The sequence below is a fragment of the Lemur catta genome, chromosome 6 (assembly GCF_020740605.2).
Source record: "Lemur catta isolate mLemCat1 chromosome 6, mLemCat1.pri, whole genome shotgun sequence".
Taxonomy (NCBI): Eukaryota; Metazoa; Chordata; class Mammalia; order Primates; family Lemuridae; genus Lemur; species Lemur catta.
In genome coordinates, this window is record NC_059133.1 from 51,988,384 (window position 1) to 52,544,009 (window position 555,626).

The 555,626-nt window shown below is 48.5% G+C and overlaps 27 protein-coding genes, 1 long non-coding RNA gene, 2 other non-coding genes and 2 pseudogenes across 85 annotated transcripts; 14 read left to right on the forward strand and 18 right to left on the reverse strand.

The window, feature by feature from the left end:
* Window positions 1-10,046: 10,046 nt before the first annotated feature.
* Window positions 10,047-16,415, forward strand: B4GALNT1 (beta-1,4-N-acetyl-galactosaminyltransferase 1). 2 transcript variants are annotated; one of them, XM_045553509.1, is made up of 10 exons: window positions 10,047-10,298; window positions 10,818-10,982; window positions 11,102-11,208; window positions 11,668-11,708; window positions 11,853-12,033; window positions 13,371-13,469; window positions 13,615-13,805; window positions 14,267-14,407; window positions 14,668-14,908; window positions 15,453-16,415. In XM_045553509.1, exons 1-10 carry the CDS (start codon window positions 10,081-10,083, stop codon window positions 15,668-15,670), a joined length of 1,602 nt encoding a protein of 533 aa, XP_045409465.1. In that variant the 5' UTR covers window positions 10,047-10,080; the 3' UTR covers window positions 15,671-16,415. The 2 variants fall into 2 exon arrangements, with proteins under 2 accessions (XP_045409465.1, XP_045409464.1); XM_045553508.1 differs by lacking the exon at window positions 10,818-10,982.
* LOC123639594 (solute carrier family 26 member 10-like) lies at window positions 16,254-23,495 on the reverse strand. Its single transcript, XM_045553503.1, has 18 exons — window positions 23,069-23,495; window positions 22,489-22,599; window positions 21,788-21,945; window positions 21,456-21,620; window positions 21,050-21,202; window positions 20,267-20,349; window positions 19,981-20,128; window positions 19,760-19,873; window positions 18,797-18,874; window positions 18,613-18,708; window positions 18,109-18,215; window positions 17,922-17,991; window positions 17,733-17,849; window positions 17,558-17,591; window positions 17,396-17,478; window positions 17,251-17,305; window positions 17,029-17,135; window positions 16,254-16,410 (listed from the first exon to the last, which is right to left on the reverse strand). The coding sequence occupies exons 1-18, from the start codon at window positions 23,409-23,411 to the stop codon at window positions 16,372-16,374; spliced, it is 2,061 nt and encodes a 686-aa protein (XP_045409459.1). The 5' UTR covers window positions 23,412-23,495; the 3' UTR covers window positions 16,254-16,371.
* On the reverse strand, window positions 19,413-19,552 carry LOC123640934. Its single transcript, XR_006736161.1, has one exon. It is a non-coding gene; the product is annotated as a small Cajal body-specific RNA 11 (non-coding RNA).
* Window positions 23,496-25,232: 1,737 nt separating the features above from the next.
* On the reverse strand, window positions 25,233-32,816 carry ARHGEF25 (Rho guanine nucleotide exchange factor 25). 3 transcript variants are annotated; one of them, XM_045553504.1, is made up of 16 exons: window positions 32,611-32,816; window positions 32,245-32,359; window positions 29,811-30,025; window positions 29,580-29,675; window positions 29,422-29,498; window positions 29,164-29,230; window positions 28,862-28,965; window positions 28,584-28,653; window positions 28,370-28,459; window positions 28,186-28,278; window positions 27,953-28,003; window positions 27,657-27,734; window positions 27,262-27,462; window positions 26,937-27,117; window positions 26,449-26,660; window positions 25,233-25,691 (listed from the first exon to the last, which is right to left on the reverse strand). In XM_045553504.1, the coding sequence occupies exons 1-16, from the start codon at window positions 32,713-32,715 to the stop codon at window positions 25,581-25,583; spliced, it is 1,866 nt and encodes a 621-aa protein (XP_045409460.1). In that variant the 5' UTR covers window positions 32,716-32,816; the 3' UTR covers window positions 25,233-25,580. The 3 variants fall into 3 exon arrangements, with proteins under 3 accessions (XP_045409460.1, XP_045409463.1, XP_045409462.1); XM_045553507.1 differs by lacking the exon at window positions 27,262-27,462 and having other exon boundaries at window positions 32,611-32,690; XM_045553506.1 differs by lacking the exons at window positions 32,245-32,359; window positions 32,611-32,816 and adding an exon at window positions 30,934-31,524.
* A 316-nt stretch (window positions 32,817-33,132) lies between these two features.
* Window positions 33,133-38,807, reverse strand: DTX3 (deltex E3 ubiquitin ligase 3). Of its 6 annotated transcripts, none has more exons than XM_045553514.1 (6): window positions 38,276-38,807; window positions 36,891-36,955; window positions 36,627-36,703; window positions 35,529-36,258; window positions 34,228-34,445; window positions 33,133-33,878 (listed from the first exon to the last, which is right to left on the reverse strand). In XM_045553514.1, exons 3-6 carry the CDS (start codon window positions 36,653-36,655, stop codon window positions 33,803-33,805), a joined length of 1,053 nt encoding a protein of 350 aa, XP_045409470.1. In that variant the 5' UTR covers window positions 36,656-36,703; window positions 36,891-36,955; window positions 38,276-38,807; the 3' UTR covers window positions 33,133-33,802. The 6 variants fall into 6 exon arrangements, with proteins under 6 accessions (XP_045409470.1, XP_045409471.1, XP_045409466.1 ...); XM_045553515.1 differs by having other exon boundaries at window positions 35,529-36,277; XM_045553510.1 differs by having other exon boundaries at window positions 33,844-34,445.
* An 862-nt stretch (window positions 38,808-39,669) lies between these two features.
* Window positions 39,670-51,600, reverse strand: PIP4K2C (phosphatidylinositol-5-phosphate 4-kinase type 2 gamma). The gene is made up of 10 exons (XM_045553516.1): window positions 51,303-51,600; window positions 48,654-48,751; window positions 47,240-47,336; window positions 46,731-46,874; window positions 43,634-43,780; window positions 43,400-43,438; window positions 42,679-42,792; window positions 42,031-42,298; window positions 41,760-41,863; window positions 39,670-41,579 (listed from the first exon to the last, which is right to left on the reverse strand). Exons 1-10 carry the CDS (start codon window positions 51,474-51,476, stop codon window positions 41,499-41,501), a joined length of 1,266 nt encoding a protein of 421 aa, XP_045409472.1. The 5' UTR covers window positions 51,477-51,600; the 3' UTR covers window positions 39,670-41,498.
* Window positions 51,601-54,614: 3,014 nt separating this feature from the next.
* On the reverse strand, window positions 54,615-83,461 carry KIF5A (kinesin family member 5A). Of its 2 annotated transcripts, XM_045553518.1 has the most exons (29): window positions 83,021-83,461; window positions 72,314-72,401; window positions 72,146-72,219; window positions 71,623-71,727; window positions 71,336-71,384; window positions 70,899-70,954; window positions 70,571-70,658; window positions 69,875-69,999; window positions 69,283-69,387; window positions 68,956-69,104; window positions 68,679-68,827; window positions 68,191-68,366; window positions 67,369-67,437; window positions 66,845-67,051; window positions 66,389-66,535; window positions 65,634-65,822; window positions 65,155-65,272; window positions 64,728-64,792; window positions 64,502-64,611; window positions 64,023-64,124; window positions 63,420-63,480; window positions 63,119-63,190; window positions 62,859-62,963; window positions 60,385-60,601; window positions 60,000-60,153; window positions 59,598-59,680; window positions 58,578-58,605; window positions 57,993-58,107; window positions 56,774-56,941 (listed from the first exon to the last, which is right to left on the reverse strand). In XM_045553518.1, exons 1-28 carry the CDS (start codon window positions 83,147-83,149, stop codon window positions 58,029-58,031), a joined length of 3,099 nt encoding a protein of 1,032 aa, XP_045409474.1. In that variant the 5' UTR covers window positions 83,150-83,461; the 3' UTR covers window positions 56,774-56,941; window positions 57,993-58,028. The 2 variants fall into 2 exon arrangements, with proteins under 2 accessions (XP_045409473.1, XP_045409474.1); XM_045553517.1 differs by lacking the exons at window positions 71,623-71,727; window positions 72,146-72,219; window positions 72,314-72,401 and having other exon boundaries at window positions 54,615-56,941; window positions 83,021-83,376.
* Window positions 83,462-85,851: 2,390 nt separating this feature from the next.
* On the forward strand, window positions 85,852-100,425 carry DCTN2 (dynactin subunit 2). Of its 2 annotated transcripts, XM_045553535.1 has the most exons (15): window positions 85,947-86,151; window positions 87,050-87,118; window positions 93,272-93,277; window positions 95,555-95,651; window positions 95,844-95,905; window positions 96,584-96,682; window positions 96,958-97,118; window positions 97,307-97,454; window positions 97,757-97,822; window positions 98,042-98,080; window positions 98,238-98,315; window positions 98,409-98,480; window positions 98,706-98,808; window positions 98,924-99,015; window positions 99,968-100,425. In XM_045553535.1, exons 1-15 carry the CDS (start codon window positions 86,116-86,118, stop codon window positions 100,052-100,054), a joined length of 1,215 nt encoding a protein of 404 aa, XP_045409491.1. In that variant the 5' UTR covers window positions 85,947-86,115; the 3' UTR covers window positions 100,055-100,425. The 2 variants fall into 2 exon arrangements, with proteins under 2 accessions (XP_045409492.1, XP_045409491.1); XM_045553536.1 differs by lacking the exon at window positions 93,272-93,277 and having other exon boundaries at window positions 85,852-86,151.
* Window positions 100,426-100,586: 161 nt separating this feature from the next.
* Window positions 100,587-109,779, reverse strand: MBD6 (methyl-CpG binding domain protein 6). 12 transcript variants are annotated; one of them, XR_006735775.1, is made up of 15 exons: window positions 107,717-108,008; window positions 106,586-106,649; window positions 106,256-106,392; window positions 105,847-105,949; window positions 105,559-105,721; window positions 104,281-105,324; window positions 103,464-104,125; window positions 103,038-103,191; window positions 102,690-102,859; window positions 102,156-102,572; window positions 101,997-102,049; window positions 101,706-101,769; window positions 101,394-101,559; window positions 101,061-101,124; window positions 100,587-100,801 (listed from the first exon to the last, which is right to left on the reverse strand). XR_006735775.1 is itself a non-coding variant. In XM_045553522.1 (13 exons), exons 3-13 carry the CDS (start codon window positions 106,366-106,368, stop codon window positions 101,485-101,487), a joined length of 3,033 nt encoding a protein of 1,010 aa, XP_045409478.1. In that variant the 5' UTR covers window positions 106,369-106,392; window positions 106,586-106,649; window positions 109,692-109,779; the 3' UTR covers window positions 100,587-101,484. The 12 variants fall into 12 exon arrangements, 7 of the variants coding, with proteins under 7 accessions (XP_045409478.1, XP_045409482.1, XP_045409480.1 ...); XR_006735774.1 differs by having other exon boundaries at window positions 101,997-102,064; XR_006735771.1 differs by having other exon boundaries at window positions 101,390-101,559; window positions 101,997-102,064.
* A 77-nt stretch (window positions 109,780-109,856) lies between these two features.
* Window positions 109,857-113,882, forward strand: DDIT3 (DNA damage inducible transcript 3). The gene is made up of 4 exons (XM_045553537.1): window positions 109,857-110,017; window positions 112,304-112,351; window positions 112,956-113,203; window positions 113,297-113,882. Exons 3-4 carry the CDS (start codon window positions 113,066-113,068, stop codon window positions 113,663-113,665), a joined length of 507 nt encoding a protein of 168 aa, XP_045409493.1. The 5' UTR covers window positions 109,857-110,017; window positions 112,304-112,351; window positions 112,956-113,065; the 3' UTR covers window positions 113,666-113,882.
* Window positions 113,821-133,084, reverse strand: MARS1 (methionyl-tRNA synthetase 1). 2 transcript variants are annotated; one of them, XM_045553528.1, is made up of 22 exons: window positions 132,843-133,084; window positions 131,939-132,029; window positions 131,698-131,776; window positions 131,485-131,619; window positions 131,066-131,141; window positions 130,654-130,826; window positions 130,386-130,492; window positions 126,173-126,289; window positions 125,825-126,028; window positions 124,848-125,049; window positions 121,919-121,993; window positions 118,065-118,235; window positions 117,819-117,914; window positions 117,568-117,685; window positions 116,977-117,190; window positions 115,644-115,775; window positions 115,437-115,541; window positions 115,155-115,341; window positions 114,485-114,556; window positions 114,322-114,345; window positions 114,140-114,232; window positions 113,821-114,041 (listed from the first exon to the last, which is right to left on the reverse strand). In XM_045553528.1, exons 1-22 carry the CDS (start codon window positions 132,949-132,951, stop codon window positions 113,895-113,897), a joined length of 2,727 nt encoding a protein of 908 aa, XP_045409484.1. In that variant the 5' UTR covers window positions 132,952-133,084; the 3' UTR covers window positions 113,821-113,894. The 2 variants fall into 2 exon arrangements, with proteins under 2 accessions (XP_045409484.1, XP_045409485.1); XM_045553529.1 differs by lacking the exon at window positions 114,322-114,345.
* A 7,003-nt stretch (window positions 133,085-140,087) lies between these two features.
* Window positions 140,088-147,569, forward strand: ARHGAP9 (Rho GTPase activating protein 9). Of its 5 annotated transcripts, none has more exons than XM_045553530.1 (17): window positions 140,088-140,624; window positions 140,940-141,163; window positions 142,366-142,587; window positions 142,783-142,896; window positions 143,067-143,171; window positions 143,391-143,452; window positions 143,581-143,671; window positions 143,879-143,974; window positions 144,093-144,191; window positions 144,448-144,589; window positions 144,672-144,779; window positions 145,152-145,250; window positions 145,416-145,493; window positions 145,639-145,692; window positions 145,948-146,082; window positions 146,426-146,531; window positions 147,142-147,569. In XM_045553530.1, exons 1-17 carry the CDS (start codon window positions 140,300-140,302, stop codon window positions 147,311-147,313), a joined length of 2,232 nt encoding a protein of 743 aa, XP_045409486.1. In that variant the 5' UTR covers window positions 140,088-140,299; the 3' UTR covers window positions 147,314-147,569. The 5 variants fall into 5 exon arrangements, with proteins under 5 accessions (XP_045409486.1, XP_045409487.1, XP_045409488.1 ...); XM_045553531.1 differs by having other exon boundaries at window positions 146,426-146,574; window positions 147,142-147,356; XM_045553532.1 differs by lacking the exons at window positions 140,088-140,624; window positions 140,940-141,163 and adding an exon at window positions 142,154-142,263.
* On the reverse strand, window positions 147,560-154,954 carry GLI1 (GLI family zinc finger 1). The gene is made up of 11 exons (XM_045553538.1): window positions 154,855-154,954; window positions 154,534-154,626; window positions 154,068-154,263; window positions 153,683-153,827; window positions 153,262-153,351; window positions 153,033-153,170; window positions 152,575-152,724; window positions 151,467-151,631; window positions 150,747-150,977; window positions 149,909-150,176; window positions 147,560-149,515 (listed from the first exon to the last, which is right to left on the reverse strand). The coding sequence occupies exons 1-11, from the start codon at window positions 154,952-154,954 to the stop codon at window positions 147,771-147,773; spliced, it is 3,321 nt and encodes a 1,106-aa protein (XP_045409494.1). The 3' UTR covers window positions 147,560-147,770.
* A 5,080-nt stretch (window positions 154,955-160,034) lies between these two features.
* Window positions 160,035-163,321, reverse strand: INHBE (inhibin subunit beta E). Its single transcript, XM_045553539.1, has 2 exons — window positions 161,905-163,321; window positions 160,035-161,644 (listed from the first exon to the last, which is right to left on the reverse strand). Exons 1-2 carry the CDS (start codon window positions 162,200-162,202, stop codon window positions 160,887-160,889), a joined length of 1,056 nt encoding a protein of 351 aa, XP_045409495.1. The 5' UTR covers window positions 162,203-163,321; the 3' UTR covers window positions 160,035-160,886.
* Window positions 163,322-164,969: 1,648 nt separating this feature from the next.
* On the reverse strand, window positions 164,970-178,039 carry INHBC (inhibin subunit beta C). The gene is made up of 2 exons (XM_045553541.1): window positions 177,463-178,039; window positions 164,970-167,824 (listed from the first exon to the last, which is right to left on the reverse strand). Exons 1-2 carry the CDS (start codon window positions 177,773-177,775, stop codon window positions 167,082-167,084), a joined length of 1,056 nt encoding a protein of 351 aa, XP_045409497.1. The 5' UTR covers window positions 177,776-178,039; the 3' UTR covers window positions 164,970-167,081.
* LOC123640826 lies at window positions 172,525-172,631 on the reverse strand. Its single transcript, XR_006736070.1, has one exon. It is a non-coding gene; the product is annotated as a U6 spliceosomal RNA (small nuclear RNA).
* Window positions 178,040-181,356: 3,317 nt separating the features above from the next.
* On the forward strand, window positions 181,357-318,853 carry R3HDM2 (R3H domain containing 2). Of its 20 annotated transcripts, none has more exons than XM_045553542.1 (27): window positions 181,357-181,439; window positions 213,301-213,363; window positions 274,272-274,471; window positions 277,421-277,444; window positions 279,278-279,319; window positions 281,283-281,369; window positions 281,892-282,018; window positions 283,251-283,329; window positions 283,996-284,055; window positions 284,619-284,759; window positions 285,189-285,297; window positions 288,000-288,095; window positions 291,012-291,043; window positions 291,142-291,195; window positions 295,877-296,109; window positions 298,030-298,196; window positions 302,552-302,653; window positions 304,753-304,995; window positions 305,305-305,431; window positions 305,674-305,834; window positions 306,604-306,758; window positions 308,072-308,172; window positions 313,434-313,603; window positions 314,459-314,606; window positions 316,400-316,497; window positions 316,829-316,913; window positions 317,818-318,853. In XM_045553542.1, exons 3-27 carry the CDS (start codon window positions 274,307-274,309, stop codon window positions 318,156-318,158), a joined length of 3,147 nt encoding a protein of 1,048 aa, XP_045409498.1. In that variant the 5' UTR covers window positions 181,357-181,439; window positions 213,301-213,363; window positions 274,272-274,306; the 3' UTR covers window positions 318,159-318,853. The 20 variants fall into 20 exon arrangements, with proteins under 20 accessions (XP_045409498.1, XP_045409507.1, XP_045409502.1 ...); XM_045553543.1 differs by having other exon boundaries at window positions 181,390-181,439; window positions 213,296-213,363; XM_045553551.1 differs by lacking the exon at window positions 302,552-302,653.
* On the forward strand, window positions 258,987-259,144 carry LOC123640806 (annotated as a pseudogene).
* Window positions 318,854-318,956: 103 nt separating the features above from the next.
* Window positions 318,957-327,633, forward strand: STAC3 (SH3 and cysteine rich domain 3). 3 transcript variants are annotated; one of them, XM_045553564.1, is made up of 14 exons: window positions 318,957-319,489; window positions 320,215-320,337; window positions 320,827-321,028; window positions 321,768-321,834; window positions 322,102-322,369; window positions 322,598-322,695; window positions 322,906-322,978; window positions 323,881-323,978; window positions 325,926-325,992; window positions 326,153-326,202; window positions 326,459-326,544; window positions 326,732-326,783; window positions 326,870-327,007; window positions 327,176-327,633. In XM_045553564.1, the coding sequence occupies exons 4-14, from the start codon at window positions 321,769-321,771 to the stop codon at window positions 327,272-327,274; spliced, it is 1,095 nt and encodes a 364-aa protein (XP_045409520.1). In that variant the 5' UTR covers window positions 318,957-319,489; window positions 320,215-320,337; window positions 320,827-321,028; window position 321,768; the 3' UTR covers window positions 327,275-327,633. The 3 variants fall into 3 exon arrangements, with proteins under 3 accessions (XP_045409520.1, XP_045409521.1, XP_045409522.1); XM_045553565.1 differs by lacking the exons at window positions 326,732-326,783; window positions 327,176-327,633 and having other exon boundaries at window positions 326,870-327,001; XM_045553566.1 differs by lacking the exons at window positions 318,957-319,489; window positions 320,215-320,337; window positions 320,827-321,028; ... (2 more) ...; window positions 322,598-322,695; window positions 322,906-322,978 and adding an exon at window positions 323,000-323,370.
* A 6,688-nt stretch (window positions 327,634-334,321) lies between these two features.
* Window positions 334,322-336,590, forward strand: NDUFA4L2 (NDUFA4 mitochondrial complex associated like 2). The gene is made up of 4 exons (XM_045553568.1): window positions 334,322-334,436; window positions 334,765-334,853; window positions 335,687-335,747; window positions 335,869-336,590. The coding sequence occupies exons 1-4, from the start codon at window positions 334,380-334,382 to the stop codon at window positions 335,923-335,925; spliced, it is 264 nt and encodes an 87-aa protein (XP_045409524.1). The 5' UTR covers window positions 334,322-334,379; the 3' UTR covers window positions 335,926-336,590.
* Window positions 336,591-336,757: 167 nt separating this feature from the next.
* SHMT2 (serine hydroxymethyltransferase 2) lies at window positions 336,758-341,906 on the reverse strand. Its single transcript, XM_045553567.1, has 12 exons — window positions 341,701-341,906; window positions 340,498-340,695; window positions 339,936-340,015; window positions 339,569-339,769; window positions 339,180-339,261; window positions 338,948-339,070; window positions 338,657-338,796; window positions 338,143-338,308; window positions 337,817-337,916; window positions 337,576-337,731; window positions 337,371-337,478; window positions 336,758-337,247 (listed from the first exon to the last, which is right to left on the reverse strand). Exons 1-12 carry the CDS (start codon window positions 341,731-341,733, stop codon window positions 337,120-337,122), a joined length of 1,515 nt encoding a protein of 504 aa, XP_045409523.1. The 5' UTR covers window positions 341,734-341,906; the 3' UTR covers window positions 336,758-337,119.
* Window positions 341,907-344,708: 2,802 nt separating this feature from the next.
* NXPH4 (neurexophilin 4) lies at window positions 344,709-354,120 on the reverse strand. Its single transcript, XM_045553569.1, has 2 exons — window positions 353,901-354,120; window positions 344,709-346,281 (listed from the first exon to the last, which is right to left on the reverse strand). Exons 1-2 carry the CDS (start codon window positions 353,955-353,957, stop codon window positions 345,412-345,414), a joined length of 927 nt encoding a protein of 308 aa, XP_045409525.1. The 5' UTR covers window positions 353,958-354,120; the 3' UTR covers window positions 344,709-345,411.
* Window positions 354,121-357,512: 3,392 nt separating this feature from the next.
* Window positions 357,513-434,728, reverse strand: LRP1 (LDL receptor related protein 1). 5 transcript variants are annotated; one of them, XM_045553570.1, is made up of 89 exons: window positions 434,198-434,728; window positions 425,632-425,754; window positions 423,101-423,238; window positions 420,788-420,907; window positions 419,504-419,632; window positions 419,122-419,385; window positions 410,648-410,810; window positions 410,316-410,538; window positions 409,053-409,242; window positions 408,471-408,614; window positions 407,077-407,313; window positions 405,671-405,851; window positions 404,601-404,823; window positions 403,286-403,487; window positions 402,796-402,921; window positions 400,533-400,673; window positions 400,275-400,400; window positions 399,808-399,924; window positions 399,342-399,422; window positions 397,614-397,781; window positions 394,448-394,630; window positions 393,850-394,050; window positions 392,452-392,697; window positions 392,039-392,236; window positions 390,878-391,082; window positions 390,538-390,702; window positions 389,742-389,986; window positions 389,325-389,456; window positions 388,853-389,080; window positions 388,455-388,629; window positions 388,272-388,366; window positions 387,909-388,058; window positions 387,583-387,723; window positions 387,112-387,246; window positions 384,867-384,998; window positions 384,512-384,646; window positions 384,237-384,366; window positions 384,015-384,141; window positions 383,557-383,708; window positions 383,340-383,464; window positions 382,674-383,051; window positions 381,203-381,392; window positions 377,942-378,146; window positions 377,427-377,619; window positions 376,537-376,662; window positions 376,214-376,342; window positions 375,819-375,938; window positions 375,504-375,617; window positions 375,073-375,222; window positions 374,879-375,001; window positions 374,510-374,626; window positions 374,259-374,387; window positions 373,879-374,001; window positions 373,659-373,799; window positions 373,395-373,585; window positions 372,391-372,574; window positions 372,181-372,266; window positions 371,893-372,012; window positions 371,336-371,523; window positions 371,015-371,220; window positions 370,301-370,489; window positions 369,632-369,780; window positions 369,109-369,202; window positions 368,883-368,999; window positions 368,538-368,657; window positions 368,071-368,193; window positions 367,826-367,951; window positions 367,379-367,495; window positions 366,605-366,711; window positions 366,379-366,511; window positions 365,587-365,706; window positions 365,338-365,460; window positions 364,849-364,989; window positions 364,614-364,748; window positions 364,415-364,534; window positions 363,288-363,556; window positions 362,544-362,722; window positions 362,116-362,222; window positions 361,758-361,874; window positions 361,074-361,250; window positions 360,774-360,914; window positions 360,494-360,667; window positions 360,071-360,232; window positions 359,493-359,667; window positions 359,236-359,337; window positions 359,049-359,113; window positions 358,848-358,938; window positions 358,604-358,748; window positions 357,513-358,458 (listed from the first exon to the last, which is right to left on the reverse strand). In XM_045553570.1, the coding sequence occupies exons 1-89, from the start codon at window positions 434,262-434,264 to the stop codon at window positions 358,318-358,320; spliced, it is 13,635 nt and encodes a 4,544-aa protein (XP_045409526.1). In that variant the 5' UTR covers window positions 434,265-434,728; the 3' UTR covers window positions 357,513-358,317. The 5 variants fall into 5 exon arrangements, with proteins under 5 accessions (XP_045409526.1, XP_045409528.1, XP_045409527.1 ...); XM_045553572.1 differs by lacking the exons at window positions 419,504-419,632; window positions 420,788-420,907; window positions 423,101-423,238; window positions 425,632-425,754; window positions 434,198-434,728 and having other exon boundaries at window positions 419,103-419,239; XM_045553571.1 differs by lacking the exons at window positions 419,122-419,385; window positions 419,504-419,632; window positions 420,788-420,907; ... (1 more) ...; window positions 425,632-425,754; window positions 434,198-434,728 and adding an exon at window positions 417,699-417,840.
* A 642-nt stretch (window positions 434,729-435,370) lies between these two features.
* Window positions 435,371-445,200, forward strand: LOC123639618. The gene is made up of 2 exons (XR_006735776.1): window positions 435,371-435,498; window positions 445,090-445,200. It is a non-coding gene; the product is annotated as an uncharacterized LOC123639618 (long non-coding RNA).
* A 3,447-nt stretch (window positions 445,201-448,647) lies between these two features.
* STAT6 (signal transducer and activator of transcription 6) lies at window positions 448,648-462,231 on the forward strand. 3 transcript variants are annotated; one of them, XM_045553576.1, is made up of 22 exons: window positions 448,648-448,928; window positions 451,224-451,360; window positions 451,771-451,909; window positions 452,198-452,281; window positions 452,685-452,820; window positions 452,946-452,998; window positions 453,187-453,335; window positions 453,929-454,060; window positions 454,188-454,376; window positions 454,735-454,822; window positions 454,973-455,095; window positions 455,677-455,769; window positions 456,118-456,324; window positions 457,990-458,084; window positions 458,181-458,317; window positions 458,655-458,801; window positions 459,020-459,083; window positions 459,194-459,304; window positions 459,488-459,580; window positions 460,527-460,592; window positions 460,684-460,812; window positions 460,897-462,231. In XM_045553576.1, exons 2-22 carry the CDS (start codon window positions 451,245-451,247, stop codon window positions 461,084-461,086), a joined length of 2,541 nt encoding a protein of 846 aa, XP_045409532.1. In that variant the 5' UTR covers window positions 448,648-448,928; window positions 451,224-451,244; the 3' UTR covers window positions 461,087-462,231. The 3 variants fall into 3 exon arrangements, with proteins under 3 accessions (XP_045409532.1, XP_045409534.1, XP_045409533.1); XM_045553578.1 differs by having other exon boundaries at window positions 448,676-448,928; window positions 452,685-452,805; XM_045553577.1 differs by lacking the exon at window positions 448,648-448,928 and adding an exon at window positions 448,994-449,805.
* On the reverse strand, window positions 462,169-468,330 carry NAB2 (NGFI-A binding protein 2). 3 transcript variants are annotated; one of them, XR_006735777.1, is made up of 8 exons: window positions 467,879-468,330; window positions 465,617-466,490; window positions 465,043-465,176; window positions 464,669-464,720; window positions 464,442-464,574; window positions 464,043-464,234; window positions 462,736-463,048; window positions 462,169-462,629 (listed from the first exon to the last, which is right to left on the reverse strand). XR_006735777.1 is itself a non-coding variant. In XM_045553579.1 (7 exons), the coding sequence occupies exons 1-7, from the start codon at window positions 467,959-467,961 to the stop codon at window positions 462,939-462,941; spliced, it is 1,578 nt and encodes a 525-aa protein (XP_045409535.1). In that variant the 5' UTR covers window positions 467,962-468,330; the 3' UTR covers window positions 462,169-462,938. The 3 variants fall into 3 exon arrangements, 2 of the variants coding, with proteins under 2 accessions (XP_045409535.1, XP_045409536.1); XM_045553579.1 differs by having other exon boundaries at window positions 462,169-463,048; XM_045553580.1 differs by lacking the exon at window positions 464,043-464,234 and having other exon boundaries at window positions 462,169-463,048.
* Window positions 468,331-476,010: 7,680 nt separating this feature from the next.
* On the forward strand, window positions 476,011-501,638 carry NEMP1 (nuclear envelope integral membrane protein 1). Its single transcript, XM_045553581.1, has 9 exons — window positions 476,011-476,182; window positions 485,146-485,270; window positions 486,521-486,740; window positions 488,124-488,196; window positions 492,920-493,013; window positions 493,474-493,588; window positions 494,291-494,516; window positions 496,373-496,546; window positions 497,250-501,638. Exons 1-9 carry the CDS (start codon window positions 476,056-476,058, stop codon window positions 497,428-497,430), a joined length of 1,335 nt encoding a protein of 444 aa, XP_045409537.1. The 5' UTR covers window positions 476,011-476,055; the 3' UTR covers window positions 497,431-501,638.
* A 2,817-nt stretch (window positions 501,639-504,455) lies between these two features.
* On the reverse strand, window positions 504,456-504,994 carry LOC123640541 (annotated as a pseudogene).
* Window positions 504,995-506,229: 1,235 nt separating this feature from the next.
* MYO1A (myosin IA) lies at window positions 506,230-526,369 on the forward strand. The gene is made up of 28 exons (XM_045553583.1): window positions 506,230-506,480; window positions 508,599-508,733; window positions 508,838-508,953; window positions 509,218-509,312; window positions 509,462-509,566; window positions 509,780-509,826; window positions 509,959-510,022; window positions 510,231-510,329; window positions 512,370-512,473; window positions 512,598-512,745; window positions 513,228-513,346; window positions 513,427-513,513; window positions 514,840-514,905; window positions 515,052-515,156; window positions 517,227-517,289; window positions 517,430-517,630; window positions 517,776-518,002; window positions 518,352-518,552; window positions 518,760-518,853; window positions 519,350-519,499; window positions 519,600-519,668; window positions 520,030-520,104; window positions 523,380-523,514; window positions 524,567-524,673; window positions 525,007-525,139; window positions 525,283-525,435; window positions 525,586-525,713; window positions 526,000-526,369. The coding sequence occupies exons 2-28, from the start codon at window positions 508,620-508,622 to the stop codon at window positions 526,124-526,126; spliced, it is 3,132 nt and encodes a 1,043-aa protein (XP_045409539.1). The 5' UTR covers window positions 506,230-506,480; window positions 508,599-508,619; the 3' UTR covers window positions 526,127-526,369.
* Window positions 526,370-532,056: 5,687 nt separating this feature from the next.
* On the forward strand, window positions 532,057-535,876 carry TAC3 (tachykinin precursor 3). Its single transcript, XM_045553584.1, has 5 exons — window positions 532,057-532,170; window positions 534,581-534,692; window positions 534,885-534,914; window positions 535,386-535,439; window positions 535,803-535,876. The coding sequence occupies exons 1-5, from the start codon at window positions 532,057-532,059 to the stop codon at window positions 535,874-535,876; spliced, it is 384 nt and encodes a 127-aa protein (XP_045409540.1).
* Window positions 535,877-541,646: 5,770 nt separating this feature from the next.
* On the forward strand, window positions 541,647-549,358 carry ZBTB39 (zinc finger and BTB domain containing 39). Its single transcript, XM_045553585.1, has 2 exons — window positions 541,647-541,759; window positions 543,201-549,358. The coding sequence occupies exon 2, from the start codon at window positions 543,245-543,247 to the stop codon at window positions 545,378-545,380; it is 2,136 nt and encodes a 711-aa protein (XP_045409541.1). The 5' UTR covers window positions 541,647-541,759; window positions 543,201-543,244; the 3' UTR covers window positions 545,381-549,358.
* Window positions 549,359-551,471: 2,113 nt separating this feature from the next.
* On the reverse strand, window positions 551,472-553,939 carry GPR182 (G protein-coupled receptor 182). Its single transcript, XM_045553586.1, has 2 exons — window positions 553,746-553,939; window positions 551,472-552,923 (listed from the first exon to the last, which is right to left on the reverse strand). Exon 2 carries the CDS (start codon window positions 552,905-552,907, stop codon window positions 551,696-551,698), a length of 1,212 nt encoding a protein of 403 aa, XP_045409542.1. The 5' UTR covers window positions 552,908-552,923; window positions 553,746-553,939; the 3' UTR covers window positions 551,472-551,695.
* Window positions 553,940-555,626: the final 1,687 nt, after the last annotated feature.

Here is a 555,626-nt window from a genome sequence, read left to right on the forward strand (position 1 = left end):
CTCTTCTAAATCCATTCAAAAAGGCTAGTACTACCCTGGTACTAAAACCAAACAAACACAACACAAGAAAACTATAGACCAATATATCTTATGAATATAGATCGCAAAATTCTCCACAAAATACTATGAAACCAACAATACATACAAAAGAGTATATACCATGACCAAGTGGGATTTATCCCAAGAATGCAAGGTTGGATTAACATTAAAAATAAATTAATGTAATATGTTCTATCCATACAATAAAGGACAAAAATCATATGATCATCTCCATAAACACAGAAAAGACATTTGACAAAATTCAACCCCTCTTCATCATCAAAACATTTAACAAACTAAGACTATAGGGGGACTTAATTAATCTCATAAAAGTCATCAGGCATCTACTAAAAACCCACGACTAACACCATAATTAATGGTAAAAAACTGAATGATTTTCCTCCTAATACCAAGAACAAGACAAGTATATTTAGTCTTACTATTTTTATTAAATATTGTACTGGACAGTCTAGGCAGTGCAACTAGGCAAGAAAATGAAAGAAAAGCCATATAGCTCAGAAAGAAAAAGTAAAACTATCTCTGTTTGCAGATGATCTTATATTTATATAGAAAATCCTAAGGAATCCACTAAAAAAATCTATTACAACTAATAAAGGAGTTCAACAAGGCTGCAGAATACAAGAATCAATTACAAGCATCCGCAGCAGCCCGCTAGGCCGCTGTGGTCTCCCTGCGCCTGTGCGCTGGAAGATGGTGGAGGTGATGCCCAAGTCTGTGTTGTTCGTGTGTCTGGGTAAGAGGGCGCCGGCCTAAGCCCGCTCTGACTCTCCCTGGAGGGCTGGGTGCACCTTGTGCGCGGTGGGCTGCACCGCTGGGCTTGGACGGTGGGTTGGAGCGGCCCTGTGCCGCGCCCCTGCCCAGCCCCTCTCCTGCACCTGCCCAGCCTCTGCCCAACCACTCTCCTCACCCAGGCCCTCTCCTCTCTCTGCCCCTGCCCAGCCCCTCTTCTTGTCCCCGCCCAGCCCCTTCCCAGCCGCTCTTAGCTCATACTTAAACATAGATCCGAGCTAAAGGGACCTGAACTGCTATGGTTTGGGGTTTCTTGGTTGTATTAATAAAAGGCAAGACTGGGAGAACTCGATTCTCCAGGTCCCTATGTAACCTTCGTCTAAATGAAAAATGAAGGGGATTTTTTTGTTCGTTTTTTAATCTTCAGGTATCTTTCAGCTCAAATTATTTTCTCTTAGAATTTCAATACTTAGCGTTCCTTACTCAAAGTAGAATTTACTGTCCCTTTAGTTGTCAGGGATCTTCCTTTGGTGTAGTACTACACCACTATATTCCTCAGTGCCTCCACGCTAAGAGAGGAAGGCTAAGTTGTCAGCAGTGCAGTTCCTTAAAATCTTCTGATGAGTTTGCATTTCCTGCAGAGGAGCCCACCAGGCCCTGCCTACTCTATCTCTTTTACCTTTTTTGGCCCACAGCCTCTGGGCACTGCCTTCTAGAGCCTTCTGCTGTTCTCCAGCCCTTCAGAGGCTTGATGCACCTCCATTACTGGGTGCCCATTTTGCCTGGCAAGCCTTTTATTTTTAAGGTCAAACCCAAATATTTTTTCCTTAGCTTTCCCAGTCCACTAGTTGCTTCTTGTGATCCCTTAAGACATCTCTTATTGCACAAATTTTATTTTAATTACTTGATAGCCTGTTGAGATCCCAACTAGATTTAGTTTTCTTGAGGCCAATAACTGTGGCTTATTTTTTGTTGTATTTCCAGCTTTAGGACAATGTATGACAGATATTCACTAGGCATTTGTTGAAGGTCATTTTTATGAGGGAAGAAGTAGAAGACTTACCTTGTTTCACTTTGGTTGTGGGTATTATTTGATTTTTAAGAGCTTCATTGAAGGCTGACTGATGAAATCAACAAGTTTCATAAACAGTAGTTCAGCTCAGGTTGGGTACCAAATAGTATTCTGTTGCCTTGTTTATCTTTGCTTAGTATTGTGACTGTGGTGGTCTAATGTCCCATGGTGGCTAGTAATGGGGAAGTATATGTTTGTACATATAGTAGTCCCACTTTGTCCTTGGGGGATATGTTCCAAGACCCCCCAGTGGATGACTGAAACCGCAGGTAGTATCAAACACAATTACTGTCAATCAGAACACGTTTCTGCTTATGTCTTCCACAAATTTAATGCCTTTTCCATCTTTTCTTTTCTTTTTTTTTTGAGACAGAGTCTCACTTTGTTGCCCGGGCTAGAGTGAGTGCCGTGGCGTCAGCCTAGCTCACAGCAACCTCAAACTCCTGGGCTTAAGCGATCCTACTGCCTCAGCCTCCCGGGTAGCTGGGACTACAGGCATGTGCCACCATGCCCGGCTAATTTTTTCTATATATATTTTAGTTGGCCAGATTATTTCTTTCTATTTTTAGTAGAGACGGGGTCTCACTCTTGGTCAGGCTGGTCTCGAACTCCTGACCTTGAGCGATCCACCCGCCTCGGCCTCCCAGAGTGCTAGGATTACAGGCGTGAGCCACCGCGCCTGGCCTACACAAAAACTTTTACACAAATGTTCATACCAGCAGTATTCATAATAGCCAAAAAGTAAAAACAACTCAAATGTCCATAAACTGATAAATGGATGAATAAAATGTAGCGTAACCAAACAATGGAATATTATTCAGCAATAAAATGGAGTGAAGTATGGTACTGGCATATGCTAACATGGATGATCTTTGAAAACATGCTAAGTGAATGAAGCTAATCTCCAAAACCACATATTATATGATTCCATTTATATGAAATATCTAGAAGAGGTAAATCTATAGAAAGTAGATTAGAAGTTCCTGAGGGCTGGGTGGTTACTAAAGTTTGGGAAATGGGTAGTGATTGCTAATGGGTACAGAGTTTCTTTAGGGGTGATAAAAATGTTCTAAAACTGATTGTTTTGCACAATTCTGTGAGTATACTATTAATAAAAACCATTGAATCTACACTTTAAATGGGTGAATTGTGTGATGTGTGAATTATATCTTTTTGTTGTTTTTTAGAGAGGGGGTCTGGCTATGTCACCCAGGCTGACCTCCCACTTCTAAGCTCAAGGGACCCTCCTGCATCAGCCCTCCAAGTAGCTGGAACTACAGGTGCACGCCACGACACCTGGCTCAGTTTCTTTTGTATATATGAAATATTCCTCATTTGGGGTTTGTCTGTTTCTTCATATTTAGAATCAAATTCTATATCCCCACCCAGAATACTGTATAAGTGACGCTGTGTCTTTGTCAGGGTAGCATATCTGGAGGCACACTATATTCTTCTGCCCTTCATTGGTGATGTTAATTTTGACCACTTATTCAAGGTTGTGTCTGGTACACTGTACGGTTACAATTTTTCCTCTTGAAACTAATAAGTCAACTGTGGGGAGATACTTTATGTAGGTATCTCGATTCTAATCAAACTTTCTCCCCTAGAATTACCACTCATTGATAATTCTTGCCCAAACCAATTTTTACTATGATGGTTACAAAATACTTATTTTCCAACACCATCAACTCTCTCCACACTTATCCAACTGGTATTCTCCCTTCTTCTTCATTCATTTATTTATGTATTACCAGCATGGACTCATGGATTCCTATTTTTCAATGGTTCATAATTTATTCCTGTCCCAAATTATTCTGGTGCTTAAACTGCCCCAGATTCAGCCAGTGCAAACCCCTTCAGGCTGGCTCCTGTGTGTGTCCTTTTAACGTGCTCCCATAATTTTTTTTTTTTGAGACAGAGTCTCACTCTGTTGCCCAGGCTAGAGTGCCGTGGTGTCAGCCTAGCTCACAGCAACCTCAAACTCCTGGGCTTAAGTGATCCTACTGCCTCAGCCTCCCAAGTAGCTGGGACTACAGGCATGCACCACCATGCTTGGCTAATTTTTCTACATATATTTTTAGCTGTCCATATAATTTCTTTCTATTTTTAGTAGAGACAGGGTCTTGCTCTTGCTCAGGCTGGTCTTGAACTCCTGAGCTCAAACAATCCGCCTGCCTTGGCCTCCCAGAGTGCTAGGATTACAGGCGTGAGCCACCTCGCCTGGCCCCATAATTTTTTTAAAGCACTTCATTGCTTTCTGATATTCCAGGTTCATCTTTAACTCTTCCTATCTCAACTACGGATAGGACCTGGAATGAGTGCAAGGAGCTCTGTTCCTTTAGTGGGAAAGGTTTTGGAAGATCTGAGTATCTGACAGGGTGTTTTTACTTCTAAGCTCCTTTGTGTGTATATTAATAGCTCTGCCCTTTCAGAGCATTGCTTCTTATGATATTGACACCAAGACATTAAGACAGCTTTTCTTTTAAAAAATATCGAATTGAGCAACAGCTCCTGGACTTGAAGATTTTGTCATTGGTGATAGTGGAGGATTAAAATGATCACAGGCCAGGGGCGGTGGGGGGGGGAGGCTGGGGGGAGGTGTGCCTATAGATCCAGCTACTTGGGAGTCTAAGGTGGGAGGATCACTTGAGCCCAGAAGTTCAAGGCCAGCCTGGGCGAAATAGCAAGATCCCATCTCAAAAAAAAAAAAAAAAAGGTCATAAATTCTTTGCTGACACATCCATCAAGAGGTAGAGTTTAACTATACCTTGAATCTGGGTGAGCCTGGTGACTTGTTTAGACACTAGACACACACACACACACACACACACATTCATGAAGAAATAATGCTGTGTGAATTACAAGCAAGGCCTCAAAAGACCTGGCCCGACCTAGCCCAAGTTAGCCTCTCTGAGGACAAAAGGCCACATAAAGAAAGATCAGCTGCCAGCCAGCACCAAACTTCCATTGTGTGAGTAAAAGCAATTTGTATCATCCAGCCACAGTTGACTCGCTAGATAGATGGCTGCAGCTATATGAGTGGCCCAGGGTAACTGCTGGAAGACCTACACAACTGATACTTTGTGAAGTGCTTGAGGAAGATGCTTTCTGAATATTTTCAAAGGCTGATTACAATTGTAGTTCTCACATATTTTTTAAACTTTTAGTTAATTTATAATGTATATATATATAAACAGAAAAGCATACAGATTGTAAATATACAATCCAGTGTATTTTCACAAACTGAACACACTTGTGTAATCAGCACCCAGATTCTTTTTGACCCCTCTGGTTACTACCCTGCCTCCAAAGATAATCATGATCCTGACTACTAACATCATACATTAGTTTTGCCTGTATTCTACTTTAGTAAATGGAATCATACAGAATGTAATCTTTTGTGTCTGGTTCTCTTCTCTCAGCATTGTGAGCTATTTTGTGTAGCTGTAGATCATTCATTCTCATTACTGTGTAATATTCTATATTAGTCATTTATTGCGATATAATACATTATTCTAAACCTGAGGGCTTAAAACAGCAAACATTTATTGTATAGAATAATAAGAGATAATTATTGTAGTGCCAATAAAATTTTGTAAGTATCATACAATTCTCTTGAAAACTTTGCATGTCTTCTATGAATTTTATTGAGGTTAACTAAATTAAATGAAAGCTATACCCACAAATATTATTGAGATAAGCCATTCTCTACCTTCAGCTTTTGCTTAGACTGCTAAGGGAGAACACCTTCTTAGAAGTCCTATTGTTAGACTGAACAGTTCTCCAAGCTACCACATTATTTTTGAGACAGAGTTGTTCTGTTGCCTGGGCTAGAGTGAGTGGTGTGGTCTCAGCCTAGCTCACTGCAACCTCAAACTCTCAGCTCAGGTGATTCTCCTGCCTCAGCCTCCTGAGTAGCTGGGACTACAGGCACTTCCCACCATGCCTGGCTAATTTTTCTATTTTTAGTAGAGACGTGGTCTCACTCTTGCTCAGGCTGGTTTCAAACTCCTGAGCTCAAGCAATCCTCCTGCCTCAACCTCCCAGAGTGCTAGGATTACAGGCGTGAGCCACTGCACCTGGCCAGGCTACCACTTTAGATCTATCTTAATAAAGGATTTATATTCACATCTTGGCTTCACCTTTAGACTATGTTTTCTTGAGCATTCCCTAGATATTAGTTCCTCTTGCAAGTAATAAGCCAACTGGAGAGAAATAGCCTGAAAGCTATTTCTTGGTTTTAGTATCATTTGTCTTGGAGAGGCTAGGAATTTTCAAGCCCAATAATCCCCAGCTCCTTTTTGTTTAACATTCCTTCCTTTAGTTTATCTCTTTCTTTTCACATTTTACTACAAGCAGCAAGAAGAAACCAGATGGCACCTTCAACATTCTGCCTGGAAATCTCCTCAGCTGGATTGCCCAGTTCATTAGGTGTAGTTTGTCCTTTCCATACCACCATAGGTTACAGTGGGTCTTCTACTGAGAAGTAGGGTGCTGCTTAAAAATACCTTAAAATGTAGAAGTGGCTTTGGAACTGGATAACAGGTAGAGGCCAGAAGAGTGTAGAGATGCATGCTGGAAAAAGCCCGCAATGCCATGAATGAAACATTAAGGGTGACTATTGTGAGGTTTTGGAAGAAGAGAACTGTCCAGACATGCTCAGTCTCCATAGAGATTTCCTAAGTGGTCATGATGAGAATGTTGGTAGAAAAATAAACAGTAAAGACCATTCTGATTAGGTCTCAGATGGAAATGAGAAACATGTTATTGGAAATTGGAGGAAAAGCCTGAAGTGGCAAAGAACTTGGGCGAATTGTGTTTGTATCCTCATGTTTTGTGGTAGGAGAAATTTATGAGTGATGAAATAGAATATGTGGCAGAAGAAATATCTAAGCAAAATGTCGAGGGTGTGGTATGGCTTCTCTGCATTGTTTACAGTAAAACTCAAGGCAAGAGAAACAAATTAAAGATGTGATGTATAATCAAAAGGGAAGCAGAAGAAGATTTGGAAAATTCTCAACTTGGCCATATCATAAAGAATAAAAAAGCTATTCAGGAGAGAACACCAAGGATGTAGCTAAGTGAACATTTGATAAGGAGATTAGTATGGATAGAAAAAAGGCAGATGGTATTCATCCAGACAATGGAAGAATGAATATGCCCAAAGGCACTTTGGTCATCTTCAGAGCTATCTCACCTATTGCTGGCCCAGAATTCCAGAGCCTTGGGGGCAGAGCAGTTTCAAGGCTCTGCTCCCGTATTTCGATGCAGTTTTCCTTGGCTGTCCCAGCTGTGGCTCAAGTGGGCCCCAGGTATGGTGTGGGCTACAGTGGCTGGCCCTCTGGAGCACACAGGTAATAAACCTTGGTGGCATCCATGTGGTGCCATCTCCCCTGGCCTGGAGACTGCACCAGCTGTAGGGGCATGGCTGCCTCCACCTAGATTTCAAAGGATGCCTCAGAGAGCCTCAAGATCTAGGCAGAAAACTGCCACAGTGGCAGGGCCACCACAGAGAGCCCCAACTATAGCAATGCCCAACACAGCTGTGGGGGCAGGGCCACTTTCAAAACCCCAGACCAGTAGAGCCACCAGCATACAACTCCAGCCTGAAAGCCTCAGGCATGAGACTCCAAGGTATGAGAGCTGCTGTGTGGGCTGTGGCCAGTGAAGCCACACAGTGTTTTAACAAACTCTTTGGTCTTTTTTTTTTTTTTTTTTGAGACAGAGTCTCACTGTGTTGCCCAGGCTAGAGTGCTGTGGCGTCAGCCTAGCTCACAGCAACCTCAAACTCCTGGGCTCAAGCAATCCTACTGCCTCAGCCTCCCAAGTAGCTGGGACTACAGGCATGCACCACCATGCCTGGCTAATTTTTTCTGTGTATATTTTTTTAGTTGTCCAGCTAATTTCTTTCTATTTTTTTAGTAGAGACGGGGTCTTGCTCTTGCTCAGGCTGGTCTCGAACTCCTGAGCTCAAATGATCTGCCCACCTCAGCCTCCCAGAGTGCTAGGATTACGGGCGTGAGCCACCACACCCAACCTCTTTGGTCTTTTTTAATGTGGTCATCAAAAAATATTTCAATGTTATTCTAATTTGCTTTTACATTATTTCGTGTAAGGTCAAGTATATTTTTATATATTTAAAATCCATTTTCACTTTTTCTGTCAACTGCTTAATTATGATTTTTGTCCATTTGATCATTTTTTCTTGTTGCTGTTTTAGAGCTCTTAAGGAAAGTAGGCTTTTATCTATGTTACAGGTCGCAAATATTGTTTCACAATTTGTCATTCCTCTCAAGTTTAGTTTATGGTAATTTCTTCACTCAAGTGTTTTATGTAGTCAAATTTATTAATATTTCCCTTTACATCTTGCTTAGAGATCTCTTCCCCACTCCAAGACTGTAAGCAAAATGAAACAAAAACTCCACGATTTCTTTGACTATTTTTATGATTTCATTTTTAATATTAAAATATTGGATCTGGAATTTATTTTGGTGTAAGGAGGGTAGAGATTCCATTTCCACCCCCAGCTAATTAGTCATTTATTTGTATACAACTCATTCAATAATACATCCTGCACACACTTTCTTTATGTTCTACATTTCTTATTATATCTTTTTTTCCTATTAATCTTGATACATCTTTTATTGGAAACATAGAACCACAGAACACAAATTCTGGGCAGTGTCAGGAATCAGGCTGTGGCCTGAGGTTCGCAGGCAGAACTACCTCCAATCTGGCCACTCTGGGGTTTCCTTTCTTCTGCAAACCTGCGCCAAAGGGCGGTTAGGGGGATTAGGCCTTTGAATTACCGAGTGCTTGTCCCTTGAGTGTTTGTTAGATAATTGGGGAGCGAGGGAGACGGGGAGGAGGGAGGCTGTGAATCTGTCTTTGTTAGCCAGGCAGTGTTTCTTTCCCAGCCTTGTGTCCTTTATCTCACCCTAAGGACCCAGACATTCCCTGAAATGAGTTTTAGCAGCGCGCCTCTGCCCCGTCTCCTCCCAAAGCCCTATTGCGGGTGCTCTCCTACATGCTCTGAATGAGTAGGGACTAGAATGACTGGTCTTGGGGGCAGGTGGTTGAGATGCCAGGGTTTGGAGTCCAAGGGCTGGGGGGCTAGGAGGGAGAGGACCTTCCCGCGTCGGCTCAGCGCCCCCGCAATTTCCTCCGCGCCCACCAGAAGGCGCCGGGGCGCTCGCATTCCCCGCGCGGAGCCGGAGCCTCTGCCGCAACTAGCCGGGGAGCCGAGCCGCGCGGCGCTGCAGAATGAAGAGCAGGACCGCGGCCTGAGCCCTCTCTGCCCGGCAAGTGGCACAGGGGTGCCAGGGATCCCGGCTTTGTTCCTGGGGCTGGGGAGCAGCAGTTTCTCACCTCCGTTTCCCCCCGACCCCCACCCCCCTGCAGGAAACACCCAAAACCACCCCCGCGCCGTGGTGTACAAAAGCCGGTAGAGTTGCAAGGCGGGAGGAGTCGGGAGCGCTCCGGAGGCAGGCGGATCCCACACACTCTCAGGCTCACGCCTAGCTCCGCCATCAGGCCGCCCCCAGCCCCATGAGGACCCCCAGGCCGCAGCCCGGACCGAATCTTGCCGCAGCCTTAGAGCGTTAGACAGGTCAGTGCCCGGGCAGGATGAGGGGCCGAGCTGGAGGAGGGAGGAGAGGGGAGGAGGAGCGCTCGCTGGTCCACCCTGTCCCCGCACAGCTTCTCGAGGCCACTCAGCGGGTCACCTCCGCCGGGGGCATCCAATAGCGCGGGCGTGGTTCTGCATTTTTCCTGACAGGCAAGGTGTGGAGCCGCCCTCTGCAGCCCACCCCGGCCCAGGTGATCTCAGATTTGGGGTGTGGGGCGCGCACCGGCCAGGACGGGCGGCGGGCTTGGAGACGTCCGCTGCTCTAATAATGCGGTGCTTTCCTACTTATGCATGGCCGCGTCGAAACCACAGCATCCGAATGTCTCTTGCATCAAGATGCCAGGCTTCGGGTGTGAGAGGAAACCGAGATGCGGGAGAGGGAGAGAAGAAAGGAGGCCGGGAGACACAGAGGCCCAGGGAGTGAGGGGAGGGGTACCAGGAAAACGATTCGCAGTGCAAATCGTAGCGCGATGTGTGGAGCGGAGAGCGCCCTTGGGAGCCGGCCAGAGCCTCCGAGGTCACGGGGGTCAAGCGCCCCAGCCCTCGCCTTCTCTCCCTACCTTTCTCACCCCCACCCCACCCCCACTCCAGGATGTGGCTGGGCCGCCGTGCCCTCTGCGCGCTGGTCCTGCTGCTCGCCTGCGCCTCGCTGGGGCTCCTATACGCGAGCATCCGGGACGCCCGGGGCCTCCGGGCACCTCTTGCGCTGGGGGCGCCCCCGCAGGGGCCCCCTAGGCCCGAGCTGCCAGACTTTGCCCCTGAGCCCCGCTACGCACACATCCGCGTCAGGATCAAGGAGGAAGTGGTGGGGTGAGTGCTGACAGCGGCAGCATCGCCGCACGAGCTGAGGGCGGCTTGGGGGGCTTTTGTTTCCTCCGCTTCTGGGCTCAGATGCCTGCGTTTTCCTGACTGGAGGTGTGGAATGAGGTGGGAGGCTGCTGAGCTTGGGCTGGGGGGAAATCTGTTCTCCCTGGACCTTGTCATGGGGATGGGAGGCTATGCAGGCAAAGGAGGCCCTGAAAGACTTCCTTAGGTCCTGATCCAGCCAGGCGTGAGAAGAGATTCCAGCTGGAGTCCTGATGGTGGGTGGGCAGCTGCTGAAATCCTAGTAATTGGGCCGATTCTACACCTCGGCAAAATCCAGATTTAGAGAATGGGTCATCCATCCATCCGAGATCCTCCCTCCTGTGGCCTATTTGAAGAGCGGTGTTTAAGGGGACAGACTATGGACGGGCAGAGTTGAGGGGCCAAGGTGTGGGGCACTGTGTGTTTCCTAGGATGAATAGAGCTGTGCAGCCGGGCTCCGATAACCCACCCTCCCCCTTTCAGGCTGCTGGCTCAGAACAACTGCAGTTGTGAGTCCAGCGGGAGGGGTCTTCCCCTCCCCTTCCAGAGACAGGTCAGAGCCATTGACCTCACTAAGGCCTTTGACCCTGAGGAGCTGAAGACTGCCTCTACCACAAGGGAGCAGGAGTTCCAGGCCTTCCTGTCAAGGTACCAGCTTGAAAGAAGGGCATGACTCTGCAGTGGGAGGTCCAGAGGGTGGCCGTGCCAGGAGAGAGAGCCCCTCTCCTCCTGACTCCTCCTCTGTCCTCTCCTTTCTCCACTGCCAGGAGCCAGTCCCCGGCTGACCAGCTGCTCATAGCCCCTGCCAACTCCCCCCTACAGTACCCCCTGCAGGGTGTGGAGGTTCAGCCCCTCAGGAGTATCTTGGTGCCAGGTGGGGAAGAGGGTCCTAGAGGATTACCTAGCCACAGTGCAGGGGGGTAGGGTGTGCAGAGCCCAAGGTTGGGTGGGGAAGAAGGAGAGGAAAATTGGAATGGAAGGCGGGAGCTTCTGATTAAAGGGGGACCTGAGTCAGAAGGGGGCTTAGGAAGTGGGAGGTGAGGACAGAAGGGACTTCAGGAATTGCAGAAAACCATAACTGGGGAGGTTTGGGGGAAAGAAGCTTTTCTTTGCTAATTAACCAATGATTAGGTGGATAGGTAGGGCAGTCCATAGAAGAGACACTGCTTTGATGAGGAGTCAAAAATCAGTCTGTGTTATGCAATGTGCCCTGCTGAGGCCTCAACAGGAGGAATGGGTGAAAAGTTTTGTAGTGTGTGTGGTGAGAGAGGGGAGAGAAAGTGAAGAATTCAGGGCTTTCTGTGTGATTCTGATTCCCCATCCTTGCTCCCAGGGCTGAGCCTGCAGGCTGCTTCTGGTCAGGAGGTATACCAGGTGAGAGAAATGAAGGTGAGGAGGCCAGGTGGATATCTAGAATGCTGGAAGGGAGACAGGACTGCCAAGGGAGGGATAGAGGAGTCAGGGAGGCAGGAGGTGAGTCCAGGGCCTAACCCTGCTTTCTGCAATCCCCTCTCCCAGGTGAACCTGACTGCCTCCCTGGGCACCTGGGACGTGGCAGGGGAAGTGACTGGAGTGACTCTTACTGGAGAAGGGCAGCCAGATCTGACCCTTGTCAGCCCAGGGCTGGACCGACTCAACCGGCAACTGCAACTTGTCATTTACAGCAGCCGAAGCTACCAGGCCAACACTGCAGACACAGGTGTGAGGCCTGGGTGGAGGTAGGGACAGATGGGACAAACAGGGAGGACCCAGAAAGGCTTGAGTGGGCAAATGACAGAGGGTGTGGGAGACACTTGGGCAATGGCCAGAGCTGCCCAGCCACACAATGGGCACTTCTACTGGGCCAGCAGGGCCAGGGAAGTAGAGAAGGGGCCTTTGTTCATCTGGGGCCATAGCAGGCCAGAGGGAAACTGGAGCCTTGGGTGTGTCTCCCCTTCAGGCCAATGGTGGGGGCCCCAGGAAATGACCTGCCCCATGAGCCAGAAGACTCAGGCTCTATTCTCAACCCACCACTTACTAGAGGGCAAAGCCCTTTCTTTACCTTCCAGAGCTCCCATTTCTCCTCTAGCAAAAGGGGCCTAGCAGCCCTCCTGCCTCTCCCCAAAGCTTGTCACACTAAGTTTGCTCACACCTTAGGGCCTTTGCACTTGCTGTTTCCTCTGCCTGGAATACTCACCTCCCGGATTTTTGTGTGGCTGGCTCCTTGTCATTTAGATCTCAGCTCAAATGTCTCCTCCTTTCTATTACATTGCTTGACTTACTCTCTATTCAATACTTACCAGTATTTGAATTTTTTTTAATTTACTTAGCCTGGGACCAGACTGACTAGGTTCCTATCTGCTTGTTGCTTAATAGCTGTATAAATGTAGGCAAGTTACTTTTCTATGCCTCAGCTTCTTTTTTGCAGTAGGAATCTACTAAATAGGGCTGTCTTGAAGATTAAATGAATTCATATATTTAAGGTAGTTTTTAAAAAGGGTTTGACACATTAGTAAATGCTCAATAAAGGTTAGCTTTTAATTAAAACTTTTTTATTGTCTTTCTCCCACCTGTTACAATGTAAGTTCCAACAAGGGTAAGCACCTTGTGTTCTTGTCCACCAAAGCCTAGAAAGGTGGGACACAGAGTAAGCACTTAAATGTTAATTGGGGCCAGGCCTGGTGGCTCATGCCTGTAATCCTAGCACTCTGGGAGGCCGAGGCAGGAGGATTGCTCAAGACCAGCCTGAGAAACAGTGAGACCCCGTCTCCACTAAAAATAGAAAGAAATTATCTGGACAACTAAAAATATATATAGAAAAAATTAGCCGGGCATGGTGGCACATGCCTGTAGTCCCAGCTATTCAGGAGGCTGAGGCAGGAGGATTGCTTGAGCCCAGGAGTTTGAGGTTGCTGTGAGCTAGGCTGACACCACGGCACTCTAGCATGGGCAACAGAGAGAGACTCTGTCAAAAAAAAAAGCAAAAAAAAAGTTAATTGGCTGAAAAGAGAATGTTGTTCCAGCCTTAGGGCCAAATGCCATGTCCTTTCTTCCCAGTCCGGTTCTCCACGGAGGGACATGAGGCTGCCTTCACCATTCGCATAAGACACCCCCCTAACCCGCGCCTGTACCCGCCTGGATCTCTACCCCAGGGAGGTGAGGTTGGGGGTGGGCAGGGACATATTAGACCCAGCCCTGGTGGGGCGCAAGAAGGGAAAGGGTAGCCCTGGGAGAGGATGTCTTCCTGTTCCTCTCTCCCCGCTCTCCTTGTCTGCATCCAACCCTGCGCCCTCTATCTAAGCCCAGTACAACATCAGCGCTCTGGTCACTATTGCCACCAAGACCTTCCTTCGTTACGATCGGCTACGGACGCTCATCGCTAGTATCCGACGCTTCTACCCGACTGTCACCGTGGTCATCGCTGACGACAGCGACAAGCCAGAGCGTATTAGTGGCCCCCACGTGGAGCACTATCTCATGCCCTTCGGCAAGGTGCGCAGCCACGGCGGGCCAGAGGACTCCGGGAGGAGGCACCTTCACTAGCCTTTTGGGTAGTGAGTGATTGGAGGACCTGCTGTCTCAGAATCACGGGGGTGCCTGTTAAGCATGAGGACTCCTTGAATGTAAGCTCCGTGGGAGCAGAAATCGTGCCTATCTTATTCGCCCTACATTCTTAGAATGGTGCTTAGTACCTACTGGGCACTCAATAAAATAGTTGATGGATGAATGAATGAATGCACATGCCAAAACCCTTCCCCAGAACAATGACTCAGAACCTCAGAACGGGATGGGGGAGGGGAGGGTCTGCTTTTTTTTTTTTTTTTTTTTTACCTAGCTCCCGGTCATTCAAAAGCACTCGAAAGTTTGGAGAGGGGTCAGGGGAAAGAAAGAAAGGTGGCAGAGGAACATGTCCTATCTCTACAGCCACCCCAACCACGCACACTTCTCCCCAGGGCTGGTTCGCAGGTCGAAACCTGGCCGTGTCCCAAGTAACCACCAAGTACGTGCTGTGGGTGGACGACGACTTTGTCTTCACGGCGCGGACGCGGCTAGAGAGGCTCGTGGACGTGCTGGAGCGGACGCCGCTAGACCTGGTAGGGGAGGGGCAGCGGGATGTGGGGTGGGAGAAGTCCTTGAACAGGCTAGGCCCTTGGGGGGGAGCTGCGGCCGAGAATGGCCAGCCCTGGGACAGAGAGGACGACGACGACGAAGGGGGGCCTAGGGGTCTGTCTGGGTCCTGCAGGGAAGAAGCGGAAGAGGATGGGGCAGGGTAGCCACCCCAGGGAAGAGGGAGCTCAGGCCTAACCCCCTTCCAGTCGCCGCCCCGCCTGGCGCCATCCTCCCACTCCCCCAGGTGGGGGGCGCGGTGCGCGAGATCTCGGGCTTCGCCACCACTTATCGGCAGCTGCTGAGCGTGGAGCCCGGCGCCCCAGGCCTCGGGAACTGCCTCCGGCAAAGGCGGGGCTTCCACCACGAGCTTGTCGGCTTCCCAGGCTGCGTGGTCACAGACGGCGTAGTCAACTTCTTCCTGGCACGTACTGACAAGGTGCGCGAGGTCGGCTTCGACCCGCGCCTCAGCCGCGTGGCACACCTGGGTGAGTGGCGCCCCCTCCCGGCCGGGCCTGGCAGGGACCCCGCGGGGCGCTGGCCGAGGCTCCGTGCCGCGAGGCGCCAAGGTCACCGGCCCCTTCTCCTCGCCCGCGCCCAGCTGCCACCCGGAACCCTAGAGCAGTTCTGCGAAGATTTCCCAAGACCTGCGCCCAGGCGAGAGACAGCTCCCACCCTCTCCTTGCCCCGCATACCATTTTAAATCTACACTCCCAGCACAGCAGCCCGGCCCCCTTTGCGCTTCCCCGCCACTGTCACCGCCGCCCCTACTCCCAGCTGCTTCCCCTGGTTCAGACCACACTTGGAGCAGCTCATCCCGTGTTTATTGAACCTCTGAAAACAAGTATATTAACTCCATGTTACACTCGAGTAAAACTGAGACCGAGACGGGTCAGTTTACATGCTCAAGATCCTTAGAAACAGTCTTTGCAAAGGAGCATCTCCATATCCTAAATTTTAGTTCTCCCTTACTGGTTGGCCTTCTGCACCCTCAGGACCCTTCACTGTGCACTCCCTTCCCTCTGCCCCCAGAATTCTTCCTGGATGGGCTTGGTTCCCTTCGAGTTGGCTCCTGCTCTGACGTCGTTGTGGATCATGCATCCAAGTTGAAGCTGCCTTGGACATCAAGGGATGCCGGAGCAGAGACTTACGCGCGGTACCGTTACCCGGGATCACTGGACGAGAGTCAGATGGCCAAACACCGCCTCCTCTTCTTCAAACACCGGCTGCAGTGCATGACCTCGGAGTGATGGCCACCCGGGGCTTTCCAACTGTCAGGCTGGGCCTGCCTCCTTGTTTCTGCCAGGAATTTCCAGCAAACCCCACCACCCAGTGAGCACCCCAGACTGTCCCTGAGCCCCTCATTCCTTACTCTTCCCTTTCAGAACCTGATCCTAAACAGGGGCTTGTCCTGGTGACACCCCTCCTTTCCTGAGTGCCCAGGGGCCTGATGGAGCCATAACCTCTCCCATAACCAGTGCCAAGTCCTCCTCCCCACCCCATTCTCATGGGGCAGGACATGGGGGGGTCACTTTCCAAGTGCCAAAGAGCCCAGGGGGACTCCAAGAACCTAAAGTAGAAATCTTCTTGGGACTGAGAAGGTGGGGAAGTTCCCCCAACAATTAATCCCAGGGCTGTGTCCCCCACCCCTATCTCTGGATCCAGGACTGTGCACCGGCTCCAGCCCCACCCCCCCAAGGAGAACTTGTGACTCTGGAGCTGAGGTGGGGACTGGTGAACGCATGGTGAAAGCCATTTTTCTGTGTGTCTGTGCAATGCTGTGGGCCTGGAGGAAGGGGCAGCAGGGTCTGTGCGCAGACACCCAGACTCGCGTCATGATCCCAGAGGCTCTCAGCTTCATTTTATTAGTTACATTAAGTAAGGGGGCTCAGGCATCAGGGTCCTCCTCACACACACATTGTTGGGGCCCGCCACACTCCAAGTGACTGGGTCAGACCCACACTGTGCAAATCTTTGGGTCAGTGATCTCCTGAGGAAGAGAGGGGACATGTCAGGAATAGATTCAGTACCCACTCCTTGCGGGGATTTGGCAGTCATCTGAGGGGAACCCCACTCTCTTTGCAACCTGAGTTCTTCAGTTCTTCACCCATAGCTTGGTCCAGTCTCCCTGACTTGGTTTTTTTTTTTTTTTTTTTTTTGAGACAAAGTCTCACTCTGTTGCCCGGGCTAAAGTGCCATGTGTCAGCCTAGCTCACAGCAACCTCAAACTCCTGGGCTCAAGTGATCCTCCTGTCTCAGCCTCCCAAGTAGCTGGGACTACAGGTGTAAACCACCATGCCTGGCTAATTCTTTGTTTCTATTTTTAGTAGAGACAGAGTTTCGCTTTTGCTTAGGCTGGTCTCGAACTCCTGACCTCAAGCAATCCTCTCGCCTCCCAGAGTGCTAGGATTACAGGGATGAGCCACTGCACCTGGTCTGACTTGGTCTTAAATCCACTAATCATTTCATCCCCACTCCTTACTTCTTGATCTTCCTCCTCTGCCCCTTTCCCAGATTTCTCTCCCTGGGTCTTCAGCCCTCACCCATACCTCACTTGCCACAGTCCAGCACCTCCTGACTCCCACTCTTGATGCCACTGCGCCCTTACCAGTCTCTCCAGGGCATGAGCAGCTGCATCCTGGACACTCACAAACAGCTGTTCTGGGGTCACTCTGTCCAGGAGTCCTGCCCGGGTCAGTGTCCCCAGCACCGAGGCTGTGTGGGGAGGGTGTCAGGCTCTCAGGCCCTAAGTCCACACCATGTCCTCTTCCCTCTCCCAATTGTCCAATCATTCCCCAGGCGCTGGCCCACCATGCCCCACCCCTCCTACCATTACACTGAGCCAGGAGAAGGTGGATCTCAGCATCTCGGCACCGGCTGGCCAGCTGTGGGGGTGGGGCAGAGTGGTAAAGTCCCAAATCAGCGGATATGAGTGAGATGGTAAGGGCTTCTCTTCAACCTACCCTCTCCCTCACCTGTACCACTTCTCTGGCTCCAGCAGCATCAGCAAAGGTGACACCACTGAAGTCTAGGACCACCACTCTGACAGGCTCAGCAACTAGGACAGGAGAAGGCAAGAATACCCAGATGCTGCCATGGGTCATGCCCAAATCTCCCCCCTTGTTATCCCATCTCACCTCTGTCAGGTGGGCCATCCGCCTTCGGAGTCTCCTATGAGTAGAGAAAGGCAGTCACCACCCCCGAGACACAAGCATAAATGTGCACCCCTTGAGCACAAGGATCCCCCTGAGAACACCCACCTGCTTCCCACTCCCAGAGGATCCACACTCCCCCTAGACCAAGTTCCCTCACCCTGCCTCCTTTTCCAAGCCCCAGACGCCATTCCAGGATGTGGCGAAACTTCCCACGGGTCCCAAAGTAGAGTGGTGTTGGATAGCTCAGGATGCAGAGCCCTGCAACCTGCAGGAGCTAAGGGGTCAGAGGGTCAGAAAAACATCCAATTCTAATCCTCCCTTCCTTCTTTGTCTGTAGCCCACCCACCTTATGGCTCCCTCTGAGTGGTCTGTAGAGCTCTGTCCCCTCAGCCAGTCCAAGTGCCAGACACTGCACCCTAGGGAAGAAGCTGGGGTCAGATTCCCAGGCTAGGCTGGCCTGGCTGGAGAATCACCCCAAGCCCCCCTGTTCTCTCCCCTCCCCTAATCTCAACTCCACTCATCTCTATGCCCACCTCTGGGTGCGGCAGACCACAGTCATCATGGAGAAGACCACACCCACGGCCAGGCCCAGGTCCACACTCAGGGTCACTACAGCCACCCATGTGACCATCCATACAGCCTGCAGGACATGGATGGGGTGGATTGCCCAAAAGAAAGGCCAGGCCATCACTGCAGGGAAAGGAGTCTAAGGGCAGTGACTAGCAAGGCAAGTGATGGGGAGGGATGGCCCAGGAAAAAGTAGAAAGCATCACAAAAGGAAAGGACAAGATTGGCCCAGTGGGACACACACCAAATGTAATGACTCCAGATGTTGTACCAAGTGGGAGGTTATAAATATTCATGTCTGGGGGGTTCAAACCCCACCCTTTCCCTTGTCTCTGAGTAAAGGATGTTACTCAGAGGTGTTGGGAGAATTGCAGAACTTAGGACCAGGACAATTAGCTTTGGTCCAAGGCAGAGGCTGGGTATGCTGAGAAGATGGGAAGGAGCAATCTGGGGGTAATGCCTTTTCTCACAAAGTCCATGCGGCTGATGCGCCATAGTTGTGGAAGTTCCTGCATCTGGAAGAACATCTGGCGCATGCTGGAGATGTTGATGCAAGCCAGGACAGCCTTGGGGCAGAGGAGGCGGGCTGACTACCCCAATATCCTGGAATATAGCCACCCTCCCAGCTATGCCCATGCCTCCTCTGCTCCTTACCTTGGGCAGATAATAGAAGAAGGGCCCCAGCCAGAGCAGCACGGACAGGACCACCATACAGGAGAAGAGGCCTGCTAGCTAGAGGCAAGAAGGGAGGGAAGCAAAGAAGGAAGGGAACCCCCCACCCTCACATGAGAGCTGGTCTCCCTGCCTGCTCGGCCTCATCTTCTTTGGAAGCCTCCCTCCTCCCAAATCTCCTTCCACACAGATATTCCTCACTCCTCAGCCCCCTTCTTGACATTCTGCCATTCACACCCATCCCTCTCCTTCCCCCAGTTAAATGCCTGTCATTTCCCAGTCTCCCCCTAGACATATGTAGTTCAAGTTTCCTATTTTTCTAGCCCACCTCCATCTTAGAAACCATTACCTTGTTAACAGGCTAACACATGCTTATGGTGCCAGCAAAGTAAGGAAAACCAAAAACATTAGGGGGAAGATTTCATATGTGATATTTCTTTTAAATGAAAATATCCTCATGGAAAAAAATCAGAATTTCTTTTCTTAAATTTATTTTACAGTTTAGCATTGTTTTTATTTTTAACTACACCTGGGGGACCATAAACTTTTTCAGTGCTTAGAACCTACAGAGGTCTTTTCCCCCATCCCTCCATCTTAAATTGTCCACTGGTGCCTTTACGAGCCAGCCCTAGTCTTAGGACAGCCTTCCTAAACTGAGAAGGAGATTGCTGTGTGTGCTGCCAGCCCATCCTGTTAGAACTGAGCACAGCAGAGCATAAAAAGCATAGGCCAGGACAAGTCTACAAAGGTCTTAATAGAGCATTGCTATATTCTATCTCTCCTATCTAGATAATTCCATCTGCTCACTCAACCTCCTTCACAGATTCCCATCCTCCTTTATATAGATACCACCTGGATATCTAGTATTCTTCCACCTGTTTCTCCACCACCACCACCTGGCCTGGATGTCCCATCCTATCTCCTCATCCAAGGATGCCCTCTTACCTGTGTATTCCCACCAGCATCCACTAGTAGACTGGTGGTGGCCAGCGTGGCTGAGTTGGGAAAGCAAGAGAAGAGGGAGGAGATGAGGTTGGAGACACCGTGTGCCAAGAGCTCCTAGAGGGATACAGTGCGATGAAGAAGGGAGAGGCAAAGGCATGGGAGGAAGTCAGGGTAGAGGGTTGTCTCTTGAATGAGGTTAGGGTCCACAGTTGGAGTCACACCTGGTTGGAGTCAACAGTGTAGCTATACTTGTCTGCATAGATGGAGGCCAGGGAGGCGGACACAGCAAAAGTAACCAATGCGATGGGCAGCGAGTCGGCCAGAATCCTGGGCAGCTCAGCCAGGTTGGGGAGGAGAGGTTGGGGAAATCTGGAGAGGGAGGGGTCCATGGTGAGGATGGGTTGGGTGCTGTGGGGAGATAGAGAAGGCAGAGAAAATAGGGTGGGCCAGGACAAGAGGAGGTGTTGCATGGGAGAGGAAAAAGATGGTGTCTTTTCATTCTCTTACCCTCCAGGCAACAGCCCCACTATCTGGACATTGTATCTTGTGTCCAGGGAAGAGGTGAAACAGAGCACAGAGGCCAGGAGCACCTGAGAAAGAACAAAAGTAGGGCACAGAAGAAGATGGGGCCCTGGCAGGAGCTGGAAGGGCTCAGGATGAGAGAGGATAGGATCCCAGTGCAGGACCAGGTGGTCCCAGGATCCCAGCACCTGGGGGAACAGGGTGTGTTTGGCATGGGCACCTGATGACTAACTTAGGAGTGAGGGGATGAGAAAGAGGAATGATGTGTGCCCAGCGCTAAGGAGAGAGCTGGACCCAAGGAAGTTCAAGAGGATACCAAGAGGTGCAACTGAATTATTCTAAGTAGGGGAGCTGGACTATATCTAGAGATACTCTGATATCTGTGGAGACACAGAATATTTATTTAGTCTGAAAAGAGAGAAATGGGGGAGGGGGTTGGGAGATACACTGAATCCCAGTGAAGGACCCTGGCGAGGAGAGCGGTGAGAGGAGATGCCGTGGCCAGCGACACCTCAAGGGAGCGCTGTAGGAAGGAAGAAGGTATTCTGAGAGGTGTAGAGGGGACTCTGTGAGAGAAGTGTGACTGTGGATGGGGGATTCTGGAAGGTCAAAGTGTTCTGGGAGGCGGCCTGGAAAAGTCCATGTGGGAACACGACCTCTCCTCTGTGACTTCGCTGCATTCCACAAGGGGGCGGCAGCGGCCAGTTCCCACAGGGTGGACAGGGTCTGTGCAGGGCAGGGGGCCGGAGCACAGGGCCATCCTCTCACCATGACGACTTCCCCCGGGATTGGAGTGGGCAGCCTGTCTCGGAATCTCACGTTCAACTCCTTGACCGGCACGAGCAGCGCCAGGCTGAGTGCCGAGATGGTCAGCTCAGCCGGACTGCTCCGGGGCAGCGCGGTCAGCACGGCGGCCAGCGTCTGCGGGCAGGGGCGGTGAGCAGAGGGCCCTGTGCCGGGTTCACTGCGCCCAGCGCGCGCCCGCCAGACCGGGTCAAGGCCCTCTCTGCCGGCTGCCATCTGGGCTTCCACCTCCACAGCGCCCTCGTTCAGCCACGAGGTCCTTCGCCCTCTTCACACACTGTCCCTCCACCTCCCGTCCTTCCTCGCTTTTGGAGTTTCTCTCTTCCCCGGACCGCTAGAACCCTCTTCTCCGGAGTTCTCCCACCTTCACCTTGAAGAGAGAAAAGCAGCCGATCTGGCGCGGGAGGGACAACCCCAAAAGGCTCGGCAGCTGGGACACAAGCACGTGCAGCGCGGCCCCGCTGGTCAGCGCCTTGACCACAGGCTCGGACAAAAAGGTGGCCAGGACGCCGAGCTGCAGCGCGAACATTCCCAGCTGCGGGGAGAAGACGCGCAGTCACCAACAAGAGGAGGAGCAGACCACCCAGAGCACCGCGGGCCAGCTTCTGCGCGCTCCTCTGCCCTCCTGAACCCGAACACGAAGCCTGCCCCTCCCTCTGTCCCGGCCGCCCCCACCCAGGGCCTCCCTGGATTCTCCCTCACCATTAGCGCCCCGCTCCCGAAGGCCAAGGCCGCGGCCGCTCCAACCCGCTGAGCATCCAACTGCTCCCTCTCGATGCTGCTCAGGTTCCCCATGAGGGGTTCGGGCACTAGCCGCTCCACGGCCGAGCCAGTCATGAGGCTGAGTACGGCGAAAGTTCCTGGTGCCAAGGGACAAACGCAGAGATCACCAGCCTTGTGGCCCCCGGGTGGGGGGGGGAGTAGAGCAAACAGCTCAGGCCAGGATGCTGCTGTCAGACTCCACTCTCCTGGAAGGCTGCTGCCCCCCTGAAGGCCAGGGGGCTACCAACTGGTGCAGCAGCTGGAAACCCATGGCGAGAGAGGAGAGGAGCGCGCAAGAGTCTGCAAAAAATTGCCCCTTCCTCCATACTCTCCAAGTACTGCATGCTCCTTTGGGGGCCCGTGCATCTCTTCTTCCCCTTCCAAGTTCCAGAAATGTTCATTTTAACCAAATTTCACGGAGGGAAAAAGTCCAAGTAAATTCCCACCTCTTTGCACCCAGGCCAGCGAGCATTGTCTAGTTCAGAGTTCCATGGCAGGGTTGCACAGGAGGGAGCGGAAGGTGGGGAAGTTGAAGAGGGGAATAAAAGGCAAGAAGCTTACAGGAAGGGAAGCGACAAACCCCTGCCCATTTTCACTCCACAGAGAAGAAGAGGAGTCAGTGGAAGCCCTTGGTCACTCACCTGTGGACAGGTGTCTCCCAGTACCCAGCAAGCTGTAGATGAGGACGGGAAAGAAAGAAGTGTAGAGTCCGAAAACTGGGGGCACAGAGGTCAGGAGGGCAAAAGCCATGCCTGGGGAAGAAGTAGAGAAAAAGGTCTGCAGTAAGGAGGGGTGTTGCCTGGTCTCCCGGACCTTCCCCCTTCCCACACTCTCAGCTTAGAGACTGGCGTCAGGGATGCTAAATTAAGCCACAAGAGGGAACCGAGGGTTAATGTGTCTCCGTGGGAGGTTGTGGGGTGGACAAAGTCAAGGATCCATGCCGTCCTAGTCCCGGGAGGCAAGCGCTGTGCCTCTCTCCAGTTCCCTGAGCCGGAACGTGTGCGAGGCTTTTCGCAGGATTGAGCAGAAGAGGGGAGGTGGGGGTGGGGAACTGATGGAGCTCCACAGTCCTTACCCCAAACTTGGCCTCGGGTCCCCCTCTCTTAACCCTCAGCGACACTAGCCCACCAATTCGCTCCCAGATTCCTTGCTCCCCACACCTCCTCCCCAAAGCCCTCTAGAGCTCAGGGTGCCTGACAGACTGCTGTTGGGGCCTCTCACCCTGGGGCACGTGCACGATTCCCACGGTCACTCCGGCCACTGCATCCCCGAGCAACCAGGCCCGCCAGCGGTAGTGGGGCAGCCAGCGCAGCGGGGGCAGCCGAGCCCGCAGCAGGCGCCACGCCCCCGTCCCGGAACAGGCGCGGGCCCGCAGCCTCCACAGCCTGCACAGCCGGGCCAAGAAGGGCTCCGCCGGCAGCTCCGGCTCCTGCTCTTCGCCCCCGAACAGCTGCTGGAACCGAGCCTCGGTGAGAGGTTCCCTGAGCCTGGCGCCCAGAGGGGACTTAAGGTCAGAGGCCTCTCCACGGCCTGGGCAGGTCCTGGCACCCAGCAGCGCACTCATTTTGCCCTTGGCCACTTCCAATTCCGTCTGGTCTTAAATACTCCTTGTCCCCCAGCCCTGAGTCCCGCCTCCCATGAAGCAGAGGCCAATCCGGCCCTTTAGGCGCCCTCTCTGGGGGACCTTCTGGGGTCAGGCAGAGGTGCAGCTCGGGGAGGCAGAGTCTCTATACTAGGCGTTTCCTCAGACATCCTTGGCCGGATCAGATCGCTGGCTCTGGGCCCGCTATGAGGGGTGGCTGTGAAAAGGTGTGGAGATCAGAGAGAGAGGCCGAAAGACAAGCACACAGCAGCACCCAGCACCCACTATTTACCACTCTTTGGCCTTTTCACATCACTCCAGTTCTTTTCCCCATCTGTACTTTGGGCAGAGACAGGGAGTGGTTCCCGTCACTGGTCCTTCCCCGGAGCCATCGCATTCTCCTAGCTGGAGCAAGAAAGTTAAGCACCCATTCTGAACCCCATCCCAAATCCAAATCTTCATGGGGCATAGTTTGCCCCAAGAAAGTGTAAGGGGCACTATTGGCCTCAGCAGTTTCACAGATTACTGAGATGGGAAGCAGCTACAGGCATTGGACCGGGATAATGACAAAACCACTCCACACCTCTGCAGGGAGTGGCTACGCCTAGTTCCAGGGAAATATTGAACTGATAGAAAATTTTAATTTTATTTCTTAGGAGCCAAAAAAACTGAGCACCATTTATTACATTCAAGTGCTATTCACAAAGTAGGCACTCAAAATTGCGTATGTGGTTAAACTAGGCACAAAGGAGTCGCCCACCCATCTCACATACCCCTGTGGCTCCTAGAGAAACACAACGGTTCCGAGTTCCAGAATCCTATCTGCCACCATCCCCTCCCCCACTCACAAGAATCTTCAGCACCCCTCCCTATCACCCTCTGGTCCCCCAGTCCCTGACCCCAAAGCCCTGGGTGTGGGGTACAGTGAGGGTGGGTCTCCCTTCTTCAATTCCTCCTATTGTTCCCCAGAAGCCTTATCTGGGCCCTACGTCCTGTCCCCCCTTTCCAGATCCCTCCCCTCATTGTCGGCCAGAGGGACCTCAGGCCCACAGGGAGGCTCCAGCTCCTCCTCACCCTCCCACCCCAGTGGTCTATTGTCTGCTGAGGAAGCCAGTGCACGTGACTGAGCCCAAGGGATGAGTGGACACAGTGGACACACAGTTGCACAAGGACCCAGGACAGGGCATCTGGACATGGATCTTTGCATGTTTGGCTCTCTCTCTTCCAGTGGCCCTCCCAGAAGTTGGGAGGGGTGAAGACCCCCTTGGGCTCTCCATTCTTGGGTCTGTGGTTTGAAGAAGAATCCCCTTCTGCTCACTATGGACATGACTTATGACCTCCCAGACAGCAAAGATAAGGAGACCCAGAACTAGGAAGGAGTCACAGCCCCTAGGATCCTCCACCTTCCCATTCTGCCTCAGCTGAAAGTGGAGGCCTCAGAAGGAAAGGTACATTGGGCATTTTGTGTTTTAGTATCTGGGTGTTGGGGGAATGGCGAGAAGTCACACTACACTGGGCTTTCTGCTGGGGTCTAGACTGGAGGGTGGATGGGGGGAAAGAAGGGTAAGTAGTTGGGTAAAGGTGAGTCAACATCAAGAATCTAGGGCTTTTCAGTGGCCCCAGGCCCTGGGTCTGGGGTGAGAGATGCTGCAACTGCAAGTGAGGGACAATAGCACCATCTTTTATCTGATACCCTGTGCCCTTCTCCTTTCCCCAGACCCCTCCTCAGCTGATCTCTTTCATACCACTTCACCCCACTTTTCCCCTCTACCGCCTCCCCTTCCCTCTGCCAAGACAGCAGCCTTGGTGATATAACAAAACCTTTATTCTCAGAAAACAGGGGAGATCAAAATCAAAAACAAAGCCAGTCATTTCTATCTGGCCCCTGCCCCTGCCCTCCCAAACACCCAATATCCTCCTTTTGGGGGGAATGTGATGCATGCATAGGGGTGGGAGCAGAAGGAACTTATGTTCCTTGGGCAGAAAGAAGTCCTTTTGGGTCTAGGTACTGTCCTCCAAGTTGGTATCACTCCCAGCCTTGGCCACCCTCTCAGCACCAAGAGGGAAGAATCTGGAGTGGTGCCAGGATTGCCCTGGCGCTCCTTGAGGACTAGGTGGCAGAGTCAGCACCACCCCCACAGCCTTCACCAGTTACAGCTCATCTTCATCCAGCTTGGCAAGTCTGGCCTGGCAGGGAGGGGTGTCTGGAATCGGAGGAACTGGAGGAGAGTCATGAGGAGGCTGGGGGATGTCACTGAGGGCCTGAAGAAAGATTCAAGTCAGAGGATCAAAAAAGGCCCTGGATTCACCACCCTCACTCCTCTCTTTTCAGTGTTTTTGTTTGTTTGTTTGTTTTTAGAGACAGGGTCTCATTCTGTCACTCAGGCTGGAGTGCAGTGGCATGATCATAGCTCACTGTAACCTCAAACTCCTGAGCTCAAGCAATCTTCCCGCCTCAGCCTCTGAAGTATGTAGAACTACAGGTGCATGCCACCACACCTGGCTTTTTTTTTTTTTTTTTGAGATGAGGTCTTGCTGTGTTGCCTAGGCTGGTCTCAAATTCCTGAGCTCAAGCAATCCTCCCACCTCAGTTTCTCAAGTAGCTGGGACCACAGGCAAGCACCACCACGGCTGGCTAAATTTTAAAATTTCTTGTAGAGATGGGGTCTCACTATGTTGCCCAGGCTGGTCCTGAACTCCTGACTTCAATTGATCCTCCTGCTTCGGCCTCCCAAAGTACTGGAATTACAGGCATAAGCCATGGCACTCTCCCTCTTTTCAGTTTAAGCACCTAGCCAAGCCACCTCCTCTTGCCAGATATCTTACATTATCTGACACTGTCAGCTTCTGTGAGTTAAACTGGAGGGGAGGAGGGTGAGGGATGGGAAGTAGGAAGGGGTAGACAAAAGGAAAGTGGTGGAAGAAAAGAATTATATGAGAGAGAGGGGGTTGGGGATCCTGGAACAACAGAAGCCTTCCCCATTCTACCCCGGTAACCAGGAAACTCTATTCCTCATACCTGTGTGTCCGGGGGCTGGGGGGCTCTGGCCAGCTCTCCTTTGGGCAACAGCAGCAGGGAGGGAAGAGAGCCATTGATGGGTGTGTGTGTGCTGCCCTGGGCCTGGTCTCCAGGCCGGATTCTCCCAGGGCTCCCAACCCCAGCCCCTCCTGGCCGCCCCAGGCTGTTGGTCTGGCTCTCCCGTCTCTGGTACTCAATGGGTGACTGCAATGCTGGGGCAGAGAGAGGAGAAGGAGGGTTACAGCAGAGACAGGGCCCTTCCCTAGGGGCTCTGCTTGTACCATCCTCCCATTTTGCCCTCCCTCTCAAGGACTATCAGACAATTTTTAGGGAATTCTGAGTTACCAAATCTTAAGCTAGTAGTGGAAAAGTTGGGGGAAGTGGGGAGAAGCAGAGTCAGAGGGCAGGCGTTCGAGGCTGGGAAGTGAGGGATTCAAGAGGTCAAAGGGCTGAGGGAGTAAGTGGGGGAGGGAGGATGAGAGCTTCACCGTTGAGAAAGTCACGCTGGGTCTCCAGGATCTGAGCCACTTGCTTCATCCAGGCCTGACTGATTGCAGGGTCTGCAGTCTGCAGGACATAGCGCTGGATTCCACCCTCTGGCCCTCTGGAGGTCAGTGCAAAGCGGCAGGGGTCACCTTGAAGGTTCCCCTCCAGTCCCAGGCAGCTCACCTGAATTGGCAGATAGGAGACAGCCCCCAGATTCTCCAGGTCCTCTCTGGTTCCTGCTCCCTCCAACACACCCAAGAGCCAGACATCCTCTCAGAGGCCTCTCCCCATCCCAGTCCAAGCCCTTTCTTGCCGCCCCCTCCCCACCTTGATGCTGCTCTTGTACACATATCCAGGCTGTGTTCCACCTCGCATTCCTCCTCCCAGAGCCTCACTGAAGATGACAATTTGCTCAAAGAGGAAGACACGCCTCTCTCGACCCCGGGAAGAGAGCAGCCCCCCAGCCTCAGGCTCTGTGACCCAGAATGTGTCCTGGCCCAAGAGCTTCCCCTGAGCAGTCAGTTTGCCCTGGAACCAAAGGATAACAGCCTTTGAGAAAGAACAAGAAGAGAAAAAGGGCAATTCCCTGCACCTCCTTCCCGGCTCTGACACTCCCAACCAACCATGGGATTAGCCCAGGAGGAGACAGCTCCCCATAAGGACTCCAGAGTGCTAAGACTGGGGCAGAAACTGGGTGCCAGTTTCCTGCCCCATCTCCATACCTCAAATCCCCGCAGTCTCCCCAGGGTCATCATATCATTGCAGCGCTTGGGCACGAAGCACATGACCTCCACAGCTTGCTGGGATGCAGGTGAGAGAGGCGTATTGTTGGGTGAAGAGAGTCATTATTGGGAAAGAGGGCTCCTCAGCCAGTTGCCTCTTCAGACCGTGTCTCAAACCCAAAATGCCACCCTCTAAAAACCAGACAGCTGTAAACCACCCAAGGGACTGGGGGAACCCACAGGACTATGAGGATAAGGTATACATGGTGTGTCCTGGAAGATCTGGGGAGCCTCACCTCCAGCTCTTCAGTATCCATCCCAGCTCTACTGTAATACTTGAGAAAATCCTAAGACAGAGAAGAAATGCTCAGGGAGCTCATGAGGACACCCTCAGAAGCTCTTCCATCCTCCCCTGAGGACACAGGTGAGGACCTCCAGGAAGTCTGGGGAAGCCTTAAGACTCCTGGGAAGATGAATGAGGAAAAGCCTATCTCAGCCAGCTGTGTCCCAGGGAGAGGGTGGTCCTGACCTTGAGCAGCAGCTGGTATTTCATGATCCGCTGCACAGGTTTGATGAGGAGGTCGTTGAGCTGCAGGCGGTGCCCTAGCTGCTGCCGGAGCTCCTGGGGACAGGGACACAGTGGCTATGCAGCCTGGAAAGCCTGCTCAGGCCGATTCTGTCGTGCTTCCCCCCAAGGCACCTCAGCCACTGACCTCAAAGTAGCTGTCCCCAAACTCTGACACTACGTGCTCTGACTTGGGCTTATTCTGACAGTACACCACATACATATGCAGCCGGCGCTCCTAACAGGGGTAAATAACATTTAAGAGAGGGACTGTTTGGGCAAGGAGGGGAGGGCACAATTCCAAAGAACCCCACCCATTCCCAAGCCTCTCCCCTCCTAGGCCCCACCCCCTCAGGCCTCACGTGTTTGATGAATAGCTGAGCCAACCAATCAGGATCTTTCAAACAGCGCTGTAGTTCCTGTAGGAAATAGCTGAAGGGGTTGGCCGAGAAAGGCAGGTCAAATACATTTCAGAACCCCTACCTCCCCTACACCCCCAAATTTCAAGCTGTCTGCCCTAATAATGTTCCCTACATAACTTCTCCAAACATTCCTTAGGTCACAATTGGGCTGCAGTTGGAATACAGAGAGGAGGTGAGTGCCCCTCCCAGCACCTGGCTCTCAGGGCTCCACTACTCACTCTCGGTGCCACTCATAGATTTGCTGTATGTTCCCAAACACGATTCTGTCACGGCCTCGAAGACTCTCAGGGACCCCCTGTGCAGCCATGGTGGCCATGTAACCCTGTGGAAAGGTTGGGGTTGGAGCATGAGCATGTGGCACCTGCCCTGGTGGGAACCCCCGCTCCCCACCGCCCAGAAGTCCAGGAGCAGAGAGGACTGGGAGGGGGGACAGAGGAGCACCAAGGCATCCCCTGAAAACAGCCCTGGGCAGAGGGAAAGGGCAGAGAGGCCAGGGCGGGGAAGAGGTAAAGGGTGCTACCTCCACAATCTGCCCCAAGTCGTCCACATACATTTTCTCTGTTTCTACCAGTTCACTCAGGACATACCTAAGAATTGAGCAGGAGGGTGCCCCCACTTCAGAGTCTGGGCACATCCTTCGTTTAGCTAGTTCCTCCCTCCTTGACTAGAAGCCCCTTCATCACCATGGCCAACCTCAGAGGGAATTCCATCTAAAACGTGAGGGACAATCTTCTGGAAGTTGTGAAATTATGGGAGGTGGGGAAGTCAGAACACTTACATACTCCTTTCCAGAGCCTTCTTCTTCTGTTGCTCCTCACTCTCAGGGGCTTGGGACAAAGTCTCTTCTTCAGGTTGCTGGAAGGAAAGAACATGCTAAGGTAAGCAAATGAATGCCTCTTGGGTGAGGGGAGCCTCCGCAGACCTGTTTCTTCATACCTGTGTCTTATCTCCAGGGCCCTCCAACAATGTTGTCAGCAAGGTCAGTTCTGGCAGCTCCTCTCCTGTGGCTAGAGCTGGCTCCAGCATCCAGTTCTGTGGGCCAGAGGTCAAGTGTCAGAGGTCATGGACAACAGCTGAGTCTCCCCAATGACCAGTGACCCCAACTTGCCCTCTCTCCCAGTGGCCTTCATGGATGTCCTACATGCTTCTGTGGCATTCCCTGCTCACCTCATATGGTCCCGCCTGACCGCCGTCTGCCTCAGTTTCCACACTGAGACAATGTTTGGAATGATCCAACCATCTCCTTAGGCCCCTGACTGGCCCTGGGGGGCCCGGAGAACAGGGGCCAGAGCTGAGGCCAGAGTTGGGGCCAGAGGGGGCAGCCAGACCCGAGACAGCAGAAGCCGATATACTCCCCTCACTGCCAGCAATGGAATAGGATTCTAATGGGGGGGGGGGAGAAAGGAGGTGATAGACATTGCTCCAGCTCCAGACTCAGGGTCCCCAAGGAATTCTCAGGGTCTCCTCCCCATAATGCTGAGCTCCTCTCTCCCAGGGCTCACTCTCTTGCCATCCTCATTTGAGTTGGCCAGGGTAGAAAATGTCACCAGGGCACTCTTGGGAGGAAGGACAGTAAAACCTGGTTCCCCAGGCCTGGAACCCCCAGTTACATGTGGAGGTTCCCCATATCCTGAGCACAGCATAGATATGGGGGTGGGGGCAGCCATCTGGGCAGACACTAGAAGCAGGGGGTGGCCATCTGCTCAGCTACAACCCTCCCCCTTCCAATGGGTACAGACCATTCTCTGGGAAGGGGGGGAAGAGCTAAGAGTCCATCTGCCACTCCCAGACCCCTCCTCCAGCAGTTGCAGTAATCACTATAGAAAGAAAAGACTTGTGCAGCCCACCTCCCCAACACATGCACAAACCCAATAGAGGGGCCTCTGAGGAGAGTGCATCAGGGTTATCTCCAGCTTGGGCTCAGGGACAGCAGAACCCCCTCATTCCTCATTCCTCTATTCCCTTGTCCTTCTTTAGAAGTAGATTCTCAGCAAAAGGATTTGGGGGGATACATGGTTCTAGGCCTAAGAGGATTGTGGGTGGGATTTTCTCATATCCAAGAGAAACTACGGAAAAGAGATGAATCCCTTGCCCCTTCCCCAGTTTCTTTAACTTGAGCTAATAGAGATTTGGAGGCAGTAGGGATCTTAGAGCTCATCTATTGAGTCTCTTTCCTGGAAAACACACATACAGTCTCAAGCTCTAAATCTCTAGGACCAGGGCAAACAGATGCCCTGAACCCCCAGCCCGCCCTCCACTCAACACTGGGCCCTTTCAACCTCGCACTCACCACGTCCCCCCCGGACGAAGCAGCAGCCGCATTTTGCCAGCACTTTTCGGATCACACGGGGACAGGCACAGCGACCCCCCTTGTCCTCCCCCCGCATGGCGCCCGGGCCCCCCCGCACCCCCCACCCGGGCCGGCCATGCAGGGGGAATCACGGGGGGCGGGGCGGGGACGGCGCAGGGCGCACACCCCCCCTCCCTCCTACCCCGGTCCAGGCTGGGGGAGGGGGGGAGGGAGGAGACCGGGAGGAGGTGTCCAGGGGTAGGCGGAAGTCAGGACTGGAGGAGGGTTGGGGGCTCTGGGGAGAGGGCGGTGCGGGGCCCGGCCGCTGGGCTGGGCAGGGAGGGTTTCCGGAACCCTGTCGGTGCGGGGCCCAGGGTCCAGATGTCCAGTCGTGGGGGAGGGATGGGATGGAGGCTGGGCCGGGATGCGGCAGCCGCTCCAGCTCGGTCTCTGGCCTCTGGTTGGGGGTGGCTCTAGGCCCGGGTGGGGGAAGAGGCGGAGGCCGACCCCCGAGTCACTGGCGCTGCGCGGGTCCCGGCCGAGCGGCGAGCCGAATAACAGGCCCGGCAGCGGTGCCACCACGGGGAGGGGCCTCTGCGGCCCAGCTCCGCCCTCTCCCTCGCGTTCCCTCTCCAGCTTGGGCCGGGTTCCCGCCCCAATCGCCCCTCCCCCAGGCACCACCGTGTTCCCACTCCAAGTCCCCAGCGCCTCTGCCCCTTCTACGCAGCCTGGGCTCCCCTGCCCCGGGCTCTCCTCCCTCCCTCCCACATCTCGGGTTCTGACTGCGGAGCGCTGGGGTGGGGGTTATGCCTGGCGGCGGGGTCTGCCCAGGTCCCCCCTCGGCCTCTGCGGTGCAGAAGTCAGTGGATGAGGCCTTGGCCTGTGCAAAGATGTCCTGGGGTTGGGGCTGTCCCTGGCCGCGCGGAGGTGGACAAGTCCCCCTGCAGGGCGTGAGTGTACGGGGAGCTGTTTGTGGGGAACACAACCCAGGTGCCGCCCTCTCATCGGACCCTTCTTTCCTCCAGGCCCCGGGACTCCAGCTAACTCTGATCACCAATTAAGGCGAAGTCCTGGAGCCCGGGCTGGCGAGAGGCCAGGGGTGGGGCGCAGGGACACTTCGTCTGCGGGACTGACTGAGGTGGGGGACAGACATCGGACCAGAGGGCGAGGAGAAGCGTGGAGGTCTCCGCGATTAAATAGGTCTCATGCAAATTAGATGCGTACTTTATGCTAATAAGAGCAGAATATTTTTGAATTCCCCACTTTGCGCAGGATGGCAAACTGTGCCCCACCCCACCCCCAGCTTCTTACCGGGCTGCGGAGCCCAGGCGAGAACCTCACGGTCGCGATCCCCTCTCTGATCTCCCTCTGTACAGTCAGACTCTGGCTCCATACACCCCGGCTCTAAGGGGCTTCTCTTGGGGGGCTGCTGGGACAGAACGACTATAAGGAACCCGCCCTCCTAGGCAGCCTTGACCTCCCCCTTCTCCCTCCTGTCAAAATCCACAAGTTAAAAAAAGGCTCTCCCTGAACGTGGCTATGGCCCTCGTAAAAGAACGGATGGATTCCTGCGACTGCCCCGCAGAACTCTTGTTTGCGAGTAAATCGAGTTGTGGGGTACAGCCCTCTTGAAGGCCCGGAAAGATCCCCGACCCCACCGCGATCCCCCTTCCTTACCCCCTCCTGCCCAGGGAGGGCGCATGCGCGCAGCATGCCCCCCATGACCCCCAGTATCCGGTCAGTGCGGCCAGGGGCGGGCCGGGGGCGGGCCGGGGGCTTCATGCTGGACCCCTACCCTGCTCCAAGTTTCAGGGCCGAGGGGGCACGGAAGCTGGGGGGCTTTGAAGCCTGCGTGCGTCCGGGGAGTTGCTGCTGGCGAATCCGGATTCGCCCCCTGCCCGGCTCCGCCCCACTCCCACCCCAGCCAAACTTTGCAAAGGGGGTAGGGTTGTTGCTTTCTCTACAACTGTAGTTCAGCAACAAACAAATCCCTCTTAATCCTGATTCCAACATCGAAGCATGACCGAGGGCTTCGCAGTGTTATGATAGAGCCCACTCAATACATCCCTTTTCCCCAGGTCCCTAGGAGGCAGAGGGACTGCGAAGGCACAGGAGGATTTCCCCATCATCCCCCTTCCCCTTCTCAGCTGCTCTCCTCCCCACCCCACCCTGTCCGTGGAACAGAATGGGTGTGGCATAAAGAGTTGCATATTTTACTTTATTTTTATTAAATTAAAAGCTACAGTCTGGCAGCGATTCCAGAACAGGGTAAGGAGGCTCCTTATAGGGGGCAGAGAAGAGCAGGAGAAAGACAGAGAGACTGACAGACTGAGACACAGGAGAGAAAGGACAAGGTCAAGGTAAGAGAATTGTATCTGATGAACACACACAGCTGGCTCCAAGGAGGGGAGGGCTCACATTAGCCCAATTCCTCCTTCCCTGCACCCAAGTTCAGCAGTAGAGCTCAGCAGTGGAGCAATATGTGGGTGGGGTGGGGTGGGGTGGTTCAAGAGACCCTGCCCTCTCCACCCAGGTCCTTTCTCAGCTTAGTTACTGGAACACAGCACATACCAGAAAAAGCCAAGGGCAATGGAGGGGCTGGGGAAACCAGGAGTATGTACATGGGGAGCAGGGAGCAGAGCCTTGGAGATCAGCCTCTGCCAGAAGGGAGTGGCTCACGCTGCACTGTAACACTTGGCCAGTGGGGGACAGGGGAAGGGATTGCCCCCTCCCCCTCTGAACTCTCTCCCCAGTCAGACAGGTCCCCTACTTGTGTGGTGTGGGGGGCAGGGGGCAGAGAGGAGAACAGAGGCTTCCATTGGGTCCTAGTAGAGGAGGACAGCAGGGGCCTTGGCAAAGGGGATGTCCTTCAGTCATCTGTGATACCCTTGGCTCTCAGTTCCTCTTGTACTCGGGTCAGGTAGGTAGGATCCGGGTACCCAAACCTGGGAGCAGAGAGAAATGAGGGTGAAGGTTAGCTGTACGGGCATGCTCATATTGCCCCCATGCTCACCCTCAGCAGAGGCCCCATTCACACCCCTCCCACTTTCCCTGGGGGGGGACCTCGAAACCCAAGATAACTTAGCCCAATTCTGCTTATTTTTGTAGGTTAAGCTGGGCACATCAGGACCAGGTTGAATGTAGGAGAAACTGAGATAGAAGAGATGGCTGAACAGTTTGGAGGTGGTGCCCTCCAGTTAGGAGCTCCCAGAGTGAGGGGGCTGATGTTGTTCCCCCAGTGGAAATGGAGAAAAGGGGAGGAGCCAAAGGAAAGGAAATGAAGAGGTGTCGCACAGCTGGGGTCCCCCTGTGCAGCTGGTCTTGTGGTGGATGTCGTTCCAGGTGATGACATTCGGTCTCCCTGTGGTCATGGATGTGCCAATAGTGAAGGTGAGACGCTGGTCAAATGCCTTTCGGAACAGGGTCAGCACCTTGTTGCCCTCAGGGCAGTCCGGGAGGTAGGCCACCCGTGTGGTGCCAGGATACCGAACTCCTGGGTTTGGGTGTTCAGCCTGGCAGGAAGGGGGAGCAGAGTGGGCAGTAAGCAGCTGGACATCCTAAGGCCCAGATGCTAATGGAGGGTCACTGTGGCCAACCTTCTGTCTGTGCACCCCCAGCTAATGCTGACAGGGCAGCAGAAGGCTCACAGCCTTCCACAGAAGGAGAGATTACAGGGCCTGGGCAGCAAGAGCCTGTTTCCAGACATAATCCTTATTGTTAAGAGGTTCTTTCTGCTGTCTCAATCCCTCAAATCTCAATTCAGCAACAGATGGATTCTCAGAAGTGATGGAAGGTAGCTGGTCCTTACTCTCCAGATAACTCAGCAGAAATGTGAAGACTGAGAATAATTTATCTTTCAGACTTCCATTCTCTACCTGAAAACACTCCTAATGGGGAGGGGGAGGAGGGAATAGGTAAATTCACACCCAGTGGGTACAATGCACACTATCTGGGTGAAGGGCACACTTAAAACTTTGACTCAAACTGTACAAAAGCAAATTATGTAACCAAAATGTGTATACCCCCACAGTATTCTGAATTAAAAAAAAAAACACTCCTAATATTTCTGCCACTGTCCAACCTATTCCATTTTTCTATTATTTCTTCTTTGGAGCTTCCTCACCCCTCTGCAAAACAGAATTGGACATGACTCTTCTTCAGCAGAAAGACACCTGTAAGCCCTTAACTACTCTTGTTCTTACCTTCCACTGGCATCAAGGTTTTACTCGCTCATAAATCTGGAATAGAATAACACTCCTAGCTCTGTTAGGTTGGTCAGATCCCTTCCTCTTGTGCCTGCCTGCACCTGAGCCACCACCTCCACAGAATTTACCTCTGCCAAGAATATTTGTCAACATCCATGTTCATCATGTGCAATTCCTTTCTATCCTGATTTTCATGTGTGCCTTGGGGTCTTGGGGACGGAAAAGCTGGGCCTCAGGGCAACCTCCTAGCCCCAGGGCACTGAGTAGGAAGGCACAGTGGAAGACAGCAAGACTGCATCATATCTAACAAATTTCACTCCCCCTTCCCCAGTTTTCCTAGGTCAAAGCTTGGGGAAACCAAAGGGTTAGGGCAGGCTGTGGTCTTCTTACCCCCTGGACACCGGGCGGGAAGACGTACTGGATGACAATAGTGCCATACTTCTCATAGCTGGGCAGCAGGAGGGTGGCATCCTTAGAGACCAGCATCCGCCCATTCTGGGGCTGGTTGCCCACCAGCTGCCCGTAGAAGCGGCCACACATGGGGCAGGCCTTTTTCACCTGCAGGGCCCGGGTGATGCAGCCCTCGCAGAATGAATGCCGGCACTTCTCCAATGTCTTGGCGTTCTGGATCTCCCCCAGACAGATGGGGCAGGTGCTCTCCTGTTCTTCTGCCTCCTCACGAAGGCGGGGAGGAAGAGGAGGGGGCAGGGGAGGAGGAGGAGGAGGGAGCCCCCGTGCCCCTGGGGGCAGGAGCGGGGCTGCTCGGAGAGGGGGTGGGCCTGGGCGGTGCAGCTCAGGGTGCTCCCCTCCACCCCCCAAAGCCAGGCAGCCCATAAGCTCCCCCTGCCTCTGAGCTTTCTTCAGCTCTTTTTCTGCCTCTTTTAGCAGCCCCTTGAGAGCCTTCCGGGCCAGATAGAGCCCATTGGGAGGGGCCGGGGGAGGGCCCTGTGGGGAAAGCTGCAGAACATAGATGTCAGAAGTCTCGCCATCTATGAGGATGGACACACGGTGTTCCTCCCGAAGCCGGGCCAGCCGGGCTGGGGTCTCCTTGCTCAGGAAGTCCCACACAGGCTTGGAGACAGTCACTTTATTCTTGCAGGTGCCTCCACAGGCTGCCATTCTGGACAGGACGAACGACACTGCCCCCAGGGTGAAAGGGACTCAGGGTGGGGGGTCCCCATTTGACAAATATAAATGCCTCCTACTTCAGGTTCCTTCTAAACCCTATGTTACCTCTATTCTCTCAAAGTCCAACCCCCAACCCCTCCTCCAAATTCATTTTCCATCTCCCCTTATCTTCCAAACCCCAGTACCCACTGAAGAGTAGGAAAGTTTCCATGAACTTTATTATCATCTAAGCCAAACATCAGTGTTGGTTCTCCTTTCATTTCTCCCATGATCACAGAAACAATCTACCCCTCCCCCCTCTGGGTGACAAATGGGGTCTTTAAAAGGCAGGGAGAATTTTTCACCCTCCTTTTTGCTCACTTTGATCTTGAAGAGCTTAGAATTGGCATGCAGGCTCACTCTCTCTTTCCCTGCTCCCTACTTGTAGGTTGTACGACCTGGAAGGGTGGAAAGGGAGGAAAGTGAGAAACCCCTTTCCCCAATCCCCATAGTCCCCAACCCAGCAGCTCATGTAAATGAGATAGGAACTTGGGTGCAAGTTACTAGGAATGGGATTACTTGGAACATGGAACGGAGGAAATCAATTTAAGGGTGAAAGTTGAAGTTCCCTTGGGAGGCAGGTACCTGGAAAGCCCATGGAAGGCGATGGCAGCAGAAATCCCTCTATTTCCACACTCAGCTTACCAGGACTGGGGGTGGGGGGAAGGGTAAAGGGTTACGACAGCAAAAGTTAGCATTTTCCCCAGCCAGCCCAGAAACAAAACTGCTCTTCCATTTCCTTTCTCTTCTGCAGAATTCCATCCCTAGCCTCTTCCCAAGTTGCTAAAGAAGGAACTTCAACATGCTAACCTTCCTCCTTTCTTTCCCAGCTCTGAGACTGTGAAGAAAGACTAGGGTGCAGATAAATCAGGAAAGAAAAAACCCACATAGATGGAGGTCTTGCCACCTCCCTCAGATCACATGGACAGGAATATTCCCTATGCTCCCTAACTACTTGCCCTGTTCCAAATTCCCAAAGAATTCAGCCCTTATTGCTGAGGAGCCTTCCTTGAGAGCCAACGGCATCCCTTCTGCTGAATTCTTAAAGGCTGTGAACAAAGTGGCAGCAGCCCCTGCAATAACAAAGTTCTCCTTGTCACCTTTTAGCCCGGCACAGGCAGCGCTGCCTGTCAGCTCCCTAGTCTGGCATTTAGGGAGGGGCGGGGCTCACACAAGGGTTCAGCTGAAGGGGCCTGATGTTTCCCCCGAAGTCTGGTCACATTCAGCTACAGGGCTGTCCCCACAACACCTCCAAGTGCAGCTCAAACAGAAAGAGGGACCAATAGTGTGACCTTAATTTCTTGACTGATCCAAAAAGGAGCAGCTTTCCCTTCATGCCTCCATTATAGTCCTCTCAAGGCCAGATGTACCTCGAGATTCATAAAGTGAAAATGGAACCCTATAGCCTCGGCCCATACCGTCTGTCCATGGTGTAACCCCACCCTGCCCCTTCAGAGGGGACCCAGGACCTAGGTGTCTAGCTCCAAGTCCTGCGGGCAGAGGGAAGGGAGGCGGGGCCCCAGTTTAGGCTGGGTCTGTAATTCCTCTGGGGCAACCCAGGCCGGACACCTGCCAGTCCCTCCCTCAGACAGAGGCCGGCGGCAGGGACAGCCGGGAAGGGCAAGGGTCCCTGGGGGCATCCATTGAGGACCTCTCCCCCTCCCCCCACAGCCTCCTCCAAGACGCGACCCGGAACCAACTCCCCACATCCCCCCCTCGCCGAAGCCCCCGGAGCCCCCCGCTGGGTGGGGGTGCATGTTGGCCGGATCGCGGCCCTCAGAACCCCCAAATGGAGGCCAAGGCTGGAGGGTGCTAGAAAATGATCGACCGGGCACGCAGGGGGGCCCCCGGCGCCGCGCGCGGTGGGAGGAAGAGGAGAAGAGGGCGCAGGGGAGGCGGAGGGCATGCGGGGGCTGCGAGCGGGGTCCTGGGGGCGCGCGGTGGGTGTGGGGGGCGCCGGGCTCACCTACCTCTCGTCAGCGCCGCCATTGCCGGTCACATGACTGAGGCTGTTGCTGGGATGACGGTCCGGGCCTTAGCAACAAGGGGGGGAGACCCTGAGAAGCTAGGGGGCTTTGCAAGGGGTGCAGACTGAAGGAAAGGGACGCAGGGAGGACAGCACCCTCTTCCTTCTCACAGGTGATAATCACCGTTTCCTTTGACCCCTGCTATCCGCAAGCCCCTGCCCTTCCGCCCCAAAACAAAAATGGAGGCGCCTTCCCAGTCTTTGGTGGGAGTGGGTGGCGTCATGTAACTGAGGGTAGGAGGTTAAATCCCTAGAGACGCCACCCTTCTCGCTTCCCCCTCCCGGAGGAGCCCTCTCCCTTTCCTTTCCCAGCCAGCTGCGTGGCAGCTTTTGCGAGCTGGTGATGGTGGTGGGTGGGTCGGTGGGTTACGAGTGTCAGCGGGTATTTGGGGGTTGGGGGGGCAATTTTTTGAAATCCTTATGGTAGAGGGGCCTTTGAGGAACAATGTGGGATGGGAAGAGTCATAGTAAAAAGGAAAGCACTGGTTCTAAAAAATAAACAAATCCCAGCGCTAAACTATTTCAATCCCCTCCCTCATCTCTTGCGTCTTTCTAGATTGTTACCTCCTGTGACCCCCACAACCTACTCTCAAGTGGGTATAGGTAAGTGCCTCTGATTTTTCTTTCCATAAATAGGGATATTGAGGCTGGTGCAGAAGGCGAAGTGAATACATTTTTTTTAAAAAATGGCTTGGGGTGGTGGTGGTGTCAAGTGTATGGTTCAAATAGAGTTAAAAACTCTCAAAGAAAGAAAAAAAAGCTCTGTTCTGCTTCCCACATCAGAGCAGTCTCCGCCCCCAGTCCAACTCACTTCCCTGGGGCCACATCAAGCCAGGTTTTTCCACCAGCCAAAAGACCTCCTCAGCCAATACATGAATCTCCCAGACTGGCAACAACCTCTGTTCATCTACTGATCACTTTCTTCACTTTCCTAGGACTGGGCTGTACTCTTCCTGCCCTTCCGGCAAGGGGCAGCTTTCCCAGGAAGCCTGGGGGAACACCAAATGCCTTCTCTTTTTGGTGGTGGGCTGAGAGGCCCACTCACCTTTACAGAGTTGGAGTATGATCAAGCACAGAGCCCTGGGGGAAAAAGAAGGGTCCCATCATCCGACTCTTCCCTGGCTCTACCTCTTAATTCCCACAAAACAGAAGAATAAGTTGTTATTCTTGTTGTCCCATGTACACCCCACAACGTTTTAAGTTCACAGCCATCTGTCCACAAACCCACATCCTTAGTCAGGGGCCCAACACCTTGAACACCAGAATTCTTCAGCTGGTCTCTATACCCCTAAGCACAGGCTTCCTCAGAAAAGTGAAAAGAAAAAGAAAAGGCATTTCTATGGAGGAATTTGAATAATTTATTTTCTGTATTGTGACAGTAATGGGAGTAAATACACAAGATTTTTTTTTTATTAATAAAACAAAAAAGAAGAAAAACAGAAGCAACAAACGAAGACCATACTGCCCATGATACATCAGCCATGTGGTCAGAAAACCCATTTCCAAAGAACAATGGTTGCTGGTGTCACAGAGTTTTATTGCATTCATTAGGGGAAAGGCAGAGGGTTGGAATGAAACAAAACCCATCAGGTAGGGTTCATAGGGGCTCCTTACTGGGGACTCCTCCTGCTACCTCCATTGGAACTAAATATGAAGGAAGGAGGGCTTCTCCATTAGATCTCATGACTTCTTGTGAGACAGATCAGTCCAGCCAGATACAGAGCAAAGCAGCTTTGCATCCCAGATGCTGGTGGCTCATCTTTATGTTTAAAAGAAATGTGGACGCCTCAAGGGGGATGGAGGGTAGCAAGAAGAATGGGTGCCTTAGCCCCAAAGGCAGTAGCGGGGAGGGGAGGACAATCTGTCTCATTTCATCAGGGTCCCCTACATTCTGAGAATATCATGCATCAACTTAACTACCTTTGGAGGGGGCTGGGTGATTGAGTTATGGCTATGACTCCTCTCTGGGGGTGGAGGATAAAGATGACAAAGCAGGCCATCTGTCCCCTGGGAGACACAGTAGCAGTATACGACAGGACAGAAGAGAACAGAATGACAACAAATCCAACTAGAAAGAGAGTTTGAGAAGGGGTGGGGGAAGGAAGTGTGCTAGGCACACACATCTAGAGAGTAGGGGAAGTTCCCACACTTGAGACCTCCATCCTCTTAACCAGAATTGATCCAGGTAAAGGTAGTCCCCCACCCTTTTCTTTAAGGGTATTCCCTTCTGCTGGGAATAAACCTTGGGAATGGCTAGACAGAAAGAAAGCAAACTTAACATGGGAAATGAATCTTACAGACCCTGGCCCATCATCCCAGCCTCCAGAACTGGCCACACCCCCACTGAAGGGTTCCAGCCCCAGGAGGGGTGTGAGGTCCTGGTGAAGAGCAGCAACAGTCAAACACCTTCATCCAGGCTTCAATGCTTTTGGCCATCTCTGGGCTCCTGTGCCCAGAAGTACAGGTAGGTGGGGGTGGAAGTGGGGTGAGAGAAGAGCTTAGTCAGTCCTTGACAGAGATCCTCTCCAGTTCCCTGCATAATCACAAGAGTCCTCTTAGGTTCCACCTCCATGAGGTGCCAGCCTGACCATTCTCCACCCAACCTGTGTGTGTAAGATTGGCCATTATTCCATGATGTGTGTGCATGCCTGCACCCACATCTGTAGTATCTTCAAAGTCCTCCATCCTGGGGCCTACCAGGAGGGAAGCATGCCATAGTGAGTTCTATAAAGTTATCAGCAAAATTCAGACACTCTTAGTTCATCCCACACAGCAAAGTGCATCCAGAGTAGTTGCTTGAGCCAGGTCCATCTGTCTAGTCGGGTCCTGAAGATGGCAAACAACCCCCTTCCCCCAGCTCCTATTTTATAGAAACAACAGGACATTTTACAAAGAGCAAGGCACTTGGGAGAGAGTTAACAATAACACTCTAATGAAGCAAGCAGATTGGTTGGGGGAGAGAGAAAGAGGGATGAAAAATGGACAAAGAGGAGAAAGGACAATGGATTTCTAAGATCCAGAAAGAGCCTACTCAACAAGATGGAGTTATTTTGATGGAAGGAGCCTGCAGCCTGAATTTAGCAAAGGAGGAAGAGAAGTAGTGGCTAGAATTCCCTCAAGCCTCTGAGAACCCCACCACCTTGAACATCACAGAGTCAGGCAGTCTCTTAGGCAAAGATGTTGCTAATAAAATCCAGGAATCGCTTAGCATACTGCTCGGGATGGACAGTAGAGATCTCTGCCCCAGCCTGTGAGAGGAGGTATGGAACAATGTATCAGGCCACCTCCCCATCCGCCCCCATCCTCCACCCTCCAGTCCACCCCAACCCATTTCCATCCTTTTGCCACCCCATTGCTCTGGCACAAGAGGCTCTCTCTTCCCAAAGGATAGTCAAGACAGGAAAGGCAAGGCTTTGGGGAATTCTCACCCCATGCTTGACAGTTTTGGCTGCATGAGCTGCTTTCTTCTTGGCATCATACTGCGTCAAGATGTCAATGAGGCCCATGAAATACACCTCCTTCTGGGGGGCTCCTGGGGAGAAGGACCAACAATGAAGAGCAGGCATAGTCTCAATTCCCTTTCCCCAGGAACCGGTTTTGTTTTAGAAAGCTAGATATGCTGTCCACCCACCACCCTGGTCTCTGTTCCCCAAGGACAGTGCTCCCCTTTCCACCCTTAAATTGTCCAGGATCTCTCACCCTCAGCACTCCGGATGGCGTAGACATCAATGAAGGACTCAAACTCTCCAGGGCCCAGGGGCCGATGGGATTGGATGTAGCCTCCGATACCCTCCGGGGAGGTGCCATAAGAGCCCACCACAGCAGGAGGTCCAGTCAGGCCACAGTCCCCATCCCCCTCTGACTCATCCTCCCGAACGGGCCCCTCCTCCTCTGGTTCAGAGCCCCGAACGATGTCGTGGATGCCCAGGAGAAGGCTGTAGTCCATGATCTTTAGCTGTACTAGAAACTGAGACCCACTGACAAATCAGACACCCCAGCTCTCCCTCCTCAATCCCAGGTACTACCCTTATACCTCCATCGCTGAATTTCTGGGCCCTCCTGGGGAAAGGAAGTGTAAAAATTGAGGTTGAGGGTATAACACTGCCCTTTAGTGCCTAACTGACCTGGTATCAGAATCATCCTTTTAGCTCATTCCAGCCACCCGCTCCATAGGTCACCTCTAGGGGTTTTTCATGTCTCATACCCCACCCCCCCTACATGCAGAGGACCCAAAGAATGAAGGGAATATGGTGCTCCTTCATATTGTGAATGGAAGAGACAATGACCCTGTGGGGAGCACCAAAAAGGAAACAAAGCAAGCCATTTCCCAGAGCACCCAGTCATCACCTCCACATCTCTCTTTAGCTTCTCTAGAAATACTTTCTTCTCTTCTTCACCAATATAAACTTTCTGGTTCTTGTTGAGAAAGTCCATATCCTTAAGGGTGGGCAATTCTTTAACCTAAGAACAGGTATAGGGACGTCTTGGGAATATATCCCTTCCCCAGGGTCTCAACCCTTCCTTTTGTCTAGGGCTCCATCTCCAACTTGGTGTCCTCTAGGAGAGAGTGATCTCCTCTGACTCCACACTGTGATGCTTCCCCAGAGTCTGTTCTCACCTCCAAGGGCTTCCCCACACTCAGCCACTGCAGCTGTACCCCAAATCACATCCCACCACTTTCTGCCGGTGGTTTTAAGTCAAGACCCTCCATGCTGATTTTTCCTTCTTCTTCTTCAGCAAAAATAGCTGCTTGAATACAACAGCCCAGAATGGGAGGTGGAGGGTAAGCATTTTGCTTTTAAAGTCTGGCATCCTCACCCATCCCCAAACTTTCCACATAGAATAACCCATGCCAGTGACAAAGCAGCTGTTCCCACACTGCACCTTCCAAACAATCCCTGATCAGTAGAAATTTTTGTCTCTCTTCTTTTCAGTGGTTTAAAAAAAGAACAAATAGCTAGTGATCCCTATCCCCATCCCAAGAGAAGAAGAATGCCCTCTTCATCTGAGAGGATCCCTTCATCTGTCTTCCCCTATGCCTCACCCTATCACTTCAAATTAGTATTACCTTTTCCTTATCACTGGCTTCCCGGGACACTAGGGAACCCTGTGGAGAGACCCAAAGACACCAAGTAAGCAGAGTGGCTAAAAGAACAATCAAACCCAACAATCAAAACTAAGATGAGTACTCAAACCCACAGCCTTCTTTCCTTTAAAAGGAATCATCCAGTGCCTCCCAGGTCCTTCCCCATTCTCAGACTATCAAGAGCCTACCGCTAAGCCATAGCTATCCTCTCCTTACCTTGAGGTCATACTTCCTGTGCACAGGAAGACGGTGGCTAAACATATTGCGCATCACAAGCATGTAGCTGTCTTCATTGTCCACGCTGACTCGGTACATCCCCAGGAACTGGGGCAGAAGCGTGTTGCCATGGCACTTCACAATGTACTAGGGTGGAAGGGGGGAGGAAGGAATGGGGAGAGGCTGAGTAGTAGATACACAAACAGCCCAGAGATGGGAATTCATATAGGGTGGAGCAGAAAACTTCAAGTAGAGAGGTTATAAGAAGGTCAAAAGTGGGGGAAGCTTCCTAAAAATGCCACTGGTTATCCACGAAGTTTCTGAATCCTCATCTCCTCTGATTTCTTCTATTTGTATAATATCTCTTAATTTTAAAGTACCTTCTCCCATTTCACCTCTATCATTCTTTGATATGAGAAAGGTAGGTGTTATTATCCTTACTTCAGACTCTGTATATGCAAGTGGTCACAGAACCAGGATTAGAACCTTTATCTGCTTATTAATGAAAAGACTTTATCTAGACCGGCATTTCTTGGTGGGCTAGATTCCCATAGTAAAAAACATGTCTGCGTGACAGCCTATAATTTGGATCCTTGAAAAAATGTTCTGCTTTTGAACCAGGCAGCTACTCCAGAGGCTGAGGTGGGAGGATCACTTTAGCCCAGGAGTTCAAGACCAACCTAAGCAACAGAGTAAGACCCTATCTCTTAAAAAAAAAAATTCTTGGCTGGGCACAGTGGCTCACACCTGTAATCCTAGCACTTTGGGAGGCCGAGGTTGGAGGATTGCTTGAGACCAGGAGTTTGAGGCTGCAATGAGCTATGACCACACCACTGCACTTTAGCCCAGGCAACAGAGCAAGACTCCGTCTCGATTTTAAAAAAAGAAAATAAAATTCTTCTTTCAGTGCTACCATCTCTGTGTTGCTGCTGCCTCCTCCTCTTCATAGCTAATCTTCTTGGGAAAGTAATCAGCAATCAGTCCATTTCCCATCTCTCATTCACACCTCATACCACTGAAATCAGATTTAAACTCTCATTTCTCCTCTGAAATCTCCCCCAAATCCCCTTTTTGCCAAATCCAATGGGTATTCTAGTCATTGTCATATTTCAACTGTGTGGTACTTAATCCTACTGATAATCTCTCTTTAAGACTCTCTTCATCCTCAACTACCAATATACCACCCTTCTGTTATTTTGTGTACTTTTGTCCTTTTGTTTTTCTTTTTTATTTGGTAGAGATGGGGTCTAACTATTGTTCAGGCTGGTGTCGAACTCCTGAGCTCAAGTGATCCTCCTGCCTCGGCCTCCCAGAGAACTGGGATTACAGGCGTGAGCCACCACACCTGGCCTATACCACCCTTCTGATCCTCCTCTCTGTCCTCAAATCCTTCACGGAATGCAGTAGGGCATAGACCATTAAAAGTGTCCATCGACTCTTAGTCTCTTTTGTGTGCTCTTTACTTGCTCCTTGAGGTTCTGTCTTCAGCCTTCTTTTCATTTCACTCCACACACTTCCCTTCAATAATTTTATCTACAGTTATGGTTTTAATGACCACTTATTCATGTACAACTCTCAAATCTACACTCCTACTCTAATCCTCTTTCCTGAATTCTACACCCATACCCCAACTACTTACTGGACATCCTTATCCGGATGAACTGCAGAAACCTCAAATTCAAACATGTCCAAATCAGAACTTTCTTTTTCCAAAAACCTGTTCCTCTTTCTGTTTCCCAATTGTTGGTGGATGGGCAAACCAGTTATCCCTCCCAGAATTTGGAAGTTCCAGTGCCTTAACTCCCACGCTTCTCCCAAAGGTTTTCCTTTCCATCCTCACTGCCATTGCTCTTCCAGGCCCTCATCATTTCTACCCTAGACTATTGAAATTACCTCCTAACTGGTAAGCACACTATCAGTATTCCCTCTCTACAATCCATTCTCTAACATGCTGTCACAGGATGTTTCTAAATCACGTATATATCAATCCCCTGTAAACCGCCTTCAGGATAAAGCCCTAACTTCTTTGTGTGACGTATAAGCCTCTTCACAATCTGGCTCCTGCCTATTTTCCACAATGACAAATCCCAGCCACCTTGAATTTCTTGCAGTTTCCTAACACCAAACTCTCTCATGGTTCTGTGCCTTTACCAGTGCTGTTCTCCTTTGCCTTGAATGCTCTCTTCCACCTTATCCAATGGGTAACCCCTACTAGTCCTTCGAGAATCAACTCCTATGATGTCTCTTCGTAAAAAGTCTTTAAGCTTCCCAAGCGTACCTTCTTCCCCAGGTGAGTTAGGGTGCTCTTCTCTGCACCCTCAGAACATTCTATACATACCTCTACTATTGCATCCATCTTGCTGTGCGCTGATACTGGTTTACTGGTCTCTGCCATTAGACCAAGAGATCCTCAAGGGCCACGACCATTTTATTACCCTCTTTCTCCACTGCCTAACATAGGGTCCCATTATAAGAGACATTCAATATTTGTTGTATAAACCAGACTCCTTTTAGAGTCTTTCATGCATTCCTTGCTCATTAATTTTGGTGAAATTTTGCTTTAGTAGAAAGACATCCAGAAAGAGTGTTTTTAATCACCAAAACATTTCATATACTCTACATTCCAAGTTATTCTGATCAGACAGAATAGCTTCCCTAATCCCATCTAGGGCTAGATATGATTTTCTCCTATCCAGTTTATCTCAATTGTGTACTTATCTGGGTTTTCTCTCCAAACTACATTTATTCCTGATGGCATATTTGATTTTAACATTTCACCTAATTCTGACTTAACCTATACTCTATATTTTGCTACTTATATGCCCTTTATGTATCAACCCAATGGTTTCAGTTTGTAACTACTAAATGGGGAAGAACACGTCTAAATTCTTCTGTTAAGTCAAACACAAATAGGTATGCAGAGGCCCTTTTCTTGAAATTCCTAACTTTCAAAAACATGATATATCAGGTGCTTCCTGGGCAGAAAAATGGTTTGTAGAGAGAAAAAGGGATAGGAAGTCTCCCCATGTGCTCTGGCAGCTGAGCTATGTATGAGTAGGGAGGAGAGGGAAAGAAAGGGACCGGAGAGAGGGCTGACCTGGTGGTAGTTGGAGAGGTTGCTATGCATGTCAGCAATGTCCTCACTGGATACTTCTTTGATGACCAGAGTCCGATCATAGGAGGTAAGGAAGCGTCCATCACTGCCTTCACTTTCAGTGGGGGGGCTTCGGGTAAGGGACACCTGGGGATACAAAATAGACTCTTTTCCTCCCCCTTTATATGGAGATACAAGTCATAGGATAATGGTCAACTGAATGCCTCTGAAAGTGGATGAAACCCTGGGGTAAGAGATTAAGCAGGGCTTCCTAATCAGATGTCCGTATATGGACTTAGGAAATTGAATGTAAAATTCTTAAGGTATCTACATTTCCACACCCGCCCCAGGACAGGCTTTACAGTTTTCCTTAGATTTTTGAAGATGCCTGTGACCACAAAGAGGTACAGAATCATATTTGCCAAGGCTCTCATTTCTCTAAATATGACTGTCCCAGGGGCTCCCCAGTTGCCAGGGAGAAAGGACTACCCTCACCCCTTATGGACTCTCACCAAGTAATCCTGGTCATCAATGCCAAATCGATCACGGAGGTTCCTGAAGACCTGAGGACAATACTCTTTGAACTTGAAATGACTGGGCAGATTTTCCCTGAAATTCGAGTTTTTAAGGTAAGAAAACAAAGTAACATTTTTTAAGGTAATAAAACAAAGTAACAGTATTACCTTTGACAGTTTGTACCTTCATGCATACTACCTCATTTGATTCTCACAAAGTCCTGTGAGGTTGTTTAAAGGTACATTATTCCCATTTTATAGAAGGAGAGACTGCATCCAGGGTGATTGAGTGACCTGCCTAAGTCATATGGCTGGTAAGTGGTATTAAGTGGTATTAGTACAGCTAGGATCTACTACATCTAAACAGCACCATTTCCCAAATCTCAAGGAAGTCAGAGACATCCTAAAGTCAACAATAGGTACCACAGTTTTCTTTTTTCTTTTTTTTTTTGAGACAGAGTCTCACTCTGTTGCCCGGGCTAGAGTGCTGTGGCGTCAGCCTAGCTCACAGCAACCTCAAACTTCTGGGCTTAAGCGATCCTACTGCCTCAGCCTCCCAAGTAGCTGGGACTACAGGCATGCGCCACCATGCTTGGTTAATTTTTCTACATATATTTTTAGCTGTCCATATAATTTCTTTCTATTTTTAGTAGAGACGGGGTCTCGCTCTTGCTCAGGCTAGTCTTGAACTCCTGAGCTCAAACAATCCACCTGCCTCGGCCTCCCAAAGTGCTAGGATTACAGGTGTGAGCCACTGCGCCCGGCCAGTACCACAGTTTTGAATGGCATCTTCTGATACTAGAAGGGCTTAGAGGACTCAAGTATTTCTTTCAGGGAGTCCCTATCAGAAGCTAATGGTAGGCTGGGTGCGGTAGCTCCCGCCTGTAATCCTAGCACTCTGGGAGGCTGAGGCAAGAGGATCACTTGAGCTCAGGAGTTCGAGACCAGCCTGAGCAAGATCGAGACCCCTGTCTCTACAAAAAATGGAAAAATTAGCCAAGTAGCCTCCCAGCTACTTGGGAGGCTGAGGCCAGAGGATTGCTTGAGCCTGGGAGTTAGAGGTTGCAGTGAGCTACGATGCCGTCTAGCTGGGGCAACAGAGCGAGACGCTGTCTCAAAAAAAATAAATAAATAAAAGCTAATTGTAATGGCATCTGAACGTATTTACTCTATGGAATTGCCAGGCTAGAGGAGAGATAATACTGGTACATAGAAGGGTGTGGAGGACATTGGAAATTATTTTCATGGTTTCTTTGCACAAAACTAATTTCTGCATTGAAAAGGATGTTAGACCATACAACTGGTAAACTAGTTTCTAAATCTAAAACCTTCAACTCATTGAATCTTTTAAAATTATTTATTACTCTTTTCTAGGAAGGTTAACATGGGAAGGGCAAGGATCCCCACTTACCTGTGGAAAAGGTGATTATTGACCTTGATCTTGGAGTTGGCCTTAAAGTCATCCGGCAGCAGCATCACTGGGGGAGGTACCTGGCTGAGCTCATTGATCTGATAAGCCAAAACATGAATAGGGAAGCAGTGAGTAAGGGTGTGGAGAGCTACTCATACACTGTGTCTAGGCAGGAATCAGGAAAGGGCAACTCAAACTTCATTCCTTCAAAAACACTGGCTATGCATATGCTTGACAGAAGTGAGAGAATGTGTCTAACCCCTTCTGCTGCCCAAGAAGGACTGCAGTCAGCAACACTCACACATAGCCCCTCACACTCCCGCCCCCGTGGAACTTCATGCTCACAACAGTCATTTTATATTAGGCAAACCCTGTAAGCAACTCAGGACTATTTTTAAAGCTGTGAGAAATTCTAGAAAAGAAAAATACCCTCTGCAGACTCAAGACAGTTACATGTTCCTTTAAAAAAAAAAGCATTTTTAAAGTACACAAAAGAATTAATGGGACTCTGTGGGGTCAACAGCAGCAAGAAGAATGAAATGTCCATATCCTGTAAACGGCATCTCCTTACAAACAGGTCCAGTACCTTTCAGGCCACTCTGACCTAGTTCTTTGCAGTAGGTCCCCACCTGCCTAGGTGTCAGGTAAAGGAAGAGCAGCTGATTTCAGGGGAAATGCAGGCAGAGAATATGAACTTGTTAGGAGTCTGTTCCCTAAAGTCAAACCAATCCACAGCCCAAAGGACTCAAGCATCACATGCTCTCCTCAGGCCTCAGGATCTGCAGTCTGCTATTTCAGGGGAGAAAGGGTACTCAGAAATCCAGAGGTGTGCTTTCTGCTTGGTGTTGCTACAATACCCGTCACGAGTCTTTGTTAGTGCATGTATCACATGACTTTAATCACTAGTTAACGTAGTAAGTTCCCCCAACTAGATTGTGAGCTCTTCAAGAGCAAGGGCCCCTTCTAGTCATCTGCATCTCTCAGGTACCCAGCTAGCACAATGTATGGCACACAGTGATCCTGAAGTGTTTATTAACTGAATAAATGAAAGCCAACTTGATCATTCGACAGAGGTTATGAACTGCAGACTAACCCAAATCCCACACACTGCAGTACAACCAACTCCTCCCATTCTCAGTAGAAAAGAGGACAGAACATATTCCTCCAGGAGAAAAAAAACCCACTTGAGATTCCCAGCCTGAAATTCAGCTATAGCTCTTCCTGCCCCCTCCTTGCCACCTGCTAGGCAAGCTGAATCATCACTAAGACATATGTTCAAGGAATTTCTCCATTCCAGACACTTGAAGAAGATGTGTGTTGGCTGAGGGTTGGATGTTGGGGCTAAAGTATATATACCTAGGGAAAATGAGGCAGGTCTTACATGTAATTCCCCCAATCCTTATCAAGGGAAAATCTTCCCTGTTATCCTGTTTAGCCTCCCTCAGGGATGGATGAGCCACCTGGAAGGTGCATATGAGAGGCAGCCCTACGACCATCAACCTTCCCCATACCAAGTGCCTTAGACTAGATACTTACTGATAAAACATTACCATCCAGACAGCCACAAATGCAAAAGGGAGCCAACTGACCCCAAACAACACTCTTAACCACAAATTAAGAATGTAACAAAAACTGTATTCTTCCTCACAACCTTTCATCTCCACAACCCTGCCATGACCATAACCATTCAAGGAAGTTGATTTCTAAAACATTCCATGTCACATGCAAGATCACTGCATCCCTCCCATTCCAGATCTGAGGGAAGAGGAGCAATGGCTGTGCTTCCTTCACCGGAGGTAGCCTCAGGAAAGGAGATGTACTGGTCTCCTTGGCCACCTCCTGACTCCCAGACCATACCCTCTAGAGCAGTTTCCTGCTTCTAACCACCATAGTGTCCCCAGGACCAAAGCTCCTCAGCCTTCTGTTTGGTCAAAAATGACTCCTACTTACACCAAGCGCTATCACTCCTGCCAACAATCGAGATGCAGTTAAGACTAAAGGCATATATGCATAGCTCCTGAGTGAGTGCAACCTCCAGACTCAGGCTGGGATAGTTTCTCTGAAATGCTGTGCCTCTGGAAGGGAAAGGAACGGACAAGCAGGATTAGAAAGTCCAGAAAGCCTAGAGCTTCCCCCAAACAAAGCCAAGGTTCCAAAGCCAAGGACCCGGGCTGCAAAGCGAGGTGGAAAGGACAATGAACGATCCTCTTCATTCAGCTACTTCCCTTCGCCTACCCCTACATACTCTCACCCTCACCAACTCCAAAGAGCCACTCCCCCTAAATGTCCTTCCAGCTGGAGCCGGGTCCTGGCCAGTCTCCGTAGCCTGGGGCTGAGGCTCGACCTGGCAGGAAGGAGTCAAGGCACAGGGAGCTGGATTTCAGGTGGGGAAGAAGGCGGAACTAGAGTGGAGGAGTAAAGGATGGAGGGGGAGACAAAAGTCTAAAGCTGGGGGGGCGGAGGGGAAGTCTACAGGCAGAGGGGAAGGTTGGCGGGCAGGGACCAAGACTACCCGAGGCGGGGAAAGCGGCCGCTGTGGGCGGGCGGGGAGCGAGAGGCTCCGGGGGCGGAAGCCTGGAAACAGGGACGCCAGAGGCGCAGGAGCTGAGAGCTCCGAACGGGGTTGTTGGGGGCTAGGGAGGTTCTCACCGAGTGGGCTACGCCCCACAGGAACACGCCCACCAGCGGGTCGGCGGCCCGGAACACCTTCACCTTCTGCTGCACGAAATGCTTCTTCTTGGTTTTGGAAGCGAAGCCAAAACCCGGGCCGGGGCCCGCTGTCGCCGCCTGTACGGAGGCCGTTGGGACCGAAGAGGACGCCATAGTCTCCCGCGCACTGGACCGGGTAGAAGCGGGAGCCGGCCGCGATCCGGGAGCCCGACCCCGGAAGCGGTGCTCACCTGCGCCGCCGTCACGTGACCGGAGGCTGGCCAGCCGGCGCGCGAGCGGGGCGGGGCGGGGCGGGGCTGGCTCGGTCTCCCGGCGCCTGCCCGCCCCAACGCCCGCGCAGGGGGTGGGCTCACCTGGCGCAGGGGCGGGCGCGTGGGAGCCCTGTCTCCTGAGGACCGCGAGCGGCTTGCGAGGTCCCCACTTGTCAGCGAGGCGACTGGGGTGCTGCCTGGGCCGGCCTGATTCACGCTCAGGTCGGGGGCTTCTTCGCTGCAAAATCGCCACCTTCCGGTTTTGCCCACTTTTTAATGAGTAACCTCCGGCATGAGGCTAATGCAAAAGCATTTCTTTACCAAGTAGGGGTTAGGGAGGGGCAGCCCTTGGAAATCCAAAATTCTTAACCGATGGCCCCAAAAGTCTTTAAATTCATTCATTCATTCAACAAGTATTTACTGAGCACTTAACTTATACCAGGCACTATTCTTGATCCCGAGTCTCCTCCTTTAGTTGAAACAGGGGATAAGACAGTTACTTCCCTCAAGGAGTTCAGAGTCTAGGACTCTCCTTTGGTCACTGGCTGGCCAAAGGAGAAAGTTGCAGTATGCGAAATACGGGCTATACGAGAGTTGTGTATGAGGCAATGCTAATGACAGAAAGAAAGGAGTGCAACTGGTAAAGGAAGGCTTCCAAGAGGATGGAGACTGTGCGATGTAGGGAAGACTGGGTGGAGGGAAGACAGGCCTAGGGGTTAAAAGGCTTTGTAGGTAGAACATTGTACAAAGACATGGAGACAAGAAAGAACTGGTCTGTTTCTGGAAGATGTAAGTGTTAAGGTAGGGCTAGAATTTGAGAACCAGTGGGAAGAAGCAAGGCTTAAGGTTGGAGAGGGTAGGAACTGGAGATCCCTTAAGCGATTTTGATGTATTGGATGTCCTTTTAGAAGGACCACTCAGACATCTTCCTGGAGGGTAACAGGAGTATTGCCAGAGTTCAGGCATGGATAATGAACTAAAGTAGTGGCTGTTGGGTTGGAAAGGGGATGGCATCTAAAGATGTAGTTTGGTGTCAATTTGGAAAATTCATAATGGATGCGGGGTTTGAGGGAAAAGGGAAGCATTGAAAATGAGCCCCAGGCTTCTGGCTAAGGTGAGGAGAGATGGTGGTGACATGAAAAAGAGCAGTTTTGGAGAAAAGATGAGTTCAGTTTGGAACATGTTTGAGGCAGCTGAGGATAATACTCCCACAGCTCAGCAGAATAGTCTGGGCCGGGGATACAGATTTAAGAATTGTTGTGCAATCTGCGAGCATGGATGACTCTCCCAGAAAGAGCAAGGAAAGGACCAAGGGCCGAACCCTGAGATAGAGCAGAATTTATGAGGATGGTAGAGGAAGACTCAGAAGGGTGGCCAGAGAAGTACAAGGAGCCAGGACAGCAGGGTCACAGAAGCCAAGGGGAGTTGAATTTCAAGAAGGAAGGAGTAGAGAGCAGTATCACAGTAATGGAAAGGTGAAGCAAGTACAAGGACCAAGAAATGCCCACTGTATTTGGTAACTAGTGCAATTTAGAAAAGCAGTTTGAGCAGAACAAGAGCCAGATGAAGGTGGGCTGAGGAATGAATGGGAGATGAGGAAGTAGGTATGGGAAGGTTGGGACTGTTTCAGGATATTTGGCTATAAGAAAACAAGTAAGATAAGGAGTCACTTACAGAGAATCACACAGTAAAGGGAGGGACGCTTATGGAAAGGGACACCTTATAAGGAAAAGAGATCACTGAGACAGGTGTTAACAAAGATGCAAACTCCCCAAGTCTGCATCACTTATAGTTATTTTATATTTTGGGGTTCTATGTAAGTATCTCAAAAATTAAATACGTATGGCCAGGCACGGTGGCTCACGCCTGTAATCCTAGCACTCTGGGAGGCCGAGGCAGGTGGATCTTTTGAGCTCAGGAGTTTGAGACCAGCCTGACCAAGAGCAAGACCCCGTCTTTACTAAAAAAATAGAAAGAAATTAGCTGGACAACTAAAAATATATAGAAAAAATTAGCCTGGCATGGTGGCTCATGCCTGTAGTCCCAGCTACTCGGGAGGCTGAGGCAGAAGGATTGCTGGAGCCCAGGAGTTTGAGGTTGCTATGAGCTAGGCTGACACCACGGCACTCTAGCCTGGGCAACAGAGTGAGACTCTGTCTCAAAAAAAAAAAAAAAAAATTAAATATGTAGAAGGGACTCACTTTAGCCCAGAGAAAGGAGATTTATCACTTGTCAGAAGGGAGAAGCAAGGATATGTGCAAATATAGGTAAGTGTGTAGGTGGAGTGGGGATAAAGAACTTCATGTTCAGTTGCCTTAATTTTCCCTTTGATGCAGATGACAAAGTTGTTGTGTGAGAGAGGAGGGTGGGAAGGGATCCTGAGGAGTGAGTGCTTAGACCAGTTGCTCTGGGGGTAGAAGAAGACACTGAGCAAGGATATGCAGAAGGAATATTGGGCAGCACTGAAGGTCCAGGTAAGTTTATAGGCTCTTCGTTTTTAGTTGCCCCAGTTTGGGGTTGTGCAGTTTTCTCCATCTCAGAAGCTTTGAGGTATGAGCAGAGAAGATAGGTGGGCTTTGCTCTAAAAGGGGAGTTGGAAGGGTAATTGTGGTAGATGACCTTGGGACAAGAGAATTGAGCTGTTGGCAAGGAAGAAATGGTGACGCACTGGGGAGAGAAGGAATTGATGCTGGGACAGAGGTGATGGTCTGGGTAAAAGATGAAGAGAACAAGATACCATTTTTTGTTAAAAATTACAAACCATGTAGATACCCACCAACAGTGACATGGTGCAATGAATTATAGGATAAATATATGAAAATTTTTATATATTTTAATGAGGTGAATGCATGTATATTGACATAAAAAAGATCTCCAGGATATTGTTGTCAAGTTGGGGAAGAAAAAAAAAACCAACCTTGTATGTAAATCTATAGAAAAACATCTGGAAGGATATATACCACACTGTCCAATGCCATTACATGAATGGAATGGAGTGAGGTTGGGGAAGCATAAAGAAGATTTCCAACAACACAGAGTCATCATTGAATGTATTTTATTTTAAAGGCATCTATGTACACCAAATAAATACACACTGGGGTTTGTGCAGTTTGGTTTGTCTTCCACTCTGGCATGCAACATTCTGGCAGATGTGAGTGGGCAGGCCAGGTGCCCCTTGTGGTGACCCTGGCTCTCTGAAAGGGTTGTGGTGAAGGTGGGAGCAGGAAGAGGATGAGGAGGGTGTAATGTGAAGCTTCTGGTGAAGGTTTGTGTGTGTGTTGTTTCTTATTTGTGTAAGTAAGTTGTGTTTCCCTTACATCTTGCTAAAGAGAAGGCTGCTCCCTTGGTGTCACCTCTCTCCTCATCTGCCCTATGCCTTCACGTTTTCTTATGTGTTTTTAAATCATTTGGTGGCAACATTACATAAAAAAACCTGGATTCTTAGGTGCCCTTCTAGCAGATATTAGCCTAAGTCCATAGGACCACAGGTACCTTCCTTGTTCTCCAACTGGGCCTGGAGATGGTGTGGCTCCTCCACCTCACCCTTTCCCTCTTCTCTCTGAGCTGCAGGTTTAGTGTAGAGGAGCCAGATTGAACCCCCTTCCTCAGAACAGTGGTTTTCAAACTACTCTGTAGAGTCCCTCAGGGTCTCTTAGGACTGTTCAAGGGCTCCTCAACTAATGAAGCAGTTTCCACCAAAAAGAAAAAATAAAATGCAAACAGCCCAGATCTGCATTACTTTTACTTTTTATATTGGGGTTCTATATAAGATTTGTTTTGAAAAATGGTTGAAAATCACCACTTTGGATTTATTTCACACCCCTCTGGTAATTTTTTTTTCCCTTCCTTTCTCCTTAAAAAGGGCCCAACAGGTAAAGGGGCAGGGCCTCTTTCCTTTGAAGGACTCTGTATGCCCTCCCACTGAGCTTTCTTTCTAGCCTTACAAGAAGCTGGGTGATAGGCTGCCCTGCTCCTGGAGGATCCTGGTCTTCCATTCTAGATAATACTGGATATCAGGACACCAGATTTTCTTTCTTGGTTTGGGCTAGCCAGGGACCTCCATTCCTACAGCTACTTGGAAAACCACCTTAGCACCATGTGGAAGGAAAGGACCATCTGAAACTAAAACAATAGTCCTCTTAACTATGGAAGGGGGCATACGGGCTGAGAATGGATGGGGGAAAAGCCCTCCAGGTTGATCCCTGGGGCTCCCCCACCTCTAGAAAGTCTGCCTTGCCCCTCTCTTTAAAGTGCACTTAATGCTAGAAGGGGACATGAGAGAAGAAACTCTTTGTGGGGAAAAAAAATTGTATATTGGGAAAAAATCAGGCTCCAGCTTGAAAGGAAGGCAACTAGAGAGAGAGATTTTGTCAATGAACTAGAAGCTCCCAAACCTAAAGGGAGGAACATGCAACCCAATATGGGACAGAGAAAGGAATCCAGCTCATTGCTTCAACCTGAGGGCACTGTGACAAAATATACTTAGGAATTCCCCAGCCTGTTTACCCCCAAACCCAAGGAATCAATCACTTTTTACTACACTTGCTTGTAACTATCACCATGGACAGAGGAGCAGCCATTTGAAAGACTGTTGGCAGGGGTCTGCCTCCTCAGTTTTTCAAAATATTGTTAATCAACTCTGGTCATGAGCTCTAGGGTAGAGAATATCAAAAGGAGCTTTGAAGAGAAAGGGAAATGGTCCCTTGAACAAGCCATGTTCTCAGTCCAGGGGAAAATAGGAAGAGGGAGGCAAAAGGTAGATTTTGTAGGGCAGAGGTAAACACCTAGAATCCCTGGATTCAGGTGAGGGGTGCATAAAGAAAATTCTGTGTCTAATTTAGCAGCCCTTCCATCTTACCGCCCCCTGTGCTCTATGTGGAAGAGGAGGGAGGAAGAGTCTGTTTCTCTGTCTTATGATGCTAAGACATTCTTCTGCTTAAGGCTTTGTGTGTGTGTGCATGTGTGTGTGTGTCTGTGTGTGTGTGTGAAGGATCACAGCCCTCTAGCTCCTGTTTTTCCTTTTGTCGTCTCTGTGACCTCTACTCAGTGACTAACACCACTCAGTGTGAGACACGAATATATGAGAGAGGAAGAAACATTCACCCTCCTCCCTGTTGCTCCAAATGAGGAGGGCAGCCTATGCTTAGAAATTGCTAAATACACCATCAGATACTTAGAGTGAGACAGAGAGAAGAGACATAGCAGCAGCTTTTGATATATAGATACAGAATACAAAGAGATACAGAGTGAGTAAGAGAAGACATCAAACGTAGTACAGTCAAACAACAGGGGTTGGGGAGGGAGTTAGTATCAGAGACCACAGGTTTGCAGCATGCTGAAAGAAGAGGCCTCAGGCCATCTTAGAAACTGGGAAAGAAAGAGAAAGAGGGTGTGAGGAACCAGCCTGCAGCTCAGCCTCTGAACAAGAACAGGTGGCATCTGCACACACTTTGATCTACAGTCCTGTTCCTTTAATACCATCAATCAGACCCCCCCCCCAACCCCTAGTCCTCCACCCCAGCCCTTCCCTGGATCCTCTTCTGCATTCCTGTTCTCCACTTCTCAGACTTTGCTGCCTGTGCGTGCCTGGCCTGCTGTCCTGGGAAACCCCTGGAGAGGGCTTGGCTTGGATGCAGCCCAGTAAGAGACTGGCCATGTTTTCTTGTTTCTAGTTCTCCAAGGGTCCAAAGTGGACAGTAAAACAGATCCCAGTGCCCAATTCTAGGCCCTAAAGCAACTCTGCCAAGAAGCCTGGTGACACACAAGAACCAAAAAGGTGCCCGTGCTGCTTGAGGACAGGACCTGGGGACAGAGGAGGACAAGGGGAGACTTTTCCACTTCCACTGAGCAAAATGGGAGGGGAGTGTTGACACTTCAGCTAGTGGGACAAAAAGTTAGACTTCGCGGGCATTTCCTAAAACTTACTGGTGGCATAGGACGCAGGTGCAGGAGTAAATCAAACATCGCCTTTACTGGAGATGTCTTAGTTCAGAAAATACCTATCCATCCAAAATTATCTGAGGGTGGAGGTGGAGGGAGGGTTGAGACGCTGTCCCAGGTTCTCCCAAAATCTATGATCTGTGACCTGCCTGTGCCTCTAGAGCTACAGCAGCCGAGCTCACTTCTTTGGACGCATGGCAGTGACCCCTAGTGGCGGAAAGGCAGTACTGCGGTAGCTACTATAGCCCGAGGGAAAGCCTAAGGGGCAAGGGAGAGGTCAGTGTCTAGATCACGTCTGGTGGCACAGAATTAGCCCCCAGGAGGGAAAGCAGGAGATGAGGGGTAATTACATAGTAAAAGTTTTGAGGTGGTAAAAAAAAAAAAAAAAAAAAAAAAAGAAGAAGCAGGAGAACCAAAGAGGCTGTGGACAAGAAAGGAGGCAACCTGAGGCTGGTCGGAGGAGGCGGCCTGAAGCTACCTGAAAGTGCAGGTATGTAGCAGTTGGTGTGGGAGATTAGCTGGCTGCTGTCTCTTGGTGGAGAGGGAAGAGCTTGGCCTGGTCCTCAGCCTCGTAGCCGCATGGTAGGTCGCTCCTGCAGGAAGAGACCCACCACGATCAGCTACGTATAAATGAAAGTATTCCTGCCATGGTCACTTTGCTCTGACAGCATTCCCATGAGATGATGAAGGGCAGGGACTATCTGCATTCCAGGCATACAGGGAAACTCAAGGCCAAAGGGATGTAAGTGACTTGCCCAAGGTCACAGAGTTTGCAAAGGTAGGAGAGAAACCCAGGTCATCAGATGTCTGTGATATTTTCCCCCAGATCCAATAACCGGAATGGGGAGAAGCCACAGATGGGACTGGAGGAGGGGACGGTGTCCTGCACTGAGGCAGGGGGATGACTGGATCTCCTGGACAACACGGTGATGGCAAGAATGATTCTCATTTCCTCCTTCCTTCCCCAAAGGCTCCAGGTAACCTCTAAGTAGGACTCAGGGGACATTTAATCATTTCTTCTGGTCCCACCCTGAGAACCCAAGGGTCCTGGGGACTGGTTTACCTATTGTCATTGATATCTGTGGCATTTCCTGAAGAGATCATCATTGAGAACACAGGATTTGAAGAAGAAAAAAGGACATTGGGCATTAGAAACAGTCTCCCCAAACCCCCTCCCATCCTAATCCCTTAGAGAAAATGGTAAACTGTGAAACATTATCCTCAGCTACCCCAAGCTGCATCATTGTTTTGTCTGAGAAAAAGCCTCCCTGACCCCTCACTAAGGAAAGGAAAAGGGGACAGGAAGTAAGGGTGGGGATAGGCATGTAATAGGAGGAATCCATTTGAAGAGAGTCTGAGACCTAAAGGAGTGGATAGCAATGCTTGGGTTGTAGATACAGCGTCACTTTTTTTTTTTTTTTTTTTTTGGTGCAACCCTGTCACCCAGGCTAGACTACAGTGGCCTGATCATAGCTCACTGTAGTCTTCAACTATTGGGCTCGAGTGATCCTCCTGCCTTGGCCTCCATAATAGCTAAGACTACAGGTATGCACCACCATGCCCAGCTAATTTTTTTTTTAGAGATGAGATAGGGTTTCACTATGTTGCCCAGGCTGGTCTTGAACTCCTGGCCTCAAGCTATCCTCCCACCTCGGTCTCCCAGAGTGCTAAGATTACAAGCATAAGCCACAGTACCCGGCCTCTCTCTCTCTCTCTCTCTTTTTAAGAGACAGGGTCTTGTTATGTTACCCAGGCTGGAGTGCAGTGACTATTCACAGGTGCTCTGCCACAGCTCACTGCAGCCTCAAACTCCTGGGCCCAAGCAATCCTCCTGTCTCTGCCTCCCTGAGTAGCTGTGACTACAGGCATGAGCCACCATGCCAGGCTATATGTATCTTTTTTCTTCTTTTTTTTTTTTTCTTCTCCTATCATCAGTCCTGGCCTATACACATATCTTTTTATTTGAAGCCTTGGCACCCTAGAAAGGTTCAGTTAGTAGTTTTTGTAAAGTAGGGTCACTTTTCTTATGCCTCAACTTGCCCTGGGGCTCCCAAAGGCTGGATTACCCATCTTTTTCACTCACCATTGTCCATGTTGGCCTTCTGGTAGGAAGCCAAGGGGCCTCCAGAAGATGTGGCTCCACTGCTGGTACAGGAGTTAGAAAAGCTGGAGGGGGCAGAGGAGAGAGATGCAGCATCTGGCACTCCCCCTCTCTATTCTGAGGACCACTGATCCACACTCGCCCTTGGTGATAGGCCCATACGCCCCTCCCCATCCCCAGAGAGCAAAGGACAACAAACATGGCTGCAGGCTGGGAGGGCAGATGCCCGCCTTCTAATCATGGGCGTAAAGTTGAGAAAGGGGTCAGAAATGAAGCTACCTAAGAAAATAATTAAGCCTCAGCCAATAATTGACCCGACCCTATGCCTTCTAGGGTCCAGCAAGCCTTGGGTTGGGGATCCAGCCAACGCCTGTGGTCACTCACTACATATCTGAGGTGGAGCTAGGTGTGGGCTGCAGGTACAAATTCTGGTAGTTCTGGAAGAGGCTGTTGGTGTAACTGATGCACTCAGGGCTCCGGGTGCCATAGGGGTTGGTGGGTGAAGACGCAGGGTAGTGGCCAGGCCGCACAGGTTTGGCTGTGGCAAAGAAAAGAAACCACTGTGAGGAACCTGCAGTTGCCCTGCTCCCTGAGGTCATTTAGCTGGGGATGAACTGAATTGCCTGTAAGATAGTCACTTTTTAACTTTTTTGTGGGCGGAAATAAGGCTGGGGAAGGGTAAGAAGCAATAATCTAGTTGCTTGGCACTTAGGAACTTGCTGAATCTGCTCCTGGAGGTCATCCCACCTGCCTGCTGACGTCCACTCACCAATCTGGGCAGAATGGCCCCGCTTGCCCGAGCTCTTGTAGCGAACAGCCTCCTTGATGCGGTCCACCTCCTGCTGGTAGCGGCGCTTGTCCTTCATGGCTCCCTCCTTGGCCTCCTTCAGTGCACCCTCCAGGGCCTTAACTCTCTCAGCCGTAGCCCTAAGTCGTTTTTCCAATTTAGGAAGCTCACAACGCAGATCTGCATTGTCACGTACCAGCTACGGGGTGAGCCAGGGGAAGAAGCCGAAAGAAAAGCGAGTGACCAACGATAGTCACCCAGTGGAGTGTAGGAGAAAGGGGTGAGGAGAGAGAATAAAGAAAAATCAAGAGTCAGAGAAGAGGCGACCATGTTGTTTCCTCAAAAGGCCTCATTCCCTTTATGTAATATGCTCTTCTGTCCAATTCTTTCCTTCTCCTGAGCAAAAGGTGGACAGGCATTAAAAAGTTACATATTTTTTTCCAGGCAGCAAAACCTGCCGTCTCCACTGTAGCCCAGAACTCTTGTGACAGTGTCCTGTCCCAGTCTCCGTCTGGCCTAGACATTGCCCTCCCCTGCACCTCCCAGCTTGTGCCAGACCAACAGCTCCAGGGCGTGACCATGGGCATGAGGCACCCCTTTCCCAGAGGGGGCTCTGTGGGCATGCACAGGAGGGCGGGGCAGGAAAGCACAGTAGCAGTGTGGAGGGTGGATGTGGCATCGCAGGTCAGGCACGGTGCAGAGCGGGAGCAGAAGCTGGAATTCAAGCGCCCCCACACACATACACAGACACACAGCGCCCCATAGGAAGGAAAGAAAATGTTTGAGGTCTCACAAACATTTGCGCTCATTACCTTCACATTCAAGGACTTCCTGGGCTGTCCCTCCCCCATTTAAATCAAGCTAGAGTGTGGTGCAACCACCCTGCAGCCAGAAAAGACTTCCAGATCCTTTTATAGGGTTCTACACAAGGACTGGGGGCAGCACAGATTGCAAAAGGAGCAGGGCCTTGGAAGACAGCAGGTCAATAGGCACAGCAGGGAACGCTGGGGGAAGGGGGCAGAGCTGGAACCTTTCCGTGCAGCTTTCCTCGGGACAATTTATGGATGATAGATAAGCAGTGTTTTGCTAAGACAGTTGTTTAGCTTAACTGGTAATAGGGCTGTAGCCTGGGCTATTAAGATTCTGTTAACTGAGAACAGTTTCTATCTCTCTCCTTTTCCTTTCCAGTCTTGTGTCTGCGGAGGTAACAAAATTGTAGTGAGTCCTCTATTTATCCTACAGGTGAGTAGTTTTTGGTCTTTGGGACTTAGAACAGAGGCAGAGAGGCTTCAGTGAGGGAAAAGGAAATAGCATATAGTGGTGGTTGTTTGTTGTTGTTGTTGTTTTTTAAAAAAAACTATATAATATGCCTTTGGACAGAGAGGGAAGGTGGACACACAGGAATGGAAATAGAACGGCAGAATTGATTACAAATGTGTCCTAGTTGTCTTTCAACTTCTTTGTAATGTTGTTACTCTGTTTCATAATAAACAAAAGAAGAAAAGATAGTAATAAAGCCCTCTGCAGGCCCAAATAAAATAAATGAACCCCGCAGATTATCACTGAGCCATAGGTTTGGGGTTCATTACCAAATAAAACCAAGATGTATTGAGTATTTACTATATAGGCTGGGCATTGCACTGGGAGGAAAGAAGTTTAAGTTCTAGGCTAGTGAGAATATGAGTTTAAATGGAATTTTAAGGTGGATTTGAAAGGAAAGGAATAAAGCGTAGGTTAGGGTTTCTTTTATGAATCAATTCAGAGCCAGTTCACAAGACTATTGAGCCTGTCTGCAAGGCTCAGCTATTTGGCGCTAGTGAGAGTGTTCCTGCTCTATGCACACCAAACATTTCCTGTCCTGACTCCTTTGGACTGCCCTTCTACGTCCCCACCCCATACCTTTGAAACCCAGTCATCCACCTAAGGAACCGCAGCAGCAAGGAGGGGGACAGACAGAGAGGCAGCAACTTAATACACAGGAGTTTGCACTGGCCCCAGCAAGAGGCTGGCTGGGCCATCTTGAGGACATCATTGAATGTCCCTGCATGCCTGCCCCAGGCCTAGGCATATGCAGTTCTCTCCGAGAGAGAGACCAATGCCCTTGCTTCCTATTGTCTCCCTGACTTGCATCTCTGGCTAAAGTCTGACCAGTCTTCCCCATATAGATACAGCCCCACACCTTTGTCGGTGTCAAACCCTCCCTCCAAGGTAGGCCTGGGGAATTCCACTTTGAAGTGGGTTAGAAACTTTGAGAAGGGAAAACAGACATAAAACAAAGACCAAGGTAAAAGTGGGACCAAATATTGTATAAACAAGGGATTTAGCAGGGAAAGTAGAAGAGAACAGTAAGGAAAACATGCAACTAGATTTTCCTGAATCCAAGGGGCCGCCGAGAATTGGGGTATCCTAGGTACCTGGCCTCAAAAGTTCTCTTCACCCCTTTTCCAGGCTCTTACCTGTTTGTGAACCTTTGTAAGCTGTTCCAGGTTGTTCTCAAGAAAGGAAATCTTCTGCTTTTGGGAGTGAATCCCCCCACTGTCCTCGGGCTCCATTTCTGCACTCTGATTAGAGAGGGGGGAAGGTGTGGCTGTCCCAAGGCCACACAGGTCCCACCCAGACCAGGCCAAGCCAGCCTCACTGGGGGCATCAGGGGCTGGAGAAACCTGAAGATGAGAGGAGAATTTGGGGCTGGTAAGACCCCGAGAATGGCACTCACTTTCTTGACTCGAGTCGTGACGTCTTGAACGAACAGCTTGCGAAGGTTGTGGAGGGTCTGGAGTTCCCGGGCCTAGAAAGAATGATAAAAAATTGGGGATGGCCAGATACCAGGGCAATCTTCTCTGTTCAAAATTATTGCACCTACGGTTTCTATACCCAAATGAGTCACTCATCCTTTAGGAAAAAAAATGTGTCCTGATTATGTCACAGACCGACTGCAGAAGGGCAGGAGGAATGGGGTTAGGAAGAAATGAAGCCCCCCCAACCCTGTTAACTCAGCACAGAAGGGAACCACTCACAACTGTCTCCTCCAGACCCTTGAGGTCCTGCTTGGACTGCTCATGTCGCTCGTACAGAAATCTGCAGCAAGAGAAATTAGGAGAGCATGGGAAACAGAAGAATCCTTCAGGACTCTCCTTCCTCCCCCTTCTTCCTCCGTTTCTTTTATCTCTATTTTATTATTATATATTATACAAGTTACTCATGTTTACTGTGCAAAAATTAGAAAAGAATTTTAAAAAGGCATAAAGCGAGTTTTTATAAAAAGCTATGATTCTACTATTTACAGATCAAACCACCACTACTCTTCTGGTATCTTTCCAGACTATTTTTTCCATGCAGATATATGTATATCCATGTGTGCATTTTTATGGGATCATACCATTCACACTCTTGTAACCTGCTTTCTACACTTAATAGAACATCGCAAAGGTCTTTCCGTGTCGGCTAACATTCAGCAGTGGTCTTGCTGATCTCCGTTTTTTCCCTACCCCCGCCCCATCATATTTGCCTCCTGTGGGTCATCATATCACTGCTATGTGTGCGTCCCGCCTCTGCAAGCGTGTCCGAGTAGCAGTTCTGAGCCTACGTGGCTGTGGCTTGCAGGCAAACCAGTCACTCACGTCAGCTCCTGCAGTTTGGTGCTCTTCTCGTGTTCTTCGTTCTTCAGCTTCTCGTAGTCAGCCTGGAGCTTCTCCAGCTCTAACTGGAGCTTCTGATTCAGGCTACAGAGGGTCAGCAGGTATTGGAGAGAGAGAAAAAAGATGTTAACGGTGTTGGGGGGGTGGGCGGAGAAGACCAGCTCCTCAAACATTTTCCCTCTTCCGCACGAGCGAGTCGAGTTAGAATTTACGTGTCCACCTTCAGACACCAGGGCCAGACTCGGGCCACTGTTTCCATGAAGAGCAAGGAACCCTGAGCTCTCTAATCGTAAGGGCCTCTAGGATAGAAACTGGTCCTTATTCGTTGTATCTCCTGAAGCTGGGCTGCAAGTTGCGGCAATGAGGGCATGACACATGAAGTTAAAGAATCAGACCCAGAGGGAACATGTGAGTGGGCGAGGCAAGGTGAGAGGGCCAGTGGAGACTGGAACCACCCTTACTCTTTGAGCTCGTCGATGGTCTTCTGCTTCTCATTGATCTCATCCCGGAGCCGGGCCAGCTGCCGGTGATGGGCCTCCCGGTGATTCTCCATCTGCAGCTCCAGAGCCTTCTGCAAACAACCCCACCCTAAGCTCAAAGCCAGACTCCCAGACAGGAGCTCTGCGAGTCCCAGTCCAGCCCTCACCCCGTCAGGCCCACGTTGTCCCCCACACCTTCCCCACTTGCCTTCACTTCATCTGCATCCTGTGTGTCTGGCTCCTTGTCCTTCAGGGCCACTTCATGCACAGTTTCTGAGGGAAAGAGGGGAAGACAGCTTACGTCAAACCTACCTCTTCCAGAAAGAACTTTATGTTGTGACCAGAGCTCCAAGCAGGGCAGAGGAGGGGCCCATAGGGATGTTCTTCTGGGTTAGGACAATCCAGTTTGATATAGCAGGGACAAAGAACAACAGAGGGTGTATGGTTCATGTAAAATGAGCAACATGCAAAAGCTTGGCTGGATAGCATGTGAACTGGCGTCCATGATTTCAGATTAATGCTTTGGGTGAGTGGCTATCTGGTGATTTCTTTTGACATTTGTGACTTTTCTACCCTGTCTCTTCTGGGATCTCAGATCCCAGGATGAGTGGGATAGATGTATAAGGAGGCCTCACCCTGGGCCTGAAGCTTGGCCAGCTCATCACTCAGGGAGTCATAGGACTCTTCCAGGTGCCGCTTCTTTAGCTCCACACTCTGCATGTATTCCGTAAGCGAGCGGATCTTGGCCTCATGCTGGTGGGAGATGGTCGGCAAGAGGAAGAAGGTGGATGAAGCGAAGTCCACAGCTCCATAAAATCCAGCTCTCCTCCCAAGCCCTCCCTCCAGCTATGCTTCCCACAAGGATGCAGGGTCAGGGGCCATTCCTCTGGAGGCTCTTCTTTTAAACCCCATCAGCTCAGAGGACAGCACTCCACAAGCCTTCACTTCTTTGGCCTGGATCCTCCACCCACTACCACCCCAGCTCTTCTGTCCTTGATTTCAGTTGACCCCTAGGACTCTGACATAAAGGTGGGTGTTAGGAGTTTCATCCATAAGCCCAGAGCAGCCTTCTTTCTCCCACAGCACCCAAAGGCTCTCAACCTCAGGCACTCACCTGGGAGATGAGGAGCTGGCAGGATGAGAGCTCCCGCCCAGTCACTTCCATCTTGCGATGACATTCCACCTGGAGGTTCTCCAGCTGCCGGCACCGCTTGACCACAGACTTCACTTCCGATTTGATTTTGCTGATGTAGAGTCGGGCCACAGTGAACTCCTCCTCAATGGCCCCACTGATCTCCACCGGCTGAGGGTGGGCAAAGGAGGAAGAGATGCTTCTCTGCTGTGAGGAAGCCTTTATCCATCCCTTTCACCTTCTGCCTACCTCGGTACACACCCACATACACAGGGACTAAAGTGGGGCAGGTATTTTTCTGAACAACTTTTAGTGGCTATCCCCTGGTGTTTCACATTAAGTCCCTCTGTCTGCATTTAAAAATCCAATTCCGACAGTCCCTCTCTTATACATTAACCTTATAAAGCAATATAACTTTCTTTTGTAATCAAACTGATTGATCACCCAAATCACTCACCTCCACAGATTTGCATGTCATTCTTAACTCTGCGCCCCCACCGTGAACTCCTGCTACAAGCACGTGTGGATTGCTCCCTTATTCAGTTAGAATGTGTCTCTTCAGTGGAGTGTTCCCAAGCTGCTACTTGTCTTCCTGTGTCCAGTTTGAAGGCATGTTTCTGGGCTCTTTGGCCTGCCTTTCTCAGTGTCCCGAGGGCCTGAATTCTCCCACCTTGCATCTCCCACCAGTGTCCAGAATGAGAGTGGCCTAAACAAGACTGCTGCCCTTCCCCACTCACCAGCTTAATCTCCCCATTGCCCACGATGACACTGAACTCGCTCAGGTCCTTCATCAGCCCGTTCAGCACCTCAGCGATTCGTTTTCGCTGGTGGCCGCTGACCTCCTGTAGCCGCTGCAACTCGGACTCCAGGGACAGCATGGTGGCCTGGGGACAGCCCCTCAGGTCATTCCCATCACCATCCTCCTGCTCCCCTCCCCAGCCCAGGCAGAGGCCTCCCCCTTCATGCATCACCCTGAGGGTTGCTCTAAAGAGAACACAGGCCCTGCAGAAGGGTCTGGAAGAGAGAGAGGTCAGGAGAGCAGACAGCAGTGACAGGGTGGGACAGGGTCTCATGACGTACTGAACAGCAGTGCAGAAGTGCAAACACCTACAGCCCTGGAAGGAAGCCCAGGTCCCCTTGGACATGGAGGCTGTTCCGAGACCAGGGAGCTCTTGCACTCGCACAACACATACCACCTTCTGAGACAGCTCGTCCACCAGAAGCTGGTTCTGCTGGCTCTTTTCCTCCACCTCCTGGGACTTCTGGTCGTAGTTCACCGCCAGCTCCTCCAGGGCCTGTAGCACTTCCTTCACCTCATCCTTAGCAGCATCGTTCTCCGACTGCAGGTGGCTCAGCTCCCGCTGGACCTTCTCATTGTCTCCTCGGGTGGACACCAGCAGCTTCAAGGGAGAGGGGCTTGTGAGGGGGTTTGCGCTGCCAGCGATCACTGCTACTGCCCCTTAGCCCAGGGAAGCTGAGCCCCGCACCCGAAGCAGAGTCAAGAGGAAGTGGGCTTTAGGCTTCAGAGAAATACGGCGACAGAATGAAGACGCACCCAGACTCCAAAATCTGTGCTCGAAGAAAAACCCCCATGAAGTTCCCAGGCGTCTGCGGTTTGGGGGAGTGAAGAGCCCCTAGGCAGAATGCCCTTCTTCCATCTGATTTTCAAAAGGTCTTTTCTGCACCTTTCCCTTCATGCCCTGCCCTCCCTCCTCACCTCTTCCTGGTCCAGCATCTGCTGCTTGAGCTTCTCTATGAGCTGGCTCTGCTGGTTGATCTCGTCATCCTGCGGGAGGCGAGGGGGAGACACAGGTGAAGGGTTTGGGGGTAGAGGGAGGATCCTGACAAAAGCCCAGAGAGTTTAAGCTTTGAGTTAGAAAGCCCACATCCTCAAAGGTCTTTTCCTCAGCTTCTTTCCTCAACTCCTGCCCTCACCTTTAAATTCCTTTCTTTCTAGAAGTTGGCATGATCTTCACAATAAACAGCAAAATGCTTTAAATGTTCATTTAAATTCTAAGGTTAAAATGTTTTAAACCTAGAACCCCACTCTAGTATTCCATTCTAATCAAATCATTCAAAAGCAAAGTCTTATGCACAAGAGGCAAAGAAAATCATTTCAGAGTTGTTATAAAAATAAGCAGAAAAACTAGAAGCCCTATAATAAGGGAATGGTTTAATACATTTTGACAACTAGATTCTTAGGCAGCCATTTAAAAATACTTGTAGGAAGAATTGTTAATGAACAGGAAATTGCTCTCAATAGAATGCTGAATGAAAAAAATCAGTTGCAAAATTACATATACAGTATATCTCAATTGCATGATATATGCATGGAGAAAAGCAAAATGTTAGTGTTATCTCTTGGTGGATGATGGATGATTTTAATTTTCTTCTGTATATTTTTATTTATTTTTCCATATTTTCAATAATGAGCATTTGTTCCTTTTAAAATCAGAAAAAGGGAGTATAAACTATTTCTTTGAATCTCTCGCCTCCCATCCTAGCGGTGCACTTCTGTGCCCTGCATGGCTGCCCTCACCTTGTCGTCAAGCTGCTTGTAGAGGCGGCGGATCTCCTCCTCATATTTCTGCCGCTCCTCAGGTGCAATGCGCACCACAATGGACGAGTTATCATTGACAGGGGTCTCCTCACAGAGCTCAGCCCCCAAGCCTGCATCCTCCCCAGCCAAGCGCTCTGTCTCAGGCACATTCTCTCCTGGCAAAGGGGCAAAAAAAGGTGAGGGATGGGAGAAGAGTAAACTGCACCCACAAGTTCTTCCTGCTCTCCAATGCCAAGACCTCCAGGCCCTAATCTCCCTTGCCAAGTGGACCTTCCACCTTTTGCGGGCTGGAGCAGTAGGTAGTCAGCCGCCTGTCTCGTTCCTCATGATTGCTTTACTGCACCCTTTCAGAAACACAACCCCCCTTCTTGGAGATTGGCCCGGCCTAAAACATCACCAGACAGGGCTGGCTCCCAAGCCTCCTCCTGCTCCCACCGCCTCTCCCTCCCGCAGGACCCCTCCCTAACCATTACGCCACCGGCTCAGCTCAGCCTCCAGCTTTGCAATCGTCTCCTTCTGGGCCTTCGTCTTCTCCTTCTCCTTCTCATATTTCTTCTTCCACTGCTCGGCAGTCAACTCCAGATTCACTGACGCTGTATTCTTAATGGTCTTTGCCCTGAGTGAGGAGAAGAGGGACAGATATGAGACCTACATTAGACCTGGGTGACACTGTGCAGAGAGAACCATGGGGGCTGCAGGGAGAAGCTGGGTGTCAAGGATCCCTCCGGTGACCCCGCCACTGACCGCTGTCCAAACATCAGGGTGGACTTGGTCTCTGCATCGTTGTAACTGGACGGTGAGCAGCAGATGAACATGGTCGTCCTGCAGTTTCCTCCCAGGGAGTCCTGGAGAATCCGGGTCATTTTGCTGTCACGATATGGAACGTAGCTTTTCTGGGGGAGGAGGGAGACCATGAATCAGAAAAATAAATTGGATGGAGAATCAGAAAGGATAGAGGTGCTGACTGGGGATCGAGTACCCCATGAATTGGGGCATGACTAGATGGGGCATTAGAAGAAGGTGGGGGAGGAGATGGGGCAGGACACAGGGGGTCACCCAGGGAACACTCACGGTGCCTTCAGCCAGTGCGGAGATCACGTTCCCCAGGGCTGACAGCGACTTGTTGATATTCTTTGCCTCGTCCAGCACGGCTCCCTCTGCTCCAGTCTTGCTGACCTAGCAGGGCATTAAGGGATGGATGTGTCGTGAGCAGCTGCAAAGGGAGAGCGCTGTCACCACCACTTTTCCACTTAGCAGGGTTTAGTCCAAGGAGAGAGGAGGGAACAGGGAAAAGGATGGAGTAAACTCTAAACTCTCTTGCCAAAGGCCCCCTCGGCCCCACCCCCTGGCACACACTACACGATTCCGTTGATACGAAACATCCAGGATTGGCAAATCACAGAGATAGCAAGTGGATTAGTGGTTGACAGAGCCTGAGGCTAGGGGAGAGTGGGAAGTGACTATGAATGGGCAATGAAAATGTTCTAGAATTAGTGGTGATGGGTGCACAACCTTGTGAGCATACTAAAAACCACTGAATTGCACATTTCAAATGGTGAACTTTATGGTATGTGAATTATATCTCAATAAAAAATTTTAATTAAAAAAGAAAACGCCACCTTCCCAAGGCTTCCACCCACCCTCTCCCCACAGGACCCCCAACCTTCTCGCTCCCTGCCAGGTCCACCAGATACAGCTTTCCACTGAGCTTCTGCTCGGTTTCCATATTCTCCTGCTTGATGTTGATGAGGAATATGCTGTGGCTCCGAGAGCTGTGTTCATTCATGTCTGCAGGAGCAAGGGAGACACAGGACCTGTACCACCCTGCGGATCTGAAGTCCTCAGCCCCCGCCCCAGTGACCACCACCCCACCTGCCAAGAGAGAAGGTGCCCACTGGGACCAGCACTGCCACCACAGCTCTCAGGCAGCAGGGGCACACAGACCAGGGCCCCTCTCCCCTGGAGGACACAGCCTTCCCTAGCTCACTTTCAAGTCTCTCTACTCGAAAGGGCACAGAAGAAAGGTGGATCCCCAAACTCAAGAGCCCCTCAAGGTTGGGCACGGTGGTTCACACCCATAATCCTAGCACTCGGGGAGGTTGAGGTAAGAGGATTGCTTGAGCTCAGGAGTCCAAGACCAGCCTAAGCGAGACTGAGACCCCGTATCTACTAAAAATAGAAAAATTAGCCAGGCGTTGTGGTGTGCGCCTGTAGCCACAGTTACTTGGGAGGCTGAGGCAGGAGGATCACTTGAGCCCAGGAGTTGGAGGTTGCAGTGAGCTACGATGATGCCACTGCACTCTAGCCTGGGTGGTGGAGCAAGAGAAAAATAAAAGAGCCCCTCAAGAGCCCTACTCACTGGTGACAGCCACATGACGATTTGATTTTCCCTCATCAATCACATCCAAAATCTCCTCCGGGCTGGACACAAAACGTTCAGTACAACCCTGCAGGGGACAAATGGACAGTGACCCATAAACTTTGATCTGCAAATTAAATTGCATGTACACTGACCAAATGACCTTTCAAGGCAGTGTCTTTTCTAAGCTCCCACACTCTTCCTGGCCTCTTGGCAATCTCATTTCTCCAGCATAGCCACCCCCCACTTCCAGGTCACTGACTTATCCTCCCCCCTCACCCAGACTCTCAACACACTGGCGCCCACAGGTGTCCTGCCCCACTCTCACCTTGACAAATGGCACCCGGTTCTTGTCCTCATGCACAGATAGATTTGTCTTGGTCACTGAATCAAGAGAATGCAGAGTGAGCAACGTCTGTGCTTCCATTCACTCCCTCTGGACCCCACAGTCTGCTCAGTTGGTGGTTTCTTCTATGTGCTAAAGGGAGGAAGACTAAACCCCCTGCCGGAGCTGAAAGCTCAGTTCCATCTCCTCCTCCTCAGGGCTCCAGCTCCTCTTGGGCTGTTTATATGCAGGCCTGAGCCCCTAAGCTCATCTTCTGATCCTCTCAGTTTTTGGAAATTCTTGGTGAGTGGAACCAAAGGACTCAGGTCCTCTGTGCCCTCTGCACCTCTTGCCAAGTAGAACCTAATCCTATGAGCAATGTGGTCTTCCTTTTCCTCACCCTCCTCACACACTCTCACCCACCAGGGTGAAACACTCACCATCCAGAAGGTCACGAATTTTGTCCAGGTAAATCTCAAAGTAAGAAACCTAGTTAGGGAGAGAGGAGTGTACAGTGAAGAGGGCTGTCTTAAATATGGTACATGAAGCCCAAACTAACATGACCTGCTTAAACGGTGGCGGGAGAGAAAGCAGGAGAGAACATCTTGACAAAGAAGAACTGAGATAAGCGGCAGGGGTCAAGCTGGGGAGCCCAGGTTTTCAGTGGGTTCATCCTAGATCTCCCCCCAGTCCCTTCTGAGAACACTCAGCTGCCACTCCCTGTCACCTTGATGTGGAACTCGAGGTTCTCATCCATCGAGTAGATGTGGTTGAAGATGTCTCGGGCAATGCGAGGAATGATTCCCATCAGCTGGGGGTCGTGCAGTTTTCCCTGGAGAGTGAGGGTAGTCCAGAGTGAAGCCAGGGTCAGACAGAATGAGACAGCTCAGAGGTGCACAGGTGGTGCAAAGGTCAGCATAGGTAAGAAGGCCATGGTAAGTCAGGAGGTGCTCATCATGTCTACCTCTCAATGGAGGGAGGAGATGACTGAGCAGCCCTTTGCACTTGTATTGCTGCTGCTTTTCCAGATCAAAACAAGAAAACTGGAGCAGTGGAAATCAGGGTAAATTGCCGCAGGTTGAAGTGCTTCCAGTGAACTTCCCCTGTAACACTGCCCTTCAGTTCATCCTCTATACCCATCTGCTTCTACACCAGGCAATCCTTGATTCCTGGATCTTCCCCCACTGAGATTCGTTGATCTCCCATTAACCCTCATGGCTCCTCACCCCCTACAGAGTCAGAACCCTCACCTCCATGGTATGTGTTTTCCCTGAGGATGTCTGTCCGTAAGCAAAGATGGTGCCATTATAGCCAGCAAGGACATCTGGAAGAGATGGTGAGGAAGGAGCAGTGGTGGAGATAAATAAGGTAGAGAATGAGGAGCCTGAGAAAATACATTCTAAAAACACATCTCTTACCTTTGACAATCTGCATGGCACATGCATGATAAACTTGCTCCTGAGTCGTGTTCGGGGGGAATACACGGTCAAAGACATATGGCTTCCCCTGGAATGAAAACAAAAGATGTCAGACATCAGCAGGCAGAGTGTGAGAGAAAAGAAATACCTCTGCCCACTTCCATCAGCCCGAGAGAGGCACCCTTGTTCTTCAGTCCCCCAAATACATGGAAAATTGGAGGGACAAGAGAAACTAGAGAGAGAGAAGCAAAGTTTAGTACTGACACCAGGAGTTGTGTCCGTGTGGCAGGAGACTGTCATATGATGAGACTGTGTGAGAGAATCTTAGTCTTGGTCGGATGGATTAGCACCCCACCACCCCAAAAACCCTCCCTGGGAAATCAAACGAGAAATGACAATAGGACCACAGGCCGTGGAAAATGAAAAAGAATTCATTAACTTAAAAAGTACGTCTCTGAAGGATATACTTTGGGGTAAAAAAGAAAAAAATACCTCGAAGTTTAAAAAAATCTTCCTCATTAGGTCCAAATGCCCTGATATGGAATGATCTGCAAGATGTATTATGTGAAAGATGCCAAGTTAGCAACATACGTATAGCAGGTTCCCTATTTTGTGAATGCAACACTGTACATACTCCGAGTGCTGCTGTGGAAACACCAACACAAGCTTTCTCTTTGTGAAAGGAATATGTGAAACCAGAAATATGGATCTCCCTTTAAGAAGAGAACCAGCTTACATTAAAGGGAAACTGTGAAGCAAATCATTCAGATCTACAAGGGCTTTGTTTCTTAATTCATTTAATATGCCCTAAATCATGTTTGCGGATGAGAATGCTAAAGATACAAAATACTTACAACTCAAGGAGCTTAACAAAGAATATATTTGATATCTACTGACATTAAAGGTAAATCTCTGGTAAAATTAAACGAGTCCATGTTTGTTTTCTATTATAAGTGACAAATTTCTCAGTTGTGTTTTCCTGCCATTCAGTATGAAGAGACTAGGACTTGTCAAGTTGTTTTACTATAAAGTCCTTTTTTTTTTTTTTTTTTTTTTTAAAGACAAGGTCTCACTCTGTCACCCAGGCTAGAATGCAGTGGCACCATCATAGCTCACTGCAACCTCAAACTCCTGGGCTCAAGAGAAAATCCTGCCTCAGCCTCCTGAATAGCGGGGACTACAGGCACACACCAACCACTACACCCGGCTAATTTTTTTATTTTTTGTAGAGATGGGGTCTCCAACTCCTGGCCTCAAGCAATTCTCCTGCCTCAGCCTCTTAAAGTGCTGGTATTACAGGCATGAGCCACCACGCCTGGCCTAATAAATGTTATTTTAAAGATATATATATTTTTTTTTTTTTGAGGAGAAGGAAAGAGAAATTTATTACTTTGTTGGCAAAGGAGGGGAATGGTAGACTATCTATCTTAAAGATATTTAAAAAAAATTAAATCTGGATTATGGGCCGGGCGCAGTGGCTAACGCCTGTAATCCTAGCACTCTGGGAGGCCAAGGCGGGCAGATTATTTGAGCTCAGGAGTTCGAGACCAGTCTGAGCAAGAGCGAGACCCCGTCTCTACTAAAAATAGAAAGAAATTATATGGACAGCTAAAAATATATATATAGAAAAATTAGCTGGGCATGGTAGTGCATGCCTGTAGTCCCAGCTACTCGGGAGACTGAGGCAGTAGGATTGCTTGAGCCCAGGAGTTTGAGGTTGCTTTGAGCTAGGCTGATGCCATGGCACTCTAGCCTGGGCAACAGAGTGAGACTCTGTCTCAAAAAAAAAAAAAAAAATCTGAATTATGGAAAAATTCTACCTGAAATATTTATTTGATCTCTCTGTAGTGAAAGACTCTGAAGCCCAACAAACAGAATCCACAAAGGAAAAAAATTGGAAAAGTGCTCTCTGTAAAGAAGGGAGCACTGTATACTCATAGAACCTCTCTGGAAGACAGTTCTATTAAATATTTGAATATCCATACCATTCATATCCTGTACCAGAATTCCAGGGCTAGGATTCATTTTATAAGACATTTGTTTCAGTATGTAAAATTGTATGGAGAAGGACGTTCACTGCAGTAATGTGTGTTAAAGAAAAACTAGAAATAATTCAAATGTCTATCAAGAAGAGGTTGGTCATGCTCTATTAAAATGAGTGAGGTTGGTTTTTACATATATATGCTTTTTTTTTTTTGAGACAGGGTCTCACTCTGTCACCCCAACTAGAGTGCACTGCTGTCATCATAGCTGACTGCAATCTCAAACTTGTGGGCTCACATGATACTCCTGCCTCAGCCTCCTGAGTAGCTGGGACTACAGGTGCGTGCCAACATGGCTGGCTAATTTTTCTATTTTTAGTAGAGACAGGGTCTCGCTCTTGCTCAGGCTGATCTCAAACTTCTAAGCTCAAGTGATTCTCCCACCTCAGCGCCCAGAGTGCTGGAATTACAGGTGTGAGCCACCACACCCTGCCTGGTTTATATGTATTGACATGTTCAACATTGATCGTTAATTTAAAAAATCAAAACAATGTATAATGTGATTACATTTTCTAAAAAGTGTATGGATAGAATAGCCTTAGAAAATAGATATGGGACACTATACACTGAACTGTTAATGGTAACTGTCTAGTGGTTATCACTGGAGAGCAGCATGACAGGAACTTACACTTTCTACATATTATTTGTGATAGTGCAATGTTTTATAATGATAACATGTTGCTTTTAAGTTAAAAGTATACAATATTATAGATGATGTCATAAAAGAATATGTAATGACATGACAAGGTGTACACAAAATACTGTAAAGCAAAAAAATGTGGTTTTTAAAATAGTGTGCAAACATACTATTGTAAAAAACAAAAAAAAAGTATGAAAAGGATGATACCATTTCTGTCATTTCATACACACACACACACACACACACATACATATGCATATACCTACAGGTTGAGCATCTTTAATCTGAAAATCCAAAATGCTCTAAAATCCAACACTTTTTGAGCACCAACATGACACTTAAAAGTCATGCTCAAAGGAGCATTTCAGATTTCAGATTTTTGGATTAGGAATGCTTGACGGGTAAGTATGATGCAAATATTCCAAAATCTGAAACACTTCTGGTCCCAAGCATTTTGGATAAGGGCTACTCAACCTGTATATTATGTGTAAGAATATGTATATACCTTGCACAGAAAAACATGTTAGTAGTGGTTATCCTTAGACAGCAGGATTTTACAAGTTTTTGTACTTTTTGATCTATATTTAAAACTTTTCTAAAATAAAAATATATAATTTTTAAATTAAAAACTTAAGTTTTATAACAGAGATTAATAGTCTTACTACATAAAAAACTCTCATAAATTAGTAACAAAAAGAGGTTGGGCGAGGTGGCTCACGCATGTAATCCTAGCATTTTGGGAAGCTGAGGTGGGAGGGTCACTTGAGGCCAGGAGGTTGAGACCGATCTAGACAACATAGTTAGACCCCATCTCTACAAAAAACATAAAAAATTAGCCAAGTGTGGTGGTGTGCACCAGCTACTTGGGAGGCTGAGACCAGAGGATCACTTGAGCCCAGGAATTTAAACTTGCAGTGAGCTATGATCATGCCACTGCACTCCAGCCTAGGCGACAGAGCGCGACCCTGTCTCTAAGAAATAATAATAATAGTTAGTAACAAAAAGACAAAAAGTAAACAGAAAAAAATGGACAAAAGCTAGGTACTAACAATAGAAAAAGAAATACAAATGTTCAATAAACAAACATGCTCAATATTTTCCAAGAAAAGAAAGTGAAACAGTAACATCTCTTTTCACCTATCAAATTAGAAAACAAAATTTTAATTGTAATATCCAGTGTAGATAAGGGTGCAAGGAAAGGAGAACCCTCATTCTTTTCTGGTAGGAGAATACATCCATACAACTATTACATGGGCAACTCAGAAATGCATAATCAAAAGGCTTAAATTTTGATGTAGAAATACTACTTCTACAAATTCATATTGTGGAAATCGCACACATGGGCAAAGATTTAGCTACAAGCATGCTTATTATCACACTGCTTATAATAATGAGAAATTGAAACTTAAAGGAGCAACATTTAGGGGACTGGTTAACCTAAGGAATTGATTAAATTATGGCATGTGCATATATTTTATTCTTTGCTGCTATTTAAAATGATATAATAGAACATCAATACATCTCAAAAACATGTTGAAAAAATTCAAACACAAAAGAGTACATACTATATTTTTCCCTTTGTATGAAGCTAAATAATGGACAGGATGTATGTGTAGTGCTATAAGTCAAAATTGCAGATACCTGCTATTGTGGTAACAATATATTAGCGGTACTGACTGGAAGTGGGGCATGAAGGAGCTTTCAGGGGCAACAGAAATGTTCTAGACCTTGATGTGGGTAGTGGTTACATGGGTGTCTACATACATCATAAAATCTGTCAAGCTGTTTGCTTAAGATTTGTGCACACTATGCCAATTATACCACTCTCATAAAATATAACATCATAAAATGACATTATAATGGCTCTTAAACATAGAAATCGATGCTCAACCTCACTGTTAATAAGCAAAATGCACATTAAAACTATGAAACACCATTTTTACCTATTAAAGGGGCCAAAAAAATAGTCAGAGAATGCACTGCATTGGTGAAAATGTGAGTAAATAGACATTCGCACGTACGACTGGTGAAGGTATATATAAACTGGGGCCAGCTCTATGAAAGGAAACTGGCTCTTACATTTTTAAATGCATATACCTTATGACTTTCACCTCTAAAAATTTATCCTACAGAGATACTGGACATATGCAAAAACATATAAATACAACGTAATTCAACTGTTGGTAATAGCAAATGATTAGAACAGCCCTAAATGTCCACCAACAGAGGCCCAGCTAAATAAATTATGGCGTGTCCCTAAAACAAATTATGCAGTTGTTAAAAAGAATGACATAAATCTTTTTTTAAATTTCAAAATATTATGAGGGTAAAAATCTTTTTGGTTACATGGATCACTTTTGTAATGCTTGAGTCAGGGCTATAAGTGTGCCCATCACCCAGATAGTGTTTGTTGTACCAGTAAGGTAGCTTTTTGCTCATCTCCTCCCCCCCTCCCCCCCCCCCCCCCGAGATAAATCTTTATGTGCTTATACGAAAGGATCTCTAAGACTTAGTATTAACAACAAAAAAAAGCAAGGTATAGAACAGTATGTATAGTATGTTATCATATGTTTAAAAAAAAGTATGCATGTATATGTGTACTTAGTTATACATGTATAGTATGTTTTTGGAAGGATTCACAAGAAACTGGTAATAATGGTTGCCTTCCAAAAGGGGAACTGGGTGGCTGGGGAAACAGGGTAAGAAAGAGGCTTACTTTTCATTGTATACCTTTTTATATTGTTTCAATTTTGTTACATGTGCATGTAAGGCTTATTCAAAACTTAAATTAAAAATTATAAAATAATAGGCCAGGTGAGGTGCCTCATGACTGTAATCCTAGCACTTTCGGAGGCTGAAGCAGGAGGATCAGTTGAGGCCAGGAATTCGTGACAAGCCTGGGCAATAGCAAGACCCTGTTTCTACAAAAAAAATTTAAAAATTAGCCAGGCATGGGAGGCTGAAGCAGAAGGATAGCCTGAACCCAGGAGTTTGAGGTTGCAGTGAGCTATGATGATACCACTGCACTCTAGCCCAGGCAACAGAGCAAGACTCTGTCTCAAAATAAATAAATTAATCAATTAAATTAAATAATAAATAAGTTTATGTAAAAATATATACAATGATTGTAAAATAATCATGATATTTTTTAGTGAAAAAAGGTTACAAAACAATATATCATTTATGACATAATTTTATTAAAGTTAATATATGTATAGATGCAGGGAAAAAAACCACTGGAAACAAATACATCAAATTATTTGGGGTGGTAGGATTTTGGGTGATTTTGGTTTCTTCTATGTGCTTTTCTTTGTCTTTAACTTTGTCAACGTTAAAATGTATTAGTGTTGTAATTACATTCCTTTTAATGCTTTTAAAGAAAAATCTACCTTAATTCTTTTTTTTAAAACATGGTCTCACTTTGTCATCCAGGCTGGAGCGCAGTGGCATCATCATAGCTCACTGTAGTCTCCAGCTCCTGGGCTCAAGCGATCCTCCTGCCTCAGCCTCCTGAGTATCTTAGACTACAGGCAGGAGCCACTGTGCCTGGCCTACCTTAATTCTTGAATTATAAACTACCTCAATGTTTCTCCTACCCAGTGGCCAAGAAACAGAAACAAAACACTTCTATCTCAGGCCAATGACTCTCATCTCTTCTCCACCAATGGTCTCTATCCATGCTTCATGAAGCCAGGCATCCAGCCAAAGAGGGTTAAATGTAACTCTCAAACCAAACTTGCCCCTCCCTCCTTCCCTCTTGAGAACATGAGCACCGACCCCCCCCCGCATACACTGACAGTCACTCAAAACATTCTCAGCTACAGGATTCCAAAAAGGCTCTGTGGACGCACTAAAATGGAGGGCGCTCTCCAAATGCTGAAGCTAATTATTGTCTCATGAATCCCTTTCCTCAGCCTAGGCAGGGAAGGAGGAAAAGAGCAGAGAGGAAAGAAGGGTGGGGTTCTCAGATCTGTGAGGATAAAAGATATCCAAGAGCTAAAAATGGGTGCATTTAATAAGCTTGTGAGCAGGGAAAGCCATGTGACACAGGCTATGATTTCAGGGGTTCTGGGAAGGCCTGCTACCTACTTCCCTACTCTTAGCTGGGCCCTTAAATTTCAAGTCTAGCTCTTTACTTTTTTATGTTAAGATTTTTATGCCTGTCTCTGTCACAAAGCAGTTTATCTGCATGATCTCATTTAATGCTCACAGTAATCCTAGGAGGTAGGTACTATTATTATTCTTATTTTATAGATGAGGCAACTGAGGCTCAGAGAGGTTGGGTGGCTTGCCCACAGTCACACAGCTGAGAAATGGTAGAGTACAGTTTCAAACTCAAGCAATCTGATTCCTGACCCACACTGCCAAAGCAATCAAAGAACTGAAATGTCAACACTGCATCAGAGCCTCCCTTCCCCCCGTGGGCATTTCTCCAAGTGTTTCCGGACAGAACGAAAGCCTTTCTCATTCCCTTTTTCCAACCTCAGTCCCATTTTCAGAAGTATGCAATTCTCCCACCCACCCTTTCAGGAGGGCCTCCCTCCCTCTCTCCACCTACAGGTAATCGAAGACCTTGTACGTTAAACAGAAATACTTACAGAGTCCCTCCCTCTTAGGAATGCCCTCGAGATCTGATCTCTCTCCCACCCCCAGCAGTCTAAGCGGTCCTCACAGCCTTCTCTGGAGAGCCTCTCTTCAGAGTCCACAGTCCTGGGTTCTTTGTTCTCCTCTAACCTCACTCCAAGTCTCCTTGTCGTCTCCTTGTCCATTATGTACCCCAGCATCTTTCTGTAGTTTTCCATCATGCGTGCTGACTAGAGCTAATGTGCATGGGGGGGTAAGGTCAGGGGTCCAAAGATGACCAACCTGTTCAACCGTCAGTAAAGCACTTGGTAGAAGCTGAACTTCAAGTGCCACGTTGATTTCCATGGTGACACCCCTGGGGATTGTTGCCATGGTAATTCTGGAGAGACACTGGTCACAGGGAACATTACCTCCCTTCGCCATTTTCCTTTATGAGACTCCCCCAAAGCTAAAGGGAGCCCTGCTCCCCCTTCAGATATCAAAAGAATCTCAGGCCATCCCAAACAATACTGACTCTGTTCCAATAACCCTGCAGGTCCCAACCTAGCTTTTCCAAATGAGGTACTTGATGGTCCTGCTTTCCTGCTTCCTTAAGAACCCACTTAACCTCTGGAAGACCTGATGGAGGTAGCATGTGGACACTTGAATGAAGCGGGGAGAGAGGGAGAGAAAGAGAAGGCTTCCTGTCATCCCTCCCACATCTGGTACAGATACAGCATCCCAGACAGCAGGCATTGGGACACTGCTGAGAAAGACCAAGGCAGAGAAAAACAGAAAGACACTTAAATGGGTCCAGTGAAAAAGTCACACTGGATTCTGAGTGTGCAATGGGCAAAATAAGACACCTACCACACATAGACAGTGATCCAGACATCCTTCTACTATGACTCAGGCTATTAAGTTTGGCCAAGCCCCATCCCCCAGGTTCCTGCAAGAAGTCAGAGTAGGGGAGAAATAAGGCACACAGAGCTGTCTTGCCAGCTTATTCTCCTATCCTCTGCCAAGCAGAACAAAGCCCACGAACATAAGGGACTCTGGAGCCCAGAGCTAGCCGCAGTGCTGCAGAGGCTAAAGGGAGAGCTGTCGCAGGAAGGAGTAGGGGCTGGATTTGGAGAGATGATCTCTCCCACCTTCACTCTTCCCTCACCTTCCCAGACATCCTGAAGCACTTCCTCCATTAATTCCTCAGACAATTCCCCACATACCAGGCCCCAAAGGGAGCTGGAGGGAAAAAGAGGAAAAGGGGTAGGCAATGTCCTTCCGTTACTGAGACCCTTCATGTGTCCTGTACCCCTCATTCCCCTGAAAGAAGAATGAATAGTAAGTTTGAAAATGCCAGCTCCAAGGATGTTGCCTGAGACAAAATGGCCCCCTGTAAGCATTTATATTCAAGTGAGAGATTGACAAGGAGGGCGAGGGTGAGGGAAGACACAGAGTCAGACAAAGGTACAGCCCTACAAATATCAGGCAAAACAGACAAGGAAATACCAGCTGTGGGGCTGAGATAGAATCTGAACTGGCAGGGGGCCCTGGGTTTCTCTTCATCTCTCTTCCCTCCCCAACCCCTACTGTGTCCTCCTGTTTAGCTGGGCTAACTGGACAGATCAACACCACAACCCCTCCTCCTACATCACCCTCTGCCCCATCCCACCACCTCAGGATGGCCCAGAGAGCCTAAAGGAATTGGTGTGGACTTACTGGAAAAACCTTCCAGAGCAAGGAAGTTAGGCCTATGGATTTCCTCCCCACAGTCACCTCCCTCCCGTCTCAGCCTTTATGTCTCACGGAAACCTTAAGCTCCAACTCTCATGGTTAATGCTTGCTGTCCAGGCTACTCAGAGAGGGCTCCTGCAGGGTTGACGCAGGCTTTTTGTTTTAGCCTGGCCAGACTGACCAGACGACAAGGCCTGAGAGGTCCCTGAGGCCAAGAGAAACAGAGGCCTTCTCCATGTGGCAAACACACACACACACACACACACACACACACACACACACACACACGGCAAAAGCATCCATTTGAGTTCACAGTGTGGGTGAGGGTACAGGGTGGTGACAGACTGGGACCTATGGGACAGGTAAGAGGTCTCTCCCTAAGGCATGTTTACTCAAAGTCCCATTCTCACTGACTCAGGAGGCCCAGACTTCCTTTCTTTCCTTCGATCCTTTAACAAGCATGTTTCCTGCTGCTTTGTGCCAAGAACTGGGGATAAAGATACATAAGCAGTGTCCCTGACCTTGAGGACTGCCCTCATATATGCCCCTCCCATCCGTGGCTACAGTTTCCTGGCCCAGTGCCCCTCAAGTCCTATAGGACTCCAGCCCAGACCCTCTCACCTCACACACAGCCTGAAGGTCCCTACCAACCTAGCAAAGGTAGAATGGGCAAGAAATTCCCTCTGAGACGACACAGATAAAGGTCTAGAACAGAAATCTGGGGAGACAATGTGATATAAAGGAAAAGACTGGAGCTTAGGAATCACAGATTTGGGTTCAGATACATAAATTAACAGTATGACCTTGAGAAAGTTATTTAACTTCTTTGGGCCTCAATTTCCTCATCTGTAAAATGGAAATATTGATACTACTTCAGAGTGTTGCTCTGAGAATTAAATAATACACATAGAGTAACAAGCACACTGTAAATAGTAGTTCTCCTTAAGATCTCCTACGTGGGGATGGCTGTGATGATGTAGAGGTGGCTTGCTACTGCCTACTGGATCGTCAAGAGAAAGGATGAATAATCAAGTACTTATTAGGATCTCAGGGTTTGGACATTTTTCTTTGCGGGGGCAGCTGGGGAGTCTGAAATCCTCTTCCTACTCTACTGGGACCGAAAGGCAGACATGTCCTTAGGATCCCAGAGGCTCTCCCCAAAACTGGGTGTGGCATCAATGTATTTCTTTCCCAGAAAACCCTTCATCAGACCTGTGCTCCCCTCCTCAAAGTCAGGGCTATAACTACTTCAGGGGATAATGGAGGGCTTGGTCCTAGAACCCACTCCCATTCATACCTCCGCAGAGACCCTGGACTGTCCATCTCCCATCAAGGCCACTTAATTAGTCTTCCTCCTCCCCTCCTGGAAGGGGGGGTGGGGATCTGAGCCAATAACAAAGGGAAGATGCGCTTTCTCTGGGGAAAGGGAAAACATCAGAAAAACACAGAACTGGCTCTAAGGGGTGGGGACGCTGCAGAGAGCCCAAGGGGGAGTTGGGTCTCCTGATGGTGGGGAAGTGGCCCCCTCTCACTCTGCAGAGACTTGGCCACAGGCCTGGCCAGGCCACACCCAGCCATCCTGATGCAGGAGAGAGGAGGGGCTGCGGCGAAGAGGATGGAGGATGAGCAGCGGGGAGGGGGCGAAGAGTGACAGGCAGAGACAGGCTCTGCAGGGAGAAGAGTCAGCCTCCCACCCCTTCCCCAAATTTTCTCTCGGGCGGCACTCACCCCAATTACGACGCTGTCGTCCCCTTGGAAAATGGGGATGAACTTGTCCCCCCGCAGAATCTCAGCCTGGTTCAGGGGCCGAAATCGGCAGAGCACCTTGATGCTGCATTCGTTGTTGGTCTCCGCCATGGTAGTCGCCGGCGCGGGGTTGGGGCACTTCTTGGGCTGCAGGGGTGATGTGTGCTCCAGAGAAAGGGGGCTCTCAGCTGAGGCCGAGGCGGAGGACGGTGCTCGGTCTCTGGGGCCGAGAAAGCAGTTGAGGGGGCCCGGGAGAAGGCTGGGGAGCAGGGCCGGGGTGCGCTTCTCCCTCCTGCGGCAGCGGGATGCAGGCGACCTGGGCGTCTGGTCCTCTCTGGACGGTCTGCCTCTCCGCCCCTTGCGCTGCAGCGCCGCGCTGCGGGCCTGGGCGGGGCCGCAATGGAGCCGCGGGGCGGGGCTCCATTCGTTGGGGGCAATCGCACGACATCGACCACCAAATGATGAGACTTTGCCGCTGGTCTCGCCTCCTTCCCTCACCGCTAACACTCGGACTTAACCTTGCCCTCATCCCTTCCCTTCCCAGCTCACTCACTGCATCCCACCCCCACCCCCCCGACCGGTTTGTCCCTCCCTCAAACTCCATCCTATGGAGGGGATCAGGGGACTGAAGCCAGCCTGTCGCTTGTGTAGGGGAAAGGGTCAACAGTCCTCTCTCCAAGTTGAGAGCACACTTCTTCTCCTTCCCCCACACGCGCAGAACCTGGGCTCCCAACCCACTCAGCCTTCAAGGGGGACAGCTGCCTGTACCCCTGTGGAGGTGGGTGTCTGGGAGCAGTGTCATGGGAAGCTCTGGCTACTCCCTTCCCCTTCTGCATCCAAAGGTGCACTCTACTCTCTCCCCAACGTACACACCAGGTCCCCAGTTGGAGGGAGGACAAACTTCCATTCTGGATTATGGGAATTCAAAAGCAGATAAAATTCTTTTTTTTTTTTTTTTTGCCTCCTAGGTTGGGGCTGGGGTGATGGTGGGCAGGAATACCTTTTGTGAGAGAAACGGAGTTGGAAATCAGTGAACGAAGAGTGATGGTGGAGGTAGGTAAGGCCAGAGGGGCTTTGAAAGGACCTCTAGGGCAAAACTTGCATTTGGGTTTCAGACAGGTTTAGGCACCTACTTAAGTGTTTCCTGTCCCAGTAACTGTTGGACAGAGTTGCAATACCCCAGCCCCTTTCTCAGGCCTTTGTCCTCTGTTTCTCTCCTTTTCTTGGCCAGAAAAAAAGAAAAGAAAAGAAAAGAAAAGAAAAGAAAAGAAAAGAAAAAGAAAATGAGAAAAAAGAAAAAGCCAAGCCCAGAGCTTCCTTGTCCTTCCTCCCCTTGGATCAGACTCCTGCTGCAGAACCTGGGCAGAACCACCGAGAAGCTAGCCCAATTGATTTTTCTCCACGTCACAAGCCTCTGCTGGCCAACAGAGAGCTGGACTGCAGGAGTTGAGGCTCTAGGCCAAGGGGAAGGGAAGGGTGATGGGAGAAGGGAGGAGGGGATGGAGGTTCTGCTTAGCAACTGTCTGGTGAGTGTTTTAGGTCACTTAGACACTATGGGCCAAGGATGAGAGGCTGATGGCCTGGCCAGACAAGACCTAACCACTCAGAATTCAGCTGAGGATGGTTTCACCATGTTGAGCCTCCACCTATAACCCACCTTAAATACTAAGGGAACAGAAAGAAAAGGGTCCAACATAAGGAACTGTTTGGGAAGGCAGTAGGACTATGCAAAAACAGAAGCTTGGGGAGGAGCCAGGAGAGAGAATGACAATGAGTTCCAAACTCAGGAACTCTTCAGTCACTTGGTTTGGCACTATTTCTAAGTGTTGCAGCATCCTGCAAGCTCAGGAAACATCTCGGAAACATCCCAACCTTGGGGCCCCAGGGGCTCCAAGGCGGCATCCTTAGCGAAGGAGTTTCAAAATGCCAGTCGGGAGGAGCGTCTGGTCAGAGACAAAAGTTCACTAGGTGAATTTATGCCCCCACCTCCAAAAGAATAATGTAGTGAGTTTTTCTAAAGCTAGATTTAGTAAGTTCCCAAGGACTGTCTTTTATTATGAGAGTGTATCCTTCCTTCTTTTCTACCAAGTAATAATGGTGATAATAAACAGTAGGCTTTCTATCTGTAATGTATTTGCTTGGTAAAATAAAAAGGTAGCAATACTTGTTTATCCTTAAGATTTGCTGTTTTAATTTTATTTAACCATGAAATTTAAAGGTCTGGGAACTAATACTGAAGTGGTAAAAGTACAGAGTGTTCAAACAGACACAGAGGCACCACTTATCTATTTATGAATTTAAGATAAGATTGCCAGATTTGAAACACACACACAAAAAGCAAGATGCCCAGTTAAATTTGAATTTCATATAAATAATATTTTTTTGCGTGTTTTAGTATGTTCCAAATGTGGCATAGGACATACTTACACAAAACAAAACAAAAACAAAACTCCCCAAACCCAAAAAAACCCCTACTAGTTGTTTATCTGAAATTCAAAGTTAACTAGGAGTCCTGTATTTTATCTGACGGCCCTCACTTGGGAAAATTGCTTGACTTTTTCATTCCTAGCATACACTAAGCGTTTACTAAATTTTACTTCTTTTTGAAGCCCTGGCTGTGCCACATGACTAGCTGTGTGATTTTATCTAGTCACTTAATTTCTAGGAGTCCAAAACAGGAATTACAAAAGTTCTTTCACAGACTTGGTGTAGAAATGAAAGAAAATAAGTTGTATAAAACGGCTCCCCAATGTGCGTTATTTTAGTTCCCCGCCCAAGACCCAGTAGACCAAGACTACATATCCCACAATCCTAAGCGGCGGCCCCATGCCATTACCTCGTTCCCTGGCCTCGTTCTCGCCAATCCCGGCCTCTCCAGGGGGTGTGGCAGCGGGCTGTTCTCGCGACTTTTGCTTTACCCTTCTGCTGTTCTCCTCGTGTCGCGAGACTTCCTGCTACTCTGCCGCTCCCTTTGCCGCCGCCTTAGCCGGGGACCCGAACCCAGCCTCTCCCCTACCCGAATACCGGCCCCGGCTCCACGGAGGCCCCGGTCCCCCCAGCCCTGCCTCGCCGCCGCCATGGCGGACCCTAAATACGCCGACCTTCCCGGCATTGTGAGTACAGGGCCGGCCTCGGCTCCCCAGGACCGCGCCCCCGATCTCCCAAGAGCCCCCGACAGAAACCACCCCGCGACCCCTCCTCTGCCCTAAGGTATCCCGCCGCTCGCTGTCCGACCGGCCGCAGCACCTTCCGGACTCTTCTGACCCGACTGGGCCGGGCAGTCGGACGGCGCACCAGGCCTCTATTCTGGCAGTCGCCGGTTTCTTGGCCCAGAAATCGTCTCTGGGTCCTTACCACTGTATCCTAGTGTTTATACCATCCGTGTCAACGCCTCCGTGCCACCCCAAGTCTCCCCATAAGATTCCCGCATCCCTCCCCCCCCCCAGACACACACACCAGGCCACTTAGTGATGGCCTTCATCCTGCCAAGGAAGAGGTTACCGTGGTAGAACCCTTCTTGTGCCGCCAGATGGGAAACTCTGTTCTTCAGGGAACCTGTATCCTGGCCCCATGCCCCCCGCCATGTACCCTCCTTTTGTGCTGCCCTGCCTGCATTCTCGGGGTGGGGGTTGGGGCACAGGACCTCGAGTACCAAGGTCCTGAGTCACTCTCAACCCTTGTGGTAGGGTAGTGGTATACAAGGCCTAATTTGAGGATAGCTCTCACCTACTTCTGACACAGTGATTGCCAAGGACCTTCCCTCCTCCAGATTCAGGGTAACATCTTTGTTATCACTTAACACCATATACCATCAGGTCCCAGTTGTCCCCACTGTTATCGTCACCCCTCTGAAACATGGGAACTGACATGCTGTTCACACAGCAGGTGGAGGAGAAAGGACAGAATCCTGGCATCACAGCCTGCCTCCATTAGCTTGTTCAAATGGAGTGGGGTAAGGGGTGTTGTTGGGTGCTGGGTAGTGAGGTTGGTGGTCACTGCTTATACCTGCAGGCCAGAAACGAGCCAGATGTTTATGAAACCAACGACTTACCTGAGGATGATCAAGCGGAGTTTGATGCGGTAAGACTATGTGCTGCCACAGGACTCCTCTGGACTCTCTTCCCCAGACAGGCCCTTCCCTTTCTTTGGCGAGCCACAGCAATAAGCGGGTATGCCAACCCCAGCCTGGGTGGTATGTAGGTTGTGGGGCTTGCAAAGGCCTTGCTGGGCTTGCAGCCACCAGTGAGCAGTGTCAGGACAGAGAGTCAAGTCAGTGGAATTACAACTCACAAGACCTATTTGCAAAGCCCTGATCCTTGGGCCTTTTAAATAAAATTGTAATACCTCAAAACAGGTTTGAGGCTAGTGACTGAGGCCTCTGGGTTCTAATCCATGGCAATGAATAATGAAAGGTGAGCACTTATAATAAACTGCTTGAGGTTAGGAAGGCTAACCTTTTTCATAAAGTATATCACTCAATACATGTTCATTAGTTGCTGCCAAGAACTAGACTTTGAAGTATGGAGAAATACTTTTTTATGTGAATATTCAGTATCTACTGGGCAAGGAATAAAAAATGATTTGGAGGTTTTAGAAAGATAAGGGACCTGGTCAGAGCAAAATAAATTTGAGAAAGAACATGAATCTTTCTATCAGCAGAGGAGAGGCTGTGGTAGCACTTTCAGATCCAAAAACTCTGAGGAGGGACAAATTAGCTGTGGACACATTTTAACTATGATGGGAAACATTTAGCATTGTGTTCATTCTATGTTGATTTTTGTGCAATGCACAGGAAGAACTATCCCTGCCCTCAAGGAGCCCCAGACTAATGGGGGAGTTAAGATACATATAGGAAACAAAAAAGCCAAAACTGAGTGAATGGAAATCAACATAGTAAAAACTTTGTGTAAGTGCCAAGGGGGACAAACATATATTAGCATGTTTTATAGGATGTGTTTTAGGTTATGTTATTTCCAAAGAGAGCTGGGCTGGGATCTCAGTAAAGGGGTGACTAAAGAGTCATTGCAGTGAGCGTGTCTGTAAGTCCTGTGGCTATGTCTGTGGGGCTGGTTACTTCTGGGAAATGCTGGTTGCTGGCTTATAACGTATGGCTTGGCGTACTCACTTATTCCATATTTGATTCCCCTATGTGGAAGTGGTTCTTACATTGTGGGAAACACCTTCCCTGTCCCCTCTCTAAGTGGTGTGTTCCTTGTGGCTTCTGTACTTGCTGGCATGTCAGTCTGTCCCCCAAGCTTGAGTATCTTGGAGATAATGCAGATGATACTGTTGCCCAAGGACCTGGGTGTGCACTTGTCACTCCAAGATGTATCTTAGTAGGAAGCTGCCTCTGTCTCCACAGGGTAGGAGTGTATACAGTTGGTTCTCTGTATCCTTGGGTTCCAAATCCATGGATTCAACCAACCATGGATTGAAAATATTTTTAAAAAATGAAAAATAATGCAACAATTAAAAATATACAAATTTTAAAAACGCAGCATAGCAACTATTTACATAGCGGTTACATGGTACTGGGTATTTTAAATAAAATTAAAATATCTCAAAACAGATTTGGGGCTAGTGACTTACTTAGGCCCCTGGGTTGTAGAGATGATTTAAAGTATATAGGAGGACATGTGTAGGTTATATGCAAATAGTTTGCCAATTCATATAAGGGACTTGAGCCACCCGCAAATTTTGGTATCCGAGGGTCCTGGAACCAATCCCCTGGAGATACTGAGGAACGACTGTATGCTGAGAACTTTACTGTTTTACCACAGTTCAGAGACTGTTTGAGTCAGGCCTAGGCCTCTGCCTGTGAAATATCAAGCCTTCATGGTAAGATAATGAACAGAACTCTATTCTTTGTGTGTAACTGTGATACAAGCAAGCAGTATCAGAGCAGTCCCCTTTCCAAACCACAAATACATTGTAATTTTCCTTCTGAAGGTACTGGGATATCTCTTAATAAAAAGAAGATAACACCCATTCCAGGTGTGAAAGAACCCAGATGTGCAGCTCTGATTGGCCGTGTCTCTCCGCAGAGCCTGAGCAGCCTATTTTAGTAGCATCTAGTGGGGTGGCTGATGGGAGAGGACACCGTGAGTGTTCATTTCCTGTGGCGTGTTGCCCGGGATGCTGGATGGCAAATATAAGAGGAGTCGAATTGCCCCCATCTTGTAAGTCTCAGCTAAGCGACTCTTGGTCACTAGGGAGGATTGGGGTGGGTAGACCTTCAGCTGCTTCAGGAGTCCTCAGGGCTGAGATGTTTCCTGATGTCAGCTAATGTCTCTGGCCCCTGCATGTCCCTATGGGCCTTAGGAGGGCAGCTTTCGGGAAGTCAGCTGAGTAATGGCTCTGCCACTGCTCTTAATACTGACGTAAATATGCAACTTGAGGAGCAGTGAGTTGTATGTGTCTGTGAGGCCTGCAATCTCACTAGCAGCCTGTTCTCTTCTTGCCTGCCTGCCCAAGACCTAGCATAAGTGACAGTGCACATCACCTCTCTTGTGGCTGAACCATGAGGTTTTGAATCACCTTCTTAAACCCTGGCAACAGCATTCTCTGCCTTAGTCCCCAGATTATTTTCAACTTTAATTAGTTTTTAAAATAGGTAACGTGTAGACATGGAACAAAAGATTCAAGGCTGGGTAGTGAAAAGTCCTTCTCCCACCTCCCTGCCACACTTAGTTCTCTTCCTTGGAGACAACCAATATGGCTGACTTCTCATGGAACCTTTTGGAGGTCTCCAGATTTGAATTTAAAGGGATGGTCAAGTCGTGTTGACCCTTACAGTCTTTTACCCTCCTTCCTCTGATTTCTCCACTGTGGAAGAAATGGGTTACTGAATGAAATAATGACCTCTAATATCCCTTAAAGATCTTAATTGCTGGCCACGATGACTCATGCCTATAATCCTAGCTCTCTGGGAGGCCGAGGTAGGAGGATCCTTGAGCTCAGAAGTTCGACACCAGCCTGAGCAAGAGTGAGACTCTGTCTCTACTAAAAATAAAAATAATAAGAAAAAAAAGATGTTAATTGCTAGTCTAACTTACTAAACATAAAAGTTTTGCAATTCCCATAGTGGGGAGGATGGGGAAGGAAAGTAAAAGATTTAAATTTCGCTAGATGATCCTGATTTCTAGTATCCCTTTAAAACAATTTTAGCAGGAGATAAAATATTCTAAAACAGGAATGGTCTAGGAAACTGCACAGGCTGGCCCTTTCCTCCTCAATCTGGGAAGATATCTTTGCATTTCAGACACTCCTGGGTTGATTGGGGCAGTGGCTTGTTTGGTGACTTTTCTTAAGATTTCTTGTTAGGAAAGCTAATTCCCACATGGAATTTCTTCCCCCTTGGGCCCATAGCCTGCCTTGGGTCCATAAGGCATTCTGCTCATGGCTTTTGAACTGCTGGACCAAGGGAAATAAATTAAGAAAGCCTCACTAGAAATAGGATTTAGTTTCTCTTTTTATGGCATAACTACCCCCAAGCCATGTAAGAGGGGAAAAAATGACCTAGCCATAGTTCAGTGGGGCCCTGGCAGAGGCTTCATTTCTCCAAAAAATAGATACTACTGGGCACTCCTGAGATGAGAAACAGTAGGCTCTCTTCCTTATAGTTTAGAATATCATAGAGTATGCTTGATTGTGTTCATTGACTGTTGGCGCACTTGAACTTACCTGAGTTTTTCCTAATGCTTCCCCCATCCTCCCTTCTCACCACCTTGCCTGGACACTAGTTTGCACAAGTAAGACCATTCAATGCTTCTTCTCTGCATGTTTTTTTCATCTGCCATCTCGCATGCAATGCTCTGCCACTGTGCTATTGTTGTAGCTAATCGTTTTAAATTCCAACAAGTCCCTAGCTGGGTCACTGAGGGGCCTTCTGGCCTTATGTTTAAAGATCATTAATCAAGGGTTAGAAACACAACTATGATCCATAAATCCTTGTCTTTTCCCCTTGTGGGGTCTGCAGAATAAAACTGTCCGGTGGAGAATGGGGTAGAAACATGGAGGCTATGAATGCTTTTGAACATGAGGCATTTAGGGGCTGGAGTTAGAAGGTGGTTGCCTTTCTCCTCCTCAGGCCGAGATGGAATTAAGAGATTGTTTTTATGGAATGACTTTTAAGCCTTCACTTCTTAGCTGTATGTTTATTATCCCTGAAAAAAATCTTCTTTTAATATTCCCCTATGCTAGGCCTTCAGAGAGACGTAAGTGGGATAGGAAGGAGGTGTTATATGCAATTTTAAGATAATAACCTGGGTTATTTGTGCTTCTGTAAGTCTTTGTGTTTCTGTACCCCTCCTTTAAAAAGGGTCAGCATTATGTTGTCCATCCTGGACAGTTTTATTCTACAGCTCTGTTCATCTTCCTTGTCATCATGGTTCTGAAGTCCCCCTGGCTGCATTGTTGGCATAGAGCCTGAATAAGCTCAGAGAGCAGCAGTGGCCACCTCCTGTCTGACTTAGAACTTGAAGTCTTGCCTCTGAGGCACACCCACTTAGCCAAACAGCCCTGGGGAATTCTGGGAGTGCATTAATGAACGGGACTGGGAGTCACGTACCAAGTGATCTGGTACCTGGGATCAGGGCACTTGAAATTTTCCAATCAAGGTGGCTGTAGTGTGCTAGGTTTCCATGGTGACTGTTACTATTCCAGGTTTCAGGAATTATGCCTAAAATCTCATCATCCCTCAGTCAATCCATAGGACAGAGCTGGAGGTGGTATATACTATTTGTAAACTAATATACCAGTTTTCCTTTTCTTTGATTTTCTGTCCTTCCTGTTCTGCCCATTCCTCATGGTTTGAACTTGAACTTATGGCCCATTGTCCTCTCTCCTTGAGTTTCTCCCAAGCTGGGTTTAGCTTGGTGGGACAAGTCAGAGAAAGGTATAATGTGTGTACTTCTGTGTGTTTGCATGTGTGCACCTGTGAGTGCTTATGCCTACTCTGTGCCGAGACATCCCAGCCTAGACCACAGGACCTGGAGCTACCTCTACTGTGACTGAAAGAGGAATCTTGCCTAGGGTGGACCCAGGCATCAGCCAGGGAACAGAGAGATTGAGGGTCAGGTATATCAGGCTGAAATCTTGGGTCAGGAAGCACTTGTCTTTATCCCACCATGGATTTGCATATTCACATAACCATCCTCAACTCTCCACACTTCCATCTGAGCTTTCAACAGAGCTCCTGGAAAGGCAGGGCATACCACTGGATTTCCTCCCCTGGCAGTTCTAAACCAGTCTTGCCTGAAAGTGGGATCCTTGTACATGTAGCCTGGTCTCAAATAAGGCCTCTTTGAAATACTCTCACCCTTCCACCCTCCAACCCCTGTGAATCTTGTGAAGGGCTGAAGAAACATGTTTTTCTGCACATGGGCTGGCAGCTGTGAATCTTGGTGTCCTCTGGACTCTGTGCTAGCACATCATGGCAGAATTGCTCTGGACCCCTTAGAGCTGCAGGGTGAGTTACCAACCACTCAAAGAGCATGTAAACATGCCAGGCTGTGTGAGGGACCAGGATTTGCTCTACCTCTCCTCTGGCATCAGGAAATGAGAACCGGGCTGCACTTTGGTACTTCATCTTTCCTTAAACTCATCATCTGTACCCAACATATTTCGTTCTGCCTAACCTAAAGTCATATAAGACCACCCTCATCATAACTGATTCTGCCATCCAAATGTCTGAGTTTTCACAACTAGGGAAACCAAGAGTCAGGAAGACTTGGGCCATGAACTAGTAAGAGGAACTCCTACCTAGAGAATTGTGGACCTTCTATCAGCTGCAGGTCCTCAGAATCTCTGTAATCTCTGCTTCGTGTTCTACCATTTCTGTAGCTTCCCTCCCACCTCAGCCTTCTCTTCCACACTTTCCTATCCCGTGCCATGAGCTTGTAACATCTAACTCCTAGTTCTCAGATGATCCTGATTGCTGCTGTTAATGGCAAAGCTTCATGACATCCTCACCACCAGAGAGGAAAGGGTCTCATGCTCTTTCTTTTGGAGTATGTGGTGACCCCAGCTGAAATTTCTTGGACACCCCCCCCAAATTTTGCTAGGCTCCCCTGGGGCCCTGTGATGCAGTGTGTTTGAAGACTGTCATGTAGTGCATGTGATGATTTGCTAATAACAATTTTGTCTTTTTTTTTTTCCCCTCCCTCATCCCCATTCCCCCACTCCCTTTCCTTTTAACTCTTTTGACTTTCTCACCTCTGGGGAAACCACAAGGAGCTGGTAAGAAGCCTGACCTTTCATCTGCTTTTTAACGGGGTGTGCTGTGATGGGCAGTTGTTTCTCTATCCTTTTGTCTCTACTAAATCTTTTCCATTCCTCTGTTCAGTCCCACACCCACCTGACAGCGTTTTCCTAGCTCACAAGTCACTGTAATATTGCTGCCCCCAACCCACACCCCAGATCTTAGAGACACTGGCGGAGTAGGTGCCACTGGAGGACTAGAGTGTGTGCTGCCCAGCTGAGTCTCCTGGGGCCACAGCCTCAGAGAGGCTCCAAGAGGATGTCAGCGTCAGGCAGCGCTTCTGGCCTGGAGCGTGCTCCCTACAGTAGGCAATAGTGGAGGGAAAGCGCTGTCCAGAACCTCTGAAACTCACCTGCTGTGTGTTGACTCCTTTTTACTCCTTTCCCTACTTAGGAACATAAATAAGAAAGTAGGTTCTCATATGCATAGTGGCTTAACAGATGGTAGCTGTGATTAACTTCTTTCCTTGGTCTGTAGGTTATGCCTCCCGTTCCTCTTTTTTAAGAGAATTTAAAAGAAAAAAAAAGTGGATTTCTACCTCATTGGCCTTGACTGGGGGCTTTCACAGGAAGAAGTGGCATATTCCTGAGTATGAACTTAGGGAAGATGGTTGTCTAGCCTGAGCCTTCTCAAAGCATTTATAGAGGCCAGAGACCACACAGCTATTTGGCTGGTGGGTCTTTTCAGAGAAGGTTAAAGAGACACTCATTTGGGACTCAAATGTCTCTTTCTCCAGGCACTTGCATATGGGACATTGAGCCCTTTTGTTTTTCCTTGATCTTGCCCCTCTGCCCAGCAATTCCCTGAAGAAGAGATAAATGTCAAAGTTAATACTTTCTCCTTTCCCCTCTCCTCCCTTATTTTTAAAGCTGCCACCCACACTGATTCCTTTTCTGACTAATAGCAGAGCAGAGATGAAGGAAGGAACTCCCTTCTGTCTGCTGCTCTTTCTCCTGCTCTCCCTCCATTTCTCCGCTCACCCCTTCTCCCCACATACCACACAAGAAGGGGTTCTCAGTCCTGACTGCAGATTAGAATCACCTGGGTAGCTGGCCCTACCCCAGAATAATTAAATCAGAATCTACAGAAATGGGTCCAGGCCTTTAAAAAAAAAAAAATCTCTAAGTGATTCTAATGTGCAGTCATGGTTGAGAACCATTGTCCTAGGAAAGAAGACTCACTATGCCTTCCTCCTGTAGAAGGTGGAGATATCGTCCCCAACCAAAAAGGACTCCTGGGTCTCCTTCCCCTTCCTTCAGCACTATCCTGGGAGCTGTCAGGCTTCTGACAGTTGAAGGAGGGACATGCAGTAAGAAATGCCCAGTCTTGGTGGAGTTAATTGGAATCTGAATAGCAACTAGATGTCTAGTAAAGAGAGTGCCTCTCTGCTTCAATTTCTAGGGTGAAGTCTCTTCCACTCTCTCTATTCTGTCCCCTGGTTATGGAAGAGCTTCAGTGCTTGAAGCACAGCAGAGAGGGGTCAGGGAGCAAAAGCAGGTGGTGCAGCTGCTCTGTGAAGAGGTGCTGGGCTATCTCCATTTCAGGGCTTACGTGTGACCCTTGCCCAAGGGTGCTCTCGGCAAGCAGATATTGCTTGTGTTTGTTGCTTGTAAGATGTCCCTTAAAAAATAACCCAGTATGACCTTGCCTCTTCTCCCTATCCATGACTTCTCTGGCCTTAGGGCAATCTGGAAACCAGGCCTCTGTTCAGGCCCTCTGCCAACCTGCCTTTTGTAGCTGGTGTCTTACCTTCAGTCGGTTTAAAGTCCTAATATTCACACTCAGAGCTAGTGTCCTGATTATCTGCCTTCCCTATTTCCGTCCAGCAAGAATGGGAGGTCAGCTTTAAAATGGACTTGTTCACCGGGCAAGGAGATTTACTTTTGGGAGGGGGAGGTTAAAAGAGGTCAGGTTGGTTTCTTGCCTTGAGTGCATGGTGTGTGCCAGATAACTGGGAGGGGTGGGGTGGGGTGGGGAGATGGGGAGGCTTATGTACAGAGAGGGTGGGGAGGTTATGCTGCCTCTGTTCCCAGTTGAATCAGGGTGTTAATATTTATACAACTGAGGCTCCAAATTTACCAGGAAGCTTCAGTTTCTTAGGTTGAGCCTGGGTCAGCAGCTTGGAATAGAGCCACCTTTCTTCCCCCTTGGAAAAGTAGGGCCCAATTTCTTGATGGTTTGGGGATTTTGTGGGATAGAGGAAGTTATAGCATGAGAATGAGTCTGCTGCTGGCCTAAACTACCTGTTCCTGCAGGAGGAACTGACGAGCACAAGTGTGGAGCACATCATTGTCAATCCCAATGCTGCCTATGACAAGTTCAAAGATAAGAGAGTGGGGACTAAGGGACTTGGTGAGACTGGGCTGGAAGTTGGGTGGGGGGAAGCCTGGAGGACAAGCATAAGAAGTGGCCTCCTGTCTTCAGGTCTTAGCGACTTTTGCCCTGGGGAAAGGGTCCTTCATGGAGATCTCTTATGGTGGCTCTCAGTCACCTGAGACCATGAGCCCTAGATAGGCCCTCACTTCCGTCTCCTTTTCTTGGCAGATTTCTCAGATCGTATTGGAAAGACCAAGAGGACAGGATACGAATCTGGAGAATATGAGATGGTTTGTTTGTGTTGATGAGAATGGTGTGGTGATCCTATCTAGTGGGCATTCAGGAGGGTGATCAAGAGATACAATCGGGGCCGGGCGCGGTGGCTCACGCCTGTAATCCTAGCACTCTGGGAGGCCGAGGCAGGTGGATCGCTCGAGGTCAGGAGTTCAAGACCAGCCTGAGCAAGAGTGAGACCCTGTCTCTACTAAAAATAGAAAGAAATTATCTGGCCAACTAAAACTATATATATAGAAAAAATTAGCCGGGCATGGTGGCGCATGCCTGTAGTCCCAGCTACTCGGGAGGCTGAGACAGTAGGATCACTTGAGCCCAGGAGTTTGAGGTTGCTGTGAGCTAGGCTGACGCCACGGCACTCACTCTAGCCCGGGCAACAGAGCAAGACTCTGTCTCAAAAAAAAAAAAAAAAAAAGAGATACAATCGGGATCCTGAGTTTCTCTGGTGGGGGCATCCTGAGGAACACAGCAGGATGCGGTTGAGGATGCTCTGCCCCCTACTGTTTGTTCTGGAGGGTATCTAGGCCTCTGGCTGGCTCCGGTTCTTCTGTACTCCGGGTGTTGTGGATTCTGAGTTGGATGTGATACCCTTATGAGTTAGGCCCAGAGTTTGGATAAATTGTTGAGGCTCCTTGTAATGGGAGGTATGATGTTACCCTCTGCTTGTTTTCTAGCTTGGAGAGGGCCTGGGAGTGAAGGAGACACCCCAGCAAAAGTACCAGCGACTACTGCATGAGGTCCAAGAGCTGACAATTGAAGTTGAGAAAATCAAGGTAACTGTAAACTCTATTCTCCCATCTCTGCTGTGAATTACTTAGCAGAGGAAGACCTCTAGTAGGAGAAAGCTTCCCTAAGCTCCTAGATAAGGGGGCTAAGGTTTCCAGAGTTTAGGTATACACATGCATCTTCATTCAGTGCTATAGGTGGGCAGTCTATTATGCTAAAAGCCATCCCAGTGAGTTCCAGCCACAACTACCGTTAAGGGCCTTGATCCATTTTTTTTCTTGATTCATTCTTGCCACCCTCTGTCTTCCTCTTTTCATACCAGACAACAGTGAAGGAGTCAGCCACTGAGGAGAAGCTGACCCCTGTGGTGCTGGCTAAACAGCTGGCAGCCCTGAAGCAGCAGCTGGTTGCCTCCCACCTGGAGAAGCTGCTGGGACCAGATGCTGCAATCAACCTTACTGACCCTGATGGAGCTCTGGCTAAGTGGGTGCCCTACTTTGTTGGAAAATCATTGCTGATTGGGTTGTGGAGGTACTCAGCCAGCTACTGACAGGGATGCTAAAGGGAAAGGTGGCTTAGCTGCTCCTTAATGCTGACTATGAGGCAAAAATGAGAGAGAATGATTGGCCCTCATCCTTCAAGTCATGACATTACTTGGTCTCCTGACCTAGGCGCCTACTGCTACAGCTAGAAGCAACAAAGAACAGCAAAGGGGTTTCAGGGGGGAAAACCACCACTGAGACCCCTCCAGACAGCAGCCTTGTCACATACGAACTACATTCTCGGCCTGAGCAGGACAAATTCTCTCAAGCTGCCAAAGTAAGTGTGTATATAGTGTTGCCTGGGGAGATGTGGCACTAGAGATTTTCCTGCCTCCCTCCAAGGGCTCAGACCTGGGAGGAGGGTGCTAGAAAGCTGCTAATTCCTCGTGATGTCTCATTCTCTCTGTTTCCTTTGCCCATCTGCCTTCAGTTAGGATTTAAGATTGTGGCTAGGGATGTGTTCCAGGACAAGGGGTCCCTTGGAGCAGGGAGTGGAGGGGAGTGGCAAGCAGGATCTTATTCGTCCCACTGTAGCAGCAGGGAGGTGGGTGGCAAATCTCACCTTCTTCCTCCCCCCAGGTTGCAGAACTTGAGAAGCGCCTGACAGAGCTGGAGGCAACTGTACGCTGTGATCAGGATGCTCAGGTCAGGTGCTCTCCTGTACTTAGTCTGAGCCTTGGATCCTGCACCCTGAGCCCTAACATCCACAGCGTTCCACATAAGCCTAGGAGGAGGAGTCAGGAAAGGGTTTCGTTTACAGGGATCAGCCAGTGGGTTGCCAGCTAGAACTAGGAAGAATGGGAGAAAGTGATAATCACATAGAGATATAAAGACTGCTGATTTCTACCCTCCCTTTCCCACTAGAATCCCCTTTCTGCAGGTCTACAGGGAGCCTGTCTTATGGTAAGTTTGGAAAGAACTGGAATGTTTGGATTACAGAGGGGATATTGGCATTGGGCTTGCTTTGAGAATTATTTTTAGGTCTGTAGCTATATATTAACTCTAGTGGAGTATGGGAGGCTTCCTCTTACCCCTTCATGATGCTTGTTCCCACCCCCAGGAGACCGTAGAGCTGTTGCAGGCAAAGGTGAGCGCCCTGGACCTTGCAGTTTTGGACCAAGTGGAGGCTCGGCTACAGGTATTAAATGGAGGGCAAATTGGATTATGGGCAGGTTGGGACTTAGGAAGCCCTGAATGCCCTTACTGTCAACCTTAAAATCTGTGCTTTCAGAGTGTCCTGGGAAAGGTGAATGAGATTGCCAAGCATAAAGCCTCTGTAGAGGATGCGGATACGCAAAGCAAGGTCAGGAAGACACCCCCTTCTTCTTACCCCTTTCCATTCCCTCAGGTTCTCTTGAGTAGTAATATCAAATCATGAGAACACGCTGATTTCGCAGGTCCCTGTGTTCATAAGCTCTTAGCTGAGAAAGGGCATTGCTTCCCTCAGCCCAGTTCTTTCCCGGGTGCAGTGAAGTAGCAGTCAGCACTGCCTCAGCCATCCCCTTTGGGCCCTGCCATGTCCCTTTAGGTGCACCAGCTATATGAAACCATACAACGCTGGAGCCCCATCGCCTCCACACTTCCTGAGCTGGTGCAGAGACTTGTCACCATCAAGCAGCTGCATGAGCAAGGTGGGAGAACAGCTGCCAGCGGTGCTAAGAGAAATTGAAAAGTGGGCAACTTTTGTTCCCCTCCCTCTTATCTTGGATTCTGGTCTCAACCATATCTTTCTTTCTTCTTTTGTAGCCATGCAATTTGGTCAGCTCCTGACACACTTGGATACCACCCAGCAGATGATTGCTAATTCCCTTAAGGATAATACCACCCTCTTGACCCAGGTGTGTGCTTCTTTATTGATCTGCCCTCTTTTTCTCCTGCACATGCAAACTAGGTTCTCCAGCTTTCTCTCCTAGGTTTCTGCCTTAGCCCACTTTGTAGCATGCTGTTGTGGCAGGGGGTCGGTTTGAGTCTCCAGACTGTTTTTCAATGGTTGTGGGATCTTTGACAGAAGACATTCATAGCAATTAATTTAACCGATGTACCTCCATCTTTTCATTTGGAAAATTATACCTCCATTGGAGTTATGTGGATTAAGACAAAGAATATAGGCAAATTGTTAGGAGTTAGTGGGCCTGTTTTTTTATAAAACCTACTCTTTTCCTCTGTAGTCTCTGCTTAGCTTTACCCAGATGCTCCTGAACACAGCAGACTGGAAAAAATACGGGTTTTGAAATCAGGAGCCAGCCCCCAATCTGGTTCTGCCATTTCCTTTCTGACCCTAGACAGTGACCCTTACCTTGTTCCTTCCTTTTTAGTAAAGCCTGGCACATAGCAACTCCTCAATTTTTGTTGGAGGCACTGTTCTTAGTGTTGGAGGGAGCATTAAAGTTGAGAGTCCAATATCACAGGACCATCAAGATTAATGAAAATATATATAAAGGACTTGGGATAGTATCTTCTTCCTCTAAAGCAGTTTGCTAAAATTTTGAACCGGTGAAACTCTCATTTCAGCAAAATCTTATTTGGCTCTCATTACATAAAACAGATAAAAGAACTGTTCTGGTTGAAGGCAGGATAGGAATTTTCAAGATTCCTGCTTGCTTGGCAGACCCTGAGCTAGGTCCATCGTACTCTAGGGGTAGTTTGAAAACTGCTGCTATAAACATGCCTGCTCTAGGGCCCATAAACTGTGCTTCCATTTCTTTTTTGTCTTCTCTAAGAGAATTTCTTTAGGTCCTCATCCAAGTTAGCAATTGGACCAAAAAATAAAACCTCCCTACCACTTTGTAGGTGCAGACAACCATGCGTGAAAACCTGGCCACAGTTGAAGGGAACTTCGCCAGCATTGATGAACGGATGAAGAAGCTGGGAAAGTGAGCACCTTTGGGAACTGGAGAATAGGGGTAACCCCTACCCCTCTGAACTCTCTTAACAGCTTACATAGGGTTTCCCCTTCATTATAATTCTCGCATCCCATCCCATTTGACACTGGGGGCAAGGGTTCTTCTTGCATGTGGGGTTTACACCCCCTCCCCTGATGAATACAGAGTGGTAGCTGGGGGATATTAGATGGTGTTCTCCCCTCAGGCCCAGGGGATAAGGACATGGGTCCAGCCACATGCCAGCTCATGTCCAGTACTACTTTGCCTGGTGTGGGGAAGGATCGGGTCCTTTCCTCCAACACAGCTTCTGTGGCTGACTGTAATACTGTACAACTGTTTCTGACCATTAAATGCTGTTGTACTCTGTGTGGCCTCTGCTGTATTTCCTGGGGAAGAGGCAGCACTGAGACACAGACAGACATTCATAGCATAATAGGCAGTCTAAGCCACTCTCTACTACATGAGGATTTAAATTGTAACCTGTTCTTAGGAAAGAACTAAATAAAAAATGAGTACAGAGCCAGAGCCAGAGTTTCAAAATATTCTCATCTGTTAAATTAAGAGTGTCTCCCATAGAAAAGCAGTGGAGGCCCCACAGGGCAAGTACAAAACAGAATTAAAACTCCCAAGGGTCTTGTCTTTACAAAAGAAAAGGCAGGAGGCAGCCCCTGGACAGCTGGTCATGCTGGCCGCTCCGGTTGGACCACGTTGCATAATCCTCTGTCGCATCATCACAACGTCTCTGAGCGTTTTGATGGGGGGAGAAGGGGCAGTGTAGTGTGTATGGGAGGAGAGGCCCAGAGGGCTCTCTTTGCCCCCTTACCCCCTTTTAATATCCCAGAGGAAAGTGGAGGGAACCTGGCTATACCTTGAAATGAGGCTATGTGTTTCAAACCTGGGGGTGGGGGTAAGAGGGGATCTGTGCTTTGAGCAACCTGAGCCAGAGGGAGAGGGGTGTTGGAGGGGTAAGGGGAGAATGCATGATGCTTATTGCTTTGTACCTTTCACTGGGAAGGAGGGCAGCAGCCAACAGTAGCTCACAGGTTTGTAAACTGAGCCTGCTGGCTTTAAGAAGGGAGGCAATGAAGTCGAATTAAATATAAAAGAGTCATTTGTGCAAAAATAACTTAAACAAATAAAAGACCTGGGGAAGGGGGTGTTCCCCTTAGCGCCTGGTAGGGAAAGGGCCATAAACCACCCCCCCAGGCCTTTTCAGTGACATGGCTTTGGGGGGGAGGGGGTGAACTTCCCTACCCCCTGCAATGGCTCAGGATGGGATTGTAGGGGAAGGGGTTGCATTTGTGCTCTGAGTGGAGAGTAGTGCCCCCACCCACTGTCCACAGGTGCAGGTGGCTGGCAGGGGCTCCCAAGGCTCAGCACTCAGCTTTCCCCAGTCAGGGTCAGATCCAGCTCCAGGTATGGCTGCTATGGGGCCAGTTTCCTCCTCTTGTTTTTGGCAGGACGGCCAGGGCGGGCCCGGGGAGGCAGAGGGACAGCCGCCTATATGAAAGGGGAAGTTAAAAGACATGATCAATCGTTAGGTATCAGGAAGTCTTACTTTTCTCCCCACTCCCTCTAACCCTCTTGCTCCTGCCTCATCCCTTAATACCCTACCAATACCCACACCGACCCAAACACACACTTACTCGGGTTGTAGGGCTGGGTTCCAAGGTAACGTCCTGGCGGGAGCTATTGCTGTTCCGTGTAGGGCTGCAATAAGGGGCACAGATGATCAGGGACAGCTTCCCAACCACCAGGTAAATTTCAGAAGTTTGGGTAGGAAACTTTTCCACATTTGGATAGTAAAAGCGTGATATCCTTATTCATGTTCAAATAAGTGTCTGCCCTTTTTGAAAACCAAGCCACTATGCAGACACTGGAATTGTCCAATCCAACAAGTAGGCACAGGCTAGTCCTGTGGTGGGTTCAACACTTACTTGTATTTTCTCCTCCGGCCACGACGAGACTTTCTGACTACCCCTGGGGGCACCTGAGAAAAGATGGACTGTGTGTGTGGGAAAAGTTAGAAAAAGGCAACATGGCCCCAGGCTTTCCTCAGAGCCCCTGAGCCCAGACCTCCATCGCTATGTACTCACCTTAAGGTCCTCAGAATGGGGCCCGGCAGGGGGTGGATCCTTGGGCTCAGCACCCCCTTCAGGCAGCTCCCCATTATGCTGCCAATGGTGGGTCCTTCTAGGGGACCGTTCCATTTGTCCATTGAAGCCACCACGTGTCCCCCATTTGAGGGCCAGTCGGCCAGGCTCCCGCCGGCTACCAGGCTTTCGGCCCCGGCCTGGCCTGGCCTCACCATTAATGCCCCTAAGTCCCCCGCCTCCCCTCCGGCCCCGTTTCCCTGACCCCCTCCCAGTGAGCAGCTCAGGGACTGCGGGGTCGGGAGAACCGTGGGGTGGGGCTAAGGCACTGAGGGGAGGCCGGGCAGGCTCCGGTTCGAGGGCTGAGGTGGGGCTTTCAGGGGGTAGACAGGGGGCTTCTGGCTGCTCTGGAGGGATCTGCTGGCAAAAAATAGTATCTCAGTCAGTCTCAAATACAATCCTACTGTAACTCAGAAAGCCTTAAATTTCCACTTTGAGAAAAAATTCTCCCTGGCAAATACACACCCACACTCTCACCTGGAGACTCTGTAGCAGGCAGGCTAGGGGACTAGAAGCCTCTGAGAGGGGTGGAGGAGCTCCCCCCCCAGGGAGGAGCTGCAGCCCCAACTGGCCAGAGAGAAGAGGGCCAGGAGGCTGCAACAGGCTGGGGAGGGTTCCAGGACTGCTGGTCAGTGAAGACAGGTCACCTGTGGAGAAATAAAAAAGTCAGGGGTCTCTCCCTAGGCAAACCAATTAGGCTATGCAGACATTATTTTCTTTAGGCTTTATCCAGGGATCAAAGACTTTTCTTCTCCAATTTATTCAGCCTCTACTCCCAATTTTTACTGCTTCTCTTTCATACCAAGGGTACTCCCTCAGACTCACCCAGCAGGCTGGCACTCAGCAGAGGGCTAAGGAGTTGGGGGGGTCTCCCTGAGTTGGAGGGGGCCTTGCCCAGAGAGGAGGCCCCCGGGTCAGTAGTTGCCGTGGTGACACTGGAGGTAGGTGGTCCAGGTTGGGGGGCACTCAGGACACAGGGCTAAGAAGAAAATGGTTATAATGCTTACACAAAACAGTCAACAGATGTATAGTACTTTCATATACACTATCTGACTGAAGCCTGGCATGAGGTAGGCTATGCTTATTAAACACAGACCCAGTGTTTGCAGCCGTCCTACCCCCAGCCAAGAACTAAGGTCTCCCCAAAGGCCATAAGGAAGAACTCAGGCACAAAACTGAAAGCCTTCCATTCCCAAGCTCCCATCTCTGATTCTACGTGTTCTGTCCCACCCACTCACCCCCTATCCTCACCTGGGGAGGTGTCCCCGAGGGGGGATCCAGGCTGGCAGCCAGCAGCGCAGAATTTAAAGCTATGAGGGTGGGGGGGGCTGAAAGTGGGGGGAATAACAGGGGGGGCAGGTCTCCCAAACCTGAAAATGGCTCCCCACTTGGACCCCCGGCTCCCTCTGCAGATCCCTCCCCATCCCCAGCTGTGGGGCCTAGGGCCAACAGGGGCAGGAAAGAGGCAAGGAGGTTGCTCGGGGGTGCAGAAGGAGGTGGGAGAAGGTCTGAGGGGGGTGGTGGAAGCAAGGGAGCCACCAAAAGCGAAGGCCCTTCAGGCTCGCCTGGGGCTAGAGGAGGGCCAGGTCCCCCTGGTGGGGGTAGCAGGGGCTCAGGAGGAGGTTGTCCTCCTCCCCCAGCCAACACACCAAATAAACTGTGGCTGAGCAACGGAGAAGGTGGAGGCTGCCCCAGACTCAGAGGGAGAGGCAAGGCTCCCAGCATCCCAGGGAAGCCAGCTCCACTCAGCGCCAGGCCCTGCTCAGGGCTGGGGAAAGGGAAAGCCTCCCCACCAGCCAGGGGAGGCAGAGGGCAGGCTGGGCCCACCCCCATCCCCAGCCCTTCAGATGGGCTTTGAAGCACAGGGCTGGGGACAACAGGGGCTTTGGAGGCAGCTGGTGGGGCAGGGGCACCTATAAAAGAAGAGAGAGATTCAACTCAAGTGAGGCCCTTTCTCCCATCATCCAAAGAACCCAACCTCCCTGCACCCAACCCAACACATTCCCCTAAATACCCTGGCTGCCTCTTTCCAGCCAGGGTGAGGAAGGGATCCAGAACACTCACATACCTGGCACACTGCTGAAGCTGCCACTGGTGGTCCCAGGCAGGGAGGGCTGGATGGGGTGCCTGGGCTGGGGAGGGCTCCCTGAGGAGAGGGTTGGGGGAGGAGGAAGGTGTGCATCTGACCCCAAAAGGTTAAAGCTTCCATCAGAGTGGGAAGGGCCAGGGGTGGGGAGTCCCAGCAGGGATAGCACAGAAGGGAGAATCGGTTGGGATGGCTCCGGGAGAGGAAAAGGTTGGGGGACAGGAGCAGGGGCCCGAGGACGGCTCCGTCTAGGGGTTTGAGGGCCTCCCCCTTCTAGCAATCGCAATACAGTTGGGGGTCGGCGGGGACGACGCTGAGAGGGACGAAGTGATGAGGAATGGGAAGCTGAGGGTGCCTGGGCACGGGGCCTTCGGCCCTGTAAAGTGCTGGGAGGGGGTAGTGGGGGATGCTGTGCCTTGGCCGCTGCAGTGAGCAGGCTGCTAGCAAGGAAGGGGGGTGCCCCAGGCCCCTCCACTGTGGGGGCCCCTCCCAGGGGTCCCAGGACCAGGGGCAGGTGCATAGTGGCTGAAGACACTGGTGGCTGAGTGGCAGGACCAGGAGGGCCAGGGAGATTATTGCTGGGGGGCAGGGGAGGGGGTGTTAAGGCATCACTACAGTGGAAGAGAGGAGGATCTGAAGGTGGTGAGGAGGAGGCATGAGGGGCTGGAGGAGAGCCCAGGTCAGAGGGCCCCAGGCTGGATCGGAGGGCAGCTCCCCAGTTGTATGAGGGAGCATTGAGGCTGATAGCAGGTGGAGGAGGTGGGGCTGGAGAGGGAGCGTTGCCCCTTGGGAGGAAACAAGGGCTGCTGCTACCCCCGGAGGGAACTGGGTCAGGAAGCCTTGGTGGTGGGAAGAGCCCCCCAGGGCCTGCTAGAGGGGGGAAGGCCTGGGGAACTGAGGATGGTTCTGGGGGAAGGGAGCCAGGACCCCCATTAAGTGGAGTTGTAGAAGGAACTCGACAAGGAGCGCGGGCAGAGGGGGGCCCTGGGGACACAGTGTGGAACATTTGGGGGCTCGCTCCCTCTCCTGCAACAAATGAAAAATGAAGAGTCAGCCTGGGGCTCCCCTTCCCAGAACTTTTTTTTGTCTTCTCCAGCCCCGTCTCCCACAGGTTCCTAACCTCCCTGTCCCCTCCTCTCACCAAGCAGCTCCCGACCCAACTCCACCCTTCTCCTTCCTCCCTCTTATACAGCTCCTCCCACCATCAGTCTTCCAGGCCCTTAGGTTTTCCTCAGTCTTCTATAAAATGGTAAGACTCACCAGGAGAAGAATGTGAGCAGGTGGTCTCCATGCTGCGGTACAGAGTTGCCATGGCAACAGCTTTCCGCCGGTGGTTGCACAGCTTGGTCATGTCCTCCTCTGATGCTGGCCCCACCCCAGCCCCACCTGGGGTCACCGGGGCCAAAGGGTCAAAGTTGAAAACCTGTAAGGGAGAACCTTGTAAGGGACCCTGAAGGAGTAGAATCCCTGAGGACTACCATGGTCAGCAGTTTGCATTAAGTCTTTTGGCTTATCCCTGTACTCTCCAGCACCCCTCACCACTCTGACCTTGGGGACATTAAGTGGACACTCCAGACCACACTTGCAGGTCCCATCGCTGAGGAGGTAGCTCCGGGTTTGCTCCAAGGAAGACAGCTCTGTGCCACTTGGGCTAGGAAAGGACAGGGTGAGAGGACATGAGGTTAACTGACAATGAATCAGGAGATACTCCTAAAAGACAGTTCATAAGTTAAAGATCTTCCTAAGAAAGATAAAAGGTAAGGGATACAGAAAGAGGGAGAATAGATTCAAAGGCCCAGAGATACAGAGAGCAAAAAGGCTGAGAAAGGAAGGGGAATGGAGAAAAGCAATAGGGTACCAGAGAGCTGGGCTCTGAGAGGAGGGGTGGGAGAAAGCAAGCCCAAGCAACTGAGAGCAGCTGGGGTGACAGAACTTGGGGAACTTTGAAGATTCATACCTGATATAGAGCACAGCACCCTCTCGCACACAGCGCTGCCAGCCGATGGGGACAGATGTGGCCACAGGGCCCCCAGCTCTGTCTGCTCCACTGCTCTCATTGCCCCCATTCATTGTGTGTAATCAGCTCCCGCGTGCCTGTTAACACAGACACCCATGTGGGTACTAGGAGGATTAAACTGGGCTGGGTACCTGAGGGAGTACTCCAGAAAGGCAAAGGTTGTGGGGTGATCCAGGAAAACTCAAGAGAAACCCCAGAGTGCCAATGTGAACCCCTCAGAGAACTGGGAAAGAGAACAGAAGGAATCCTCTGCCACACCACCACAGCTACCTGAACATCTCTGCAAACATTGTGGGGTCCAGTCTAAAGCCGGGGCCACCAGCTTAGCCCACACCTGCAACACAAAGAGAGAGATGGGACTGTCAGGAATCTGCTCAACTCACAAAAGCACTACATCCCAGGACACTCTCAAGAAAAAGATCCTTAATAATGTGAGGTAAGTGCCTATAAAGAGCGCAGGGATCTGCTGGCCGAGTCCACAAGCATCCTTTCCAAGCCCAGTCCCTAGGGATCAGAGGGTCAGAGCCTCAACTCCCAGGGACCAAGGAATCAGCCCAATTTCTAGACACATGAAGGGCAAGGCCCCTTTGTCCCATTAGAGGCAAAAGACTTCAACCAGGAGTCTGGGCAAATTCCTATAATGCTAGGCCACTAGGAAGTCTCCCAGAATGTCTGGCCCCTGCTGCTCTCTACCTGAGAAGATCATATAAAAAGTACAGATTGCCCCACAGGTCACCAGGCAATTGCCCAACTGCCTGCTGGGGTGGTACCAGCAGAACTCCCCCCATGCCTGCTCCACTGACTGTCCACCCAGACAATCATTGATCCAGTTCATTTGGGTCTTAAGAGAGGTTAGAATCACAGCTCAGTCTGCTCCTAGGGTCCTGAGAAGCTCCTGATTTTCCCTCAAGCCTAAGGCAAGGGGATTCAGAACCTCTTATCCCACTGGCTTCAAATTAGCCCCAAGAAAGATTCTCCTCTGATATGTGGGGACGCCACTCAAACCTGCAAGTATCCTCCCCAATCTCACCATCGCTCCTACCCCACATTGGCGGCTTCCAAACTTTCCCTCTCATAACAAGGCGCCCTGTCACCCAGACTGCTTCCCTCAGCTTGGGGAGGAGGGGAAGGCGCACGAAGTAGGAAGGAACTTGGGGAGAGGGCGGGCGGAGGGTGGGCGAATCACTCAAGACGAGAGAGGTGAGGAAGGCAGAAGTCAGGCAGTGAGAGGGAGAAACGGCGGGGGCAGGTGAGGGCGGGGGAGTGGGGATGGGGCCGGGGAAAGGGGCCGAGAGGACGCGGAGGGGGCAGAGGGTAGGGACAGGAGAGGAGGAGAGGGGAGGGGAGTGGAGGGGAGGGGAGGGGGAGGGGCGAGGTGGGGGGGCCGGGCCCCGCACTCACCGCGGCCCATGGTTCGGCCGGCCCCGCCCTGCGCAGTCGCGGCCCAGAGGGTGAGTGGGAGGGGGTGGGAGGAGGGTCGGTGGAGCCCGAGCCTCCGGTACGGCCCGGGCTGGTCCTAGCAGGAAGCGCCGCCGCCGCCGCCGCCGCGGATCACCGAGCGGCCTCCCGCGCATGCGCCATGGGGGCCAGGGGCAGCCCTGGGGATTCCGTTCCCAGAAGGCACCGCGCAGGCTGCTGCCGCCGCTGCCGCCGCCGCCGTCGCTGCTGCCGCCACCGCCGCAGCCGCCGCCGCCGCAGCTGCCCGGACGGGAGAGGGGCGGGGCCGGGCCCCCGCCCAGCGGACAGCGACGAGCCAACTGGAGGGGCCGCAGTGCGCATGCGGGAGCGCGCCTACCCCTCCCCCACAACCCCCCATTAATCCCCAAGAGAACAAACACCCCACGCGGCCCCCCCGCCCTCCGCGGAAGGATCTGAGCCTCTTCCTAGGCCACTGGTGGCCAATCCCAGCCCTCCCCGGGGAGGGGCCCCTTCCATAGCCACAATCTGTTGGGGAGCCAGGAATGCCAGGTCCGGGAGGGGCCGGCCCCAAAAGATGAAAGTCGCGACTTGCCCTGCCCCGCCCCAAAGGCTTCCCGGGTAGTGTGCTGGGACTTGACCCGCCTCCCCAGGTCAACATGTCACAACACGACCTCGGCCTGTCAAGTCACATGACCTCTGCCTGTCACTGACAACCTGGTCTGTCTGTAGGCCAGGAGAGGCCATCTGGTCCAACCCACAACCACCCCCATTTGCAGAAGGGGAGATGGAGGACTGGAGCGAGGGAGCAGCCTGGCCAAGGACCTGTCACTGCCACACCACTTCAGTCACAACTGGCCTTGTGACAGTTTCTTCTTAAACTCTAGCTACCCCCATGAGGATATGACAGGATGTGTAAGAGGCCACCACATGGCCTCTGTTTTCATGGCACAAGAAAAATACATTTTGCCTGGTGCTTTTTTACTTTTGTTCAAGTTGCCTCCAAATTCATAGTTCTCATTTTACCTTCACAATTCCTTATCTTAAATTTTACAAACAAGAACGGTACCATCCCGGGGCAAGTGACAGGGAGCTCAGGCTAGAATCTGGGCTGCTGACAACCCAGTTCAGGCGCAGTCGTGCCCTGAAGCGCATGCACATGTCCCAGGCAACAAGGCTGTACGGTAAATCACGACCCCAAACACCTAGGAGGCAGGATGCCTGCGCCCACCCTCCACCCCCTTCATCACAGCAGGGAGTCACAGGACCTGCTATTTGGTACAAAAAGGAGGGTCTTGGTCTTAGTGAAAGGCACAAGAGCCCACAGGGAGAAATATTAATAAATGGGGAAACAGTGAGAATCGGGTCCACTGAGCAATAAACGTTGAATTCTGGCATGCTTAGGACTTATCAGAAACTACAAGATAAAAGTCAAGGGTGCCGTTCTGAGAGAAGCAGAAATTACCACCAACGGAATTCCAGAAGCTCAGCCCCTTTTAGGGCGGTTAGGGGGCTAAAAGAGGAGACCCATTAAGAAGACTCGGATGTCGACAATCCCGGTAGATGAATGCAAACTTTCACATAAGAGAGGTTCAAAAGGCCTATGGGTCCATTAGCTGGGAGGGGCCGAGGGAGATAGGAGTCTCTAGTGGAGGAGGTAAAACGGGGGCTAATGCTGGGTGGGCGGAGCAACAGCTCTTCTGGGAGACAAGTTGCACTGAGCCTCCCCGCACGGCAGTCTAGGGGTGGCCACGGTTGATAGCCGTTTGGGCCGTTGGGTGCCCAGAGCTGGCGCCCCGCCCCCTCTCTTCTCCCCCACCCTCTGCACCTCCCACCACCCTCGTTGTCCCCTGCGCGTGCGCGCGCAGACACTGGTTGCCAAACATTGCATCATCCCCGCCCCCCTTTCTTCCCCTCCCCCATCTACACTCCCCTCCGCGCGCGCGCATGACTCACCCACCTCCTCTGCGAAGCCTCGTGACCCAAAGCCACTTCCGGGTCCGACAAGACGTCGACCCCGAAACGGGAGGGAGCGACGGGGGCGGTGCCTCGGAGGTTCCTGAGTGGCGGATGTGAGGGATGAGGCGGGGCCAATGCCGGCGTGCCGCTTTCTGATTGGTAGACTTCTGGATACCGCCCCAAGAGGAGGGCAAGGCCATGGTAAAAGATTACAGCTCTACGATCCTGAGGTCAGAGGCTTGAGTCTAAGACATACAGCATATCATGTTGAAGATGACCGGGTGGCAGCGACAAAGCCAAAATCAGAACCGGAACCTGAGGAGAGAGGCGAGTACTGACTCCCCATCTACCCTTCACCCTCCCGTCTTTGCGAACATCAGTTGTCCCCTCAAAGTTGGACCGTCCGATCTTTAAAGATGTGCCCTGCTCCCTCCGCCATGAAGTTAGGGACGGTCCGTGGGAGGGAGTGGGAGAATCCTTTATTCAGGGGTGATACTTACAGACTCCTCTTCCTTCGGACGACAGCGCCACTCTATCCCCGCCTGGAGCAGGAGCCCTGCTCTATCCTGCTAGGCGAAAGGACCTCGTCTGCCCTCGGGAAATTCATTCTGTCCCGTCACCAACTGCAGGCCACCTCTTTAGGCCTGTCTGGTGGAAGGCGGGGCAGCAGGACACACCCCCGCTCTGAGAAGAGTGGGAGACTGTGGCTCCGGCCTTTTCAGCCGCTTCGCCACCAGCGGCATTCCCCCTACCCCACCCCCAGTCCAGTCTCAGCTGCAGCGCCTCGGGGGTCAGCATGGCCACTTTGGTAGCTGGGGCTCCTGGGCCCTGCAGAGAACAGGAGAACCTCGAGGAGACTGAGGCTTTGGGAGGAGGGGTACTGATGGACTGGGAGCGGGAGGTGGATTGTCCCTTTCCCCCAGAGGTCTCTGGGCATCCCGCATGAGAGCAGCCTGGATATTAAGTGTGGGAAGCCATATGGGGTGTCCCCAGTGTATTGTCTTTCCCTTGGGGTTGGTTCCTGCCTCTCTCCTCTGTCCTGTCTCCCCACTGATCTCTGTGTAACCATTGCATCAGGTCAGCCCCCTTTTTGGCTCTGTAGCCCTCTGGCCTGGGGCTCCACTGCTGATGAAAGTCAAGTCCCACACACTGGAAGACAAGGGAGGCTTCCCCAGGGAGGACAGCCCTGCAGAGAAATACTCAGGGTGATATTGCATCTCCAGTCCCCAGGGATAGGCAGCTGCCGCTCTGCCTCTGGTCTTAGTCCTCCTTTCCCTGTAAGAGAGATTGAGGGGAATTTACCCGTTCATTCTTAACAAATACTTAATTATGTGCCAAGCAGTTTGGGGCCCAGGGTATATCCATGAACAAGAGAGAAAAAAGTCATCTCAGTGGGAGGCATACAGTAAAACAAAATATAAGTGCCAGGGAGAAAACTAAAGCAAGGAAAAGTATAGAGAAGGGTGGAGGTTACAGTTTTACATGAAGTGGTCAGGAATTAACTCACTGAGGTGACATTTAACTGAAAAACCCAAAAGAGGCAAGGCAGTGGGCCATACAGTTATGTGGAAAGAAGAGCTTTCCAGAAGGAACAGCCAGAGCAGAGACCCTAAGATGGGAGCATGCCTGGTATCTTTAGGGAACAGACCAGTGGACTGGACTAGAGTGAGAGTGGTAGATGAAAAATCAGGGGCAGGGAAGGAGCATATTGTGTAGGGCCTTGTAAGCCATTTTGAGGACATTAGCCTTTAATATGCATGAAATAGGAAGTCATTGGAGGGTTTGGAGCAGAGGAATGACCTAAGTTTTAAAAGGCCCACGCTGCTATTACTGTGAACAGACTCATGGAGGAGTGGCAAAAGAATCGGGAAGAACTTCTGCAATCAGGAGTCTTCTACAGTAATCCAGGGGAGAGAGGATGGTAAATTGATATAAATTGGAAACAGTGGAATTGGTGAGAAGTGTTTAGATTCTGGGTATTTTTTTTTTCCATTTGGAAGTCAACCTGGGCATTTTTAAGGAGTTAGGAAAATTTACTAGTACTTTGGATTGGATTGTGGGGCGTGAGAGGAGAGGAATCAAGGGTAATAACAAGGTTTTTTGGCTTAAACAACTAGAGTTGTCATTTACTGAGATGGGGAGGGGAAGATCAGGAGTTTGTCTTTGGACATAGTCTGAGATGCCTGTTAGACATTGGCAAAGAAATGGCAAGGAGGCAGTAGACAGCAGAGTTGGAGGCTCCAGAAGAGGTCCAGACTGGAAATGTACATTTAAAGGATGTCAGTGTGGGAACAGAAGCAGGAAAATGCCACTTGATTTGTTCCCTTTCCTGTAGTTTAGTTCTCACACCGTGGCAGTTTTGAGGCCTGCCCTGAATTTGCAGAAAGCTGAATTGGCCAGGACTTTGCTATTATGTAATCAGGACTACAAATGTCAACGACTAAAAATAAAGGAAGTCAGGCTCTCTTCTGTCCTTGGAAATGGCTACAGGGACCATTAACTATCCACAAGACCGGAAGTAAGGAAAGACAAATAGGAGGCTGGAGATGAAAGGAAAAAAACTTGCCTGTCCCTCTTCCAAAAATGGCTAACATTTATCTTTATTCTCCACAGTGTTCCAGAAGGAAGTGTATCTTCATACACCACCACACCTGAAAGCAGGTAAACTTAACCCTTTCCCAAAACCAAGTCCTAAGAGATTATGAAAAGACCTAGAGAAGGTGGGAGAGGAGGGTTTGAATCTGAGCAAGAGTTTCCTATTAGGCTATGTCTATACTCCTGGCCTGCCCCAAACAAGGTGACCAAATTACTATACCTAATTGAAAGCTGGCCCTCAAAGAAATTACCAATAGATAATTGGTTTATTTTACCAATCTTCAGTCCCATCAAGGTTAGACTGACCCAAAGAACTATTTGCCCAAGCTCCCCACACAGGACAAAGGAGTACAAATGGCCTGGTAATTGCCCCTGGAAACTACCAATAGTGTTCCTAAGTAGAGCTGAGGACTTTTACTAGGAGCTCATAAGAATGTATATATCCAGGCACTTCGCTTTTTCAAGTCCTGGGCAAAAAGGAGGGAATATTAGTATGGACTAGGAGTTGTAAATTTCAAAGGGCAAGATAGTAAATATTTTAGATGTTCAGGGCCACATAGTCTCTGTCACGACTATTTATTTCTGCCATTATAGCACAAAAGCAGCCATAAATAATATGTAAACAAATAGATACGGCTGTATTCCAATAACACTTTATCTACAAAAACAGGCAGTAGACCAGTTTGCCAACCTGTGATAGAGACTGCTGTGTGGAGCTTATTCCACCTACTCCCCGTTATTCTGAGTATATACTTTTCCAGACCTGATCCAACTGCAGAGATGGCAGCTGAGTCATTGCCTTTCTCCTTTGGGACACTGTCCAGCTGGGAGTTAGAAGCCTGGTATGAGGACTTGCAAGAGGTCCTGTCCTCAGATGAAAATGGGGGTACCTATGTCTCACCTCCTGGAAATGAAGAGGTAAGAATGCTACGCCTAAAGGTAACGTTGGGGGGGACGTTACCTTTCCCTTCTCATTCCCTTCTATTCTCCCCTTTCCTTCTTTCCTTGAAGGAAGAATCAAAAACCTTCACCACTCTTGACCCTGCCTCTCTGGCTTGGCTGACTGAGGAGCCTGGACCAGCAGAGGTCACAAGCACTTCCCAGAGCCCCCGCTCTCCAGATTCCAGTCAGAGCTCCCCAGCTCAGGAGGAAGAAGAGGAAGACCAAAGAAGAACAAGGAAACGGAAACAGAGTGGCCATTCTCCAGCCCAGGCTGGGAAGCAACGCATGAAGGAGAAAGAACAGGAGAATGAAAGGAAAGTGGCACAGTTAGCTGAAGAGAATGAACGGCTCAAGCGGGAAATCGAGCGCTTGACCAGGGAAGTAGAGGCAACTCGCCGAGCTCTGATTGACCGAATGGTTAATCTGCACCAACCATGAACAACTGGGACCGTCAGTCCCCGACTCGGGCCACACTGCTTACCTTTCCCAGAAGTGGCTACTGACCTTCTCTCTCACCAGCACCAATGATGTGACCCTCAACCCCACATACTCAGGTGTAAGGCTTGGGATAGACAAAAGGAAAGAGTCTCTGCTTGTATATAGAGTGTACATTTATTCATTACTGTCCATAGCCATTAAAGTGATTTTCTATGAACCAGGTTCTCTTTCACTTTTTCTTCTTGCCTTTAGAGGTTTCCAGGGGTTTCCCCTCAGCTAGAGCCAACTGTTTCTTTAGATCCAAGAGTTTGGCCACCTCTGCAGCAATCTGGTTCTTGTCTGCCTTTTGTGCTTTCAGTTCTCGGACAATGTTGCCCTAAGGGAAGGTGGGGTGGAGAGAATAACAGTGAGACCAGAAAAGGACCTATTTAGGATTCAGCTTTCCCAGTCTCCCACAGGTCTTAGGCTTCATACTTGTTTTGTCACTTCATCCATCAACGCTTGTATCAGCTGTGGCCCAGCTGTTGTAACAGTCTCTACAACTTGTGGCTTAGGGGACACTTTTGCCTGAAGAAGAACAACAGAGTTATCACCAGTGACCATAAATATCCCCTGACCTCCAGTTTTATATAACATCTCAGGGGGTAAGTGATTACCTTTAACTCCAAGAACTCTTCTAGCTAAGACAGGAAAGAAAAACTATAAGTGAGGAAGCATCAGAGCCAAAGGAAAGAGTGCTAAGTGAAGACTACTTAGGTAACTAAGGGGGTGACACTGTGGCTGTTGCTGAGTGAGATGAGAGCACAGTCTTCAGCTCACCTGGCCCCCTCCAAAGCGCTGCCTCAAACTTTCAATCTGGTCATTTTCCAATTTTTGGAACAAGGGACTGACCTGTTAAAAAAGAATTCCAGAATCATTCACTGATTGTATAGTCTATACAGAGGACCTCTCCAACCCCAATCTCTGACATTTAGGAACCCTAAATGTGTTGTAGAAGAAAGTGGAGCATAACACTAAGCTAATACTAATTTCAGGAATGAATTCAGAAAAAGCATTAGCATTCCCTATGAAAGCCCAAAGAATGAATAGGGGCAAAGATTATATAAACTGTCTAATGATGCTAGGTTGATCCAGAAGTTCAGGAATGTACTTTATCATCTTGCGTCAAAGAGAAAATGGCTACCCTGTATTCTCCCTGCCCACTGTCTGCTAACATTATGGAGACCAGTTGATCATGGTGTTTCTTCAAACATCTATACAGTAGTTTTATGTGCCAGGTACTGGCTTTGGGCATGAAGAACAATGAGGATATACAGATATACTGGACTTGTGAACCAAGACCAAGGACTTCATATAAGAAATTTAAGAGTCCAGTGCCCAAAGTAAAGCTGGTGAGATGTTAGGTCTACTCTAACCCCACCCTAAAGGCTACATGGAAAAAGTATAAATTTTCAGAGAGGCTGGCTCTACCAACTCTCAAGAGACCTACTGTGCCAATCTGGTGTCCTGCTGGTAAGGTACACAGGAAGTCTGTGAGCAGGATACTGCAGGCTGGAGCTGGGAGCTGCAGCTGGGCCTGGATGGTGGCGCTAACCGTGGGCATGTAAGGCTGGAGCATAACGGACAGCAAGGCTGCTATGTTCACTGCCAGGCCAGTCACTGTGCCTGCCCGCTGCCTGGGGAAGAAGAGGTAATAGTCAAAACCTCCAGAAGGACACAGCTGACCAGCCAGCCACCTTATTCCTATAGCCAACCCTAGCGCTTTACCTACCTGTCAGCCTCACTGCCTTTAATCCGCTTCCAGGGCTCATTCACCTGAATGTATTGGTTGCCATGTCGAGATATGGTGAGGATACTGCGTAAGGCATCACGGATTCTGGGAAAGGATGAAGCAGGCCAAGGTATTAGGTCCTACAGGGATCAATCAGTACAGAGCTCTCAAATGCCAGCAGATGAGACAAATGTGCAGGTTACTTACCGAACCTTCTCAAGCAGCTGGTGATAGTGCTGGAGCTCCAGGGTGACATGGGCCAGCAAGCGCTGATCATCAGGAGTAAGCACCATCTCGGGCACGTAGCCCCCAAAAAATTTAGACACAAACATCCCAGCTCTTAATTGGGGATAGAAAAGAAGTGAAGAAAGAAAAAGTTTTTTTTCCTGAGATAATACCTGACTTCAGGAAATCAGTCTCCTTATTGACTTAATTTCCACAACTGTACATTCTCTTAGGATTCCTGCCCGTAACTTATGTCTCCTGGCTCCCTCAAGCTAGAAGGCAAAGCTTTACAAATTAATTCTTTTTTTTTTTTTTGAGACAGAGTCTTCCTCTACTGCCTGGGCTAGAGTATAGTGGCATCATCAGCTCATTGCAACCTCAAACTCCTGGGCTCAAGCAATTTTCTCCTGCCTCAGCCTCCTGAGGAGCTATGAATACAGATGTGCACCACCAGGCCCAGCAAATTTTTACATTGTTTTTGTAGAGATGGGGTCTCACTATGTTGCTCAGGCTGGTCTCAAACTCCTGCACTCAAATAATCCTCCCGCCTCTGGCTCCCAGAGTGCTGGGATCACAGGCATAGGCCATGCACCTGGCCTTAATTCTTTATTCTGTTTCTCCTCTAAGAATCTGACTCTGTACATAAAGTTAAGCACTGTATGTTTTATTTTAAGAAGTTCATACTCAAAATGACCAAGTTGAAATATGTGTTAATCAACTACTCTAGTAAGGACTGTTAAATGTGGTTAATGACCAAAGCTGAAAGGGTGGGTAACAGGACTGAGCTAAAGGTCCAGGACTCAGAGGGTGGAACTGAGGAATCCTAAGCCATGCAGGATATTTCTTTAGATTGCAGAAGAGCTGAGATAAGGACCAGTAATAGAATGTGAACCTAAAGTAACAAAAATTCTGAATAATACAGCAGAAGCTTCCTACCCCTACACCAAAATAACCTCTTTCTTCAGCCAAACTTTTCAGTTATCTGCAGGTGAACTGTTTTGCTGGGAGAGACTACATTTTTAATTACATAAAGAACATTAATAAGAAATTTGCAAATAAACAATTTGCAAAAATTCACTTTGTGACCAATTTTAAAAAATCACATCTCTAACAGCTAACTGTTCCCTCAAGCATACAAAGCCTACTATGTGCTAGGAGCAGATCCCAATGGACAGAAATCAGCTTTCCATATTGTCCTTCCCATCCCTCACAGCCTCTTGCCCATTTACTAGTTCTCTCCACATTCCCATGTCCTGAGGGAGAATGAGCCCCATCCCAGCTCATCTGTTGACTCTGACCCTTTACCAAGTCCCACCTGTTGATGAAGTTGCCCAGGTTATTAAGCAGCTCAGAATTATTCTTGAGCAGCATGTCTGTCCAGGAGAAGGCACTGTCCTGGCCCTCAGGCCGAATGTATAGCAGATAGAAGCGCCAGATGTCAGCAGGGATTCCTGTGTCCTGGGCCATGTCCCCAAACACTCCTATACCTCGGCTCTTAGAGAATTTCCCATCTTCGTAGTTCAGGTACTCTGAACAGAGAATGAGAACCACCTGCTCAAAAAAAAATCACATCCTTCCCCCTCTCTGACCCACTGCTTCTTCTTTCCTCTCCCTTAACCCAAACCATGGGTGTCCAGAAACATTTCTCCTTGAGTAGCTGGCCTGCACAGAACTTGGGAGTTCCTTCCTATCCATTCTGACCTTTTGTTTTCTTTGCTTACAACAAAGTTTTAGCTTTAGACTTTTGCTTTCTTCAGGTTCCTGTTTCCTTTCTCATTTTTAATTATTTCCTATTTCATCTCAACTCCTAACTTAAGACCTAGCACCTCTCCAGAATCTTCCTCTAAGTACTGCCTCAACCCTCATTCCCTAGAAACACCCATCTGTAGTCTTCCAGGGTGCCTACCTGTAGCAATGAGGTGGCTGACCAAGGTATAGTTGTCCTCACTTCCTAGGGCTGAACAAGGAAACACTAGGCCATGGAAGGGAACATTGTCTTTGGCCATGAACTGATACAGGTCCACCTAGGAGATTATAGTCAGGAGAGAGATTTCCTGAAACCTCCTTCAAAGACTAAAGAAATACCAGGCACCCAACCCTAACACCACAACCCCCTCACGCACACCCTTCCCACAAACAAGCTAACCAACTGCTCACTTGCTCTGGGTTCTTCCACCATCTCTCCCACTGGTCTGTGTAGTTGGCTGTGATGGACAGGTAACCAATAGTGGCATCAAACCAGACATAGAATACCTGGAGAGTCAGGAGGAGGGAAACATGATAGGGACCAACCCAAAGTCTCAGACTGAAATGAGACATAACCAACAGTCTATTCTGCTAGCCCAGGGTCTCAACCCTAAGGTTGAATAATTTGAGATATAAATAAAGGTTAAAGGTTTTTACCTTGTCCTCAAAACCTTCTAAGGGTACAGGGGTTCCCCATTTAAGGTCTCGAGTTATGCAGCGTGGTTTGAGGCCATCCCGAAGCCAAGAACGAATGATAAACCGAGCATTGGGTGTCCAGTCACTGCCAGGCAATGTCTTCCCCAACCACTCCTCCAGTCGCTTTTCTAGCTGAGATGACAGAGAAAAGACAGGGCTGACTTAGGATAGTCTCATACATGGTTAGCATAAGGATAAACATGTGTAACCTTGTTGGAGCACAGTTTAGCAATATATGATTAAAATTAAAAGACTCCTGACTTTGACACAACAATCCCACTTCTAGGAATTTATTCAACAAAAACAGTCACAAGGCTGGGCGCGGTGGCTCACACCTGTAATCCTAGCACTCTGGGAGGCTGAGACTGGTGGATCGCTCGAGGTCAAGAGTTCGAGACCAGCCTGAGCAAGACCCTGTCTCTATTGAAAAATAGAAAGAAATTAGCTGGACAACTAAAAATATACAGAAAAAATTAGCCAAGCATGGTGGTGCATGCCTGTAGTCTCAGCTACTCGGGAGGCTGAGGCAGAAGGATTGCTCGAGCCCAGGAGTTTGAGGTTGCTGTGAGCTAGGCTGACACCACGGCACTCTAGCCCAGGCTACAGAGCGAGACTCTGCCTCAAACAAACAAACAAAAAAACAGTCACAAAAAAGCATAAATGTGTGTACATAAAGAAATGCACTGGCTGGGTACAGTGGCTCATGCCTGTAATCCCAGCAATTTGGGAGGCTGAGGTGGAAGGATTACTTGAGCCCAGGAGTTTGAGACCAGCCTGGGCAACACAGTAAAAGCCCATCTCTACAAAAAATTTTTTTAAAAAATTAGCCAGGCATGGTGGCATGTGGCTGTAGTCCTAGCTACTTAGGAGGCTGAGGTGGGAGGATCGCTTGAGTCCAAGCATTTGAGGTTACAGTGAGCTATGATCACACCACTACACTCCAGCCTGGTTGTCAGAGCAAGACCTTATCTCTTAAAAAAAAGAAAGAAAGAAAGAAATGCACTGTTTATGATAGCAAAAAATTGAAACTAACTCCCACTGTTCAGATGAGTTTAAAGAAATGCAGTGTATCAATATAATTAAATATTTACAAGGCCATTAAAAAGAATTGTAGACCTGCTAAGTATTGACATGAAAAGATCTTCAAAATATATTAAATACACCAAATTGTATATGATATAATTCCATTATAAAAATTAAAAATACACATTAGTAGAAGGCCAGAAAAAATTCTGAAGAAGATATGTATTAGTGCTGAGAATACATTAATCCTCAAATGGGATTATGAGGGACTTCTACCTTTTATACCATTTAGTTCTATTGCATTTTTCTTTTTCTTTCTTTTTTTTTTTTTCGAGATAGGGTCTCACTGTGTTGCTCAGGCTAGAGTGCAGTAGCACAATCACAGCTCACTGCAACTTCAAAATCCTGGGCTCAAGTGATCCTCCTGCTTCCACCTCCTGAGTAGCTGGGACTACAGGCATGTACCGCTACACCCAGCTAATTTTTCTGTTTTTTTATAGAGATGAGGTCTTTCTTTGTTGCTCAGATTGGTCTCAAACTCCTAGCCTCAAGCAATCCTCCTGCCTTGGCCTCTCAAAGTGCTAGGATTATAGGCACGAGCCACTGTGCCTGGCCTCTATCTGCAATTTTAAAAACAAGCTTATATCACGTTTATAAGCAGAAAAACAAAGATAAATCTTTTTTTTTAAAAGGATGCTTTATGAGATTCATCCACATCAATACCATACTGCTGTTAATAAAAGAATGGGGTAAGCTTTTGAAGCATGGCAATACACTCTATTCGTGTGGCTATGGGGAAACAGGCACTCACACTGCTGGTGGGAATGCAAAACTTAGGAGAATATGGCAATAAACTACATATGTATTTACCCTTCACACAGCAAGTGATCACTTTTAAGGAATTTATCCTGAAGATAAATTTCAAACAATACAAAAATACATATGCACTGCAACATCATATGTTACTGGAAACCACCTAAATGTCAAACACAGGAAATTGGTTGAATAAACTAGAGTACTATGCTGAGTGGAGTACTAAGTAGCCGTTAAAAACAAAGGAATGAGGATGATCTCTATGAGCTAATATGGAGTGGTTTCTATAACTTAAGTAAAAAAGGCAAAATGCAAAAGATGATATATACAGTTTGCTACCTATTAACTTATTTTAGTACTAGAACAACTACACTGAAGGGGGAACAATAATCCAAGTAAGTTTTGAACACATTATTTGATTAAACCCTCAAGTCCAGGGAAGGGGTCAGATTTGCCAACAAATGCTAAACTCTTTTTAGTAGGTTTGTTTTTTTGTAGAGGTATGGGTGAAGCAATCCTGAAATTATTTTAGGTGTATTATAGGATTGAGCAAATGAATAAATGGGCTGATGCTTGTTAAGAACCAGGATACCTACTGTAGAAAAAGGAAGATACAAATATGAAATAAGAGAAAGTGCAGAAGAACCCTGTGGGGATGGATTGGAATTGCGGGTGTCAGTATGAATCAAAAATAAATGCCTAACTCTTTGCTCAAAGGGCCTAGAAGCAAAGACAACTCAATAGCAATGAGCACATCTACCACCTAGATTTTGGTCTCTAATCTTGTTCCCTACTAAAATCAACCAGTGCTTTGTGGAGACATGGTTGATTTCAAGGCTCAAACAAGATGAACCTAGAGTATCTTCTAATGCCAGAAATTTAGTAAGGGCTAAAAAATGGTAGGAGATCTCAAAAGCAAAGAATAGGCTCCCAATGACCAAATAGGGGACTTTGAATATGAATATAATTTAGGACAGAAATGAATTATAAACAATTGAAAAAAATAGGAACCCATGAGTCTACAATGATAATATATAACTAAATTACCAGCCTGAACAACATGGCGAGACCTCGTCTATACGGTGTGGTGGCACATGCCTGTAGTCCCACCTACTCAGGAGGCTGAGGCAGGAGGATAGCTTGAGCCCAGGATTTCAAAGCTGTAGTGAGCTATGATTGTGGCAACAGAACAAGACCCTGTCTCAAAAAAAAAAAAAAAAAAAGGAAGTAAAAAGGAAAAAAAAGAATATTGGGATAATTGATGGTAGATCAGATAAATATATCAATGTTAAATTTCCTAAAGTTGTTAACTATACTGTGGTTATACAAGTGTCTTGTTTCTTAGGAAATACGCACACTGAAGTATTTAGGAATAAAGAAGATATATATGTACATATGCTTTCGGGGGAGGGTAGAAGAGAAAGAAAAAGGGAGGAAGAGAGAGAATATGCTAAAGCATATGAGGCAAAATCTTAACTGAATCTAGGTAATGGGTACATGAGGTTCTTCTGGGTAACGAACACAGGGTTCTTTGTTCTGGCAAGTTCATTCCTGCAACTTTTTTGTGACCTTGAAATTATTTCCAAATAAAAAATCTAAAAAGAAATAAAAAGGAGGCAAATCTACTAATGTGTAAAATTGGTCAAGATCCATTACAAAGCAAAAGAAAGCAGGTTGCAGAAGAGTGTGAATGCCATGATCCAATTTGCATTATGGAAAAAATAGACAAAAATACTTTTATAGGCACATGTCATTTCTGAATAGACACAAAGGAAAATAAGCAGTAACAAATACTTCCAGCAAGTAGGCCTGCAGCGTTCACTTTGTGCCCTTTAATGTGTTTCATCTCTTTCTAATAGCACATATAATATTTAATGGAAATTGAAAACATTTAAGAGTGATATGCTATCAGTATTTGTGGCTGAAATAGAGGGGGCAGAAGACTCCTGAAAACTAGGTTGAGGGAAAGGCCCACTTACCTTAGGCAAGTCCAGGAACAGGTGCTGGGAGGACTTCACCACAGGGCACGATCGGCAGACTTTACACTGAGGTTTCTGTGAAGGAAAATTCGAGAAGAGGTGACCCAGGGCAGGATGATCAGGATCAGGCCTGCAGGCCAGGAGGAGCAGTCCAGGCAATGGGAAGGGCATAGAGGGATAAGCTCCTCAGTCTGCCATCTAGCTTAGCTTCATGTTCGCACCTGGCCAACTCATCAATTACTCCTGGTCTGCTCTGAACTTGGAGACTGAAGTCTGCATAGTGTAACGTTTTCTCGATACTATCATTCCAGAGTAAAAAAAGCATTCTCTGAGCACAGGCTAAGTACAGAGAACTGCACTGTCCTTTGCTGTGTAAGGGGAAGAAGGAAGGATGAAAGCAAAGACATACCCCTCTCCTTGAGGAGGTTATAACAAAGTTAGGGAGAGATGGCTTGCATACGAAAGAAGTACAGACACTTACAGAGCAAGATGTCCAGAAAGACTTATGTGGTACAAATTGACTACATAAACACCAAAGGGTAATGGCTAAAGGAGTAAACAGTTAGGTGGAGCTAATCAATGAAGGCTTCCAAGTGTTAATCTTGAGTTTCCAAAGGTCAGAAATTGTAATTCTGAGGACCTCTCTTCTGAACTCCACATGCCTACATCCAACTGCCTACCTAACAACTCTACTTAGATGTCTAATAGACATCTTTTTTTTTTTTTTCTTTGAGACAAAGTCTCACTTTGTTGCCCAGGCTAGAGTGAGTGCCGTGGCGTCAGCCTAGCTCACAGCAACCTCAAACTCCTGGGCTTAAGCGATCCTACTGCCTCAGCCTCCCGAGTAGCTGGGACTACAGGCATGCGCCACCATGCCCGCCTAATTTTTTCTATATATATTTTTAGTTGCCCAGATAATTTATTTCTATTTTTAGTAGAAACGCGGTCTTGCTCAGGCTAGTCTCGAACTCCTGACCTCGAGCGATCCACCGGCCTCGGCCTCCCAGAGGGCTAGGATTACAGGTGTGAGCCACCGCGCCCGGCCCTAATAGACATCTTAAACTTAACAAACCCAAAAAGGATCACTCCATCCTACCTGAAAGCCTGTTCCTCTCTTAATCTTGCTCGTGTTCATAGAAGGTACTACCATCTACCCAAGCTGCTCAAGCCTAAAACTTACAAGTCATCTTTTTCTTGACCACCCCAAATTCTAGTTTATCCAGGTCTACAGAGTATACCTCCAAAATATATCTCAAGTCCTTCCATTTTTGTTTTCCCATTTCTAGTGCTACTAATCAGGTCCAAACCAGTATCATCCCATTTCTGGATTCTTTTTTTTTTTTTTTTTTTGAGGCACAGTCCCGCTCTGTCACCCTGGCTAGAGTGCCGTGGTGTCAGCCTAGCTCACAGCAACCTCAAACTCCTGGGCTTGAGCAATCCTTCTGCTTCAGCCTCCTGAGTAGCTGGGACTACAGGCATGTGCCCCCATGCCTGGCTAATTTTTTCTGTATATTTTTAGTTGTCCAGCTAATTTCTTTCTATTTCTTAGTAGAGACGGCGTCTCGCTCTTGCTCAGGCTGGTTTTGAACTCCTGAGCTCAAACGATCCGCCCGCCTTGGCCTCCCAGAGTGCTAGGATTACAGCCATGAGCCACCACGCCCGGCCCCATTTCTGGATTCTAGCCTCTCCAAATCCTTCTCCGTATTTTCTCTATTGCTTATCTCCCATCCATTTTCCACAGAGCAGCTTGCCATTAACTAGAATAAAATCCAAATTCCCATAATGGCTTAATAAACCCCGGTGATCTGGCCCCTGCCTATCTCTCTGACCTCATCTCAATCTACCCTTCTCATTCACTATGTTACAGCTACATTGGCCTTTCAATTCTGCCTTTTCAGCTTTTTGCTGCCTCCTGGCCTTTGCATTTCCTTATCCTTCTACCTACAACATTCTAAACCCCACTTCTCACGCTCCTTCTCATTCTTCAGTTAAACTCTCAGTTCAGGCTGGGCGTGGTGGCTCAGGCCTGTAATCCTAGCACTCTGGGAGGCTGAGGCCGGTGGATCGCTCAAGGGTAGGAGTTCAAGACCAGCCTGAGCAAGAGTGAGACCCTCGTCTCTACTAAAAATAGAAAGAAATTATCTGGCCAACTAAAACTATATAGAAAAAATTAGCCAGGCATGGTGGCGCATGCCTGTAGTCCCAGCTACTCGGGAGGCTGAGGCAGTAGGATCGCTTAAGCCCAGGAGTTTGAGGTTCCTGTGAGCTAGGCTGACGCCACGGCACTCACTCTAGCCTGGGCAACAGAGCGAGACTCTGTCTCAAAAAAAAAAAAAAAAACAAAAAACTCTCAGTTCAAATGTCACCTCCTCTGAGAGGCCTTCCCTAACTACCTTACTTAGAACTTCCCCCAGAAGTCAATCTCTCTCACATTTTCCTGACTGTTTATTCTGTATTTATGTTATTTCCCTGTTTAGTGTTGGTCTCCTCTCCACACTAGACAAAAGTCTATCTTGTTCACTGTTACATCCCCAGCACCTAGAACTCTAACTGGCCTGTTCTAAGGACTAAAAAAATATGTCAAATACATGTATGAATAAATAAATTAACCAATAAGTAAACATGGAATGGAAGGCGAGAGGAACTTATTGGAGAGAAGGATCTAAACAAATGTAGATCAGGTGAAGCAAAAGCAAAGGTCAGAAGTATAAACTCAACTTGTCTACTTCTTAGCATAGTGCTAAGCACATAATAAATGCTCAATAAGTATTTTTCAAGTAAACTAAATGATGCATTGCTGAGATGGGGCAGAAAGGGCCATTAGTAAAGGTCTTGGATGCTAAAATAAAAATCCTGAATGGGATGAGACTGGAATCCCTTAAGAATAAGGAACGACTCCTTCCAGGCTCCCATGAGAACCTCCTCTCACCTTGAGCTCAATGGCATTGATGAGCTTGCCACACTTGTCACATTGGTCACCCCGAGCCTCCTCATAGCCACAGAAAGGACACACACCCTCCACAAAGCGGTCAGCCAGGAAGCGGGCACACTGCTCACACCGCAGTTGCTCCACAGTATCTTGCAGCACAAAACCTCGTGTCAGCAACCGCTGGAAAATGTCCTGGGTTATTCTGATGAGGTGAGCAAGGAATAGGGGAGAAACAGTCAAAGGAAGTGGTGCACCCCTCCCTCCTGCCACTCCAACCAGTGACCCAAACTCACTCACTCCAAAAACAAATGAGAAATGAGGCAGATGGCTCCTTAAGCAAAGGCTACCTATTCATCTTTTGAAACTTTCCCTGGATGAGCCCAGACTCCTCACACATATTCCCCAAGTGCCCACATAATCTCTGCCCTCAGTATTTTTAGAATTTACTTTTGTTGAATAAAAACTTATCTGTTCTGTATTCTTTGCTAACAAAAATCTCCAAAAGGATAGGAGTGTGTCTGTTCTTTAATATGTCCTAAATTAAAGAAGTCCAAGTGCTAAACTGCAAAGCACTATCACCTAGCAGTCTATCTACTATGTGCAGTTTTTATAAGGCTTCATATCAGGTAGAGGAAGAACAAGTATCTTTGTTATAAATGCACACAGGAGTGGGAGGAAATGTCTTAAGACTCTGCGGCAGCCAGAGAGGAAGGGAGGCGCTAGAGGGAAAGCAGCTACTTGCCAGGAACCAAAGTCCTGTTTCTTCCCTCCCTCGGCTGCTCCCTCAGCCCCTGGTCAGGTGCCTGCACACAGACTTCCCTCAATAATGCCTGGATGACTGCCCAGGGCAATACTCACATCCTAAGTTTAGGAGGAGCGTCTAGACAGCCACCCTGGCTCCTTCTGTCTCCAGTATATCCTCATTCCCCCAGTCTCAGCCTTCAATCCCCATTTCTGCCTCATTAGAAGAAACCTACTTGGTCTGCTGTGGAGTGGTGGTGCGACCAAAAATATCAAAGGAGATGTTAAACCAGCGGTAGATGTCAGCATGGATGACATGGTATTTGTCGCAGATTTCCTGGGGGGTTAGACCCTCCTCCATGGCCTTGGTCTCTGTCGCTGTGCCATATTCATCTGTCCCACACAGATAGAGGGTGTTCCACTGGCGGAGGCGAGAGTACCTGCAAGGGACTGTGGTGATCATGACGGGAATGTCTCAGCCACTCCTGGTCCCCAAGATCCCTCCAGCCCTACCCTTGAGGCATCCTATTCTCTTGAGGCCCACCCCTCCCTCAGGAGGTCTCTCCCCCAGCAGCTGGCTCCACCTGGCAAAGACGTCGGCACTGAGCACGCAACCAATGATGTTTCCAAGGTGGGGGACATTGTTGACATATGGGAGGGCACTGGTGATGAGCACATTCCTTTCCCCAGCCACAGGCAACCTGTAAAGGAGGAAGAGAACAGTCCATGGGGGAGAAATAAGAGTCAAGAGAAAACAAAGTACACAAAACGCCTGGACACAGACTTGTTCTACTGTCAGAGGTTCCTGCATATCTGAAGTCTTTCTTCACATGAACCCACAGGACCATAAGATCCCCCCAGCTGTGGATACAAGGCCTGCTTGCCCATAGTGGGCAAGCCTCATGTACTACGGTTAAGGGACCTCATTCCAACACTGATTTTTGTCCCTTTGGTAAAAAGGACTAAATCCCTAAATCGTGACTGCTTCTTTTCTATTTTTCTATGAGCTCACTCTCAGGCTCAGACTTCCCAGGAATTGACAAAACTCTCCCTAGGCTCTGTCCAATCATCATCACTCTCATTACTCCCCAAAACACTTTCCTGGTGCTGACCTCTCCCCTTCTTCCCAGCTGCTATGTTACTATTACCTTAGTCACTCTAGGAAATCCACATAGCTGGTCATTCTATATACAAGTCTTACCAGGTCCTTTTGCACCCCTTGACTCTTTTCTCCCTAACCCACACCTGTCCTTTCCTCATGGCCTGACGCAAACCAGCAGGCCTCAGCTCTGCCTTCACGGCCACCTTCTGCTTCCCACTTTCCCAGGATCACTGCTAGTCATGCCACTCAATCTGCTGTCTGAAGTCACTCAATTCAGTATTCCTCTTTCAGACTCCATCACCCTTGACAGTTCAGCTGCACTCAGCCTGTATCAAGCGGCCTGTCCTAAGCATTGATACCTCACTAAGGCTCCTGTCATCCTTCCAACCATTCTCAGCCTAGAATCACTGGCTCTCCAATTCCTTCACATAAGCCTCACCCTTGTCCCTGCTGCTGCTATATACCCCAATGAAACGGCCCATCTACTTCCTAGAACATTTACAGCTTATTTCCTCACAGCAGATCTCACTAATTTCTCATGCATTCATTGGCCTTCCTCCCCATAACTGAAAAGCATAATTTTCCCTGAAATCCAGCTTAGCAATCAGCTCCTTCAGGAAAACCTTCCTTCAATGACAACCAGCTTCCCACACAGTCTTTCTTGTATCCTGAGTCCCTAATCACTTTGCACCATATTGTGTAGTGCTCCTTTTGTTACCCAGTCACTTGTCTCTCATTATGAGTACGTGTACTAACTACTGTGCCAGATACATAGGTGAGTATGCCCTGGGTTCTGCCCTCAAGGGGGTTCCATTCTATTATAACTGCTGTCTGAGATCAATGCAATGGAGAGATAGAGTGCCAAATGAGTTTGAAGAAAGGCAAGCATACACTCTAAGCTAAGATTAAAAGATAGTTTGGGCCGGGAGCAGTGGCTCACGCCTGTAATCCTAGCACTCTGGGAGGCCAAGGTGGGTGGATCGCTCAAGGTCAGGAGTTTGAGACCAGCCTGAGCAAGAGCAAAACCCCATCTCTACTAAAAAATAGAAAGAAATTAACCAGACAACTAAAAATATGTAGAAAAAATTAGCCGGGCATGGTGGCGCATGCCTGTAGTTCCAGCTACTCGGGAGGCTGAGGCAGTAGGATTGCTTGAGCCCAGGAGTTTGAGGTTGCTGTGAGCTAGGCTGATGCCACGGCACTCTAGCCCAGGCAACAGAGCGAGACTCTGTCTCAAAAAAAAAAACGATAGTTTGATTTGGCTATAGGGTTTTATATGCCAATTGTCTCTTCCTCCTCCACTTATGTATTTAAATGTGTTAACCTGTATAAATACCCAAGAAAAGCTATCTCCTAGTCTCTAAGAGCCCCCAAAGTACTTAGTACTAGACTGAATCCACAATAGATATTCAAGAAATACTCAAAATGAGTAAATGAACAAAGGACAGATTTTCATTAATTCATTCAAATTTTATCAACATCTACTGAATGCTTGGCCCTATGCTAGCACATGGGCTACATAAAAGAAAAGAGCCCTGTCTTTAATAAGTTTACAGATTAGTGACGAAACAGACTTATAATGAGATAATTACAACATAACATGACAACAGGAGCTCCCAGAAGATGAAGCCCTTAAGACTGTCTCATGCTCTATAAAGGAAGACAAGACAGAACTCTCTGGAAGAAGAGTTGTACATCAGGCAAGTAAGATGCAGGTCAGACACAGGCATTCCAGGGAGAAGGAACAGCATGCATAAAGGTGCAGAGGTAGAAATTATAGCATCAGGCCAGCTCTGCTTTCCTTTCAAAACTCATCTTGACCCACTTGCCCCTTGACTGACCAGCCTCCAGCCACTGACCTTTTATCAATTCCTTAAAAGAGCCAAACTCTCTTGCTCCTCAAATCTTTACAAATTAGGTTTCCTCTATCTGAAACTCTCTTTCCCCACCCTTACACCTTGCCTAACTCACTCCTACTCCTCTTTCAAGTCTTAAACATCCCTTTTTTAGAGAGGCCTCTAAATTGGTTGCCTCTGATGTTTTCTCTCATACTATCCTGTTCATAAGACTTCTCAAAATTTGTAATTATGCATATTATAAATTTGTGTGACAGTTTTTTGGGTTTTTGTTTATAAGAGACAGGGTCTTGCTCTGTCACCCAGGCTAGAGTGCAGTGGCCCAATCATAGCTCACTGCAGCCTTGAACTCTTGGGCTCATGCAATGCCCCCGCCTCAGCCTCCCAAGTAGCTGGAACTATAGGCACGCACCACCATGCCCAGCTAAAGTTTTTTCAATACCTGTCTATCCTACTAGACTCAAAGTCCCATGACAGCAGAGGTCCTGCCTGCTTTTGTTCCCCTCTGTACATCCAGCTCCTGGCATACAGAGCCTGGCAAGGAGTGAACACTCAAAATCTTTGTTGAATGACAACATGTCCAGAAGTACAAACACTTTCATTTTGATGGAAAAATCTGTGTATGTGTGAATATTATCTTAGTATAACAGGAGAGTGACAAAATATGATGCTGAACATGTAGACAGGAGCCAGATTGTGAAAGGCCTTGTGAACTACACAAAGGAATCCTCTGCAGAATTCTGAAAAGGGTGAGATATAATATGTGTAGTTTTAAGCAGTCACTCTGGTGGCAGTGGGAGTTGGGGTTGACAGGCAAAAAGTAGGTAAGATACGGTAAGGCCTGATCTAAGGTAGTAGCAGTACGGACAGAGAGGAGGGATGGGTTCAAGGACTATTCAGGAGTTAGAATCAATGACTTGGTAATGAAATAAATAATATAGCAGGGGAAAAAGGAAGAAGTCTAGAAGACACCAAGATTTCCGGCGTAGATTTTTAGGTGGAAGGTGGGGATTGTTCAACTAAGGCAGGTGAATAAGTAGAAGAAAAACAGCAGTTGGCAGGAAAGATAAAAGGTTTGTTTTGCACATGTTGAGTCTGAGATGCCTGAGGAGGTGAAGAAATCTAGGAGATAATATGGCAAATATGTCTGTAGCTCAGAACAGAGATCTGGACTGGAAAAACAGATGTAGCTACTATCAGTGGGTGAAGAGTAGCTGAAAACATGGGTGCAGATGGGACAGCTGGAGTGTCCAAAATGATAAGAGAAAACTAAAAAAAAAAAAGGAAGAAGAAGAAGAAGAAGAGGTGTAAGAATAAAAAGGAGGCCGGGCGCGCAAGAAGAAGAAGAAGAAGAAGAAGAAGAGGTGTAAGAATAAAAAGGAGGCCGGGCGCGGTGGCTCACGCCTGTAATCCTAGCACTCTGGGAGGCCGAGGTGGGTGGATCGCTCAAGGTCAGGAGTTCGAGACCAGCCTGAGCAAGAGCGAGACCCCATCTCTACTAAAAAAACTGGAAAGAAATTATCTGGCCAACTAAAATATATATAGCAAAAATTAGCCGGGCATGGTGGCACATGCCTGTAGTCCCAGCTACCCGGGAGGCTGAGGCAGGAGGATCGCTGAAGCCCAGGAGTTTGAGGTTGCTGTGAGCTAGGCTGAAGCCACGGCACTCACTCTAGCCCGGGCAACAAAGCGAGACTCTGTCTCAAAAAAAAAAAAAAAAAAAGAATAAAAAGGAAAGGATGAAAAACTAAAGAGATGTCAGGAAAGGGGACCTGGAAGGCAGGTTTTGCCTCTACTTTCACTTTAAAAACCAAGCCCCACTCATCTGTCCCTACTCACACTGGATTCTGCGGGGGCCGAAGAGGGGGCAAGCTTTCCACACCCTTCTCCCAAGCAGTTACAGCCATGGCGATCTCCTCCTCAGACAGGGTGGCCAGCTCCTCCTCCTGTGAAGATTGGATAGAATCTCTTACCAGGAAAGAGGGCCCACAGAGTAAAGAAAAACTCTCCTTGCTCTCCAACAACTGAAAACATTAGTCACCATGCTCAAAGTCTGTCTCCTATCCACCTCCCACTTCAGGTCCTGAGGCTCTGCCCTGTTCCAAACCTCAGGCTCATTGGTGACAGCTCTCCCATCAGGGGGGCTGGGCTGGGGCTGCTTTTGGAGGTAGGGCCGGAGAGCCAGGACACCCTGCTGTTTCAGCACAGTCTCTGCAGCTCGCTGACATGGGTCCTGGGTACTCAATGTCTGGAACCAGCTACGCAGAGCACCCAGCTCCTCTGTGGGCATGGGAGAAAAGAGAAAATCAGCAAGCCTAAAGACCTAGATTGGGCAAGCAGGAGTGGACCTCCTCCCCTCCCTTGTAGGGTTTCTCTGGTTGCTTTCTCAGTTCCCTCAGCCATCTTCTGCTATGGTTGCCCTATCAAGGTGCACCTTGAAGTGGGTCCTCAATATTCTACTGCCCATTCTTTAACCCTTACACCAAGTTCCTGGGGTTGGAGTGATATGCAGTTCTCACCAGGGAGGTAGGCTGGATCTTGGAGTAATGGGTATAGTGCTCCCCACAAAACAATGTCAGCTAGAGATTCTGTCTCCTTTGTTGGGGAAAGAAAAGAAAAAAAAGCACAGATAAGACACTCAGTTTCTTCCCAATGGTAATAATAACATCTCATGTTTATTGAGCACTTACTAAGTGTCAACACTGTGTTAAGCACTTTACATTATCTCACTTAATCTTCACAATAACTCAGTGACGTAGGTAGTGATATTACCCCCATTTCACAGATAAAAAAGCTGAAGATTAGAGTTTAAGTGATTTGCCAAAGGTACACTACTAGTAAGTAGCGGCGTTACGGTTTGAACACTCTGGATACAGTCTTCTCTATTAATCCTTATACTATAAGCATTCCCCAAACCTCATCTCAAGGCTCAACTCACCCCAGCCAGGAAAGGCCAGTTCTGACGACTCAAGCTGTGGTCAATGTGAGTCAGAGCTCTCCGGACTGGGCCAAGAACATCTTCCCCCTTCTTGCCTTGGACCGCTAAATAGTACAGTGCAGCAGATAAAGCTGGCTAAAACGCAGGGGACACTGGTCAGGATGGCCATGCAGAGCAAGGGCCTGCCTGCCATCCCCCATGCCTTAGTCCCACCTGTAGCTCTGTCGCTTCCCATTCCAGCCACTGGTTGGTGATGTCATCTTGCTCCCAACCAGATAATAGAAAGAAGTACCTGCCCAGGGAGACAGCAACAGAAAGTGGAATTAGAGGCGCCCATTTTTTTAGCCCATTTCTCACCCCACAGTGAAAACAGTGGTTGTAAGTAAGGCCAAACAAAGGACAGCAAGGCCTGATTTGATTCAGCCACCTCCCCGCACCAAGGACCAATACTAACCGGCAGATGGAACTAGTTGAGAAGAGGTAGTTGCCACTATCCAGTTGCAAGACAGGAACCTTAGGCCGGGTCAGGAATGGGACCATGCACTCTGATGCAGGAGAGGAAAATGGGTGAAAAGTAGGGAAAAGAAAAGAAATGCTTTGTTAACTTAGGAAAACCTCTTATTGTTCAGGGAAAAAGGGAAGAAAGATGGGCAGTCTCAAGCCAGAAGTTTCAGGATAGAACCACTGAAAGGGGGTGGGTCCAGAATGAACTGGAAAGACCAGCAGGTGTTCAGCTGAGACTGCCAGCTGGACACAACAGATGGGGACTGCAGAGAGGAGGTGGTGGTACTGGTATAGTGCTGCAGCCAAGAACTGGAACTGAAAAACTAGGGTATCATGAGGTCTCAGTGGGAGAACAAAATTAAGAGACCTGGAAGGACTGACAAGAGAACCTCTTAAAAGTCACCCAAACAACTAGTCGGGAATGAGAAGAGGTAAACAAAAAGCAGCGTCTGTCTGTCTGTCTATCTGTCTTAGCACGGAAGAAAGGGATTTCCTAAGAACAACCAAAGCGTGCCTAGGGGTTGTCACGTGAGTGACTAGAGAGTGGAAGGGGTTGCCTAAAAGGTGCAGAGGGAAGTCTGGGAAGGGAAAAGCGGCTTACTGGGGAGAGGCGGGTCCTGTAAGACTTAAGGGAGGCTAGAGATGAGGCAAGGGAATTATATGGAGGGTAATTAAAGGAAGTGAACGATATGTCCAGAGGAAAAAAGGGATGGAGTGATCAAGAATAATCGGGAAGGGGTCGATGGGGGTGCGTGAAGGCCGAGGGTTTAACGAAGACAACTGCAGAGAGTGTCTGGGGTGTTTCGGTCCCACCCCCCTCATCCACCGCCAACCAGCACCACCAGCCCGAGTACCTTCGGGGCCTACAGTGCTGATGAGCAGCTCTGCTCTGCCCCGAGCCCTCCCGGCCGCGGCCAGCACGGGTAGGTTCCCCGGGGCCCCCTCGCTCACGAACAGTCTCATTTCGCTGTGAATCCCACGCTGATGCAACCGGAACCGGCCTCCCGCCTCAGAGCCGAGCGACAGACGCGGGGCACGCCGGGAAATGGAGTTCTGTGTTAGGCCACTGCCCTCGCACCGCTCCCGGAAAGTAGACTATTTTCCCATCTTGCAACACCAGGAAACAGGAAAAGACTACCATAGAGATGGGGAGGTTGTAGGTGCGGCGCTAGAGCGGCACGTCCTTTAGTGGGCGGGCCAGAGGAGACGTTTAGGTTTAAAGGCCCTGTGCGCTTTTATCCTCTATACGCAGCTGGCGGGCGGTGACTGAAACTGCGGCGTCATCCTGTCATTTTTGAGGATGAAGTGGCGATGTCGTGACAACGGCTATTCGCAATAGCCGACTCCCAGATTCAAGTTCTTAAGGATCAGAGCTTTAGAGTAGGGAGTTACGATGAGCTTACTTTTAGTGACAAACTGGAAGTTAGCGTAGATATCCATCCCATCAACAAAAAAGAATGTGACTAAATAAATATTGATTTAACACCAGCCTGTAGCTCATATGCAGCTAGACAATCTCATCAAACAGGGAGAGGGACGTCTGTAAGGAAAAGGTCAAATTGAGGGGAAGTAAGAAGGCTGAGTTTGCCAATAAGTATATATCATACAAGGAAGCACCTATCTGTAATTGAGAGAGAGACCTTTCTTTTTCATCTTTATATTCCTATAATAATAATACCTAGTAGTACTCATGAGCTAGGCACTGTTCTAAGCACTTTGTATACATTAATTCATTTAATTCTCAAAAAACTGGCTGGGTGTGGTGGCTCATGCCTGTAATCCTAGCACTCTGGGAAGCCGAGGCAGGAGGATTGCTTGAGCTCAGGAGTTTGAGCAAGAGCCAGACCCGTCTCTACTAAAAATAGAAAGAAATTAGCCAAACAACTAAAAATAGAAAAAAATAGCTGGGTATGATGGTGTGTGCCTGTAGTCCTAGCTACTCAGGAGGCAGAGGCAGGAGTATTGCTTGAGCCCAGGAGTTGTAGGTTGCTGTGAGCTAGGCTGACACCATGGCACTCTAGCCCAGGCAACAGAGCGAGACTCTGTCTCAAGACAAGCAAACAAAAAAACTCAAAAAATTCTGACTAGGTGCAGTGGCTTATGCCTGTAATCCTAGCACATTGAGAGGCAGAGGCAGGAGAATCTTGAGACCAAGAGTTTGAGACCAGCCTGAGCAATACAGCAAGACCCCCCCCCCCCATCTCTACAAAAAATAGAAAAATTAGCTGGGCGTGTGGTGAGCACCTGTAGTGCCAGCTACTGGGGAGGCTGAGACAGGAGGTTGCTTGAGCCCATGAGTTTGAGGCTGCAGTGGCATGATCATAGCCCTGGGAACAGAGTGAGACTCTCTCTCAAAAAACAAAAACAAACAAAACAAACAAACAAACAAAAAAACCTCTATGGCGGTTCTTGGCCTTTTGAAGCTAGGTCACTGGAAGCTTTGCAGCTTCAGCCCAGGATTTTTGGAACATTGGTAGCCCTGAGCTGCCATGAAGGAAGTCCTACTATGCTGACACTGCTATGCTGGAAAAGTCATGTAGACATTCTGGCTGACAGCTCCAGTTGATCCCAGAATTCCAGTCATCCCCACCCAGGTGCCAAACGTGAGGGAAGCCTTTACAGACCAGCCCACCTGCCCACTGAACACCACCAAATGACCCTTGTGGGGTCAAGGTCACATGAGACAGAAGAATGACCAGCTGAGCCCTACCCCAATTTCTGCCCCATAAAATTGTGAGCTATAATAAAATGGCTGTTGTTATATAAAAACAAAATAAAACAAAAAAATGAAGTAATTCTCTCATTTTCATTTTACCATTGAGAGAATAGAAGCACAGAGAAGTTACTTTGTGCCAGGAATTGTACAAGGCATTAAAAGTACTGTATCAACAAAATACATATGGGCTTCTACCTTGGCAGCACTCACAGACTTCCTGGAAGTGAGAAAATCAAATAATCTTTAAAGTGTGACAGGCCGGGCGCGGTGGCTCACGCCTGTAATCCTAGCTCTGGGAGGCCGAGGCAGGTGGATTGCTCGAGGTCAGGAGTTCGAGACCAGCCTGAGCAAGAGTGAGACCCCGTCTCTACTAAAAATAGAAAGAAATTATCTGGCCAACTAAAAATATATACAAAAAAATTAGCCGGGCATGGTGGCTCATGCCTGTAGTCCCAGCTACTTGGGAGGCTGAGGCAGTAGGATCGCTTAAGCCCAGGAGTCTGAGGTTGCTGTGAGCTAGGCTGACGCCACGGCACTCACTCTAGCCTGGGCAACAGAGCGAGACTCTGTCTCCAAAAAAAAAATAAATAAATAAAGTGTGACAAAAGTTATGTCAATGGAAAAAGATCCAAACTCTGTAAAATAATTTAAAAAGGTTTATTCTGAGCCAAGTATGTTTGAACATGGCCAGGAGAGCCACGCCAAAGAAGCCTTAATTGAGTGGTCTTGCCATGGTTAAGTCACAGTTTGGTTTTATACACTTCAGGGAGACAGGAATTAAACATAAAGTCATAAATCAGTACATGGAAGATGTACATTGGTTTGGCCCGAAAAGGCAGGACATCTCAAAGTGGGGCATTACAGGTTATAGGTGGGTTCAAAGAGTCTTTGATTTGTAATTGATTAAACAAATGAAGCTTTCTGGCCGGGCATGGTGGCTCACGCCTGTAATCCTAGCACTCTGGGAGGCTGAGGCAGGAGGATGGCTTGAGGTCAGGAGTTCCAGACCAGCCTGAGCAAGAGCAAGACTGTCTCTACTAAAAATAAAAAAAAATTAGCCAGACAACTACAAATAGAAAAAATTAGCTGGGCATGGTGGTGCACACCTATAGTCCCAGCTACTTGGGAGGCTGAGACAAGAGGATCGCTCACAGCCTAGGACTTTGAGGTTGCTGTGAGCTAGGCTGAAGCCATGGCACTCTACCCTGGGCTACAGAGCAAGATTCTGTCTCAAAAAAAAAAAAAAAAAAAGAAATGAAGCTTTGTCTAAAGGCTTGGAATGTTTTAAGTTAAGATAAAGAAGTCTGTTAATTAGAGACAAGGCACTGGACATATGCCTGACATATGCCCAGACTCAAATGATCTATTAAGTAAATTGATGACCTGTATGTATGGTATAAGCTTTGTCTTGTATAGCCTTAGGCCTGTTAATGAGTTACAAAGGATATCTCCAAGAAGAGGGGGAGGGGCATGAGGAGTATGTCTGACCTCCCTTCTCATAGCCAGCAACTCAGCTTTAAGGTATTTCTGGGGTCTCCTTGGCCAAGAGGGGATCCCTTCAGTCAGGTGGGATGGCTTAAGATTTTATTTTAGTTCACAGTTATGATGGGGTAGGTAAAGCTTGCCATTAGAAGCTCCTAGTTAGGGCCTCTCTAAAGGGTAAAGAGAGGGCTTCTTGTGCAAGTGACCTTTCAGCTGAGATTTCAGTAATGAGTAAGATTTAGCTAGGTGAAGATTGGAGGGAGTGGAGAAGGGAAGTGTTTTAGGTAAAGGAAACAACATATGTAAAGGATCAGAGATCTCAATGCACTTTAAGAATGTGAGGAATTAGTGTAAGGCCTCAGTGTGAAGTTTGTGGCAGGGAGTGTGCAAAGGCTAGACTAGAGAGGGGAAGTTTCTGTAAATCACATTGTAAAATTTGGACTTTACCATGAAGTCAATGAGAAGCTTTGATAAATTTAAGTCAGAGGAGTGGCAGGGCATATTTGTGTTTTAGAAAGGTCACTCTGGCGGTGGTTCATGCCTGTAATCCTAGCACTCTGGGAGGCCGAGGCAGGAGGATCACTCAAGATCAGGAGTTCGAGACCAGCCTGAGCAAGAGCGAGACCCCGTCTCTACTAAAAATAGAAAAAAATTACCTGGGCATGGTGGACATGCCTGTAGTCCCAGCTACTCGGGAGGCTGAGGTAGGAGGATCACCTGAACCCAGGAGTTTGAGGTTGCTGTGAGCTAGGCTGATGCCACGGCACTCTAGCCCGGGCAACAGAGAGAGACTCTGTCTCAAAAAAAAAAAAAAAAAGAAAGGCCACTCTGGTTGTTATGTCAGGAATGGATGGGAGGGGAGGAGGAGAGTTATATGCAAGGAAACTAGTTAGGAAGTTATATCATCCAGGCTAAAGGAGTGGTAGTTGTAGGGATAAAAAGTAGGTGGATTGGAAAAGTATAAGTTGCAGTATTCATTAATCAATAAAGTCAATATGCGTGGTTAGGAAACAAGAGAATTTAAGGTTGGCTGCTAGGTTTCTGGCATGGGCAATAGGGCACACTATGTGCTATAATAGATGATAGTACTTCCTCTATCACAGTGATTATTATCACACTGTATTTTAATTGTTATAAGAGGGCAGAGACCATATTTGCCATCTTAATTTGACAATGCCTAGCACACAGTTCCTGCCTGGCACATATGGTAGTAAGTGTTCAAAAAATATTTATTGAATTTAAATTTACCTGAATAGTGGTACTAGGAGAGGAACAGGTTTGTGGGGAAAGCTGACAAGTTCAGTTTACTCCATACTGAGTTTGTGGTACCTGCAAAATACCCAAGTGGAATTTTTCAGTGGACAGTGGATCAGATCGGGGCTCCAGAGAAAGATCTAGACTGGAGATGTGGTACTTAGCAGCATGTGGAGGTCATTTGAGCTGGGAAGAGAATGAGACCACCCAGGGAGGGTGTGTAAAGTGCAAAGGGCACAGGATCTCAGACATGCTTCTGTGGTTTAAGGAAAGGGCAGAGGAAGGTCATTGCTCATGCCAGAAAGGAGCTGCGGCTAGAAAGGTTAAGAGGGACACCAGCAGAGTGTTTTAGAAAGAGAGACAGGTCAATTGTGTTGCCTGCACTGAGATGTCAAGCAACATAAAGACTACAAAGTGTCCATGCAAGGTCAGAGGTGACCCTGGTGAGAAGTGACCTTGGAAAGGTGAGGAAGTCAGGGGAGAGGAAATGGAGACCCCTGTCTGTAGACAACTCTTTCAGGAAGTTTGACTGTAAAAAAAACGAAGAGAGAGAGAGAGAGACATAGGGTGGTAAATGGAGAGCCCAGCAAGGGGGCGTTTATCTAAAGATGAGAAACTTGGATATTTGTAAAAGTGAATGGGGCTGGATTTGGTGGCTCACACCTGTAATCCCAGGACTCTGGGAAGCCAAGGCAGGAGGATCGTTTGAGGCCAGGGGTTTGAGACCAGCCTGAACAAGAGTGAGGCCCCCCTCTCTACAAAAATTAGAAAAATTAGCTGAACATGGTGGACCATGCCTGTAGTCTCAGCTACTTGGCAGGCTGAAGCAGGAGGATCACTTGAGCCCAGGAGTTTGAGGTTGCAGTGAGCTATGATGACGCCACTGTACTCTAGCTGGGGCAACAGAGCTGAGACTCTGTCTCAAAAAAAAAAAAAAGTGAATGGGAACGAGCCAGTAAAGGGGAGAAGCTAAGGTACAGGAGAGGTAGCTTCAGAGAAGGCAGAGGAGGATGGGATTCCAGCACTTAACAAACACCAGATGAATGAATGAGCGAATGGATGAATTTAATCACTATTTTGGAAGTGGGAAGGAAGAATTGAAGGGTAGGGTTTTGCATGTGTTGAAAGTGAAGTAAACTGAGGAGGAAGGTCACTGAAGAAGAAGCCCAGTACTGACCATCAAGTCCTCAGATCAGGTCAGGGAAAGAGAGCTGGTTCTCTAATGTCACAAGGGGGAGAGGGGCACTCACTCCCCACCTTTCCAAACCCAAACAGAAAGCCTCACATTGTGCAGTGGAGAAACTGAGAGAAGGGAAAAAGAGTGGTCAGGTAAGGAGGAAGCACAAGTGTGGGTGTTAAAGTGCTGGCAATCCAGAGGAGGTCAGCACCCACCTTGCACCAGGGAGAAGCTGACATCAGTCCCCCATCCACCCATCCTAGCATCTTGTACTACTTGTCCCCGATTCAATTGTAGTTAATAAGTTTACTGTGTCATTAGTTAAGATCTGTCTCCCTTTAAGCTCCAAGAGGGCTCATCCCACTCTCTTATCTCCAGTGCCTAACACTGCTCCTTGCATGCAGAAAGTACTCAATCATTTCTTGTCAAGAGCACAAATGAATGAACCCACATACTGAAGTAGTCCCTGCCTGAGAGGCTTATGTATAGAGGATGATATCAAGGCTTCTCAGCTTCCAAAACCGTGTCCTGGATCAGGAGGGTGGTGATATTTCAACTCTGAACCCCTCTGTGTTTCTCCTGTTTTGTCTTTCTCTCCAATTTGATCTTACTATTTCTCTGGCTCTCTGTTTCTCTGTTTCTGTGTCTCTCTGAGTCTGCACAGGAAGCATGCAGCTTTAGGTCTGTGATGATTGGTAATGGAAACATTGATGCTTGTGCAAATTTAATAGAGTCACAAACTTTTTAGTATCTTTGCCATCACCTCCTGTCTCTTTCCCTGTGTTTCTTTCTTTCTTTCTTTCTTTCTTTCTTTCTTTCTTTCTTTCTTTCTTTCTTTCTTTCTTTCTTTTTTTAAGGGGTTGGGGATTGTGAAGTGGGGTGCTCAGTTTCCTTGTTTGTTTGGTTTTTTTCATTGTTGTTGTTGAGACAGAGTATGACTCTGCCACCCTGAGTAAAGTGCAGTGGTGTCATTGTAGCTCACTGCAACCTCCTACTACTGGGCTCTAAGCAATCCTTCTGCCTCAGCCTCCCTGGTAGCTGGGACTACAGGCACGGGCCACAATGCCTGGCTGTTTTTTTGTTTGTTTGTTTGTTTGTTTGTTTTCCTTTTTAGTAGAGATGGGGTTTCTCTCTTGCTCAGGCTGGTCTGGAACTCCTGAGCTCAAGCAATCATCTTGCCTTGGCCTCCCAGAGTGCTAGGATTATAGGCATGAGCTGCTGCACCGGGCCTTTCCCTGTGTTTCTGTCTGAAACCTGATTCTTTTTGCTCATCTCCTTCCTGTGTCCAGCTCAAGACTCCCACCACCACTCAGGACCAACTCCTCCTGCTCCTGGACCATCTGATGGGGCCCACAAGGTACTTGGAGGAAAAATTACTGAGAGCTAGGCTGCCTCTCTGATTTCCTGCCTTGCCGACCATGCAGCCCTGCTGACCACATCCTCTCTCATCATAACTTATATGTTATACTTCCTCACCAGACACATCAATCAGGAGTTCTCAGCCCCCAAAACCAATCTCTGACCTCCACGAGGCCCTCTGCTTTACCCTGTCCTCTCACCCAAGGGTTCCTGTTCTTACATCCCCCCAACACTGCTCTTAGAACCATGTCCCTCTGCCTGGAGGCAGCCAGTCTTGTTTCCTTCTGGATCTCCAATGCCCCTTTTTCCCACAGGTGGCAGTGATGACCACAATGCTGTCTGGCTGGTGGTGGCCAAGTACCTGGGGGAGCCTAGGGCTGGGGCCTCGAAGCCCTTCTCGGGGATCCCAGCTCTGTGCCCTCTATGCCTTTACTTATACTGGGGCAGATGGCCGGCAGGTGTCTCTGGCTGAAGGGGACAGGTTCCTACTGCTTCGAAAGACCAACTCAGACTGGTGGTTGGCAAGGCGCCTGGGAGCACCCTCCACCTCTCGACCCATCTTTGTCCCAGCTGCCTACATGACAGAGGAATCTATTCCTTACCAGAGCCAAGCTACTATCACCCCCAGCCAATCTCTCTGGACTCCTGGTGAGTAAGCCCTAAGCCCTCCCCCATCACCTTCCTACCTCCCTACTTCCCTCCCTGGGAAGTATTGGGAGGATCCACCTCCCCCAAGCTTCTGCTCCTCTTTCTCTTTTTTTCCTCCAATCAGCCTACCCCTCTTTCCCACTGTGGTGTCCCCATCTCCTTGCGTCTCCATCTAGTCCCAAGCCTTCTAGGTCTCGTGTCATTTTCTACAGCCTCCCTCTGTCCTCCTTGTCTTCTTGTGAGCCTCCAGGATGGGGGACCCAGCCAAGATCGTGCCTCTGATCACCTGCCCCCATCCCCCATTTCTGTTTCCAGAACCAAAGTTGTCTCATAGTTCCTTGGAGAAGCCACACCTGTCTCAGGCACTCCCAGGCAGAGGCCAGGCTACCTCTGAGCAGCCTCCCCCTCTTCCCCTCAAAATGTGTAGAAGTGCCAGTGTTGTTAATTTGAGGCCTAGCCTTCTGAAGCCCACCCAGGAAGCACCAAGTGGAAGATCCCTCTCTCAGGAAGACTTGCTGTCAGAGGGCAATTCCAGCATGGTGAGTCATAGCACTTTTTTCTTTTTTTTGAGACAGAGTCTCGCTTTGTTGCCCCGGCTAGAGTGAGTGAGTGCCATGGCCTCAAACTCCTGGGCTTCAGCGATCCTACTGCCTCAGCCTCCCAAGTAGCTGGGACTACAGGCATGTGCCACCATGCCCGGCTAATATTTTCTACATATATTTTAGTTGGCCAGATAATTTCTTTCTATTTTTTTAGTAGAGATGGGGTCTCGCTCTTGCTCAGGCTGGTCTCGAACTCCTGACCTTGAGCGATCCACCCGCCTCGGCCTCCCAGAGTGCTAGGATTACAGGCATGAGCCACCGAGCCCGGCCCATAGCTCTTTCTAAGCACAGTCTATAGATACTTGCTTTGGGGTCCTCCAGGCCCCATGGAGAACAGGACAGATAGCATCCCTGCCCTCAAGGGACTCCCCTGGGGGTGACAAACACACAGAAGTGAAATAACCCTTGGTACCGATAAGCACCAGAAAGGAAAGTTAAGGTGGTAGAGAGTGGCTGAGGTGGTCTGGGGAGGCATCTCCGAGGTGATGGCTGCCTGGATGAAGAAAGAGGCAGCCACAGGCAAACTAGGAGATGAGGACAGCAAGTAACAAAGGCTGCTTGGGACAAGGAACCTGGCACAACAGAGGGACTGAGAGAAGGACGACCCTATGCTTTTTCTTTCGTCCTCCTGATTCCCTGCAGCAGAGGGCAGGGTTTCTCCTGTGTTCTGTCTTGCCAGCTAGGTCACCAGCAAGTCCCCTCTGGGGATGTAACTCCCTGGCTCAGCCCTTTCCCTCTCTCTTACCAGTGGATGGAAAATGGCCCCTCCTCCCCCAAACAGAGGGGTCTCTGACCCTTCTCTGTCTTCTTTTACTCTGCAGGATGTAAGGGTGGGGCACTCCCCTCAACCCCCCCCAAAAAAGCCTGTTCCCCTTTCCTGTGGCCCTGGGGTGGGGGTGGGGTAGGGGAGGAGGGAAGTTGGCAACAGGAAGTGAGGAGAAAAGCAAAGAGGACTGCCAGGGAGAGCATTTTTAAAAAGCGGCTGGGGACTGGGGTTTCTCCCCCAGTACCTGGGTCACCCCAGCCAGGAGCTGGTGGTGAGAAAATGGTGGGGGAGGGAGGAGGAGGCGGTAAGACAGAGACGACTGGGAAAGGGCACAGGCAGAACAGCCACCTCCTTCTTCCCCCTTTCCTGGCAGACAGGACCCCAGCCCCTCATGTCAGAGGCCCCTGTGTACTGTAACCTGGTGGACCTTCGCCGCTGTCCCCGGTCCCCACCCCCGGGCCCTGCATGCCCCCTGCTGCAGAAGCTGGATGCTTGGGAGCAGCACCTGGACCCCAACTCCGGACGCTGCTTCTACATCAATTCGCTAACCGGTTGCAAGTCCTGGAAGCCCCCACGCCGTAGTCGTGGCGAGTCGGTGAGACCTTCCCTCCTGCTTGTCCTGTAGTCCCCCTCAATCTCCTTCTAATTTCCTGCTGAACCCTAAAGGTAGTGTGTTTTCTCTCTGGGGCTCTCAGAAGATCAGAAGAAATCAGCAAAATGTGAGCAGGGTGTGGAGAGCCGGTTGAGGTGGCAGCCGGATGTAGCTTTATCTCCCCCTCCCCTAACCCAGAACCCTGGCTCCATGGACGGGACACAGACCCTGAAAAGGGACAGCGGTGTCCCGAAACCTCACGCAAAGAGCTCAGGATCTGACACAGGGACCCCAGAACTGCTTGGCCCACAGGTGAGATCCCTTCCACCTCCCAATTACATGCAGAAAAAGCCCACTTGTTACGACTTTCTCGTTATCCACCACACCCCCTGCCTCTCACCTGCATCTGCACCCCTCTTCCTCGTACAGCCAGGAACCCTAAGTTAAAGGTTCCTCCAGCTGCTTCTCCAATCCCTTTCTAGGGTTCACCAGGCTTCCGCCGACGCACCTCCCAGCTTGACCCTTCGGACCAGCGTCCAGCCTTGCAGACGCCTAGACCTCTGCCGCAGCTCCTGGACGACCCCCATGTGAATCTCCCATTTCCTTGTGAATGCCAAGATCCTCCCTGCCCCACCCCCCAATTCCTGCTCCTCAAAAACATCTTCCTCTTTCTGGGTATTCTCTCTTACCCAGCCCTCTTCCCCCAACTTTAAGGGACCTCACTCCTGGGAAACCCCTTAGGGAAAGCCGGGGCCACTGTGGAGGGCACAGGGTGATTTACAGATGCTACTCCCTCCACTTCCCAGGAGGTGGAAAAGTCCGGCCTGCTCAACATGACCAAGATTGCCCAAGGGGGGCGCAAGCTCAGGTGAGGAGACCCTGGAATGCACTAGCGTTCTGGGCTGTTAGATTCCGCGTGGTAGAGAGAGGGCCCTCCCCGTGTAATTCTAGAATGACCTTTTCACTACCACTGCTGTTCCCCCTCCGTCCCCGCAGGAAGAACTGGGGCCCATCTTGGGTGGTGTTAGCGGGTAACAGCCTGGTGTTCTACAGAGATCCACCGGCGACTGCGCCCTCCTCAGGCTGGGTGAGTGGGGGTGGGGGGTGCTGGAGGGGTTCTTTCCGCTTCAGGCCAGCTGTGGGGGGGGGGGGGCGGGGCGGGCGGAGGTGGAGAGGGCGGTGTAGAGGAAGGTAAAGGAGGGAGGAAGCCTCCCACCTCCTTGCAGCCCTCTGGGTGAGAAGGAAGCAGTGAGGCAAACAACATCAAGGCCTCAGTTTCTCCCTTAATTGCCAGGGGCCAGCGGGCAGCCGGCCAGAAAGTAGCGTGGACCTGCGAGGGGCGGCCCTGGCGCACGGCCGCCACCTGTCTAGCCGCCGCAATGTCCTGCACGTGAGTGCCCTCGCGGGCGTCTCCAAAGCCCCACCTGACCCGAGGGATCTCCCGCTCGGCCTCCCTGCTTTCTGACCTCCTCCCTGTTGACCCAAGCCTTTCCCGGCCGGCCCCTCAGATCCGCACGGTCCCTGGCCACGAGTTCCTGCTGCAGTCGGACCACGAGACCGAGCTGCGAGCCTGGCATCGCGCGCTGCGGGCGGTCATCGAGCGGCTGGTTAGATGGTTGGGAGACCTGGGAGAGGCTTGAGCCGGGACGGGCCAGGGGAGTCGGGTAGGAACAATAGGAGTCAGAGGGAGGTGGGGGGCAGGGTGGTCCCGGCGTAGAGCCCTGGCCTGGGATGGGGCTAGGACGTGGGACCCCAGCAGCCGGTTGGGGTCTCCTTGCGTCCAGCTAGGGGTGCAGATTTCTCTCCTCTCTCTTCCAACGTCCGACGCGGCCTCCGCCGCCCCTGCCCCGCCCCCGGGTCTAGGATCGGGAGAACCCCCTGGAGCTGCGTCTGTCAGGCTCCGGACCTGCGGAGCTGGGGGAGCTGAGCGCAGGGGAGGACGAAGAAGAGGAGTCGGAGCCGGTGTCCAAGCCGCTACTGCGCCTTAGCAGCCGCCGGAGCTCCAGTAAGGGGCGGGTCGTGGGAGCCGGGCCTGCAGCGCCCGGCGGGAGCCCGCCGGCAGCTCTGACTCTACCTGCCTCCTACAGCTCGGGGTCCGGAAGGCAATGAGCAGAACCGCGTCCGGAACAAACTAAAGCGGCTCATTGCGAAGAGACCGCCCCTGCAAAGCCTGCAGGAGAGGGGTCTGCTCCGAGGTGAGATGGGCTGTGCTCCTTTGTGCCTGCTTTAGTGTTTTTGCAGCACTTTTACATCCTGATGTGGGCACCAGCCCCATTTCATGGATGAGAAAACCTCAGCGAAGCTCAGAGTAGAGCTTCCCAGAAATATTAATAGATCACAGCCTTCTGAGACCACTGCTTTTCCCAGTACTCCAGATTGTTTGGGGGAGGGGTGGGGAGAGGTATACCCCCTTGCCAGATTGTTTTGGGGGGGTATACCTCCTTCCCCAGGCCTGGCACAGACAGGCAGAAGGGCTGGCCCTAATTGGGGGTGAAGACATGTGGTTGAGAAGAGCTTCCATGAGTGACCCTGGCGCTGGCTTCCCACCTCACTCTGTGTCTCCCCAGACCAAGTATTCGGCTGCCAGTTGGAATCACTGTGCCAACGGGAAGGGGACACGGTGCCCAGCTTTATGCGGCTCTGCATTGCTGCTGTGGATAAAAGAGGTCATTTTTCCAGAGACCCCAGAATCCCCTTCTAACAGACCAAGGCCTAGAATCTTCACCTCTCCCATCCTAGTCTTCCTACTCTGCTCTTTTTCTCTCCACCCTCAGCTGCCTCACCATACTTTAGAACAGCAGTTCTTATCTTCTTCCTGCCTCATCTCCTAGGTCTAGATGTGGATGGCATTTACCGTGTGAGTGGGAACTTGGCAGTGGTCCAGAAACTTCGCTTTCTGGTGGACAGAGGTGAGAAGGCTTGTGGGCAAGTAGTAGTACTAAGAACTGCATGCCTCAGGACCATGGGGGGTTGTGAGGGCGCTGGCAGAACAGGGAGGCCTTCTGGTTGGAACTACATGTCTTAGCTCCTGATTTCTCCTCATACATGTTGCAGAGCGGGCGGTCACCTCCGATGGGAGGTATGTGTTTCCAGAACAGCCAGGACAAGGTACTTACATGGAAGGCCCCTCAGACCCCTAAGCCTTCCCCCTGCCTTCTTTGCTCCCCATGGATTCCCCCATGCCCCACTCCTGGAAGGGTTGTCCCCATCCTCACCTTTGCTGTCTTGCCCCACTGTGAACACTCCAGGCATTCCTATGGTCTGCCTTGACTGGATTTCTCCAGAACTCCTGATCTCTCAGTCTCTGGGTCTCTCTGGCCCTTCATGGGTCCTGAATCCCCCTGTACCTCTTTCTCCCTCCAGAAGGCCGGTTAGATTTGGACAGTGCTGAGTGGGATGACATTCATGTGGTCACCGGAGCCCTGAAACTTTTTCTCCGTGAGCTGCCCCAGCCTCTGGTGCCCCCACTGCTCCTGCCACATTTTCGTGCTGCCCTTGGTAAGAGTTGGGAGCCTTGGGCAGCATCCTTGATATGGGGGCCACGAGTGGTAAAGAATAGAATAGAATAGAGGTTCCCTTAACACTCTCCTGTCCCATCCTGGCCACAGAGATGGAAAATAACTTTCAACTCATATGCCAATTCATTTTTTTGTGAATGTTTAGAGGGCTATGTTGAAAAGAATTCTGAGGCTACAGCTGGGCTATGTGAAAAAGAAAGCTGTAATAGATTAATGATGTCTTCCACGAGTATGGGAAAGCATAGTGAGTTTACCCACCCTGTCCTAGCACCTTCCTTAACCTCACTCCCATGCCTTTCCCATCACTCTTTCTCTCTCTCTAGCACTCTCCGAATCAGAGCAGCGCCTGTCTCAGATACAAGAATTAATAGGCTCGATGCCAAAGCCCAACCATGACACTCTGCAGTACCTCCTGGAGCATTTATGCAGGTCAGGAAGACTGAGCATCTTTGTGCTGTCATGGGAGGATGAGGTGGGCATGCAGCAGGGACTCTGTTTAGGGTGGGTAAGGGTAACGAAGCACCTAAGTTTAGTGGGCAGTTGAGGAGACAGGCAACCTCTGTGCAGAAGGCATGTTACCAGGGTCAGAGCATTTGGATAGGTCAACATCAGATGGGGAAATGGGACCAAGACAAGCCCAGGGATGCTGTGAGAGAAATAAAGGAAATCTTACTTCTCCCTTCCCTCTGCCTTTTTGTCTCCCACTGGAGCAGTGGTGATGGCTTGTTTAGCTGGGCTGGGCCTGGGCAGCGACTGCTGAGAGGGGATGGCCATTTAAATTAAAGCCTCCCAAACTGTGAACAGAGAGGACTCTTGGGACAGTCCCCTGAAGCTGTATAGAGGCAGTTGTATCCTAGCTGTATCTTCAGGTTGTATCCTGAAGGTTTCTTCCCTCCTCCTAGGCTCTCCCCATGGTTTCTTTCAGTCACCATAGGGATCCCAGAGTGAACAACTCCCCACTCAAACCTCTGAAGGGTTAGATTGATTCGAAGTGGCAAGCTGCTGCCTTATATCCCCTTCCCTTGGCTTTTGCCCACAGGGTGATAGCGCACTCAGATAAGAATCGCATGACTCCCCACAACCTGGGAATTGTGTTTGGACCAACCCTGTTTCGGCCAGAGCAGGAGACATCAGACCCAGCAGCCCATGCCCTCTACCCTGGGCAGCTAGTCCAGCTGATGCTCACCAACTTCACCAGCCTCTTCCCTTGACATGGGCAAGGAAGAAGAGAACATGTATTTCTAATGATCTCCATTGGTGGTGGTGTGTTGTTTTGAGGGCATCCCCTTAAATCCTGTGTCTCCTAGATGACTGTCTCCATCTTTGTGAGTCTGTCCTGAGGGCTTGGGATGGGGTAAGGGAGCTTCTCTAAAGAGGAAAGCGAGTGGATTAATCCCTGCTTCTCTTTTTATTCACTGTTATCACTCCTCCCCAAGAGAGTAACACGTAAAGCAGCATTCTTTCTGATGCAGTTCCTTTATTAACAGGAAACAGTGTCATGGTCAAATTCCTCCTTAAAACATGTACAGACTATATACAACCACCAGTCCAACCTCCTATCCCCTGGGGCATCTTGTGCAGGGGGCTGCAGCTTCTCCCCCTGACTCTCTGGAGGGATGGAAGCCCCTTAGGAAAAGCAGATCTGTGATGGATAAAGTTCCCCACTCTTCAGGCACTAGAGTTGAGGAATTGTGTCTCCCCAGGCAGGGATCTCAGTAAGACACTCATGTTGCCCACAGCCATGTTGGGGGTCCCAGAGGGAGGTGGGGTGTGTTCAGAGCTGCCCCCCTGATCGTGGGAATGGGGAGGACTCAGACCCTGGGCCTCATCCAGAATAGCCACAAAGTCCAGCTGAGTGTTGTCAAGATCAAGAGAGTCCAGAGGGTTACATACCTGCCCTTCGGGAGGCGGGTACAAGGCAGGACCCCCTCCTAGCCTGCCCACCTCAGGATGGCCACAGCTGGGGTTGGTGCCTCCCACCTTGAGGGGCCCATAGCAAGTGGGCAGTGGGGGCAGAAGTCGGGGTGGTGCTGCTGCCCTGTGGGAAGCCGTGTTTGCACCCACCACAAAATTTTCGTGGCACAGTGAAGGGGTGGGATAAGAGCCTGACTTGTGATTGGGCAAACTGGGTGCAAAGCCAGGTCCATATGTGGTCACTGGGGCTTTAGCAGGGTTTGGGCTAACCTGAGAACCCCCCAGAAATTTGGGACTCTGGTAGGGAGGTTCCTGGACTGGAGCATCACCCCTTCCCCCAGCCTCCCACAGCAGCTCCTGTTGAGACTGAACATAATTACACACACGCTGAGCCTTGAGCTGTCCTGTGGAATGAGCGGGGGCATCAAAATCCAGGCCAGGCCTGGGTTCAGAAGGAAGATAATCAGGGGGTGGCTGCGTATAGGGACCTGGCTGGGGATATTGGGGAGGAGGGGGCTGAGGGTAGTGGGAGAACAGAGGCTGTGGGCGTGGAGGCCCCTCATTGGGATGGGCATTGAGGCAGGGTGCCAGTCCTGTGGAGTCAGACCCCACTGGGCACCCCTGTTCCGGTTTGACCTGCACTTGTCCATAATGTTCAAGTCGAGGACACTGGCTATAGGCTCTGCTTGGAGGCTTGGGGCCTGGGTACAGCCCAGAGTGGGAAGAGAACTCACCCCATGTTTCTGGTGTGGGGTCAGAATATGAAATCTGCTGGGGACAGGGGTTGGGGCTGTAGTTGGTGGGTGGACCAGGCCCAAGGGGCAGGGAGCCTGGACCCCTAGCTCCATAAGGTTCAGCTGCTGCCCCTTCAGGTCCCCCATATCCCAGAGTATCAGCAGGTGGAAAGTCCATATAGGGGTTCAGACCACTGCCCATCATGGAGGTCCCAACCTCTGGCTCCTCCCGTAGCCCTCTAGTATCCATGGCAACATTCTCAGTGATACTAGGGGGCTGTGGTGAATAGACAGAGGTTGGGAGGTGGGGATCGAGGTTCCTTCCTCCCCCTGCCACAGTCAGGGGAGTGTGGACACAGCCCAGGCTCTTGAACCGCTGGACTCTGGCTGGAGCAGGGCGGTCAGCAGCCCGGGCTGGGTCACTGGCCCTCCGGGTGACCCCTGCATTGGGGTTGTATCCTGGATATTCAGCTCGGCTTCTCCAAGGAGGTGCAGGAAGACCCCCTATCCGATCCAGGCTGGGTGCTACAGTGGGTGGAGTACCACCCCCTCTGGCTGAGGCATATTTTGCCCGGAGCAGGTAGTGCTGGGCAGGCGTGAGGCCGGGAAGGGAGGATGCGCCATTCTCTGGTGGGGAGCCTGGGGGAAAAGGGGAGGCCAGGGAGGAGCGGCGGCTGACAGTATAGGCAGAGCTGATGCTGCTGGAGCTGCTGCTTCGGCGGTCAAGGGACACTGGGGGGCCCAGACGGCGGGACACAGGGGTGCCTGCAAGTGAGGGAGAAAAGGAGAAAAGGCAGGGTGATTAGGGAGCCCCCTGAATCTCACCCTGCCTCCCCCATGTGACAGAGATAAGTTTTTTATCCCTAACCACTTGGTTCTATCTTCTATTTCTCCCATGCCTATTCTGCTTCTGGTCACCAGAGCAGCAGTGAACAGTCATACACGTTGTACGCTGCACAACCCTAGGGAATAGCTTTCACATCATGGACTTTGTATGTTTATATATCACAAGACACAATAGAAAGTGTCTTGAGGAAGAGGGACCTATTTCTAATTGTAAAAAGGTGCCATATGGCAGCCCTTGAAGGGTGGCCTCCTCCCAACCTCAGGGCAGGTCCATATCTCAGCCCAGCAACACCTCCCACACCCAGGTCTCACCAGTGTGGGACAAGCTGGGCAGTTTGAGACCCCGGGTCCCTACTGGCCGGAGTTGATGCAGCTGGTCCAGCCTGAGGTTCTCAAGGCGGTGAAGAGTAGACAGACCAGTACTGGCAATGCAAGGCCCCTCGTCCAAGCTAGACAGGTCCTCAGTGCTGCCCCCTGCATTGCCAGTCATTTCTACACCGCTGTCTGTGTTGGCTGCGCTGCCTGCCGGGGAGTGGTCACTGCTGCAAGACGACTGGGCCCCAGGGCTTGGCTGTGGCTTCTGTGGAGAAGATGAAGGCTGAGGGCAGCACCCCTTCCCCACAGCTCCCTCCACCTGGGGAGTGGCTGAAGTCTGAGTCCTAGTGACTGCTGGGGCCAAGGGGAGGCTTATAAGCATAGAGAGGGCTGAGCAGGCGAGAGACTATGTTTGATGAGAAGGGCCAAGGCTAGAGCACAGACTGGGCTCAAATTCTTGCTCTTAGTTCTATGACCTTGAGCAATTTCTCTAGGCCTGAGTTTCCTCATCTGAAAATAGGGAGAACGAGTCCTTTTGTCATGAGTTTGTTGTGCGGAGTACATGAAATTATACATGTAAAAGGCTTGGAACAATATTCTAAGTGCTATTTAATATTTAAGAAAGAGTTTGTTGAACGTATTAAATAATTAATGATACTAAAATCCCTAGATTTTGAGTAGCCCAAGGAACAACACTAGGATGGAAGACAGAAGGACTGGCCACAAAAGAGTGCTTAACATAGAAGGAGATGGATGGGTTGGGAAGGAACTACTAGAAAGATGTCCACAAGGCAGGCTGGGGTATGGAGGCAGGCGGTTGCCTAGGCTGTCTCACCATGGCACCCTCTGGCACGGCCAATCTGCTCTCCTCCCTGATGGGGCCTCCTTCCAGCTCTCTCTTGGGCTCCACTGTGGAAAGGGATGGTGTCCGGGGCAGGGGGCCATCCCCACGGTGCCGCTTGGTCACATGAGCATCAGGACCATGCACTGTCTTGACATGTTTTCGGAGCGAGCTGGGATCTGTGTAGCGTTTGGTGCAGCCAGGGAGTTTACACACGTACGGCTTCTGTTGAGTGGACAGTGAAGACAGAAAGCAAAGCGATCAAAGCAGAGAATGCAGAATGAATGGGGAAGAGCGCTGATGATGAGAGGGGTAAGGGAGGAACACACACTGCCCAAGGAAGGAAGGAAGGTGGGGGCCCATGGGTGGGAGTAAAAGATGAGGGGATTCGGGGAGGAGTGGGAAAACTGACAGCCCAGGCCTGGGAAAAATGAGGAGATGAACCCAGGGCTGTGAGGCCCCACAGATTCGGGGATTGGGGGAGTCTCCTCCAGACTGGGTCTATTTTAGGTTAGCCCTTCGGCGGGTTAGAGGTAGGAGGAGGAGTGGTGAGTGGAAATTCTTGGTTCCAGGAAGGCCTTCTCTAGGGGAATTATATGGGAAGGGGGAACTCACCTCTGTGGAGTGGGTGCTGGGCTAAGGGAGTTCTTATGGGGTAATCTCCCAGGTAGGTGACTTCTCAAGTGGGGAGGGTCTCTTAGTAGGGGCATTCACCTCATTGGAGTGTGTCCGATTCTGGTGCTTGGCTCTGTCACTGGCATTGCTGAAGGCTTTACTGCAGCCCTCGTGCTCACACATGTATGGCTTCTCACCCGTGTGTGACCGCAGGTGTGTCTTCAGGTTTTCGAGGCGTGAGTATGACTTTCGGCACCCTTCAAACTGGAGGACGTGTGGGGGTCAAAGGACAGCTCTCAGATAGAAGGACATGGAGATTAAAGGAACCCTAAATCTTCACAGGACATACATCAGAGAATATAACTCAACCAGAGGGCACTGGGGCTTCAGAATTCCAAAAATTAAGGGACAAGGTCAGGCAAGAGTTGAGGGAAGAGAAGCAGCTGGAGGCACTCTGCCTTTGGGGACATGGAGACTAGGCAAAGAGCATCTCCTCATCAAGCCAGAGCAGATCTCCCTGCATGGGAATCTTAGACTGTCCTAGGAGGGGTCTTCCCAGGGAACGGGCTTATGAGGGTGTCTTATGTCCTTGGTATAGGGCTTACCCATTAGGCAGAGTAGTAGGCACAGTACTGAGGGCTCATAATGTTAATACTTGTTTTTGTTTTTTTTTTTGAGACAAAGTCTCTATCTGTCACCCCATGGTTGGAGTGCAGCGGCATCATCATAGGCCCCTGCAACCTCTAACTCCTGGGCTCAAGCGATCCTCTTGCCTCAGCCTCTGAGTAGCTGGGACTGCAGGCACAGGTCACCATGCCCAGCTATTTTCTCTATTTTTAGTAGAGACAGGTTCTTGCTTTTGCTCAGGCTGATCTCAAACTCTTGAGCTCAAGGGATTCTCCAGCCTCAGCCCCCCAGAGTGCTAGGATTACAGGTGTCAGCCACCGCACCTGGCCAAGGGCTCATAATACTTTAAGGGGCCCTCAAACATGTTTTAATTTCTTTTAAAATCAAGGGGGAAAAATGAGCTTTTATGTCTAAAAAAATGTTTTATTATATACCAATATGTTAATCTTTATGCTAACAGAGCCATAAAAATATAATTATTTATGAAGGGACCTACAACTGCAAAAGTCGGCCGTGCCCTACCTTGATGGTGAGCCCCAATTTAGGGAGAGACCGTGGGCTTGGGAAGTGGGTGCCTCACCGTGCACTTGTGTGGCTTCTCGCCCGTGTGTCTGCGCATGTGCACCACCAGCATGTACTGGGCTTTGAAGGGCCTCAGCTCCCTGGAGCAGCCCCCCCAATGGCACACAAACTCCTTCCGCTCCCCGTGGATGTGCTCACTGTTGATGTGCTGAGGGAGAAGATGCAGAGGCTCTCCAAGGGCTCCCCTATGCCCCAGAGACCCAGAACAGACCTTCCCCTCAACCCCCTAGTCCTTCTCCATGGCCCACCTCATGGAGGAAGAAGAGGCAGGAAGAACATCATATTCCACATCTCAGTTCTTCCAGCTCTCTAAGGCAAACTACAGCTCATTCTGCCTACCGACTGAGCATTTAACCTCAGGCTCCTCTGACCTGCCCTCAGACAGATTCCACAATGTCCCATTCAAAATCTCCTACAGGCTCCAGCTAACCATTCCTGCTACCCCCTAGGGCTCACGTGCACCAGCTGCTCCTGGGAGTCAAATTCCTGGCTGCATCCATCCCAGCGGCAGTCAGTCTCATACACAGATTCAGGCTCAGGCTTCTCCTCTCTCTCGAGGTCCTCTCGCCCATCCAGCATCCCCAACAGGGGATCCTAGGGCAGGAGGGGCAATCTTAGAGTCACTTGGGCAACAGTTTTTGTTTTGCTGAGGTCCCAAAGAAAAAGCCCCCACCCATCTCCTTACCTGTGTGCCAGTGGAGTTGGGGCTGGACATATCGCCTTCTAAGGGCTCCTCTGGGCACTTGCCAACCAGCATGTCCAGCTCAGACTTCAGCTTCCCCAGGGAAAGAGGTGAGGGTGGTGAGGGTAGGAGTGGGCAGAAGGAAGAGGGAGCTGAGGCAGGTGTTCTTGCCCTAAGTGCCCACCCAAGCAGCTGGAATCCCTGGGTTTGGAAGGGACTTCCTCCTCAGACTGGTGAATGGGATGGGCAAAAGGTGGGATCCCATTTGGAAGCATCTGATTCAACCCAAGGAGTGAACTCTGGCACCCACACCTCTACTTTTCTGGTACCAAAAATATTTACATCCATTGTCCTTCCTTTCCCCTACAAAGTCCACCACCCACCACCCTGAGCTGAGGGAAATCAGCAATATGGAGACTCTCACCTGGCAAGTTGGGAGGGGTCCCCGGGACTGAGGATGAGGCATCATCCCAACCCGAGCAGAGTCATGGGGACCACAGGGCTGGATCCCGAAGGAAGGTGAGGTCCCTTTTTGGTGATTCATCTGGGGTGGGAATCCCAGAGATGGGCTGAGGAGAAGGAGAAGAGGCAGTTACTTAAGACTGTCAAAAGTCTCAGGAGGTCTTGAAGGTTTTCTGGAAGACCTGGTATTTGAAGTGGTTGAGCAGTCCCAGGGAAGTACTGAGGAGGGTTTCAATGCCTTTGAAATGATAAGGATTCAAACTGGGCCAGGAGGTTTGGAGGGCTGGAGGCTTCTAATGGGTTTTGGTAGGGGCTTCAGGGGCCTCTTAGCATGGGGCTGCCTGCACCTCATGGTGCCAATGGAGAGATGGCCATAAGAGCCTCCTGGAGACGTGCAGCGTGAGTTGATGAAAGCCACAAGGGAGCTGGGCGAGGTGCGGATAACCGTCTGCAGGTCCAGGCTGGCATCCGACAGAGGTGAGATGGAAAGTGCTCGCTTCTTGGTTAACTTGACTCCACTCCGGGGAGGGGGAAAGAGTGGGCCTGGGGCAGGAGACAGGGCACATAGATATGATAAAGGGGCATTTCTCTCCATGCACCCAACCTGTGGGTTCCGACTCCTGGCAAAGAAAAAATGATACACTTAACTCTGCTTTGCCCAGCTGATCCCATGTGTGACCTCTTGATGGTGCTCTGACCCCTCATGTCTCCAAGCATTTCCTCCTCCAAGTTAGATCCCCAGCCCTCCCACTGTCTCCTTCACAACAAGTTCCAGAGGGGCAGAGAAGGAAGAGGTGTTGCCTGAGGCCTCACCCTCAGTGCAGCTGTTGGTCTCTCTGGCTGGCCCATAACTGTGGGGACCGGACATGAGGTTGGCTTGGTGGCAGAAGGGCAGACCAGACAGTCCTAGAAAAGAGAGACAGCTGGAATGGGGGATGGGTACGGAGGACACATACACCTCACCTTAAAACCCCAGGCAAGACCTGATCCCAGATTCCAAGCCCATATGATATGGGGCCTCAAATCCTCTTGTAGATGGGAAACTGGCATGGGGTGGAGCTGGGAGAGAGATCCTGGGGCTGGGTGAGAGATGTGCCAAGTTCTCAGGCCTCAGCGATTGATATATGCACTGACCTTCTGTCCCCATGCTGGGGGCTCCCTGACTGGGGAGGGGCCGGACACAGCAGGGCTCGCCATAGCTACTGACTGGTGGTGGGGTCATTGAGTTGAACATGGTGTCTCAAAGGAGGGTGTGAGTCACTGCAGAAGGGGAAGGTAGATCTGCAAGTTACAAAGGTGGAGGGAAATAGGGAAGGTCAGATGACAATCTTAGGCACAGAACCCTGGGCAGAACTCTTTCTCCTGTGCTCCCAGCCCCTCTAAGTCATCTACCATAGAAATCAAGTTGAACAGAGCATCATTCAGCCAAGGAAGAGGTAAGGAGAAACGCCACAAAGAGGCAGAGGCAGTCTAATCTTGTAGTCTTGGGGATCTTTTTGGAAATGGGCAGGAGCTTTGCCTGGGTGGTGTGTGTGTGTGTGTGTGTGTTAGGGGAGGTGTTATGGACAAATTGTGCCTATAAGAGTTTCAAATGATTTTAATGCCATGGACCTTCTACTTCTTCTTCCTCTAACCATAACCGGCTTTGAGGGGTGAGATGGGGGGAACTCGTGATGGATCTGACTTCAAGCACTGGGCTCCTTTGCCTTTCCTTCACTTGCCACTGCCCAGGGACAGCCCGTCTACAATCTCCCTGGTGTCCAGCAGAGGGAGCACTCGCCACAGCCTACAGAGAGGCCGGTGGGGCCAGAACGATCTGCCGCCTTCCAGGCAGAAAACTGTGCGGAGGAGGGGGTAAGATTTCTGAGGAGAGTCTCCCAGGTCAGTTGGGTACAAAGGATGAAGTAGGAAAGGCTGGTGTTATTCTGGGGCTGTTTCAATCCGGGCCCACCTAACCCTTTTGGTCTCTGTTTTTGGGGACCAGGAAAGGGACTGTAAGGGAAGGCTTTGAGAGAGTGAAAAAACTAAGTCACCATCCATTAGAAAGGAGTCGTGAGGAAGGAGAGGGTGCTGCTGTCCCTTTCTCTTCTCAAACTCCAATTTTCAATCCACCCCGGGTTTTCTGGTCTCCCGGGAGTGAGGGTGGGGTGGGGCGGGGTGGGGTGTAGAACAACCAGGAGCGGGCCGGCGGGCGCGGTGGGTGATCCCGGGATGCTGGGATTTAGGGTGAGGGCGGAGTAAGATGGGGAGCGGAACCCGGACCCCACGACCCAGCCCGAGCCCCGCGTCCTGAGCTGTGCCCTCCCTTGCTACTGCCTTCCCTGCCGAGATCCGGATCCCACATCCAAGACCTCCCAACTCGACCTTGGCGCTAATGTTGGGGGTGGGGGGCACAGCTGGCTGGCAGCTGGAGGGGGGGACACTTCTCCCTCCTCCTTCCTCTATGACTCACCCAGGGGAAGGAGGCGGGCTTGCAAACGAACCCCCAAACCCTACAGACTCCCCCAAACTTGCCTACTCATCAGCCTGCCCCACTGCCCAGCCGCCAACGAGCCTCGATGGAAATGGGCAACATCCCTCCTCGCCCACGCGTGCCACAGGCCACCCATGTCTCCCCTTCACACTAGTAAAAAAAAAATATCGCCAACTTTTCCAGCTTCAGTAAAGTTTTTCTGGGGTGTGGATGAGAGTGCAGGATGGGACAGGGAGCTCTAAGGTTACCCTGCCGAAGGACTGAATTATCTTCGGTGTCTCCCTGTTTTCCTGAGTCCCCCTCGCACCCCCGCTCCCCAACTCCCAGGAGTCGGCTCCGCCCCCCTTCTCCCAGTCCCGCCTTCCCCGCCCCCGTGCCTCCTCGGCCCACCCAAGTCGCCGCCGCAGGCTCTGGCTGCAGACGGCTCCGCTTCCCCCGCCCGCCCCGGGAGCCCAGTCGAGCGAGCCGTAGTTGGGGGGCGGGGGGAGGCGGGACACATTCTTGCCTCCTCCTCTCAGAGCATCCGGAAAGCGGGCAGTGGCTCCCTGGGGGGCACTATTAGAGGGTGGGGGTCCCCGTGGTGGGGTGAGAAAGAAAGAAGAATCCATAAACTATGGGGGAGAGAAAGTGACTGGATAAATAAAATAAGGTGTGTATGAGGAGAAGGAGGGGCCAGGACACCTTAGGTTCAGGGTATCCCAGCCAGCTTCCCAAGGGTTAACCCCTCCAGACCCCCGGGAACCCCCTAGTGACGTCAAGGGCGGGGTCTGAGCCTCCGGGCGGGGATGCCTGCAAGATAATAGGGTGGGGGGGAGGTCTCTGGACCCCGCCCCCTAGGGAAAACCACCCTTATTCCGGCCCTAACATCTCCCCCGGGAAACCGCCCGCCTTCTCCCTCTACCGGAACGTAAAGATCTATCCTATGAAGACCCCAGTTCTCAGCCCCCTAAAACCTTCAGTCTTCAATCTCTTCAGTCTTCAACTGGGTCCCCTTTCCCTAATCCTGTCCCCAAAGCTAGCTGCCCAGGGCTGATTGTTTCGGGGTCATGGGGCCTGAAAGAGGATTCAGAGCGGGGAGCAAGGGCAGGCAGGGTGGTCTGAGCCAGGGAAGGGGCCTCGGTCCCCAGCTCCCGTTTGGGCGGGGGGCCAACGGGGATACACAGGCTGGCAGTGGCCAGTGGTCCCGCCCAGCCCCAGTAGGGGTCTCCCTGTTGCTGGCTCCAGCTGCCCTGGTGGTCCTGAGGTCAGAGGGTCAAGACAAGGTCTCCCCAGCTCCTCCTCAGCGCCCAGCCCACAGCCTTTGCGACTCAGTAGTCCAAAATTCCTTGGGGTCATTCTAGGGCCTAGAATAGACCTTGGACAGCCCCTCCAGCCCCCTTCCTAGTCCAGAAGACACTTCTTTTCCCCAAAACATAAGCATCTGTGGGCACATCTGTCACAAGGCAGGTCAGGGGTTCAAGCCCAGCTGGTCCGCAGCGGTTCTGTTGCCTCACGCACACACCCATCCCCGCCCCACCTGGAGCGCCCTCCTTTGCGGTCCCCTCCTTTCAGAAACACTGACATCTTCCTGACCCACGCTCAGAGACACACCTGGAGTTCTACCAGGCAGACCTCCAGCTAGCCATCCCTCCAGCCTCTTCGTCTCAACATCAAGAAAGTGAGATGTTTCAAATATGTGGGAGAGGCAGACAGAGACAAAGAGACTCACGGTTGCCTGAGACAGAGACACACAGACTGTCAAGGAAAAAAAGAAGAAAAAGAAGATACAGAGAAAGATACAAATGAAAAATCCTCCAAACTTTCTACTATCTCACTCCAGGCTCTTCCACCCCCACTTTGCCTCCGTGCCCCGGGGGTTGGGATGAGTCCCTCGGAAGCTGAGCATCCCCTCAGGCCCCCTCCCCCACCGCTACCAGGTGGTCCCCCGCCTGCCCCCCTTCTCACCTCCGTCTGGGCGCTGGGCTCGGGATGCGCGGTCCAGGGCTGGAGTCTGGGCTGGGGGGTGTGCGGTGGGGAGGGGGGGCGGACAGGGCCACGGCAGCGCAGCCTCAATGCCACCCCCACCCCCCCAACCTGGCCCCCAGCCCTCCCGCCGGCCCAGCCCGCCGGGCCGCAAGCCCGGACCACCCGCGAGAAGCGCAAACTTTTTTTTTCCTTTTGCAAAAACTTTTTCTCGCTCCAGCCGCTGGCGCGCCACAGCTCTTCCCGCTCGCCCCTCACCTCCCTCCTATTTCCCTCCCTCTTGCTGCTCTGGAGGATGAGGTGGGGTAGGTGGAAGCAAGAGAGGGGGTGCCGGGCTTATTGCACCCCCAGGACCCCCAGGATCCTCCCCCTCCCTTGAGGGACCCTATACTGCCTACTCCCCCCCCCCTGCAGAACACGCTGCTGTTGGTGAGCAGTAAATCCAGGCATGGATCCCTGGATCGGCTGTCCCCAAAGAGACCCTGAACCAGAGCCAGAAAAACAGATTGAGAAAAATATTGCGGGGTGGGGGTGGGTGGCTGGGGAGAAGTTCATCAGAGAAGGATAATATTGGAGGTAGGGCAGTAGACTTTGGTGCTAACTGAACATTCTGCCATCCTGTGGTTTATCTGCTGGCCTCGTTCTTTGGATGGAACTTGGAGGAGCTGGGACAGAGCTGGGTGTTTGGGGCAAATCGAGTTGAGAGCTTGGGGCCTCTGGCAGAAAGTGAGGGATCTACGGTACATAAAAGAGAGGAGCAGCGGCTGAAGCTGGGGGCAGGGTGTGTGTTCCCAAGGTCATAAGGAGCCCTGGATCTGGAGCACCTTTCCCGAGAACCCCGCTCTCCATCTCGAAGTTGTGAAGACTGCGGCCACCTCCACACCTCTACGCCGCAGGCTCTTTTTCCGCTCCCTTTGCTCCCTCTGCTGGCCATTCTGGCACAAGACACCCTCTTGGAGTCGAGACCGAGGGGACCAGGAGCTGAAGGAGGAGCTTTGACTGGTTCCCTCACCAAACCTCAGTTAGAAGCCCAGGGAGGGGGATGTGTGAGCCCAGAGAAACGGAGAGGCACACCGGCAGAGGATGCTAGTGCCAGGCGGTCGTGCCTGACAGGGATGTGCCCTCTCCCCTTAGATTTGTGTTGCTATGGTGACCAGATAGAGAGGAGGGGCGGCTATTTCAGTCTCTCTGACTTTTAGGAGAAAGAGGAAAAAGCACGGTGGAGGAAAGGAGTCCCTTCCCCTTTCTGTCACATCCTCAGACAGTCCTTCCACAACCTAGCTTTGCTTCCAAGGACCACCTCCTTGGGCTTGGAAGGTTAACTGTTCGGACTGAGGGTCAAGGGGGAAAAGAAAAGGTGAAGTTAGGGGAAGGTCTGGGACTCTGACCAGTTAACCCAGGGGGTCAGGACCCAGCTCAGTCAGGCAAGACCAATGGTCACTGAAAAAGAAGGCACCCCCCACATGCTCCTGTCCCAGGCTCGTGCCCCTTCTTCCAGAGGAGGTCTTTAATTTATATATATATATATATTTTAGAGACAGAGTCTCGATATGTTGCCCAGGCTGAAGTGCAGTGGCTATTCACAGGTGTGATCATAGCACACCGCAGCCTCAGACTCCTGGCCTCAAGCGATCCTCAGCCTCCCAAGTAGCTGGGGCTACCTGCGCCCAGCAAGAAAGTTCTATTAGAACACACTGTTTTCTTCTCCCCACTCAGTGCTGTAGATCAGTGTTTCTCAGTTTTTTTGGTTTCGAGACCCCTATATACTCTTAAAATTTATTGAGCTTCTGTTTGTGTGATTTATATCTATCCGTTCACCACATTAGAAATTAAAACTGAAAAAATTGTAAGACACAAGAATACACAAGCACACATTCCATTAACAATGATGTTAGATGATGTAATCACAGGCTGCACAGCCTCTGGAAAACTCCACTGTACAATTTTGAGATAATGAGAATTAAAAAGGCAAATAACATTTTAGTATTAATATGAAAGCAGCTTTGACTTTGTGGACACCCCTGAAAGGGTCTCAGGGACCTCCCAGAGGTCCCCAGATCACATTCTGAGAACTGTTGCTCTGGACCATCACCCCAATCCTTCTTAATTCCCCCTTGTTGATTTTCTTTCTCATTTTATTGAGAAAGTATAAAGCTTGTTTCCCCAGTGGATCCTGTGCCCTAGGGAAAACCAGGGAACTTCTTAGGCTTAGCACTCCTCTCTATTGACTCCCATTTCTGGGACTCCCCTAAACATCCTCCCCGAGCACCTTGCCCATTTCCCGCTTGGCCCTCTCTTAAAGCACTTCAACAGTCCTTACCCTCGGCCAGCCTGTATGCCCTGCCACAAGCCTGCTTCCTCCTCCCCTCACTTGAGGACTGTCTTTTCTTGGGAGAGACTAAGTAATTTTTCTTTGTCTTCTCCTCCCCTCCCTCCCTCCCTAGCCCCTGTCATCTTCTCACAGGACTTAGGGTAGGTAACCATGCTTTCTGGGTAGACCCCTTTAGAGGAAACACTTTACCCCTCTCCCCACACGTCAACCAGCCTAGAACAGGCCAGTGTCTGGAACAAGAAAGTGCCCATTTGGGTCCCATGGGGTCAACCCAATCATATTGTCAGGTGGCTGTTGGGTGGGTATGTGGATCAGGAATCTGATACCTCCAGCCGCAGATGCCCTTTGCCTGGGAACCCTCGACTTGATCTCTTCACTCTAGATCCCCAGGTCCTCTTGCTAGCTGCAGCCACAGGCCTCTACCACCATATCTGGCACATCCGTCTTGACCACATTGCCATTATGGTCAAGGTAGAGGAGAGAGAGAGGCCTTCGGGCAGTGGGGACACAGCAGGAGGTACTGGCAGGCCAAGGATTATTGGCTTTGAGGAGGCTGAAGACAGCAGAATGGAAAGAGGCAGCAATGCCCGGGCTGCCAGCCAAGTGCGGGGGGCACTGCCCACTGCAGTAATTCAGCTGGTACCCCTCAGGCTGCAGGATCCAGTCACGCCATCCCAGCTCCTGGAAGTCTACATAATGATCTCGCCTACAACATAAGGGGTTCCCAGACTCACAGGTGGGGGTCCTCCTCCTGGCCCGGCCTGCTCCAGGCTCCTTGGCCCGGATCTTAAGCTCCAGAAAGGGCCGCTGGTGTCTGGCTGTGTCCAGGAGCCGCCTTGGTTTTTCAGTAACTGTGCTGTTGCCTTCTAAGAGCCTGCAGTCCAGCTGGAGTTTCAAGACACCAGACTCCTCACCCCTCAAGCCACTAGAGGGCAGAGTCAGGGCATGCCAACCAGGGGTAGTCATTTGGTGTTCAGCCAGGAGGGTGCGGGACCCTCGGTGCCTTCTCCTTGAGCCCCATCGGGAGATCCTCAAATAAAGAGTGCCACGAAGGGTGGGCAGCACGTGCAGCCAGAGGCGGGCGTGGTACAGGTGGTGGGACCGAGGAGTGGACAGGTGGAAGGTGAGCATGGAGCTGCAGGTTGAAGTAGAGGAGTCTGCCCGAAAGATGGAGAAGGGAAAGAGAAATGTGAGCAGAGATGAAGCTCTCCTCTGAGACTGCCCCAAGCCCTGTCCATTGCTCTCCCTCACACCCACCTTTAGAAAAAGCAGGGACTTCCTTGTGTCCTCCGCAACCAGTCCCTGCCCCAACTCCTCCTTCTCTTGTCACACTCCACTCCCTCTGTCTTCTGCCAGGCTCCCCTTCTGCCTCCCCTTCCCTGTCTGATCTCTGCCTGTCTCTCTCTCCCTCACCCACCTGTGATGGCAGCAAAGCTGATGACCTCCTCCCCATTCCCTGCAGCCACACTCCCCAGCTGTAGTCTCCGAAGGGCTCTGGTCAGCGCTGCCTGGGATGGAGGATGAGTTATTCTGGGACGATTGGTCAGGCGCAGCCCCTCCAGAATTTGCTGTTTCGCTAGCTCCAGCACCAGAGCTCGCTCTGCTTGGGGTGCCAGTGTGGGGCCCCCACAGGAGGGACACACAGATCCTGTCCCCTGTGCCCACACCAGTGCCCACAGCAGCGCCAGTGAGAGCTGGACATCAGGGAGGCCCATGCTCCTGGTGAACTGCCCTGGCTCAGGAGCCTCGGATGGCAGTTGCTCCGTCTGTTGAGTCTGATTGCGTGGGAGCCAATGAGGGCCCAGTGGTAGCAGACACCAGTGCCACACCTACCCTTGGCCAAGGTTAGGGCCACCTGTCTTCTATTGCCTGGGACTCAGGAAGGCTGAAAGTAGATCATCTGATGGGTAGCTGTGTTTGACCCTTACAGCTCATGTCTGTCTACTGACCTGGGGCCTCTTTAGAGCCAGCTGCTGGGGGCTCCCAAACCTAATGGTCAGCCTGCTGACCTACCCTCTGAGCCCCAGGATTGGCCAGCTGTCCTGCTCATCAGGCCCTTGAAGGGGGTGGAGGTCCTCCCCCCCCCCAGCTCAGGTTTCACCATCTGGCCATGATGACTGGGCTTGAGGTAGGGGTATGGGGGTGGGGGGGACAATGTGGACACGCATGATGCAAGAAAGAGGATGATTTCACATGCTCAGTCCCCAAGGTCTGGGACTGGGGGAGGGAGCTCCATATGAGCCAGGTGGGGTAGGGCAATTTTCCACCATACCTCCAGTCTTTCTAACTTGACCACTGCTGCAGCAGTTGCCATGAGCCGGCTGTGAGTTCCAGTGATTATTTATCTAAGGTCTCTTGGCCAGAAGGAGAATTCTGGTCTCTTTATTTCTATCACTGGGGCTGGGACAGGCGTTAGGGTTGGGAGGGGCACAGTTAGAGAACGGAGCACTCTTGCTCAGGCCCAGGTGGCAGTGCCACGAGGCACGGAAGTCACTCCCTGACCTTGGCTGTGCTGGCTGCCCAGAGTCCAATTGGACTGGAGCACAACGTGGAAGAGGGCCAGAGAAAGCGGGGGCAGGGAACGTGTTACTGTGATGTCTGGGGAAACCCAGAGAGGTGGTGGTAGTGGTGATGCAATCTTATGCAGGGCATAGTCCATCAGGGCTGGCAGAAGGGCATGTGACTTAGGAAGGCCTGTACCCAGCTGCTGCTTCTCTTTCAAGGGACTGTGAGAGTTGCCTAAATTTGGGGCATTCGGGAAGCAGTGCCACACCTGTTTTTGTTTTTGTTTTTAGAGACAGGGTCTCACTCTGTTGCCCAGGTGCCTGGAATGTAGCGGCTCAATCATAGCTCACAGCAGCCTTGAATCCTGGGCTGAAGCAACTCTTCTGCCTCAGCCTCTTGAGTAGCTGGGACTACAGGCATGTGCCACCACACCCAGTTGATTTTTCTATGTTTTGGTAGAGATGGGGTTCTCACTATGTTGCCCAATCTGGTCTCAAATTCCTGGCCTCAAGCGATCCTCCCCATTCCAGCCTCCCAAAGTGCTGGGATTACAGGCATGCTCTGGCCCAGACCTCTGTGGAAGGGGATGGGAAATGGGAGGTTTAAGGACTTTTGAGAACAAAACGAGGAGAGTTCAGTAATCTTAGTCTCCAATCTTAGCCCTCCTTACCACACTTTCTCACATTGTTAAATGGGAGGGCCAAGGCCCCTCCACCTTGAACTCATGAAGGTGGGCCTCTTGCTAGCTTTTCTCTTTATACCTCACTTTCTTCAAGAAGCTTGAGGGAGACAAGGCTGTGGGGGAAGTGAGTGTGATTTGGAAATGTGTCCCTACTCCTCTTTATTCATCTCCTCACTACTTAGCCAGCGGGTGCTGTCAAGAGGGACAGAGAGATTTGGCACCAGGGGGGCAGGGGTTGCACTGTGAGGGCTGGGCCTCAGTACCACCAGAGTCCACCATGTGGCAGTGCTGTGCCACTGGACAGCAGGTGGCTGGTAGCTGACTGGAGCTTCCCAGGGACAGGAAAGGGGCTGCTTGGGCAGTGGAGCAAGGGAGCACTCCTCAACATCTCACTCTGGGGACCCTGTTGCGCCCACAGGAGACAGGGAGAAGCTGGATCCTCTGCCCTTTCCGCGTCAGCACTACCAGAGAGCAGAGGCTGTCCTCAGGACCCACCTCACTGCTACCTTTGGTTTTGGACCTCATCACAATGACACGTGGCAATGGAGCTTGGTGATCAGTGCCAGGCTCTTCCTAGAACCTCGAGGGGAGGAGGGGCAATGAGACTCGCAGACCCTCCTGTCCACCCAGCATTTCTCCCAGGGCCTTGCAACATATTTAAGCCCTCTGTCCAGTGCACTCCCCAGTCCCCAGCTCCCTCTCTGTTGGCGGGGGCTGATGAGTGACAGCCCTCTACCCACCCGCTGGGGTCTGGAACTGCAAAGTGGAGCTGTCTGCCCATGGTGGTGCCTCAGAGGGCTTACCTGTTGGTGTCAGGAGACAGAGTCAGGGGGAAGCAACAAAAAGTGGCTGCAGGAGTCACTGACCCCATCTTTCCCCATCCTCTGGGTTGGGTGCCCCCAATTTCCAGCTCTTCCCACCCCCTTGCTGCTGCGCCTGGCCTGGCCCTACCTCCCCACTGACACTTACGTCAGAGCTCAGCTATAAATATTCTCTTAGCATCTTAGTCACTTTTCCCAAGAAGTGCTCCCAGGTTATAAATACCCCAGCCATCTGCCTCACTGCCTGCCCTACCACCAACCTGGTTGGGGGTTGGGGGATAGCAACAACAGGTTTGGGGTGGGTAAGAAGTAGAAGAAACAGGAGTGGTTATCTTGCCCAAATGAGAAAAGCCTGAAGGAGTCTAGAGGTAGGGGCTAGGAGGCTCTGGAAGAAAATATTTGGAAAAAGACAGACCCACTTTTTCCCCTTTTTACAAAAAGCAGAGCCAAAAAAGAAAGGGAATAATACTGATCTTATGTTTATTTTAAAATATGCTATTTTGTTCATTGTGAATTTTTTTGCATTTTGATTTTTAAAAAATACTGCATTTAAATCTTATTTATCTTGATTGATGATTTTTTTTGCCATCCCCTTAAAATTTTGCTCCCAAAGTGAGTGCCTCACTTCACCTTACCCTAGTCTTAGCCCTGGTGACTAAAGCTGTAGCTGAAGGAAAGGAAATTAGATGGGGTGGGGAAGGGGGGGGGCGACACTGGCAGAAAGGAGAGGGAGAGACACCAGAAGACCTCCTTAGATTCTCCTTAGGTGAAGGTCTCCTCGAGTCAAAGGTGGGATAACTTCCATGAGTTGCTCAGGAAACCCCCCAGCTCAGATTTGCAGTCCCTCAGGATGTCCCTTCAGACTTTCTCTCCTAGGGCTCCTATTTCAGGGACCTCTTACCCTGGTAGGAGAGGGTTATAAGCTGAGCAAACACAGACATCACGTTCACCAAAGGACACATGGGTTTTACGCAAACTCGGCCTTGGGCTGCAGACAATATCGACCCAGCGTTCAGGGCTGTCCAGCCAAAGGGAGGAGACTGTGGGGGAAGAAGGGCAAAGGTCTGAAGAAGACCCCTCTCAGAGCAAATGCCACCCTCTCCTCACCCCAGGGCTTCCTCTTCTCCCTGACCCATTCAAGCAGCCCTCGCCAGTTCCAGCTTCCAGTCAGGACCCCTGGATGCAGCCCTGGGGGCGGGTGAAAGGCAGGCAAGTCAGAGGTGCTGGTAGCCAGCTCTGAGCATGCCTCTGCCTCCCACCACTTGTGTGCCCACAGATTGTCGGCTTACTTAATGACTGAGCATTGATCTGTCTCATCTTTTGGAGTGAGTACAGAGGGAGGAGAGGAGCAGGTAAAATCTAGGTCTTTATTAGCCATGAGACCATCAAAGATGGTTCTGGAAAGATGAAGGGGGAGCTTAAGAAAGAAGAGGAGGCAGCCTGGGGGAGGAAGAGGCATGAAGTATGAGAGTGATAAAAGAGCTAAGTCCTGAGGAATCCATGTTAAGAGAAAGCACAGTGGGCAGGGCAGGCAGGCTCTGTGTCCTCTGGGGTGGCAGTTAGGGTCCTGGCAGTAGACAGAGGACCTACTCAGCTATCTGTGTCTGCTTCATCAAGAGGACATAGTGAAAGAATTATTCACAGAGAAAGGGTTAAGAGAACCAACAAGGGATGTTGAAACCCCCGGAGACTAGCAAAGTGGAAAGTCATTAGGACCCCCTGATGTTGAAGCAATAATATCCAAACCTAGGCAGAGGGGGAGCCATGAAAGAGGTAACCAGACAGGTGCTATAGGGACACAGCACAGCCACAGATACTCAGAACTATGGCACCTAGGCAGAGAGGAAGCAGGAATAAGAAATGCCCTGACCTCTGTCTCCTCCTATCCTTTAGTCTCCCGCCTGTGTCTTCCCTTAGTCAAACTAAGCAGGAAGCCAGAGGGCAGAGGAGCTCAGGAGATGTAGCTCAGGTGATCCAGCCCCTAAGGACATAGAGCAAGGGAGAGAAGGACAAAAAGTGGATGCGAGTATGCAAAGAGAGCATTTTCAGCCCACCTGGGCAATTAAGAAGGAAAGGGGCTCAAGACTCAGAGCTGGGTAAGCCTTACTTTGCAAAGCAGTGATCTAATCTTTGGTGAATCCAAGGAAGGGGCTCTCTGGAGATCCAGAAAATCAGGGGAAGGGGCTGGGTCAACTCATCCTAGAGTGGGGACCATTGTGTGGAAAGAGCAGGGAGTTATGGTGGATTATGGGGTCAATTAAGGGTGAGCTAATGATGTCTTTGCCTGGGAACCAGGTGGCATTGCTCAGGCTTGGAGGTGGGTCCGAGTCCCTGGAGTGGGGATCGAGTAAGTGGAGCTAGCTGGACAGACTATGCCCTAGGAGAGAGGCTAGTGGTCATGAAGATGGTACAGTGACTCTCCTTAAATGAACTTCTCGTCAAGTCAAAGGTGGGATAATTTCTATAGATTTCTCAGGAAGAGGGAATCTACGTTCTGGACAGAAAATGGGGTCATTCTCTCCTCTCAAAGAAGAGCACTTGTGCGAGGGTGTTTGCTAACCTTGGGCTGCTTGGGCCACACATAGACTAACTGCACCCACAGGCATCTACCACCATGTCAGGTATGTCAGTCTTGACAATGTTGCTGTCCCTGTCATAGTAGAGCAGAGACAGGGGGCGGCGGGCTGTGGGCACACAGCATGAGCCCCCTCCAGCGGTGCCTGCAGCTGTGTTGGCCTTGAGCAGATTGAGCACTGAGGTATGAAAGGAGGCAGCAATACCAGGCATGCCTGCCACATGGAGCGGGCACTGGCCAGTGCAGAAGTTCATTGCATAGCCCTCAGGCTGGATAATCCAGTCATGCCAGCCAATCTCACGGAAGTCCACAAAGAACTCTTGTCGACAGCACATCCTGGACCCTCCCTGGCAGTCGATGCCTCGTCGGCGAACCCGGTGCTTGCCTCCAACTCTCACCTGGACTGTTACAAAAGGCCTATGGGCAGCCCCAGCCAGGATGACTGGGCTCTGGGTTACCTGGCCTTCAGGTATCAGCTCCAGGGTCAGATGCCTCTGGCTGTAGGCAGCCTGAGCTTCAGGCCCCAGGAGGAGCTGGTGCCAGCCACTGGCATCCACCTCCAGTAAGTGCTGAGTAGCCAAGGTGGGGTTGGTGCCATGTGGGCCTAGCACAAGTACCCTTACTTTCAAAGGCCAGGTGGTATTGAGAGGGAGCTCCACAAAGAACATGAGGCTGGCCTGCTGGAACTCCATGCCACCAGCAGTTGTATTAGAGAAGTGAAAATCAAGACGAGTCTTGTTGACGTTGGAGAAGCCTGTGGACACAAGAAGCCCCAGTCATTGTGGCCTTCTAAGTGTGAATGCTACCAATTACTTCTTTATATTCATTATACTTGAACTCTCTGTAGCACTTGACATCTGCTCTGGTTTGAATGTGTCCCCGAAAGTTCATCTGTTAGAAATTTGATTCCCAATGCCATCGCATTGGGAGGTGGGGCCTAATGGGAGATGTTTGGGTCATGGGGGCACTGTCCCAGGCTGGGCACAGTGGCTCACGCCTGTAATCCTAGCACGTTGGGAGGTGGAGGTGAAAGGATCTCTTGATGCCAGGAGTTTGAGACCAAACTGAGAAACAGGAGACCCTGTTTCTACATATAATTTTTTTTTTTTTTGAGACAGAGTCTCACTCTTTTTTTTTGAGACAGAGTCTCACTCTGTTGCCCAGGCTAGAGTGCCCTGGCATCAGCCTAGCTCACAGCAACCTCAAACTCTTGGTCTCAAGCAATCCTCCTGCCTCAGCCTCCCAAGTAGCTGGGACTACAGGCATGCGCCACCATGCCCAGCTAATTTTTCTATATATAGTTTTAGTTGTCCATATAATTTCTTTCTATTTTTAGTAGAGATGGGGTCTCGCTCTTGCTCAGGTTGGTCTCAAACTCCTGAGCTCAAACAATCCACCTGCCTCGGCCTCCCAGAGTGTTAGGATTACAGGCGTGAGCCACCACGCCCATCCTTCTACAAATAATTTTTTAAAAAATTAGCTGAGCACAGGCACAGTGGAGCACACTTGTAGTCCCAGCTACTCGGAACCTGAGGCAGGAGGATCACTTGAGCCCAGGAATCTGAGGTTGCAGTGAACTATCATGACACAACTGTATTCTAGCCCAAGACCCTGTCCCGCTCAAAAATAAAAAGGATGAGTTCAGCTCTTGCTCCCCCTACCTTCTCTTTGCCCTCTTGCCATGGGATGATGCCACAAGAAGGCCCTCGCAGATGCCTACTCCTTGATCTTGGACTTCCCAGCCTCCAGAACCATCATCTAATAAATTTCTGTTCATTGTAAATTACACACTCTGTGGTATTCTGTTACAGCAGCACAAAATGGACTAAGACACCATTGTTGACCACTCTTTCCTTCTTGAAAGTCCATTTTCTCTTGGCTTCCATGATACAACTCTCTTATAATTCTTCCTTAGTTTTCTTTGCTGGCTTTCTTTCTCTGACCATCCCTTCAATGCAAGTGTTCTCCAAGGTCTGTCTTTGATTTTATTTCCTTTTACTCCACATTGATTGGAGCTCTTACTTACACTCATGCTCAGCCAACACAACTTTTTTTTTTTAGAGACAGGTCTCACTCTGTTGCCCAAGCTGGAGTGCAGTGGTGCCTTCATCATTCACTGCCGCCTCAAATTCCTGGGTTCAAGTGATACTCTTGCCTCAGACTCCCGACACAGGCATGTACCACTGCACCTGGCTAATTTTTTCTATTTTTTTTTAAGAGACAGGGTCTTACTATGTTGCCCAGACTGGTCTCCAACTCCTGGCCTCAAGTGATCCTTCCACCTCAGCCTCCTGAGTCTCTGGGATTATAGGCTGAGCCACAATGCTTGGTAAGCAACACAATCTTTATGTTGGTGTTTCTCAAATCTGTATGTCCAGTCCAGACCATTCGGCACACCTAGGCTGGACATATAGGTTTGGAAATCCTCAAGCTTCAGTCCTAAATTTCTAACTGCCAAATTTTGTCACATGAATGAACAGCCAGCATATTAAAGTCAATTTGTCCCACCCTGAAAATCATTATTTTCCTTTCTAAATACCCCTTTTCCCATTCTTGGTGGCACCACCGCTCTCCTTATTACCTGTAAAAACCCTATGATCACCTCCCTCTCTCCCCACATCTTGCCCCTCATCAGAATGGTTCTAATGTCTGTGCATTTCTTTATGTTCCCATTACTATTGCCCAATTTCCCTTCATCATTCCTGTCCTATTGAAACATCGTAACTGGGTTTCTATTCCCTCCACTCTAGTGAAATTGCTCTTGTCAAGATGACCAATACCTTCCTCATAGCAAACCCCTCTGTTTATGTTCATCTTACTTGACCTTTAAGCAGTTTTTGACATAGTTAACCACACCCTTCTTCTTAAATATTGCCGTCTCTTGGCTTTCATGACACTGGCCACTCCATCTTTGTCTCCTTTGATGACAGCTCCTCTTTCTCTGCCTGGCCTCTAAATGTTGGAGGTTCTGAGCTCCCTTCTCTTTTCTATCTATACTCTCTCCCAGAATGATCTCGTCAATTCCCATGGCTTTCAGTTCAATCTATATGCTGATGACTCCCAAATATATATGTCTGGCCCTGACCTTTCCCAGAGCCCCAGGCTTGTATATGCAGCTGCTTATCTGACATTTGACTTGGATATCCAATGATATCTCAATCTTTTCATGTTCAGAGAAGAACTCTAGATTTATCCTCACAGTCCAAACCTGTTCCTTCTTCAACCTCCTCCTTCCCTAAGTGTACTGTTTAAGCCAAAACCTTGATTTCTCTCATCCCCTACTTTGAAATTATCTGGAAAGATTTATCAACTCTACTTCTGATTCATAATATAATTTCACTTCTCCCCACCTCCTATACTACACATTAGTCCAGTCCACAATCATCTTCTACTTGAACTACAGCAATAGCTTCCTAAGTGGTTCATGCTTGCCCTCCAAACCATTCTCCAAATCTCAGCCAGAGTGATCTTTTTATTAAATCTGATCAGCTTTATCTCCTCAACTAAAAACCCTTCAAAGGCTTCTCATTGCTATTTGGATAAAATCTAAAACTCCTTAACATAGAAAGCTTTTTTGGCTGGAGCAGTAGCTCATGCCCATAATCCTAGCACTCTGGGAGGCCGAGGCGGGTGGATCCTTTGAGCTCAGGAGTTTGAGACCAGCCTGAGCAAGAGCGAGACCCTGTCTCTACTAAAAATAGAAAGAAATTATATGGACAACTAAAAATATATATAAAAAAAATTAGCCAGGCATGGTGGCGCATGCCTGTAGTTCCTGTTACTCAGGAGGCTGGGGCAGGAGGATTGCTTGAGCCCAGGGAGTTTGAGGTTGCTGTGAGCTAGGCTGACACCATGGCACTCTACCCAGGGCAACAGGGTGAGACTCTGTCTCAAGAAAGAAAAGAAAAAAAAAGGAAACTTGTTTGATTAGGTAGTCTGCCATCTAACTACTACACCTCTATCTATATTGGTCTTTTCTGTTCCTTGAGCTCACCACACATGAAACTATCTCCACAGCCTTTGCACTTGCTATTCCTTTGCCTGGAATGTCTTTCCAAGATCTTTGAATGACTGGCTCCTTTTTGGCATTCAGCTCAAATGTTTCCTCCTCAGAGAGATTTCCTTACTAGCGTATCTAAAGTAGCCTTTAACTCTACCTTCACCTCTGTTACATCATCCTGCTTAACTGTCTGGTTGTTTTGTTTTTTAAGTGATGGGGTCTCACTATTCACTATGTTGCCCAGGTTGGCCTTGAACTCCTGGGCTCAAGTGATCCTCCTCTCAAGTATCTGGGACTATAGGTGCATGCCACCCAGCCAGGCTCTGCTTAATGGTCTTCATAGCCACTATCATTTTCGGTAATCATCTTAGTTCTTTGTGCATTTGTTTATTATGTACTTCTTCTACCACTTCCTTCTCCTCCCAGCTAGAATGTAAACTCCATGAAGGTAGAGATTGTGCCTATATGGTTCACCATTTTATCCCTAGTACTTGGTACATAGGAGGTACTCAATAAACATTTGTTGAATGATATTTCATTTCTTTAATTCTTTTATGATGACATCAGAATTATTTTCTAAAAACTTGAATGCATCATAAAACTCACGTTCTCAAAAACCCTCATTGGTGAATAAAGTCTAAATCCTTTTGGGCTCCAAACCTTTCTGGCTTCGAAAAAAAATCATAACAAAACAAGCAAACAAAAAAACCCCAAAACAAATCCTTTTGGGAAGCAGTTAAATGCCCATTATTTTTTGGCCTTAGCTACCCTTGTTTTTCTTTTCCAAATAAAGGGTACTTTATTGTGGGAATGCAATCAATATTTTCAAGGGCACAAAAGTGTGGGAAGTACATTTAACTAGGCTTCTTGTGAATTGGAAAGTCAGGAATAAGGCTGCTCTTGACAGCTCTCAGAGTCAATATGATCTCTTTCATCTCTGTTTCTCTGTGTAAGTCTATTCCATTCTTCTGTCTCTGTGGATCTATTTCTTCTGTTTCCTTGTCAGCTTCCTCAGGTCCCAAAATCATAGCCCCAGATCCTGAATCTATAGGACCTTTTACTCAGCTCCTCCTAGCTAAATGAGCTGACCTTCCAGTGTCCCACTTCCAAAATCCTAGAAGAGAATGATTGGCCCAACTAATCTTTTCTTGCTAGTTTACAAAGCACCCAATATTACCTCTTAGGTCATTCCAGTTATGGCAGGCAGACATATGAGAAGCACAGGTATCTGCCTGCTGTGGTAGACTATCATATTGGTGGCCCCCAATGACCAACACCTCCCAACATTCATGGCTTTGTGCAGTCTCTTTCCATATCGATTCTGGTTTTGGCCATGTGACTTGATTTGGCCAATGAGACGTTAGCAAGCATGATGGTTACTAAATACTTATACATTGAGGCTTCATATTCTTGGAAGCCAGCCACAATGCTTTATTTTTTTATATATATTTTTTAAAAATATGGAACATTTCACGAATTTGCATGTCATCCTTGCACAGGGGCCATGCTAATCTTCTTTGTATCGTTGCAATTTTAGTATATGTACTGCCAAAGCGAGCACAGCCACAATGCTTTAAAAAAACTTGGGCTAGACTACTAAGTGATGAGAAGCCATGTGGAGAGACACTTTGGAGGATCAGAGACCATCTTAGATGTTCCAGTCCCATTCAAGCTCCCAGCTGAATACAGTTGAATGAGCAACCTCAGCTGCACCACATGGAGCAGAAGAACTCTCCAGATAAGTCTAGTCATGCCATAAAATCATAAGAAATAATGAATTTAATGTTTTAAGCTTCCATGTTTTGGCCTGGTTTGTTACAGTAATAAATACTGAAATAGAAGTTAGTATCCGAACCGGAGTGCTACCATAACAAAAACCTAAACCATGTACTATAGCATTAGCTTTGGGACCAAGTGGCGAGCAGAGGTTTGAAGGAGGGGGAAGAGACTGTTAGCGAAGGCAGGAAGAACAGAGGGGAAATAGCTACTGGAAGCTGGAGAAAGGGGAACCTGTGTTATGTATTGGCTATCGTCTGTGGTAACTTAGAAGCCAGAAAAGATATCTAACAAAGTTGTGAATTTAGCTAACAATATTTTCAAGAGGATTGCTGAAAATGCCAATTGGCTTATTTTAGCTGCCTATGATAAGGCATTTCAGGAGAGAGATGAACTAAAAACGGAACTGTTCAATTTTCAAGCAGAATTTAAAGAAAATATTTCTTTCTTTCTTTTTTCTTTTTCTTTTTGATGGAGACAGGGTCTCGCTGTTGCCTGGGACAGAGTTCAGTGGTGTCATCATAGCTCACTGTAACCTTAAACTCCTAGGCTCCAGAGATGTTCAAGCCTCAGACTCCTAAGTAGATGTACACCATCATGCCCGGCTAATTTTTCTATTTTTTGTAGAGATGGAGTCTCACTCTTGCTCAGGCTGGTCTTAAACTTCTTGCCTCAAGTGATCCTCCTGCCTCAGCCTCCCAAAGTGCTAGGATTACAGGTGTGAGCCACCATGCCCAGCTAGAGAAAATATTTCTAAAAGTACTTTCTAGATTAAACAACAAAACCCTTTTTCATTCCTCCCCTCTCTGTCTGGCAAAAGGCTCTCAAAGTAAGAAATTATCTCAGGGCAAAAATCAAATCCAGGGTACTGCCAGTAAAAATGGCCTCAGAGTGAAAATCAAAACAAATAAAGGGTCAGCAGTAAAACCTTTTGTTATCTGGATACAGCAGCCCATGCCTGCACACAATGAGAAACAGTCTTTTTTAAAAAAAACAAACAAACAAGGCCAGGCACATGGCTCATGCCTATAATCCTCTAGCACTCTAGCCCTGCCAACAGAGTGAGACCTTGTCTCAAGACAAACAAAAACAAGACAAACAAATATAACCAAAAAACCCCTCTTTGTTAAGATCTAACATCTTGGCCGGGTGAGGTGGCTCACGCTGTAATCCTAGCACTCTGGGAGGCCAAGGCGGGAGGATCGCTTGAGCTCAGGAGTTTGAGACCAGCCTCAGCAAGAGTGAGACTCTGGCTTAAAAAAAGATCTAACATCTTGTTTTTGAGATCTAAAATTTAATATATGTGTGCATATATATATATATACATATATATATATATATATATATATATGGGGAGAGAGAGAGAGAGAGAGAGAGAGACAGAGAGAGAGACAGAGTCTCACTCTGTTGCCCTGGCTAGAGTGCAGTGGCATCATCATAGCTCACAGCAACCTCAAACTCTCGGGCTCAAGCAATCCTCCTGTTCTGCTCAGCCTCCCAAGTAGCTGGGAGTACAGGTGTGCCACCATATCCACCTAACTTTTCTATTTATTTTTTGTAGAGACGGGGTCTCGCTCATGCTCAGGCTGATCTTGAACCCCTGACGTCAAGCAATCCTCCTGCCTCAGCCTCCTGAAGTGCTAGGACTACAGGTGTGAGCCACTGTGCCCAGGTGAGATCCAAAATTTAAGAGGATGTTCTGTAGACCCTCTCAACTAGACAAAAGGGCTTATACAATAAAAATCTTAAGGGTGTAGTCCCACCACATTTGTAGCCTAAAGAAGGGTCTCTATTGATAGAGTGAGATGCCTTCTGTCTAACTGACTAAAACTTATTATTTAGAAGGCCCACAGAGTTTTTTAAAAAAATAGATTTAGGGGGTACAGGTGCAGTTTTGTTACATGAATATATTGCATAGTGGTGAAGTCTGGGCTTTTTGTGTAACCATTACAAGATTAGTGTATGTAGTACCCCATTAGGTTATTTCTCATCCTATACCCCCCTCCCACCCTTCCATCCTCCCACCCATCTGGGTCTCCGATATCTATTATTCCATTCTCTAAGTCCATGTGTACACATTAGTTAGCTCCCTCTTGTAAGTGAGAACATGTGGCATTTGATTTTCTGTTTCTAAGTTATTTCAGTTAAGATAATGGCCTCCAGTTCCAACCATGTTGCTGCAAAAGACATGATTTCATACTTTTTTATGGCTGAGTAGTAGTCCATGGGGTGTGTATGTGTGTGTGTGTGTGTGTGTGTGTGTGTGTGTATGGGTGTATACACACCACATTTTCTTTATCCAATCCCCACAGAGTTTTAAAGAAAAGTTTAATAGTGACGGCAGCACTAGTTTGGACTACAAGGGACAAAGACAATTGAAAATAAAAAGAGGTCATCTCTGGGCCCCGTACTTCTTTGGGCAGGAAGCAGTCTGAGAAAACTACTCAGCTGCAAAGCCAGATCATTTCCTGTTTAAAGGAAAAACATCTGAAAAAGTACAGAGCCAAGGGCTAAGAGGGTGGATCTAGAAGCCCAGGAGAGCAGTGGTGAACAGCAGGAAAATCCTACCAGGACCAGAACCAGACCCTAACCAAGGGAATTCTGGATTTGGGGTGGACTGAGATATATGCCTGGCTGGATATCAGAATTTCTATGGATCAGTGACTGCTTTGTCTCCTACTCTCTCATACTCCATTTTGAACAGGAGTGTCTATTATGGTTATCCTGTCCCTGTCTCAGCATTGTACGTTAGGTATGTGGGAGGCAGATAACTTGTATTTTTAGGAAACCGGTAGCGGTGTGCTCGTAAATGTTTAACAGCTGGTCTCTACGGAATAAATTAAAAAGCCCTGATTTGTAGTGTTTACCAATTTCTGTAGTGTAAATTCTCCCACTATGGCCTATTTCAAGCTACTAACGTGACACCACTGAATACGGAGTTGGGAGATGTTCACAATCAGCTCCCATGAGTCAGTACGAGCTGGCTCTAGGACACCACTGAAGGCCCCTGCACCTAAAGAAATGTACCAGAGGAGCCTCAACTATTTTTGTGCCTGATTCAGATAATAAGACACTGGACTTCAAGCCTGATCCTGATGCCATATGGGATGAAAGTTTGGGGGTGGGGAAGGCTTGGGAGAGGGTGATTGTATTTTGCCTGTGGGAGGGACATGGATTATTAGGGGCCAGAGAGCAGACTATAGTAAATTGCTATATTGGCAGCCCTCAATGAACGGTACCTCCTGATTTTCATGCTTTGGTCTAGTTCCATCCCACACTGATTCTGGGCTTGGCCACAATGTCTTGCTTTGTCAATGGGTCATTAGCAAGCAAGGTGTATATAGAAGCTTGACAATGATTTACACAATGAAATTTTGTCCTTTTGGAATCCAGGCACCCTTTCTTAAAGAAGCTTGGGCTAGACTACTGAATGATAACAGGCTTCACAGAGAGAGGCTCTTATGGACTGAATGTGTCCCCTCAAAATTCATATGTTGAAATCCTGACTCCAATGTGATTATATTAGGAGCTGAAGTCTTTGGGAGGTGATTAGGCTTTATGAGGGTGGAGCCCTCATAAATGGGATTAGTGCCTTTATAAAGGAGACTCCAAAAGCTTCCCTGCCCCTTTTCTCCATGTGAGGTCATAGAGAGAAGATGGCCCTCACCATAATCCCCTCATAGGCAGGAGCTGAGTCTTCTCTCTGGCCCTTCTCCCTTCCACTTCAGCATTCTAAGTACTTCACCTGTACAAGCCTGTCTAATTCTCTCAACTACCCTCTCATTATTCCCATTTTACAAATGAGAAAACTATTAACAACACAGGTCACACAGCTAATAAGTGGCTCAGCAAGACGTGAGCCCAGGCTATCTAGCTCCAGAGTTTGTGGTGCATCTTGAAGGGGGAGAGGAATTAGTGCTAACCAGGGAGAAGGGGTCAGGAATGGGAAGGGTCTTCCAGACCTAAGGAAGAGCTTGCAAAAGGCTCAGTTTGCATGGTTTCTAGGGTCCTGTCTCAGAATTTCCGATCTTTTCTCCAGCTGCCCATTATATTCTTCAACTACTCCCCCCTCTATAGAAGTAACTTTCTCTTCCTCCCTGTCCTCTACTCTTCGTACAACTTTCTGAGTCCCATGTAGACCCTGTTCCGGTATAGTAACCTGAGGTATATGGGAACCTGATGTACGGAGAGGTATTTTAGTTCCGGTGTTTTACTTTTTCTCCTTTTACACAAATGAGGCATCTGGAGGAGAGGAGAAGGGAGGGGCTAGAATCTGGGGCCGGAGAAAGGATAGACTCCCCAGCTTCCAGCCCCTGGGTCCAGGCCCAGGAAACAGGCTCACACCACAGCCTGCAGTTTATGGGGCCTGCAGAGAGAGGAGCTGGAGGAGATGAGGGCAGGCAGCCTCAAAAGAAGTGAAATTTACCAACTTGTCAGCTGCCTATTTATTGATCAGGTCTGAGCTGGGGTGGAGGGTGGGAGTGGGGAGCTTGAGATTAGGAGATTATAGATTGTGGGTTGGATGGTTTGGGGGAAGGAGAGGTGAGGTTGACAGGAAACTTCTCATTTCCTTGAGAGGTCAAGTTCTGGGGAAGAGCTACAGACCAGGAACCCACCTGTCTTGGCAAAGCTGATGATTTCACATTCCTGTCCCCTGTCATTCTCTGGAAGTGCCCCCTGTGGAGGCCCATGGAGGCGCTGCAGTGCTGTCCTCAGAGCAGTTCTGGACACAGGCCGGCTCAGTGTTGGGCGCTGGCTGAGGTGCAGCTTGTCCAAGATGCTTCTTTTGGCCAGGTTGAGAAGCAGCTCCCTCTGGCTCTCCAGGTCCAAGGCAGGCCCCCCACATGCTGGACACTGACCACCAGCTCTGGGAGTGGCCACTGTGACTCGAGCCAGGAACAGGAAGGCCAGGAGTAATAAAGAGGTCATTGCTGGGCAGGCCTTCCTTGAGCAACACAAACCCAGGACTCAGGGTCTCAACAGCTGTGGTCTCAACTCTGTCCCGGCTGCTAGGGGCCCTGGAAGAAGTGTGTATCCAGCTGGCATGGCTCCTTGTTGCAGGAGATAGGGCAGGCAAACATCTGATTTGAAGAATGAAGCCAGTTACAGGTAGAATTTGGAAGAATCTGCCTACGCATAGTCAGTGAAAGTACGGTGTGGGGGATGTGAGGAGAGGTTGGTTTGTTTGAGGAAAGAAATGTCCCTGGGCCAATGTTGGGAGACAATGAACTGCCAGGCCTGGGGACAAAGGTGAGCTGCCAGACATGTGAGCTGCCAGGCCTGGGGACAAAGGTGAGAGATGAAATTCCTCTTCAGATCACTGGCCTTGCTGGGAATCCTGTGGGGAAAAAGATCCCAAGTTGTTTTTTTTTTTTTTGAGACAGAGTCTTGCTCTGTTGCCCGGGCTAGAGTGAGTGCTGTGGTGTCAGCCTAGCTCACAGCAACCTCAAACTCCTGGGCTTAAGCAATCCTACTGCCTCAGCCTCCCGAGTAGCTGGGACTATAGGCATGCACCACCATGCCCGGCTAATTTTTTCTATATATATTTTTAGTTGTCCATATAATTTCTTTCCATTTTTAGTAGAGACGGGGGTCTCGCTCTTGCTCAGGCTGGTCTCGACCTCCTGACCTCGAGCGATCCACCGACTCGGCCTCTCAGAGTGCTAGGATTACAGGGGTGAGCCACTGCCCAGCCAAGATCCCAAGTTTTAAGATAGAATGTTAAAGGATGACTCTCAAACAAGAAGGGGTCATTGGCAGGGTATTTTAGCTCACTGTCATGCAAGTACAGTAATTCAGAGTTTCATTTTTCTTTGCCAGTGCTTCCCCAAACCCACCTTCAACCCATCCCTCCATCCTCCTCCCTGGGGCTCTCAATCCCACTTTCTTTGTTAGCCCTGATTGGGTTTTTCCCTGGGGGGCTCAAAACCATAAAGTCTGAATGTTAAGGAAAGGGAAACAAAGTGTTCTAGCCAGGTCTTCTGTGTCCTCAGAGGGAAGTCTGAAGGTGGAGAAGGGGTTTGAGATCTAGGTCTGCACAGCCTTTGAGTATTTTTCTGCCTAGGAACAGAAGTTTTGAGGTTTCTCAGAATTCCCAGCTCTATTTCCCCAAAGGCTGAGTAGTGGAACTCCAGGGAAAGGCCTCTGTTTCCACAAGATTTACCTGGCAGGGGTGGAGGGTGGCGTTAGGAGCATAGGCATTTTTTTTTTTTTTTTAACTTTTTACTACTTTCCCAAAGCCTAACAGAAGCATAGGTTCTTAAACCAGATATTCTTGGTTGTTCTTCAGTTGCCCCAGAAATGCTTCAGACTGTCTCACTCTGTGTCATAACATATAAGGTCCTTTGTAATCTGCCCTTTCCAGTTACATTTCTGATAGTGTAGTGGTTAAGAGCGGGCTCTGATGATAAACTGCCTTGGTTTAAAATCTGAGACTTTGGTTGAATTACTCTGCCTCAGCTTTCCTCATCTATAAAATAGGTATAATAACAGAACCTATTTTTTGAGGATTTGATAGAAATAATGGATGTAAATCTGGCACAGTAGCTCACACCTGTAATCCCAGCAATTTAGGAGGCTGAGGCAGGAGGATTGCTTGAGGCCAGGAGTTTTAGGCTGCAGTGAGCTATGATAACATCACTGCACTTCAGCCTGGGTGACAGAGGGAAACCCTATCTCTTAAAAAAAAAAAGAAAGAAAGAAAAGAAATAATAGATGTAGAATGCTACCCATTTCATGTTATACATACATATACAACAACAAATATTACTTTATTTCCTCCTTACCATCACTGCCTCCTGCCCTCAAATTAAAAACCTGGAACTTGCTCATCCTTGAAGGAAAGATGAATTTCATACCTCTAGGCTTTTTCTGGAATCTCCATTCTCACTTCTCTAGTGAACTCCTACTTATATTCTTCAAGGTTGGCTGGAATTTCTTCTGTAGTTTCTCTGTAGCTTACTCAGTCTCTCTCATTTCTAAGAACTAATTGCTCCTTGTGTTTCCATAGCACGTTGAAACCCTCTGTTATAGCTTACATTGTACTATAATAATTATTTGATTTTTTTGTCTATTGCAGTTCCTGTCACATAGAAAATATTTAATGGTCAAATTCTTTTTTTTTTTTTTTTTTTTGAGATGAAGTCTTGCTCCATCACCTGGGCTACAGTGCAGGTGGCGTCAGCCTAGCTCACAGCAACCTCAAATTCCTGGGCTCAAGCGATTCTCCTGCCTCAGCATCCCAAGTAGCTGGGATTACAGGCACACACCACCACGCCCAGCTAATTTTTCTGTTTTTAGTAGGGATGGGGTCTTGCTCTTGCTCAGGCTGGTCTTGAACTTCTGACCTCAAACGATTGTCCCACCTCGGCCTCCCTCCTTTCTGGGAGGCCCAGTACTAGGACTACAGGCATGAGCCACGGTGCCTGGCCTAATGGTCAAATTCTATCAATGTAAGATAATCAATAACTAAATTCCCTAGAATGGACAGAATGGGGTAGGTCAGAAATTTAATATGACTTGTTGTTTTTTTAGAAAAAGGTCTGCTCTGTCACCCAGGCTGGAATGCAGCAGCACCTTCATATTTATAGCTCACTGCAGCCTGGAACTCCTGGGCTCAAAGGACTCTCCCGCCTCAGCCTCCCAGGTAGCTTGGACTACAGGTGCACACCACCATGCCCACTATTTTTTTTTTCTTTTTGTAGAGACAGGTTCTCACTACGTTGTTCTCCATCTCCTGGCCTCAAGCTATGTTCCTGCCTAGGTCTCCCAAAGTGCTGGGATTACAGGCACGAGCCACAGGACCCAGCATAAAAGAATTTTTGAGGGTTGTATTTTAGAGAGGGGATGATGGTAAGAATGTGACCTTAATAGGATGGACTGAAGAATTCCTTGTACGTCAGTTTTTTTCATCTGTAAAATAGACACTTACCTACCAAACTATATCCATTTATACAACAGATATTTATTGAGTATATGCTCTCTTTGGGAGCAGGAGTTACTGTCCTATGTGAAAGGCTGTTTTGAAAGTGCTCTGTAAATTGAAGTAACTTTATAGTTATTAGTAGCATATAGGGTATTCTGACAGTCTTGATGGGTTCAAGGTGGACTGAGGATCCCAAAGGATCTGGATTGGAGGCTTGACAGGTAACGCGGAGAGAGCGACAGACAGCGAGGGCGCGCAGACAGCGGGTGTCCGCAGGGCTGCAGAGGCGCCCGGAGGAAGCAGGGACTCGAGGAACGCAGGACGCGGTGACGAATACACCGGACGTGGTGACGTAGCGCGTAGGCCGCAGCGGGGGGCGGACTCTGGGCCTTTCTTCCCCTTTTGATTTCCCCCTCCCCCTTTTCTCCCTTTCCGGGTTTGGTTCCCCCCTTCTCTTCCCCTCTCCCCCTCCTTCCCAAGCCCCTTTCCCCTCCCCCGCCCCGGTCCCCCTGGTCCCCCGCCCTCAGCCCCGGGGAAACCCCAGCCGAGAAGAGCCCGCCCCCAGAAGCGCGCCGCCGCGGGCCGTCGGGGCCGAGCCGCAGCCGAGCGGCCGAGGGCCCGGGCGGCGGGCGGAGACGCGGGCGCCCTCCCCGCTCCGGCCCGCGTGAGGTGAGGCCACCTCCCGGGCGAGGGGGCGGGCGGCCCGGGCGGCCCCTGGGGGAGGGGGCGTGGCGGCCGCGCGGGCGGGCAGGCGGGCGGGAGGAGGCCCCTCGGCCTGGGTTCTCCACACTGGGGCTGCCGGGGCCCGGGGGCAGTGGGTCAGAGTCGGATGGCGGCAGGAAGAACCGCCCCGAGGCCGGAGACGCCCCGAGCGTGCGCTGAGGGCGCGTGACTGAGGGCTGGGGGGCTGGCGCCACCTGTGGCCTGTGAGGTGGGACCTAAAAACTGTTGCGCCCGTAGTGCTTGGGGGTGACTAGCTCCATGTGTTTCCTGGTTGTCCGTTTTCCTTCGAGCATTGGAGAAATGGGACGGAGAGGTGTAGAAGTGTTTCAAATCATGCCAGGGTCCCAGTTTATTACAGGGACAGGGATTTGAGTCGCCATGTACAGGTAGATGTTTCTGTAGCGTAGAAGTTGGGCCTATGCTAAGCTCATGACTCACTCTTGAGCCCTTGAAAACGCTTCTCCATTCAGTGTCCCGTAGAGCTAACATTTTTCTACATTTGTGACCATTAGCCCAGTAACTCCAAAGAATATTTATTTACTCAAAGTGAATTGTTCTTGAATAATAATGAGAAATGACCGAGTAACAGCCCCAGAGCTGCGTTAAAACCAAAGAGAAAAGTGGGAAAATTTAATTCAGAGCCTAGACAGTCTAACCGGGACTGTGGTAAAAAAAAAAAAAAAAAAAGAAAGAAAGAAAGAATGAAAAAAGAAAAAACAGAAAAAAAAATGAATAAGTTCAGAGCCTAGTTGGATGAATATCCTTGTACGTAACTTTTTCAAATAGACTCAAGTAAAATTAAGAAGCCTGAGTCTTGTATGTTTGTAGGCAACGTGGAGACTTAGGAAAGGAGGGAAGTGACAACTTCAGATATTCAGGAATATCATAACTTCCTAGCATTTTCTTGTATTTTCAGATAGTCAAATTGGCACTTGAATCAGTTGTTTGTGGCTCTTCTTCCTAATGCATTTCTTGTCTTCCTCCAATATTTCTTTTTTTACCCCCTTTTGAGCTAAGGCATCAAGGCAAAAAGTTAAAATAGTGGTGAAAAGTGGTAGGTTACGTTAATTCCCTTCAGGTTTTAGTTGTATTTTTTTCCCTTGTTGGTGTTTTTTATACGGTTAAGAGTACAGGGAATTTCTTGAAGGTCTGATGAACTCTGTCAGCAAAAATTAAATTTCAGAGTTATAGTTCCCAGTTGTCTTTGTGTCCACTATTGGATCAGTAGAGTTTCACAATTTAAACTTTTAAAAATTTGCCTAATAAAAATAGCGTGCCTGATATTTTTGAATGGAAATTTAAAAGAGAAGATAGCTTCCTTTTCTCTTTCAGAATAAAAACCAGTCTTAGAGTTGCTTTTAAGGCTCTAGATCGGTAGCACTCCTTTTCCCACAATGTATACACTGATCTCTTGACTGTTGTTGAGTACAACTAGGCGTACTTCTGCCTCACAGTCTATGCACTTTTTCTCTCTTCCCTTCCCTTATAAAGCTGCATAGCCTGTGTCTCTCCTCACCTCAGGTCTTTACTCAAATGTCCCTCTAACTGTCACATTTCCCTGGCTTCTAAATTGCAAAGCCCCTCCTCCACATATATTTACATAATTCCCTATCCCACTTTTCTGTTTTGTTTTTCTCCTTACCCCGTATCAGCCTGTAACATATATTTTGGTCTCCTCCATTAGAAAGTAAGCTTCAGGAAGTCAGATATTTTTGTTTTATTAATTGCTGTATCTTCAGCACTTAGCACTTGATATCCAGTCAAGTGCTCAATGAATTTATTGAGCAAATAGGTAAGGAGGAGCAGTTTTTTTTCTTGAACTCTTCCTGTCATGAATTTTTGATCATGATTGGTTGTCCTTGGAGGGGTGGGATGGATTTTCACTAGAAAAACCTAGTTTTGTACTCATTGAGAGACATTGAGACATTATTTGTGTCAGTGCTTGGGTTATTTATCTTTTGACAAAGGTCTTGTGGTTTTAGACCATTGAATGAAAATATTCTGAAGGCAGAGAGGAGGATGGAATATGGAGATCTTTGATATTGGTGGCCTTACTTCAGGTCTTACATAGCTAGACTTTTTACCTACTTGGGCTCCTTCCTTGAGGTTTGTTCGCATCCCTGCTGAGACAAATACCACCATCTTTACCTTTTTGGCCCAGGAGAGCTGAGCAGATTGATTCCACTTTGAATTTTTCAGTGGACTGAAGATGTTAATATTTATAGTCCTGACTGTATGGGTTAGTTCTCACCTTTAGCCTCCAATTCAAGTAAAGACAGAAGAGCTCAAAAGCTATAAGAATAGCTTTCTCTAACAATGGAGAAGTGTTTGGTTCTACAGAGCATTTGATCCTTTTTTTTCACACATTCCTTTTGAGGGGCATTTTTAGCAACTAAATTCATCTATATTAAGTCTGAGGATAAAAGGGACAGGACCTGAATTCTGTGGATTACCCCTCATTTATTTTTTCCATTCTCAAGTGCTTAGTTGGTGCATTCATTATCTTCATTGACTTGGCTAGAGTGGCCTGGATGAGATTTCTCTTGGGGCAGTTCTGGCCACCCTTCTCCAGCTTAGGAAGGCAAAGGGATGAGGTGTGCTTTTAACACTTTGCAGGAATGCTGATGGCAAAGCTAAGGCTTTTGCTTAAACCTTTGCCAGGATGCCAGGACACTGAAAGCTACCAGGCCTATGAGACAGCAGTTCATTAGGGGTGAAAGAATTGGGGATCTGGTATGCATTTGACTGGATCTTGTTCTGGATATTATTAGTAATTAATAATAATTATTAATTTTTAGATGTAACTGCATTAAAAGTATATTAGTAGTTCCCATTTTGTGAATAACTTCTGACGTAAGGCATATTGGTAAAAGCTTCCAGAAAACTTCTATTGTCCCCTTTTAAGTCCTTTCACAAAATTTCTAGGAATTTTTTTAGGTCCCCAAAATACTTAAACATCTCTATTCTCACCTCTTATAGATAAGTACTGAGTACTGACAATGTTTCAGTGTAGGCAACAGTTTCTGAATGAGTGCAGTGCTTATTACTGTGCCAGATCTCTTTATGAACACATAACAAAAGCTTTCAGGAAAAAGTAGATATTGAGGAAGGGGAAAAAAGTGTTGAATTTTGGTTATATGGTCCCAGTAAGTGCAGAGGAGAGAATTTTGTGAAACTATATATATTTTTAAAGGTTTTTCTGTGCCTCTGTGTAAGATTGGATAGGGGATTCTGAGTGTCTTTCTGTGGATTGTGTTATCAATTTACAGTAGGAAAAATAACTGGACTCATGCCTTGATGTATGCATGAATATAGTTGGTGGGTCTAATTTTAGAGACCTTCTTCGTACACAGTGTTCTCAGTGTTTTCCTTTAGCTGTATCCTCACCTGTGTAGATAACATTCCACTTAACAGTCTTTTTTTTTTTTCTTTTTTTTTGAGACAGAGTCTCACTTTGTTGCCCGGGCTAGAGTGAGTGCCATGGCGTCAGCCTAGCTCACAGCAACCTCAAACTCCTGGGCTTAAGCGATCCTCCTGCCTCAGCCTCCCGGGTAGCTGGGACTACAGGCATGTACCACCATGCCCGGCTAATTTTTTCTATATATATTTTTAGTTGGCCAGATAATTTCTTTGTATTTTTAGTAGAGACGGGGTCTCGCTCAGGCTGGTCTTGAACTCCTGACCTTGAGCGATCCACCTGCCTCAGCCTCCCAGAGGGCTAGGATTACAGGCGTGAGCCACCGCGCCCGGCCTCACTTAACAGTCTTTTAATGGCAAATTTTTGTTCTTAACGTGGTTGCTAATTTAGCATTGTAGCACCCACCTGTTCCATCTCTCCAATGAAGTTACTCTGTCCATTCCTTTCAATAACTTGGAGTTTATTTCTGAAAGCAGATATAAATAGGAAAGAAAGTTTCTTAACTTTGATCTCTTTTAACTCCTTTGAGTTTACTTAGGTTTCCTTAGAACACTTTGGGAAAAAGTCATGTTGAAAGCCATTAATCATAATAATCTGGCTGGCACAGTGGCTCAAGCCTGTAATCCTAGCATTTTGGGAAGCTGAGGCAGGAGGATTGCTTGAGGCCAGGATTTTGAGACTAGCCTGAGCAAGAGTGAGACCCCTATCTCTACAAAAAATAGAAAGATTAGCTGGGTGTTGTGGCCTGGACCTGTGGTCCCAGCTATTTGGGAGGCTGAAGCAGGAGGATATTGTGAGCCCAGGAGTTTGAAGTTGCAGTGAGCTATGGTTATGTCACTGTACTCTAGTCCAGGCAACAGAATGAGATTCTGTCTCAAAAAAAAAAAAAGAATTATAATAATCTGCATCCTTTTTACTTGGAATGTATGGAAAGAAAGGCTCTGGAATACTTCCCGAATCCAGGTGTTCGTTTTGCCTTTCTGCAGGATCTCTGTGGGTTCAGTCCAGTTGTTTGAGCCTGTACTGGGAAAGCTATTTTAGCTTTGTAGTTCCCGCTCTGTTGCTCAGGGTAGAGTATAGTGGTGTCATCATAGTTTACTGCAACCTCAAACTACTGGGCTCTAGGGATCCTTTTGCCTCAGCCTCCCAAGTACCTAGGACTATAGGCACGCGCCATGCATGGCTGATGTTTCTATTTTTGGTAGAGTTAGGATCTCAGTCTTGCTCAGGCTGGTAGGGAACTCCTGGCCTCAAGCAATCCTCTCACCTCAGCCTCCCAGAGTGCTAAGATTACAGACATGAATCACCCCACCTAGCTTAGCTTTGTAGTTTTGACAGTGAGTTTTCCCAAGTTTGAGGCTATAGTGTGCTATATTGGTGCCTGTGAATAGCCACTGTTCTTCAGCCTGGGCAACATAGCGAGACCCCTGTCTCTTAAAAAAAAAGTCCAAGGCAGTCATGTCTCTTAGTAGTAAAACAATTTTGGTGATTTTACAGGAATCATTTTCTTCTTTTTCTCAGTTTATTAACAAAAGCATCAAAAATCTTTTCATTCCCTTTAATTTCTTGTTTGTCAGACTGTGACTTTTCTAAATTGTCTAAGGTTTTTCAATTTTTCCTGGGAAACAATTATCAGGTCTTTCTGAGTACAGGTTGAACATCGCTACTCCAAAAATCTGAAATTTGAAATGCTCCAAGATCTGAAATCTTTCGAGCACCAACATGATGCCACATGTGGAAAATTTCACACCTGACCTCATGTGACAGGTTGCAGTCAAAATACAGTCAAAACTTTGTTTTATGTCCAAAATAATTAAAAATATTGTATAAAATTACCTTTAGGCTAGGTGTATAAGGCAGGCTAGGTATATAAAGTATATATGAAACATAAGTGACTTTCTTGTTTAGACTTGGATCCTGTGTATAAGCTACCTCAATATCTATATGCAGATATTCCAAAATATGAAAAAATCTGAAATGCAAAACACTTCTGGTCCCAAGCATTTTGGATAAGAGATATTCAGCTTGTATTTTCTTGGGGATAAAAGTGAAGCTGCCTAGTTGTTAAATGCTCTTCTAAGGTCTTTTCCCTAACTTAGACCAATGTTCTGTTTCTTCCATTTCTCAATTGGCATTAGCAGTATGTTTTATAGCTTTTTTTAACTGATACCTCAGAGTCTTGCAAGCAAGTAAAAACTATAGTTTTGTATCCATATAGTTACTCTGAGGTCCCAAAAGTTCTCAGCTTAAGTCCTTGTTCCATGGAGCTGAAAGTATAAAGTTAAGTGAGGCATTCAGCAGGGTTTAAAGGAACTCAGTTTATTTCTAATTGGGATTTGTTGATTGTTAGTCTGTAGTGGGAAGAAAAAGAGAAAAAGCTGGTCTACAGAGCAGTCAAATTGTATCTTGATCTTTTGGAGGGAATTTTGCTCCTACTATTGGTCTTTTATAAAGTTCTTATCTAATGCACAGAATAGACTGTTTTAACTTCATTAACAAGTTTCCTCTGCCCACTTTTCCATTATCTTCCTTGTGTGGATGCTTTTGGTATATTTCATGTTGATACCAACATCATTTGTGCTGCGTTTTTATTAATAATGATCAAAACCACATTTCATATTTGTAAAGCACTTTTCCCTTTCCTAAAAGTTCAGTGGGCCTTAAAGTGGTCCAACATTTATATTAAAAGACTAAGTTTTCCAAGTATGCAGTTCATATTTTTGTTGGGGCAGTGATTTTATTGCACATGTCAGCTGTAAGAATTTATGCATGGTTTTGGCATATGAGCAGTGTTGTGGGTATCAAGAAATCCTTGGTTCCTTGGAGAACGATGGTTCAGACTTGTGAAAGCTTTTCAGGCTTAATAACAGAACTAGGAAGGAAGTAATCAAGGTGATGACAATCCAAACTTTATAATGGGTATATTTGAAATATATTTTTCCTCATCCTCCACATTGTACTTCCTCCTTACCCTTCCTTTGTGATTCTGTGGGAAGAGGGAAGAAGAAAATCTACGACAGTGACCAGCTGATAATTTTCAGAATACAATATGTTGTGAATGGGTAGCAGGTGAATGTATACCCCATAAGAAGTGGTCACTTCTAATGTTGTTGGGGGAGGCAGCTCCCAGCAGCTATCAAAATCAATGGGAAGAATATAGACCTTGTTGTAAAATCTAATGGACCCCTTTTCATCCTTGTTTTATTTTATTTTATTTTTTTTTGCAGCATTTGTCACTGTTGAGCCCTGTCCTTGAAATGTTTTGATGACAGTATACTGTCTTTTCCACTTGCATTCCTGCTTTTTTTTCTCCTGCCTATCTGTTAAAGCTTTGTTTTTGTTAAGGTTTCTGTTGTATTCTCCCTCTTTATCTTTGATTCTTTTTTTTTTTTTTGAGACAGAGACTCACTTTGTTGCCCAGGTTAGAGTGCTTTGGCATCAGCCTAACTCACAGCAACATCAAACTTCTGGGCTTAAGCAATCCTTCTGCTTCAGCCTCCCTAGTAGCTGGAACTACAGGCATGAGCCACCATGCCCAGCTAATTTTTTCTATATATTTTTAGTTGTCCAGCTGATTTCTTTCTATTTTTTTTTTTTTTTGGTAGAGACGGGGTCTCAATCTTGCTCAGGCTGGTCTTGAACTCTTGAGCTCAAAGGATCCGCCCTCCTCGGCCTCCCAGAGTGCTAGGATTACAGGTGTGAGCCACCATGCTTGGCCTATCTTTGGTTCTTAAAAGTAGTGGCATAAGGGCCGGGCGTGGTGGCTCACGCCTGTAATCCTAGCCCTCTGGGAGGCCGAGGCGGGTGGATAGCTCGAGGTCAGGAATTCGAGACCAGCCTGAGCGAGACCCCGTCTCTACTAAAAATAGAAATAAAAATTATCTGGCCAACTAAAAATATATATAGAAAAAATTAGCCGGGCATGGTGGCGCATGCCTGTAGTCCCAGCTACTCGGGAGACTGAGGCAGTAGGATCGCTTAAGCCCAGGAGTTTGAGATTGCTGTGAGCTAGGCTGACGCCATGGCACTCACTCTAGCCCGGGGAACAAAGTGAGACTCTGTCTCAAAAAAAAAAAAAAAAAAAGTAGTGGCATAAGTATCTCTTGGAGGATTTGTTAAGAATATGGCCTATAAGACCCTTCATGATCTGGTCCCTACCAGCCTCTCTGACTTACCTTTCCTCCCCCATCTTCACGGGGCTTATCTCCTCACACCATTCATCTCAGCTCAAATGATTTCTTTATAGACTTTATCTGACCACCTTATTCCAAAATAGTCAGCCTCTCCTTTGTGCCCCATCATATTCCTCTGTTTTATTATCTCCATAGCACTATCACTATCTTAAGTTATCTTGTTTGTTCCTTAGTCTGGCTCACATCTAGAACTTAAAACCTATGAGAACAGGGACGTTTATTTTATTGACCACTATTTCTCATGCCTAAAATAGTCCCTCATTACACATTTATTGAATGAATGCATGAAATTTGGGCTCCTGGATCCAATCCCAGAGATTTTGATGTAGTCAGTTTGGGATGGACCCCAAGAATTTGTATTTTAACAAACATTTCAGGTGTTTCTGATGTCTCTGGTCAGTTGTCTTGGATGACATTTTGAAAAAAACAGCTCTCTCTACACAGTCTTACAGTCTCATCTACCCTGATGACTTTGCTTAGCATCTACGACTATCACCTGATATTTCGGGTGTCTCTGTCTCCAGCTCCAATATCTCACCTGAGCTCTAGGCTCATTTATTCACTGGTCTCTTGAACACCTCCATTTGATTATCGAGCAGCACCTCAGAGTCAACATGACCAAAGCAAAAATAATTTTTCTGTGGAAATCACTTCTTCTTCCTGAGTTTTTCCTGTGAATGATACCACATAGTTGTGTAATCCAGAAACCTGGATGTTATACTTGAGTCTTCTCTGTCCTATCCTATAACATCCAATAATCATAATCTCTTTTGAACCTTTTTTTTTTTAAATCTCTCTGTTCTTGAAGCATCTTGAATCTTTCTCTTTCCATCATCATTGCCACTTCTTTCTTTCAGCAGACCATCATCTCTCTTCTGAACAATTGTTATGGCCTTTAGCTGGCCTACTTGCTCTGGTCTTGCTCTTTCTAATCTTTTATTTAGTTCTGTGCCTTTCAGCCAAAGAAAATTAAAATCTGTTGTTACTTTCTGTTAAAACCTTTTGTGTCTTTTTCTTATTCCCAGTACAAAGGCTGGGTTTCTTTTTTTTTTTTTTTGGCTGCTTTACCTCACCTTTTTTGCCTTATATTTTGCTATTTTCCCTTTGCTCTGAGGGGTTAGGCATCAGCTACAGATGAATTTACTTTTGTTCTTTCACCACCCCTGTTCTTTGGCCTTGCTGCCTTTGAATATACCATTGTTTTCCTCTGAACACCTCTCTACCTTAAAACCACCACCACCACCACAAAAAACTATCAATCACTGGTTTAGGTATCGTGTTCTGGAACCCTTTCAGGACATCCAAAACCTTTTTGAACCTATTAAACGAAGCTGGGTTCCTCTTTGTCTTCACCTTATCATATTTCCCTCTTTACATTCCATTCTGAGTTTATGCTCACACTGAAGTTAAATTTGCTAGGAGTGTGATCTCTCTAGTGCCAAAAGAACTCTCCAGAGCGTGTGATTTTTGTCTTATTCGTCTAGCAGCTGTAGGGAAAACAGAAAGAAAGAAACTAAATGGTTTGAGACCTATGTTCTAGATTGTGATTTTGCCAGTTGCATTGCCCCTCCTAGCTCACACCATACCCAAGAGAGATCATTGTTCTTGAGTCTTGATTTGGGTCAGACCTGCTCTAAGTCCAATAGCTGAAACCCTGAACTCAGTTTTTGCCCTTGATACCTATACCATCAAAGTTACTACCTTTCCGGTTATCATGGTATCTTGAGCCTTATGTGTTTTATCTCCCTTTCCAATTCTCCTTATTTTCCCTTCAGTTGTTTGGTTCCAAATTCTTTGTATGTTACTCTCCACAGAAATGAGAAAACTAAGAGGGTTTTACACTTGGAGTATTTTCCCTGAATGATAGTGCAGAAACATTTTTTCTTTCTTTTTAATCAAATGAGTGAGAGTATGATGGCTAAAAAATTAATTAATTTGACTAGTAAAATAGGAATGTAGAAAGAATATAAATCTATTTTGTTTTTGCATAGGCTTTGTGAGGGAGTAAAGTCAGAGCCCAACAATTAAAACTTTGAATTTTTTTTTTTTTGAGACAACGTCTCATTCTGTTGGCTGGGCTAGAGTGCAGTGGTGTCATCATAGCTCATTGCAACCTCAAAATCTTGGGCTCAAGTGATCCTCCTACCCCAGCCACCCAAGTAGTTGGGATTGTAGATGTGGGCCACCATGCCCAGCTTTTTTTTTTTTTTTTTTTTGTAGGGATGGGGTCTGGTTATGTTGCTAATGCTGGTCCTGAACTCTTGGCTTAAAGGGATCCTCCTGCCTTGGCCTTCCAAAGTGCTAGGATTACAGGTGTGAGCCACCTTGCCCTGGGCCTAAAACTTTACATTTTTAACCCTGTTTGAATTTCTGAGGCTTTGTGAGTTACTTACCCTCATTAACTGCCAAATCAGTGTCTTCATGTGTAAAATGGGATTGATGGTCCTGTTTCCTTTTAAGGAAGAGGAAAACTGACTTTTGGAGGTATCTCTTAGGGTTAAGTACAGTAATGCTTCCTCATACATCTATTGATTTAAAATGTAAATACTTGCAATTGAAGCTGCAGTTAATGGATTCTTAGGCTACTTTCAACATTTTACTCCACCCATATTTAGTAGATAATACAGAAGAGGGATAAAGTATCTGTAGATATTAGTGAACATACTTTCCAAGTAGCTGGGATGTATTGTTATGTGGCCAGTTAGCAAGCATAGCCTGCCTCACAGAGGAACAGTCTATGGTAAACATTATCTAGTTACTAATCTCTAAATAATGTTTTCTAGTGCTGTTAAAACTGGATATAGTGTTGATGTTAATATTGTCAGAGACAAAGTGGTCCTTTATTTCTCTGTGCTCTATTTTCTTCTCTATCTCCCCTTTTCTCTTTGGAATTAATGTTGCTTTCATAATTGTTTTTCTCTCTCTTAGTTTCTCATAGGTTAGGAAATGGCAATTGTTTTTTTCAGTTTGGTGGACTGGCTGGATCCAGTCAGAACATCTGTTCAGGTCCATGATATGTTCTAGGCCATGAGAGTCTCTTCTCTTTTTTCTATTCTGTCCTGTCCTTTATTAGTTGCCTTGTGTTTTGTTCATTGCACTCCGTAGGGGACACAAATTCAGCCTTACCCATGTACATATGGTTGGCCACATGAGGCCCTCTGGAAAGATGATAGATTTTCAATTAAGAATTGCAGGCATTCACTTGCCACTATTTGACTTTACCACCCCAGCTTTTTTCACTTAACAGAGATGCAACCCTGTTACTTAACTGCTTTGGAGCATTAGGAGCCTATCATATAGTATTAGTTTAGAAATCAGAGAAACTGTCAGTTTATTAGTCTGTGTTAGAGTAAACATCACCTCTGTGTTTTCTTCCCAGGACAATTCTTTGTTAGAAGATTCTCTCTTAATTTCTGTTCATAATAGAGGAATCTTCAAGTCAAGTTGACAGAGCTTCTTCCAAAGTAAGACCTACATCAAGAAAATACATGAAAAGGGCCAACTGGTTCATTCATTTGAATATTTAGTAGGTGCCTACTATTTGTTAGATATTCTGTTTTATGCTAAAGATACTAGGATAAATGAGACGTTGTCCATATCCTTCAGGAGCTCATGGCTTAGATTATAAAAGAGTAAACTACAAGGTAATAAGTGTTAAAAGGAGGTGATAAAGGTGATATGAAAGTAAAGAGGAGGATCCAAATGGCAGGATTAGATTCAGCTTTTCAGAGGAGGTGAAGTTTGAATTGAGTCTCAATAGATTCATTAATTCAGTCGGCATTTCTATGGCTACAATATTAGGTGCTGATTACTCCCTACCTTCAAAGAGCTTAGACAAGTCAATAAGTGATACTGCAGCCTGGTGAACACTTTGCTAGGGGAATGCACAAGGTGCTTTGGAAGCACAACGGAAGTCTCGAAAGACTTTTTTTTAAAATCAGGGTGTGTTGCTCTAGCTGAATCTTGAAGGCTTTAGCTATGTGGAGAAGTATGGGGAAGAAAGTTCCAGGGAGGAACTACATGTGTAAAGGACGAACATGTAGAACAGAGCAGTGTGATATGATGCCTTTGCCAAACTGCAAGGAGTGGGATGAAGTTAACATGTGAGATGCTTGTGGGGATTAGAACAGCGGTTCCCAACCTTTTTGGTACCAGGGATTGGTTTCATGGAAGACGGTTTTTCCACGGACTGGTGATGGGGGTGGGGTAGGGTGAAATGGATAATTTTGGTTTCAGGATGATTTGGTGGTGATGTGAGCCATGGGGAGTACCTGTAAATACAGATGGAGCTTCGCTCACTGGCCTGCCCACTCACTCACCTGCCCGCAGCTCACCTCCTGCTGTGTGCCCTGGTTCATAAGATTTCGTGACTCTTCTTTTCCACAACTTTTTACCCAACAGTGTTAGCATCCACTGATGATCCTTGTCTGAATCTGTTATTATATTCATTGTTTCAATATATAGATTTTCATATTCTCTAATTCCTTTACATTAGCTGATATTGTTCTAAAGAGAAGAGCTTTTCTCCTCCTTTTTGTTTTTAAGGATCACTGTAGAGTTGATATTTTTAAAAATTCAACAAGTTACAATCCATTGCTGTCAGTATTAAAAATATGAACAATATTTAACTATTAAAAAACTAAAACTGTCATAAATTTTGTCAGTGGGAATCCCTTCAAGCTGGCTCGTATGTTCTTTTGACATGACCCTATTGAGTTTTGAGCACTTCCTTACACTCTGGCACAACGAGGGGTTCTGGGCTCACTTTATATTTTACTTGCCTCTGACTGGTAGTCAATCATTTCTGCAAGGAATACTGATTCCTTTAGTAGGGAATAGTTCCTGTCAAGGGAAATTACTTCTCATTCTTAATTATCTATCTATCCTTTGTTGTTATGTTTATGGGATTATTTCCAGTAAAAAAAAAAAAGGAGTGGATTTCAGACTAAGATCCTATCTCTATCTTCCCAGATGTGCTTGAGTAATAAAGTATCTAAACTGAATTATTTCACAGAATGAAGTGATTTATAGGCAGCTGTGGTGACTTGCCATGGGAGGTGCGGTATGGCTATACAATTGCATTGTATTGTTTTTCTTCCCTAACTTGGTGGTGACATGTGAAGGTGAAAATAAGTTTTCATATCCTTCTTTTTCTCTTGTAATCCAACTTAAGAGTTGTTTCCCTCTTTGTATCTTCTGCCCTCTGAATGAAACAGGGAAACTTCTAAACCCAGGCCTTTTATGCTTTGTGCTTTGAACCTGCATCTTGCATTCATCTGCATATATATTTTACGTGTCAGTCTGTAAATACAATCTAAGAAACTGATTGAAGTTAGGGTGTTTAATATATTAAATATTTCTGTTGCAGTATAGTTTTATGGCTCTTGATGAGGTCTGATATTTTAGAAAATCCATAATAGGATTAATCTTAGAATTGGGATCTAGTACACCAAAATCACTTATGGTCCAACACAGGTGTGGGGAACCTTTTCATGTCGGAAGGCTGTACTAATTTAGCTGTAATCAAATAAGGCTGGATTCAAGAAACTTCAATTTGATATACTTAAAAATGTACATTATTTTGTAAAAATCCAACTACCATGTACTTAATAATTTCAAAAAATGAAAACTATGTGTTAATTTTAAAGTTAACTAAACCTTTAATGACTTTGTGTCTGCTTTTTGTTGGAAAACATTTGAATATTTGGTTGTAGCATGGAGGTCCACAGTTTCAGTTGATCCTCCAGAGTTGCCGTCCCCAATCCCTGGGCCTCAGCTCAGTACCAGTCTGTTAGGAACCAGGCCACGCACCACCACCTGAACTCCGCCTCCCCTGTCCCCCCCACTTCTGTCCATGGAAAAATTGTCTTCCATGAAACTTAGGAACCTGGCCACACAGCAGGAGGTGAGCAGTGGGAAGTGAGCAAACCCTCATCTGTATTTACAGGCGCTCCCCACTGCTCACATCACCCTCCCTCCCAGACCCCCCGCCCCTTGGAAAAATTGTCTTCCATGAAACCAGTCCCTGGTGCCAACAACGTTGGAGACCGCTGCTCTGGAGGGTATCAGTCATTTGTGACCTTAAGAGTATCTTGATGTGGGTTAGGTAGGAGAATGTAGATTTGCAGCAATAAGTGGTTGAAGAGCAAGAAAGCATTTTGGGGGCATGTTCCCAAAGGTGTGGGTATTCTGCATTTTTCCCTGTTTCAACTGGATCTTTCTTAGCATCAAACAATGACTTTAAAATGTCATCTACTGAGAGCTCAATCAATTCCATCTGTACTTCTTTAGGTGCCTTAGTGATATCAACTAGGTGAGGCTGAGATGCCAAGTTGAGTGTGATGTCATGATTCTCACAATGAAAGTGAACCTTTCATTGTATTCTGCAATTAATAGGGCTATAACAGCTGTGTATTCTTCAGATGAGTCACATATATCATCCTGTTCATCAGTGACCTTTGCTAACTGGGGAAGATGTTCATCTGAAATTTCCTTTTGAAGAAGTGTTTTGAAAAAAAGATAGCTTGTTTTGAATTGCTTGGCTTTTTTTTTTGCCACATATCACATATATAGACCTAGTTTTACCTTGTAAAGAAATATACAAGCCATTTTGCTTTGACATGATACCACAAAGAAATGGCACGTTCCTATAGCAATCTTCTTTCAGTAATTCACATTGCTGATTCCGTTCTACATGCAGTTCTTGCAGAGATAAAATTTTGACTAACACCTACCCCTGGGATAGCCAATGCACTTTAGAATGATACTGCAAATCCACACTGAATACCTCATCATTCAACTTGAGCATGTTATGAAACTGATGATGCCATGTTGCATTTGCAGGAATGTAGTTAACAATACTTATAACTTGTTGCAAAGTATCACTTAAAATAGTAGCTTTAGCACAGATTTTCCTGATGTAAGATACAATGAGAAGAAATGAGAGCATCTGGATCTGTTAATACTTTTTTTATCTGTGCAATAAACCCTTCATGTTTTCCTGTCATGGACGGTATACCATCTCTACATACACTCACTGAATTTACCAAATTCAGACCAACCTCACAACGTTTATCTTGAACGTTGCTGAGGATATCTGTTCCCTGTGTTCTGTTCACAAGAGTGCCCAGAGTGAGTAACTCTTTGTAGCAAAGAAAATCTTCTGTTATGACCCAAATGAAGTATAAAACCTGTACCAAGTCAATAGTATCAGTTGACTCATCCAAAGTGATGTAATAATACATATTTTCTTTTTGAAGTAGTGCATGAAATTGGTCTGTTAAGTTGAAGGCTCATTCAGACCTCCAGTCAGTTGAGGTTCTCCTTGAAAGAGGCAGTTGTTTGTACTTTGAAACATTATTGGGGTCTAAGCATCCTACAACTTTGACAATGCATTCTTTCACAATTTCTGTATCACTGAATGGCTACCCTGTTTTCCCCCAGTGTATAAGCTACTTTATAAGCTGCTTCAGTGGCGTTATTTCCAGGTCTTGTTGCTGCTTGAAAGAATTGTCTCTGCTTTTGCTTTTCATCTTTTAATTTCTGCAATACAACCTTTAGCACCTCTCCCTCTAATTTAAAATATTTGTGGTCCTTATCAGTATTGATAATGCTGATGAACATTGAATTAAACAAGCAAATTGTCTTATCTTTAGCAGAAACAAGATTTTAAAAATCATTAAGAAATCTGTTTTCTTCCTTCAGTGTTCTCTTGGTCTTCTTTGATGTTATGGGCTACTTGTGTAAGCAGACAGAATTTTTTTTTTTTTTTATGAGACAGAGTCTTGCTTTGTTGCTGGGGCTAGAGTGCGATGGGGTTAGCCTAGCTCATAGCAACCTCAAACTCCTAGGCTCAAGCGATCCTCCTGCCTCAGCCTCCTGAGTAGCTTGGACTACAGGCGTGTGCCACCATGCCTGGCTATTTTTTTCTATGTTTAGTTGTCCAACTAATTTCTTTCTCTTTTTAGTAGAGATGGGGTCTTCCTCTTGCTGAGGCTGGTCTTGACCTCCTGAACTCAAGCAATCCTCTGGCCTCAGCCTCCCAGAGTGCTAAGATTACAGGCCTGAGCCACCACACTCCGCCAGCAGGCAGAATTAAAAAATACTGTGGAGCTGTGCAACTATTCACAAATTTCCACTTCAATCAGAAACACAGTGCACCGTGTCAAAAGCTGATAACAGCCTGGGGTGTTCGACCTCCATAAACTCTTGCCAAGCGGTGATAGTGGCGCCAGTCATGCTAGGGAAGTTAGAACTAATCATGAGCGTAGCAGCCATCAATTTAGCACTTAAAGATTACTAATGTTCTAATTGTGCTGGTCAATCTTGGGAGGATTATTTAGTTGAAATTTATTCTTTGGTATTTTAAATATGTTCATTTTAAAAATAATATAAAAGATGAAAAAATGTATTAATAAAAGTAAAAGGATTTGTTCTGTAAAATTTGGTTTCAGTCAAATGGCTTCATTTAAGGACCTAGAAGGCCACAGATTCCTCACCCCTGCTCCAACAGCTTGAGAATGTACTGCTCTGGGACTGTTCATGAAACAAGTCATGTCATTTTAGTGCATAAAAGTATTTTGCACTGAAGATAAAACCAATTAAACCTATCTATATATTCCTTTGATGTTAAAGCTTGTAAATAAGCTATAAGGAAGGTGATGATGTGCTATTAACATGTTCTGTGTAGCCAGGCATGGTGGCATGTGCCTGTAGTCCTAGTTACTGAGGAGGCCGAGGTGGGAGGATGGCTTGAGCCCAGGAGTTTGAGGCTGCAGTGAGCCACTACTCCCCCGCCTGGGTGACAGAGCAAGACCCCATTTCTAAAAAAAATTAAAAATAAAATAGGTTCTGTTGAAATATTTAAAATACTTCATATTAACCCTCTGGAGGAAATACAGATTGTATTTTAGAGGGGGGACGGTAGTCATTCCTAGAAATCATAGTTAGTGCTTTAATTAACAGCATTACTAACCTATCAGTTAATTATGTGGATTAGTGACTCCTCTAAGATTACTTAAGAAATGAGCTGCCTGGTAACATAAAGGTGCAGATATTAGAGTGAATTGTATGCCTTCCAACTATTTCTTTTTCTTGGCTAAATTTAGAACCATGTAGAGCTCCTGTAGAATTGAAATCTGTGGAGATTTTAATAGTTAAGACAGACATTATTCAGCTTTTCAGAGTCAGGAAGAACAAAGGTGCCAAATTAATTTTTTCACTGTCACCCAAACTGCTTAATTAACATACAGAGTCCAGTGAAAAGTCAGAACTGTTCTGAGAATTTTATTTGACTATTTATTTGACTATGCTGAAACTTTGTTAGAGCCTAGGGTCAAGGTGGAGAAAGATAATTTTTTTCCCTACTAAGGGGATTGCTAGAGGATGTCCATGTCCTTTCCAAAATGTACTTGATGAATACAGTTTTTATTTTATTTTATTTTCCTTGTCTTTTATGTGAAATTTATCAGGCCCAGATATAAATACAATTCTTAACACTTCACTTGGATGGATGAGGCAATACATCTGAGCTAGTCATCATGTGAGCCTTACTCTGGGTGCTTATGAGAAAATTGTATGATGTTGGAATTGTTTTGTATGTGGGTGAATTCAGACTAGAGTTTATGTAGGATATTTTAAGGAGAAACTTAGTTATTCCATGTATATTCAGCTGTCTATGAAATGTGAAGATCTATTGCTATAGCTGGGTAGGACCTGAATACAAAAAATGGCAGATAGATGGAATGGTTACTTAGAGTAACTAATTTAAGATAAAAATAGAGTAAGATTTTATATACAGAGTGAATATGATGTGTTTACTACCTGATTTGGTAATTGGAAAAGTATGACCATGTTGCTACTATAGCAAGAAATTTTAGAGAATTAGAAAAAATAAAAAAAAATTATTCACCAACAAGAAGAATCCATAAAAATGGAATGTATGGTTTGTTATTCTGACCCTGGATTTATACAATCGGTAAAATGTAAAAAAATTGAAAGTCAAATCTGCATATTACTGTCATTGAATTAAGCCTATGTGCTTTTTCTCCCTTTCCTTTCCGTCCTGCTGTGACAGTTTTAGAAGAGAGGGACGTTGGAGAATGAGCTGCCTTCAGATGACTTACTAAGACAAAAGGTTAGGAAGGAGATTATGGGATAATTTTTTTGTTTTCTTTTTGCTTGTCTCTATTTATAAAGAACAGGTATTTCTTTTGTAATTAGAGAAAAAACACTTATTTTTAACAATTTCTTTTACAAGAGGGATAAAGGGGCTATAAATCATCTCTAAAACGTGTATTTCAGTAGACTTGTTCTCCACTGGTCTTGATTGGTCTCCAGTTAGCTAGTGGGTTCTTTGTTTTGTGGGCTTTGTGACTTTTCGTTTGGGTAATTTCTTTGTATTACAGCTGAAATTTTTATGAAATAACTTCATGGTACTTATCATTTAATCAGTTAGCTAACCAGATTTTTATTTAAATCTAATATATAATTCTGTTTCTGTGACAGAGTATAAATATGCCCGTTTGAACTCTGGAAGGAGGAAAAGCTGGTACTTATTAGCCTGACTTAACTTGCTAGAGACTTAGAATTTGATGTCACAAAAGGGACCCTTGTAAAATTTGAAGAAGACAATATTGTATGCTTTTACTAGAGTAAAAACTTAATTTTAGTACAGAGTGGCTCTTGGGGTGACAAGGAAGAATATTGCATTTTTCCATAGGTCCCAGTGTTTTTCAAGACAACTTGAGTGTCAGATAAGGTACTTGGGACCAGTAGGAGGCTTAGCATCATTCTAGGGTTAGGGGCTTTTGTGTGTGTTAAAGGACTTTACTGTAAGGCTGGGCACGGTGGGGCTGGGCACGGTGGCTCATGCCTGTAATCCCAGCACTTTGAGAAGCTGAGGTGGGAGGATTGTTTGAGGCCAGGAGTTTGAGACCAGCCTGAACAAAAGCAAATCCTGGTCTCTACAAAAAAGTAAAAAAATCAGCTGGATGTGGTGTTGCGTGCCTGTAGTCCCAGCTACTTGGTAGAATAAGGCAGGAGGATTGTCTGAGCCCAGGAGTTCAAGGCTGCAGTGAGCTATGATCATGCAACTGCACTCCAGCCTGGGCGACAGAATGAATCTCTATCTCACACACACACACACACACACACACACACACCCTCAAAAACTCCCAAAACACAACAAACCAAAAATCTAGTTTTCATGTTTCCCTGATTATGTCCTATTTTTTTTTTTTAGCAGCTCATATGTTTAAAATAGGATCCAAATAAATTTGATGGTAGTTGGTCAATAGATCTTCAACATCTCTCTCTCTCTCTTTTTTTTTTTTTTTGAGACAGGTTCTCACTCTGTTGCCCAGCCTAGAGTGCAGGGGTGTCATCATAGCTCACTGCAACCTCAAACACATGGGCTCAAGTGATCCCCCTGCCTCAGCCTCCCAAGTAGCTGGGACTACAGGCAAGCACCACCATGCCTGGCTAATTTTTCTATTTGTTGTAGAGACAGGGGTCTGGCTCTTGCCCTCCTGAGCTCAAGCGATCTTCCTGCCATGGCCTCCCAGAGTGCTAGGATTAGAGGCATGAGCTACTGCTCTCAGCCAACATCTCTCTCTCTCTTTTTTTTTTTTTTCAATTCAACATCTCTTAATGTAAAAGATTTCTCTTCCCTCGTTTTTCTTTGAAGAAACTGGATCATTTCTTCAGTAGAGTTTTCCACAGTTGGCTGGATTTTCTGATTGACATCATTATGGTGTCATTTAACATGTTTCTCTGTCCCCCATATTTCCTTCAAATTGGCAGTTATATCTGGAGACTTGATCTGGTTCTGATTCAATGTTTTTGGCTAGAATATTTTATGTGGTGTTGTGTACTTCCATCAGGAGACATGTGATGTCTATTAGTCTCCTTTTTATGATGTCAGCAGCCATTGATGATCATTGTCTAGATCCCTTACTTCATTGAACTTCATTAGAGATTACTTAATTTTTTTTTGAGCTGCAATACTTTTATAAAGAGATACTTCCCCTCATTGCCTATTTGGTTACTCTGAGGTACATTTGTACAAGAAAGGCAAGACAATGCTCAAGTCTTTCCTTTTTTATTTTGAGGCAGAGTCCCACCCTGCCGCCCTGGCTCCTGGGCTCAAGCAATCCTTCTGCCTCAGCTTCCCAAGTAGCTGGGACTACAGGCATGCGCCACCATGCCCGGCTTAATTTTTTCTATATATTTTTAGTTGTCCAGCTAATTTCTTTCTATTTTTTAGTAGAGACGGGGTCTCGCTCTTGCTCAGGCTGGTCTTGAACTCCTGAGTTCAAACAGTCTGCCTGCCTCGGCCTCCCAGAGTGCTAGGATTACAGGCATGAGCCACCGCGCCCGGCCCAAGTCTTTCTTTTAATTAACAGTTGTTACCATTTTCAAAATAATGAGTTTGTTCACTAACATCCTCTAATTTTCTTTTAAAAAATTGTCATGAATTCTTCAATTGAGCATATTTAACGCGTTTCAGCAGGTTTCAGTCTTATTCTTATTAATGTCTCATTGTTTCATCTTTGGCAACTGGGAACCTCTTTAAGTTAGTCTTTGATAACTTCCTTGCTTTCTGGTCTGACGTGATGTTCTGAGATCATCTTTTACATTTCCATCCTGAGATATGGATCAGCCATTACCCCCCAAATCCTGGTTCCTTTTCCGAGAAAATGGTGTCTGGTTGCATGAGGTATTCATTTGCTTAGTGGGCTGGTCTCTGGTCATCGTTTTTTGGAGTTTTCAGTGGACAAGCCTTTGAAATAATTTTGTTTGTTTGTTTGTTTGTTTGTTTGAAGAAATGGGGGTCTGCTATGTTGCTTAGGCTGCACTTGAACTCCTGGTCTCAAACAATCTTTTCTCCTCAGCATCCCAAATAGGGACTACAGACGTGTGCTACCATGCCTAGCTCTTTTTTTTCCTTTTTAAAATAGAGACAGCATTCTGAAAATAAAAGGTGAAGATCCCGACTCTACCCCAGAATCACTAGTATACCACTCACTACTTACCAATCAATTCAAAGGCTTCATAGTGGGTATGGTGGTTTTTTTTTTTATTTTTTTATTTTTTTTTTAGTAATGTCCCTGTCTGAGCATAGTAGGTTTCTTTGACTCATATATTTTATAGATACCTTGTTTAGGTAACACTGGTCCTACAGTTAAAAATTAGAGATGAATTTTTTTTAGTATATGTGCTGCCAAAGTAAGCACATGGGATAGATACTTTTTGAGGCTATAGAAAAAAAGACACGAGAAGTTATTCCTTATGTGAAATGAGAATTCTTACATATTTTTGGATTTACTTTTTGAATTGGTATTACATTTAAATGGTTCATAATTCTAAGGGTTTTAAAAAATATAAAGTTTCCTTTCTACTCCTATACTCCCAAACCAGTCAATTCCTATACCTCTCTCCAGAGGCAATTAATATTACCAGTTTTTGTGCATCTTATGCATTTATAAGCATAAAAATATATATATGCAAACATGTACATATTCTTCTCCCCATTTTATAAAAATGATTCTGCATCTTGCTTTTTGTACTTAGCAATATAACTTTTAAGTACATCAAGAATTTCTTTATTTTATTCCTGCAGGATGTTATAGAATATGTATGCACTGCTCATCACTCTCTTATTAAAGGGCATTTTGATTTTCTTCCCTAGTTGTTTGCAATTATAAACAGTACTGCATTAATAACCTTGTATATAAGTGACTTTGAATATTTGGGATAATATCTATTCAAATAAATACCTGGCCAGGCATGGTGGCTCATGCCTGTAATCCTAGCATTTTGGGAGTCTGAGGCAGGAGGATCACTTGAGGCCAGGAGTTCAAGACCAACCTGAGCAAGAGCAAGACCCTGTGTCTACAAAATATAGAAAAATTAGCTGGGCGTGGTGGCGTGGGCCTATAGCCCCAGCTACTCGCGAGGCTGAGGTGAGAGAGGATTGCTTGAGCCCAGGAATTTGAAGTTATAGTGAGCTATGATGATGCCACTGCACTCTACCCTGGGATAAAGATAAATTTCTGTGCCAGGCGCAGTGGCTCATGCTTGTAATTCTAGTACTTTGAGAGGCAGAGGTGGGAGGATTGCTTGAAACCAGGAGTTTGAGACCAGCCTGAGCAATATACTGAGACCCCTTCTCTACTAAGAAGAAAAGAAAAAATTCTAAAGGTTGTGTACTTTTGTAATTTTTTAAGATATTGTAAAATTGCCTTCCGAAGATATAGCCAATTTACATTCTTACCAGCAGTTGCTTCAAATTTTGAGAGAGAGGATTTGGGTGGTGGATATATACAAAATAACCAATGTGAGATATTAACTTCATCAATGAGTATTTATAGTGGAGCACTCAGCATTAGATTACATTTTAGCCTTGTTTATTCAATACACCAGGGGTGGGGAACCTGTGGCCTTAAGCCATATGTGTGGACTTCTAGGTCCTTAAGTGGGGCCATTTGACTGAATCCAAATTTTACAGAACAAATCTTTTTATTTTTATTAATACATTTTTGTCTTTCATATTATTTTTAAAATGAACATTTAAAATACCAAAGAATAAGTTTCAACTAAATAATCCCCCCAAGATTGACAGGCACATTTAGAAAATTAGTAAGCCATAAGGGCTAAATTGATGGCTGCTACGCTCATGATTTAGTTCTAACTTCCCCTGCCTGACTGGTGCCATTACTGAAAGAGGCTGGTTGGCGAGAATTTATGGAGGTCTAATACGCCAGTCTGTTAACAGCTTTTGAGGACAGTGCACAGTGCTTCTGTTTGAAGTGGTATTTGTGAATAGTTGCTCAGCTCGACAGTATTTTTTAATTCTCTCTGCTTACACAAACAGCCCATCATGTCAAAGAAGACCAAGAGAATGCTGAAGGAATAAGACAGATTTTTAAATAATTTTTAAAATATTGCTTCTGAAAAAAAAAAGGAAAAAGTCTTGTTTCTGCTAAAGATAAGATGATTTGCTTGCTTGGTGATACTGCAAAATCAACATTGAAGAAATTCAGTGCTCATCAGCATGATAATACTCATAAGAACCATAAATATTTTAAATTAGAGGGAGAGGTGCTAAAGGTTGTATTGCAGAAATTAAAAGATGAAAAGCAAAAGCAGAGACAATTCTTTCAAGCAGCAACAAGACCTGGAAATAACGCCACTGAAGCAGCTTATAAAGTAGCTTATACACTGGGGGAAAACAGGGTAGCCATTCAGTGATACAGAAATTGTGAAAGAATGCATTGTCAAAGTTGTAGGATGCTTAGACCCCAATAATGTTTCAAAGTACAAACAACTGCCTCTTTCAAGGAGAACCTCAACTGACTGGAGGTCTGAATGAGCCTTCAACTTAACAGACCAATTTCATGCACTACTTCAAAAAGAAAATATGTATTATTACATCACTTTGGATGAGTCAACTGATACTATTGACTTGGTACAGGTTTTATACTTCATTTGGGTCATAACAGAAGATTTTCTTTGCTACAAAGAGTTACTCACTCTGGGCACTCTTGTGAACAGAACACAGGGAACAGATATCCTCAGCAACGTTCAAGATAAACGTTGTGAGGTTGGTCTGAATTTGGTAAATTCAGTGAGTGTATGTAGAGATGGTATACCGTCCATGACAGGAAAACATGAAGGGTTTATTGCACAGATAAAAAAAGTATTAACAGATCCAGATGCTCTCATTTCTTCTCATTGTATCTTACATCAGGAAAATCTGTGCTAAAGCTACTATTTTAAGTGATACTTTGCAACAAGTTATAAGTATTGTTAACTACATTCCTGCAAATGCAACATGGCATCATCAGTTTCATAACATGCTCAAGTTGAATGATGAGGTATTCAGTGTGGATTTGCAGTATCATTCTAAAGTGCATTGGCTATCCCAGGGGTAGGTGTTAGTCAAAATTTTATCTCTGCAAGAACAGATAGTTAAACTGCATGTAGAACGGAATCAGCAATGTGAATTACTGAAAGAAGATTGCTATAGGAACGTGCCATTTCTTTGTGGTATCATGTCAAAGCAAAATGGCTTGTATATTTCTTTACAAGGTAAAACTAGGCCTATATATGTGATATGTGGCAAAAAAAAAAGCCAAGCAATTCAAAACAAGCTATCTTTTTTTCAAAACACTTCTTCAAAAGGAAATTTCAGATGAACATCTTCCCCAGTTAGCAAAGGTCACTGAACAGGATGATATATGTGACTCATCTGAAGAATACACAGCTGTTATAGCCCTATTAATTGCAGAATACAATGAAAGGTTCACTTTCATTGTGAGAATCATGACATCACACTCAACTTGGCATCTCAGCCTCACCTAGTTGATATCACTAAGGCACCTAAAGAAGTACAGATGGAATTGATTGAGCTCTCAGTAGATGACATTTTAAAGTCATTGTTTGATGCTAAGAAAGATCCAGTTGAAACAGGGAAAAATGCAGAATACCCACACCTTTGGGAACATGCCCCCAAAATGCTTTCTTGCTCTTCAACCACTTATTGCTGCAAATCTACATTCTCCTACCTAACCCACATCAAGATACTCTTAAGGTCACAAATGACTGATACCCTCCAGAGCAGCGGTCTCCAACGTTGTTGGCACCAGGGACTGGTTTCATGGAAGACAATTTTTCCAAGGGGGGGGGTCTGGGAGGGAGGGTGATGTGAGCAGTGGGGAGCGCCTGTAAATACAGATGAGGGTTTACTCACTGCCCACTGCTCACCTCCTGCTGTGTGGCCAGGTTCCTAAGTTTCATGGAAGACAATTTTTCCATGGACAGAAGTGGGGGGGACAGGGGAAGCGGAGTTCAGGTGGTGGTGCGTGGCCTGGTTCCTAACAGACTGGTACTGAGCTGAGGCCCAGGGATTGGGGACGGCAGCTCTGGAGGATCAACTGAAACTGTGGACCTCCATGCTACAACCAAATATTCAAATGTTTTCCAACAAAAAGCAGACACAAAGTCATTAAAGGTTTAGTTAACTTTAAAATTAACACATAGTTTTCATTTTTTGAAATTATTAAGTACGTGGTAGTTGGATTTTTACAAAATAATGTACATTTTTAAGTATATCAAATTGAAGTTTCTTGAATCCAGCCTTATTTGATTACAGCTAAATTAGTACAGCCTTCTGACATGAAAAGGTTCCCCACTCCTGCAATACACCATTAATTAAGTGCCTGTGAAAGAATGTAGTCTTTGCTCTCCACTGTAAGGAAATAACTGTAGCAGATTAACTTTACCTAAGCTGTCAGGGAAGGCTTTGTGGAGGAGCAGAAAGCACCTTGAAGAACAGGGGAGGCAGAAGTTCTAGATTAGTAGCCCTCAAACTTTTTGTCTCTTACCTCTTTACGTTTTAAAAAACTTTTATAGATCTCAAAGAACTGTTATATATGTGTGTTAGATTTATCAATATTTAATTCTACTATAAATTAAAACTAAGAAAATAGTTTAAATATTAATTCACTAAACAAACTTAATATATAAAACACATTTTTAATGGAAATATTTTTAAAAGATTTAATGAGAAGGGAAGTGGACATTGTTTTATATTTTTGCAAATCTGTATAATGTCTGACTTCATAGAAAACAACTGGATTCTTATATCAGCATCTGCATTCAGTCTGTTGTGATATGCCATTTTGGTTGAAGTATATGAAAGAAAATCCAACCTCAGAAATAGGTTGTTGGATAAGGGAAGAATTTTTTAATATCTTCTTTGTGTAATTATGGATATTCTTAACAAGTGGTAATATTTTTTAATAAGAAAAAGTAAAAACTTTATTGGACTTTGTTATACTTATTTTACAGTTTAGTATTGCTTTTATTTTGAATTACATAAGGTGGAGGATGGGGACACCATAATGTTTTTGTAGTTTAAGACCTTTAAAGCTCTTAATCTGGCTCTCCTGCTATTAAGGAAAGTGTGGTATCTGCTCTACACTGGCAAAATAAGAGGCTACATCTTCCTATCTGTCCCTCCGATCTCTCTTCGTTCAAGTGATAATTTCTTAAAGGTTAGTTGCAATATGGCATGTGAAACCATACTAATGAACTTTTGTATTGGACAACAGTAAAATCCATTTATTTGTCATGTATATTGAATGGATCTTTTACCCATGTATGATTTGAAAACATGAATTGGTCAATTGGAAAACATTGCTTCACTGAGTAATGCGGACCTCCCAAATGTTTGACACATTTCATTATATGATATAAAAAAATCACATTTGTTAATATCGCCACCATCAGGAAAGTCTTTAAGTATTGAATAGCTGTCAAGCTCACAGTAACGAATACATTTTTCAAAATTCTGATTTTCACTTAGCTCGAATTTTATCATTGGCGATAAATATCATTATTTTCTTTGAGGTAACAGGCTTATTTTGTTCATTTCTGTGAAAAATATTGCCAAATACCCAAGTCTGAATAGCCATAGTTTGCCATTCAGTTGTTTACTCAAGTAATAATAGTATTCCATGAAAAAAACAAGTGGTGCAGCTCATAGCTCAGCTGCACAAGTGCTTTTCAAGACAGTTGTACTTTGGTATGCAACAGAAGTACTTTATACTTACCGTTTTCTCACTTAAGGTATTAAAAAATCATGTACTCAAGGGTGGAAATTTAATAAAATTATTACTTTTTACTGCCTCAAGGACATTCTTAAATGAAATTTATAATTTCTTTTTTCTCTCTCTTTTTTTGTAACCTGGCCCTAATGAGATCCTATCATTTCCTTTTTCAACTACAAGTGTGAGGGGGCAAAGAATACAGTATTAATAGTACAGTTTAGTGTTCTTGCTTTTTTTATATGAAAGCACTAGCAGTTTTACCTACCATTGCTTTTGAAAATATGGTGAAAAGGCAAATAACATCTTAGTGTTATTTGAGAATAGTGCTGGGATTACAGGCGTGAGCCACCATGCCTGGTCCTCTGTAGCTTGCTTGTTTTTTTACTTGTTTTTGAATTTCATAATGATAGAACCATATATACTCTCACGTCTTCTTTTTGATCAACATTGTCTTTGAGATTCATGAATGTAGTTGCGTATAGCAGTGATTTATTCTTTATCATTGCTGTGTAATATTTTATTTTCTGACCATGCCATAATTTTTTATTGAGTCATTTCCAGTTTTGGACTATTATGAATAGTACTGCTATGGAAATTTTTTTAAATTTCAAAATATTAAGGGGAGTACAAGTGTTTTTTTAATATGAATACACTGTATAATGCTGACATCAGGGCTTTCAGTGTGCCAATCATCTGGACAGTGTTCATTGTATCCGATATCGAAGTTTTTATCACTCACCCCTCCTTCCATTTCCCCTTTCTTAGTTTCCAGTGTGTTTCATGTTTCTTTTTGCCCATGTGTATCCATTATTTATTATAGCTCCCACTTATTAGTGAGAACATGGGTTATTTTTCCAGTCCTGAGATACTTCACTTAGGATAATGGACTCCAATTCCATCCAAGTTGTTGCAAAAGACATCATTTCATTCCTTTTTATGGCTAAGTAGTACTCCATGGTGTGTGTGTGTATGTGTGTGTGTATGTATATGTGTGTGTGTATGTATGTATACATACACACACACCACATTTTCTTTATCCACTCATGAATTGATGGGTGCTTAGGTTGATTCCTTATCTTTGCAACTGTGAATTGTGCTGCGATAAACATTCAGGTGTAGATGTCTTTTTTATAAAATGATTTTTGCTATGAACAATCTTGTACATGTCTTTTCACAAACACAAGCAGTTATTTCTATTGGTTATATACCCATGAGTGGAATTACTAGGTCATAGGCTGTATGTATGTTTAGCTTTAGCAGGCACTGCCAGTTTTCCAAAGTAATTGTGTTAGTTAATTTATTCTCTTGCCAGCAATGTATAAGAATTCTGGTTGTGCTACAAGTTTGACTGCGCTTAGTGTTATTAGTCCTTTTAATTTTAGCTAATCTGTTGAGGGTGTAGTGGGTTTTTTTGTGGTTTTAATTTGCATCTCCCTAATGATTATTGATGTTGACTCATTTTTTCATATAATTATTAGTTTTTTAGTATCCTCTTGTGTGAAGTGTTTTTTTGTACATTTTAAAAATTGGGTTGCTTTTCTTTTATTGATTGGTAGAAATTCTTTATGTATTTTGCATATGAGTTCTTCATTGGCTACATATATTTGCACATATCTTCTGTGGGTATTTACACATGCAATAGACACAGGAACGAATTGATAAACCTGAGCATTTTGTTGGAATTCCCTGGTATATGTCTTATCAATGAAAGTTAGTCCTGTATATTGTTCTTTACAGATTCTAATTACCTTATATGTTGGGAATGCACATGCTGGTTTTGAGTGGGTCACTATTGATGTTTTGAATTAGGTGCAGTTGATTGTGGGTGTTTCTGTTATCTATTGCTGTGAAACAAACCACGCCAAAAATTAATGGTTTAAAGCAACCACAGTTGTTCCTCAGTATGCTGGAGGATTGGTTCCAGGACTGCCCTCATATAACCAGATCTGTACATACTCAAGTCCTCCAGTCAGCCCTGTGGAACTTGTGTGTAGGGAAGTTGGCCCTCTCTTTAGGGGGGTTTTGCATCCCAAGAATACTGTATTTTCCATCCATGTTTGGTTGAAAAAAAGCTATGCATAAGTGGACCCATGCAGATTAAATTAGTCTTGTTCAAGGGTCAACTCTATTTATTTGCTTAGGATTTAAGTGGGTTGGCAATTTGGACAAGGCTCATCCAGCACAGCTTGCCTCTATTCCACATAGTATTGGCTGGGCTCACGCATGTGTTTGTGGCCAGCTGGTACGTTAGCTAGGGGCAGGTCAAACCTGGATAGCCTTGGGCTAAAGCTATCAGCTAAGTTGCTGTGGCCTCTCCTGCAGGTTGGCTTGGCTTCATTTTGTGATGGCTGGGTTCCAAGAAGGTGAGAGTGGAAGTTGCAAGGCTTCTTGAGGCCTGGGCTCAGAATTTGCAGTGTCATTCATGCTGCACGCTATTGGTCAAAGCAAGTCATAAGGACAAGTCATATTTAAGAGATGGGGAAACAACCTCCACTTCTTGACACCAGTTCCTATAAATAATTGTGGCCATATTAAATAATTATGGTGATGTAAAAAGTGGGCATGGTTTTTCCTTCCTTGTTTTTCTTTTTCCCTTTCCCTTTCTTTTTTAACTTCCTTTCAAATGAAATGGGTGCTTTTTGTTTTTACCACCTTGACTTGTCTTTTTGTTTTAAGAGACAAGGTCTCTCTCTGTCATCCAGGCTGGGTTGCAGTGGCATGATCATAGCTTACTGCAACCTCAAACTCCTGGGCTCTTTGATCCTCTTGCCTCAGACTCCAGAATAGCTGGGACTACAGGCATATGCCACCACGCCTGGCTAAGTTTTTATTTTTTTTGTAGAGATGGGGTCTCACTATGTTGCCCAGGCTGGTCTCCAACTCCTGGATTCAGTGATACTCCCATCTCGGCATCCCAAAGTACTAGGATTACAGGCACGAGACACAGCGCCTGCCTCTTTTTGAAGTTCATGTTAGAACAAAGCTTATTGGGTTAAAGGATGTCTTCTGTGATTACTTGGTGTGGCCAGGGACTGATATTATCAGGTCCTGACTTTGCAACTGTTTTTTGAATTACCATAATAATACTAAATATCTGTTAATGCTGAAAAGATCAGTTTCTTCCCCAGGTGATTTTGATCTTTTCTTAAAGTTGGTAATTGCTGAGAGTTAACACTGTGGTCCTTTTATGGGCTCTGTTCCCAGCCCTTCCATGGCTTGTTAGTCATCCCCAGTTGCTAATATTGGCCTGAAATAACTTTTTTTGCCAGGTGCTCCTTCCATGAAGTCAGGAAGGGAAAGGCTCCACAGCAGAAGGTATCTGGATTGTTGTTGTCTTGAGTAAACAGTGCTTTTGTATGTGAAAAAAATGAGAATTGGGGCAAGGCTCAGATGTCAGTGACTTGTCAGCCCATCGGGATGAATCATCAGAAATCCTGGGTGAGGTGACAGTGTCAGCACAATGAGCCCCTTGCCCTGCATTTATTTGGCATCTCATTAGTGTAGCTGTCATAGCCTTTATTTTAGAGAAAAATAAGAGTCATTGTTCATGATTCAGGTACTTTTATTTTTTTATTTTTATTTTTTTCGAGACAGAGTCTCGCTTTGTTGCCCAGGCTAGAGTGAGTGCCATGGCATCAGCCTAGCTCAAAGCAACCTCAATCTCCTGGGCTTAAGCGATCCTACTGCCTCAGCCTCCCGAGTAGCTGGGACTACAGGCATGCGCCACCATGCCCGGCTAATTTTTTCCATATGTATTTTTAGTTGGCCAGATAATTTGTTTCTACTTTTTAGTAGAGATGGAGGTCTCGCTCTTGCTCAGGCTGGTCTCGAACTCCTGACCTCGAGCGATCCACCCACCTCGGCCTCCCAGAGTGCTAGGATTACAGGCGTGAGCCACCACGCCTGGCCGATTCAGGTACTTTTAAAACTTATTTATTTTGGAGGGGAAAGGTCACTTTTTCAGTATAGGTGCCATTGGAAGTGACATGTGGCTGTTTTTCAGATTATAGCCGTTTTCATTTTGCCCAAGTATTACAGTTGTTAGGATCTTTACTAGAGGCTATTCTGCCTCTCCAAGTAAGGTTAATTAATTGTCTTGGGTCCCAGACAAGTGGATTTGTTAAATGTAGTTTCTGATATATCTATTGCCCAAACCAGTGATAATTTGATAGGAATAGGAACTCAGAGGTGGCATTTTATTGCAAAAGATGGATGTTGGTTGCTAAATTCCGCGGATTAGAAGGCTAGACTGAGTATCTGTTTTTCTGGTGACAGGGTCGTTATTAAAGCTTTATAGGATGCTTCACTAGTCTGATGGCTGAGTTCAGCTTCTTTCCACTTCCGTGAGGTTATCTTTAAGGCATTTGGAGTGCTTCACAGAACTCTTATCAGCAGTGTCTCACAGGTGTTTGCAACTTTGGTCAATTTAGCCTAAGTAGTTCATGGCTGTGAGGCACTCTTCAGTACAATGCTAGTAGCCAGTAATTGACAGTTGCTGTTGCCTGAGAAGATTAGATTTGGGCCCCACAGAACCAGAGAACAGTTGCCAGATAGGATTGCCATCTTATTTTCTGATTGTAAGTTTTACCTTCAGATAAAGGAAGGAAGATTTCTTAGAATACAAGGCAGATTGTTAGAATGAATAAGAGAACATAGGGTTTTGACAATTTGGCTGTCTTACTGGCTGTACAAATAAGTTTTAAATACCTTGGCTTAAAGAAGCTAGGTTTACCTCAGAGGAAGTAACTTCTTAGCTTTGCAAATGAATCAATTAGAAAACTATTTCAGTGCTTCTTATGTATCAGACATTATTTAGCATTGAAGGCACTGATATGAACAAGATATACAAGATTTTTGCCCTCAAGGAGCTTACCTTTTTGTCTAGGAAGGTAGACAATTTTCATATGAATAAGATATTTGCAGATTATGATATATGCTATGAAGAAAACAGATGTGGTGATGTGATACAGAGCAAGGTGGGGATACTTCAGATTGGGGTGGTCAGGGAAGACCTCTTTGTTGTGATACATGAACTTTTCCTTTTTTTTTTTTTTGAGACAGAGTCTTGCTCTGTCACCTGGGCTAGAGTGCTGTGGCATCAACCTAGCTCACAGCAACCTCAAACTCCTGGTCTCAAGTGATCCTCCTGCCTCAGCCTCCCAAGTAGGTGAGACTACAGGCATGTGCCACCACACGTGGCTAATTTTTCTATTTTTAGTAGAGACGGGGGGGGGGGGGGTGTCTCACTCTTGCTCACTCAGGCTGGTCTTGAACTCCTGACCTTAAGGGATCCTCCCACCTTAGCCTCCCAGAGTGCTAGGATTACAGGTGTGAGCCACAGCACCCGGCCACCAGCAGAGTTTTTTTAATTGTGAATTGAGAGTGGGAATGGAGATAGAGGATACAGGGAAGGTGCAGGGGTTATGAGAAGCATTGTGAGCAGAAGGTATTGGGAAAGATGATGTTAAGAGATGGTGCTATGGATTTTGAATTGGATCTGATTTTATTTTCTTTGAGGGTCTCGATATATTAAGATTTAAAATTGCTTTTAACTTGCCTTTTTTTTTTTTTTTTGAGGTTAGACTTGTTTCTTGTATGTGATGCCATTCCAGTACGGGACTCATGGAGGCTGAGCATTTATTCAGGTAACATTTATGGAGTACTTTCTATGTGCCAGACAACAAACTAAGTACTATAATTTTATTCTCACTTAATCCTCACACAACCGTGTGGGGTTGGAAGTAATGTTGTACCCATTTAATAGATGAAAAAAATTGAGATGCAGAGTATATCAAGATTGAGTTCAGCTGAATTAAAAAATAAAGCCCACTGTTGCAGTTGAAGTAAGAGGTGCTAGTAGCTTGGGTTAGATAATGTCATTGCTCACTTGCTATAAATATTATGAATGTAGCTGGGCACAGTGGCTCACACCTGTAGTCCCAACACTTTGGGAGGCTGAGGCGGGAGGATTGCTTGAGGCCAGGAGTTTGAGACCAGGCTGGACAATATAGCAAGACTCCATCTATTAAAAAAAAAAAAGAGAGAGAAAGAAAGAAACCAGGTGTGGTGGCACATGCCTGTAATCCCAGCAACTGGCTGAGGTGGTGGGAGTGTCCCTTGAGCCCAGAAGTTCAAGACTACAGTGAGCTATGCTACTGCACTCCAGCCTGGGCGACAGAACAAGACCCTGTCTCAAAAAATAAAAAGAAAAGAAAAATCACAAATGTAGTTTTGATTGACTGAACTTTACCCCAAATTCTATAACTTTTTCCCAACTAGTGAATACATTGTAATTTTGGTTTGTCTTTAAAACAGTCCATATACCTTCTGGTAAAAAAAAAAAATCCAGATTAGGATTTTTAACCCTAAAGTTTTCCTGACTTTTTATAAAATAGGTTAAAAGTTTTGAAATAGTTAAAATTTGAGTGAAGATCTATATAAGGTAAATATGTATAACTAGGGAATTTTTTCTTAAGAGGTGATTAATATGGATATGTTGATTTCTTCTCACTTGAGATACTGTTTACAGGTATTTTCAGCTTTAAGGAACCTTATTAGGGTTTTGTGTGTTTGTTTTGTTTTGTTTTGTTTTGAGACAGAGTCTCACTCTGTTGCCTGGGCTAGAGTGCCGTGGCGTCAGCCCAGCTCACAGCATCCTCAAACTCCTGGACTCAAGCGGTCCTCCTGCCTCAGCCTCCTGAGGAGCTGGGACTACAGGTGTGCACAACCACGCCCAGCTAATTTTTTCTATTTTTAGTTGTTTGGCTAATTTCTTTCTGTTCTTAGTACAGATGGGGTCTCACTCTTGCTGAGGCTGCTCTTGAACTCCTGACCTCAAGCAGTCCTCCCGCCTTGGCCTCCCAGAGTGCTAGGAGTATAGGCATGAACCACTGCACCTGGCCTCTGATTAGGGTTTCTTTTCGCAGCTTTCTTGGTGCATTACATGCTTATTTACAAATCATCTTAAGTGCAGTACTTGCCAGACTTAGAGGATTATTTGGAGGGTTTCTTAGCACTACTGACTAAAGATAGTCAAACAAATGAAGATTGAGCATCTCTGACATGATAATGTAGATTAATAGAAGTATTTTTAAATTTATAAAAATTCAAATTTATGTACTATTTTGAGTAGTTTTGCATGTTGTCTCTACACTCAGCCGGGTAAAGTAAAATTGCTTTTAATACTATCTTATCAGTTATTGAGTGGCCAGCATGAGAACATTTGCCCTGTTTTCCTTTCCCTATCTTTTTAAAAAGAGACCTTAATTGAGGTATAATTGACATACAGTAAATTACACATATTGAAAGTATGCAATTTAAGTTTTGACATAGGTATACACCCATGAAACTATCACTACAACCAAGATAATGAACATATTCATCACTCCCACAAGTTTCCTTATCCCCATTTGTAATGATTCCCCCAAACTCCGTGGTCTCCAGGCAGCCACTGATCTTCTTTATATCACTATAGAGTAGTTTGTATTGTCTAGAATGTTATATAAATGGAATCATAGAGTGTGTACTCTTTATTTATTTACTTGTGGTCCGGCTTTTTCTATTCAGCATAATTATTTTGAGATTCATTTATGTTGTTTCATGTATTAGTAGTTGATTCCTTTTAAGCGCTGGGTAACAATCCATTCTATAGACAAACCACAATTTGTTTATCCATTCACTTGCTGATGGACATTTGGGTTGTTTCTAGTTTCTGGCAATACAAATAAAGCTGTGCTGTCAATATTTGTGTACAAGTCTTTGTGTGGATATATACTTTTGTCCCCCCAGATTACTTTCTTTTTTAAAAATTGAGGTGAAATTTGTATAATACAATTAACTACTGTAAAGTGTACAATTCAGTGGTATTTAGTGTATTTACAATGTTATGCAACCACCAGTTTCAAAACTTTTTCATCATCCCATAAACCACCCTATATCCACTAAGTAATCACTCTCCATTCTGTCCTCCCCTCATTTCTGATAACCTCTAATCTGCTTTCCGTCTTTATGGATTTGTCATATAAAGGGAACCTTAGAAAAGGAATCATACAATATTTGGTCTATTGTGTCTGACTTCTTTCACTTAGCATAATATTTTTGACATTTATCTAAGTTATAGCATGTATCAGTACTTTGTTCCTTTTTATGGCCGAATAATATTCTACTGTGTACATATACAACAATTTGTTTATCCATTCATCAGTTGATGGACACTGGGGTTGTTTCTACCTTTTGGGTATTATGAATAATGCTGCTATAATTATTCCTGTAAGAATATCTGTTTGTTTCTGTTTTCAGTTTTTTAGTATATACCTAAGAGTGGAATTGCTGGGCATATGGTAATTCTATGTTCAACTTTCTGAGGAAATGTCAAACTGTTTTCCACAGTGCTGCGCCATTTTACATTTCCAACAGTAATGCATGAGGATTCCTGTTTTTCAGCATCCTCACCAGCTCATATATTCTAGGTTTTTGTTTTGTTTTGTTTTGTTTTTTGAGACAGGGTCTCACTCTGTTGCCTGGGCTAGAGTGCAGCAGCAGCATCATAGCTCCCTGCAACCTTAAACTCCTGGGCTCAAGTAGTTCACTTGCCTCAGTCTCGCAAGTAGCTGGGACTATAGACACACACTACCATGCCCGGCTTATTTTTGTATAATGTATTTTGTAGAGACAGAGTCTTGCTATGTTGCTCAGGCTGGTCTTGAACTCCTGACCTCAAGTGATCCTCCTGCCTTGGCCTCCCAGAGTGCTAGGATTACAGTCATAGGCCACCGTGCCCAGCTGTCAATGAGGTTTTGTTTTGTATTTCCTTAGTGACTGGTGGTGTTGAACATTTTTTCATGTGCTTCTTGGCCATTTGTTTATGTTCTTTGGAGAAATGTCTATTTAAATCCTTTGCCCATTTCAAAAATTGTCTTTATATTCTTGAGTTGTAGGAGTTTTTGTTGTTGTTAATTGTTTTGAGACAGAGTCTTTCCCTGTCACCCAGGCTAGAGTACAGTGGTATCATCACAGTTCACTGCAACTTCATACTCCTGGGCTCAAGTGGTCCTCCTGACTTAGTCTCCTGAGTAGTTGGGACTACAGGTGTGTGCTACCAAGCCCAGCTAGTAAGAGTTTTTGTTTGTTTGTTTGTTTTTGTTTTTTGTTTTTGAAACAGTCTCGCTCTGTTGCCTGGGCTAGAGTGCCATGATGTCAGCCTAGCTCACAGCAACCTCAAACTCCTGGGTTTAAGCAGTCCTCCTGCTGTAGCCTCCCAAGGAGCTGGGACTACAGGCACTCACCACCACGCCCAGCTAAGTTTTTGTTTCTGTTTTTAGTTGCCTGGCTAATTTTTTCTATTTTTAGTAGAGACGGGGTCTTGCTGTTGCTTAGGCTGGTCTTGAACTCCTGACCTCAAGAGATCCTCCCGCCTCAGCCTCCCAGAGTGTTGGGATTACAGGTGTGAGCCAGTGCACCTGGCCATAAGAGTTTTTTAAAAAAATAAATTTTTTTATTGTGTATATTTAAGGTATACAGAAGAGGGTTTTTTTATATATCTGTATATATATTCTGGATATTAAACCCTTAGCAGATATATGATTTACAAATATTTTTTCCCATTTTATATATCATCTTTTCACATCCTTTGATGCGCAAAAGATTTGAATTTTTGTGAAGTCCAATTTATCTACTTTTGTTGCTCATTCTTTTGGGGTCAAATCTAAGAACCCACTGCCAAATCCAAGATCATGAAGATATACTCCTATGTTTTCTTTTAAGAGTTTTATAATTTTAGCTCAGTTTAGGTGATTGCCCTATTTTCACTCAAATTTTATATATGGAATGAGGTAGAGATCCAATATCATTCTTTTTTTTTTTTTTTTTGAGACAGAGTCTCGCTTTGTTGCCTGGGCTAGAGTGAGTGCCGTGGCATCAGCCTAGCTCACAGCAACCTCAAACTCCTGGGCTTAAGCGATCCTACTGCCTCAGCCTCCTGAGTAACTAGGACTACAGGCATGCGCCACCATGCCCGGCTAATTTTTTCTATATATATTTTAGTTGGCCGGATAATTTCTTTCTATTTTTCAGTAGAGACGGGGTCTCACTCTTGCTCAGGCTGGTCTCGAACTCCTGAGCTCAGAAGATCTACCTGCCTCAGCCTCCCAGAGTGCTAGGATTACAGGCGTGAGCCACCGCACCCGGCCCAATATCATTCTTTTGCATGTGGTTATCCAGTTGTCACAGCACCATTTGCTGAAGAGACTATTCATTCCCCGTGAATGATCTTGGCACCCTTGTCAAAAAATCACTTGGCCATAGAGTTGGGTTTGGGTTTATTTCTGGATTCTCATGTCTATTGGTCTACGTGTCTCTCCTTATGCCAGTACCACACTGTTTTGATTAGTATAGCTTTGTAATAAGTTATGCAGTCAGGAGGTGTGAGTCTTCCTACCTTGTTTTACTTTTTCAGTATTGTTTTGGCTATTCAAGACCCCTTGCAGTTCTACATGAATAGCTATAGACACGTATATTAAAAAAGAAAGATTACATTGGAATAGGGATTATAGTTAACATTTTAGCTTATAACAATGTAATTTGATTACTACCAATTCAATTACAATAGTATATAAAACCTTTGTGCCATATAGCTCAATTTCCTCTCCCCTCTTATGCTGTTATTATCATACAAATTACATCTTTATACATTGTGTCCCCGTCAGCACAGATTTATAATGATAGCTTTATGCAATCTTTTAAATCAGACATAAGAAGAAAAAAGAGTTACAAACAGAAAGTACATTGAATATAGTCTTTTATATTTACCTATGTAGTTACCTTTACCAATATTCCTTATTTCTTCATTTGGGCTTGACTTACTGTCTAGTGTCCTTTCATTTCAGCTTGAATGGCTGCCTTTAGAGTAGAGCCATATAGAGGAAGTCTTCTAGTGACAAATTTTGTCTTACTGTTTACCTGGGAATATCTTAATTTTTCTTTTATTTTTGAAGGATAGTTTTGCTGGACATTGAATTCTTGGTTGACAGTCTTTTTCTTTCAGCACTTTGAATATATCTTCCCATTGCTTTTTGGCTTCCATGGTTTCTGATGAGAAATGTGCTGTTATCTTACTGAGAATCTCTTGTATATGTTAAGATACTTCTCTCTTGCTGCTTTTAAGCGTCTCTGTCTTTTTTTATTTTATTTTTACAATTTGGTTATGATGTGCCTAGGTATGGATCTTTGAGTTTTTCCTAGTTGGAATTTATGGAGCTACCTACATGGGTTGAATAGCGGATTTTCATCAAACTTGAGAAGTTTTTGGCCATTATTTTATTAAATATTCCTTATCTGTCTGACATCCAGGAAAAACAACAACAAAAAAATTCTTTCTGTCTCTTTTTTCCTCTCATAGGACTCCCAGAGTGTATTTGTATGTGTCTGCTTGCTTGATGGTGTCCTGCTCTCTCTGAGACTTTGTTCAGTTTTCTTTATTCTTTTTTCTTTTGTTCCCCAAACTGAATAATCTTTATTTTATTTTGTTTTACTATTTTGTTTTTAAAGATGGGATCTCGATATGTAGCCCAGGCTAGAGTGCAGTGGCTATTCACGGGCATGATCATAGCACACTATAGCCTTGAACTCCTGGGCTCAAGTGATCCTCCTGCCTTATCCTCCCACGTAGCGGTACTACAAGCATGTAACACTGCACGTAGCTTCTAATGGATAATTTTAATTAACCTAGCTTCAGGTTTGTTGATTCTTTCTGTGCGTGCTCAAATCTGATGTCAAACTTCTCCACTGATTTTTATTTTCATTTTTGTTATTGTACTTTTCAACTCCAGAATTTCTCTTTGGTTCCTTTTTATAATTTCTATCTTTCTATTGATATTTTAAGTTTGGTGAGACATTGTTCCCATTCTTTCCTTTAGTTCTTTAGACATGATTTCCTTCCCTTTTGAACTTACTTAAAATGGCTGATTTAAAGTTGATCTGTAGCACTCTGGGAGGCTGAAGCAGGTGGATCGTTTGAGCTCAGGAGTTTGAGACCAGCCTGAGCAAAAGCGAGACCCTGTCTCTACTAAAAAAAATAGAAAGAAATTATATGGACAACTAAAATATATATATAGAAAAAATTAGCCAGGCATGGTGGTGCCTGCCTGTAGTCCCAGCTACTCAGGGGGGCTGAGGCAGGAGGATCGCTTGAGGCCAGGAGTCTGAGGTTGCAGTGAGCTAGGCTGACGCCATGGCACTCTAGCCTGGGCAACAGAGTGAGACTCTGTCTCAAAAATAAATAAATAAATAAAGTTGATGTAGTACATTCAGTGTCTGGGCTTCCTAAGTGAGTTTTTGTTGATTGCCATTTTTCCCGTTATGGGCTGTATGTTCTGCTTCATGTATGGTATATAAGAACCTTATAATAGTATACTTCTTTTTCTTCTTCCCTTCTGGCCAGTGCAATATTCTGGTCATACAGTTTACTTATATTTATAAATTGTACAATATACTTAAAAGTTTTTGTTTTTGCTTTAACTAGTCGATTATCTTTTAAAGATATTTAAATAATGACCAAAAAAGTCTTTTATATTTACCCACATAGTTACCATTTCAGGTGTTCTTCATTCCTTTGTATATATTTAGGTTTCCATCTATTATCATATTCATTCAGTCTGAAGGATTAGTATGTCTGCCAGTGATGAATTCTTTCAGCTTTAGTGTCTGGTGGTCTTTTTTGGCCTTAGATTTTTAAAGATATTTTCTGAGAGTATAGAATTCTTGGCTGACAGTTTGTTTGTTTTTTTTTTAATTTCATTTCTTTAAGATGTTACTCCATTGTCTTTGGTCTTGAATAGCTTATAATGAGAAATCTGTTGTCATCTTTATCTTTAATCTTCTATGTGTAATGTGTCCTTTTTCTCTGATTGCTTCTAAGATTTTCCCTGAGCTGGGCATGATGGTGCATACCTATAGTCCCACCTACTTGGGAGCTGAGACAGGAAGGATCTTTTGAGCCCAGGAGTTCAAGGCTGTAGTGTGCAATGAATGTGCTTGTGAATAGCCACTGCATTCCAGCCTGGGCAACATAGTGAGACCCTGTCTCTTAAAACAAAAGATTTTCTCAGAACTAGCAGCTTTTCAGGTAGAAAGAAAAAAAAAAGATTTTCCTTTATCACTAGTTTTAAGTAGTTTGTTAATGATGTGCTTTGGTGTGGTTCTTTGAGTTTCTTGGATCTATGGGTTAATAATTTTACTCTGGTTTGGAAGATTTTAAGTTATTATTTCTTTAAATTCCGCCCCCGCCCCCCTCTTCCTTTCTTTAGAAATACCACTGACACATCTATTAGGCCATTTGAATTTATCCTACAGTTCACTGATATTTTGTATATTGTATTTCAGTGTTTATTTCTTTGTGTTTTGGTTAGTTTTTATTTGTTATGTCTTCAGATTCCCCTCCCCTCCTCCCCCTGATTTTTCTTTTCCAATTTCTAATCTGTTGTTACTCGTAACAGTGTATTTTTGTCTCTAACATTTCAAAGATTTTCTTACTTCTACCTAACATGCTTACTTTCCCCTGTAGTTCTTTGCACATATGGAGTATGGTTGTAATAACTTTTTAAGTGCTTTTCTTTACTAATTCTATAATTTGTATCATCTCTCAGTCATTTAACTTTTCATTGTGAAATAAGTATGGATTTATAGGAAGTTACAAAAAAAAGTATAGCCATATCCTGTGAACCTTTCACTCACAGTGTCTCCAAGTGGTAACATCGTGTACCTATAGTACAGTATCAAAACTAGGAAATTGACATTGGTAAAATCTGTAGAAATATTTGATCAGTTTTACAAGCAGTCTTGTGCACGTGTGCATGTGTGTGTGTATGTGTGTGTAGTTCTATGCAGTTCATCATGTGTGACTTTGTGTATCCATCATCACTATCAAGATACAGAATAGTTTCATTTCCACAAGGGTCTTTCCTGTTGCTCTTTTATAACTACATCCACCACCCTCCACCCCATTCCCCCAACCTGTAACTCCTGTAACCACTAATTCCCCATCTCTGTAATATTTTTATTTTTTAATTTATTTACTTATTTTTTAACCTGGAACACTGACCTACAATGCTATCTGTAATAGTACTATTTCAAAAATAACACATAAATAGAATCAACAGTGTATACAATTGGCTTTTTTTCCGCTTTTGAAATTGGCTCCGTTTCACTCAGCATAATTCTCATGAGATTGATTCAAGTTGTTATATGTATCAATAATTTGTTCCTTTTTATTGCTGAGTAGTATTCCGCGGTATGGCTGGACCACAGTTTCTTTAATCATTCATCTATTGAAGGATTTTTGTGTTGGTTGCAATTTTTTGTCTATTATGAATAAAACTACTGTGAACATTCATGTACAGATTTTGGCATAATTATTTTTATTTCTTTGGGATAAATGCCCAAGAGTGCAATTGGTAGGGGACATGGTAATCACATATTTAATTTTTATAAGACATTGCCAAACTGTCTTCCAGAGTGACTATACCATTTTACATTCCCACCAGCAATGCATGAGTTGTCCAGTTTTTCTGCATCTTTGTCAGCATTTGGTATTGTCAGTATTTTTAATTTTACTTGTTGTGATAGGTGTATAGTGACATCTCATTATGGTTTTAACTTTAATTTCCCTAATGGCTAATGATTTTGAACCTGTCTGTTTTAGTCTTTTGCCTATTTTCTAATCAAATTGTTTTTTTCTTTGCTGTTGAGTTTGAGAGTTCTTTACATATTCTGGATATGAGTTCTTTGATAGATAACGTGGTTCCTAGTATTTTCTCCTATACTTAGCTTATTCTCTCTGTGAATTGTAGACTTCTTGGCTTTCTCAAACTCTCAGGCCTATCTTCTTCACTCAGGGAGCATGCTGGACTCTGCTCTTGTTCCCTCTAGACCCCCTTTCCCTGTTACATTACTTGGAAACACTCTCCGGGCATTAAGCTTGAGTAATTATAGATAGAGCTCGTCTTATTTATTTCCCATATCTCAGGAATCACTGTCCTTCATTGCCTGATGTCCAATGACTTAAAAACCATTGTTTCGTCCATTATATCTGCTTTTTTTCCTCAGTTGTTTCTGCTGGTAAGGTAAATCTGATTCCTGTTGCTCCATGTTAGCTAGAAGTGGAATTCTCCCGCAAACACATAAAATTTTCATTAACATTAGGTATACCAATTGTTACTGACTATTGTCAAATAATTCCTTACTTTCTCAAGTTTTTTTTTTTTCTCTTTTTAGAGACATGGTCTTGCTCTGTTGCCTAGGCTGGAGTGCAGTGGCATGATCACAGCTCACTGCAACCTCGGACTCCTGGGCTCAAGTGACCCTCCTGCCTCAGCTTCCCAAGTAGCTACGACTACAGGTGCACACTAACACACCCAGCTAGTTATTTTTTTTAGAAATGGAGTCTTGCTGTATTGCCCAGGGTGGTCTTGAACTCCTGGCCACAAGCAGTCCTCCTGCCTTGGCCTCCCAAAGTGCTGGGGTTACAGGCATGAGCCACTGCACCTGGCCTCAAGTTCTTAAAAAGGGGGAATGGAGGGCAAATAGAACTCAGACAAAAAGATACTTCTGATGTTGTTCAGTGTCTGTTGAAGCCCAGCCAGTTCCAGAAAATTGCAAATCAATCAGATACAGGCTTAGAGCTAGAAATAGGTCAGCTACCATGGCACAAGATGATGGTGTAAAAGATTTTAGTGACAGCAAGTGCATGATAATATTAATATATTCTTTTTTTATTCAGGGTTCCCTTTGGATATAATACTAAATTCTGGGTGTTATATGCTTTTTCTCTGTTCTATCTTTTTGTTGTTTTTCTCCAGAAAATAGCCATATTTATAAAATCACAGCTTCTACATTTAAAGGGTGGAGTTGACCAATTAAACTTTATAGACTTTGCAGCCTAAGTGCATCTAGCTAGGTAATTCTCCTTTGATCTTTACTTTTCATTTTGGAGCTTATATCAGAATTGGACAATATAGTTTATATACTAGAATTTCTTAAAGATTTATCTGTGCATTTCAGTGCTGCATTTATCTATTTAAGAAATTCAGCAAGATACGGCATTGCCACAGGACCACATAGCTATCAAACATTTGAAGAAAATATTCCTTTGGAGTTATTTTCTGGAATAAGGCCAAGTTTCAGTAATTGGGTGACTTTGGGCTCTAGGAATCTTCTGCTAGATCTGTCTTTGGAATCTGCGTATTATGCCAGTCTTATCAGTAAAGTTTTATTTGTATTTCCAGTCTTTTGTGTCTGTTGATGAACCAAACATGTAGCTTTGTATATTAGTCAGCTATTTTCAACAGTGCCTGGCATGATGTCTTGCAAGTGGTTACTCAGGAATCATTTTTTGAATGAATGAATGCTCTTCATTGAGTCACTACTTCCAGTCAACTCCCTCCTTACATTTCATCCAGGATCTTTCCTTTTCTTTCCATCTCTATCCTTTTGGTCATGTTCTTACTTGTTTGCATTTCCTCTGGAAGGTAAATGAAGAAGGCAAAGGAGATAAACCTGAAAGTATTCTTTTGTTCATGATTAACTTTGATGAGGAAAAAATGTTATATGAGAAGAGATTGAAACACTTAACAAAAATGAAATTTTGGAGTTAGTGTTGTATTTCATTCTTCTATTTCTCCCTGCCATTGCTGGTGGTGGATTGGGTTTTTGCTGTTTTTGCCCTGAGCAGCTTTTTCTTTCTTTAATTTATAGCTAGTGATGTCCTCTTATATTTTTCCAATTTAATTTGTCATTTTTATGACTTTTCCTCCTTCTGTATGAAAGCCTCTTTCTCTTTTTTATCCCTTAAATATTAGTGTGTTCTGAGACCTCTGGTTTTCTTCTAGTCTTTTCTTTTGCTACATTGCCACTGTTCTCACCATGTATTCTCCCTTTGTGATGCTGTTTAAAATCCAAGGTTTCAACTACTCTCAGTTGGGTGGTCTAGATTTCCAGTCCCACTCATGTAACTGCCCATTGGGCATTTAATTTTTTCAGCCCATGGGCACATGACATTTGTCATGTACTAAACAGAACTTTTATCATCTTTCTTTCCAAACTGGTTTCTTCTTCAGTATTCTTATCTTAGTGAGTGGAAATATTATCCACCTAGTGGTTCTCAAACTATTTGGTATCAGAACCTCTTTATACTCTTAAAAATGCTTGAAGTCTCCAAAGAGCTTTTGTTTATGTGGGTTACAACTACAAATATTAATTTATTAGAAATTAAAACCAATAAATTTAAAAACATTAATTCATTAGGAAATGAAAGTAAGCCCAATATTAACATAAAAGTAAAATTTTATGAAAAATAACTTCCTAAAGTAGCAAAAAGATTTAGTGAGAAATGTGGCGTTGCTTTTTTTTCATTTTTGCAATTCTTTTAAATGATAAGATTAACAAAACACAGCTAGATTCTGATATCTGCATCTTCAGTGAAACTAGTTACAATATTACATGTCGTGTATCTTCTGGGAAACGCTACCATACACCATGAGAGCACAAGAGTGAAAAAGTCAAGCAAGATTTTAATATTATCATGAGAATGGATTTGACCCTGCAGGTCCCTTGAAAGTCTTGGGAATTCCCAAGGGGGTTCCAGGCCACACTTTGAGAGCTGCTTTTCTATTCAGTCCCCTGGGTGTTCTCTTAGTTGTCTTCTTTGCCTGTCATCACACATATCTCTTGTGTTACTATGTCTTAAAGATTCTGCCTTCTTAATGTCTTTTGGGTCAGAGTCCCCTCCTTCTACAGCCAGAGCATTTTTCTTATCTTTTTCCTATCTGGTGTCCCTGCCTCTATTCTGTCTTCTTTCTAAGCCATCCACATTGTAGCAAAAGTAATCTTTCTAAAATAGAAATCTGATGATGTCACTCTTTTCCAAAAGCCCTTTACAAGTTTCTCATAGTTTTAGTTAGTATATATGTAAAATGTTTTATAATCCTATTTCCACTAACCTGTCTAGATTTTTCTCAAGCCACTTCTCCATGAGTACCTTATGCTATAGCTTTCTTTATGCAATATGGAAAAAACATCATATGACCCATATATCTGTGTTAATAATATTATTGTTTGTCAGCCGAGTGGGGGAGCTCACACCTGTAATCCTAGCACTCTGAGAGGTGGAGGCAGGAGGATTGCTTGAGGCCAGGAGTTCATGACCAGCCTGAGCAAGAGAGAGACCCCACTCTCTACAAAAAATAGGAAAATTAGCCTGGGGTGGTGGTGCGCACCTGTAGTCTCAGCTTGGCAGGCTGAGGCAGAAGGATCACTTGAGCCCAGGGGTTTGAGGTTTCAGTGAGCTAGGCTGACCCCACGGCACTCTAGTCCAGACAACAGAGCAAGACTCTGTCTAAAAAAAAAAAAAAAAAAAATTGTTTGTTGAGTTTTCATAACTTTCCTCAAATTTTCTAGTTGGTAAATACGGAACCTAGGTCTGTTTCCCCACTTCTCTGTTTGGCTAAATACCATTTGTCCTTGAGGATCAGGCTTAAGTATCCCCTCCTTCTGGAAGCCTTTCCTGTGGGCCTAATTTAGATTGCCATTTAACCTTGTGAGCAGCTCTAGCTAGCACTTAACATGATACATTATAATTTACTTGTTTGTCAAGAAACTTCATTTCTTTGACACAGGAGTATTAGATTGCATCCCAGACTATTTGTGTCTAAGAGAAAAATGCATATTGAGATCCTTAAAACCTGATGTCTGTGTCTGGGCCTACTTATTCTGTTCATTGTAAGCAAACAAGACTCTCACTTTGGGAGGAGCTATAAAACAAATCATATATTATTATTATTTCTTCCAGGTTTTTAAAATAGAGACCCCGATCTCTTACTGTATTAGCTTAGGGAAGACTAAAAACAACAACAAAAAATAGTAATATTTATTTAAATGCTTTCCATGTGTCTAAGCATTTTACCTGTATATTAACTCATTTAACCTCTTTTTTTTTTTACAGGAAGAAAGTAATTTTTATTAACTTTATTGACATAATTTATATGTTGTTAACTATATCCATTTAAAGTATACAATTTGGCTGGTCCAAGTGCAGTGGTGTTTACAACTAATTGATCACAACCAGTTACAGATTCCTTTGTTCCTTCTCTATTCCCACTGCTTCACTTGACAAGCCTAAAAAAAAAATAAATAAATAAATAAAAATTCCAATCCATGGAGCAGCAAACATAAAAAAACATAAAAAAGGAGTAAAAAATAAAAAAAGAGAAAATTAAAAAATAAAGTATATAATTTAATGAGTTTTGACAAACCTATATGCCTATGAAACCACCACCACAATCAAGATATAGAACATTTTCATAATTCCCCCCAAATTCTCTTGTACCCTGTGACCATCCATCCCATCCTCTACTCCTGGCCTCAGACAACTACTTACCTGCTTTTTGCTGTTGTAGATTAGTTTGCATTTTCTATAATTCTATATTAATGTAATTGAATAGTGTATGCTCTTTTGTATTTGGCTTCTTTCTGGTTTAGAATAAATGCTTTGAGATTCATCCATTGATGTATACATCAGTAATTCATTCTTTTTTATTGCTGAGTAATATCCTATTGTATAGATATGCCACAATTTATTCACTTGTTAATGGGTTTTTAGATTTTTTCCAGTTTGGGGCTATTTCAAATAAACTGCTGTGATCATTGTTCATAATGCTTTGTGTGGGCATATATATGTATTTTTTAATTTCTATAGCCTACTGGGTGTAAATGGTGTTTTGTTACATGGATGAATTGTATAGTGGTGAAGTCAGGGCTTTTAGTGTACCTGTCACCCAAATAGTGTACATTGTACCCGACAGGTTTTGCTCACTCGTCCCATCCCCTCTTCTGAGTCTCCCAAGTTCGTTATACTGCTCTGTATGATCATGTATACCCCTCATTTAGCTTCCATTTATAAGTGAGTACATGTGGAATTTGTTATTCTGTTCCTGAGATTCTTCACTTAGGATAATGGCTTCCAGTTCCATCCAAGTTGCTACGAAAGGCATTATTTCATTCTTCATTATGGCTTAGTGATATTCCATAGTATATGTATACCATATTTTTTTGTCCACTCATCAGTTGATGGGCAGTTATGTTGATTCCATATCTTTGCAGTTGTGAATTATGCTGCAATAAATATTTGAGTGCAGGTATTTTTTGATACAATGACTTATTCCTTTGGGTAGACACCCAGTAATGGGATATCATACTTGTTTAACCTTTATAGCCCTATGAGATAGTTACCATTACCTTTGTTTTATAGATAAGGGAAACTGAGGCACTAAGAGGTTAAGTAAGTTGCTTAAGACCACACAGCTTGGAAGTGGCAGAACTAGAAATCAAATCTCTGAACAGCTATACTGTATGGAATCTTCATCCAAAATCCCATAGTTAAATTCTTTATTAGGATAAAATAAGGATTAAAGGTAAAATTATATAGCACAGCTCTGGTGTGGTGATCTTATAGAAAAAAAAATGATGTAGTATAGATTTTTAAAAAAACATGTTTTCTTTTTAAAACAATATCTTTTCCCTTTTTTTTTTTTTTTTTGAGACAGAGTCTGGTTCTGTCACCCTGGGTAGAGTGCAGTGGTGTCATCGTAGCTCACTGCAACCTCAAACTCCTGGGCTTAAGCGATCCTCTTGCCTCAGCCTCCTGAGTAGCTGGGAGTACAGGTACATGACAGGAGGCCCGGCCAATTTTTCTATTTTTAGTAGAGATGGGGTCTTGTTCTTGCTCAGGCTGGTCTCGAACTCCTAAGCTCAAGTGATCTTCCTGCCTTGGCCTCCCAGAGTGCTAGGATTACAGGCATGAGCCACCATGCCCAGCCTCATGTTACCTTCTATTACAAAATCATTATCACAGTTTTTGAGCTTCCTGTCCAATTAATTCCCACTTTCCCAATGAATAAGATCAATAAAAAGTTGCACATTTTAGTTATTACTTAAAAGATTGATATTTTTCTTTTAGTAAGTTAACATTGTTTAGTTCTAGAATCCTATTTTCTTAATTATTAGACAGATAACATCTGAATTTTATCATTTTGACTGAATTCATGGCCCATTCCTTCTTTCTGCCCACCTCTCCAATCTCTTGAGCATTGCAATGGATGTTTAATTTTGAGAATGCTAGTTCAATAATTACATACCTCGAGGTATTTCTAGACATTTACAAGTTTGTACTTTTGGTTTAGAATATGATGTGTTGGAGCTTGTTGACTTGTTGACTTTTGTATTTTTTTTTTAATTATTATTTTTAAAAAGGCTTTGAATTTTGTTCAGGGAAGATTTGTGTTATTTCATCTTAGACCAGTCGTGGAATTTGGGGTTACTTGAAATTTATTTTGCCAGTGCCCAGGAATATCATACTTATCTTTTGTTAATAGCATTTTGAGGTCACCAGGAGTTTTTCTTTAAGATGATGCCTTTTGTTGTAGATGAGTCTCAGAATCAGAGCTATGTGGAGGATGGAATCTTATTAAAATAAGTCTTTGAATTAGTACCCAGGCTAGTTTTGGGATTTGTGTAACACAGAAAACATATATGCAGCCTGCCTCCCTTGTTGACATACTTTAACTCCCAGTTATGCCTTGTAGGATGTATTGCTAAGTTCTCTTTTACCAGCCATCTTTCTGTCTACCTGCAAGTATCTTCTGTATGATATTAGTGTTATTTAAATCTGTTTCAGGATAGATTTGATTCTGAATCACATACTTTGGCTTAATATTTTAACCTTTAGTTGGGAAATGAGCTTTCATCAGAGAGATAAATGGATTCATGAAGGACATTTGAGAGTGTCATGGGGTGTAGGATATAATTTGTAGACTTGCTTTGAGTTCTTAGGCATTGATAAGATTGACCTATGCAAGACTTAAAGGGTTGGAGATAAAAGTGTGAGAAACAGGAAAAACGATGTTTTTTTTCCTCACCTGCTCTTTTGAACTTCTCTCTACTGCATCCCATCATATTTGGAGCTTAAAGCCAGCACTTCAGTAGAATTTAGTTAATTGAATTATCCTAGTAACCTCCTCTGGTGAGATTACGTATGGAATTACTGAGTATCATTAGTATGCCTGTGCAAACAGGTGAGGAAGAAAAGTTGAAGAGATCAGAAGTGTCTCTATATTAAAGACATTACATCATTAATTTTGTTTTTAAGGAAACTGTCCTGAAATTAGAGGCACTAAATAGCCATATAAAAATAATTCATTTTGCCGGGCGTGGTGGCTCACGCCTGTAATCCTAGCCCTCTGGGAGGCCGAGGCGGGTGGATCGCTCGAGGTCAGGAGTTCGAGACCAGCCTGAGCGAGACCCTGTCTCTACTAAAAATAGAAAGAAATGATCTGGCCAACTAAAAATATATATAGAAAAAATTAGCTGGGCATGGTGGCTCATGCCTGTAGTCCCAGCTACTCGGGAGGCTGAGGCAATAGGATCACTTAAGCCCAGGAGTTTGAGGTTGCTGTGAGCCAGGCTGATGCCACGGCACTCACTCTAGTCCGGGCAACAAAGCGAGACTCTGTCTCAAAAAAAAAAAAAAAAAAAAAAATTCATTTTCTGGGTATGCTAAGCATGCTTACATATTATATTGTATGTATTATATATATGTACATATACTTACATTTTGGTATTGGAATGTCAGATAACCACTCCCCCATATTTGCTTTCTGCGGCTAATAGCTTATTTAACAAATAAGTAGTTCATTGTATCAGAACTGAGAGCAAGGGATATAGCAATGAAGAAACAGAAAAAAATCCCTGCTCTTATAGAGCTTTTTAAAAATTTTCCAGTTCCTATTGTGTTGAAACACACATAGCATAGAATTTACCATTTTTTTGAAGGTTTTAAAAAGGGCTCATTTAATTAATTAAATACAAGGATGAGTCCAGGCAGGGCGGGGGAGGGGCACCACCCACATAAAGCACAAGTCCCATGGGGCACTCCTCCCCTGCCCTGCCTCTGGAGCCACAGCCAAAGGGCTGGAAGCAGGCCCCAGGGACCACCAGCTCCTGGGTGGAGGAGGGGGCGCAGGTCTCTCCAGGAATTCTGGAGCCTTGCAGCTCTACCTACCCTTAGGCAGGCACCCATATGTTAACCGTAACATAAAATTTATCATCTTAATATTTCAGTAGAATGAAATAACTCATAACATCATGAGCCACCATGTTTTGAATGAAACAGTCTTGTTTCTTTTTAAAAAATACTGTTTAGTATTTACTTGTAGAATTTAGAGAATTGACAAAAAGCATGTTATTCCAAGTGCATTCTGGTCTTTTTGTAGTTTCAGTTAAATAGCACAATTATGAAGAGACATAGTGATTTTTTCTTTTAAAATAGGTAAGGCAGGAGCATATTGATCTTTTATATGTTGGTCTGTAGTTTATACTGGATAAGAATTTCTTTGGTACCATTTGCTTTGCTTAGTTAGTATAAAGTAATATATAAAAAGCTCAGATTATGATTGTTGGATATTAGGCATTGTTAGGGTTATCTTAAATGGTCTTACAATTTTCAGTTGTCTGGAATTGATCTCAGGCTTATGAAGAGAGAGAGAGGTGTATATTTGATGGCTGTGGGGAATGCAGTTTGGATGCAGAATGTTCTTCATCACACACATTGTTGAGTTTATAAAACATATCTGGGTTCTGATCATTCTTGTAGTCGGAAAGATACCAGTCTTAGGACTGACTATCCAGCCATACTATTCATCAGGCCCCATACTTGAAGCCTTCTTGAATAGGATGAAACCTGCATCATCCACATGAACCCAGGATTTTGGACTATTTTCATCTAATTATAAATGTATCAGTTCTGTCATAGAGTTTAATTTAAATCTGGTAAGACCATGTTCGTGACTTTTGTTCAATTTTCAAGCTATCCTTTTTATTGATGGGTGAGAATCTTGTGTGTATATGTGTTACATGGTAGGATCTGTTAGAGGTGAAAAAACAAATAGCAAAATCTTGAGTGTTGTGTCCTTGCAATACTAGAGGCATAATTAGTGAATAAAAGTCTAAATTTACGTTTGACCTAGAATTTGGTAGTATGGAAAATAGAGTTTTAACCCCCTTCTAATTTTTTTTAAATGTTTTCACTGTGTCATTTGGATTTACTTTTTCTGCAAAAACTATTACAGAAAATAGTACTATTGCTTATTAGCTCTCTTGTTACCAGATTTGCCAAATTCCTAAAAAAATACCTTTTAAAAAAAAGTACATTAAAATTCTGGCATCTCGTTTGAGTGGCAATTTCAGCAGCATCAAAGAGCTTGGGAATTTGTTGACAGAAATCCATTTTCTCTATGACTCTTGATTCCTGCACCTAGGCCTTCTAGCCTATGGTCTATTTTTAAATCTTGCTGCTGTGCTCTGTATTGCGGCAGTTCTTTTCCTGAATTATTTATCATTGTTTGGAGCTGAATGGAGCAGTATGTTTTTTCACCACTGCTCATTAGAACCCACGTGTCTGTCTTCAACTTGGTTGACAGATTTGGTTCATGTTAAATCCCACTGGCTCGTCCTAAGAAGGCTTGGAAACAGTGTGGGAACAGGCCACAATCTGTGATATACTGTAAAATCATTCAGACTTTTAGATTATTGTTATTTTGTTTCAGCAGCAGTGGGACAGAGAAAAACAATGCCATGTTCTTCCCTTAGACTCTGCGCAAAGATAGATGCTGGCTTTTCTGATGATATTTATTTTTTGTTTTTAGAGTTGTATTGATATTACTTATTTAGGAGAGATGGGGGAGAAATCTCTATGAGAAGCACAACATTAAATCAAGATTCATTTTAGTTATAAATATGATCTGGATATTTGGGGATACTTTGAAATTCTCTGGTTTGGGGTATGGGCTGTGGGAGATTGGTTTATTTTGTTTGGAAGTATTTCTTTTCATTGCCTATTCTCTCTTATTACAGACTGTAGGCTTGGAAGAAGGATGGCAAAATCTAAGAGCAAGGCAATTAGTTTGAATGATACTTCTTCCCTTTTCTGTTTTGCAATGCATCAAAACTGCTGTTTTTCTTTTGTCTTCATTTTGTGATTTTTCCTGCATGCTGTCTTTCATGAAAATATTTTTCTCTCCTTTGATATTGCTGCTTTGTTTTCCTCTTCGATATGACTACTAACTATTTGTGTATTCTTTACTTTTGTAAATATTTAACCCTTTCATATCACTGTAGGCAGAAAGGGCGTAGCTGTCAATCATTTGGGCACTGAAGAGGGTGAAGCTTTGTTTGCCTGCCCTACTTCTGTGGTTCCCAACCGCCACCCCCAGCCACACAGCAGGAGGTGAGCAATGGGCAAGGAGGGAAGCTTCATCTGTGTTTACAGCCAGCTGCTCCCCATCACTTGCATCACTACCTGAGCTCTCCCCATCCCCATCTGTGGAAAAATTGTTTTCTGTGAAACTGGTCCCTGGTGCCAAAAAGGTTGGGGACCGCTGCCCTCCTCTATTGGCTATCTCTGAGTTTGCACATACCTTTTTTATAAAAAAATAATGGTATATGTTTGGTTCCCGTTCTTGGATTAATGATGGAATATTTTTGTATTTTGAACCAGAACAAGCTTTTTGATCTTTTGTTGCAGCTCCTAGTCAGTTCCCCTGGCCCAGAAACTGGTATATGACTGCTCAGTGATTCCTATTATTATCCTTTCATTACCCTGTATAGAGACTCTCAGTTGCATAAATCCCATATTTCTCAGCAAGCTCTTACATCAGCCCTGCTCACTGACTGTTCTCACATTAACCCATTTCTTTGGACTGTGTCAACCAAGTTGCACTAGACTGAATTGACTGTCTTTCCCTAGTGCTTTTGCTCTCTTCCAGTTTATCTTGACCCTCTGTTTGCTAATATATTTCTATGACTCCTTGAAAACCCATATGAAAATTACATTCTTTAGGAAACTGTTTGTGATTTAAGCCACCCAACTCATTAATTTGTATGTACTCTTTTATTTTGTATTTATTGAGCCTTCTGTTTTGAAGATGCTTATGATTTAAAGCATCATTTCTGCAGTCAAAGAGTTATCTTAGGATCTAAGAAATGAATGGACTTGTTTTTCTCTTATTTTTTTGAATTTCTATTGATTTTAAATTTTATATATATGTATATTTAAACTCCAGATTTCAATTGTAAGGACAAGAGCAAGACTCTTTTTTTCTGTGGAATCCTATGAACTGTTCCTACTGCTCTCATATTCCTTAAAACGGGGCAGACTCATTGGATGATAGTGTACCAGTGTAGGAAAAGAGAGATCCTAGGTTGGGGATTTTCTATTTTGTGCCTTAAGAATTCTAAGGCTTTACAGTCTTATTTGAAATTATATTTTGGAGTCTAAAGTGACACACACTACAAATTGAATGTGCAAAAAAAGACATGTTAGATTTCTAAAATAGCCATCCAGATTTTCTCTACATAACAAAGTTAGTGCATATTTATTACTTTCATGCAAGAAGGGTTGCTTACTTGAGCTGAAGTCTGTCCCTGATGGCCTGATAACATAGTTTTATATTCTTCTCTTAATAAAATAGAGTTTACATCAATTTACTATGAAAGTCTTTTAGGTGACTTTCAGAACTAGAATCATATATTATCTGCAGGGCTGTTAACCTCATTGTCAAAATCCCCATGACACTTTGGACAAGAGTTTGGTTTACCTTAGAGATCTTAATACAGAACTAGGGCCCCTAATCTTTTAAGATGTAGAGCTATGTTTCATTTTCCTGACACTTTTGAGATGGTGTTAAGGTGCTGAGGTGTAGGGGTAGGCAGTGGGGGATGGAGAGTAAGGGTAGGCAACAAGAAGGTTCCTGAGTAAAAGTTAGGAGGAAAACTGCTTGAGATTACTTACTTGCCTAATCCTTCTGATATTAGAATTAGGAGATTGTAAATCAGTCTCCTGACCACTTTTGTTGCTTCTTAGTCCCACCATACCCGTGTCAGGTAAATCCTCAGACCTGGCTCTCCTGACTGTGTGCAAAGTTAGGAAACAGTTCCCAAGTCCATCCTCATTTCTGGTACCAACTGCAGAGTTTGGGGGTCCTCAGACCACCCTCAGCTTCAGTAATTCACTAGAAGGACTCACAGAACTCACTAAAGCTGTTAAACTCACAGTTACAGATTATTACAGTAAAAGGATAGAGATTAAAATCAGCCAAGGGAAGAGACATATGGGCAGAGACCAGGAGGGTTTCAGATACTGAGCTTCCAGTTTTCCTCTCTCAGTGGAGTCACGGACAACTTTAACTCTTCCTGTCAACGATGTGCAATAATACCCATATAGTATTGCCAACCTAGCAAGTTTACCTGAGCCTTGGTGGCCTGAATTTTTATTGGGGCTCCATCGCATAAATATGGTTGACTGACTTCAGTCTCCAGCCCTTCCTGAGGTCAAGCTGATACTGTGTGACCCAAAGTCTCCACCATAAATCACATTGTTAGACAATCTGGCATGACTCAAGGCCCCCAGAAAACAGACTTTTATCAAGAGGATATTCCAAGGGTTTAAGATTACTTCCTAAAAGCCAAAGGCTAGACCTCTCTATGGGCAACATTTAACTCTTTACTGCATATTGTGCTAGTTGACGTCTCAGGCCCAGCTAAGAGGAAGGGGAAGGGAACTAGTTTAAATTCTTTTGAACCATGCAAACTTATTTTCTACTCAAAAAGTTAAATATATAGAAATTAAATTTTTTTAAAAGAGTAGGCACCTGAGAGATATAAACTCAGATCATTCCTGGTAGAACATACCTCATTCCTGGCTTCAAAGAATTCTTAAAGATGAATTGCCAACATATATGAGCTTATAATAATAACAAAATAAATCACAAAAGGAACAGGTTGCTTTGAACAAGCATCAGCAGAAACAACTCATCCAGACCCACAGAAACCAGGTGTTGGAATTGGTGGATATAGAATATAAAATAAGTATATTTAATGAAATAGGAGAGTGCATAAAAGCCATGAATAAGAAACAGGATAAAGCAAGATAGGTTGGTTTGTAAAATAAGCAATTAGATAATTTTAGAAATAAAAAATTTTAATAATTGACAGTTTAAAACACAATGGGACTGGGCACAGTATCTCATGGCTGTAATCTCAGCACTTTGGGAAGCCAAGGTAGGAGAATCACCTGAGGCCAGGAGTTGGAGACCAGCCAGGGCAGCACAGTGAGACCCACTATCTATAAAAAATTTTAAAAATTAGCCGAGTATGGTAGTAGATGTCTAGAGTCCCAGCTACTTGGGAGTCAGGTAGGAGGACTGCTTGAACCTAGGAATTTGAGGCTGCAGTGAGCTATGATCATGCCATTGCACTTCAGCCTGGGAGGCTGAGGCAGTGGAATAGCTTGAACCCAGGAGTTTGAGGTTGCAGTGAGCTATAATGACACCACGGCTTTTAGCCCAGGCAACAGAGCAAGATCCTGTCTCAACAAACAAACAAACAAACAAAAACTTCAATGGAAGGGAACTTAAAGTTCTGGTAATGGCTGAGTAACAGGAAATTGATTTACGTCCCTGTCTTAGGTGAATGAATAACTGGAAAAAGTATATGATAAAAACTATTTTCAGATATTGGACAAAGAGTAGCACAGAACAGTGATCCCTGAGAAGGGAAATAAACAAGTTGAGCCTGTGATTATTCCACCTTGCAGCCTGAAGAAAGTTTCCAGGATGAAACTAGGTATCGAGGAATACCCAAACAGAGCTAGCAATCTCCCTGAATTGAGGAGACGGAGGTAATGGGTTTGGGGAAGCCAAGACAGCTAGAATTTGCAGGGCAGAGTACTTAAGAGGAGAGAACTTTACAAGAAGGGGAAAGCTCCAGAAATCTGCAGAGGGTTTCCCTAAACCTGTGTTATCTACTACAGTAGCCTCTAGCCACATGTGGATATTTAAATAAAAATTGAGTTCTTTAGTTGCACTAACCACAATTCAAGTGCTCAGTAGACCCAGTTTCATCATCACAGAGAGTTCTATTGGACTTTGCAGTCTTAGACTCTTTAGCTGAGTATTTACAGTTCATGGACCCAAGGCAAAAGAAAGACTACTGGAAAGGATTAGTTAGAAGAGTCCATGGAATACAGGGCCATGAGTATTTTGTGTTTCCACTAGCCAGAGTATAAGAACCTTCTAACATCTGAGACATTGAGTAGAGTCCTTAGAAGGGTACTGCCTCAGTTGTGATATCAAATTAGCCCTAGTCTAAGGGCTGTTTTGGACTAGACTAACAAAGCATAAAAGCAGGCCTCAGAAGGATCAAATTGTTTCTAAGTCACTGAGTCCCCAAACAAAGCCCCAAATTAGTTAAAGGAATATTTTAAAACTCAAGCAGCCAACAATGTAAAACTTACATTTGGCATCCAATCACAAATTATCAGGCATACAAGGAAGCAGAGAATATAGTCCATAATGAGGAGAAAAACAAATCAGTAGAAATAGACTCAGAAATGATCCAAATAAAACTAGTAAACAAGGACATTGTAACAGTTATAATTAGTTTATATGTTAAAGAACTACAGGAAAACTTGAGCATGTTAAGTAGTGACATGGAAGATATAAAAATGGACCAAAATCAAACTTTTGAAAATGAAAACTACGTCTGAGATGAAAAATAAAATGACCAGAATTAACAGCAGATAGGCACTGCAGAAGAAAAGATTAGTGAATTTGAAGACATACCAAAAGAAACCCAAAATGAAACAAAAAAAAAAAAGACCAAAAAAAAAAAAAAAGACCAGAGCATCAGTGAGCAGTGGGACACACCAAGCAGTCTAAGAATATGTGTAATTGGAATCTTGATGGGAGGGATATTTGAAGAAATAATGGCTGACATTTTTGTAAGTTTAATGAAAACTATAAGCCTACAGATCAAAAAAACACAGATTTTTGGTTTTGAGTTTTTTGAGCTATTTGGAACTATGAGAACCCAAAACAGAAAAATCATAAAGTTATACCAAGTCACATTTTAATCAAATTGTTTAAAAACTAGTGACAAAGTCTTTAAAAAAGACAGAGAAAACATATACAGAGGAGCCAAGGTGTTGCAGGCTGAATTGTGTCCCCCCTGCCCCCCAGATTCATATGTAGAAGCTGTAACCGCTGGTACCTCAGAATATGACTGTATTCGGAGATAGGGCCTTTCAAGGGGTGACTGAGTTAAAATGAGGTTGCTCAGGTAGACCCTAATCCAGTCTGACTGGTGGTAAGAAAAGGAAATTTAGACATATAGAGGGATGCCAAGGGTGTGCACAGAGGAGAGATCACGTGAGGATCTCCTGCACAGAGGAGAGATCATGTGAGGATACAGCAAGAAGATGACCATCTGGAAGTCAAGGAGTGAGGCCTCAGGAGAAACCAAATCTGTTGACACTTTAATTTTGGATTTTTAGCCTCCAAAACTGTGAGAAAATAAATTTTCTGTTTAAGCCACTCAGTCTGTGCTATTTTCTTATAGCAGCCCTAGCAAACTAATATACAAGGTAAGAATTACAGCAGATTTTTCGTCAGAATCATTGCAAGCCAAAATATATTAGAGTGATACTGTTAAAGTGCTAAATGAAAACACCTGTCAACCTAAAATCCGATGTGAGTGAAAATACCTTTCAAAATTGAAGAGAAAACTGCCCACAACAGACAAATCTCTAGAGTCAAAAAGTACATTAATGGTTGCTTAGGGCTGGGAATCAGGAGAAAATGGGAAGTTATTTCTTGTTTTTTAATTTTTTTATTTTTTAACCTTAAAAAAAGCGACATAACAATTATAGGTATTTATTGGGTACATAGTGATTTTTTTTTTCAGGCAGGGTCTGGGCTAGAGTACAGTGGTGTCATCAGAGCTCACTGTAATCTCAGACTTTTGGTCTCAAGTGATCCTCCTGCCTCAGCCTCCCAAATAGCTGGGACTTTAGGCATGTGCCACTACACCCGGCTAATTTTTCTGTTTTTTGTAGAGACGGGGTCTTGCTCTTGTTCAGGCTGATCTCGAACTCTTTGCCTCGAGCAGTCCTCCTGCCTCAGCCTACCAAAGTATTAGGATTATAGGCTTGAGCCACTGCACTGGCCCATAGTAATGTTTTGATACATGTAATGTATAATGATCAGATATGGGTAATTAATATATCCATCATCTGAAACATTGATCATTTCTTTGTGTTCAGTATCCTTCTAGCTATTTGAAACTGTATATTTTTGTTGAGTATAGTCATGCTAGTAGAGAACACTAGAACATATTCCTCCTATCTAGTTATAATTTTATATCCTTTAACAAATCTCTTCCTATGCCCTCTTTCCCCTACCCTTAATGGGAGTTATTTTTAATGAGTATTAGGTTTCTTTTGGGTATGATGAAATGTTCTAAAATTGATTTTGGTGATTGAAGCACAACTCTGAATATACTAAAAGCCATTGAATTGTGCACGTTAAATAGGTGAATTGTATGGTATGTGAATTATATCACAATGAAAATATAGATGAAAATATAGATGAAATAAAACCTTTTAAAAACATACAAAAGCTGATAGAATTCATCACCCATCAGATCACCATCACAAAAATTGTTAAAGACAAGTAGACAGTAAGGATAGGGGAGACCTGAATAACACTGTCAACCAACTTGACATAATTGATATTTATAGAGCATGCTACCCAACAACAGCAAAATACACATTATTTTCAAGTGTACATAGAACACTTACCTTGATAGACCATAATCTGTGTCATAAAACAAGTCTTAATACATTTAAAGGATTCAAGTCATACAAAGTACATTCTCTGATGACAATGGAATTAAACTAGAAGTCAATACAGAAAAATCTCTGGAAAATTCCCAAATATTTGGAAGTCAAATAAAAATTTTCAAGTAAATGACAAATTTAAATTGCAAGTTTAACCTAAGAAACCAGAAAAAGAAGAGCAAGTGAAAGTAAACAGAAGAAAGGAAATAATAAAAATCCAAGCAGAAACCAATTAAATATAAAAGAGAAGAAAAAAATATAGAAGAGAAGAGAGACAAGAAGAGAGACAAAAACATCAATATAACAGAATATAGTCTACAGTCTGGAAATAGACTCACACATATTATGAACAACTGATTTTTCACAAAAATGCAAAGGCAAATCAGTGTAGAAAAGATAATCTTTTCAACAAATGGTTGCTGGACCAGCTGGAAGTCCGTACGCAAAAAAAGGAAAAAAAAAACAAACTCAAGCCATACCTTATATCACATATAGGAATTGCCTCAAAATGTAAAACCTAAAGCCTAAAACTATAGTCCTTTTAGAAGAAAACATAGGAAAAAGTCTTTTGACATTGGATTTAGCAAAGATTTCTTAAATAGGATACCAGTAGATTGATTTGTAGAAGCAAAAAACCAAAAACAAACAAAGAAACCCTGATAAATTAAACTTCATCAAAATTAAAAGCTTCTGGTCTTTGGGAGACATCCTTAAGTGAAGGGAAAGACAAGACATCAAAAAGGGAGAAATAAATTCTAATTATGTATCTGATAAAATATATCTAGAAATATAAAGAATGTATAAAGAACTCTCAAAACTCAATAAGAAAACAAAGAACCCAATTTAAAAATGGGCAAAATATTTAAACAGATACTTTATCAAAGAAGAAATATGGGTACTCAATAAACATAAAAATGCTCAACATCATTAGTCATCAGGATGATGCAAATTAAAATGACGGTGAGATAGTACTACACATTTCTTCAGATTGCTAAAATTAAAATGACCAACTATTAATGTATCAAGTGTGTACCAGTATTTGTAGTAGCTGGAATTCCAATATATTTCTTGTAAGAATGTAAAAGGAAAATAGTTTGGCACTTAACTAAAAAGTTAAACATATACCTGCCGTAAGATTCAGCCATTTAAATCCTAGGTATTTACCCAAGAGGAATAAAAGCACATGTCCACACAAAGACTTGCATATGAACATTTAGAACAGCTTTATCTTTAATATCCATAAGCTGAAAACAAACCTAATAACTCAGATGAGCATCAATGCCAATTAGCTCAAATTGTGGTACAGTCACACAGTGGAATACTATTCACCAATAAAAAGGAATAAACTATTTTAAAAAGTGTTAAAGACAGGAGAAAACTGTGCCAGATCAAGATGTAGATCTACATAAAAGAATGAAGAGAATCAGAAGTCTGTGGATAAAATGTAGAAGAGTTCTTTCATTTGAGAAAACTAACTTTAAAAGATAATTGACTATTTAAAGCAAAAATAATAAAACTATTGTGGGGTTTGTAACATGTGTAGAAGTAAAATGGATGACAGCAATTGCCTAACAGGTTGGGAGAGGTGAAATAGAAGTATAGTTGACCCTTGAACAATGTGGGGGTTAGGAGTGCAAGGGGGGGGGGTTGACATGCAGTCAAACATCCATATATAACTTTTGACTCCTCACAACTTAACTATTAATAGTCTACTGTTGACTGGAAACCTTACTGATAACATAAACAGTTGATTAACACATATTTTGTATGTCATATGTATTATGTACTGTATTTTTACAATAAAGTAAGCTAGAGAAAAGAAAATGTTGGGCTGGGCACAATGGGTTATGCCTATAATCCTAGCACTCTGGGAGGAGGCCAAGGCAGGATTGTTTGAGCTTAGGAGTTTGAGACCAGCCTGAGCAAGAGCGAGACCCCATCTCTACTAAAAATAGAAAAACTAGCCAGGCATCATGGTGTGCACCTGTAGTCCCAGCTACTCAGGAGGCTGAGGCAGGAGGAATGCTTGAGCTCAGGAATTTGAGGTTGCACTGAGCTATGGTGACACCCACTGTACTCTACTTGGGGCAACAGAGTGAGATTCTGTCTTTAAAAAAAAGTACAAAACCAAAACCAAAAAAAGAAAATGACAATTAAAGTTGGAAGATTTACATTACCTGATCTTAAGACTTAGTATAGAGGTTCAATAATTAAGATTGAGCTGGGCGCGGTGGCTCATGCCTGTAGTCCTAGCACTCTGGGAGGCTGAGGAGGGTGGATCGTTTGAGCTCAGGAGTTCAAGACCAGACTGAGCAAGAGCGAGACCCAGTCTCTACTAAAAAAATAGAAAGAAATTAGCTGAACAACTGAAAATATATAGAAAAAATTAGCCGGGCATGGTGGCGCATGCCTGTAGTCCCAGCTACTAGGGAGGCTGAGGCAGGAGGATCGCTTGAGCCCAGGAGTTTGAGGTTGCTGTGAGCCAAGCTGATGCCACGGCACTCTAGCCTGGGCAAGAGTGAGAATGTCTTAAAAAAAATAATAATTAAGACTGTGTATGGTATTGGTGGTACAAAATAACATAGATCAATGGGAGGGAATAGAGAATCCAGAAATTGACATATGTGTGGTCAATTGATTTTTGACAGAGTTGCCAAGTCATTTGAATTGGGAAAAAGATGACTTTTTAAGAAGTGGTCCTTAAACAATTGGATAACCACATTAAAAACAAACAAACCTCCATATTGACTTCACACCATCAAAAAGTTAACTTGGAATGGATCATAGACATATACAAAGGCTAAAACTATTAAATTCTTGAAGAAAACTGAAAAAACCATGTGATCATAGATTAGGTAAAGATTACATAAGTAGAAAACACAAAGCACACTATAAAAGAAAAAAATTATAAATTTGATTTCATCAAAATTAAAAACTTCTAAAGACACTTGAGAAAATGAAAAGGCAAGTTATACACTGGTAGAAAATATGTTAGAAAATACTCATATGTAGAATAGGTTAAGAATCAATAAGAAGACAACTCAATTAAAAAATGGATAAGAGATGTGAACAGACACTTTGCCAGAGAAGATACGGGGTTGACAAATAAGCACATGAAAGGATGTTCAATATTAGTCATTAGAGAAATATAAATTAAAACCACAAGGAGATGCAACTATTAGAATGGCTAATCTTTTTTTTTTTTCTTTCTTTCTTTTTTGAGAAGAGTCTCACTCTGTTGCCTGGGCGAGAGTGCCGTGGCGTCAGCATAGCTCACAGCAACCTCAGACTCCTGGGCTCAAGCAATCCTCCTGCCTCAGCCTCCCGAGTAGCTGGGACTACAGGCATGTGCCACCATGCCCAGCTAATTTTTTCTGTGTATATTTTTCACTGTCCGGTTAATTTCTTTCTATTTTTAGTAGAGACAGGGTCTCGCTCTTGCTCAGGCTGGTCTCAAACTCCTGAGCTCAAGTGATCCTCCCAAACATTTCAATCTTTTTTCTTTCTTGCTTCTTTTTCTTTTTTTTGCTATGTGCTTTCTGATTCTTATCCAAGAAACCCTTCTTTATGCTGAGGCCATAAAGATTTGTGTATGTTTGTTTCTAAAAGTTTTAAGGATTTGCTTTTTATATATAGGTTTTTAATCCACCTGAAATTTATGTTTCCGTGTGGTGTGAATAAAGCTCTGGCTTTTTTGTATGTGGATAACTAGTTGCTCCAAGTGATTTGTTATTTAATATTAATTATACGTCCTCTAATCAATAATCAAGTTTTCAGAGACGCATAGGTCTGTTCTAGGATCTCTGTTATTTTCCATTGGGCTGTCCAATCTCCACATCTTAATTACTATATAAGAACACTGTGCCCAACAGGGCAGATCTTTCCACCTTTGTTCATCTTATTTAAACTCCATTGAAATTTTGGTTGGAATTGAATTTATAGATTAACATGGGAAGAACAAGCTTCTTCACAATATTGAGTATTTCCAGCCAGAAATATGGTCCATTATAACTCCATTTGTTCAGGTTACTTACACCCTTCAATAATATTTTATAACTTTTTCGTTGAAGATCTTTTTATCCTTTTGTGTTAGATTTGTCCCTAGGTAGTTTTGGTTGTTATGTTGTGTGTCCCCTTTTTCTGTTGTTGTTAGAGTGTAGTTACATTGTACATTGTTAATTTTAGTACATTGATCTTTATTTCAACTGAATTTAAATGCTAAATGTTTGGTACTTAGATTTTCTTGGATTCTAGACAGTCACATTGGCTAAATTTAGGAAAATTTTATCTTTCTAATTCTTATACCTCATTTCTTTCTTATGACTTATTGCTTTTGTCTGAGCCTTCCTATTCAATATTGAATAGAGACAGTGATGGTGAGCGTCCTTATGTCAATCCTGACTAATGAATGTTGTTGTTTCCTGTTTAACTCAGTAATAATAATATTAACTGCAACTTATTAAGTGCCTACTGTGTGCCAGGTACTGTGCCAGGGATTTGTTTTTAATATTTGTAATATCTTTCAAGGCAGGTAAGAGTTATCCCCATTTTATAGATGAAGTTCAGTGAGGTAGAGCAGTTTGCCTGTTAAATAAATGATTAGTGAGTAGAAGGTCTGGGAATTAGTCACTGTTAGTCCTTGTGCTTTACCTTGAGAAAAATCTCTCAGTGGGGAGGAGTAGAAAGTCTTCCTAAAATGAAATGCTGACATTTTTTAAATGAATTCTTCCATCTGCTGTGTGCTATAGAGATGGCACATACTCCCTCAGTACTCACCATCCACAGACCTTACTTATTGATTCCTTTTATATCCTATTGATGTGAATGAACACTATTGTTTTTTAGTCTTCATTGTTGCTTAATTCAGTGTATGCCTTATTCATCACATAAGCAGATTTTGCCTATTAGAATCACCAGCAGCTCTCCGTGCTGTATCTCTTTTTTCATTCTTTAGACATTTCATGTTGCTTTATTTGCCATCCAGTTGTAGGAGAAGTCTTGGAAATTTATCTAAAGCCTCAGCTCTCTTCATTCATGTAAGCTGTACTGATCATAGCTCACTGTAACCTCGAACTCCTAGACTCAAGTGGTGCTCTTGCTTTAGCCTCCCGAAAAGCTAGGACTACAGAGGTGCATGCCACCATGTCCACCTATGTCCAGAAAAATGTAACAGGTTTGTTTATGATTACTATAAAGTTGAACTGCTGAAACTTACTCATGGAAACATTTGGACTTGCATTAATGCTTTATGTACCCACATTTACATTAAAAATTAACACACAAATGAAAATCTAAAAACTGCCAATATTTGATTTCTGTTTCTTATTTTTCCACTTGCAGTCATTTATTAATACCTAGGTACCTTTTGACGTAATGGAAAAAAATATAGAACATTCAGAACTACCAGTAACGGAAAGAAAACAATTTTTTTTTGTTGTTTTTTTAAGAGTGAAATGTTTCTCATCATATTGCATTTTTAAGCACGACCTCCATGTATTTGGCATGCTAGCTGGATGTCTTTTGTCATAATTGTTACATGTTTGGCATGGACAGGACACAGGTTGGTGTCTTTAAAAAGGCCAACCTGGCTGAGTGTGGTGGCTCACACTTGTAATCCCAACACTTTGGGAGGCTGAGGCGGGAGGATTGCTTGTGTCCAGGAGGTCAAAGTTACAGTGAGCTAGGGCCACTGCACTCCAGCCTGGGTGACAGAGTGAGACTCTGTCTCTGAAAAAAATTAAAAATAAAAAAACATTAAAAAGGCCAAACAAATAGGCCTCACTTATCTCCTGCAAAGCACCAGTAGCTGTGCTCTGGAAGCCCAGACCTGTTTTAAAGTCCTAAGCAATTTCTGACACCAGACGCTGGAAGGCAAGTTTGCAAATCAGAAGTTCAGTGGACTTCTGATAATGTCTTATTTCACAGAGTGCCACAGTACCAGGCCTGTAACAATGAAGTTCTTCATCCCTCCGGTAAAGGACACACTCTTGGGAGCAACTCTTACGTAGCCAGTTGTTTCTTGGGTGCTTTATCACTGGTTGATTTGTGGACAGTCCATACAAACCATGATATAGAGACCTCCTTATTTATTCCTCTTCTCCTGCTAGGGCTCCGGGAGATAGAGACGGCATGGCATTAGAGAGCAATGGCAGCATGGTGCTAACACAATCGAAAAAAATGAAGTTGGATTATTTTAAAGTAATCCACACATGTCATTTCACCTGTAAATACTTCAGTATGCATCTATAATTCATAAGGACTTTAAAAAACAAACACCATGCCATTATTAATTTCACAAAAATAACAAGAATACTTAATCATCCAATACCAGTTCATGTTGAGTTTTTCCCAGTTGTGTCCAAAGTATCTTTTCTTATCATTGTGTATTTTATAGTTAATATCATAAAGTATATGGTTTTGCATGTTAACTTTTGTTTCTTAACTATCACAATTATTCTCCCTTGTTTAAAAAATTTATGAATGCATCATGAAAATGACTATAAGATTCATTCATATGAATGTGCCATCATTTATTATTGTTCCTATTTTTGGTTGTTTAACTTATTTTTAGATTTTTCTCTATTATAAATAATGCTTGTGAACATTTTTATATATAATTATTTTAGATATTTTGATTATTGAGGTATGGGATTCAATGCAAAGCATTTAAAGTGCTTAGAATAGACTACAGAAAGTACTGAAAAAGATTTTGGCAAGTGCAACTTGCTTTTATCCCTTAATATGTACTGGAGGTATTTCCATACTATTTATGTATAGATTTAGTAAGTTATCCTTTGTTTTGTTTTTTGAGACAGGGTCTTGCTCTCTTTCTAGGGCACAATGGCAGTGTTGTCATATCTCACTGCAACATCAAACTCTTGGGCTCCAGCGATCCTCCTGCCTCGGCCTGCTGAGTAGCTGGGATTACAGGCGTGTGCCACCATGCCTGGCTAATTTTTTAAAAAACATTTTTGTTGAGATGGGGTCTTACTATATTGCTCAGGCTGGTCTCAAACTCCTGACCCTAAGCGATCCTCCTGCCTCAGCCTCCCAAAGTGCTAGGATTACAGGCATGAGCCACTACACTCAGCCCATAAATGATTCTTTAAGAAAGTAACTTTGTAAGAGAACGTTAGCATTCAAATGTATTGCAGTTTGTCCCATCTTAACAAAAACTTCTCTTGATCTCCCCCCTGCTCCAGCTGCCACCTCGTTTCTCTTTACAGCAAAATTATTTGAAAGAGTTGTCTATTCTTGCTATCCCCACTTTCTCTCCTTTTTCTTTCTTAAACCCTCTCCAGTTAGGCTTTTACCCATTACTCGCTATTCCTCAATCCAGTAATCAGATGTAAGTTATCATCATTCGACCTGTCAGTACGTGGCATAATTTATCATCTTCTCCTTTTTGAAATGTTTTTCACTTGGCTTCCAAAACACATTTTCTTTTCTCACTGGCTGTTCCTTCTTAAGTCTCCTTTGCTGGTTCTTCTGACACTTTTTTTCAAATGAAAATTTCAAACATATAAAGTAAACATTCTATTATTCTTATTTATAACTCTACTCATTGCCTACCCCCACTTGATTATTATTTTTCTATTATTTTTTAAAGTCTCATTTATTGAGTATAGTTTACACATAGTAACTCTTAACCTTTGTGGGTGAACAGTTCTCTAAATTTTGACAAAAATATACAATTTTGTAACCATACCACCACAGTAATGAAATAAAATATTTCCATCACCTCAACTGGTTCTCCTTTGCCCCTTGTAGTCAGTCCCCTCCTCTTAACCCCAGACCCTGGCAACCACTAATATGCTTATTGTACCTATAATTTTTGCTTTTCCAGAAGGCCATGTAAATGGAATCACATAGTCATTTTGAGACTGACTTCTTTAACTCAGTATAATGAGTTTGTGAATCATTCAACTTGTTACATATACTAGTAGTTCATTCCTTTTTATTGCTGAGTAGAATTCCATTGTGTGAATTTATGCCAGTTTATTTATCTGACTCTATCTTTCATTCATTTTCCCCTGTTTTCAATTTCTTTGATTTCTGCTTTTTAGTATTACCTTAATTCTGATTTAACCTTAATTACTTTCTTAGGGGGTCCCTCCAAATACAGCCATACTGGGAGTTAGGGCTTCAACATATGAATTTTGTGAAGACACATTCAGTCCATAACACTGCTTTTCTAATATAAGCATTTGGTACTATGTATATATTAATATTTCCTTCTAGGCATTTCTTTAGTTTGCATCCCATAAATTTCAATATATTATATTTATATTTTTGTTCAGCTCAAAATATTTTCCAGTTTTGTTTGAGACTTCCTCTTTGATCCATGGATTATTTAGAAGTATGTTCTTTAATTTCCAAATGTTTAGAGATTTTCCTGTTCTATTTTTGTTATTGATTTCTAGTTTAATTCCATTATGGTCAAAGAACATACTTTGTATAATTTTTATTCTTTTAAGTTTGTTAAGGTTGTTTTGTGACTCAATATAGTCTGTCTTGGTGAATGCTTCATGAGCACTTGAAAAGAATGTATATTCTGTTTTCAGTTAGAGTGTTCCATAAATGTCAGTTAGTTCCTGTTTGTTAATTATGTTGTTTAGTTCTATATTTTTGCTTATTTTCTGTCTAATGGTTCTGTCTATTTCTGATAGAGGGGTATTAGAATACCCAACAGTAATTGTGTGTTTGTCTGGTTTTCCTTTTAGTTCTCAGTTTTTGCTTTGTGTATTTTGAAGCTCTGTTATTAGGTGCATAGACATTTAGAATTATTTTGTCTTCTTGGTGAATCATCAGTATGTAATATTCCTCTTTATCCTGGTAATTTTATTTGTTCTGAGATAGACTTTGTTTAATACTAACATATCATTCCAGCTTTTTTGGTTAGTGTTTATATGGTGTCTTTTTCTATCCATTTTTTTGAATTAGTAGACTTTACAGTCAGGTGTGGTGGTACGTGCCTATAGTCCCAGCTAATCAGGGGGCTGAGGCAAGAGGAACACTTGAGCCCAGGAGTTCGAGGCTGCAATGAGCTGTGATTGTGGTACTGCATTCCAGCGTGGGCAACAGAGCAAGACCCTATCTCTTAAAAAAATAATTAATTAATAGACTTCATTTTTTAGAACAGTTCTAAGTTTATAGAAAAATTGAGGAGAGAGTACAGAGAGTTCCCATATACTATCCCATGCCCTCTATACACACAACAGTTTCCTCTGTTTTTAATATCTCATATTAGTGTGATACATGTGTTGAAATTGATAAACCAATATTGGTATATTACTATTCACTAAAGTCCATAATTTGCATTAGGTTTCACTCTTTGTGGTATACAGTTCTTTTGATTTTGACAAATGTATAATGTCATGTAGCCACCGTTAAAGTACAGACTAGTTTAATCCATTTGCTTTTAACCTGCCTGTATCATTATATTAGTGGTGACTTTCTTATAGGTAACATATAGTTGGGTCATGTTTTTTAATCTATTTGGACAATCTCTTAATTAGCATTTTTAGACCGTTTACCGTTTCTGTAATTATTGATATGTTTAGATTTTGGTCTACCATCTTATCCATCTTATTATTTGTTTTCTCTTTGTTCCTTTTATTTTTGAATCCCCTGTTGATTCCCTTTTCTTGCCTTTTGAGTCATTTGAACTTTTTTTTTTCTTTTTTGAGACAGGGTCTTGCTCTGTCACCCAGGCTGGAGTACAGTGGCATCTTCATAGCTCACTGCAACCTCAAACTCCTAGGCTCAAGTGATCCTCCTGCCTCAGCCTGCTGAGTAGCTGAGATTACAGGTGTGCGCCACTACATCCAGCTAATTTTTTTTTTTTTTTGAGACAGAGTCTCACTCTGTTGCCCAGGCTAGAGTGCCATGGCATCAGCCCAGCTCACAGCAACCTCAAACTCTTGGGCTCAAGCGATCCTCCTGCCTCAGCCTCCCGAGTAGCTGGGACTATAGGCATGCACCACCATGCCCAGATAATTTTTTCTATATATATTTTTAGTTGTCCATATAATTTCTTTCTACTTTTTTAGTAGAGACGGGGTTTCACTCTTGCTCAGGCTGGTCTCGAACTCCTGAAGTCAAATGATCCACCGGCCTTGGCCTCCTAGAGTGCTAGGATTACAGGTGTGAGCCCATCCAGCTAATTTTTAAATTTTTTGTAGAGACAAGAGTCTTGCTATGCTGCTCAGACTAGTCTCAAGCTCCTGGGCTTAATTAAGCAATCCTCCCACCTCAGCCTCCCAAAATGCTAGGGTTACAGGTATGAGCCACCATGCCTGACCTTCATTTGAACATTTTGTGGTATTCCATTTTAATCATTTTAATTTATCTATTAGGTTTTAACTGAATCTTTTTGTGTATAGTTTTAAAAATTTGGTTGCTCTAGAGATCTCTCTATTCACGTACATATGTGCACACATAAATATTTACGCTCCTAACTTTTAATACTTACAACTGATATTTTACCATGTCAGGGGGAATGTTGAAACCTTACCACCATATCCTCTTTCTATGTTGTAGTTGTCTTATCCTTTGCTATCCTCTCTTTGTGTTGTAGTTGTCATATCTTTTATGTCTACATATGTTGAAAACCCTATCAGACAATCTTACAATTTTTGCTTTCAAATATCAAACATATTTTAAGGAACTCTATAGGAGATTACTATATATAACCTAATATTTGCCATTTATGTATTTCTTCCTTCATTCCTGGTGTTCCAGGTTTTGTTGTATTATCATTTTCCTTCTTTTTGAAGAACTTTCTTTAGTTTTTTTATAACAGGTCTACTGCAATGAGTTCTGTTAGTTTTTCTTCATCTGAGAATGTCTTTATTTTATCTTCATTCGTAAAGAATATTTTCTCTGAATATAGAATGCTGTATTTATAGTTCTTTTATTTAGTACCTTTAAAATGTTTCAATTTCTTCTAGTCTTTTTTTTTTTTTTTTTGAGACACAGTCTTGCTCTGTGTCATTCAGGCTAGATAGAGTGCAGTGATGTCATCATAGCTTACTGCAACCTCAAACTCCTGGGCTTAAGCAATCCTCCTGCCTCAGCCTCCTGAGTAGCTGGGACTGTAGGCACTCACTTACCACGCCAGGCTAAGTTTTCTACTTTTAGTAGAGACGGGGACTCGTTCTTACTCAGGCTTCTTCTAGTCTTTATGATTGCTGATAGGAAATATGAATCCATTTGAATCATTATTTCCTTAATAAGAATGCATCATTTTCCTCTGGTTACTTTCCAGAGTTCTTTTTTTTTTCTTTTTTTGTCTTTTAGTTTTTAGCTGTTAGATTATGATGAATCCAGGAGTGGATTTTGTGTTTATCCTGTTTGGAGATTACTGAGCCTCTTGAATCTATTGGTTTATGTCTTTTGTCAAATTTGTAAAGTTTTCAGCCATTATTTCATTAAATATTTTACCATGCTCTTTTTCCTCTCCTTTTGGAATTCTAATGGTCTGAATATTCGACTTTTTGATACTGTCCCACAGGTCCTTGATGATCTATTCTTTTTTTTTTCCCCAATTGTTTTTCTTTATTGTTCAGATTCAATATTCATATTTATATTTCTATTCATCTGCCTTCAATGTCACTGATCTGATTTTTTCCTGTGTCATTTTTGTTCTGCTATTAAACCCATCAAGTGAGTGTTTATATTTTGGTTATATTTATCAGTTCTAAAATTTTCGTTTGGTTTTTCTTTATAGCTTCTGTTTCTTTGCTCTTTCCATTAATTTCAAGAGTGTTTGCCCTCACTTCTTGAAGCATTTTTGTTCTCTCTGCTTTAAGGTTGTGTTCAGGCCATTAATTCCAACACCTGTGTCATCTTGATGTTTTGGCTCTTCATCTCTTTTCCTATGCAATTTGAATTATCTTGGTTGTTCATGTGCCAAGTAATTTTATTTATTTTTATTTAAAAAAATTTATCTTATTAAAATTTTTTTTAGAGTTGGGGTCTCACTCTGTTGCCCAGGCTGGAGTGCAGTGGTGTGATCATAGCTCACTGTAACTTGGAACACCTGGGCTCACTCAATTCTCCCACCTTACCCTCCCATGCGCTACCACACCCAGCTAATCTCAGTAATTCTGGACTGTATCCTGGAAATTTTGAATACTGTATCATGAGAGTCAGGGTCTTATTTAATTCCTATAGTGAATGTTGACCTTTATTTTAGGAGACATTTGACTTGGTTGGGTTCAGCTTACAAGTTCTGTGCATCTTTCTGTGAGTGGTGGTTCCAAAGTCATTTCAGTTTTTGAAGGCTTTGCAGTGCTATTTAGATCTGCCTTGCATGTACACCATCCAGCCACTCATCCGGGACTTGGATGATGACTCTTATTATAGTTCAGGATGACCTTAATGTTAGGAGATACATACTGAATTGTTTTAGGTGTGAAGAGTCATCATGAGAACATTTCAGACCTGAAAAAAAATTTATACGCACATTATACATGCACATATATGTATAAATAAATTTGTGTGTGAATCTAGGTAACTATTGTACTATTTTTGCAAATTCTCTGTATGTTAGAAATTTCTCCAGCAAAAATTTTGGGACAATAGAGAAATATAGGTCAAAACCATGTTACTCCTCTGCTTAAAAACCATCAATGATCTCTCATTTCATTTAAGTGTAAAAGTCAGATTCCTTTCAGTGGTCTATTTGACCCTTCAGGATCTGTCTTTTAACCCCCTAAGGGCTTCTCTTCTCAGAGTAAAAGCCAGAGTCCTTATCCTGCTGTTAATGAATTTTACCAAATTGCCTACAGTTTTTCTTTTGTTTGATCCCTAATGAATCTATCTCATATTCCTAGAGTTTATCATAATACCTGGCCCATAGTAAGAACCCAAGCACACAACAAATATGTGTTTGAATGAATAAATAAGTGTGTCTTTGTGACAGGTTTTATTGTTTTCCTCAGAATGCCTGGACCCTAAGCCATATGTGCTATTGCAGACCTTGCACCACCTTAATGTTCATTGCTTTCTGACCAATAGAGATTGTTACTACCTTTCCTTGGGCTCTTAAAAATTAGGACCTGGCCGGGTGCAGTGGTTCACGCCTGTAATCCTAGCACTCTGAGAGGCTGAGGTAGGAGGATTGCTCGAGGTCAGGAGTTCACGACCAGCTTGAGCAAGAGCGAGACCCCGTCTCTACTAAAAAATAGAAAGAAATTAACCGGACCACTAAAAATATACAGAAAAAATTAGCCAGGCATGGTGGCGCATGCCTGTAGTCTCAATTACTCGGGAGGCTGAGGCAGGAGGATCGCTTGAGCCCAGGAGTTTGAGGTTGCTGTGAGCCAGGCTGATGCCACGGCACTCTAGCCTGGGCAACAGAGTGAGACTCTGTCTCAAAAAAAAAAAAATTAGGACCTGTAGGTCATATCTAAGTTTGCTATTCCAGAGCTATATGTACTTTAGAACTATTACTCTTTTTTCCTAATCTCGTTTGTACGACTTTCTTTAATTTAATTTATTTATTCTAATCCCTATACTTATACTCTCTGTTCCCATCCCTTTTTTTTTTAAATCAGTTCTGTCAGTAAGGTACCTTCATGGTTTCCTTATTCTCTCATTTTATAGCCAAAGTCTTCTCCTCATCCTTTGGGGGCAAATATGGGAGAAGAACAGATAGCTCCTAGTATCCTGTACTGCCTGCCTTCTGCCCAAAATGAAAAATGGTTTTACTAAATATAGCTCACTGGAAAGAAAATTCTTTGTAACTGGGTTTGGTCTTAATTTTACATTTCTAAAGTCCAGCCCAGTAGCTTTTAGGCAAAGATCATTTCTCTGGCCTTGATTATTTTGCAAGTAAGAAAAAAGTGAGATAAATTTAAAGGTGAACTTTAATTCAGTACATATCCTTGACTCTTTATTCTTCGCTAAAAAGACTATTTTGGCATCTCTACATTTGCAGCAGAAAGGAACTGCTGCTGTGTCTTTAAAAGCTATCCTCAGAGCTGTGTGGAGGCAGGCATGCCACTGAAGTACTTGAATGAGAGCAAGAAGAGGAGGTGGGAGGGGGTGCTCTTGCAGCCTGTGTGTGTGTGTGTGTGTGTGTGTGTGTGTGTGTGTGTGAGTGTGTGAGAGTGAGTGTGACTGTTGGCAGAGCTCTGGGTGACATCTCTCTGAACAGCTGGGCCATGGTCTGCTTCAGAGCTGCTTGTCAGAGCAATTAGCTAGCTGGAGACGCAGCAGCAAGGATCAGTAGCATTTCATTCAAGGGTGAAGGGGGTGGGAGGGGACTGTGGGTGAGGGAAGAGGCACAGGTTTCCCAGAAGGAATTTCTTCCGGCAAAATTCCGGCAGAACAGATCCTTACGATGAGGCCTCCATTAATAATGTGAACTCGCTGTTGGTGTAAGTGCAGATCCATCTGAGGTGAGTTTTGGATAATTTTCTTTCTTTATGTAAAAGTCCTTGAACTCCACAGACTGGATAGGGAAGGAGCTAGAAAGATAGATATATTTTCTGTCTTGGCTGATTTAACTATGTAATAATACACACTAGGGAAATTAGAGAATTTTCACGTGTTAAGTTTTGTGAGGGTTTTATGGACGTTTTAGTTTGCTGTTTTTTATCTTTAAATATTTTAAAAATTAGATTTGCTAGAACTTTTACTGTATTCGGATTCTACCTCTTCCATGGCTATTTCAAGCAATGCTTCATTCAGATTTAGCTTATGAGAACAGTGGTGATTTCTGTTCTCTTTGGTGATGCTGTTGACGCACATTGCAGGAAGCAGGGAATCCCCTATAAATATCCTTCACTGTGTCATTACCCAGCTATCCACACCTGGCTGGTGAATGTGCCTCTCTGTCCTATGTCTTTATGTAACTGTCCCCTAGTCTTTAAATATGATAAGAAGAAATATGTCGCCTTTGCTATGTCTAGGGAGCTTTTCGATTATGAACATCCTAGGAAGAATTTGTTAAAACCTTTTTACTAAAATATGCCTTTTGATGTGTAGCGGTTGTCAATGTGAATTTATTCTGGGTCTACTGCTTATTTTGGATTACTTGTTTGTTTCTTATAATTGGCTTGTTTTTGTTTGCTGGCCTTGGCTTCTAAAGAGTGCAGAGATGGGATTCCCTCTACCTCCAGTGACGTAGTGATTTTGTTTGCAGTCTTTTTCTTCTGAGAGGGAGGGGACGGAAAGAAGGAAGAAGAAAAATCCATCTGAAGCGGTGCGTTCTCCCATCTATGACTTGATGTTGATAACTGGGTGCCATTGAATAGAGCTGAAGCCAAAGGGGGATATTTTAATGATAGGGGTGCTATTTTGTTTGTTCCCTTTTAGAATAGGCTCGGACCAAAGTCAGAATTGCTGAAGCAGGGTGGCTGAATTAACTCTATATATCCTGCTGTTAATCAATTTTACCAAATTGTCTTTTCTAAATATGAAAGAAAAAATTGTTTATAAGCAGGTTTCTGGAACCTAGGATGCCTTAATAATTCTAGGCCGAGTTTTGAAATTCAGAATTTTTCTGCCTTATTTGCACTGGTTCTGAGTAGGCAGTTTGTACGCTCTTTCTCAGACCTCAAAAATGGGTAGTTATATAAAATTCCTTGCCACTGTAGTTTAGAATAAAATTCTAATTTTGAATGTATATAGATAAAGCAAAGCTTTAGGAATAAATTATTAGGTATACTCTTAACAGTGAACACAATAGCCTAAAATGGTTTTTTTTTTTTTTTGATTGAGTGTTTAGTCTGCCAATTCCTTTTCATGCAATTCCATTTTAATACTTCTGATCTTTGAAACTCAGTAAACTACAGCTTAGGGAAATTTAAGGTTTGCTTATCTGTGGATGTGTGTTTGAATAGCATATGTGAAGAAGTACCTTTAAGAACTTACTGGTTATTTTCTATCTTGATTTTCTTTTCTGCTCTATGCTTTCATTTATTCTAAATTCTTTCTGTGAAGTGAAAACAGTAATAATGTTTGTTTTTCAACTTACATTATACAGTCCTCTTTTCTGTGGTAGCTCAATTATATTAATATTTATTATAACCATAAATGTTTCAAACCAACAAAATCTAACTATTTGGAGGGGAGGAGGAAGATAATCCTAGGGTACATGGAGAGCATTTTAGAAGAATAACCTATTTAGAAGTTTGCCAGAGACTGGAGCTATAAGGGTTAAGAGAAATTCCTCTGCATCCTTGCATCTTGATATTGCAGCAAATATGTGGATAATTTCTTGCTAGCTTTTCAGGAAACCCCTGTGGTGGACAACCCTCATTAATCGTTGCTGGGAGACTGCTCTGACGTCACTGGCAGCAGTTCCCCGTCTGCAGCTAGGACAGGAATAGCCTTTGAGGGGGAAGAAAACTGCTGTGAAATTAAAAGATGACAGTTTTTTTAACTTGATTTTCCTTCCATTTGAGGGTGGGTGGGATAGACCTAAAGTCTTTCTTAAATGTTTCAGCCATTACCAAGGGAAAAATTGCCAAAGTGTCTTTTTATTTCAACTAGAAGTGCCTTCTTTTAAAATCTTTGTTTTCTAGCCATCAAGGTTTTGGAAAAGGTCAAAGAAAGAAAAGCTGTTGAAAGGTGTTAGAGAAGTAATATTTCAGTTTTTTTTTTATCCTTTTTTCATTCTTTTAAAAATTTTTTTAGAGAAGGAGGGAAAGATCAAGAGCAGCTTTTGCAAAAGGTGTTTTAGCATCACGCTATTTGGGATAATTAAAAATGTGATATATGTTGGAAGGACTTTCTGGCCAAATTGATAGGGGCCATTACTGTGCCTAAAAGTTACTATACCTATTTAATTATTTTTTCTCCAATCTCTCTCTTGGCCCACCCCCTATTCACTGTTATTGTAGAACCCATTAAGAGCTTCTCTTTAGGAAAAGCATACTAGTTGAGCGCTTGCCCTCTGGAGTTCAAATCCCAGCTTTGCCAATTGCTGGTTCTGTGACCTTGGGCAAATTACTTAACCTCTCTATTTCTTCATATGTAAAATGAAGATAATAATAGTATCTACCTCCTAGGCTTGTATTGAGGATTAAAAGAGTTAATACATACATATAAAGCCTTTAAACAGTTCCTCGTCATTTTAAAGGCTTCGGTTAGTGTTAGCCATTATTATTAATATTTAGAAATTAAATAGGGATATATCATTTGTGTCTTCAGATCAAATGTAATTTTTGAGGAAGTCAGAAGAGGTTTTCAAGCCATATAGATATTGAGTTTTTGAATTGAAGTATAATCTAAACATTTAACCTTAATATTGATACAGTCAGTCCTTTTAGGAAGTATCTTTTCTAATTTGATGCTCAGAGGCCTAATTGCAAACATGCTGTTTTTGCTCTTTCACTCCTACAGATGATGGTTGGTTGGTTTTTGTGTTTTATTTTGGTTTTGGTTTTTACTTTCTGCCATTGTTTCTGATCTACTTTCAAATCTTAGGACACTTGCCTTTGGTGTCTACCTCTAAAACCTTGTTACCTCTGCTTTTTTTTCTGTGAGTTGATGTGGTGGTGGTATTCTTAAGATTTATATGAAGTACTATGTACTAAGGCTCCTTAAAATCACTAGGATTTTAAATGGACCAAATGTCAAATAACAAATGCTAAAATATTCAGTGTTCCCATTCCCTTTTACTTTCTTTTAATTTCATGTTAAAGACTTAGAGTGGGCAGGGCGTGGTGGCTCACACCTGTAATCCTAGCACCTTGGGAGGCTGAGGCAGGAGGATCGATGGAGGTCAGGAGTTCGAGACCAGCCTAAGCAAGAGCGAGACCCCTGTCTCTACTAAAAATAGAAAGAAATTAGCCAGACAACTAAAAATATATAGAAAAATTAGCTGGGCATGGTGGCACATGCCTGTAGTCCTAGCTAATCGGGAGGCTGAGGCAGAAAGATTGCTTGAGCCCAGGAGTTTGCGGTTGCTGTAAGCTAGGCTGACACCATGGCACTCTAGCCCAGGCAACAGAGTGAGACTAGTCTCAAAAAAAAAAAAAAAAAAAGACTTAGAGTGGTTTTTTTGTGTGTTTTTTGGGGTCTTGCCTTTTGAATTATTCACCAAACTACTGGAGTACATTGACAAGATTCATTAATATGTGTTACATTAATGGCAAAGAGAATATTCCCCATGTATTTTTTATCTTTTCCTCCCTATTAATGTTTTGAGGCCACTGATTGTCAAGGAGTCAGTGGCATATACCTTCTCTAGTGGAATATATGGCGAAAGGGAGATTTAATATTATTAAAAGGAGGCAGGAATTGAAGAAAAATAAAAAGTGAGAAGCACTACCTAAGTGAATGTCCTGAAAGTCCAAGATACCACAGTGGGACCTGGGAAGTAAACATTATTTTTTGTTGAGGAAACAGTTGGGAAACACCGTAATTGACTGTCCTTGCTTCTGTTAACTAGACTGAACTAGAGAAATGTTTTATCTCCTAAACTCTTGAATGCATTTATCCTGGGGAGTTGATGAGCAATGTGAATAAAGATTTAGATACAGGTCGGGTGCAGTGGCTCACGCCTGTAATCCTAGCACTTCCGGAGGCTGAGGTGGGAGGATTACTTGACGTCAGGAGTTTAAGACCAGCCTGAGAGGCCAGGCACGGTGGCTCATGCCTGTAATCCTAGCACTCTGGGAGGCCAAAGTGGGAGGATCGCTCGAGGTCAGGAGGTCGAGACCAACCTGAGCAAGAGGGAGACCCCATCTCTACTAAAACATAGAAAGAAATTAACCGGACAACTAAAAATATGTAGAAAAAATTAGCTGGGCATGGTGGTGCATGCCTGTAGTCCCAGCTACTCGGGAGGCTGAGGCAGGAGGATTGCATGAGCCCAGGAGTTTGAGGTTGCTGTGAGCTAGGCTGACGCCACAGCACTCTAGCCTGGGCAACAGAGTGAGATTCTGTCTCAAAAAAAAAAAAAAAAAGACCAGCCTGAGCAAGAGGGAGACCCATTCTCTACAAAAAATAGAAAAATTAGCTGGGCATGGTGGTGCACACCTGTAGTGCCAGCTACTCCAGAGGCTGAGGCAGGAGGATCAATTTAGCTCAGGAGTTTGAGGTTGCAGTGAGCTATAATGATGCCACTGTACTGTAGCCTGATGACAGAGTGAGACCTTGTCTCAAAAAAAAAAAAAAAAAAAGATTTAGGTACAAAGATTAATGGCTGCCTAAATTTCCAATAATAGGGAAATGATTAGATAAAGTATGGTACATGTATGTAATAGAATGTTAGATGGTTGTTTTTTTTCTTTATACACCAGGACATAATATTAGATAGCTGTTAAAATGACTTTATGTTAAAAGTAATAAATGGAAAAATGGTTACAGTTTAGTAGTTGAAAAAGGCATGTTGCAAAAACGTTTTGCGTTATGTCAATTACATAAACATTGGTTATGGAAGCATATCCAATATGGATACAAATTCCATACAAATATGGAAACAAAGTTTAGAAAGATATACCTCAAAACATTGCTATAATTAATAGCAGTTAAAGCTTTGAGCTGTGGCAGTATTGTAGCCAATGAGGTTTATCCAAGGCATGGTTATTGCTAATTGAAAACTTTTCCCAATACCCCACCATGATGACTTTATAAAGAAAAATAGAATTAAAAAATAGCAGTTAATCTTGGAATTATTGATTATGGGTAATTTTTTTGTTATTTTTCTTCTCTATACCTGTGTGTTTTTTATAAGTATAAAGAAGCCTGCAGCACTTTTCTTTTTTTTTCCTCAGACTTGAGCCAGTTTATATGCAACACTTTTCTAATTATAATTTTTTTTTAAGTTCCTACTGTTAGTATCTGAAAGTAAACTTTTAGTGTTTGTTAAATTCAGATAAATATGATCTACATAAATTGCTGGGCACAGTGTTTGGAGCACAGTTAATGCTCAATAAATGATAGCGGCTGCTGTTATTATTATTTGAGAAAGATAACCTCTGTGATCAGAGCCCGGGGCTTTCATATTGGGAGATAACATCACTGAGAAAATATCCTATTCATGCAGCTTCTTGTCCTTCTGAGGTCAATACATATGTTCTTTTTCTATAGCTACTGGACCAGGATCTTTAAAAAAAAAAAAAAAAGTAGGAGTGAAATGTTTTGGTTTTCTTTTGTGATGGTATAGAGGAAATTTTGATGTAGAAAGAGGCCCAGTAGTGACTTTCTTTGCAGTGACTTTTTTAAAAAATAGCCTTAAATATAATTTATGACTCCCACTAAAAGTTGCTTCTATCCCCCTTTCTGTGTTGTTTCCTTAAGAATTCTTGGAAAATTTGAAACAATGTTACAGAAAAGGTTTTCTCAGTTCTAGGAATTTTTGGAATTCTGTCTATTGCTTCTCATGTTAGTCTGCCTGTGGATCCCTTGGAACAAAGCACTAACAAAAGAGATGTAGACATCCAGCCACTTTGGACTTTTTTATGAACTAAGATGGGGATGTAATAAACTGCATTCATCATGTAAAAAACATACTGGAAACGTGTGTTGATAGCTATTTTTACTGGGCAGTAGTGTCAAAGAGTCTTAACATTTGACTGTTTATTCTTCATATCCCCTATAGTTCTTAATATAAGTGACTTGTACAATAAATGCATGCTCATTAAATATTCATCAAAAGAATGACTGTAGTCTCTTGATACCATGGCTTTTGTGCCTGAAACCATTTTTTCTTCTTTAATGCACAATATGAATGTAATTAATATCAATGAACTGTACACTTAAAAATGGTTAAAATGGTAAATTTTATGTTATGTATATTTTACCACAGTTAAAAAATAATAATAATGTGAGCCAGATGACAATGGACACTTTCCAAGCTAATGTTGACCCTGACATCTCAGATCCTGTCCAGTTCTCAGCATTCACTTACCACTATATACCAGAAGGTGGGGACCAAAGTTGCTTGTTGCAGTCTGAGATACTACATCAATTATTAGAGAAAAGCATGGCAGAAAAGGAGAATAACTTGTAATATGCCAGTTGGATTTTAGAGTATTAATAAGCACCATTGGGGGAAAAATGATATTTTGGTTTTGTTTTGTTTTTTGTCTTCTCATCCAGTTCATAATTATCTCATTCCCTCTTTGCTTCAAGGAGGTCCGCAGCTGAGAGAGAAGGAACGGGGGCATATGTGAAGAGCAAATGTATTATTCCTCATTCGGACACAATGTTTTTTTTTTCTGTAAGCATAGTGGAGGTAGTAGGGTGTAGAGAAGAGAACAGACGTAGTAAGAATTCCAAGTACCGTGTGAGCTGACTGTGATTTGAGAATATGGAGAATAAGGGCCTGAGATTTGTGAGTTTTATGCTCATTTTAACATTCCAAAAATGTTATGGGAAACTTACAAAGGTCAGCAATCCTAAATTAAAACCTTTAGCTTTCTCTGTGTCTTCAGGCATGGGAAGCTTAAATATTGTGGTTTCAGCTGAGCAGCACTCCCCTTACACTAATTCCTCAATTTATCCTGGTATTGGTTTTCTGGCAGTTCAAGGATTCCTGAATTTCTCTATGGAAATTAAACATGGAAAAATCTCCAGGGTTTTTGGGATCCCTTTGTTATTTGCATAGATTCGTTGTCATTGCTATTCACTACCCACCGCCACACACACACACACACACAATTCATTTTTAGTATACCAGAATGGCAGCACACACACACACACACACACACACACACACAATTCATTTTTAGTATACCAGAATGGCAGCATTTCTTATTTGTCTATAGAGACTATCTGTGACAGTATTTGCAGCAATTTCTGTGGAAAATGCTTTATTTTTTTTTTTTAAAAAAAAGGAAAGGGGAATCTCATCTTGTAGCTCTTAGTGATAGAGCCTGTTGCCATGGAGCCCTGGATCAGATTGGCTGACCCAGGGGCCAATGAGCAGATAGAACATAAACACATCATCATTTAACCTTGCAGAATTCATTTATTCAGTGATAGATGACATTAATACCATAACTGTATATAGAGCTGTGAATAAAATGTTTCAAAAATGGGTAAGGTGTTTTCAGAATTTGCTATTAAATATAAACACCATAATTGTATATTCTTGAGGTGATTTGATTGGGAGAGGATATGGTGGGAAACACCTACCACCTGTCTGTGAATTAGGCCTTTGCTACAGTTAGTTGGGCTTGTGCCAAGCCTAACTATGGCCTTCTAGACCAGAGGAGATTTGTCTTTATATATGAAGCTGCCTTGCTTATTTTGGTAGTTTTAAAGCTGAATCAGAAATTTATACCTTTTGTCTTGTTTTTTCTTTTTTCTTTTCCACTCAGACATAGTAGATCCCTGTCAACATTACTGGCGATAGAGGATTAGCTGGAGGTAGCTTCCATGTTGTCCACTTTCACTTCCCTAACTTGTTTATATTTATTGACTTAGGTCTGGGAGATTTCACTGAGCTTAATGTTGTCATATCATGGTCATGGCATGTATCTTCTCTTACTGTATTGCCCTAGAGATTAAAAAAAGATTCATTCATACAAAGAAAATTCTCTGTCTAGTTCTTGTAAATGAAAGAAGTCAAGAGTATTATGTTTCTCTTCTTATACTTTATGTTAAGGGATACTTGAGAAATTATGGTATGTCTTGTTTTTTGCTCTCCCAATGTTCTCATGCTTAGCTATTTACAGAACTAAAGAATTGAAAGAGCTATCAAGAGGACTATGAGTTTATTCCTCTTTTTTTGAGTTATTCAAGTCTCTGTCAGTAAGATGTGAACTTTTCATTATACTATTGCCTCTGTCTCAGGAAAAAACAAACTTTAGATTCACCTATTAAACACGGAGGAACAAAAAGTCTGTTTGGTATCTGACTGAATAACTTTTTATGAGGGAGGCCATAGGGTAAGAATAAGGGATATAGTTTGGTTCATTGGATAAACATAAATAAAGCAGGAGGAAAAAGTATCAGGTTAGACTTACAGGTTATAAGCTGAACCTCACTTAGCTCACACAGTACTGTTGTTTAGAAACAGATCTTTCTTGCTAGGCTTTATTTTGAATGAGAATCATTAATGTCTTAGATGAGAATTGTGGAAAACCATCCTGATCTGAATTTGGGAAAGCAGTAGGCCATTTTGAGAAAATAGTAAGGTGTCAAAGAAAACAAGAGTTTGCAGACGATCTTGAGTTGAATTCTACCTTTGCCACTTACATTTTGTGAATATATAGGTAAATGACCTTAATTCATTCATTTATTTAAAAATATATTTACTATGTGCCAGGCACTGTTCTAGACCTTGGTAATAGGCAGTGAATGAAACAAAATAAAAATCCCTGCCCTCTTTGAGTGTACATTGGGGACAGAGAGATAATAAACAAGATAAATTTGTAAACTATATGGAGTGTTTGGCAGTGATAAATGCTGAGGAGAAAAATGAAGGCAAGGAAGTATTTGGGGTTTTGTAATTTTAGTTACTGCGGCCAAAGAAGGGGTCACTAAGATGACATTTGAGTAAAGACTTGAAGGAACAGTGTAAACAAGCCTTGTAGTTATCTGGGGGAGACCATTCCAGGCAGAAGGAAAGCAATCACCCTAAAGTGGTTTTAGGGCACAGAGAAGAGCCAGTGTAATTAGAACTGCACAAATATATAAATAGGGGGAATAGTAAGAGATAGGGTCAGAGAGCAAACTAGTGGTCAGATCATTTAATGTCTTGTATAGCTTTTCTTTTTGGTTTTTTTTTTTTTTTGAGACAGAGTCTCGCTCTGTCACCCTGGGTAGAGTGCCATGGCGTCAGCCTAGCTCACAGCAACCTCAAACTCCTGGGCTCAAGTGATCCTTCTGCCTCAGCCTCCCGAGTAGCTGGGACTACCGGCATGTGCCAGCATGCCCGGCTAATTTTTTGTGTATATTTTAGTTGTCTGGCTAATTTCTTTCTATTTTTAGTAGAGACAGGGTCTCACTCTTGCTCAGGCTGGTCTCGAACTCCTGAGCTCAAACGATCCACCTGCCTCGGCCTCCCAGAGTGCTAGGATTACAGGTATGAGCCACCATGCCTGGCCTTTTTGGGTTTTTTTGTTTTGTTTTGTTTGAGTCAGGGTCTTGTTCCGTCACCCAGGCTGGAGTGCTGGAGTGGTGGGATTCATAGCTCACTGTAGCCTCAAACTCCTAAGCTCAAGTGATTCTCCTGCCTGAGGCTCCAGAGTAGCTGGGACTGCAGGTGTGCGCCACCATGGCTGGGTAATATTTCTTATTTTTTGTAGCGACAGGGTCTCACTATGTTTTCCAGGCTGGTCTCAAACTCCTAGCCTCAAGCAATCCTCCCACCTCAGCCTCCCAAAGTACTGGGATTACAGGCACGAGACCAATATCATAGATCATTTTAAGGACTTCAGCTTTTGCTCTGAGTGAGATGGGGAGCTATTGGAGCATTTTGAGCAAAGGTATAAAATGATATGACAACATTTTTACACAATCATTCTGGCTGCTGTTTACATACTATAGGGGGGTGAAGGTGGAAGCAAGGAGACCAGTTAGAAGGCTATTGGAATCATTCAGCCAAGAGAGGGTGGTGGAACTTTAGGAAAGAAAAAGATATAAAAGGTGTCAATGCTGGGTGCTGAGGTGGGAGTATATTAGGATTGGGTTCTGCTGGAATTAACAGCAAAACCCAAGTACAGGCATATCTCTGAGATATTGTGGGTTCGGTTCCAGACCAATGCAATAAAGTGAATATTGCAATAAAGCAAGTCACACAAATTTTTCGGTTTCTCACTGCATGTAAAAATTATGTTTACACTATACTGTAGGTTATTATGTATGCAGTAGCATTATGTCTTAAAAAATGTGCATAGCTTAATTAAAAAAAACTTTATTGCTGTTAGGTGCAGTGGCATGTGCCTGTAGTCCCAGCTACTAAGGAGGCTGAGGGAGGAGGATCACTTGAGCCCAGGAGTTTGAGGTTACAGTAAACTATGATGATGCCACTGCACTCTACTGCAAGCAAGAGCAAGACCCTATCTCAAAAAAACAAAAAGAAAATTATTGTTTAATGTAGCCACCTTTATGAATCTTACCTAGATCTCCTGGATAACTTGCTGCAGCTTCTCCATTAGCACTTGCTGCTTTACCTTGTACTTTTATATTATGGAGACAGCTTCTTTCCTTAAACTTCATGAACCATCCTCTGCTAGCTGCAGACTTTTTTTCTGCAGCTTCCTCACCTCTCTTAGCCTTCATAGAATTGAAGAGAGTTAGGGCCTTGCTCTGGATTAGGCTTTGGCTTAATTAAGGGAATGTTGTGGCTGTGTATCTTTTATCCAGACCACTTAGACTTTCCCCATATTAGCAATAAAGCTGTTTTGCTTTTCAATCATTTATATGTTTCCTCAAGTAGCTTTTATTTTTTTTGAGACAGGATCTCTGTCACCCAGGCTAGCGGGCAGTGGCATCATCATAGCTCACTGTAATCTCAAACTCCTGGGATCAAGCGATTCTCCTGCCTAGCCTCTCAAGTAACTGGATTACAGGTATGTGCCACCACGCCTGGTTAATTTTTATATTTTTTTTGTAGAGATGGAATCTCACTCTTGCTCAGGCTGATCTCGAACCCCTGGCTTCAAGCAGTCCTCCCACCACGGCCTCCCAAAGTCCTAGGATTACATGTGTCAGCCACTGTGCCCAGCCCTCTGGTAGCCTTTTAATTTCAGTAACTTTTCTTTTGCATTCACAACTTGGCTAACTATTTGGCGCAAAAGGCTTAGCTTTCGGCCTGTCTTGACTTTCGATATATTTTCTTGATTAAGCTTAGTAATTTCTAGCTTTTGATTTAAAGTGAGAGACATGCAACTCTTCCTTTCAGTTGAACACTTAGAGGCCATTGTAGGGTTATTAATTGGCCTAATTTCAATATTTTTGTGTCTTAGAGAATAGAGAAGCCCAAGGAGAAGGAGAGAGATGAGGGATGGCTGGTTGGTGGAGCAGTCAGAACACTCACAACATTTATTAAGTTTGGTATCTCATATGGGCGCAGTTTGTGGTGCCTCAAAACAATTACCATAATAACATCAAAGATCACTGATTACAGCCAGGCACGATGGCTCATACCTATAATCCTAATACTTTGGGAGGCCGAGATGGGAGGATCACTTGAGGCCAGGAGTTCAAGACCAGCCTGAGTAACATGGCAAGACCCTGTCTCTACAAAAAATAGAAAAATTAGCCAGGTGTGGTGGTGTGTGCCTGTAGTCTCAGCTACTTGGGAGGCTGAGACAGGAGAAATGCTTGAGCCCAGGAGTTGGAGGTTGCAGTGAGCTATGATAATGCCACTGTACTCTAGCCTGGGCAACAGAGTGAGAGTCTATCTCAAAAAAACAAAACAACAAACTTCACTGATTACAGATCACCATAACATATAACAATAAAGAAAAAGTTTGAAATATTAAATATTATGAGAATTACCAAAGTGTAATACAGAGATACAAACTGAGCACGTCATTAGAAAAGTAACACCAGTAGACTTACTTGACACAGCATTGCCACAAACCTTCAATTTGTTAAAAAACACAGTATCTGCAGAGTGTAGTAAAGCAAAGCACAATAAAACGGGGTATGCCTGTAGTCGCTTAAGACAGAAGCTTATTTTTCTTTTACAGTCAAGAAATGCAGAGGTAGTCAGTCCCGGGCTGGTCTAGTCAGGGACCTAGGTATCTTATGTCTATAGTTTTCCATACTCATATCATCTCACAATCCAGTATGGCTGCTGGAGGACCAGTCTTTACTTTCACATTCAAGCCAGAAGGAATTTGGTATGAGTAAAGAAGGGTCGCATACTTTCTTTAAGGATACTTTATGGAAGTTGTATTTGCTACTTGTGTTTGTTTGCTAGGGCTGCCATAGGAAAAAGCACAAGACTGAGTGGATTAAACAACAGTTTTTGAGGCTAGAAGTCCAAAATCAAGGTGTTGCCAGCTTTGGTTTCTCCTGAGGCCTCTGTGGCTTCCAGATGGCCACCTTCTCTGTGTCCTCGCATAGTCTTTTCTTTATGCATGCCATGCCCCTGGTGTCCCTATGTGTTCAGATTTCCTCCTCTTATAAGGACACCAGTCAGATTGGATTAGGACCTGCCCTAGCATCTTCATTTAACTTAAATGCCTCTTAAAAGCCCTGTTTCCAAATATAGTCACATTCTGAGGACGGGGCGGTTAGGGCTTCAACATAGGAATTGGGGTGGGGGGGCACTGTTCAGCCCATAACGTTAATTCTGCTTACATCGTGGACTATAACTTAGGTACATACTCATATTTAGCTACAATCAAGATTGGGATACGTATAGCTTTTTTCCAGGAAGATGTGTGTCCCAACTAAAAATCTGTAATTTTGTTACAAAAGAGGTGATTGGATATTGAGGAATAAATAGCAGTTTCTCCTTTGTAGCAGAGGCTTAAAGGCTAATGATCCTTAAAGATTTCCATTTCCTTCTTGTGAAATTAGATTGTTGTTACCTCATTTCTCTATCTAATCTCATATTTTGAAAGATTATTTTGTTGACTGAGATGTCCTTTCCACCTAACATGTGGTGGCATTGACCTCCAAGGTCATTTGGTAGGGCAGAATAGACTTAGCTGCATGGCATTTAAGTTAGCAATAGAAGGTATCCTGAAAGTGCCATGAATAGTAGGTAAATTGTGATTTTTTTTTCTTTTCCAGATGTCTTATCTGGGTTCAGTAGGGAGTAGTTTCACAAGGGGAAGGGAAGGGAAAAGACAGTATGCATTTTCAAGGTCTTTTCCATCCTGAAGATTCTGTGATATTTTCTGCATAGTGGCAAATAGTTTGATAAAGCTAAAGAAAATGCAAGCAGTAGAGGGGAAAGCCCCAGCTGCTCCTTTTGGTTTGAAAGAGGAGGATATTTTATTTATTCTGTTTTACTCAAGAATGTAAAATGGGCATTTTTGGCAAAGATGCCAGAGAAGCTGACATAAACTGTAACAAGGTCTAGCAACACTTCAGTCGGCTGATCAAAGCACCTGTGGTTCTTATTTTAGGGCAAGTACAGTTATAACATATAGCAAAGAAAAAGGGTATATGTCCAGAACATTTTAATCTTGTTTCTCTTTTTACTTCGCCTGAGGAATTGCTCTGGACACCTGCCAACTCCTATGAGTTTCCTTACACAACAGTGAATTCTTTTGCAGTTATAGAACAGAATGATTTTCATGCTTCCATGATTTGGAAAATTGGCACAATTGTTGTTGTTATTATTATTGGCCTGGTACTAGTGAAACCAATGATAATTGACTTCTACAGTACTTAAAGGGGTTGGTGACTGTCACATACCTATAGCTTTATGTGTTTGTTAAGTACTTTACAGTCTTTTCCGGTATATTCTTTGAAAAGAATGGAGAGTTGGACCTATATCTCTCATTTATAACTCAGTAGGGCTTTATTTCCTGTCCTTTTCCCAAGGATTACTAGGCATTTACCTCTTCAGGCATGTAGTTGTTATATTGTTTTTGGTTTTTGTCCTTTGTTTTGACATTTTAGTGGAAAGAACATTGAATTTTGGAACCAGGTATACCTGGGTTTGAATTCTGGCTCCTTACACTTTGTGTATGGTCCTGAAAAATTCACTTAATATTTCTGAGTATTAGTATCTTTTTTTATATAATAGAGATAACATTTTATACCTTGAGATCAAGTAAGATGATTTCTTTCAACTGTAAAAAATTCAAAGTCATGAGGGGCAGATCCAGGCTGAAGGGAAACATGGGAGAGTTTGCAAACTTTTTTTTTTTTTTTTTGAGACAGTCTTGTGCTGCTGCCCAGGCTAGAGTACAATAACATCATCGTAGCTCAGTGCATCCTTGAACTTCTGGGCTCAACAGATATTCCTCCTCAGGCCTCTTGAGTAGCTGGGACTATAGGTGTGTGCCACCATGCTTGGCTAATTTTTTTTTTTTTTTTTTTTTGTAGACACTGGATCTTGCTCTTGCTCAGGCTGGTCTTGAACTCCTGGCCTCTAGTGATCCTCCCACCTCAGCCTCCCAAAGTGCTGGGATTACAGGCGTGAACCGCTACACCTGGTCCAAAGCTAATTTTTGAATCCAAAAATATGTCCCCCACTGGTAATCTCCAAAGAGAGGCCTAAGATCTAGGCACACTTCCCATCCCACACTCTACACCCCAGAATGCTCCTGAATGGCCAGCCACCTTGGAACACTTAGAACTTTAGCTTTGAGATCAGACACAACTAAGTTGGAATCTTGCCCTTGCCCCTTTTGTGTTGACTTGGAAAATTATTTAATTTGTGTGAGCTTTGGTTTCTTCATCTGAAAAATAACCCTAACAAAGAGTTGTATTACAATTAAATAATGTATAGAAATAATAAAAAGGAAAAAATTAAAGTCATAGAAAGAATGTAGAGTTTGGAATCAGACACTAGCTGGGTTCTGGTCCAGTTCTACCACTTAGTGGTGGTGTGAGTTTGATCAAGTAGCTTAGCTACACTTGGTGGATGTGAGTTGAAGTGTATAAAGCACCAGGTTCATAATCTTCATAATCATGCTCAATAAACATTTATACCGTTTCCTTTTCTCCTAACTCCAATGTCAAAGGATATAAGAAAAGGCTTGCAATGCATGAGCACCTAGACTGTTTTGTTTGTTTTGTTTTTAACCTACCATTTTACCCCTGTGGATGTTTTGTCCCTACAGCTTGATTCCTAGGGGCATTTTTTTTTTTGTTTTGTTTTGTTCTTTGGTGCTATTAAATAATATATAATAAAATGTACAGATCTTAAGTAGTATTCAGTTAATGAGTTTTGATAATTGTATTCACCCATGTAACCACTGCCCCAAACAAAATAGAATATTTCCATCACTCCCGGAGGGTCCCTTATTTCTCTTTCCAATCAATATTTATCCCCCAAGCCCTGAGCAATCACTTTCTGATTTCAATCACTGTGTTTATTTTGCTTGTTCCTGAATTTCATATAAATAGACTTACAGAGCATGTATTTAGAGCTGGGGAGCAGTCTGCTTTCTTTCATTTACCATAATGTTTTTGAGATCCATCATGTTTTTGTGGGTAACAGAATATATTCTCTGTGTGTGTGTGTGTGTGTGTGTGTGTGCGTGTATCTCAGGTTGAGTGTTCCTTCTCTGAAATGCTTGGGACTAGAAGTATTTCGGATTTCAGATATTTTTTGGATTTTGGAATATTTGCATTATACTTACCCGACTGAGCATCTCTAACCCCAAAATCTAAAATTCTCCAATGAGCATTTCCTTTGCACATCATGTTGGTGCTCAGAAAGTTTCTGTTTTAGGGTATTTCAGATTTCAGAATTTTGGATTAGGGTTGCTCAGCTTATAGTTTATTTTTTTAATTGTAAAATAGTATTGCATTGTATGAATATGTCACAGTCTGTTTATCCATTCTCCTGAACCCCTAGATTTTAAACAATTTTTAAAAATGTGAGTATCAATTAGTAGTAATTTACTATTGATATACAAATTAGTAAAGGACTGGAAAGCTTTACAAGGAATTTACCACTGGCTTAATCAGAATTTTTAGCACCTAGATATTGTTTTCTTGCTTACATTCTCTCTTCTTGGCCATAGATTAAAAGGGAGAAAATGAAACTGTCCTTCTGTCTGTGAGTGTTCCCTATATAATGTATTCCTTTTGGCCCAATGCCTAGAAAGTTGTTTATAGAATTGATGGAAGGATATATAACCTAACTGTGTTCTGGAAGGTACTTACCTTGGCAGTCAAAAAATTTATGGGGAATATGCCGTATTCTCCCTGAAAAAAATTGCTGAATCTTGGCTCCCAATCATCCTCCCCTGTATCATCCTGTTTCCTCACTCTCTCTCCTTGCCCCCTACGTCTGACAGTCCCCTCTGTGCAGCTTTGAGCCACTGAATGTCCTCAGGAGACATTCTGCCTTTGAAATTTTGCTGTTTGCCTGATTGAAATGTACACTGTGCACAAATAGGTTGTAGGCAAGCACACATCTAGGCCCTCCTGGGAGCTTAATGTATTTGCTTTGTTCTAGTCACAGTTACATATGAAATAGTTCCTTTCTTCTTCTCTCACAAAAAACCTTCCAAAGCCTTTAGTTTCCTCTGTATACCAAATAAACTATCAAGAGTGGAAATTACTTCTCTGCCTTTTAACATTCTACTGGCTTTATTTTCACTCTTAAGGCTTTCTTTAGTTAGTGAATTGTCTTTCAACTGCAACTTTTACTTTTCTTTTGGCCCAGAACAATTTGTTTCTAGGAATCCTTATGCCCCAAGAGTAAGAAGAGCCCTTTTGTGGATGGGTGCAGTGGCTCACACCTGTAAACTTAGCACTCTGGGAGGCCAAGGCAGGAGGATTGCCTGAGCTCAGGAGTTCAAGACCAACCTGAGCAAGAGCAAGATCCCATCTCTACAAAAACTAGAAAAGTTAGTCGGCGTCAGCCTGCAGTCCCAGTTACTCAGGAAGCTGAGGCAAGAGGATCCCTTGAGCCCCAGGAGTTTGAGGTTGGAGTGAGCTATGATGATGCCACTGCACTCTACCAGGGGTGAGAGAGCAAGACTCTGTCTCAAAAAAAAAAAAAAAAAGCTCTTCTGCATCAGATTACAGGCCTGGAAATGACCTCAATTAAAGGTGAAGGGGAAAAAAAAAAAAAAAGGTGAAGGGGTGTGAAATTCCTACTCACGTGAAGAAAGATTTCTCACACAGAGTTTAGGATATACAGAAGTAAAAGTTTATTTATTTTCTGAGAGAGAGAGAAAGAGAGAGAGGGAGTGAGTGGCCACAGCATACGACTGAAGGAGTAGAAATGCTGGGCTCTGAGAAAAAGCTGCTTGGAGTTTTAAAGGGTAGAAATTGTTTTGTTTTGGTTTTTTTTCTCTGCTTTATAAGGCTGATAGCAGAACCTGCAGCGAAGTTGTTGCAGGTGTTCTTTATTTTCTCTCTTTTCTCTATGAGTCAGGCTTATCTGAGTCCTTCGAATTTGGTATTTTGGCAGGAACTGAGGCAGAGTTGGAGTGGGGAGCTTGCACCCCTACTGCCTGCCACCTTCAAAAGGTTATTTTGGAGAGCAAAAGAGAATCTCAGTGTAAGATGGTTTTATACTTATTGTATCTTCCAATGGATCTTGACTCTAGAATAGTAACACTCTGACCCCTCTCTACTAAACTCTGTCTACTTCAGGGCGACTTCTTTTATCTGAGAAGCAAAATGGTGAGGAGACTTAAAACCATGTGATTTGAATACCTGACTTAATGCTGGGAATGTTTAGAGAAGGAAATAAGATCAAGTTCTCTTTTGTAAAGGGCTAACCTGGAAGTAAGATTAAGGTTGTTCTTTATGACTTGCACAGAAAGCTAAACTGGGACCCAGGGGAAGGAAGTACCAAGGAGATGAAATTTGCCTTTTTATAAGGAAAGTGTTCTAAAAAAAAATGGTTTATATCTGGAGGCAAAGACTCCCCTTCAGTAGAAGTATACAAGCAGGGACAGGACAACCATTTTTTAGAATTACTAATAATTCAACAACCTAATTATGGAAGGCTATGGATGTAGAAGGATGGATCTGAATGAGAAAGCTTCTAAGTGTTCTTCTAATTAAGAGATTTCATGATTCCTTTGTATCTTTGGTAGACTTTTCATTTTCCTTTCTGATCTTTAACCATCTGTCCCCTTACTTAGAAGCAATATTGCATAAAGGTTAAGAAGCAAGTACCGACCCAGGCAGGTAGCTCACATCTGTAATCCCAACACTATAGGAGGCCAAGGTGGGAAGATTGCTTGAGGCCAGGAATTTGAGACCAGCCTTGGCAAGGTTTTGAGACCCTATCTGTATAAAAATAAAAATTAAAAAAATTAGCCAAGCGTGGTAGGGGAGGCTGAGGTGGGAGGATCTCTTGAGCCCAGGAGTTTGAGGCTGCGGTGAGCTCTGATTGCCCCACTGCACTCCAGCCTGGGTGACAGAGCAAGACCTTTCTCTTAAACAAAACAAAATAAAACAAACAAACAAAAAAAGGAATATTGAACATTTTCTTTTGTAGTTAGTTTCTTCCAATATTTCTCATCTTTAAACTCAACTGTATGACTTCGTGATTGTGACTCTCTGGCCCTTTAAATTAAGAGAATTTGTCTATCTCTAAGCAAACTAAGTCTCCAGGCTTAGGAGGCACCACAAGGTGAACAAAGCAATAATCTTGCAGACTATCTAACTTGTGTCAGGATGAGGTTTCTGTGCTGCTTGAAAGCCTTCTGGGTCTTAACCTTTTAAATTGATTTGAAGGAGAGAAAAATTTCTGTTGTGACAATTTTCTTGAAACATTGTTAACCATTTTTTTGTTTAGTTAGCTCAGTTTCTAGGGTTATACTGGGAATAGATGTGACATCTGGGAAGGTTTCCAGTCTTTTTTGTTTTTTTGTTTCCTTTTTTTTTTTTTTGAGACAGGCTGTCTCTGTCACCTGGCTAGAGCGCAGTGGCGTCATTATAGCTCACTGCAACCTCCAACTCCTGGGCTCAAGCGATCCTCCTGCCTCAGCCTCCCAAGTAGCTGAGACTACAGGTGCCTGCCACAACACCCTGCCCGGCCAGTCTCATCTTTTTATTTATTTGTTTTTAGTTTTCCCCTATACTGACAGAGAAACAGTCTTATCTTTTTAAAAGATGGAAAGATGTTTTTAGGATTGAAGTACAGTCAGTAACCCATGTAAGGAGAAACCTCTACAAACCATTGTTGGAGCTAAGCATGTTGGAGCTTAGCACTTGAGGACGTCAATCTGTGTATATAGAGTATCAACTTCTGTTAGTATATGCTTGGAGAACTGTGTTGGCTTCGTTATAGGATTTCCCAGGTAGTGAATAAGAGATAAAGAACCAGCCACCTCTGCACTACAGATACTCTGTGTTACTGGGTGGCAATAAATTGACTGAACCCAGATAGCAAACTGAAGATTCCTCCTCCAAGGATAGACCCCATCTTTCTGAAAGATAAATGACTACAAAGTTCTCTTCTTGCTTTTACAGCTTTCTTAAGATAAAGGAAAGCATTTAAGATTATATAACCATTGTCTGATTTTGCTTCTTTTTGATGGGGGAGTAGCTTGAAGTTGGTAACAATGTTGTAGTTTGTGGTAGCTGTGGAAGTTCTCCCTTGGGAAAGAGACTGTTCCTGTCTAGTGGTGAATAGACCTTTATTATATATTTTTCTGCTTTCTGGAGAGAATCTAGCAAGTTAAGCGGTGGAGCTGAAAATGTGAGCAAGTTTCTGTAGGGAACAAGGGAAGGCAAATAAAGTACAAAGAGGACTTATACTAAATTGCTTTAGAACTGAATCCTAGTGAATCTCAAAATAATTATGCTGAGTGAAAGAGTCTAAACAGTGTATGATTTCATTTATATATAAAATTCTAGAAAATGCAGACTAGCAGAAAGCAGATCAGTGGTTGGCTGGGAATTGTGGGGAGGAAAGGGAGAGATTATAGAAGGACATGAGGAAACTTTTGGGTTGATGGATGTGCTCACTGCCTCGATTGTGGTGATGGTTTCATAGGTGTGTGTATGCATGTGTCATAACTCATCAAATTGTACATTTTAAATATATGCAGTTTGTAATGTGTCCATTTTACCTCAATATAGCTATAAAAAAAAGAAAGAAAAGAAATTAGTCCAGGGTTAGCATGTATCAAAGGACTATTTTTTGGGTTAGAGGGAGGCTGCTGGAAAAAATGTACCAGTGTGAAATATAAGTCTTATGTGTGTTAAGTATGGATACATACCTCCTGTTTAATGCGTTTGATTTTTCTTTAGGAGTCCGTAGAGGCTACTGTATTGTATTGAAGAACATGTCTAACAGTAACACTACTCAAGAGACCCTGGAAATAATGAAAGAGTCAGAAAAAAAACTGGTGGAAGAATCTGTAAACAAAAACAAGTTTGTATCTAAGACTCCAAGTAAGGAAGAAATTGAGAAAGAAAGTGAAGATACCAGTTTGCGTCAGGAGACACAGGTAAGAATTAGAAGTGTATCATGTGTGTATTCTTTATACCTAAATAGAAGTGGAAATCTATAGGAACCCAGTCATTTATAGAAACACTTGATTCTCCTTAAAAACCCCAACTTCAGCTGTTGGCCAGGTGTGGTGGATCACGCCTGTGATTCCAGCACTTTGGGAGGCTGAGGTGGGAGGATTGCTTGAAGCTAGGAGTTTGAGACCAGCCTGGGCAATATAGTAAGACCCTGTCTCTGCAAAAAAATTTTAAAAATCAACTGGGCATGGTGGTACACACCTGTAGTCCCAGATACTTGGGAGGCTGAGGCAGGAGGATCACTTGAGCCCAGGAGTTGGAGATTAGTATAAGCTATGATTGTACCACTATGCTCCAGCCCAGGCCACAGAGCAAGACAGGGACAATGACAATAAAAAAACCCCTCAAAAACCCTAACTTCAGGCTTTAAGAAACATTTCCCCCTTTTGTCATAGAGTCCACAATGAAGTCCAAAGAGGACAGAGTTAAATCCCTTATCCAGTTGGACCTGAGTTTACTGATTCTTGCTACATATGCTACATTTTGATATTTTTTAACTATCAAAAAATAAACTGTATACAAACATATATTTAACAAGTCATAAAATGACTCATAGAATAAACTTAAAACTAGAGCTTCCTGGCTTTACACACAGTGTTAAATTCATATCCTGGTTGTGTTAAAGCCGTCAGCATTTTCTGGGTCAGAAATAGTCTCTGAACTTGCCACTTGGTAAATGTGAGTAAGAGGAATTTCACTCTTTGGTTGCCATGTTATTTTTCATCCACATTTATACTGCATACAGAAATAATGGCAGTGGATGGTCAACTAAGTCTCTTCCATGGTTCTTCTTTGTTGCCTGGCTAGCCAGCCTAGACTCTGAGCCTACCTATTATAGCCCTTCTTTTCTTATGTGGTCACTGCTGATTTCTTCTGTTACCCAAGCCCAACTTATAGAAATTCTTTCCTTCATGCCCAAGGGTGAGACTGGTCTTTATTATAACCTCAGGAGATAGACCATTACTGCTGACAAGAAGTTAGATTAAAAAGCAGGAGCAGCAACATTTTGGAGGGCCTGGAAACTTGAAGCATAATTTTTCTAGATGACTCAATTCACCTAGGGCTTGTCTTCTTTAAAGATTAAAACAGTCACAATGTAAAGGGATAAATTAAAATCACACAGCTCTCTGAAATATTTTGTTCTCTAGCTGCCTGCTTTTCTACTGTCTTTCCTCTTACAGTTTGCCAGATCTCTGTCCTGGCTGTTTTTCTTTCCATTATCTTTCACATGTGAGTTGTCATTCCCTGCCCATTCTTCCAGAGTTTATGGAGACAGTCTGCCACTTTTCAAACTATACTTCCAGCCTCCACCAATACCAATAATGAATTTTAAATCCTCAGGAAAGATAAGTGATGAATATTTAGTTATATGCTGTCACATTACACGAAAGATAATAATTAAATTAATTTTGGGGTCCAAGTTATTCTGTTCTCAGGAGACTATTATAAATGGTGTTCTGAACTCCTGTTTTGTGTACTTGAAGATGTTCAGAAAAGACAAGACATGTATAGGTTTATACTCCTTATGGGCACTCACTTGGTTTTAAAATGTCTTCATCTGGATATACAAATAGGTTGTGTAGGAAGCTGGAGGGGACCTGCCTCCCCTCTGACCTGACTCTTTATGCTAAGGCTAGAGCAGGTGGAACTGCTGCTGCCATCTACTGGAGCTCATGCTCCTTTTGTAAAGTCTTCAATATTGTCGGCCATCCTGGATCCTATGGATCAGTCCTTTAGGAAGCCCTCTCCTCTCTACCATTCCCAACACATCATGTGCTCCTTCAGGGGCACTAAAAATTCTGCTTATCCTACCTGCCCACCACTCATACCCTGGAAGTCTCCCTAAGAATCTAAGTTGTACTGTCAAGAGAGTCCCTGTTAGGAATTGGAGCTGAAAAGTTTGGGGAAAGGAGATTTTCATTACTTGTAGTGGTGAAATATATTCTTGGAATGAACAATTGAAACTCCAAACATCTTTCGAATGGAAACAGTGCTACAAAATGCAGGTTCTGAGATTTTGTTTAGAATGGGCAAGCCTCTTATTTAATAAATACTGAGGTGTGTCCTTTAAATAATCAACTGGTTCACGAAAAATACGGGAGAGGGGGAAAAAAATAATAACCAACTGAGTATGGCCTCCTAGTTGGACTTTCTGCCTTTAAACTTGCAATCCTTTCTGATAAATCTACCATATTGCTTTAGAAAGATGGTTGCAAAATAAAGAACTGATTGTGTTGATTCTCTTCAGGCTTTCTATGTGTCTTGCCCTAGGCCAAGTCCCAGATTTCTCAGCATCTTATATTATAACCTAGTCCCTTGGCTGTCAGCCATCACCTCTAGCATCCAGTGATTCAGCATTATCTGAGTCCTTGGTCCCTGTTATAAATGGGAGCTGAAGTTTGGGGAAAGCATACTTTTATACATGCTTTCCCTGCCTAGAATGCCCTCCTTAGTATTCTTTCCCAGGTCTCCTCCAGCTCCTGAATCCCCCTCCCTGCATCTGTCTAATACCTGTGTATCCTTCAAAACTCATTGCAGATGTGTCTTTCTCTAGGAAGCCTTCCTTGACCACCTTATTCACCTATTGCAGGTCTCTGTTGTATAATTCTTTGATTAATGTCCAGCTTCCTCACAGAACTGTAACCTCTGTGATGCCCAGGATTAGGTCAGTTTGGGCTCACCATTTTATCCCAAAGCCTAACACAGTGCCTTGCACATAGGAGGCACTCAATGTCTGTGACTGTATGAATTTATGTATTGTTAGGTCTGAGATACTTCTGCTGTGTGCTCTCATCGCACTCCATGAGTACCTCTGTAACACACTTAATGTACTGTATTATAATTGTCTATTTGTCTGTCTTCTTCAACAGGATTATGAATTCCTTTATGACAAGGTTTGTGCCTTTTATCTCTGTATCCTCCTGTAGCTAGCATGATACCTGGTGCATATTAGGCTTTCTGTATGTGTTTGACTGTTAAATGAAAACTATTTATTCTGGGAAATGAGAAAATTCATATATTGATAAGAATATAAATTCATATAACCACTTTAAGGGATAATTTAGCAATACTTTATAAAAATTTTTAAATGGCTTACAGATATACTGTATTTACTTATAGTCAATGATATGGTCATTGTTTATACTAGCAAAAGTCAGAAACATCCTATCTGGTGCAATATTAGGGACTGGTAAAATAGGTTATGGAATAGCCACATAATGGAATACCATGTAGACATTAAGAAAAACAGGGTAGATCTTCTATGGAATAATATCTATGAAAAATTTTAAAAGCAGTGTTCAGAGTAGTGTGTAAAATATACTTGGTTTTTAAAAAAACTGTGTATGAACATGTACAATAAGCATATGTATGCATAAAAGATCTCTGGATAGATCTAATAGAAATTCAATACTGATTGACCCTTTAGGAGAGAACCAGGTATCTGGGGGACAGTTATGAAAGGAGACTTACTGTTCTATATATGCTCTCATTATACCTTTTGAATGTCTGTGCCTTGCGTATGTTATTTCCTATTTGAAAAAGTAGTGACAAATACTGCTTCATATTTCTGGACTATGAGTCTTCCCTTACTGCAGCAGATCTTGCCACTGACCAGATCCATCATCATTTCTTATTCTTTCCATCTACCTTCCCAGTTCTCCATTTTGCATTGTGGCAGTGTTGTTTGCTAACTAGTGAAGAGGACCAAGGAAAGAGAAATCCTCACCTACCCAAGACCATGCTGGTATTCTACCTCTGACTTGTTTCTCCTGTCCCAACCTCCTGCCTCAGTTTTTTCCATACCCCACTGGCAGTGAGTTCCATTCCAAACATCACAGAGCCCCTAAGTGCCTCATCTCCATATATAACCCTACCTAACCTCTTCCCCAAATCCCCCATTTTGACTTCTCAGATGTTTAGAAATCTTATTAATTATCTGTGTCTTCCTTCATCCCACCTCAGGCCTTCATTCTTTATCTTCCTCAGCTTCCACCCTGCTCCTTATCCATTCTCTCTCCCCTTGCTCTGGAGGTCTTATCCCTATCTTCCATACTCTCTTCTTTTTATCCTGTCCCATCTTATATCTCTGACCCAGACAGGCTATAAAAGTCACCACTAGGATCTTAGAACTGGGAGAAGTCTCATACTCAGGGAGGGAGGCATTCCAGAATAAGACTCTTCATTTCATTTCTGCAGCTATGGGGACAGGTGTTTCAGGTATCTCAGCTGGAACTGTGAATGTGTTGTCCTATAAAGATGTTAATATAAATGGTGCTTAGGGGCCATATTTCACATCCATTATGGATTTAAAAGCCTCCTGTGAGCAAGCTTGGGGGAAAAATATGCTATGGTAATGACATTTCCTCTCATACTATGTTAGTGACATTTCCAGAAAAGTATCCTAATCAGGAGAGGATTCTTGGATAGAACTGGTTTGTCCAAAAGTAATTTTTATCAGTCTGTGAAATAGGCCAATAAATCAGTGTTTTCTTACTCTTTCTCTTCATGGTGAATGGTGATTTGACTGTAGGTGGCCTGTGTGGTCCCTTCCATGTCACAGTTGCTGGTGTTATAGGGGGAAACCCAGACCAAGTGGTTCTCATCATAGTTTGGCTATTGCTCTAATGGTTTTTATGGTTAGTGCTTTTTCTTTATAAACATATATTGCTTTTAACGTAAGTGTTGATTTTCTTTACCTTTAATATTTTCCAATCCCCTTCTAACAGAGGCGGACATCCAACCATGGTCATGCCAGGAAAAGAGCCAAGGTGAGAGCCCTTCTTGTATAGCTTCTTTTCTAATGTTATTAGTAATACATTTCACGAATGGACTTATCGTCAATATCTAGTTTATTTGAATTATATAGGCAGAGTTTTCTTGCCTGCACTTTGTACCTTAATTGTGAACTTACATATATGCATGCGCGCACACACACACACACACACAAACACATTTCCTAATGGAAGGTCTGGCTTTATTTTACTCCATTATCTGCAGTTCAGTCACAGGCTATTTCTGATTCCTGGAAGGATAGCGCTGGAGCCTTCCACAGAGCCTGAGAGAATTTGGTACTGGTTGTGCTGAGATACCAGTTTCTCTGCTCACCCCTGGCTTCTCTGGGAGAGTGGCTGCTTATATGAGTCTTTTTATTCTTCTTCAGAATTTCCTTTTTTTTCCCCTGTAAATTTTCCTTTAAGATAAATCCTGTCCCATTAGTAGAAATGACTCAACATTTTTGCATATCCTAAAAACACAGGCTTTTTTTTTTTTTATGTTTCACTTTTTAGGGGCAGGGAGGAGGATTTTGCTTTTAATCAATGTATGATAAATTAGCACATCACAGATTATTTTAAACAGAGTTATCAGGGAAGACTATATGTGTTAGTGTTTAGTAGCTTTTAATTTAGCTGGAGAACAGTAAAATATTAAACTTCTTGCATTGGGAAGAAGTGTCACTAGAAGCAATACTTAAGAGTGCCCCTTCTTCCCTCCAGAAAAATAACGATTAAGTTTGGGAGTTTAATTAAACTTCAAACCCAGTATATGGCCTGGGTTTGAAGAAGGCCAAGAAGTGTGATAGATTGGTTCTGTGTCTTGCCTTACATGGCCTCATCCATAGTGATGGACTTGATGTTAAAGTTCAAAAGAGAAGGTACCCAGTGCTACTTTAGTTCCTCCCAAACTTCTTGCGGTAAGTAAGACAGTTATTATTTCCATATTACAAATAAAGAAACTTGGGCTAGAGAGACTGAGTGACTTAACAGAGGACATCCATTAGCAAGTGGCAGAAGTATGCCTGAAGTCATTTCTTCAGACTTATAAGTTCTGTTTGCTATACCACACTACCTAGAACACATATAAATGTTTTGTGCTTTAGTATTTACGTAAACCTTGGTTTTATTATAAGAACTCTCAGAAAAAGTTTATTTTATTATTAATTCTAATGAGTCACTTTAGAATTTTTAGCTTTGAGGATCCCTAAGAGAGCAGTGATTTGCATAGTGGATTTCAGATCTTTTTGGGATTCACAAGCTAGCAGAAGTAAAGCAGGTGGATTAGCTTTTTATTGCATTAAATCCCAAATGTTATAAAGTTTTTTTATCTTTTTCTTTACTCTTTTCTTAGGCACTTCTTTCCATACTCTTGCCACCTCAAGTTTAGAGTAATTTAGCATTTATTGTCTACTGTATCCTAAGCCCTATTTAATGATATGTATGTTTACATACTATATATTATCTGATTCTGACAACAGCAGTCTAAGTATTTTTATGGTAGTTTTATTCAGGAAGAACAGAGACACAGAAAGGTCAAGTAATTTGCTCAGGGTCTCAGGTTGTAAGTGCAAAACCAGAAATTAAAGCTTGGACTTGTGGCTCTCAAACCCAGTGTCTTTCTACTGTGATATGCTGCTGTGTGTTCGCAGTAAAATTCTGAGTCTAAAGTTGGAGCACTGGGTTCCAATCTCTCTGAGAGAGAAGAGGACTAAGTGAGATGATTTCCTACCATCTGTCCAAGTAGTCATTTTGTACATGTTTACTGTTGTAAGCAAGAGAATTTTCTTTCAATTGAATCAGAAACTGGTGAGTAGGACCTGTTTTTGAAAAAACCCTATTTAATGGAAACAGCAACTAACAGAGCCAAGGAGGATGCTCTTCATTCAGCCAAAAGCCTTCTGAATGTTCATCAAGAGAAGAAGATATATGTGTATTTGTGGTTTTTTTTTTTTTTTAGTCTAATTCCAAGCTGAAGTTGGTGCGCAGCCTGGCAGTGTGTGAAGAGTCCTCCACCCCATTTGCTGATGGGCCACTAGAAGCCCAGGTAGGTCGTTTACAGGAAGGAGTAAAGTAGCTTTTGAGCTTGGCAGTTGTTTGGTAAAGTGTAGTATAGCAATCAGAGCACCAATATCAGGCTTGGAATCAGGGTAGAAGGCACTTTAAAACAAAAGCTGTTGCAGTAAAGCAGGGCATGGTGAGAGCATGAAGTGTAGGTCTTTATCTTGACCACTCAAGATGATGCAGAGAAGGAGATCCCAGGGTTGGATCTTGTTTTCCCACCCACGCTCCTCCCCTCCTATAGTTAGAACTATTTCCATCCAGTTCCTATGCCAAAAACAGCCAGTATAACTTGAGCTCTTCATATAGTAGGTTGTAATTGCTGGCAGGAAAAGCTTCGCCTCTACCCTCCTGATAGAACAAAACTAAAACAACTTAATTAACAAAATACAGTCTTCTATAAGAGGGAGCTGCCACCTCAAGATTTACCTTCTTTGAGACTCCAAGGAGCTGCAAGATAGTTAGAATTCTTTTTCCCCTTTGATTATCCTCTTTCCCCTTGTTTAAGGATATAATTCAATTGCACATCAGTTGCCCTTCTGACAAGGAGGAAGAAAAGTCCACAAAAGATGTCTCTGAAAAGGAAGACAAGGACAAAAACAAAGAAAAGGTCCCAAGGAAGATGCTATCCAGAGGTAAGGACTTTCCCCATCTTTCATCTGTCCTAGGGCCTGGTTCTACAGGTCCCTTTCCTTCTATGCTGAAGCCTGGCACCCACTGGCCTTACTCGCCCATCAGTTCATAGTGTCCTGCTGACTTGGTTGCTTGGGAAGATGCCTAACTAGGTTATTTTGTATACTTTTTTAATTGACCCTGCCTTAGGGGCTCATGTGCCACAGAAAGCTACTCCAACTGCATTGGAGTACCCATAGGAGGACAGTGTAGTCAATTCTAATTCTATTTCTGCTCTGGAATAAATGGTGACATGGATAATCACTGGTAGCAGATTCTCCAGATGACATTTATATTTTGGTTTTGGGGTGGCTAAGGTGATTTTTTTTTTTAAATAATTCAGATTTGCCTCTAATTATTATACTCTCTTTGGCTTTAAACTCTTGTGTTGGTAGCCAAAGGACATCCATACAAATGAGAGTTGAGGCTGGGTGCAGTGGCTCATGCCTGTAATCCTAGCACTCTGGGAGGCCAAGGCGGGTGGATTGTTTGAGCTCAGGAGTTCGAGACCACCCTGAGCAAGAGTGAGACCCCATCTCTACTAAAAATAGAAAGAAATCATATGGACAACTAAACATATATATAGAAAAAATTAGCCGGGCATAGTGGCACATGCCTGTAGTCCCAGCTACTTGGGAGGCTGAGGCAGAAGGATTGCTTGAGCCCAGGAGTTTGAGGTTGTTGTGAGCTATGATGATTCCATAGCACTCTAGCCTGGGCAACAGAGTGAGACTCTGTCTCAAAAAAAAAAAAAAAAAAAATGAGAGTTGACGAGAAAAGGCAACCTTGATTGATTAAAAATAATCAATATTTGGGCATATTTATGGAGATTCTGGAAAATTCAGCCCTGTCTGCCCTTATGTGGAATTTATTTTCTTTAACTAGAATAAAAGCTGCTTTGTTTTCATCAGGGCATTCAGTAAATACTTACTGATGATTGGTGGCTTTTCAGTGTAGTATTGATGCAACATTATGGCCCAGATTCTTCCTTCTGTTATTTTGATGGGGAACTTTGATGGGGGAGTGGGGGTTAGCACATCAAGGTCATTTTGGGTTTTATGCTAAAACCCCTAAAGTTTGATGTTACTATCCTATTCTCATCTCTCCTGATTAGGTTGTGGGCTTCTGCTTGGGATTAGATACCATGCAAGGCAGTTTCATTTATTTTAAATTTCTTTTGTTGTGGTGGTTCTAGACTCCAGCCAAGAATATACGGACTCTACTGGAATAGACCTACATGAATTTCTTGTAAATACACTGAAAAAAAACCCAAGGTAATAACATAATTGGTGTAAGAGGAAAAGGGGATAGAGGCCCACAGGATTCCAAGAGGCCGAGCAGCTTCCCAGATTTTTTTGCATTATAGAATTCAGGATGCCTCCCTCCCCAGTCTTTTTCAAGTATAGTTTTATATTTTGTGAGGGATTCACAATACTGTTACATTAAGGTTTCTGCTTTCAGAAGACTTGAGAAAAATTCTGTGGAAGAAGAATACAGAGACAAAGAAATATGAAAACTTGGGAGTATATTGATTAAAAAGCACAGAAGAAAAAAATAATTGATTTGTACATAAACTAAATTATAATTGCTTTAAAATATATAAATAACCAGATGGAATATAGAATAATGATTAGATTTATAATTTTAAAGTATGTGTTTATATGAATATGTGACTAACAAAGTTAGATTTCTGATATAGTGTCACAAGGTACATGATTAGGAAGGATCTGCAAAATTTATACTTGGGTTGTTTTTCTTTTTTAAAATACTGTAAGACAGGCTGGTGAGGCTTAGCAGCCTCTGCATGATGGTCCATTATTGAGGTTTGGATATATCCCTCCCTTAACTTCTGTAGTTTACAAGCTGTGTTTTTAATCTGTTTCCAATGTCTATGGGAGGGCTGCTTTTTGTTTTGTTTTGTTTTAATCTTTTTTAAACAGGGACAGAATGATGCTGCTAAAATTAGAACAGGAGATTCTGGAATTTATTAATGACAACAAGTAAGTTACTTGTATGAAATATGCATTTAGCGGTGGGGGGGGGCACTGGAAAGAAATGTAGATACAATTTTAGGACATCCCTCTTTCATTTGTCTCTTAAAGTATGAATTTTGAAGTAGTTACTGGGGAACAAAAGGAGTTAGGGAGAAACAATCAGAATGGATTAAAAGTATATGTGTGAAAACAAAGTGAGATTTTTAAGTTATTGCACAGACTTGAGTTGAAAAAGAATTTATATCTTTTTTGCAGCTAGCCCTTGTCCCAGATTTTACTATTCTTAAATTTTTCCCCTTTTGGATGATTTGTTGACCATCATCCAAGTGCTTGGGACCTAGGACTTAATAAGTAGTCTTAATGAGGATAGTGGATCAGAGTGATCTACAAAATACTGTAAAGAAACTGAAAGAAACCTTTTTGGTTCCCATTGAGTAAATATCTTCCTTATAATATGTCTGTTTCTCCTAAGAAATTCAATACTTTGGACACTTGGAAGAAAAATTACAATTGGCTGTTATTGCTGTTGTTTGTCTTATTTCACTTTTTTTCCCTGGGTTTCCCTTCAGTAACCAGTTCAAGAAGTTCCCTCAGATGACCTCATATCACCGGATGCTATTACACCGGGTAGCTGCCTATTTTGGGATGGACCACAATGTTGATCAAACTGGGAAAGCTGTCATCATCAACAAAACCAGTAACACAAGAATGTAAGGGAGGAAACTACGGATTGGGAAGACTTTCCTGGGATAACCTGCTGGGGTGGAAGAGGAAGGTCTAGGATCAAGAAGCCTCTTCCAGGGGAGGGAATGGAGGGGTTATATCATCAATTCCTATTCTTTGTGAGGCCTTGGAGATAGATTCTAGAGGCACTGGTGTTTTGTGAAGGCTGGTCCTAGCCTCTCTTCACCTTCACTGATAGGACAGGTAAAACTTTGGAGGAACAGAAGTTACAGATGGATAAAGAACAGAGCCCGAAGATTTCATTGAAACCTTCATGTGACTTTTTGGATGCCTGAATCCAGAAATTCCCTGAATCTTTGAGTTGTAGAATTTAAGAGAGCCATATGTAGGAGGCCTGCTTCCTAACAAAAGGGTCTTTGTCCTCCCTTCCTTCCACATTTCTTTCCAAATCCCAGCCCTGAACAGAGGTTCTCAGAACATATAAAGGATGAGAAGAATACAGAATTTCAACAGAGATTCATTCTCAAGAGAGACGATGCCAGTATGGACCGAGATGATAACCAGGTGAAGAATGGAAAGGGGTGGGCCTATGGAGAGAGATTGCAGTAAGAGAAACTGGGAAGGGAGAAGAATTTTTGTGGGATAGAGAAAACTCAGAATATCTTAGTCTGGAAAAATGTCTTGAGCTATACTGAGTTGGCTTTGGCTTAACGTTGAGGACTGACTTCATTTGCTGAGCTGGATGCCACCCTCTTAGCCCCAGAGAGACATGGTGCTGAGGTTTGCTGGGTAATCTCGTTTGGCCTAGAACTCCTTAGGTCTGCTGCTGATTTCTAATGCCACGTCATTTTGGATAAAGCAAGATCCCTCCCTGCCTCAGCCTTGATCCAGCTGATGGTTTCATTCTTTTTTTCTTTAATAGTTAGGGATTTCTTTGGGAACCACAAAAAGCTACTTTAACCCACTTCTACTCTTATCCTAGCTCAGGGCTAGCCCTGAACTGGCAAAGTTGTGATCTAATTTACCCAGTTATAAAGGTGTTTCTGATCCCTTTCTGCAAACTCCTTAATCTTTTCCCGGCTCTTTCCACGAAGGTGAGTGAGTTAATTTGACTTTTGATGCTGGGAACCTCAGGCAATATCCTCTTTGTGATCCACTGCTATGGGAATAAGAAGTGAACAACCTGTCCTGTCCCTTTATTTATGGGCCTGGCTGTTGCCCTGACCTCTAGCCCACCCTTCAGATAGTAAGTGATCATTTGGGGTTCAGTTTTCCTAGCTAAGTAGAGGATTTAGATCCAGCCTGCTTCTGCTTGGCCTCAAAAGGGGATTAGATTTGAAGAGCGTGGTTGTGTAGGACCAATATGAGGCTTGCTAATTAATGATAATTTTAATAATATCTTACCTCTAAAGTCAAAATTGATTTTCCTGGGATTTTGTATGGTATTGAGACCAGGACCTTTCCTGCTTGCTACTTGAGTATTTGAGGGAGTCCTTTTGAGAAAAGTGCCATTATCTATTGTGGACAAACATGCTGGGTCTGACTGAAAACAAAGAAACATACAAAAAGACAAAATTTTAAAAACAAGAAAGAGCCTTTCCATCCTGATGCCCTTCTCTCCATTTTCCCAAAACCATTTTTCTGTGGATCAGAAATTACTCAGGCCTAGAGGCACATTGGGGCAGAGTAGAATCTGTCCCTATTGTGAACTTTTCATCTCTCAGCTTCAGGCTTGATCCATAATAGGGTAGACTCTGTATACTGTCTGTCTGTGATATTAATAATAAGCATAGTAATTGCTATTTTATTGAGTGTTTTCCCTGCTCTAAACATGTTCTATGAATTATATCTTTCAATCCTCTTCACAATCCAATGTAGATGGGGGTTATTATCCCCACTTTACATGTAAGAAAACTGAGGCTAAGAGATGTTAAATTACTTGCCTAAAGTCACATTACTGGGAAGTGGCAGAGCTTAGATTCTGCCTGACGGCAAAGCCCATTATGCTCTTTCTATTCTGTGATTGGTTTACCCAGTGCTAGGGGCTGAAGACAGTATAGCTCCTTGAGGTCTTATGTCTTCTTGGAGTGGAATTTATAAAAGAACATTTAGTAAGATTTATGTTCTTAAGGCTAGTGAGAACTAGATCAAGTTGAAGTTGATAATCCTGAAGTCATGGCTACCTCTGGAGATTGGTGAAGATCAGCCTAGAGCAGCAGTCTCCTTGGTTGCTTCATCTGAAGCTTTCAAAGCCTCTGTATTGGAGGTCAGAATCTTTCATAACTTGATGACATTCATTTGATGAGTTTTCTCCCTGAGCTCCTTGCCTTCAAGAGCATTTTGGAAAAGGATAGTCTGTTACACCCTACCCCATGCAGCATTGACAATCACAAGCCAAGAGAGGAAAGGCAGTGATGGGGAGTTAGGGGTTAGGCCAGTCAGAGGTGGTCATCTGCCCAGCCATCTCTTCTAGCCACCTCACTACATCTTCCAGAGAATGTAAGGTTCTCTATCCTCCACTCCCTTCTTTCCCTTCTCTCTCTCTGTCTCGCCCCTCCCTCCGCTGTACCTTATTTGTCTGTTCCTCACTCTTTCCGTCTTTCTTCCTATTCTATTCTCCTTTCTTTTTCTTCTGTTTGTGTTACTCTGTTCTTTCTTCTGTATTTCTGTAATTTCTTTCTCTCCTCTCTCTCCAGTTAAGATGAGAAAAAGAATGCTTAGGCTTTGAGTTTAGCTTCACCCTTGGGATTTCACTTCCAAGGCCTTCTTTGCTGAGCTATGTGCGACTTGGGTCTTCAGGCCATGGCATTAGTGACTAAAGAAGGAATAATGTCAGGTGCTAGATCTGTAAACCTTCTCCTCTACATTACCTGTTTCTTCTCCCTCTAGCTTCCTTCTTTCCCTTGCTTTCCCTCTAAAGCAATGTTGTTTATTTTCCCAGGGCTTTTTTCTTGATCCTTACTGACTGGAGGGTACCTGATTACTACAGGGAAGCAACCCAGTCCTTATAAATAGTTGTCGTTCTTGATAGTTTGGGGGGTGGGGGTGGGGAGACGGAGTCCCCAACCATCCAGAAAACCTGATCTCCCAAACTGCATGGTCAGATGTACCCAGTGAAACCTGTCCTGGACTGGAATTTTATTTCTTTTTTTTTCCACTTTTTTGATGGCAACTATAAACTTTCCCGGTTTCTCTTCCTTGCTGGTGTGCAGTGAGCTTGCAGTACGAGGAGAACTTAACTAGCTTAATTCTGCTCATCGATCTAGATCAGAGTTCCATTGCAGGATGGAAGGAGGAGCAAGTCAATAGAAGAGAGAGAGGAGGAATATCAAAGGGTCCGAGAGAGAATATTTGCCCGAGAGGTAAGTGTAGCATCTGAGAGTTGTCAGCCCATAGCTTTTAGCTCTTAATCTTTGGAACTGTGAATGGAATGAACCCTCCATAAATGTGTTTGGGTTTGTTTGTTTGTTTTTTAAACCAACATCAGCCAGCCCCAGATTTGATCTCTGAAATTAAAAGTGGCTTATCGGGAAGCTGCAGATAGTCATTTTTATTATTTTTAATACATTCTGCCATATGATGCACAAAGAGAACTAAAACTTGGAGTGGCTGAATTTGGTAAATATGACTAGACTGAAAATAGAAATGGTTTTGGCAGGGCTTGTGGACGGGCCCTGAATCTTGCCTGTGAAACCCTCCTCCCACTTGCCCTCTTTCACTCCCACTGTCCATTTTAGGCATCTTTGCTTCTAAGTGGAAGGCATAGTGTTCACACAGGCTATACATTCATCTTGTTTGACCAGCCTTGTTTTTAGGATATGTTGATTATTGTTAGAGCATAGGTAAGGCATCCATCCTCTTTGAGCTCCACATTCAACATGCACAGAGGGTACCACTATTCCCTCCAGTCTCTACTTGAACAGGAAGTCTCTTTCTTCCTATATTTCTTACCTTGCCGCCTAGAACAGGACTGGCTCCTTGGGCCACCAGCCAACATGAATCAGTTTAGGCAACTTTATTCTTAATAATTGTGGGCCATATCAAATATACTTGGTACCTCTGTGTCTGGTTGCCTTTTCCCACCAGATTGAAGAAAAGGATGGCAGAAATTCAGGAAAGGGTGTGGATAGTCAAGAGAGGAACAAATCTCCAGAAAATGTAGGATCCAGATAGCAGCACCATCTCACAGACTAGCAGCAAAGAAGGGAAAGCCACTCTCCCTCCGTTCTCAAAAGATGGTCAGTTATAATCAATATACTTAAATGGACACTACTCTCCTCCCATTCCCCCACTCTCCCTTTTCTCAGCAGGACAAAAAACATGTATCTTTTGATCATCACCTCACCCAGAAAAATATTGTCTCCAACTAAAAAATGGATTCCTCTATGTACTTGCTTCATTGTCTCAGGAGACCCAGGTTCTTCCAGAGATCCTCACTGGGGACTGATAAAGGACAAGCCTTCTGGCCCAAAGTCCAAGGAGAAGGAATCTTCTTACCTTCTGTTATATAGACTTCCATTCTGAGTCAGAAAAGTCCGTCCTCCGAATTATCCATCCATAGCCCAAAGAAAGTTCTCTACCTTTACCTACAAACCATTTGGGTGGAATGAGAGGAGAGATGTCATTTGTACACGACTGTGGCCATTGATGGCCTAAATTGTGGACAGAGCAGGTTGATGGATAATAATAGCAAACACTTATATAGCGCTTCCTATCTTTCAGACATTGTTCTTTGCACTTTACATAGATTAACTCACTTAATCCTCACACAAGGCCTATGAGATAGGTTACCTTATTTTCCCCATTTTATAAATAAGTAACTGAGGCACAGAAAGGTTAAGTAACCACTTAAGGTCACACTACTAATTAGCAAAAGAGCTAGGTATTTGAATTTAGGCAGTCTGGCTCCAGAGTCCATGCTCTTAACCCCTAATGTATACCACCTCTCAATAGTTTGCTCTGCTCTGGGCTCTTTAGATTAAGAAGTGCTAGTGACATCATAGCCTAGCTAACTATGTGATATGTTCCTCCACTTCACTTACATGTGGAAAATGACTGCCCCTTTATGCCAGCCATTAGCAAAGCCACAGATGTTCTGAAAGCACAGATGACTTATAATAGGGTATTAGAGCTAATTCACAACACTGGAATATATCTACCTACAACCATAACAAAGGCAAATTAGCTCTTCTTTCCTTTTTTCCTCCTGATTTCTAGTCTCTAAAGCCTCTACTAATATATGTATTCTTTGTTAAATCCTTGTGGATTTATCACTTTCATTTCAGCACTTAACTCTTGTCGTAGTAGAGGCATCGGGACTCTCAGAAGGCCTTGACAAGGAATGATAGCCAAAGCCCATCATACTCCAAAGATTCCATGTGGAGAGGAGCCTGGCCAGTCAAAGGGAGCTGATTAAGGGTGGAGTTGTAGGTCCAGGGAATGAGGGTGGGAGCAGCTGGCAGGCCAGAAAGAAAGGGAAGTGGCAAGAAGGGTGTTTGGATGGAAATGCTGCTGTTGCAGCCTTCTCTGAAGCCTGATCTGTGTGTTGAGAAAGCTGCTCAACATAGGCTCTGCTCTGCACAGAGCCCGTTCTGCTCAGCAGCTGGACACTCTTGTTACCTTTTTCTAAGGCTTGAGAGTCCACCACAATGCTTACTTCACTCAGCTCAGTGGCTTTGTCAGGAAATGATCCCCAAGGGGAATGTTTCAGGCTTTTAATTTTCTCATTTTTTCTAGGCTCTGAAAAGTACCTGCTTCCCCAATATCCCACCCTCCTTGGGTCTCAGATCAGAATGTCTTTCATTTTGGCCAGTGTAGAAGATAGAAATGAAATAGCCATTGAGGATGATTTCAAAAAAAAAAAACGATGTTTCTTTCTCTTGTCTCCCTTTTCCCTTCCTTTGAGTACACTCTTTATGACCAAGCACACCAACTATTACTCTAGCTTACCTCTAGACCAGTAAATTTAGAGCTAAAAAGGAAATAATCATTAGGTTAATACTTTCCTCTTCCTCCTTTCCATACTTCTGCCTTTATCAACCTCTCTTTTTAAATCCTCTGTGGGAAGACTAAAAACACCAAATGTTCTTTCCCATTAAAGGTGAGAAGTCAGACTGGGTGTGTGGGTGTGGGTCATCCTGTCCCTGCTCCCTCTCTCCTTGTTGGTGGGGTGAGCTTTGGTTTGAGGACCTTGGGTATCATAGCATCATGGACATCCTTTTCGGTTATGCCATGCTGTTTTCTTATAAGTTATTTTCCGTTTTCTCCCCTTCACCTAGACTGGCCAGAACGGATATCTAAATGACATCAGGTTAGTACCACTTAGCATGTTCCCTGCTTCTCATTGAGCTTTGTCAGTGAGGTTAATATAATCCTGTAATGATGCTTTTCTTTGATGTTAACCAACAGACTCTCCAAAGAAGCCTTTTCTTCTAGTTCTCACAAGAGAAGGCAGATTTTTAGGTACTTCTGTGTGATCTATATCTCTTCTTTTTATTTTTAATTTTATTTTGTTTTGCTGTAATCTTTTCAGCGGAGTGAGTTTGCTCCATGCATGGCTGCTTGTGGAATAATTAAATTTGCGGTTTTTGCAACATTGGAAATTTTTCCCCATTAAAAAAATGGCTCCTGCTCAATGACTTTATTTTTATTGTTGCCAATTTCATTTTGAGTCCTAAATAGGTGGTGAAGGGGACTAAATAGGTGTGTCTGGGATAGGTACTGCTCCCTCCCAGAAGTTTGCTGAAATTGGGCATTTTTGAGACTCAGACATATTTATAGTAAGGTAAAAGAATGGGTGTCTTCTGGCTACCTTTGCTAAATCTATTGAAAGATGTAGAGAGCTTATCCCTGACCCAGCATTAGGAATGTTTCATATCTTTAAGAAAAAATAGTACATACACGTATATAGCAATATACACAAATACCTCTGTCTATGTAGTTTTCTCTTTGAGACAATGTAATGTGTAAGATGACCTCAGAAAAGCCCTAAAGGACATGTCTGCCTTAGAATGGACTTAAAGCATGTCCTTCGTATGATTGTCCATTACTTGCTCTTTTTTTTTTTTTTTGGAGACAGAGTCTTGCTCTGTTGCCCCAGCTAGAGTGCAGCGGTGGCATCATTGTAGCTCCCTGCAACCTCAAACCCCTGGGCTCAAGCAATCCTCCTGCCTCAGCCTCCTGAGTAGCTGGGACTATAGGTTCATGCCACCACACCCGGCTAATTTTTCTATTTTTTGTAGAGACGGCATGTCACTCTTGCTTAGACTGGTCTTGAACTCCTGAGCTCAAGCAGTGCTAGGATTCCAGGCGTGAGCCAACCCACCTGGCCTGTTACTTGCTCTTAATGCTGGTGAAAGCTGCTGTATTAATATCCCCAATGCCTAATATTCTCCATTTTCCCACAAAGCAATTATAAGAATCTTTCGTTTCAGTCTCTCAGTCCCACCCCAGGGCAGTGATGAGAGAAGCACTACTTTAGGGCCCTGTCCTGGTACCAACTCACTTTAAGTGTATTCTTCCCATTCTGCCAATAGAAAAACTATAGAATACAGAGAATTTAAGTATTTAACACCAGGATTTAGGTCTAGCCCTTTCCAAAATGTTTCTCTCTTTTTGAATACTATACTGAAAGGGACTATCTGACTAACTCAGATTGGAGATCTCATTTCTACTTTAGCTGTCCCTTCCCTATTGTCCTTTCTAAAGCTAGTCAAACTATGTGGAAATTGGGATAGCGAGATTTCTTGTTCTTGATGTGGAGGATGTTCCATCTCTTTCCTAAGCTGTTTTGCCCTTAGGTCCATCTGAAAACCCCAGGCAGAGAGGGCCTTGCATTGGTGGTGGTGGTAGAGATAGATAGAATCCCACCACGTTAAAAAAAAAAAATTCCTGCTCCAGGATCTACACTTCAGGATCATAGATCATCTCAAAATACCTATAATAAAAGGAGTTTTAAGCCAACTCCTGTGTGTGAATTAATGTATAGTGCCTTACAGTTGCCAGAGGATACTTTATCTGATTCAGTTCTCTCAACATCCTGATTTGATCAGCTAGTTTACATCTAAGCAAACAAAAACAGAGATTACGTGGCTAGCCCATTTACATGACTATTGATGGTAAAACTGGAGCTGATTGTTTGTCCAGTGTTCTTTTCACTACACCATACCAGCTCTCTACAAATGTCACCCCATCCTCTCTGAGTTGTGTTCTATTCAGAGTCCTAATCCAGATTCACTGCTAAGAATGATGCCCTTATTAGTGCTGTGGAGCATCAAACTGTGCAGATAATAGCTTGAAGGATCTAGCAAACAGGTGCAGCCCTCTCCTCTCCAGACCTCCCTTTAAGGTGCTACTTTTCCAACTGAGCTTTGATTACAGATCTAAGTCATCCAAAATGCAGCCTCATGGGCTCTTAAGGGGATAACTTTTCCCCTGTTTGGATACTAGTCCATAGCTGTAATGATCAGAAACTGATCTTCTCTTTTTTTTTTTTTTTTTTTTTTTGAGACAGGGTCTCACTGTGTTGCCTGGGCTAGAGGGCAGTGGCATCATCATAGCTGACTGCAACCTCAAGCACCTGGGCTCAAGCGATCTTCCTGCCTCAGCCTCCTGAGTAGCTAGGACTACAGGCGTGCACCCCCATGCCTGGCTAATTTTTCTATTGTTTATAGAGACAAGGTCTCGCTATATTGCTGAGGCTTACTGCTTTGTAACCTTTCTGCCCTGGTTTATGTTTGTGAAACAAATACCTGTATATCAAATTCTGTCATCCACATTGGCAATAATTATGGCAATTTCCCAGCTCTTTGGAAAATTTTACTACATTGATAAATAAGCCACAGTGAGGCTTACTGTTATTTATTGCCACCTCTTCCACAGGCCTCTCTACCCACTCCCCAAACTCAGTACTAAATGTACTTGTAGAAGCTAAATCAGTTCTGATTTTACAGGAGAACAAGGTGTGAATGCTCTTTGTCCTTTACCCCCATCTCTGCAGCACACAACCCAGTTCAGTGCTTAGAATTGAATCTGAATAGCTTTCCCTAATTGCCTTCTTTTTAATGAAGTATAGAGACATGACTAGAGATTGATTAGGTTTATTTGTAGAGGAGAAAAACTGATCTCTTTCCTGCCAAGATTTAACTTAGTTTCTCTAACTCTGGGTTAGTGTCCTAACCCAGCTTAGTCCGAAGATCATCAAACAGTTCACATTTTGAGCATTTGGTCATCACTGTCTGGGGGGAACTGGATGAGTACAGAAATGCTGCCGTTTTGGCCCTAGCTTCCAAAGGTATTTAGTTTAAAGTTGCCTGTTCCCTGTCTACCTCTGGTAGCAAAAGAAAGTAAATGGCAGGATTGCTCTAATAGATAGCAAAGTGTTTGATTTAGGTGGAAAAGGCTATGAGGACTTGTCTTGCAAAATTTAAGCTCTAGTGTCTGATGAGCAGCCTCATCCATTGCCACTTTTATATCCCCTTATCCCAGAAACACATGCATTGGTATTGAGCCCTTTCAGTATGTTTGCCTTTGTCCATTGAGACAGAGCTGTTGGCTTTTACTTCAGGTCTGATTCTGTTCCTAGTAAATACCTAATGTGTACTTCTTTCTTGTTTCCTGTTCTACTTTGACATTCTAAGAGAAAGGGGTAAAATTTTGGGGAAACAGGAATATTTTCTACTGTATTCTAACTATATACAGAGAAGCATTAATGTTTTTTATGTGTGTATGTGTGTGTATGCATATATGTATGTATACACACACACCCACACACCTACTTAGGGTTACAGAGAAGAATTAGCATGTTCCTAACCAGCTGTGCCAGTGTGTTCTTAGCTCACTGTGGTTGGCTTGGCTAAAAATTAAAAAAGTGACCCTAGCATGTATTTTGCTCATTTTCCCTGCATTGCCTTTGGAGTAGGGTAATAAAGAAAGGTGCTTTCTTTAATATAATCTGCTTAAGAGAAACATCTTTCTTTATTAGAATAACTCTGAGCCTAGTGCCTTTAGAGCTAAGGAGATTGGGATGGGGTTTTCTATTTGCTTTTGGCAGGATGGTGGTGAAAAGGAGGGAGCCCATACTACAATGATTTTTGTTTAATTGTTCTCAGTATACATACTAAAATCTTTGTAATTGTTGTCATTTGGTTTCCTTAGGTCATTAGTTGTTGGGGGTGGGGGTGTTAAAATTGCTGGCTCTTCGTTGCTTATTGATTAAGAAGCAGTAAGAGCTCAACGAGACAAGCTTTTCAGGCCAACCTCACTATCGTGAGGCATACAGCTGTTTATAATCATAGACAGTGATTGTAACATCAGGATAACCCTGATGTTTCCAGAGCAAAATAAGAGAGGAAGAACCCCTTTTATTAATAGCTTTGCCTAGGGCAATAGGATTATGAAGATGGAGGCAACTAGACCCAGTCATGCCCCCTGTCCCTTGCCATTCTGAGTCACAAGGGCATATTTGCTTGATCTTGCTGAGGACTTCAGCCCTTAGAGACCCTGGAACCAATTGTTCCCAGACACTAACATGGAACTTCCACAAAACAGGTTGGGTCAACTCCAGACTTTCAGACTGTTTCCCAGAGTGCCCCTTTAGTCCACTATACTCTTCTTCCAACCCCTGGATAGATGGCCATAAGCAGCACCTTTGCTGGCTTGACACATGTTATGTGGAAGACCTGTTGTGGGATTTACCCATGTCATTGGCTACTCCTGCCTTCTGGCAATAGTAACTTCTAGGAGTCCTTCTGCTTTAAGAACTCCCAGAAGGAACTGGTATCCCTCTGCTCCCCACTATTTCCTGCATGTGTGGGATTCCCCTCAGGGGGTGGGGAAGAGACCACAGCCAATCTCAGCATCATGTATGTGGTTTCCCATACACCTCTGGTCTGATGTATTGAATTAATTGCCAGTTTTCACTGTCTTTCAGATTTGCCTCTGTGTTCTTTGTTACTGTACTAAATCTTGTTCTGTCTGCTCCCATCAAGTCTTAGTTGGCCAACCAACTAACAAGAAGTCAGTGTCCATCCTCCCCCTAATCCTCACCCTCTCTTTGTTATTGAGAGAATAGAAATGAACTCTCTCCTAGCCCTTCTGCTAAAGTGGTGGGTGGGGGGTGCTCTGACCACTGTGGTCTCTGCAGGGGGAACCGTGAAGGGCTGAGCCGCACCTCAAGCAGCCGCCAGAGCAGCACAGACAGCGAACTCAAATCCCTGGAGCCACGGCCTTGGAGCAGCACAGATTCTGATGGCTCTGTCCGGAGCATGCGACCCCCTGTCACCAAAGCCAGCAGCTTCAGTGGAATCTCTATCCTCACCCGAGGTGACAGCATTGGCAGCAGTAAAGGTGGCAGTGCAGGAAGGATCTCCAGGCCAGGTACACAGCTTCTTTTCCTTCCATGTCATGTCCATCCTTTTTTGTTTGTCTTCTTGCTTGTGTAATCAACTATCATATCACTAATGTTTACTTTTAATAAAACACTTGTCCCAATATAGTTTCCCGGAAACCTAACACAGCTGGAGGGGGATTTGATTTTTTAGATCCAGATCCATTGTCCTTTCTTGTGTCTAGTCCTCTCTCCCAATTTTTTTCAAACCTTTTGCCCTGATTTAAAAAAAAAAAAAAAAAAAAAAACTTTACTGGGATTAGATTATTTCATCTGACTTTTGACTAAGGTGGGAATCCCTATCAGCCCAGGTTCAGGTTGTACACTAAGACGAAAATGATAGCTGTTTTCATTCTGTGTCCCTGAAGATTATAAAGAGGCTTTGGCTTTGTAGAGTAGAGAGTTCCCACAGAGTTTAGCTGTTTAGCTTGTTATTAGTTGGTAGCAGCCAGTGGGCTAGAACTTAGAGGGATGTTGCTCTGGCTGCTTCTCTGGAGTTCAGTGACTGGAAGGAGCAGACACTCACGAAAGCCCTCTAACCACCCTTGAGCGCGCCTGATCTGCTGCCCAACCCTCTCCATCTATTCCTGCTGCACTCTTAACAGGGGAGTATTTAGCTCTCTATACCTGGTAGACCTCTATTTCACCATCCTCTTCTCTCTGAAGAATTGTTTGAATCTCATCCCAGAAGTTCTGTAGGTCTTATCCCCAGTAGACATCAGCAGTATTGAAGATTTTGCTTCTGACCCTTAAGTTTATACTGTCCTTCTCTGTTACCTCCTTTCTAATCCAACTGTTTCAGCCTTTATTCAGACCTTTATTTTCTTTTCTTTAATTATGACACTAGTTCCCCAGCTGATCTTCCTGTTCTGTTCTCAGCCCTTTTTAGAGCCAATTTACCAATTTAAAATAGATCTAAACACATCAGTCGTTCATTTCTGTATCACCTGCACAATGAAGTCCAAACTACTTCATATAGCATAACTTCCTGACTATGGTTTGCCATTGCAATCTCATTTCCAAATATCTATCCTCCTCCAGCCCTCCAACCATTTCTTGAATATGGCATTAGCTTTGTCCCTTCTCAGTCTGACAAGCTCTGTTCATCCTTCAAACCCAGCCCTCTGGCCACCTCCTTTTTAAATCCTTCCTTGAGAGCTATTGCTTCCTCATCTTTGCTTTCAAACAACTTTGTTGATATCACTGATGTATCCCTTATCCTTATTAGATTGTAGTAGGTATGTGAATGTTCATCTCCCATCAGAAGATCCTGTGCTGCTTAGGGGCAAGGACTATGTTTTGTACACCTTTATGTCCTTAGTTCATTACACAGTGCCTGGCACATAGTAGATACTCAGTGAGAGTATATCGTGTGAATGTGTTCATGCCTTGGAGAGCCTGGAAATGGGAAAAATAGTTGAGTAATGGTTATGTGTATGTATGTGCTCAAGCGTGTACTTAAAGAAGCAAGGTTGTCTTCTCAGCAACTTATATAAGAGATGCTACAAGTTGAGAAGAAAGCAAAGAGAAGCCAGGTCCCTTAGGGGATCAGAAGTCTGTACCTTCCCAGGAAGTAAGCATTCATGTTTTCAGCTGTCTAATCATGATGGACAGATTCTAGGCACTTCAGGGGAGGTGCCTCAGCAGCCTCACATTTTGTCCAATTCCAAAGCCAGATGTTGACAGTCAAGGTGGTTCCTATCCCTGGGGAGTAGAAACCTGCTAAGATGAGAACTCCCATCAGCAAGGCAGCTGAAATATATCTCTGCTTATGTGTGGGTCTTCAAAAGGCAGTGGGGGAGTGAAGACTAAGGGCAAGGAAAAAGTAGAAAGCTGTAACTACAGCCTCCAGGGGTAGCATGTTCATGGCTTGTGCTTACAACTTTTGGTGGGTCTCCTCTTTGCCTTAGGTATGGCACTAGGTGCCCCAGAAGTGTGCAACCAGGTCACCTCATCCCAGTCTGTCCGGGGCCTTCTCCCTTGTACTGCCCAGCAGCAACAGCAGCAGCAGCAACTTCCTGCTCTCCCACCCACGCCTCAGCAACAGCCACCCTTGAATAATCACATGATCTCACAGGTGAGTCACCACTCAGTGTCAGAGCCCCCTCCATTCTGATTCAAGCAAGCTCTGGAGTACAGTCATGTCTCTTATCCTGTGGGTGGCAGGAAGGATTAGTTTTTGGAGACATGCTATTCCCTCTCCCATTTCTCATTTATTAGTTGTAGGGAGAGAATAATCAGGGCAAAGGTTTGGCCAAAGTACTCTTAGCACAATCAGCCTGGGAGTTTTTTGCTTTATATTTCTTCCTCTTTGTCCTGAAAATTGTCAATAGGATTTTGTCCCATACCATGTTTCTTCTGTACCTCATCTCCCTCTAAATCCTGTGTAATTAGCAAGGTAATTTTTTTCTCCATATCCATATGTGGAACTTGAAAAGATCAAAGCTCCCACCATCATCTGACTTACTGTGTTGACCCATAAACATATATTTGTGTGTTGGGATTTGTGGGAAAAAGAAATGACACTCAAGACCCCCTGCCATATATATGCCACAAGACACAAAGACCTGAATGTTGTCTATGTTTCCAATACCATAGAAGGGCTATATCTTTTTCCTTCTGTTGCTGGACTGGTAGATGTTGATACCAACTAGGGTTTGAGTGAAGTTTTGTTTCTGTGGAGACCATGGAAGTCATCAGCCTAAGAATCAAGTCCTATTCTAAACTGGAAACTCAGTGTTCTAGGTTTAAAGTTCACCTTAATACTCTAACTAGAGCCATGCTGAGATCTTCACTTATTCTTTTCTCCCATTAATACAGCTCTTCATGTGTAGAACCCCATATTTTATCCTGAAGTATTCTCTGGTAGTCAGGAATCCCATATGTCTACATTCTTTTCTGCTGCAATTTAAGTTCTCAGTTCACCTGCCAGAGTCCCTCATTCCCCTGCTCATTTAGTCCCAGTTTGGCCTTAGATGTATCTCTTCCCTAGGTATAAGAAGTAAGTCTCAAGCACTAATACTCCAGGAATTGGAAACTAGAGTGGAAGGACCACAGAATGGCCCAGTACTGCCCTGTCTTAAATATTATGAAACAAAGCTAAAATATAGAACAGTGAAGATCTAGGAAATTCTACTTTGTGTCTAAATGTAACCCATGTGCAGGTCATTCCAGTCCTTCATCTTAGTTCCTCACTCAGTTTCTCTGTAGTCCTGACTTTCTTGTTCTACCACCGTCTACCCCATTAAGTCTCATTCATATCAGCTTACCTGACTTCCTGCTGAAGCATAGTTGTGTGTATGTGCTTTTCTCTTCTTATTTTAATTCAAACCTGTAAGTGGATAAACTCTGTGCTTCTCACCTTCTGGCTGTCTACTACAGTGTTTTTGTATGTGTATGACTCGCTTCCCCAAGGTCCCAATATTTTGTAGTTTTTTTCCTAAAATATGTGTATTTTAATACAGTCTTGCTCTCTTTTCTTAGTCTTCCATCCGCCTCCACCTTCCACCTGCCATCGACACCTAGAAACAGACAGCAAGAGTGGGAGAAGAATAAAAAGATAAGAGAATAACCATTTGGGAATAAAATTTTAGACAGAATGGCCAAACGATGGGCCCTAAACCCCAAACTTCTACTCAGGTTTTGTTCCTACTACTGTATTATGAGGGCCAGTTGGTCAGTTGTTGGTATTGACTTACCTTCTGAGTGTGGTGCCAGCCTAGGGGCGATAGCTTGGGGATAACGGAGCATTGTTTGGTATAGAGTTCTCTGTTCCCTTAGAAATTCATTCTTGAGATTAATTGTGATCACTAACTCCAAACTGAAGAATCTTATCCAGGTAAGTTTTGGTGTCTTGGAAGCATTTATGGAAGCTGCTAAAATTTTACCACCACCACCACACTGTATATATCTCCTTTTTTCTTCCTCTCCACTTTTTCTCCCTCTCTGTTTTTTCCTTCCTCATCCTACTGCCATTTTCTTTCTTTCTTTTGATTTCTTTTTCCCTGACTGGCTCTCAGCACTGGGGGCCCTCCAAACTGAAGTTGCTGAGCCCAAGAATAATTATTGTTCAGTTTCTCAAATGGCACATACAGTGCAGGGATTAGGATGTGACCACACACACACATACCACTGTTCTTACTCTAAAGCTTTTCCTTTAGAAAAACTTTGAGAAAAGGTAGTTACCTTTAGTTCTGTAGCAAGAGGCATTTGCCGCAGGCCTAGGAACAGTGCTGGCTAAACCATGCTCTTTCCCCTCTTGGCAGGCCTTGTCTGTCTGAGCAGGCCCTCATGTCATATCTCAGTGAAGCATATAAAACCAAGAGGAGAGGCTGAGGATTAAAAGACCAGTGGCTTCCTTTTGCCCAGTTTACTTAAAACAGAGTGGACCTGTTAAAAAGGAGCCCTCTGAGCCTCTGTCCTGTTGTCCTTAGGCATCCAAGAGCCAGTGATCTAGCCCTGAATTCACCAGTAGGTGGCAGCCCCATCCCCAGGGTCAGTCTTGTCCTTTCTTGTTTTTTTTTTTTTATAAATTTCCCTGTGGTTTCTCAGAGGTTCCCTGGCTCTGGAGTTTAAGAGTTTTTAAGAAGAGAACTATGGCTAAGAGTAGCTGTGGAATAACTAGAAAATAGTATTGAGACCCCTTCCATATTCCACTGCCCTTCCCCAATTAGGGGAGGCCTCAGAGGGGAACATCGTTTCTTCTCACTTTACTCTTTATTCAAAACTCACAAGTGGAGGAAAACAGGCAGAGTTGTTTTACCAGTTTACTATACTTTCTCCCCCTGAGTGTATAAGGCCTGAACCAAGTTAGGCCCTCCCCCAAGAGAAAGAAGAGGATTAGGATAATAGAAAATGTGTATGAAAGCCACCAGCATAAGCAGCTAACGCTGAGCAGCTTGGCCATCAGTTGTATTTGGAATGCCATTGGCTTACAGAAAATAGGTATGCCAGTAGAGCTAAGAATTTATTTTCAAGGCTATAGCAGCATCTCTCCCAGGTCACACAGTGGATTCTCAGTAATTTTTCCTAACAAAAATGACTTGCATTTTATTTAATCCAATATTGGGTCCCGTGCTGAGACATCCAGAGTATTCTCCCTTTTTGGGAGTCTTCTAATTCCTGCACTCTGCCTCTTGAACTGTTAGTCCTGTCTGTAAAAGAATCTCTCTGGAGATATGTGGCAGGAGAGGATATTGATACCATGGCATCTATACCTCTTAATACTCTAAATGAGGAGGGAAGAGCCTGTAGAAGATGTTTGGATATTCTGTTTGACTTCTTCCTTCACTTTGTCCCCACTGCTAGAGTGGAGTGGGAAGAACATATATCAGGCAGAACTAGGTTTCAATCCCAGCTCTGCCATATCAACTGTGTGATCCTAGATGAGTGATTTAATTTCTCTGAGTTTTACTTTCTTAATTGCAGATGCAAGTTATCATACTTCCCTATAGGATTCTTATGTGAGGCTGAAATCAGACAATGTATATAAATGCTAATATATGTAATGAGACAATGTATATAAATGCTGCTTCCAACCTCTTCCTCGCCTTTCTCCTTCTCCCATGCCTCCCACCACCAGTGGCTATGACTAGAGAACTGATGCAGTGATCAAAATGGCTGGAGGGGAAGAAGGGAGAGAAAAAAATAACTACCCATTAGTTGCTTTAGAACACTCCATGTTCCTAATAAACAAATCATCCTTCTTGAAGCTAGTGAAGGGACTAAAGGGACAAAAACTAAAGCTACGCTATTTATACTTTATTCCTAAATCTTCCCTGTTTGGTGGTGGGGGTGGGGGTCATACTGCCATCACAGCCTGGAGGAACACAGAACAGTCATGGAGCAGAAGGAAGTAGCCAGAAGCAGGCATGAACCTTGGGTGTTTTTTCTTTCTCTGCCTTTGGGAGGGAGACGATGCTTGTGAATGAGCACTTCCTCCAGGAGAGCTATGGTGTGAAATCAGAGCATGGCTGAGCCAGACCTTGGATGCCCCTTCCTACAAACGCAGTACAGTGACGCAGACAGGAGTCTCTTCTCAAGTGGGCATTCAAGGAGGATTATGATTGTGCTCCCCAGGAATTGTGTGTTCAGAAAAAATGCTTTGGGAAAAGCTGTGTTTGGGATCAGGTGGCAGACCCTGGCAGTCCTCAGATTGCTTACAATAGCTGCATAGTTTTGAATGGCCAATGGGGTGGGGAATGCTGGGATCTCTCCAGAAAGATTGCTGTTTGTCAAAGAGACGTGAAATGCACAAGCCCTCCCGGGCTTGGCCACAGGCACACCCAGTAGCCTTGCTATTCGTGTGAAGTTTCTTTTATGATTATTAACTTTGTCGTTCCTTCCCTTTCCCTCCCCATCTCTAACCTCCTGCCTCTTCCTGTGCCTCCCTTTTCTCTTCCCTTTTCCACATGCCTCTCTGCTGGTCCACAGCCAGTCCCGGCTCTGCAGCCCTCTCCGCAGCCTGTTCAGTTCTCTCCAAGCTCCTGTCCCCAAGTCCTTCTGCCAGTCTCTCCGCCCCAGCAGTACAACATGGTATAAACTCCATTCCCCCTTTTTGTCTTGTCCATGTGTGACCTGTATCTGTGGGTATGCCTGGGTCAGTCTGTGATGGCCTTGCAAGCATGTTGTGCTTTTGGAGGGCATGTTGGAAACTGTTCCTTCTTAAGGGGCCAGCACAGGCTGAACTATACTCCATTTTAACGGCCTCATCAAAAGATGCCTAAATATAAGAAAGGAACACTGAGTTCCCGTGAGTTTCAGGACGGGTAATGAAACTGGATGTTGGTATAACCTACGTTTCTCATCTGTCTACCATGTACATCCTTCGTCTAATTTGTTCCCTAGACATGTCTGAGGAACCCAGTTTATTCTGAACAGAATGGTCCTCTATAACTTCCTTTCAAAATAAAAATACAACTGCAGGTCTCTCTGGTACCACTGGGAAAAACTTGAACTGTTCCCCTATTTTACCATGTCATTTTATATAAAAATACCCTCTTCCACTGCATAGAACATGCTGTTTAAATTGTTTGTGAGGGCCAGGCATGGTGGCTTATGCCTATAATCCCAGCACTCTGGGAGGCCTAGGCAGGAGGATCGTTTGAGCTCAAGAGTTCAAGACCAGCCTGAACAAGACCGAGACCCTGTCTCTACTAAAAAAAAAAAAAAAAAATAGAAAAAAATTAGCTGGACAACTAAAAATGTATAGAAAAAAAGCCGGGCACGGTGGCACATGCCTGTAGTCCCAACTACTCAGGAGTCTGAGGCAGAAGAATTGCTTGAGCCCAGGAGTTTAAGGTTGTTGTGAACTGGGCTGACGCCATGGCACTCTAGCCCGGGCAACAGAGTGAGACTGTGTCTCAAAATAAATAAATAGATAGATAGATAGATAGATAGATAGATAGATAGATAGATAGATTGTGTGATTAGTACAAATCCTTTGACAATCTGATTTGCCTTGTAGTTGATAATTTACATCATGGTTATAAGAGGCCTGATTTTTTGCTTTGTGTTAATCATACCTCTAGCTTTAGCGTTTTCACTAGAATTCCCTATTTCCTCCTACCGCTTATCTCCATTCTGAAAAGTCCTGGAATATGGGCCTCAAAGTAATCTGCAATCCAGGCTACTTGTCATCTACTCCTGCCCAATAAGGTGGCAAAAGAACTAACTTGAAGATCAGATCCTTGAAAATTGAATGAAACTGCAGAAAAGCATTATATTTTGGTTTCTACTAGTTTCTTTTGAAAAAGAACTGCTCTGGCATGTATGTGTGTGTGTGTATTTATTTTGTGTGTGTGTGTTTTGTGTGTGTGCACGCACGTGTGTGCCAATTATTGTCAAGGGAACAGAAGGGAAGAGGAAGCTAACAAACTCTAACCTATCGCCATATGAGTGAGAGATGGAACACCATCACCCTTGCTGCTTAGGGAAGAGAGCTGAGAAAGAAGGTAATTACAGCCTGGCCAGTCAGTCTCATCCTCCAGTTTAGCCACTCACCCTGGCCGCTTCTCAGAGGTGAGAATTGAAAGTGGTTTCTGAAGAACAGAGAACTCCAGGCTAGTGTCAGAGAACAAAGGTGGAAATGACCTCGAGAGGGAGTAAGGAGATAAACAGCACGAGTGGGAACCCCCAGTCTTGCTGCTGCATAGGCAGAGCTCTGGAGGCACATTAACCTAGCCACCGTGATCTGCTCAAGGTGTTATCTGGGTCCTTATATATTATAAAAACAGGAGTTACGGCAATGTAGGGGCCCTGCTTGTGCTTGTGGGTATGAGGAAGACAAGAAATGGAAAGACTCTTATAATCGTTTTCTTTAACCCACTAGTTTGTCCTCTTTTTCTGTATATAGAAATTGGATCATTGCTCCCATCTCCCCAGGACTAATCCTAATAATGATCATAATCAGGGTGGCCATTGTTACCTCATATGTGGTAGGGAGACTGCTCTGGAGTTGGGCTTGAAACAGCTCGTCAATTCATAGCAATTTAAAATACCACATGACAGGCTTAGGGCTAAAAACCACATCTTAGGGCACAGAGGGAGGACCATCTCAAATCTGTAGCGGGAATTGCTATTTCTGTTTGTGCTGTTACAAGCCTCAGTCCTTGAATCCCCTGCTCTCTCAACAGGCAGATGACCTCAGCAATCCCTTTGGACAAATGAGCCTTAGCCGCCAAGGCTCTACTGAAGCGACTGACCCATCTTCAGCTCTGTTCCAGCCCTCACTTATCTCCCAACACCCTCAGCAGACTAGCTTCATCATGGCTTCCACGGGACAGCCCCTCCCCACTTCCAACTATTCCACCTCTAGCCATGTACCACCTACTCAGCAAGTCCTGCCACCCCAGGGCTACATGCAGCCCCCTCAACAGGTGAGCAGTTCCAGTTCCAAGCTTAAATCACTAATTCAGTTGGTCCAGTATTATACCTTCTTTCTTCCTCTAGTGTTTAGACAGACCAGAGGGAATACCTCTCCCACCTGTACTTGAGAGTTCTAGCCAGAAGTTCTTTATATATAACACAAGTCCTTCCTGTTTTATGTCAAACTTTTATACTAATCCCACAATTGCAGGTCCAAAATATCTCTATTTACATGTGTCTGGCCATCAACCCTGAGGCATTTAGTAATGGTAGGGCTGAATCTGAGGGTCCTCTTACGTATCTTTTTCCTCTTAACATAGATCCAGGTTTCCTACTATCCCCCTGGACAGTATCCTAACTCCAACCAGCAATATCGACCTCTCTCTCACCCGGTGGCCTACAGCCCCCAACGTGGTCAACAGCTGCCTCAGCCATCCCAGCAGCCTGGTAAGAGGAACCACTGGTGTGAGAAGGCAGTGAATGGGGGAAGGGCAGACTGGGAAAGAGAGAAGAATTACCTTTACCATTTTAAAACAGGGGGGCAGGGACAGGAATGATTAGGGTCCTAAGAAATGACCCAGGATCTCCAGAAAAAGAAAAGGTAAAATAGAATGGAAAGGGAAATTACTGACAGAGTGTGACCTCCTACACATTCATACTAATGTCTTCTCTACCTTGCCCATCCCTAGGTTTACAGCCCATGATGCCTAACCAGCAGCAGGCGGCTTACCAAGGCATGATTGGGGTCCAGCAGCCACAGAACCAGGGCCTGCTCAGCAACCAGAGGAGCAGCATGGGGGGCCAGATGCAAGGCCTGGTGGTTCAGTACACTCCACTGCCTTCTTACCAAGTGGGTGCATTCTGCATTGGGAAAGGTCACCCAGTCCTTAGGATGAGGAGAAGGACAGCTTCCCAGGGTCATCCAGACTGGCAACTCCAATGCTAAAATATTGTCCACTTTCCCCCTAGAATTATTTTTGGGGTTTTTTTCCCTCTGAGAGAAAGCCCATAGAGTCTAAGAAGAGTCTTTAAATTTTTTGGTCTTTACACAGCCATACAAATGAGCATATGCCCAGGAAAATAGTGTCTAAAGGAAATCAGGCTCCTTCCTCTATGTCAGATGCCCAAGGGTGGTATTTGGAGAAGGGAGAAATGCCTAAATTTTCTTTAGACATGGGGGAAACAGGAGGAGACTCTAAAAGGTAAGGAAGAAAGTTGTTTTTGTTTTTGTTTTTTTTGAGACAGAGTCTGGCTCTGTTGCCTGGGCTAGAGTGCCATGGCGTCAGCCTAGCTCACAGCAACCTCAAACTCCGGGGCCCAAGCGATCCTCCTGCCTCAGCCTCCTAAGTAGCTGGGACTACAGACATGTGCCACCATGCCCGGCTCATTTTTTCTATATATTTTTAGTTGTCCAGCTAATTTCTTTCTATTATTTAGTAGAGATGGGGTCTCGCTCTTGCTCAGGCTGGTCTCGAACTCCTGACCTCGAGCGATCCTCCCACCTCGGCCTTCCAGAGTGCTAGGATTACAAGTGTGAGCCACCGTGTAGTGATAACGAGGCCATTGTCTGGATCTCAATGGGAGTATGATTAGTCATTCTCTTCACTTATCCCACCCAGGTTCCAGTGGGTAATGACTCACAAAATGTGGTCCAGCCGCCTTTCCAACAACCCATGCTGGTCCCTGCAAGCCAGTCTGTGCAAGGAGGCCTCCCAGCAGGGGGCGTGCCAGTATACTACAGCATGATCCCCCCGGCTCAACAGAACGGTACGAGGTGAGGACTCCCAAAGAGCGAGGTACATCTCCCATAGACCTTCAGCAATTGTTGCACCATGTTTTGTTTCCACTGGCTTAAGAAAGTCAGGGGTAAAGATCCCAGTAGTGTGAAAACACAGGTAGAATATGAGGGAGTTCATTCTCCTTTTCTCCTCATTGGTTTTACATTTGCGTAAGAGCTCATTAGCAGAAAAGAATTCCTGCTTTGGAGATTTATAATTTATGATTTCTCCCATTTTTTGTTTTTAAAAACAATAGGATTTAGAACTATGGGATAGAGACTACTCATTCATAAGAGAAGCAATTTTGGAGCACATATATGTAAATTTTTCTGTGTACTTCTGTTTGTATCTATGAATGAAACACCATAGGTGTGTCTATTTCTATATATCTGAGTGTAGGTCGTAGCTAATAGAATTTTAGCAGTAGAAGACAGCTTAGGAAATCTAGTCCACTCTTCTTGTTTTATTTTCCTTCCTTATTTTTTAAACAAGGAAATTCTAGCTAGGGATTTTAAGAAACTTAAGTTCACATAGCTAGTTAGAAGCAGAGCTAGAACTAGAACTCAAGTCTGGGCCTAACTGTATGTGTTTCTGTGTGTCTGTCTCCCATCGTGTGTATTTTTATCTCTGTATTTTTATATGTATATCTCCATGTTGTTTTGAGTTTTGTAGCATTTTTTCTTTTTTTTCCCCGTTTGTCTTTAGGTGACTGTGTCTGCCATTGTGTACATATCTTAAATCACATATCTTCTTAGTGTTTTTTTTTTAATTTTTTACTTTTAGGACAAAAATAATTAGCAGTCCTTAGGTGTACATATCTTAAATCACATATCTTCTTAGTGGTTTTTTTTTTTTATTTTTTACTTTTAGGACAAAAATAATTAGCAGTCCTTAGGTGTTTTTTAAATCCATCTCTCTCTAGCATTGTGTGTCTGTCTCTGGCACTCTCTTTATGTTTCTGGTGTTTCTTAGAATGTGTGTGTGTGTGTGTGTGTGTGTGTGTGTGTGTGTGTGTGTGCGCGCGCACATATATATGGTGTTTCCACAGTGTTAGGAAGAGCATGTGTCGCTACCATTCCATCTGTAGTACTGATTAGCAGTTGTCTAATTGAAAGATGATCAAGTACAAATATATATAATTAACTTTGAACTGATGAGTTATTTTAGAAATTACATGGCAAATTGGTCTGGGAATGGCTTGAAGCTGCCTCTGCTTCCCACAGGGGAGGGCCAGGAAGCAGCAGCTGTTTGCCAGGAGCTGTTTTCTCCCTCTACTGTTTCACCACTCCTCCTTCCTCCATCTCCGCAGCCCTTCCGTGGGGTTTCTGCAACCTCCTGGCTCTGAGCAGTACCAGATGCCTCAGTCTCCCTCTCCCTGCAGTCCACCACAGATGCCACAGCAGTACTCAGGTAAGAGGATAAAGAATTGGGGGAACCTGGGCACTGACAAAAGCTGGGAAGGCAGAAAGAGTTCAGAGATTGGCTCTGTCCCTACTGTGACTCCCTCACAAAGGAAAACCAAAGTCTTAGCAGGTGTTTTCCAGGGGTACTGAGGCTGCCCTCTCAACAGGTGAGGGTTGATTATCTCATCCCTGGGAAGCCACATCTGCAATTGAATTCCTTGTTTTCTTGTTCTCCTCTCCTCTCCTCTTGTCTCCTCCCCTCTCCATCCAGCATTACACTCACATGCCTTTGGGTCATGAAATACTTACATGTGTCTTCTATACTCATTCTTCCTATAGACAGCTTTTCTTTTCTCTTGAGAGTATGAGGGAAGTTGATTAAATGCTTTTTAAGTCATATCTTAGATTTGTTTAGCAGTTTTTAGTGTGCCCACATACACTGTAACATTTTAATTCTCACCACAACTTTGTAAGGCAGAGATTTGATTTAAAGAGATTAAATGACTTGCTTAAGATCACAGTCCTAGAACTTGAACTTGACTCTGACTTTTCCATATCTCATGCTGCAACTTCAACGCATTTTCAACAGGCTTTGTATTCTATTCCTTTCCCTCCAGTGGGAAATAAATGAACATCATGTTAAACAGCTAAAGGCCCTCTTTGGTGAGGCCAGCTATTACAGGTCGATAAGTTTATGCCATGCAGCCTCTCACTGCCTTTGCCAAGAATTTCCCCTACACACCAAGTACAGCTGTCCCTGTTTGTATACCTTTCACCCTACCCTGACATAGCAGTACAATGCAATTAAACTTCAGGGGTTCTGGAGGGGACAAAGTCTTAATTTTTACCCTCTAACCATCCCCATTCCACTCCACTGTGGGAATGTCAGAGTGCCCTCTTCTGGTGAGAGGGAGATGTTTTGCCAGTTTTCCCCATTTAGAAATGGAATATTTTTTACTAAAAGATATTTTGCATCCTCACTGTGTTAGATGCTGTGGAAGGGATTCCAGAATTAGTCTCACTTGTTAGATGTGATCAGTTCTTACCTTTACGGAACAATGACTTCCACCTTCATCCAGGACAAATGTGAATCTCTTACAGGCTGAAGTTTTCAATCTGACAGCTCTTACCCTTTTTTACATTATTGGTATCTCTAGCTGTTTCTCCTAATGTCCGCCAGGGGCACTTGGCCTTGAAATTCCCAGTGGGGTATGGAAATTGTAGAAACCAGCTCCAAGAATCACTGTAGCCTGTGGTGATGCATGGTACCGCAGGGCATTTTCTCTCCTATTTGTTAAAATAAGTGTGTGCATGTGTATATGGGCATATGTATGTGCATTTTTGTATGTATCCTTAGTGATATGTCAGTACATCTGTTGGGTCTGTGTGGTTATATCTGTTCATCTTCCAGTACAAGGTCTTTGAATCAAGAACAAACCAAGTAAAAAGAATTTTTCATTACCTATTCTGGACCTAGTACTGGGTTAAGAATACCGAAACATGGTTGGTTGGTCCAAGTGCAGTGGTGTTTACAACTAATTGATCACAACCAGTTACAGAGTCCTTTGTTCCTTCTCCACTCTCACTGCTTCACTTGACTTGACCAGCCTAAAAAAAAATAATACTAAAACAACTGTTGTTCTAGAAGTTGGCAGCACTGGAGATCTGGACTGGGGTTGGAAGGAGGTAATCTAGGCTTCCCAAGTCAAAAGACATGGGGGAAAGACATGGCAGGGAAAAGAAAAAGAAAAAAAAGACATGGGGAAACCCCATTCACCATCTACTTCCCTTGCTGCTTTGAAATTTTCAGTTCTATCTCCTTTACTCCTAGGAACCCTGATAGACCCTGGGCTTCTAACTGACCCCTTGTGCTTCTAGATGGTGGGACCCTCTGTTCCACCCACATCATCCAGGAGACCGTATTCACCATACCCTTGACTTTAAAGGTCTTTAATTCTGCTCATGGACAACTAAGACGGAGTGGAAAAAGGGAAACAAGTGTTTATTCTGCCTGCCTTTCCAGTTCACCCTTTACTGAAAAGAGGCAAGCACAGGCCACAAGGGCCCCTCTGTCACCTTCAGAGGAAAGTCACCCGCCCTCCTCTCATGTAGCAACATGGTCACTTTTCCAAAAATAAAGGCAGGGATTAGGATTGGCTGTTCCTGGAACAACTGTTGTGGTTTATTAATACATTTTTGTAGTTGCGCAGTTTACCCCCAAGCCTGTATGCTAATTCCTCCACTGTGATATTAGATATAACTCCAACCCCTGGAAACACTTTCATCACACTAAAATGATGGCTTGCAAATCCCTTGAGGTTTCTACAGGGATGCTTGTCTGGGGAAGATGCAAACAGACGTGAAGTGGCAGTGATGCCTATGCACAGACTCCCGACTCACAGTGACACAGCATCATGGATAGAGGGAAGTGCATGCAGAAATAGCCTCTCACTACTTACTGGCTCATTTTTTAGCCAAGGAGTTTCCAAAGATGAGACTACTATTCTTTTCTTTCCCACTTCCTGAGAATCCTCACTCCCCCACCACAAAAAGGAAAAAGACCAAGATATTATTGGATTCTATCCTATAATTTGGGAAACATGCCTGTGGGTTTTATTTCTCTGGACATTCCTTTCTAGAGATTTGATTTCTGGTGGTAAGGAATAAGCCTTATCAGTTTTCCACCTCAGTGATTTAAAAAAAACAAAAAACAATTCTGCCAGACATAAATGTCATCTGTTTGTATTTATGCAGTTTGCTCTGCCCAATCGACCTTTCTGCCCAGGTTTAATGATGCCACTTAAAAAGCCATTCACACGTCCCCTCTCCTTTCAGAGCTTTCAAGCTGAAATTGATTTCCTTATTCAACCCCTTTCTCCCCCTTCCCACCCGCTCCCAACCCAGGCTCCTTCCCCCAACCTGATTATATGGAAGTGCTGTCACTGGACAGCGGGTTTGGTTTTATTTTTTTTTATTTTTATTTTTTATTGCCGTGTCTATTAAGAGCAGTTCAGCTGCTAACGGATGCCACCTGCTTTGGGCTTGAGGAAGAGAAGCATAAAAATCAGCTTATCAGCAGAGTGGCTGTGTCCTCAGCTGAGTGGAGGAACAATGCTCCAGGCCAGTGGGGGAGGACTAAGTGTGGGGAGAGCTCAGAACAAGTGCGCAGACTGAGAACCCTTGCTTTGTTTTTGCTGGGATCAGAGAAAATAATATGAGCATTTTATTCTCTTTCGCCCTTCCTTTGAGCCCCCTATCAGCTCCTTATGGCTACATGTTGGTGTTACAAAGAGTTCCACTGCCTTGCTTATGCTTACCCTGCACACTCAGACACATCTACCTTTCCTGACCCAGGGCATTAGTTAGCCTCAGATCATGAGCTGCCTTCTAGAAAAGTTCTAGATTTGATTATTTTTGCATTGGACCCTCAGGTAGCAATGAGGTATTTGAATAAGGTCAACTGCAATTTTGTTAGTAGAGGATGTTGTAGCAGGTGAGACTCATAGGATAGGAAAATAAAATGCCCAGAACAACTATAATAAGCCTAGAGTTGTTAAATGCAAGACACTCCACAACTGTGCAATTTTCCTGTGGCACTTCTACAGCTATGTTATCCCTCTTGGCAGGGGATGGGGAGATGTGAGCCTGTTGCTCTGAATATTTGTGCTCTCTGATTGGATGAACCCTAGAGGGTAGAGGGCACATACTGGCTGGGGAGTAGCATATGACAGATGCTATGTCTCCTGAGCTGCTCTCTCAGGCTACCTGCCGTTTCTTTTCCATTCCTTTGACCGATACTACCTGAGAAAAACAATCACATTTACTTCCCAGCATGACTGGTGCCCAGGGCAAAGGCTATAACATTTCCTGTCATAGGAAGCAGTGTGATGGCAGCAGCAGTGGCAGCCTTGGAGCACTGAGCCATGAAAACAGCAGCATTGCAGCAGGTTTTTGAGCTAGTAACCCCCAGCTCCCATTTTTCTACCACCACACACACATGAACTCAGCCTCAACAGGAATATAGCTTGGGGATCACAAGCAAACCCTCACTCTGGATAATCCCCAGTGGGGAAGCATAGCTCCTGCCTATCCCTCCCAGCAAGGATCATCCATCAAACTGCTTCTCCCTAACTCCTTACTTTGCTTTTCACCATGAAGAAGATTTTATTTTTCATTTCCTTAATGTTCCTTTTCAGTGAGGCCTTTCCTTCCCCTAACCTGTGAGAGCATGAGATTATCCATGGGTGCCAGTGCTAAAACCTTAGGGTCGCATCCACCTTCAGAGGGACTGACGCTCCTACTCGATTCCTGCTGGCATTGCCCTAGTTCAGAATCTCTTCATTCTGTTTCAGGAGCTTTCTAAGTGGTCTTTTTGCTGCTAGTCCCTCCCTCTTCTTGGCCATCCTACATTCAGCCCACTTGGGTTACCTTTCCAAAACACAAATCCTAGTCCCAACACCTACAGGATAAAATCCAAAAATCTTACCAGAATGTGCTTCAAACTCTGACACCAGCTATTTGTTTAATGTCTAAATCCTTAATAGACTGTCCGTTCTGTGAGAGCAGGAACAGGTTTATTTGTTGTACACTTAGTGCCCAGCGTAGGAACTGGCACATGGTAAATATTCAATAAATGTTTGTTGAATAAATGAATAAATATGTCTCATCTCCTACTTCCCCTACATAACCCCTATGTCTTAGCACCTGGAATTATTTTTCATTTCCTGAATATGCCATTCTCTCCGCTTGAAATGTTTCCCAACTCACCCTACCCTTGGCCAAGAAGTACTTCCTGAGTCTGGCTTGGTGACACTATGTGCATTTATCTTCTCCAGAACAACCAGAGATCACTGACTTATCTACAGCCATTACCATAAAGCCACATGTCTGCAGCCCTGGCCCTTGGCCCAGACTAGGACCTGTACCATGCCCAGACACTTGAGCAATCTGATCTGGGCATTTGGTAATACCCACCTTTAACAGAATGGAGTTGTTTTCTGCCAAGCATACCAAAATACCCCTTACCGGGTAAAGGCCAGGAGAGCACTGGCATCTAGGACTCATCTCCCTTCCACCCCGATTTCCACTGGTTTGGTAGAAAGGGAGTCAAAAGCCAAATCAGCAACCATCTCAGATTCCTGGCAGGACGTGGTCTGAGTGACCCTGGAGTGAGTGGGTGGATTTGCTTACTGGCTGCCCCACTCAGGGATAGCTGGATGGCCAAAAGAGTTTGAATTTACAACCAACTGCTTTCTTCCTGGCCCTCAGGAGTGTCACCTTCTGGACCAGGTGTGGTAGTCATGCAGCTGAATGTTCCTAATGGACCCCAGCCTCCCCAGAATCCATCCATGGTCCAGTGGAGTCACTGTAAATATTACAACGTGGACCAGAGGGGTCAGAAGCCTGGAGACCTATACAATCCTGACAATAGTCCCCAGGTGAGTTCTGCAATCCAGCCTTGTCTTGGCAAGAAGGTGACCAGATTCTTCCCAGGGAGCAATTTTTGCCATTGACTGAGCAGCCCCTTTTACATGTCTTTCCCTGCATACTTTTGAAACATAAGAAATAGAAGGGAGCATCCTCTTTTAAGGAACCTAATCTCTAAAGTGGCAGATAGGACATACTTGAAATATGCTCAGAGGCTGGGCGTGATGCCTCAGGAGTTTGAGACCAGCCTGAGCAAGAGTGAGACCCTGTCTCTACTAAAAATAGAAATATTAGCTGGGAGTTGTGGTACGTGCCTGTAGTCCCACCTACTTGGGAGGCTGAGGTAGGAGGATCACTTGAGCCCAGGAGTTTGAGATTGCAGTGAGCTATGATGACATCACTGTACTCTAGCTGGGGCGACAAGAGCAAGACTCTGTCTCAAAAAAAGAAAAAGAAAATTCTCAGAGAAAATACTTAAAACAGTGTGTCAAAAATAGATATTAAAATATACAAATGGGCCAGGCGCAGTGGCTCACGCCTGGTAATCCTAGCATTTTGGAAGGCCAAGGCAGGAGGATTGCTTGAGGCCAGGAGTTTGAGATTGCAGTGAGCTATGATGATGCCACTGCACTCTAGCCTGGGACAGAGTTAGCCTCTGTCTCAAAAAAAAATTTAATTAATTAATTAAAATAAAATACACAAGCAAATTAAAGACTAAGGGGCCAGTATGAAGAAGCAGTACGATTTTGACAGATTCCAGCAAGAGAAACGTCTTTCCTGAGAAAGGTGAATTTTAAGCCAAGCCATAGGAATATCCAGAAAGTAGTGTTTGGTGTTTATGTGATGCGTGTTCCTCTCTTCCACAGGCCAGCACACAGATGAGCAGCAGCCCTGTCACATCTCCTACCCAGTCTCCAGCACCTTCTCCTGTCACCAGCCTCAGCAGTGTCTGCACAGGACTCAGTCCCCTGCCTGTCCTTACACAGTTTCCCCGGCCTGGGGGTCCAGCACAGGGTAGGGGCTTACATTAGGCCTGGCTGCTATGGAATTCACCCTTCACATCCCATTCCCAACTGGGGAGATGGAGAGAGTAGCAACAGGCAGGGAACCAATGTGGCTGATCCAATTCTGGGAGCCAACTCTTCCTTTAACATCCCTGTTTAGGCCACGGACACTTATCCCTCACTAGTGCTGCCCATGCTTAACTTATTCCAGCCTTCCTTTACATACTTGGTATTCACTACCAAGTAGGGTGAAAGGGGCTGGGGAAAAGAATTCACTGGACTTTCTAATGAACCAAAGAGTTTAATGTAGCATCAGTACTGAGTCTGAGGGCTGGGAATGTGAGGCTATGTCAGAAACATTATGGTTTTAGAAGAGGGAACACTGGATTTGGATTCCAGTTCCAGTTCTCCCACTAACTAGCTTTGTGACATTGAGCAAGTTACTTAAACTCGAAACTGGACCTCAGTGTTCTAATCTATAAAATGTGGTTAGTCACACATAAGATGGGAATAATCTTATCTGTTTTCTGCCTTAGCTGTCACAAGCAGTATAAAAAGAAGATAAGAATGTGGTTTAGGGCTGGGCACAGTGGCTCACGCCTATAATCCTAGCACTCAGGAAGGCTGAGGCAGGAGGATTGCTTGAGGTCAGCAGTTCAAGACCAGCCTGAGAAGAGTGAGATCCTGTCTCTACTAGAAATAGAAAAAATTAGCCAGATGTGGTGGTGCACACCTGTAATCCCAGCTACTTGGGAGGCTGAGGCAGGAGCGTCGATTGAGCCCTGGAGTTTGAGGTTGCTGTGAGCTAGGCTGACACCATGGTACTCTAGCTCCAGGAGACAAAGTGAGACTGTCTCAAAAAAAAAGAAAAGAATATGGTTTATGGTCTAGGCCGGGCATGGTGACTCACGCCTATGATCCCTAGCAGTTTCGGAGGCCGAGGCAGGAGGATTGCTTTAGCTCAGGAGTTTAAGACCAGCCTGAGTAAGAGTGAGACCCTGTCTCTACTAAAAATAGAAAAATTAGCCAGATGTTGTGGTGTATACCTGTAATCCCAGCTACTCAGAAGGCTGAGGCAAGAGGATCACTTGAGCCCAGGAGTTTGAGGCTGCAGTGAGCTATGATGACACCACTGCACTCTACCCAGGGTGACAGAACAAGACTCTGTCTCCAAAAAAAAAAGAAGAAGAATATGGTTTAAAAACTTGAAAGAGCTCTGAAATGTAATATTTGGCAATAATAGGTAACACTTACAGTGCTTAATATGTACCAGGTATTGCTATAAGTGCTTTACATGTCTTATGTTCGTTTAGCCTTTCTGACAACACTAAGGAGGGAAAAACATACCCAACATCACATTTCTAGTAACAGAGCCAGTATTTAAACCTCATAAGTCTGCCTCCTAATCTGTGCTCTTGTCCACTATGCTGTATTACCTCTCACCTGGTCAGAAACTTGTTAACCCTAGGGTTTGGAGATGGAGATAATCTGTGTAAGAGATAAAAGACATTTATAAGGGTCTGTTGGTTTCTTCCCTAGTCATTTTCATAGGGCCTTTTGTCTATAGTGAACAGAGCCCTTCTTTAAGAGTGAGGAGACCTAATAGTCCCATTTCTGAGATATAGCTGAGAGCCAAAGGGTTTAGGATGAGAGATTACTCTTAAATCAGTCACATGAGTACTACCATCATAGGAAAGCAGAAATTGTATGCATTGTTGCTATCTGCAAAATCCCCTCAAAGTCTCATAAAAGTCATACCGCGAAGCTTAAGATCCCAGAAGACCATCTGCTCTTGCTCCCTAGGTGATGGGCGCTACTCCCTCTTGGGCCAGCCATTACAGTACAATCTGTCCATCTGCCCTCCCTTGCTCCACAGCCAGTCGACTTACACGGTGCACCAGGTAAGGGTGTCCACCATCAGCCCTCCCTTCTCATCTGGGCCCCTATCTCTTAGCCACTCGCTTCAACTAGCTGGAGGCACAAGGGAGACATCACAGAATGAACAAAGCAGGAGGAGCCTTGCCCTACTTCTGTACTCGTTCCTCCCACTCAACCCCAGTGCCAAGAGGGAAGCTCTTTGTTTCTCAGTGGGCACTCCTTGGCCATTCTCACTGCCTGCTGGGATGGGGTCCTCAGGGTGGGTGTTACTCTTCAGTTTCTCAAGCAGCCATTGGGATACAAGGCTGTCAGTGTTGTTTTCCTGAGGTGAAGGTTGTCTTTCGAATGTTGAAGGGACAGAGTGGACTGAAGCATGGAAACCGGGGCAAGAGACAAGCACTCAAATCTGCCTCCACTGACCTGGGGACGGCAGATGTTGGTGAGTCACAGGATGCTGAATCCCTGAGAGGGGGTGCTCACCCCTCCAGCCCTTCATTACCAGCCTAGGACGACTGGGAAAAGCCAGCTTCAGGTGGGGAGTAGAAGTGGGATCCTTTGTGGTCAAAAGCAAACAGAAACTAGAGAAGTGAAGTATCTCAGTCCTCCTTACCAAGTCATCCCTGGTCCTGAGGAAGTTCATGGTAAAAACTGGGAATAACACAATAATGGTAGTTGCTGAGCCTCTTATTAAAAGTCTTCTGGGAGCAGTCCTAACCCTAATCTAGGACATCTACCTTTGGTAGTCCTAGACCCAATTTAGGGAAAGATTGGTAGAGAATATGGGGAAGTAAGTCTCCCCTGCAGGCCTTCCATGCTGGGCGTACAAGATCTCTCAGGATGTCCCCTGTTCAGGAGCAGTTAGCTAAACAAGGAAAGGAAGGGAGACTGATTTCCTGAGATGATAAGAAGGAAGAATCTATTTGGGCCAGCCTGTGAGAAGGAAGGGAACTGTAGAACATATCTCAGATTGATCCATTGACTTTGCCAAAGAAAATCAGCAAAAACCACATTTCCTTCATAGCAGTAGCACTCTGTGAGAGAACTGAGGTATAGGTCCCCAGATTATAAACCTGGGATTCTGATTCCCAGTCCCTTCTTGCCTGCATCTCTGGGCTAAAAGAAGAGAAAGGTTTATTTTTTTCCTCCTAGTTGCCCTGATCAGAGTCTGGATAGTGGGAAATTGGGTTGATCTGGGGAGGGGAAGAAAGGACTACGTTGGAAAGGCCAGGCTGTTGAGGACATTTTCTACAGACTTGGCCAGTGGATACTTCTCAGCCAGAGTGCTCTTTTGTTCTTCCTACCCTACTCCTTTCACAACCATGTCCTCTCTCCTCCCCTTCCAGTCCTGGGTCGGGTGCTGGAGGTGACAGATCTCCCTGAGGGCATCACCCGTACTGAGGCGGACAAACTCTTCACTCAGCTTGCCATGTCTGGCGCCAAGATCCAGTGGCTCAAAGATGCTCAGGGGCTGCCCGGTGGGGGTGGGGGTGACAACGGTGGGACTGCTGAGAATGGCCGCCACTCGGACCTCGCTGCCTTGTACACCATCGTGGCTGTGTTCCCCAGCCCCCTGGCTGCCCAAAATGCCTCCCTTCGTCTCAACAACTCCGTGAGTCGCTTCAAACTTCGAATGGCCAAAAAGAACTATGACCTGAGGATCCTGGAGCGAGCTAGCTCCCAATAAATGAAGGAGGGGAAGGGACCGGCACACTAGGGGCGAAGCAGGGTGGAGGGGGTTGAGAGATCCTGACAGACTATGGACAGAGGCAGGAAATAATGAGGATGACACTCAACTGGAGCCCAAGACATTAGGGATGGGAACAGATGAAGATGGAAACAAACACACTGGCACTGGACTCCTTCTTGCTCCCCTGCTAAGAGTCCCCTCTTTTTCCCTCCTTGTCCTCCCTCTGCTTCCCTCTCCTTCCCATCCTCTTACATCATTTTTTATCTCTTCTCCCACCATGAAATTAATTTCTTATTTTTTGGTCAGGTAGAATTGGGAGGATCCTACACTTCCCTATTCTCCTATTTCCTTAACATCCCAAGTTTCCTTTCCTTTTTTGGTCTTTATGAATATTTATATGGACAGAATTAAGAAAAAATTGATTTCCCCATTGTCTCACATCCCCCATCTTGTCTTCCCCCAAACCCCACAGAGTTAAAACTTGGGACTCCTCCCACCCCCTAGAACACTTGTATATTGTTTGTTTGAGATTTGTGCCGCAGTAACAGACACAGTATTTAATTGCACATACAGATGTTTGCTGGGTATATTCACTGTAAATTTTATTTAATCTGGTTTTTTGTTTGTTTGGGGGGTTATTTGGGGGGAGGTTGGTTTTGTTTTTAAATATATAAAAAAAATCTGTCACTGGACATCAGTCACTCTTTCTCTGTTGCCGCCCTGATGTGGATGGAGGTTGGAGACCCTGGGTAGGTATAGCCCCACAGCTGTTGGAGGGGTTTGTTGTGGGTTGGGATGGCTTTCCCTAGCATTTGCACACTATTCCTAACACTGTTCCCTCCATACCATCTTCCTCCCTGTACACAATTGTGATAGATGACTGAGTCTCTAATGGGACCTTGGTTTGGGGCTCTCCCAGCTCTGCCACTAACTATGGTTCATTGAGCACATCACTACTGTAAACATCTTTGTCCATAAAATAAGAGACTTGAACTGACCAGGTGACTTCTGAAGTTCCTTCCAGCCTGTTAATTATATGATCCTCATTTAGGGCCCTTTTGGCTGAGCTGGGGAGGTGGGGTGAATGAGGTCCAGAACTGGGTTGAGATGCTGGGCTTATACCTGTCCATCTAATCTTCTGAAAATCCTTCAGGGATGGAGGACTTGGGCCTTTCTTTAATCCTAAAGCCAGAGGATTGAGTTCTACCTGGCAGGAACAGAAGTGGATTTTTCTTACAATAAAAAATACATCAACTGAATTTGCAATGCCAAGATGCTGTACTATCAACGTGCGCTCAATAGTCCCTATCCTATGCAGCTGAAGAAAGGTGAAGAGCAGAAGTCACCCTGCCTGCAAGATGGAACTTTTCCTATATCTGGGGCTTCTCAAAGCTAGCCCTGTTGTTCTATAGCCTGTCAGAATAGGGCCATGAAAGAGTCTATAGACTGAGAACCATCCAAAACCCCCTTTTCAAGCTCACTCACCCCTTAAAGAAAGAAAAAAGAGCAGTGGGTGGGAATGACAAAGCACATTGTCCTGGAAATCTCTTAGGTCTGGGTAGCTGTATCTCTAAACCATGCTCTTTCAGGAGCTTGTCTGACCCAACCTCCAAGTAGTCCTTTATTTCTTACAGATACAAGGGATAAAGCAGCACTATATCACCACCCTAAATTGCTCTCCTCTGAGATGGGAGTGTCTCCTTTTTCAGCCATGTCACAGCCCAAAATGTAGAGGAAGGTTGCATCCCTTTAAGAATGCAATCTATCTCTTTGACCCATCAGTTTATATACTGGGGCATCAGAGATGGGAGATGGATTCAGGGAATCAAAAGGGTTGAGGAAGTGTGAGGGTTGGCCATCCTACCTTTAAGAGTTTGCAGTTCTCATGGGGAAGGGGACATTACTTACAAATGATAAAAGCCGCCTATGTGGCAGCTAAAGCTTTCTGTCCAATGTTAACTAGACCACATCTGCCTGGTCATTAGACTCAGTCCTTAGAGCCCATTAGATGGAAGGCCCAGGCTATCTTTTTTTTTTTTTTTTTTTTTAGCAGCCTTGGCAATTCCCTTCACCCTAAGGACAAGATTTTAGAGGAATAGGGGAAAGAGGTCTCTGGGGACTGCTGGAGAGAACAAAGCAGTACTACATACTCTTCACTCCCTTGCAAGATAACAAGGTACCCTCCAACTACCCATGAATAAGAAAGCAATCTAGTGAGGCTGATAAGGGAGCCCTGAGAGTTCAAGTTAATCTTTCCAACTCCCAGCCCTTTCCTAGCCTAAAGGTTTGAACCTAGATCAATCCTTTTGGGTATATAAACACATGGCCATAAGAAGACAATGGCTGAGAAGTCTAGTTCCTACAGTAGGTCCAGGGAGGGTAGACTTGGAGAAGTTTTTGGACCTTGGGGAAAAGGAATGGGGAAATAAGTTTATAATTCATTTTGACTTTCAGTCATCTAAAGTCCTGTCGAATGAGTGTGAACCATGAACAGAAACTGTCCCTTCCTGAATTTAGCCAGTACTGACTTTCTCACCATAGATGAAGAATCAGGGAACAGCAGCTCTGGGGGATGGGAGGAGTTAGGGTCCGGCCCTGCCTCAGACCTCCCCGTGTCCAATTTCTCTGTGTCAGCTGTGTTGCTCAGCTGTCCACTTTCCTCCAGCCCTGTCATTTCAGCTCTGACACCAAGGCAAGAGGCTAGGAGGTCTACAAATAGCGTCTGGGTAGCTGGTGTGAGTACGGAGAGTACTGGGGGGGCTTGGCCCCCAAGGAAGAGGACCAGTCCTCCCCCAGCACCACCAGCAAGACCCCAGGGCCTCCCACTTCCCTCCACAGACTGTGGACTGACTTAGGGAATCCCAAACGTAAGTTGTCTCTTCATCCTCTTTCCATTTCCTGCTCACCCCAGCTGCCCCAATTTGCAGTCTATTCAGCTTCTCTATTTCTCTCCTTGTCTGTGAGTAGTTTGGGTTTTAGGAGTGAAATTATTATTCTGCTCCAGGATGAACTAGGATTGGAACATGGGGTGGGGGTGGGATCAGGGGAATGGAATAGTAAGGGAAGGAAAGGCTCATATTACTCTGAAAACTTAAAATAGCTGAGGCCTGAGGCAGGCTGGGACAGAACTAGGCACGGGGCCCCCAGGGCTCATGAAAGAAGTAGGAGAGAACAAATGTCTCCATCCCTCCATGTGTACACACAGGGACACACATTAAATTTCTAGAAAAGAGGGGATCTGGAAAGCTGTGTGTGTCCTATGTATTGCCCACAGATTCCCAGCAGAAACAAAGTACCTCTAGGAAAATACCTAAGCCATGCAGCCTTGGGCACTGTGTTGGGGCTGTAAATGCGGGGTTGCCCTCAGGGTAGAAGGATGGGCATCAGCTTGAGGAACTGACTGGGAAGTTCTTTAGTCTGTTGGGCTTTTTTCCTGGACCTTCATGTAATCTTTCTATTCATAAACCCTGCCAAAGGATCTCTGTTTAACCAAATTTCTCCCAAGGCCTCCCCTTCAAGGAGCACCCTACTGTGAGGAACAGACATAAGGGAGGGAAGAGTGGCAGTCAGGGATTAGATTTCATAGTGGGGTCCAACCTCTTGCAGGATGACAGAAAAGGAGGTGCTGGAGTCCCCTAAGCCCTCCTTGCCAGCAGAGACTCGGCAAAGTGGGGTGAGTCTGGGCCTCTGACAACCGGGTGTGGGGGGCTGGGAAGTCATTACAGCCCCGGAAGAAAAGTGCTTTAATCTCACTTAAGTGTGACTGACTCATTTATTGTTAGGATGCTAGCCGGGAGAACCTGAAGCCCCCAATACCCCCTTATCCTGGGGCACATTCCTTGCCCCAAGCTCGAAAAATGTCCAGTTGGCTTTAGCCCAACCAACTGTAGGGAGGGTGACAGTCCTTTTAACATTGGATTTCCTTCATTCCCTCCCTCAGCTACAGCGGCTGAAGCAGTTATTCAGGAAGGGGTCTACAGAGACAAAGGAGATGGAGATTCCCCCAGAGCCCCAGGCCAATGGGGAGGCAGTGGGAGCTGGGGGTGGGCCCATCTACTACATCTATGAGGAAGAGGAGGAGGAAGAAGAGGAGGAGGAGGAAGCACCCCCAGAACCTCCTACGCTTGTCAACGATAAGCCCCACAAATTCAAAGATCACTTCTTCAAGAAGCCAAAGTTCTGTGATGTCTGTGCCCGGATGATTGTTCGTGAGTCATGAAGTGGAGAGAGTGTGATGTTGAAGGCAGGGGATGGGGGAGAGGGTTTAGGAGAGTATTTGGGCTGTGGCTAGATTTGGCTTAAGACAATTCTATTAGAGATTGGGAGAGTAGGATCCCAAACAGAAAAGGGAACGTAAGAGCTAGAGAGTGGCAGCAGTGGTGCAAAGGAAAAGGGCAATCCAGAATCTTACCCGAATGTTCTCCCCCTCTCCCAAGTCAACAACAAGTTTGGGCTTCGCTGTAAGAACTGCAAAACCAACATCCACGAACATTGTCAGTCCTATGTGGAGATGCAGAGATGCTTCGGCAAGATCGTGAGTAGGCTCTGAGGAGCACGAAAGAAGGGAGGGGATGTGTTGCCAGCTACGCCCTTGCTGGTCCGTCCTCCAGTTATCCCATGCATTTCCCTGTTGTTTCTTTCTCAGCCCATCTCTTACTCTGAGAAGGGGTGAGCACTCATGGAAGAGATGGGGTCTGGACCTTACTTTGCTACCTCTAATGCTTCCTCCCATCCCATCCCACAGCCCCCTGGTTTCCATCGGGCCTATAGCTCCCCGCTCTACAGCAACCAGCAGTACGCTTGTGTCAAAGATCTCTGTAAGTGCCCCTTATGGGACCTAAGGGAATGGGCAAGCCTAGAGATGGTTTCTTGCCACCTCTAGCTTTGGAAGCCAAATTCTGAAACAGAAACACTCTATTTCCCATGATTCTCCCTCAACCTAATATTTCTATGGCCATTTGGATACAGAGTCAATATTCCACTGTTTTATAGTGGAAGGAGATTAGATTTAGCTGCAGCTACACAGAGCTAGCAAGAGTAGAGCCAAGACTGAAACCTTCAGTTGCTAGCTTCAAATGTAAGTTCTTCATGTGAAAAACCATCTCTAAGCAAGAACAAGGATTCTAGACTGTCTTCATCCTTGTTACAGAGTCATACCAGACTCGGCCAGAACAAGAGCTGTGGGCATCCGGGGCACGTTCATAATTTGGTAACCCTTAAAAACACATTCATTGACAGTTTGCCCAACATTTATTTGGAGGAGCAGCTGAACTCTGTAAGGAATATGGATGTAAAAGAAGAACTTGCTGGTTGTAGCACCCCAGCTTGTACATGCCACTCAGCAGAACAAAAGCCAGGAGTTAAGGGACCACTTTCCTTAAAAAGAGAGTAGTGATTCAGAGCATGCCCCAACTCCCAAGCAACTTACCAAAGTTGTCTTTCCAACATCATGTAATACTGTCTGGAAGGAGTTCTGATAAATATTTTTCTCTATCACATTACATCACCAGTGATGTTTTTAGAGCCCTTTATAGATTGGTGACCTAGGTATTGCCCAGCTGACCCTTCCCTAAACTTCCCTCTTTGCCCTCCCCCCCACTTCCCCATGGGTATCCGTAAACTCAATCCCACCTCTCCCTTCCTTAGGAGGTCTCTCTCTTTGCCCCAAGCCTTTCTCTGCCTCCCCAGTAATGTCTTCTTTCTCCACCCATTCTACTAGCTACTGCCAATCGCAATGACCCTGTGTTTGAAACCCTGCGCACTGGGGTGATCATGGCAAACAAGGAACGGAAGAAAGGACAGGCAGATAAGAAAAATGTGAGCATCATACCTCCCACTGAGTTCCCTCCCAGAGGCCGAGGGGGCAGGTCATTTCTCCCTTTGGAATGACAGAAGCTATGGATCCTATTAAAATTGCACATAACTCAACAGACAAATGTTTGCATTGCAATTTTAGAGGGTGTTTTGGACCTGCTGCAGCTCACCATGGGCCTCAGGTTAAGAACTCCTACCATAGAATGTGTTTTCTCAAATCCCTTATGATACTGTCAGATTAACCATCACAACCAACTGAAAGCTAGTCTCTGGGCCCTCGGCAGTGCCGAGTGACAGAGGCAAGAGCTATGCTTTTGGATTTGGGGAAGAGAACTTATCATGCTAAGTAATCAGAGAATTCTAGAGCCATGAAAGGGTCCATGAAGATCATCTGGTCTGACCCATTTATCTTACAGATGATGAAACTGAAGCACAAAGCTATTGGCCAAGAGCAATTTCCCTTTGCAATAGGGTTACTAGGTTGGTAATGCCATAGACTTGCATTCAGAAATTTGTTAAGGTATTCTTTCTTTTTTATTTTTATTTTTTTAGAGACAGGTTCTCATTTTATTGCCCAGGCTGGAGTGTAGTGGTGCAATCATAGCTCACTGCAACCAACCTCCTGGGCTCAGGCATTCCCACCTCAGCCTCCCAAGTAACTGGGACTATAGGCGTGCACCACCACTCCTGGCTAATTTTTTCATTTTTTGTAGAGACGGGGTCTCACTGTGTTACCAAGGCTAATCTCAAACTCCTGGCCTCAAGCAATCCTCCTGCCTCAGCCTCCCAAAGTGCTGAGATTACAGGCATGAGCCACTGGGCCTGTTAGAGTATTCTTATATCTTTCTGGACAACCAGATGGACTAGGATGGATGATGGTTACAGTTAGGTGGATTCTTAAAATTAGTTGAATGGCATACCCAAAGAGTCCAGGTGCTTTAGGGAGTGTCCAGCTAAAGGGATATTTCTGAAGCCTTATGATTTGGTCCATGGTCTTCACCTATGGACATTTTTCTCACTGATGTAAAAGAAGATACAAATGGTATATTAAGTTTCTGGGAAAGGTAGGAGGAAAAACTTATATACTCAATAATATATTTAAAACTCTTACAGACTAGAAGAAAAGGCCAAAACTAATATTAATAATTTGAAATTTCATGAGGAAAATATACATATGTATTCTTGGATAAAAAATGTCAACTGCACAAAAACAGAACTAGAAATCTGACCTCAAAGTAGTTGATATGGAGGTTGGACACAGATTAGAAATTTCTGTGGAGTGAATTGTGACTTATAAGGGACTAGCAGTGTGATTTGGCTGCTTCTAGAAGGGCTAGCACACTCTTGGGTTCTATTCTTTTTTTTATTTTTAAAAACTTTATTAAAATTATTCTCCTTCCTTCTACGGGTTCTATTCTTTTAAGGGAATTATAAAAACTGCCCATTTTTCTCTTACACACTGGAGTATTTTTAAAGGCAGATGGTATAGTGAAGGATCATGGGGATGATTTGAATGGACTAAGAATGATTAGAAAAGAATGATTAGAAAAGAAATAGAGACATGTCAGCTGTCCTCAGATATTTAAAGGAACCATATTCGCTTTACATTTATTGCTGCAGAGGGCAAACCAGGACTAATAACTAAAAGTTACAGGGAGACTGACATAGGCTTAATGTAGGGAATTGCCCCCAGATTGCACAGGGTTACTTTGTAAGGTAGTGAATTCCTTATCATTAGCTACATTCAAGCCCAACGTGGGTGACCCACCTGCCTGGATGTTTTAGAGGAAGTCCCTGCATTAGGCAGGTGGTTGTTCTAGATATTTCCTCCCAGGCTTCTTCCAACCCTGAGATCTCATTATTCTATAGTTTTCTGACCCTGACTGTAGAGAGCCAGGGCAAGCATGGTTTCCCAAGACAGAATCCCCCTAACTCTGCTGCCCCCTCCAGCCTCTAGCAGCCATGATGGAGGAGGAGCCAGAGTCGGCCAGACCAGAAGAAGGCAAACCCCAGGATGGTGAGTGTCACCTAGCCACAGAGATAGAGTAGGATCAGGGGCTCAGTTGTGTCATGGGGGGTGGAGGAGCAAAGGACAGGACAGGCCATTTTACAGATAGGTAAAAGAATGAGGACTGCCCTCCAGGAACCAGAAAATTTGTTGGTGTTCCCCATCCCAGGAAACCCTGAAGGAGATAAGAAGGCTGAGAAGAAGACGCCTGATGACAAAGTGAGAATCCTTCCTCCCTGCAAGGACCCCAAGTCCTCTCCCCAACCCAGGTCTGACACCACTCTTAGCCTCGGCAGAAGCTCACACTTACTCCTTGGGTTCCCAACACACACCCACAACCAATAAACTCCTCTCAGTTCAGGGACCTGGAAGAGAGTTGGATGTAGTGTGTCTGGAGAATGCTCCTGCCTTGGACTCCTACCCCTCAGTATGGGGTAGAGGAGCCCTGAGACTAATCACCTCCTTTCACCCCCAGCACAAGCAGCCTGGCTTCCAGCAGTCTCATTATTTTGTGGCTCTCTATCGGTTCAAAGCCCTGGAGAAGGACGATCTGGATTTTCCGTGAGAGGCCTTGCGGGGTGGGGGAGGTTTACTGTGGAGTAAGAAGGATGAACTGGGCTCCTTATGGGAAAGAAAAAAGGGGGAACTCACTACTTGGAGCCTATTGGGGCTGGACCTGGGGACAGCCAGGGACCTGGTATGTGAGTGAGTCCCCTAAATCTCTGAGGCCCCTCCCTTTTTCTCCCAGGCCAGGAGAAAAGATTACAGTCATTGATGACTCCAATGAGGAGTGGTGGCGGGTAAGGGAAATGGCTGGGGCCAGGGTGGGATATGAGTTGAGTCTAGAACCTGAGATTGAAATATTGATTCTCCCTGTCTTCCCCAGGGGAAAATCGGGGAGAAGGTCGGATTTTTCCCTCCAAATTTCATCATTCGAGTCCGGGCTGGAGAACGTGTGCACCGTGTAACGAGGTCCTTCGTGGGGAACCGCGAGATTGGGCAGATCACACTCAAGAAGGACCAGGTAGCTCTGGTGCCCCAACCCAATCCCAGGCCTGAATGCTGACCACATTCCTTGGAGATCTTATCCATTAATGAGGCTAAAATGAACCTCTCTAACCCGGGTTTCCCCTGCTCTCTTCTACCTTTTCCCTTGATTCCTTTCCTATCCCTTAATCTTTTAATCCGCTAGATCGTGGTGCAGAAAGGAGACGAAGCCGGTGGCTACGTCAAGGTCTACACCGGCCGCAAGATGGGGCTGTTCCCCGCCGACTTCCTGGAGGAGATTTAGGAGTGCAGGCGCCTGCTGGCGGGAGACACCCATGCCCCCATTCTGGGCGGGCCCAGTGGAGGTTGGGGAGGAAAAGGGCTAAAGCAACTGGACTGCCGGGTGGGGGAGGGTGGGAAGGCCCGCCAGAGCCTGACTGGGCTTCTGGGAAGGGACTGGTTCCCGCCCCCGCCCCCGGCCTGGGGTCTCAGTTACCTGGTGCCTAAAGCAGCCCGCACCCGAAACCCCTGCAGCCTAGCCTGCAAGAGCTGGAAAGAGAAAATATCTCACTAGGAGGAGTGGGGCGGGCGCTGCGGGAGGGACGGAGTGGCAGGGGCTAACTGTCGGATGTTGCGAATTTACTAAAGTTTTGACAAAAGTTAGAAAAGTTGTTCTTTTGGGGTTCTTTTTTGAGCCAAGGTCTCCTCACTCTGTCACCCAGGCTGGAGTGCGATGGTGCAGTCATATAGCTCACTGTAACCTTGAACTCCTGAGCTCAGGCGATCAGACTATCCTCCCGCGTAGCTGGAACTACAGACAAAAGCCACTACACCCAGTTAATTTTTTTTTTTTTAATGTAGAGACAGGGTATTGCTTTGTTGCCCAGGCTGGTCTCCGACTCCTGACCTTAAGCGATCCTCCCGCCTCGACCTCTCAAAGTGCTGGGTTTACAGGCGTGAACTACAGTGCCAGGCCAAGAAAAGTTATTCTTTAATTGGGGGCAAGGAGAGGGCCTGCAGAGGGGTGGAGTATCCTCCCCAGCTGTTCTACCTCACTACTATCTGGTAACCTGAGACCCATGTGGGCTGAGGGTGGTGGGAGGAGGGGAGATAAGTGCGTCTGTCAGGCGAGGTCTCTGTGGTCAGTGAAGAAAGGGAAGCCGGACTAGACCTCCGCCTCTGAGCCTCTGAGGCTGGGAGCAAGATCGCGTAGCAGGGTCGGTCCTCCTAGCTCTTGGTGATTTAGCCGCCCGCAGCCCCTTGGGTTTACGAACCTGGCTCAGCGCCGATCTAAGCCGCCAGGGGGCGATGCAAGATCTCGGTTGGAGAGCGAGGGATAGGGAGGGAGTGGAGGGTGGGTAAGGGGAGAGAACCAGAGACACCAAGCCCGAGACCCTAGGCCTGGGAGGGGGTGGGGTGCGTGCCGTCTCCATGGCAACACTTCCTCAAGTCCTCTGGGAACTGAGCTAGCTAGGCCGGGGGGCCTAACCCCTCCCGCGCTGCCCCTGCCCCAGCCCTTTCCGACAGGTACAGAGAGAGAGGACGCCGGGCAGACAGCTAACCGGCTCTTGCGAAGACCCCCCTGCGGAGGGCCGTATGCAAATGTTATTATTTGCATATGCAAATATGCAAATACGCCGGCCCTGGTCAGGGCGGCAGGTGGTGAGGAGCGGGAAGGTGTGGGGAAGGGAGCAGAAGGAGACGAGGAGTTTGGGGACCTGGGAGTGGACCAGGGAGAGGCAGGCTGGGGTAGTCGCTGGAGTGGAGCAGGCAAAGGGTCTTGAGCTTGCTGGCGGGTGGGGGAGGGTCGGCCTGACTAGCCAGGAGCTTCTCTTGTCTGCCCGTTGTCTGCCAGGACTGAGGTTGGCACCGCCTAGCAAGGTTGGCAGCGGGAGTCCAGGCACCATCTGCTGCTGGCGGGGGAGGGCAGAGGCTCAGCTGGGCTGGGGAAGAGGAGGGCCCAGCACGGGCGCACCCCCATTCCTTCCAGAAGGCTGAGGTATGATGGGGGTAGGGAAGCACACACAAGAAGACTCTGCGGAACCGGATTCGGTTCTCTGTTCCCTTTGCCCTTGACTGTCCCGGACTCCTGAAGAGTAGCTGCGGGGTCAAAAAGGAAGACCCCCTTGAATCGCAACTGGGCTGGAATAGGAGTAGATCACAAGCCCGCGCGTTCGCGCGCGCGCGCGCGCGCGCGCGCGCACACACACACACACACACACACACACACACACACGCCAACCACACACATCAAGCCTTTTGCCCCCATCCTTCCTTGGGATCTGCCTACCACAAATATGTGAGAGGAGGGACTGCGAGTGCTAGGGTCGCTTCTGTTCATCAAGGTCTGAGGAACTCAAAATCTCGGAGCCCCCAGATCCTCGAGAGAGCCCCCCACAATGCTGAAGCAAAACCAATTTACTGGCTCATTGGGCGGCGATGTTGGTGTGCGAGGTGCCGATGCTGAGGAGGATGCTGAGGAGCAGGGAGAGAGGCTGTTCTCCCCCTACGCTGGGGGGGGGGGCGGCCCCCTCCCTAGCCTCACCGAGCCGGCAGCTGTCCCTAATTAGAGTGGCGGTTTAATTGGATTTATCAGCAGTTAATAGGAAATTAAGCAAAGGGCCCGAGAGAAGGGAGGCGGGAGGAGCGGGGAGACAGGCTGTGCTGAGCTCGAAGGAGGGGTACTGGGGTACCAGGAGTGGGGACACAAGGCTCAGTGTTGCAATTGAGCCCCATGGTCATGGCCTCCTCCAAGTACTCGCTAGGACTGTTGAGCCCTAGCTTACTGGCGGGAGAGCAGGTCCAGGGAGAAGGGATGGTAGCCACCGGGTGTGAGCCCCCAGCACCCTCCATCCCACAAGCGGCCGCCTGGGTGATGGATGATACTGCCACATGCTGCAAAGGTCATAAGTCTGGGCCAAGGAGCACACTGAATTGAAAACAGATGGAGGAAGGGCCGGTGTACTAGGGTACAAGACACAACCTGCACCACCTCAACCCCCTTCACTGCCCATCCCACTCTTGGCAAAAAAGGGGGGCTTGAAGTCAGAAGATTGGCAGTATGGGGGACAAGGTAGGGTACAGAATGACCCTCTCTTAAACTTCCACCATCAGCCATGTTGGGGACCAAGAATTCTCCTAGTGCAGCCCCAGTGTTCCTCTTGTGGCTCCCCCTATCCCAAACTGCTAATTGGGGCTGTTGGGGACTGCTGGGTATACTGCTCAGGGGGGACCCAAGGTGGCTGCACCTGCCTTTGAGGCAGGGAAGGAAGCTTGCTGGCAGTCAAGTGGGGGCCACAGGTCTCTGAGTCCACAGCCCCAGGCGTCTCCTGTCACCGCAACCTCATTATTCTGCTAGGCTAACGAGGCCTGCTTCAGAGACCCTGACGACCTCTCTGCCACACTCCACCCCGCAGGGCACAGATGGCAGTTCCTGCATAAGTGTGAGCCACTGAGTGGGTGTGGGTGGTCAGGGCTCTCTGTGCTCCTGGCAGTTATGGGTGTCTGTATCCCTGGTGTGCGGTATGTGTGTGTCTGTGTGTGCCCTGGGTGAGGTATGTCTATCAAAGCCCCAGGTGTATGCCGGAGTCTGTGCCCCTGGGTGTGTGCCTCTGAGTGTGTCTATGTCGGGTTTGTCCATTCCCTGCTCCCTAGCCCTCATCTCTATGATTTCTGTCTGTCTAAGCCCCAGGCTGTCCAAGTTTCTGGGTGTGCTCACGTGCTTTGGTGTATCTACGTGTCTGTGCGCTCTTCAGGCCTGGGTGTGCCCCACGTGGGGGCGTTGCGTGTGTCTTTGCTTGCAGGACTGTGTATGTGTGAAAATAAGGAAGAGCCACTGGTGAGTGTGTGTTGCTCTCTGCCTGCAGGTGTGTGTGTCTCAGTGACAGTGCGTGGGCGTGTGCCTGGGTGTGAGCCGCGCGGTGGCGTGTATCCGAATGACAGTGTGACACGCCCGCGCGCCTGGGTGAGTCTCCCGCCCCCACTCCTTCCTTTCCCCATTTTTATTCCTCTCTCCTCTCCGGGCCGGCTCGGCTCCGCCGTCCGCATCATCTCCATCCATTATTGAAGAAACAGCCGCGTCCGCTCCAATCACATCAACACCTCCGCCCCCTCCCTGTTCTGCTCGCCCCGCGGCCCCTCTGGGTGCAGGGAAGAGGAAAAGCCAAGGCGCGGCGGGAGCGCCGGGTGGGAGCGAGCTTATGACCGTGTGCCCGGAGCCGGGCCAGTCGGGGAGACGGGGTCCCGGGCGGAGAGCGCTTTGCATAAACAGATGGCGCGGGCGTCTTTGTCTTGCTTGCTCGCTCGCTGCGCAGCTCCCAGCTCCGCTTCTGTCTGGCTGATGCAATCATGATCATCTTGGAGCCTCGGGACCTGGCCCCCTTAATAGCGGCAGAGGGGGTCAGGGGCCCCGGGGCTGCCGAGCAGATGCTGGGTACTGTGTCTTACCTCCCAGGCGCCCCCTCCACGTCCCACAGCTACAGCGGGAAGACCAAGGCTGCGCCCAAGTGACAGGCATGTGGAGGTGACCAGGGGGAGGACCCGGGGCAGTGCCCTAAGGTGTCCCCGGGCTGTCCTGTTGGACTGCTGCAGCTCCTCAGGGTCAGCAAACCAGAGAATAGGAATAGAGCTGGGAAATGGGGTGTGAGGGAGACAAAGAGAGGCATTTGTAAAGAGAGACACGGGGAAGTAGAGAAAGAGGGATGGAGAGACAGACACAGAGACAGAGAGACACAGATGGGAGGGACAAAGCCATGTAGAGAGAGGAGCAGAGGGAGAGTCAGACAAACATAGCCAGAATAAGGAAAAGAGAGACATAGACATACCCAGAGAGACAGAGCCAGACAGAGACAGAGAGACAGACAGACGGCCTGAAGAAGAAAGAGGCAGAAAGAAGGGAAGCCAGAGCCTTGGGCAGGCCGAGTCAGAAGACGTAGGGCAGCCTAGAGACCTGCAGCCCCAGAGCTGAGATGAAGCTCCAGGCATGAGGCCGCCCAGCTCCGCGAGACGAACCGGCCTGAACCCTGGGTTCTGTCGGTGGCTGGCGAGGCAGGAGCCTCCGCGTCTGCTCTCCGCCCTCCCGCCCCACCTCACACCAGAAGAGTGGAAGCTGCGGGACCCACCGCCTCAGCAGCGGGAAGCGGAAGTGGCCGGAATGATGGGCGTCAATCGACCCTGCAGGCACCGACTCACCTGCCCAAATGCCGGGAGTGCAGGGCCGGTGCCTCCCCACAGGGGGCGCCCGAGGCCTCTTTCCCGAGCTCGGGTGCTGCTCTGCCTCCAGGGAGCGCCCGCGCGCGCCGCCCCCTCAACCCTCCGGAGGCGCGGAGCCCAGCTGTGTCTGACTTGCCGCGCCGCTTTGGCGAGGATTGGCGTCCCCGTGCAGTTTAGTGCTCAGAGTGCGGTCCCAGCGGGACTCTCCGCTGTGCCTAATCTGAGGCTAATGACCCCTGCCGTCCCTCGTCCCGCTGGCTAGCGTGGCCTGAGTCCCTGTGGTGGGCAAGTGCGGGGAGCAGGAGGGATGAGATCTGGAACCCAAGGAGTTCTGTGTCCCAGGTCGGCCCCAGAGGCCACGGTCCAGAGACGGGTACCAAAGATGGGAGACGGCTTAGAAACAGACTCCCAGAGACAGGGACCAGAAGCAGGTGAAGGGTCAAGGAGTCGCGGGGAGGCGGGAGCAGAAGCAGTAATGTAATTTTGTAGCTCGGTGAGCGGGGCGGAGGCCCAGGCTGGAGAAATAGCCGTGGCTCTAGGAAAGGAGTGGGACAGAGAGTCTGGGACACGCCAGGCCGAGGTCACCAGAACTCAGAAGAAAGGGCACCGCGAGGCGGGCGAAAGCCCGACAGCAAAAGGGCGGGCACAAGGGCCAGGCGTCCCTCCCTGAGTCCTGGCTCCCCAGCTGTGCCATAGAGAACCAGATGTGCAGCCCAGCTGTGCGGCCGCTCGCTGGAGCTCTGGGATTGATTTTTAGTCCCAGAGACCAGAGGGCCGGGGTGCCCAGGTGACAGGACACGCCCTCCCTGCCCTAGCCCGGGAGGTGCAGGCGCTCAGGGAGGGCTCTGCCTCGCTGGAGGCGCTGACATCCGTCAGCCCCCTCCCCCGCCCCGCACACTCAAGGCAGCGAGTCTCTGTCTCTTTGTTCTCGCGGAGTCTCTGACACTTTATCTCATTATCCGCCGGAGGGAGGCGGAGAGCCTGGGACCCCGCAGCCTAATTACAGCCGCGCTTGTCAGCGCAGGGGGCGGGGAGGTATCAGCACGCGGGAAAGGGAGGGGGCCTCCAGGAAGGGCCCTCTCCCTCCCTGTACCCGAGGGGCCCAGCGGCGGGTGCACTGCTGGCCCCTGCCGGCGCCCTCCCCAGGGCGGGCTCTGGGGGAAGAAGGGACAGATGGGCAAGATCCGGCTGCGGATGCGGGAGGGTGGCGGTGGCGGTCAGTGTGGAGTGCGGAGAGGCGGTTAGGGCTCGGCTGGCCCCTGCATCCCTAAGACCCCAATTCCCCAAAGACTGAAGCTGTGAACCTTCCCACCCTGGCAGCCTAGTGTGCACCTGCGTTGGCTGAGGAACCAGAGGCAGTTCACTCTCTGTGTCTTCTTTCCTACTTCAACATTTTTTCCATCTCAACTACCCCCACTCTATTCTCTTGCTCCATCCCACAGCCAGAGGCAGAGGGTGGCCTCCTTGAGGGGCTGCACCTTCACCCCTACCCCAGCAAGTCTCTCAAAGCCCCAAACTGCAACAACTGACTTATTCTACCCTAAACTGGAATTAAGATACACCCGTTTCTTCCAGCCTCCCACCACTATTCCAGTCCAGCCACAACTTGGAGAACCAGCTCAGGCCAAGAGGGGCTGGGGCAGCTTTAGTGATGTGGGACTGTCCTCTTCCTTTCACTGCTCTGTGGAGGGGCAGGACCAAGGGCCTCAGGACCTGCTAGTTCCTGGATGGCTCTAGGGGTGTCAGAGAAGTGCTACACATGCCCTCACTGGTCTCTGGTGCCTCCTGGTTCTACCTGTGAACATTCCACAGGTACATTTTGCTGGGGGTCTGTCTGTTTGCCTATCCCATGGCCACCCCTTCTCCCACATCTGGACAGCGCTTTAGTCAGTCTCTGCGTCCTGTGCCAGTGAGGCCCAAAGCCCAAGTATGACGATGTCTCTTGGGCCAGGTACAGGTATCTGGAGGAGAGTCAGAGAATAGAAATGTCTTGGCTCCCCTTCTGGCTTTGGGCCAGGAACCGAGGGAGGAAGCCAGCTAAGTGAGAGTGGGATGAGTCTGAAGAAGTGGCTGGCTGTGGGGCTGGGCTGGGCTGGGCTGGGCTGGGCTGATCCCTCCCTCCCCAGTGAGGGGCGGGACCCCAGGAGGAGAGAGAGAGAGACCAAGCCACTGGAGAGGCCAGACACTGGAGAGGCGATATGGCAGGAACCAGTCTTGGGGCCCGCTTGTACCGGCAGATCAAAAAGCATCCAGCGGTGAGTTTGGTCCTTAGAGCCACAGATTCTAACTCCTAACTCTCTGGCTGCCCTGCCCTCCAAATCCTCCAGTGCCCTCAATGCTCCTTCCCCCAGGTTGCCGCCAATCTATCCCTGCAATATATCCCCGAGTCCCTCAACTACCTAGGACGGGTTCACTGTAGGGCGAGGGAGACCACAGCAGAAAATATGGTTGTAGGAGGTCCCAGGTCCCCTATCCCGGAAGGGAGGGAGGGAGTGCCAGCAGACAGAGGTGGAGGCAGAAAAGCTGTAAAGGGACTGCAGGGAGGGAGCTGAAAGGCTGAAAGTGCCCTCCATCTTCCCGCAGCTCATCCCGATGATCAGCTTCATTGGCTTGGGCATGGGCAGCGCTGCACTCTACTTGCTACGACTGGCCCTGCGCAGCCCCGATGTCTGGTAAAGGCTGGGCTTGGGATACTGGCAGGGGTCCTCGGTGGGGCAAGGTGGGTTGGGAATGCAGGCATCTCTCAGGAATGGTAGGAATGGGTGGCTCTAGAGGGGATCTCCAGGCCATGCACCTCCGACTTTACCACTGGCCTCCCAGGGCCACAGCCTGCTGCTGACCTGGGGACCTTCCCCTTCCCTCCAGCCCACCTGGCCACTCACTCCTCTGTGGCTCATGACTTGGAACTGTGCAGCTCCCGGCCTGGTTGCCATAGCCACGTGGCTCTGCTGGTGGCCTCAGGCTTTTGGGTACCTCTGTGTCCGCACCAGAGCACTGGGAGTGTGGCCGGGAGAGCTGCAGGGGGTACTGTTGGGGCCCAGGGTGGTACAGAGACTTCACCCCCGGCCAGAGGTTGCAGGAGTGGCGGGTCCTCTGGGAAAGGAAAGGCGCACCACCCATGGCATTATCGGAATTTGAGGCACATCACCAAAACCCAAGCCCCGCGAGATCTCTGCCTGATTCCCACGAACGACCCTGACCCTGCTGTTCGGGGTTAACTTAGGATGGTGGGGAATGAGTGGGAGTCCCCAAGCTGGTTTGTCAGTTAGTCGCCTGGCTCTACACTGACAATGGTGACAGGCTTCTTGTATCCCTTGTCAGCACCCACTAACATGACCCCTCCCCTGTCAGTCTCTGGGAAATAGGCCCCCCAGGGTAGAAGACAGGGAAGGGTAGGGGTAATGCGGTGGGGGCAAAGATCCTAGCTGGAGCTTGGGGTCACACTGGGTTCCAGAGTCCTGGCTCCCAGGGAGGAGACCCTAACTCTCCCCCTCCCACTCCACAGCTGGGACCGAAAGAACAACCCGGAGCCCTGGAACCGCCTGAGCCCCACTGACCAATACAAGGTACCTCCTGGTGGCTCTAGGTTTGCTCCCCCATCTCCTGGTCCCTGGACCCACCCTTCCCACACTAGGAGCAAAGGGAGGATTGGGGTGCTCAGTGCGACCTCTCTACCTCTCCTCTTAGTTCCTTGCAGTCTCCACGGACTATAAGAAGCTGAAGAAGGACAGACCAGACTTCTAAGCCAGGCTGGGCTGCAAGTTCCATGTAAACCACGGCCAACCTACCAGCCCACTCATTTCTTCCGCTCCTCCCCTCAAACCCCAAGGCGTCAGTCTGGCCACCCTGTCCAGCTCCTGCTTACCCAGGCCTGGTTCCCACGCAGAGGGGAGACAGCTCCACCCCCACCCTCCCTTGCTCCCAGCAGCGGAAGCACCCCTGACTCTTGGCTGGAGTCCCACGTGGAGGAGGAGGAGTCAGGAGGGAAGATAGCAGCAGGGGTCAACCCAAAAGGTCCAAGACAGCCCCTCTGCCCTCCTACCCAGGCCTCACAGGGTGTGGCACAGACTACGTGCTGAGCGTGGCTAACGTGAGCCAGCAGGAAGCAGAGGCCTCTGAGTGCCAAAAGACGTGGCGGGCCCCATGTTAGCCTGGGCTTTGGGCGCCAGCCCAGGGGCGGCACTGCTCAAATCAGGCTGTCTCAGGCCGCCCAGCCTGCCCAAGATGGGACACTTTGCTTCCAGAGAAGCAGCTTGCTCCTCCCCTGCCCTAGGCTGCTGCCTCCCTTTGCCTCACATCTGGGCCTCCCCCTGCCGCTCCCCACCCCTCCCCTCCCTTGCTCCCCTTTGTCCCCTGGGATCAAACAGAAGCAGCCGTGGGCAAAATACAATTTCATTTAACAAATTGAATTTGCTGCGCCTGCTAATCACGTCTGGTGTTGGCTCTGATCAGAGACAGAGAGAGGAGGCTGCAGCCCCCGGGGTCCTTGTGGTGGTAGGAGGAAAGGAGGCACACGTGAGGGAGATGAATCACTGCTTAGCCCAGGGGACCCCTCCCACAGTAATAGAAACTCAGGACAGGTTGGCATTTTATTAGATAAAAACAGGAAGGAGGGTGCCCACCCACCCCTTCCACTGGCTCAGAAAGGTACTCCCCTTGCCCAAAAAAGAGCAGGAGTCTGAAACACTGCGATGACAATGGCAGAGGGTTAGAGCACAGAGCTCCTGGGCCCTCCTTCTAAATCTTATTACTAAAATAAAAAAAAAATCCTCTCAGCTACAAATTCTGGGAAGGGGACTATAATTTGCTCTTGCCCTAAGTGGGAGGCCTTCCCTCCTCCATAAAAAACCAGAAAGGCTTTCCCTTCCCTTCCGCTGGCCCAGGCGGGGTGGGAGAGTAACGTCCAGTCAGTCTGTGGGCCTCATGTCCCAGGTGCCGTCAGTGCTCATCAAAACCAGGCATAGGGAAGGCCCTGGCAAACAGCTCCACCCGCTGCCTGAGCTCGGCCAGACGCTGGCTTGTTTCTGGGTCCTTGAGCAGGAAGGATTTGAAATCCTGGAGTTTGGCTAGAGACAGGTAAGAAAAAAAAGTGGTCAGAGCTCTAGGGAAGGCAGTAAGACGAGCTGGGGGAGGGGGCAGACAGTGAGTGGGAACTGGCTGGCATGGGGGGTCTTTCTTGCCCCACTCACCAGTCTTGCTCTTCACCTCCAAGCCAATGTTGACCCCTTCATCTATAAAGTCTACAACTCTTCGGAAGTCATCCTCACGGAACTGTCGAGAGGTCAAGGCTGGGGCCCCTGTCAAAGGCAGAAAAGAGAGGATTAGCATAGCCCAAGCCCACCTGGCAGCCGTCCAGTGTGGGGGCCCCTTCTCTCCTCAAACCCCAGGTCTCACCGAGCCGCAGGCCCCCAGGTGTGATGGCACTTCGGTCTCCAGGACAAGTGTTCTTGTTGGCAGTGATGGATACAAGCTCCAGCACTCGCTCAGCCCGAGCTCCATCCAGGCCCTTGGGTCGCAGGTCCACCAGCACCAAGTGGTTGTCAGTGCCACCTAAGGGCGATAATAACTGGGGAGTAAGTGAGTCCTAGGCCTCTGCCTGAAGCCACAGAGGCCCTTGCCCAACCCCCTGGCTCACCAGACACCAGTGAGTAGCCTCGCTCCAGTAGGGCGTCAGCCATGGCCCGAGCATTCTTCAGAACCTGCAGGGAGTACTCCCGGAACATGGGGGTGCAGGCCTAGAGATGAGACAGCAGCACCTGTGACCCTAGGCCTGGACCCAAGCTCTGCCCTGCCCTCTTGCCCCTTCACCTCCAGCGTAACTCTGTGACCCTAGCCTTGACCCCTCTCATCCTGGCATTTCCATCTTCCATTCCATCAGCCCCAGCATCAGTTAGCAAGCGGCAGGGTCTAAACCTCCAGGCCAATGTCCCCCACCCACTGCCCAAGGGCAGGCTCTCCAACCTGCTTTAGGGCCACAGCTACTGCAGCAATGGCATGGTTGTGGGGGCCCCCCTGCAGGGATGGGAACACAGCAAAGTTGACTTGGTCCTCAAATGTGTAAGGGATCTCCCGGCCAGTCTTGGGGTCCACAGCCCGCACCCCCTTCCGGTAGAAGATGAGTCCTGACCTGTGTGGGAGGTGGATGGTCAGAATCTAAGTTGAAAATAAGGACAGGCGATGGGGAAAGCAGAGGAAGCTGGCTGGCCTGGGCCCCCAAGGGCCCACCTCAGAGTCCATCTCAGTTGGCTCACGTGCTGGAAGCCAGTGGTAGGGGCATCAGCCCCTCGCGCCCATCCCCAAATCCCCTGCCAGGGAATGGCCACCATGGGCAAGAGAGGGCGAATCATTGCATACGGGGCAGGAGTCTTCAGGGCTGCCGTAGGAATGAATTCCTCTCAGATCCAGCCCGACCATGCCCCGGAGAGCAGAACATGAAGGCAGGGAAAGGCAAGGCCCAACCTCAGGGGATCCTGACCTGGCCCCTCGAAGAGTCTTGTGAGTGGTGGTGGTGACAATGTCTGCATGCTTGAAAGGTGAGGGGATCACCTTAGCAGCCACCAGGCCACTGATGTGAGCCATGTCTGCCAGCAGGTGTGCCTTGACCTCATCACACACCTGGGCAGGTACAGAGATAGGCTTCAGCCCAGGTACAGAGATAGGCTTCAGCCTGGGCACGGACCAGACAGGCCTACCCAAGGCTGCCCCTCCTCCCAAACCTCCCAGCCACCCCCTGGGGAGGTGCCCGGCACTCCAGCCCCCCATCAACCTCTCTCATGCGGGCGTAGTCAATGAGGCGAGCGTAGGCACTGGTGCCAGCTATGATGAGCCGGGGTCGGAAAAGTCGAGCAGTCAGTGCCAGCTGGTCGTAGTCGATGAGGCCAGTTTTGGGCTGGACAGAAAGATGAAAAACAGCTAAAGTCCTGAGAAGGAAGCAGGGCAGCTCACTCTCCTCCTTGACCAAGAGGGCCAAGCCCCTCCCTACACCCTGGAGCACTCACGTTGAGCTTATAGGGCATAGACTCAAAGAAGATGGATGTGGCTGAGATCCGCTTGACGTCAGACATGTAGCCGTGGGTGAGGCTGGGAAGTGAGAGGAAGTAGTGGGCCTCCGAGTGGAATAAACCCAGACTTAACCGCTCCCTTCCTGCCAAGCTCCACAGGCCTCTGTCCCCACAACACTGGTCCTAGCATGTGCCACCTCATTGCTCTGTCCACTCTGTGACAGGCACTGATGTTACTGGGATCTCATCTTCCTCATCAACTGTAGCATGCAGGACAGAGAGAGGCCTGTGCCATTCATGTGGCCCACAGCAGGTATTCAAAAAATAACTCCTTTCCCACGCCAATACTGCCCACCAAGTCCATCATCCACCCCTTCCATACTCACTGGCCCCCATCAGGCAGGTCCAGCCCCATGATTCGGTCGTGAGGCTGCAGAAGGGCTGTATAGGCGGCCAGATTGGCTGGGGACCCAGAGTAGGGCTGGACGTTGACTCCCCACTGCGCAGGATCCAGGTCAAAGGCTTCCAAAGCCCGGCGCTGGCACAGCAGCTCTATTTCGTCCACTACCTCTGTTCCCCCATAATATCTGCCGTGGGAGAGGGGTACATAGGGCACAGAGAAAGGCCTCACAACCAGCAGCAACAACTGGCAAGGTCACTCCTCAGTAAACACCAGGAGGGTACAGGTAGGTTTCCCCACCGAGAGCACCGTCCCTGATGTTGCCCTCCAGCCCTCTGGTGCCTGGCCCTCACCTCTTGCCAGGATAACCCTCCGAGTACTTGTTGTTCAGACAGGACCCCAGGGCCTCCAGCGCAGCTCGGCTGCAGAAGTTCTGGGGTAGGGGGGGCAGTGTCAGAAGGTATTGAGCCCCTTCCCCTGGACTCCCACAGCCCAACCCTTCCAGAGCCCCACAGGCTGTAAGAGGGCGCCAAGCTCTGCAGAAAGCTCTGTTCACTCAGGGGTCCAGGCCTGGGACAGGGCCAGAGGCAGCATTCTTAGGAATTCAGCTGCCATGAGGAATGTCCCCAGCAAGACCACCTGCCTGCTCAAACTTGTGCTTCCAGGCTCCTCTTTCCTCTTGAGAGGGAGGGACCAGACAAGACTGTAGGGGCCCTGGAAGCTCCCTAAAGTCCCAACTCCATAAACTGGCCTGGCCCTGCCTTTGCTTCAGAGGACAGTAAAAAGAAAGGGAGATAAGGCCCAACAGTAAGGCTCTGAGTCTGAAAGGAAGATCTAGAGAAATATCAGTAAGATGACTTGTTACTTCCTGCACCCATGGTGGCCCAACCCCTACCCCCTCTCCCCAGGTCCCACCTCTGAGGCAATGAGCTCCAGGCCACGACACTGCCTGTCCTTCTCCTTCTGCAGCAGCTCCCACATCTCAGGGTCACTGTCTGACAGCCTCTCCTGGCCTGTCCAGCCCCTGGTTGCTTCCCCAGTCTGCGTCTGGGCTACCTTGCTGTGCTGAGCCCGAACAGCCATCCTGGACAGCTGACCGCATCTCCGCAGAGGCTGGAAGCAGGAAAAGCCAGGATCAAATGAAAATAGTCTCCCAGTCACCCTCTGCCATGCTTATAAAGCCCTCTGGCTCCACTGAGTAGCCAGCTCTCCAGCTAGTCTGTTCCATTTCTCACCACCCCCACCTCCACCTTCAAAAGTTGGTTCTAGAGCCAAGGCTGAGATCAATGTCCAGGGGGTGGTTCTGATTGCTCCATTCACCTCACCTCACAATCACCCTCCACCTCACTCCGTGAACTACTGTGCGAAGCCACAGGTCAAAGCTTGTCCTCCAGAAGTCTGTGTCTCTTAAACTCCAGAGAGGGCCACTGACATTCCAGAACCTCCCCAGCCACAGGAGCCAAAGGGCATTCCTGCAGGACCTCCATAAACTGATATCCCAGTCCGAGGAAGAGGCTGAACTGGCAGGGGTTAAGGCCACAGGCTGTACAGGTGGCTTCCAGGGCAATGGAGGTGGAAGGGGAGCCCTTTAACAGTCCCTGGGGAAGAGGTGTGGGGGGCTGTCGAGGAAGGGTGTCTGTGTGAAGGGAGGCCAAAATCCATATCCTGTCCTCTTTGCCCTCCACCCTTTCCACCTCCTTCCAGCCCACACTGCCGCAGGACCCCTGCCTGATGCAAGCAGTGGGACTCGGTTGCATCATCGGCACAGCTCAGAGCTGGCGGGAAAGGCTCAGCTTGTGGGTCCGGGCCGAGGACCCCGTTTGTTCGCCAGCCCAGGGTCCGCGGGCACCCAGCCCGGTCCTCTCCCCTAATGCCACGTGAAATGGGCGGTCACGCGGCCCTCAGGCATCTGATTACCAGAATGGGGAGGGGAGGAGCCCCAGTTCACCCCACGCTCCCAGGGGTCTCAGGGATTCTCTAGTTACGTGTCGGCTCCCTGAGGCCCCAGAACACGTGCGTGGAAAAGCCGAGAAAACCCCAGAGTTTGTGAATGGGAACTAAGGTAGGAGGGGGGCTTCCTTTCCGCTGGTTACCCAGTCTCCGGAGCCCAATTCTTACCGGAGCCGCCCAGAGCAAAGAGAAAGGCAGCATCGCAACGCGAAGTCGCAGAGGGTCCAGCCACCAACTCTGGCCTGGGGTAGCAAGCTGTTGGAAGAAGACCGGTCGTAGGGCGCATGCGCGAGAAGAGCGACCCGAGAGGCCAGAGTTAAGGGGAGGGGCCCACGCATGCGTGATGGCGACCTCTTTGTGGCCTTCAGGGAATTGTAGTTTTTTCCCCCTTCTTTCGCCTCATTTCCTCCTTCTGTAGCCCCAGGGTTAGAGGTCCTTGCCTGAAAGAAAAGAATTCCCGTGTTGCCCCGTCTCCTTACTATTCTGAAGCTTTTCAGGGATTTTTTTCCCCTGTTGGTTGTCCTAGACAAATGTTTATTTGGTGCCTACTGAAAATCTAGCGTTTTATATCAGGCTGTCTGGGAGATCTGAAGACTCCCATACAAGATAGAGAGCTGTAGCGCACTGGAAAGCACCCTGGTTTGGAAGGGTGAGAGACCTGAGTTCAAGTCTCAGCTCTGGGACTAAAGTAGCAAATCAGCCTATGTAGGACTCAGTTTCCTCACTTGTAAAACCATAATAAAACAGTGTGTGGTGGGGATGAAACTTTGTATGTGAACATGCTCTGCGATGGATTGTCCTCCCCCTCTTCTTCTGACTCACAAAACTGCCTCCTCCATGGCTATCTCCTCCTCCTCCTCAGACATCTAGGAGCAGAGCGAGGTGCCTTCTCTTGATTTTGCACCTGTTGCATTTTGCTACCTGTTCACCTCTTGGTGTCCCAGCAGTCAGTGAGCTCTCTTTATATCCCCCAGGGATATAGATCCTTGGGACTGAAGGGATCTTGCTTTTAGCCTGACTTCATCTGGAAAAAACCCTTGGCGGTGGGATACATTGACCTCTCCAGGAGTAGATTCCCAAACGTGGGCATCAGAATGATGGGTTGGAAAATATGATATAAACGTAAGTGTGGGTTTTTTCTTGTTGTTTGGAGACAGAGTCTCACTCTGTTGTCCAGGCTAGAGTGCCGTGGTGTCAGCCTCGCTCACAGCAACCTCAAACTCCTGGGCTCAAGCGATCCTACTGCCTCAGCCTCCCAAGTAGCTGGGACTACAGGCGAGCACCACCACGCCCCTCTGATTTTTTCTATTTTTAGTAGAGACAGGGTCTTGCTCTTGCTCAGGCTGGTCTCGAACTCCTGAGTTCAAGTGATCCTCCTGCCTCGGCCTCCCAGAGTGCTAGGATTACAGGCATGAGCCACTTTGCCTGGCCTCCTCAGAGGTTCTAATTCAATAGATTTCAAAGAGTGGGCTTTTGCCCACTTATGCTGACAACACAACCAAACCTCTCCTCAGTGGTTCTGATAAACAGTGGTTTTGAGAACCATCACCCTACATAGCAATATTATACCTTCATTCAACAGACATAATAAGCTCCTACTCCATGCCAGGCATGCCATAACCCTGGAGATATATGAAGAACTCACTGATGGCCAGGACATCAAGAGGCAAACCAGAAACAAAATTTGACAAGTGCAGTAACAGGCAGGGACACCTCACTCTGCTCTCAGATGTCCAGATGTGTCAGGAGGAGAAAGAAGAGCAAGAGGAAGAGAAGGAAGAGGAAGAGGAGGAGGAGGAAGAAGGAGAGGAGGAGATGGCCACCGAGGAGGCAGGTCTGTGAGTCAAGGGAGAGGGGGAGGACAATCCACCCCAGACAGAGTAGGTTCATATGCAAAGGCTCCCTTCGTCCCCACCACACAGTCTTTTACTATGGCTGTATGAGTGAGGAAACTGAGGCCTAGATAGGCTAACTTGCTACTTCCAGTCCTTCCCACCTGGGTCTCATACCGGGCCTTAGAATTCTCCCCGCCCCTTAGCTGTCACCTCCTTCCCTGCCACTCTCTAGCCTCAGCTTTTCTCCGGTGTTTCCAGCAATAGGCCTGGTGTTAGGAGACCTCTGAGTTCTTCTTTCTCCAATCTCTAACCCAGAACCACTCCCCATGTCCCTTCTCCTTTCAGTTGATCCTGTTATCCAGCCAGCCAGCAGATATTTTTCTGCTTACCCACTCCCAGGTATGTCTGGGTCAGACTCGTGTCTGACTGGGTTTGGGGCTGGAGCCCGTGGCAGTCCCCTGGAGAACACCGCCCTCTCCCAGTGGGCACCTTGGCCCAGGACTCAAGGCTAAGGAAGGCTGAAGACGAGGAGTTTCTCTGTGCCTCAGCTTGTCTGCACCCCCTCTCTCGCTCCCGTCAGGGGTCCCAAGGGGAGGGGGGCGGCTGAGCTGAGAACTGCTAATGAAGCCGCAGCCAATTAACGCCCGGGCCAGGGTCGGGGGGCGGATAAAATTAGCAGCTTTGGCTGCTGGAGAGAGCTGGAGGCGGGGGTGGGGAGGAGGGTGGGCAGCTGGCTGAACAGGACTGTGTTTTGCTGGCCGCAAGCAGCGGCGATGGGGCCCCGCCCTCCAAACTCGCGCTCTCCCTTCCCCCATCCCCTCATCCCAACGCTTCCTCCCTCCCTCATCCGTCTGCAAACTCAGCGCCCACGAAATTAGGAAGAAAAAGGAAGATCGATGACTCCAGATGCTGCAAACACTGTTCCCCCTCCCTCCCAACCTGCTGCCTCCCGCCGCCCTGTGGAGCTTAGCAGGTTGTCAGCGCTCTGCCTACGCTGTCCCTGCATCTCCATCCCATTCAGGGTCTTACAAGTCTTTCCCCCAAATCGTCCCAAATCGTCCGCTGGTAGTCCCCACTCAGGTCTAATCCCCATCCCACCTGCTGCAGCTTCCCTTTGCCCACCTCAGAGAGGAGAACCCCACCTCAGGCAGGGCTCCTACCCCAAGGGTCACCCGCATCGCATCTCTCTTTGATCCGGTGTTGGATGACCTCCAGGTGCTAGTTCTGTCAGTCTTTGCCTCAGTTTCCCCACAAGCCACGGAGGGAGGAGTTCCTGGCCAGGTCTCTATAAGACGGAAGCCCACACCTCCCTCGCTCCTCCCTACAAAGGTCTCACAGACATGTATTGGATTTCACTTTATTTTGTTCCTTTTCCCGTTTGTTTTGGCGTAGAAAAAATATCACTGAGAGGAAGCAGCTGGAGAGGGCAGGTGGAGCTGGACTGCAGGGACGAGAGGGAGGCGTGCACAGGGCAGAGGCCAGGCCAGCGCCTTTGCCCAGGAGTTCTGCTTCCGCTGCCCTAATGCAGTTGCCAGGAAAAGGGGACAGGCATTCGGCAGGCGGAAAGGGACGGGGGTACTCCGGGGTGGTGGTGGGGTTTATAGGCCTTTACAGTCTTTAGGCGGGGACAGGGTGGAGCAGGATGACAAGCGCTTGGGGGTGAGAAAGTCAGGGTGGGATGAGGGTGCCAGGCCAGGCGTTATTAAAGCTGCGGGGGCGGGGAGAAGGGAGTGTCCAGCCCAGCGCCAGGGGCGAACAGGGGACCCAGTGTGGACCTAGGGGACGCCGGGACCGCCTCCAAGCCCCGCCCATTGTGGGGCGGTGCTCTTCCCCCTCCATTTTGGGGTGTATTGGAGGGGGCTACCCCATTCTCGTGGGCACTAGCCATAAGGAAAAGGGGACTCACGCTGGCTAATGGTCCTCCCCCACTCCCCAGTGGAAGGGGTGGACGCGGCCAAAGGAGCGGCGGGAGACAGGAAGGGGTCCCACCTAGCGAGGCCAGGATTTGGCGGGAGGCTCAGGACTGGGGCTGGGGAGGGGCACACTATCCAAAGTAGGGGTGCTCGCTCTGGAAGTTATAGTCTGGGCACACCTTCTGCACCAGTTTGTAGTCAAAGCTGAGGAAGGAGACGAAGATACAGATGACTTTGAAGGGCTTGGCACAAAGCCAGGCGGCCTGGCTCTGCGTATGCTCTGTGAAGCACACTTGAGATGGGTCGTACAGGCACGGGCGGTGCTTGCGCGCGCGGTTTGTCTTCTCGTACTCCACGTGGCAATTGAAAGCGCGTGACTCTTTGGCCCCGGGCACTCCCAGCGCGCCCCCGAGTGGCCCCGCCAGTGCGCCCCCCAGGGTGCCCCCAAGCCCGGGCCCCGCAGCTGCGGCTGCCATCCCCAGCGGGGGCCCCAGCCCAGGAAGCACTCCCTCCAGGGCCAGTGTAGACTGCAGAGGGTGGGGGGCAGGCCCGGGCAGCCAGACGCCCCCGAATTCGACACGCTTGGAAGGTGGCACAATGCTGACAGTGAGGTTGCCCAGGCTGGACGAGTTGTGGCGGAAATACACACTAAAGGTCCCGTTCACATGGTCCACGATCTTGCCCGTCACCAGCAGCGAGAACTTGAGCGTATGCACCCGAAAGTAGAAGTCCCCCCATCCGAAGATCTTTTTGGCGCGGGCCGCTTTGATAGACGGCTTCCTCTTGGTGCGCTGCGCTGGCAGCGCCCCGGCTGCCCCCGCCCGGGCCAGCGCCCCCGTGTGGTTAGCCGGCCAGGCCCAGCTCCAGGCGCCCGCGGCGCCCAGACCCTCGGAAGACTTTGGCGCTGGGAGCTGTTGGCCAGAGGCGCCCGCTCCCGCTGTGGCGGAGCGCAGCTGCAGGTATTGCGGCCTTCCGGACTCCGGTATCTGGGTACTAACGGCCTGTGCACGTAGAAAGAGGAAGAAAGAGAGATGCTGGTGTTGTCCCTGGCCATCCTGCCAGAGCCCTAATCACGCCAGTCCCTTTCCTCCACAGCCGCTGCTAGGACACCAAGTGGAATCCCACAGTGCGCTGCAGGTGGCTCAGGGCCACGCAGACTCCATTACTGGTGGTGCACTGGAGCAGATCTGCAGCCCTTTCAAGCTATGTGGTCTTGGCCAAGTCACTTTATCTATCTAGGCCTGTTTCACATCTGTAAAATGATGCTGAGAATCCTATGTTCTCACAGAGCACCACTGAGAGACACAAAGCCAAAGTCAGCGTGAATACCAGTAGGGAGCAGCGCTCTGGGTCCCAGCTTGATCTCCTCTAGCCTGGCTCCTATGGTTCCAGTGACAGGCCAGGGAGGAGCTGGACTGGAGCAAGGGAGGCCATGGCCACATCAACATTCCAGCGTTAAGAAAGAGGTGGGAAGACCTCTTTGCACCTGTTCTAAGACTAGAGCCCCCACCCGGATCTCAGCAACTGGCCTTTGGGAAAGGGGGCGCTGGAAACTGGTTGAGCTGAGGAGGAGAGTCCAGGCGCCCTCTCCCCATCCCCAGCGCTCCTGCCGTGGTGGAGGCTGCCAGGCCGGCCTTCCCTGGGCTCCCAGGCTGGAGGAGCTGCCTGCCCGCCCCCACCCACCTCCGTGTGTCTCAGGTGGCCGCAGATCTGGGAGACAGTGCGGGCGCTCGAGGACAAGATGGATCGAGAGGCGGGAGCGGCCGGGCCAGGCCCGGGCCATCAATTATCTGAGGGTGGGGGGGCGAGGGGGGTGGCCGGGAGTGAAGGAGACGGGGAGAGAGCGAGGAAGAAATATGGAGATGCCGCGCTGGAGCGGGAGGAAAAGGAGCCGAGCGTGTCAGAGTGTGTCAGTCAGCCTGCGCTAGCCGCCACTGTGCCGTGTGGCCCTGACTGCGTGCAGGTCCCGTGGGGGGAGGCAGTACGGTTGTCAGTCTGGGGTGGGTGTGTTGCTGTTAGCCTGCAATGGTTGGAGGTGTGTCTGCCTGGGGTAGCTTGCACTTGTGTCAGTCTGTGGTGGTTGTGTGTGGCAGTGGTGACTGTGTGGCTGTGTTGTATGCCCATGTCTCTCAGTCTGAGGAGGCTGGGCTGTGTGTGTCTGCCTGCTTGTGATGCTGCATGTGTGTTGTGTAGGTCTGGGGTGGCCACGTATATGTGCCGGGATTGGCTGTGTGTGTGTGCGTGTATGCATCTGAGTGAGGCTGTGTATCAGTTTGTGGTAGTGGTGTCTCTGTGACTGCCCTGGCTGGGTTGGCTGTCTGTGTATGGTGGTTTGAGGGTGGCTGTGTGCAATTGTCTGGAGGTGTCACTTTTGCTGTGTGAGCTTCTATCATCCTCTGTCCATGTGCCAAGCTCTTTCTAAAGGAGGTGTATCCACAGAACAAGTGTGGTCTCACTATGTTCCCACGGTGTGTGTGTGTGTGTGTGTGTGTGTGTGTGTATGTGTGTCGACTGCATATGAATAGCCCCTGGGGGTGTGTCCCAAGCTGGCCTGCAGGCTGAGCTTTGGGTAGGTAAGGAGGCCTGGCAGCATGGGTGCCTCCTCTGTTTGCACACACACCCGTGTGTACACACTCTGTGTCCACGGGGGACAGAAATGGCAGAGCCAATCTGCTGGGCTAGAATCTCCACTGCCTGGTCCTGGTCCCTGCAGCACTGCGATCCCAGGTTATTAATGCTGCCGCCACCCGCTCGTCATACATATTTATCGCCCCCCTCATTCCTCCTCCTATCCATCCCTCCTCCCCGCCCAGGTGAGGGGGGTGGCAAGAATGATTGACTCAGACAGACAAGCTTGAGCTGGCAGCTAAGCACCAAGAAGGTGGGCCTGAGAGGGGCTGGGGGAAGGGGTCCCAGGTCACAGGGGAAAGAGAAGAGGCCCTAGGAGGTGGTCTTGGAGAGGGAAGGGCCTGAGCCCAGGAGAGGGCATTGGGGGAGGGAATAAGGCTTCCTGAGAAGGCTGAAGCGTGGAGTCGTTTGAACTCTGATCCCTAATCTCTCCCCTTTGGACCCAATTGCTGCCCTTTCCTGGGGAGCCCAAGTCCTCTGCCACCTGATGTTATGACCCCAAATGCCTCCAAGCCACCTCCTCCCAGCACCCACCAGCACCCCTATGTCCTGCACCCAATCAAAACCTGGCCAGGGCTGGGTCAATGTGGTGACTCCACAGGGCAGGGCCTGGGGCAGGGGATGAGGTTTCGCATGGCAGGGAGAGGGGCCAGAGTGCCCCCCCCACCGCTGATCCCAGGCAAATTGCTGTCTGTTTCTCTGATCCTGGCAAATCCCCTGGCTTTGGGCACTTCCACCCCCCACCTACCACTGGAGACAGCTAAGATAAAAGGGAAGGGGGGTGCAGCTGAAGCGACCTGTGGGGGAGTTTGGATAGGGAGCGACAAGAGTCTGCAGGGAAACGAGCCGAGAAATGGGAACATGGAATAAAATAAAATAAAATCCTCCCTCTGGCTTCCTTGATCGTTCGCACTCTCTCCCTTTCTTGCTCTCTCTCTTTCACTGTTTTTCTATCTCTCTCTCCCCACTCTTCTCTCAGTCTCTTCTTGTCTCTCAGTCTCTTCCCTCACTCGGTCTCTCTCTGTCTCTAATTTCCTCCTTCCATGATTCCACTCTCTCTGTTTCTGGCTGTGGTTCTCTCCCTCTGTCCTTCAGGTCGTCTGTCTGCCGTGGCGGGGGCGGGAGTGAGAGGAAGGCGGGAGGTAAGGGAGCTCCCCTTTGCCCAGAGCCCCTGGCCCTCCCCACTACGGCTGAGGGCGGGGCAGGGTGTTGTCCGAGTAGGAGTCCCCCTCGCTCCAGAGCTGGTTTAATTAAGCTAATTGGGCGCGGTGACATTTGCGGAGGGGAGAGGTTAGGCGGCTGTCGGTGCGGGGGGCGGAGGTGCAGCGGCTAGGGGGTGTTCAGCGGCTCCTCCAGGCCCATGCCGGCGGGCGGGAGCCGTGCCAGGAGCACTTTGTCCCCAAGGCAGCGGGCCCACGCACCTGAGGGGAGTTGAGGCCACCTCTTGCTGCTGGGTACAACAAACTCCACTGGTGGGAGGGAGTGAGCTCTTTTGGGATGGGACTGCTAGGAATGGGGGGAGGATCAGGCTGCCGGCCCCCCAGCCGCATTGCAGGGTGCACCTCCCCCAGGCCTCCAGACTGGTCCTTGCTTCTCTCCTGCCGCTTGGGTCAGGGGACACTCCCAGGATTCAGCTGGGGGAGGGGACAGTACCCTGTGGTTGGAAAAGGAACAGTGCAGGCCTGGGTTGGGGAAGGGGAGAAAATAGCATACTGAGCCCCTGCACTTAGAAAGAGGCAGAGACACCGCAGTCAGGGCAGGCTGGAGTCTGGCTGGAGACCAGATATGGAGATGTGGGTGAGGACAGAGGTGGGGTGGACAGGACAGCCTGGGGTGAGGACTGGGACAGAGATGGAGGGGGACTGGGATTGGGGACTGGCAGTCACAGATATAGGGTACAGGAATGAGCATGCAACAAGGATAAGCATGGGGACAGGGATGAGGAGGAGATCAGAAATGGTGGCCAGGCACTGGGCAGAGACAGGGATGTGGGTGGGGTAGGGACCAGAGGAATGAAGATGGGCTGTGGATTGGATGGGAACCCAAATGGGGAAAGGGGTGGTGGAAGAGGGATGGGCATGGGGCCAGGCAGGAATGAGGACGGAACCGAGACAGAGAGATGGGGATGGGGACAGGATGGGGGCAGAACAGAAATGGGGGATAGGGATGGTTATTAGGCAGAAACAAGGATGGATGTAGAGAGATGGGGATGGGAAATAGGAGGGGGACTGGAATGGGAAGTGGGGGACAAGGAAAGAGATAGGAGACATGGACAGAGACAGAGGCTGAGGACAGGTATGGGAGACAAGCCAGAGGAAAAGGCAGAAGCCCAGGCAGAATCAGGCTATGGGAGGGGGCCAGGCCAGTGGAAGCGAAGATACCACCTTCCAGACCCTACTACAGCGTTGGTGGGGGACGGCTGGTGGGGTGGGCTCTGCCCTTGGGCCGGGCGCCCCCCCTCCCTCAGCTCCGCCTGCCCGCCTTTTCGAGGCCTGCCGCGCAAGGCTCACCGTTATCTGAATTTTTATTTTATTTTATTTTATTTTATTTCCCTGCTTCCTAGAGCCGGCGCGGTCCCCGCGGGAACGGCCGCCCCCCGCCCCCCGCCCCGCGCCTCACTTTATTATTGCAATAAATGTGCCTATAAAGGCGCCGGCTCCGGGGCCCGGTGGAGGGGGGAGCCGCGGAGCGCGGATGTAATTTCCCGAAGCCGGAGCCGGAGGGGGAGTGGGCGGGGTGGAGGTGGAGGAGGGGCAGGCGGGGGAGAGGGGGAGACTCGCCAATTTCCAGCGCTCGAGGCAGGCTCCCTGCTCCCCATCCCCGCTAGGCAGCTAGTTTCCACCCCACGCCCTGAGCCCTCCCCTGTGACCCTGCCTCTTCTCGGTTGCCCTGTCCCCTCATGGATCCCGCCCAGCAGAGCTGACTAGGCTGTGTCCAAAGTTCCCCGTCTCCTAGCCAATTATTCCATCTCTGACCCCTGCAAGGCCCCCTCCACTTACCTGCTTTCTTTCCACGTCTACCCTGCCCCTCTCCAATTACCCCATCCCTGACCCCAGTGACCCCTCTTTGCCTTGCTTCTGTCCTTGTTACCTCACCTCTTCCTCAGTCACCCCCTCTTGACACTTTCCCAGTCACCCCAACCCATGACACTCCTTTCCAAATTCTTTCCAAGGGGTGCCCCTCCTGTTCAGAATGTGGGGCTTCCACTGCAGGCTTTGGCACAAGGGAGCTGTCACAGCAGCCCCCTCCCCTGTGCCCCTGGCCCAGCTGCAGCCCCTGATTACCCCCAAATCCCCGCCAGCAGCTCTGGGCCCTAGCCCAGGCTGTGCGTGCCTAAGTGGCCCAGCCAGGGATTAGCTGGGGGGCTAGAGGAAGGTATGCAGGCGGGAGGGGGTGGCTGGACGAGGGGCTGGGCTGGCCAGCTCAGAGAGACTTGCTTGGGCCTAATCCTTTCCCGAGGCGGGATAGAGCTGGAAGGTCCCACAGGGCCCCGCCCCTGCCCTCCCCCAGCTAATTAGTAATTAGTGATTAGTGATTAGTGACTATTGATCGCCTGCTGCTTCTCCCAGTAGGCAGCTCCTTTGGCAAGGGGTGGGAGAGACAGAGAGGGAAAGAAGGAGTCATACACTGTATTAGAAGGATCCTGAAGATTCCCTGGCAGAGAGGCCAGAACCCCAGGGGCAGTGGAAGCCAGGAGTCCCAGGCCCCAGAGGAGACTGGAAGCCTGGAGCAGGAGGAAGCAGGAGAGAACTTCTGGAGGAGGGACCAACTGGCAGGATGCAAGAGGGCAGGACTGGTATATTTTGTTGATTAGGGTTTCCAAAGAGCTGCCCTATAAACTGTTCCCTACCTGCCTCTTACCCAGGGTCAGCCTCACCTTTGGCCATTCCCAACACTGTCACCAAGACACCCCTGAGCACTTGTGCATACACGCACGCGCACACACACACACACACACACACACGCCACACTGAGACACACAGACACATCCTGAGTCTCACAATCCCATACCTACACTCAAGTGCACTCAAAACCACAAGAACATGAAAACACACTCATAAACCCCAGAGGCTCACACAGAGACAGCATATGTGTCCCAGCACATGGATGCATCAGAGACCCTGGGTATACACATGCACACACCACCACACTCACAAGTGCACACAAGCACACACAGTATTTTGACACCAACACTTCTCTACATACACTTCTCTATGCACAGTTATACATATGCACACACCCGCAGTGTGCACACACACATAAACACGGGTTCTCACATGCACACAAGCTGGACTAAACGCAGACACACTCTCCCCCGCTGACTCCTGCATGGAGGCCCCACAGCTGCAGCTCTCTCACACACACTCAGATAGAGCCCATCGCTCATATCCTCACGCTCACTCTCCCTCAAGTCTCCACCAGATGTTTCATTCCCCTTCAGGGGGCAAAGGAAATTAAACCAGATCTGTCCACAGGGGAGTTTATTTGACAGGGAGAGTGGAGAGGAGGTGGGATGAAATGAAAGGAGGGGCCCAGGGACTGCCATCCCTACCACCTCTTGACCCCAGGCCCTCACACATTTGTGGGTGGGTGGTGGGGCACAGACCCCCTCCTGCAGTCCTCTAAGGGCAGAGCTGGGCAGCAAGTCCAAAAGAAGCTCCAGCCAGTGGAAGCAGTTTTAATGGGGGGGGCTCTTCTGCCCCCCTTCCAGCCCCTCAAGGTCACCAGGCGGGTCTGGGAGAACCAGGGAGCTCCATGGTTGGCTGCACTAGGGCAGCCCGTGCCCCGCTGGAGTTGCTGCGTGGGATTTGGCTGAGCAGGTGGGGTCCAAGTGTTGGTGGGGAGAGAACTATACCCCTTCCAGACTCTAGCGGTGCTGGGGGTTGGGGTGCAGAGAGTGAGGGTTTAGGGAGCCACCTGCCTGTCCCCAAACTAGGTAGGTCACAGTTGGGCTGCAGGAAACAGGAAAACCATGGATGGAGGAGGCTGATGGAAGGCGATGGGGGCCCAGGGCTTAGGCCCCCACTGTGGGCACACACCCAGGCACAGTTGGCTACACTGTGAAGCAGGCACTTGCGCTCACCCATGCAAAGCCAACATCACCACACCACAGCAGCCTGTACATGCACCCTGGGCCCCAGCACTGGACCCCAAGCCTGGCTCCCCTGGACACACATGCACACAGGTGCACACATTTACCCACAGGATCCACACCAGCACATATGGGTGCACCATGTACACCGTCTGAAGCCTCCAAGTCGGCAGGGAGGCAGATCAAGCCTGGGCCCCCTTAGCCTCTCGGTCCTTGCCCAGGAGCCACAGGGAAAGAGGCAGCCAAGGGGGCTGCGTGGAGGCTGGGAGGGGATGAGAGGAGAGACTCCCCTTCCAGACAGCCCCCCTCCCCCCGCCATCAGCGCAAGAGGGGAGAGGGGGTGTGTCTGTGAGGTTGTGCAGGGGAGATGGTGTCTCCGTGGGAAATGTGATGGGAGATTGTAGCCAAGTTCCCGGTGTCTGTGTGAGTCCGTGTGTGCGCGTGTATGCTCAGAACACAGAGCCCACCGGCATTGTGACAAGTGCGGAGAAGAGAAATGGGAAGGCGGAGGTGGAGGGGTGGAAGGACAGACAGACAGTGAGGAAGGCGAGCGAGGTTGGCACGGAAAGACGGCAAGGCTGACACCCTGCTGGCTTGTCTGTCTGTCTCGCACTCCCGCTCTGTCTGGCGCACTCACGGGTCGGGCTTCGTCCCCTCCCCCGCCGCGCCTGAAGCCAGATCCGAGCGGGGCCTCCACCCGGCACCCCCTCCAAGCCTCAGCCAACTTGCGCTGGGAGAGTGCCAGTCCTGAATCCGGCTGTCTGTCTGTCCGCGTCCCCCGCGCCGCGCAAAGTTGGGACGCTCCGAGCTGGGGGCGGGGCGGGCGCACGGAGCCCCTCGCACTCTGGGACCTTCGCGTCCCGGACCCCGGCGCTGGCGCCACAGCCCTGCCTTCCTTACCTTCCTAAGGAGCCACGGGCCAAAGAGCAAGAGGAGCCATTCCGGGAGCAGCCGCATCTTCCCGGGCGGCTGAGCGGGGCGGGCGGGGCGGGTCCCCGGGCGGGCCGGAGTCCGACTGGGGGCGCGGGGCTCCGGGCGGGCGGGCGGCCGGGCGGCTGCGGGAGCGGCGGGAGCAGGCTGCGCGGCCCGCGGACTGAGCGCTAGGAGCGGAGCCGGCGCTGGGGGCGGGGCGCGGGCGGGGGAGAAAGTTGGGTCTGACTCCCGCGGGCGGGGGGGGGCGGGGCTCCGCGACGCTCCAATCCCGGCCGCGCCCCGCGCGCCCCCTCCCGCCCAGCTGGGGGCACCGAAGGTGACTTTCACCCCGACACGCCCCAGACACGCCCCTGGCCCAGGTGCGAAGCCAGAGGGTTGAGGGGCTCGAGGACCGCGCACCCGGGAGGCTGGGTGTGTGCACGGATGGGGAATAGGACAGGGCGTGGGTCTCGGGGCTCTGGGACCGTACACCCAAAGTGGGGGCACGGCGAGGCAGGAGCCCTGCCTGGCTCGGTAGCGCAGCAGGACAAGGGTCCCTGGATGCTCCGGGGCCCCTTCTATGCTCCGGGCCAAGGTGGGTCCTGGGCAGGAGCAGGGCAGGGGCCAAGGTGAGGGCGGGCGGGGCCTGGGGCGGCTGCCGCTGCGCGGTGCTGACGGGGATGGATGGGCGCCCCGCGGCTCATTCGGCCCGGAGATGAGAATCATTGATCACGGACGGAAACCCCATCACGTCTGTCAATAGGGCTGACAAACGGCTCCCGCCGCCCCTGCCCCCGCCCCACCGCACCTCCGAGGTCTCAGGACCCCTGGGCTAGACCGGTCGTTCACCTTTGCCCTTCACCCCCCCACCGCCCCCCGCCCCGCCCCTGCGCAGCCCAGCATGCCCTTGCTGCGTGGGGGCTGGGCAGGAAATCCCCCTCAGTGTCGCCTGCCCGGCCTCTTGGTGCAGTGTCTATCCCTTCCCTCCCACTGTCCCATCTTTCACCATCAGCTCTCCTCCATCCTTGTCCCCTTCCCTGTCTGTCTCTGTCCTTGTCTCTGTCCCTAGCCCCAGCCCTGTTTCTGTCCCCGTCCTCTTCTCTGTTTCTTCATCAGCTCCCTCCTCCCCTCAGTCTCTCTCTCTCCTGCCCGGGGAGTCTTCAGCTGTCAGCTGTTGCTATGCACTGAGGCTCTGGCTGAGGTTGTGCTATGACCGACACTTAGACAGCGAGAGGTAGGGACAAGCAAAGAGGCAGAGACAGGCACATACCCCAGACACCAACTCCCCCTGCCCCTCCCCCCCAGGCATGCATGCAGATGCAGTCACAGGGACAGGCCACCTGGAAGAGGTGAGCACACACAGCAAAACACATTCACCCACAGAGACCAGCACATACACACAGAGACAGGTGCACACCCAGAGGCGCACCAACACACACAGATGGACATGCTTGGTTTGCACACAGAAGAGCACACAGTGACAGACAGACAAATGCATACTTGTACCAAGAGACAAGCACACCCAGGGGGGTACACAGAGAGAGCACACACATACTGGGACACGCACACAGAGACACATACAGGTGTATGCTGGCACTGGCAGTCCAAAAGAGGCACATGCAAAGAAACAAACAGACAGATATGGGATGTGACAGACACACAAAAAACAGTCAGGGAAAGCACAGAGGTGCTGAGAGGATGAGGCAGACACAGAGACACGGTGGAGACAGACATTAAGCTAGGAGAGGAGAGAGGCAGGAAGGGGTGCAAGTGTCCAGGTTCAAGGCCAGAAGGCTCCAGCCAGAATCCTGAGCCCAGGGGCTGCTTCAGCAGTGGATGGGGACAGTGGCACACCCAGGCCTAAGGTGCCCAGGACAGAAGTCCATCATCAAGGTCCTGATCTTCTGGAGACACAGCCTGCTGCATCCCTCTTCCTTTTGCTACAGTCTCAGACCACCCTGTTCTCTCCCCTCTACTCCCACACACCTGCACACACACACTACTCCCTGTTGCTGGACCCTGGCCTCCGTCTCTGTGTCTCTCCATCTCTGCGTCTCTGTCTCCCATTCTGTCGGTATCAGCTCTGTCCCTGGCTCTGCCCCAGTCACTTTTCCATCTCTGTCTTGGGCTCCTTTCTGCCTTGCTGAGTGGGGAGTTTGGGAGGCCTGCCTCTGGGCGGGTGGCAGTCCTAGAGGACAGAGGGAGGGTGCTGACTAGAGAGGTGTGCCTTCCAAGCTGCAGCTGGGGGCCTTGTCGCTCTGCCCAGGATCTTGAGGTGACAGGCAGAGAATCAGTGGCTCCCTGGGGGCACCAGATGCATGGCTGGCAGAGGGAGGGGGTGAGGGGTGGGACTGGTGGTGGGTGGGGAGCAGGGAGGCGCTGGGGGAGAGGGAGAAGCCAGAGGGCCAAGGGCGGAGGGGGTGTGTCAAAATAGCCTGAGGGGGGAGGTGAGGCTGGGCTGGGGTTCCCCTCAGGTACATAATTAGTGTATGTGTTGAGAAGGGGGCAGTGCTGGGCTTCAGGGTAAGCTGTGCTGCAGGAGTGCGGACGCCACCTGGTGACCAGATGGGGGCACAAGCCTCCCACTCAGCAATCAACAAGGACACCCCTTTTCCCCAGCAGAGTTGCTTGCCCCAGGGCCCTTGTGCCCCTGGGGAGCTGCGAAGAAGGCAGAGGAGGATCTCAGAGTTGGCTTGGAGGATGAGGTTGGAGATGGGATCTCAGGGCTGAGAGGGAAGGGACAGCTCTTGCTTCTGTAGGTGCCTAGACTCATAGCTTCCTCAAGGCACAGGAGGCCAGGGAGGAATACTCTGGGGAGGCTGAACCAGTGAGGGAGGGGAATGAAAGGCAGTGGCCCCTTTCGGAGCTGGACAAGTGTTCTGCAGCTGCCCTTGCTGAGCTCATACTTGCTATTGTGGGGAGAGTGGGGCTCTCACCCTCTCAGTCCCTGGGCAGGGGTCGAAGTAGACCTGGGACACCTATGATCGTCTTGGTCCTTCCCCGTCAACCCCTGGAATGACTGGAATGATGGGCGAGCTGGATCTGTTGGTGGCCCATGGGGCCTGGCAAACTGGTCCTCCCTCTCCTGAATGCAGGGTTTTGCTCTTGGCATCTGATTGGGCTCCGTGAAGTGAGATGTCAATGCTTCAGGAGAGAAGCATTCTCTCAGGCTGAGAGAAGCGTATGGGACCACCCTGAAGGATTAGAAGGCCTTCACGACCCCACGTATCCATTTCCATGGTGGGATTTCTCACTGTGGGAGATCAAGCGGGGAGGGGGGGAGGGGTGTCCAACAGAAGTAAGGATGCAGAGAAACATATCTTCGAGTTAGTGTCCCGGAGCCAGAGGGAACACAAGACCCAGGGAGGTGAAGTCACCGGCTCAAGGTCACGCAGCCAGGAGACGCAGATCTTCCTGTCAGGTCCAGTGCCACCCGCGCACCGGCCGGCAGGATGGAGAGGGCGCGGTCTCCGGGAGAAGGGCACCGAAAGCCGGACGCCAGGCTGCCTCCGGCCCGGGCAGGGCTCCCTCTGGTGGCCGAAGCAGGCAAACGCAGCCCCAGCTCCCAGAGTCCCACACTCACAGGCAGAAACAAGAGGCTTTTTTTTTTTTTTACAATTTTATTTATAACAATATCTGTGTTATTTAGTTGTAAAGGAATTTGTCAAAAATTATTAAAACGTTCATGTCCCCAAAACGGGGCTGCCCGCTTGCCCTTCCTTGGTGTGCCCCACGTCCCCCTCGTCCCCAGGGGAGGGGAGGTTAGGGGACTGTTTACCAAAGAAAGTCTCCAGCCCTGGGAGCGGCTGGAGAGGGGGAGGGCCTGCCTGGGAGGGCTACTGAGCATGGCCACCTCAGAGGCGCCCCGGTTTCGTGGCCTCCCCCAAGGAGAACCAAAAAACCCCATCCTTGCCTTCCTACCTCAGCTAGAGCCAACTCTTTCAGACAGGGGCAGCAAAGAACTCTCCCTCCCCAGAATCAGCCCTCAGAGAGCTGGGGAGGGGTAAGCGGGAGGGGTAAGCGGGAGGGGCGGGGGGGGAGGGGGGGAGCCTGGACAAAGTGTCTGGCACAGGGAGGGGAGGCAGCACCCAGCTCTCCCAGTGGGGTGCGTTGGTGGGAAGGGAGGAGTTGGGCTCCCTCATACCTTTGCGCCACAGGAGCCCCCGGAGCCCTCCCTGCCCCCTCCCTGAAGGCAGCACGGGGGGCACTGAGGAGCAGGCAGGAAGAGGAGACCGGAAGAGATAATACTGTGCTCGCTTGCTCACTCACATATAAAAAGTAATTCCTTCATTTTTACATTTATACATCTGGCAGGGCCAGGGAAGGGCTGTCTGGGCAAGGGCTCATTGAAGGACTTCTCTGGAGGGGGCAGAGGCTCTCTGGGGAAGTCTGATGGGGCAGGGCCCTATGCCAAGGGGTCCCCTATCTCGTCCTCAGGTCCCCGGCCCAGGAGTTCTCGCTTCTCGTCCGTGCTGGCCAGGGAGTGGCGGCTGCCGTGGCCTCCCATGTAGAGTGTGGCATACACAGGGTTGGTGAAGTTGGTGGGCTGCAAGGTGACAGAGGGTTCAGGTGGGGCTCAAGGGCTGGGCTCTGCGGCCAGGGTTACCCACCCCCCACCCCCGTCCCATCATCCAACCAAGCACCCTTAGTGGCCCTACCCACAGCCTCTTGGCCCTATCCTCCCAGCCCACCTTGTCAGGGTCCAGAGCAAAGTCAGCATCCAGCAGGCCCCCTACATCATCGGGCTCTCCGCCTTCGTACATCTTGTAGGTGGGGTTCCCAATCTCCACATTCATGGCCCCGTTGGTCATCCGCTGGTGCTGGAAGCCCTTAGCCCTGGGGAGAGGCAGGAGTACAAGGGGGCAGAGAGTTTGGGGGCATAAGGCTGGGGTGGTCAAATAATGGTCAGAACTTTCCAGACTCCCAGTGACTCACCCTCGGACTCGCCGCTTATACCAGAATACCACTCCAGCCACCAGCAGCAGCAGCAGCAGCAACAGCAGAGGGATTAGGATGGAGGCCATATCTGGAGGGAAGACGTGGGAAACAGTCAGAAGGGCCCAGGGAAGCATGAGCCACAAAGTCCCCCTGCTCTAGGTCCTGGCAGCCCTGCCTGCCCCACCCCCTGCCACCTACGTCCAGTCTGCTGCTGGTTGACGACCTGCTCCTCACACCGGGGTCCTGTCATGTGGGGTGGGCACCTGCAGAGAGGAGGGGCAGAGCTGAGTAGGTGGACCCTCTACAAGTGCCGGGTGGTCCTCCTGTTCAGATCTGGGGCAGGGAGGGATGACCCATGCCTGGGCGAGGCTTGGGCCCAACTCACTGGCATTCAGGCATCATTTTGCTGTTCATGGTGCAGGAACCGCCATTGCTGCAGTGGCCGTCGCAGGTCAGACAGCTGGGGGCCACCCGGCCATCCGTGCAGCTGCAGGAAGGAATCAGAGGCTGCGGCTGGGGCTGGCAGAGGCATGTCTGTGATGCTGAGCAGGTGGCAGGGCTGGGGTGCAGGACTGGGGGGCATAGGCTGGGACAGGGCGGGGTCCAGGCGGGGCAGAACTGTGGAGTGGGGCCTCCGCTCACTTGCAGGTGACATCCCCGCTCTGTTTGTTGACCGCACAGGCTCCCTGGAGACAGCGGCTGCACTTGTTCACCTCACACCTCGGTCCCTCGAAGTAGGCGGAGCAGCGGCATTGTCGGGAGCCATCAGCAGCCATCTGGCATGTGCCAAAGTTCTCACAGTAGCCAGAGCACTGCCCTGTGGTTGGGGCAGGAGAGGAAGTGCCTCAAGCCCCACCCTCAGGGGGACCCTCCATTGGTTGTGGGGAGCTGGGCACCCAAGGGGACCCCAGGTCCTGTGGATGAGTCCCACCTCCTGAGTCCCCTGCTGCCCCCATGTCACAGGCTCCAGGGCACAAGGATGTCCCTGAGCATCCTGACAGGGTGCTGCTTTTGCTGGAATAATCCTGATGCCAGGGGGCTCACTACCCCAGGGTAAGTGTGCCAACACTTCTGTGGGGAAACACAGCAGCTTGGGCCTGGCTCGGTGGCATGTGGCCCTTCTGTCCTGAGCTGCTGCTGCAGGCCTGGACGACCACCTTCGGCTCTCTGGGACTCCTCAGCTCCCCTCCTCCCTCCCCTGGGCCCGGGGTGGCACTCACGGTACTGGCAGCGGTCCCCCAGGAAGCCAGGTAGGCAGCGACACTGGGGCTGGTTGCCCTGGTTGACAGTGCAGGTGCTGTTGTTGGCACAGTAGCCCGCACACACCTGCTGGGTGCATTTGGGGCCCGTGAAGCCCGTGGGGCACCGGCACGTGGGCATGCCTGGTGGGAGAGGATGTATGAGCGGGACTGTGGCCCTCGGGACCACCCGGATCTACCACAGAGGAACAGGGGTGGGAGGACCTGGGTGGGAGGCAAAGACCAGAGGGACGGGAGCCTGGTGGGATTGGGACCGGGCTGCGGGGAGAAGGAGGGGTGGGGCGGGGCAGGGAGGCACAGGCAGGGCTTGCCCAGGGGCAGGGGCCCATGGGTGTGGGGCTGGGGAGGGCGCAAGGAACGGTGCCAGCAGGAGGAGGGGCGTACCAGACGGGGACGCAGCGCAGGTGCCCCCGTTGCGACAGTGCTCCCAGCACTGGTCCAGCTCACACTTGTCACCCGTGTATCGGGGCTGGCAGCGGCACTTGGGTTGCCTCCGTGCATTGAGGAAACAGCTGCCACCGTTGAAGCACTGCAGGTTGCAGGTTCCAGGCCGAGGAGCTGCAGGAAGGACTGGTCAGGGGCCGAGCCAGGCCAGGCGGCAGGAGGGATGGGCAGCAGGGTCAGGGGGAAGTCAGGGCCACAGGGAGGAGGGTCCTGAGCATACCGTCGGGCGGGGGCGTCGGAGAGGGCACAGGCACACAGGTGCCATTGTCTAGCCGCTTGCCATTGGGACAGGTGCAGACAGGCCCACTGGGGCTCAGCAGGCAGAGCCACTCACACTTCTTGCGGTCACAGGGGTTGGTCACTGCAGGTATGGGTGGGGGGGTAGGACACTAAGCAGGACACTCCCTGATTCCTGTGGACCCAGAACGACCCCCTCCCTCCCAGGTCCTGAGGCCACAGGTAGGAGACTCAATGCCCCCAGGCCTTCCCTTGCCCAGCCAGGGCTCTCCCTGCACCCCACCTTCAGGCTGCTTGTGCTGATGGTACAGGACCACGTCCGAGGCGTGGCTCAGGCCCCCTGTCAGGTTGATCAAGGGGCTGTGTCCAAACTTATGGATCTTGAAGACACGGTTATTGATGTAGGTGACGCCATAAATGTAATCCTCAAAGACATCGATGCTGAAGGGGTGACTCAGGCCTGGGGGAGGAGGTGGAGTCACAGGGGACTCGGGGGCACTCAGGCCCTGGCCGCACCACTCTCCAGGACACTGGCACCCGTGGCTCCCAGGTGCCTCAAACTCAACACATCCAAGACCAAACTCCCCCTCCCCACACCCCCTCCTCCTCCTGTGGCCACTGCTGGCGGAAGGTCCCATCACCCGAGACTTGTGGGGTCATGGTTCACTTCTGCTGCTTCTTCTCCCCACATTTGCTAAGTTCCTGATGCCACCTATGCTGCCTCCTCGTGACTCCATTCTCACTGGGGCAATGGATGAGCGGACAAGTGGCGGGAGGGGCAGGGTGTGCCTCAGGCCTGCGGGTGGGCTCAGGAGGGACCCAGACGGGGGAGGCTGGAAGCACTGCAGAGTTGTTGGGGGCCAGGCTGACAAAGGACGGTGGGCATGGAAGCAAGGCCTCTGGGCTCAGTGGGGAGGACGGGAGGCCTGAGAGCAGGACTGGGGACCAAGGCGCTGCCTGGCCTGACCTCGTTTACTGTCAGCAGCCATGACGGGGTCGGTGCCATTGAGCCGGATGCTGCCGATGACCGAAAGCTTGGCGTCCGCCCAGTACAGCCGTTCGTTGTGATAATCCACGGCCAGGCCTGGGGAGGGAAGAGCGCTGTGAGGGCTCAGCCCTCCTGCCCCAGGCTGGGCGTAGAAAGCAGAACTGTCTCCAGGTCTGAGACAGCTCCACGCTGTCACCTGCCTCTCCCAATCAGCCCTTCCATGAAAAGCCTCCACAGCCCATCTGCCCCACCCCAGCGCAAGCCCCCTCCCCTCCCCAGTGTCTGTGTGACTTCCTTAGCAGCAGGGCTCCGTGAGCCTGCCCCTGCCCCCACAAACCTGTGGGCCACTGGATGTTGTCCTGTACCAGCGTCTCCCGAAGGGTCCCGTCCATTGCTGCTGTTTCAATCTTGGGGTGGTTGCCCCAGTCTGACCAGTACATAGTGCTGGGGAGGGAGAAGGGGTGAGTGTGGGCAAGTCTATGGGCCAGGGGGGCAGACCAAGGGGGGACACCAGCTTCTGGGTCTGGGCACAGGGACTGCTGGGGACTGGGAGGAGGCTGTTCAGTCCTCCTACAAAGAGGACGGGGTGTCAGCTTCTGAGCAGGTTAAGAATCTTTTACTCTAAAACCACAATGTGCTCATCCAGAGATATCTAGGTGGGCAGAGCTGCTCCCTGGGGAGGGCTTTGCCTCAGGCTGGTCTGGGAGGGGAGGGCGCGCCTGTGGGAGAGGCCCCCACTCCCTGTGCCCCAGGACCCTTGCTCACCCCCTCAGTGGGTCCACCACAATGGCGTGGGGCTCGTCGATCATGCCCGAGATGAGCGTCTTCCGGTTCTCACCCTTCATTTGTGCCACCTCAATCACATCTCGGCCCGAGTCGGTCCAGTACACGTTCCCGGCCACCCAGTCGATGGCGATGCCTCGTGGCATCTTCAGCCCTGAAATCTGAATGGGAGATCAGGGGCTACTTACCTTTTGTTTTCCTGCCATTATCTCTGCCCCGACCCCCGACCCCCTGCCAGCCTGTCCCTGCTAAAACATCACTCCAGACTGACAGCCAGTCCCTGGCTTTAAAGAGACTCCATTGACACTTAGCCTATGTGTCAGAGTTGGAGCTTTCACATGCTTTGCCCGTTAGTCCTCCCTAAAAGCCTAGGAGACAGGTATCACTACCTCATTTTACTGACAAAGTGAGGCCCAAAGAGGTTAAACAGGCTGGGTAAAATTCACACAGCGGACGGCAGTGGCGTTGGGGACTGGAGCTGGCTCTAATGCTGAGGGCCTGACTGCCGACCATGCCCTGCGCCCTGGGCTGGTGGCAGAGCCAGTTACCGACGACTTTCACGGCTCTGTCCACCTGTCCTCTGCACCTCAGAACATAGTCCTAAGGCTGCCCTGGCCCCCGACAGTCTCACCCTGGGCCCCCTTCCACTGCCCTTTTCAAATTCTGCTCTGAACCGGCTGCTCTATGGAGCTCTTCCACCAGATCCATGTCAGGCTGGGTGCTCACGTTGAGGTGGGTGACACCTCGGTCGATCTGTCGCCGGTGGCGGTTGGAAGTGGTAGGAGGCGCAGCGGGTGGCAGGCTGCGGTAGGAGATGGTGCCCGTGTGCCAGTTGGTCCAATAGATGCGGCCAGCCTTGACATGGACATCCATGGCATCGATGCGGACACTCTCATCACCCTGGAATGCCTGCTCGTAAGCCGAATGGGGGTGTCCAGGGAACAGGCTGCGGATCTCATTGTCATCAGCGATGTACAGGACCTGGTACTCAGAGCCTGGAGGGGCAAGAGGCCAGGGCTGGGGCTGTGGGATACTGGGAGGAGGCACCTGAGTTGTGCACCCCAACCCTACTCAGCCACTTTCACACTAACAGTATTTTCTCTCCCAATGAAACCACCTGCTCTGGCCAGCAGCTGATGCTCATCTTCCCTGCACTGGGCTTGCGGGCTCCAGCCTCAGCCTCTGGACTTGCTCCTCTCCTCCCTCAAGCTGATCAAGTGTGACCTTCTTCTCCAGAAAGCTATTCCTGCCCCTCCAGCCCCAGCGACCTCTGCCTCCTCATGGCCTCTGGGTGGCATCACCACACTCTCTGCTACATACTGCCTGACACGTGCTCAGGGCTGCACATGCATGTGGGGTGTATGTGCAGGGCATGGAGGGTGTGGGCATGCATGGGCACGTGAGTGCACTGGGGCGAGTGGGCAGGTTGTGTATGTATATACACGCACATGTGCACGTGTGGTATGTGTGCACAGGGATGTGTGGGTGTTTGTGCACGGGCACGTGGGAGGTACAGGTGTGTGTCAAGATGTGTGGGGAATGTGCAGGTGGGGCGTGTGTGGCTGGGCGTGTGCCAGTGCGTGTCTGAGTGTGCTCCTGTCCTGGGAGTGGCGGTGAGAAGGCACGTGTGTGCAGCAGGAGTGCTGCCCCAGCCCGAGCTCCTTCAGAGAGAAGCCCCAGGACCCACGCTGCTTGGGCCAGCAGCATGCTGGGGACGCTGCACCCGTGGATCTGGGTTCCACGTCTGGACACGGGTGTGTGGAAGAAAACATTTCATCTCAGGTTGGCCCCGTTTTATACCCTGGTGTCACCGAGCCCCACCCACCCTTTCTGTCCCCACTCAGCTCCGGTACCTTCCGCCTTGCAGGTGTTGTGCGTCTTCATGAAATTTCGAGCGCAGCTGCAGAGGTGGCTGCCCTTGGTGTTGTTGCAGAGTTGCGAGCAGGTGCCGAAGCGCAGGCACTCATTGATGTCTGGGGGTTACACGGGAGGGTCATGGGGAGTCCTGCCGCTGGGGTTTCTGCCCACCCCCTTTTGGTCCTGCTGCCCTACCCTGGCACCCGGGCTGGCCTGGCACGGTGTGGAAGCCTGGGCGGCAGGCGCAGTAGGCAGCTTTCTCGGTGCGCACGCAGCGCGCCTCATCTCCACAGATGCTGGCGTTGCTGGCGCAGCTGGTCAGCTTGGGGTCTGTGGGGGACAGAGAGTGGATTCCCTCCCCTGAGCCACCCCAGGCCTGGGCTCGGTGCTGTGCCCCTCCCAGCGCCCCGCCGCAGCCTGCTGGTCTCACCGATGCTGCAGTCCTCCTCATCAGAGCCGTCCCCGCAGTCATCGAACATGTTGCAGCGCAGTGAGGAGGACAGGCAGTGCTGGTTCCGGCACAGAAACTCCTTCTTGTCTTTGCAGTGGGGGGTCTGGGCCGTGGGGGGCTCTGGGGAGGGTGGGGGCTTCAGGCCCTGGGGATTCACCCTTGCTCCTCCTCCCACAGACACCCCATGGATACCAGCGGGTCCCAATTCCTGGCTGTTTGTCAAGCTTGCAGGGGGCAGCTGGTTAGACATTCAGGTTCCCAGCCCCACCTCCAAGACCTGGAGCATCAGGAAGCCTCTGGAACCTACCCCAGGGGCTTCTCTCTCCCAAGGAAGGGCCTTCAGGCTCCCAGCAATGGATCCTCCCTTTCCCAGGTGAGTCTGCTGCCCAGATGCAGCTCTCGCTTGGCCCACACTCACCCCTGTGCACCACCCACTCTGCAGCCCCCCATCGCTGGCCCCCTGCTCACCACAGTCCTCCTCATCAGTCCCATCCCCGCAGTGGTCCGTGCCGTCGCACTGGCGCCCGATCCACAGGCACACGCGGTCGTTCTTACAACGGAAGGGCCGGTTGGGAGGGCACACGAACCGGGCTGCCAGCGGGAGGACACAGCCAGAATCAGTCCTGGGGTTTTGGGGGGAGACTGCCCACTGAGAGGGGGCCCGGGAGCCCCACCCAACCTGGAGCCCCACCCCTGCGCCTGCACCCCAAATCTCACAGCACTCTTCGGGGTTCTCGTCTGAGTTGTCTCCGCAGTCGTCCTCTCCGTCGCACTTCCAGGCCAGCGGCTTGCACAAGGTGTTGTTGCACTGGAACTCGTCCAGGGGACAGGTCCGCACTGGGTGCAGGGGAGAGCACAGAGCGAAGAATGAGCCACCTGCCGCAGGCTGCTGGGGGGGAGCTAGCCTGGGTGCACCCCTCCCCCCACAGGTGGGGGTCTGAGGCTCAGAGGGTCAGAGGGCACCGGGCAGTGCAGTTCCATGGCAGATACTGAGGAGCAGCACTGGGCTGGGAGTGGGAGGCCTCGCCCACCAGGGCAGAGCCAGATGTTCACCCTCACAGTTGGAGACCCTGCTCCAAGCCCCAGGCTTCATGCTGCCCACTCTGGGCTGCCGAGCCCAGGCAGGCCAGCCAGAGGTGAGCACTGTCTCCCTGCCCCAGGAAAGGAAAGTGAGCAGGACTTTGCCTCAGGGGTCAGCCAAGTGCCTAGTAGGAACTCACGGGGCGGAGCCTAGACAGCCCACAGGTTCCTGATGGATTTTGGCCCCTTGACTAGGTGTCATTGTACTGGGGACAGCCTGCACAAAAATGTGTACCTGGGGCCCCCGTGTCCTGTTTACTGCTACATCCCCAGCACCCACGACAGTAGCTGGCATATGGTAAACGCTCAATAAATATTTGTTGCATTCAGAATGAATACAGGAAAGAGAGAATGGGTGAGGAACCGGGCCACATGATGGGGTGGGGGCACAGTGGTAGGGCCTGCGGAAGCCAAGCTGGAGGGGCTCACCACCAGTGCCACAGGCTTCCTCGTCACTGCCGTCCATGCAGTCGGCATCCGCGTCACAGCGCCAGCGCAGGGGGATGCAGTGACCACTCTTGCACTGGAACTGGTCCATGTCACAGCGGGGGGTGCAGTCTTTCTGTGGGCATGGGAGCAGGAGCCTGGTCAGCTCTAGGCACCCCCGGAGCTCTGCCTTCTGGGCCATCCCTCCTTCCTTCTGGTCTCTGCCCACCTCATCTGAGCCGTCTGCACAGTCGTGGTCCCCATCACATTTCCAGCGCCCAGCGATGCAGCGGCCATTGGCACAGGAGAACTCACTCTCAGAGCAGGGCCGAGGGGCTGAGGAAGGACAGAGGAGAGACAGGCCCCAGGAGGGTGGGCACAGGGACTCAGCCCTTGCAACATCTCCAGCCCCTGGCAGAGTGAAACTTCTGAGCCCAAGGCCCAACCCTGCATCCCTGAAGGCCACAGCTGTCTGGCATAATGACCGAGATGCTCAACCAATCCTGGGCAGAGCCAACTGGCTGTCCTTATGGGAGCAGCCGGGCACAGAGGGTGCTCACACTTACCCCACTGGGGACAGACACACGAGAGAGGGCACAGGTCCCTGGCCTTGCCCTCAGGACAGACTGTGTATGGGGAGGGAAGGGAGGGTGAGGACCACTAAGACAAGCACCAGGGTTTGGGGAGAGGCCAGTAGGGGACGATGGGCAGAGGCACGGCACAGGGTCGGGGGCTCTGGGGCAGACGCAGGGTGTGGTGGGAACACAGGCACGTCAGAGACACCTACCTCTGCAACCCCAGGAGGACAGTGTGAAAATGGAGAGAAACATGAGATGAGGTGAAATGGCACAAACTCAGATACACAACATGGAGTGGGGGGGTGAGGAGGGAGGCGGCCACCTGCTCTAGCACAGCCTGGTGGCAGGAGGGGCCAGGCTGCTGAGAAGGGGGGCCTGAGGTCTGGGGGAGGCTCGCGCTGGGCTGGGCTGGGTGGGGCACATACTGCAGCTCTCCTCGTCGGAGTTGTCCCCACAGTCGTTGTCGTAGTCGCACTGCCAGCGGCCTGGCACGCAGCGGTTGTTCTTGCAGCGGAACTGGTATGGCTCACAGGTGCGCTCGTCTAGGGGAGGCAAGATTGGGGGCAGTCAGGAACAGGCTGTGGGGCAGACGCGAGGGTCTCGGGCAGGCGTGGTCAGGATGGCCGGGTAGTTGGGGGCATCCCAGCCAGAGCAGGGTCAGCCAGACAGCGTGTGTGGGGCGTGGACAAGGGCATTAGGGGGCGGTAGGCACAGGTGGACGTGGGGAATTGAGCTCCTGCCAGGGTCAGGCTCCCTGTGACAGGAAGCCTGGCACCAGGGCCATGCTGTGACCTACTCAGCAGGTGCCCCCAGACCTTTGCCCCTCCCCATCAGGTGGACTGCCTTCGTCCTAGAGTGGGGGCTGGGCTCACCACACTCTTCCTTGGGCTCATCTGAGCCGTCCCCACAGTCATCCTCTCCATCACACTTCCAGCGTGCCGGGATGCAGCGGCCCGAGTCCTTGCAGCGGAACTCATCTACTCCGCAGGTCATCTGGGCTGCACAGGGGAGGGGCCGGGGCGAGGGTGAGGCTCCTTGCAGGAGTCCAGAGCGGGGAGTGGGTGGGAGCAGCAGGCACCGCAGGGAAGGTGGGCTCCGGGAGCACCGGGCAACTCACTGCAGTTGGCGGGCTCGTCACTGCCGTCCACACAGTCGTTGTCCCGGTCGCAGACCCAGACTCGGGGAATGCAGCGCTTGGTGATGGAGCACTGGAACTGGTTGGGGGCGCAGGTCACCTCGGCTGCAGGGTGAGCAAGAGAAGGAGGACCCTCCCTTACACCTGCCATCTCAGTTCAAGATCACTGTCTTCTCCCTCTTCCAAGCCCTGGCCCTGGGCTTGCCAGCAATTTCTTGGGAAGAAGGAACAGTTTATCTCCAATTTTGGTGCTTTTTGTTTTCTGGATCTACATATCTCTATACCACATGTGATGATTGTACGAGCACACCAGGTTCCGCCCAATCTGATCTATGTTGCCCATCTGATATGGTTACTTGAGAGCCCCTAGAAGGGGTGGGGAGGCTCAGGTCAACTGTGCTGTCACGTTGTCTCCCACCACTGGCCCCGCCTGCCCCTCGGGCACTCACGGCAGTCCCGCTCGTCCTCCCCATCTCCGCAGTTGTCCTGCCCGTTGCAGCGGAAGATGCCGGGAATGCAGCGGTTGGTGTTGGTGCACTTGAACTGGCTGGGCAGGCAGACGTGGATGTCTGTCGGGGAGGAGGGGTAACTAATGGCGGACAGAGGACTCGGGGTGGGGAGGGGGCGCCAACCCCCTCAGCAGGGAGGGTGCAGGCTCAGGGCTTCGGGCAGCAGGAATCTAGCCCAGAGGGAAACTATTGTTGGCTGCAGCTTCCTTGCCTCTGAAACCCCCAAATTCTTGGGAGGGAAAAAAGTGGGGGAAGGAGGACAGTGGTAACCGGGCAGCCCTTTACCGCAATTGGCCTCATCGCTGTTGTCCTGGCAGTCGTTGTCCCCATCACAGATGAAGGCAGGGTTTGTGCAGATGCCTGTGGAGCACTGGAACTGTCCTGGGCGGCATTTGAACTCAGCTGTCGGGAGGAAGGTTCAGCGTCAGAAGGGCTGGGTGGGCACGACCAGGCCCCCTTGAGGGGTACGGCAGCCTGAGGACTGTCCTGCCACCCTGCCCTGGGCACTCACGACAGTCTGGGGGCTCATCCGAGTGGTCCCCGCAGTCGTCTTCGGTGTCACACTTCCACCAGAAGGGGATGCACTTGTCGTTCTTGCACACAAACTGAAGGGCAGGTGGGGGCAAGAGGGGTTGGTGGGGGTCTGGGGAACTCAGAAGTTTTTCTTTTGAGGGGCTGGGATGTTCCAAAGGAGTGGCGGGGTCAGGGGCTTTCGGGGGGAGGTTGAGCTGGCCAGCAGGTTGGGATATGAGGAGGGCAGGAAGGTCAGGTGTGGGGGGAGTGTGTGGAGGTCAGTGCCCGGGGCTTGGTGAGGAGGGTCAAGGTAGGGTGGGAGGTGTTTGTGTGAGGTGACAGGTGTAAAAGTATTGCTGTGGGGAGACAAGAGGTAGGCAAGAAATGTGGGGGTGTTAGCGTGGGAAAACCAGATGCATGAGGACATCAGAGCAGGTGTTGGGGTCCAAGAGGGTTGGGCGTGCTGGTGAGGGGCTCAGGGAAATGGGCATTGGTGGGGGTGTCTGGAGGGAAAACCTTACCTGGCTTGCTGTGCAGTTGGACACACAGGTGCGCCCATCGCCGCCCAGGTAGAAGTTGGTGGGGCAGGCACATTTGTGGCCCCCCCCAGGGGACAGCAGACACAGGTTGCTGCAGCCACCATTGTTGACCTTGCAGGGGTGATTGGGCACTGCCAGAGAAAGGTGGTTAAGGGTGGCCACCTGGGTCCAGTTTGCAGACCACTGCTCCCCAAGCCGCGGGCTGCTGGCAGCGTGAGGGTAGCGCTTGCTGGTGACACACTTTCTGGTCTTGCAAAGGCTGCCTAGCTCATGCTACCCTGGGCCGAGGTGGGTGGATCTAAATCCTGCCTCTTTCAGGTGAGAGCTGAAGCCAGAGACAGGAGCAGACTCTGCAAGGGTCCCAGGCTCAGCTCACCTGCCCTCGCCAGGCCTGCTCTCCCCCCGGCCCTGCGAGGCTTGCACCCGGACCCACCTTCCCCCACTGCAGCATCCACTGGCTCAGGGCCTTGCTGCCTCAAGACTCTAGGGCTGGACCCAGTCCCCAGAGCTGGACCATACTCTGTCTACACTTCCCTGGAATCTTCCAGAGTTTGGCAGAGAGGGCTCAATCGATGCTGGAGAGAGGATGAGCAGGAAGCCCCGCTGGGTCCCCGACACCCAGGGAACCCTGCTCCCGCTCTTGCCACCTACCGTCCGGCTGGCGCAGGGCGTGGAAGACGTGCAGGTCCATGGGCCGGTGCAGGGTGCTGATGAGGAGTGTTTTGTTGGTGCCCGTGGTCTTGTGGGCTCGGTTGATGGACTTTGTCTCCCAATCAGTCCAGTAGACATAGTCCTCAAACAGAGTGAGCGCGAAGATGTGCGGGATGTCCTGGCTCAGCACTGAGGGGCCGGGGCGACAGAGCGCCAGTCAGCGCTGAGTGCAGCCAGGTGCCCTGCCTGCTGGGCCTCAGCCCCCACCGTAACCTGCGAGGTGGTCCTGAGCCCAGGCCCAGATTGCTCAGTGGCCTCCCGAGGTCGCAAAGCTAGCAAGTGTCAGAGCTGGAGTCCAGACCCAGACTCTCCGACGGCAAGTCCCTGCTCCACAGCAGCACGTGGTTCCCACGAGGGCAGGCGGTGCTGCAGTTCTCCATCCCCAGGCCTCCCACTCCCACTCCCTTGGGGCCGTCATCAGGACTGTACGTGGGAAGGGCCCCCTCTCCCTCCTTCCCAGGGAGCTGGGTGGTGTCCAGTCCAGGGGGAGCACCCTGGGGTGCTCTGAGCCCCCAGACCCCTGGTGGGTGGTGTTCTGGGACCAGGTCCCCTGGCTACTATGGACACTCTTGCCCTAAACACCCGGTCCCCTGTGGCTTCAGACGCCTATCCCGTGAGGTCTGCGGTGCTGGGATGCCTCACTGGCACACTGACCAACGTGGCGATTGGAGCCATCCAGGCTGGCAAACTCAATGTAGTCCTCTCTCGCGTCGGCCCAGTAGATGCGCTCGGTGACGTAGTCCAGTGTCAGCCCATTGGGCCACGTGATCTTGGTGTCCACGATGACACTGCGGCTGGACCCATCCATGCCGATCCGGCCTATCAGTGAGTGGTCACCCCAGTCTGTCCAGTACAGGTACCTGGCAGGGGGCGGGCAGTGAGCCCCGGGAGATCCAGCGACTGGTCCCACGTGGGGCCTGGCTGCCTGAGGCTACCACCTGCTTTCAAGGTCTCCAACCCTTCTCGCCCACATACCCGTTCTGCACGTCCACCACCAGAGCCCTGGGCTCACGGAGGCCAGAGCTGACCAGCACCGTCCGATAGGCCCCGTTGAGCTTGGACACTTCGATGGTGTCCCGGCCTTTGTCACACCAGTACAGGTTGCCGCCCACCCAGTCCACAGCCAGCCCGTCAGGGTTGCTGAGGCCCGTCCGGTGCAGCACCTGCAGGCAGGAGCATGGAGAGGAGCCCGGGTGACCTGGGGAAGGACCCTCGGCCTCCCCCATGGATAAAAACCGGGCAGAGCTCCCTTTCCCAGGGCCTGGGAGTGCACGTTTAAGGGAGGTCAGACATGAGGGGGACTTCCTGGTAATGAGGGAGACCTGGGGCTGGCAGAGATGGGAAGAGCCGGAGGAATCCCCGGTCTCTGCTGGGTGGGAGGGGCGAGAAGCTAGGACAAGCAGAATCATGTCGTGACTCTGGGCAGAGAAGGAAATGACTTTGGCAGGAAGGTGGAGAGACAGGGAGATGCCCTGAAAGCAGACACAGTCTGGGGGCCCCAGGGTATCAGCGCGGAGCCCCGCCTGCCTCACCTGCACGTTGCTGCCATTGAGGTGCATCCTCCGGATCATGCTGCCCTGGGTCGTCACATCCGTCCAGTAAATCATCTGCTCTCGGTAGTCAAAGTCCAAGGCGACAGCGTTGTTCAGGCCCTGATTTGGGGAATGGGGGAGGGGAGAGAAGCCTGCTGTGGCAGCAGGGGCCACATCTGCAGCTGGGGGAGGGGTGGCTGGAGAAGCAGTAGGGGAGACAACCACGGCCCTCATCGGGGAATGGGGTGGGGGAGACGGGCAGGGTGGAGGAGAGCCCAGCTTTGGCACCTGCTTAAGCAACGTGTAGTTGGAGCCGTCCAGGTTGAGCTTGCGCAGGTAGTAGCGGTTGGCGAAGATCAGGAATGGCTCCTCGTCTGGAGACAGGGGAGCCTGGCTCAGCTCCTGGCCGGGGCACTCCAGCAGCCCCTGCTCCCGAGCCCTCCCGCCAGAGCCCCCAGCTGCCCGGGCCACCTCACACGCTCTGGGCACCCGTCTCACCAGTCACAGCTTTGCAGCTGTGGGGGTCGCCGCCACGGGGGGCGTAGCCCTCCACACACAAACACTTGTAGCTGCCGTGGGTGTTGACACAGCGCTGGCTGCAGGGGAAGCTGGTGCTGCACTCGTCCACGTCGGCACATGTCCGGCCGTCATCCTTCAGCCGGAAGCCAGGGCGACAGCGGCACTGCGGGCACAGGGAGACTTGGCTGGGCACGTGGCAGGGGTCTGGGGCTCCCACCCTGGAGCCCCGGGTCGGAGCCCCTCTCAGGCTCCCATTCCCTTCCAGTCCGCCTTGCCAGGGGATGGGGGGCACATGGGTACTGAGCCCACTCAGCTAGCAGTCTGGCCCTCACCCCAGAGGAACCGGGTGCGTGAGGTCGCTGAGTGTGCACGTTTTCTGCACCCAGAGGCCGATGCCCAGGCCCCCTCCCACGGGCCCTGTGAGCATCGCCTGGCAGAGCTGCCCATGCTCTCCCCGAGAAACGCCTTCGTCACGTGGCCACCTCAGCCTCAGCGGCGGCTCCTTCTCAGACTCCACTGCTGGTCGCCCTCCCTCCCCACCTCCGTTGTTGTGCTGTTGCCCAGCGAGGGGCTCAGGCCCTGGACCTCCTCCTTTTCCCAACGACACTCACTCCCTTGGGAATCATACCCAGGCTCATGGATTTAAATAGCATCTCTATGGTGATAACTTCCAGATTTGTCTCTCCAGTCGGGGCCTCTCCCTTGAACTCCGGGCCTGAGTATCTGTGGCCTACTTGACATCTCACTCCTCTCTCCCTCAAATCCTGCTGGCTCTACTCCCCAGACAGATGCAGAACCCAACCAAGCAGAGATTTCTGTCTTGTTTACTGCTGTATTCCCAGTGCCTGGGACATGCCTGGCACAGAATAGGTGCTCAGTGAACACTTGTTAGATGAATGAATGCATGACTGAATGAGGCAGTGGAGGAGGGAGCTCTGGTCAGGCCTGGGGTGTGGACGCTCTCTCCCGGGGGCTGGGCACACCTTGAAGCCGATCTTGAGGTCCTCGCAGTCCTGGCTGCAGCCGCTGAGCTTGCGGCTGAGGCACTCGTTGACGTGGCAGCCGCGCTCGTCCGAGCCGTCGCCGCAGTCGTCCTGGCCGTTGCAGAGCAGCGCGTCGGCCACGCAGCGCCCACTGCTGCACAGGAACTGCGAGGAGGCGTTGCACTTGTGCTCTGCGGGGGGCGGGGGCGGCAGGTCAGCGGGGGCCGGGCACTCTGGGGTGGGGGGCAGCGGGCGGAAGCCCACCTGGGCTGGTGCAGTGCGGGTTCTTGGGAGCCTCGTCGCTCTGGTCGTGGCAGTCGTTCTCGCCGTCGCACTCCCACTGGCGGGAGCTCAGGCAGCGCCCGTTGGCGCAGCGGAACTCGCTGGGGCCGCAGGTCGGGTACTCTGGGGGAGCAGGGGGCCGGTGAGGCTGATGCGCAGGCGCAGCCGAGGCAGGGCCGCCCCCACCACAGCCGGGCCTCACCACACTCGGGGGACTCGTCCGAGCCGTCGGCGCAGTCACGGTCGTGGTCGCACACGAAATGCTTAGGGATGCACTGGCGGTTCTGGCACATGAACTCTCGGTCATCGCAGGTGCTGTTGTACACTGCGGACGGAGGCGGAGGCGGCCCTCAGCCCTGCGCACCCCCCCAGCCCCTGCCCGGCCCGCTGCTGACTGTCCCTGGCCCCGAGCCTCCTGTGGTCCGAGTGGCAGAGTGGGCAGAGCCCGGGACAGGAGTCTGGGCACCGGGGCTGTAGCAATGGCTCTGCCACTAACCGGCGGGGGGAGCCCCACCGAGGCACCCCCTCCCTAGCGAGCCCGGCCACTGGCTGGCTGCCCACTCCTCGCGCCCCCCCACTCACAGCAGCCAGCTGCGATGCTCTCATCAGCGCCGTCTGCACAGTCCTTGTCCCCGTCGCAGAGCCAGCGCTCGGGGACGCACACATGGGTGCCAGGGCAGGAGAAGGAAGAGGGGCCACACGTCTTGCCTTCTGTGGGGGAGCAGGGGGCCACCGAGACTCAGGGGCAGGCGGGGCAGGCTGGGCAGCCTCCCTGCTGTGCTGACCCCTCGCAGGAGTGTGTCACCTCCCTGGCACCATCCCAGTCCTCTCACCACAGTGAGCCGCCTCATCTGAGCCGTCCCCGCAGTCATCGCTGCCGTCACACAGCCACTGCTTGGAGATGCAGCGATGGTTCTGGCACTCAAACTGGGCCTCCGAGCAGAACTTGTCTGGGGCAGTTGGAAGCCATAGTTAGAGGGGGACGGGTGGCAGGTCACCCAGCTGGGCAGGCCGATGCCATGGGAGGACAGGGAGGAGCACATGGCGCCCCTCTGCGGAGACTCAGCCGGGGCTTGGGACAGGTTCCACTTCTGAGCCTGGAGTCTGGGGTGGGGACATGGGGCAAAGGGCCCGGGTGCCCTTTGGGGGGGGTGGCTGGTGGGGTCTTAGTGCTCAGGTGAGAGGGTGCTGTGGTCACTCACTGCAGTGGGTCTCGTCCTCGCCATGTTCACAGTCATCCTCCTTGTCGCACGTCCAGCTCATGGGGATGCAGCGCCCACTGGGGCAGGCGAAGTAATTCAGGGGGCATCTGGGGCGCTTCACGCCTGGGGGCAAGGGGGTGTGAGGGCCCTGCTCACCTCAGCCGCCACCCACCACACCCCTGCCCGAGGCCCACCTGGGCAGTCTCGCTCGTCACTGTAGTCCCCACAGTCGTTGGCGCCGTCGCACACCCAGCTGGGTGCGTAGCAGAGGGAGGTGCGCTCGCAGGGCTGGAAGAGCACACCCTTCACGCCCAGGCGGAAGTAGCTGCTGCAGTCGGTGGCACCTGGTGGGGAGGGGGTGAGGGTGATGCCTGGTTTCTTCCACAACACCCCAGGGCAGCTGCCAGCCCTACAGCACCTTTGTGTGCTTCAGAAAGTCAAACTGTGCCCTTCAGGTGGGGCACCATTCACACTGTCCACTCCCAGGGGAGCCCAGGAGCAGGACAGGGACAGGGCTGTGGGGACACGGAGCCTGCCATGTGGGGCTGGACAGAGGGCCTAGAGGAGGGGCGGGGACAGAGACAGGTGGGGAGCCCAGGAGGCACGGCAAGGGGGTGTCACTCACTGCAGTTCATCTCATCCGAGGCATCCTCACAATCCACAAACTGGTTGCAGCGGCTGGAGTTCCCGATGCAGGTCCCATCCCGGCAGCGGAATTCACCCACACCACAGGCTGTTTCTAGAACAGCACCCACCCCATCCCATCAGGCCAGAGTCCTCTCTGTGGGGCCAGGAGGGCCAGGACAGAGCTCCTGGCCCAAAGCACCTGCCCAGGCCCATCACAGAGTGCCCTGAACCCGATGCCGTGGGGCCTGGGGACAAAGGCTTAGCCAGGGTGAGGTGGGGCAGGGGCGCAGGTGGGTGCTGGAGCATCACTCACTGTTGCAGGGGATCTCGTCAGAGCCGTCCCCGCAGTCATCTGCCCCGTTGCACCAAAGCATGTTGGACACACAGCGTCCGTTGTTGCACTGGCGGAAAGTCTTCTTGCAGCGGCGCGAGTCTGCAGAGAGGGAGCAGGATGCGAGTCAGCCGCAGGCACAGGGAAGGGGCTGCCTCTGACGACAGGTCGTTCATTCAGTACCCGCAGCAGGCCTAGTAGAGGCTAACGGTGGCTCTGCCTTTCATGAGCTCCCCAGCCCCCTCCGCAGGCCGGGAGCTGGGGCGTTCTCACGCCCCATCCTGTGGGGGCTGAGGCTGGTGACCGAGGGTGTGTGGAGCAGGGAAGGACGCAGACTCCGTGCCTGCAAGAGGCAGGGGCTGGAGCTGGCTCCTTACTGCAGTAGGACGGCTTCTCATCGGACTTGTCTTTGCAGTGGGAGACACCATCGCACGTCAGGCTGAAGTTGATGCACTCGCCGTTGGCACACTCAAACTCGTCTTGTGCGCGACAGGAGGAGTTCACCGCTGGGGAGGGCCATGGGGGAGCTTTGTGAGCCAGGGCCCCAGCCGGAGCACCCATACCCCTCTCCCCCCAGGAACTGAGGTCACTCCAGCTTCTCCCTGGAAAAAGGCTTTGGGGGGCCAGGCTGGAGAATGTGGGAGGAAATGGTCCCCAGTGTGTGCTCGGGTCCCCCACCAGCCCCTCCACCCCCACTCACCTCGGCAGGTGAGGTCCTCCTGGAGGATTCGGCCCCCCCGGCATGAGCAGTTGACATGGCCTTGGTGAGTGAGCAGACACAGGTCCTGGCAGCCCCCGTTGTTGATTCGGCAAGGGGAGAGTTCACCTGAGCAGGACGGAGCAACCGTGGGCTGAAGAGTGTTCTCTGCGCACGCAAAGCGCCCCACCTGCCCACACAGCTTCACGGAGTCGGCCCCTGACTGCTACAGCAGGCACAGCTGCAGCGGCGTGGCCCGTGGGGAGGGTGCAGGGCAGGGCCGCTGAGGGAGGGCAGGTGCAGGGTGTTTGAGGGTGGGCGTGAGGGCGAGGATGTGTGTACTCTTAGGTGGGGCACTGTGGGCTTCAAGGCTTATCTTAGGAGATTCTGATCCAAGGGCCTTGAGATCCTGTGTGTCGTGGTGGGCCCCAGGGCGTGTGCGACAGACCTGAGAGAGCTGCAGATCTGTGAGGGGCAGGCGAGGTCAGCCAGCCCAGTGTGGCGTGTACGTGTACATGTGCACTCGCGCACCCCGAGGGCCGGTGCAGGCGGAGCCTGGCATGCCTGTGCGTTTAGGCTCTGGGATGTGCGTGTGGTCCCAGGTGAGGGCGACGGCCAGGGCAAGTGGCGGGGGTGAGCCCTGGGGGCCGAGGGGGGAGTTGGGTGATATGAAAGTGTGTGTGTGTGCAGAGGCCATGCGTGTGTGCACAGTGGTCTTGGGGGACCTGGGGCAGAGGAGTGTAGGTGTTTTGGCGTTGCTTGGGGGCAGAGGTGCGAACAGGCGTGTGTGCAGCGCATGCCCGGGAGAGCAGGCCCCGGCTGAAGCGTGCATGTGCTTGTGTGGGTGGGTGCAAGGGCAGCAGGGTGGGGCTGCTGGCAGTGGCCTCACTCACAGCTGTTGGTGTCCTTGGCCACGGCGATGATGCCCATGGGCTGCTGGGGGATGTCCACGCGTAGAAGCTTCATGTCGCTGCCCACGTACTTGTTGGCCCGCTGCACTGCCCGCCGCACCCAGTCAGTCCAGAAGATGTGCTCCCCGTACACAGCCAAGCCGAAGGGGTGAACAGGCTCTGACTTCAGGATCACCTGTGGGGACGGCACCATCACCATCCTGGTATCATCAGGCCTCTCACCCTGACTCCATCTGACTGCGGCCGGCTGCAGGGCTGAGGGGCTGGGCCAGCAGTCAGTCGCAGGATGACAAAGACCCGCACAGGCACCTTGGGACCTCCCTCGCCTAACTGATGAGGACACCAGGCCAGACAGGGTGGGGCTGCCCAAGGTCTGGGCCTTGACAGGACTCCCCGGCTCCTGCCCGCCTGCCCCGCGACTCGCCCCCACTCTGTGCTTGGGCAGACGGGCCGGGCCCTGGCCCCCCCTCCCCCGCTGCTGCCCGCCCGCGACTCACATAACGGTGGGAGCCGTCATACTCGCACCGCTCGATCTTGTCCAGGGTGGCGTCGGAGAAGTAGAGCTTCTCTGCACGGTGGTCGATGGCCAGGCCGTTGGGGGTGCGAATGTCCTTCTCTATGAGCGTGAGGACGTTGGCTCCTGACAGGGCCGCGCGCATGATGCTGGGGTGCTGCTCGTTCCAGTTGGTCCAGAACATCAGGCTGGGGGCGGGGGGCACAGGGATCAGGATCCAAAGCTGGAGAGGCTGGCACGGAGGGCACAGGCCAGCCACCTGCAGCCCGCACAGCCCCAGTGCCCAGCAAGGGCCCGGCTGCTGCGCAGATTCACGCACCTCATGGCCGAGTCTGACTTACTCTGCGTGCGCCGTGTGTCTGTGAGATGCCCGCCTGTGTTTGCTGAGATGAGGGACAGTGTGGCCAAGTGAGACCAGCTCTGGGGTTCCAATCCTGGCTCCACCACTTACCAGCTGGATGCCCTGAGGCAACAACTGCCTCGTGCCTCAGTTTCCTCCTCTATGAAGTAGGGATAGTAACACCACCTGCCTCACAGAGCGGTTGGGAGAACTGAAGAAGTTGATCCCATCGTAATGACAGATGGCACACACTGTCGGATTTTCCATGGTTTTCTCCTTAACTGCTCTCTTCTCTGCAGTGATGCTGGCTCTTTTCCAGACCACGCAGGAAACCCTTGTTGAGCGTGGAGTGTGTCCTAGGTCTTGCGGACACGTGGATCCTACCCTCAAGGAGTTCTTGAGAATCAGCTTCTCTATGATTTAAGGCCTTTGCTGATTTGGGGTTGGAGCCCCAGCTCTGCTTGTCCTGGCTCTGACCTCCAATGAGCCTCTTGGCCCCCTGAGCCTTGGCTTCCCCTCAGCAAAGGAGGTGATGGGAACAGCCACCAATCACGCCATGCTCCCCTCGAGGTGGAGGTGGGCTGGAGAGATGGCCTTGGAAGACCTCAGACATGATCAGGGGATGAACTAGCACATGCCCACGCCCCCTGGGTGATCCTTACGCACACTGGAGTTTGAGAACCACTGAGCGACACAAGAGCCAGTTCCACCCCCCAGTCCTCTAACAGCACCTGCCCCTGCCCCAACCCCAAGGCCTCTGCCCCCCGCCTGCCCCACCTCTCTGCGTCCTGGCCAGGGACCTGTCCTCCAGCTGCGAGCTCGTCTCCTCAAGCCTCTGCGGGTCTCACTCCCCCACCCTGCCCCGGCCCCGTGTCTCTGTCACGTTGAACCACTGCCCGCTCTTGCTCCACTCTCGCGGGAGAATGATGCTTCTTGCCCTGTAGGGGAGACACTGCTGCTCCCGAGCTCGGGAGCTCATGGGGAGAAGGCTCCGCGTTGAAGGGCTTCATCCTAGAGGGGACAGGGGCTCCTGATGGCTCTGGAATCAGGACGCCAGCTTGGAGGGAGGCTTCCATAAGACAGGACGGGTGTCCCGGGGCAGTGGCCAGTCACCTTCCTTGACTTGTCAGGACTGGGCTTGACTTGTCGGTCCCCCCTGGTGACTTCAGCACCCTTGGGTCAAGCCTCGCCCACACTCACAGTGGCTTTCTTCCCGTCGTCAGCAAACTCTCGCACATGGAAGGATTATATGTGATGCAATTGTGGGTTTGGCAAAACTGCTCCCCGGGATGGCGGCAGGGAGGAGAGAGGCTTTTTCTGGGGGCAGGTGGGCAGCAGCCAGGACTCTGTGGACTTCCTAAATGTCCGACTGTGAGCTCCCCGGGGCCGCCAGTGCCCCAGTGCCAGCTTCAGGGTGGGCTCTGGAGAGGCTGGTCGGTCAGAGCCTCTATTCACCCCTGCCCCTCCATCTGGGTCCACACTGGCTCCTTGCAACACCCCTGCAGTGCCCACTTCTTCTGGCCAAGGGAGGCCCCTCCTGACAGCTCAGCTGTCTCCCTGGGCACTGAGCCGGCTCCTGCTCAGCCCACTCCCGTCATCCTCGGATGCTGCTCACACGCCGCCTCCTTGAGGACACGTTCCCGACCTCCAGGCTGGAGCGGGTCCTTGGCACGGTCACGAGGCTCCCTGCAGCCTCAGCGTGAGTGACTCAGATACGCCCGAGGCAGGGCCCACGTCCCTCTCAGTCTCCACCGGATCCTCACGCATCGTTGTTCTCAAAGCCACTTGCTGAATGAACAACAGAGCCCCCTGGGCTCAGAGGACAGGAACGTGGTAGGCAGCCATGGGGGCTTCCTCTGGGATGGGGTGTGACAGCCCCTCCATGGAGGCTGCAGGCCCATGAGGGACCAGCCCCAGACAGGTGAGGTCACCAAGGGTCACAGCAGGGAAGACTGGATCTCCGTCATCAGCCGCGAACGTGCCAGACGGCCAAGGCAGGAGGGAACAGAGGGCCCTTGTGCTGGGTCGGCTGTGCCAGGCAGGCTGGGCTGGGGCCGGACTTGATTTACATCAGGGTAAGGAATCTGGGGTTAGTACACTCACCGTTTCTATGCAGTCGCTTTTGGGTTTTGTTTGTCCCTCAGTTTCCTAGTAAAGCTTTTAAAAAACATTCCAAGTGCTGCTGAATCAGGGGAAAAAAACTGTTTCTCATATGTGGGCCAGGGTTGCTAAAGCGAGGGGGTGGTTCACTAGAGGCCTTGCAGTGGGGACAGGGCTGCCCCTGTCGGGGAACAGAGACTGTGGTGGGCCCAGGGGGGCAGCCCCCAGCCGGGACGTTTTCTCCCAGGTTCTCCTGGGCTTGTGCTCTTGACTCCTCGCAACCTGACCGAGCTTCCCAGCCATGCCCAGGCCTGCTCCACCCTGCGGCGTGGGAGGTCCCCTTGTTGTTCTGCCCTGCCTTGAGCTTCCCTTCCCTGTCTGCCCTTCCGTGTCTTTCCACTTCTGGGCCCTGTGCGGGGCCGCTGCCTCCGTGGTGCACAGCCCCGTGGGAGCATCACTGCCTGCCCTGCTCCCCACAGCCAGGAGGCTCACACGGGCCCAGCCTGAGGCTCACACCCGACTGGGCTTCAGCGAGTCCCAGAGCCACAGAGGCCCCTTCTCCACCTTGACCATGGCTCTCTGGTGGATGAATCAGTCACAAAGCCAGAGGCGTCCCCTACAGTCCCAGCCCTCACCTGGGTTCAGGCACCTGAAATATCAGCACCCTCGTATCACAGAAGAGGACACAGAGAGCTTATGCAGCTCACCCAAGGTCACACAGCAGCCCGCCTCTCCTGCACCCCCACCTGGGTCTGCCGGGGGCAGTTTCTGCTACCAACCCCCCCAGCCAGGGCAGCCACTCACTTCTGGCACTCGTCCAGCACGAAGGCCCGAGGGTGGTCGTCTCCAGACATGGTGATGACTGTCTCGCGCTCGAAGGCCCCCAGCCGGGTCTGGTCCACAGTGTGGCGGGTGATGGTGGATGTCGTGTAGCTTGTCCAGTAGAGTGTGTCCCAGTCACGGTGATAAGCCAGGCCTTCCACGGAGCCCACATCTGTGAAGAGGCAGGAGCAGCCATGGGTTGGGTGGGGCTGGGGAGCAGAGCCGGAGGGGCAGTGGGGGATGGGAACGTGTAGGGTATGACAGAGAGGCTCGGGAACCCCTAGATCTGACCTCCAGTGCCCCCAACCCCTGCCGTGCTGCTCCGTCGCCCACCCAGATGACACACGCCCACCCAGATGATGCACGGTCCACCTCCCTAGCCCTCCTCCCTTGTCATTTGGCTTCATGTTGTGGTCACAGTTTTCCAGAGCTGGAGTTCTGCTGAGTTGAGCACAATGTGGATTTCAGTAAACCACCCCCACGTGGCCTGTACTGAGGAGCTTCCTACTTAGAAAGACGCCAAACCGGATTGTGTTATAAAGCAGACGCCTAAACTCAGGTTAAAGAACTACGGCACAACGAGAGACACAGTCGAACAGCAGAGCAAGAGGAAAGACTCGGGGCTTGGTGGCTCCAACCTGCGTGACGAGGTGGTTGACAAAAGGTGACGTTGTGCTGCAGTCCGCACAACAGCCTGGAGGAGGGGACATTCTGCTAGTCTCTCCTGGTCGAGCTAAGGCTACAGGACGCTGAGTTTAGCTTTGGACACTACATTTTATACAGATACGTGGACTCGACTATGCAGAGCGGCAAATGTCCCAGAGGAAGCTGGGAGGACAGGTCTGGTTTTTTGTCACCTCTGTATGCCCAGCACCTAGTTCAGTGCCTGGCAGGTCTTTACGGACCAGCTGAATGAATAAATGAGCAAACGAGTGAGTCAAAGGACCTCGGGGTATCCAGGCTGAGGAAGAGCTAAAAGGCTGTCCTACAATGACAGCTCTGACACGCAATGCTCTTACGGAGCACACGCTGCGTCCCCTGCGCTGAGCTCAGCCTTCCCCGGCACCGTCCCAGGGAATCCTGCCTCATGACTCAGACGAGAAAGCTCAGGCTTGGTGAGAGGCAGAAACTTGCCCAAGTCACTGAACTCCTAAGTGACGGAGTTGAGCCCCCTCTCTGCAGCCTGTGCGTGTGAAAGCCGGGCTCCGCAGGGACCTCCGCTCGTCTGTGCAGCCTGGAGGCAGAACCAGGACCAGTGTGGGAGGCACAGGGGGGCCAGGTCTGACCCCAGATGCAGAAAAACTTTCTGAAACTGCACTGGGTGTGGTGCCGTCTGGCTACTCTGCAGCCAGTGGGATTCAGATCCGGGGTTGGGGGGTCTGATGGCTGAGGGTCTGTGCTCACGCACACTCCCCCTGACCCTTTCCCGGGAAGACTCGGGGCCTGGGCTCACTCTCCACGATGGTGGTCCTCCCGGAGCCATCGTCGTTGATCTGCTGGATGTTCCCAAAGTGGATGTCGCTGAAGAAGATGCGATTGGGGGTGCCTGGGGAGGTGCCTCCCCGGTAGTCAAAGGCCAGAGCGATGACGTTCTTCATGTGCTCAGGGTCCTCGAAGGGCTGCACAGGAGCGTTGAGGTTGCGCTCATCCGACAGGTGGATGCTCTTGAGGATGGTGCGCTCCGAGTAGAGCAGGTAACCAGCGTACTCCCGGCATGACGCCCCATCTTCAGCCAGCATGCCGTGGGCGCAGGCGCAGGCCCGCTGCCCACCGCCGCGGTACAGGCACAGCTGCTGGCACCCGCCGTTGGCCACCGCACACACGTTGGTGCCTGGGGGAGGGAGGTCACAGAGGGCACGGCCTGCCTCAGGCAAAGGCTCACTGCTGCATCTGTCACCCCGGCCGAGGCACTCTGCTCTGCCTCAGTCTTCCCAGCTCAGACGACTCTCTAGGCCCCAGCAGTCCTCAACCTCTCCTTCCCATCCCTGGGTCTTGGGCCACTGGGAAGGGCCCCCAGCTTCTCTCCCGGCCCTCCCACTCTGGGTTCCCTGGGGAGAGCACTCCCGGACCAGCGTGTCCCCTCTCACCTCTCCTCCCCAGCCCAGAGCCCCAGCCTCACCTTTCTGCCGGTCCCGGTTGAAGACTTTGATGTCTTTAAGCTGCACACCGATGCCAGTGCGCAGTGGCACGGAATCTGTGGCGTTGTCTTTGCTGCCGCGCTTGATGGAGCCGTTGGCGTGAGTCCTGGGGAAGGGGAAGGGCATGAGCAGGGCGTTGATGGGGCCAGGAGGAGGGGACAGATGGGATGAGGGGAAGGCCAGGACAGAAGCACTCACCTGTCACTCCAGTAGATGAAATCTTCAAACACGGATACTGAAAACATGTCCATGTTGTTGCTGGATAGAACCACCTCACGGTTCTCTCCTGTCTCCAGGTCAATCCGCTCAATCTTGTCTGTCCGTGCATCGCACCAGTACAGCTTCCCATCCTACGGGCCAGAGGCACCGCCTCACTGCCCCGCTCCATGCCAGCCCCCATGGCCCAGGCAGAGGGTAGGTGCGGCCTGAGCCGGGCCCTCGGTTCCGCTTTCGTGCCCACTCCCCTCGTCCGTACCTCCCGCACCCGACATGCTGGGGAGCCCTTTCCCAGGTGGGGGCTGGGCCAGCAGAGCCCACATGACTCCCATAGGCTCCATGTCTGCCCACTGAATGGGGCTCACCACAGGGGTCTCAAAGGCAAGCAGGGAGCAGGCAAGGGGTCTGCCAGGGCTCCAGAGCCAAGTGTGTGTCCAAACCTGATAGTCCACCGAGATGCCATTGGGCCAGCTGATGCTGACGTTAACCAGCACCACTCGATCCGTGCCGTCTAGCCGGGACCGCTCGATCCGCGGGTACTGACCCCACTCAGTCCAGAACAAGTACCTGAGGGTGGAGGTGGAGGTGGAGGGTCAGTGCCCAGGCCCTGCAGGCGACAGGGCCTCGTCAGTGGGGCTGAGCCAGCCTGCCCAGTGCCTCACCCCTTCTCCGGGTGAACAGTGATGGCCCGGGGCTTGTCCAGGCCCTGGGAGATGACCACGTAGCGGAAAGAGCCATTGAGCCGTGCAACCTCGATGACGTCGAAGCCCTGGTCCGTCCAGTAGATGTTGCCTGAGGAGGGAGTTGGTGGGGCTCAGGGAGCCTGGGTGGGGACACGTGCACCTGGCCCCCTGCAGGCCCCTGGCACCCCAGCAGCTCCCCACTGGCTCTTGCCTATTCCTCCCCCTGAGGCCCCACGAGCCCTCCTGCCGCTCACCGGCGATCCAGTCCACTGCGATGCCCTCCACGCGGCCAATGCCATTGGTCACCACATCTTCACGCCATGTCTGGTCCCGCTTGGCCCGGCTGATGGTGCTCAGACCCATGTCCACCCAGTAAATGGTGTCATTTTCTGGAAGTGGAGGTGCCGACATGGGATGGCCAGCAAAGCAGGGGCCAGGGTAGAGGTGAGTGTGTGCTGGAGGTGCCAGGTGCTCAGAAGGAGAGCAGGGGGGGCAGCTGTGACAAAGGCCCCCTCAAGCCAGTTGCGCGGCATCTTGCTGGACCCTCAGCGCACACCCCACCCAAAGCTCCGAGGTCACGACCCACTGCCCCTGACACCAATGGCTTACCAGCATGGAAGTCAATGCCAACAGCCAGCGAGGTCCCCGACACTGGCACCAGGGCATCTGACTTGTCGTTTGGATCCAGAGGAATTCCCCGGATTCCCTCATGCACAGAGTACAGGAGAAAGGAGCCCACACCTGAAACACCAGGACATTTAAGGCACAGGCCTCGCTGACATTCCTTTAAGCGTGTCTCCTGTCACCCTCAAGCTGTTCTCTGCTTCTTCTTTGAGATCCTCCCCCAGCCACCATCCCCACCCCCAACACACACACACCCCCTCGCCTGAGCCTAAGTGGCTGGTGGGAGAAGAGCCGCAGCTCTGGGGGGCACTGCAGGACCCCTTGCCACCACGAGAGGGCAGCAGAGACTAGGCTTTCCCTCCCTGAGCTGCCCTCCTCCCTCGCCACAGGGTTCCTCAGGGAAACTCCGGCAGGTCAGGTTCAAACAAGACAATCAGGACTGGGTGACTCCAAAATCTAGATTTCCAGTTCGGCACACAGCCTGACCTTAGTTTGCTCTCTGTCCTCCCCCTGCCTGGTCTATGCCACACCCTCTCTCCAACACCTAAAACTCAACATTCCCGGCACCCCGCTCCCAAGCCAGCCTCATTCCCGGCTTTCCCATGTCTTCTGAGGCTCCACTATCCACGCATCCCAGAATCCTCCCTTGCCTTTGTCCCTCTGATGCAGCGTGTCCCAAATGAACCCCCAAATGGGCCCTGGTTGCTCGGGCTCCATGAAACAAAGAATGAAAGGTGAAGCGAGTTTGGGAAAACCCCAAACACGAGCCCTCCCTTGAAAGACTCTCAGTGCACACGAGCACATTCAAGGCTCTGACAAGCTCTGCAGTCAAAAACACTTTTAAACTTTTTAAACTTTGTTCAGCCCAGAGTTTCTTTCTGTAATATCTACCCACATCAAAGAGGGAGGTTCCTAGGAGTGCACTTTGGGAAGCGCTGTCCCGGGGCAAGCCTGTAAATCAGTTAGCAAGTTCTTGTGAAACGTCTGGGAGTTTCATCCTTCTCTTCAACCCCAGCTGCTAAGCCCAGCCCAGGCCCATCTCAGCAACCTTGGATTACTCCTGACAGCCTCCTAACTGGTCTAACTGCCTCGGTTTCTCCCTCCCGCACTGCCGGGTAGTCTTCCCCAAAGGTCATTTTCCAGGCACTCCTGGCTGAGAACCCAGGAGCCTCACCTGCCTCACAGCCTCACCTCCAGGACTTCCCCACACCCTGCTCCCTGCCCGCTGCTCCCTGCCCGCTGCTCCCCTGCTCCCTGCCCGCTGCGCCCCTGCTCCCTGCTCCCTGCCCGCTGTGCCCCTGCTCCCTGCTCCCTGCCCACTGCTCCCTGCTCCCTGCCCGCTGCGCCCCTGCTCCCTGCTCCCTGCTCCCTGCCTGCTGCTCCCCTGCTCCCTGCCCGCTGCGCCCCTGCTCCCTGCTCCCTGCCCGCTGCTCCCCTGCTCCCTGCTCCCTGCCCACTGCTCCCTGCCCGCTGCTCCCCTGCTCCCTGCTCCCTGCTCCCTGCCCGCTGTGCCCCTGCTCCCTGCCCACTGCGCCCCTGCTCCCTGCTCCCTGCCCGCTGCTCCCCTGCTCCCTGCTCCCTGCCCGCTGCGCCCCTGCTCCCTGCCCACTGCTCCCTGCCCGCTGCTCCCCTGCTCCCTGCTCCCTGCCCACTGCTCTCCTGCTCCCTGCCCGCTGTGCCCCTGCTCCCTGCTCCCTGCCCACTGCTCCCCTGCTCCCTGCCCGCTGCTCCCCTGCTCCCTGCCCGCTGCTCCAGGCTCAGGGCCCCTGCTACAGCCTCCTGTTCCGCTGGTCCTTTACTCAAGTGACACACCCTGCCTCGCACATAGGCCCCCTCCACTGAGCGGCGCAGCCAAATCCTACTTGTCCTACAGAACACGGCTCACAGCACACGGCTTCCACGCAGCTGGCCCTCAACTGCCCACTAACATCTCTTCCTCCAAAATCCTATGGACACTGGACAGTCAGAGCCACTCTGTGGGCCAGTTTCCCCTACATGTTGTCCCCAACTTCTGGTTAAGCCTGCAAGGCACACGGACAGGGACTCCTGTCCCCCTGGGCTCTCCTGCACCACCCAGCACAGTGGGGACTTATTAAGCATCTAACCCAGAAGGCGCTTCATACATGATGAATGTAGTCATGTCCCCAAGGTAAGAAGAGGAAGGTAGGGCCGTAGGGTAGCAGGGGCTGGGGACCTGGGTTGAGGTGGGGAGGAGAAGCCGGGCACTGACCTTCGCAGGCCTGCTGGCCGCTCCGGAGGCTGTAGCCGGCCGTGCACATGCAGGAGCGGGTTGTCTCTGACGTGGGCAGGCAGAGCTGGGAGCAGTCCCCATTGTTGACACTGCAGGGGTTGGTGCCCTCATGGTCTTGGGGCGGATGGGAGGCAGAGAGGAAGGGTTAGGTGGCCCTCCTTGGGACCTGAGAGTCAGGCTCGGGCTACTGAGGGACAGGAGGATCACTGCCTTCACCCTGGACCTGGTGGGTGCCACCACCCAGCCCACCTCTCGGGTCTCCTGTCCTCCCTCGGGCCTTGTGATCAGGACTGCTGGGGGCCTACAATGTGCCTTTGTGGGTGGTGCATGGAACCCAAATTGCTTTCATTCCCGCTCATCCGCTTGTCCCCGTTGCTGCAGCCTGCTCCTCTCTCCCACCCCACCCTGTTGTCGCGGAGCCCCGGAGGCCCTGCCCCGGCCCCCACCTACCCAGCTGGATGCTCTCGTCGTACACCTTCATGTGCATCACCAGGGTGGTGCTGTTCCGCAGGACCACAGAGCCCGAGCCGTCAGCCTTGGAGCATGTGCCCATCTTCTCCGACACCTGATCTGCCCACCACAGCTTGTCCCCTGGGGCGGCAGGAGGGGATGAGACCCTTGGGAAGGCCCCACGCCCAGCTCTCCCGAAAGGCCCGTTGACCCTAAGCCATCGGGCCTGCCCTGTGGGGTGAGAGACCACCCCAGCCAGCCCTGGCCCCCCGCTGGTCTGGCCAGCTGTGTCTCTGCGTGTCTCTGCGTCCTCCAGCAGCCCTCACCCATGATGGCCAGGGCGGTGGCCTTGCCCAGCTGGCTCCGCATGGTGTCGATGATCTCCAGCCCGCTCCCGTCCAGGTTGCAGCGGTTGATGGTGTGGTTGCCGGAGCTGATCCAGTAGAGTTTGCTTTCAGGGAAGTCGATAGCCAGGCCTGGGAGAAGGAAGTGTCACCGCTAGGATGCCGGGCACCAGGCGGGGATCCAGGAAGGGGAACAGAGTATGTGAGAGGGTGTGTGGTTTGGGAGGAGGATGGTGAGAAGACGCACGAAGCCCCCAACTCTGGTGAGGCCAAGGGGCAACGGAGCGACCCTGTGAGCACCTCCTGGTCAAGGAGCTAGGGAGGGGCAGGTGGGCGAGCTCGTACCCACAGGGCTCTTCTGGCCACTGAAGAGCAGGGTGCGGTTGCTGCCGTCCATGTTGGCCATGCTGATGTTGTCACCATCGGTCCAATAGAGCTTCCTGTGGGGAGGGTGCCGAGGAGGGTGTCAGAGTCCTCTTTCTCCCAGCCCCGCAGCCCACGCTTCCCAGACCTGGGCCCTGGACTGACCCACGCAGGGGGTGGACGACAAGGCCGTGAGGCTGCTCCAGGCCCTGCACCACTGCGTTCTTGAAGGAGCCGTCCAGCCGGGCCACGTTGATCTGCTTCTTGTTGGTGTCGTAGCTCGTCCAGAATAGGTTTCGGGACACCCAGTCCACAGCCAGCCCGTGGGCATTTGGCAAGTCTGCGGGCACAAGCAGGGGGTTGGTGTTTGGGGGTCTGCGGGGCATGGGTCAGGAGGGGAGCGGTGCGGTTCTGGAGAATGGGAATCAGGAACCAGGGCTGGCGCACCGGGGGGAACAGGATTTGGAGAAGGAACGTCAGGACTGAGAGGACCCGGGCTGGGAGCAAGGGCTGGGTGGGGAGTGCCCGTGCCCACTGGTGGGGGGCCCGCAGCCAGGACAGACCTGCAGAGACCACTGTCTCCACGCCGGTGCCGTTGATGAAGGCCCGCTTGATGGCCTGCGTCCGCACGTCGGACCAGTACACTCGCTGCTCACGGGCGTCATAGTCCAGCACCGTGACGTTGTCGATGTCGGGCACCGTGAAGGAGATGATGTAGTTGTAGTAGGGGGCGTCCAGGTCCACCCCCCGGATCTCCATCTGACGCGCGTACAGCAGGAACTTCTTAAACTCTGTGGGGCACGGGCGGGTCGCTGAGGACAGCCCTGCCTGCACACTCCTTCCCCCCACATCAGGCTCCCTCCTTCCGGTCCCTTCTGCTTGCTGCAGGCCCGTGGCTATCTCTCGGGTGCAGCCTCTCCTCACAGTGGTCTCTGGAGCCTCCCCGTCGGACCCTCGGAATTGGGACTGTCTTCGCTTCCAACTGGGAGCCTGGGCACCAGAGACCTCCCCTTCCAGCCTCAGTTTGCCACCTACCATAGCAGGTGGTGTTGTCTTCATGGAGCTTCATGAGGTGGGGGCAGGCGCAGGAGACGGTCCGGTTATAGTTGATGAGACAAAGGTGGGAGCAGGGGCCCCGGCCTCCGTTGGCCTCGCATGGATTGGGGGCTGTGGTAGGGAGGGGAGAGAAGGAGCGAGAACATCCTGTGACTTGTTGATCCCTCCCTGGCCTTCCTCACCCAGACTACCCCCTCCTCACCCACTCTCGTTCTCCCTGCTGCAGCATCCCCTGCTGCCAGACCCTCCTCTGTCGCGGGACGGCACCCCTGTCCACATGCTAGCGCACCCCGCCCTCCCAGCACGCGCCCCTCCCTGCTCTCACTGCCCCCCTCCCTTCACAGCTTCTAAGAGGCCACTGGCTCCTCCCACTGCCTGCGAGGCCCGAGCCCTTACCCATGGGCTGCCGGGAGGGGTGGTACACCTGCAGGTCAAAGGGCTGGGTGTTGGTCCTCTGTACCACGGTGACATTGTGGCCGGTCCACTTGTTGGCCTTGGCCAGTGTGTTTGTTCGCCAGTCAGTCCAGTACACCTCCCCCCCGTACAGCGTCACTGCAAACGGGTGCGACAGGAACTCGTGTCCCCGGAGCACCTCCATGTGGCCGGAGCCGTCGTAACGGGCTGAGTAAATGGCATCTGACCTGAGAGCGCGGTTGGGGCAAAGTGAGGAGGCCGCTGGGGTCTCTGCCCTCGGAGCACTCTGCCGGGGTGCCCCCCGCCCCGGCCCGCAGCCCTCCCAGCTGAACACACTGGAGCACGCCCTGCCCGAGCCCTGCTGGCCAGAGGAGCCAGGCAGAGAGCCGTGGTGTGAGAACCCAGCAGGTCTAGGTCCAGCTCTGACACCCAGTCCCCAAGCACTCCAGGGGAGTCTTCTGGCCCCCTCCTCCCCAGGGCCGCTGTCGGCACATGGCTTTGGTGGAAGTTAGACAAAGTCACCCTCTCCGGCAGACGCAGCCCCCAGCAGAGGGCACAGATGTGTGAGTGGGGAGGAGGGCACAGCTCGGACAACCAGAGGTGACAGCCCTGCCTCCGCCTCTTCTGCCACCCTCTCCACAGTCCTCCTTCCATTGTGAGTCCTTTGCCACCTGCTCCGGTCCCAGATCCCCTAGGCCTCCTCCCCACCCTCATGGCTGCACTTGGTCCCCTGGGCCCACACTGGTGCTGCTGACTCGGGTGTAGGGAAGGTGCGGACCTGGCGTCGATCCAGAGGATCCGCTTCTCCAGGTAGTCCACGGTGAGCCCGTTGGGCCAGCCCCCGGAGCCGGTCTCCCGGTGGACAGTGCGGCGCCCGGCCCCACTCATGGAGGCCGCCTCGATTCGGGGCAGGCTGGCATCCCAGTCTGTCCAAAACAGGATCCTGTGGAGTGGGGAGGGGGCAGGAGGGCTAAACCTGGGGGCCTGGGGGGGGCCTGTGATAGGAGCCTAGGTAAGAGGTAGGGGGGCACACAGCTCTGAAGAGACAGGTGTCCTTGGCCAGGCTGAACGGGACGTCAGGGGACCACGGGACAGGAGAAGCTGGGTAGGGTCCTCACCCATCCCGGGGATCCAGCGCGATCGCCCTTGGGTGCTCAATGTCACCAGCCAGCAGGGTGGTCCGGAGGGTCCCATCCAGCTTGGCCACCTCAATCTGGTCCAGGTTACTCTCCACCCAGTAGATGTTGCCTGCAATCCAGTCTACAGCCAGGCCCTCGGGTGTGGCCAGGCCATACTGAATCACCACCTCGAAACTGGTCAGGGCTGGAGAATAGAGGCGTGGTGGGTTAGCGTCTCCTGGGCAGTGTGGTGTGAACCCTCGATGACCCACCCTCGACCCTGATACCTCTGCCGACGCCTCTGATGTGCCTGGATTTGACAGGAGCTCTTAATATCCCACTCCCCTCCCCCAGGCCCCAGTCCCATGAGGGGTCAGGGAGGAGCCTGGGGGGGGCGCACCTGCTGCAGCAGCTGTGAAGGGCTAACCTGTGGCCGCAGGCAGAGCCGAGGGCAGAGGCTCTGGGGGACAGATTTGGACTGACACGAGGGGGACAGGACTTTTTAGAAGTTACTCCACAGACTAAAAGATGTTTCTGTTCTAATACACATATCTGTGGCTCATTATTTCAGAAGCTGTTGCACAGTGTGAATATTATCACTTAGCCATGCCCTTACTGAGGGACATTTATGATGGTTTCAAGTTTTCTTTCTCAGAAACAGTACAAGCTTCTCTAGTAAAATGTGCCTCTCTCTAGTCTTTGCTTGGATGTCACCTTCTCAGGGGACCTTCCCTGACCACACACTGGAAGGCAGCCTGCTTCTATCCCGCTGCGTCCGCGCTGCCCAGCACACTGTGGCCGAGGGGAGTCGGGGGTGGGCCAGGCCGTCTGGGCGTGGGAGGCGGGTTCAGGTGCCCTCTGCTAAATGGCTTTTCCCTTCCACGCCCACAATTCTAGGACTGGGGGAGCCGGGCTCCAGGCCGCTCCGAGGAAAGGCTGATCATTTTGTTAATTATCGCGCTGGCGGCTCTGCTGACGATAATTACGGGGCGCCAGGCACTGAGACCCACAGCAAAATCTAACCCAATTAACAGGAGTGTGGGGGGGTGGGGGTACGGCTGTGCTCTGGGGCCACCCGGATCTGGACGTGTGTCCTTGAGTCCTAGGTGCTGTCTGTGTGCACCCCACCCTGGCACCAGCCCCAGGCGAGCGGGTGGTCACCTCCGTTGTCCAACAGCTTCCCGCGGTAGATCTTGTCCTCCACCACGTCGGTCCAGTAGAGGGCACTCTGGCTGAGGTGGAAGTCCAGGGCGATGGTGTTGCGCAGGCCGGGCACCAGGACGCTGTAGTCCCCCTTGTGAAGGTCGATGCGCCGGATCTCATGGCGGTTGGAGAAGATGATGAACGGCTTGAAGGGGTCTGGGGTTGGGAGGGACGGGACGGGGTCAGTAAGGGGCCTGCTGCCTGTGTGCCACCCTGTCCACGTGCAGGCAGGTCTCTGCCAGCCCTGGCACTGGGGCCCCGGATGGAACACTCAGCCCCTGGCATTTGGCCACCCAAGCCCAGCTCGAGGCCTCTCAGGGGCCTGCCCCGGCCTGCCTGGCCTGCCCAGCCACCCCTCACCCGGGTCTCACCCAGGCTGCGGCAGCTCTCGCCGTCAGGCTCCAGGACCCAGCCCTCGTAGCAGGAGCACTTCACGCTGAACTTGTTCTGGTCGCACTTCTGGCTGCACTTGAGGTGCCTGGCACAGTAGCTCTGGATCTGGCAGGTGTGGTTGTCGGGCCCCAGCTCCATGCCCAGAGGGCACGAACACACAATGCCTTCGCCAGGTGCCACTGAGCAGTTGTGGCTGCAGCCACCGTTATTCAGAGAGCACTGGTCTGGGGGGGCAGGTAGGGGACAGGTTCAAGGTCAGAATCTGTGAGGAGGTGGAACCATGGCCCTGCTGAGCCCAAGTCCAGGGCAGCCTGGTCCAAGCTCCTGCACCCTGCTGACGGCCCCTTCATCTCTGCTTCTGCCAAGCTTCTGCCCCAGCACTTCCCAGGCTCCCTCAGGACCTGGGCTGGGACCCCAGCACCAGTCACCTAGAACCAGCCCTCTCCTTTCCCCAAGGGGCACCCCCATCTCTCTCTCTAGTCTCTATTTCCCTGCCCCTTCTTGGGCACACATTCTGAACCCCAGCTTTCTGCCTCCTCCCTGGGTGGTCCTTAGGTCCAGTCCCTTTTTGCTGATCTCTCCTGATTTGGGGTGGGGTGCAGTAGGGCATGTCCTGCCCCTGGGGCCTCTGACACACCCAGGAACAACTCGTGGGGCCGACTGACCACCTGGCAACAGTTCTCCCGGCCAGGCCCAGCGACCTTATCTCCCACTCCTTTCCTTCCAAGGAACTGGGTGCTCTGCCTGGCTCAGAGGACAAGATACGGCTGCTTCGCTTCTCATCCCCAAGTCACACATGTGGCCCTCCCTGCCTCCCCCAGCTCGTTTCTTTCGATCTTGAATGGGCAGCCTCCTCCCCCAGATTTCCCACTCACTCTCAAGTTCTGCCTGTCCTTGGGAACCCTGTTCAATCCCCGCCTCCTCCGGGAAGCCTTCCCTGACCATCAGTACTCAACCCTGGTGCCCAAGCCTGTTCCTCCCCTTTTGTGAGTGTGGGTGAGGGGTCTGTGCCTGCAGGGAGGGTGCTGTCCCCACAGTGCCATAGGAGCTCTGTGACCTTGGATCACCTACTGAACCTCTCTGTGCCTCAGCTTTCTTCTCTGTAAAATGGTAACAGCGTCTGCCTCACGGGACTGCTTTGTGGGTTCGATGCTGTAATAGTGTGACTTGCTTGGCACAGCGCCAAGCTGAGCCCTAAATCGGCACAGGCTGCTGGTGACTACTCTGGGTGCTGCTCGCCCGCCCAGCAGCAGGGGCTGCTCTCTCCTAGTCTCGGACCTCTCCCATGGACCCGCCCTGCCAGACCCCCACCCAGCCACCCTCCCACCCCTCTCCCAGGGCCAGGCCTCTCAGCCCCACCCAGGCCTGGGCCTCACCGCAGAGCTCGCCCTCATCCGAGCCGTCTCCACAGTCGTCGTTGCCATCGCACAGCTTGTCAGGGGGCAGGCAGACCGAGGTGTTGTTGGCACAGGGGTGCGAGGGTGGCCTGCAGGCCAGGGACTCACAGTTCTCCTCATCCGAGTTATCTTCACAATCGCTGTCGCCGTCACATACCCACGCTTTGCTGATGCACCGAGCTGAGGGACGGTGCAGCGTGAGGGGCCAGGCCTGGGGAGTGGGCTCTCCCTGCCCTCCTCCCCAGACCCAGTGGGGTTTGCTAAGGGTCACGACTGCCATGCCCAGTGAAACTGCAAGGTTCTGCTAGGAACCTGGAGGCTTTCTCTGTCAGATTCACATAGGCAACAGAGAAGGCAGGGATCTGCCGGTGGTGCCGAAGCTCAACTCTGGCGAGGGTTTGTTCTCAGGATCCTTCAAGCAGGCCCTGGACCCTTCATGCCTTCCCTCGTGCACGATGCACAACTTTCTCTGTGCTGCCTTTTGCCTCCAGCTGTCCCCACCCATTGCCCTGCTCTCAGTATGGTCTCCCCTTGTCCGTGCTGACCCATTCTGGTTCCCTGCAACCCTCCTTTTCACCTGAATCCTTGCAGCCAAACTTGACATTGGGGTCACAGACGTGGGTCACTCCTTCACAGCTCTTCTCATCACTGGAGTCCATGCAGTCAGTGTCCCCATCGCAGCGCCACCGCAGGGGGATGCACAGGCCATCCAGCCGGCACTGGAACTCGTCAGTGTGGCAACCGCCAGGGGGCCTTGTGGCTGCAGAGGGACAGGGAGGGGACCAGGAGGGATGTGGGTGCTCCAGGTCAGCCATCCTCATCTCTGCCTCCCAGCCCCTCCTGCCATGCCCAGCTGGGGGCTATGAGCTGGGGCAGACCCCGAGAGGCCTGAGCCCCGCTGATGCTCCTTGGAAATACCAACTCAGTATTAGAGCCAGGAGCTGCTACACGTTTGAGGACCCCAGCGATCATCTTGTCTAATCTCCCCATTTCGCACATGCGATATTGAGTGATAAGCAATCTGCTAGGCCAGGGATCAAATGCCTCCCACCTTAGCCTCTGTTTCGTTCATTCCACAAACATTTACTGAGTGTCTACTGTGTGCCAGGCACTGGCCCAGGTGCCAGCAGTGAATGAGACAAAGTCCCTGCCCTCATGGAGCTTGGGTTCCAACGGGAAGACAGGCAATGGAGACACAGCCCATAAATCCAGAAAATGACTGCAGGTGATGATAAACGCTATGGAGACACAGCCAGGTAGAGGCTGGAAAGGGTGGGTGACATGCTAGATAAGATAGTTGGCAAACAGGCAGCACTTGAGCAGAGGCCTGACCAAAGTGAGAGCGAGCGGTGAGGCTGCCTGGAGGCACAGGGAACAGCCACTGCACAGCCTCTGAGACAGGACTATGCTGGATACAGGGGGCCACACGCCCCGGTACAGTGAAGGGGAGGGAAGCGTCTGGGGCAGGTCAGGGAGGTGGGGGGGGGGCCTGCAGGCCGTGGGAGGGGCTTGGCATTAGTTCCAAGCCTGTGGGAGCTAGTACAAGCTTGAGGGCAGGGCTGGGGCATGATCCAACTTAAGCCTGTTAGGATCACTCTGGCTGCCGTGCTGAGGTCTGACTCAGGAGGCCAGGAAGGGAGCAGGAGCACCCCCGGGAGGCGCAGAGCGCTGGGTGCCGAGCTGAGCCCCACACGCATGCTGCTGCTGCATGCCCCGCTCCTCCACCCTGGCTGCCATGGACACGGTCCACACTCTCATCTTGTCCCTGGACTTGCAGTAGCAGCCTTCCTCAGCGGCCTGAATCCCTTTCCAATCTAACTCCCTTCCAGGGCTGTCTTCCTAAAGCACCTCCTATGTCACATCACCCTCCAGCTTCGAAATCCTTCCAGTGTCCCCAGGGCCTCCCCAATCACACCTCTGCCTGCCTTTCACCTGCGGTTATAATCTGCCCCCTTTGGGGACACCCTCACTGGTCCCGCACAAGCCTTCCCCTTGGTCGGCCTGGCCCCACTGTCATGCTACAGAGGTGGCCAGTCTCACCCGCTAAGTCTCCAGGCCACCCCATGCCCCGCTGGAAGACCCTCCCTCTTGTCCATTTACCCCCAGTCTAATCCCTCATCAGAGCTCAGTTCAAATCCCACCTCGTCCTGAGTGGTCCCAGACCATTGCGGCGCACAGCCATAGGTAACAATCACTACCAATAGTGACACCCCGGCCGCCACGAGCCAGGCCTCACAGATCTCATTTCATGGAAGAGGAAGCAACTTGTCCGAGTTTTCCCAGCTCATCAGGACGGGCAGGGAGCTCTTCTCACCAGAACACAAAGCCTCCAGGGGCCCCTTCTCAGAACCCGACGGCACTATCGCCTGTTCCCCTTACCTAGCCCTTCTCCGAGATGGCCCTGGAGACTCAGGGACAGTTTCTGAGCCCCCGTGACGGTCCTTGTCCTCCCTGTCAGGGCTGGCTGGGCTCACTGTGAGTGCTCGATGCTACACCGTCCCCACTCGAGTGGGAAAGCACCTGACTACAAGGCAGGGCCGTAAGCTGGTGGTCCCTGGGTCAGATGAGGCCTGTGCAAGATTTTGGCCTGTAGGATGATTTAAACTTCAAAAATCAACTGCCAGTTGTGATGGGTTGAATTGTCTTCCCTAAAAAGATATTGAAGGCCCAACCCATAATACCTGTGAATGTGACCTTATTTGAAAATAGTGTCTTTGCAGATGATCAACTTACAATGAGGTCATTAGGGTGGGCCCTAATCTGACGTGACTGATGTCCTTACATAAACGGGCCATTTGGAACCAGAGACAGATAAGCACACGGGGAAGACACCAGGTAAAGACGAAGGCAGAGATCGGGGTGATGCATTTGCAGGCCCAGGAACGTCAGAGGCTGCCAGCAAGCCAACAGAGGCCAGGGGAGGCATGGGACAGACCCTCCCTCACAGCTCTCAGAAAGAACCAACCCTGAGACAATGTATTTCTGTTGTTTGAGCCACTCAGTTTGTAGGACTTTTTTATAGCAGCCCTAGGAAACTAATATTCTAGTGTTAAAAATTTGGTAGATTTCCCATGAAAATCTGCATTTCTGACTCTTTTGAAGCCAGGGCAACCCTGGGTTTACATTCCTCCATGGTAACAACAGGCCAGAGCTAAGAAGCCAATACCCCTCGAGAGGGCCGGTGCCCTCCAGGAAACTCAGCCCCCACTGCCCCGCAGCTGGGCCCCCGAAGCCTGGGCGCTGGGCACCTGGCAGAGCCAGCCCCTCTCTCCTCTGGTCCCTGTGCTCATTCATCCCTGCCCGTCGCATCCTTTTCTCAAGCTACTATTTACCAAACACAGGCCTGTGCTAAGCACTTTTCGTGCATGATCTCACCAAACCCCCGCATCAATGCTGTGATGTTGGTGCTATTATTACCCCACTTTGCAGACAAAACTCACAGAGGCCCATGGAGATTAAGTAACTTGCTCAAGGCCACCCAGATAATAAGTTGCAGAGCTGAAGCTCGAACCCAAGGTCACCCAACGGCAAAGCCCATGATCTTAACAGTGTTCGGCGATGATTTGTCGCCAATCTCACTCTCCCACAGGCCCGGACGCTCCTGCAGGATAAGAGCCACGTCTAGGATATCTCTGGTTCCCAGACGGTGGCCGACACACAGCGGCAGAGGGCTGGACGGTGGGGCTGGGGCCTCGAGCAGCGGCTGTGATCGCATCCCCGCCCTGAGGGCCCCTGGTACCCACCCTGGTTGGTGCAGTTGGCGTGCGTCTCGTCGCTGTAGTCCCCGCAGTCATTGTCCCCATCGCAGGTCCAGTGCTCAGGGATGCAGCGCCCGCTGTTGCACTTGAACTGGGTGCTAGAGCAAGAGTGGCTGCAGCCGGCCTCGTCACTGTTGTCCCCACAGTCATTGTCTGGGAGGAGGGAAGAAGGGGAGAGGCAGAGAGGGAGTCGGCAGAGCAGCCTTCTCTGTGACCCCAGCTTGGGCCCCCCAATTCCCATCCTCAGCCCACCCCAACGCCCCCCCCCACAGAAAAAATAACAAACAGAAAAGACACAGAAACTGCATAGACTGCAGCATGCACCATGGCCCGCGTGGGGGGGCGGGGAGAAGGGGGACGGGCTCCAGGAGGGCCCCTCCCTGAGCCTTGGAAAGGCCTGGGGTAGGGGACAGGAAAAGTTCCTTTCCTCTTCTGGCAGGTGTGGGAACAGAGGTCTGCCTGCTTTGAGGCCAAGGCCGAGATTTCTGTAGTTTTGGAGGGAGACAGGTAGGTGGAATGTAGGTGAGGCCTCTCTGCTGGGGTGTGAAGGGCTTTGTCAGGCCCCTGCCCTGAGCTTGGCAGTGCTGGGCACCATGCTCTGGGCGCCGGGCTCACAGGGGCCCCGCCTGTAGCTGGGAAGCTCGGGGGCCACTTCTGGACAGGAGGCCTCTGAGGCTGGATGAACGTCCTGCTCTCCAGGCTCCTGGACTTTCCTCCCCATTTGCGGGACACGTGGTTAAGAGTGGGGTTTGGGCTGCATTTCTGCCTCTTTCCAGCTGGATTTGCTCCTCTCCTCCCTGCTCCGTCCTGGCCTTCTTGTGGCCACCCGTCTGTCCTTTCCTTTCCTCTGAGTGGTCCCCTCTGCCCTCTCTCTGCTTCTGTCCCGTCCACTGTTGTCTTTCTCCCTCTCTTTTTTCCTCTCTCTCCCTCCTCTCTGTTGCTTTTTCTTCACATCCTAGCAGCTCTGGTGCAGGGGCCTGGGGTCCCGGGAGGCGGCCGAGGCCAGCTGGGGCTCTGGGGTGATGGTGCATGTGCTTCTATGCACTGACCGGCAGGCTCAGGACAGGTCTTTTCATCAGAGCCGTCCCCACAATCCTTCTCTGAAACACAGAAACCGCCGGGGCAACCATTGGCACACGAGACACGGCACGAATGAGGGGCAACGTGGCGCTGCCCCAACACATCCTCTCCACGTGAGCCGGGGCTGGGGCCACTGGGCAGCACGTCACAGCACAACACAGACGCAACAGGCCCGAGACGGCACACACACAGCGGTCACTTGCCCGCACATTTACATGCACGGTGGCCCCTGCGGCTCAGGGCTGACGTCACCTGGTCCATGGCTGACTGCCAGGTGGGCTCCTGAGCCTGAAGCCCGGAGCCTGAGGGGTGCACCAAGGGCTCCAGGAGATGGGGGGTTGCAGGGAGAAGGGAGCCAGGCCCGGGCTCTCCTGGCTCTGCCCCTCTGGCCCTCCTCACTCATCTCTCCCCGGCCCCCGAGCCCTGCCTGGGGTGGGAACGGCACTAACAGGGCAAGGGCAGGGTCTCTCCTCAGTCCATCTTGGTCCCCCACAGCATTTCTAGCTCCTCTCTTCTCCCAGCCAACCCCGCAGGGCTTCAGCGAGTCTAAAGCCCTTCCTTCCCTCCCAGGGCCTGGTTGCAGCCTCTAGCTGTCCTGGGAATCGGGGCAGGTGAAGGGAGACAAGCTCTTACCATTGTCACACCGCCAGTTGATGTTGATACATCTGCCATTGTTGCAGGTAAACTGAGTCAGGGGGAAGCAGGTGGGATAGGCTGTGAGGGTGAAAGAGTAGCTGAGTAGGGCCCCCTCAAGATGACACAGCGCTGCAGCACTGAGCAGGTGGGTGCAGGGGCTCACCCAGGCCAGCAGCCCTCAGCCCAGCCTGGCAGTGCCTCAGCCGTCCCTGCTGGTCGCCAGACACAGGCCCCGCACCGAGTGCTTTTCACACACCAGCTCGCTGAGCCCCCACATCAGTGCTGTGATGTTGGTGCTACCATCAGCCCTACTTTACAGACAAAACTCAGAGGCCACGGATATTAAGTAACCTGCTCAAGACCCCCCGGGTACTAAGCTGCAGGGTGTCTCCAGCCCCCCAGGGCATGTTCTCATGGGCTTCCCCTCCGCAGCCCAGCCCGGCCTTGCCCCTGTCTCCCTCACCACAGGAGGCTGACTCGTCAGAGCGGTCCCCACAGTCGTCATCCAGGTCGCACGTCCAGGAGATGGGGATGCAGCGGCCGCTGGCACAGGAGAACTGGTTGGGTGGGCAGGTGCGAGCTGGGGGATGGGAAGGGCGTGAGCACTCAGCGTCCTTCTCCCCCTGTTACTCTCTGCCTTTTGAGACCCTTATTCCCAAGGGTTCCAAGCCATTTCTCTCAGAGAAGTTCAAAACCACCCACGGGGTCTCCCACCGATGCTCTACCCCACCTCTCCAGGGGTCTCTGGCGTCTTCCCGGAGATGCACCCTGCCTCACCCCTCACCTCCCACCTGAGGCCTGCTCCACCCCCTCCTGCGCAGCGCTCGGTCCCTCTGCCCAGAGGCCCCGCTGTCTTCCCAAGCCTGGCTCCCCCAGCCGCCTGCCTCCTTGACTGTGGGTGCCCCATGTGTCCCACCCCCCAGGCCACACCTGAACAAGTGGCATTGGACTCGTCCTCGCTGTTCCCACAGTCGTTATCGCCATCACAGAGCCAGCGGTTGGGGATGCACCGGTTGTTCTCGCATTTGAATCGGTCCGAGGGGCAGGTGTGCTGATCTGGGGAGGGGACAGGTCAGGGGTCAGCGAGAGGGTGGGGCCCCCCACTGTCTGCCTGCCCAGGGACCGGCACTGCCAGAGCCAAGCTGCCCGGCAGGCCTGCTGGACACCAGGGAGGGGCAGGTGACTCACGGCACAGGGCCGGGGCCTCGTCACTGTTGTCCAGGCAGTCGTTGTCTCCGTCACACTTCCAGCGCTCCTGGATGCAGCGGCTGTTGGCGCAGGCGAACTCGCCTGGCTGGCACTGGGGTGGGGGCACGTAGGATGGGTTCGCTGTGGGCACCACAGGAGTGTGAGGGGGAAAGTCAGACCTGGGTCCTGGGACGGGTGCTAAGCCCCCACACTATTTTTGTTTGTTCTACTAATTTTTAATAATACGAGGTAATTTTTTCTAGTATATAATTCTTCATAAACAAATTGGATGGAAACTGCAGTTTGTTCTTTCTCAAGCAACAACATGATGTTTACCTAATAATTCCTGCACTTCAGTGTGGCCTGAGAGTAAAACAGCTTCCCAGAGAGCCTAGGGAGAGCCCCCCCTCCACCCGTCACTCCCAAGCGGGCCTCTCCCCAGCCCTCCCTGCCTCTCCATGAACAACCGCCCCTTGGAAGTCACCTCTGAGATCCCCAGTGCCCTGTCCTGGTCCCTGGACTTCTTCTCCCATAGCTGCATCAACTCTGCCAGCAGGAGGGAAGATGGGCCCCAGACTCTGCAGGCTCCACCCCTGCTGTCCCCAATGCCGAGGCTCACCATCACTATCTGCCCTGGCCATCAGCAGTAAAATCACTGCGTCCTTTGTTGGTGTTCACATTGCTAACCTCGAGAAGCCTAGGCCTCCTGCGTCAGCCCTGTCCCAGACCCTTCAGCCATGCACGTCCCCGTCTGACCTGTCCCTCACCCTCTCTGATCTCTGAAACTTCCCAAGGGTCCCACAGGTGGCTATCTTTTCTCGTCACCCCATGGACCGCTGGGCTGCAGGGTGGTGTGTCCTCTGTGCTCCTCTCTACTGCTCCTGGCTGTCCTCCCCTCTCCTTTCTAAAACGTCAGTGTTGGCTTTCACATTATCAGACCACACCAGCCTCCACTCTACAGAGCTCCCAGGCCACTCCCTGTCATCTGTCAGGGTTTTTAGCTCCTGGCTCAGTGCTACTTTCTCCCAAATCACTCCTGGTTCAATTGAGACGATCCTCCCACTACACTGGCCCCTGAATGCCTTAACCCCCCTGTGCCAGTGTGTGCCTGACCTCACCGCTCACTCTCAGCTGTGTGCTGTACCTCCACTGACCCCTTCTCACTTCTGGGATCCTGTCGTAAGGAAACCATCCAGAACACGGGAAGGCAAGAAGATGTGAGAAACAGCAGGCGGGATGACTGAGAAATGGGCTCTGGGCCAGACTTCCTGGGTTCAAATCCCTGCTCTAACTTTGGGTCTTAATTTCTTTATCTGTAAAATGGTGATAAGTAAACCACAGGGATGTTTTAAGGAGTAAATAAGTTGCTGCACAAACAATGCTTATAACAGTGCCAAGCACATAGCCTGTGCTCAACAAATGTGGGCTGTGATTGTAACAAAAAACTGCAAACAACCTAAGCATCCAACAGTAGAGAAATGGTTGAGTAAATTATGAGACATTTACTAACTGAAATATATTTTAGACATTAAAAATGCTGCTTATGTATTCATGACATACGGTCAAGTGACAGAGGCAGGAAACCGAACAGCATGTGCACCAGGATTCCATTTATGTAAAAGTAAATGCATAGAGAAATGTCTGGGAGGATGGTCCCCAAAATGGTAACAGGAGTTATCTATGGGTGTTGGAATTTGGGGTGATTTGTACTTTCTCCTTTTTACTTATTTTTACAGTGAAACGAGCATGACCCACTTTTATAAAAAAAAATAAGGCTATTTAAAATAATGCAATAATAACACAGAAAATGTGACATTGGAGCTAGAAAGGGCATGAGACAATGTATGATGACAGCTGTGTGGAAAACAACAGTGCTAACAGGAGAGGGGTGTGCATTGGTGGGATTCAGGCTTTTTTCTCCTCTCTAATTTCTGATATATTGAACTACTATTATTTTATTTTAATAATGAGGAAATAAAGTTAAAAGAAGTGGATAATATTTTCCTCCTTCCATAGCTGTCCCGTTCTTCACTCAGTTTCCCCTAATCTCAGCGCCCCCCCAAGTCCCCTCTCCCAGGCCTCCTGAGGCCCCTCGCAGCCCACAGAGCCTTCCTCACCCCTGTCCCTGGCTTCCTGTTGGTGCCCACAGCATCCCTCTTTGCCTCCCTCATCTCTGCCTGGGCCCCTGCAGCCTCTCCTTCCCTGTGTTATCCTCCTGCTGGGGTCTGTTCCCCCCACTCCCACCCAACCGGGCCCCTCGTACCTAAGCAAGTGACACCATCTGCATCCAACACCTGGTCCTCAGCACAGGCACACTGGCGGCTCCCAGGGGTGGCCAGGCATAGGCTGCTGCAGCCACCATTGTTCACCCGGCATTTGTTGGTCCCAACTTTGGGGGGGGGAGGGGAGGAGGAAGGAGAGGACAGGGCATGGATTGTAACAAGGTCAGGAAAGGGAAGACAGGGTGTAGGGGACAGGGGAGGAGACACATTAAAGTGAGGAGACAGAAAGAGGAAATATTAAGAGGAAGAAGAGCATGTTGAAGAAGAGGAGATATAGGCATGGGGCAGGAAGGGAAATGGGGAACAGAGTGCCAAACTGTCAAACTGACTTCCCTTCTCAGGAGTCTCAAAAGTCAGAGTCTAGGATCCCTGGGAAGTGCCTTTGCCCTAGAGGAGCCTCAAATCCCAGCCTAGGCCCCAGGCCTCCCATCCAGGTGTCCCCTGCCCCCAGCCCCAGCCCCAAGGGGGTACCTTGCTGCTGCTGGGCATCATACATGCGGATCTCAAAGATGGGGGGCCGCTCGCTGCGCAGAAGTGTCACAGTGGGAGGTGCACCTCCTGCACCCCGTTCCAAGCGGTAGACACTGCCACTCCGGTACTCAGTCCAGAAGAGGTAGTTGCCGTGGTGACACAAGCCAAAGGCGTGGTTCAGCTCAGGACCCTCGTACACAATCTAGGAACGGAGGGGATGGTACTAAGGAGTTGGGAGGCCATCGAGGGTACCCAAGGGAGGCCCAGGAGATGATTGTTTTGTATATTCATTAGTCTGTGTCCTGAGCATGGGTCTTGGTTCCCCTATTAGCCTGGGAGCCCCCCGAGGTGATGGCTTTGCACGCAGTGACATGTTGGCTTCAGGGAATCAGAGGATCCAGCAAGGCTGCTGCTGGCGAGGTTGTCCACACTGACCTCTCGAGCTCATTCATATTTATTCACATCCCCCAACACACATACACACACACACAACTGAGCAAGCAGCCAGAAATCATCCATTCATTTCTTCATCCAACATTCACCAGGATCTACCCAGCTGTGGCAGGCACTGAGAGATGAAAAGACACGGCCTCTGCCCTCCCTTGTCTCACGGAGGGCACTCATGGGTGAACCCGTGTGGAAGAGGTCTGGAGACAGCATCCCAGAGGAGGTGGCCCCCGGGTCGTTTGCCAGGGCAAGAGGAGCTGGGATGGACGTTCCAGGCAGGGAGAACTGCCTGAGCAATGGCACAGAGGGCAGATGCTCTGATACGTGTTAGGAATTACAAGCCGTCTAACATTGCTTGTTCAAAGAGTGTTGGGATGCGGGGAGCAGGGGAGAAAGGAGACCACAGAGGGAGTCAGAGGCCATATCATGAAGGGCCTTATACACCAGGGGAGGGCTTGGTCCCCACACTCAGACGTGCACACGACTCACGAGGCACGTAACCACCCAAGCAAACAGGCATATGTCATGCCGTCCCCAGGCATCTCGCACTTGCACAGACACACACCAGGGTGTGCTGTTTGTGTGTTCACATGCAGGGGTGCATGTGATGGAGTACAGAGACGTGCACGTGGGCGGTCTGGCCCACAGACATGGACAGACACAGACACACACTAGTAGAGGCAATCCTCAGACAAACAACGTAATACGTAAGACACACAAGCACACAAATGGACACATATATAGACACACAGGTAAACACACATGAAGCACACGGGCCTGGGCACACACAGATACCCACATACTCACACGGAGGCTCATGCACACACAAATGTGGCCTAGCAACACACACAGTCACACGTCTGCCCACCTTGCGGTCTGTGCCATTGAGCAGTATGGTCTCGATGCGGTCATAGAAGGCGTCCACCCAGTAGAGGCGCCCAGCTGGGATGTCCAGGCTTAACCCATTGGGCCAAAGCACTGTCTTGGAGGTGACAAAGATGTCTCGGTGTGAGCCATCCATCCAGGCCCTCTCCAGCCGCCCTCGCCGACTGTCCTTAGGGTCTTCCTCCCAGTCTGTCCAGTACATCCACCTGTGGGCAGTGACTGGTCAGCACCACGTGGGCCACCCCTGTCATCAACAGCCTCCCCTGTGATCCTCATCCTTTGGTCCTGTCCCAGAGCCCCTCACAGGAGTCTTCCTGCCCTGCTCATCCCTGGGCCACACATTTCATTCATTCATTCATTCATTCCTCTATTCAACAAATATTTGTTGAGTTCCTACTATAAGCTGGGCACAGTTTTGGCACTCAGGGACACAGTGAACGTCAAGTCACCTAAGGTCCCTGCTGCCATGGAGCTTCTATCCCACAAGAAATAAGTCAATCAAGAAGGTCACATGGGCCAGTGACAAAAGCCAGGAAGGAAAAGAAACAGAGGGACAAGGAGGAGAGTGATGGGGACAGGTGGGGGTGATGGGGAAGGCCTCTCTGAGACCCCATGCAGGCAAGGAGCCGAATACAAATGTTTGGGAGCTCCGGGCAGAGGAACTCCAAGAGCAAAAGCCCAGAGGCAGGGTCTGGGGTGGGGGCAGAGGTGAGGACAGAACAACTTCTAAGTGTGGGAAGTGAGGTGCAGCTGAGGTCACACAAGCCCCAAGCAGACCCCGTGGGGATGTGCAGGCCTGATGAGAACATGGGTCTCTTTCTAGGGGTCAGGGGAGCCAGTGAAGACTCTGAGCTGGGAGTCGCGGCAACAGATTTCTCTTTATGTGTTTAAGGCATCACTCCCGTTGCCCTGAAGACGGGGACACCTCCTCCCCTTTCAGCCTCTGAGTCCTGTTGTGTCCCACCTCAGCTGCCCTCTGCAGATGCCTCCCTGTCTCATCCCCCAGTTCTCCGAGGCCCACACACTCCCTGCCTCCTCCCGGGGAGGACTCACCCATTGAGTGGATCCACCACAATGGCCCGGGGGTGTGTCATTTTGCCCTCTATTAAGGTCTTGCGGGTCTGAGCAGCTTTCTCCAGCCTGGCCACGCTGATGGTCTTCTTGGGCCCATCATCCGTCCAGTACAGGTTGTCCCCCATCCAGTCCACAGCCACACCTTCCACGTTGTGGATGCCTGTGGGGTAGAGGGCCCATGACGGAGAGCCTCAGAGGAAGCTCAAAACTGCTGCCTCCAACCCTGCAGGGTGCGTGCACCCTTGAGCAGCCTGGTCTAGGTGGGAACACAGGAGCCTCTGATGCCCTAGGTGGGAGGGGGGGGATGGGGACAAGAGGCTGGAAGAAGGAGCAGGGAAGGCCACTGTGTCTCCACATCTGTGCTGAGGTACAGTCTCTCAAAACTGCATATGGCAGCCAGTAAACTACGTGGCTGGTGCGAGCTCTCATGTAAGGGCACGTCTGGCCCATGTGTGAGCGGAGACCTGAAGCAACGTGCACATGGCTCTGGGCACAAGTGTGACGTCATGTTCTAGACCTAAAAATCCTGAATTAACAAAATGAATAAATTAGGAAGTGATTTTTCACTTAGCCAAAGGCTTCATCTCAAGTGTCCTTTAAACAGCAGTTCCCTGATATAGGGAACCCCAATCTTTTCCTGATGAGGAGTTACTTTTGATTTCCCTAAAGTCTTATGATATGATTGCTGACTGCTGAGGTTCTCTGGGCTGCAGTGGGGGGTGTGGGGACAGGGCAAAGGTGGTAACTGGCATCAGCTGGATTGACCGGGAAGGAGGCCTAGACCTGGGGCCCAAGTGCAGGTTTGGGGCAGAACTCATAGAGCTCAGGATCCTCTGTGCAGATATTCGGAAGACAATTCACTGTGGCCCTGCCTGAGCAGCCCAGAGGGAAAAACCTGGATTCAATCCACAAAACATAATTTTGTCAGGACATGTGACATGCAGTTTTTGACGGCCATAAGGTCTAGCTATATAGACCCTGAGTGTGCACACTCGTGTGGGTGGGCCCTGTTCCGATCTGGCAGGCCCGGCCCTGATTCAAGGCCTGAATCCTCTCCCAGCCGCGTGCTGCATGCAGCTCCAGGGCTCTGAGCCAATGGCAGAGAGACCCTGAGTTTTCCCAAGGGCTGGGAAGGACGGCCCACATTGCCTAACCCATCCATCCTCCTGCCTCTTTTCGGCTCAGCCAAGAAGTGGGTCATGCAGGGGTCAATCTGTCTATCCCCTCATCTCCATGCCAACCAGCCCAGCCAGCCAGTCAGCAGGGGACTGTCCATGCTGAGAGGGCACCGAGAAAGAGATGCCTAGGCCCCAGACCCCTTCCCATCCAGTGGGCCACGTCCCTAGGAGTCCTACCCCGAGGCCTCCCACTCCAGAGGCCCTTACCGTCTTTCAGGATGGTTTCCCGCTCAGTGCCATCAATCTTCTGGCGGCCAATGAGGTAGCTGGTGGTGTCGGCAAAGTAGATGAAGCCAGTCTCGGCGTGGAAGTCCAGGGCTCGGGGGTTCATGAGGTTCTCAATGGGGATCATGTGCTCGTCTTGGACCTTGGCCCCCATATCCATGCCCCGGATGATGCCTGGCCGGCCCTTGCCATACACGAGGAACAGCTCATGCTCCGGCTCTAGGGCAGGCACAAGCCAGGGCACAAAGTCAGACACACGCACATGACCATCACCCCACCTTGGGGCCACGGTCCTAGGGCTGCAATGGCCCCGCTGTACTGGGTCAGGAGACGTAGGAGAGGTGAGGCTCTGGGTCCGATGGACAGACCACACACACACTAACACCTACAGTGCTGGGTCCTGGGCCACAGTGCCCTGGGGGTTTGATCTACATCCTCCAATGGTGGGAAATGGGGGAAGGGTAGCAGGTTTTTGGTTACTTGCCCACTGCTCAACAGTGAAATTTATGGCCTAAAAGCAGTACCTTCAAAATATGTTGGAGTCTGATCACTTTTGACCACTTCCTCTGCTACTGTCCTAGTCTAAACCACATCAGTTCTTGCCCATCCCACTGTAATAGCCTCCTAGCCACTTCCCTACTATCCATCCTCTACCCAGCAGCTGTGTGACCTCTACATTAACGTGAATCCAGGCACATCGCTTCATTTCTCAAAAGTCACCATGAGCTTCTCATTCCAGTTAGAATAAAATTCAACCTCTCCCTCTTTGTCTGCCCTGCGGCCGCTTGTCCCCACTGGCCTCAGGGTGCTGCTCCAAGCCCAGGCGGCCCTAGAGCCTTTGCAATGTCCCGCCCCTCTGCCAGAATGCTCTTCCCCCAGGTGGTCACCTGGTTGGCTTCCTCACTTCACAGAGAGCTCGGCTCAAATGCCACATCCTCAGAGCAGCCCTCACTGTCATCACTAACTCTATTCTCTGCTTTATTGTCTTCATAAAACCTATCTGCACCTAAAGTCATTTTGTTTGTTTTCCCTGCTGAACTATAAGCTCCATGAGGTCAAGGACCTCTGTCTTGTTCGCTGCTTAATCCTCATCTCCAAAACAGTCCCAAACATGCAGTGAGCGCTCCCTAGATACTTGCTGAATGAATGAATGAACCAGTTTACAGTCTTCTGTGGAACCCACCATGGGGTAGTGGGAATAGCGCTTTTCTAGGATGTGGGTTCAAGTCCCATCTCTGCCCCTCACTAGCAATGACACTTGGGGTAATTTCCTTCATCTCTCTGCATCTCAGCAGAAGCAGCTGGGCTATGGGGTACATGTGAGGATACCCTCTCGCCCCATCCCAGTGGCACATGTGCCCTTGCCTGCTACTCACTCTTGCACGACTTCCCGTCACTGCCCAGGCTGAACCCAGAGCGGCAGCGGCAGGTCCTCGCCTTGTGGCTGTTGGCCAGCAGGCAGATGTCCGAGCAGCCACCTGGCTTCCCATACTGGTCGTTCTCACAGGCATGGCTCCTCACTGGGGGCAGGTAGAGAGCCGTCAGGACCCTGAGAGACCTGTGCCCAGGCCTTGACCACACCCCCACTGCTGTGGTCTTGGTGCCCATGCTCCCATTTTAGGATTCGGAAGCCACAGGACTGGAATTCCTCTGCCCCACTGAACACAGCCTGCAGACTCTGCCAGGTGGGGGCTTTGGTGGTCAGGGGAGGGAGCTGCCCACAGCCAGATGCTCGTGCTCTAGACGGGCAAGGGACCTGGGGGTGCAGAATGGGCTCTGTGGGGGTGGGATGTAGAGGCTGAAGGGGTAGAAAGGGGCTGGCAGGGGAAACTGAGGGGCCAGGGCAGGTTGCCTGGGGTGGATGGTGAAAGAATCAGGGGGCCCCACAGGAGGGCCCATGGAGGGGCTGTGATCCTGAAGGAAAGCCAGCTTTGGAGGGGACGTGGAGCCCCGCTCACCTCGGGGCTGGCGCCGCTGGTGGTAGACGTGGAGGGCACCACCCTTGTCCACACGGGTGACGACCTGGTACTCGGTGCTGTTAAAGCGGTTCACACGGATCACGCTCGTCTTCTGCTGGGCATTGGCATTGTCCGAGTTGGTGGCGTAGAGATAATTCTCAAACACGGTCAGGCCGTACAGATGCTCGATCTGAGACGGGCAGGCAGGGATGGTCAGCACGAGATGAGAAGAGGGTCCTTCCATCCCACCGCTTCCATCCATACTTCATCACCTGCATTCCCAAAGTCATCCTACTGGTTTTTTAACTCTCTGCTTGACACCTGTCACCTCTGGCCGGACTGTCCTGTTCTTGAGACTTTCTGCACTCCAAGATCCCACTCACCCTTCACAGAGCCTCTCTTTGAAGAACCGCAATCTTTTAGCCAGAGATGTTCTTTCCTTCTACCCTCTGTCTCTCTGGTGACACCCTGTTATTCAGTGTCTGGTGTGGTGATTTGTGGACTTAGCCCACCCACTATACTCAGACCCCTGGGGGGCAGGAACCATGTCCTTCACAGAATTAGGTGCACAGTATATGCCTTAATGATTTTAGCCTGAAATAGAGTTGGGCTCTAAACTCTGTCCATAGAGAACATTCTTAGCCTCACTCCAGCTACCAGCTTTGAGAATGTTGAGAGGACACACTTGCCCCAAGCAAGCCCTATAACAGCCTGACCAACCACGTAGCTTATCTAGGGTGACCAACTGTCCTAGTTTGCTCGAGACTAAGGGGTTTGCTGGTTCATGGGACTTTCAGGGCTACAATTAGGACAGTCCTGGGCAAACTGGGATGGTTGGGCACCCTATTTATCCCAGAATGGAGGTGCCACTCTGAGGCAGCAAGGTTCTAGACTAGGTCCCAGTACTATTGCCAGCTTTGTTAGCTCAGGCAAATCACTTAGCCTCTTTGAACCCTGCTTTTTACAACTACCAAAAGAGAACTGAACCACCTCCCTGCTCATTTCCCAGGGGTTATTGTTAGGATCAAATGAGAAAAAAAGAAGTGAAAGGTGTCTCTAAAAAGCAGAAGCCACATCCTCTCCTTTCTCTGAAGTGCTCATGCCCACCCTAGTCCCACAGAGGGCTTGGGACAACCGTGCTCCCATATTGTCCTCCCCTTACTAGGAGGCCTGGAGAATGGTTCCCCTGAAAAGCCTTCCCCCTCACCAGCAGGCCCTGAATAATGGTTCCCCCACAATGACCTCAGACAATGGCTCCCTCACCAGGATGCCCTGGATGATGGTCTGCCGGCCCTTGCCCTCGTAGTCCACCACCTCGATGTAGTCCAAGTAGGCGTCAGCCCAGTAGACGAGGCGGCTGACCAGGTCCAGCGTGATGCCATGAGGAAACACAATCTTGCTGTCGACCAGCTTGGTGCGGTTCTGTCCATCCATGTCGCAGCGCTCCACCTTTGGGATCTGCCCATAGTCAGTGAAAAACACCTTCCTGTGGGGAGATGCATGTTAAGTGGGGTCTGGATATTGGGCACCCTCCTTCCCAATACAGCCTCTGCCTCCCGCCTTCCAGGGCCAGAACCCCTGCCTGCCACTCTCACCCCATGGCAGGGTCCAGTGCAATGCCCTTAGGGTTGTAGAGTTCCAGGTCTAGCAAAGTGACACACGTGTCTCCGTTTCTGTTGCAGACAAAGATCCTATCATCGATGTCATCCACAAAGTAGAAGTTGCCTGTCAGCCAGTCGATGGCCATCTGTTCCACGTCTGGAGAGCATGAATGAAAGAGCTATTATGGGGTGGGGTGGGTTCTCCCACAGACACGCCCACCCCGTGCTGGTGACAACCCACACGGATACCCCACCTTCTCAGGACGCCCTCCTCCACCACCTAGCTTCAGCTGTCTCCCTTCCCTGAGCTCCTGTGGGAGTTACCAGCAGTGGCACATTTTGCCTTGTATTCTTGGTGATCTTTCCACAAATCTGGTCTCTCCAAAGAGAATATCTGCACACAGCCCACTCCCCACACTGAGCTCAGCGTGGTACACGGGAGGCCTTGGACAAACGTTGATTGACAGCTTCCCCAACTCTTGCCCGTTCTTGAACAGGGCCCATCTTCTTGGGGCACCAAAGGGTAGAGAGGACAGGCCCACTAGCTCATTCCAGTATTTTTTGTTTAATTTTCTTTTACTTGAGATAAGAGCACCCAGACTAACTCATCTTTGCTTTTGGCTGGACTTTTATCAATTTTATATGGTAAGTCTAGTTATCTCATGCTACCAGAAGCACTGACTGGAAGCTGTACATACTGAATAAATTTTAAAAATGAAAAAGCTGGGTATACATTAATAAACCCAGGTTGAGAGAAAATTATTTCAAAATACGGGCTCCACAGAGATCAAAAAGTGGCAAAAGGTTGGAAATGAGTGACATGGGCCAAACTTCCTCTACTCACTCCACTCCCCTGTTTCTTTCATGTCCCTATTGCTCAATTTCCTTTTGTCCTTGTGAGGGCCAGAAGAAGTGGGGATAAGATATAGACTCTCTCCCTGAAGAAGCTAGAAGGAGGGCCATGAAAGGACCGTGAAGGTAAACTGAGGCATGGCTCAGAAAGAGAGGGGGCTTCAGAAGGTGGGAGCTGGGGAAGAAGATGGAGACCAGGTGCCCATACTCTGTTTACACCACAGCTCTGGAGGAGAGAGAAGAGGCCAAGGAGGGCCAAAGAAAGGCGGGGCAAGGCCAGGCGGCAGGAAGTCTGGGAGGCAGGAAGTCTGGGGACATGGACCCCTGCTGGGCTCCTCTGGGCCCCTCCTCTCCAAGACACACCGGCTCCCATCCACTCACCACCCCTCCAACTACCGCCATCAGCGGTGATGCCTCTTGCAAACTGGGGGATTCCTAAGGCAGTGACTTTCTGGGACCCCTGCCTTGCACTCCATCTCCACCAATTTCCCCAACAGGTAAAGAAATCTTTGGACCACCTGCTTTTGGCGGAAACTTACCCCCTACTACCCACACTCAACCCCGTGAGGATTATTCTGCCCTATACAGCGCAGGTATCATGTTCTGCTCAACCTCTCTCTCATCCCCCTCCTCTCCACAAGGACTCAGCGGCTATTTCCTAATAGTGGGTGCGGGTGGGGGTGGGGGCAAAGGGAACAGGAACGTGGCTTCCGGGGAACTTGGCTGGGCCCTGACACTGACTCACAGTCACAGGACCAAAGCTGGGGGGAGGAAGGGAAAGAGCCAGTTTGAGGCCTTCATCAAACTAGTTTCTTCTTCAGGTCCCCTCTGCTAAACCCCAACCCCAGATGACTGGAGAAGGATGTCACAGGGATGAGGTGTCACCCCTGTAAGTGCTCATGCATCCCCACACCCGGACATTCTTTCCTCTGGGCCCCCAACACTGTCCCATCCCAACGAGGTCAGAGAGAGGGGGCAGAGGAGACTGGGGAGCTCCAGGCCCTGTAGGAAAAATGGCCCAGTGCAGGAGCAAGGCAACCAAATTCTTTGTCCCACACACTGTTACCACAGAGAGAAGAGATTAAAATGAACGCTGCTGGGCCAACTCCAAAGGACACCGAAGCCCCGAGGCAGGGGACCTGCCTCAGCCCCAGGCAGCCAGCAGCATGGCTGAAAGTCAAACAGGGCTGCATGGCCTTTACTTAGTGGGCCCGGCAGGGGTCTGGGGGCTGCTGGCATGTATCTGAACTTCATCAGTGAAAGCTGTTTTCCCGGCACCAGCTGGCGTGGCTGTGTCCTTCTCTCCAGCTTCCTGAGGCTTCCCTGAGTCACTGCCCAGCCCCAGGGCTGGCAACACCCTGCCCCTGCTCCCCCATCCACCCTCCCCTTGGCAAGAGGGGAGGAGGAGGAAACCTGCAGACCGCGGATGCCCCATCCCAGGTGCAGCCCCACAATCATCCCCCCAGCCTCAGGACGTGGCCTGGATTCCCTCCCAATTCTGGGAAGAAAGGCAGAGAGCTCGTCCCTGCTCTCGGATATTTACCCTTGGCCAGTCTCCCCTCCACCTCCGCAAAGGCCAGGCAGGGCCCCACTCAGCAGGCCGGTGAGGAGTTGGCAAGAACTGGAGTCCCCAGCCTGCCTGGCCTCCCCTTTGGTATTTTTGCAGCTGGAGACTATTAGTTGCAAGCAAAAATCCTTTGTTATCCAACTCCCTCTGCCACTTTATTTTCCTCTCTCCTAAAGTTCAGATTCCTCTGCTTGTCCCACCACACACACACACACACACACACACACACACACACACACACACACACACACACTTGGCCACCACTCCAAGGCCAGCCCAGAGAGATGGGCTCAAAGTAGGAGGAGGAACTTCCCCCTCAAGGGTCCCTCATAGGTGGTATCTGGGCCACTCCCCTCTGTCCTATGAATTGGGGTTCAGGTGGCCCCCTGGCAAGGCAGGACCTGAGTGTTCTGGGTCCACAGACCCAGAGGGCAGCTGTCCCTTATGTGACCCAGCCTGCTCAGGGCTGACCCAGCCCAGAGCACCTATAAGGGGGCTCTAACCAAAGGCCCCAAATCCTGAGGACAGGAGAATCTCAAACCCACAGGAGGGAGGATGCTGTGGGAGAAGTTTGGGGTGGGGCAGGGGAACTGGGGACTCCAGCATAAAGAGGGAGGCTAGGAAGCTGAGTGGGGGATGCAGGAGCCAGAGGAGAAACCACAGCCACCTGGGACTTTCAGTTCCAGGCCCCAGAATAGACCTGGGATGTGTGTGTCAGTGCTGAGTGCGCCCCCCACCCCCAGTGCTCAGCATTCTGCGCTCCCTGCTCCCGGCAGCTCCAGGGGCTCTCAACTTCTCCGCCACTCACCCTGCTCAGGAGGCACTTCCCTAAATAGCGGCTGCTCTCCCCAGAACATGGGCTCCCACCCCACATCCTAGGAGACCCTAGCTTCAGCTGCAGGATTCCAGTCACTTTCTCTAAAATAAAGAAATCTGGGGAAGGAAGGGGGCCATTATGCCCTGAGAAAATGTCCCCCAACACATCTACACACCCAAAGACTGTAGGATATGGCACGAAGTCCCTGGATGGGGAAGAAGGATCCCACTTCCACCTTAACCACACCCCAGGGAACACACTGGATTCGGGCCCTTATTCCAGGGACCTCACCACCTCTCCTCCGGTTACTCTGCTCTGCCCTGGAGCCAGCTGGGCTCTAGGCACAGACAGCCTGGCTTTGAACTCTGGTTCTGTCACCTTCCAACTGTGGGGGTACCGGCAAGTTACTTAATGTCTCTGAGTCTCCGCCTCCTTGTCTGTAAGATCAGGTAGTGCACTAACAGCACCTAGCACAGGGCCTGCCACATCCTGAACGCTCCACGCACAGGAGCTGCTGCTTGTACCACCGTCCTCTCTCACCTGACCCCCTCCCTTCCCACCTTCTCCACCAACTTGCCATGTGTGCCTCCAGCCAGAGCCGTGGCCTCTCGACCACAGGTGGACCCAGGTGGGCAGTGTGGGCTAACGCCTACTACTCTCTAAGACTGGCCCAGGCTCCCAGAAGGACACTTGCCCTATCACAGGCTCCACAGGCCTCCGGAGCTTCTTTTGTCACGGCCTGTTCACCTGGCTACAAATATTGTGAGGTCAGGGTGCTGCCTTTCATCTCTGTCCCCAGTGCCTGACACACAGGTATTGATCCGTTTAGCAAATATTTATTGAATATTGAGTCCTCACTCTGTTGTCCTAGAGCTAGCACATCATTTTCCCTTCCCATGTACTGCCGGGATCCTCCTTCTCTGGCCTCAGGACAGTCCCACTGGTAATCCCACTCAGGGATCTCACCCGAGGGGAGGGATGATCAAGAGTCGGGGGACTTGGAAGGTAGGAAGGAGACTGCGGGCCTGGCAGCAACACTGCTGAATGACATGGCCTCGTGCTCCTAGTTTCCTGCCAGGTCCTGACTTCAGCTGTTCCTCCTTCCCCCAGTGAGTCCAGAGCTTAGCCACATCGTGTTGCCTCTTTCCCCTGGGCTCCCTTCCTGCCCCTGCTCACGGTTCCAGCCTGGGGTTGTGCCCTCTTCCCTTCCCCTGCCTGGTTCCCTCCCCAGAGGCATTTCATCCTGGATCCCAGGGATGAGCTGCCTGGATTCTGCTCAGCCCATCTTAGGGTCTTCCCACTATTGAGAAATCCTTGCTGGGCTCTAAAACACGTCTCTCTTGCTTAAGTTACTTCCTTTGCTTGAAAACAGGGAGGGGAGAGCTGGGAGCAGGCTGGGTGGAGAGGCAACTTCAAGGAGACAGTGGGGGAGGAGACGCAGGCTGGCTGTGGCTGGGAGAGAGGAGGAGCATGAAGGGCTGGTAAAACATTGGGAAACTCAGAGCAGGAATGGGAAGCAGAAGTGCCAGGATGCAGGGGCCCAAGGCCAGATAATCTGACACCCTGTGGGTCACAGGCCAGGGAAGGGGGTGGGTGGCTTTCAAATGTAAAGTTGGAAGTGTTCTGTGGGCATGGGTGGGAGGCTGAGAAGGCCTGGGGGCACCCAGTGCCAGTGCAGTGGGGAGACTGCTCCCCTTCCAGCAGTGGGAGCCACTTCGTCATAGTCTCAGAGGGGCTGCGGTCTGCCTTCCTTGCCTCCCCTCTAGACAAATCACTACCCATTTCCTGTGGTGATTTTAAACACACACACACACACACACACACACACACACACACACATAGGAAAAAGGGAGGGAAAGTGAAGTTAGCCAGCTGGACTTGGGGACCCGTTTCGCAACCTTGCTGCCTGTAGCCTAGGGGGCTTTTCTGGACCTCCCCACCCACCTCCTCCTTCCCCACGCAGCATGGTGCAGGGAGAGGAAACACTGGGACCTCCCCTCTAGACCGTGCTTTCACGCACAGTCCAAAATCGCTAAGTGACTTCAGCAAACCTTATTTTCTCCAAGGCCTCTATTTGCAACCTCAGAACCTCCCCTCACCATTACACACACCTTCCCGGGACCCCACTCCTGCAGTCTGCCTCATTCTTTCTGCAGTGGAAACATCCTCAGAGCTGAGGGGAATACAGGCCAGAGGTGCTAGGCTAGGGAGACATAGAGCTGGGCTGGGCTGGGCTGGGGTCAGTGGGCTGGACCACCAGCCCTGCCCAGGGGCAGCCCTGTAGGGGCAGGATGGGGCTGGAGGTTCCCTGAGAGGGTGGTCACAGATGGGGTGCGGTGGGCAGGCCAGGTCCCTGGCTCCGGGACTACCAGGCCTGTTGACGCCTCTTAGCCTCAGTTTCCAGAACTTTTGTCGTTTGTGTATCACTTGCAAAATGCTTGCCATGTTTATGTACAGCTTGTGCTATTATTTTCTTACTAGTTCTTTAAATCAACTCTCTTTTCTTTGCTGCATTCTAAACAATGTATGAAATCATAGATCTGATATGCTAGCTATAGGAGTTTCCTAATGAGTATCAAATAAAAACATAATTATAACAACAGAAAAAAGCTTGTCCATGTATCACCTGAAAATCAAGGCATAGCCACTCTGGGAAAGGCAGTATTGAAAGCCTGGGGGCTGCTCCCGGTGCTTGCTAAGGGTCTTCCCTTCTCTTTCGGCTCTCACAGTCCAGGTTGCCAGTCACAGAATGGGAGCCTCCTAGCCCTCCCACTGGGCCAGCGACAGAGGGGAGGATGGGCTCTGGAGTGCAGTCCCAGGTGGGTGGGGGAGAGGTGACCCACCCCAACCCAGGCTGAGGGAAGACACTGGGGGCCAGGGCAGGAAGGGTCAGCAGCCCAGGCACACAACCCGCAGGGCTGTGGAGGCCCCCCGGAGCTCTCAGGACTCAGAGCAGGTCTGGCTCACATGTCCCAGGAACCATGTGAACCAGGCTCACTTCCTGGCCTCCTTCCTTCTTTCTATTCTATTTCTGTTTCCAGAGTTTTCTCTGGGGCAGGCTCCCCATTCTCCCCACCCCAGCAGGCTGGCCTCGCTGGCTCCAACACCTCTCAATTGTCAGACTCCTCCCTCTGTGCCCACCACTGCTGCATGGGGCTGAGCCCCAGGGGTCCAACAGAGGTCACAGTCACAGCAAAGAATGGGATGATTGCAGGGAGGCCTGCCCCAGAGGGCAGAGAGAAAGCAAGAGAAAGCAGCATCCTTTCTTCTTCATCCTCCTTGGGGAGCTAATTACAGGCCAGCAGGCACTGCCAGGTGAGTGCCTGGGACCGGCCACCCCACACACCATGGCAGGCCAGCCAGCCTCTCCTGGGAAGAGGAATGACCTGGGGATGGGGGAGGGTACTAGCAGAAAGACACTTCAGACATCCTCAGCTCAGGGCCCATAATTAGTTTGTGGGATGAGAGCAAAACAACCATCCTCAGGGTGACAGCCAGACATTCAGGCGGCAGGGGTGTGGGGTGGGGGAGGGCAGAGAGGAAGGGACAGAAGCTGGGGCAAGAGGAACCTACTCATTTACCCCACAAGCATTTCCCCCCAGTACCTTGGACTCTTCCAGACTCCTGGACTCTGCCCCAGAGGGGCCCAAAGAGTCTAGCAGACTGGGAGGCAAGACTATTTGCCAAGGGAGAGGTACCTGCCTGTGGTTATTTCCTGCTTCTCCTGGGGAGAAAGTCAGATAAGGGGACCAGGCCAGAGCAGAAGCTGAGAAGGTTCCCACCAGGGTATCCTGTAGTCACCTACCTACCTGTCTGGCCCTGAGGCAGGGCTGGAGCTGTTTGCCCAGACAGGCCTTTTGGGTAGGGCAGACAACCAGGAATGGGGGAGGGTGCCTGTATCACAGAGTCTTGCTCCAATTCCACCCTGCTGGCCATGGGGTTCCCTGAGCAGCCCAGTCCTCAAGAGCTCAGCCAACCAGACTTGGCAGCCTCCGGCCCAGCAGCCCAAGGAAGAACATCTGATCACAGGTGAGCCTCAGACTCCATCGGCATGCTCTGGAAGAGCCAAAGGCCGAGATGTGGCCCATATGATGAGGCCGCAGAGAGTGAGGGTTCTCGGGGCAAGCCCTGCTCCCCACCATTCCCAAGGACCCCTTACCCTTTCCCAGAATGTAACCTCCTGGGATCTGTTTTCCGTGGGGATCACAGGGGCCAAATAAAGGAACTTGAAGATCTTCTAGAGGGGCCCAAGGTTTGCAATCTGAAACCTCAAATGTGTGCTGTCCTTTACAAGCTCAAACCCATTATGCAGATTAGGAAGCCAAGGCAGAGACAGGCAATTCTGGTTTACGCAAGGTCAGGTCACGGATCAAGTTCTTCTCCCCCAGGGGGTCAGATCAATTACAGGCCAGATTCTTCCCCTCAGCCCTGTGGTGCATTTCGTGGAAATGTGATGATGCCAGATTCTGACTTTAAAGCTGTTGTGGTTTTTTGTTTGTTTGTGCAACCACATCTGAGATGAGCAGGCCTGTTCCAGGCAGTGGATCTACACCCAGCCATGCTCGTGCCCCATCCTACGACACCCCTTCTTCCACCCCTAGGAAAGTACAGCCGAGGGAGGAGCCTGCGGGGGAACATCCAGGATATCCTAAAATGCTCTTGTGGCTCACCCTCCTCCCATAGTCTCATTCACGGCCACAAAGCCCCACAGCCACCGCCACAGGATCCCCCACCCACCCTGCAGTGGGGCGTGCATGCTGGCAACGCCCCCCGAGGGAAACAATGGAACCTGGAGACAGACCCAGCCGGGCCGGGCCCCTTCGCCCTCAGCCACAGCTTAACGGGGCTCCCCAGGCTCCATCTCCTTTCCCTAGTCCTCGCTCCCCCTGCATGGGAAAGTCCCCTGTGGTCTCATCAATGCTGCTATCTCAGAGGAGGGACAGTCCCTGGTCTCTGGAGATTGATCATTCATTGCCCCTTTATCCCTGGGCCAGAAATGCAGGAGGCAGCCAGAGATGTGCTCAGAGAGAAGGGAGGGAGCTCTGCCCTGGTCCCAAACAGGCGTCATCATGTCTAGGCCCCCATTTTGGCCTTAGTCGGGGCATCTTGACTAGGCTCCTGCCCCAGACAGGGGTCACCCTGGCTAACTCCCTGCCCCTGTTCCAGCCAAGGTCCCTCTTGCCCATCTCCCCTGCCCTCCCCTGCCCTCCGACCTGGAAGCAGACGACTCACGGTGCAGACTGAGGGAGATGTTGATAGTGTGCTCATCCACGAAGCCCTTTAGGCCAGGAATGCGGGCACACTTGAGCTGCGTCTGGGCAGCACTGTCCCCAACGTGCACCCAGCATACGGTCTCATTGGCGTAGCTGAAGTCCATGGCTGTGGTCTGCCGCGTGCTAGTAGGTGTGATGGTAGACACCTGGGCCCCACTCAGGTACGTAGCCAGGATGTTCTGGGAGTTGGCAATCAACAGCACAGGGAACCGGTCTACTGGCTCTGGGGATGGGGAGAGAAGAGTCAGTGCAGCTAGGGCCCTCGGACCTCGCAGGCCGCCACCCATCAGGGAACAGCACTGAGGGCACCTCACACTGTGGCCACAGGCAACCCCACCCACCGTTCTTGGCCTTGCAGGAGCGGTTGTCTGGCTGCAGCAGGTATCCTTCGACACAGCCGCATGTGAAGGAGCCGTCTGTGTTGGTGCATAGTTGGCTGCAGGTGCCGTACACTGAGCACTCGTCAAAGTCTGCCAAGAAAAGGGCAAGAGTGTGGCAATATCCAGTGTGACAAGGGCAGGGAAGCCGGTGCCCTTCAGATACCACCAGTGTGTCCATCCTTATAGCTACTTTGAAGGACAGTTTGGCAGAATCTATTACAGCATGAAATGTGCAAAGTTTATCACCCAGGACGTCCAGTCTTAGATCTACTCTAGAGAAAGACACATGCACATGTCACTCGTTCATTCAGAAAAGATGTCCTGAGTACCTACTACGTGCCAGGTGCTAGGGGAACACAAGTGAATTTTAAAATAGACCCACATTGCTGTCCTCGTGAAACTTGAAATATTCTGATAAAAATGAAATATTTGTTATTATAATAATAAATGAAACAAAAAGGAAGAGTGTATGTTAGAGGTGCCCATGCAATGGAAAGAAAAGGGATAGAGATTGCCGGTGGGTGGGGTGTGATTTTAGAGGGGTCAGGGATGGCTTCACCAAGAAGGTGGCATTTGCGCAAAGACCCAAGGGAGGCAAATTTAAAACAGGAAAGTTTGCAGTGCTTGTGGCGGTGAAAAATTGGGAACCTCTTACTCATCAATAGGGAGATGGCCAAGTAAACTGTGGTAGTAGTCTCACATCACAGTGGTTTTTAAAACAATGATGTAGATCTCTACATATTAACACAGAAAAAGGTCTCTGGAACATACTGATGAGTGAAAACTGTTGACAATAAGGCAGTCAGTGTGGTATCATTTATGTAAAAAGAGCATGCACACATAAGCAATACTTCTGATTAGATTTTCCATGAGTACATGTACACAAATGCACAAAAAAGGGGCCTGGAAAGAGAGACAGCAAACTGATAATAGAGCTGACCTCTAGACAGAAGGGACAGGGACCAGAATTGAGGGGGATTTGTCAAAAGGGACTTTGGTTTTATCTGTAATGCTTTAATATTTTTACAACAAGAAAATTTATAGATGACCTATAATTTTAAGATGAATTTTGGAAAGGCTGGTGGAAGCAAATGGTTAGGGTGCACGTTCATGCCCTGGAGCGGTAGCCTTCCTTCTCTTGCACCTTCCTTCTTTCTCCTGCCCCAGCCAGGCCCCCTGCCCCTGCCCACCCTACCTGGCTCCCAGCACACACACCTAAGCACATAAGCACATGCACTCACGTACCTTTGCAGGTCTTGCCATCTGCCTGCAGCTGAAAGCTGTTGTTGCAGTAGCAGGTGGGCCCGTCGAGTGTGGGGACACAATGGTGTTGGCAGCCCAGTCGAGAGCAGTTGCTTCGGAGCTCTGTGTGGGGGCAGGAGAGACACACATTCAGACCTGGCAGACCACTTTCTCCCAATTCCAGGCAACCTTCAGAAACCACCTCTAAGGGCTACAGGGTCAACGATGGAAGGGGCCTTAGGAAGCACCCTTCCATCTTTATACAAATATAAAATCTTAATATTTGGTAAGAGAAGAAACTGAGGCCCAGAGAGGATGTAAGACAAGCCCAAGGTCACACAGCCAATTATGGCTTAGAACCCACGTCTCCCTGCTCTGGCTGCTCTGGACCACCTCTGTCCCCATGGGGAAGGGTTCTGATACTTTGTCAGGGTCAACAGGAGGCAGGGACGGTGAGTCTTATCCCTTTCGTATGCCTCTGGTCTGCACTGCCTGGGGATTACAATGTTGGCTTCAGCTGAGGGTGAAGAGTGGGCATGGAAGCGAGTCTGTCTCGCCAGGATCCCAGCAGGGGCCCGGAAGCACCCCTCCAACCCGTCCCTTGGGCCTTAGGGGGCTCAGAGAGCAGGCCCAAGGTCCAGGTGGAGGATGGGGAACAGGAGCAAAACTGTTTCCCTCGGGATCCTTTTCTAATCTTTCTCCTGCCACTGACCCACTTCCACAGGGGAGACAGAAGGGAATGGGACAGGAGGGGGGAGAGGTGGGAGAGCAGTTGCCCCCCCCAGACCAGCGACCCAGTTAATGGCCTTGCGTGGGGCCAGGCGGCCTGGCCACAAAGACCCCTTTGTCCAGCTGCCTCACACCCCCGCTCCCCCTACCTCCTCTTAGGAGAGAGCCGCCGAGATGCTAAGACGTTTAGAGGCAGTAAGCCTGCCAGGAAGAACTGGGATGGGGGGCCAGGCCTCAGCTATTTTTCCTCCTCCCCACTTCCACCCGGGAGCCCATCTGAGCTGCCTGTCCAGCTTTCCCCCACAAACGGGGAAAATATCATTTGCTCTGGAAAACCTAGAAAAGAGTTTCTCTTCTGGATATGGTGTGGGGGGATGAGGAGGCCCAACTTCTGTAGTATCAGAGATGGAAGTTCAAGTCCTAGGTTTTCGAGGTTCTGTGTTGTTTTTGAAACTGAAAAGGTATTCAAAGGAAGTAAACGTGGACGTGTACCATCCCATAAGAATGAGGGTGAGTGGTAACTGAAGTCAGCCCCCAAGCCTCCAGCCCAGGAGCTTCAGGCAAAAACATGCAAAATCAGCCTAAGGAAAGGAGGAAAAACCTTCCACAAACTCCCTTGCTCCATACTCCCTGCCCCAAGTGAACAGGATCCAGACGTGTCTCCTCCTACAGGCAGATGTTTTCTGACATGCATGTGGCACAGGACATGGCCCAACCCCACCAAGTCTGTCCATCCCCCAGGGCCTTGCTCAGGGCCTCTCGCAGCCAACCTCGTGCTCCAGGACCAGGCCCCGAGGACAGCAGAAGGGAGAAGTCACTATTCCCTGACATGCAGGCCTGAGGCTCTGCCTCCCCCCACATCATGGACTCCTCCCCAGTTGCTCAGTGGCCCAGACTCTCTGTAGCCTGCAGGGACCTTCAGGGGAAAGACTGCAGAGCTGGTGACCTGAGCCACAGACACGAAGAATCTGACTTGTCACGATTATGTGCCCTCCTCAGCCTGGATGGCTTTCCCATCAACCTCCTTAGATTGTACAGAACATCAGAGAAGGAGAGCCCAAAGCGGCTTCAGGGTCCCTCAAAGATCTGCAGCTCCTGGGGCTGCCTTCCGGGGCGCTGGTGGGGGTGGCAGGTGAACTAAACTCTAGATCCCTAACTGCAGCTTTAATCACCGCGTCTCTGCTCCTCTCTGTGTTCCCACTCAGGTTTCACATAGAAAACCTTTCAAAGAAAGGACCACACTATTAAAAAACAAGTATAAAAACACTGATCTCTCATTTTACAGATGAGAAACTGGGGCCTGGAGAGAGGTAGCGACCTGTCCAAGCACACACAGCCAGAGGGAAGTGCTGAGGCCAGGGCCCGTCACTGAGGCCCACAGGGCCGTCTGGCCAGGCTTCAAGCCCAAGGGGCCCACCAATTTCCTCCATTATCTGATGGCAAATCTAGGTAGGGGACCAGGACCAGGCCTCACCCCCGCTGAAGGTGTGAAGAAAATCCTGGGATGGTGGGCCTCCAATCCCACCAGGTGCCCACTGAGAACACACGGCATCCACCTGGGACCTGACAGCATGGAAGAGTCCTTACCTCGGCAGTGGGGCCCCTCATCCGAGCCATCCATGCAGTCCTGGACCCCGTTGCAGAGGCGGGACATGGGAATACACAGCTCGGTGCCCAGGCAGTTGTGCTCGTTCGGCTGGCATCGCTGGGCCTTGCTCTGCGGACCTGGGGGCAGACAGAAGGGCTGGCGTGACCAAGCTGGCTATGGGGCTGTCTGGCCAGCTGTTCACTGGGAGTAGGGGATGGGGCAGACTCCGATGAGGGTTTCAGACACCTGTGTTTTTTAGATCTCAGGAGGCCTCAGAAGCTGGTTAGACTCTTCCACTTAGAGCTCTTCTACGCCCTTCCCAACAGTAGCCACATGTCTGGAAGCAACCAGGTGGAGGTGGAAACTAGGCCTTCAGTAAAAAGTCCATACCCCCAATGCCCCACACCTATGGACGCCAATGTCTCAGTGTTCTATGCTCAGGACACAGGCTGAGGTCAGAGGCAAAAGGTTTTGATGAGCTGAGGGAAGCAGAGTCTATGGCAGAGAAGCTCAAATGACGAAGAACATCTCCTTGCCACAGCTCCCCAGGTCACAGAGCCTGGGGCCAAGAGTGGTGCCAAATCTTCTAGAAATGCAGTGGCCAATACATAGCACCCTCCACATGTGGCTGCTGGGCACTTGAAATGTGGCTAAACTGTAAGTATAAAATACACATTGGATTTTGAAGACTTAATACCAAAAAATATACAAAATAACTCTAATAATTTTATATGGATAATATACTATACTAAAATATGGTATTTTGGATACACTGGATAAAATATTTAAATTAATTTCTCCTGGTTCTTTTCACCTTTTAAAATGTAGCTACTAGGAAGTTTCGAAGTTGCGTATACTTCTGTTGGACAGCACTATTCTAGACTTCCAACCTCGGAGCAACTAGCCTGATGGGAGGATTTGGGAAGGGTCAAAGGCTGTGGCCAACTAGTGATGTCTCTGGTACATCCTCTGTTGCCCAAGAGGATGGATAAGGTAGACAGACCACTGCCTGTTGGCCTTAAGCCTGGACAGTATGTGTGAGTGAGCGTGTCCATGTGTGCTGGAGCACCTATCCGTGTGTGCCCGAGCAGGAGCCCACAGGCACTGTGAGGGAGCAGGTATGTGTAATGGTGTGCAGTGAGGGTGTATCTGCGTGTCTCTATGTGCGCTTGTGCTTCTGTCCTCAGTATGAGTTTCCCTGCCCTTTTGTGAGTGAGTCCGGGGGCGGGGTCGTGTGTGTCCGTGTGCATCTGCCTGTTTCTATGTCAGTGTGTGTATCTGGGAGCATCTGTCTGAGTGCAGGTTGTGTTTCTGCATCCATGTCTGAGAGTGTTGACTCTGCACTGCTGTGGGAACATGTCTGTACCCTTTATCTGGGTGGAGGTGGGTGCACCAGTGCCCAGGTGGGTCTGTGTGTGACTACAGTGGGCCCAGGAGTGCGCATGAGTGTGAACGGTGCGGGCATGTGTACAAGGTGAGGTTTACTAAGGGAAGAATGAACAAAAAGAGCCAGATCTGGCCTTTCCGCATGGCTTTCTTTACTCCTAGCACCCAAGCATCAAGGTCAGAAGTGTGGCAGGTGAAGGTGGCGTGAGAAGAGACTCCAGGCTGAACCACCCCCACCACAGATACACTGGCTGAATATCCCGGGCCCCTGCCCCTCCAGGGCAGTGTGTTGGGGTGAGGCAGAGAGAAGTAGTGGCTCTCTTTCCAGCCCTAAAACTACCCCTGATAATTATGGGTGGAAGCGTGAGGAGAGGACATGGATGGGACTTTAGCAGCATAAAGCCCAGGAGAGAGAACAGAGACAGACCTGGAAAGTCAGAGTCGCCTAGACCCTGGCCCAGATTAGCCAAGCAAGGCAGAGGCTGAAGGTGGAGACTCCAGGACTCTGCCAGCTGCCCAGGACTCTGGGGTCCCCGCCAGCAAGTCCTCCACCAACATCCCCCCCGCCTTGGCAGGGTGAAGGCTAGGCAGGGACCTTTTTCCCAGTTTAAACAGCTGCCTCTGATTACACCACTTATTGGGGGTAGGGGAAGGCGGGGGTGGCGGGAAACGCACAGGGGTGGGGCTTCTGGGACAGGGGCTGAGCAAGAGCCGGTGGCCTTTGGCCTGGGAGCCTAGGGACAGAAGGTGACTCGGAGGGTGACTCGGCAAGACCTGGGGGCCTCCTGTCAAAGGTCAGGGAAGTTCAGAGGTGGGACAAAAAGGGAAGAGCTAGAAGAGAAGGGAGGCTGCGCCACCTTCTTGCAAAGCTGTCAGCCCAGAGAGCCAGAGAACACCATTTCTGACAGGCTTGAGGGTTAGTGGCTGAGGGAGAAATCCGAGGTGCCATTTCTAAGTGCACCAGAGACCACGCCGGGCACTTTGAAGAAGGGGAAAGGACAGTTTGAGCAGTGTCATGGGCAAATAAAATCACAGAGCAAGGTCCACGTGAGGCTAGAGATCACCTGTCTTCCTCCCAAATGCCTGCCAAAGGAAGAGGTCTAAGTCAAGGGTCTGGGGACAGGGATCCAGGAAAGGTACTTACAAATCTCGGGGGCCTCATCGGAGCCGTCGGGGCAGTCCCGCTCACCATCACACCGCCAGCCCTTCGAGATGCAGGTGATTTGATCTCTGCAGGCAAACTGCTTGGGGCTGCAAGTCTTAGGGACTAGGAGCAAGGCAAGAAAAGCGGGGTGTAAATGAAGGGTGGAGGCCAACTCTGTGGCCCTAAAACTCCCCAGGACTCCCCCTCGTTCCCCAGCATCAGTCCCCAGCTGGCCCAGACTCTAAGCCGGGGGGTGGCTTTTGGTCTTCCCTAGACACTGTGTATCTAGTGGGTGCAGGGGGGGATCCAGGAGCACATTTTACTGCCTCCCACCCAAGTCCCCTAGGTTGCCTGTCCCTAGGAGCAGGGTCAAAGCCCTCACTGTTCTTGGCTACTCTGATCAGACACACATCCCCTGGCTTTGGTCACTTACAGTGATGGTGAAGGGGGTAGTTAGGCCTTTGACGTTTTCTCGTTGTCTTCCTCTCACTCTCACTAGAAGCCCAGGGCTGGTCTTTTCTGACCTCTCTGCTTCCCTGCTTTCTGGAACCCCCCTGGTCCCTTTACCTATCACCCCATCTGTCCCCAACCCCTAACCACCAGGCAGGAACTGTGGGGGCACCCCCCACCGCACACACAGCCTCGCACCTCGGTAAAGCCACACGAGGGCGAGGCCGGGCGGGGGGGGGGGAGGGCACAGGCAGGGCAGAGAGCCCTGCTTCTACCTCCATTCTCTAAAGACACAGCGTCTCCTGCTGGGTAGACCTGGGGCGTGGGGACTTGCAGTACACATCCTCGGAGGTAAGAGGCACCTAAAGACTGCTCAGGAAAAGAGATTCAGGTAGCAGAGGCAGGGGGATGGCTGGGATGACCTCCAGGAGCTGGTTTCGGCCCAGCCAGCCTGTGAAGTTACCACATCCAGGACCTCTTTGCCTCTCTCTCATCCTCTGACCTCATTCCCCAAGGAGGAAATAAGAATGCTAACAGCTAACTCTTACTACGTGCTGAGTATGTGCCGGGAACCGTGGTAAACCAGCTCTTTCCAAGTATCATCTTATTTAGTCCTCTCCGCAGTATGACAAAGTAGGGACGACTAATACCACCATTTCACAGATGGGGAAACAGGGCCAAGTGACTTGTCTGGGGTCCCACAGCTGACAAGTGGCAAAACCAGGACTCAACCAGTTCAGCTGACTGCAGGCTCTGCACCAGTGCAGCCCACACCAGCCCTCCATTCCCCCAGAGAGGAACTCGGGGCTGTCCTCCAACCCCTGTCGCCACGTCCTCCACGGGAAGGAAAGACGCCCGCCCCCAGCACCCCCACCCAGGGCTGGGTTCCCAGTCTCCCAGCCCTTCGTCGCCTTTTCCTCGGGCTGTGTCAACTCCATTTCTATTCTGCTGGCACACGCTGAAGGCCAGCTCTGTGCCAGGCGCTGCACTAGGCACTGGGGTGCCAAGGAAGGGTGAGATGCCCCCTCCGCCCCTCAGGAGCCACAGCCCCCTGAGAAGACAGTGTGCACAACTAACTCAAGCAAGGGCAGAGACAGAGAATAAGGAAGGAGTGTCGGGCTGTGGGTGGGGAGGGAATCCGATGGGGCCCATGGAGATGTCCTCCCTCCTTAAACCCCATCTCTGGCAGAGGGGACTGCACTCAGGCCCCTGGCCAGAATGACCGAGTTCAGGAAACACATCAAGGATGGCCTAGCCAGGCCCCCCCGGCCCCCCTCCCCTCCCTTCCACCCTGAGCCGGGAATAAAGGCCCCTTGAGGAGGTGGATAATGCTGAGTTCATTGCCCCACTGGGCCAGCTGTGAGGTCTTCCCGGGAAACACAGCCCGCCAGCCTAGTTAGCATGCCGGAGAACCGTCCGCTTCCCCTGACCAGCCGAGGCCAGCTGAGAGGGGTGAGGGATACGGGGGTAGACTGGGACTCAGAAGCAGATGGCATGTTTGGAACCCAGAAACAGACCCCCATGCCACCCACTTCTTCCCTCCCCACCTGGGATGTGATCCGTGCCCCCGGTGCTCCCCAGGGCAGAGCTCACATTCAGGCCCTGAGGTCACTGGCTGGTCACTCTAACCTCCCCTCCATTCCATGTTCCAGCTACAGTCCCCCCTCCTTTGGCCCTCACTTAGTCCCCCCGCTGTCCCCCACCCCCATTTTTGGCCTGAACTCGACAGAGGAAACAGCAGCTGGCAAACTCCAAAAGCTGGAATGAGAGAGATTCACAAACCAGATGTGCTCTTGCAGAGGGAGGGGAGTGGGGGATGGGGGCGAGTGGAAGGACCAGGAGGGTGCGGGCCCCTGTCCCCAAGCAGCATCTCCTTAGGCTCAGAGCATGGGGATTCGGTGGGGTGGGGGGCACACCTCCCGCGGGCCAGGGCAGCACAGGGATTGCGGAGAGATATGAGAAAGAACTTCCTTCCTGTTAGGGATGGGGGAGAAAGCCCCAGAATCTCGAGTGAGAAGGCTGAGGCCTGTCTTTGATTTCCTTCGGGGGGGAGAGGAGAGGAAAGAAACAAATAACTTACTTTGGGGCAGTCTGCATAGCCCATGGAAGCCTTACTCTGAGTTGGAGGCGGGGTAGGAAACTTATAATCTGCTTAATGGCAAAGCCAACCCCCCCTCCCCTCAGCTGAGCCTTCTGTATCTGCACCCAGCACCAGAAAACCCTCCTTTGTGGTCTACAGTTTAGACGAAGGAACAACTTTGCCCTAAGTTCAGAAGCAACTAAGTGTCCCCTGCCTCCCACCCCTCGTGAGAGCTGGGGTTTCCTAAGGCTGTGAGCTGACACTTTTTAACATGGTCACTGAGCGCAGCACTGATCTGAAATTCTGTACATGTTAACTCAGTCAGAGGCTCACAACCCTGTGAGACGGGTTCAGTTGCAATCCCCATCTTACGGGCGAGGGAACTGAGGCACAGAGTGGATACTAACGGAGCAGGTGGAGCAGGATTAAGAAGGTAAAACGCAGGGAGGACTCTTTCCTTCTCTGGCATTGGCAGTGGGGAGAGGGACTGTAAGGAAGGGGTGGCCTCCAGGGCTCTCAGAGAGGACGGGAGTGCATGGGGGACATGGAGAGGGGCAGAATGGGACACAGAGGGGTGCGATAGGAGGGAGAAGGAGGAGGACAGAACTAGAGCGGGAGGAGAGGGAGTGAGGTTGCAGGAAGAACACCAGGACACAGGGGCCGTCTGTTCTCAGCTTTGCCTGAAGATGAATGTGACCGCCATGCTAACTTGGCCAACACCCTGCCCACACCCCCCAAACCCAGGCATCCAGCCCAGCTATGGCCCCAAGGGCCACCAAGCTGGAGCCAGGGCAGGAGGTGTAGGGTTGGGTGTGTGTCCAGACACAACACAGACCCCACTGCCTTGCCTGAGCCTTGGCTGTCATCCTCTGTCCCATTCTGGGTCCTTGGGGGTGGGGGAGGAGGGTGAGAACGCCTGGCCAGAGAAGAGAGGGCGACGGGAAAGTCCAGGCCCTGAAAGAATCTTCTCTAGAGGAGGGGGACCCATCCTTCGATACCCTCTGAGGGAGTGAGGGAGAAGAAGAGCGCTGAGACCGCAGATGGAGCTTCCTAAAGGACAAGGAGGCTCGGAGGCAGGAAAAGCATGAAAGAGACCCTTGGGGCCCTTTTCAAGAGTGGACACAGCATAGGGAGAGATAGGCTCCCCCTCTGAGATAGGGGGGGAATGTTTTCTAAAGGGAACCACATGATATATCTAAGGGAAGGGGGGAAGCCCCGGGAGTAGGGGGCAGAGCCTGCAGGAGTCTGAACTTTCAAACATATGGGGGTGGGGCAGCAAAGGCCTCCCAGACCCAAACCGAGAGCTTTCCACTGAATTTTATGTATTTTGGGTGTTACCCGGTGGCTCCTTCCTGCAGCTCAGTGAGGCTCAGACACATTTTTGTCATTCCTGAGTCTGGGCCTCTGCTTTGCGGCCTGGACAGATGGACAGACAGGGTGGCTTGGATCGCCAGGGGAGGGGAAGGGTCTCCCCTTCCACTCTGAGTCAATATTGACTCAGTAGGACATTAGCTTGACCTGTGACCTCCCCAACATCTTTTTCTTTCCCCACAAATAAAATCCAGACCCCTAGAATGCCTTCAGAGGTCACCATATCTCTCACCAGGCCTTTATTAGCCTTCCCCACCTACTCCCCCTACCCACCCTACGCACATGGCCCGTGCTCACCAGAAGTAAAAGCTTTAAGCCCTTGCCCCACTCACTACATCCTTCTCCAGTTCTTAGGCTCCTAGTCAGGAGGAAGTTCTGCCAGAAGTCTAACCTCCCTCCTTCCATCTGAAATACCTCCTTTCTCCCTCTTAACCCACAAAGGGTATCAAGTTCCTTTCTTCTAGAAACAGTCTCTCCAAAACCCATTCCCAAAATTAGTGAGGGGGAAGAAGAAATTGGAACTTGGGGGAAAGTGGAGGGGAACTCTCACTGCCCAACTGGGCACTATGGGTCTGGCAGGGAGGGGAAAAATAACCAGAATGGGGAGGTGGGGGCTCAGGAGCAAGTGGGAAAGCCCAGGGGACACCACGAGGCCTGGATGGAGGTAAATGGAGACAGGCAGAGAAAAATAAGATGAGTGATGGAGATGGGAGAGTCAGGGCAGCGAATGCCACAAGAGATGGGCAGTAAGAGAGACGAGAGACAGACAGGTTCTGAAAGGCCAAGACAGCACACACCAGTTACAGACAGACAGACAGGCAGGCAAGAAAGACAGGGAGGGGGTTCAGCCTAGAGGTTGCCAAGACGGTGACACAGTTGTCCTGCGATGAACCCAGAGAATGACTACCCCACTGAGACCCAGAGTAGGGTGGGGGGCAGCGTATAACGGGCCCTAGCAGTGTCTGACCCAAGGGAGACCCAGAATGCAGGCCACTGCCTCCCCTGGAGTCAGGAGGGTGGGAGGAAGGAAAACTGGAGCTCGGGTGCAGCTGCTTCTGGGAGGGTTAGAAAAAATTTTTTGAGAGAGAGACCCATCAGGAGCCCGGTGAAGGAGGGTAGATGGAGTTAGGCAGAAGCAAGAGCAGAGAAGGCCACCTGGCCACTCAGGAATGGGCCCCAGGTAGCTTCACTCCTGGGTCCTAAAGGGGTTCTATTTGCCACACCAAGTGGGTTGGGGGTGATTGTAAGAGGGACACTGTTCATGTTCTCCTTGACTATCTCTCTACCCTTTCTTAAAATCTCCACCCAGTCCACCTCTGCATCCCCAGCTCGGACTGAACTCCATCTGAAAACTTGGTTTCAGCCAGGGAAACCAAGGCCTGGGAGAGCCTGTAGTCTCCTCTCAGGGAGCAAGAGGGACAACTGTCTGTCCTCCCATACCCCTCACCTCTTTCCCAGAGAGGTTTTATACTGGTGCCTGAGGCCACTGCACCGGAAACACTCCAGAGCCAACTGCTTCCTTCTCCAAACAATACAGGATCCTGCTAACCAGGCTGAAATCTGGGACAGAAGTGGAGGCTAGTCTCCCTGACCGCTTACACCCGCCACCACCAAGTCAGGGACCCCTGCACAGTCCCACTCAACTGCACTGTGATTCCCCAAGATCAGTGAGCCCTCCCATCCAGAGCTGGAGGACCTAAAAGGTAGAGAGTCCAAGAGGTGGAAAGGACCCCAAGAGCAGAATACTTGGGCGGCAGTAAACCCCTAGGCTTGGGGGTTCTGAGACTGCAGCAGGAGGAAAAGGAGTTAGACTTCAGTAAGGAAGGGCTTTCGAAAGGTAAGGAAGATGTTTTGAAGAGTGGGGGCTTTGGACAGGATTTGACTCTGGCCAGGGACCCAACTGTCATCCTTTGGGAGGCCCAGTGATCGGGGAGTGGATGAGGATAACAAAAATATGGAGAAATTTAAAGGAGTGGGAACAAGATTGGAAGAAAAGGAAGTCTCATGAAGCAGCCCCAAACATCAAAATATTCCTCCAACCCCAAAATGATTTTCCGATACAACCCTGCTTTGAAAGATGAGGTAAGGGGAGATGTTTAAGGATCTGGTTCTGACCAGGGAGAAAGGGGTTTGGGACCTTCTCTCAGGGAGCCAGGAGGCTAACACCCCAGCCTCATAATTCACTTCCACTGCCCACCTTTTCCAGTAACTGGTAATATATACCGGCTCAAGGGGGTGTGTAGAGATGGGGAGGAGGAGAGGGAGGAAGTCAACCTGCTTCCTGAGCTGTATCTGCCTGGGGGTGCCCTTTCCACTACAAAATGTTCCCTAATCTCAGTAGGGCCCTCAATAATCCCTTCTCCCCATTCTCCACCCCATCTTTTTCCATCCTCCCCAGTGGCAAGTATACTGAATTTTGTCTACTAGCAGGGAGTGGAATTCTCCCCAAAGAGCATACCCTGGGGGGCAGTTTTAAGCATAGAAGAGAAGGCAGAAGAGGTGGGGAAGGCCCCTAGGACTGCTCCCATGGAGGGAAAGCAGCAAGGCTGTGAAGCAGGAAGAAGAAAGGTTAGACACTAAGTCAGACAAGCTGGGCCAGAAGGTTTCCTTCTCTGGAAAGCAAAGAAGAAAGTTCAATGTCTATGGATCCCAAAGTGAGAGGGAGTAATAGGGACAAGAGAATCTCCCTAGGCTGCCTCTGGAGAGAATTGGACCTACAGTTCCATGCAATGCACCCTTTCCCACCCCCCAAAGTGCGGTGGAGCCGATTATTTATATTCCCATTCCCATGGTAGGAATATTGGTGTGTGTTTGGGGACAGGTCCTCTCCCTGGGGCTGTGGATGGAGTTCAGTCCGAGCTGGGGATGCAGAGGTGGACTGGGTGGAGATTTTAAGAAGGGGTAGGGAGATAGTCAAGGAGAACATGAACAGTGTCCCTCTTACAATCACCCCCAACCCACTTGGTGTGGCAAATAGAACCCCTTTAGGACCCAGGAGTGAAGCTACCTGGGGCCCATTCCTGAGTGGCCAGGTGGCCTTCTCTGCTCTTGCTTCTGACTAACTCCATCTACCCTCCTTCACCGGGCTCCTGATGGGTCTCTCTCTCTCTCAAAAATTTTTTTCTAACCCTCCCAGAAGCAGCTGCACCCAAACCTCTCTGCCTTAGTTTCCCCTCTCACCTCACAGGGCTGAGAACAAGAACATGCTAATGAAGGGAGCCCTGGGCAGGGGCCGGCTGTGATGGCTGACCTGGAGGATACTCAGGGCAGAACTTCTTTCCTCCTCCTGGAAATTGGGGGAGGGAGGAGCAGACAGTCCCCCAGATGGCATGATTGAAGGCCAATGAATATAACTTTTTCTGGGCACAGCCTCTTTCTGACCCTCTGACCCTCCTGCCCAAATTGAAGCAAGTTGGCGTAGGGGATATAATCTGGTTTCAAATAAAAACTTTCCCAGTCCCAACCCAGCAAGACTTAAAAGACAGAAGAGGGGGTGTGCAATGGTACTGCGCCCAATTTTGTCCTTGGATGAGAGGGCTAAGATGACTGGAAGGGATGAGATCCCACCCTTTCTCAAATCAGGACAGCAGCCCAGCCCAACCCTGTGACCCTAGCTTAAAGCTTGGGCAAGACTTGACCGAGTGACTCACAAGTAAGAGAAAAATAGCTGACGGAAAAAGGGGAAAGAGGCACCCCATTTCCCCAAAAGAACACAGTTCTAGCCCCAGCCTAACTCTGCAGTATACAAAGTGTGTATATGGGATGTATATGGGGGGCAGGGAATAAACACATTTACTAAAGGAGTGTGGGGGCATAGCCATAACCCCCATCCAACCTCCAACTCTCCTTCCAATCCAAACTGTGATCCAGCCAGAAGTCAGGGAGAAAGCAGCCTCCCCCACCCTCCTACCCCAGCATTCCAAGCCATTCTCCAGTCCCCTTCCCCAACGATGACATCTGACGTCTGTTCATCTCTGAAAGCTCCCAGGAATTAAGAAGGAAAATCCAAAGTCACATAGCATGGCCAGCCCCTCACCCGCCCCCCAATACAGCCCTACCCAGGCTACTGACAGAGGCCCCGAGAGGGGGAAGAGCCCCACTTCAGAACCCAGGCCTCCACACCGGGCTCAGGGCGATTCCACACCCAAGCAGGGGGCCCTCCCTCTCCCCACCCACAGCCTTCCTGGCCTGTCTGCCCTCTGCCCAGCGGGGTACCCCTGGCCTGGCTTTCCCTTCGCTTCAGAGGCCACAGCAAAACCCCCCACCCCCACCCGCTTTTGCAGCCGTACATTGCAAATCCGGATTCCTTCACAATTCAGATGGGGGGGGTGGTGGAGGATGTAGGGGAGGCGGAGGCCCTCCCCGAACAGAGATAGGAAGAGAAGGCCTCTAGATCCCAGTATCAGAAAAAGGGGGAGCCTTCTCTCTATCCAGGCCTCTTGCCTTTGTCTGGGCTGGGGGGCCCCGGAAGCATCATTTGCCCAGGGCCCCCATCCCTCAAATCGGACCCCCATCCCCGCCCCCAGTCAGGCCGCTGCTGTGTCAGCTGGACTGGGATAACAAAAGGCACCCCCTCCCGCGTCTCCCTTCCCCATCCGTAAGCAGGAGTGGGGACTGGGGAGGGGTGCCCCCAGGGGTCCAAGGGGGCCACGGAATCTCACTCACCATCGATAGCAGCCGCGACCAGAGCTGAGAGCAGGGGCAGCAGCAGCAGCAGCAGCGGGGTCCGCATGGTGTGGGCTGATGCAAGCAGAGCCCCCTCCCCTCTGGTCCTGCTACTTCTCTCCTTCGCCCCCCCAATTGGGGGGTCCCCCTTTTTCCTCCTTTCCCCCACCTCCTTTTCTATTCTTTCCTTTGGCAAAGCGCACCAGGGGCGTGGGTGAAGAGGTAGAGTTCCGAGCCCCTTGGGGAGGGCCTGCTGATGGGGGTGCACCCCCTGCCCCCAAATCCAAACCCTTTACCCCACCCCCCCGCCTTACTCCTCGCTGCTCTCCTCCCCTCCCCGGGTGAAGCTCACAGCCCCATCTCTGAGCCGCCTCCGGCTGCAAAAATGCACAATTGGGAGGAGGCGGGGTGGGGGGTGGGGGGCGTGGACCGGGTCGGGGAGCCTGTGGAAGGGGCCTGATGGAGCTCTGGGGGCTCCCCTCGTTTCCGCCTCCTCAGTGCATGGGCCTGGAGCTCGCACCGCTGTTCCCCGGACTGAAGAGCCGCGGGGGGGCTGAATGGGGAGAGGGAGGGGACGACTAGAGGAGGGAGGGAGGGAAGGGGCGGGGAAAGAAAAGGGGGGGTAGAAAGAGCTACGCGGCAGTCCGGTGAGTGCGCATGCGCTGATTTGGCACGCTGCCCTGGGGAGGGGGAGTCGGAGCAGCGACAGTATTTGGAGTTCTGGCTAGCGGTCCGAGAGTGGGGGTCTCGGGAGACCGCTAGCCAGTTTGGGACCTGGGGCGTCCGCTTCCCTGGCTGGGCCTTTCTCCTGCGCGCTCCACAGAGCTGAAGGGACTGAGGGTGGGATTGGGCAGTGGGCGAGGAGAGCTGAGCGGCTCCTCTTTGAAACTCGGTGTCATGTACTAGGATTTCAGGCCCCCTCTGGGAAGTCCAGGACCCGGTGGCCCGGGCCAAGGCCTGATTTCCTCGGGGAACCCTGACTATGCCTCCCCTGCCCCGAGTGGGGGCAGGGGCCGCCAGTCTGCGGGGAAGGTACTGGGAAGGGCTGTGCTCGGATTTGGAGACTTTGTATGACCGGACCTGGATTGGGGCCTGCGGCGGAGGGGGGCGGGGTGGGGGAGGGGCCGCGAGGGCCCGCCCCCACCTCGCTCCGGGGCTCGGAGTAAACAGGGACACCCGCGGGGACACGCCGGAGCTTGTCCGCCAGCCTAGGGCTGGAGGATGGAGCCCACCTTGGTACCCGCCCCGCCTTGCCCGCCTGGCACCCGGCGCGGGAGGGGCAGGCCCTGGTTTGGAGGGAGGTGAGTCATCTGCGGGTGGGGTTGAGGAACGGCCACCCCCTTTCGCCCCAAGAGGTCGGGGCTCATTTATTTGTGTGTGTGTGTTTTATACCTTCTTACTGGCTTCCCACCAAGTCAGGGTGTAGATTCCAAGCACCAGGGTTTGGAACAAGATGAGGGACTCTGAACCTCCACTTTCAGGCCTCGGGTTCTAAAGGGGTGTCTGCTGAGTGCCGGACCTTTGTCCCTTTACGGAAATCATATACTGAGTCCAGAAGGCGCCGGGCCGGGCGGTTCCCAGGGGCCAGTGAACGTGCTTCGGGCCACTGCCCCCTTCTGGGCGGCGTTTTGAGCCTGTACCCTTGGTGTCTGACTTTGTGGGTGTCTGGAAGTCAGTTTGAGGAGCCGGGCAGGCTATGTCGGCTGCCAAAAATTGACGTTAGAGATGAGGGACGCTTGCACCACCATTCTCCCTTTTAATTTCTAGTCACGGAAAAGACTGGAGTTCCCACTCCAGTCTTGTCCCTGGCAGAAAGGGGAGCAGCATAGAGGACTTGTCCCATAATGACAGTGAGCTCAACCTTTAGCTTCTTCCAGCTTGCTTTGCTCAGGGCCACTGCCACCTGCCTTTAGTCTCCCAGGCTGGAAACCTCAGACTTTTTTGCCAACTGCAAAAGGGGGCCTTTCCTTCCTATATCCAATCTTGCCAGCCTGTGCTCGAAGCTTGTCTTTTTTTTCTTTCAAATATATCTCATATTTCCACTGCCAGAGAGTTTCTCTGGGCAGGGGTGGGGTCTTATTTCTCCTTTTATCCAGCTGTCGAGGGCTGACACAGTGTGAGGCACATGGCAGGGATTCACCAAACGTTTTTAATGCATGCCTACCAGGTTCCTTCCAGGGGCCCTTCCCAATATGGTGATCCAAGTGAAATCAGGTTAAAGTGGACTTCAGATGGCTCTGAAAAGAAAAAGATATCTGGAGCAACTATATGTAGCCTGAGAGGGCTGTGAAAGGGCTCTTTCCCCCACCCCACGTCTGTCTTACACAGAGGAATCGTCCTAAAATTCTGCTTTCCTTGTATCTCTTCCTTGTTGGTGAACCTCTCCTGGGTGTCTGTGGACAACTGAGTTGAATGTGAACTCTTCTTCAGTCATGGCCTTCCAAAATCTGACCTCAGCTGGCATGTGGACGCTTATTTCTCGTTTACTACCTCCCAGCCCCTGCTATCTGAATGTGAATGTATATTTATTTTTATTAACTTTGTATTGTTAAGAAAATGATAAAACCCAGTGGTTAAAAAAAACTCCAAGAGTACAGGAAAGTGTAAGGTGAAAAGTAAACTTGCTCCTCTCTCTGCTCCTATTCTTCAGCGGCACCCTCAGAGTTAATTACTACTAATGGTTCATTCTGTCTCCTTCCAGGAGTGTTTTTTTTTTTAATGGTATACAAATATAACTGAATATTCTTTAAAAACACAAATGAGCCCATAGAACATATATTGTTCTGTAACTTACTTTTTTCAATTAACTTAGCTTGATTCCTTTCCACATTGTATGTACACATCTAGCTCATATTACTACTTGAAATTTCCTTGCTTGGATGCTCTACAATCTATTGGGATTGTTGGGCACTTGGGTTATTTCTAGTATGTGAGCTGCTGAGGGTGTCTCTCTAAGATGAGAGAATGCATAGTTCTACTTAAGCCTTTAAATTATACTGTCCCAGCCAGGCGCAGTGGCTCACGCCTGTAATCCTAGAACTTGGGAGGCCAAGGCGGATGGATTGTTTGAGTTCAGGAGTTCGAGACCAGCCTGAGCAAGAGTGAGACCCTGTCTCTACTAAAAAATAGAAAGAAATTATCTGGATAACTAAAAATATATAGAAAAAATTAGCTGGGCATGGTGGCATATGCCTGTAGTCCCAGCTACTTGGGAGGCTGAGGCAGAAGGATTGCTTAAGCCCAGGAGTTTGAGGTTTCTGTGAGCTAGGCTTTTGCCACAGCACTCTAGCTAGGGCAAAAGAGCAAGACTCTGTCTCAAAAAAAAAAAAAAAAAATTATGCTGTCCCTCCTCACCCCTCCACCCCCTGCTCTTCTCTGCCCTCCTCAGAAAAGCTCTCCTGTTACTCGTTCTGCCTATCTCCCCTATTCCAAACTCATACTCAAGATAGCTTCAGTATCCAGAATTTAGCACTTCATTTTGTGGGTTCTGTGTCCACCACCAGACCATGAACTCCTTGAGGGCAGGGACCATGTCTTTTTCTTCTTTGTATCCACCCCATGTGAGGAGCTCTTGATCAGTGGGGAAGCTGGAGGGAGCGTTAGGACTAGGGGTGCCTGCCCTAGGGGTGACTTCAAGGAGCTTCTCTGGATTTCTCCTGTAGCACTCTATTTAATCCCTCCCTGCCTCAGCATCTTCTCTTTCTCCCAGCTTCTGTTCTTAAGCAGCTTCTTCCATCTTCAAATTATTGGGTTGGAATTATAACCAAAATAGCGGGGAATCAAGGAGTTCTCTGAAACTCCTAACTGGGATGCCTAGAATGGTGATGGGGCAAAGAAGTTAGTGTAGAAAAAGGATATCTCCTTTGTTGGCTGCCTCAGCAAATTATTAAACACCCCCCTTTTCTGTCAGAGTGTAACGGCCTGGGATGGGACATTAAGGGGGCAGCTCTGGGACTGAATGTCAGGCCAGAGACTACCACCACCTAGTGGCCAGTTAAAGAAGTGTGCGTAGGAAGAGGTATCTCTGAAGGGTCCCCTGGATGGTGGGAAAAGGATCGACATTTATTGAGCGCTTCCCATGTACCAGGCCCACACAATGGACTTTATTTACATAGATTAGCTCACTTGAGTCTCATAACCACCTTGTGGCATGGGTGTTATTTCCAGTTTGTAGATAAGGAAATAGGCTGCTTTGAGAGATTAGGGAATCTTCCCCAAATCACAATGCATATCAGAGCCCAGACTTCATTCATTTAATAAACATTTATTAGTACCTCACATGTGCCAGGCACATCGCTAGGCACCAGGGACAAGAGATGGAAACACAGCTGTCTGACCTTCAAGAAGCTTGCAGATTAATTGGGCTGCTCATCAAGGTGACCGACATACACGCCACAGAACCTTAGTGCTGGTGATGAAGGCATGCACAGAGGGCCATGGGGACCAGGGAAGGACACCTCTTCCAGATGAGGGGGCAGATGATGCCAGGCTAAATGTCGAAACAGAAGGAGGAAATGACAAGCAATGACAGGAGGAAAGGCTGTTTCAAGCTGGAGGACAGGCAAAGGCATGGAGGCATGAGGAAGTTTAAGACATTTGAGGAACAGCAAATATGGTAAGGCTGAAGTTTAGCACTTTAGAGGAACGGCAAATATAATATGGCTAAAATTCAAGGTACTTTTAGGGGAGGCTAATGGACAAAATATCAGGAAGCCTAATCACAAAATGTGATTTTAACCACGCTAAGGAGTTAGAATTTTGGTTTCTAGAAGTTGTGTAGAGCCAGGTGAGAAACTGATGAAGTCCTTAATGCATCAGTGATAGAGCTGGAGAGGAAGGGGTTTCTGAGATAATAAAGAAGTCGGATCAAGTATACTAATTGGATTGTTGTGTAGGCCTAGAGATAGTGACAGAGAAAGCTGGGTCTGGAAACCTTAGTTCACATGAGAATCACCTGGGGAGCTTTTAAAAATCCCAATGCTAAAAAAAAAAAAATCCTAAGACTTATACTACTTGATTTCAAGACTTGTAAACTACAGTAATCAAGACAATGTGGCATTGGCATAAGGATCGACAAACAAATCCATGGAACAGAATAGAGAGCCAGAAATAGACTTGCAATTGTTTACCTTTTAAAAAAAAATCAAAATTCTATATGCATTTTTAATTTTATAATGATAGTTTTGTATACTTTTATCTTGGAGTTATTAATTTTCATTTGCTTAGTTTTCTATGCAGCTATATCATTTTCCCAAAATCTTTCAATATAATAAAAAAATCAGATAGTTGTTAAATTTCTTGTTCCAATGCCTTAGTGGTTACCATCTCTGCACTCTGCTCCTCCCCACCTTGCCCTGTGCAACCTGTGCATTCTTGCATCAATGTTGACTAGGCACAGCCACTGTTCTTTAACTCCTCTTCACCATTGATCTGAAATCTTACTGGGAGCTGGAAACTGAGATCAGACTATTGGAGGTCTCCCAGTTCTGGAGGATGGTACTACTAAGAAAGCCCCCACTCCTAGACCCAAGGATGCAGGACCCATCTCAATGCAGCTGTTCTCAGCTCTGTGCTTGTCTGGGGTACCATACCTCTCAATTGGATCCTGGACTTCTCATAAAGGTATTTTGATTAATATATTGTTAAATCTGTGTTTCTGTGAGGGGATGAGAGGTGGGACTTCCTATTGCATCAACTTGCTGATGCCACTGAAAAGATCATTTGATTTTGGCAAAGATGTCAAAGCAATCCAATGGGAAAGGAATATGTTCTCAACAAATGGTGCTGAAACAACTTAATTTCCATATGGGAGAAATAAATGAAACTTGACCCCTACCTCACACCATATGCAATAACTAACTCAAGAAGGATGATAGATCTAAACCATAAAAGCTAAAATCATAAAGTTTTTAGGTAAAAACATAAAATATCTTCATGACTTGGAGGAAGGCGAACCTTGTTAAGTCACAGAAAGCAATAACCATGAAACATCAAAATTTAAGACTTTTGCTCATCAAAAGAAATCATTGGCCAGGTGCAGTGGCTCATGCCTATAATCTCAGAACTTTGGGAGGGCAAGGCAGGAGAATCACTTGTGCCCAGGAGTTTGAGACCAGCCTGAGCAACATAGTGAAACCCCATCTCTACAAAAAGTTTATTTATTTATTTATTTTTCTTTTTTCTTTCTCTCTTTCTTTCTTTCTTTTTTTTTTTTTTTTTTGATCACGATATATGACCTGAAGATACAAAAAACTGAAATATCAGCTGGACATGGTGGCATACACCTGTAGTCTCAGCTACTTGGGAAGCTGAGCCAGGAGAATCACTTGAGCCCAGGAATTTGAGGTTGCAGTGAGCTATGATCATGCTACTGCATTCTAGCTCAGGCAACAGAGCAAGACACCCTATCTCCAAAAAAAATCATTAAGAAAATAAGTAAGTAAGCCAAATATTAATAGTTAGACAAAACATTGATCTGAGAAAGGACAACGGTATGCAACATATACCTAAAACATAGTAATAAAAAGACCATCCAATGAATGGCCAATAAGCACATGAAAAGAAGTCAACATCTTTAGTTATCAAGAAAATGCAAAAAAAATAAAAACACAATATGATACCTCTTTATATCCACAAAATGATTAAATTTTTAAAAACTGACAATACCAAATGTTAGTGGGAATGTAGAGCACCTGCAAACTTCATACCTCATTGTTGGGAATGTAAAATGCACTATCAATTTGGAACAATATGTAGCAGTTTCTTATAAAACTAAGCATACACCTACTCTGTGACTCAGCAATTATGCTCCTAGTTATTTATCCAAGAGAAACTAAAGCATATGTTCACACACAGACTTGAACATAGAATGTTCATAGCTGTTTTCTTCATGATAGCCAAACACTGGCTATAGCCCAGGTGTTCATCGATTATTTTTTTAAAAAGGACAAACTCTGGTACATCTGTACAATGGGATACTATTCAGCTATAAAAATGAACAAACTCTGGATACATGCAAAAACATAGGCTAATCTCAAAACACCTGTGTAAAAGAAGCCAGACATATAACAACACCCCATTCCTCCATTTGTATGAATTCTGGAAAAATCAGAACAGTAGCTCTCTCTGGGGGAAGGGTTATGATCTACATCTTGATAGGAGTTTGGGTATCCCACAGCAACCACATCAGAGATTTGGTGGTCTGGGCCCAGAGGCCACAGTTTCAACCACCATACTACATCGCCTTGCCTAGGATGTGGAGCCTCAGGTGTGAACAAGATCACCATAGCAAGAGCATCCCGTGAAGACAGGAGACTGAGAAGGAGCACCCAGAGTTCTAGGAGGAAGACCAAGAAAGAGAAACCATGAAGACCAGTTGGGAGAGAACCTACTCAAGAATGGCTAACAGTGTTGAGTACTACCAAGAGGTCAAGCAATATAAGGACAGGGGTGTGCCATCATTCTTGGCACTTAGGTGGGCATATATGACATGGGCCAGAACAGTTTCACTGGACTGGTGGGGACAGCAGCCAGCTGGCAGTGTAATGAAGAGGTGAGGAAGGGAAGACAGTCAATATGAATAATTTTCCCAAGAAGCTTGGCTGCACAGGGGAAGACAGAGAGAAAGGCAAGACAGTAATTAGAGGGCTGGAATTCCCTTACAGAGGCTCAGTTCTGACCACAGCTGGCTCCATCCAGAGATGCTTGACTTTGCCCACCCACCGGGGCTACTACTTGTCCTTCTGTGAGGTGAAGGTTTCTTGGCCACCATAAACCTCTGACAGCCCGAGGGGCTCCATTTGGAGATCAGCTGACTCTACCATTGCTCACATCCTGTTGTCCATGGCAGACCCTGACCAGCGTCTACCCTTCTCCACTAAACCCAGTGCTTCCTCTTCCTAACCACATGCTCCTTGCAGAAAGCCCTGGGTCTCCTGCAGTTCATATTGGCCCTGCCACTCTTTGTCTGAAACCTGGCTCTTCCCTGAGGATGCTCTTCCTTTAATGACTTATCACTTGTTCTCCCAAGTGCACCAGACAGTTGGTTTGGGGAGCCTGGGCAGGCTGTCTGCTCTGGGCTTTCCATTTCCTACAGCCATTATGGCTTCACCAGGGTCTTGGTTAGGGATGCATTTAGCAGCAAGTAACAGAAGACTCAATTATTTATTTATTTATTGAGACACAGTCTCGCTCTATCATCCAGGCTAGAGTGCCGTGGCATCAGCCTAGCTCACAGCAACCTCAAACTCCTGGGCTCAAGCAATCCTACTGCCTTAGCCTCCTGAGTAACTGGGACTATAGGCATGTGCCACCACACCCGGCTAATTTTTCTATTTTTTAGTAGAGACGACTGGGTCTCATTCTTGCTCAGGCTGGTCTTGAACTCCTGACCTCAACCAATCCTCCCACCTTGGCCTCCCAGAGTGCTAGGATTACAGGCATGTGCTACCATGCCTGGCTCAGAAGAGCCAATTAAAGAAAACCAAATGATGAGGAGTTCTAGGTCCCGGGCTAATTGATTCATCAAGGGTTTTCCACCTCTGCACATGGATACTCTACTCTCAGTGGTTGGCAGTATCTCGCCTCACAATTACAACATGATTGCAGCAGTTCGAGTCCTCACAAGTGTACATGGCACTGCAAAAGAACAAAACCTTCTCCCAAGTCCTATTAACCAGGATTGGGTCACTGGCCAGGGGAATAAAAATACTGTGATTGGTTAGACCAATTAGATTCATCCCCTGAATACGTGGGAGGGGAACACCTGTACAAAACCCAGACTTTGCTAGCAAGGGAGAACTTGGCTGCTGAGTAGGCACTGCTAGTGCTTGCCACAAGAGTCATGTAGAAGTCCTCTTCCTTCAAGAGCTGGCTATTTCACTTTCCATTGAGATGTGTAACATACTACTACTTAAGGGCAACAGTGCTGGTCTCATCCCAGCTCTCTCACTTTGGCCTTGGGCAAGGTACCTAAGCTATCCCTGCCACAGTGTCCTCGCCTATAAAACGAGGGCTATCAGCACTATCCTATATAATTTTGCATGATGATGGAAATGTCTGCATTAATATAGTAGCCACTAGTCATATGTGGCTATTGTGCACTTGGAATGTGGCTAGTGCACCTCAGGAATAGAATTTTTAAATTAAAATTAAATAGCTACATGTGGTTAGTGGCTACTATATTGGGCACATAGTTTTATCTCATAGTATCAGTGTAGGATAAAATGCACAGTGCTTCGATTTTTAAGTAGGAATTAAAGTAACACATAAAATGTGAGTTCTTACTATTTTTGTTGTCACCCACTGATGTCCTGGTCACTTGAATACACTCCGTGAAGACTTTGGCAGCTGACTCATTGTCTTCCCATCCACCTCAGTTCTTCCACAAACCGAGATGGCCTCAGTGTTCACGAAGGTAGTCCAGCCAGCACCCTGGCCTCCTGGTTCTTTGCCCTCCTCACCTCCAATGACTCACCTGCGTGTTGCCATAGCGTCTCTCTCCCGTAGCCACAGCTATACCACTCGCTTCCAGGAGAGCTGGACTGAAATCTCACCCCTAGTCTCTGACCACAGCATCTTCATCCCTCCAGCTCACTCTCCCTTGTTCCCTGAAGCCTGGTCTTCAGGTCTATTGAGACTTCCATTTCCTTGACTCCATTCTTTTCATACCCAATGGCCCCTTGTGTCTTCATTTCTCTTCCCAACCAGCCTCTGTTCCACAATGCTTCACCTCTGCTCTTCAACTATATGTCTTCTTCCCTGTTGTTATTAACCTTCTGAACTGTCTCCTGGCTTCAGACTTACCCTTTAAATCCACCCTCCATACTGCAGCTAGGGTGATCTCTCTACTAAATCTCTTCATATTACTCACCTGCCTAAATCTTCTAATGTTTCCCATTGCCAACTACTACCCATTCCCAAAAGGTACCATGTTCCCACAAGTGTCCATGCCTTTGCATGTGCTAGACCTTCTTCCTGGTTTAACTCTCTCCTTGTTCTTTGCCTGAAGAATTCCCATTTTTCTTCAAGATTTATTTCAGGCAACATCTCCTCCAGGAAGCCCTCCCTTATCTCCCCTACCCAGTACCTAAGTTTAGATGCCCCTCCTGTGTGCTCCCATGGCACCGTGTGCTCACTGGAATTGCAGCCCTGGCTATGCTGTAATATATTGTGTGCTAATTAGGCTGACTCTACCTCAGCGTAAGTGCCTGAGGACAGAAACTCAACAAATATTTGTTGAATTAACTGGACATAGGTGTTGGAAGGATTGGTTTTGTTTGTCCGATATCAGTTTGATTTGACTTTTCTAAAAGTTGGAGGGATTTGAATGTTTATATGCTGAGAGTATAGAGCTGTAATAATTAGAGAACAAGAGGTTAGTGATTTGGGAGATCGAGGAGGTAATGAACAGAACAAGTGCCTGAAGAGGCAGACGGGAGGGTCCCTGAGCACAGATGGAGGAACACACCTTGGACAGGGGAAGAGACAGAGACACCCTTTCCTCTGAGCCTGATGCGTATGTCTGTTGGTAGGGAGAAAGCAGGAAATTGGGGGAGTTTCCAACTGATGGCCTGTTTCCTCTAATCAAAGTGGTCAGTTGATATGAAGGCCTTGGAGACAGAGTTGGCAAGGGGCCCTCAGCAGCTTCCCGTATTTCTTCTGTGACCTCTTCCTCCCATCCCTCAATCCTCCACAAATCCCAGACCACTGCCCAGTGCTCTTGAACTGTCTTGTCTGAAATGTACTGAGCTCCAGCAATGTATTGATAAATTTAGTCCTTATATAAGAGAGTGTGAGTAAAGCATTCAGCCCAGCAGCAGGTACATAGGAAATACTCAGTAAATGGTAGCCCTTTTTGTATTTACTAACAAGAATGCTTGTGTCTTTTCTAGCTGCTGCATAGCAGTGTGTACAGTACGAGTCCTCGCCCTCCTCAAGCTTACGTTCTTGTTGGAGAAGGAAAATGTACCCACAAAATAATTAAAAAGCAATGCTAAGCGCTACGTGGTAGTCCCTGACATCTAAATGGTGCTTTGTTTTTTGAATACAGCCTGCACTAAAAAGTATGTTTTATATCATGACCTGGAATTCAGAAACATATATAAAGCTGAAACAAAAGTTTCATTAAACAATACTTATCCTTAATTTGCATGATGCCTTCTGATATTTTCTATGCTATTCTATTCTACTTCATTTTTAAAAAGTGATGGTCAAGACACTATTATGAGCTGAATTGTGCCCCTCAAAAATTCACATGTGGAAGTCGTAACCCCCTCTACCTCAGAATGTGACCTTATTTTGAGACAGAGTCTTCACAGAGGTCAAGTTAAAATGAGGTCATTACGGTGGGCCCTAATCCAATATGACTGGTATCCTTATAAAAGGGGGAAATTGGCTGGGCGCGGTGGCTCATGCCTGTAATCTTAGCACTCTGGGAGGCTGAGGCAGAAGGATCACTTGAGGTCAGGAGTTTGCGGTTGCTGTGAGCTAGGCTGACGCTATGGCACTGTAGCCTGGGCAACAGAGTGAGACTCTGTCTCAAAAAATAATAATAAAAATAAATAAAAGGGGGGAATTTGGAGGCAGACTTGTATTCAGGGAGAGCACCATGTGAACATGAAGACGGCCATCTACAGGTCAAGGAGAGAGGTCTGCAACAGATCTTTCCTCACAGTCCTGAGAAGGAATCAACCCTGCTAACACCCTGATCTTGGACTCCTAGCCTCCAGCACTGAGACAAATTTCTGTTGTTTAAGCCACTCAGTTTGTGGTACTTTGTTACAGCAGCCCTTGCAAACTAATACACTCACCAAACTGATACTTGTGACTCACTGTTGGGGTGCAACCTGCAGTTCACAGATCATAAAGTTCCTTTTTTCCTATGCTTTCTCTCATGCAGTCTTCATAGCCACTCAGTGGGGTGGCAGGGCCCAGAGGAGGGTAATGAATGAGGCACTCATTCTCAGGGTCATGCAAGTAGGGATGTCATCACTGAAGGTCTGGCTGACCCTGCAAGTGCACAATCTGAAGATGAGAGCCTCCTGAAATTTTGTGCCCTAGGAGACTTACCCTAGTGTAGACTCTGTTGAAGCAGGTATAATTACTGTCCCCATTTGAGGGGTTGACACACGGTCATGAAGGTCCTACATGGAGTCAGACCCAAGAAAAATTTGCCTCTAAATTCTGAGTTCTGGCTGGGCTCAGTGGCTCATGCCTGTAATCCTAGCATGGTGGGAGGATCACTTGAGGTCAGGAGTTCGAGATCAGCCTGAGCAAGAGTGAGGCCCTCTCTCTACTAAAAACAGAAAAATTGTCTGGGCGTACTGGCACAGGCCTATAGTCCCAGCAACTCAGGAGGCTGAGGCGGGAGGATCGCTTGAGACCAGGAGTTGGAAGTTGTTGTGAGCTAGGCTGACGCCACGGCACTCTAGCCAAGGCAACACAGCAAGATTCTGTCTCAAAAAAATAAAAAAGAAAAGAAAAATAAATAAATTCTGGGTTCTTTTCATGACATCAGTGTCCCGACCGGTACAATCAGTAAGAAAGGAAGACAATAAATATTATTTATCTACCAGTTGCTCCTCCTCTTCCTACACCCTAAAAAATGCCAAAGTGACTGCATTTACTCTTTCCTCTCCTCCTGCCCAAGTCTTCGGGGACTTGGATCTCCTGAGACCCATAGGTGGTGAAGCCTGGCTACAGAGGCTGTCTGTGGATGTCACAGGCAGAGTGGGCCCCAGGGAACACATACAAAGAACATATGCTGTGAGCACATACGTCCACACATCTTGATCCTAGCATTGCTTGCCAGACAAGCCAATGGGCAGATTCCCTGCCTGCCATCTCCACCCCTGTTCTCCTTCCTTTTTGACTTACTGCCCTGCAGACACAATAAACACACATACTTTCAATAGGGTCTGTCTTTTTGGCAGTAATATCACCCCAAATCTGGGGACCTTTGAATAGTATGGAGACCCTTCTGCTTTCCTCAGACCTGGTTTATTCTGGACCATAAAAATAGTGTCTGACATTTACTCTGTTCCAGGCATTGTCCTAAGCCTTCACATGTATTATCACATTTCATTCTTACAACATTATGGGTTAAGACTCTTATTTGCTCCATTTTCCAGATGACAAGACTGAATCACAGAGTAAATTTCCCAGGGTTGTGTGGTTAGCAGTATTGGCAGGACTGGAACCCAAGCAGCCCGTGTCCAGAGTCCAAGCTCTTAACTGTTGTATTCTGCTTGTTTGTTTCTACCCTCTGCTGCCTGGCTGGGTCCACACACACGTGCATTCATGCAGAGACACAGGGGTTAGCAAGGGACAGAGGAGGAGCTGGGGCCTGGGAATCATTTCAGGCACCAGGGGGCAGCATAGGCCTAGCTTTGACCCCTCAGCCCAGCCTTGTTATGGGAAACAGAAGGGGAGTAGAAACTTCCTCCCACCTCCCGTGCTCCTCGCACACCACCCTTTCCACACACCGCAGCTCTCAGGTTTGGGTGTGTGAAGGCCTCTCTGGGTCCCTTATGTCCCTTCAGTTCCTCCCCCGGCAAAAACTGCAGCACCATCCATTACTTATGATGATGACTCAGAAGCTGAGCAAGCCGTGTGTGTGTGTGTGTGTGTGTGTGTGTGTGTGTGTGTGTGTGTGTGTACCATTGTGATTGCAAGAGGCTCTGAGTGCTGACATGTGTGTCTGCACTTGTGTGTGTGTGTACTCTTGTAGCCGGGGCAGTTGTGCATGTGTGTGTTTGTTTGTTTCTGGGCGTGTCTCAGTGTTTGCCCCAGAAACAGATAGGAACTTTGCCAAGGCTGCACAACAGATTCGTATTCAAACTTGTCCCTTGGCAATCTGTAGGTAGCAGCTCCAGCTTGTGCTGGCTCCCACCAGGGTCTGAGGAGCGGTGCCCTGTGAGGAGGGGACAAAGACTGGCTTCAGTCTGAGGGACTCTAGGAGTCTTCCAGAATTCTGAGCTGAAGCTTCCCCTCCCCCCTCCCTCTCATCAGTGGTCACGCGACCTCTAAGGCGTTCCCGCAGAGAAGGGAGGGGGACCTAGGAGCTCCAGCCAGAATTAAATAAGCTCCCCAGCTGCTTTTCAGGGTCCTCCACTGGAGGGAGTGCAGAGTCCAGAGGGATTTGCTTTTCCTGAGGCCCCGGGGGGGAGCCTAGTTCCTTGTGGGCCCAAACCCCAGCCCTTGCAAAAGTTTGAGCATGGGAGCCCAGCAGTCTGGGGCAGCACGTCTGTCTCTGCTTGGTATTGGGTGACTTTCTGGACAAAGTTGATTGCTTTTGAGGGGGCCAGAGTAAGTGGTGGTTGGCCTCCTCTCTAGCCTGGCTTCAGGGCCTGGAGCCCCAGTCCTGACCCCTCTCCTGCTCCCCAACCCAGCAGAGGAGGCACACATGTTCACCCCACTTTCTTCCTCTTCCTCCTCCAGCCCACTTTCTCTTCTCTGTGTCGTCAGAGCTACAGGGAGGGACCTGGGTAGACGGAGAAGCCGGAAACAGCGGGCTGGGGCAGCCACTGCTTACACTGAAGAGGAAGGACGGGAGAGGAGTGTGTGTGTGTGTGTGTGTGTATGTGTGTCTGTGTTCTATTTTTTTTATTTTTGGTGGTGGAGGGTAGGGGGTGCTAGCAGGGCCAGCCGTGAACTCGCTGGACAGCTACAGACCCATGGGGCCTGGCAGAGCCCGCTGAGAGAGGGAGAAGACAGCAGAGGGGTTGCCAAGGTGAGGGGATGCCTACAAGGAGGGGAGGGGGTGGCCTCTGACTGTGAGTGAGGGGGTGGAGGAGAGGGGCCTCCGGAGATCCTCCCCTGGGCTGGGTGGATGGTCCTCAAGAAATTGTTTCAGCTATGTTGGTTGCTGGCCGTACTGGGTTTTGGCAGTTTCAAACTGTGGGAGGAATGAGGGGTGGTTGTGGGCCTCAGCATTCCCCTCCCCCATGGGTCACTTTTCCACACCCTCACCCCTGCACCTCCAGGAGTATGGAAAGTCAGGGAAAGGGGGTGAAGGAGTGCCCCCTTTGCCCTCTGGGTTGGGGGGAAGTTACTGCCCCTCCCTAGAAGGCTGATGACAGGAGTGGGTCCTTGTCAAGCCCCTATCCTTTCCCCCATAAAGGTTCCTGTTCAAGGGTGTGGCTGGGGGTGCGTGAGCCCCAGATGTAGACCTCATGGTGCCCCAAAGGAGGGGGAATTTCCCCCTTAAAACTGCTCCACGCTTGGCTGCTGTAGACGCCGGAGATTTCCCGGCGCTGCGGAGTTAACCCTCCTCGTGCTGAACTGGCTCCGCCTCTCTGCACCCCCGTCCCCCGCCCCTACCGCCACATACACACGCCGGGCCACTCGGAGAGGCTCTTTTGACTTTTGATCCTGTGGTCCCACGGTCAGAAGACTCGGGAATGTAGGGGCTGAGATGATCAGGTTTAGGCCACCAAGCGGGCAGATGAGGACCCTCGACGTCGGGCGGCCCTTCGCGGTTTGGAGGGCTCGCTGGCCCCGCCCCCTCACGCCGTGGCCCCGCCCCCGGTGCCCCCTTCAGCGGGTGAAGGTGAAAGGTGCCTCTGTCCTGACCAGGCTAATCGACCCGGCCTTGTCGTGGGGTGAAGGTGGGGAGAAATGTGGCCTCCTGATGTCTGGGGAGGGAGGGGGTTGGAAACTTCTAGCCAGGGCCATGCTAGGAGGCTGGTCACCCACAAAAGGGGATGTGGAGGAAAGGGGACTCACTCGAATTCCCAATAGACCAGGGGTAGGGGATCAAAGGTCTGGAATCTGAGCACCCTGAGAGACAGGGGAGGGAGAGAGAAGAGAGGAACGGAGTCCTCCCTTGGATTTGAAAGAGACCAAATGTGGCTCCAGAAAGGGCCCCACCCTCCAGAGGGGGCGTGGTTACAGAAAGGCCTACTGAGGGACCCTGAGCAGGAGGGAGGAGGATTCAGCCTTTGAGAGAAAAGAGCTGGGGGGAGCAGGCCCTGGAGGAAAGAGGGGCATGAGGGCCTGGGAGCAGGAATGTCCAGAGAAGGGGCCTCTCTGTTTTTCATCCCTTTTGGAGCCCTGGGGAGAGGTGAGAGGCTGAAAGCACAACAGGAGGACTTGAGGTTACTAGGTTTGGGGGAGACCTAGGAAGTTGCCATCCCATCCTCTCCCTCATCTCTGGGAGAGGGGTATTATGAGAAACATGACCTGAGAGACCCCTGGGAAACCACTGGCCTACCCAGCACCACCTGCCCACAGCCAACCCAGAAATGAGGATGCAGCCCTCTCCCCTTCATCCCCACCCCCTCCTCTCCTCTCTCTCTCCTTTCTTCTTTCCCCTTGGCCTTCTAGCCTTCCGGCTTCATACATAATAAATGCTTAATAAATAGTAGGAATTATTACTCTATCACCCCCTTCTTCATCATCCATCCTGGTGGTTTTCAAATTATCTCATGGATACCTAGACCTCTGAGAGGTTTTCCCAGGGACACCTTTGGGGTCAGGAGGTTGGGAGAGGGAAGTAGAAGCAGGTGAGGTCCAGGCTTTCCCCACTTCTTCCAACAGAGCAACTCCAATACCTTTTATGTAATTGGGATTCCACAGATTAAGAACTAAATGTGTCTACTACTTTAAAAAGTTTGGAAAGTTCTCCACTCATCCAACACTCGTATTTTATAGATGAGAAGATTGGGGCTCCCAGAGGGGAGGCTCCTTGCCCACAGAACTGGAGCCAGGTCTAGAGCTGCAACCCAAGTCCTCTGCCTTCTCTAAGAAAACTTTTCCCTACTTCTCTGTCTCCCCTTGTCTCCCTACACCTCTGGCTGCAGCTCAGCTCTTCCCTCCCCATCCCCCCACCCCCACCCTGTGGCAACCATTGAAGGTGTTACCCTGTCTCAGGCATTGACTAAGGATGCCCTGGTTTAATGTGGTCTGGCAGTGAGTGGTGGTGGGAATGGTCCCTGGCAGGGCTGTCTATAGGAGGTCCCTGGCTGCCCCAGAAGATAAGGCAAGTTTCTCAGGCACTTGGAGTGGCCTTGTTCTTCTCCTCCAGGCACCCTCCAAATCCCAGATCATGTCTCTGTGGGGTCTGGTCTCCAAGATGCCCCCAGAAAAACTGCAGCGGCTCTATGTCGACTTCCCCCAACACCTGCGGCATCTCCTGGGTGACTGGCTGGAGAACCAGCCCTGGTGAGTCCTGGCTGCCCTGTGCTGGTCCCCCAAGTCCTCCCCTATCCATCTTCCCTCTCCTTAGATGTCCTCCCTCCACCCATGGGTTTGGGACTTAGGACCTGTTATTCCACATGTGGTGGCCTAGATTTGTTGGGAAGTCTGTGCCCCATCAAGACCAGATTATGCTTGTTGACACATGGAGACCTATCTCTTAGGAAGCTGAGCCAAAGGTGGGGGCATCAGGCTGGGGCGAGGGCACTTCTTATTAACACCTGGAAGATTGAGGAATAAGGGGTGAAGGCTGCAGAGGGCCTAGATGGAGAATAAGGAAGGGGAAAGGAACCACTGAGCTTTTGGCTTTTGGGTGGAGGGTCAGGAATGTTGAGGAAGCCCTGGCCTGAGGTAGTCTCATCTTGATGTTCCCACAGGGAGTTCCTCGTCGGCTCAGATGCTTTCTGCTGCAACATGGCTAGCGCCCTACTTTCAGCCACTGTCCAGCGCCTTCAGGCCTCGGCGGGAGAGCAGGGGGAGGGGAATGCCATCTTGCAACACATCAGCACCCTGGAGGTGGGGCAGGAGGGGAGGGGACTAGGCTGGGTGGGACTCAGGCGGAGCTTGGTGAGCACTGGATGCTGGAAGAAATTTGGTTGGATGTTGGAGCAAATTGGTGTTCCTGTGGTTAGCTGTTAGCTAGCATGTAAATTAGATTTTAAAAGGATGCACATGCACAAGAACTTCTAGAGTCTACAGTTGTGCTGCCTTACAGTGTATGTGTGAATGGGGGCTTGGGGATTGGAGTGGGAGAAGGACATGGGTAAGAGCCATGCTAACCACCTGCCACCCTCATTTCTATAGAGTATATATCAGAGGGACCCCTTGAAGCTGGTGGCCACTTTCAGACAAATACTTCAAGGGGAGAAAAAAGCTGTGATGGAACAGGTATTGTGATACCCCACTTCCCACCCCAACTGAACTCCCTGGGACTTTAGCCTGAGCCACAAGAAACTAGAAAGCATTTGAACCTCAGGAAAGGCTCAGTGTTCTAGGCCCAGGAGTGACCAAAGGAGGTTCCTGGGCTCAGAGCAAATCCCAAACTCAGGGAAGCTTCCAATGAAGAACTAAGGTAACAAGGCCTGGGAAGGATGGCGTAAGGGGCAAGGAACTGATTCTGCCCAGAGAAAGGTCTTATCCCTCAGGGCATTCTAAAAGGTCAGGAAGAACCACCAAAGGGGAGAGAGGAGCCAGAAAATGTTCCTTTTCTGCAGAGCAGAGAGTGGAGGCCAGGTGTAGAGAGGTAGGCAGAAGAATGTCTTACCTCTTAGCATCTGTCCCTCCTATGCAGTTCCGCCACCTGCCAATGCCCTTCCACTGGAAGCAGGAAGAACTCAAGTTTAATACAGCCCTGCAGAGGCTGCAGCACCGCATAGGGGAGACCCGCCTTCTCCGAGAAGCCCTGCAGGGGGGTGAGGCTGGCCAAGGTGGGGGATAGGGCCTGGAGCCCTAAGAGGGTTCTGGGGAGTGTGTGGGAGTGGCCCCCTCTTGGACCTCAACCTTGACTGACTTTCAACCTATCTGCATCCCTGATTTCTGCCTGTGTCCTCAGTGTCCCTGCACAGCTTGATGGAAACTCCTGCCAATGGGACTGGGCCAAGTGAAGTGAGTAATGGACTGGGAGGTGGAACCTAAGCTCAAAGTGCAGCTGGAGGGATGGAGGTTAAACCTCAGAGAGACGCAGACTGAGGTGGGGTAAAGGAGTGCCAGAGAGGTAAAAAAGAGAGCCTTCCTCCTGGCGCTGGGGGAGGAGGCAGTGTGTGGCCCTGGCTCAGGCCCCGCCCTGCCCGTAGGCCCTGGCCACACTGCTGCAGGAGACCGTGGGGGAGCTGGAAGCTGCTGAGGCCCTGGTGCTGAAGAGGATCCAGATTTGGAAACGACAGCAGCAGCTGGCAGGGAATGGTGCACCCTTTGAGGAGAGCCTGGCCCCGCTACAGGAGAGGTTAGGGCAGGGCTGATGGGGAAGGGGGGCAGGCTGGGAGTGGACACATGCTGTCCCTGATGGAGGACCTGCAGGGGAGAGAGAGAAGCCAGGCAGGAGGGCCTTGGAGTGGGCCAAGATGCAGAGAAGTCAGTTCCAGCAGGGCTGTGCACACCGTTGTTCATGTTGCACCCTGTACAACTGTGCCTAGTCAAGGGGGCGCAAGGCGAGGCTCATCCAGCCCGTGCTTCTCTCTTCTAGCCCCGTGGCCAGAGGAATAGGGAGCCTTTTCCCATTTGGTCTATTGGGTGGGAGCACTTCCAAGTTTGGGCAAAAGCACTATACATGCTGGCATCTGTCCTGGGTATAAGAAGCCTGGGGGAGAGGCAGCCAGGTTTCCACAGGGGGTCTAGGCACTGAGAATGAGCCTCCCACCCAGATCCGAGGCAGGTCCCAGAAGCCCCTGTAGGCCAGGTGCCTTGTAGCCACACCTAGGGCCCACTCCACCTCTCCACACATGATATCCTGCTTTCTCCCTGGGTTTAGGGGAAGGGGGTCTGGGCTGGAGCAGGAATCCTGAATCCTGTGCCCCCTGACCACTGTCCTGGCCCCAGGTGTGAGAGCCTGGTGGACATTTATTCCCAGCTACAGCAGGAGGTAGGGGCAGCTGGTGGGGAGCTTGAGCCTAAGACCCGGGCATCACTGATAAAGCGGCTGGATGAAGTCCTGCAAACCCTCATCATCAGGTATGCCCTGTGAGCCCCCAGCCTGGCCTAAAGCAGACCCCCTGCAAGGAAGGAGCTGGAGTTGTGGGGAGGACACCAGGGAGGACCCAGACCCTAACTCCCCTCATGTCCTCCTCACTCCTCCCAGCTCTTTCCTGGTGGAGAAACAGCCCCCCCAGGTTCTGAAGACTCAGACCAAGTTCCAGGCTGGGGTTCGATTCCTGCTGGGCCTGCGGTTCCTGGGGACCCCAGCCAAGCCTCCACTGGTCAGGGCCGACATGGTGACTGAGAAGCAGGCGAGGGAGCTGAGCGTGCCGCAGGGGCCTGGGGCTGGAGCGTAAGCTGGGGTTGGCCCTGGGGCTAGAAAAGGCCTGTTGGGGTGATGGAGGCAAGAGGAGCCTGGGGGTCTGGCACTACAAAGATCAGGGTGATGGGGAGGGAGGGCCAGGGGATGCAGAGACCCTGAATGGTCGAGGCAGAGGAAGGCACGGAGGCATCCACACAGGGCTGGAATGGGGTGGGGGCATCATGATTTGGCCACAATGGGGACTCCTTCCTTGAGAACCCAAGTGGGGTCATAGAGATTTAGGGCCAGTGACAGCGAGTAGTCCACACCATTCACCCATGGACTCAAGCTCCCTGCCACACCTGGCCCAGCTGGGATGCACTCATCACATTCTGACCTGCCCTGGCAGAGAGAGCACTGGAGAAATCATCAACAACACTGTGCCCTTGGAGAACAGCATTCCTGGGAACTGCTGCTCCGCCCTGTTCAAGAACCTGGTGAGGGGCTTCGGGGTATAGAGGACAGGGAAAGGGGGGAGCCCACTAGGAGACCATGGGACTCTCCTTGGAGAGGGTGTTGGGGAGCCCAGGAGAAGCGGTCTCTGCCCTCACACCCTCACCCCTGCTCTCTGTCACTCCACCTGGCAGCTTCTGAAGAAAATTAAGCGGTGTGAGCGGAAGGGCACCGAGTCTGTCACCGAGGAGAAGTGTGCTGTGCTCTTTTCTGCCAGCTTCACGCTCGGCCCCAACAAACTCCCCATCCAGCTCCAGGTGAACCCCGCCCCCAGCCCTGCCCTAATCTGGGACCCCAAGTCCCCCTCCATGCTGCACACTGGGGCCTTGTGACTGCTCCGTGCCCATGTGTCTAGGATTCATGCACATTGGGGCCAGGGTGAGTGGGGAGGAGCAAGAACATGGGGTGCACATAGGAAGGATGGGAGCAGAGAGCAACTAACATCTACTAAGCACTTTTTATAGACCAGGGCACTCTCAGTGATACACACACACACACACATGCACACACAAGCACAGTAACATTGTGAGGTAGGTACTATTACTCAGCCTCATCTTGCAGATAAGTGCATTGAGGCACAGAGAGATTAAGTGGTATACCCAGGTCAGACAGTGTTGGAGCTGGCATTTGAAACCTGGAAGTCTGGCTCCCCTGCAGTGACTCGTAACCACTTCTCTACAGTAAGGCCCTGATTGAGCTTTGGAAAGCATTTAATAACATGCCACAAGCTTTTAAACTGTGTGGCATGAGTACAATTACTTCCCTGCATGTACGGAGCCAGCCCCCCCAAGGAAACCTCTTGCTCCACTACGAAGAAACTCTGTCTTCACCCCCTTAGGCCCTGTCTCTGCCCCTGGTGGTCATTGTCCACGGCAACCAAGACAACAATGCCAAAGCCACCATCCTCTGGGACAATGCCTTCTCTGAGATGGTGAGGAAAGACTTGGGGTTGGAGGGGACGGGGCAGGGTGGGTTATACCATGTGGGTGGTGCAGGCTGGTTGGTGAGGTGGCAGGCATGTTCAAATGGTGTGACCTTGACTCCTTCTCATGGGCCTGCTTTGGTATTTCTGACCTCTTTTCACCCAGTCTTATCAACTCTCATGCCATAGCACCATCAACTACAATTGAAAAAGCACCGGGTTTGTGAGCTTGTGAGCGAGCTCGGGGTGACAGTGCTGGGGAGGAGTCAGCCTCAGGAAGGTGGGAAGGATGAAGGCCAGCCTGAGGAAGGGCAGGGATGATAGCCTGAGGCACTCTCTCCTTCCTCCTCACCCCAGGACCGTGTCCCCTTTGTGGTGGCTGAGCGGGTGCCTTGGGAGAAGATGTGTGAAACTCTAAACCTCAAGTTCATGGCTGAGGTGGGGACCAACCGGGGACTGCTCCCAGAGCACTTCCTCTTCCTGGCCCAGAAGATCTTCAACGACAACAGCCTCAGCATGGAGGCTTTCCAGCACCGTTCTGTCTCCTGGTCACAGTTCAACAAGGTCATTTCCCTGCCCTTTGGACCTCAGGCACTTAGGGCCTCCCCAGCCTCCACCTAGGGACTGACTGCTAGGATCTTCACAGGGCCCCATCCTGTCTGTCAGGAAGTCTTCTGTCGTGGCCCAGGCAGGAAAACCCCTCGGCCCTGGAAGCTAAAGATGCATTCTGTGGCATCCCTCAGATTTTGGTCTGAGGGCCCTCTGTCCTTCCTCTTTATCAGGCTTGCATGACTCATCTAGATTTTGTGTGAATGGAGCTCTGGTTCAAAATGACTTTGACCCTCTGGAAAAATAGTTCCTATTGCAAAAACCAGATGACATTCCATGGGACATGTGCAGTAATACCAGTTACCATGTGTTGATAGCTTAGTACATGCCAGGCACTGTGCGTAACACTTTTGTATGTTATCTCACTTAATCCTCCCAACATCCCATTGAGGTAGCCACTATTATCATCCCCATTTTACAGATGAGGAACCTGATGCTCAGAGGGGTTAGGTAGTTTGTCCAGGGTCTCACAGCAAGTGAGTAGCGTGGCTAGGATGGACCTTATATTTCTCTCTCTCTCTCTTTTTTTTTTTTTTTTTGTTTGAGACGGTCTTACTTCATCGCCTAGGCTAGAGTGCAGTGGCGTCATCATAGCTCACTGCAACCTCAAACTCCTGGGCTCAAGCGATCCTCCTGCCTCTGCCTCCCAAGTAGCTGGGACTACAGGTTCACGCCATCACACCCAGCTAATTTTTCCATTTTTTGTAGAGACAGGGTCTCAGTCTTGCTCAGGCTGGTCTTGAACTCCTGGCCTCAAACAATCCTCCTGCCTTGGCCTCCCAAATTACTAGGATTACAGGTGTGAGCCACCTAACCGGTTGAACCCCTATATTTCTGACTCTCGCTCTTAACTGCTATATTTTACTGCCTCCAGAATGAGGCTGTCAGCACTGGGTCACTTACAAGAACAGAGGAAAAAGGAGGTCTAGACGTCTTGGTTGACAACCAGCTGGGTAAACACACCCATGTACTGTTACCTTAAAAAAAAAAAAAAAAAAAGGAAAAGGCTGGGCGCCCTCTCACATGCCCCAATCCCAGCGACTCAGGAGGCTGAGATGGGAGGATTGCTTGAGCCCAGGAACTCGAGTCCAGCCCGGGCAACACAGACTCCCGTCTCTAAAAAAATTTTAAAAATAAAAATAAATTTAAAAAAAAAGAAAAAAAAGCCCACACAGTCAGAGGATGTGTTAGCAAAGAGAACAGGACAATCATACCCAGCAAGTGACCTTCCTCTGGACTCTACCTTAGCAAAGCAGTTATGAGGGGCTCCAGTGCCAGACTGCCTGGGTTTAAATCCCAACTCCACCTCTCACCAACTGTGTAGACCTGGGCAAGTCATTTGACCTTTCTGGGCTTTCATTTCTTCATGTGTAAAATGGGATTGTTATAGTACTTACCTCCATAGCCTAGTAAAGATTGAATAAATTAATATATGGAAAGACTCGGAATAGTGCCTGGCACATGGTAAGCACGAGTGTTGGCTGTTGTCATTGATGGGGTCTCAGGTCCAGTTTGGTTCCTCAGCCCTGTGATTGTGTTGTGTGGCCCCTCACACCCTAGTGCCTGCCCTAACCAGGCTCCAGCTCTGCCTGCCCCTCACACCAGCTCCCCCATTCCCAGGAGATCCTGCTGGGCCGTGGCTTTACCTTTTGGCAATGGTTCGATGGCGTATTGGACCTCACCAAACGCTGTCTCCGGAGCTACTGGTCAGACCGGTAAGTCCCTGCCCCAGGTGGCCTGAGGAGCTGTGCCTCCGGCTCCCTCTCCATGCCCAGTGCCCACTCCCCCATCCTCTCTTTCATCCTGGCCAGGCTGATCATCGGCTTCATCAGCAAACAGTACGTCACTAATCTTCTTCTCAACGAGCCCGATGGAACCTTTCTCCTGCGCTTCAGTGACTCAGAGATTGGGGGCATCACCATTGCCCATGTCATCCGGGGTCAGGATGGTGAGATCACCCCAGCCAGTCCTCTGCCTCTGTGCCTGTGTTCTCTGGGGTTTCTTCTGGGATGGAAATGTCCTGGCCTTCCTTGATGCCAACCCTGATCTTCAGGAAGGTCTTCCTTAGGTCCTGCTTCTATCTTCCTTCTGTGGTGTAAACTTCCACCTTCTCGCTGTGAGCTCCGTAGGAAGGGAGCCTACTGCGTCTCCTTCCCTCAGGATTCCCCCACCCCAGGTCCTCACTCCCTGCTGTGGTGCACTGAGAATGGTGGGGGCTGTGTGCTGGCTGGAGCCGGGGCAGAATGTTGGGACAGAGGGGACTCAGGGTCTCCTTCCTATTGTAGGCTCCCCACAGATAGAGAATATCCAGCCGTTTTCTGCCAAAGACCTGTCCATTCGCTCGCTGGGGGACCGAATCCGGGATCTTGCTCAGCTCAAAAACCTCTACCCCAAGAAACCCAAGGACGAGGCTTTCCGGAGCCACTACAAGCGTGAGCTGGATCTGGCAGCTCTGATTCCTTCCTGACACCCACCTCCTCCCTGCTCCCAGATGACCACTCTCCCTGCCCACTGTGTGTCACCCCTGACTTCTTTCCCCACTTTTGTAGCCCCACTTCTCCTACTGCCCATCAGCCATGCCTGCCTTTTCTACCTCCCTCCTTCCCTAACCCCAGAGCACTCCATGGATCTCCTTTCCTTCCCACAACAGCTGAACAGATGGGTAAGGATGGCAGGGGTTATGTCCCAGCTACCATCAAGATGACTGTGGAAAGGTGAGTGTGGTGGTGTGGATGGTGGTGGGGTCCTGGGCTGGTGCTTACCTGCAAGAAGGAGTGGTGGCAGCAACCTGTGGTCAGTCACATGTGCCTCCTTCTCTCCTCAGGGACCAGCCACTTCCTACCCCAGAGCCCCAGATGCCTACCATGGTGCCCTCTTATGATCTTGGAATGGCTCCTGACTCCTCCATGAGCATTCGGCTTGGCCCAGATATAGCGTAAGGAGCTCAAGAGACAGGAATGAGAGTGGTCTGTGCTGACAGCTCTCAGCATGCCAGAGCTGGCATTGGGGGCTGAGCTGGGAATTTTCCTTTCCGGGAAAGAGATTCCCCTTTCCAAGGCAGGGTGTGGGGGTGTCCAGGGGAAGGGCTGGCATCAGGGGGTCTGCTTTCTTTCCCCAGGCCCCCGGTGTACCCACCACACTCTCACTGCATCCCCTCATATCAAGGCCTCCCCCAAGAAGAATCGGTCAATGTGTTGCCGGCCTTCCAGGAGTAAGTCAAAACTTCTTGGGGATAGAGGGTGGATGCCATCCCACTCCAAGGGGCCTGGATGGGCACTTGCATTTGTTAGAAGAGGCTCTTGTGTGAGGAAGGGGAGGAAGGGGCAGCAAATGCTAACTCCCTTTCTTCTTTTTTTCTGTCCATTCTATTTAGCGGGTAGTGGTCCAGACTGCCTGGGTTTGAATTCCAGCTCCGCCACTTACTGACTTTGGGCAAGTTACGGAACCTCTGGTGCCTCATCTGTAAAATGGGGATAATAATAATAACAATCCCTCCCTCGGGATTATTGTAAGGTTAAATGAGTTCATAATATGTGTAAAGCTGAGGATAGTGCCTGGCTCATAGCAAAAACTAAGTTTTTGTGTCATGTGTCCCTTAACAACAGGGGCACATACTGAGAAAGCCGTATTTAGGTGACTTCGTGGTGCAAACCTCTCCTGCCCCTGAAATCCACTGTCACTTACCTGCTGTGTTGATTTTTATTTACTCATTTGTTTTGGCCTTGAAGTGGCCTAGACGTTTTTCTTCACCAAGTAACACTTGGATGCTTATTAACTCTTTTTTAAAATTTATTTTTAATTTAATTTTTATTTTTATGTTTTTATCCGTGTTCAAGGCAGCTTATTAACTCTTAGTCAAGGCACATCTCCCCTCCCAGATGAGGTGGGGGTGGGGACTTGGGGACTTAGAACCACCAGAGTTCAGAGTCCAAAAAAACATAAGAAATTGGCTAATCCAACCCTCCCCACCCCCCGTTTTACAGATGAGAAGACTGACCTCAGAGCATAGAACTGACTTGCCCAAGGCCATGCAGTCATGAGCAGCAAAGTAGTCAGAGTTAGGAGCTGGAGCCTGTTTCCTCACTCAGTGATCTTGACTTTGCATCACCCTGCCTTTGCTGTGGGTCCTTTGACTGTGCCCTCCTTCCTGCTTCCAGGCCTCACCTGCAGATCGCCCCTAGCCTGAGCCAGATGAGCCTGTCCTTTGACCAGTCACATCCCCAGTGAGTGACAAAGCCCCTCCTGTCTCCCTGCTTTCATTCTTGCCTGGCCCTACCCTGCCCTCTCCTTATTTTCTATTCTGGTTCCTGGCAGGGGCCTGCTGCAATGCCAGCCTCAGAAGCATGCTGTGTCCAGCCCTGAGTCCCTGCTCTGCTCAGATGTGACCATGGCAGAAGACAGCTGCCTGAGCCAGCCAGTGGGAGGGTTTCCTCAGGACACCTGGTATTGGCCTGGGGTGGCAGCTGGGTAGGGGATGGGGGAATGGGTGTCACACCTACTCCACTGCTTCTCCCTGTCTCCTTGCAGGATTGGTGAAGACATGTTCCCTCACCTGCTGCCTCCCACTGAACAGGACCTCACCAAGCTTCTCTTGGAAGGGCAAGGGGAGTCAGGGGGAGGGTCCTTGGGGGCCCAGCCCCTCCTGCAGCCCTCCCCCTATGGGCAATCTGGGATCCCAATGTCCCACCTGGACCTAAGGGCCAACCCCAGTTGGTGATCCCAGCGGAAGGAGGAGCCCAGAGAGGCAGCTCTTCTACACCCCATGGACCTGCTCTGGACACCGGCTCATGCTCTTACCAAGCAGCAGGTGGGGAAGATGCCCTCCTGTCCCTGCCTACTCCTTGGTCAGGAAGCAAAGACTGCCAGGAGAATGCACGGTGGGTGGAGCCAATCCACTCCTTCCTTCCTACCACACACCCCTGCCCACCTTCACCCCATTGCAGCACCAGAAGGGAAGTTCAGGCTCCAAAGTGAGACATGCCCCAATATGCCTGCACCTGGAGAAAATGAAAACATACACACACACACACACACACACACACACTGCTCTCCATGGAAGATGGGGTTGAGCGGGACGGGGGCTGGGCAGGAGCACAGGTTAGGGCATGGAGGGCTTCTCCGCCCACTCTGAGCCAGGGCGTAGGACGCATATGTAGAAACATGCAGACACATTGCCCTAGAGGCCAGGGATAGAGAGAATTGGGTCCCAGCCCTGGGGGACCCTGGGTGGGAGGAGAGGAGAGATCTGGATATGTTGTTACTGATAAGGGTTTTGCCCAAATTAAAAAACAAATCCCCAAAAACCCAAAATTCATGTCAGCCAGATGAAGGTTCTGGTACGTTTGAGGTTGTACAGGACAAGGGCCCAGTTTGTGTATAGCTGTATGAAAATGTGTGTATCTGTTAATGGACCGATGGCACACAAGTTAGTTACACGACTGCACAGAACATGCGTCTATCAGCTTTTGCCTATGTGACGACACAATTTGGAGGATGAGATATTGGACAAAAGGCACCAGCAAGTGCGCTAGCCTCTCTGACACATGCTAACACAAATGTACTCTCAGTTTTGAGTATGACTGTGTCCAGGTGGCTCTATGTGGCTGTAATATCTGCACATGGCTTAACACCCCCAATACTGCCTGGAGAAGGGGGTCAGAGTCCAAGCCTAGCCATGTGGCCCTTGGTGTATTAAGGGTCCTGCACACTGCACCTCTCATGTTTCCCCGTCCACCGTCAGCTTCCCTTCACTCCCCATCCCATGCCACCCTTTCTCCCTCTTGAGGAGAGGGTCATAGATCCTAAGCCATAAAATAAATTTTATTCCAAAATAACAAAATAAATAATCTACTGTACACAATCTGAAAAGAAAGATGCTCTAACTGCTCAGATAGGTGCTGCAGTCCAGCCCCTTGCTGGGGGAGACCCTGGGTCCAACCCAGGCCTCCTGAGGGAGTTAAGGGCCAGCGAAGGGATCCCACATCCACTGCCCTCCCCCACAGGGCAGGAGGGAAAGAACTGCTGAGGACTGGGGGGAGAGATGGGGATGGGAGGGCAAACTGCAGCACTTGTTAAATTAAAGAAACAAACTAGAAGCACAAAAATGGGGAAGGAGAGGGGAGAAGGAGCAAGTCCAGTGTTCCCAGGCCCCCAGTTCTGGGGGGAAATGCTGCCATTTTTAGCTGTTGGACCTTCCCAGGGAAGTCCCATTTTCCCCCATGTCCAAACTGAGTCCAGCTGCTCACGCCACTGGTGCAAACCTAGAGAGAATGGGAGTATGCTGTGTGAGGGAGGGGAGAACCCCAAATGCCCTGGAGGCAGAGTCCTTGCCCCTCGCTCTGGGCAGGGGTGAGGGGCACCACGCACCCTCCTTGTGTCCTCTCGCCAGGCCCCTGCTCGGCTCGTTATTGCTTGAAGCCCCATAGTCTTATGCCCATGGAGCAGGTGGTGAGGCAGGAGAAGGGCAGCGGAAGGATCCGGGGTTGTGACGAGGGTTCCGGGGACGGAGAGTGTGGGGTCTGTGTGAACCAGAAGTCTGGGGCCTGGGTCTGAGGACACCAGTCCACCCCTCACTGCCGGCTGGCCTCAGCCTCCACTTTCACGCTGCTCCTGCGACCTTCTACTAGAGCGGGATGGGGTCCTGGGGCAGGGCAGCGGTCCAGCAGCCCGTCCTCGAACTCTGCGGGGGAGAAAAGGAGTCGATTAGGAGGGGTGGAGGCTGAAGAGAGCAGGGTTTGGGAACAGAAGCAGGGGCAGAGAAAGCTGTGAAGATGAGCTCAAGTTACTGAATTACTGCCTCCTGCCCAGTGCATGTGTATGGGGGGTTTTGCGCTCAAGCATGTGCAGCCCCTCTCCCCTTTCTGGCTGTATGTAGCTCTCTGTCTCTCCGCGTATCTCTGTCTTTCTCTGTCTCTCCCGCCTCCGTTCTGCTGGAATTTCTGGTTCTGTCAGGAGCTGCGGGGGTGGTTTGGCTCTGACCTCTCCCCCTCCCCCCTCCCCAGGCTCTGCCACCCCCACTCATCCCTGGCCCCCTCCCAGGCCCCACCCAACCTACCATGGCCCCCCCCAAGTTTTCTGGTAGCCAAATCAGGGGGAACACAGGAAGCCAGCCTCCCAGCTCCTCCCTCAAAAAGAACCCCCCCTTCCAGTCCCCGCCCCCACTTCCCACCCACGCACAGTTTAAAAATACCGAGCCAGGGTTGGTGGCTTTGTCTGCTGCGTCACTCTCAGCCCAGCCGCTGCCCGGCCCTCTGCCGGCCCACTCTCTCTTCCCCCTTTCACACACAAAGCATCCCCCTTTGGGCTCCTCTGCTTCCAAGCTGGGCAACTCCACCCCCACAACTCCTAGCCTGTTCCACCCTCCTGCATTGGTGGAAGTTCTGTCCGAGCTTCCCTTATTGGTGACCCTCCTTCCTGTTCCCCTTCACCCCCATTCTGTCCCCGGCTCCCCTCAGCTTCCCCTTCACAGATCTCCATTAGGACCAGACTCTCCCCAGTGGGAACAGCAGGGTCCTCCTCTCTTCAACCGCAGCCCTGGTTGGCTGGAGCCCGACCCTCCTACTCTCTCTGGTGACTACATCCCTCTTCCTCCCACCTGGCCCCAGGACACCAGGATTGCTGTGTGGGGCCTGGGTGGCTAGGGTGCTTGGGGACAGCACTGCTGGCTGCCTCACCTGCGAGAGGTGGCTTTGCCGGCACACAGGGGCTGAGGCGGCCCACGCGGTCGTGGGAGACGAGGCGGGCGAGCCGCAGCCCCTCGTCCATCAATGTCTGCTGCAGGATGTGGCGGCTCCATAGCCCATGGGCTGGCAATGCCAGAGGCAGGTCAGCAGGGGGCGGCGTCAGCCTTGGGCACGACCCCACAGCTGTGGGCATGGGCACTGGTCAGGCAAGGGGCTGCAGCCAACGGAACCCCCACCCTCAACCGCACAGCCAGACCCATAGATCCTTCTGCCCCCATCCAGCCAGGCCTCCCAACCCTGTTCCAGGCAGTTGCCTCTGGGCTTACTCCTCCCACCCTCCACCCCACTCCTGCCCCCAGTGAAGAGAGAAGTGTTTGGATGTACTCTTACCCTGCAAGTGCCCATCTAAACTCTCCCCAGACAGGCTGGCACTGTCTTCCTCCAGGCTGGGGCGATATGGGGGTACATAGGACTCAGGGCCTGGGGGAGGCTGCTGGATTTCAGGGTGACTCTGTTCTCCAACCTGCGGAAGCCCCAAACGGGGAAATGAGGATTTGGCAAGGGACAGGGTTGGGGAAGGCTGCCCCACCCCTCTACATGTACCCTGGAAAACATACCTCCTGTTTCAGCTTCTTTAGTGGGGGGCCTCCCAATTCTTCAGGGTGGAGCCTGCAAAGACGAGAAGAATGCAAAGGTGAGGCTGAGGAGGGCCACACACGGGCAGGACACAGAATCTGGCCAGGAGCATGCAGCGTTGCAAAGACAATGGCTGGGTAGGAGTTTCCAGCTCAGACACTATCGTTGTGGGGGACTGGAGGAACCTAAGATGGATGGGGGAGGGACCAGACCTCAGACAAGCTGACTTGGCCAAAGGCAGGACATGCAGGTGAGAGGGAAGCAGGCATAGAGACCCCTGAGCTGGAGGTTAGGATGTGATCCAACTCCTTAGCAGGACTCCAACCTAGGAAGGACCTGGGAAAGGGGTTCTCACCTGGAGCCCTTCAAGGAGGATAAGTAGGTGCTCTCTCGGGCCACTTGGCGGGACAGGGAGAAGAGCTCCACTCTCCGCAGTAAGAGTGTGTTGTCCCTCATGCAGAACTGGGCAGCAGCCTCATTGATGGTCAGCTGTGGAGACAGGGCAGCCAGAACAGTCAGAATCCTCGCTCCCCCGCTGCCTCCCCCAGACGTCCTCACACCCCTTCACCACCAGAGAAGTGAGGCCCAACCACTGGAGGCTTGCTTTGGCTTTCACACTACACAGGAGCTTTTTGAGGGAGAAAGAAAGGATCAGCACCCACAGCTTCCAAGGAATGCCTGGGGCCACCTCCACTCCTGTGGGGTCCTGAGGGACACAGAGCTGCACAGCTGGGCCCTCACCCGCATCCCTGCTTCCCCCTCACCCGAAGCACTGGAGTGGTTGGGGTGTGTGAGAGAGGGGGTCAGGGCCTAGGGTCCTAGTCAAGGGGCAATGAAACAGAGTTGGAGAATGAGGAATTCTCAGAGGTAAGTGGGTGGAGGCCCAGGAGTCAAAGGCAATCCTGAGAGGCCCTGGGTCGGGTCCTCACCTCGTGCAGGCTAAGCTGCTTGCCCTCCCGCCGCTTGGAGTCAAAGCGGCCATAGATGATGCTGTATTTGCGGATCTCCTCTTCCTTCTGGCTGTCATTATCATCCATCTCAAAGATGTGCCCCACGCTCCGTGCCAGCTTCTTATTCAGCTTCAGCAGGGATGTGACCTCCCCAGCATCCCCCCTAGGGAAGCTCCGGAAGATCCTCTCCACGCTCTCCACCACCATGCGTACCATCTCTGGCTCCAGTCGGTCCGGACCACCTGTAGCCCCACCTGCTGCCAACCCCCCAGCCCCAGTCCCCTCAGAGGCTCCTCCCCCCGCAGGTGGGGAGAAGGGGGGTGAGCCAGACTCCTCTTCTCCTCCTGCCCCAACGTCCGACTCTGGAGTGCTCCGTCCTGGCCAGATCCGGGGATCCCCAGCCCCAGGTCCCCCAGGCAGTGGTGATAGCTTCTCTCCAAGTTCAAGGGGGCTCTTGGGGCTAAAACTGCGGGCACTGCCTGCCTTTTCCCCTGGGCTGCCATGCCCATTGCTCATGCTCCCTTTCCGGCTACCCGCAGTCTCAGAGATCTTGAAAAGTGGGATGCTGGAGACAGGCACAGCAGGTACTGGTTGACTGAAGAGCCCTGGATTGGTGGCCCACTCTCTCAGAGCCTTCTGCAGGCGTCGGACGTGGAGGGGCTTGGTGGCCATGCCCACAAGTGCCATGATCTCCAGAAACTCCTCCTCGCCAGCCTCGCACAGCTGCTGCACGTCGTCCCCTCCCTGCTGGATGAAGGTCTCGTAGTAGGAAAGGAGGTTAGCACGTTGCAGGACCCGGTACAGCTGTAGCTCCCCCAGTGTCCGAGGCAGTGCCATGGTGCGGGCACTGGGCCTGAGAAGGAAGGGCACAAGAGGGAGGCAGTCAGTGCAACTCCCCTTGCTGGGTACCAACCCACACTAACAATTGTCCTCCCTTTCCTGCCTGCTTCTCTTCTCCTCCCTCATTTGAATGCTCTCCTGCCCAGAGCTGAGGTCTGAGCACAGACCATGAGAATAAGGCAATGCTCAGAGGCAATGCCATCCCAGACTAGCCAGAAGCACCAAAAGCCAGTACCCTGTCTCTGCAGGTGCAGGTACCCTTCTGGTCTGGGGCAACAAGACCTTGAGCCCTGAGGCTGACCAGCAAACTTCTGGGATGGCTGGATCTCTCTCTCACCCAAAACACAGTCCTCACCTTCCACCCTAAACACCCAGCAGCCTCAACACTACTTAAGGTGACATCCCACACTAAGGTGAATCCAGGACCCCTGTCCTCCCCACAGTAGACACTGGTAGCCACTGCTGGCCAGCTTCACTCCCCGGTGGCATCCTGCCCAGGAGGCTGAAAGGGAGGGGTGTGGCCTTCCCCTTCAGTAAGCCAGGTGGATCCCTGCTCCACTCCCCTCAGCTTTTCCCAAGGATTATGCATTCTCTTAAGGCATCCTAGCTCTCTCCCCCCAGGACCTCTCCTCCCTTCTAAGACTACCCAGTGCCCCTCAGTTGCCCCTATCCTAGCAGTGAGATTGCTCTGTAGGCCTTCAGCTTAGGGGGCCCGCGGGAGGGGAGGGGCACCTCAATTGTTCTGCTCTGGGGCCGTTCCGCCCCCACACACTCCCACAGTGGTTGCGTCTGTGGGCGAAAACCGCCCCGGGGCTCCCGCCTACTTCTCTCCCTTATTTTCCACCCACATCTTCAAGTGGAGTGGGGGAGCGGCTCAAGGCTCTTGGTTGAGGGGCTGCACACCGATATTCCCCTCTAGACTCTGTGAATAAAGGGACAGATATGGGAGGGGATGCCTAAGACATCCCCTGCCTCTCTGCAGCCCCGCAGATGCTCCTTTAACTCAAAGGCACCGGCTTCTCCTGCGCCCCGGGGGCTCGCGCATTCCGTGCCAACGACAGACTGAGCCAGCCGAGCGCCCCCCAATCCCTCCCCGCACTGTTGCCAGCTCGACCTCCCGGGCTTCCCCTGACGCTTGGGGGCTCGCATGCCAGGTCATGCCCACAAAGTAAACCAGAACTGGAAAATTAGGTACTACTCTCTCATATCCAGCTTCATTAGATCTTTGGCTGCTTCCAGGGTCCCCTAATTCGAAGACGCACCCCCTTTTCCATCAGTCTCCACCCTTCCACCCCCGTCCCACTTCCCCACGTCCTCTCCTCGACCTCCACCCTCCGGACCCCAATCCCGAGTCCGGCTCCACCCATCTCCACTCCCCACCGCCTCCCTTTGCCCACTAACTTGAGTCGGGGCTTTGGGGTCCGGCGGGCGCTGTCCCCTCCGCCCGGCGGCTGCTCGGCTGTGGGGGAAGGCGCCCTGTGCATGGACAGCCAGAGACCACCCGGGCTGCCCCCCTCGGTGCCCAGCGCTCGGCGCCTGCTGCGCGCTGCGTTCTTCCTCGCGCAGGATGCCGTGTCCACCGCTGTCCAGGCTCCGTCCCTTCCTCCACGTCTTTTCTCTCCGAGCCTCCGCGCCTCTGTGTGTGCCTCTGCCCCCCCCCCCCTCCGGCTGCGCTTGCAGCCTCTCCGCGCCTCCGCCCCCGCAGGACGCACGGGGAGCGAGGCCCGCGCTGCGCTGGCTGCCGGGCTGGCGGGCGGAGGGCGTGGGCACAGCCGGGGGCGGGGGCGGGGGCAGAGGCGGGGGGCGGGCGCCTGAGCCTCTGGGCCGCCGAGACGCCGCGGCTGGGAGACTGAGAGAGGCAGAGACTGGGGGAAGAGGGTGTGGAACAGGAGGCGGGGGCGGGGACTCAGCCGGGGCACCGAGTTAGGGACCGAGGTGAACCAGGCCGGGATGTGGAGGGCGGGCTTGGGGACCCAGCGGGCGGGGCGAGGTCGTTCCGTGCCGCCCACGCCGGATGCACAGCCGGCCCTCTCCGCGCCCACGTACCCACGTGAGCGCCCTGCCGGCGACATTCCTATTTCACCCCCTACTCCTAGCCCTCCGAGCTGAGATCTGACTCTATGGGAGTCAGATCCACGCACAGGTACACAAAGACACAGAAGCGCACGGACGTGCACACGCGCCTAAACAACTACGCAGACGCCCGCTGCCCACACTCAGGCCTTGCGGTGCTGTTCGTGTGAATGTTAGGAGTGAGCCGGCAAAAGTTGGCGAAAAGCTCGGGGTGCGCGGCGACTCCTGTGCGTGCATCTGACTCCCATAGAGTGTACACTTACGGCAGGTCTGAGCGCGTGGGGCTCTGCAGGAACCCCTTAGATAACCCGGCGTGCTTCCCTAGCCTCCAGAGGAGTAATTTGAGGAGGCCGCTCTTAGAAACCCAGGCCTCCTCCAGCCTTGCCTCGAGACGCTGGCAAAGTTTGGGAAACGGGATAGGCAGGTTATGCTAGGAGCCACCGTTTAGGTGCGCGTGTTGATTAGACGAGTCGGATTTTGTTAGCGCTCAGGTGAGGCAGAGATGGGGGGCGTCCCGCCTTGCTCTACTTGTACGTTATTTGCTAAGGTTGAGGCTCTCCCTGGGAATTCTGTGTGGCAAAGCTGCGGATCAGGAGGATACCCTTTCCGAGGGCGTCTATCGGGGGACCTTTTCCGAGAGAGTCTGGTGGAAGTGAGCAAGAGGCCGGCCGCGTCCGACCCGACATCCACGGAGGAGATGGAGGGAGGAGCGTCTTCAAGGAGCCTATCGCCCCTCCGCAGTCCACCATCCCCTCCCCCCTTGGTTTCTCCTCGCCCCATCTGGTTCCCATTACACTCCCGCCCACGGCTGGGAGGGCTGGAGGCGGGGGCTCTAAGGGCCCGGCCCAACGGCTCTAGGCCCCAAGGAAATTGGGCGGGGGACGACGGGACGCTAGCGGTCTGGCCGCAGGCTTGGTTCCACCTGGTCCGAAACCTCAGCGCCGCCCCGCCGTTCCGCACGTCTGAGTGGCCGGGCCAAGCAAGGGCGTGGGTGGCGTGGGGCGGGACTGCTTCTACATTCCGGCGTGGCGAGGGGGCCTTTCCGTCTGTGGTGGGGGCAGGGGAGGAGGAGTGCGTTATCGGTGGGGGATTTCAGTGGCTCACATTCTCTTCATCCCATGAACAGCCAAACACAGCCGGGGTGGTAGGAACGTGCATAGTCCCCTCTCACAGTCCCCCGTCCTGCAACTGGAGGGCGCCGCTAGACTGGCTCCCTCGCGGGGCACCCCTGGATCCCCTCTGAGGTCTGTGAGCACCCCTCCCCCAGCCCACTTCCCCCTCGGGTTATTTTGGATCCTGGGCTGCCAGCCGCTGGCCCTGGGTTTCCACGTGCCCCCTCCCTCCCCCTGCCCACGCTCCCCGTGACGCACATCCTCCGCCCACGCAGCCTCTGCTCGAGGCGCCCCCCTCCCTCCCACCCGGGCCCCCTCGGGGCGGCGCTGAGCCCTGGGATCCGGAGGGAGACGCCCGCCCCCGGAGGGGGGCGGAGGAGGGCGTGAAGCAAGGGCGCGGCCACGTCCCAGGCGCCGGGCGCCTGGGTCCCGATCCAGGAAAGAGAACGAGGGAAGAGCCGACTTTGAGACCTCCACTCCCCGGTCCTGGGGCGGGTGCCGGGCCAGAGAGGGAGGAGGGAAGGAAAATCCCGCGGAAGGAGCCTGCCCACCCCCTAGGGGAGTCAGAAGGGTCCGGGTGCGAACCTGTGTGAGAGTGAAACTACCGAGTGTTTGTATCCTTGTTTCTGAAAATTGTCGTGAGGTTCCAATGAGAGAATGTATATGAAAACTCTTTGTAAATTGTAGAATGCTAAGCAAATTTAAGACGCTGTTGCCAGTTTGTGTCTCTGTACCCTGGGATTATGTATTTATACGTTTCTTTACATCCACTTGTATTTCTGTGTCTCTGTCTCTCTAGGTTTGTATCTGAGCCCCTATTTAAAAAAAAAATCATTGACTTGTCAGGCCCCGCCGGAGGCCCAGAGCGCCCCCGCAGCCCGAGCTGCTGAGATGTCTGTTCTTCCCTCCCACTCCCACCACCCCCAACTCCCCTCCTACTCCCTTCCGTTGAGAACAAGGAATTTCCAGCCTTTAGCAAAGGGAGAGAGACAAAGAGAGACTGAGACCACGGGAAACTGTAGAAAAACATAAAGATTAGAGGCGGGGGGTGGAGGGGAGGGTTGACAAAAAAGGGAGTGGGGAACAAATACAAGAATTTTCATCTTTTTTTCTGCAAGGGCCCCATTCTCCCCAGGGTCCCTTTTTCTCACTCAGGACCACTTCCCTGCCTGACTCACCTGCTCCCCCCTCCCCCCAAAGACACAAAGCAGAACAACTGATCTCCTTTAATCAAGGATTAATATTCTCTTTATCACCTACTCTGGCCTGTTCAAGGAAGGAAAACAGTATCCTTAGTCCTAGTTTTCCAAGAAAAGAGGAAAAGATTGCGAAGAAAGGGGGGAAAGTGGGTGGAAGAGGAGTGAGGAGACTGTTCCTAGGCACGTGTAGATTTTCATCTAGCAGATTGCTCTGCTCAGTCCTCCCCCCACGTTTTCACCCGGGCCAAATCTAACTCACTCAGCAAGATTTGGCTCAAACCTCTCCTTCCTGGACCCCCTCCACTCCTCCAGGCAGAATTAATTCCTCCCACCCCTCAGTGGCCTAGTGGCTCTTTTGTACACATTTCAATTACAGTTGCTTGTTTCACTCTCAGCCCAGGACCTCTCCAGGGTAGGCCTGTTATCTGGTAGACCCTCTGAAATGAATGAATTGATGGTGCTATTTACAGGCCTGAACAATTTTGAAAAGGGCAGTTGACAGATTTTACTCTAAAAGGGGCTGAGCCTGAGCAAAACTGTTAGAGTGGAGACTTTTTAAAAAAATTTTCAAGAGACAGACACTCCCTGTGTCATCCAGGCTGGAGTGCAGTGGCATGATCATAGCTCACTGAAACCAAGAATTCTGAGCTCAATCAATCCTTCTACCTCAGTCTCCCAAGTATCTGGGACTACAGTCGCAGGCCAGCATGCCTGGCTAATTTTTCTCATTTTTTGGGAGAGACATGGTCTCGCTGTTTTGCCCAGGCTGGTCTCTAACTCCTGGCCTCAACTGATCCTCTTGCCTTGGCCTCCTTCATTACTGGGATCCTGTTCCTTTTTAACATTTCCAGTGAGTCCCACAAGTCTGACTCCTTGACCTTCTAAAATGTCCACTATTCTGTTAATTCCCACCCAGGTGCTAAAGGTACAAGGCTGAAATCCATGCAGTAATAGAAAAATAAGAATAGAAAGTAATGATTTTCCTTCTTTTCCTCTTTCAGTATGATGTCAGAATTTATCATATAAGGAGTTTTGTCCTTGACCTTACTAATTTTACAAGACACGTTTCACCCCTCAAAAACAAATAATCCTAACCACGGTCTGAAAGGAACTCTGACTAGTAGGGGAGATAGGCATGTAAATAAATAATTATAGCATAGTGCCATGATAGGGGTACAATAACAGAAGTGTAAGAGAGCAAAGTGGTCTATTCTGCTGGAGGTTGTGAGGGGCTGGTTTAGACAGGCATCCAAAGGAAGTGATGATGCAGTCCAGGATTTTGAAGTATGAATAGATTTCTAGGAGGAAGGGAAGTCAATTCACAGAGACCAGGATGTACACTTGCATGGAGGTATGAAACAATGATAAGTATGAGAAACTAGAAATTGTTGTTCATTATTGCTGGGTACCAAGTGGAGGTGGTTAGAAATGAGCCTAAGGAGGTGTACAAGGCCATTCTGTTAAAGATATAGACTAGTGCTTCTGAAACTATGGTTAAGGACCAATTGTTAAAATGTTTCCAATTATTGTCCACTATTTTTATAAAATACACTAAAAGTCAATTATTCAAAAAATGAAATAAGGCGGGGTGCAGTGGCTCACACCTGTAATCTTAGCACTCTGGGAGGCTGAGGCGGGAGGATCGCTTGGACTCAGAAGTTCAAGACCAGCCTGACCAAGAGTGAGCCCCTATCTCTACTAAAAATAGAAAAAATTAGCCGGGTGTGGTCGTGTGTGACTGTAGTCCCAGCTACTCAGGAGGCTGAAGCAGGAGAATCCCTTGAGCCCAGGAGTTTGAGGTTGCTGTGAGCTAGGCTGACGCCATGGCACTCTAGCCCTCTAGCCTGGGCAACAGAGCGAGACTCTATCTCAAAAAAAAAAAAAAAAGATGGTCAGAAGGTAAAATCAGTAGGACTTGATGAATTGGCTAAGGGGTTGCTGGGAGAGAACAAGGGTGTAGGCTGACTCCCAGGCTTCTAGCTTGGGTGACTGAGGATATGGGATGGAGTGCTCCTTCTCAAAACTCTGGAATTGTCTTCATCAAATATTCATGATATGCAATCGTTTATCTACAATTCCTAAATTCAAAAAATTCTGCAAACTAAAAGTTTTTTTGTAACTTATGGGCAATAGATAAACCCTAATCTGATCTGAATTTATTTTGTGGCAGAACCTGATCTAAATTTACATGCGGTTATTCATAATTTTCATTTGTTCCTCTTTAATTTATCCCAGTATAAATATTCACATAAATCATTGCAGAGATATTAATTTGTTTGATTACTGAGTGCTGTCCAGATGCCATTGGGATTGTTGCCTTATATTTTGTATATGCACCATACTATAATAACTTTCAAAAATCCAAAAAATTTTGAAACACATTTACCATCCAGATTTCCCACCCCATTTACTCATCAGTCTTGGCCTGAGTTCTTTTGGCTATTTGCATAAACCAGATCCACCTGCAGATAATGAATATTCATTGCATTGTGTGCTATAGACTCTGAAGGAGATTCTCAAAGTGTTTCAAGCAAGTAGTGTCCTCATTATTAAAACAAGACTAAAAACTTCTTGAATGATTATCTTGAAGTGACAGCACTCATTTGGATAAGTTGAGATGTGTTTATGGACAACCAGTCTCATTACTGTACATCTTGTTTACATATTTTAATAGTGGTCAGTGATATACTGGAATTAGTTCCCAAACCTGAAATTATTTTCTCTGGTTTTGCCTTTAGTCAAAACCAAAGAGTAAGCTCTGAGTGGTGAGAATGAGGCCTGGAAGGAAAAATGAATTGTGTGTTTATATATGTGTATATATACATACACGTAAATAATATACATTTGTGCATATATATATGTTAGTAGACTTTATTTATTTATTTAGAGATAGAGTTTCATTCTGTTGCCTAGGCTAGAGTGCAGTGGTGTCATCATGGCTCACTGCAACCATAAACTCCTGGGTTCAAGTGATCCTCCTGCCTCAGCGTCCCAAGTAGCTGGGACTACAGGTGCATGTCACCACATCTGGCTAAATTTTCTATTTTTTGTAGAGACAGGCTCTTGCTCTTGCTCAGGCTGGTCTTGAACTCCTGGCCTCAAGCAGTCCTCCCACCTTGACCTTCCAGAGTGCTAAGATCACAGGCGTGAACCACCAAGCCCTGCGAATTTTTTTAAAACAGTTTTAGATTTACAGAAAAATTGAAATGATGTTACAGAGAGTTCTTATATACCCAATATCCAATTTCCCCTACTGTACATTGGTATGGTACATTTGCCACTATTAATGAACCAGTATTGATACAATAGTAGTAATTAAAGTTGAAATTAATTCAGATTATTTTATTCAGCTTTCCTTAGTTTTTTTTTAAAACCTAATTTTTTTTTCTGTTACAGGATCCCACCCACAACACCACATTATATTTAGTTCTCATGTCTCCTTAGGCTCCTCTTGACTGTGACAGTTCTTCAGACTTTCCTTGTTTTTGATGACCTTGACAGTTCTGAGGAGTACTGATCAGGTACTTAGGAGGATGCCCCTCTATTGAAATTTAAAAAAAAATTCCTGAATGTAATAGGACTCTACTGGAATTTGTCTAATGTTTTCTCATGATTAGTCTGGTGTTATAGGTTTGGGGAAGGAAGACCACAGAGGTAAATATGCCATTTTTATCACATGATTTCAGAGATACACAGTATCAATGTGATTTATTGCTGTTGATGCTGACCCACCTAGGTCAGCCCAGGGAATGTGTGTATGACACATAGGATGGCCACTGTGGCACAGCTGGCTGAGACTTTTCTTTCTGAAGATGAAATTTCTTCTCTTGCCCATGGCTCAGCCCCATTTTGACTTTTTAAAAATTTATTGTTTTCAAAGCTTGAACCTTGCCCAAAAGTAACCCACTTCCTTGAATTTCTCAACTCACTTGGCTCCATCATTTCTAGTCTTCCTACCCCTCACCATCAGATCCTCTTTAAAAAGATGCTTCAATTTCTACTAACAGTTTCTGAACACCTGCCATGTGCCAGGCACACTGCTAGGTCCTCACTGTGTTAAATCATTCAATGGGAAGCAGCTTATACACAGAAATAACTCAGGCTTTGAGGTCAGTAGGATTTAGGTTGGGACAGCAGCCCAGAGGAACAAACTATGAAATCTTGGGCAAGTTCCTTTGACTGTCTTCACCTTGGCTGCTTTTTGTTTTTTTGAGACAGGGTCTAGCTCTGTTGCCTGGGCTAGAGTGCACTGGTGTCATCATAGCTCACTGCAGCCTCAAACTCTTGGGCTCAAGTGATCCTCCTGCCTCATCCTCTTCAAAAGCTGAGACCAGAGGCATGCATCACCACCCCTGACTAATTTTTGTATTTTATGTAGAGACACAGTCTCCCTGTGTTGTTCAGGCTGGCCTCAGGCAATCCTCCCACCTGGGTCTCCCAAAGTGCTAGGATTACAGTCCTGAGCCACCACACCCAGCCTGCCTTGGCTTCTTAAATGGAGAGAATTATATTTGTCTCACGAGATGATGTGAGGAATAAAGAAATCTTCTCCTAATCCTCACATTCATTTTGTTTCCTAAAATAAAAATCCCTGACTACATTTTTAAACGCCAATGTTCATGCCTATAAAACACTTGACAATTTTTTTGTGACTTCTGTTTTAAATCCCTTAGGACTTTGGAGGACCACACTTTGTCGATCGTTTTACACTAAAAAATTGTCCCGTCAGGACCCTATTCATAAAGATATCTCAATTATAGGCTTCCCACAACAGAAAGATTGTGGTACAAGGGGAAGAAAGAAAACCAAAGGAACTTCAGACAATTTAGATGAAAATACCAAGTTCCGTCCAGGAGGCCTCGCCCATTCTGATTTTCTATTGGTTGGGCTTACCATCAATCGCGCCAGTTGTAAATAAACTGGAGACGGAAGCATGTTGTTAAGGGGTGGGACCTTCCTGTCGCCATTGCAGGGTGAGAACCGGTTTCTAATAGGCTGAAAACTGCTTCTCCCGCCCTCTCTCTTCAGTTGCTAAGGGGCGGGACTTCTAGGGTTCTTGGAGGGGTCTTCGAAGCCTCGCCCGTCGGATTGGTTGGTAGGGGCGGGTCTTGTAGCGGATAGGCTGTTGGTGTTGCCTGTTTGGGGTTAGTTGCTTGGGGGGAGACACGTGAGGAGGCGACGGCGTGAGGCAACCATGGCGGGAGGAATGAAAGTGGCGGTCACGCCGGCAGTTGGTCCCGGGTCCTGGGGCTGGGGAGCCGGGGGCAGTGGGGCAGTACGGCTGCTCTTGGTCCTCTCCGGCTGCTTTTTCTGCGGCTCAGGTACCGCCCGGGCACCAGCTACCAAGGGGGAGGGTGCCGAGAGAGTTATTTTTGGAAAAGTGGAGATGGTCCCGAGGGCGCGCGCAGCTACTCTGCCTATGGGCGGTGGCTGTGCCGAGGGACGCAGGCGTGGTCCGGAAGAAGTTTCGTTGGTTAGTGGGCTTCGGGATTGAGGGGTCAAGGCTCTGGGGCGGGCTCGGGGAGCTCCGCAGAGTGGGGAGGAGCCTAAAGCCTTTTGGCCGAGACAGGAAGGGAGGCCTAGACTGACTGAGAAGCGGTTCTAGGGGCTGCGTCGCGCTGCAGAGACCTCGTCAAGTTTCTTGGTTAAAAGGGAAGAGACTGGGAGACCATTCCAGGCAGGCGGAGCTGCCGCGGGAAAGGGAGCATCCCATTCATTGAGCGACTTAGCAAACACTTGAGAGTATGCTCTGTCAGCGGGGTGGCAGAACAGATAATTATAGTTCACAGAACTGCAGTGATCTCTAATATCTTATGCTCTTGGGAGACCTTGGTCTCTAACAGCCCTGTAGAACGGACCTGGAGTCATTATATCCCAGTTTCCAAAGATGATACGTATGTGTGCCATTTACCATCGAATAGGTTTTCTTTGGAAATTTATTCATTTTTCCAAGCATACTTACCTGGTACCTGCTGCTGGATAATCAGCTTTGGACTGGAAAGGAAACTCTTTTCCTTTTCTGCTCCAATTCATGAAACTTAGAGCGTGTTTGTAAAAAAAAACCTCCTTCTACACCGTTCTTGTTAAATTTACAACAGAAAAATAAGTGAGGTTTCCAAGCTTCCACTGGAGGGAGTTGAAACTCAAGAGAATACAGATAATCATATCTTGTAAACACACATGCTCTCTCACCTCTCCCTTTGATTCCTGCCTATCTCGTGCTGTCACCTATGATTATCCTTAGCTGGAGCTTTAAGGTGGCCTCAGCATCTGTAGATCTAGTTCCAAAGTGCAGCATCCTAATGAAAATGGAGTTTTTAGGGAGAGAGGACTAGGCATTCTGGAAGCTTCTTTTCCACAGGGCCCAGAATAACATTAGAGTGGCTATTACCGGAATGAACTTCTGAAAAATGAGGTAGTGAGTTGTGGGGATAAAACAAGAAAATATACGCAAAAATGCTCTTATGTAGTAAGCAATCAACAATCTCTTTCTCTTCTAAGTTTCTTTAATGAGGAGAGAACAGGGACTTCTTGGCTTTGAGAAGAGTAAACTCGGGCTGATATTTGTTATGTACATACAGCCTGATAGATTAGGTTGGTGGCAGCTACAAAGAACAACCATGTAATAAAGATGAACTTTCTGAAAGTCACAAGTACCCAAAGATAGAATGGAATACTTCAAAAGATAGAGAGTTCCTTCTCAATGGAAGTTTTTTGAAAACTTTTATTATTAAAAATAATGCATGTTTGTTTTAGACTATTTGGCAAGTACAATTAAGTGTAAAGAAGTAGGGAGAAATCTCACTTCCATTCCAAGGCAGTCTATTTTAGCACACTTTCTTCTGTTTTTTCCCCGTGTTTTTAATTAAAAAAATTTTTTGATTTGATAATATAATATTCATATCCAGTCAGTAATCTAGTTTTCTTTCCTGGAAGCCGCCAATTGTAAGATAGTTTTCTCATTTGATGTTGTAGCACAATAGTTTTCGTAAGTTATTTAAAATTCTTCATAAATGTTATTTTACTTGTATTACATTCCATTGTATAGACATTTATTTAATTTTTTTGGATCAAACATTTGGTTGGATATTTGTGGTTTTTCTAGTTTTTCATTGTAAATTTGTGAACATCTTTGTAGATTTTTTATTGCATTTGGATTATTTTTTAAAGATAGATTCTCAGAAATGAATTTATTAGATTAAAGGCTAAAATATCTTTAAGATCCTGAAAACATCTTGCTTTCTTGAAAGTGTGCCAGTTTTCACCACTGTCAGCAGTGTATGTCCATCCCTTGCCAATATTGGATACTCTAGACTGCAATATTTGTGTTAATTTGAAAGATTTAACATGGTATCTTATTTTACTTTGCATATCTTACATTATTATAGTGAGCATTTTTCAACTGGTTATTAGCTATTTTAATTTTCTGTAATGGATTTAAATTTTGGAGAGGTTGTTGTGTCATTTGTCCTTGGCTTGTGGTTACTGTTGGGATTTTTGTGTACTTGTAAAAACAAATTTATGAGCTTTTCTCTCTCTCTCTCCATATATATATATATACACACACACATGTATACATATATATATATATATATATATATATATATATATTTTTTTTTTTTTTTTTCCCCCAGACAGAGTCTTGCTCTGTCACCTGGGTTAGAGTGCCATGGCGTCAGCCTAGCTCACAGCAACCTCAAACTTCTGGGCTCAAGGGATCCTCCTGCCTCAGCCTCCCAAGTAGCTGGGACTACAAGCGTGTGCCACCATGCCCGACTAATTTTTTCTATTTTTAGTAGAGATGGGGTCTCACTCTTGCTCAGGCTGGTCTCAAACTCCTGAGCTCAAGAGATCCTCCCGCCTCGGCCTCCCAGAGTGCTAGAATTACAGGCGTGAGCCATTGGGCCTGGCCCGGCTTTAACAATCTATGCATTTATTTCAGAACTTTTCCTTGTTTGTCCCTTTTTATCTTTTTAAATAGATTGTATTTTTTATGTGGTCACTTTACTTTCATTCTTTAGATTTATTTCCATTGTTTTTACAGTTAAATTGTCCAAAATTGAATTGCTGTTTTATTTTTGTTTTTCATGGTAAAATTTAATTTTTTAAAATTTTACTTTTTAATTTGCAATTCATGTTGGCATTTGGTGTGAGGTGAGGATCTAGATACATTTTATTTTCCAAATAACTAGTCATCCTAGCTCAGAATGCCCAGCCCCAGAATGCCCATTGAATAATCCTGCTAATTTAAAATGCAATGTTTAAGGACACTTCTAAGTATGAACTGGCTTACCTCTTGACAGAAATGAATAGAAGCTATTTGAGAATTAGAAGAGGTTGTTTTTCATGACTTTTTTTTTCTAATGAGACAGGATCTGGCTCTGTCGCCAGGCTGGCACAATCATAGCTCACTGTAACCTTGAATTCCTAGGCTCAAGGCAGTAGCTGGGACTAGAGGTGGGCACCACCATACTGAGCTAATTTTTTTTTTTTTTCTAGAGATGGGTGACTTGCTACGTTGCCCAGGCTGGTCTTGAATTCCTCTGTTCAAGTGATCCTCCTACCTCGGCCTTCCAAAGGGCTGGGATTACAGGTGTCAGCCACTGTGCTTGGCCTGTTTTTCATGACTTTTTAGGGTCTCTTCCATCCTCACATACTGTGAATCATTTTTGTTATCTTCTGGCTGTAGATGTTAAATGATCAGTGTTGTTTATTGAAAAGTCGGTGAAAATTAAGTTCGTAATGATTACAAGTAAATATAAGGTTATTAATCTTTGAATAGCTGCTCTATAGCTAGGTACAATAAGCAAGTTCGAGTTGTCATTCAGTAAATTCCAAGAAATTCAGAAGGCATTTTCCTGAATGTTTAATTTATTGTGCTTTTTAACATGCTGGCTAACTCCTTTTGGGGAGGGGAAGAAAGGTGATACATGTCATTTTGCTGTGGGAAGCACAAGGTTCTAACATGAACATTTTGACAATTTGCATGTGTTTAAGGTCATTTGATTTAGTTTTGTGTTTCTAAAAATTCAAGCTACAGCTGAAGTGGTGATCGTTTCCACAGATTATTCTCCTTAGGCTGAATTGGTGTATTTCCCGCTTAGTGCATTTCCAAAGATGTGGCTGGCCAAGGTGCTGATTTCTATAGGCAGTTACTATCAAAGAGATAGATTTATTTATTTAAAATTCTTTTTCTTGAGTGGTTTGGAATTCAAGAAAAAAAAGAACTAAATATGTTAATTATGGCTCCTCCTTCTCCTCCTCTTCGGGTTTTTTTTTTTTTTTTTTTTTTTTTTTTTTTTTGAGGCAGGGTCTTGCTTGGTTGCCCAGGCTGCAGTGGAGTTCAGTGACTTGCTTGTAGCCCTGTGCAGCCTGGAGCTCTTGGGCTCAAGAGATCCTCCTGCCTCAGCTTCCTGAGTAGCTGGGATTACAGGCATGCACTACTATGCCTGGATCATTTCTTTTTAAAACAAGTTTATTTCTTTAGGAATTTGATATTTGAAGCAGGAGGATTTGATCCTCCAGCTTCAGCCTCTCAAGTAGCTGGGACTACAGGTGTGAGCCACCACACTTTGGCTAATTTCTTTATTTTTTTGTAGAGACAGGGTCTTGCTATGTTGCTCAGGCTGATCTCGAATTCCTGGCTTTAAGCTATCCTCCTGCCTTGGCTTCCCAAAGTACTAGGATTACAGGCATGAGCCACCATGCCCAGCCATCTTCACTTACTTTAAAAACAATGATCCTTTTTTTTTGGCATTAAAGTTTTTCAAATGGCCTGTGCTATTAACAGATTATTTGTATCTTACTACCTTCTTGAAAATAACAATGGACTTTAAAAGGTGTGTAGTGTTATGTTACTTGGTATTGTGGGAGAAAGGGGTTAATAAGTGAGTCTTTTATTTATTTATTTTTTTTGATAAGTGTATATTTTTCCTTGGGGCTTTGTAAATAAACTGGATATTATTTTAAGGAAGTGATAAGTTCTTACTCAACTTTTAATTATTTAAAAATACTTCCCAATGTTTTTGCAGACCTCAGTGAATTTGTAAGTACAGTATTTTTAAGTTTCACGTAATCCTACTATTCACTGTCCAGAAAATACTCTTGATCCATATTTGTGACTGGATATCCTTTCAGCATATTTATGGGCTTGTTAGTGAGATAAATGTCAATGGGATTTTTAAGAGATTTCGTTTTAATAAATAAAAGGTTTCATGTTATGAAAGATAAAGAATTGGAGGATATTTAAATTACTATTGGATTAAACCCTAGTGAGAAACTGATAGTGTCTCATGACTTATTTTTTAAAAAAATTGAGGTATGATTCACGTATCATAAAATTCACTTTCAGTGGTATTTTTTGTATTCACAAGGTTGTGTAAACATCACCACTGTCTAATTCCAGAATATTCTAATTAGTCCAAAATGAAACTCCATATGCCATAGCAGTCACTACCCATTTCCCTCCTCCCAGCCCCTAGCAACCATTAATCTCTGTGCTTTTGCCTATTCTGGACATCTCATATAGATGGAATCATGCAATATGTGGCCTTCGTTTTGTTTCTTCTTAGACTCAGCAGAATGTTTTCAAGGTTTGTCCACGTTGTAGCATGTATTGGTGCTTCATTCCTTTTTATGGCTTCATTTCTTTTACTTTATTCTTGTTCATTGTATGGATATATACCACATTTTGCTTTTCCATTCATTACTTGATGGACATTTGTATGGTTTCGACTTTTTGGGTATTATAGATAATGCTGCTAAGAGCATTCATGTACAAGTTTTTGTGAGAACATAGGTTTTCGGTTCTCTTGGGTATATACCTGGGAGTGGAATTCTTGAGTTATATGGTGACTCTATGCTTAACTTTTTGAAGAACTGACAAACTGTTTTCCAAAGAGACTACACCATTTTACATTCCCACCAGCGATATATGAGGGTTACAGTTTCTCCATATCCCCACTGACACTTGTTATTGGCCGGACAAGGTGGCTCATGCCTGTAATCCTAGCACTCTGGGAGGCTGAGGTGGGAGGATCACTTGAGGTCAGGAGTTCGAGAACACTTGTCATTGCCCTTTATTTTTTTTTCTTGAGACAGAGTCTCACTCTGTTCCCCAGGCTAGAGTGCAGTGGCGTCAGCCTAGCTCACAGCAACCTCAAACTGCTGGGCTCAAGCCATCCTTCTGCCTCAGCCTCCTGAGTAGCTGGAATCACAGGCAGGCATCACCATGCTGGGCTAATTTTTTCTATATATTTTTAGTTGTCTAGCTAATTTCTTTCTATTTTTAGTAGAGATGGAGTCTTGCTCTTGCTCAAAGTAGTCTCAAACTCCTGAGCTCAAATCATCCGCCCGCCTCGGACCCCCAGAGTGCTAGGATTACAGGCATGAGCCACCGCGCCCAGCCTCATTGCCCTCTTTTTGATTATAGCCATCGTAGTGGATATGACATGGTATTTCATTGTGGTTTTGTTTTATGGTTTCCTAATGATTAATGATATTGAGTCTCTTTTCATGTGCTTATTGGCCATTTGTATATCTTTGGAGAAATGTCTATTCAAATGCTTTGCCCATGTGAAAAATTGGTTATTTGTCATTTTATTGCTGAGTTCTTTATGTATTCTAGATACTAGACCATTATCAGATGTATGATTTCCATATAATTTTCTCTGATTTTGTGAGTTGTCTATACTTTTTTTTTTTGAGACTCAGAGAGTATGGTGGCATCATCATAGCTCACTGCAGCCTCAAACTCCTAGGTTCAAGTGATCTTCCTGCTTCAGCCTCTCAAGTATCTGGGACTACAGGTGTGAGCCACTACACTTTGGCTAATTTCTTTATTTTTTTGTAGAGACAGGGTCTTGCTATGTTGCTCAGGCTGGTCTCGAATTCCTGGCTTTAAGCTATCCTCTTGCCTTGGCCTCCCAAAGTGCTAGGATTACAGGCATGAGCCACTATGCCTGGTCATCTTCACTTTCTTGATAGTGTCTTTTGAAGCACAAAATTTTTAATTTTTGTGGAGTCCAGTTTACCTATTTTTTTCCTTGGTTTTTCATGCTTAGTATCATATTTATAAGAAACCATTGCTTAATCCAAGGTCATGAAGATTTACACCTATGTTTTCTTCTAAGTTTTACAGTTTTTGCTCTTACATTTAGGTTGAATACTGAATTTAACTTCAGAGTTAATCTTAGTTCACCCTAAAACCATCTGGATTGGTGGGCATCAGTGCCTTTTATCGTGTGTAACTTTGGCTTTGTAAGTTTTGGTTGAGGTTTTTTGTTTTTTAGTTTATTTACATCTACTCACCTTTGTACTAAGAACCAAAGTGGTAACTAAATTTTCGCTTAGGGGGAAGCACTTGATAAGTTGGAAAGCACAATATAGTGACAACCCAAAATAAGTGACTGAGGCAAAGATCTTAATCAGTTGAGATTTATTAAGGCAGAGTTTAAGGATATACCCAGAAAAGCTTGAACCACAGAAACATGTGACCTGTGCTCTCTAAAGAGGGATTTGGGAACTCAGTATTTAAGGGAAAAGGGCAAACAGAAAGAAAAAGGGAGTGGGCAGTGAAGCAAACGGTTATATTCCTATGAGACTTTAGTGCTGAGGAAATACACATTTTACATAATAAGGTCATGTTTGAAGAGAAAAGGGGAGTAAAGAAGGAATAAGTTATGTAGATGTCCCAGGGTAGAGAAGAATGATTGATCTTGTCTCTGTTCTGCACCTGGGAAGATAAACTTATAATCAACATTATTAATGTGGAATTAAACAGATTTTAGTTTAGGAGCTAGACTTAACCTGTAGACCTAAAGTTACAATTTGTATGTCCTTGTTTATGGGAAGCCAGCAAAGAATTGCCTTATGAATGACCTGAGGGTACAGTCCTTGTAGATGCCTGAGGCCTTTTACCTTTCCTGGGAATCTGGCTGATGCATAATGTTAGTCAAAGCTATTTGTGTGTTAGTCCCTGTTGAGTCGCTATAAGGGAAATAGCTGAGGCTGAGTAATTTATAAAGAAAAGAGGTTTTTTGGCTCACAGTTCTGCAGAGGGCACCAGCATCTGCTTCTAATAAGGGCTTCAGGGAGCTTCCACTCATGGCAGAAGGTGAAGAGTAGCAAGTTTGTCACATGGTGAAAGCAGGAGCAAGAGAGGGAGGAGGAGGTGCCAGGCTCTTTTAAACAGCCAGCTCTCACGAGAACTAATAAAGGGAATAAAATGAGAACTCACTTGTTGTGGGGAGGATACCAAGCCATTCATGTTGGATCTGCCCCCATGACCTCCCACCAGGCCCCACCTCCAACACTGGGGATAGAATTTCAACATGAGATTTGGAGGGGCCAAACATCTAAACCATATCAGTTTGGAAGAGAGTGCTGCATGACTCAACTTCTAGGCTTGACCTTCCCTTTTGCATAAGGAGTATGTGTGTGTGTTGGGGGGGTGTGGCCCTGAGATTTTTATTTTCCTTTACAATAGAACTCAAGGAAGAAGTTACTTAAATGTTTTGTGGTAAAGAAGGTAGCTTGGGCAAACTTGGGTGGGGAGATAGAGGAGAGTGGTCACATTTAAACCTTGAATTCGCTGAGAAACTGAGGGGAGAATCTGTTTTGGTAAATCAGGCACTGCATATAATCATTGGCTGCTCTTAAAACTTGAAATGAAATAAAACAGCTGAAAGAAAGCAGCTTTGTAATCTTTTAGCGTCCTCCTAAAGTACTATATATAAAAAATACTGCCAATTCTGTTCATCTTACTCTGGAAAGGGATAGAGAAAATGAACAGATGGGGTACTTCGGCTTACTTTATTCCTTTATAAGAAAGGCAGGGTAAGTAGTGGTTAAGACCACAGTCAGACCTGGGTGTGAATCTCAGGCTATTTACTAGCTGTATGAGTTGGAGCAAATTACTTAATCTTTTTTAAATATCAGTTCCTCATTTATAAAATAGAGATTATGAGAGTGCCTACCTTTTAGTATTGTTGAGAGAGTTACATGAGACAGCATACTGTCTTAATAAACACTTAATAGTAGCTTTTATTATTACTTATTCTGAGTGAATGACTATGTGTAATATTTAAATAATTAAATTTGACAGAAGTAAGACTGCTTTGTTTCTTCCCTCATCTCAGTTTTTTTCTTGTTTCTCACTCAGGCTGACATTTTAACCCCAAATTTAAGAAAGTGGTCAGTTTAATTCCTTTCATGAAATGAGTTACAGTTACTAGCTTATTTTGTTACGTTATGCTTAATTCTTGTTTCCTTTCTTTGCATAAAGCTGGAATTGATGTAAATGTGGTCATGCTTCAGGAATCCCAAGTTTGTGACAGAAGTACCAGCCAACAATTTTGTTATACAAATGTTCTTATCCCAAAATGGCATGATGTATGGACGCGGATACAGGTAATAACGTGGACGCCCCTTGCAGGGGCTCCTGTGAATATCTGTCTGTGGTTGGTGAATATTTTGATACTTCTTTCCCTTTCACACAAAACTTTTTAGAAAAGTATTGTAAACAATCTTTTTAGGGTTAAGATTATCCTGAATTGTGTTTTCATCAATAAGCAGTCATGCCTACTTTGTGTTTCTTTCTCTCTGCTTCCTTAAGTAGCTTATAGTACTCTGACCCCGAAGTAAACTTCCTTCGTTCCTCCTTTTCCCAAGGAAACTGCTTCCTTCTCTTCCCATCCTTCCATTTCCAGCATGTATATGCCTGCCACACACACCTCTTTTTAAAGGCCTTATGCCCTCTTTGGGCTGGAAACTGTTGTGTGCCTATGAGGTTGTAAACTCTTTTTGCCTTGCTGCTCCCCATTCTGTTTTGATTCTACGTGAGATGTTTCATAAACACCCTTCAAGCTGAAGTTTCCCCTTGATAACAATGACTTTGATCTCATTTTTTTCATAACGCTGTTTTTTGTTTTGTTTTGTTTTGTTTTTTTCTTCTTGTTTTTCTTTCTCTCTTCTAAGTATGCAAACATAAGACTGTTAAGTCACCTGGCAAACAAGAATGGCTGTAATAGTGATTGAACAAAATGAGTCCTTTTGGAAATGTTGCTGCTGCTTTAAGCATAGTTACTGATAAGGGCATTTATTGTTCACATCAAAAAAACATAAGGGTGGGATTGTGGTTGGTTTTTTTAGAATTCTCTTTTCTTATTGTCTGATATAAAAATCTTACTCCATCTGGGGCACATTTTAACTAAATTTACCCATAATCAGTGACTTGTGACAATGGGTTGAACTTCTCAGCCTGTCATTATGGGAAACATTTTCAATTTCTGGGGCTGTTTGTGCCTAGTAATTTTCTTAATGTTCTAGGCTCTTGCTTTGTATGATCTCTCATAAATAGCTATATTGATGACTCTTTTAGCTTGGAAGTCTTTTCTCCCCCACTATGTTCTGGCCTAATAGTCGTTTCAGATCATGTTAAAAAGAAGACATTCTAACAGCTTTTTCTCTGTACCATGTGCAGTGTTATTTGCCCAAGTATGTTTTAGCTGTTCCATCTCTGTATTTCTCGTAAACCTTATGGAAACTGGCACCATTACTGATTTAGCTATTTACTCTGAGGAGTTTTTTTAAAAGTGTATTTGTGAAAATTTTAAGTTCTTATTTCCTTCTTTTTCATCCTGATTTTACTTGTGTTACAGATCCGGGTAAATAGTTCCAAATTGGTTCGAGTCACTCAGGTGGAGAATGAGGAGAAACTGAAGGAGCTAGAGCAGTTTAGTATCTGGAACTTTTTTTCCTCCTTTTTAAAAGAGAAATTGAATGACACCTATGTTAACGTGGGTCTGTACAGCACAAAAACCTGCCTCAAAGTTGAGATTATAGAGAAGGACACCAAGTACAGTGTCATTGTGATCCGGAGTAAGTCTCATCTCTGTTTTTCTGATGGATTCTATAGTGAGGAGGGACTGAGTTTTGCAGGGTATAATTAGGGAGACAGAGAAGTCTGCCCAAGACAGTTCCATTTGGGTTCTGATTATAACCCTGTGTACAATACTACTCCAAACAGTTCATGGAGATTCTACCCCACATCAGACTCTTTAGGTCTAAAATCGAGTCTCACCTCAAAAAATTCTGAAGACCTCCTTACCTAGAATTGTGAAGCTTTGCATTCCTAATATAGGGTATTGCCAATGGCCCTGAGCTGATATGCCAAGCACTCTTAGAGTAAATCAGATAGATGTGTTCCTGCCTTTTGCACACTTCCAGAGAAAGGTAGCTGTCCCAATGTGTACAGGCCTACATTTGAAGATATAAAGGGTTAAAAAATAAAAATTGAAGAAAGGTAAAATTGAATATTAATACTTAACAAGTATTAATAAAAAGAGTATTTGTGGAACTATAAACAAAGATGAAGACCACTGCAGTTTAAGGCTTATTCAGTGGAACTAGGAGAAGATTTCCTTTCTCTGAAGGTGTCTGAGAAAGTTTCAGAGGAGGTGGATCCTGTCTAATGCTTTCTGACTTGGTTTCTCCTTGGTTACTACCCAGAGTCCTGGGATGTTGTGAGTAGTAGAAATGTTTTTAGGTTTTGGTGTGAAATAGGGCCTTCCAATTGTCCTAGAGTTCCACAGTTCTTTGGTTGTATAGGGTTGGCCTGTTTTTTTTTTTTTTTGTTCCTTATACATTTTCTGATCCCTCCTACTCCTCTTCTGTTTGTGGGCCTCCTCTAGACTTAGAGCTCATGAATATGAAAGCTGTGGGAGTATCTGGTATGCTACTAAGGGGCCTCTGCTTGGGCCTCCTGGTCCTGAGTGAGATGTGTTTGCGTGTAGGCTTTTCCAGCATAGTGGGCTGTGTAGTGAAGGAAAGTAGGTGGTATTGTTGGGCAAGAAAAGCAGCCAGTGAGAGAACACAAGGCCCTGACCCAAAATCCTAGGCAAATCTGCTGAATTCCATGATTGTGAGTGACTTGGGTTTGAAAGCCAGAGTGGTAGAGACCCCTTGTGGACAGTTGCATAAAGTACTGATGGCACTGTGTCCAGCTTTGTCCAAAGTGAAGCTTAGTTCTTTTAGCCTTAGCATGGGTAGCCAAAATAAAAACACGGTCTTCAGGTGTGTACACAGATGTAATTATACTTTGGAAGAGTGCCCAGGCTTTGTTTGAAGTTTACAATGCTGTTTAGGTGGGCTGTTTGCATTTATTTTACTGTAGCTGACCAATAATGCCAACATTGCCTTATATTCTGTAATACCTTAAACTGTTTTGTTCCCCTATTAAGCAAAAATCTTCATTTATTTCAGGATTTGACTCCAAACTCTTCCTTGTTTTTCTCCTTGGACTTATGCTGTTTTTTTGTGGAGACTTGCTGAGCAGGTAGGTTCTAAGGCCAGTATGGAGAATGACAAGGCTCATACCCACCCTGCCTGACTCTTATCATAAAAAGTACTATAAGTACTTCCATTCCCTTTTCTAGGACCTTTATGTCTTGGCCATTGCCTACTTGGATATTTAAAAAAATACTTTATATGTTGGTTTTTTGGTTTTTTCTTATTTGAATAATATTGGCAATAATGAAATTCCCCCATTAGGTTGACCCATCAGTAGTTTGATACGAGTTAACCAGCATTATGAAGTTGAACATTACCACCCTTTCTACCGTTAAAATAATATGTTAAGGTCTTATTTTTACAGGGCCGTGTGTTGATGAGTTTCATGCTGTTCAGTTGTAAAGAGACAAACATCATCTGCTTATTCATATCCTTCCTTTAGGAACCTGCTAGCTAAGATAGGTGAGACTGACATGTACAAATATAAAGGAAACATGTAGATAGCAAACATTGAATGAAGGTAGAATTAACATTAAGTTGGTACACAAGTAAAAAGAGTATTTGTGGAGCAGTGAATGAAAAATTAACAATTGGAGTTTGAAGTCGGGCTGTAGGGTTGGTGAAAGTTGTTCCTTATTTTGGAGATGCTGAGAGAAACACAGCAAGGAAGGAATAACTAGTTGAAAGACCCTGGAACAGGAGTAGGAGCTTTCTGTTCTAGGCCCCATGAAGGACCGATCTCTCCTTCTAGGTTATCAGTTCGCTTCTAGTCCAGGCTCCACTTGGGCAATATTCTTGCTTCTTCCTCCTCCCCAGAGAAATTGTGCAGTTCCTCAGAAGAAATAAAAGTTGGTTTGGGAGAGTTATTGGGGTTGGGAGTGGGGAAGCATGCAGAGATTTATTATGGGGATATATTTGAGGGGACCTCATTGATACTAATCTTCATAATCTGGTAGTAACTACATAGTATCGGTCTCTACAGTTGTCTGACTCCAGGTTTGGGGCAAATACAGGCATACCTCCTTTTATTGTACTTTACTTTTTTGCACTTCACAGATGCTGCATTTTTTACAAATTGAAGGTTTGTGATAACCCTTGTCAAGCAAGTCTGTTAGCACTATTTTTCCAGTAGCATGTGCTCACTTTGTGTCTCTATGTCATGTTTGGTAATTCTTGCAATATTTCAAATTTTTCATTTGATTGTATCTGTTATGGTAATCTGTGATCAGTGATCTTTCATGCTACTATTGTAATTGTTTTGGGGTGCCATGTGCCCATATGAGATAACAAACTTAATAAATGTCATGTGTGTTCTGACAGCTCCACGAACTGGCCATTCCCCTATTTCTCTCCCTTTCATCGGGCCTTCCTATTCGCTAAGACACAATGATATTGAAATTAGGCTAATGAATAACTCTACAGTGGCCTCTAGGTGTTCACATAAAAGGAAGAGTCATACATCTCTCACTTTTAAATAAGAAACTAGGAATTATTAAGCTTAGTGAGGGAGGCATGTTGAAAGCCAAGATAGCCCAAAAGCTAGGCCTCTTGCTTCAAACAGTTAGCCAAGCTGTGAATGCAAAGGAAAAGTTCTTGAAGGAAATTAAAAGTGCTGCTCCAACAAACACCCAATGGTAAGAAAGTGAAACAGCCGATATGAAGAAAGTTTTAGTGGTCTGGAAGGAAGATCAAACCAGTCACAACATTCCCTTAAGCCAAACCTAATCAGAGCAAGGCCCTAACTCTCTTCAATTCTATGAAGTCTGAGAGAGGTGATTGCACTGCAGGAGAAAAGTCAGAAGCTAGTAGAGGTTGCTTCTTGAGGTTTAAGGAAAGAATCCATGTCCATAATTTACAAGTGCAAGGTGAACCACCAAGTGCTAATGGAAAAGCTGTAGCAAGTTATCCACAAGATCTAGCTAAGAGCATTGATGAAGGTTGTTTGGCTACACTAAACAACAGATTTTCAATGTAGATGAAACAGCCTTCTATTGGAAGAAAGTGCCATTTAGGACTTTCACAGCTACACAGAAGTCACTGCTTGACTTTAAAGCTTCAAAGGACAGGTTAACTCTCTTGTTATGGCTAATGAAGCTGATGACTAAATTGAAGCCAATGCTTATTTAGTATTCTGAAAATCCTAGGGCCCTTAAAAATTATACTAAATTGGCCGAGCGAGGTGGCTCACGCCTGTGAGGTGGCTCACGCCAGAGCTCCCGAACACTCTGGGAGGCTGAGGCGGGAGGATCACTCAAGGTCAGAAGTTCGAGACCAGCCTGAGCAAGAACGAGACCGTCTCTACTAAAAATAGAAAGAAATTATATAGACAACTAAAAATATATATAGAAAAAATTAGCCGGGCATGGTGGTGCATGCCTGTAGTCCCAGCTACTTGGGAGGCTGAGGCAAGAGGATTGCTTGAGCCCAGGAGTTTGAGGTTGCTATGAGCAAGGCTGACACCACAGCACTCTAGCCTGGGCAACAGAGTGAGACTCTGTCGCAAAAAAAAAAAAAAAAAAAAAAAAGTATTATACTAAATTGACTGCCTATGTTCTATAAATGGAGCAACAAAGCCTAGATGACAGTGCATCTGTTTACAGCATGGTTTACTGAATATTTTATTTTAAGCCCACTGTTGAGACCCACTGCTCAGAAAAAAAGATTCCTTTCAAAATATTACTGCTCATTAACAATGCACCTAGTCACACAAGAACTCTGATGGAGATGTACAAGAAGATTGCTGTTTTCATGCTTGCTAGAGCAACATTCATTCTGCAGGCCATGGAGCAAGGAGTACTTTTGACTTTCAGGTCTTTCTATTTAAGAAATACATTCATGGCCAGGCGCAGTGGCTCACGCCTGTAATCCTAGCACTCTGGGAGGCCGAGGCGGGTGGATTGCTTGAGCTCAGGAGTTTGAGACCAGCCTGAGCAAGAGCGAGACCCCGTCTCTACTAAAAAAAATAGAAAGAAATTATCTGGCCAACTAAAATATATGCATAGAAAAAATTAGCCGGGCATGGTGGCGCATGCCTATAGTCCCAGCTACTGGGGAGGCTGAGGCAGTTAGGATCGCTTAAGCCTAGGAGTTTGAGGTTGCTGTGAGCTAGGCTGACACCACGGCACTCACTCTAGCCCGGGCAACACAGCGAGACTCTGTCTCAAAAAAAAAAAAAAAAAAGAAGTACATTCATAAGGCTGTAGCTGCCATAGATAGTGATTGCTTTGGTGGATCTGGGCAAAGTAAATTGAAAACTTTCTGGAAAGGGTTCACCATTCTTGACACCATTAAGAACATTCATGATTCATGGGAGGAGGTCAAAATATCAACATTAACAGGAATTTCGAAGAAGTTGATTCCAACCCTCATGAATGACTTTGAGGGGTTCAAGACTTCATTGGAAGAAGTAACTGTAGAGGTGGTGGAAATAGCAAGAGAAATCGAGTTAGAAGTGGAGCCTGAAGATGTGACTGAATTGCTACAATCTCATGGTAAAACTTGAATGGATGAGGAACTATTTCTCATGATCAAAGAAAGTAGTTTTCTTTTTTTTTTTTTTTTTTTTGAGACAGTCTTACTCTATCACCCTGGGTAGAGTGCAGCGGCATCAACATGGCTCACTGCAATCTCAAACTCCTGGGCTCAAGCAGTCCTCCTGCCTCAGCCTCCTAGAGTGTTATGATTACAGGTGTGAGCCACTGCACCTGGCCTAAAGTGGTTTCTTGAGATGGAATCTACTCTTGGTGAAGATGTTATGAGCATTGTTGAAATTACAATAAAAGATTTAGAATATTAATATTACATCAACTTAGTTGGTAAAGCAGCAGTAGGGTTTGAGAGGATTGACTCCAATTTTGAGTGAAGTTCTACTGTGGGTAAAATGCTGTTAAACAGCATCACATACTATAGAGAAATCTTTCATGAAAAGAAGAGTCAATGGATATGGCAAACTTCATTGTTGTCTTATTTTGAGAAATTGCCACAGCAACTGCCGCCCTGATCAGTGAGTAGCCATCAATTTTGAGGCAAGACCCTAGACCAGCAAAAACATTACAACTCACTGAAGGCACAGATGATAGCTAGCATTTTTTAGCAAGAAAGCATTTTAAAATAAGGTATATGCATTGTTTTTTTAGATATAATGCTATTGTGTACTTACTAGACTACAGTATAATATAAATATAACTTTTATATGCACTGGGAAACCAAAATTTTGCGTGACTCGCTTTATTGTAACATTCAGTTTATTGCAGTATTCACTTTATTACAGTGATCTGGAACTGAACTCAAGATATCTTCAATGTATGCATGTACTTGGTCTAATCTTGTACCTTTTTTTTTAAATTTTTTTTATTTTTAGAGACAGTGTCTCGCTCTGTCGCCCAGGCTAGAGTACGGTAGCATGACCATGGCTCACTGCAGCTTTGAACTCCTGATTCCAACCTCATGAATGACTTGACTCCAACCCACATGAATGAGCTCAAGTGATCCCCCCCACTTCAGCCTCCCCAGTAGCTAGGACTACAAGCGTGTGCACCACCATGCTTGGCTAATTTTTAAATTTTTTGTAGAGATGGGGTCTCACTATGTTGCACAGGCTGGTCTTTAACTCCTGGCCTCAAGTGATTCTCCTGCCTCACCCTCCCAAAGTGTTGCTACTGCACCCAACACTTGTACCTTTTAAAATCTTTTGGTTATTTGTCCTAGTTTCAATGATGCTGTATATGAAGTATATACATGTAGTCATGAAATAAATTTTCTCTCTGCAGAAGTCAGATTTTCTACTATTCCACTGGGATGAGTGTGGGAATTGTGGCATCTCTACTAATCATCATTTTTATGCTATCTAAGTTTATGCCTAAGGTAAGTAGCAGAATCCTCATATGCAGTTAGGATGAGCTTGGATAGCTGAAGGACTATTTTCATGGGTAATCTTAGAACACTAAAAATTTGCATTGGTGGCTGATGAGTCAATGTCCTACTCCATCCTTGATTCAGAAAGGTACTTTCCGTGATGAAACCTGGAGTCTGAATACAGACAAATTCTTTTTATTTAAAATCCTGTGCTCAGTGGGGTATTAAAGTCTCTCGTTCCTGTTTTTCAATTACATAGCCAGGCTTTTAGGTTATTTAGCATCTCATCTTCCCAGTGTATTTTGCAGATGGTACCATTTTAAATATAAAGGACATCTTTTTGAGAGACTTGTTTTTTGTGCATTTTGTGTAGGTTGAAATTTTTAAAAAATCTTTGTTCCATTTTGCTCCATTTATGTATGGAAAGCTTGTTGTAACTTTTTGCTTTCACTTCTACTCTCTGTCTTAGAAAAGTCCCATTTACGTCATCCTGGTAGGAGGCTGGTCTTTTTCTCTGTACCTCATTCAACTAGTTTTTAAAAATTTACAAGAGATCTGGAGGTGTTACTGGCAGTATCTTTTAAGTAAGTGGTGTTGGTTTTGCTTTCCTTTTGTATGTTTTTAGGCTGTTTTAGTTAATTTGATCATGAAAAGATGTTGCCTGCTTACAGGAGATAATAGTTCATGTCATTTTATTAAGTTTTAAAAAATCACAATTTTTCACTTATTTCTAACCCCTCTACAGTCACCACCTTCTCTTAAATTAAAATGATGCTGCTAAGGAGAAGATATTAATTGATGGGTATTTGTAAGTGCACCTCTCTTTATACAATAAGCATCTTCCTGAAAAAGCTGCAAATTGATTTTATTAATATAATCATATTTTAAATACACTTGGAGACCTTAAATAAAGGTCTCTCCAGTGAATTTTTATCTATAAAGTAAGAATCCTTTGGTCATACGGATAGTAACCTTTATCCTTTGAGAGGTGATAAATCTGGATTTTCATATACTGGGTTTTTAAAGTAGACTATTTCAGAGTTGTTCAACTTTTACCTTTGTTGCTCTGTTTGAACCAGATAAATTTAGGACAACAGAAAGTATAGGAACTTAAAGAAATGAATATATTATAATAATGAAAAAGTATGAATTATTGACTAAAGATCCTGTCTGATTTCCTGGTTCAGTAGATGCTATATAGTAGTGAATTTACTACTGCTCTCCACACAAATTATTTTTACCAGGTATAGATTAAAAAGAATGTCTTCTGGTAACTCTTCTCATAGGCTACGTCCTCACAGTTGGATTCATGAGTTTTGCGGTGTGTTACAAGTATGGGCCCTTGGAGAATGAACGAAGTATCAACCTGCTGACCTGGACCTTGCAGCTGATAGGCCTATGTTTCATGTATTCCGGCATCCAGATACCACACATTGCCCTTGCCATTATCATCATTGCTCTGTGTACTAAGAACCTGGAGTACCCTATTCAGTGGCTGTACATCACCTACAGGTGACTGAAAGGCAATGTAACTTTGTATTGACATGTACAATTTGGGATGCAGTTGCAGCAAAAGTATACAGAGGTGTTGACCTGGGAGCCTCTTCGTTTATGAAAAATTGTTGCATTATGCTTCTACATTTGTTCCTTCCAGAGTCTATTTTTTTAGACTCTCTGTAGGCATTTTTATATTTTTGTTCTAGTCGCTTTATATAAAATAAAAATATCCAGTAAAGTGTCATGTGTTCTTGTTACCACTAGGTGGTGCAAATTACATCAGTTTTATACCACATTCCTCAAGTCACCTGCTTTCACATTGGCTCTCAGATTGCTCTGGAAGTCCTAGTCTTATTTTAAGGTGCAATTCATAGCATGTTATCACTTTGCATAATGAATATAGAATGTTCATAGGTTCTGAGGTTGTCAGGGGTTGTCTATTGTGGATAGTCAAAGTGATGCCTTCAGTTTGGGGAACCACTTTAATGGACCACAATCTTTTTTTAACCAATCTAATAATTTCTTTTTTCTTTTCTTTTCTTCCTTTCTTCCTTCTTTCTTTCTCTCTTTTCTTTTTTTCTTTCTTCCTTCCCTCACTCCCTCCCTCCCTTCCTTCCTTTTTTTTTTTTTTTTGAGACAGAGTCTCGCTGTGTTGCCCGGGCTAGAGTGAGTGCCGTGGTGTCAGCCTAGCTCACAGCAACCTCAAACTCCTGGGCTTAAGTGATCCTACTGCCTCAGCCTCCCGAGTAGCTGGGACTACAGGCATGCACCACCATGCCCGACTAATTTTTTCTATATATATTTTTAGTTGGCCAGATAATTTCTTTCTATTTTTAGTAGCGACGGGGTCTCGCTCTTGCTCAGGCTGGTCTCGAACTCCTGAGTTCAAGCAATCCACCCGCCTCGGCCTCCCAGAGTGCTAGGATTACAGGCGTGAGCCACTGCGCCCGGCCCCTTCCTTCCTTTTTTAAAACAGGGTCTCACTCTGTTGGTTAGACTAGAGTGCAGTGGCATGATTGTAGCTCACTGCAACCTGAAACTCCTGGGCTCAAGTGATCTGCCTGCCTCAGCCTTCCGAGTACCCAGGACTACAAGCTCATGCCAATGTGCCTGGCTGATTTTTTTATTTTATAGAGATGGGGTCTCACTTTGTTGTCCAGGCTGGTCTTCAACTCCTGGCTTCAAGCTACCCTCTACCTCAGCCTCACAAAGTACTAGGATTATAGGTGTGAGCCTCTGTGCCTGGCCAAATAATTTCTTTATTTTGGTTTCGTATTTTCTTTTTTTAATTTGTATAGATTTATGGGGCACAAGTGTAATTTTGTTACATGGATATATCATATAATGGTGAAGTCAGAGCTTTTAGTGTACCTATCATTCAAACAATGTACATTATACCCATTAAGTAATTTCTCATTATCTACCCCCTCCCACCCCTCTTACCCTTCCAAGTCTCCATTATCTATCATTCCATAGTCTATGTCCATGTATACACATTGTTTAGCTCCCACTTGTAAGTGAAAACATGAAGTATTTGTCTTTCTGTGGACCACAGTCCACAGAATGATAGTATAAACCATCATTTTCTTGTCATTTTTCCATTTATTGGAAAATATTTTGTTTACTGTTTATTGGAAAATAAGTGAATTTATTCATATTAGTGGGAAATACCTACTACTCTTTCTTGTCACTCATACTCTAATGTGTCAGGAGTCCATTGTAACTAAAGGGGTCTATGGAAGAATGGTGGGAGCGATGGCACTTAATGATCAGGCTTCTGCTGTATGCTTGGGCCGCTGAAGGGAGCTAAAGGTAGGGATAGATATAGATTACTGATTAATGATTCATGATGTTATTTTGGGTGAGCACAGAAAGATGTGTAAGGCAACAGAAAAGCCTGTTCCTCCTCGCCTCCTGACAGAAGAAGAATATCGAATACAAGGAGAGGTAGAAACCCGAAAGGCTTTAGAGGAGCTCCGAGAATTTTGTAATAGCCCGGACTGCTCTGCTTGGAAGACTGTTTCTCGAATCCAGTCTCCAAAAAGGTAACTCTTGGGCAGATATACCAAATATCTGTCAGGGTAATTGTGACCTTGAGTTCTACCAGTGATCATACTTCTAGATAATCATGTTGTATTTGTGGCCTTTGTTTATCTGTTAACATAGGAGTAGTCAAGAGAAAGGTCCATGTATCATACGTTAAGCGGTAGCCTGTTTCTTGTTTCCTCAAGGAACTATCTACTCTAGCTTTGTTCATGTCATTGAGGTGGGAAGATAGTACCATATTAAATTTCCCTTCTGAAAGTTTTGCATTCCTCTGAGTTAGTAGGGTTTTTTTTTTTTTCTTTTTTAGTTGAAAGCAACTGTACCTATGAGGATATGAAACTTCAGTTTGGAATCCTGAAGGCATAAAGTTTATAGGGCCATAAACATGAATAACTATGTAATGCTCCTTAATCTTATCAGGATTGTAGATGACTAAAGGAACCTTAGCACTTCCATAACTGAAAAGGTAGGCTAGTGCTTATTAAGCATGATAGAGTTACAGAGGATATTGGCCTATGATCCCAGCTTTCCTTTTCTCCTTATTTCTTGCTTTAGTCTACTTACCTGCCAGAGTAAGAGCAAAGATATTGGCTAGACTCAATAGAATTTGAGCTGTGAGCATATCGAGGGTTTCAGTTCTTATTTTGAAAGAAAACCAGAAAGGACAGAAGGCAGATTGCTAATGAGTATTCTCTTTTCCAGATTTGCTGACTTTGTGGAAGGCTCTTCACACCTCACACCAAATGAAGTTTCTGTCCATGAGCAGGAGTATGGATTAGGGAGCATTATTGCCCAGGATGAAATCTATGAGGAAACATCCTCTGAGGAAGAAGACTCATACTCCCGGTGCCCCACTATCACACAAAACAACTTTTTGACTTAAGTGGTAGTCAGTTATTTTTATGTGGACTGGCTTGGTGCCTCATTGGTTCATATTACATGTGTTGTGCAATTGCTTCGAACCCTTTGAAACAGAGTGCAGAAATTCTCCCACTGAAATGAGAGGCCTGAGTAGGCCTCCCTCTGGAAATGGTCTTGGTTGTCTCTGGGATCCCTGAGGAAGGAGAGTGAATAAAGTAGTAAATGCCCATTGGTTAATCCATCATCCCACATTTATGTTCCCAAAGTAATTGGATGGCCACAGCTAGCATGGTATTCCAGCTCCTCTTTGAAAGTTGATTCAATTGTGGTATTTCTCTCAGGCTAGCACTGCAAAGTAAGAACTGTTATAAATGCAGTAATACTTTCAGACTATAGGCTGCCTCTTCCAGAGAGAAATCCACAAATCTGAGCCTCTTTCACTTCTGCTTTTATTTTATTGACTTTAGAATAATTTGATTCTAATGATCAAATTTAATGATTTAACTCTTTTTGGGAGGAAAATTGATTTTTGTTTGTCTTGGTTTTTTTTTTTAATGAATGTTTTTTAAAAAATGTAACAAACTCATGTTCCAGAACCAGCAAGTGCTCCAGAATGACAAGCTCCCTAGGCCCCTAAACGCCAGGAACTATTGTTTTGAACTTTGAATTAGTTCACATACATATGATATTTTAAGTCCTGCTTTTAGGAACATGCCTGTAGACTCTTCTGTAGGTGAGGTATCTTGGGCTTTTTATTATACTCAACTTTTAATTCCATCTTAAAAATACATTGTGTTCTTCCCTTCCCATTCTTCCTGGCCCCCCTTTCCTTTTCAGGAAGGGTATATTTCCCTCACTTGTGAAGTATATACAATTCATAGTTTATTTCATTTCTTATACCTCCTCTTTAGTTTATAGCATTATTCCTGCTAGCTAGAAGTTATCTTGTTTAGGGGATGTTCAGATGCTTTCTACAGGTTACATTTTTTTCTGTCATTGGGTCACGTATCTTTGAGTTACTGTGGAATCCAGAAACTATCCTCTTTTCCTTTCCCTCCTCCTTTGTCTACCTGGTCTACTTATTCCTTTCAGCCTTTCCTCACTACCTGCACTCCCCTAAATCTAGCTAATTTGTAAGCCCTGAAACTATCTATGAAATTTTTTGGTGTGCAATTTGTAGCTGTATAGCCACCACAGTTTGCACTACCAGGAAATAGACCTCCAGGTTATCTTCATGACTCTTGATGCTCATTCAGCCATCAGGATTAGACACATTTTTCTATGAATTTATACTTATTTGCAATTCCATTTCTGATCTGAGATTTATACTGCCTTTTATTATAGTGGCATTAGTTTCAGATTCTGTTGCCTTTGGAAAGTACCCTTATAAACTAGCAGTGGTATTTATGCGGGAACCGATTCCATCATTTGCTTGGTTCCTTCTTTGTGATCTTCACCCCTAGTACCTTGGAAAATGCTGTAATTACTTTAGCCTGGAAGATAGATGCTCATGGCAAGAGGATAGCATCAACTTTACTGGCTTACTTACCATGATCATGGGAAAGGCAGATGATTTTTTTAAAAAGCTGTAATGACTCCTTCAAACCAGCCATTTAGCAGATAATTTTGAAAGGCCTTGGCTCCATTTCTGACTTCGAAAGCGTCAGCTCTGAGATTCCCTTCCAGGTTGATTATTTCCATAGCCTTAGACTGTCCTAAAGCGACAACTACCTCGATTGGCAGCAAAGAGACATATAGTGGAAAATGAGCAGTATTTTGTCAGATAGTATGGGTTAAAGTTGCAGGGTAAAAGGAACTTTATATTGGGAAACTGTTAGGCCTTTGTGAATTATGTACATAGTAAAATTTTATCCTTCTACAAAGAACTATTAAAACCTCTGAAATATACTTTTTAAAAACTTTATTTATAGAAACTGAGACCTAGCATACTTGAGCATAAATTGATTTGAAAAAATAATTTGGCTGTATTAATGGTCTCAGGATTCTCTGGCGATTTTGGTGCTTTTTCCAAAATAGCTACGTAGGAATGTGATAGCTTGCCGTTAGGGTAACTTTTCCTGATTCATGTCTTTATTTCAGTGAGAAAGCATTGTGACGTAGGGAAAGATTCTCCTCCTATTTTGTTTAGTAAACTCCTGTGAAATAGAGTTTCTGTTTCAAGATCAGTTTTTTTTCACTGTGTTTGAATTTGGGGTGAGTAAAATCAAGCTCAGTATATTACTCCCTGTCTGGTAGTTGGAGACCAGAGATGAAGGCAGCGGAGATAACAATTGATCCTGCAGCATGAGAATTGCTCTCAGACAGTGAAGGACAGTGCTTCTTTGGTGTGCTGTGTGTCCTTGCCCTGCCTGCCTTGTGGCTCTGCCCAGATGCTTCCGAGCCTCTGTGTGCCCGGAGATTGCTTGACTTCATAAACCTTTACGAGCTGCTCTTGTCTCCCTCTTGGCCACTTGGTCTGCTGGCTCAGTCACTACTTGAAGCCCCCATTTAATTTTCTCTGGCAGTTATAGCTCTTGCAATTTCAGCACAGTCTCATCTCTCAGACCGATCTCATCAAGAAGGATTAAAGGGATAACTATGGGGTGAGCTGGACATTGGAGCCATGTCTGCTGCCACTTCAGCATCTTGCTTGGCAAATATCAAGCTGTAAGTGGCTCAGGGTCTCATCAGCATTGGAAATCTGTCATCTCTGATCAGTCTGACCAAGTTGTGTAGAGCATGACTCCCATTACGGGGAATACAAAAGGCATCTGGTATAAAACATTTCCCTTTCACTTTCCCACTCAGATTGTTTTCATGGGACCAAAAGAACACAGTGACCAAAACCAAGGACAATTTAGCAACTTTGATACCTTCTAATAAGGAATTCCTGTCAGCCACTGCATCCCACCAAAGCTATTTTATTTCTTTTCCCCAAATTCATGATTTTTGTGGCTGTTACGAAGGGAATTTTGCTGATGCCATTTTCTGCTTATTCATCCATTCTAGGGCCCAGTCCTCTCTTCATTGATTATTCCTTTTAACTCAATCCCTGTTTGGCATGTATTATAGAGGTTTGATGAATAAAAGGACCCAAATAGGCCAGATAGTTCCCTCCAGGCCCTGATATCCATAAAAGGCCTGGGAATGGGTTATATAATTGTCCTCAATCTTTTTGTTGTTTGAGGAAAGAAAGATGGGCTTAGATGGATGCCTGCGTAAAAATAGTTCCTAGCTGTGTACTCATAACTTCTCTGAATTGAGTAGTGAAAGTTGAAGTACAAGGAAAGGAAATTAAATGTCCTTCTAGTATTCCTTTGGACTTAGGTCTGACATATGAGATAATAACCTGTATTGAAGAGCCAGGAATTTTATCTGAACTCAGGAGAGGACAGTTTGACAGATTTATTTTGCCTTTATGTTATATAGGCACTGAAACCAAGTAATAAACATACAAAATAGCCATTGCACAAAGCAAGTGCACCTAAACCTTTTGTTTCGTTTTTTAGGTAGCAGAAATTGATCATTATTTTTTTTAGGGGAACCTGTGTAATTGTTGTGCCCCAGTGGTGTCTTTTGGTGACTTAGCTCATAGAAACAGGTTGCTGTTGAGTGATTCTAGATGGTTACTACCTTGAAAAGTGTTTGGTGCCTTATGTGACAGGAGCCAGAGCCTGCTGGGAATAAACGAAGCAGATTCATGCCATTATAGATTTGTAGCTTTAGGGGGGATGGGAGTGGGTCACACAGACCCCCTAATGTGGGCTTTGGATTTTCACACCACCCACCCATGTGTGTTGTCTTCCTTTTTCACACACTTTTGATGGTAACTTGAAAATGGTGAAATCACCGTCTCTGAACTTGACTATAACATGAGCAGCATTCTTATGTTAACATAATATTATAGATAGGTCATAATGTGAACATTAGAAACTGTTAGAGCCTGCAATTGCTGCAGTTTTCCACGTTTATGGAATTGATGTTTAAATAGCAGGGCTAAGGAATTACTGGGCAAGTTTTAGCCTGTGGGTAATGCCTTAATGTTATTTAAATAAAAGGTTTGTCATTTGTGTTTAAAATAAATGTTCATGAATGTTTGAAACGAACAAAATTATCAGGGATGACTCTTTGCCATGGGTCTCATTTTTACCCTCTTTTCTATAAGAAAAATAATGATGTCTTAGGAATTTTTCATTTTTATTGTACAGTTTGTAAGTAATCCCAATTTTAATAAAGTTTTATATATATATAGTGGTCTCAATGAGCATGTGCTTTTCTTGTTTGGCTCTCTTGTTTTCAGGTAATCAGCTATTAACTCCTCAGTTTCATCTTTCTAATGAGATGGTTTTGCATGCCATTGATTTTCCCTTTTTTTCTTACCCACCCCTTCCCATCCTGAGTCTGTACTGGTCTACTTATATCCTTGGACTGGATGATTTCCCAAGAGGCCACATCTCGAAGGGGTGTTCTTGCAGGAGTAGCAGGTTATACTACTGTGTTATATAATAGAAAAGTGAAACATATAGGTTATTACCGGTCCAGGGAGCTACTCTGTGCTTCAATTCTTTTCTCTTTTTTTAATGCCATAAAGTATCTGTTTGTTCATTGGGGTGGGAGGAAGACCTGTGGATCCAGCTATGGGATGCCTTTGTGTAGGCTAGAAGAGGGAGCAGAGTTATAGTGAGCATTAGAGTCATGGAATAAAAACTTCCGTTATGTCTAGGCCCAGCTTCTGCAGTAGCAGTCTGGCACCTTCCATTTTCTTTTACGTATTGGCTATTTTCTTTGCTATAAGAATCCTTTATAACATTTGTATTAATTCTGTATCTGTCTTCTCTCTTTTCAGTTATTTAGGGTACCTGGAAATAAATCCATTGTCTATTTTTTTTAAGACAGTTGGCAAAATAGGAAGAAAACAGGATGTAGACCATATGTAAATTTACATATATTAATGCACACTAATGACATCTTTTCCCATCTCCCCTCTGTTATTACTACTAGGTAAAAGGCATAGGTGATCATTAATGGTTGAATTAATAAAAACTTAAAATTGCTAGGTGTGCTACTCATAGGGTTTTAGTGATGAAAAAAGGTGAAGGTGTATAAAGCAGTTCTCAGACTTTAACATGCATAGGAATCACCGGGGGATCTTGTTAAAATGCAGATTCTAATTCAGTAAGTCTGCAGTGTTTCCGAAAGTCTGTATTTCTGATAAGCTCCCAGGTGATTCAGATGCTGCTGGTCTGTGGACCTCATTTTGAATAGCAATGATGTAAATCACTTAGCTTGTTGCCTGGCACATAGTAAGTACTTGATAAATGTTATTGACTCCAGATAATTTATAAGAGCCAAGAAGACCTTCTGTCACCAAATATCTTCCCTTCCATATCTGAAAACTTATGTATTTTTGTTGTGTAAACATCTTTATTTTTTTCCCCCAGACAGAATTTCACTCTGTCACCCAGCTATAGTGTAGTAGCGTCATCATAGCTCACTGCAACCTCCAATTCCTTGGGCTCAAGCCATCCTCCTGCCTCGGCCTCCTGAGTACCTGGGACTACAGCACTCATCACCACACCCGGCTAATTTATTCTGTTTTTTGTCCAGACGGGGTCACACTCCTTCTCAGGCTGGTCTCAAACTCCTGACGTCAAGCAATCCTACCCCCGTTGGCCTCCCAGAGTGCTGGGATTACAGGCATGAGCCATTACCTGGCCAATACCTTTTAAAAAGTTAATATCCCCGGAAGGTTGAGTGAGTGAGTGAATTGATTTAATCATATTGCTGCCCTCCCAACTTTGTCAGAAATCAGCACCAAAGGATTTTTTTTTTTTTTGTCAGTTTTATTGAAGTATGACTTACATACAATAGAATTCACAGCCTGGCGTGGTGACTCATACCTGTAATCCTAGCACTTTGAGAAGCTGAGGTGGGAGGATGGCTTAAAACCAGGAGTTTGAGACCAGCCTGGGCAACATAGCAATACTTTGTACAAAAATAAAATTTAGCAGGCATGGTGGTGCATGCCTGTGGTCCCAGCTATTAAATAAATGATTGGGAGGCTGAGGCAGGAGGATCGCTTGAGCCTAGGAGTTGGAGGTTGCAGTGAGCTGTAATTGCACTACTGCACTCCATCCTGGGTGACAGTGAGACCCTGACTCAAAAAAAATTTTTTTAATTTACCAGTTTTAAGTGTACAATTTTGCTGAGTTTTGACAAATGGAGACAGTTGTATAACCAAAACCACAATCATGATACAGAACATTTCCATCACCCCATAAAGTTCTTTCATTCTCCTTACATGGACTAGAAATTTTAATGGGGGAAAAAGGAAGATGATTTTGGAATCAGACAGTAGAAGACAACTAATGAGCTCTAGTTGCTTCAGTTTTGCTCAGAAAGCAGGAGATCACAAAGCTATATCCTACCCATGCTTCCTGCCCACCCCAGGAATGTTTTGACAGCTCTTGAAATCCCAGCTGATTTGGATGTGTGTTTCATACCTTGTTAATTTGGGGTGGCCCACTTGTTCCAGTTTGCCCAAGACTTGCCTAGTTTTAGCACTCAAATTCTCTGGTATGGAGAACATTATCAACCTGCCTTTACATAATTTATTGATTTACTATATATACTTGAAGAGGGGAAAAAAGGCAAGGAAAAGAGAGACAAAGAGAAAGTTGAGTGGACCTTGGGTCCCAGGCAGACCAGCATGGTTGGTTGCCCTGGCTGTGATGTTCATGCCATTGTTTTCGAGCCTCAGTTTGCCATCATTTTAAAGTCATTTCTCCCATGTGAGCAATGGCACACAAATGAGTGAATGGTGGACATACAGATAAACCCCAAGTGGCTGCAGATTCCTGTCCGAGAGAACATGAAACCTGGGTTCTGGTGCCAACTTTGCCAGATTTGGAGTGGTATAACCCTGAAAGTGGTTTTCTCATTCTTTGTTTCCTCCACGGGAAAATAGAGAATCTGCAGTCATTTCTGCCTCTGGACGTTGTAATACTGCTCCACCTATACATGGGATTATATTTTTTTGTTTCAAATTCAGAATAATAACTTTGTTATTTCATATGTATCTGGAAATAGGACAGATACATGTCCTGATCCTGTCACAAGAGGCAGAATTCCAGCATTTGGTACAACATTCCAAGATAGGGTAAAGTGACATTCCTGTTTCCCATGAGACCATTTCCATCGTCGAAGAAAAAATATTTTGTTTTTATGTCTTTCAGCAGCAGCTTTGGATTATCACCTGTCAGAACAATGTTGTCCCGTAGGACAGCTTGGTCCAGAGCATTATTTCTTGTTGAATATCTGCTGATAAACAAACAACTGCTTAACATTCCAAACAAATATATTCTCTAGATCAGCAGTTATATCAAATGTAATGAATCCCAGATCACGTCTTTCTCTAGGTCCAGTGACGTCTTCTACATTTTTAGCATGATCTGCAAGACGTGCAGCCACACCTGGACATTCTTGTCTTTGAATGCAGTGATGATAAGGCAGGTGAAAGTGAGTGCCGCCATCATGCTCAGCAAGAAGGTGAACAGCAAGTTCGCCTGTGACAGCACCATGTTCATCGTGACTGTCTCTCACTAGTCCTGTCTCCACATGCATACCCAGTTCGGGCAGTGGACTGGCTCCCTTGGGATCATGTTTTGATGTCACTTCCACTCAGCTTTCTCTTTGTCTCTCTTTTCCTTGCCTTTCCCCCTCTTGAAGTATATATAGTAGATCAATAAATTATGTAAAGGCAGGTTTATAATGGAGCTGCTGATGGGCCAGGCTTACGCAGAGTGCTTCTGTGAGAGCAATAGAGTCTGGGCCTTGCACCAACAGCCATGGCTGGAAGTTGGAGAATCAAGTCTCTATTTTCAGTTAAGTGTCTGAAATTACCTGATTTGCTCTTTATACATGCCTGGGAGAGAGGATGGTAGGCAGAGAGGGCCTGCTGTTTAGGAATTCTCCTGGGTAGATGAGGGAGTACTTGGAAAACAGGATTTTATAAGCTGTTTATCTATCAGCAGGAACTATTTCCCACTGGGCTAATGCCCAGGAAACACCATCTCAGGGTCTTATTCAGTATCTTGGTGCTGAAGAAGAATTAAAATTAGAAACATCAGAACTTGGGCTGCAACCGATGGCAGACTTAAGGTCAGGAACCTGCATTCTCTTCCTGGTTCTGTACCAGCTGTGGAACTATGGGCACATTGTGTAACCTCTCTGAGCCTGTTTGCCTCTCATTTTCCTTTTTAATGAGTATCTATTATACATTGCTTTCCTCACGGTAGTGCTATTCAGTGAAACGATATAGGTAGGAGTTCAATGAAATTGGGACATCTATACAAATGTGAGATATTATTACTCATAACTTTAACCTTTGAGTCTCTGTGATGGGGTCTGATTCATAGGGGAAGGGAAATAGGAATTTGGGGATTTTGTCTGCTTAGCTCCCCAAGTGTTCTCATTAACACCCCTGACTCCCAATAAGATAGAAAGGGTAGGTTTTAAGGGAGATTCTGTTTCTTTACTAGGAAAACACTATACCCAACCTTGACAAAATTCCTACCTTGTCTTTAGAAAATCTTTTTCTTGGCTATCAATTCCATTCTCTGGCTCTCACTTCCAAATTCGGGGGACAATGGAGCAAGAACTCTCCTCCTAAGTTTCTCTGCTAAGGCCAGCCAGATGTCCTTTCCTACCTAGAGAGAGCCTGAGTGTCTCCCTGTTGGGGCTTCAGGCCTGTGAAGGGTTAAGCGAGCCACGCCTTCAGCAGGAACAGCCTCGGACTTTGTGCTGAGCAGCCATCTCCGGCCTCTCCTGGTCTGACTGGCACGGGCAGTGTGGGCTGGAGGAGGCAGCACAAAGGAAGGTCAGACGACGAGTGGACAGCGGCAAGAGGAGGGCAGCCTCTGCTGGCTTCCCTGACACCATGGACAGCTCCTGTTAACTAAGACACCTCTCCACCCTTGGGACCCCGGACTCCTATGCCCTCTTCCTGTCAAATTGGGATTTAATCCACCATTCTCAAGGGACACTGAAGTTATACCTTAGTTCCAGTGTTGGGTGAGTTCTGCCTTGACCTGTCACTGCTCCTCTTTAACACCTTGGGGTGCTCCATCTGGGGACTGCTTTTTCCCCTCCCCACCCCCAACCAATCATATTCCCACTCCCCTCAAATCTAAATCCAAACAAGATGCCTTCCCCCAACCAACCTTCTGCTTCTCACCCTTCCCTGCCAAGTTAGTTAGCTTTTTTTTTAATCTGGAAAATATGAGATAATAATAGTACCTACTTCATGGGGATATTGTCAGCATCAAATGAAGTAGTATAAGTAGTGTGTAGAGCCCCTCCTGGCCCATGGTAAATGCTACGTGATTTCTAGAGACTGCTATTATTGGCAAGTATTCTTATTGCTTCCTCAGTTGTGTCCTTCTAGGAAGTGACAGGTATTCTCTTTTCCTGGAGCTTGGGGAAAGCTGAGTGAAGGGAGAAGGAAGCCTGCGTCCTTTTTTTGCTCTGCTTCCATTCCTGCTTCCTCCCCTCTCCTCCCTTCCGCCACCCAGGTTCAGAGATACAGGAGAGGGGGAAGATGTGTCTTTTATTCCTGTGCGGGAGTGGCACTGACCATTGTACTAATACTTCTGTCTTGCACCCGGCCACCCCGCCTACTCAATCTCACAGGGAAGACGGAGGAGGGCTGGGCTTCCTCCTTAGGGAACACCTGCCACGTGCCTACTGCATGGAGGCCAAGCCTCACAACCCTCCTCCAACTCTGCTCCTTTTTGCCTACTCCTACCAGCTACTGAAAAGCTGGGTGTGTCCCTCTGGGGCAAAGTCCATGCCAGAGGTTTATAGGAATGGGCGTAACAGCTGGAGATGGAAAAACAGGGACAGACATGTAGCTCATCCAGAGGTCCTGACAACTACTTGTTTGTTGGGGAGACAAACCCCACATTCATTTTCTCTGAGGTATTCCAATCTTTTATGGAGGGACTTCTGCCTCTATTGTCTAACTCCTAACTCATCACCTTGTCCAGTCCCCGTTTATTTTTAATTAATTAATTTTTCTTTTTTAGAGAGACAAAGTCTCTGTTGCCCCAGCTACAATGCAGTGGCATTATCATAGTGCACTGCAACCTCAAATTCCTGAGCTCAAGTGATCCTCCTGTCTTAGTCTTCCAAGTAGCTGGGACTACAGGTGTGCACCACCATGCCTGGCTAATTTTTTAAAAAATTTTTATGGAGGCTGGGCATGGTAGCTCACGCCTATAATCCTAGCACTGAGGGAGGCCAAGGCGGGAGGATTGCTTGAGGGCAGGAGTTTGAGACCAGCCTGAGCAGGAGTGAGACCCTGTCTCTACTAAAAATAGAAAAAATTCGCTGGCCAAATAAAAATAGAAACAAAAATTAGCCAGACTTGGTGGCAATCACCTGTAGTCCTAGCTACATGGGAGGCTGAGGCAGGAGGATCACTTGAGCCCAGGAGTTTGAGGTTGCAGTGAGCTAGGCTGATGACATGGCACTCTAGCCTGGGCAACAGAGTGAGACTCTGTCTCAAAAAAAAAAAATTTTTTTTATGGAGATGGGATCTTGCTACGTTGCTGGTCTCAAACTCCTGGCCTCAAGTGATCCTCCTGCCCCAAGCACCCAAAGCATTGGGATTACAGGCATGAGCTACGGTGCCTGGCCCCAGTCCTCATTTGAAAAATGAAGCTCATTGTAGCAATGATAGGAGAGGAGAGACCTTTTGGAAGAATTTCTGAAATGGGTATATGTGGATTGGGTGACTGAAATAGGAGCCATGAGAGGTAAGGGGTTGAGAAGGAGTACTGGGACAAAGAGTCAGGGAGCCTGGACCCTGGCGAGGGCCCCTGTGCAGGAGGGAGAGAGTTTTCTGTACCCGGCTGCTGCACAAAGCTTTGCTTTCTTCCCCAGCCCCCTCTCCTCCAACCACAACTCTGCTTCCCCAGTTGCAGCCTACTGGGTGCCTTCCTTCCCCTAGTGGTCAGAAGCAGGTGTTCCTGTCCCTCCCAGAGGCCTCTCCCAGGTTGGGGGCTCTCCATAGAGCCAGGGCAGTGGGGAGAGAAAGGCTCTGTTAGGTCCTTCTACCCTCTTCCCATCAAATAGTTACTGGCCCCTACAGCTGAGGTGACATCAGCAAACTGCACCCCTTACTCCCAGGATCAGTAGCCTCTCTGGACAATGCCTCTCCTGGAAGGTTCCGTGGGGGTGGAGGACCTTGTCCTCCTGGAACCTCTGATGGAAGAGTCTCTGCTCAAGAACCTTCAACTGCGCTATGAAAACAAGGAGATTTATGTGAGTGCAGTATGGATGCCCCTGGCTGTGCCTGTGGCCAGAGAGTTCAGTACTCCCACCCCCAGCCCCCTGGCTCATTCCCTTCACCTTTTTCCTGTCTCCAGACCTACATTGGGAACGTGGTGATATCAGTGAATCCCTACCAACAGCTGCCCATCTATGGCCCAGAGTTTATTGCCAAATATCAGGATTATACCTTCTACGAGCTAAAGCCCCATATGTGAGTAGAAGGACTAAGGGAAGGCTGACAGGGCCCCAGCTGCTTGACAGTGAGACATCCTAATTTCTTCTATCCCTTCCCCTGAAGGGGATTCTCCAGCTGCTCCTTCCTTCCCTGGCCCTCTGGAGGCCCCTGCCTAGGCCTGTCACTTGCCCAGGCTGGTCCAAGTGGGGAGAGTGGATAAACCTGGGAGCTAGGGATTGAGTGAAAGATGGTGTCTTGGACTGGCCCCACATTGGTCACTGCCCACTTCCTACCCCCAAGCTATGCCTTGGCAAATGTGGCATACCAGTCACTGAGGGACCGGGACAGAGACCAGTGTATCCTCATCACAGGCGAGAGTGGAGCCGGGAAGACTGGTGAGACAAGCCTAGTCCTGTGCCCCCCACTCCCCAGAGCTTCCTTCCCAGTTTTTCCCACTGTGAGGGGTGGTGAGGTGCTGGGGTGAGGGAAGTTAACAAGTGGGTGGGAGGATGGGTTGCCCTGGGTGAGAATTTCTCGCGCACAGAGGCTAGCAAGCTGGTGATGTCTTACGTGGCGGCCGTCTGTGGGAAAGGGGAGGAGGTGAACTCCGTGAAGGAGCAACTGCTTCAGTCAAACCCAGTGCTGGAGGGTAAGGATTCTGGTCTCTGCCCTCTCCGCCCTGGCCCCTAATACCCAGAATCAACTCAGCCCTAGACCCTCTTCCCCAGTACTCCAAAACCACTGCCTTCATTCAGCCTGAAAAACCAGATTGGCGCGAGGACCGGAAGCCCTCCTGCCTTCCCTTCTCTAGTCCCACTTCTCCCCTCAGCCACCTCGCTTCTTCTTCTCCTCATCTCTGCAGCTTTTGGCAATGCCAAGACCATTCGCAACAACAACTCCTCTCGATTTGTGAGTGAACAGCTTCCTGGCCCGGGAGGACAGGGTGTGGGGGCTGGAGAGGGAGGGATGCAGCTGACCCCTCCCAGACAGGGTGGTGAGAAGAGGAGAAGCAAAGTCTTTCTCTCTGGTCTCTCTCTGAAGGGAAAATACATGGATGTTGAATTTGACTTCAAAGGATCCCCCCTCGGTGGTGTCATCACAAACTGTACGTGTCTCCCCCATTTCACTCACCTCTCTCTCTTCTGCCTCTCCCATGACATCCCTTTCTGCTAATCTGCTCCTGTAGGAAGGATGAATATTAGACTTTTAGGAGACTCCTCAATGACTAGGAACACCAGGGATGAGGCCAGAGTTACAGGGAAGCTGTGGCATGTCCCAGGCCCTCAGGATGTTATTTTCTAATTCTCTGCCAGATCTGCTTGAGAAATCCCGGGTGGTGAAGCAGCTCAAAGGAGAAAGGAACTTCCACATCTTCTATCAGCTACTGGCTGGAGCAGATGCACAGCTGCTGAGTATGTGCCTGCCTTGGACACGTGGCGAAGCATCCCCAACCTCCATTCAATCTTAGAACCTCTGGTCCCCTCTGGTCCTCTGCAGTCCTCTTCCCTTGAGCCACCCCCCAGACTTTCCCTTGCCTGCACTCCCCACCCTGAACTTCACCCACCCATTGCTGGGAACAAATCCCTTGACCCATCTGTTTTCTTCCTTTCCTGAGGTTTTATTGCCAGGAATATGCCTTCTTACTTCTTCACTGCTCTCATTCCTTTGTCCTGCATGGGTTCCTCTTTCCTCAAGCTGGCTTCAAACACGGAACACTTAACTCCATCTACCTTCCTACTTTGAATATAAGGGGCTTTATCGATAGTTCAGCAGGGAAGCAGGCAGAATGTTATAAGTGCTCAAGAACTTTCACTGAGTTCTAGTTGAAGCTGTTCTGGGTCTACATTTGCCTCACTTAGGACCCTGTCCCTGATTTTCTCTTCTTAGCTCTATGGAGGTTTCATTCATTCATTCATTCATCAAACATTTCTTGAATACCTACTACTATGATCAAATATTATGCTAGCTTCTAGGGATACAGAGTTGAGTAAGACATGAACCCTATCCTCAAAGAACTCACAGTCTTCTGGGGGTGTTAGATATGTGAACAGATCCATTGCAAAATGGTGTGATCAGGGCCATCAGGCCTATGCAGGTGGCTGCAGGAGCAGAAGGCATGGAGCCTTGTCCTGGGGAAGAGCCTATTCCAGCCTGGGTGCTGGCTGGCCTGAGGTTGCCGTGCGTGGGCATCACTAGAGGATCTGGTGGGATTTTAAGTCCTGCCAGAGTTTGCCTTTCTATCTCCCCTCCATCTGAGAGCACTGTGAGTATCTGACCTCCAGGGATCTGTCTCTTTGGGTTCTGGTTATTCTATCCTGGACCTTTGCTGTCTCCTTTTCCCCTCCTGGAGATCTCTGTAATCTTCAAGAGCCCCCACAGGTTTCATCCTCCTTCCCATCTTAACAGTTTTGGTCATGTTCAATTTGTCTGAATCATAGGCACTAATGTCTTGTTCTGCCCTGATTCTGTCACCCGTTGGTTTAAGCTGACTCTGCGTGAGGTCTCTCTGGTGTCATCATCCCCAGGATTTCTGACTCATTCTCCCTCCAGATGCCCCTCCTAACCAGGCTCTTGTTTCAAAATTTGTGTGCCAGGGGAAGCTGCCATTAAACTCTAGTTTGAGGGACACTCCCTGATTCTCAGATCATTTGCATAACAGATAACTGACATCCCTCAAGCTCCATGAATAACCCAATCCTTACTATCTCAGGTGAACAGCTTTGACCATTCCATTGAGTCATTTATTAAAAAGAGAAAAGTTCCTTTATGGCAGCCAGTCACACAGAATATGGAGATGAGAAACACAGTCCCAACACACAAGTTGCTCATTCGTGGGAGAAGCAGAAAAAACAAAACCTAGTCCAAGTGCTGTGGGCTAGGATAGAGATTCACCACTGGAATGTAAGAGAGCCATTTGGCTCAGTCCCTCGGTGTCGGAGAAAACTTTCCAGAAGAGGTGTACGGATCAGGGAACATACTAACTGCTACTTTGTTGGTGCTCAGTGAATAAACAATGAACGAGCCAACCCAGGCCAACAATGAGGTGTTGAGGCCAGGGGTGGGTGGGAGATATGTGCTTACCCTTCTTCCCTTACCTTCATCCTTCCAGAGGCACCTGAGCAGGATGGAGAGTTTGCTTGTTTGTTTTTATTGTTTGTTTAAAACTCTGAAGGTGGGGAGAAGAGTAGAATGAGGTTTTTGTTTCATAAATGTTAGAGAAGAAAACCAACAAGTATAAATGCCCAAACCCTAAATATTACTTAAAAATTTAGTCTATCATCATGGGAATTAATGATCCCAAAACAAAAGAGGCAAGGGAAGAACCTAAAACAAAAATGGCTACTTTGAATAAATGAATGAACCCACCTAGGGCAAGGTCTGGGAGGTGTCAAGGCTGGAGGGCTCTACAGAGCCCAGGTACTAACCCTCTTCCCACACACTGGCCCTCCCAGAGGCCCTGAAGCTCGAGCGGGATATAAGTGGCTACACCTATCTGAACCAGGAGATGGCCAGAGTGGATGGCATGGACGACGCCTCCAGCTTCAGAGTTGTACAGGTGGGTGCCCAGGGTGGGCTAGACTTGGGCCCTTAGGTTGTCCCTTGAGCCTAGGCTTTGTTCTCATTGAGAACACTGGACTGGCACCAGCAGTTCAGCTTCTGATTTCTGCTTTCTGCCTAAGAACGCAATGATAGTGATTGGGTTCTCGGAGGAGGAGATTCGACAAGTGCTAGAGGTGACATCTCTGGTGCTGAAGCTGGGGAACGTGGAAATGGCCAGCGAGTTCCAGGCCAATGGGATATCAGCCAGTGGCATCTGTGATGGGAAAGGTCTGCACCACCCTGCTGGAGCCCCGCCCCCCAGCACTCTGAATCTCTTACTGCAAGTCCTGTTCTTCCACCATCTCCAGTGTAATCGACTTCACCCTGATACAGTCCCACTCAGCCCATTCCCGAGTACTCCCCCAGACTCACTGAGAACTCCAAGTGAAGCATATTAGAACAAGTTTTGAAGTTTAATAGATCTAGGTGTGAGACTTCTCTGAGTCTCAGTTTATTCTTCTGCAAAATGGGGATAATCACACCTATTTCAAGAGATTCTCATATTAAAGTGGATAATGCACAAAAAGTGCCCAGAGCTCCCTTCTCGTGCCCCCTCTCCCCTCCGAGATTCCTCTAGGGCCACGTTTTGGGTTGGCTGCAATGACTCCCTCAGCAAGACCCACGGACACCAGTCTTCACTTATCGGCTCTCCCTCCCTCTCCAGAAAGAAAGCCTCCCTAAGGCCATGTTGTATTTTCTCATTACTCCAGGTGTTCAGGAGATTGGGGAGATGGTGGGTTTGAATTCACAGGAACTAGAGAAAGCTTTGTGTTCAAGGACCATGGAAACAGCCAAAGAAAAGGTGGTCACTGCACTGAATGTTATCCAGGTAAGGGGCCCTGCTGGCGAGGGCGGACTTTGAGCACGCTCTGTGGCTGCCATGCTAACTGGCTTGGCCCCACCCTGCAGGCTCAGTATGCTCGGGACGCTCTGGCTAAGAACGTCTACAGCCGGCTGTTCAACTGGATAGTAAATCGAATCAATGAAAGCATCAAGGTGAGTGATTGCTTTTCTCTCTCAACATTCTCCTATTTGTCTCACCTTCCTGCCCTCATCGCCATCCCCACTCCTTGGTTTCTGAGATGAACAGAGTTAGGAGGATGAAGGGGGAGGGTACAGTTCCTTCCAGTAGTTTGTTGTTAGACGATCTGGATCCATCCACCTACCAGGCATGTGGACTTTGAATTTCACAAAGATTCTGGGTCTCAATTTCCTGATTCGGAAATGCCCACTAAGAAATACTAATACCCACCTGCTTTATTTATAAGGTTTTGTGAGGATCAGAGGTTACCATGTGATCCAGCAATTCCACACCTAGGTATATATGCAAGAGAACTGGAAATAGATGTCCCCATAGAAACTTGTCCACAAATGTTCATAGAGGTCTTATTTGTAATAGCCAAAAAGTATAAATAACCCAAATGTTCTCCAACTGATGAACAGATAAACAAAATGTGGTATATCACATAAAAGACTATTATTTGGCCATGAAAAGGAATGAAGTACTGATAAATGCTACAACATTGATGAACCTTGAAACCATTATGCCGAGTGAAAGAAGCCAGTCACAAAAGACCACATTTTGTATGATTCTATTTATATGAATTGTCCATAATAGGCAAATCCATAGAGGCAGCAAGTAGGTCAGTAATCTCCAGGGGCTGGGAGGGAAGGGGAGTGGGGAGTGACTTATAATGGGTACAGAACTTCTGTTTGGGGGTGATGCAAATGCTCTGAAATTAGGTAGTGGTGATGGTTATACAATGTTTCAAATATACTAAAAAACCACTGAATCATACATGGTATGTGAATTATATTCAATAAAACTATTAAAAATTATCAACATGAAAGTGCCATCTATTTAGAAGCTATTACTGAAAGGCAGCAGAGTAAGATGGGGTTTGAATCGGCAAATGCTTACCCTTCTGAAATTTGACTTTTTCATCTGTAAAATGGGAATAATCATACCTTATGAGGTTATGATAAGACTTAATTAAATAAGAACATGGAATTTTTTTAAATAAAATGCTCTGCAAATATAAGGGATGGTTCCTGTTCTGAGGGGATTTTCATGTCTTTTTACCTCCTACCATTGGAGCACTGTCCTGGAATCTATTTGCATCTTCCTTTTCCTCCTCCTCTCCCTCTTTGCTTGTCCTCTAGCATATGGAGGAGGCAGGAGAATAAAATTACAATAGTTTCTTTCCAGCTTGATCAAGTTCACTCTGGTTGTGTTTGCCCCTACTCCAACCCCACCCAGAAGGGCCTGGCTTGTTGCGCAGAGGGGGCCTGTCCTCAGATTTATCTTTGCCTCCTGTTCAGGTGGGCACTGGGGAGAAGAAGAAGGTGATGGGGGTCCTGGATATCTACGGTTTTGAGATATTAGAGGTGAGAGAGCTTCCCCCAACCTCATCACCCTGCTTCCCTGGGTTAGTGGTGGGCAGGCCCAGGAGGGGATGTGAGAGAGGGGAGGGAGGGTTGAGAGGGAGGAAGCGTCTTGGAGTGCGCTCTTTAACCTGTGTGCCTTCCTTCAGGATAATAGCTTTGAGCAATTTGTGATCAACTACTGCAATGAGAAGCTGCAGCAGGTGTTCATAGAGCTCACCCTGAAAGAGGAGCAAGAGGAATACAAGAGAGAGGTAAACTAAGTCTTCTCCCTACTTACCCACTCTTAACCGACTTCTAGACATGTGCCAGATCTTCCTTTCTCCTTGATCACAATTTCCTCTAACTTGTCCCCAGATGGGAACACAAAGGACAAAAAGTTCCCTTGCACAGCTGATCATTCCAGCATTACCACGTAGCCTTAATCCTCTGCTCTCCACCCTCCGTTTCCCCAGCCTCCCACTGCAGGCCAGGCAAGGCGGGGGGCACATTGATGGAAGGGTGCATGTGTGGAGAGTGCTGACGAGAGGGAAGTGACAGCTATGCCTGGCCTATGGCAAACTGTGAGCCAAATATAGAAGGGACATTTCTCCTGGGCTTGGCACTCTACCACATCCCTTCTCTAACATCTCAGAATCCTTTGTCTCCTCCCGGGCCCTGGCTGATGTTGCCGTCCCCCGTTGTAGCACCCTGATCCCAGACTTCTACACCAGAAGTGCCCCCTGGCTCCAAATTTCCACACTCCTTCCCTGATTCAGTGCAAAGCCCTGCTTTCTATGGCTAGGTGTTAGAAAAGCTCTCTGAGTGAGCCAGTCACACCCAAGTGTGAATGTCTAAGAGTCTTAGACATCAAAACCCTCCCAGGGATGTTCCCTTGTGAGCTCTCAGGAATCTGTTGTAGCAGAATTTCAGGCAAGGTGGTCACAATGTGTGGAAAAGTTTTTTTGGTTGTTTTGTATGTTTTTATTTTAACAATGCATAATACATTCCCATGTTTCAAAAATCAAAAAGCTTAGAAAGGTGTATAAGAAAAGGTCCCAGGAATCTCTCTGAACGTATTTTGGCTTGGGGGCTGCCCAATTTGTAAAAAAGGAAAAAAAAGAAGAAGAAAGAAAGGTCCCCTCTCACCCCTTTCCCAAGCCTCTGAGTGCCCCTTTCCACAACCCAGAGGCAACCAACGTGGGCTTCCCTTCCAGAGGTCTCTTACACATATAAAAGCAAATCTGTAAATATATTTTTCCACAAAATTTATACAAATGGCAGTAAATACACTCTGTTCTGCACCTTTTTTGATCACTTAACAAGAAGTCTTTCTATATCAGTATGTAAAGATCCTTTTTTACAGCGACATAGGATTGTAAGGATATCATAATTCATTTAACCAGTTGGGGAAGGTATTTTGGGGATGATGTGGGAGAGCAACTTTACTTAATTTCATTCTGCTTTCTCGAAAGACCTGTGAAGGAGGAGGGAGAGAAAGGCCTGTGCTCCTCACCCTCACCTGGGAGTGGCCACAGCCTGGGATGTCTAGACCTTGGGCTGGGTCAGGAACTATCCTGCCTGTGGGCCTGAAGCTCAGCAAGTCCCATATTAGAGAAATGATTGTCTTTGGGTCTTTTGCTTCTGTACCATTCTTGCTTTTTAAAAAATTATATAGTCCCAAAATACAATGTAGATCAGTGGTTCTTCAAGTATGGTCCTGGACCAGCAACATTAGCATCTCCTGGAAACATGCTGGAAATACAAATTCCTTGGCCCCATACCAGACCTGCTGAATCAGGAACTTGGGGAGGAACCCAGCAATCTGTCTTTTAACAAGCCCTCCAGGTGACTGTGATGCACACTTGAGTTTGAGAATCACTGATGTTGATCTTGGAAGATGCGTCAAACTAGCTTTGTTGTTTGATGATGAAGTCTCGCTCAAGTGCTCTGGTTTTAGAGAGCACAGAGTAGTGTGGCCATTTGCTACTCCACACACACATGGCCCTTTCCCTACTCCCACACTGGGGAAATCTCTATCCCAATCTACACTCAACATTTTGCACATTCATCTCCACCCTACACCACCTACGGAGATCTCTGCATTGTCTCACCCTCTCTCACAGCTGCTCTGGATCCTCCCATGTGTCTATCTACCCACCCCACAAACTCTCCACCAACCTTGGAGGGATGGGGACATAAACAGAAATTATACCAAGGATCCCTCTGAACTATGGGGCTTTCTGAGTGTTTGTGGGTGGATGAAAGGAAGACTGGATCTGGCGAGCTCTCTGGAGACTTGACGTGGACCTGCTCCTTATAATTTGTTATGTTTCCCCCACCAGGGCATACCATGGACAAACGTGGACTATTTTGATAATGGTATCATCTGTAACCTCATTGAGCATGTGAGTTATCTTTCTTTCATCTCTGGGACCTCCCCTTCCAGACTGCCTGAACATCTTTCCCCTGCAGAGGGGCAGCAAGGAGAACAGGCTATCTTGGAGGACCAGGTCTAGGTTGGGCTGCTCTTGTTCCCCTGGCCCAGAATCAGCGAGGCATCCTGGCCATGTTGGACGAGGAGTGCCTGCGGCCTGGGGTGGTCAGTGACTCCACTTTCCTAGCGAAGCTGAATCAGCAATTCTCCAAGCACGATCACTATGAGAGCAAAGTCACCCAGAACGCCCAGCACCAGTATGACCACACCATGGGCCTCAGCTGCTTCCGCATCTGCCATTATGCAGGCAAGGTAGTATGGCAGGGCTGGAGGGTAAAGGCTGAAGGCAATAGGGGAGGCGCTGGAGGGAGGTGAGAGCCAGGAATACTTTACAATGAGACTGGGAGGGCCAAGACAAGGTCATGGGGTCTCCAAACCAGTAGCTGCTCTTCTACAGGTGACATACAATGTGACCAGCTTTATTGACAAGAACAATGACCTACTCTTCCGAGACCTGTCCCAGACCATGTGGAAGGCCCAACACCCTCTACTTCGGTCCTTGTTTCCTGAGGGTGATCCCAAGCAGGCGTCTCTCAAACGCCCCCCGACTGCTGGGGCCCAGTTCAAGAACTCCGTGGCCATACTCATGAAGAACCTATATTCCAAGAACCCCAACTACATCAGGTGACATGCTGAGATACCAGGGAACGTGCTACATATGTGATGGCATTGCAGGGTCCATGTACTGTAAAACATGTCCATGGGGGTTATCTCTGGCATGAGGGTATCAAAGGCCTTTTCCCTACGGAAAACAGAGCCAGACGAGGAGCTGAGAGTCCTGAGGAGGGAGAGCATCAGATTTGGTAGGGACTATGCAGAAGCGAGTGCAACTAGGAAGGCCAGTGTGTCCACTTCCTTTGAAAATTTTCAGCTAAGGCGAGTGTGTGCAGAGCAGGAGTGTAGACACCAGATAAGTTACACTGGCAACAGCGTCAGCTCCTGAAGCCTGTGCCTTGCTCCACCTCCCACCCAGGTGCATAAAGCCCAATGAGCATCAGCAGCGTGGTCAGTTCTCCTCAGACCTGGTGGCAATCCAGGCCCGGTATCTGGGGCTGCTGGAGAATGTGCGGGTGCGACGGGCAGGCTATGCCCACCGCCAGGCGTACAAGCCTTTCCTGGAAAGGTACCGATTGCTGAGCCGCAGCACCTGGCCTTACTGGAATGGCGGAGACCGGTAAGACCCTGTATGGAGATTGGGAAGTGGGGAAGGTCAATGCTGGAAACATCTTCTGGGGGAAGAAACCTGGAGGTGCTGTGCACATCTGCTGAAGCTCAGTGAGAACGGATACTTGGGGGAATGAATTGAATGATCGCTTTTGAGAGGCAGAAAGTATCTCTCCTGAGATACTCCTCTGCAGCTTTCCCTCATCTGCTCCTGTAGGGAGGGCGTCGAGAAGGTCTTGGGGGAGCTGAGCCTGTCCTCAGAGGAGGTGGCTTTTGGGAAGACAAAGATCTTCATTAGAAGCCCCAAGACTGTGAGTTAGAGAGTGCACTTGCATTTGGTGGGGGTGGAAGGTGGAAGAGTTGAGAGCCCACCTGAGAAAGTGGCTGGAGGGGAGGGGTGGGGAGCATCTATAACCTGGCTGGAGTGGATAGTGGATGGGGAAATCTCCTCTCTGCAGGAACTTAATCCCTGGGAAATGAATCCTTGGGTTCCCACCCTGCCATGAGCCTTGGGAGCTGAGTGTGCTTCATGGTCCTCTCTGAGCTTCTCTACCTGAGGCAGAACTCTCATGGGTTGGGGTGATGTGCTGCTTATGTCTGATTTCCCAACACCTAGCACAGTGCCTGCTATAGAGTTTGAGTTCAATAGATGCTTGTTAAGTGAATGAATAAATGAATGAACTAAGAAGACGAAGGAATGATCAAATGAGACACCAGCTGGGAAGCCTCAGTGCCGTGGGGGACAGGAGGAGAGAGTGCTATTCTCCTAGGCCAGCCTCTCTGTCCCACGCTTCCACCTCTCCCCAGCTCTTCTACCTGGAAGAGCAGAGGCGCCTTAGACTCCAGCAGCTGGCCACACTCATACAGAAGACCTTCCGAGGCTGGCGCTGCCGCACCCACTACCAGCTGATGCGAAAGAGTCAGATTCTCATCTCCTCTTGGTATCGGGGCAACATGGTACAGTCACCCCCAAAGTCCCATCCCTCCACTCTAATAGGGAGGTGAGAGGTGGTTCAGGAAGTCAGGGTTTTTCTAACAACTCCAATGTTTTCTACAGCAAAAGAAACGCTATGGGAAGATAAAGGCATCCGTGCTGTTGATCCAGGCTTTTGTGAGAGGGTGGAAGGTAATGGGGAGTGGGAGAGGGGTTTCCTCCCCACCCATGGTTCCTCCTGGACTGTGCCACCTGCTGTGGGAGAAAGAGCAGCAGAGAACAAGTCCTGCCTGCACCCAGGCCTGGGGGTGGGATGCCTGGTGGGCAGTCCTGGGTATACGCCCGGGTGTGGCTCTCACTTGGCAGCAGAGCGCTGCCTTCTGCTCTGAGTGTCCTCCTCGCCGCCAACTTGTCTGACTTTGCTCCCACCCTCCTCCAGCTACAGTCTCAGCTCTTTATCTTACTCTGTTCTTTGTGTGGTTGAAAAATAGTAGACCGTCTTCTAGAATCTGTCTGTCTTCACTTTGGCTTGTTTCTTGTATGTCCCCGCCAGGCCCGCAAGAATTATCGAAAGTACTTCCGGTCAGGGGCCGCCCTCACCTTGGCAAATTTCATCTACAAGAGCATAGTAAGTGGTCGGGTTAGGGTGGAAGTAGGGATTGGGCAGGAGGGACAGGTTTGGAAGAGGAAGATGTGGGGTTTGAGAAGAGGTGACTCAAAGATTTCCCCTAAGAGCTTCCTCAATCTGCATGTACTTAAGTCCTAGGAGAAAAGGGGTTGGGACAGCAACTTTCAGGGAGCAGGCCCCAGTGCCTGGGCCCAGGGGCAGAATCAGACAGCGTTTTGGTATGAGTGGAGACACTGCAGGAACCTTGTGGCGAGAAGCCCACCCACCATCTGCTCCATAGGTGCCTAGGCTTGAGAAGAGCCCCAGCCAAATGTTTAGCAACAGTTGAAGAGGCTAAGCCTCATTGAAGAACAGAACAAGGCACGTGTAGGTTTAACTAGCCCAACCTTCCAGGATCCATTTTAAGGTTGGGGTGAGGGTGGAGGAATCATATCTTCCTTCTATCCCCTCTGAAACTATAACAGGCAACTCAGAAAGTAAATCTCTAACTTCATTCTGAGGACTTGGATCAGAGTGGGAAGAAGCCAGGACCAGCCCTACACATGCAAAACACATTCAAAACAGTTTCAGTGGGAGAAAAACAGGGACAGAAGAGTGATTTCTGGAGACATGTCAGGTAGCAGTGGTGCTTCTGAGAAGAGTCATAGGGAAACCAGGGAGAGAGCAACACTTCCAGTGAAACCTCAAGAAAGGCCAGAGGGAAGGAGGAAGAGCAGGAGATCTTGGACAGAAGGCTGGAGTACATTGTAACCAACCTCCACTGATTTGATTATTGGCAGTTGATGGGACTCTTGCTAACTATGCTCATTCAAACATGAGACACATTCATGTGGAACCCCTCTTTGCTGTTAGAGAGGCTGGATCCTTCGGCTGAGGAGAGGAATAGGAATAGCAACTCTGGGCCTCTTCATTGCCTCCCTGAGCTTTCATTTCCTCCTCTTCCTCCCCTCCCTGAGGAAGTTCCATCTTCCCAGGCCTCTTCTGTTGTGTCGTGTCCTCTCATACTGGCTCCAGTGTGTCTGCCTCCCCAGAGTACGTGCTCTCTTGCTACATACCTGAGGTCTTAATCTGATTTTGCTCTTATCTCCTGACTGCCCTTCTTCCACATTTTCTTTCACCTGTATATTATCAGACAGCTGCTAAATGTCAACCCAGGAGCTTCTGGGTTTAGATCAATATTTCAATAAATCACCCCACCCCCCACCCCAAGCATGCAGGGGCCACTGGGCATTCATTCCCCCGGTGTTTCTGACTATTACATAGCTTGCCATTGCCTTGACTATAACTAATGCTAGTACCCATTGTCTTTAGAATACTTACTATGTGCTAACCTATTTATACACAATAACTCTAGTGCTTCCAACAACCCCCTGTGAGGTAGGCCCTTTACTTTCCCCCATTTTATGGGTAAAAAACTAAGGCTCAGAGAGGTTAAATAACTTGCCAGGGGTCCCACAGCTGGTAAGTGGTAGAGCTGCGAAATGCCCAAGATCAAGTCATTTTTTGTATCTTCAATAATCCTATGCTATAAACAGGGTGCTAGGTGCGCTCTGGGATGTAAAACCTTAAGAGTCCTTGTTCTAGATTGGGAGAGACTAAACAGTCAGATGCCATGGATGAGACTTGATTGAATCCTGGAACAGGAAAAATAAAAAAAAAAGCTAAAAAGGATATGTTTAGAAGTTCATAAAAGACATGTGGAGAAATTTGAGTGCAGATTATTGTTGTTGGATGAGTGTATCTAATTAATGTTGATTTTGTTAGGTGTGGTGGTGGAGTTATGATTACGAGAATGTCCCAGTTATTGGGAGATGCATGCTGAAGTTTTAGGGGAAATGTCATGATATCTGTAACATACTTTAGGATGGTATGGTAGCAAGGATTTGTGTATATGCACGTATGTATATATTTATCTACATATGTGTACATATGTATGTGTTAGAGTGCAAGAGAGCACACACACGAGAAGGCACGCAGATAGGGCAAGGTGTTAACATTATCAGTTGGTGAATTTGGGTGAGGGGTATAAAGAATACAGATGTTCATTGTACTGTTTTCATTTAAAACAGCTGTATTTCATTTAAAAACTCAAGTCAGATTATGTTACTCTTCTGCTTAAATCCTCTAATGGTGTTCCATTTCACTCAGAATAAAAGCCTATGTCTTTACCACAGCCTAAAGGCCCTTTGTGATCTGCCCCTGACCAACTTTCTGATCTTCTCTCATCTTGCTCAATTTATTCCAGCCATCCTGGCTTTCTTTATGTTTCTGGAATATGCTACCACTCATCCTGCCTTAGGGCCTACTTCTTTGCATCATAGCACATATCATTATTTGACATTACAGTATATATTTATTATTCATTGGTGGCCGGTCACCTTCCCCATTGCCCATTAGAATGTTAGCCCCGTGAGAATCAAGACTTTGTCTGCTCTGTTCACTGCTGTGTCCCCATACCTAGAACAATACCAGGAGCGGAGTAGACATTCAATAAATGTTGAAGGGTGAAAAAATTCAAGATCTGGGATCCTAACTCACAAGGATTCACTGTCTAGAAGAGGGAGATGTTTTCCATGCAAATAATTGTAGTTCAAAGACAGAGACATAGACAAAGTACTCTGGAGCTTCAAAGAAAGGAGAGGCAACCCATGGCCTGGGGAATCACGGGGGCTTTGAGCCAAATCTCCCGGAATGGGTAGCATCTGGGTGGCTGATTTGAGCTAAGACAGGAGCATGAGCTGAAGCACAGAGGATGGCGCATGGGCTGGGGAGCAGGCGCGGCAATACATCTTGTGTGGGTGGTGTGCCTGCGGAGTGCAGGGGCTCCTGGGCCATGTGGTTGGGCTCTAAATGGAGGACTTTGAATGGCAGGCTCAACTGGTCAGAGCGGAGGGGAGATTTAGTACCCGGCAGTGGCAGCCAATGTTAGGCAATCACCTACCTGAGAGAATGGGAAGCTACAGAAGCAAAATATTGAGACCAGCTTTCATATTGGCTCTCCCCACTTACTGGCCTGGGTAGCAGGCCTCTGGTTGGAACGAATCCTTCTCTCCCTCCAGTTTCCCATTTATGCTCTTACCTCCCAGCCCTGAGCCTGCACTTCATGCTGAAAGAGATCCTGGAGGTGACCCCTTTCCGTCTCCTCAGCTGCACTCCTCGCTTCTCACTCTAGGTGACCTTCCTCCTTTTCAGTGGTAGGATCTGGGTGCCAGTTTGCCTGTGAAGAAGTATTTCTTCTCCTCATTCCACTCCCAACCCCCCTGCTCCCAACCCAGGCACAGAAATTCCTACTGGGGCTGAAGAACAACTTGCCATCCACCAACGTCTTGGACGACGAGTGGCCAGCCGCCCCGTACAAGTGCTTCCGCCCGGCCAGTCAGGAGCTGCGGCAGCTCTTCCACCAATGGAAGGTGAGTGTGACCCCAGTATTTCTCCTTTCTTCTTTTTTTTTCTTCCTCTATTTTCCTCTTCTCCCTCCCTCTTCTATTTCCCCACCCCCTATTTTTTAAACTGTGGTAAAATATACTTAAGATTTACCACTTTAACCATTTTTTTTTTTTTTGAGACAGAGTCTTGCTTTGTTGCCCAGGCTGGAATGAGTGCCGTGGTGTCAGCCTAGCTCACAGCAACCTCAAACTCCTGAGCTTAAGCAACCCTACTGCCTCAGCCTCCCGAGTAGCTGGGACTACAGGCATGCACCACCATGCCCGGCTAATTTTTTCTATATATATTTTTAGTTGTCCAGATAATTTATTTCTATTTTTAGTAGGGACGGGGTCTTGCTCAGGCTGGTCTCAAACTCCTGACCTCGAGCGATCCACCCGCCTCGGCCTCCCAGAGGGCTAGGATTATAGGCGTGAGCCACCGCGCCCGGCCCACTTTAACCATTTTAAGTGTACAGTTCAGTGGCATGAAGTCCGTCCATGTTGTTGTGCAGCCATCACCACCATCCATCTCCATGCTCCTTTTTATCATCCCAAATGGAAATCTGTACCTACTAAGCAATAACTTCCCATCCCCCTTCCCCCAACCCCTGATGGCCTGTAATCTACTTTCTGTTTCTATGAATTTGACTATTCTAGGTACCTCATATAAGTGGGAATCATATAATATTTGTCTTTTTGTGTATGGCTGATTTCATTTAGCATAATGTCATTTGTTCTTTTATTCAGGAAATGCTTACTGAGCACCTGTCTGGGACTAAGCCTTGCCCAAGTGCTAGGCAAGCAGCCCTCATGGCGCCTTTATTTGATTGTTTCATTCCTTTCCCCCAGCGTCCCTCAGTTCCCACTGTCCTCCTCAGTGGTCCTCCAGCCGCTGCCGTCTCCCGGAAGTGTTAGTGCCTGTCCTTTTCCCTCTGTCTCTCTTCTCCCCTAGTGTTTTCTAGACCAGGCTCTCACCTCCCTCATCGGGCCTGCCCTCTCCTTCCGTGATCTTAGCTCCTGTCCTTCCCTCCTCACAGTGCAAGAAGTTCCGGGATCAGCTGTCCCCAAAGCAAGTAGAGATCCTGAGGGAAAAGCTCTGTGCCAGCGAACTGTTCAGTGGCAAGAAGACTTCGTACCTCCAGAGGTGAGGGCCTCGGACTCTGCACAGCCAGTTCCATCAAGTGGTGGTTCTCAAACTTGAGCCTGCATTGGAATTACCTGGCAGGATCATTAACACCCAGAAGCCCCTCCTCAGAGTCTCTGATTCAGCAGGTCTGGGGTGGGGCCCCAAATTTGCCTTTCTAAACGTCCCTAGGTGGTGCTGATGTTTTGGTCCTGGACAATGCTCTGTGAACCGCGGAGAGAGGATACATGGAGGGTGGGGGAAGGGCAAAGGAGGACTAAGACGGAAACTCTGGGGGCAAGGAGAAGCCTTGTGGGTGCTTGTCTCCACTGCACACCTCCTGTGTGTCCTCAGTGTCCCCATTCCATTCCGCGGTGACTACATTGGGCTACAAGGGAACCCCAAGCTGCAGAAGCTGAAAGGCGTGGAGGAAGGGCCTGTTCTGATGGCAGAGACCGTGAAGAAAGTCAATCGTAGCAATGGCAAGGTGAAGGCCCACATGCTGAGCTCCTGCCTCAGCTGCTTTGCGGGGGCGGGGGGGGGGCGCAGCTGGAGAGTAGATGGGGGGGGGGGGCGGGGGGGTTAGGGGTTAATCCTGCCTCTCCTCACACTTTCCTGCTCCACCCCTAGACTTCTTCTCGGATTCTCCTCCTGACCAAGGGGCATGTGATTCTCACAGACACCAATAAGTCCCAGGCCAAAACTGTCATTGGGCTGGAGAGTTTGGCTGGGGTGTCAGTCACCAGCCTCAAAGATGGGCTCTTTAACTTGCATCTGAATGAGGTATCAGAGCCAGGTGGGGGTATCACGGGGCTGGGGCAGGCTGGAGGTGATGGGGACCAGACCACTTGCTGTGGGCCTTTGATGTCTCTCAGGCTGCTCCTGAGGAGAAAAAAATGAATCCCTTCCCTGCTGTTTTTCCCTCTTCCTAAGACAACATCAGTGGCCTCCAAGGGGGATTTCCTGCTGGTCAGTGAGCATGTGATTGAACTGCTGACCAAAATGTACCGGGCTGTGCTGGATGCCACACGGAGGCAGCTTCCAGTCACCGTGACTGACGAGTAAGACCATGAGCTGGGGGCTTGGGGCAGATGACCAGGCTGATGGTCATTGTGACGGAGGAAATTTGTGCAATCAGAAAGTGAACCATACTATGTCAGGGCAGGGCTTGGAGGGGTTTCTCAGTCCCCCTACCCAAGTTCTCTGGGGTGTGGAGTCATCTGACAGGGGGTGGGGGAGGTACCATGTGCTTGTATCAGGGAGGGGAGGGGAAGCCATCATGGAAATATGGAAGTGGGGGTGAGAGGAGGGAACTAGCTTTGGTTTTTCTATCTGTTTCCCCTCTAGGTTCTCGGTGAAGTTCAAGGAGGGCAATGTGACTGTCAAGGTCATCCAGGGCCCAAGAGATGATGGGAACAGCAAGCTAAGCTGCAAGAAGAAGGGGAGTCATGGCCTGGAGGTGACTGTGCAGTGAGGAGAGGGGGACCTAAAGCAGAGACAGCAGCTTCTTCCTCCTGGACCAGCACTAACCCCCTTCTCCCCACCTGTGTGGGAGGATCTCATGTCTAACCCCTCTGATGGTGGGGTGGGGCCTGGAGATTGAAGAATCCTCGAAGAGGACCTTTTCCCCAAACCCTTCCAGTATTCTTGAAAAATAGCTTCCTCCCATCCTTAGCCTCTTTGCCCACTAATAAAACATGTGACTTCTGAAAGGTTAGGTCAGTGTGGATGGATCCCTGTTCCCCCATCTTCTCACCCAGTTGTACTTGGACCCCCTTCCCCCACGCCATTTTCCCTCCCTCAGGCTGCTGGGAGCCAGCCAGTGCAGATAATAAGAATGGAAAGGAAGGGAAATTGTCTCTGGCCTCCTTGACCGGCTGAGCTCTGAGGGGGTTTGGAGAGACTGGGGTGGGGGTGGAGGCATCCGAGATGGGGCTCAGGTCGCAGGTGGCCAATGGGCTGATTCATTAAGTGTGTCCCTGAAGGAAAGAAGTGAGGATCCCTGCCTTGGCGGAAACTAGGATCCTTCGGAGATTTAGTCTGAAAAGAGGCCCAAGGCTGGAGGGCTCATGCAAGCTGAGGTGAGCTGGGGAACACAGGGCCCCCTACACCCCAAGCTCAGCACAGGGCTGCATCCCAGAAGCCTCCCTGCCACCCCCTTTCTTTCCACAGACCCGAGATGCCAAGCTGCTGCCAGCAGTTACCTGGCTCATCACTGTCCCTCGGCTGGGGCCTGCAGCTGGTGGCAATTGACAGGGGGAGATTCTCCCATCCCTGTGACCTGACCCTTTCCTCCTGTCTTCCTTTGTTTCCCCTGTGTCATCATCATTATCTTTTTCTCAATTTCAACTGTCTCACACCATCTCATTGTCCCCGTTTCTGTGGGCTCTAATATTAATAGGTAATATTTTATATAATGCTTTAAATATTTTTCCACTCCCCTTCATATCTACTTCCTCATAGACTCTGCCTTATCTCAGCCTCTCACCATCCTGTTCCATACCTTTGGGGAACAAGCTGCTCGCATATTCACATTGAAATTTAGATCTGTGGTCTGTGAGAGCTTACAAATGGCTGCCTTTGTTTCTGTCTCTGGATGTCTCTTCCTCTTTTCATGATCTCTACCTTCCTGCCCCTTCCCTGTCTCCTCCCCTGAGCTCACTGTGCCCTGAGGCTGGGGTCTCCTTCCACCTCAACTTCCATCTGTAGGCAGCTCACGGAAAGGGAGGCCTGATTAACTCTTCTCTCCCACAGATTAATCTTGCTCTCTGAGCACAAGCCCCACGCTTCTGGTACACCCTGCTTTGAGCTGCGATAGGACCCAGGCAGTCGGCTGTTCCCAAGTGGGTGAGGGGCTGGAGCCTGCCTTGTGGTGTGGAGGGGCTGTGTCCAGAGTAGGGGTAGCTCAGGCTCTGGCTGGCCTTCCCCACCCCCGGCAGCTCCCCCATCCTTCACTTCTCAGAATCAGGCCAGGAAGAGCCTGTCTGACCAAGAGGGGGTTGGTGACCCAAGCCTGATTGCCCCCGCTCTCCGCCTGGTCTCCTGCTCCCAGGGCCCAAATTGTCGTCACTTTCCCAGTGAAGTGTCTGGTCATTTTCAGAAGCAATTTCAGGAGAATATGCAGCTGCTGCTCCCTATCCTGCTTTTCCTTCCCCAGGGCTGACGCTCCCTGGGCTGGGGATGGTGGGAGGGGAAAGGCTAGGGTCCCCGGTGTCCCTCCTGTCCTCCCTGCATCAGTCATGGGGTGGATGCTAGTTCAAGGAAGGATAGGGGCTCCTCTCCTTCTCCTTTGCTCTTCTATCCCTGCCTTCCTCTTCCTCTTTCCTCTCTTTGCCTCTCTTCTCTTCCGGAGCACAGGAGTGTGTGTTTTCATCCCCTGAAGCCCACAAGGGCTCAGTTTCCCCACCCGTGTCTCAGGGCTGGCCTTGGCTCCATCACTATGGGAGAAGCTGGAGTTCTGCTTCCAGCCCTCCTCCCCACTCACCCCTCCCCTCCCCTCCCAGCCGTCTTTCTCCTCAGCCAGGCCAGCACTCTCAAAGGCTAGCTTGTTTCAGCCTCTGAGGGGCACAAGCCATACTGGATCCCCCTAACCCCTGTGAGGAGCCATTCTAGTGTCTCGCAGCTTAAACCAGCCCTAGCTCAGTCCTCCATGCTCAGTTCATTTCATCCCAGGCTCTGAGGGGCTCTTGTTCCTTGCTGTGTGGGTTTTCTCCAGCTGTCTTTTGGCCGCAGGACTTAGAAGCTGCCATCCTTCTGTTCTCCACTGGTTTCTCCACCCAGTGTTACATGTGGCCCTGGACCCATGATCCTCACCCCAGCACCCCTCCAGGATGTTAAGGGACTCCACAAGTTGTGCATGTGGTGGACATATTCAGGCCATCTCGTGCTTACAAGCACATGCTGGGCCTGCCTCCACCTCTAGCCCCTAGTGGAACTGCCTACTAACCTGTCTCAGCTCAGCACAACTGTACACTCCTTTCCTTGGCCTCACCCTCAACCCACCCTGACAACAAAGAGGGGGATTCCGTACAGGAGGTAGAGCTGCTAGGGACCCTAGACTCCAAGTACCCTGCTCCTGTAGGCCAGGGGCAGCATCTGAGATGTGGCTGAAGTAAAGAGTAGGTGTGTACTAAGAAAAAATGCCTAGGTGCTCTATAGCTGCAACACCCACTTTTCATGTTATTTCCATATAATTTGTAGGCAAAATGCAGCCCAGCCTGCTCCAGCTCTCCAATCCCTCTCTCCTTCATCATCTCTTCTTTAATGTGGGCATCAGCTCTTTCAAGTCTTTGCTAATCCCTGAGATCAAGGGGTGTTCAGCTCTCCCTGACATCTTGCTCCCCCCACCCTTGGCTCTTGCCATCCTCTGTGAGATGCTGCATCATCAAAGGACATTATTTATGGTGGACCTTTGCTGAACCCTGCTTCCCTGGTGCCAGGGCCTGGGGCAGGGATGGATGGGTTGGTAGGGGAAAGAGGTTGACGAAAAGATCAAACCCAGGAGGTTTTTGTTCCTTAGCTCTTGGTCTAGCACCTCCTCCTTGCATACCCAACTCCCTCCAGCCTGCCTGGCTTGGGCCTCCATCTCCAGATTGGTGGGGGTGGGAGAGGAGGAGGAGGGAGATGGCTGGGTCCAATTAGGACCAGCATCTGCGCTTCTCAAAGGAATGAACCAGTCATGCCATTTGCATGTAAACAGCTTCTCACTTCTAGTCTTCATCCACCAAATGCTCCCAACCCTGGGTCCTGGCCCATGTTCTTTGCCCACACAGTAATTAGCTGTGTAATGAGAAGCTTTTATGAGCCCCCATTAGCATCTCACATAATAAGGAAGCCTTGGGACCCAGCTGCTGCCCTCATTCTGGAGTGAACACAGGGCCTTGTGTAGCCAGGGTGACTTCTCTCAGTGTGGTCCAAGTCCCGGGGGGCAGGGGGGTGGACTGGGAGACAAACACTTCAGGACCCCAGCAGCCCTTGAGAGGCTCCATGGAGACACCATGATTTGGACTGAGGTAAAAGAAGCTTGGCTCTGGCTTCTTTTTTTGTTTTAGAAATGAATTTTTACTGAGAACCTATTATAGGCCAAACACTATAAAGCAAGGGATACATGCTGGCATGACACTTACATTCTAGGGGAGGGTGTGGTAGAGAGACAATCAATAAGCAACACGCTAAGCATGTTGGATGCAACAAGTGCACGAAGGGAAAAAGCAGGAGCAGGATATGTGGGCCTGGGGTGGTGGAAATTTTAAATAGAATGGGGAGATTGGGGAAGACCTCATTAAGCAGGAGTCTTTGTAGCAAATACAAGGTAGAGACACAGTTCTCTCCCAATCCCAAGATGTAGAAGGTCCCAAGTCTCTTGGGAGAGGTGGGCCACCCACTCCCTTTGGGATGGTTAACTGTTACTTCACAGGTCAAAATTTATGCCAGTGCAGTAAAAACAGGAGATTTGGAACAAGAAAAACCTGAATTTGTAGCTGTTCTCCACGGATTAGTAGCCATATGTACCGGAGCAAGTGACTGAACATTCTGGACCTATTTTCTCATGTGAAAAATAGGAATACTTACCACTTACATGGTGGCGGTGATTAAAATCAGATGGACTGCTCCGTGCCGAAGCACCTTGCAAGTGTTCAAACCCTGCACCTGTTACGAGCGTGGGCTCTGAGCAACTTCCCCTTTGCCTCTCCCGTGTCTGATCCAGCAGTAGCATCTCTCTAGCTCTGGGTCTGGTCCTGACTCTGGCTCTGCTCTGGGCTCTTTCCCTTGGGTGGGGGGGGGGAACATGAGCAGATAATCCCTCTCATCCCTGCGAGAGACAAACAAGAGGCTTGAAAGGTCAGAGGAGAAAATGCATGAGCTTCTGGGAGACAGACTAGAGTGGGAAAAATGTAACCGTGAGAAAAAGGAAGCACTTATGAGATCAATGCTGGGGCAGCGGTGGGGTGGCAGAGCACCTGGGCCACCGGGTTCCGTTTCTCTTCTCTGAGAGCACAGCAGGAGGGATAGAAGGTAAAACTCTAGAAGGATGCAACTAAGTCCAGCTGATTCTGGGGTCAAGAAGGAGTGGGGTGGGAGAGACATTAGCACTGGGGAGGGTGGAGGGAGGCCAACATCGGAGGTTTCTGCATTCAGCAGGAGGGGAGAAGTGTGGCACTCAATTGTGCAGGGACCAATGTGATGGGGTGGCTCCCACTGGCAGGACAGAGGGAGATATGAGGCCTGGAGGAGATGCCAGACTTGCCTCCCAAATCTAAGGGGCCTGAGCCTGGTCGTCCTGGTGGGGACAGGGACAGAGAGGCACCTGCCTGAAGCATCAAGCCTGTTCCAGCTGGCAGTCAAGCCTGAGGTTTAAAGGGCAAGGAGCTGGTGGGTGAAAGAGGAGGGGAAAGAGGCCCAGGGTCCACACTTATTGACTAGACCAGGCATGGGAGTTTTGTGACAAACCATATACAACATTCCTTAGAGTGCCCAGCTCATGTGCTATTAGAAAGTAGGCTGCTGGACAACCCCAGCTCGCTGCTGGGTCTGCGGAGTGTATGTGCGCATGCATGTGTGTGTCTGGGTGTGTGGCTGCAGTCTGCATGCTCCTTTCTCCCCACCAGCCTCCCCCTCCCCTCCAGCCACCCTGGGATTGGTGACTCTGAGTCCCTCCCCTCGGCTCCCCTAGACCTTCCCAGAGCCTTTATCAGGGAGCCAGGACTGAGTTCCTGCCACCTTCCCAGATCCCCTCCACTGTTTCTCTCCTCGCAGCGGCACCGGCGGCACCAGCAGCACCGGCAGTACCAGCAGCACTAGTGTGTGGGGAGCAGGCAGTGCTGCCAGGCGGCTCCCTGATTCTCCAGCCCCGGGTACAGAGCTGCTCCACAGGTAGGTGAGCAGGAGTCAGGAGGCAATAAAGGAGATGGCAGCCTTTGATGAGGAACAGGGTACTGGGAAGATGAGCAGAAAGTGACTATAGGGTTGAGAGCTGGTTAATGTTTGGAGTCTGTCAGTGCAGACCGATTCTCCCATACCAGAAAGTTTTTGCCAAGTCTTGGGGCTATCTAGCACTGGAAAATAGCACTCAGGGTCCCTCCTGAAGCTGACTATAGAAACAGACCAGTGCATGTACTATAAATCTGTCATCTTCCTTGGGAGCTAGAATCCCCTGGCACCAGTGCACCATTGATCATTGCCAAGGTCACATTCTGGGGAGATGTCTGGTGGGGGAGCAGCAAAACGGAGCCCAAGGCTGTAGTTGGGCTCAGAGATCCTTTCCACTCTCTCTAGACTAGACCCGGGGAGGCAGGGTCAAGCCAGGCTGCTTGTCATGAATGTCTTCTGCATTTCACCCTTGCTGTATCCGCCTCCTCCTTTCCCCCCACACCGGGGTCCTGCCCCTTTGATCTCTCAGGCACCATGAGGAGCACCCTGCTGTTCACAGCCATCCTGGCCCTCAGCCTGGCTCAGAGCTTTGGGGCTGTCTGTGAGGAGTCACAGGAGCAGGTGGTGACCAGTGGGGGCCACAGCAAGGTAAGTCACCCTCTCGCAGAGTGCTGGGAACATCGTGGGAACCTGGGGCTCTGCTTGTCTGGGCAGCTGTGGCGAGGAAGTGGGTGGGTAGGTGAGGAGCTATGTGGGTTATCCATAGAGAGCATTTTGTCTCCCTTTGGATTTCTCCATCTCTCTGGTCCCCTCCTGTGTCTAGCACGTATTTGGCGCTCCCTGACACTGTCTCCGGGTGTGTCTGTAAGTGTCTCTGCATCTCTGCATGTCTTTGACATCTCGTACATAGAAAGGTGCCCTACAGATATGTTGTCTGGCTGGTTGATTGGGGATTTGATGATTGGGTGGTACTGTAAGGGGTGAGCTAGGGTGGGCTAAGGTTCTTTATGGTCCAGCTTAGGTTCTGTCCCTTTACAGGGGACAGATCTTCTCTATTCGCTGGATGGTATGAAACGCAGTAAGACTTTCTTTCCCAAATAGTCATTTGTATGCTATTTTACCTATCAGTTATACATATTATCTTATTTTAAAAATGCAAATAAATTCCCTTATCCTCTGCTCATCCACCCCTGTAATTTCAGGTGCTTCTAAGATCCCAACCCCTTCCTTCTGTCCTCTCCCTTGCCCACCACTATCGTCTGCTTAGGATAAAAAAACAAAAAACAGCAAAGCAGGTTGAGCTCCAATTTCCAAAGTTCCTCTAAGAAATAGAATAGGAATTGTCAGGGTAGGGGGGCAGGGGGAGAGCAGTGAGGAAGTCTTTTCAGGGTTTTGAAATGACAGCAATTGCATTGGTACAAATGCTTTTAAGATGATTACAGGTGGAACCTCTATTACAAATTCAGTGTGTGAAGTCTAAATGCCTCTCCAGCTCAAATCTGTTTAGCATCTCATTACAGAAGGTGGGCAGAATATTTGAACAATTTGGGAAAAATGCGCTGGGCCAAGAAAGAGAGCACAAGGGCAGCCTTGCAGATGGCAGCAGTTGTCCCAGATCCCAAAGACCAGAACCCATTGAAAAAACATGCAAGAAGTGCCAAAAATGGGCTAAACACTGTGTTTGGAGCCTCAGAATCCTAGCCTGGGATAGTGTGTCTGGGTTCTTCTGAGACAAACTTGCTGCAGGACCTCGGGCAAGGAGATGTCCCCACTGCCCCTCTTGGTCAATGGAAGGGAGGGATTGTTATCCTCTTCCTCCTAGAGGGTCTGTAAGGATGAGGGAAATTGGGGCAGGAGGAGGGTAGGATATATGTGCACCTAGGCAACCAGGTTGGTATGTGTTGGGATGCATCCTGTGTAAATGCACTTCTATGTGTGCACAGCAGCCCAAGGATGCCTGGGCTCTAGAGAGAGAGAGGCACTGAGATTCAAGGTGAGAATCTTCAAACACGATCATTGTCATTGTCTCTCTGCAGCTGCAATTAACTGGTGTGTGGTGTATGCCCACCACCCTGCTGTGCCCAAGTTGCTAAAAAGAATCACAAGGACAGTCAAGAGCCCCTGCTGGGCAGCAGCTCCAGAATCTGGGATTCAGTGGGCCAGGGGAGAAGAGGGGCCCTTCTGAGCATATTGCCATCCTGAAATTCTAGACCCAGGGCAGAAAGGGGAGAGGGAGAGAAAGACAGAGGCAGAAAGCCATGGAGAAGAAGAAAGAATGAGAGGCAGTGGAAAAAACAGACAGAAACATCCATGGACATAGTGCAGAGTGGAGGAATCTCAGGGTACAGACATGCCCTGGATGTCTGTTGCCAACTGTCCCAAGATCAAGTCCTGTCTGTGACTCAGTCATGGAACACAGACCAGAGGATACCTGCTGTCTGATGAGCTTTTCTTGGGAGCAGAGGAATTCATGGTTTACTCACTTAGTGGGGACAACCACATCCACGGACAAACAGCTTCCTGTTATGCCAGGGAGAAAAAAACCTATGGCCCATTCACACTGAGAGGTAGCAGGAGCTGGGATGGGGCCTCAGGGGACAGTCCCTTTTGAGTTTTGGATATATCATGATCAACTGTCCCAGTATGAACATTGAATGTCCCACATCCAGGAAGCCCTTAGTCCTGGGCAAACCAGGACAGTTGGTTAGCCTACAAATATGCCCAATGCCTTTCCTTCACCTGGGTTTCTCAAACCTCTCTGTGCATATGAATCACCTGGGGGTCTGGTTAAAATGCAGATTCTGTCTCAGTAGGTCTGGGATAGGATCAAGATTCTGCTTTTCTAGCAAGCTCTCCAGTGGTGTTGCTGCTGCTGGTCCACAGACCACACTTCAAGTGCCCACTTCTCTTGAAGTGTAAACCAGAGGGCATCCTGAAAGAAATAGGATGTCAGATTCAGCTATGATGGGCCCAGGAAGAGGCTGTTTCTTGTGGGAAAAGAATGAATGGATTTGGGTGTGAGTCTTCTATGTCAGCCCTCTTTGTTTTTTTCCCCCAGAAGGACTCGAATCTCTACCAGCTGCCCCCATCGTCCTTGCTCCAGAAACTCTACAACGGCCGCTCAGTCTCTCTGGAGGAATTGCTCAAAGTGCTGAGCAAGGCTAGCCTCGGTAGGAAGTGGCTGGAGAGAGGGGGTGGAAGGGGCAGGATTCTGAAGATTAGTTAAGTTTGGAGACCCTTTCAGATGGGAGGGAGATGGGGGGTGGCTTAGTGAATCTGTGAGGGTTGTGGTCTGAACCTACCTCTGATAGTCACTTTCCAGCTTCTGCTCCCCATTTACACAATTGTTCTTGGTTTCACAGATCCTAAAGAATCGTCACTTCCTCAGAAACGTGAGTAGCTTCCTCTCTCTCCTTATATCTGCTAACCACTTGCCCAGAGCTCCATGGGCATGGGGTCCAGGGGCCATTTCGGCTGGCCCCATCTCAGCTGGTGCAAACAATATGGCAGCTGCACCTGTTCAGCCATCTTTCCTGAAAGGGAGAGGCCACAGGGGACTAGGAGGAAGCCGGTGGTGGACTCTCCCTCCACTGACTAGTCATTGGGAAACAGGAAGCTCTCCTGCCCCTGAAGATTCTAAGTCAGGCAACTGCTAGGGCAGAGAATTTCTTGAAATGTGGAGAAGGGAGAGATGGGCAGAGGGAGTGGGCTTAGGAAATACGCCTGCTAACCATGGGGAGTCAAGCTGTGGTAAGATGAAGGAACAGAGACCAGAAACCCCATCTTGGAAGTGTTGACACATGTCTGGGGAAAGGCATCACTTTCTCACCATCACTGTTGACAGTGTTGGCCCTTTTCTGCAGGTGACATGCATGACTTCTTTGTGGGACTTATGGGCAAGAGGAACATCCAGCCAGGTAGGAGTGTGTGGAGGTACACTGAAAGGGTTTGGGGTACTGGCGAGGATATGACAGAAGTCAAGTGCCTCATGTTTGTCACCAGAGGGAAAGACAGGACTTTTCTTAGCTTTAGTGAGGGTTCCTGGGCCCCTTCTTAGCAATCAGCTTGGATCAACAGTCAAGCCCCCACTCAGCAGAGGAGGGCAACCTTTATTAGGCAGTCCTGTCGCAGCTGGGAGGGAGGGACAGGGAGGTCCTGATTCCTCCTCATTCTCCCAACTCTGTCTTCTAACACTGGCCTTCATAGCCAGCTCTTCACCGTTGGGTCAGGGTGAAGATCACATTCAAAAAAATCCCTCCTAACTGTATTGTTTACCCTAGATATTCCTACTGATGTGAATGAAAAGAACGTCCCCAGCTTTGGCACTCTCAAGTATTCCCCTGATGCAGAATGAAGTAAGTATTGTTGGTTGGAGAGAGGAGAGGGGACTGGGTTGGGGGTGGGGGTGGGGTTTCCAGTTGTGCATTTCCTCTGATGCTCATAAATTTCCCCTAAAATACACTGCCAGTGCCCCAGAACACTGTCGGTCAAACACAAAGACACTTAGAGGCAAGTGTGAGTGCATACTACCCATCCCTCTTTTTCATCTCTGCGTCCCGTATCATGGATCCCCGCTGACTCTGGAGCAGAAGGAGTGAGTGGTGGGAGATGGGGAGACCGGGGTTCCCCTGGGCTTCTCTGATGGGCAACTTCAGTTGTTTGAACGCCGTTCTCTTGTGATCTGTACAAAAGACGGAGAGGTCATCATCTGATAATTACAGGTATTACATCCAAGTCACAGGGGAAGTGTTTCCCTCCCAGGTAAGGTTGAGCCCTTCAGATCATTCAGAATCCCAGGTGTCTGGGTCCAGAGTGTAGTTATACACAAAGGTGGTTCAGGGAGAAATGCCAGGATCTTTGAAACCTAATTGGGAGTAGCTGGAAACCATACCTTAGTCTTTTTGTATAACATAATGGATAAGAATGGATGGCCTGAATCTGAAACCTGCATCTTTTACTCTCTAACTGTATCCCCTTGGCCAAATTGCATAACCCTTCTGTGCCTCAGTTTCGTCTTCCGAAAAATGAAGGTGATAATAGTATCTTGCAAGGTTGTGGTTTTGAGGATGGAGTACAGGTAGTATACACAACAGTGCCTGTTGCACAGTGCTGTGTGTGAGCTTTATTATGACCATTCCAGTTAGGGAGGTGTGGGGGATGTCCTAGTGTTTCCCCTCACTGGCTCCGGTCTGCCTGCCTAGAGCTGTCTGGGCTGGACCTCAGGCCAGAGTGGGCTGACAGCTTCCTCACTTGGTATGCAAGTGTGAGAGTCCCCCAGGGAAGTGTCTAGTCAAAACACAGAAACTTCCGCCTTGACACCATCTTCCCACACACAGAAATAGCAGCTCCACTGATGGCTTTCTTTTCACTAGCTTCCAAAGAAGAGGGGTGAAAAGGAGAGGGAGAGGGAAACCTCAATAATCACGGAGAGACTCCTGCCTCTCACCCTATATTCCTCTTACCCACGCTCATTGGTCTCAAGGTGGCAAGCCCGAGACCCAAGGAGCCAGCTCTTGATTCTGCCTGTGCAAGACACCCGGGACCAGAGACTGGGTCTAGCCCCCCATTTAGTGTTGGGTGAGAGGGCACAAAGAGCTATAATAACTGTAACTCGCTGATTACATGGTACTTACCGTATCATTTTGCTCTCATTAGATGGTTATTTCAGTCCTGCCGTTGGCCAGATAATTATACGGTCAGTTATATCTGGATGACATACTCTCTTCCAGCGTTAGGCACTGGCCATAAAGATAATTACAGTGCAATTTTGCCATGGTATTTTATACAAATGGCAAAAACAAGTGCATTGTAGAAATCTACTTTTAATGCTTGTTTGTGGATCCAGGCTCTTTCAGAGGGACCAGGCCTATAATTGCAGCCTTCATAATCTTACCACTCACGGAGCATTCTCAACCTGTTAGGCACCAGGCAGAATAGGACATAAGGTTCCTGGGGGCTGGCATTTAAAGGAGATTAGGTGAGATGGATCAACACAGATTATTGTGTCATCTTATTTCATTCATGTGAAACTGCTGAAAAAGGAAGTGATCCCTGGGTCTATCCTTCCTCTGGGAGGTTTCTAGGAAGAGGACGGACTGGTAAAGCAGCATGTATGCCTGGCTCCTGGGGTGCTAGGGTAGCATGGGCCCCACAGGCCATGCGCACAGCTGTGTAGAGTAGCATGGTAAGTGCAGCTGGGAAGGTGCAAGGCCCTGCTGCTAGGAGAGTTCAGTCCTCTAGCTCAAAGGCAATAGGGAAAGCTGAGGGTTAAGACTACCATGTTCTCTCTCCTCCCTTACAGATACCCCTCCTCTTCTCCCCAGCTCCCCTGTGGGTGGTCAGTGGGAGCTTTACAGGACATGAGATGTAATTTCGGGGATTTCTTGGTCCTAAGCACTTCACGTCTGGATCCCTGGACTGCCTCATGAAGACACTGTCCCCCAACCCCTAGATGCATGTGTCCTATTTCCCGTTCTCTTCCCCATTATTTTAACATTCTTGTGCTGTGACTCCTTCCCCATCTCTTCTACCCAACCCTGGCATAGAAACAGTGTAGTGAATATCCCCAATCCCAATGGACATCATCTATAGATTCCTGTAGAGTGTCTGTAGTCTCCTACATTAAAAATATAATGTCTCTCTCTACTCCTCAACAATAAAGGATTTTTACATGAGTGATGTGATGTATTTGTTTGCTTATTTGGCTAGTAGGTTTTTCTTTTTCTTGACTATTCAGTTACATCATATGTAAATACACACATGTGATACACACACATCATATTTAAATAGAAGTATCTTCATTTTGTACACATATCTATTTCCTTAATAATGCTTTACACAGTGCTTTGCACAATTAGTATTAGATTTATAGTGATTAAAAGAACACATAGGCCGGGTGTGGTGGCTCACGCCTGTAATCCTAACACTTGGGAGGCCGAGGCAGGTGGATCGTTTGAGCTCAGGAGTTCGAGACCAGCCTGAGCAAGAGTGAGACCCCGTCTCTACTAAAAACAGAAAGAAATTATCTAGCCAACTAAAAACATATAGAAAAAAAATTAGCTGGGCATGGTGGCACATGCCTGTAGTCCCAGCTACTCGGGAGGCTGAGGCAGTAGGATTGCTTGAGCCCAGGAGTTTGAGGTTGCTGTGAGCTAGGAGGATGCCACGGCACTCTAGCTGGGACAACAGAGTGAGACTCTGTCTCAAAAACAAACAAACAAACAAACAAACAAACAAAGAAACAAACACATAGATGAATTTGGAAGAGGTTTCTAACACTCAAAGATTTTTACAGACCAGCTTCAGATAAAGAAAAAGCAGATATTCTGAATAGCTCGTCTGTATTATGAGGATGGACCTGGTAGACATCAGTCCCTGCATCTGCCCTACTTAATTAGAGAGGGAGGTGAGGATCAAGTCTGTGCAAAGGTCCAGCCACAGAGGAGGATGAATCTATAACACTGTACCGTTTTTCTGTCTCCGAGAATGGGTTCTGTGACAGATTCCGAGGATGAGATGGTGACCTATACACAGTGTTTACAATCTAGCAGGGCTGTGGACAAGCAAACAGAACTTGATCAAGCTAGGATTGGGGGTGGACAGGGAGGAGAAGAAAGGAGCACTTATCAAGAAAGAGAGGAGCAGATATTCTCAGCATTAACTTGCTGCCTCAGTTATTATAAAGGGATCAAATTTACTTCAGACTCCTCTATAAGGTGCCTGTTACCAGCCCCTCCAGCTCTGGTCTAGAAGTCCCCGGAATGTGTAAGGCACTTAAATGTGGTATGTGTGGTTATGGGTTTCTCTTATTATTCTGAGATGCCAACCAGCACAGCCCACTGACCCCAAGGTGGGTTCTGTCCCCTGATGAAACAGCCTGGGAAATCCTCAGGCTCCCTATCTTAGCCTGCTGCAGGGGACGTTGTTATGCCCCTGAAGTTCCCTGATTCGAAGTTGATATTTATATCTCCCAAGGTAGTGGGAGGACAAGGCCACAGAGCCAAAGGCAACTTCCTGCAGTTCTTGCATTCCAGTGAAAGTTCTATCTTCCCAAAACCTGAGTGGGGCCACTTTGGACTGACAGCTGTTCAGTGGGGGGCAGGGAAAGGAGGGAGAGCTCACTCCAGCATCACTGGTATCAGCTTTGTAGCCCGAGGTCAAAGAATGCCCCCACCCCAGATCCTACAGACTTTCTTCAGTGAGTCATCTCTTTGAGTTTTCAAAATTGTCTATCTACGGGGTTTAAAAGTGGTGACATTTTGCAGAGTCTGGGGAATTTCTTTGGGTAACGAAACCTTCAAAAGTTGGTTCTGCTCAGACTTGGTGGGAGGGAGTAGGCATATACGCTGAGATGAGACAGTTGCTTTGCCAAGGAAGAGCATTAATGCAGAAAGGTTGCTCTCTGGTGGGACTGAAAAATAATGCAGTGCTGGGGACTCCAGAGAAAATGACAAACTTTAAACCAGATTCCTGTTTTGTACTTGGAGGATGTGTGAAGGGCTCCTGATCCTCCCTTTCCTGTTGTAAAGAGGTTGATGCCTAAGGAGACCTGGTCAACAAGACCTCAACTAAATTCTTGGCCCTTTCTTCTCCATTTAGCTTTGTGTATGTGTGTAATTGTGACTGTGTGGCGATTTACCTTAAAAAGATTTCAGTATAAACAGTATCAACTTTCATCTACACCCTCCAGGTGGTTTGTTAGCATGTGAAGTTTACTGGGTCAACTCTTCACAGATGGCTGAGACAGTTGTTTAGAAAGATTGAACAGGCCAAAGCCCTTGCAAGCCCTGCAGTCTCATGTCATGCTGGAGGTCTGGAACCTGCTGGCTGTGTGATGTTCCACTTCAGGGGGACTCGGTCACCTTGCCCAGCTGTGGGAGCTGGGCCTGCCATGGGAACATTGTATGAGCCTCCCAGTGACCCTTTCACTAGATGGTAAAGTGAGATTCCTTGCCCCCAAACTATAAGAAAAGGTCCTACGGTTTTTTGTGTGTCTCTTAGCTAATAAATGTTACATGTTTGGCAGCATTTGGTATAGTGCTTTCTTCCAGTATAATCTGCCACCAATTAGTAAGGTTGTAGAAAAAATGGCACACAATCTCCCAAATTCATCAAGAGAACTGACAATTGCTGAATGGCCAAACTGGCTTAGATCAGTTGGCAACATCCTTTGTGTCTCTTCCTTCCCATTTATCCATCAAGGAAGGACTGAACCCTATCATGTGCCTGTCCTGGGGATTTGTGCTTGGTTGCTGCTATTGTCAGGCAGGGGATGGGATGGGATGGGAGAGAGGGTGACACTGAAGGGTTTTGGACCCTGAGGGCTGCCTCTGTAGTGAGGAAGGAGAGTGGGGTGACCAAGAGTTAATAATGTCTTTGGGTTGGGGTGGAGGCAGGCCGGAAAGGTAGTTTGGGTTTGATGACAATTCTTGGGCAGGAGCATTTGAAAAGATGAATTGGGAGAAAGGGGGGAGGCAGAGTGATCGAGTTCTAGAAAGACTTAGGGAGGACAGGCTTCAGGAACCAGGCCTGAGGTGCCAAAGTACCGTGAGATCCTGTAACTTCCTTCATTTGGCCATGCAGGTGGAAGGAGGGACAGCAGTGGATTATCGGGAGGCTTCCACTGGTCTAGCCTCAAGTGCTCCGTCATTCATTCATTCACACAGGCTTTATTAAGCTCTTATCATCTGTACCAGGAAGTGTGGTAAGAGTGGGGATACAGTCGTGTGCAAAGTCACAGATCCCTGCCTTCAGGAAGCTCATTAATTAAATAATCTTACAACTTTCTGTAAAACTACAACAGCGGACGTTCTGAGGAGAAGCTTTGGAATTGTGCGCGCAGAACAGGGGAGGCGATGAGAGTCCGGAGGGGTGTTTCCACTCTTGAGGCCCCGGAGCGCGGAGGGAGGGGTCCTCCGCACGTGGATCCCCGCTTGGCCAAAGCCAGGCCCGGGGGCCTGGGACGCGGCCGGGTGCTCCGCGGGCCCTCGCACCGGGCCCCGCCATGGGGGGGTGCAGCCTCCTCCCCGGCGGCGGGGGGCGCTGCCTCCTCCGGGACGGCGGGGGGCGCTGCGGGCCGGGCGGCCGGGGCGGCCCGGGCCGGCGCGGCAAGCCGCGCGGCGGATGGAGAGTCTGGCCGCGGCCGGCGGCGCCGCCTCCTCGTCGGGCCGGGCACGAAGGGCCGGGGCCTTTGTGTGAGGCGGCGGCGGCGATGGTGCTCGGGGCCCCGCGGAGCCGGGTAAGCGCGGCCGGGCCGAGGGCTGCCCCAGCCCCGGCTTTCTCTCGCTCTCGCGGGCTCCCTCCTGCCCGCTCCTCCCGGCCGGACCATCCTCCCCGCCCGCGCGCCGAGCCCGGCCGGCCCCGCCGCCCCTCCCGCGGCCCCCACCCGGCCCCGCGCCCCAGCCCAGGTCGCCCGGGTGAACCCCGCGCTGTTTGTGGAGGGACCGAGGCGCTTAGTGTCCCCAGATGGGGTGCCCCGGCCCGGTCCAACGCCCCTCCCTCCTGGATTCGGCTCTCCGGAGTGGGGAACGCGGCGCCATGGGGTTGTTGGGGTGTCTTCGGAAGTTCCGACCCTGCCTTCCCGCCCCCCGCTCAGGCTGCCCAGTGCCCCGACCCGCCGACCATTGCCGGTGGCCACTGGGGCCCGGGAGATGCTTGGCTGGTACCCGACATTACTCAGAAGCTTCCTGGGCCCCGGAAAAAGTTGGGAGTTGTTGCTAGAATCTGGTGAGATGGAGAAAGGGGCTGTGTTGCTCAGGGAGAGTCTGAGACTGAACAAGAATGCATCCAGCTCTTCCTCCCCAGGCGTACGGGAGAAAAGGGGGAAAGTGGTATGGAACAAGCCTCTAGGACTCTTACCTATACAATTAGATGTCTTACGGCATCAAGTAAATCTGTTGAAGGAATAAAATATACTCAAGTAGTATTAAATACTACCAGCTGTGTTCTACTTTGCTTTACTTCTTTGGGTTCTGAGTGTTGTAACTTCATCCACAGAATACAGGGAATGTGTTAGAGCAGTATCAGGAGTGGCTGGCTTATAGAAAGGCCAGAGAGCAGGCATGTAGTATAGGTAGAGAGAGATGGGAATTCAAGAAAGCGAGATTTATTTAGGGGTTGAGAGGACACAGCAGTGACAGAAAACTAAAAGATCCAGTGCCCTTATCTTTTCCTCAGTAGCTAATGGAGCTTTGATAACTGTGTTCAAGTATGCGTATGGCATTTGGCATTGTGAAGGAAGAGAACATACTCAATGAGATAGGAAAGCTTGTATTTAGGAGGAAATTAATATAAGAAAAATTTGAGCCAGTTGCTCTGGTACCAAAGAATAAGATTGTGTCTGAGGGAAGTACCTCTGGCTGGGCTCTGGGCACTAGCTTCTGTCCAACCAGCCCTTAGAACTCTTACTGACTCTTAAGACCAAGCTGTCAGATTTTTTTTCAAGTCCTTTTGGGTTTTGTCACAATGACTGTATTTGGGTATATGCAGGGAGCGATGTCAGTGTGTCGTCATTAGTGTTGTCCTTGCCTCCACCAGAGTGGAGCAGCTCTCCGTGTACATTCACTCCTGCTCCTTACCGGGGGCTTGGAAGTGTTCAGAACAGTGGTATTTTCTCCTGCAGAGCCCCTCTCTCGCAGGAATGTGTTTAGCCATCCATCTTTTTCTTTTGCTGTCCACAGATTAACTGTGCTAATAAGGAGGTAGCTTCATAGGAGCTGCTAAGATGGGCATGAGGATCAAACTGCAAAGCACCAACCACCCCAACAACCTGCTGAAGGAACTCAACAAGTGCCGGCTCTCAGAGACCATGTGCGACGTCACCATCGTGGTGGGGAGCCGCTCCTTCCCAGCCCACAAGGCTGTGCTGGCCTGTGCGGCTGGCTACTTCCAGAACCTCTTCCTGAATACTGGGCTTGATGCTGCCAGGACCTATGTGGTGGACTTCATCACCCCCGCCAACTTTGAGAAGATTCTGAGCTTTGTCTATACGTCAGAGCTCTTCACTGACTTGATCAATGTTGGGGTCATCTACGAGGTGGCTGAGCGTCTGGGTATGGAGGACCTCCTCCGGGCCTGTCACTCTACCTTTCCTGACCTGGAGAGCACTGCTGTGGCCAAGCCCCTGACCAGCGCGAGTGAGAGCCACTCTGGTACCCTGAGTGGTCCTTCAGTAGAATCTGCCCATCCCCTTGGAGAACTCCGGGGTGGTGGAGAGCACTTTGGTCCTGACAGAAGCTATGTGTTGCCCAGTGATGCTGGAGGGAGCTATAAAGAGGAAGAGAGGAATGTTGCCAGTGACACTAACCATAACCTGCCTCTGCCGCAGCCACCTCTGCCACCAAAGACGGAAGACCATGATGCCCCTACTCCTTTCATATCCATTCCTAGTGTGGTGACCCAGCCAGTCCTAGGCACTATCAGCACGGGCATCCAGACCAGCACGAGCTCCTGCCAGCCATACAAAGTTCAAAGCAATGGAGACTTCAGTAAAAACAGCTTCTTCACCCCTGACAATGCAATAGATATTACCACTGGGACCAACTCCTGTCTGAGCAATAGTGACCTCCCCAAAGATCCCGGCTTTGGGCAGATGGATGAGCTCCAGCTGGAGGACCTGGGGGACGATGACTTGCAGTTTGAAGACCCCACTGAGGAGATAGGCACAGCTGAAGAGGTGATTGAGCTGAGTGATGACAGTGAGGATGAGCTGACTTTTGGAGAGAATGACAATCGGGAGAATAAGGCCATGCCCTGCCAGGTGTGCAAGAAAGTTCTAGAGCCCAATATTCAACTGATCCGGCAACATGCTCGGGACCACGTGGACCTGCTGACAGGCAACTGCAAGGTCTGTGAGACCCATTTCCAGGACCGAAACTCCCGGGTGACCCACGTCTTGTCCCACATTGGTATTTTCCTCTTCTCCTGCGACATGTGTGAAACTAAGTTTTTTACCCAGTGGCAGCTGACCCTACACCGACGGGATGGAATATTTGAGAACAACATCATTGTCCACCCCAACGATCCCCTGCCTGGGAAGCTGGGTCTGTTTTCAGGGACAGCCTCCCCAGAGTTGAAATGTGCTGCCTGTGGAAAAGCACTGGCCAAAGATTTCCATGTGGTCCGGGGCCACATCCTCGATCATCTAAACTTGAAGGGCCAGGCCTGCAGCATCTGTGACCAGCGTCACCTCAACCTCTGCAGCCTCATGTGGCATACACTCTCCCATCTCGGCATTTCAGTCTTCTCCTGCTCTGTCTGTGCCAACAGCTTTGTGGACTGGCATCTTCTAGAGAAGCACATGGCTGTGCACCAAAGTCTGGAAGATGCCCTCTTCCACTGCCACTTGTGCAGCCAGAGCTTCAAGTCAGAGGCTGCCTATCGCTACCATGTCAGCCAGCACAAATGCAACAGTGGCCTTGAGGTGCGGCCTGGTTTTGGGCTACAGCACCCAGCTCTCCAGAAGCGGAAGCTGCCAGCAGAGGAGTTTCTGAGTGAGGAGCTGGCTCTGCAGGGCCAACCTGGGAACAGCAAGTATAGCTGCAAGGTCTGTGGCAAAAGATTTGCCCACACAAGTGAGTTCAACTACCACCGGCGGATCCACACGGGCGAGAAGCCGTACCAGTGTAAGGTGTGCCACAAGTTTTTCCGAGGCCGCTCGACCATCAAGTGCCATCTCAAGACGCACTCGGGGGCCCTTATGTACCGCTGCACAGTCTGTGGCCACTATAGTTCCACCCTTAACCTTATGAGCAAGCATGTCGGTGTGCACAAAGGCAGCCTCCCGCCCGACTTCACCATCGAGCAGACCTTCATGTACATTATCCATTCCAAAGAGGCGGAAAAGAACCTGGACAGCTGACTGGGTCCCCACAGAGCCAGGGGAGCTCCCCAGTAGCAGCCAGGACATTGATTTTCTAATGACTGTTGGTCCCTCCCCAGCTGAAGTTACAGTTTTGCCTTGCTAGGAATTCTGTTTTGTGTTGTGTTTAAAGAAGAAAAAAAGAAGAAATAGCACATAAGCTGTTACTTTTTTTGAGAAGCAACAGCCCTATTGCATTTACCTCCATACCTGTTCTTGCCCACAAAGGGCTGTGTTTTTGATTCTTTTGAGGCTGGTTTTGGGATCTAGGCAAGCAGTTGGTGTCAACTAGATCCCTTTTGCCAGCCTCTGTAGTTTTAGTTTACTGCTAGGTTTTATGCTGCTAAGAATCCAACCAACAGCCTCACTGAATAGAAGAGGTGAAGAGAGATTTTCACCGTGGGTATTACCGCCAAGCCACCAACTGGGACAACCAACTGTGAGAAAGATTTTGGGAATGTGGTCATTCAGAAAAGACCAGTCAGCAGGGCAGTTCACTTCAGGTTCCAGTGCCAGCCCTGGGGAAAGGTGTCAGGGATGGAGGTGCCTGCTTGCCCCGCGGCCCTAATCTGCTGATTGCACAGTGAAAATCTTTTGGCAGCTAGATCCAAACTGGGACAAAGCTTTCTATTTAGTTTAGAAAGCTTTGGGATAAGTCCTTGCCAGCCAGAAGGGGTGTCCTGCAGTGTTGCCAGAAGTGGCAGCCTGGATGGACAGGAAAAGAGGTTTCTCTTTTCTCCTCGTTTCCAAAGAAAATTATGGAATGGTGGCCCAGGATGTCAGGCCTTCCCTGTGGGGCAAAGAGGACAGGGAACCACTTTGATATTGTCTCGTGTCATTTTGGCCACCTCCCTTGGCCTTGAGTTTCCTGGTGGAGAGGTGGGGATATGTCTGACAGCAGCAGCCTTGCCTTAATTTACATCTAGTCTCCCACCCAGAAGAGTTTGGCCCTTAGAGTAGATGAGAAGACTCCGTGAAGTGGTGGAGTGGCGGACTGCAAGCCCTTCAGGATTAAAGGGACCTGAGTAACTGGTGGTGTGTAGCAGGGTGTGTGTTCTGTCTGTCTGTCCCAGTTGGGTAACCTGTTGTTTACTTTGTGCTAACAGTGTGGGAGCTTTGACAGCTCACCTTTGACCTGCTGGAATTTATCCTGGTCTGTCCTTGCATCACCTCCAGGGGGCGCTGCTGGATGGCAGCTGGTTCAGGCCCTCCCTAGGTGGCTGGGGAATGGGTCTGCCCAGTCCACAAGGCCAGTTGGCTCCATTCTTAGTTGGTTTTCTGAGGGGTCTTGCCCAAAGAAGGCTTGAGGGAGAGGGCCCTTGATCTCACATACTCACAAGGTGGCACCTCAGTAGCTCATACTACCTCACCCTGCCCAGGGGAGCTCTGGGAGCCCCTGGCCTCAGCCCTGATACTACTCCTGGTGAGACTCAGCAGCACCCTGGGCTGTTTCACAAGCAAGTGGTTTTGATTAACTCACAAAGCCGCCTTGGACATTAAATATTTATTTATTTTGTTTGTTTGTTTTTGTATACATATTACCCAGCCTCTCTTTTGGATAAAAGACTTTAGGAAAATGAGTTTCTCCCCAGCAAGTAGCCATACTCCAGAGGACAGTCCTTCCTGGGCAGAGATTTGGGGAACAGGGGATAACTAGGGGAAAACATGTCAAACCTTTTAAATGAGCAAATTCTTTTCTTCTCCAGATAGCCTCTAGCATAATAAACCCAGGGAACCCTTTAGGCAATAGGTATAAAAGTTCTAGAAAGTTGGGGCCAGTTAAATTTGCCAGCCTTTCCTCCCCCTTCCATCCTGGAGTAGATTAGAGACTGGGTTGAGGGGGACAAATCATTTGAATGACATTTTTGCACAGTTTCTCATCCTGCCTACACTTGGGAACCCTCCTGTCCTTGTCTATATTAAGACATACAGGCAAACCAAAGCTCCATCCCTATTGGACGTGCTGCCTCTCTCCCCAGCCCTGAACTGATAAATTCTCAGAGTTGGAGTTCGTGGCTTGGCTGTCTGGAGGGGTGACCATTAGATGAAGGAACTTGCACAGTGGCCAGTTTAAAGGCTCCTCTTTGACCATCTAAGTCCAACTTGTTCAATGAACCTTTGGGACATTCTTATCAGGAAAGTAGTGTTGAGACTTTCCATTGCTGACTGGCTTCTCCCTTCTGACACTGACCATTAGAGATTTAAGAAGGAAATATGTAATAGACTACAATCATGTACCTGCTAAGTTTTTCAAGCATGAATGTTCCCTCCCAGACTGTGAGAACTGATTTTTTTTTTTTACATTTTACTTTTTTGTGAGGACTGATTTTTGAATGGCCAGTTTGAGAGAGGTGGTAATTTCTGGAACCTAGCCAGGTAGCTGAGAGCATGTAAATATGCTGGAGAAACCCTTTTCCTTAACAGAGGGCATCACAGATGCTGGGTGTCTGTATACTTAACTTGAAACTGTGAAGTTTTCCTTTTTTGCCAGAAAACCAAAAAGCAGATCCTTGAAATTTTGCCCTTGAAACACTAAACAAAAAACTGCACCCCTGATCCCCTGAGGCTGTGGTTGATCAGGGTGGTCCAGTTGGTCCCCGTCAAATATGTCACAATGAGCTCAGGAGGCTCATTGACCCAGCCCTGTCCCTCTGGGTGTCCCTCATGTTCATACTCGATGAACTTCTCTCTGAAGTCGTTTGCCTCCTCTGCCTCTAGCTCACCCTTTTCTGAGTTGTTTTACTTGAAACACTGTATTGTGGCAAAGGGCACTCTAGGATACCTGGGGAAGGTAGTCGTTTTATTTTGCAGTTTTAATTTTTTTGACCTTCTGTTCATTTGATTTTGTTACCCCCTCTCTCCTGGAGCCCAGTTTAGTACTGTCTCCTGTATTGCTCTGAAGTTCTGTTTGACTCTTGAATGTCCTCTCTTCTCCCTTTTTCCCTTTTTCTTGTTCTGTACTCAGGACCAGCAATGTAATTTGCAGAGCCCTCTTGTTCACAAATTATTAAGAATTTCAAGATGGCGATCATAGAGCATTAAACCAAATATGGGGCTATTCCCAACTTGTTTCCTAAGAGGAAGATGGTTGCACGGCACACTGGGGATAAACAGCAGAGGCTGCTTGTGGCCGGGGGAGGGGATCAGTATCCCAGCACTCTGGTGACTCACTGATGCTGCAACCTTTGTATTTGGTCCTAAATTTTAAGACTCCATGGAGTCCCTACAGTTCATGGCTAGTTGGGAAGAAAGGAGGTGGGGTGCAGGTTGGGCCAGGTGACCCCTAAGAACCAGGAGATGAGTAAAAGTTCTTTTGGCTTGCTTCTATTCTATCAGTACCCCTTTGTCTCCAGGACAAACCTTTGGGCTTAAATATCTTTTTCACAGTCGGGTTTTTGCTACTGATGAATTTTCTTCCTCTTCTGGCTTCCTCCTATGCCCTATTCCCCAGACCCCAGCCTACTCAACTTCCAAAGCGAATTTAAACCCCCTTATAGATGGACACTGAATTTGTTGGCATGGGAGTGGGCTGCGTGGCACAATCTGTGCCTATCTGGGAGTCCCACGTGTCCTTTTCCCTGAGTCCTGCACCAAATGAGTCATGAAGCAGGACACAGCATTGGTTTGAATGTGATTATGCATCATAAACTTAACATCAGAATGAAAGTGAAGCTGTTTTGATTTTGATGTTTCTTTAAAACCCTTCCCCTGTCCAACCCACCTGCCCCCCCCAATAGCTAAAGTCTCTTATGAAACAAAGAGTTGTTGATGTCTGACTTCTTCCATTAAATTAATAAGTACTGACCTCCTGATATTTAAGTGTTTACTATCTATTGCTGTAAAGTTTTGTATATTTTGTAAACTTTTTTTTCCCAAATAGTAGATGTCTAAAATCATTGTACATCTGATTCTTTTGTATTCCATTGTTCAGCACAAAGTGTGGTTTTTATTTAGAATAAAAAAAAATTTGAAATGGGAGTTCTTTTCCTATTTACTGTGAATATGCTCACACCTGGAGCTCAAAATTTCTGGGCTCATCACCCTTTCAGTAGCACATTTCTGCCCAGCAGATGCCACAGATCTTTCAGGTAGCACATTTTCCTTTCCTGTAGCTGGAATTCCCCAGGATTAACTTGTTGACTTGTGTTTAGTGGGAAGTTAGGTCAAAGACTCAACCTTTTCAGGTTGAGAGCATCTCCGTCAGCCTAGAGAGAGTGGTTGGACTCTGCTGTCTAGTTGGACTGACATTGCTCAGAGAGTTTGGCTATAGTTTGTCTTGCCAGTGCATTTAGTTCACTGTGACACAGCATGTCTTTCAGTGGAGAGAAGCAAAAGGAAAGTAAGAGGGGAGAAGGAGATTCAAACAAGGAGGAGGCAAAAGTTTGGCATAAATCATGAGGTTGGTACACATGTTGCCACAGAGGAGACAGACTACTACAAGCTGGTCCCTTGGTCCCAGCACATCACCCAGGCTGGGCCCCATCAAAGCTCAGCAGATACTGAGCCCAACCTTGTGTCCGCACAGCCATTTCCCACTCTTCCCTCCATGGGTGGAAAGGCCCTAAGGAAGTATTTATCCTGCCAGGGTGATAATTAATCTTGGGAAAGTGGCCTCTGAGGTGACCTGGGATGTGACGGAGATGTAAAATTTGGTTTCCTGCAGAAAATTTCTATGGCCCAAGTCAGTGATATGGGCTTGGTTTCTATGTTGGGACAAGAGAAGAAAGTCTTTTTAATATGATTTCTGCTTTGTTAGGTTAATCCCTTACTACAACCCAAGCCACAACCTAGACTCCTGGTTCAAAAAACCTTCGGCTCTGTGCCCCTGAGCAGCTGTTTACAGCTTCAGACCCTTTCAGGTTTGGGCCCAGTGTGCAGGCGAGTGGCAGATGCAGGTTTTGCTCCACACTCCTGACAAGCCTGGGATGTGAACGCAATTGGAGCACATATTTAATGCACCCGGTGAATACAGGTTCTGATTTCTAAAAGTAGAGGAGGTGGTGTCCAGGTACGTGCATAGTTATTCCAAGTTAAACATTCTGGGCACACTGAGTACTTGAATGGGGCAGGAGGTGGTGAAGAGGGTATCAGTGATTACATCCACAGTCCCCTCACTCTCCGCAAGCAGGATTAAGAGGCCAAGGATATGGAAGTGGAAGGTAGAAACTAGAACCTGTTCTTAGACTTTCACTTCAGAGTTCATGGACACGGTGCTAGTTTCCCAAACTGATAAATGATCCTTTTCCAGAAGGCCTACTCGTTAACAAGAGGACTTTTCCTATCTGTGGAACAAGTGTTAATAGACATAAATTGCTGGACAGGAAAATTATGAAAAGACTTGGCTAGGGAGAACTGACCTACGACAGTGTCAGGGCTCTGTCCTGTGACAGAATTGGGCAATTTCCACTTTGGCCCTTCCCATCCCATGCAGGGGACAAAGGCCAAGGTTAAACCTCTGTCAGCATCTGCTGCTGGCTGCTCCAAGGTCTGCTCCCAGAATGGCTGTCCCCTGATACTTTCCTATGATCTGGAGGGAAAGGGAGAGATGGGGGTGGGCAGGCCTTCTGATAGTTCTGCGTCTCCCTAGAATAAGTCTGAAGTGTCCTAGATCTGAAGCTTGAAGCTGGGAGGAGGTCAGCTAGGAGGAGCATTGACTCAGACAGCTCCTCTGCTTTGGGGGGAGGGGAAGGTATTGGCAAGGAAATGCATCTGTGTTTCCTGGATGACCACGGGTGGAGAGGCCATCCTGCCCACCCAGCTGTAGGGCGCCTGTCTCAGACCTGTCACCACCCCTCCACTTATCATAGCACTGACGACGCACAGCTAGGGAATGTCCTGCTGAGGCCTCCTGGTTCCTTGGCCTCTGACCTCTTGTCCCCACAACCTGCATAGTAAGCTGGAAGATCAACAAGCACACAAACACAAAAGGAAAGTTTTGTGAGGTTCCTGCAGAGCTCACTGTTTCCGGCCAGGGTGATTTGTGAAATGAGTGTGTCTAGTTTCCTCCGCCAGCAACTCTTTAGCCTAAGCTCCCTTCCCAATCCCAGCCAGAAGTGCAGATTTTTCAAAGATCCAGAGTCATGGCTGTCTCTATTATTTATTTTACCTTTTATTCTGCATGGCTCCCTTAGACACAAGGACCGAGACAAACAGTACAACACCAAGGACCTGTTCTTATCTCTCCCTGACCCTTCTCCCTCTGCCCACCTCAGTATTTTAAGATCTATTCAAAATTGACCCTCTTCCCCATTGGCCCCCAAATCTCTCACCTACACCTCCAGCCTTTTACTTCACTGATGGAGCCTGGAATCTACCTCAGGTGGATATAAAAGGTTGAGGAGTAGAGGTAGGTGAGGTATTTGCAGGCAAAGAGGCCGCCTGGACGTTCAGGCATGGGCAGGGCTGGGGGCCTGCGCTGGGCTGGGGCCCCTCCTTGGAGATGATGATGGAATGCTGGGTGGAGGAGGAGGAAGAGGAAGCGTGTGCGCCTGCCCTGGCCTGGTCCTTGGGAAGATAACGGACCACAGCGCTCAGCAGCCGGCCCTGGAAGCTCGGGCTGAGGAAGTTGTAGAGGATGGGATTGACGACGCAGTGCAGCATGGAGAAGCAGTCGATGATGTCGTAGAAGAAGTAGAGCAGGTGGGCCAGGTGGCAGTGGAGGGAGACGTGGGTCCCATGCAGTGTGAGCAGCAGTAGGGTCACGTGGTAAGGCAGCCAGCAGACGACGAAGACGACGACGTAGGCACACACCAGCAGGCAGTGGCGCCGTCCCTCAGGCTGTCCTGGCCGCCGAAGCCGGCAGGCCGTCAGCACGTTGAAGACGGCAATGAGCGGGAAGGGCAGCAGAAAGCCCAGGACGGTGGTGGACAGGGCCACTGCCAGGGCCCACGTGCTGTACGTTTCGAAGGGTGCCATGAAGAGGCACATGGGCTCGGAGCCCTCCACCAGCTGGATGTGGACCACCTCTGGCAGCGGGATGACGGCCGCGAGGACCCAGACGCCTGCGCACACGGCCCGCCGCACTCGGTGCTGGCGGTGCTGCCAGGAGGGGAAGGCATTGGTGAGGGTGACGTAGCGGTCCACGCTGAGGCACACCAGGAAGAAGATGCTGCTGTACATGTTGGCAAAGTAGAAGTAGTGAGTGAAGCGGCAGGAGAAGCTGCCCCAGAGCCAGGTGTAGTCTAGCATGACCTCCAGCATCCACACAGGCAGAGACAGGACGACACACAGGTCCGCGATGGCCATGTTGAGGATGTAGAGGTTCAGCAGCCCCGCCCGGCCTGAGCAATGCCAGTTGACGCATATCACCAGAACGTTCTCCACCAGCCCAACCACAAACATGGCCAGGTAGAGGACAAAGAGGATCACTCGCTTGGTGCTCTCACTGAGCTCCACGTGGCACTCAGACAACGTGTGGTTGAAGAAGTAGAGCAGTTCAGTCCAGTTGTGGATCTCTCCAAAGTCACTGGCAGGCACTGCGGTGAACCCCTCTGAGGGGCTGGGCCCCGAGCTGGGTTCGACTGACATGAGGGCCAACAAATGCCTATTGAGAAGAAGGAAGAGTTGGAAGGGAAAAGAGACCTCAAAAGCGGCCTTGCGTCCCCAAGGTAGGAGACCACAGGGACTGGGGGGCTTTGGGGAAAGGTGCTGAGGCAAGAAAGAGAAGTGACAAGTTTAACATTCAAACTGTGAATCAATAATACACAACTCACTTGCCCGCTTTGTTGTTGTTGAGACAGGGTCTCGCTCTGTTGCCCAAACTAGAGTGCAGTGATGTTATCGCAGCTCACTGCAGCCTCAAACTCCTGGGCTCAAGCAATCCTCCTGCCTCAGCCTCTGGAGTAGCTGGGACTACAGATGTGCACCACCACGCCCTGCTAATTTTTTTATTTTCTGTAGAGACAGATCTTGCTGTATTGCTCAGGCTGGTCTCGAACTCCTGACCTCAAGTGATCCTCCTGCCTTGGCCTCCCAAAGTGCTAGGATTACAGGGATGAGCCACCACACCTGGCCCACTTGCCAGTTTTAACCCAAGAGCAGAGACACTTTGTGAAGGGGTTTCAGTGCTGGAAGAGACTGGGACTGTTGGTGCCCACCAAGAGTTCCTCCCAGCCCCAGCCAGTCCCACCCCCTCCATCCCTAGTTGGTCTCTGGCCTCTGCTTCTCTTCTGGCATTTCACTCCTTGGCCCTTTTGTGGAGTACTCCTCCATTGCTCTTGCTCTGTCTTGTTATTTGGGCCATGGGTTTGGGGACCTCCCCCAACCTCTCATTCACACCTGGGAAAATCTGTGGGTCATACAGGAAAGCCAGGGGTCTCCAAGTGTGACTCTCATCTTCCCTGGGGGAGGACAATGGACCACTCACCTGAATTTCCCCTGGAAACACCTTAGTCCTAGAGGGCCGCAGGTCCAGGCTATTGGGAGCCGCAAGGAGGCAGGAGGGCCCGAGGCTGTGGGGCTGGTGTTGTTGCTGGCTTCAGGGCCGCCCTTCTCATCCGGGAGGCAGCTATCACTGGCTGAGGCTCTGCAGGAGAGGGCTGGGGTTTTTCCTGCAATTCCCCAATCCAGTTAGAGGGGACGTCCCAGCGTGGGAAGGTCAGGCTGCAAGCATTAAAACCTCACTCTTCACTCACTACCTGTGTGAATTTACCCTTTCTTTAGCTTCAGTTCTTCTCTCCTCTGCAAAATGGGGACAACAATAGTATGCTGTGACAATGAAATAAGCCATCAAGGTGAAGCACTTAGCACAGGGCCCTGCGGTGGCAAGTGCTTTACATATGTGTGTATTTTCCTCCCTCTAAGTCTACTTGGAATCCCACTCTCCCCTGTCTGTCTGGATTCCTACTAGAGAGGAACTGGATGGGGGCTGTGGGGCTAAAATCAATCTGAAAACCCGCTGCGATTTTCATGACTCTGGCCGGTCCCTTGCGGTTCTCCCCTTGCAGGGTTTCCAGCTCCTGCCTTCATCTTGTGGTTGCAGGTGAGAATCTGGGGAGAGAGGAAAGAGTGGCTGTGGTGTGGGAAGGGGCTACGTCAAAGCTTCAGGGAGACTCCTGAGTTGGGAGGGGCGAGGAGGACAGCATCCTCTTCCCCCACGGCTCTGTACTTCTCTTGTGCTGGGGGAGCAGAGAATGGGGTGTTGGGCGGGGAAGACCAGCCTACTCTCCCCTCCGAGCCCGTGACTTGTGTTCTGGGTGAACATCTTGTGTCCGCAGAGCATCCTGCCTCTCGGAGCACTCTCACCTCAGTTAATCACGTTTGATTCTTGAGATACCCCGTGTGGAGGGAGGCTGGGCTGCTTTATCCTCCTGGAGGCCCAGACAGGCTGCCTGTCTTGCTCAAGCCTCACTGTGCAGCTGGCAGTCATCTGGACCTGGGCCCAGGTTTTGTAGGATGTAGGGCCAAGGGCGTGTAGGCTGGAGGGGATTAAATATAAAATTAACATTTTCAAGTGTACAATGCAGTGGCATTTAGTATATTCACATTGTTGTGCAGCTACCACGTCTAAGTCCTAAACAGCCAGGCATGGTGGCTCACGCCTGTAATCCCAGCACTCTGGGAGCCCAAGATGGGAGGATCACATGGGCTCAGGAGTTCAAGACCAGCCTGAGCAAGAGCGGGACCCCGTCTCTATAAAAAAAAAAAAAAATAGAAAAAAAATTAGCTGGGCAACTAAAAATAGAAAAAAATTAGTGGGGCTTAGTGGTGTGTGCCTGTAGTCTCAGATACTAGGGCGGCTAAGGCAGGAGGATCGCTTGAGCCCAGGAGTTTGAGGTTGCTGTGAGCTAGGCTGACGCCATGGCACTCTAGCCTGGGCAACAGACTGAGACTCTGTCTCAGGAAAAAAAAAAAAGTCCTAAGCATTTTCATCACCTGAAGAGAAAAGCCATATCCATTAAGCAGTCACTCCTTATGTCCTCCTCTCCCCAGCCCCTGGCAGCCACCATTCCGCTTTCCATCTCTGTGGATTTGCCTATTCTGAATATTTAACATAAATGGAATCATATAATATACGACCTTTTTGTCTGTTCTTTTATTTTTACTTAGCATAATGTTTTCAAGGTTCATCCGCATTGTAACATGTATTTGGACTTCATTCCCTTTCATGGCTGAGTAATATTTCATTATATCACATTTTGTTTATCCAATCAAGGAAGGGATTTGTGCATGTGTGTTTGCTAATTGATTTTTTTATTGTGATAAAATATGCATAACATAACATTTACTGTCTTAACCTTTTTGTTTT

Coding starts and splice junctions, on each gene's coding strand:
- ARHGAP9 (XM_045553530.1), top strand. CDS start 140,300: ATGACCACAATGCTGTCTGGCTGGTGGTGGCCAAGTACCTGGGGGAGC. Junction 143,172..143,390: donor AGCTCCTGGACGACCCCCAT/GTGAATCTCCCA, acceptor TCCACTTCCCAG/GAGGTGGAAAAGTCCGGCCT. Junction 145,251..145,415: donor TGCTGCTGTGGATAAAAGAG/GTCATTTTTCCA, acceptor CTCATCTCCTAG/GTCTAGATGTGGATGGCATT.
- NEMP1 (XM_045553581.1), top strand. CDS start 476,056: ATGGCGGGAGGAATGAAAGTGGCGGTCACGCCGGCAGTTGGTCCCGGG. Junction 486,741..488,123: donor CAGTGTCATTGTGATCCGGA/GTAAGTCTCATC, acceptor CATTTATTTCAG/GATTTGACTCCAAACTCTTC. Junction 493,014..493,473: donor TATCTAAGTTTATGCCTAAG/GTAAGTAGCAGA, acceptor TCTCTGTCTTAG/AAAAGTCCCATTTACGTCAT.
- DCTN2 (XM_045553535.1), top strand. CDS start 86,116: ATGGCGGACCCTAAATACGCCGACCTTCCCGGCATT. Junction 97,455..97,756: donor AATTCTCTCAAGCTGCCAAA/GTAAGTGTGTAT, acceptor TCCTCCCCCCAG/GTTGCAGAACTTGAGAAGCG. Junction 98,809..98,923: donor CAAGCAGCTGCATGAGCAAG/GTGGGAGAACAG, acceptor CTTCTTTTGTAG/CCATGCAATTTGGTCAGCTC.
- GLI1 (XM_045553538.1), bottom strand. CDS start 154,954: ATGTTCAACTCAATGACCCCACCACCAGTCAGTAGCTATGGCGAGCCC. Junction 154,264..154,533: donor GACCAACAGCTGCACTGAGG/GTGAGGCCTCAG, acceptor CTCCTGCCCCAG/GCCCACTCTTTCCCCCTCCC. Junction 153,828..154,067: donor CTCTCCATTGGCACCATGAG/GTGCAGGCAGCC, acceptor CCTTCTCCTCAG/CCCATCTCTGGGATTCCCAC.
- STAC3 (XM_045553564.1), top strand. CDS start 321,769: ATGACAGAAAAGGAGGTGCTGGAGTCCCCTAAGCCCTCCTTGCCAGCA. Junction 323,979..325,925: donor GACAGGCAGATAAGAAAAAT/GTGAGCATCATA, acceptor TGCCCCCTCCAG/CCTCTAGCAGCCATGATGGA. Junction 325,993..326,152: donor AGAAGGCAAACCCCAGGATG/GTGAGTGTCACC, acceptor TCCCCATCCCAG/GAAACCCTGAAGGAGATAAG.
- SHMT2 (XM_045553567.1), bottom strand. CDS start 341,733: ATGCTGCCTTTCTCTTTGCTCTGGGCGGCTCCG. Junction 339,770..339,935: donor GAGGGTTATCCTGGCAAGAG/GTGAGGGCCAGG, acceptor CTCCCACGGCAG/ATATTATGGGGGAACAGAGG. Junction 338,309..338,656: donor AAGACTCTTCGAGGGGCCAG/GTCAGGATCCCC, acceptor CCTCCCACACAG/GTCAGGACTCATCTTCTACC.
- TAC3 (XM_045553584.1), top strand. CDS start 532,057: ATGAGGAGCACCCTGCTGTTCACAGCCATCCTGGCCCTCAGCCTGGCT. Junction 534,693..534,884: donor GCTGAGCAAGGCTAGCCTCG/GTAGGAAGTGGC, acceptor TTGGTTTCACAG/ATCCTAAAGAATCGTCACTT. Junction 534,915..535,385: donor ATCGTCACTTCCTCAGAAAC/GTGAGTAGCTTC, acceptor CCTTTTCTGCAG/GTGACATGCATGACTTCTTT.
- KIF5A (XM_045553518.1), bottom strand. CDS start 83,149: ATGGCGGAGACCAACAACGAATGCAGCATCAAGGTGCTCTGCCGATTT. Junction 70,000..70,570: donor TCGTCATGTGGCTGTCACCA/GTGAGTAGGGCT, acceptor TTGCTCCTGCAG/ACATGAATGAACACAGCTCT. Junction 63,191..63,419: donor AGGGTCTGGAGGAGACAGTT/GTGAGTGGTTCC, acceptor CATTCTTTCTAG/GCCCGGGAACTCCAGACCCT.
- LOC123639594 (XM_045553503.1), bottom strand. CDS start 23,411: ATGAGTGCGCTGCTGGGTGCCAGGACCTGCCCAGGCCGTGGAGAGGCC. Junction 17,592..17,732: donor GGCTTGGAAAAGGAGGCAGG/GTGAGGGAACTT, acceptor CTCTACTCATAG/GAGACTCCGAAGGCGGATGG. Junction 17,479..17,557: donor GGATGGCCCACCTGACAGAG/GTGAGATGGGAT, acceptor CTCCTGTCCTAG/TTGCTGAGCCTGTCAGAGTG.
- INHBC (XM_045553541.1), bottom strand. CDS start 177,775: ATGACCTCTTTATTACTCCTGGCCTTCCTGTTCCTGGCTCGAGTCACA. Junction 167,825..177,462: donor CATCAGCTTTGCCAAGACAG/GTGGGTTCCTGG, acceptor TTGTGTCCACAG/GCTTCTCCAACGTCAACAAG.
- GPR182 (XM_045553586.1), bottom strand. CDS start 552,907: ATGTCAGTCGAACCCAGCTCGGGGCCCAGCCCCTCAGAGGGGTTCACC.
- MBD6 (XM_045553522.1), bottom strand. CDS start 106,368: ATGAATGGGGGCAATGAGAGCAGTGGAGCAGACAGAGCTGGGGGCCCT. Junction 105,722..105,846: donor GTCCACTTAATGTCCCCAAG/GTCAGAGTGGTG, acceptor TCTCCCTTACAG/GTTTTCAACTTTGACCCTTT. Junction 102,860..103,037: donor GCTGAGTGCCAGCCTGCTGG/GTGAGTCTGAGG, acceptor ATTTCTCCACAG/GTGACCTGTCTTCACTGACC.
- MYO1A (XM_045553583.1), top strand. CDS start 508,620: ATGCCTCTCCTGGAAGGTTCCGTGGGGGTGGAGGACCTTGTCCTCCTG. Junction 512,746..513,227: donor TGGCATCTGTGATGGGAAAG/GTCTGCACCACC, acceptor TCATTACTCCAG/GTGTTCAGGAGATTGGGGAG. Junction 517,290..517,429: donor TCTGTAACCTCATTGAGCAT/GTGAGTTATCTT, acceptor CCCCTGGCCCAG/AATCAGCGAGGCATCCTGGC.
- PIP4K2C (XM_045553516.1), bottom strand. CDS start 51,476: ATGGCGTCCTCTTCGGTCCCAACGGCCTCCGTACAGGCGGCGACAGCG. Junction 48,752..51,302: donor TGTGGGGCGTAGCCCACTCG/GTGAGAACCTCC, acceptor TTGGCTTATCAG/ATCAATGAGCTCAGCCAGGT. Junction 41,580..41,759: donor CCAAAACTGTCAAGCATGGG/GTGAGAATTCCC, acceptor CTCCTCTCACAG/GCTGGGGCAGAGATCTCTAC.
- ARHGEF25 (XM_045553504.1), bottom strand. CDS start 32,715: ATGAAGCCCCCGGCCCGCCCCCGGCCCGCCCCTGGCCGCACTGACCGG. Junction 30,026..32,244: donor CGCCTGGGCTCCGCAGCCCG/GTAAGAAGCTGG, acceptor CCCCCCCATTAG/AATCCTATTCCATTGCTGGC. Junction 28,966..29,163: donor ACTTGGGGCAGATTGTGGAG/GTAGCACCCTTT, acceptor ACCTTTCCACAG/GGTTACATGGCCACCATGGC.
- NXPH4 (XM_045553569.1), bottom strand. CDS start 353,957: ATGCGGCTGCTCCCGGAATGGCTCCTCTTGCTCTTTGGCCCGTGGCTC. Junction 346,282..353,900: donor GCCCGTGGCTCCTTAGGAAG/GTAAGGAAGGCA, acceptor CTACGTGCACAG/GCCGTTAGTACCCAGATACC.
- MARS1 (XM_045553528.1), bottom strand. CDS start 132,951: ATGAGACTGTTCGTGAGCGAGGGGGCCCCGGGGAACCTACCCGTGCTG. Junction 130,827..131,065: donor AGATCCAGCCTACCTCCCTG/GTGAGAACTGCA, acceptor CCATGCCCACAG/AGGAGCTGGGTGCTCTGCGT. Junction 117,915..118,064: donor TAGAAGGTTTTGAGGACAAG/GTAAAAACCTTT, acceptor CTGACTCTCCAG/GTATTCTATGTCTGGTTTGA.
- LRP1 (XM_045553570.1), bottom strand. CDS start 434,264: ATGCGGACCCCGCTGCTGCTGCTGCTGCTGCCCCTGCTCTCAGCTCTG. Junction 377,620..377,941: donor ATGACGGCTCCCACCGTTAT/GTGAGTCGCGGG, acceptor CCGTCCCCACAG/GTGATCCTGAAGTCAGAGCC. Junction 369,781..370,300: donor CGCCCTGCGCCAGCCGGACG/GTAGGTGGCAAG, acceptor TTTCTCTGGCAG/TGCCCAATCACCCCTGCAAG.
- B4GALNT1 (XM_045553509.1), top strand. CDS start 10,081: ATGTGGCTGGGCCGCCGTGCCCTCTGCGCGCTGGTCCTGCTGCTCGCC. Junction 10,299..10,817: donor ATCAAGGAGGAAGTGGTGGG/GTGAGTGCTGAC, acceptor TCCCCCTTTCAG/GCTGCTGGCTCAGAACAACT. Junction 11,209..11,667: donor CAGGAGTATCTTGGTGCCAG/GTGGGGAAGAGG, acceptor CCTTGCTCCCAG/GGCTGAGCCTGCAGGCTGCT.
- DDIT3 (XM_045553537.1), top strand. CDS start 113,066: ATGGCAGCTGAGTCATTGCCTTTCTCCTTTGGGACACTGTCCAGCTGG. Junction 113,204..113,296: donor CACCTCCTGGAAATGAAGAG/GTAAGAATGCTA, acceptor CTTTCCTTGAAG/GAAGAATCAAAAACCTTCAC.
- NDUFA4L2 (XM_045553568.1), top strand. CDS start 334,380: ATGGCAGGAACCAGTCTTGGGGCCCGCTTGTACCGGCAGATCAAAAAG. Junction 334,437..334,764: donor AGATCAAAAAGCATCCAGCG/GTGAGTTTGGTC, acceptor ATCTTCCCGCAG/CTCATCCCGATGATCAGCTT. Junction 335,748..335,868: donor GCCCCACTGACCAATACAAG/GTACCTCCTGGT, acceptor CTCTCCTCTTAG/TTCCTTGCAGTCTCCACGGA.
- NAB2 (XM_045553579.1), bottom strand. CDS start 467,961: ATGCACAGGGCGCCTTCCCCCACAGCCGAGCAGCCGCCGGGCGGAGGG. Junction 464,575..464,668: donor TAAAGAAGCTGAAACAGGAG/GTATGTTTTCCA, acceptor GGGCTTCCGCAG/GTTGGAGAACAGAGTCACCC. Junction 463,049..464,042: donor GGCAAAGCCACCTCTCGCAG/GTGAGGCAGCCA, acceptor TCTCCCCCGCAG/AGTTCGAGGACGGGCTGCTG.
- ZBTB39 (XM_045553585.1), top strand. CDS start 543,245: ATGGGCATGAGGATCAAACTGCAAAGCACCAACCACCCCAACAACCTG.
- R3HDM2 (XM_045553542.1), top strand. CDS start 274,307: ATGTCTAACAGTAACACTACTCAAGAGACCCTGGAAATAATGAAAGAG. Junction 277,445..279,277: donor ATGAATTCCTTTATGACAAG/GTTTGTGCCTTT, acceptor CCCTTCTAACAG/AGGCGGACATCCAACCATGG. Junction 302,654..304,752: donor CGCCCCAGCAGTACAACATG/GTATAAACTCCA, acceptor CTCTCTCAACAG/GCAGATGACCTCAGCAATCC.
- INHBE (XM_045553539.1), bottom strand. CDS start 162,202: ATGGGCCTCCCTGATGTCCAGCTCTCACTGGCGCTGCTGTGGGCACTG. Junction 161,645..161,904: donor CAGCTTTGCTGCCATCACAG/GTGGGTGAGGGA, acceptor TCTTTCGGGCAG/ACTCCTCTACTTCAACCTGC.
- STAT6 (XM_045553576.1), top strand. CDS start 451,245: ATGTCTCTGTGGGGTCTGGTCTCCAAGATGCCCCCAGAAAAACTGCAG. Junction 452,999..453,186: donor ATGGGACTGGGCCAAGTGAA/GTGAGTAATGGA, acceptor CCCTGCCCGTAG/GCCCTGGCCACACTGCTGCA. Junction 455,096..455,676: donor AACTCCCCATCCAGCTCCAG/GTGAACCCCGCC, acceptor TCACCCCCTTAG/GCCCTGTCTCTGCCCCTGGT.
- DTX3 (XM_045553510.1), bottom strand. CDS start 36,655: ATGCCAATTCTAAGCTCTTCAAGATCAAA. Junction 36,259..36,626: donor CTAAGCTCTTCAAGATCAAA/GTGAGCAAAAAG, acceptor CGTCCTGTCCAG/AATGGCAGCCTGTGGAGGCA. Junction 34,446..35,528: donor TCCCGCCCGGTGTCCAGGGG/GTAAGAAGACCA, acceptor CCTTCCTGCCAG/GCTGAACACCCAAACCCAGG.